This window comes from Populus alba, chromosome 11 (assembly GCF_005239225.2).
Source record: "Populus alba chromosome 11, ASM523922v2, whole genome shotgun sequence".
Classification (NCBI taxonomy): Eukaryota; Viridiplantae; Streptophyta; class Magnoliopsida; order Malpighiales; family Salicaceae; genus Populus; species Populus alba.
The window spans coordinates 22,744,718-23,305,358 of NC_133294.1; the positions used below are offsets into that span (position 1 = coordinate 22,744,718).

General features: G+C 34.7%; 68 protein-coding genes, 1 non-coding gene and 10 pseudogenes across 114 annotated transcripts in view; 49 read left to right on the plus strand and 30 right to left on the minus strand.

Annotated features, from left to right (window-relative positions):
* Positions 1 to 19,431: 19,431 nt before the first annotated feature.
* LOC118029502 (monolignol oxidoreductase AtBBE-like 13) lies at positions 19,432 to 21,249 on the minus strand. Its single transcript, XM_035033411.2, has one exon. The coding sequence runs from the start codon at positions 21,230 to 21,232 to the stop codon at positions 19,592 to 19,594; it is 1,641 nt and encodes a 546-aa protein (XP_034889302.1). The 5' UTR covers positions 21,233 to 21,249; the 3' UTR covers positions 19,432 to 19,591.
* Positions 21,250 to 30,992: 9,743 nt separating this feature from the next.
* LOC118029501 (monolignol oxidoreductase AtBBE-like 13) lies at positions 30,993 to 32,775 on the minus strand (annotated as a pseudogene).
* An 8,448-nt stretch (positions 32,776 to 41,223) lies between these two features.
* On the plus strand, positions 41,224 to 43,100 carry LOC118029500 (monolignol oxidoreductase AtBBE-like 15). The gene has a single exon (XM_073412525.1). The coding sequence runs from the start codon at positions 41,293 to 41,295 to the stop codon at positions 42,910 to 42,912; it is 1,620 nt and encodes a 539-aa protein (XP_073268626.1). The 5' UTR covers positions 41,224 to 41,292; the 3' UTR covers positions 42,913 to 43,100.
* Positions 43,101 to 44,561: 1,461 nt separating this feature from the next.
* On the plus strand, positions 44,562 to 48,284 carry LOC118029499 (monolignol oxidoreductase AtBBE-like 15). The gene is made up of 2 exons (XM_073412440.1): positions 44,562 to 45,034; positions 46,966 to 48,284. Exons 1-2 carry the CDS (start codon positions 44,606 to 44,608, stop codon positions 48,145 to 48,147), a joined length of 1,611 nt encoding a protein of 536 aa, XP_073268541.1. The 5' UTR covers positions 44,562 to 44,605; the 3' UTR covers positions 48,148 to 48,284.
* A 3,379-nt stretch (positions 48,285 to 51,663) lies between these two features.
* On the plus strand, positions 51,664 to 55,083 carry LOC118029498 (tetrahydroberberine oxidase-like). The gene has a single exon (XM_035033408.2). It carries the CDS (start codon positions 53,113 to 53,115, stop codon positions 54,715 to 54,717), a length of 1,605 nt encoding a protein of 534 aa, XP_034889299.1. The 5' UTR covers positions 51,664 to 53,112; the 3' UTR covers positions 54,718 to 55,083.
* A 417-nt stretch (positions 55,084 to 55,500) lies between these two features.
* Positions 55,501 to 64,352, minus strand: LOC118029497 (uncharacterized). The gene is made up of 8 exons (XM_035033407.2): positions 64,067 to 64,352; positions 63,846 to 63,960; positions 61,540 to 63,434; positions 59,123 to 60,738; positions 58,032 to 58,162; positions 57,053 to 57,891; positions 56,801 to 56,913; positions 55,501 to 56,146 (listed from the first exon to the last, which is right to left on the minus strand). Exons 1-8 carry the CDS (start codon positions 64,124 to 64,126, stop codon positions 55,822 to 55,824), a joined length of 5,094 nt encoding a protein of 1,697 aa, XP_034889298.1. The 5' UTR covers positions 64,127 to 64,352; the 3' UTR covers positions 55,501 to 55,821.
* A 6,469-nt stretch (positions 64,353 to 70,821) lies between these two features.
* LOC118029496 (dihydroceramide fatty acyl 2-hydroxylase FAH1) lies at positions 70,822 to 74,104 on the minus strand. Its single transcript, XM_035033406.2, has 7 exons — positions 73,937 to 74,104; positions 72,612 to 72,682; positions 72,389 to 72,481; positions 72,043 to 72,239; positions 71,837 to 71,942; positions 71,467 to 71,613; positions 70,822 to 71,161 (listed from the first exon to the last, which is right to left on the minus strand). The coding sequence occupies exons 2-7, from the start codon at positions 72,660 to 72,662 to the stop codon at positions 71,045 to 71,047; spliced, it is 711 nt and encodes a 236-aa protein (XP_034889297.1). The 5' UTR covers positions 72,663 to 72,682; positions 73,937 to 74,104; the 3' UTR covers positions 70,822 to 71,044.
* An 803-nt stretch (positions 74,105 to 74,907) lies between these two features.
* Positions 74,908 to 78,110, minus strand: LOC118029516 (receptor like protein 27). The gene is made up of 2 exons (XM_073412299.1): positions 77,487 to 78,110; positions 74,908 to 76,527 (listed from the first exon to the last, which is right to left on the minus strand). The coding sequence occupies exons 1-2, from the start codon at positions 78,027 to 78,029 to the stop codon at positions 75,085 to 75,087; spliced, it is 1,986 nt and encodes a 661-aa protein (XP_073268400.1). The 5' UTR covers positions 78,030 to 78,110; the 3' UTR covers positions 74,908 to 75,084.
* Positions 78,111 to 82,801: 4,691 nt separating this feature from the next.
* On the plus strand, positions 82,802 to 135,948 carry LOC118029494 (putative germin-like protein 2-1; annotated as a pseudogene).
* LOC118029490 (uncharacterized) lies at positions 84,181 to 86,047 on the minus strand. The gene has a single exon (XM_035033401.2). It carries the CDS (start codon positions 85,877 to 85,879, stop codon positions 84,440 to 84,442), a length of 1,440 nt encoding a protein of 479 aa, XP_034889292.1. The 5' UTR covers positions 85,880 to 86,047; the 3' UTR covers positions 84,181 to 84,439.
* Positions 92,272 to 95,402, plus strand: LOC118029491 (tubulin beta-7 chain). Its single transcript, XM_035033403.2, has 3 exons — positions 92,272 to 92,934; positions 93,719 to 93,988; positions 94,533 to 95,402. The coding sequence occupies exons 1-3, from the start codon at positions 92,541 to 92,543 to the stop codon at positions 95,204 to 95,206; spliced, it is 1,338 nt and encodes a 445-aa protein (XP_034889294.1). The 5' UTR covers positions 92,272 to 92,540; the 3' UTR covers positions 95,207 to 95,402.
* Positions 95,725 to 97,552, minus strand: LOC118029493 (putative germin-like protein 2-2). Its single transcript, XM_035033405.2, has 2 exons — positions 97,400 to 97,552; positions 95,725 to 96,577 (listed from the first exon to the last, which is right to left on the minus strand). Exons 1-2 carry the CDS (start codon positions 97,515 to 97,517, stop codon positions 96,054 to 96,056), a joined length of 642 nt encoding a protein of 213 aa, XP_034889296.1. The 5' UTR covers positions 97,518 to 97,552; the 3' UTR covers positions 95,725 to 96,053.
* On the plus strand, positions 100,152 to 101,909 carry LOC118029492 (tetrahydroberberine oxidase-like). The gene has a single exon (XM_035033404.2). It carries the CDS (start codon positions 100,157 to 100,159, stop codon positions 101,750 to 101,752), a length of 1,596 nt encoding a protein of 531 aa, XP_034889295.1. The 5' UTR covers positions 100,152 to 100,156; the 3' UTR covers positions 101,753 to 101,909.
* On the plus strand, positions 105,137 to 106,979 carry LOC118029485 (tetrahydroberberine oxidase-like). The gene has a single exon (XM_073412487.1). The coding sequence runs from the start codon at positions 105,181 to 105,183 to the stop codon at positions 106,786 to 106,788; it is 1,608 nt and encodes a 535-aa protein (XP_073268588.1). The 5' UTR covers positions 105,137 to 105,180; the 3' UTR covers positions 106,789 to 106,979.
* Positions 108,800 to 115,422, plus strand: LOC118029495 (tetrahydroberberine oxidase-like; annotated as a pseudogene).
* On the plus strand, positions 117,931 to 119,775 carry LOC118029488 (tetrahydroberberine oxidase-like). The gene has a single exon (XM_073412524.1). It carries the CDS (start codon positions 117,978 to 117,980, stop codon positions 119,583 to 119,585), a length of 1,608 nt encoding a protein of 535 aa, XP_073268625.1. The 5' UTR covers positions 117,931 to 117,977; the 3' UTR covers positions 119,586 to 119,775.
* LOC118029486 (tetrahydroberberine oxidase-like) lies at positions 123,620 to 125,321 on the plus strand. Its single transcript, XM_035033398.2, has one exon. It carries the CDS (start codon positions 123,642 to 123,644, stop codon positions 125,247 to 125,249), a length of 1,608 nt encoding a protein of 535 aa, XP_034889289.1. The 5' UTR covers positions 123,620 to 123,641; the 3' UTR covers positions 125,250 to 125,321.
* LOC118029489 (tetrahydroberberine oxidase-like) lies at positions 127,174 to 128,988 on the plus strand (annotated as a pseudogene).
* On the plus strand, positions 131,189 to 133,005 carry LOC118029484 (tetrahydroberberine oxidase-like). Its single transcript, XM_035033396.2, has one exon. It carries the CDS (start codon positions 131,196 to 131,198, stop codon positions 132,804 to 132,806), a length of 1,611 nt encoding a protein of 536 aa, XP_034889287.1. The 5' UTR covers positions 131,189 to 131,195; the 3' UTR covers positions 132,807 to 133,005.
* Positions 135,949 to 136,079: 131 nt separating the features above from the next.
* On the minus strand, positions 136,080 to 140,464 carry LOC118029483 (histidinol dehydrogenase, chloroplastic). The gene is made up of 15 exons (XM_073412790.1): positions 140,436 to 140,464; positions 140,141 to 140,262; positions 139,921 to 140,042; positions 139,748 to 139,800; positions 139,578 to 139,650; positions 139,332 to 139,433; positions 139,146 to 139,247; positions 138,955 to 139,026; positions 138,816 to 138,878; positions 138,675 to 138,716; positions 138,144 to 138,203; positions 137,885 to 137,995; positions 137,108 to 137,278; positions 136,711 to 136,801; positions 136,080 to 136,567 (listed from the first exon to the last, which is right to left on the minus strand). Exons 2-15 carry the CDS (start codon positions 140,253 to 140,255, stop codon positions 136,284 to 136,286), a joined length of 1,461 nt encoding a protein of 486 aa, XP_073268891.1. The 5' UTR covers positions 140,256 to 140,262; positions 140,436 to 140,464; the 3' UTR covers positions 136,080 to 136,283.
* A 1,154-nt stretch (positions 140,465 to 141,618) lies between these two features.
* LOC118029482 (uncharacterized) lies at positions 141,619 to 145,923 on the minus strand. The gene is made up of 5 exons (XM_035033393.2): positions 145,517 to 145,923; positions 144,491 to 144,703; positions 143,709 to 143,857; positions 143,559 to 143,627; positions 141,619 to 143,469 (listed from the first exon to the last, which is right to left on the minus strand). The coding sequence occupies exons 1-5, from the start codon at positions 145,733 to 145,735 to the stop codon at positions 142,116 to 142,118; spliced, it is 2,004 nt and encodes a 667-aa protein (XP_034889284.1). The 5' UTR covers positions 145,736 to 145,923; the 3' UTR covers positions 141,619 to 142,115.
* Positions 145,924 to 146,764: 841 nt separating this feature from the next.
* On the minus strand, positions 146,765 to 154,299 carry LOC118029481 (small RNA 2'-O-methyltransferase). Of its 6 annotated transcripts, none has more exons than XM_073412777.1 (10): positions 154,090 to 154,299; positions 152,958 to 153,368; positions 152,334 to 152,423; positions 151,350 to 151,804; positions 150,872 to 151,114; positions 149,433 to 150,388; positions 148,505 to 148,659; positions 148,275 to 148,391; positions 148,050 to 148,172; positions 146,765 to 147,494 (listed from the first exon to the last, which is right to left on the minus strand). In XM_073412777.1, the coding sequence occupies exons 2-10, from the start codon at positions 153,252 to 153,254 to the stop codon at positions 147,033 to 147,035; spliced, it is 2,898 nt and encodes a 965-aa protein (XP_073268878.1). In that variant the 5' UTR covers positions 153,255 to 153,368; positions 154,090 to 154,299; the 3' UTR covers positions 146,765 to 147,032. The 6 variants fall into 6 exon arrangements, with proteins under 6 accessions (XP_073268878.1, XP_034889280.1, XP_073268879.1 ...); XM_035033389.2 differs by having other exon boundaries at positions 152,958 to 153,219; positions 154,090 to 154,298; XM_073412778.1 differs by lacking the exon at positions 154,090 to 154,299 and adding an exon at positions 153,572 to 154,081 and having other exon boundaries at positions 152,958 to 153,219.
* A 1,447-nt stretch (positions 154,300 to 155,746) lies between these two features.
* LOC118029479 (LRR receptor-like serine/threonine-protein kinase GHR1) lies at positions 155,747 to 160,613 on the minus strand. The gene is made up of 3 exons (XM_035033385.2): positions 158,480 to 160,613; positions 156,776 to 158,323; positions 155,747 to 156,330 (listed from the first exon to the last, which is right to left on the minus strand). Exons 1-3 carry the CDS (start codon positions 159,534 to 159,536, stop codon positions 155,747 to 155,749), a joined length of 3,189 nt encoding a protein of 1,062 aa, XP_034889276.1. The 5' UTR covers positions 159,537 to 160,613.
* A 2,759-nt stretch (positions 160,614 to 163,372) lies between these two features.
* Positions 163,373 to 164,724, minus strand: LOC118029478 (putative germin-like protein 2-1). The gene is made up of 2 exons (XM_035033384.2): positions 164,328 to 164,724; positions 163,373 to 164,189 (listed from the first exon to the last, which is right to left on the minus strand). The coding sequence occupies exons 1-2, from the start codon at positions 164,437 to 164,439 to the stop codon at positions 163,654 to 163,656; spliced, it is 648 nt and encodes a 215-aa protein (XP_034889275.1). The 5' UTR covers positions 164,440 to 164,724; the 3' UTR covers positions 163,373 to 163,653.
* Positions 164,725 to 166,575: 1,851 nt separating this feature from the next.
* LOC118029477 (uncharacterized) lies at positions 166,576 to 169,997 on the plus strand. 4 transcript variants are annotated; one of them, XM_035033382.2, is made up of 5 exons: positions 166,576 to 166,732; positions 167,450 to 167,524; positions 168,185 to 168,336; positions 169,003 to 169,081; positions 169,559 to 169,997. In XM_035033382.2, exons 2-5 carry the CDS (start codon positions 167,473 to 167,475, stop codon positions 169,753 to 169,755), a joined length of 480 nt encoding a protein of 159 aa, XP_034889273.1. In that variant the 5' UTR covers positions 166,576 to 166,732; positions 167,450 to 167,472; the 3' UTR covers positions 169,756 to 169,997. The 4 variants fall into 4 exon arrangements, with proteins under 4 accessions (XP_034889273.1, XP_034889274.1, XP_073268470.1 ...); XM_035033383.2 differs by having other exon boundaries at positions 166,688 to 166,732; positions 167,438 to 167,524; XM_073412369.1 differs by lacking the exon at positions 166,576 to 166,732 and adding an exon at positions 166,754 to 167,133 and having other exon boundaries at positions 169,512 to 169,651.
* A 282-nt stretch (positions 169,998 to 170,279) lies between these two features.
* On the minus strand, positions 170,280 to 170,969 carry LOC118029515 (heat shock cognate protein 80-like; annotated as a pseudogene).
* Positions 170,970 to 171,244: 275 nt separating this feature from the next.
* LOC118029476 (obg-like ATPase 1) lies at positions 171,245 to 176,843 on the plus strand. Its single transcript, XM_035033381.2, has 12 exons — positions 171,245 to 171,403; positions 171,490 to 171,657; positions 172,221 to 172,344; positions 172,698 to 172,789; positions 173,021 to 173,119; positions 173,594 to 173,707; positions 173,790 to 173,854; positions 174,074 to 174,190; positions 174,466 to 174,541; positions 175,400 to 175,492; positions 175,693 to 175,743; positions 176,456 to 176,843. The coding sequence occupies exons 1-12, from the start codon at positions 171,317 to 171,319 to the stop codon at positions 176,552 to 176,554; spliced, it is 1,185 nt and encodes a 394-aa protein (XP_034889272.1). The 5' UTR covers positions 171,245 to 171,316; the 3' UTR covers positions 176,555 to 176,843.
* A 142-nt stretch (positions 176,844 to 176,985) lies between these two features.
* Positions 176,986 to 182,861, plus strand: LOC118029475 (2-succinylbenzoate--CoA ligase, chloroplastic/peroxisomal). 5 transcript variants are annotated; one of them, XM_035033374.2, is made up of 10 exons: positions 176,986 to 177,597; positions 178,782 to 178,875; positions 178,981 to 179,149; positions 179,244 to 179,342; positions 180,158 to 180,255; positions 180,441 to 180,634; positions 180,949 to 181,076; positions 181,588 to 181,976; positions 182,198 to 182,409; positions 182,566 to 182,861. In XM_035033374.2, exons 1-10 carry the CDS (start codon positions 177,398 to 177,400, stop codon positions 182,693 to 182,695), a joined length of 1,713 nt encoding a protein of 570 aa, XP_034889265.1. In that variant the 5' UTR covers positions 176,986 to 177,397; the 3' UTR covers positions 182,696 to 182,861. The 5 variants fall into 5 exon arrangements, with proteins under 5 accessions (XP_034889265.1, XP_034889266.1, XP_034889267.1 ...); XM_035033375.2 differs by having other exon boundaries at positions 181,597 to 181,976; XM_035033376.2 differs by having other exon boundaries at positions 178,782 to 178,854.
* Positions 182,862 to 185,189: 2,328 nt separating this feature from the next.
* Positions 185,190 to 186,539, minus strand: LOC118029474 (caffeoylshikimate esterase). Its single transcript, XM_035033373.2, has one exon. It carries the CDS (start codon positions 186,432 to 186,434, stop codon positions 185,457 to 185,459), a length of 978 nt encoding a protein of 325 aa, XP_034889264.1. The 5' UTR covers positions 186,435 to 186,539; the 3' UTR covers positions 185,190 to 185,456.
* A 7,741-nt stretch (positions 186,540 to 194,280) lies between these two features.
* On the plus strand, positions 194,281 to 200,202 carry LOC118029471 (WPP domain-associated protein). 2 transcript variants are annotated; one of them, XR_004684173.2, is made up of 6 exons: positions 194,281 to 194,489; positions 195,114 to 197,528; positions 197,884 to 198,010; positions 198,917 to 199,018; positions 199,527 to 199,684; positions 199,780 to 200,202. XR_004684173.2 is itself a non-coding variant. In XM_035033371.2 (6 exons), exons 2-5 carry the CDS (start codon positions 195,193 to 195,195, stop codon positions 199,587 to 199,589), a joined length of 2,628 nt encoding a protein of 875 aa, XP_034889262.1. In that variant the 5' UTR covers positions 194,281 to 194,489; positions 195,114 to 195,192; the 3' UTR covers positions 199,590 to 199,598; positions 199,780 to 200,202. The 2 variants fall into 2 exon arrangements, 1 of the variants encoding a protein (XP_034889262.1); XM_035033371.2 differs by having other exon boundaries at positions 199,527 to 199,598.
* Positions 200,203 to 200,440: 238 nt separating this feature from the next.
* LOC118029472 (uncharacterized) lies at positions 200,441 to 204,421 on the minus strand. Of its 2 annotated transcripts, none has more exons than XR_004684174.2 (7): positions 204,067 to 204,421; positions 202,978 to 203,125; positions 202,462 to 202,653; positions 202,046 to 202,174; positions 201,599 to 201,768; positions 201,177 to 201,324; positions 200,441 to 200,824 (listed from the first exon to the last, which is right to left on the minus strand). XR_004684174.2 is itself a non-coding variant. In XM_035033372.2 (7 exons), the coding sequence occupies exons 1-7, from the start codon at positions 204,305 to 204,307 to the stop codon at positions 200,747 to 200,749; spliced, it is 1,089 nt and encodes a 362-aa protein (XP_034889263.1). In that variant the 5' UTR covers positions 204,308 to 204,418; the 3' UTR covers positions 200,441 to 200,746. The 2 variants fall into 2 exon arrangements, 1 of the variants encoding a protein (XP_034889263.1); XM_035033372.2 differs by having other exon boundaries at positions 201,177 to 201,307; positions 204,067 to 204,418.
* A 1,945-nt stretch (positions 204,422 to 206,366) lies between these two features.
* Positions 206,367 to 210,191, plus strand: LOC118029470 (probable receptor-like protein kinase At1g30570). Its single transcript, XM_035033370.2, has 2 exons — positions 206,367 to 207,159; positions 207,361 to 210,191. Exon 2 carries the CDS (start codon positions 207,384 to 207,386, stop codon positions 209,892 to 209,894), a length of 2,511 nt encoding a protein of 836 aa, XP_034889261.1. The 5' UTR covers positions 206,367 to 207,159; positions 207,361 to 207,383; the 3' UTR covers positions 209,895 to 210,191.
* A 6,992-nt stretch (positions 210,192 to 217,183) lies between these two features.
* On the minus strand, positions 217,184 to 221,209 carry LOC118029469 (leucine-rich repeat receptor-like serine/threonine-protein kinase RGI4). Its single transcript, XM_035033368.2, has 2 exons — positions 218,168 to 221,209; positions 217,184 to 218,058 (listed from the first exon to the last, which is right to left on the minus strand). The coding sequence occupies exons 1-2, from the start codon at positions 220,989 to 220,991 to the stop codon at positions 217,598 to 217,600; spliced, it is 3,285 nt and encodes a 1,094-aa protein (XP_034889259.1). The 5' UTR covers positions 220,992 to 221,209; the 3' UTR covers positions 217,184 to 217,597.
* A 9,631-nt stretch (positions 221,210 to 230,840) lies between these two features.
* LOC118029468 (protein transport protein sft2) lies at positions 230,841 to 233,590 on the minus strand. The gene is made up of 4 exons (XM_035033367.2): positions 233,192 to 233,590; positions 231,611 to 231,869; positions 231,404 to 231,508; positions 230,841 to 231,133 (listed from the first exon to the last, which is right to left on the minus strand). The coding sequence occupies exons 1-4, from the start codon at positions 233,386 to 233,388 to the stop codon at positions 231,023 to 231,025; spliced, it is 672 nt and encodes a 223-aa protein (XP_034889258.1). The 5' UTR covers positions 233,389 to 233,590; the 3' UTR covers positions 230,841 to 231,022.
* Positions 233,591 to 236,234: 2,644 nt separating this feature from the next.
* Positions 236,235 to 238,178, minus strand: LOC118029467 (fructose-bisphosphate aldolase 5, cytosolic). The gene is made up of 3 exons (XM_035033366.2): positions 238,026 to 238,178; positions 236,801 to 237,483; positions 236,235 to 236,700 (listed from the first exon to the last, which is right to left on the minus strand). The coding sequence occupies exons 1-3, from the start codon at positions 238,051 to 238,053 to the stop codon at positions 236,338 to 236,340; spliced, it is 1,074 nt and encodes a 357-aa protein (XP_034889257.1). The 5' UTR covers positions 238,054 to 238,178; the 3' UTR covers positions 236,235 to 236,337.
* Positions 238,179 to 238,519: 341 nt separating this feature from the next.
* LOC118029466 (uridine kinase-like protein 3) lies at positions 238,520 to 246,503 on the minus strand. 3 transcript variants are annotated; one of them, XM_035033363.2, is made up of 15 exons: positions 246,100 to 246,472; positions 245,460 to 245,622; positions 244,510 to 244,601; positions 244,294 to 244,363; positions 243,817 to 243,935; positions 242,656 to 242,752; positions 242,142 to 242,221; positions 241,317 to 241,511; positions 241,072 to 241,155; positions 240,895 to 240,955; positions 240,446 to 240,506; positions 239,865 to 239,958; positions 239,682 to 239,754; positions 239,287 to 239,369; positions 238,520 to 239,179 (listed from the first exon to the last, which is right to left on the minus strand). In XM_035033363.2, exons 2-15 carry the CDS (start codon positions 245,611 to 245,613, stop codon positions 239,000 to 239,002), a joined length of 1,443 nt encoding a protein of 480 aa, XP_034889254.1. In that variant the 5' UTR covers positions 245,614 to 245,622; positions 246,100 to 246,472; the 3' UTR covers positions 238,520 to 238,999. The 3 variants fall into 3 exon arrangements, with proteins under 3 accessions (XP_034889254.1, XP_073268782.1, XP_073268783.1); XM_073412681.1 differs by lacking the exon at positions 238,520 to 239,179 and adding an exon at positions 240,669 to 240,733 and having other exon boundaries at positions 239,303 to 239,369; positions 246,100 to 246,503; XM_073412682.1 differs by lacking the exon at positions 238,520 to 239,179 and having other exon boundaries at positions 239,303 to 239,369; positions 240,911 to 240,955; positions 246,100 to 246,502.
* A 6,912-nt stretch (positions 246,504 to 253,415) lies between these two features.
* LOC118029463 (kinesin-like protein KIN-14F) lies at positions 253,416 to 261,429 on the plus strand. Of its 4 annotated transcripts, none has more exons than XM_035033360.2 (18): positions 253,416 to 253,844; positions 254,245 to 254,476; positions 255,928 to 256,091; positions 256,399 to 256,536; positions 256,751 to 257,110; positions 257,296 to 257,364; positions 257,483 to 257,707; positions 257,819 to 257,900; positions 257,997 to 258,092; positions 258,166 to 258,345; positions 258,521 to 258,627; positions 258,714 to 258,892; positions 259,002 to 259,166; positions 259,247 to 259,500; positions 259,590 to 259,753; positions 259,847 to 260,041; positions 260,135 to 260,841; positions 260,971 to 261,429. In XM_035033360.2, the coding sequence occupies exons 2-18, from the start codon at positions 254,326 to 254,328 to the stop codon at positions 261,125 to 261,127; spliced, it is 3,393 nt and encodes a 1,130-aa protein (XP_034889251.1). In that variant the 5' UTR covers positions 253,416 to 253,844; positions 254,245 to 254,325; the 3' UTR covers positions 261,128 to 261,429. The 4 variants fall into 4 exon arrangements, with proteins under 4 accessions (XP_034889251.1, XP_034889250.1, XP_073268502.1 ...); XM_035033359.2 differs by having other exon boundaries at positions 254,277 to 254,476; XM_073412401.1 differs by having other exon boundaries at positions 253,417 to 253,575.
* Positions 261,430 to 262,115: 686 nt separating this feature from the next.
* LOC118029464 (uncharacterized) lies at positions 262,116 to 263,261 on the plus strand. Its single transcript, XM_035033362.2, has 2 exons — positions 262,116 to 262,429; positions 262,651 to 263,261. The coding sequence occupies exons 1-2, from the start codon at positions 262,217 to 262,219 to the stop codon at positions 263,062 to 263,064; spliced, it is 627 nt and encodes a 208-aa protein (XP_034889253.1). The 5' UTR covers positions 262,116 to 262,216; the 3' UTR covers positions 263,065 to 263,261.
* Positions 263,262 to 265,105: 1,844 nt separating this feature from the next.
* Positions 265,106 to 266,483, plus strand: LOC118029461 (sufE-like protein 1, chloroplastic/mitochondrial). The gene has a single exon (XM_035033357.2). The coding sequence runs from the start codon at positions 265,198 to 265,200 to the stop codon at positions 266,311 to 266,313; it is 1,116 nt and encodes a 371-aa protein (XP_034889248.1). The 5' UTR covers positions 265,106 to 265,197; the 3' UTR covers positions 266,314 to 266,483.
* A 481-nt stretch (positions 266,484 to 266,964) lies between these two features.
* Positions 266,965 to 268,327, minus strand: LOC118029462 (uncharacterized protein At1g08160). Its single transcript, XM_035033358.2, has one exon. The coding sequence runs from the start codon at positions 267,928 to 267,930 to the stop codon at positions 267,160 to 267,162; it is 771 nt and encodes a 256-aa protein (XP_034889249.1). The 5' UTR covers positions 267,931 to 268,327; the 3' UTR covers positions 266,965 to 267,159.
* A 3,460-nt stretch (positions 268,328 to 271,787) lies between these two features.
* On the plus strand, positions 271,788 to 276,231 carry LOC118029459 (disease resistance protein RPM1). Of its 2 annotated transcripts, none has more exons than XM_035033355.2 (4): positions 271,788 to 272,068; positions 272,432 to 275,280; positions 275,441 to 275,490; positions 275,581 to 276,231. In XM_035033355.2, exon 2 carries the CDS (start codon positions 272,464 to 272,466, stop codon positions 275,242 to 275,244), a length of 2,781 nt encoding a protein of 926 aa, XP_034889246.1. In that variant the 5' UTR covers positions 271,788 to 272,068; positions 272,432 to 272,463; the 3' UTR covers positions 275,245 to 275,280; positions 275,441 to 275,490; positions 275,581 to 276,231. The 2 variants fall into 2 exon arrangements, with proteins under 2 accessions (XP_034889246.1, XP_073268804.1); XM_073412703.1 differs by having other exon boundaries at positions 275,587 to 276,231.
* A 491-nt stretch (positions 276,232 to 276,722) lies between these two features.
* On the plus strand, positions 276,723 to 279,250 carry LOC140956173 (heavy metal-associated isoprenylated plant protein 41-like). The gene is made up of 2 exons (XM_073412704.1): positions 276,723 to 277,816; positions 278,376 to 279,250. Exons 1-2 carry the CDS (start codon positions 277,548 to 277,550, stop codon positions 279,022 to 279,024), a joined length of 918 nt encoding a protein of 305 aa, XP_073268805.1. The 5' UTR covers positions 276,723 to 277,547; the 3' UTR covers positions 279,025 to 279,250.
* A 1,215-nt stretch (positions 279,251 to 280,465) lies between these two features.
* Positions 280,466 to 284,704, plus strand: LOC118029457 (disease resistance protein RPM1). Its single transcript, XM_035033351.2, has 4 exons — positions 280,466 to 280,704; positions 281,272 to 284,123; positions 284,259 to 284,308; positions 284,416 to 284,704. The coding sequence occupies exon 2, from the start codon at positions 281,304 to 281,306 to the stop codon at positions 284,103 to 284,105; it is 2,802 nt and encodes a 933-aa protein (XP_034889242.1). The 5' UTR covers positions 280,466 to 280,704; positions 281,272 to 281,303; the 3' UTR covers positions 284,106 to 284,123; positions 284,259 to 284,308; positions 284,416 to 284,704.
* Positions 284,705 to 287,187: 2,483 nt separating this feature from the next.
* LOC118029460 (receptor-like protein kinase FERONIA) lies at positions 287,188 to 290,098 on the minus strand. The gene has a single exon (XM_035033356.2). It carries the CDS (start codon positions 290,033 to 290,035, stop codon positions 287,516 to 287,518), a length of 2,520 nt encoding a protein of 839 aa, XP_034889247.2. The 5' UTR covers positions 290,036 to 290,098; the 3' UTR covers positions 287,188 to 287,515.
* On the plus strand, positions 290,060 to 292,614 carry LOC118029514 (subtilisin-like protease SBT5.4; annotated as a pseudogene).
* A 5,382-nt stretch (positions 292,615 to 297,996) lies between these two features.
* On the plus strand, positions 297,997 to 302,990 carry LOC118029458 (disease resistance protein RPM1). 2 transcript variants are annotated; one of them, XM_035033353.2, is made up of 5 exons: positions 297,997 to 298,314; positions 298,674 to 301,522; positions 301,639 to 301,689; positions 301,797 to 302,050; positions 302,351 to 302,990. In XM_035033353.2, exon 2 carries the CDS (start codon positions 298,706 to 298,708, stop codon positions 301,484 to 301,486), a length of 2,781 nt encoding a protein of 926 aa, XP_034889244.1. In that variant the 5' UTR covers positions 297,997 to 298,314; positions 298,674 to 298,705; the 3' UTR covers positions 301,487 to 301,522; positions 301,639 to 301,689; positions 301,797 to 302,050; positions 302,351 to 302,990. The 2 variants fall into 2 exon arrangements, with proteins under 2 accessions (XP_034889244.1, XP_073268842.1); XM_073412741.1 differs by having other exon boundaries at positions 302,400 to 302,990.
* Positions 302,991 to 303,822: 832 nt separating this feature from the next.
* Positions 303,823 to 311,922, minus strand: LOC118029513 (receptor-like protein kinase FERONIA; annotated as a pseudogene).
* A 1,983-nt stretch (positions 311,923 to 313,905) lies between these two features.
* LOC118029512 (uncharacterized) lies at positions 313,906 to 324,786 on the plus strand. Its single transcript, XM_073412300.1, has 16 exons — positions 313,906 to 314,301; positions 314,365 to 314,545; positions 315,757 to 316,037; positions 316,152 to 316,798; positions 316,844 to 317,197; positions 317,230 to 317,581; positions 319,582 to 319,691; positions 320,489 to 320,586; positions 320,771 to 320,935; positions 321,241 to 321,349; positions 322,263 to 322,803; positions 323,029 to 323,126; positions 323,242 to 323,487; positions 323,574 to 323,688; positions 323,800 to 324,013; positions 324,105 to 324,786. Exons 1-16 carry the CDS (start codon positions 313,906 to 313,908, stop codon positions 324,647 to 324,649), a joined length of 4,452 nt encoding a protein of 1,483 aa, XP_073268401.1. The 3' UTR covers positions 324,650 to 324,786.
* Positions 313,972 to 314,110, plus strand: LOC118029520 (small nucleolar RNA Z247). Its single transcript, XR_004684176.1, has one exon. It is a non-coding gene; the product is annotated as a small nucleolar RNA Z247 (small nucleolar RNA).
* Positions 324,787 to 330,811: 6,025 nt separating the features above from the next.
* LOC118029455 (uncharacterized) lies at positions 330,812 to 332,391 on the plus strand. Of its 2 annotated transcripts, none has more exons than XM_035033349.2 (2): positions 330,812 to 330,969; positions 331,613 to 332,391. In XM_035033349.2, the coding sequence occupies exon 2, from the start codon at positions 331,630 to 331,632 to the stop codon at positions 332,293 to 332,295; it is 666 nt and encodes a 221-aa protein (XP_034889240.1). In that variant the 5' UTR covers positions 330,812 to 330,969; positions 331,613 to 331,629; the 3' UTR covers positions 332,296 to 332,391. The 2 variants fall into 2 exon arrangements, with proteins under 2 accessions (XP_034889240.1, XP_034889241.1); XM_035033350.2 differs by having other exon boundaries at positions 330,825 to 330,969; positions 331,610 to 332,391.
* A 1,085-nt stretch (positions 332,392 to 333,476) lies between these two features.
* Positions 333,477 to 339,117, minus strand: LOC118029454 (protein DNA-DAMAGE INDUCIBLE 1-like). The gene is given in 17 exon segments (XM_035033348.2): positions 333,477 to 333,742; positions 333,927 to 333,952; positions 334,177 to 334,234; positions 334,673 to 334,728; positions 334,731 to 334,742; positions 334,881 to 334,950; positions 335,052 to 335,144; positions 335,839 to 335,932; positions 336,237 to 336,298; positions 336,556 to 336,600; positions 336,685 to 336,747; positions 337,117 to 337,182; positions 337,349 to 337,465; positions 337,724 to 337,832; positions 338,136 to 338,266; positions 338,632 to 338,664; positions 338,739 to 339,117. Coding segments are annotated over 17 exon segments (1,230 nt in total). The 5' UTR covers positions 338,805 to 339,117; the 3' UTR covers positions 333,477 to 333,613.
* A 4,147-nt stretch (positions 339,118 to 343,264) lies between these two features.
* LOC118029451 (enhancer of mRNA-decapping protein 4) lies at positions 343,265 to 351,682 on the plus strand. 2 transcript variants are annotated; one of them, XM_035033345.2, is made up of 13 exons: positions 343,267 to 343,957; positions 344,419 to 344,468; positions 344,542 to 344,698; positions 344,843 to 345,061; positions 345,714 to 345,842; positions 346,090 to 347,634; positions 348,158 to 348,517; positions 348,603 to 348,722; positions 349,041 to 349,211; positions 349,474 to 349,629; positions 349,738 to 349,863; positions 350,019 to 350,420; positions 351,429 to 351,682. In XM_035033345.2, the coding sequence occupies exons 1-12, from the start codon at positions 343,499 to 343,501 to the stop codon at positions 350,328 to 350,330; spliced, it is 3,804 nt and encodes a 1,267-aa protein (XP_034889236.1). In that variant the 5' UTR covers positions 343,267 to 343,498; the 3' UTR covers positions 350,331 to 350,420; positions 351,429 to 351,682. The 2 variants fall into 2 exon arrangements, with proteins under 2 accessions (XP_034889237.2, XP_034889236.1); XM_035033346.2 differs by lacking the exons at positions 349,041 to 349,211; positions 349,474 to 349,629; positions 349,738 to 349,863; positions 350,019 to 350,420; positions 351,429 to 351,682 and adding an exon at positions 348,806 to 349,009 and having other exon boundaries at positions 343,265 to 343,957.
* Positions 351,683 to 351,862: 180 nt separating this feature from the next.
* LOC118029452 (chaperone protein dnaJ 11, chloroplastic) lies at positions 351,863 to 352,720 on the minus strand. Its single transcript, XM_035033347.2, has one exon. The coding sequence runs from the start codon at positions 352,560 to 352,562 to the stop codon at positions 352,047 to 352,049; it is 516 nt and encodes a 171-aa protein (XP_034889238.1). The 5' UTR covers positions 352,563 to 352,720; the 3' UTR covers positions 351,863 to 352,046.
* Positions 352,721 to 360,685: 7,965 nt separating this feature from the next.
* LOC118029450 (uncharacterized) lies at positions 360,686 to 362,631 on the plus strand. 3 transcript variants are annotated; one of them, XR_012171196.1, is made up of 4 exons: positions 360,686 to 361,339; positions 361,534 to 361,644; positions 361,883 to 361,908; positions 362,108 to 362,631. XR_012171196.1 is itself a non-coding variant. In XM_073412526.1 (4 exons), exons 2-4 carry the CDS (start codon positions 361,518 to 361,520, stop codon positions 362,288 to 362,290), a joined length of 336 nt encoding a protein of 111 aa, XP_073268627.1. In that variant the 5' UTR covers positions 360,686 to 360,945; positions 361,151 to 361,517; the 3' UTR covers positions 362,291 to 362,631. The 3 variants fall into 3 exon arrangements, 2 of the variants coding, with proteins under 2 accessions (XP_073268627.1, XP_034889235.1); XM_073412526.1 differs by having other exon boundaries at positions 360,686 to 360,945; positions 361,151 to 361,644; XM_035033344.2 differs by having other exon boundaries at positions 360,686 to 361,644.
* Positions 362,632 to 368,325: 5,694 nt separating this feature from the next.
* Positions 368,326 to 372,491, plus strand: LOC118029449 (probable galactinol--sucrose galactosyltransferase 1). The gene is made up of 13 exons (XM_035033343.2): positions 368,326 to 368,777; positions 368,966 to 369,213; positions 369,311 to 369,401; positions 369,629 to 369,677; positions 369,791 to 369,882; positions 369,967 to 370,074; positions 370,158 to 370,292; positions 370,387 to 370,797; positions 370,885 to 371,026; positions 371,126 to 371,193; positions 371,284 to 371,418; positions 371,513 to 371,730; positions 371,847 to 372,491. The coding sequence occupies exons 1-13, from the start codon at positions 368,587 to 368,589 to the stop codon at positions 372,221 to 372,223; spliced, it is 2,265 nt and encodes a 754-aa protein (XP_034889234.1). The 5' UTR covers positions 368,326 to 368,586; the 3' UTR covers positions 372,224 to 372,491.
* Positions 372,492 to 373,722: 1,231 nt separating this feature from the next.
* On the plus strand, positions 373,723 to 377,425 carry LOC118029447 (heme A synthase COX15). Its single transcript, XM_035033341.2, has 8 exons — positions 373,723 to 374,053; positions 374,157 to 374,470; positions 374,570 to 374,795; positions 374,881 to 375,126; positions 375,268 to 375,378; positions 375,901 to 376,032; positions 376,115 to 376,317; positions 376,393 to 377,425. Exons 1-7 carry the CDS (start codon positions 373,871 to 373,873, stop codon positions 376,286 to 376,288), a joined length of 1,386 nt encoding a protein of 461 aa, XP_034889232.1. The 5' UTR covers positions 373,723 to 373,870; the 3' UTR covers positions 376,289 to 376,317; positions 376,393 to 377,425.
* Positions 377,426 to 378,635: 1,210 nt separating this feature from the next.
* Positions 378,636 to 383,618, plus strand: LOC118029446 (vacuolar cation/proton exchanger 2). 2 transcript variants are annotated; one of them, XM_035033339.2, is made up of 13 exons: positions 378,636 to 379,051; positions 379,441 to 379,590; positions 379,831 to 380,079; positions 380,166 to 380,233; positions 380,326 to 380,354; positions 380,457 to 380,653; positions 380,743 to 380,955; positions 381,046 to 381,183; positions 381,447 to 381,563; positions 381,638 to 381,691; positions 382,679 to 382,795; positions 383,068 to 383,164; positions 383,305 to 383,618. In XM_035033339.2, exons 2-13 carry the CDS (start codon positions 379,546 to 379,548, stop codon positions 383,322 to 383,324), a joined length of 1,344 nt encoding a protein of 447 aa, XP_034889230.1. In that variant the 5' UTR covers positions 378,636 to 379,051; positions 379,441 to 379,545; the 3' UTR covers positions 383,325 to 383,618. The 2 variants fall into 2 exon arrangements, with proteins under 2 accessions (XP_034889230.1, XP_034889229.1); XM_035033338.2 differs by having other exon boundaries at positions 378,637 to 378,968.
* Positions 383,619 to 384,654: 1,036 nt separating this feature from the next.
* LOC118029445 (probable amino acid permease 7) lies at positions 384,655 to 392,288 on the plus strand. Of its 9 annotated transcripts, XM_035033334.2 has the most exons (9): positions 385,614 to 385,632; positions 386,445 to 386,538; positions 389,510 to 389,630; positions 389,729 to 389,962; positions 390,073 to 390,166; positions 390,347 to 390,561; positions 390,880 to 391,013; positions 391,127 to 391,354; positions 391,687 to 392,288. In XM_035033334.2, exons 3-9 carry the CDS (start codon positions 389,561 to 389,563, stop codon positions 392,086 to 392,088), a joined length of 1,377 nt encoding a protein of 458 aa, XP_034889225.1. In that variant the 5' UTR covers positions 385,614 to 385,632; positions 386,445 to 386,538; positions 389,510 to 389,560; the 3' UTR covers positions 392,089 to 392,288. The 9 variants fall into 9 exon arrangements, with proteins under 9 accessions (XP_034889219.1, XP_034889220.1, XP_034889227.1 ...); XM_035033328.2 differs by lacking the exons at positions 389,510 to 389,630; positions 389,729 to 389,962 and adding an exon at positions 384,655 to 384,889 and having other exon boundaries at positions 385,396 to 385,632; positions 390,068 to 390,166; XM_035033335.2 differs by lacking the exons at positions 385,614 to 385,632; positions 386,445 to 386,538 and adding an exon at positions 388,700 to 389,134.
* A 3,822-nt stretch (positions 392,289 to 396,110) lies between these two features.
* Positions 396,111 to 398,771, plus strand: LOC118029444 (probable amino acid permease 7). Its single transcript, XM_035033327.2, has 8 exons — positions 396,111 to 396,469; positions 396,566 to 396,680; positions 396,761 to 396,994; positions 397,117 to 397,210; positions 397,397 to 397,611; positions 397,781 to 397,914; positions 398,008 to 398,235; positions 398,339 to 398,771. The coding sequence occupies exons 2-8, from the start codon at positions 396,614 to 396,616 to the stop codon at positions 398,738 to 398,740; spliced, it is 1,374 nt and encodes a 457-aa protein (XP_034889218.1). The 5' UTR covers positions 396,111 to 396,469; positions 396,566 to 396,613; the 3' UTR covers positions 398,741 to 398,771.
* A 1,316-nt stretch (positions 398,772 to 400,087) lies between these two features.
* On the plus strand, positions 400,088 to 402,303 carry LOC118029442 (probable amino acid permease 7). Of its 2 annotated transcripts, none has more exons than XM_035033325.2 (6): positions 400,088 to 400,287; positions 400,405 to 400,735; positions 400,938 to 401,152; positions 401,252 to 401,373; positions 401,485 to 401,718; positions 401,797 to 401,980. In XM_035033325.2, the coding sequence occupies exons 1-6, from the start codon at positions 400,173 to 400,175 to the stop codon at positions 401,836 to 401,838; spliced, it is 1,059 nt and encodes a 352-aa protein (XP_034889216.1). In that variant the 5' UTR covers positions 400,088 to 400,172; the 3' UTR covers positions 401,839 to 401,980. The 2 variants fall into 2 exon arrangements, with proteins under 2 accessions (XP_034889216.1, XP_034889215.1); XM_035033324.2 differs by having other exon boundaries at positions 400,091 to 400,287; positions 401,807 to 402,303.
* A 4,149-nt stretch (positions 402,304 to 406,452) lies between these two features.
* LOC118029439 (probable amino acid permease 7) lies at positions 406,453 to 410,769 on the plus strand. Of its 5 annotated transcripts, none has more exons than XR_012171241.1 (8): positions 406,455 to 406,711; positions 406,904 to 407,140; positions 408,569 to 408,662; positions 408,814 to 409,028; positions 409,144 to 409,277; positions 409,387 to 409,614; positions 409,832 to 409,965; positions 410,093 to 410,769. XR_012171241.1 is itself a non-coding variant. In XM_073412590.1 (8 exons), exons 1-8 carry the CDS (start codon positions 406,648 to 406,650, stop codon positions 410,102 to 410,104), a joined length of 1,227 nt encoding a protein of 408 aa, XP_073268691.1. In that variant the 5' UTR covers positions 406,455 to 406,647; the 3' UTR covers positions 410,105 to 410,769. The 5 variants fall into 5 exon arrangements, 4 of the variants coding, with proteins under 4 accessions (XP_034889212.1, XP_073268691.1, XP_034889211.1 ...); XM_073412590.1 differs by having other exon boundaries at positions 409,723 to 409,965; XM_035033320.2 differs by having other exon boundaries at positions 409,723 to 410,769.
* Positions 410,770 to 410,912: 143 nt separating this feature from the next.
* LOC118029510 (probable amino acid permease 7) lies at positions 410,913 to 414,175 on the plus strand (annotated as a pseudogene).
* Positions 414,176 to 415,123: 948 nt separating this feature from the next.
* Positions 415,124 to 416,332, plus strand: LOC118029440 (transcription factor MYB80). Its single transcript, XM_035033323.2, has 3 exons — positions 415,124 to 415,258; positions 415,369 to 415,498; positions 415,612 to 416,332. The coding sequence occupies exons 1-3, from the start codon at positions 415,126 to 415,128 to the stop codon at positions 416,330 to 416,332; spliced, it is 984 nt and encodes a 327-aa protein (XP_034889214.1). The 5' UTR covers positions 415,124 to 415,125.
* An 11-nt stretch (positions 416,333 to 416,343) lies between these two features.
* Positions 416,344 to 429,367, minus strand: LOC118029438 (proteasome activator subunit 4). Of its 2 annotated transcripts, none has more exons than XM_035033319.2 (35): positions 428,957 to 429,367; positions 428,754 to 428,856; positions 428,527 to 428,639; positions 428,318 to 428,440; positions 427,932 to 428,033; positions 427,685 to 427,850; positions 426,976 to 427,092; positions 426,807 to 426,874; positions 426,612 to 426,713; positions 426,295 to 426,511; positions 425,908 to 426,141; positions 425,687 to 425,814; positions 425,453 to 425,570; positions 425,143 to 425,361; positions 424,910 to 425,065; positions 424,662 to 424,738; positions 424,347 to 424,555; positions 423,775 to 423,991; positions 423,601 to 423,680; positions 423,339 to 423,456; positions 423,075 to 423,245; positions 422,699 to 422,867; positions 422,581 to 422,624; positions 422,437 to 422,479; positions 422,215 to 422,360; positions 421,852 to 421,946; positions 420,828 to 421,729; positions 420,271 to 420,549; positions 420,088 to 420,183; positions 419,379 to 419,557; positions 418,895 to 418,976; positions 418,449 to 418,573; positions 418,044 to 418,136; positions 416,679 to 416,832; positions 416,344 to 416,588 (listed from the first exon to the last, which is right to left on the minus strand). In XM_035033319.2, the coding sequence occupies exons 1-35, from the start codon at positions 429,115 to 429,117 to the stop codon at positions 416,547 to 416,549; spliced, it is 5,448 nt and encodes a 1,815-aa protein (XP_034889210.1). In that variant the 5' UTR covers positions 429,118 to 429,367; the 3' UTR covers positions 416,344 to 416,546. The 2 variants fall into 2 exon arrangements, with proteins under 2 accessions (XP_034889210.1, XP_073268690.1); XM_073412589.1 differs by having other exon boundaries at positions 423,775 to 423,994.
* Positions 429,368 to 433,762: 4,395 nt separating this feature from the next.
* On the plus strand, positions 433,763 to 434,764 carry LOC118029437 (uncharacterized). The gene is made up of 2 exons (XM_035033317.2): positions 433,763 to 434,269; positions 434,323 to 434,764. Exons 1-2 carry the CDS (start codon positions 433,963 to 433,965, stop codon positions 434,673 to 434,675), a joined length of 660 nt encoding a protein of 219 aa, XP_034889208.1. The 5' UTR covers positions 433,763 to 433,962; the 3' UTR covers positions 434,676 to 434,764.
* Positions 434,765 to 438,971: 4,207 nt separating this feature from the next.
* Positions 438,972 to 444,956, plus strand: LOC118029436 (KH domain-containing protein At5g56140). The gene is made up of 7 exons (XM_035033316.2): positions 438,972 to 439,346; positions 439,929 to 440,014; positions 442,298 to 442,443; positions 443,288 to 443,407; positions 443,496 to 443,612; positions 443,996 to 444,139; positions 444,308 to 444,956. The coding sequence occupies exons 1-7, from the start codon at positions 439,198 to 439,200 to the stop codon at positions 444,455 to 444,457; spliced, it is 912 nt and encodes a 303-aa protein (XP_034889207.1). The 5' UTR covers positions 438,972 to 439,197; the 3' UTR covers positions 444,458 to 444,956.
* A 2,932-nt stretch (positions 444,957 to 447,888) lies between these two features.
* On the plus strand, positions 447,889 to 450,504 carry LOC118029434 (ubiquitin-conjugating enzyme E2-17 kDa). Of its 2 annotated transcripts, none has more exons than XM_035033315.2 (5): positions 447,889 to 448,057; positions 448,531 to 448,610; positions 449,198 to 449,325; positions 449,829 to 449,933; positions 450,173 to 450,504. In XM_035033315.2, exons 2-5 carry the CDS (start codon positions 448,541 to 448,543, stop codon positions 450,314 to 450,316), a joined length of 447 nt encoding a protein of 148 aa, XP_034889206.1. In that variant the 5' UTR covers positions 447,889 to 448,057; positions 448,531 to 448,540; the 3' UTR covers positions 450,317 to 450,504. The 2 variants fall into 2 exon arrangements, with proteins under 2 accessions (XP_034889206.1, XP_034889205.1); XM_035033314.2 differs by having other exon boundaries at positions 447,890 to 448,057; positions 448,525 to 448,610.
* Positions 450,505 to 456,535: 6,031 nt separating this feature from the next.
* On the plus strand, positions 456,536 to 462,478 carry LOC118029433 (phosphatidylinositol/phosphatidylcholine transfer protein SFH13). 3 transcript variants are annotated; one of them, XM_073412737.1, is made up of 16 exons: positions 456,536 to 456,896; positions 457,338 to 457,385; positions 457,952 to 458,044; positions 458,190 to 458,493; positions 458,624 to 458,723; positions 459,083 to 459,349; positions 459,720 to 459,797; positions 459,879 to 459,983; positions 460,069 to 460,118; positions 460,198 to 460,297; positions 460,422 to 460,520; positions 460,609 to 460,722; positions 460,895 to 461,048; positions 461,247 to 461,620; positions 461,711 to 461,785; positions 462,130 to 462,478. In XM_073412737.1, exons 3-16 carry the CDS (start codon positions 458,038 to 458,040, stop codon positions 462,148 to 462,150), a joined length of 1,848 nt encoding a protein of 615 aa, XP_073268838.1. In that variant the 5' UTR covers positions 456,536 to 456,896; positions 457,338 to 457,385; positions 457,952 to 458,037; the 3' UTR covers positions 462,151 to 462,478. The 3 variants fall into 3 exon arrangements, with proteins under 3 accessions (XP_073268838.1, XP_034889203.1, XP_034889204.1); XM_035033312.2 differs by lacking the exon at positions 457,338 to 457,385; XM_035033313.2 differs by lacking the exon at positions 457,338 to 457,385 and having other exon boundaries at positions 456,537 to 456,896; positions 460,422 to 460,505.
* A 1,524-nt stretch (positions 462,479 to 464,002) lies between these two features.
* LOC118029432 (phenylcoumaran benzylic ether reductase POP1-like) lies at positions 464,003 to 465,820 on the plus strand (annotated as a pseudogene).
* Positions 465,821 to 472,325: 6,505 nt separating this feature from the next.
* Positions 472,326 to 475,090, plus strand: LOC118029431 (GPI-anchored protein LLG1). The gene is made up of 4 exons (XM_035033311.2): positions 472,326 to 472,615; positions 472,710 to 472,910; positions 473,005 to 473,061; positions 474,532 to 475,090. Exons 2-4 carry the CDS (start codon positions 472,814 to 472,816, stop codon positions 474,885 to 474,887), a joined length of 510 nt encoding a protein of 169 aa, XP_034889202.1. The 5' UTR covers positions 472,326 to 472,615; positions 472,710 to 472,813; the 3' UTR covers positions 474,888 to 475,090.
* Positions 475,091 to 475,654: 564 nt separating this feature from the next.
* On the plus strand, positions 475,655 to 476,985 carry LOC118029509 (pentatricopeptide repeat-containing protein At5g66520-like; annotated as a pseudogene).
* Positions 476,986 to 477,742: 757 nt separating this feature from the next.
* Positions 477,743 to 482,217, plus strand: LOC118029429 (uncharacterized WD repeat-containing protein C2A9.03). Its single transcript, XM_035033309.2, has 10 exons — positions 477,743 to 477,884; positions 478,941 to 479,102; positions 479,209 to 479,376; positions 479,465 to 479,551; positions 479,719 to 479,853; positions 479,947 to 480,057; positions 480,303 to 480,394; positions 480,477 to 480,582; positions 481,318 to 481,404; positions 481,491 to 482,217. Exons 2-10 carry the CDS (start codon positions 478,965 to 478,967, stop codon positions 481,902 to 481,904), a joined length of 1,338 nt encoding a protein of 445 aa, XP_034889200.1. The 5' UTR covers positions 477,743 to 477,884; positions 478,941 to 478,964; the 3' UTR covers positions 481,905 to 482,217.
* Positions 482,218 to 482,860: 643 nt separating this feature from the next.
* On the plus strand, positions 482,861 to 483,720 carry LOC118029430 (photosystem I reaction center subunit V, chloroplastic). The gene has a single exon (XM_035033310.2). It carries the CDS (start codon positions 483,005 to 483,007, stop codon positions 483,482 to 483,484), a length of 480 nt encoding a protein of 159 aa, XP_034889201.1. The 5' UTR covers positions 482,861 to 483,004; the 3' UTR covers positions 483,485 to 483,720.
* An 887-nt stretch (positions 483,721 to 484,607) lies between these two features.
* On the plus strand, positions 484,608 to 488,395 carry LOC118029428 (high mobility group B protein 10). Of its 2 annotated transcripts, none has more exons than XM_035033306.2 (6): positions 484,608 to 485,175; positions 486,132 to 486,210; positions 486,522 to 486,684; positions 486,770 to 486,844; positions 487,640 to 488,001; positions 488,091 to 488,395. In XM_035033306.2, exons 1-6 carry the CDS (start codon positions 484,985 to 484,987, stop codon positions 488,169 to 488,171), a joined length of 951 nt encoding a protein of 316 aa, XP_034889197.1. In that variant the 5' UTR covers positions 484,608 to 484,984; the 3' UTR covers positions 488,172 to 488,395. The 2 variants fall into 2 exon arrangements, with proteins under 2 accessions (XP_034889197.1, XP_034889199.1); XM_035033308.2 differs by having other exon boundaries at positions 484,610 to 485,175; positions 486,770 to 486,820.
* Positions 488,396 to 495,986: 7,591 nt separating this feature from the next.
* LOC118029426 (WPP domain-interacting protein 2) lies at positions 495,987 to 499,812 on the minus strand. The gene is made up of 3 exons (XM_035033304.2): positions 499,644 to 499,812; positions 498,191 to 499,467; positions 495,987 to 496,966 (listed from the first exon to the last, which is right to left on the minus strand). Exons 2-3 carry the CDS (start codon positions 499,383 to 499,385, stop codon positions 496,260 to 496,262), a joined length of 1,902 nt encoding a protein of 633 aa, XP_034889195.1. The 5' UTR covers positions 499,386 to 499,467; positions 499,644 to 499,812; the 3' UTR covers positions 495,987 to 496,259.
* Positions 499,813 to 508,854: 9,042 nt separating this feature from the next.
* LOC118029424 (uncharacterized) lies at positions 508,855 to 516,552 on the minus strand. 2 transcript variants are annotated; one of them, XM_035033303.2, is made up of 4 exons: positions 516,393 to 516,552; positions 514,731 to 515,381; positions 512,835 to 514,017; positions 508,855 to 512,395 (listed from the first exon to the last, which is right to left on the minus strand). In XM_035033303.2, exons 2-4 carry the CDS (start codon positions 514,946 to 514,948, stop codon positions 509,294 to 509,296), a joined length of 4,503 nt encoding a protein of 1,500 aa, XP_034889194.1. In that variant the 5' UTR covers positions 514,949 to 515,381; positions 516,393 to 516,552; the 3' UTR covers positions 508,855 to 509,293. The 2 variants fall into 2 exon arrangements, with proteins under 2 accessions (XP_034889194.1, XP_073268474.1); XM_073412373.1 differs by lacking the exon at positions 516,393 to 516,552 and adding an exon at positions 515,993 to 516,369.
* Positions 516,553 to 534,287: 17,735 nt separating this feature from the next.
* Positions 534,288 to 539,391, minus strand: LOC118029422 (uncharacterized protein At4g26450). Its single transcript, XM_035033299.2, has 5 exons — positions 538,928 to 539,391; positions 536,674 to 538,569; positions 536,312 to 536,501; positions 535,955 to 536,009; positions 534,288 to 534,617 (listed from the first exon to the last, which is right to left on the minus strand). The coding sequence occupies exons 2-5, from the start codon at positions 538,521 to 538,523 to the stop codon at positions 534,562 to 534,564; spliced, it is 2,151 nt and encodes a 716-aa protein (XP_034889190.1). The 5' UTR covers positions 538,524 to 538,569; positions 538,928 to 539,391; the 3' UTR covers positions 534,288 to 534,561.
* Positions 539,392 to 544,019: 4,628 nt separating this feature from the next.
* On the minus strand, positions 544,020 to 548,857 carry LOC118029423 (probable WRKY transcription factor 2). Its single transcript, XM_035033302.2, is given in 8 exon segments — positions 544,020 to 544,728; positions 544,846 to 545,004; positions 545,101 to 545,917; positions 545,920 to 545,929; positions 546,183 to 546,207; positions 546,209 to 546,360; positions 547,478 to 547,992; positions 548,754 to 548,857. Coding segments are annotated over 7 exon segments (2,166 nt in total). The 5' UTR covers positions 547,928 to 547,992; positions 548,754 to 548,857; the 3' UTR covers positions 544,020 to 544,175.
* Positions 548,858 to 557,539: 8,682 nt separating this feature from the next.
* Positions 557,540 to 560,641, minus strand: part of LOC118029421 (receptor-like protein kinase BRI1-like 3) — a 5,307-nt gene continuing 2,205 nt past the window's right edge. The window contains exon 2 of the mRNA XM_035033296.2: positions 557,540 to 560,641. This exon is cut by the window's right edge and continues 1,325 nt beyond it. Coding sequence (XP_034889187.1) covers positions 557,997 to 560,641 — 2,645 coding nt within the window. The 3' untranslated portion in view covers positions 557,540 to 557,996.

The following is a 560,641-nucleotide window of genomic DNA, read 5'->3' on the forward strand; positions in this document are numbered from 1 at the left end:
ATTAAGTATTTCTAAGCCGAAATAGTTAATCAATTTCCATAAAACTTTGAAATATCTTCGAGAATGTTGATTTCAATGATTCTTGACATCATTAGTTTTTACATCGAAAATAACTAATCAATTTTCATGGAATTGTTGATATCAATGTTGCCATTGATATCATTAACTATTTTTAACCTAAATAGGTAGTCAAGTTTACTTAAAGTAACTTTAAAATAGAAATATGTGTAGCCAAAACAACATTATTGGAAATTAACTATAGTAATACCAAATGCACAAAGAATTATTTGCGAGTTGGAGACTATAGTAATATTTTAAAAGAAAATACTCACTGCTTTTTATAACAACAAATAACAGTAATACGTTATAAGGTGAGGATGATATTGCTAGAAACTAGTATATTGGTCTTTGCTCCGCTATGGGTTAGATTGATTTTTTTGAAAAAAATGTAAATGAAACATTAAAATCACAGAGAATTTTTTAAACAGACCTGACTAAGAGGGTTAATTTTGAAACCTCCTGACTCAACTCTTGCTTAACTCAAGTTTTTAATTAAACCGTGTGAGAGTTAGCTTGACTTAAATCAATCAATTGTATAGGTTTAAATGCAACCTTGATGATCGATAAGAACATGACTTAACTTTTAAAAAAAAACATTCAGATGATAATTTTATTTTTAAATATTAAGATAATGACATATTAGATCGACCTCAGTCCCCCGCAACCTGGGTTAAGGACTTTATTAGATTTAGTAACTTTTTCTTATGAACCTTTTTTATTTAATTATTTAATAAAAATAGATGCTTATAAAATTGAGTACCAACCTATAAAAATACACTTATTTGAGACAATTATCCATAGAAAGCAAACAAGAATCAATAATACAGTTCATATCCTAACCAATTTAATATTAAATGATGAAATTAAAAAATTAAAAATTAAAAAGATCATGAAAAAAAAAGCATATTCTATCGGTGGGTAAACTCGTCAAACTTGTGAATCGGGTAAGCCAGGCTAGGACGTCAAACTTGTGAATCAGGTAAGCCAGGCTAGAACGTCAAATTTGTGAACTGGGTCATGGATACTACACCATTAAACAGTTTTATCGACGGATTAATTATTTCGGTGTAAGACACAATTTTTCGGAAGACGGCGAATGGGCCACGTCACTGTACGGAGATCCTGGTTTTAATTCATCGATCATTTCATCGGTAAAATCATCTAAAAAAATTCCACGTCATCAAATTGTTTCTGTTTTTTCAAAATTTTATATATTTCACTGACAATTCGGTCGGTATATACCGACAGAATAATTATGTCGGTATATACCGACCGAATTGCTGTCGGAATCTATGTTGTCGGTAATTATTTCCGATAGCAAAGGTCTTTGGTATAAAGCGAGACAAAATTAGAGATGGAATTATATCCGTCAGTAAAAATTACCGACAAATAATTCCATTGGTTTTCGCTGATTTTCTGGTAGTGGGACTCTACTGGGATTATAATTTGTTTTTTCTTCAAAACTATTTTTTATTTAACTATATGATAACAAAAATGGATGATTGCAAAATCAAAAACCAACTCAATAACGAGATGTTTTTTTATATTATGATAACCTCATAAAAGGCAAAACAAAACCAATTATGAAACTAAATTCTAAATTAACCCAGTATCTAAGGATGAAAAAAAAACTAATTTTAAAAAGTTAAAATTGTCAGACACGCGAAACAAGTTAACTAGTTAAACCTGTGAGTGGGTCTATATACTTTTTAAAGTTTAATAACATGACTTTTTTATGAAATTATTTTTTTTAACTATATGAGAAAAGAATAAATGAAAAAAAAATCAAGTTCAATTAAAAAAAAAAACACCTCACCAAACTCGTAAACTAGGGCAACCCGGGTTACTCTAGAAAACATGCAAACCATGTTAGCCTTACGAAAGAAAGGTAAAATAAAAAGAAACAAATTATGAAGTCAAATTCTTAACAATCCCTATATTAAAAGAAGAAATCGATAAAAAAAATTGAAAAAAAAATCATTACAAAAATTAAAATAAATAAAAAAATCACTATGAATTACTATATTATCATTCACGGTGGTGCAATGTGTTCCTCACATTTTTTCATTTTTGTTAATTTATAAAGTTTAATAAGATGATTTTTCACTAAAAGTATTTTTGATTTTTTGCTAAAATTATTATTTTTTAACTATATGAGAAAACAAATTGACTACAAAAAAATCAAGTTTAATTAAAAAAAAAAACCTATCAAACTTGTAAATTGAGGCAATCTGGGTTGCGTTGACAAACCTGTAAACGACACTAAGCTTATATAAAGGTAAAATAAAAAGAAATAAATTACGAAGCTAAATTTTTAATAATTTTAATTTTAAAAGATAAAATCAATATAAATAGATTAAAAATATATTATAGTAAAAATTCAAAAAAACAAAAACAAAAGACTGTGAATTGATGTTAAGTTAACAATAATTTCCCTTGTATTCTTTAAATTTTTTTTATACTTCATAAAATATTTTGAAAAGTTTGAAATGACAAGACACGTAGTCAAAGCAATCAAATTGAAAAGTTGCCTCAAACATTAAGAAATAAACAATCTTAAATTTTCAAAAGAAAAATCATAGACAAAATATGATTTTATTATCTCTTTTAACGTTCTATCCTGAAAACAAAAATAATTTTGAAAAAATTATAATAAAAATATAAAAATAAAAAAAAAACATGTGTTATAAAAAAAATATTGTAACAATTCAAATGATTTCATGAAGAAAACGTGTTTTTCTCCTGTTTTCTAGCTTTTTATATGATACAATAATTTTTTTTACCGTCAATAGTTTGAAAAGTTTGAAATGACAAGGGACGTCGTCAAAGCAATCAAATTGAAAAGTTGCCTAAAACATTTAGAAATAAGTAATCTTAAATTCGGTCAGTTTTACGTGTTTTTCTCGTGTTTTGGAGACGCAGCTAAAGAAATGTAAGAATAAAGAAAACAGAATTTTCAAAAAAGAATTAATAGACAAACTCTAATTCATGATTTTATTATCTCTTTTAATATTCTATCTTTAAAAAAAAATTACAATTTAATTAATAGGCTTGAAACTAACCTTTACAAAATATTTTAATTCTATAGAAAGTAGGATGGAATCCAAAAATAAAACTAAAAATTCAAAATTAATTAAAAAATTAATAAAACTGCAACTTCATGAGCTCATTTTAAGATTTTTTTTATATCGTTAACTTCAAAACTCTTTAAATTAATTGATATATATAAAAAGCTGATTTTAATAATCACATCAATTAAAAAAAAACCTTTTAAATCCAATCTCGTTATAGCAATTTAACCTCTTATAGTTTTAACCAAATTCAATCCCAATCCAATGTTAATCAAATCAAATTAAGTTTCTTCTTTGACTTTAACCCGTAAAAACAGCATTATTGAAAATTAGCAGTTGCGCAAAGAATTATTGGCTCTCTGTCATATCTTAAAAACGAAATACTCACATGTAAAAGATCTTAAAACTATTAGGTGCATGCAATTGTATGTTGAATTGTTTTTACAGTCAATCTTTTAAAAATTTAAAATGACAAGGTGCATGCAAGTAGTCGAAGCAATCAAATTTGAAAAGTTGCCTAAAGCCGCATGTAATCTCAAATTTGGCCAGGTTGAAAAGCGTTCTAGAAAATCAAAGGCGTCCACTGAGTTGGGTTTAACTTGAAAACTAGGAAATGACAATATCTAAGCAGGTTTACATTTCACCCAAGCTAATTAATTTGTCAATTGCACAATCTGATTTTGTCCATGGCCTAACCTTTATATATATAATAGAGAGTATATTGAAAAGACTATAAAATCAATAACCAAAGTAAAATACAGGGACATAAAAAAAACTTAGAAAAAAAAACTGATTTGTTACAACAAAAATAAAAAAATTACATAATATTTTTTATTACACCACAATTTGATTCCATTAAAAAATCTTAAAAGGTCATTTTCTATATAAATAAAATTTGAATCCAGAATAAACAACCAAATAACAACTCAACGAGGGATGATGAAAAAAAAATAAAACAAGTTTATAGTTCTCTTATCAGAAATAATTTTGTGAAGATTAATCTTCAAACTAACTTTTAGAATTTATCTTTCACCATTCTAGCCATCCATGGCCTAACCTTGTAGAACAACTTGTTCCACTAAGATAAATTATTATATATCCAAAGCTGACACCATTGAATTAAAATCATCAAATAAAATTACAACTTGTGAAGCCCCAAGAAAACGATGTCCAGAAAAAACCAAATAATCTACCCCACCATAAATCCAACCAACTAGGCTCTTACGAAGCCATAAAATATCATACTCTTTTGAGCCAAGAATCACCATATCTAAAGAGTGTTCTAGAGGAATAGTGTCGGCAGACATAGCCCCCCTGACTATACTCAATTTGATTGGTATCTGAACTCTAGTTATGTTTGCATTCCTCTTCATAATGACTTTACTTCTAAGCTCACGGAGATCATATTTATCAATATTGGCTATAAGTTTATAAGAGCCAAATCATAAATCATTAAGCCTGTCAAGGAAAACAGCATCACAATCAAGGGCGAAGCCAGGAATTTTTTCTGCTCTGGACTATTATATATATATATATATATAAAAGATTAATTATTAACTTATAAATATGAATTTTTGAAGTTAACATTAAAATTTTAATTCAAATATATTACCCAAAATATTAAAAAATAAATTTAAAAATACATAAAATTGAAGTAAAAAATAAAAAGAAACTCACTATTGAAGTTACATCCTTTGATGTTTTATGAAATATAATTCATCTACAATCGAATCTGAATTGTTATTATAACAACCCCTCAACTTGGATAAAATAACAATCTCATGTCAACTGCAAAACAAAGTAATTAAAATTTTTCCATCTCTCAATTCCTCCTTCCTCCACTTTATTCTTCTTTAGATTAGTGTTTTATAAGTTAGACTTTGTAAGTTTACAAGGTTATGCTCTCATTTTTCTTTTCTTTTTTTCTTGGATTTTTTTATGTTTTTTTTCCTTGCTTTTCTCTCTTGCTTTTTTTTTTTAATCTTTTTCTATTCTGCTTCTGCCCAGTCAGCAACATATAAAAGGAAGGAAGAATTGATTTGTTTTATTTTTTAATGACAAATAATCATTTTACCCTTAATGAGTTTGTTTTGCTTTTATTTGACATTTTTTTTTGTTAACACTACCAAGCTCCATTCATCCTAAAATTTTAACCAGATTTTAATCGATATATTTTAAGATTTCTTGTAAAATTTCAGCTCAATCTGATAGTCAGATTGAAAATTATATCCAATAACATAAAACCAGTAAAATTGTGATTTTTCATCAAATTTCTGAATTTCTTTAAAAATTCTGAAATTTTAACCAAAGCTAAAGTATTATATTACAAGGCTTTATGCAAATTTTCAGAATTTTTTGATAATTCAATTAAAAATTATGATTTTTTTTTTATATAAAACTAGTCAAAATATATTGATAAAATCCTTACCTAGGCTAGAGCCCACCCTAGCCCTTAGCTTGCGTCTGCCCTTGATCACAATAACTTGATCAAAATATTGTCTAGCCAGCATTCTTCGTCCCCTCATAAAATATTGTAGATGGTCCTGTATACTTTTTAAAAATTTATTTTGATTCTTAAGATTTTATTTTATACAATTTGATCTTGATTCAAGGCCAATTCATTTGGATTTTTTAGGCAAGGGATGAATTGGAAGAATTGGGACCAAAATTAAAAAGACACCAAACATGGATGATGCTCTAGAAGTTTTGGGAAAGATATACTTTGGTCCTTTAACTTTAAAAATAACTAAAATTATACAATTTTGGTGTTTTGATTTTCTTGCAATTTAATTTTGATACAATAAATTATTTTTGTTATTTTTTAGTTTCTAGTTAAGAGAGAGTAGATAGAGAGGTCATTAGATAGAGAAAAATGATGTTGACACTAATTTAGACCACCAAAATGATTGATGTTTATGTCAAATGATTCGATTTGATAAGTGGAGTTCATATCATGTGTTTTTTTTTTTTTACCTTTTAATGTTTTGAAAAAACAGATCTGAGTTTTGTTTGCATAGTTTTACAAAGTCATAGATAGATTTATCACGGTTTCTGAGATGTTTTTGGTAAGAAAAAATCATAAATCTTAATTTTTTGGATATTTGGTGATTAATTGCAGATATTAAATATTCGAGGACCATTTGGGATAAAATTCCAAGTTATTTCCAGAATTTTGTAAACATTACGAAAAGTAATTTTGAGGTATGCTATAATATAAAAACTTGACTCCTAGGAGAAAAAACTTGTATAATGACATAAAAAATAAGCATTCAATAATGAATAATCAATTATTTAATTTTGGGATTATAGTGTATGGAGGACAAGGAAGGCCGAATATAGATTTAGTAAAGTGGAGGGGGCAAATTTTGATTTTGAGGAAGGATTTTAGAAATTCTTTAAACTTGGGGCGCCAATGCCACCCCTAAATCCATTCGTGAGGACAAGATTAACAAGGGATATTAAAAAAAAAATCCCTTTAAATGGTGCAATCAAGATTAGACTAAAATGTTTAAAATATAAAGTTGAGGGTCCAAAATGAAATTAACCTCAAAACTGCATTTAGAACCCGGTGAAATTATCCATGAGCCTTGTGAGGTAGCTAGCAAGCAATGGGCTTAAATCCTTTGGAAAAACTAATTTCACTAAGCATCTATCAACATTTTAAACCTTAAATATTCATGTGATAAGTGAATTTACTCTTTATATTATTATTTTATGTTTTTATTAAAAAAATCCCAAAATAATTGGTTTCAAATTAGATTGTGTGTTTCAAAGCACACCAAAAAGATTTAATCTCATCATGTGAAAACCTAAATTATAAATACTCTAATCATTGAAAAGAAAAATAATAATAAAAAAAGGATGTTGAATTTTTTTTCCCTTCATCATCTGTTATAACAAAAAAGATTTACCAAATGGGCTTTATTCCGTTTTCAGGATAGGCACAGAGACCCAAATAATGATTTATTTTATTAAATAATGAATTTTTAGATATCATTAATTACAAAATTTATTAAATTAATTGATATACATACAAGCTAATTTTGATAATCACATCAATTTAAAAAAAGACCTTTTAAATCCAATCTCGTTATAACGATTTAACCTCTTATAGTTTTAACCAAATTCAATCCCAATCCAATGTTAATCAAATCAAATTAAGTTTCTTCTTTGACTTTAACCCGTAAAAACGGCATTATTGAAAATTAACAGTTGCGCAAAGAATTATTGGCTCTCTGTCATATCTTAAAAACAAAATACTCACATGTAAAAGATCTTAAAACTATTAGGTGCATGCAATTGTATGTTGAATTGTTTTTACAGTCAATCTTTTGAAAAGTTTAAAATGACAAGGTGCATGCAAGTAGTCGAAGCAATCAAATTTGAAAAGTTGCCTAAAGCCGCATGTAATATCAAATTTGGCTAGGTTGAAAAGCGTTCTAGAAAATCAAAGGCGTCCACTGAGTTGGGTTAACTTGAAAACTAGGAAATGACATCTAAGCAGGTTTACATTTCACCCAAGCTAATTCATTTGTCAATTGCACATGGCCTAACCTTGTGTGTGTATGTGTAAAATAGAGAGTATATTGAAAAGGCTATAAAATCAATAATCAAAGTAAAATACAGGGATATAAAAAAAAACTGATCTGTTACAACAAAAACAAAGAAATTACTTAAGATTTTTTATTAAATCACAATTTGATGCCATTAGAAAATCTTAAGAGATTATTTCTTGTATAAGTAAAGTTTGAATCCAGAATAAGTAACCAAATAGCAACTCGATGAGAAATAATAAAGAAATAACCAAACAAGTTTATAGTTCTCTCATCAAAAATAATTTTATTTCTTAACAACTAAATACCTCAAATAATACTACTGAAGACAAGGAAGGCCAAGTATTTAATTTTGGGTGTATAGTGTATGGAGGACAAGGAAGGCCGAATATAGATTTAGTAAAGTGGAGGGGGCAAATTTTGATTTTGAGGGAGGATTTTAGAAATTCTTTAAACTTGGGGGGCGCCAATGCCACCCCTAAATCCATTCGTGAGGACAAGATTAACAAGGGATATTAAAAAAAAAAAATTGCTTTAAATGGTGCAATCAAGATTAGACTAAAATGTTTAAAATATAAAGTCGAGGGTCCAAAATGAAATTAACCTCAAAACTGCATTTAGAACCCGGTGAAATTATCCATGAGCCTTGTGAGGTAGCTAGCAAGCAATGGGCTTAAATCCTTTGGAAAAACTAATTTCACTAAGCATCTATCAACATTTTAGACCTTAAATATTCATGTGATAAGTGAATTTACTCTTCATATTATTATTTTATGTTTTTATTAAAAAATCCCAAAATAATTGGTTTCAAATTAGATTGTGTGTTTCAAAGCACACCAAAAAGATTTAATCTCATCATGGGAAAACCTAAATTATAAATACTCTAATCATTGAAAAGAAAAATAATAATAAAAAAAAGGATCTTGAATTTTTTTCCCTTCATCATCTCTAATAACAAAAAAGATTTACCAAATGGGCTTTATCCCGTTTTCAGGATAGGCACAGAGACCCAAATAATGATTTATTTTATTGTAACAATAAAGGTTCAAATGACGCAGATTTACTAAATGGGGTTTAGCCCATTTTGAGATGCTCACTATAGTCTATCTGACAAGTCCAGTCCAATCCTTAAGCTCTAAATCAGTAAAAAAAAGAACAGAAAAACGTACCTTTCTTACAGCTCCTTGAGATGCTTCAACCTGGCATCGTCTCCCCAAACACAAAGAGAGTAGTTGTGGTTTTATATATATATATAGTGAACTTCAAGTTTTAATGATTATAATTTACTTATTTGTATGCATGACCCTGCTGAGAATTAAAAAAAAAAAATACATAAAAAATAATATTTAGGTTGTAGAGAAGTTGTTGATATTGTAATTAAACTTAAAAATACAGTCCTTAAAAAAATCTATTATAATAATTTTTTATTAATGTATTTCTTGTTTATCTCAATGAATGCACAGTTTTAAGAGAAGTGTGAATGGGCGCTAGGCATTGCATTTTTTTTTATTACAGTCTTTTTTTTTTAAAAAAAAAACAATAATCATAAATATGACCTCTAGATTTAAATATGCACACTGACCAACTAAACTATTTGCATGCAAATTTGTTGTCATATGAAATAAATAAATATATCATGTGGAATAAATAAATATACTAACCTGCTTCAATTTATTATAAGGAGTCAGTTTTTTTAGAGTTTTAATGATGGAGAAATATATAATATTATACAGTCCAAGATTCAACGGATCATCCAATATATATATATATATACACACACCAGATTTGAACCTCCAACATTTAAAATTTTTGCTTTTCTCAGAAATTCTGTAGTAAAGCTCGTCATTCGTGGCTCCCGCCTGAACCCACGCGCTGTTGTGCTCAATATCAACGCTGATGGACCGGAGCTTGACAAGGTCCACAACAATGAAAGGTGACTCAATATCAACGCTGATGGACCGGAGCTTTGCAAGGTCTACAACAATGGAAGATGTCTCAATTTCAGATACATAAGAGAGTCCCTCATAACCATGGCCTCCGCTACGGACTCCAAGGTGAATTTCAAGCTGCTTAGAGCAAATAACAACAGCTTGCATGTGAGATTCTTTTAAAGGGGTACTGACGGCAAGGTGAACCTGAGGTTTTGAGCAGAAGATTGTAAGAGACTAGTGAAAGAAGAGTTTTGTGGAATACAAGACAGTGGAAAAGGGAAAGGAGTAGGACCACAACTATTGAAAGTATGGAAGATCTTGAAGGCACCATTTTTCCTGCTTTCTTGCCTTTCTGGCTTGCCTTCAAGAATTGATGTCTCAAGGAGTTCTTTTATAGAGGAGCTATGAACAATCAACAGGAAATTAAATTATTTTGTAGCTGGTTTTGTGCAATGAGATATTTACTTGTGATATTACAATGGGATTATATAAATTTGAATGATTCATATTCCAATCATATTATACATATAGTCAAAATTGAATAAATGTAGCAATATAGTCAAACTTTTAGACTTTAAATGTTTAATTAAGTAAACACATCTTCCAATCATATTATACATATCGTTATAGCTAAAGTGAATAAATCAACAAATTAAGGATTGATTTGGAAATTAACATATTTTGGTGCCATTTTCTTTTAAATGAAATGGCAAGTTTTGTTCAAAATGACGCACTTTCATGTACTGTTCGAAAAAAAAAAAAAAACCAAAACAATGTCGTTTTGAATGACACTGTATATCTTCTTCTTCCCTGACATGCAAAGGCAAGGGAAGAAGGTTTTTCTTCCCCTTCTTTGCAGCACCTATATTCCCTCTTTCTCCCTCTCCTCACTTGTCTAAACCCTGACTCAACACACGCCCCTCACTTGCCACAATGATGAAGATTAGGTAGGGAAGCCATACTCTGCGACTAAGGCGACTACACAAAGGCCACCCCAGCCACCCCACCTTGTCTCCATGATTGGAAAGAGGTAGGGTAGCTCTCACTTCCCCTATCATATAAATACCCCACTCAATAGGCCAAGAGCAGGGAGGGAAAGAAAAAACAAAGGAAATAAAAAGGAGAGATGAAAGACAGAGAGACTCAAACAAAGAGAAGGAGGGAAGCAAAAGAACAAAACAAACCAAAGAAAAAAAAATAGAGAAACGGAGACAGAGAGTAGAGAAACATAGGGATTGGGAAGGAATAAGAAGTAAAGGAAAAGGAAAGACAGAAAAAAGTGGAGAAAAAAAAGAAAAAAAACCAAGGGAAGAAGAAACACACAAAAATAAAAGAAAAAAGAAGAAGAATCGTCATTTGGAACAGTCGTCCACTGCAACATCACCGCCATCAAGAGCCACCAGCACCGTTAATGCCATCAGCAGGTGTGCCCCCCCCCCTCTTCTCCTTCTTATTCTGCTTATTTTCTCATCTTCACTGCCGTGTAAAGTGAATAGTAAAGAGTTGTTCCACTATTAACTGGGTCGGACAACGCCGATCCAGACCAAAATGGATGGGCTGGGTCCGGCCCAATCTGAAAGGGAAAAAACATCTGCTGGGCCAAATAGACCCAACCCCAATACCTTAGGCCGAACTCAGCTTAATTTATTATAGGCCGATTTTGGCCCAGTCGAGATGGGCTTAGCCCAATGTAATTGGGCCAATCCAATTCCAATATATTGATATAATAATGTTATATAATATAATATAATATATATATGTTAAAAAAAGGTTTTTTTTAAAAAAATTATCCAAATCCTTTGAAAAACTTCTTTAGGATTTTCTCACAAGTTTTTTTTTTTTTTTTAATCATTTTGGGTTAATATTGATTTATATTTTTATATTGTAAAGATATAGATCCGATATTAAAATAAATGGTTTTCTTTGAAATGTTGCAAAACAATTATATAAAAAACAAACGAAAAAATTGTTTTTCGTGCATACGACCAAGTCTCTCAAAAAATAAAAAATAAAATCATATTATATTTTCATACAACAAAAACAATTACAGAAAATGTTTAGCATGTATTTTGGCTTTAATAACCATTTTATTAAAGCCATGAGAACTAAGCCAATAATTTTGTAAATATCCAAAAAATATTTTTTGTTTTTTTTAGTAATTGGAATTATGAATTTATATGTAAAACCTTTTTCCCGATGTTAAAATGTATTTTTTATAGAAATTAGAATGGTTAGGTTTTTACCTGATAAGATAAGGATCTCTTTACCGAGGAGGATTTTTCTTAACCCATAAATAGACCAATAATTATAAAACACAAAAAGACATTAGATTTTTTTTAATCAGACCATTAAACAATGCAGCTTGCCTTTGGTATGGCGTATTTGGGTGCTAATACCTTCTCTATACTCAATTCCTAAGACCAGTTAGAGTTTCTAATGATCAAAATACTAGGTGGCGAGTCTCATTCTCCTTTTCCACGGATAGAAGACAAGAATTCCTTGTCTGCTCCATTTTTCAAATTCCATATACTTAAAAGAGTTGACAGTCTCCGTGATGCCACACACGTGCCACAAACCACATGGACCACTAAAGGTTAACAATAATTGCTCGTATAATCACCTAAGTTGAGTTGACATGTACCATAGTTGAGCCATCTCAAAACTAAGCTGGGTTGTCTGAGCCTTAACTTATTCTCGCACAATCGCCTAGACGACCAGAGATTAAGAGTGCAAACCCGACCATGACCCGTCTGTATATCCTCAATCATAGTGTTTGAGATACCATAAACTCCATTTCTATTGAGTCCACCAGACAATCCAGCCTCTAACCACAAATTCAAATCGAGTTTTAGATAGGTCGAAGGATCTCTCATGCAAACAGGTATTATATGTTTCCTGAAAAAAGAAAAAAAAATTAAAAAAAATAATAACTTAATAAAAAAAATTGTTAAAATTCAATTTCCCATGAACTTTTGAGTTTGGCTATCCATAAGCTATTGTACCCTTTTTCCAATAGTCGTCATTTTGCATATGAGTTTTAACAAAAAGCTTAATCGGTCTTGGATCATGTCCAAGAACTCTAACCTGTAAAAGAGAGTTATTGTGTGTTAAACATTAAATATTTTCATATAAAACAACAATCTAAAAAATATATACATAATAAAACAAAATTTTACCATCCTCTTTACAATTGAAATGAATAAAATGGATTTAGTAGAAGTTTAGACACATGTCAATTTGTTGGTATCCTAAGTCAAGGGGTTTCATCATGGATTTTGCAACATATAAGTTCATTTTTAGCCTATTACCTTTAGATAAAATGCTTCTTGTTTATTCAATAATTTTATTGCAACCGCCTTAGCTCAACCCATGATCTTACTTAATGGTAAACACTTGTGCAACAATCGATAATTTATTATTATTTGTGAAACCATACCATAATGGTTCGTCAAAATCTTTCAATTAGTTATTCATCTACAATTGAACATTCACATGCATTATCCAGATTCATTCTCATTGCATCCATAATCATACTCCTACAATGATTATTATTATCATTTACAATTCCATTCACATTGCTAGAACTAAAATTCGACCCAACCATCTTTTATACCATGATCTTGTACGGAACATATGATTCTACATGTGCAAACCAACACAAGTACTTCTCCAAGAACTGTTTTTTGCTAGAAGATGTATCGTAATAACATCTAGATTGAGAAACTTTTATTTTTACACCTCTTACATCGAAATCTAATACTGCATCCACTAATATTTTTGGATTAGATAGTGTGTATTTAATAAAACTCTTAATCTCATTACAATAACTTATATCACACAACTTTTAAGGTGAAACTCGATGCATCCAAGAATGATCATCCATTATACATATGAAACCTATATAAAATATTGATGACAACATGTATTAACACTACCAGAAATTCGCTTAATAGCAACGGATTTACCGACGGAATATTTTTGTCGGTAATTTGAGGTCGAAATTACCTACGGAATTTATATGTCCGTCATTCAGTCAGTAACTACCGACGAACAATATCCGTTGGTAGTTACCGACCAAATTACGGATGAAAAGTTCAGAATAAAAAAAAAAAGGCGAGTCGCTGATGTGGGAGTTTTGGCGGGGGGTTTTTTCCGACGGAATCACCAACGGATTCAAAACGATAGTACAGTGACGCGACCGGTTCACCATTGAAAATACCGACGGACTCACCGACAGATTTGAATGGTTGATCCATACAGTGACGTGGCTATTTTTCTGACAGAAACGCCGATGGATATTTTCGCCGGTGAAACCATCGGAAAGGTTAATATAATTCCCTGCTGCCGACCCTCTCCTCCCCTATTTCTCCTTCTTCTTCTTAATCCCAACTCTCCCCATACTCTCCCCATTTGCAAATAGCCAACACACAAACAAAAATCTCCTTCATCTCAGCACAACAAGTTATATTTCTTGAAGTTTTGTGGTCACAACATCCGTGTTTTGATTTTCTGATGGATTTTATCAATTTTTGTAAGTAATTCTATCTTTTTAAATTTTAACATTTAAATGTCAATTTTGTTGTTTATTTTAGTATATGTATTTTGTTAGTAGATGTACATGTTTTATTGTTATTTCTCAAACAAACTTGTAGTATATGAATGTATAATTTTATACCTGTTATGGTTTGTTTTAGAATTTGCAAGATTATATTTGTTTGTAAATCGTTAAAACTTTATGGAATTACTGAATTACATGTGTTGTCTTGAAATAATTAATAGCTTGCTTAATGGGTCCGTTTTAAGTTTTATTAATGGTATTTCCGTAAATTTATATATATTAATTTGTACATATATATGGACGTTAAATAAATGTTCATAATGAATATTTAATATTTATGAGAAGTTGTGATTGGTTTGTTGGATAATCTCGAGGTAAAGTAATATTTTTACAAGTTTATTTACCTAACTTAGTTAACTAATACATGATGTCATCATAATTTTGTAGAGGTTTGATATATATATAAGTCATGGATGTATCGAGATTCACCCCAACGATTGCGGAGGATGGATTATTGTAACGGGGTTCAAGATTTTATTAATTTCACAACATCTATTCCTAGAAATTTTACTGGTGGCGGTATTAGGTGTCCATGCAGGAAGTGTCAAAATAAAAAGTATCTGCATCCAAACATTGTAACGATACATCTTCTACACAAAGGTTTTATGGAGAAGTACCAGTGTTGGTATGCACATGGAGAAGTATTTGTTAGTAAGAAGAGAATGAGAGAAACGGTGGTTGGGTCAACTTCTAGTGCTAGCAACTTGCATGAAGCGACAAATGACAACACTAATCCTTATATAAATATGTTTATGGATGCAATGAGAATGAATCAAGGTAATGTCAGTCAATGTCTAATCATAGAAGAAGAACCTAATGTAGAGGCAGCTAGGTTTTTTGATTTGTTGAAAGATTTTGATGAACCATTATGGGATGGCTGCACAAACCACAGTAAATTTCAGCTCTTGATTCTGTTGGGAAGGATCCCAACCGTTGGCTCAAAGTAGGCATCCTGAGTTGTCAATTTTGCAGAAAAAGCTGCCTGAGTGGGCATCTTTAGGCTAGCACTGATTTGCTGTCATTCAGACTAAGAGATTCACATGGGCATGTAGAGTGACTGTAGAGGATCATTTTCATGCAAGTTTGCTTAAATTTGATGGACGTTTGGTGCATTAAATGCACCTGCAAATTAGACGACCGGATCAGCTTTAACCGATTAAAAGAAGAAGACAATATATATATATATATATTACTTGTCTCTATCTTTTATTTTTAAAATTTTTTTAATTGAATCTAACTTAATTTATATGAGTTGGGCTAGACTGGAACCAGTTGGTCCCTGCTCACTGGCCCAGGCCAGCGATCAGGAACCGCCAGAGTGCGTGAATGGTTAACGCATGCTTGTTGTAGTCACCATATAATTAAATTTATAATGCAAGTGTTGGGGAATTATTTTGCTGGAGACACTTACCTGCGAGCAGGATGAAGGTGATGGCGTGTTGTACCTCCCTTCGTTTACTTGTCCTCTGGTTTTTTTTCTCTTCTTTTGCTTTCTCTCGGTGTGACTTGTTCTTCTCTTCTGCTTGTCTCTGTTCTCCTTATGTGTCCACTATTTCCTCTGGTTCTCTCCCCGTCATCTTCTTTTTGCCTATGTTCTTAAAGAAAAATAAATCACCCTGGTTCCTGGAACCTGCTGCTTGTAGTTGCAGATAAGGATGACAGTGAGGAAGGGTTGTTCCACCAACACTGCTTCCTCTCCTCTGTTTTAGTTTTCCTTTGCTTTCTGGACTCTCTGCTTTTCTCCTCCGCTCTTGTTTGTGTTCTATCACCTCCGGTTCTGAGATGAAGGGACGAAGATGATGGTGGGGCTCATTCTCTTCTCTGTATCTCTTCCTCTGCTTTTCTCTCCTTCTCCGTATATTTTTTTCCTGGTGTTTCCCGTTCCCCTGGCTCCCCCCCTGTTCTAGCCTTCTTTCTCTGGCTTTATAGCAAGAGAATGCCACTGTTATTGCAGGATTAATGGCGATGCATCATTGGGCATCCATTTTTTTCGGTCGGGTGAAGAAGATGAACAGTGTTGATGGCCATTTGTGTTCTAATTCTTGAAGTTTTTTAAAGTTTTGTAATCAAGCTCCCTAGATAAACTTTAATTGGACCCCTGGATTTTAACATCATTTACAGAATAGTCCTTAGACTACAATTTCTTGCAGTTTTAACCCGAATCAGCCCCAAACTTTAGTATTTCTTCAATTAAGCCCCTGATTTCATAAATTAAACTAATTTCAAGTTCAATTAAGTCCAAAACTTATCAATTCTTCAATAAAGCTTTTAATTTGGTTAATAAAACTAACCCAAAGTTTAATTAAATCCCAAAACTTTCAATCATGTTGCCCTTAACCCAAATTTTAATTCATTCTTCAATTATTTCATCATTTATTTATTTCTTTTTTTTTTATTTTTTCATCATCATTTTTTTCTTTTTTCTTTTTTTATTATCATTTTTCAGGAAAGAAAATAATAATAATAATTAAAATAAAAGAGTAAACATTTTGAGTTATGACAGTTGCCCCATCTTTATAATATTTACAACGCAAAGATATTGGAAAATTTTGTTTTCTCTTGGCTTTGCATTGTAAATTTATAAAGAAAAGTAGAACTTTATTGTTTTTTTTTTTTTGGAGTCCTGAAACTTCAAAAACAATAGATTGATATACGACCTTTATAGAGAAACACGAAGGATTTCACAAGTGGTTTAATTATTCCAGGCGACCTAACCCGATAGGAAGAACAAACGCGAAGGGTCCAGACGACCTACTTGATGAAGAATAAAACACGAAAGATTTTACGAGTGGTCTAATTGTTCCAAGCGACCTGCCCGATAGGAAAAGAAACGCAAAGGATTTCGCGAGTGGTCTAATTGTTCCAGGCAAACCTGCCCGATAAGAAGAAGAAATGCAAAGGATTTCGCGAGTGGTCTGATTGGTCCAGGTAACCTACCCGATGAAGAATAAAACATGAAAAGGGTTTCGCGAGTGGTCTAATTGTTCTAGGCGAGCTGCCCGATGATAAAATGCAAAGAGAAATTCCAAATTTCTTTTTTTTTTGTATATATATTTTTATTTTATTTTTTCTAATTTTGATTTTTAAGAAGTAATCTCATTACAATGGATGACCTACCCATGTGAGAAAATACAAAGAAAGAATCTCATCGGTACATTATCCTCGAGATGGGAGCTCAAAGGAGCACTTGAACGAAAGACGAGGGCTCAAAGACGCACTCAAAAGAAAGTAAAGACTCGAAGCACACTTAAAAAGAGGTGAGAGCTCGAAGGCGCACTTAAAAGGAGGCGAGGGATTGAAGGTGCACTTAAAAAGAGATTAGGGCTTGAAGGCACACTAAAAAAGAGACGAGGGCTTGAAGGTGCACTCGAAAGAAAGTATGGTTAGGAAATGCATTACCTTAGATGGTTGAGGGCTCGAAGGCGTACTTGAAAGGAGATGAGGGCTTGAAGGCGCTCTCGAAAAGGCAAGTAAGGTTAGGAATCACACTACCTTAGATGGTCAAAGGCTCAAAGGCACACTTGAAAGGAGATGAGGACTGTTTTGTAAATAGCAATATAATACAAGGGTCCAATTGCAATTAATCCAAGGGTAAAAGTTAAAAAAAAGAGAAATTTCCTTGAATAAAGGCCTAATTGCTAGATATCAGAACTTCAGTGTCCAAATTGAAGAATGATCAACTCATTCGAAAATGATGTCGTTTGACATGTACTGTTTGTTCTTCTTGTTTCTCTGGAATCGAAAATCCGCCTGCAAAAAAGGAAAAGAAGAGCGAAATGATGGTGTCCCCATCGTACCCAACACCACAACCAAGGTCCTTTTTCATCCCACAAGACGCCATTAAAACATCGAGGAAACCACCACCAACAGTCCAGCAATGGCAGGACTGTTGGTGTCCAATGTGACCAAATCACAAAGTTCCAGACCTTATCGTTATCCTGGAAAGATAAGCAGAAAATCTCAATGTGCAAAGGAGAGGGGAGAACAAGAGAAGAAAGATGAGCGCCAATCTGCTTCTAAAATTGCTAGCAATGAAGTATCATCTCTAGGTAAGTTCTTTGTGTTTCCTTCCCCTTTAATTTTAACTACTCTTTCACTGTGCATGCACGCGTGAATAATTCATGCATGCATGCGAACAAAGGCCAAATATGGGTCACTGGTCCTTTGGGGTCACTGGTCCTTTGGGGTCACTAGTTTGGACAAGTGATCGAGCCAAGCCTCTAGGTCTAGCCCAGCCCATACGGCTGGGCTAGACCCAGCCCAAAAATAGAAGATATTTTTTTTTTCTATTATAGAAAATTAAAGGCCGCCATGATGTCTGAGTGTGATGATTTATTTTATTATAAAACACTTAAGTTACAAAATTAAACTCATTTTTATCAAATGGCAAACAAATATAATTTTTTAAAATTTCAAACAAACCATAATATGCACAAATCATACAATAAATTTATATGGAAAACGCTATAAAACAAGTAAACATTTAAATGAATTACATATACTACATTAAAATGGGAAAAAAATCCATATTTTGAAAATGGGTTACAACAAACAAAAAAAAAAAACAGGTAGTTTTGTTACTTGATGTGGTGAATATTCAGAAAAACATTGAACTGGAATAGGGTTGCTGACAAACTTAGTGTTTGGGTGACTAGATTTGTAATGATGATAGCTTGATTTGTGACAAAATATGTGGGTGTTGTGTATTGTTTCTGCAAGATAAAAAATGAAGAAGAAGAAACGAGAGAGGAGGAGAGGGGGGTCATGTGTCAAGATATAACATAAATATAATTGATAGATTCACCAACGAGTATTAGTAAATAGCATATTTTCTCACCAATTCTATCTGTAATAATGACATTTTATTTTTTTCATTCATTCATTTCCAACTATATTTTAATTTCTTAGTATTTACTGACAAAAAATTGATATCAGTGTATACTGAGAGAAATAACAAGGAAATATTTGTCAATAAAAGTCATTGTGATTTACTAACGGAGTTTTTTCTTATTAGTATTTTCATTTATATTTGATAATTTTCTGGTTATGATATATATTGGACAATGGAGCATTAATATCTCTCTCCCTGAATTTAATTTTAATTTTAACTTTGTAAATTTGATGAAAACAGTGGCAAAACCGCCAAACCTCAAGAATGGTGTTTCCTTGTTGATCTTTTTTATTTTAAACATTTTTCAACATTCTTCCTCAACAAATTGGACTATTTGATGCAAAGCTTTTATTTATAATAAAAAAAACCGCAATACAGCATGATTGCACAGCATGACATTTCTTTATTTTGCTATAGTATTAAAACAAAAGGTCCTCCTATCATGACTTGTGAGAATAGTGATCCAACTAAGCTTTGCTGGAGATGAATTCCACTTCATTTCTTAATCCCATTTGTTGTGGAAGAGTTGGGATGCTTTGTTCGTGCCTGAAGAAATTATCAGGATCAACTTTGGTCTTCACATGCACCAACCTGTAGAAGTTACCCTTGAAGTAGTTGGTACCAAAAGCACTCGCTTCGACAAAACTTGTGTTAGAATTTCTGTTCATGCCCAGATCAAGATCCCTGTAATTAGCATATGCTTCCCTAGGATTCTTTGAGACATAAGGTGTCATGTAACTGTAAACCCTCCTAGTCCAATTTATATGCTCTGCAACGTTTTCCGTTGCATCTTGCCAGCTGGACCAGTAAAGGATCATGAACTTGGTACCTTTTCTATGAGGGAAAGGAGTCTGAGATTCTGAAATTCGGTTCATCATTCCACCGTAAGGAGTGAACACTACTAGAGGACTCTCTGCTTCAAATAACTTCTCCCATAACCCTTCAAGTGCCTTTTCAGGTATGGGTTTTCTGGCATAGTCAGATTTGCCTTTGAAGTAGGCCCTGTCCATGTTAATTCTTTGAAGGAGAACTTCAGGAGGAGTATTATTTGCAAAGCCTGACATATATACAGTAGAATTGATCCAGTTTGTTTCGATACAATCCTGTCGTGTCAAACCCAATTCAGGGAAGCTGTGTTTCATTACCTGGAGAAGCCTGTTGGCGTCACCAAGAAACATGGCATTGTAAGAGGTGGTGATAGTTCTTTTACCTTGCCTACTGACATTAGCTGTCCCAATTTGAACTCTGATGAAAAGATCCTCGTCTAGTACTTGATCAGCAATTTGTTGCCATCTATAGAGGAGTTTAGTTGCACCTTGTTCTAACGTCCTGGTAACTGTGAATACTGTCACAGCTGATGGTACAGGAACTAATTTTACCTTCCAGGCGGTGACGATTCCGAAGCTGCCACCTGCGCCTCCTCTGATGGCCCAAAAAAGATCTTCGCCCATGGCTTTTCGGTCTAGAAGTCTTCCATGAACATCAATTATATGTGCATCAACGACATTGTCAACAGCGAGGCCATATTTTCGTAGCATGGCACCATATGCACCTCCTGAAATGTGCCCACCCATACCTAAACTTGTGCAAGTGCCAGCTGGGAAGCCATGGGTGTTGCTTTTCTCAGAAATTCTGTAGTAAAATTCTCCATTGGTGGCACCCGCCTGAACCCACGCGCTGCTGTGCTCAATATCAACGCTGATGGACCGGAGCTTGACAAGGTCCACAACAATGAAAGGTGACTCAATTTCTGAAACATAAGAGAGTCCCTCAAAATCATGGCCTCCGCTACGGACTCTAAGGTGAATTCCAAGCTGCTTAGAGCAAATAACAACAGCTTGGATGTGAGATTCTTGTAAAGGAGTGAAGATAAACTCAGGTTTCGGTACTGAAGGCAAGGTGAACCTGAGGTTTTGAGCAGAATATTGTAAAACACTACTGAAGGAAGAGTTTTTTGGAGTATACAAGACAGTGGAAAAAGGGAAGGATGATTCTGAAGTTCTTGAGAGACATTTCAGAAACCTATCCTGAAGTGCATGTGAAACTATAAATGGAGATAGGAGTAGGACCAGAAGGATTGAAAGTATGGAAGAACTTGAAGGCACCATTTTGCTTGCTTTCTTGCTTCTTTGGCTTGTCTTCATGAATTGAAGTCTCAAGGTGCTCTTATAGAGGAGCTGTGAGGAGTTGATCGTAAATTGGTTTAATCTTTACATTATCCTAGAAATATAATATTACTCTCAAGTCTTTGTAGTAAAATATGACATTAGAATTGAATTGTGATTCTAAACAATTGATATATCTACGATCTTTAATCTTTTATGTCAATATTTTTTGATATATAAATATTATTAAAAGATAATATAAATTATATTTTAAAATCTCATGTAATAGCCTAAATTATTTGATTAATATAGTTCTTTAATATGATATTAAATTCTCAAACGGTTACGAGTTTGAATCTTATCATTTTTATTTATCTGATAAAAATTAAGCATAAAATAATATTAATTTATACAAATTTCAAGTTTAAAGGATTTAAAGTGTCTATATAAATTTCAAGTCTATATAAAAATATATGATAGAACAATATAATTTATATTTTAAATCTTTCTTAAAATTTTAAACTATTTAATTACATTATTGATATTTGACATGTATAATTAACCATTCATGAAAAATAATTGATTGGCCCAAAACATTCACGTGTCTATTGAAAGTTTTAGTTAATTAAACGTGAGCCAACGTCGGCAGAAAGAAGGATACGGAAGGCTGTATTCAGAATCGATATCGGAATTGGCCACAAATACAAAACAGTGTATATCTTCCTTTTATGTTGTCTGCTTTGATTTTTACAACGTCGTCTTCTGGTTTTATCAATAAATTAAAAAAATACAGTGGATCTTCCTTTTATGTTGTCTGCTTTTTATAGAGCATGACTTGACGGAGTAAGATCTTCTGTTATCTAAAATCAAGATTTTCTGATTTTTTTTTTTTTATATATATTTGTGTAAATGAATGTGCTTAAGGTTCTTTAATTTATTAAACTTTCAAGTTGAACCATGTCAGAGCTTCTAATATCTCAATTTTATTGAAAGTTTCATCACCATCAATCATCTCTCTTATAGTCTTCCATCAGATGCTTTGAAGGGTAAAAAAACATGGTAAATCCTTTTTTTAAAAAAAAAAAAAAACAAAACAAAACAAAAAACAAAGCCATACAAGGTTCATCAAAACTTTTATTGAAATTTCGGTATGGTCTCCTTTATTCCAGAAAATTCCAAGTTATCGACAAATAACTTATAGACTTCTATTAATCATTATTCAATCACGACTCAATCATTCTCAATCTCAATTTTCATCAACGTTCATTGGTATAACTATAATTTTTTTAAATATCCAAATAATAACAATGAGTATTAATTAGTACTTAAATGAGAAAAAAAAAGTAGACATACATTGAAATCATGAATACTTGGTAATATAAATTATATTCAGATATTCTATTTAAAAGATATTATTATAATTTAAGTAGTAATAGTTTCTGGAGATACAAAATACATTAGCATTTGTTTAGTTTTAAATGACAAAAAAGATAAATAATCAAAAATATTACTCTTGTCGTGAATATGATGGACCTGGAACAAATATAAGATTTAAAAATAATTATCATAAAAGCAATACTAACATTAATAGTCAAATAAAAAATACTCAAGGCTACATACTATCATATTCTTTACAATTTTCCATCTAATCCCCTTTTAATATTTTTCGATTTATTCCTTCTGGATTTATTAACACTTCCCTTTCCACTCCTAAATTTTCCGACCACTATCATATGTTAATGTTGAATGACAATTCCTTCAAAAATGTTGATACCAATTTAATGGTACCATCAACTATCCTCCATAGGATTGCTAATCAAATCTCTTCTTCTCCAAATCTTGGGACAATAATATCGATACTAATAACTGTTATTAGAATCATTAGTCTCCCTTAATGGAACCAACCAATCAAGTTTGTCACAAATGCTGATAACAATGCAACCCATTGATGTCATTAAGTATTTCTAACCCGAAATATATAGTTAATCAATTTCCATAAAACTTCAAAATATCTTCGAGATTGTCAATTTCAATGATTCTTGACATCATTAGCTTTCACATCAGGAATAACTAACCAAATTTCATGGAATTGATGATATCAATGTTGCCATTAATATCATTAATTATTCTTAGCCTAAATAGGTAATCAAGTTCACTTAAAGTAACTTTAAAATAGAAATATGTGTAGCCAAAACAACATTATTGAAAATTAACTATAGTAATATTAATTGCACATAGAATTATTTGCGAGTCGGAGACTACAGTAATATTTTAAAAGAAAATACTCACTTCTTTTTATAACAACAAATAATAGTAATACGTTATAAGGTAAGGATGATATTGCTAGAAACTAGAATATTCGTCTTTGCTCTGCTACTGGTTAGATTGATTTTTTAAAAAAAAATCTAAATATAACATTAAGAGCATGAAGAATTTTTGTAAACAGTGTTATTAAACCTGATTAAGAGGATTAATTTTGAAACCTCCCGACTCAACACTTGCTTAACTCAAGCTTTTAATTAAATCGTGTGAGAGTTAGCTTGACTTAAATCAATCAATTTTATAGGTCTAAATGCAACCTTGATGATCAATAAAAACATGACTTAACTTTTAAAAAAAGACATTAAGATGATAATTTTATTTTTAAATATTAAGACAATGACAGATTAGATCGACCTTGGCCCCCCGCGACCCGGGTCATGGACTTTATTAGATTTAGTAACTTTTTCTTATAAACCTTTTTTATTTAATTATATAATAAAAAATATATGCTCATAAAATTGAGTACCAACCTATAAAAAAACATTTATTTGAGACAATTATCCATAGAAAGCAAACAAGAATCAATAATACAGTTCATTTCCTAACCAATCCAATATTAAATGATGAAATAAAAAATAAATTTGAAAGATCATAAACGAAAAAAAAAAAAAAAAAACATTTTCTATCGATGGGTAAACTTGTCAAACTTGTGAATCAGGTAAGTCAGGCTAGGATGTCAAATTTGTGAACAGGGTTATGGATACTACTCCATTAAACAGTTTTACCGATGAATTAATTCTGTCAATGTAAGACACACAATTCATTGGAAGACGGCGAATGGGCCACGTCACTCTACGGAGATCCCGGTTTGAATTCCTCGATCATTCCATTAGTAAAATCATCTAAAAAAATTCCACGTCATCAAACTATTTCTGTTTTTTCAAAAATCTATATATTCCGCTTGTGATTCGGTCGGTATATACCGACCGAATTGCTAGCAGAATCTATGCCGTCGGTAATTATTTCCGACAACAAAGGTCTTTGGTATAGAGCGACAAAATTAGAGATGAAATTATATCCATTGGTAAAAATTACTGACAAAATAATTTTGTTGGTTTTCGCTGATTTTCTAGTAGTGGGACTCCACTAAGATTATAATTTGTTTTTTTTTTCAAAACTATTTTTTATTTAACTATATAATAACAAAAATGGATTATTGCAAAATCAAAAACCAACTCAATACCAAGATGTTTTTTTAGCTTATGATAACCTCATAAAAGGCAAAATAAAACCAATTATGAAACTAAATTCAATTAACCTAGTATCTAAGGATGAAAAAAAAACTAATTTAAAAAAGTTAAACTTGTCAAACCCGTGTAATCAAGTTAACTAGCTAAACCTGTAAGTGGGTCTGTGTACTTTATAAAGTTTAATAACATGACTTTTTTATGGAATTATTTTTTTTAACTATATGAGAAAAGAATAAATGATAAAAAAAAGTCAAGTTTAATTAAAAAAAACACCTCACCAAACTTATAAATTAGGGCAACCCAAGTTACTTTAGAAAACATGCAAACCATGTTAGCCTTATAGAAGAAAGGTAAAATAAAAAGAAACAAATTATGAAGTCAAATTCTTAACAATCCCTGTATTAAAAAGAAAAAATCCACAAAAAAAAAATTGAAAAAAAATCATAACAAAAATTAAAAAAGAAAAAAAAAAAAGCAAAACACTATGAATTACTATATTATCATTCACGGTGAAATGTATTCCTCACCATTTTTAATTTTTGTTACTTTATAAAGTTTAATAAAATGATTTTTTGTTAAAAGCATTTTTTTTAACTATATAAGAAAAAAAAATAGACTACAAAAAAGTCAAGTTTAATTAAAAAAAAAAAAAAGAAGACCCATCAAACTTGTAAACTATGACAATCCAGGTTGTCTTGGAAAACTCATAAACCACATTAACCTCATATAAAGGCAAAATAAAAAAATAAATTACGAAGCTAAATTTTTAACTATTTTAATTTTAAAAGATAAAATCAATATAAATAAATTTGAAAAAAAATTTATTATAATAAAAATTCAAAAAACAAAAACAAAATACTGTGAACTGATGTTAAGTGAACAATGATTTCCCACGTATTCTTTAAATTTTTTTTATACTTCATAAAATATTTTGAAAAGTTTGAAATGACAAAGCACGTATTCAAAGCAATCAAATTGAAAAGTTGCCTAAAACATTAAGAAATAAGTAATCTTAAATTTTCAAAAGAAAAATCATAGATAGACTCTAATTCATGATTTTATTATCTCTTTTAATATTCTATCCTTAAAAAAAATGAAAAAATTATATAAAAAACAAAGTAAAAGAAAATAAAAAACATGTGTTATAAAAAATATTAAAAAAATATATTGTAACAATTCACATGATTTCATGAAGAAAACTTGTTTTTTCTCGTGTTTTCTAGCTTTTTATATAATATAATAATTCTTTTTACCGTCAATAGTTTGAAAAGTTTGAAATGACAAGGCACGTAGTCAAAGCAATCGAATTGAAAAGTTGCCTAAAACATTTAGAAATAAGTAATTTTAAATTCGGTCAGTTTGACAAGTGTTTCGGAGACGCAGCCAAAGAAATGTAAGAATAAAGAAAACAGAATTTTAAAAAGAAAAATAATAGACAGACTCTAATTCATGATTTTATTATCTTTTTTAATATTCTACCCTAAAAAAAAATTACGATTCAACTAATAGGCTTGAAACTAACCTTTACAAAATATAAATAGTCAAGGTTTTTTATATATATATAAATAGTCAAGTTTTAATTCATATAGAAAGTAGCATGGAATCAAAAAATAAAACTAAAAATTCAAAATTAATTAAAACATTAATAAAATTGCAACTCCATGAGCTCATTTTAAGATTTTTTTTTATGATAGTTGATTTCAAAACTTATTAAATTAGTTGATATATATTCAAGTTGATTTTAATAATCATATTAATTTAAAAAAAAAAAAAACCTTTTAAATCTAATCTAGTTATAACGATTTAACTTCTTATAGTATTAACTAAATTCAATCCCAATCCATTGTTAATCAAATCAAATTAAGTTTCTTCTTTGACTTCAACGCGTAAAAACAGCATTATTGAAAATTAGCAGTTGCGCAAAGAATTATTGGCTCTCTGTCATATCTTACAAACAAAATAATCACATGTAAAAGATATTAAAACTATTAGGTGAGGATAATACTGCTAGCTTTGTATGTAGAATTGTTTTTACAGTCAATCTTTTGAAAAGTTTAAAATGACAAGGTGCATGCAAGTAGTCGAAGCAATCAAATTTGAAAAGTTGCCTAAAGCCGCATGTAATCTCAAATTTGGCCAGGTTGAAAAGCGTTCTAGAAAATCAAAGGCGTCCACTGAGTTGGGTTAACTTGAAAACTAGGAAATGACATCTAAGCAGGTTTACATTTCACCCAAGCTAATTAATTTGTCAATTGCACATGGCCTAACCTTGTGTGTGTATGTGTAAAATAGAGAGTATATTGAAAAGGCTATAAAATCAATAACCAAAGTAAAATACAGGGACATAAAAAAAAACTGATCTGTTACAACAAAAACAAAGAAATTACTTAAGATTTTTTATTAAATCACAATTTGATGTCATTAGAAAATCTTAAGAGATTATTTCTTGTATAAGTAAAGTTTGAATCCAGAATAAGTAACCAAATAGCAACTCGATGAGAAATAATAAAGAAATAACCAAACAAGTTTATAGTTCTCTCATCAAAAATAATTTTATTTCTTAACAACTAAATACCTCAAATAATACTACTGAAGACAAGGAAGGCCAAGTATTTAATTTTGGGTGTATAGTGTATGGAGGACAAGGAAGGCCGAATATAGATTTAGTAAAGTGGAGGGGGCAAATTTTGATTTTGAGGGAGGACTTTAGAAATTCTTTAAAATTGCGGGGCGCCAAGGCCACCCATAAATCCATTCGTGAGGACAAGATTAACAAGGGATATTAAAAAAAAACAAAGTCCCTTTAAATGGTGCAATCAAGATTAGACTAAAATGTTTAAAATATAAAATTGGGTGTTCAAAATAAAATTAACCTCAAAAATACATGCACAACCATGTTAAATTGATCCATGAGCCTTGTGAGGTAGCTAGCAAGCAATGAGCTTAAATCCTTTCGAAAAACTAATTTCACTATGCATCTATCAACATTTTAGACCTTAATTCATGTGGTAAGTGAATTTACTCTTCATATTATTATTTTTATGTTTTTTATTATTAAAAAAAATCCCAAAAGAATTGGTTTCAAATTAGATTGTGTGTTTCAAAGCACACCAAAGAGATTTAATCTCATCATATGAAAACCTAAATTATAAATACTCTAATCATTGAAAAGAAAAATTTTAATAAAAAAGGATCTAGAATTTTGTTTTTCCTTCATCATCTGTAATAACAAAAAAGATTTACTAAATGGGCTTTATCCCATTTTGTGGATAGGCACAGAGACCCAAATAATGGTTTATTTTATTGTAACAATAAAGGTTCAAATGACGCAGATTTACTAAATATTGGGGTTTAGCCCATTTTGAGATGCTCACTACAGACTTAAAAATGCATGCTAATCAACTATATAATAAACTACAATACGAAGTTGTTATCATGTGAAATGAATAAATATACTAACCTGCTTCAATTTAATATAAAGAGTCTTAATTTTTTTAGAGTTTTAATGATAGAGAAATATATCATATTATATAGTCCAAGATTCAACAGATCATCAATACACACACACCAGATTTGAACCTCCAACATTTAAAATTTTTAAGCCAATCGATTTGAGATTAACCCATACAATTCAATACTCTTTCTTTCTTTTATTTTTTTGTACTTTTGATTTGACTAAGGTTGTCGTCGATGTAAGCCTTGGAATGTGAAAGCAAGATTTTAGGTTTAGTCTCACAAGGAACCTTTGAATGACTTAAACTCAGATGTTTGTGTATATTTAGGAGTATGATTATAGTTATCTTTTAAATATTTTTCACTCAAAAAAAAATATATTAATAATATTTTTTTATTTTAAAAAATTATTTTTTAAATAAGCACATCAAAATAATTTGAAAACATTAAAAATATATTAATTCAAAGTAAAAAAAAAATTTAATTTTTTCAAAAACACTTTTAAAAATGGAGTGACGCAATCAAATTTGATAAGATTTGTTAGAATTAACTTAATACTACTAGTTCCTATACAACTGCTTAAAATAATATTTAAAAAAAATGAAAGAAAATATGAAAAATGATAAAGAAAATTTTTTTTTAAAAAAAAAAAAAAGATGGAAGGATAAAATTGAAATGTTAAGGGATAGCTAGAAGGGGAAAAAAAAGGAGTTTGATGAAAGCAGTGGCAAAACCACCAAACGTCAAGAAGGGTACTGTTTTCTAGTTGACCATTTTTATTTGAAACATTTTCCCATCATTTCTTCAACAAATTGGACCGTTCAATGCAAAGTTTGTTTAGGGGTTTTTTATCTCATGTGTAGTGGAAGAGGTGGGATGCTTTGTTCATGCCTGAAGAAATTGTCAGGATCAACTTTGGTCTTCACACGCACCAACCTGTAGAAGATTTGAAGATTTAAATAAATATTACAAAGCAAGTAACTTATAAATATTACATTTAACCGCTTAGCTATTAATATTTAGTTTTGGGTGTCAAGTGCCAAGGACAAGGAGGGCCGAATCTAGAAAAGCAAAGTGGATGGGCCAGATGCATAATTTTGATTTTGAGAGGGCATTTCATAAAAGTGCCTTGTAACTTTTCATTAGCGAAAGTTTTAGAAAAAACTATATATATATATATATATATATATTATATATATATATATATATATATATATATATATATATATAATATGTGTGTGTGTGTTTTGCATATAAGTTTATAATCTCAAATTATACTAAAAAAAACAAAAAACAAAATAATTTTTTCTGAAATTTTGAAAATATTAACGTAGTTCTTATCACTTTAATAAACTGATTATTAAAATTAAAATACTTGCTAATACATATTTAAAAAAAAATTATATGAAAATATGATATGAAAATTTCTTATAAGTTTTGAGAAACTTAATTGTATGTATATAAACAAGACGTATTTTTTTTGTAATTTTAATATTTTTTTAATAAAAAAATAGGTATTTTAATATTAGATTTGTATCTTTATTATATAAAAATACAAACTAATATTGATCAAAATTTATAGAAAAGGACACAAGAAAATCACAAAAACATATAGGATTTTTGGGAAATTTTTAAATTTTTTTCTAAAATATATAGTATTATATTGGCCCAGCCCAAATATATGGGCTGGGCCCGCCTTATTTGGGCCGAAACTCATACCAAAAGAAACTGAGTCAAGACTGGCCCATTTGAAAGACCTACTTTAAATAAGATTGTACCTAGCCCATGAAACCATCAACTAGTTATTATGTTGAGCACAATAATGAATCATAATTCATTTGCAGCAGAACGTGAATTGCTCACGTTTTGCATGCAAATGATAGAAAAGGGGAACAAGTAAGAAGATGGAACAAAAGTGGGGAAGGAGCTTACCTGGAGTAGGAGCGACGTGGCTGCTGATGTTGACAGTGGCTCGTGGTGGCGTTGTGGCGGTGGTGGTGCTACTGTTAGTAACAGAGGGAGATAGACTGTTTTTCTCCTCTTTTTCTCTGTTTTTCGTTCTTCTTTTGCGTTTTGTTTTCTTTCCTTTCGTACTCCCTCTCTGTGTTTTCCTTTCTTTTCTGCTTGCCCTTCCCTTTCCTTTCTTCCGTTCTCTCACTGTTTTCCCATGTTTCCTTCTGCTCTCTTTTTTTTCTTTTGTTTTTCTCTTTCTTTTTGTTTTTCTTCGTTCTCCTCTCTATAGTCTCCCCCGTCTTTTTTTCGTCCCCTGCTCCTCTCTCTCCCCTGGTATTTATAAAGGGGAAAGGGGAAGAGAGAGCTACTACCTTGTCTAGTCATGGTACGAGGGTAAGGTGGCTGGGGTGGTCTTTGTGCAGTCGCTTTAGAACCGCCTACAGGGCATCGCTCTCCTGGCTTTTTCATCATGGCGATAGGTCATGAGAGGGTGTGGGTTATGTTGGGGTTTTGGGTTTTTAGAAGAGAGACAAACGGACGCTACAAAAGAAAAGGAAGAAAAACCTTCTTCCCCATTATTGGAATTAATTTAATACTAGTAGTTCCTATACATGTGCTTAAAATAATATTTAATTAAAAGAGATTCAAGAAGTTAGCACAAAGTATGAAAATAATAAATAAATATTTTTTTAAAAAAATAGAGAGATGGAATGATAAAATTGAAAAGCTAAGGGATACTTAGAAAAAAGAAAAAAAATAGTTTGATGAGAGCAGTGGCAAAATCAACAAACCTAAAGAAGGGTGTTTCCTAGTTGACTATTTTAACTCGAAACATTTTTCCATCATTCTTCATCGACAAATTGGACTATTCAATGCAAAGTTTTTATTTATAATAAATAAACCCCAGACGGCATGATTGCATAACATGGCATTTCTTTATTTAGCTGAAGTATTAAAAAAAAAAATCGATCAAGACTTGTGAAAATAGTGATCCAACTAAGCTTTGCTGGAGATGAATTCCACTTTTATCTCATGTGCAGTGGAAGTGGTGGAATGCTTTGTTCGTGTCTGAAGAAATTATCAGGATCAGCTTTGGTCTTCACATGCACCAACCTGTAGAAGTTATCCTTGAAGTACTTTGTACCAAAAACACTCGCTTCAACAAAACTTGTGTTAGAATTTCTGTTCATGCCCAAATCAAGATCCCTGTAATTCACATATGCTTCCCTAGGATTCTTTGAGACATAAGGTGTCATGTAACTGTAAACCTTCCGAGTCCAATCTATATGCTTTGCAACGTTTTCCGTTGCATCTTGCCAACTGGACCAGTAAAGGATCATGAACTTGGTACCTTTTCTATGAGGGAAAGGAGTCTGAGATTCTGAAATTTGGCTCATCATTCCACCATAAGGAGTGAACACTACTGTAGGACTCTCTACTTCAAATAACTTCTCCCATAACCCTTCAAGTGCCTTTTCAGGAATGGGTTCTTTGGCATAGTCAGATTTGCCTTTGAAGTAGGCCCTGAGCAGGTTCGTTCTTTGAAGGAAAATTTCAGGAGGAGTATTATTTGAGAAGCCAGCTAAATACACGGTGGAATTGATCCAGTTTGTTTCGATACAATCTTGTCGTGTCAAACCCAATTCAGGGAAGTTGTGCTGCATTATCTGAAGAAGCCTGCTGGCATCACCAAGAAACAAGGAATTGTAAGAAGTAGCAATGGTTCTTTTACCTTGGGAGGTGACGTTAGCTGTCTGAATGAGTACTCTGATGAAAAGATCCTCGTCTAGTTTATCAGCAATTTCTTGCCATCTATAAAGGATCTTAGTTGCACCTTGTTCTAACGTCTTGGTAACGGTAAATACAGTCACGGTTGATGGTACGGGAACCAATTTTACCTTCCAGGCGGTGACTATTCCGAAGCTCCCCCCTGCACCTCCTCTGATGGCCCAGAAAAGATCTTCGCCCATGAGTTTTCGGTTGAGAAGTCTACCATGAACATCAATTAGATGTGCATCAACGACGTTGTCCGCTCCAAGGCCATATTTTCGCACCATGGCACCATATGCACCTCCTGAAATGTGCCCACCCATACCTAAACTTGTGCAAGTGCCAGCTGGGAAGCCATGGGTTTTGCTTTTCTCAGAAATTCTGTAGTAAAGTTCACCATTCGTGGCACCCACCTGAACCCACGCGCTGTTGTGCTCAATATCAACGCTGATGGACCGGAGCTTGGCAAGGTCCACAACAATGAAAGGTGTCTCAATTTCTGAAACATAAGAGAGTCCCTCAAAATCATGGCCTCCGCTACGGACTCTAAGGTGAATTCCAAGCTGCTTAGAGCAAATAACAACAGCTTGGATGTGAGATTCTTTTAAGGGAGTGAAGATAAACTCAGGTTTCGGTACTGAAGGCAAGGTGAACCTGAGGTTTTGAGCAGAAGATTGTAAGACACTAGTGAAAGAAGAGTTTTGTGGGGTATACAAGACAGTGGAAAAGGGAAAGGATGTATCTGCATATTTTGAGAGACATTTTAGAAACCTATCCTGAATTGGAAGTGAAACTATAAATGGAGATAGGAGGAGGACCACAAGTATTGAAAGTATGGAAAGATCTTGAAGGCACCATTTTTTCCTGTTTTCTTGCTTCTCTGGCTTGCTTTCAAGACTTAATGTCTCAAGGTGTTCTCTTATAGAGAGGATCTGCGATGAGGTGACCGGAAATTGTTTTAATCTTTACATTATCTTAGGAATATAATATTACTCTGCAATCTTTGCATAGCAGAAATTTTTTAGATGACATTAGAATTGAATTGTCAATCTGAACAATTGATATGTCGGCAATCTCAAATCTTTAAGATCAGACTTTTTGGCCATTCAATGTCTAATTAATTAAAAATAACTCTAGCTGGTCCTGTCATGTTTATAAACGTGATAATATTCTTTAACAGTTTACGAACAAATCATGGTCATTGTTTGAAAAGGCATGAGGCCTGGGATCTATAAAAACATAAAGCGGCGAATGAATCATGACGATGAGAGTTATTAAATAATTATTTCAATTTAAAAAAGTTAGATTGTGTTTTAAAAATAGTTTTATATTATTTTTTTAATAAATTATGTTTTGATGAAAATCTTTTAAATTTAAAACTTACATAGTTATTATTAACCTATGTTTTAACTCTATTAAAAAAAAATATGAGATTTAAACTCTTAATTACTTTATTATAAAAGCTCTAAACCATGTTAAAGGCAATACTTGTACAATTTACTGATTTGGTGATGCTGCTGGTGATTTTTGGAGGTGATGATGTATGATGATGCACATTGTTTCCGAGCATATCCGCCAAAGTGCAATCAATGATTGAGAGGGTGATTAAGAAATTTGAACCGAGGTCATCAAATAATCCTTTCAATTTAAAATTTTAATTTATTAGATGAAAATCCAAAAAAAAATCATTTGAACGAAATAATCATTTTAATTTATTAGATGAAAATCCAAAAAAAAAAAATATTATTCATTAACAACATTATAGCTATAAGATCTTAACACAGCAGCTGTTTCAATGAATAATTCTCCACTCTTTATTGATAATTATTGTGTGCTATATATACAGCGGCGTGGATTCTGTTTTGGAAACAAATCAATGATAATGCTAAAACTGTGTCTGCAGATTTTACTTTACAATTTACAGCTGCAGATTTTACATTTCAAATATTGCGTTGATTGCAGATTATGTGACTTGACTTTCTGTTATTCCTTCTTTGTAGTGATCTTAGCAGATTCTCTGCAGGTTTCCTGATACGCCCCCGCAAGATTGAGCTTCCATCAGCAAGACCAATCTTGGTACGTAACATAGACGTTCGTTGTTTGGACAGAGGCTTCGTCAACAGATCAGCAAACTGGTCGTGGGTGTGTACATGGCGAACTCGAAGACTTCCTTGTTGCACCAAATCACGGACAAAATGGAGATCAATCTGAATATGTTTCATGCGTGAATGATTTACTGGATTAAAGCTGAGGTGCGTGGCTCCTAGATTATCACATAACAGCAGAGGAGTGTCCTGTATGGGAAATGCAAGTTCTTTAAAGAGAGTAGATAACCAAATTGTTTCTGAGGCTGCATTAGCTAATGCCCGATATTCAGCCTCTGTTGAAGAACGGGCAACTGCTCTTTGTTTCTTGGATGTCCACGAAATAGGATTAGGCCCTAGAAAACTAATGTATACAGACGTCGACGTGCGGTCATCCACATTCCCAGCCCAATCAGTATCAGAATATGTGTGTAACACCGATGATCCAGCCCTGTTAATCTGAATACCATAGAAGATGGTTTGTTTCAAGTATCTGAGAAGCCGTTTAGTAGCTGTCCAGTGACTTGTAAAGGGCTTGTGCATAAATTGAGAGAGTTTGTTGACTGCAAATGAAATGTCTGGTCTTATCAAAGAGAGGTATTGGAGACTGCCCATAACTCGGTGAAATTCTGTGCTATCCACAGCAGTTGTGCCATCAACCAATTGGAGAGACTGTGAGGTGGACATAGGCGTTGATATATCTTTGGCGCCACTCATGTTGCTGTTAGCAAGTAGCTCACGAACATATTTATGTTGGGTGAGAAATAGGCCGGCTTTGGCAGGAATGACTTCAACTCCCAGGAAAAAGTGAAGAGGGCCGATGTCTTTGAGAGAAAACATGTCTCCTAGTTGCTGAATGAAGGCTTTCACAAGCGTGGAATTGTTCCCTGTTATGACAAGATCATCAACATAAACCAGTAAGTAGCAGACATCGGATTCATTGTTGTAGATGAATAGAGAAGAGTCTGCCTTGGAGGTGTGGAATCCCATCTGAAGAATAGCAGTTCTGAGTGTTGTATACCAAGTCCTAAAAGCTTGTTTAAGGCCATAGATGGCCTTTTTCAACCGGCAGACATGATTAGGTTTGGACAAATCTCGAAACCCCGGAGGCTGCACCATGAAGATAGTTTCAATTAATGCACCATTAAGAAATGCATTGTTAACATCCATTTGGCGTAGCTCCCAGCCATGCATGACTGCAATAGACAGAACAGCTCTTATAGCTGTTGGTTTTACGACAGGGCTAAACGTTTCTGTATAATCAACCCCTGGGCGTTGATGGAACCCCTTCACAACTAGGCGAGCTTTGAATCTCACGCCAGTGAATTTGGGTAATGGCTTGGCTCACACACGTTGGTTCTAAGATTTGAGGAAGAGGATGTTTGGTTACTGTGTTAAGTTGTTTAGGTCTGAAAATTTGGTTCATGGAGCGTGTTGTCATGGTAAGGGTGGGAGGAGGAATATTGGATGGTGGTGTGGGACCGGAAACAAAGGAAGGTGGAAAAGGAGGAGTAGGGTTGGCTAGTGCAAGAGGGGGAGGAGGTGGATTTTGTTCCAAGGGTAACACAGACGCAGGGATAGTGCAATTACCTGAGGAGGGTGTAACAATAGCAGGAGAATCTTCTGGAGTCTGTGATGTGGCCGGAGCTATGAAGACCATTGGGGATGGCACAACGATCTGGGGAAATTCAAAATGCAATAGAGTTACTTGATTACTGGCTGGACTAACCGGTGAGGGGTGGCAGTGATGTTGAGTTTCGTCAAACAACACATGACGAGAAATAAAGAATTTTTTGAAATGAGGATCAAAACATTTGTATGCATTTTTGAGTAGATGAATAACCAAGAAAAATGCATGCTCTGGATTTTGGTTGCATTTTATTTGAATTGTAGGGACGTGTGAGAGGATAACAGAGACAACCAAAATTTTTTAATTTTAAATAACTTGGTGTTTGTTCAAAGAGAGCTTCAAAAGGTGATTTGTGTTGCAGGAGTGATGCAGGTTGTCGGTTTATGAGGTAGGAAGCTGTCTGAAAGGCATAAGGCCAGTATGCAAAATCAAGATTTGCATCTTGAAGTAGTGTAAGGCCCGTTTCTACAATGTGACGATGACGGCGTTCGGAAACACCATTTTGTTGGGGGGTGTAAGGGGCAGTGGTGTAGTGAGTTATGCCATGATGTGAAAAATAAGATTTTAATGCAATAAACTCACCTCCATTATCAGAGTAAAGTGTTTTGATTGGTTTTTGAAAACGAGTTTCGACAAACTTTTTGAATTGTGGAAAAATAGTAGACACTGGATTTAGTTGCCATTGGATAGAACCAGATATATTTTGTATAATGATCCACAAAAATGAGATAATATCGTGAACCATCAATTCCAGTATAACTAGCTGGACCCCACACATCTGTGTAAATAAGTTCAAGGGGTGCATGACTTTGAAGGCTAGTGCCATGAAATGATTGTTGATGAATTTTATTAGTGGAACAAGAATGACATAATGATGAAAAATGTTTTTGCGATGAAATGGGAAGAGAAAAATTCTTAACAAGGTGATGAACAATTTTGAGTGAAGGATGCCCAAGACGCTTGTGCCATCCATCAATGGAAGTCCGTTCATGCACATTAGCAACTTTTGGTGACCGCACCATTGAATCCGGAAAGACATAGATGCCATTGTTACACGCTCCTTTTAGTAATATCACCCCCGTGGTCGCGTCCTTCACAAAAAAATGAAAAGGATGAAGTTCGACAAAAACATTATTTTGTTTGGTAAAGTGATGAACAGAAATTAAATTTTTGTGAAGATTTGGAACATAGAGAGTGTCATGGAGAGTAAAATTTCGATGAGGAGACTGTAAATTCAAAGAACCAATATGTGAGACCGCCAAACCTGAACCATCACCGAGTATTACTTCATCAGTTCCATCATATTCGGAATGAACAGATAAATTGGAAAGATCTCCCGTAATATTATGTGAAGCTGCCGAATCAAGTAACCAATTGTTGTTCTTCCCAGTAGAGGTTGTGGCACAATTGACAGATGCATTCGGTGGATGAAACTGAGGGCATGACTTTGCAACGTGACCAACTTGGTCACATATTTGACATTTTGGCTGATAACGTTGATTGAAGTTGTTAGATCTGCCAGAATTAAAACGACGTCCATCACGTTGAGTGCCACCAAAATTGCGGCCTGTGTTGGAACCATGATACCCCCGAGAGTTGTCATTTGATCTGGTGAACCATTGTTGACTCCCTCTGTAATTGGAAGGCTTTGTCTTTGTGTAGTTGGCAGAGGCTACTAGGTGTTGTGTTGCTATTTCCAAGCGCCTCAGGTATGCCTCATGTCCCACCAGCAAATCATGCAGCTCCTCAAACGTCAGTGGTGATTCTCGGGCTCTAATAGGCGCTACAATCTCTCGAAATTCTAAACCTAAACCATTCAATACATAAAGCGTTAGATCATCATCTGAAATTGAGTTATCAATAATGGCTATTTCATCAGCCAGGGTCTTCACAGCATGGAGATATTCTGTGATTGACCGGTTGCCACGCTGGATCAAGGTGATTTCCTCCTTTAACTACATAGCACGAGTCCTTGACCGGCTAGCGTACAGATTCTTTAGCTTTTTCCAAGCTTCATGAGATGTTTTTGCCGTAGCAATGAGTGGTGTTATTGAGGATGATGTGGAGGCTAGAAGAGCACTCAGGATGAGTTTATCCTGCCGGATCCAGTAGAGCTTGTAGAGCTTATCAGTTGTTGTGCCAGAGGAGGATGGACACAAAAGTGTGCCTTCGACATAGTCGAGTAGGTCGTAACCAATAAGAAGTGCTTCAAATTGAGCACGCTATTGAGGAAAGGTGGAGGGGGTTAATTTTTCATTGATCTGAGCGGTGATATTGAAGGCAATAAGTGGTTTGTCTGCTGTGCTGGAGGGTTGAGTATTGAGGGTGAAGTTTGGGTTTTGATCTGAGGATGAAGACATTGTGATATGTTGGATCGGTGATTCGTTAGAATTTGAATGCTCTGATACCATATAAGATCTTAACACAGCAGCTATTTCAATGAATAATTCCCCACTCTTTATTGATAATTATTGTGTGCTATATATACAGTGGCGTGGATTCTGTTTTGGAAATAAATCAATGATAATGCTAAAACTGTGTCTGCAGATTTTACGTTACAATTTACAGCTGCAGATTTTACATTTCAAATATTGCGTTGATTGCAGATTCTGTGCCTTGACTTTCTGTTATTCTTTCTTTGTAGTGATCTTAGCAGATTCTCTGCAGGTTTCCCTGATAATGGCACTGAATTTTTATTAGCTTTATTGAATAGATGAGTTGGTCTCATATTTAATTATTAGCTTTGTTGAATAATATGATACTCCAACAAATCTCTTGCTGTGGAACGAAGGAAGCGTGATTCTTTTGGCACTGTTTATTTAAAAGGAATAATGCTAGAGATACTCTGACTTTTTCAATCACTTGCATAATAAGTTAGTCTTTGGATTATAATATTAATTTGATTTTTTTAAATATTTTTTATTTGAAAATATATTAAAATAATATTTTTTTAAAAAAAAATTATATCAGCAGCTGCTGAATAGATGAGTTCGTCTCATATATATTTAATTATTAACCTTGTTGAATAATATGATACTCCAACAAATCTGTGGCTGTGGAGCGAAGGAAGCGTGATTCTTATGGCACTGTTTATTTCAATCACTTGCATTATAAGCTAGGTTTTGGATTATAATATTAGTTTTTTTAAAAATATATTTATTTACTTAAAAATATATTAAAATAATTTTTTTAAAATTTTTTAAAAAATTTTATATCAGCAACTGAATGCTATTGTTTGAAATAACAATACTTTTTTTATAAAAAATTACTTGAAAATTTATTAAAATAATATATTTTTTTATTTTTTAAAATTTTTTTAAAATACAAAAACCGAACCTATTTTTTTAGACTGCTTTTTGTCCATTTCTCCTCAATTTTGGTGTCAAAAACCCCCTGCCTCCATAAATTTGAATTTTGCTTTCATTTACAATTATTATGGATATATTAAAATAAATGACACGCAAGTATGTGTACTTTAATTAATGGTTATGTAATAGCAAATTCATTGTATGAACCTCTTGACGGACAAAATTAAGGAGTCAGAAACCTCATGATTTTTCAGTTTTGAGTTTACCCAGTACCATACTTGAAAGTAACTTCAAAGAAGAAATTTATTTGAGCCAAAACAAAATTATTGAAAATTAACAATTGTGATGCACAAAGAATTGGATTCGCTCTCTATATAATATCTTAGAAAGAAAATACTCCTTTTTTTTATTACAAAAAATAATATTAATCCAATATAAGGTGGGATGATACTGCTAGCACTGCATAATTGAACTGTATGAATTCCTCTTACAGTTCAATGTGAAAAGGGGGAAAGGTGCGTGCTCGTAGTCAAAGCAATAAAATCGAAAAGTTGCCAAAAACCACATCATAATATATAACATTATTATAGAAACAAGTAATCTCAGATTTGGCAAGTTTGACATTATCGAACTATATAACATTATTATAGAAACATTATTATATAATCTGATAAAATTCAATTTGAACCGCTATGGAAATGATTCGGTTAAACTTAATGTATCAAAAAACTCCTTCGTCATCATATCAATGAATCGCAAGAAAGTTGGAAATGTGTCTGGAGCTTGAACCAATCTTTCTTGCGTGCATACAAGAACAGCCCTGACCTTTTTTTTTATCTTATATCAGGCTTCCTCTGAGTATTTTTCATCGCCGTGCTGCAATATGTGGAAATTGAACCCAGCTAGTTGCACTGCGATTATTAAACATGCCCCACTCTCAACGTACCCTTCTTCATTAATATAAACCTAAGTGCGTAGGAGGGTATTTAGGCTTTTGGAAAGCCATCATGCATGCCCAACGTCTAGCAAAATAAGTAAAAAATTTAAAAAAGAATAATGACTGATAGATAGTCTTTATTCATACAGGATGACAACCAGAAAAAAGGATAATGTTCAGGTGATACTTGATAGCCTTCGTGCATTTTCTCACCAAAAATGATGTTACAGCTCATAGCAACCAAAATAATACAATGTTTACATTAATTTTCTGAGTTAAACTGGTTTTTTTGAAATTGTAGTGATGAGCATGTAAGTTTTAAATCTAAAGATTTTTATTTAAAATGATATATTAAAAAATAACATAAAATTATTCTTGAACTCCATGTAACTACTTAAGCTTTCAAACTAAAGGTAAAGAATATCTGGTGTTGGAAATTCACCGAACTCTTATGGAACTTAAGATACTTCTGGTGATCCAACTGAGTTTTATTTTATTTTTTTTTTTGAAATAACCGATTCTACCAAGTGATTGCAGTGCTTTTGTTGGTTAATCTATTCTGTTAATTAATCACCTATACATTCCCACATGGAAAAAAAAAATGAAACTTGTAATTGGTAAGGTATTTTAGAGAATAATATTAAATTATATCTTGAAAATTTATCTGCAGTTTAAGTTGTTGAGTTATGATGATTTTTTTGACATGGTATCAGAGTTTTAATGATCAAACGGTCATGCATTCAAATCTTATCATTCTCTATTTATTTGATAAAAATTAAACATAAGGTAATGTGAATCTGTACAAGTTTCAAACTCAAAGGACTTTCACTTAATAAGTGTGTTAGGAAATAATATAAATTATATTTTAAAATTTTATCTAACAATTTAAATTATTAAATTAAGATGGTTCTTTCATAATATATGGCAGCAAGAATTGCAGAACAGCAGCAATTACAAAAAGGAAAATAAAGTTGGACCTGCTTTCTTTTTTCCTTTTTTTTTCTTTTTCTCCTTTTTCAGTTACAAGGAAATAGATAGCTAGCCTTTAGGGAAGGGGCAGTGGGGATTTGATGTTTCCCCCTTTTCAGCTGCTATCAGACTATGATGAAAATGAAGTATATATCCTCAAATAAGTGTGAAAATGATGCTCCCTCTTAGAGCATATATCTCCTTCGAACTTGTACCAAATATTAAATGATCTAAACATGAATGGAAGATTTTGAGATTGCTTACAAAATCAATCACATTCAGTACCAATTTCAATGTCATGAGTCAATATCTAGTTGCACCAAATTGGTTACATGCAGAGAACATACATTGCCAAGATGATGTTATATAGGATTAGCTCAATATCTACAAGACAACTCGTGAGAATTGAATTCTTGAACACAAAGCCAAAGCAGCGAAAGGAGGATAATGGTTCCTTTCAGATTTTCCGTTCTTTCAATACTTGTAGTTCTTGTGTTAACACCATCTCGGATGGGTTCACATCCAATTCAGGATCAGGATAGGTTTCTACAGTGTCTCTCAAGAAACTCTGAATCATCCATTCCTTTCTCCACTGTCTTGTATTCTCCTGTTAACTCTTCCTTCACCGCTATTCTACGTTCTTCTGCTCAAAACCTCAGGTTTACATTGCCTTCCATGCCGAAACCTGAGTTTATCTTTACTCCTTTGGAAGAATCTCACATTCAAGCTGCTGTAATTTGCTCAAAACAGCTTGGAATCCACCTTAGAGTCCGCAGCGGAGGCCATGACTATGAGGGACTCTCTTATGTTTCTGAAAATGATACACCTTTCGTTGTTGTTGACGTTGCTGAACTTCATTCCATTAGTGTTGATATCGACAATAATAGTGCATGGGTTCAGGCAGGTGCCACAAATGGTGAGCTCTACTACAGAATTGCGGAGCAAAGCACAACTCATGGCTACCCGGCTGGTACCTGCACAAGTTTAGGTATTGGTGGGCACATTACAGGAGGTGCATATGGCTCCATGATGAGAAAATATGGGCTTGGTGCAGACAATGTCATTGATGCGCGTATAATTGACGTTCACGGAAGAGTTCTTGATCGACAAAATATGGGAGAAGATCTTTATTGGGCAATTAGAGGAGGTGGAGGAGGCAGCTTCGGAATAATTACTGCTTGGAAGGTAAAATTGGTTCCAGTTCCATCAACTGTGACTATATTTACAGTTACCAAGTCCTTAGAGCAAGGTGCTACTAAGCTCTTATTTAGATGGCAACAGGTTGCTGATAAACTTGACGAGGATCTCTTCATCAGAGTCAATATACAGACAGTTAATGTCAGTAACAAAGGTGGAAGGACTATAACGACTTCCTATGATGCCTTGTTTCTTGGTGATGCCGACAGACTTCTCCAAGTAATGCGAGAAAGCTTTCCTGAACTGGGTTTGACAAGACAGGACTGTATCGAAACAAGCTGGATCAATTCTACTGTATATCTTGGTGGCTACACCATCAATACATCTCCTGAAGTTTTACTTCAAAGAAGAAATATATTGAAGCACTACTTCAAAGCCAAGTCAGACTTTGTTAGACAACCTATACCTGAAACTGCTCTCAAAGGGTTATGGGAAATAATGTTAGAAGAAGACAATCCAGCTATAGTTCTTACCCCTTATGGTGGAAACATGGGCAAAATTTCCGAATCTCAGACTCCTTTCCCTCATAGAAAAGGTACCTTGTTCATGATCCAGTACTTGGCCAATTGGCGAGATGCGAAAGAAAATGTTAGAAAACATACCGATTGGACTAGGATGGTTTACAGGTACATGAAACCTTATGTTTCCATGTTTCCAAGACAAGCATATGTCAATTACCGGGACCTTGATTTGGGAATGAACAAGGAGACTAACACAAGCTTTCCAGAAGCAAGTGTTTGGGGCACCAAGTACTTCAAGGATAACTTCTACAGACTGGTACGGGTGAAGACCAAAGTTGATCCTGACAACTTCTTCAGGCATGAACAGAGCATCCCAACTCTTCCGCATCATATGAGGAAAAGAAATTGAAGAGACACTGGTCAAGGACAGAGAAAGGTTCCTTGGAGGATCACAGTACTAGTGTCTAGTTTCTGACCTCAATTTCTTTCAATAGTTTATCTTTCTAGATTATGTTAAATAAAAGTTGTTGATGCTGCATTAAGATGTTGCAAGAAAGTACTTACTCTTTATGATTTTAGTGATGTTGAACTTTTCTATGTTGCATAATGCTTATAGTATGAATATTATCACCAAAGAAAAAAAAATAGAACTGTTAAACATGGTTAAAACAGTGAGATAATTAAACATTTAATGCATTAAATGTGTGATTAGAAAAATATGAAATTCCTTTGATTTTTAACCATTCCTATAATTATATTATATCTGTGATGTCATAAGTCAATGTCTCATTGCACAAATCAGATAAAATATTTTTAATTTATCTTGTTTAAGTCTTTTTTTCCTGTATAATATTTTTAATATTTGTAACTAAGTTCTCACTTTTTTCGATTTAATGATAAGTTTTAATTGGTTTGAGTTTTTTAATTCAAGTATTTTTAATTTTTATATATGTAGTTTTATTTTTCAAGTAATGATTTTATTAATCAATGCATATATTCTTAACTTAATAAAAATAATTGGAAAAAAAAAGCGTAGTAGAATCCATTAAAAAAACAAAGTACAAGGGATAAACAAGTTATTAACCCATTGTTATTAGTTAAATACAAGTCCTCAGTAAAGAGTAAACTGTCTCTAGGTCCACAATGAAAAGCTACCTCTTTTAGTTTTTTCTGTAATATAAACGATTGCCACTCGACTGCTTACCTCATAAAATTGATGGAAGAGCATATACTTTATGCCAAACATAGAAGCCACCTTTATGCTACCATGGCTTGCCATAGTTTTTATTTTGTTTCATGTTAAAAAGAAAGGGATAGCCTTGGTGGTAGGAGCAATGGGGATCCGATGTTTCCCCTATTTAGCTTCTCTAAGAGTACGAAAGCACAATCTTAGAGAATATATTTCTTTCATCAAAAGCATATATGTAGATTGAATTGGAACAATTACAAGTGCATGAAACCTTATATATGTTTCCAAGAATCCAAAGGGATGCATATGCATATTCCTTACACAATTGGAGCACGTGTTTTTGGGACTTTAGGAAAACTTCTACAGATTGGTACAGTTGAAGACCAAAGTTGATCCTGGGAACTTCCGGCATGAACAGTGTCTCGATTTTTCGACTTCATACAAAAATTGATCATGACCAGTGAAAGGTTTCTAGGATGATCACATGTGTCAACCGTGTCTAGATTGGAGTAGTGACGTGAATTTATTTCAATAGTTAATTTTATTTTTTTTTCTTGTCGTAAGGAAAGTATGTAAATCATCGGTATGAATTTTAGTGATGTTGACCATTTCAATCATGCAGAAGTTTCTTATTTCAAAAGTCAAATGTTGTCGGTGTGAATCTTATGAATGTTAACAGTAGAGAATATTCTGTAGGTCAATTAAAAAATTTTAATAGTGCATAAATACGCCTGGTTGAAAAAATTTGAGATTAATGACAATATAATCACTCAGATTCATCATCCAAAAGTCAAGTTCTGAATGGACAAAATCATCTAGGACAAGATAAGGCAACTTCCGGGTCAAATTTCACAGCTCCACTATAAGATAACTTTGTGAACAACAATCTTGAAACAGCAAGAAAATCAGGAAAATGGTGTCTTCAAGATCTTCCATTCTTTCGATACTTCTGATCCTCCTCCTAACTCCATTTGTAGTTTCACTTCATCTTCAAGATAGGTTTCTAAGATGTATCTCAAGAAATTCTGAATCATTCTTTCCTTTCTCCACTGTCTTGTATGCTCCAAACAACTCATCATTCAATAGTATTTTACTATCTACTGCTCAAAACCTCAGGTTTACGCTGCCTTCAGTACCGAGACCTGAGTTAATCTTCACTCCTTTGAAAGAATCTCACATCCAAGCGGCCGTTATTTGCTCAAAGAAGCTTGAGATTCACCTTAGAGTCCGTAGTGGAGGCCATGACTATGAGGGACTCTCTTATGTATCTGAAATTGAGAGACCTTACATGGTTGTCGACCTTGCCAAGCTCCGATCCATTTGTTGGAATATTGCCAATTATGTTGACATTGTCAAAGAAGGAGGCTTGTTGGTGGCAACCACCAACCTTGACTTTGGTAGCCACCATTGTTGAAGAAGAGAAGAAGTTGGCAGCCACCTTTGTTGAAGAAGAGATGAGTTTGGCAGCCACCATTGATGACAAAGGAGCAAGAGGAGCTGCCATTGATGCCTATAAAAGAGGCATGATCTTAGAGAGCAAAGTGTGAGAGTTGTGAGACATGTAGAGAGAAGAAGAGAGAAAGAAAGAGAAGGGCTGCCATCAGCAGCCCTGCTGCCTTAAGCAGCTGCTGCCCCATGTAGCAATGAGAGATGAGAGTTGAGTGGATGTGATCCTCCTCCATGTGTTGTATTCTTTCTCTATCTCTAAATAAAATGAACCTCTCCCGTGGATGTAGGCAATTTGCCGAACCACGTTAAATATTGTGTCTCAGTGTGCTTACCCCTCCGATGAGCAATGATCAGTACATCACCGGTCCCGAATTCCGCCCCATCAAATGGTATCAGAGCTTTTTTGGTTTAAAGTGGTGTTTGATCTTTGCTCAAAAATGAAAGTTGTCAAAATTGTGTTTTGACCATCCCACCGTGTAGAGGAGGACGATACGAAGCCACTGGTGAAAACGGCGTCAAAATCGGACGTCGGACATGGCCGCACTCTCCATCACTCTCCGGCAAGGCGTCTACCCACGCGCGCCAACGCGCCCCACGCGTCTTCTTCACCCGGATGAGTTGACCCGACCCATGTGAACAGTAGACATGAACAGTGACGTATCATGAACAGTGCAATGCAAAGGATGACGTCATCATGATGCAAGGATGACATCACATACACAGTCAGCAAGTCAATTGACTAGTCAACTAACATGTCAGCATAGCGGGACCCACCTGCCATGTCATCAGCCGCGAGCTAAGCCAAGCTGAGCCGAGTGGAGCCGAGCTGAGTTGGAGCCGAGCCGAGTCGCGAGCCGAGGTATAGGATCCAGTGTAGCGGATCCTACGTGCAACCGGATCTGAGATTGAATCTGAGTCGTTGATCAGACCAGAATTGAAGTGCGATTTGGACGATTTAAGACATGTTTCCAGCTAATTTGATCATTCCGGATGCAATGGTATGGTCTGATCTTTGAGATTTGAGACCGAAAATGACAGTGGTGAATTATTAAAGAGAGATTGCCCGATCAGGAGGCATCTAAAGGTCATCATGGTGGTCGATGGAGATGAAGAAGAAGAAGGTGCACATGTTTACCCAATTATATGTGCCAAACTATGAGCCATGATAGGAGCCCTAGTTTAGACCGTCGCATAACGACAAACGGAGACACCTTAGAGAAGGTGTGAGAGCCATGAAAGGAGCCCATTTCAGAACGCTCCAGAAAGCGTGTGCTGAAGAAGCAAGATGACAATTGCCCACATAAATGGCAAAGGGGGTGATTATTGGAATATTGCCAATTATGTTGACATTGTCAAAGAAGGAGGCTTGTTGGTGGCAACCACCAACCTTGACTTTGGTAGCCACCATTGTTGAAGAAGAGAAGAAGTTGGCAGCCACCTTTGTTGAAGAAGAGATGAGTTTGGGAGCTGCCATTGATGCCTATAAAAGAGGCATGATCTTAGAGAGCAAAGTGTGAGAGTTGTGAGACATGTAGAGAGAAGAAGAGAGAAAGAAAGAGAAGGGCTGCCATCAGCAGCCCTGCTGCCTTAAGCAGCTGCTGCCCCATGTAGCAATGAGAGATGAGAGTTGAGTGGATGTGATCCTCCTCCATGTGTTGTATTCTTTCTCTATCTCTAAATAAAATGAACCTCTCCCGTGGATGTAGGCAATTTGCCGAACCACGTTAAATATTGTGTCTCAGTGTGCTTACCCCTCCGATGAGCAATGATCAGTACATCACCGGTCCCGAATTCCGCCCCATCACCATTAGCGTTGATATTGAGCACAACAGCGCGTGGGTTCAGGTGGGTGCCACGAATGGTGAGCTTTACTACAGAATTTCTGAGAAAAGCAAAACTCATGGCTTCCCAGCTGGTACCTGCTCAAGTTTAGGTATGGGGGGGCACATTTCAGGAGGTGCATATGGTGCCATGCTGCGAAAATATGGCCTTGGAGCAGATAATGTCGTTGATGCACATATAATTGATGTTCATGGAAGACTTTTAGACCGAAAAGCCATGGGCGAAGATCTTTTTTGGGCCATCAGAGGAGGCGCAGGTGGCAGCTTCGGAATCGTCACCGCCTGGAAGGTAAAATTAGTTCCTGTACCATCAGCTGTGACAGTATTCACAGTTACCAGGACGTTAGAACAAGGTGCAACTAAACTCCTCTATAGATGGCAACAAATTGCTGATCAACTAGACGAGGATCTTTTCATCAGAGTACTCATTCGGACAGCTAACGTCACCTCCCAAGGTAAAAGAACTATTGCTACCTCTTACAATGCCTTGTTTCTTGGTGATGCCACCAGACTTCTTCAGATAATGCACCACAGCTTCCCTGAATTAGGTTTGGCCCGACAGGATTGTATTGAAACAGACTGGATCAATTCTACCGTATACCTTGCTTTCTTCCCAAGTAATACTCCTCCTGAAGTGTTACTTCAGCGGAGGAATATAGTCAAGCAATTCTTCAAAGCGAAGTCGGATTACGCCAAAGAACCCATACCTGAAACTGCACTTGAAGGGTTATGGGATATTATACTGGAAGAAGAGAATCCTACAGTAGCATTTACTCCTTATGGTGGGAAGATGAGTGAAATTTCTGAGTCTCAGATTCCTTTCCCTCATAGAAAAGGTATCCGGTTCATGATTTTGTACTCGGCCAATTGGCAAGATGCAAAGGAAAATGCTGCAAAGCATGTAGATTGGACGAGGAAGGTTTACAAGTACATGCAACCTTATGTTTCCAAGCATCCAAGGGAAACATATGTCAATTACAGGGATCTTGATTTGGGCATAAACAAGAGGACTAACACAAGCTTTACAGAAGCAGGTACTTCCTGGGGTCTTGAGTACTTCAAGAATAATTTCCCCAGATTGGCGTTTGTGAAGGCCAAAGCTGATCCTGACAACTTCTTCTGGCATGAGCAGAGCATCCCACCTCTTCCATTTCACATGAAATGAAGAATTGGAGAGATATTAAGCTATTATATTTTTTCACTCACATGTTTAATTTCCATATTGTATTCTGATTGAACCAGTGTTTTGAAGTTACTTGGCAATTTGACAGAAAGAAATCTCTGCCTTGTTGCCCAATTTCATATTTTATTGTTCATTTCAAAAGCGAGTTTGCTTGTGATCTCTTCTTTCTAATCCATTTGGTGAAGTAATTGACTAAACTGAAATCGACAGGGGATGCTAAACAGTGTAAGCATTGAAAATCTTGCTGGACTTTATTCTAATATGTCCAATGTTTTTACCCAAACGATCGATTGATATGTGAACAAACTCAATCATATGTCATAAGGTTTAATGGCTATTATTGGAATTAATTTAATACTAGTAGTTCCTATACATGTGCTTAAAATAATATATAAAAGAGATTCAAGAAGTTAGCACAAATGTGAAAATAATAAAGAAAGATTAAAAAAAAAAAACCAGAGAGATGGAAGGATAAAATTGACAAGCTACTTCAAATAACTTCTCCCATAACCCTTCAAGTGCCATTTCAGAAACGGGTTTTCTGGCATAGTCCGATTTGGCTTTGAAATGCTCCCTGTCCGGGTTCGTTCTTTGAAGGAAAACTTCAGGAGGAGTATTATTTTGGAGAAATGCCATAAATACAGTGGAATTGATCCAGTTTGTTTCGATACAATCTTTACCTGTCAGACCCAATTCAGGAAAGCTGCGCTGCATTATCTGAAGAAGCCTGTTGGCATCACCAAGAAACAAGGAATTGTAAGAGGTAGCAATAGTTCTTTACCTTAGGAGGTGACGTTAGCTGTCTGAATGAGTACTCTGATGAAAAGATCCTCGTCTAGTTTATCAGCAATTTCTTGCCATCTATAAAGGATCTTAGTTGCACCTTGTTCTAACGTCTTGGGTAACGGTAAATACTGTCACGGTTGATGAAAGTTATTAAATAATTACTTTAATTTAAAAACTTAAATAGTTGGATTGTGTTTTAAAAATAGTTTTATATTATTTTTCTAATTTTTTTGGTGAAAGTATTTTAAATTTAAAACTTACATAGATTTAAGACTTATTATTAACCCGTGCTTTGATTTTATTAAAAAAAAATCTGAAATTTAAACTTTTAATTACCTGATTATAAAAACTCTAAACTATGTTAAAGGCAACGCTGTTACAATTTACTGATGGTGATGCTGCTGGTGATTTTGGAGGTGATGATGTATGATTATGCACATTGTTTCCTAGCATATCCAGTATGGCCAAAGTGCAATCAATGATTGAGAGAGTGATTAAGAAATTTGAACCGAGGTCATCAAGCAATCATTTCAATTTAAAAATAAATTTATTAGATGAAAATCCAAAATATATATATATATATATATATATATATATATATATATATATATATTATTCATTAACAACATCAATATTATTCTAAGCATTTTTTTTCCTGCTAAAAGGTTGGTTGGTTGCTTTTTTTATGATCCCAAGACATGCTCATTATTATTGTAAAAAAATTAATTATTTACTTTCTAAAATTAAATATATTAATTCATTTCAAATAATTTCAATTTGAAAGAATCAAATGATATAAATACAAAGGTTGTTGAATAATATGAAAATTCCAACAAATCTCTTGCTGTGGAACGAAGGAAGCGTGATTCTTATGGCACTGTTTTTTTAAAAGGAATTGTTGTTACTCATTTTTGGAGTTCAACGTGCTGAAAATAATGTGTACCCCTCTTGAATTAAGTGCAAGAGTTAAGTTTAGGTTTGCTGGAAGATTAACAAAATCAGAGAAAAAAAAATGTTCTTTGAACCATATTTCATCTGTTTTCTGCTCTTTTTATCTTTCTTATTTGTTGTTAAAATCACTAGGTTTCTTAGATTAATTAGGAGTCTTCATAATGTTAAATTCGTTCCTTCTTTATATGGTCTTTAAGGTTGAATAAATCCATCAGAATTTGCAATATAAAAAAAAAAATTGATTCTGCTGCTGTCGCAATTATTTTTTATCCAACTTAGTTATTGATTCTAACTTGGTTTCGTGAAATATCTGACCATCACAGCTATATTCTGTTACTCATAACATGTTAAATAATTGACCAACATCTTTATTGGATCTTAGGGCTCACTGTTCTTATGTCAGACTCGCAATCAAATCGAGATGCTCGGCATTGTCAGTTTTCCAAATTAGATTAGGAGATCCCTTTTGACCAACCAAATTGCGGCCCGATTATGTTTTTCAAAATGAATTTATCTTACTTTGAATCATACATGAAAGTTTTATTCATGCACATGTAGCTGAATTTGAGTTTTTGAATCTCTTGATTCCGATATCAAAAGCTCAAGAAACTCTCATTTGAATATCTAATGTAAGAGTAGATAATCCTACCGCGAGAAGGATTCCAGCCTGAGTTTTTGCAATTTTATTCTTCAAAAAAAAATTATTTTATTTTTAATCATTAATGAAAGTTGTAGTCCTATACATATAGATAAATTTAGGTTTTTAATCTCTTAATTCTAATATTAGAAACTCAAGATATTTTCATTTACATACTAATTTAAAAGTAGAGAATCTTGGCGTGAAAAGGATTCCAGTCCCAGTTTTTGTAATTTTGTTCTTTAAAAAGATTTTTTTTTGCTTTGAATCCATCATGGAAGTTTTAGTCTTGCATGTGCTGATGAATTTGAGCTTTTAGATCGTTTAATTTTGATATTATAAGCTTAAAATATTACTGTTTGAAAAGATTCTCTTCTAGTTTATCAGCAATTTCTTGCCATCTATAAAGGATCTTAGTTGCACCTTAGTTGCACCTTGTTCTAACGTCTTGGTAATGGTAAATACTGTCACGGTTGATGGTACGGGAACCAATTTTACCTTCCAGGCGGTGACAATTCCGAAGCTCCCCCCTGCACCTTCTTTTCATCTAATAACTTTATTTTTAAAAAAATCTGAGATTTAAACTCTTAATTACTTGATAATAAAAGCTTTAAAATATATTAAAGGCGACGCTATTAAAATTTACTTGATTATAAAAGCTATATAGGATTAGCTTAATATATATTCTAGAAGTTTGAAAAATTCAACATCAAAGCCTTCTTCTTTTCTTTTTCTTTTTGTCTACAATAAGCTACCAGCTGCCAATTATTGTCAAACTTTGAACTTTATTTTATATATTCTGGCATTGGAGTGTCAAAACATATGATTTTCTAGGCGTTTCTTTAATAAGCTAAACCAACATATGTAATATATTAAGAATAATTGAATAGCCACTTCAAGGGGGCTAAGTCCTCCTAGTACTCTATATGGATAAAATTCTGCTTGCGTTTTTATTTAATCTCACAACTTAAATAGCAAAACAATTAACAATTCATAATTAATACTATTATGTAACAAACTCCACTATACCTTCAAAATAATTACTACATAACAGTTCTATTTCCTCAAGACCCACGATTAGGTCACCTTAACAACCCAAAATTAATAATAACTGTGTAAATCATTCTAACATAACAACCAAATAATTAACTGCATAACAACCCCATGTTTCCAAGACCCTGTCCAGATCCGTGACAACATACAAGGCACGAACGCCTTGCAAGATAACAGTGCTGGGGTTGATGCTGGGGCGACAGTTTGTGAATTGTATTATAGGGTTGCTGAGAAAAATCCTGTGCATGGATTTCCAGCAGGAATTGGTTCTGCAGTTGGTGTTGGTGGCATTTGTGTGGAGGCGGGCTCGGTACCATGTTGAGAAAATATGGCCTAGCTTCTGACCATATTCTTGATGCTCACATAGTTGATGTGAATGGAAGAGTTCTTGATAGGAAATCAATGGGAGAGGATCTGTTATCTTGGGGTCATCCTTCCCTGGAAGGTGAACCTTGCTTATGCTCCATCAACTTTACTGTATTCAGTGTTGGCAAGACGCTAGCTCAAGGACCGACTAGGCTTGTTTACAAGTGGAAACATATGGGGCCAAATCTTGAAGAAAATCTGTTCATTAGGGTTGTTATAGAAGCTGTTGGAGATGCAAGACAAGGGCACAGAACAGTCCATGCTACTTTTAAGCACTCTTTGTTTCTTGGAAGAACTGGTCAGCTTCTTGAATAATGTTTTCCTTCACTTGGGCTTCAAGAGTATAGATTGTACTGAAATGAGCTGGATTGAGTCTATCCTTTACTTTTCAGGGTACCCTACAGGGGAAACTATAGAAGCCCTTATAAATATAGTAGATTTTATTGAGCACCCTATAGCAGAGCCCGTTTTGAAAAAGTTATGGAACTGGTGTTTGGAAGAAGAGAAGCCAGGATTAATCAGGGACGGAAGAATGGAGGAAATATCAGAATCAGAAACTTCATTTCCATATAGAGAAGCTATTCTGTACAGCATACAGTTTGGTCAAGTGATGTCATCAAATTGGATAAGGTACATATACGAGAGCATGACTTCTTACATGTCTAAGAATCCCCGATTTGAAAATCAAAGAAGGGAGCATACTTGCTTAAGCACTATATCGTCCTTAAAAATTAATAAATTTGAAAGATGTTGATGGTTCCTAAACTCCAACCTATAAGAATATTTATTTGGAGCATTTAAACTAAGAAAGTATTTTCAAACAAGCTTTGATATACTCGAAAGCAGGCCCTTTTCATGTCTTAAATGCCCCCATCCATGCTAAGATTAGTGCATAATGGAACGATAATATTGAGAAAACTTGGGGTGAGGCCCTTGTCGTATAGACAAACACCTTCTCCACAATGCATGTGAACACGACAACATTCCCGGCTAATTGCCGAACGAAATAAAAATGACAAAATGCAGTTGATATGGAGAGCCTGAAATCTCTAATTAGGGTATCAATGGTGTCTTCACGTAAATATTTGCTAGTAACAAACGGCCTCTCACAATATCCCTAGTTGACAGTCAAATGTAGACCATAAATACCCAAGATGGTAACCCTGGAAGTAGAAGGAAAAATGAATCACATTGTTCTTGTTTCTCTTTTGCTTTCAGTTTCATGGGCAACTTGTAGTAGTAAAATCCATGAAAACTTCACTCAATGCATGTCAACTGAGTTCAATTCCTATCTTAAATCCTTTCAAACCATATTCACTCCTCAATCCCCTATGTATTCATGTATCTTGCAATCATCTAAACAAAATTTGAGATGGTTGAACTCAACATCCAAGCCTCATCTCATCATTACTCCATTTCATGAGTCTGAAATCCGGGCAGTAATTCTTTGCAGCAAGAAGCGAGGGTTACAGTTTAGAGTTCGAAGCGGTGGCCATGACTATGAAGGTTTATCTTTTCTATGCAAGACACCATTCATCATCATCATTGATCTTGTCAATCTTAGAGGGATTGAGATTGACATTGAAGATGAAACAGCATGGGTTCAAACTGGGGCAACACTTGGTGAGCTTTATTATGCTATTGCAAAGAAAAGTACAGTTCATGGATTCCCAGCAGGATTATGCCCTACTGTAGGTGTTGGTGGACACTTTACTGGAGGTGGGTTTGGTATCTTGTTAAGGAAATATGGCCTTGCTGCAGATAATGTCATTGATGCTTACTTGATTGGTGTGAATGGGAGGATTCTTGATAGACAAGGAATGGGAGAAGACTTGTTTTGGGCTATTCGAGGGGGTGGTGGAGCAAGCTTTGGAATCATTCTGTCATGGAAGATCAAGCTGATTCGGGTTCCACCAACTGTGATTGTATTCACTGTGCCAGAAACTATTGAACAAGGTGCCACCAAGCTTGTCCATAGGTGGCAATACATTGCAGGTAAACTACACGAAGATCTCTTCATCAGAATCGTCATTCAGAATGTTGGAGAAAGTACTTCAAACAAGAAGACAGTGGAAGCTTCCTTCAACTCACTGTTTCTTGGAGGCATCAACAGACTAATCACCTTGATGAATGACAGTTTCCCTGAGTTGGGATTGGTACCTAAAAATTGCACAGAAATGAGTTGGATTGAGTCTACAGTCTATTTTGCTGGATTTCAGAAGGGAAGCCCTTTAGAGGTCTTACTTGACAAGACTCAACTATACAAAGCCAAATTCAAGGCAAAATCTGACTTCGTAACAGTACCCATACCTGAATTTGGACTTGAAGGAATATGGGAAAGGTTCTTAGAGGAAGGACTAGTGTTCATGATAATGGACCCTTTCGGTGGAAGAATGAATGAGATTCCAGAATCTCATATTCCTTTCCCTCACAGGGAAGGAAATTTGTACAACATTCAATACCTGGTGAAGTGGGATGAGGATGAGGCTAGAGCAACACACAAGCATGTAAATTGGATCAAGATGCTATATAGGTACATGAAACCATATGTTTCCAAATTCCCAAGGGCTGCCTATCTTAATTATAGAGATCTTGACTTAGGCATTAACAAGCATGCAAACACAAGTTATCCTGAGGCTAGGGATTGGGGTATCAAGTACTTCAAGGGCAATTTCAAGAGATTGATTCAGGTGAAAAGCAAGGTTGACTCGGACAATTTCTTCAGAAGCGAACAAAGTATTCCAAGCATCCATACATAAAGGAGAAGGCAGTGCAAAGAAAAAGAAATAATGTGTAATGTGTTCCATGTGAGTGCAAGGCCCTTTTTAATCGGCTCCACAGGCTTTAGGTTCAAAACAGGGAGTCAGCAAGGGGGCAATAATCCCTCCCATAAATTTTACTTGTGACAGATCACCTAGTAAAAATTACCTATTTAGTTAGAATCCAGCAGAAAACTAACTGCTGAGTGCAGAGGGTGAAGTAGAGCATCAAGTGGATTAAAGTCCTAATAATACCCACAGAAATTACAACTTTCAACTACATTACGTCCAAGAAAAAAAAAACAGAGAAGGAGTGAGACTAACCTCGCAGTGGCAGTAATTTCTTGATAAAGCACTTGGGAGTTGGGAGCAATGTCACAATTGCAAAGACACGCACTATGCAGAACCCGCACCCAGAGATTCTTGGCCAGGATATGCCTAGGTCATGTAAGAAGAGACTCTAAACCTCGTAACTAAACATTGGCCTTGCAAGCAGCAACATCCTCAATATGAGCATGAATTGTGCTATCGTAACAGGGCAATTGAGGATTTGTACAGGATTATAAAAGCACAGCATGCTCCACTATTACCTGTGCAGCTAAGCCAACGAAGTCAACATATAAAATGGCAGGACAAGGAACCACTGAGAAAAAAAATTGACGCACAAAAGAATTCTTCATGAAGACCTGTGTTTCATATAGAGTGCCTATGCTCATCTTATATTCTTTCACCTAAAAATGTAAATTGTAAATTGAAATGGTTCGTTAATCAAATCATGCAAGCTGAGGCAAAATGCTACAGAAGGTGCTTCAAAAACTTTACAAAGTTATTGGAGGGTAAGAGACGGGACTCGTACAGAAAGGCTTTAACCACGAGCTACATCTCAAAATTTGTCTCGCTAGATTCTGCCCACTCAGAACTCAAAAAAGGACAAAACTTGTATGGAGAATTCCATCTCAGAGTGGAAAGCCTACTAAAAAATTGAATCCCAAAAAAATTTCTACATTTTTTTAGTTTTAGCCATATTACAAATTGATAACCACTCGCTTTTGAGAAACTCCCGCATCAAACTTGAAGAGTATTGTTGCAGATGGTAAAATGTTCTTATTGCAACAATGTAATTGTCTCAGCGACATCAGAAGATGGTAAGAGGCTGAGTGACAATGCTTGCTGCTCCTTGGTCAGTGAAGAAAACCAGCTTCTTATATGATCAATGGAAACAGATTGACGTGACATTGCTGGGAGGCAAGAATTGCTCTGGATAATCTTCTCAAAATCAAGAGAAAGTAGACCGAGCAAAGCAGTGGCCAAAGCAATTTGAACAGGAAGAGCCATTCTGATGGTAGCATCCCGTGAAAGAAAACCAGACAATTTACACCTCAAGTTCTCTACTCCAATATCTTCATAGCCAAAAGCAGAAACTCCGAGCCTGAATCAACATGGTAGATTAAATCATCCAGTAATTAGTAATGCAACACAAAAATCGAATTTTGTACTGTCCAAGATAAATGAAGAAAATGTCACCAAGTAGGTTTGCTATAAATCCATAACATGAGAAACAAAAATTTTTCTGTCCCAAAAGCCAAATCTAAATTTTCAGAGTGCTAAATAACGTTATCTAACACAGCTATATATATATATCAATGAGCTTCACATTTCTAACTTCCTCAATCCATATTCATATCATGGTAATGGATCACCCATTAATATTCAAAGGTAAACAGCTTTTCAAGAGACGACAGTAACTAATAATAGGCTAATTGGTTAAAAGCTACCCTGAACTTTTGATCAACGGGAGATTAGTCCCTAACCTTTTTTTATTCTGATTTAGGTCCTAAGCCTATTTTTTTTATCAGCAATTAGTCCTTCCATCAACTTTGACAGCAAGTGTGGTTATGTGACCATGCAGAAGTATAACACGTATCTCAAAGTTGATGGAAGGACTACATTGCTGGTTCAGGACCTAAATCAGAATAAAAAATGTTGACTAATGTCCTGTGAAACGAAAGTTGATGATAGTTTTTAACCAATTAGCCTAGATAATATATAAACATAAACAAATAACAGATCATGCTAAACATACCTTCCAAGTTGACCAAGGAGAATAACTACAGCAGCAGCAAAGTTGTCTAACTTAGTTCTTTCTAGCATTTCCAACAGCTCAGGTATAATTTTGCTACAGGTCCACTCCCAGCTCTGCATATAGACAAAAAAGACAGGTGAACATAAGGCTTAGCCACATTTCTTTTCAGGACTATGAATAATTGCGTAGTTTACACAAAAGATGTACACGAATGGAAACAATGATACAAAACCAAAAGGGGAAACCACATACCATATTGCAAGCAAGCAACTCAACCAAAGATAGAAGATCACTGAGGCCACACAAAGTCTCCTTCATGATAGAATTTGATCTCGCAGGCATCACACACTTTTTTAAACTACAGGATGTATTACAATTCATATCAAGGGCAGAATGAACCTCTTCTTGATTTAAAATCAGTTTAGCTGTATCCTTACAGCATAGTACATTGGAATTTGACAAGCTGGGTGATTTCATTGGATGATGCATGATTCCAGAAACAGCACAATTCTGAAGCTTTTCCAAGAGCACTGATGTAACAGTATCTATGGAGACAGCATCTGTTGAGAATGGGCATTTAGCACATGGATGGAACATCCCACCCTTGTACCTGGTAAGACTGGAAGCTGCTGAAGCAACTGGCAAATCCCCCCCTTCAAGAAACATTATTATTGATTTCAACACAGTCATTGTCAAATTGTGCTCCCTCAGGGAGAAAAACTTCTCTCCAGCCAGGTAAGCAAAAATGTGTAGAATAGTAAGTACAAAAACAGTATCACATTTGTGCATCAGCAGAAGACTGTATGAAGCCTGACAAAGAAATCCAATGCAGTCAATTGCTGCACATATTGAAGCTAGTATGATACTTCCAGCCACTAAAAGGTCAGCTGAAGCTGATTTGGAGGCAAATTTTATATTTACACCATCCAGAAGGATGTCTATCATTGAATCGCATCCACTCAATGATTCAGAAGATAGATCTGCAAATATCATCAGTTTCCCATCTAGGAGGAATTCTTCAATGAGGCCAAGCAGTTCATCCAAACAACATACCTCCACAAACAAGTTTCTTGCCTCAACATCAGAGACAACTGCAATCAAGAAAACATGAGTTAGGCTCAACAAAAAACAACCTAGGAGAATAAATACTAGATCATATATTGTAAGGACAATAGAATATTTATAGCATGTCAATATCAGAAGAAAAAAAAATTACAACAAATAGACATACCTGCAAATATGTCTTTGGCAAAAGAATCTAAGCAGAAGAGAAAGTCCTGATCCGAAAAGCTTCCAAATTTCCCCCAATTGCAAGCAGAGAAATTCAGCAGCAACAACGTGAAAAATGTGCAAGCGTTTTCCCTGAAAGATGCAGACAGAAAACAAGGAGAAAAATTCAATGTCATAATCTAACCAAGCCAGTGTTGTCAAGAGGCGCTCGCCTAGGCACTCCAAGTGAGGCGAGGCGAGGCCCCAGCACCTTTATTAGCCTAAGATGTTGGATTTCAATGAGGCGAGCACCTTGTGAGTGGGTGCAAGGCGCTAAGGCTAGTGCCTGCTTGAAGTTCTTCCCTTTCTGTTGGATTTTTCTTTATATTTTTAATTTACCACAAGAAACAACTTAGGGGTATTTTTAAAAAAAAAAAGATTAGGGTGAAAAAATTTAAAAAAAAATCATTAAAATGGAAGATGAACCGACAATGAAGGACACTTAGAAGAGAAACACCAACCACACTTTTTTTTTCAACAGTAGGAGGCGAAGAACAACACCTTTGTATAGTTAATACTTTAATTTTTTCTAAACAAGTGCATTATAGTTTGAGAGATGAGGATTTCGATTATAATCATGAAATGGAGGATGTGGAGGATTCAAGTGAAGGAGAGGAAAGCATGGATGGAGATGTTTTTGAAGATTAATGAATAGTGATGATGATATTTAATTTTGCTTTTTAATCTAACAGGTTATTTATTACTAAAATTATCTTATTTTGTTTTAAGGGTGAAAAATATAACTATATATGACCATGTTATAGTATTTTATATTTTCCTTTAATTTTCTAATGATCTAATCTTAATTGGAAAGATATATATTTTAGATTTATATAATATAATATTTTAAAAAAAATATATATATAGCATATTGCCTTAGTTTCACTCAGGGCACCACGGGCATTTTACAGACTTGGCACCTTTTAGTGCCTTTTCTCTTTGACAACACTGAACCAAGCACACAATCTCTATTAACTAACTTGGGAATTAAACTCATGTTAAACTCTACAGCGGTGCAGATATGATATGCTTGAATAGAGATGCATTACTTACTTGGGTGAACTGTTCTCTTCCATTTTTAGAGCACAAAGGATCTTTTGAACCAAACAATCTGCTTGAGTGTCCAAAGAACAGCGAGTCATACAAGTTCGAGTCGCAGATAATACTCTAGACATGCTTATACTGTCCTTTATATCTGAATGCATCACACAGTATTTAGGAATATTGTCCTGTCTAGAACCAGGTTCGCCTTCAATTGGAAACTTCAGGCCCTCATAACTAGAACTACGTATATTCAGCATCTCAACCTCCAATCCCGATCCAGGACCTCTGGTCCGACCATCAGAAGCTTTTCCAGCATCAACATCATTACCAGTGCCACTTCTATTGCCTAATGTATCAAGGGAATCTGCATGGCCTCCATTTTCATGCAGTCCATCAGCACAGGAAATTCCAAAGGAGCAGTCTTTTAATTGTTTGGAACTAATTTCAGCATCAATGACATCTAATCTGAAAGAAGGCACTAGAGATTCCTTTCCATTAGGTAAACTTCCAGGGAAGCTTTCATCAAGCATGGGTTTAAAATTATCCATGTTATCAGATATTTCAGCAACTGAAGACCCTATCTCAGGAAGATTTGGGGACATAGGCATTTCCATTGCTCTCCTGTAACATTCCTCATCTGCAGTGTTATCCAAGTCCAACAATTTCATATAATCCCCATTGGCTACTTCCTCAAAACTTAACATACCTTCAGGGCTACTTTCAAAAGAATAACTCAAACCTTCCCTGCATGCTTTTGAGGCTTCCAATAAATTATTGGCAGTAGAGGAGATATATCCACAGGCATTTGCATCTTCATGGACCTCTTTCCCAGCTATTTCAGTCTTCTCCAGCTGATCTATGCCAGATAAACGGTGGACAATTACATTCTCTTCATGAGATATCTTTCTTTTCTTATGAATCCTCCCATGCTTACCATATGAACCACCTTGCAAATTAGGTTCTACATATTTGGCTTCTTCCTTTGGTTTTTCAATTTGCCTGTTTAACATACCATGCAAGGCAGAGAGTTTCTCTTCCATCTGCAGGTGCAGCTTCTTACCCTCCGAATACAAAAGTTCAACAGATTCAACTGCATCAAGGATCCTCCTCTTCCTACCATGTCTATTAACTCTTCCAATCACGTCAAAGCTAGGACTTCTAACACTATTGTCAGCTACCACAGCAAGATTTTCATTGTGCTGTACTTTAGTGACTTCATCAGACATTCCAGAAATTGTTGTCTGCGCCCTAAAGTTATCTTCTACCAAGTTCTTTGATGTGGGAAAAAATGGACCCCTTTCCTGTGAGCCGACCAACTGACCATCAGAAAAAGATGCCGAACTGGAATTTATTGCAGAAGTCTGTAACAGTTTTTGGTTAGAGCCTCCAAGCAGAGACTCCAATTTAGAATCAATACCTGAAATGGAAGCAGCATAGTTCCCACTGGATGGAGAAACCAACGGAACTGTACAGTGAAGTGTTTGCGTGGGAGGTTCAGAGACAGCCAAAGCCATGCAACTAGGCTTCAGAAGTTCACTTTCATTATTAGAATACATCTGACATTGTTCTTCTGCACACAGTTTTCTGTTCAACTTTGACCTTTGCATGGTTCCGTGGTTTCCAAACTGCCAAGATCATCAAACAATCCAGTTAGCAAACTACTAGCCGAGGCTTGTGCAGATTTTAATTACATAGAATGGAACAAATGTATTAGAAACAACAATGAATGCACAAGCAAAGACAAAATAACACTGATTTAAGTTCTCAAGTCCAATGATATAAATATAATTATTAAAATAAACATCGGAATAATTACTAAACTAAACATTTGAAATGCTAATCAATGTGCTACAACAGTCATGAAAAGATGCATAATTATTCACTCAAAACATCAAATAAACATGGGAGACACCATGCTTTTTTTCGGCTGATAAAAATTCAAATCTAATACATAGTGCCCACCACGGTTTTATAGCTAGCACTAACACTCCCACATGAGAAACAAAGTGAATGTTACAAAATGATCATGATCGAGAATGAATGTGTTTTGTGTGAACTAAATAAATAAGAAGGGGAAGGAAAGCAGAGGAAGAACTCAAGTTTCCTATTCAAAGAGTGAGGAAAGAAGATTCTAACATACATGACAATTCCAATACATATTGTTCGATTGTAAAACATTCGACCACAGCAATCATAAACTTCAATAAAAAGATAGTATTGAGAGAAAATGTCTTTAAAGAGGCATCAGGTAACCAAGCACATCTATGAAAAATCAAAAAGAAGCTAAGTATAGTAACGAATGCCAAATCCTGTTTGCTAAATTTCAAAAATAAATTGCATTGCCACCATCATAAAAACATGCGTCTTGTATTCCATATTAAAAGTTCAAAAGAATAAGTTGTAGGTGATTCAAAAGCGAGATTGACCTTTTCCATTTTCTCTGTACCTCCATCGCTGGATGAGAAATATCTATCCAGTACATCAAGGCGAAACAACATTTGACCAAAATCAAGCTTCAAGCGAGCTAGTTCATGCTGAAGAAAACTATTACGGTTTTTTTCCATCTTAGCCACTACTTTGGCATTCTTTAATCGCATCTTTTCAAGCTTCACTTGCTTTTCCAAGAACTTCAGTTTTGTCTTTTCCACATTCATAACTTTGTCAGGTAAAACTGAAGAAGCCACAACAACTTTTTTGGAGGATTGGAGTTCCTGTATCTGCTTCTGCAATTCTTCAATCTTGATTTTATCTTCATCAAGCTGACGAGACAGCCGATCAGCACGGGATTTTTCTTCTGCTGCTATCTTCCTATTCATTTTTGAAATGTTTCTTAGCTTTTCTGCTTTCACCATCTCTGAATCTGCACGTTTTTTCTCAGTAATAGCTTTTCGCTTCTCAATATCTAACCTTTTGGTTGCTTCCTTGTTATTTAAGAACTCCAAAACCAGCTTTGATTGATCTGAATTGTTCTTCAAATTTTCCAATGAATCCCTAATTGTGGCATCTTCACCATTCGTGATTTCATCATGTTGATCATCAAAAGTCCCACCCATATTTTTGGACTGTATGAATCCATTTATCCCCTTCTCCAGTTCCTCAATCTTTATTCTAGCATCTTCCAACTGCCGAGAAAGATTATCAGCACGAGACTTTTCCTCTATGATCTTCCTTCCATTTGTTTCAGCAAGTTTCCTTTGCTCCTTTGCTTTAGCCACCTCTGAATCAGCACGTTTTCTCTCTTTCATCACCTTAGCTTTTTCTGCTTCTAACATTTTGTTTGCATCTTCAAGCTTCAGAGTCTCAGCAACCAATTTTGATTTTGACTCAGCAGCTTCTTTTTTTAAAGACTCTAACTGACGCTGATATTCCTCAACCTTCTGTGGTTTCTCAATTCTTTTTCTCGCATCTTCCAACTGCTTGCAAATATTTTCAGTGTGAGATTTCTCTTCCATGAGCTTCTTCCAGTTTGCTTCTGCAAGCTTTCTATGCGCCTCTGCTTTCACCATCTCTGAATCAGCATGCTTTTTCTCTTTGGTCACCTTGAGTTTTTCTGCTTCAAACTTCTTGTTTGCCTCTTCAAACTTCAAAGTTTCAGAAGCCAACTTTGATTTTGCTAGCTCAGCTTCTTTCGTCAATGTCTCCAACTGAAGTCGATATTCCTCAGCCTTCTTCCACTCACTACTAGCATGCTTCCTCTCTTCATCGGCCTTAGCCTTTTCAGCTTTCACTTGTTGCCATGCTTCAGCAGCTCTCTTCCTCTCCACCTCAGCCTTCTTCTTTTCAGATTCCGCCCTTGTCTTCTCTCTCTCATGAAGCTCCTTGAGCCTACTGATTTCCTTCCCCCCTTTAGAAACTTGATCTTGAAGAAGCTTAACCTCCCCATTTTTGTCTTCGTCAACCATACTTCCCTTCTGCTGTAAGGATGATATTTCAGACTTAAGGGCAGAAATCTCATTTTCCAAAGAGACTCTCAAAGCCGCTTCTTTCTCTTTCCCCTCTTTCTCAACTTTTACATGCTTCCATGCATCAGCAGCGCTCTTCTTCTCCACTTCACCATTCTTCTTTTCAGAATCTGCTCTTAGTTTCTCTCTCTCAAGAAGCTCCTTAAGCCTACTGATTTCCTTCTCTCCTTTAAAAACCTGATCTTGAAGCAGCTTGACCTTTGTATTTTCAACTTCTGGAAATGCACTTCCCTTCTGATGTAAGGTGGATACTTCAGACTGGAGGGCAGAAATCTCCTTCTCCAATTTAACTCTCAAAGCCGCTTCTTTTTCTATCCCCTCTTTTGCAGCTTCCACCTTAGCTCTCTCTTCCTCACAAGCTGCAAAAACAAACTAATTTAAATTTCTATACCACATGCCAAAAAGTATACCTGAGTAGTAGGCAGTACAATACAATATCAAATAAAAGTAGCTTCCAACATGGCTTTTCCTAATCATTCATTCGAACATCACGCATCTTCTACACAAATTAACAAACTTGGCATTATCATCAGAACTAAATAACAAGTGAGATAGATATATTCAACCAAAAAGAAAAATGGGCTATCAAAATTTCAACTTCAAACCAAAAGCCAACCCAACAAATCAACATTACAACAAGATCATCTAATCTGTTTTTTTTTTTTTTAAGAAAATCCAACAAAATAAAAAACTCCATTAATTCTTTTTCAAAAAACAACATATCTAACAACTACATCAAATCAGCTTCTTCAAAAAAATGAAACTTTTACCTTTATTGAGACTAACATTCTCAGCTTGAAACTTATCAGCTTGTTCAGTCAAAAGCTTAACTGCTTGCCTCAAACACTTCCTTCCTTCTTCCAACTTCCCACACTTCTCTTTCCACTAAATTCATTAAAAAAACCCACAAAACATTAATCATCAGAAACCCGAAAAACCAGAAGAAAAAAAACCACTTTATAATATCAAATCCTACAAAACAATAACTTACCACTTTGCAGCATGGATTATTCACTGTGGCTTCCTTCTTTACTGAAACATCAGCAGCCATGGTTCTTCAAGAAAAATCAAACGCTAATTCATGAGGCATTGCTAGTTGGATTATTAATAAATAAAGGGACTTGATTTGATTTTGATTTAGAGTGATAAATCAGAGAGGAGAGAAAAACCCTAAAAATGGACGAGAAAAGAAAAAACCCTAGTAGTTCAAGGAAAACAAGAGGGAAAAAATAAGAAACCTATTGGATACGGATACGGGACGAAATGGGCCGTCTCTTGCTCTCAAATGGAAATTGGAACCGACATTTGGGCTTTTCTTTTTGCTTCTTTATTTTGGTTTCTGATATGATATTCGATCCTGTACACTTAATTGTAAAAGTCGTTTTACATACTTTCGGAACGCGATTTTTAAACATTTTATATTTTTAATTAAAATTAATATTTTTTTAGTTTTTTTTATTATTTTGATGCATTAATATCAAAAATTATTTTTAAAAAATAAAAAAATATTATTTTAATATATTTTTTAATAAAAAAATATTTTAAAAACCAACTACAACTATATTTGTAAACATATCTTTAAAGGTAGATGGGGCAAAACGGGGCAAGACTCAAGTTGATATTCAAAAAAAATAAAATTAAAAATTAAAAATTTAAGGTTTATGTTTTGAAAATAGAACGGATTTGTTTGAGTCAATTAAATTTGTTTATTATTATTATTTTAAAATTTGAATAATTCAAATCTTGAATGAACTAAATCCCAAGTACAATCAAGCTTCTATGCATCAATCAAGATATCTTTACTTCACATGTGTGTGATAGGCTGAGAGATTTTATGCGACTCCAAAAGCGATTATTAATAATATTATATGATTTGATTTTAAAGAGAGGCGTAAATGCTATATAATAATAGAAAGAAAATCCTAGTTAACAGAAACAATTAAACCCATAGGCTAACCATTGTAGAAAACAGTGTGTATATAAATCAAACCAAAAAAAAAAAAAAAAACTGTTCATTGTGACAATTAAAATATAATTTTATTCTTTGAAAAAAAAATTAGGGTGTTTTGGTTTTGTTAGTGGTTTGGTTTTTTCAAATATTCAATTAGTCATTAAAAAATTATTAAAAGTTATTTTCATCTTTCTAACTTTTTAACAGTTAAATTACTTATTCATCCCATGATTAAAAATTCGTTGAATTGTTGGTCAAGGGTATGTTTGTTTGTTTTTTTTTCACAAAACAATAAAATGATTTTTTTTGCTACAAGAATAAAAAAAAATTAAGGTAGGTATTCAGGGGCATTTTCATCTTTTTAAATGGGTTTTTCTTGTTAATTCTAGAATTATAAAGGGTATTTTGAACTTTTTGTGTTTAGTAATTAATATTTAAATCAAAAGATTGTAGGAGTATAGACCTCCACACAACAGTGTATTCGAGCCTTTTTAACCTCTGCATGCGTCACCTTCTAGTGGCCAAAAGTTTTGATATGTCGTTTCTTTAGAGACTTTGCCTCACTCTTTTTCCTTGGATGTGACGTGAGACAACAAATGATGGGTGGTTTGTTAATGATGGTTATTTTTTTTTTTTTTCCTTCTTTTCTCTCTCTTCCAGAGAAAATGCATATTTCTCATCTTTTTTTTTGTTTTTTTTTTTTTTTAGTTCTTACATTTTTAATTGCCTATTTTCATCCTTAACCTTTTAAGAAAAGATTTTTAAGTGTTTTAATTTAGTTCTTAAATTATAATTTATCACTTTTTTTTTTGATGGCTCTTTTGTTACTGTTTTATTGGTTTTCAATTTCAACCTTCAATCAAAGTTTATATTATATTATTTTTTTTTTAATTTAGCTCTTATTCTTTTGCTTTGTTTTTCCTTTTATTAAAGTTTTTTTTTTCAATTTAACCTTCCAAATTATATTTTTTTTATGCCCTCTAATTCATTTTTTATTTTGATCTTCACCCTCATTCTTATAATTACAGGTTTTTATATGATTGGTTTTTTCCTCGGTTTCATCATTCGATGTTTGATTTTATCCGAGATTGAACTTTGCAATTTTTTTATTTGTCGTGATTCCAATCTAATAACATGAGCCCTAGATTTTACGAGTTAATATGGTTAGGGATTATTTTTTCCTCATCTTCTTTTATGATTTTATATAAAAAAATGCTTTTGTGGTTATCTTCAAAAAACCTTTATATCGTTTTATCTTGGTATCATTACTTTAGCAACGGGTTTTGCAGAACTTTCTTGGTTATAGGGTTTTTTTTAAAAAAAAAAAATTATTTTTTTTATATTAAATTTTTTAAAAAATAATTATTTTATACAAATAAGATTTATTTTATTAAAAAATAGTTATTTTGAAATAATATTTATAACATGTTCAGCCCTACATAAAAAAAATTTCCCTTTTATTTTATTCACTCAGTTTTATATGTGTTTTTATTTTTATTATCTTTCATTAACTTTAATAAACAAATTCAGTAGACAAAAATGAATAAATATTTTATTTTGCAAGATCAAATATCTTGATCTATAACTATCTTTCAATTTATCCAGTTTTTTTAGTTATTGTTAATAATTTTTTTGTCTATTTATATAGATAGTTATCAATTTATTTGATTAGATGTCTAAATAATCTTTTCAATTTGCACTTTGAATCTTTTTATGTAAAGAAACTTATTGAAATTGCTTGTATACTCGGGTTGTTTTTTTTAAAAAAAAAAATTTATAACCCTTGGCGGAGTGTTGGTCAAATAGCTACTAATTTTTATTAGAAGTGATAAACTTACAAAATAACATTCTCTTATATTGTAAAATGAATTTTTTCTCAAATTTGTGTAGATGTAAAAAGCCGGATGGAAAATATGATGAGTTATTTACACATTCAATTTGAACATAATTAACAAAAAAATAAAACATGTGGCATTTATATTGTAAATAAAATCATTATTCACTATCTCACAAATTAGTGTGGATTAGAGTAGTGATATTTTTTAAAATTTTCAATTTAATTCTTGAACTTTGTCTTTGCATAATTGAACCTAAATTATCACCAAATTCCATGTTTTTTTTTTTTTTGAAGGAGGAGAGTTGAATTGGAAGAATGGGAACTAAAGTGAAAAACGTGAATAACATAGAAGGGGATTTCAAATTTGTTTGTAAAGTACATTTTAATTGCTCATCTTTTTTTTTTGTTTTTGCTATAAAGTAACCGGTCCCTTTAATTTTTTTAAAATATATTTTGGTACCAAACTTCTTTTTTTCTTTTTTTTTAGTCCATTTTTATGATGGGAGAAAGAGGAGCCACTAGATTCCAAAGAAGATAGAGAAAGATCTTTGTTGGTGATGATTCTAACCATCAAACATGTTAAAATTAGTGTCAACAGGTTTCGCGAGATGAGGAGAATCTTATGGTGGTTGTTCTTAGCCTAAATGTAGCCTAAAAAGTCAGATCTAAAGCAAGGATGCTGTATTTTTTTTTTTTTATTTGGTGGTTTGGATTGTTTTTTGGTTTCATAGGTTGGTTTTCTTGGTGTTTTAAGGGTGTTTGTATGGCTTTTTTGTGGTTAAAAGGGGTTGAAAACCGATTTTTTGGATAAAAAAATATGTAGGCCTAACTTTCTAGCCACCACAGTGGTGGTTAGAAACTGAGTTGGCAACAATAAAGGGTGACATGTCGTCTACCTATTCATTTTCTTGTTTCAAACAATATAGGGCCAATGATCAATAGTCTGCTCTTTTTTTTTTTTTTTAAAGTAGGACTAGGCATGTGAATCTAGGTTTCGAGGCCTACACTTCTGTGTTTTTTTTTTTCTTTTTTGGTATTTTTTACCGATCAATAACTTTTTTGTTTTTTTTTAATATTTTTTAAGTAATAATCCTCGTATGTAATTTTTTTTGGCTTATTTAGCTTTTTTAAAATATAAATTATTTTTTTTAATTGTATTGGGTGTCTTTAATTTTTCATGAGGTTCATATGATTTATTTGTAACATATATATATATATATATATATATATTAAATTTTTTATTTTTTATTATATTTTAAATACGTACAACCTTATTTAATATCTCTTTCCTTTTATTTTATTCAACAAATTTTATATGCCCATGAATTTCTATTACAAATTGGTTTTATCAAACATAACCAGGAAAATGACCCATGTGGTACTATTAAATATCTTGATTTATATTTTTCTTTTAATTTTCACAATTTCATTTTCATTTATCATCAATTTCTTTTTCTATTAAATTATCTCAACCTTATGATTTAGGACGCACGATAAATATGTAATCTTGACACATTTTATGTCCAATAATGAATTTCGCGTGTTAACCAAGCTTTACCAGAGCAATATTTTTTTTCATTTATTTTTTTATTGTTGTTGCCTCGTTTTTTATCGTATTATCAAACTAATCAAAGTTTAACTCAATTATCAAATTTCTCTCACTTCTTTAGAAACATGATCATTTCTTGAATTTTTTTTCGGGTTAAAAAAATTTAGTCCGGCCTGCAGCACTGCACAAGCCATCAATCTAGTTTAAATCTATTTTTTGTAGAAACATAACACATATCAATATTTAACCAGCTAGCAATTGATGAACTTACTTCATTTAGTCTAAAACTAGTCCTTAGGCCGTGCTACACCGTAGGTCAGAGCAAAAAAAGTTTAAAGCACAAAAAAACTATCTAGACATTGATAATGTGTCTTTTAAAAAAATAGATTTTAACTATGAATTAAACAAATTTTTTATCTAATATTGAGATGGAAAAACATTTGATTTACCTAGTTTAACATGAGTTGATCTTGAAAAAAACAAATTGAAAAGCTCAATCCTGAATTAACTCAGTATTGAAGAACAATATTAGTAAAAAAATAGCATTTACTTTTAAAAAATCTAAATGAACTTGAAACAACAGAGCAAACTCAAGATGCAAGTCATGCACATCATCAAATTCAATAAAAAAAATTTTTATAGCAGATATTATTTTTCATTTGATTATATGATAATAAATTGCATGATAATTTTTTATCACATGATAAACTTTTTGTATCAAATATTTATTTTAGAAGTAACGAAAACCGTGATAGAAATATGGTGCCATGATAGTAAAAATATTTTATTGATAACAAAGAATGAAATTGTATTTTTTGTTTAAATTGAGGGTGAGGGGTAGTAAAAACAATAAACTAAAAAACAAACAAACAAACAATAGTCCGAATATTATGAATTAACCTATTAAATATACAACCCAATTTATGAACTCAATTGGGTTCAACAATTTTTTAAACCCAAACATAAAAAGCGAAAACAAAACCCTAAAAGGAGCCCATACGCATGGGCTTGAGAATTTTGAAAAAAAACAACTTAATCGCTCAGGCTTTCCAGCCCAACCCGCGTGTTTGGGCCCGTATTTATTTTTTTAGTTTTTAAAGGGGTGGACATCGTTTTTTTTTTTTAAAAAAAAAACAAACAAACAACATGTCATCTGTTTTTGTAGAATCCAACGACTAGAGATTGCTGGAAAAACAAGGCTTCAGCTTGTTTAGCTTAAAATTCATTTTGACCAAAAACACCATGATAAACCTATCAATGACCTCAAAAAAACCAAAAAATAGCTTAAAAAACTGAAATCAACCCAAACCCAAAAGCATTTTCATAGTCAGATCTGCCTCATCGGGCAAGGAAAGGGAAAAAAAAAATACTTGGGTAAAACTACTCTTATAAAATGGAACCCATCGATATTGATTTCAACCTTTTGGTAGCTAAAATCATCATCAACAACCATTTTCTCTTTCTAAACCAGAATTCAGCGTCCTCTCTCTATCTCCTCTAACAAAAAAAAGAATTGAAAAATAATGAAAATACACTTTTGTATTAAAATTAAATTTTAGATAACTAAAAAGACCAATCACTTATAAACCTAAAAAGGTATGGGATGAAAATATTTTTTTTATATTTACCCGTTATTTTTACTTTGGTACTCTGATTTTAAATCTAATCCTTCCTTTCAAAAAAATATATAATTAGGTAATAATTGAGCTTAAAAGAGCTAAATTGTACTTAAAAAATTTTCAAGAACTAAATTTAAATTTTTTGACTATTACAATTTATAATAATCTGTAAGAGAATAAACCATTTTCACAACTACAACGTTTTTCTCACAAGACTTAGATTTTGTTAATGCTCTAATTCATATGATAAAAAAGATTAATTATAGCCTATATTATATATATATATATATATGCAGGAAGATTTATCCAACTAAATTAATACAGTACGATAGCGAAAGACAACATAATACAATAGGTTAGGTTTGTAATCTTTCCAAGTGTGATTAAATTCATTTCGTCCAAATATTTTCAATAATATGCCAGCAATGTTATGTCTTCAAAAATTTTCTTTCTTTCTTTTTCTCTCCAGCCCATTTAATAATTTATTTTTCCGGATATCACAAGTTATAAATGTTGTATTTCTCACAATAAAAAAAAAAAAAAAACTGTGCTATTTCATTATTATTTTTTTAATTGTGATATTACACCAGTATTTTTAATTTACTATGCTAATTTTAAAATCAAGATCCGTTAAAAGAAACAAAAAAAAAAAAAAAAATTGAACTCGGAAAAATGAAAGTTGTGCAAATACAGGGAAACAAATCGATACTCTCTTTCTTCTTTCAAGTGTTCGAGGATAACTAAAGCAATATTGACACGGAGAAATTTTCCCTCACAAACAAATAATAAATAAACCAAGCTTAATTTATACAGAACTTCCCATAGGGAAAAGGGGACCAAAAAAATTTATAATGCTCATATCAATTATAAAAACCTGGCAGAAAACACTTCGATTAACATAGTTTAAATCAATGGATAGCTGAAGAAAGAATTTAAGGAACAAAGAAAAATGAATTTTGGATCTTCCAACCTGACCCTTGCTAGATTGACTACTAGGCTTCCAATTAAATTATCTATATTTTCTTTGCCGCTTTTGATGGAGGAAATGTTCCAAACACTCTGTCCCACAATGATGAAGTGATTCCAAAGCCCTTATCTTGCACCCGGAAGTGATGATTCATGTGATATTTCTGCAAAACACAGACACGCCCTTTATTAAAATTGACGAAAATAACAACATTAGTAAACACTCATAGCAAAAACTTTAAGGTAAATCATTGATGTATGCCAGCTTTAATCACACTGACAAATTTTGCGATCAATGATCACGCGAAACTACATCCGGTTACAAATCTCCTAGGAACTAGAGGCATTTATTTATGGGGCTGACTGTAACCATTTAGAATCAATAATAAGATTATTGTAGTGATTCTGAAAGATTATATGATTGGTAATTAAAGAAGGAAAAGCCAAATGGATGCTGTGCTGCTCTTACCTTGAGATTTTTTGGTACATCATTTGCAGGCTGACCATGGTGCAGGTAGTAATGAGTGCAGTCGTAAATCACATAGCCCAGTAAACCACCTCCAAAAAGAGCAGGAGTAGTTGAAGGAGTAGAAAACAACTTGACCATGTTCCAGAACTGGCCACGACAAATTTACCGTAAAAACCAATTCGATTATGTATGTAGAGCAGCTTTTATGCATAAAAACAGGACAAACTTAATGTGTTCAACAATAACAGAATCCAATTGATAACATTTTGGAAAAAAATCCTGAATGTAAACATTTGAAATATTAAAGTGTTCAACAATCAAACACATTTTTTATCAACTATATGACATGATAAAGCCAAAATACACATACCGGCACCAAGAGAATAGCTGTTGCTGCTGGAGGAAAAACAAGGCGGAGACCATCCATAGGGTGCTTATGATGACAACCATGAAGAAGATAATGCATTGTGTTCCCCCTAAAGCAAGTTCAAGTTATCAGAAGACTATTCTACCATAACATAACTTTAAAGAAAGTAATAACTTCAGTGCATGAGTGCGAATAGAGAGAGGACTGACCAATAGCTTTTTGTTTTTATGTGGAAAAGGAAGCGATGCAAAGTGTATTCGAGCAATGTCCAAATGAAAACACCACCAACCACAATTAAGGCTACCTCAGGAAGTGTATGGCCCATCCTTACAGATTTTAAGACAAAATAGCATATAACAGGCAGCCAAATAGATGGAATTGCCCACCAAACTGTGCGTGTCAAGGACTGTTCCAAGTATAAGTGTCAAAGATGCAGTCATTTATTCTCAAAAAATGCATTCAAATATGAAAATTCTGACTAGCATATATATGCACAGATGATCTGTGATCATGTGGCAGATTGTAGATTCTATGTATGAGACAAAGCAGCAATACCTCCATAAAATCACTCTCAAAAAACCGAGGGCCTTCCCTGCCAACAATAGGCTGGTGGACCCATTCTTCATAAGCTTCTCCTAGATGGCCAACCTGCAATGAATTCTCAAGAATTTCTAATCGCTAACAGAATTAACAATGACAATATGAATAATGAAGCAAGCTGAAAAGTGATTTGAAAAAGAAGCTACCCTATGGCCGAATTAAAAAATCAATGATGTACCTGGAAGACAAGGGGCTTATCTAGATCGACAGTGAATTCCTGTGCGACCATCTTGACACTTAGTTGTGTAGCTGAAGACATATAGGCAAAATATGAGGAACAAGTTCAATAGGCAAATTATACAAGCACAGGAAACATAACATAGAACAATACATTCTAGAATATAATTTCTGCAAAATATTTTAAGCAAAAAGTCTTTGGCACAGAAAATTCCAATCTAACATTATTGTATTTCTATATCCCATTCCACATAATAGTTGAAAAAGCTCATTGGAAAAGATATATAAGCTACAAATGTGTCAAAAGAAAAGAAAAACACAACAAAATCTATAAGAAAACTGTGAAAAGAGATGCTAAAGAAAAAAAGATAGGACTTCAAATATTGTATATTCAACACATTAAGCCATTGAATTGTATATTACCCCAGGGGCCTGCTACTCTATACCTATCAAATTTCAACTTCCAATTCGCAATGTAATCACTTGCTTACAATCCTTCAAAGAAATTAAACTTTATCAAATATAAAAAACATGTTGAGCATGATATAGCAAAATTTCAAGATTAAATCTCCAAAATTCCAATCCCCATCGTCAACCATGTATGATGTTATGACTTGCATCAATTACTCCTACTAGAAGGGCAAAACATTATTCAATTCAAAGGTCCCCCATCCCAGTCAATTCAAGCCTAAAAACCAAAATTGTTCCACCCTGATAACAGACATTCAAACTCCCATTCCGCCTACAAATGAGCCTTATAATTCAAGATTGGAACTTTCTTTAATAAATCTCTTGAAAACTTTTTTATACACAGGCATATATACATGTGGAATTGTGGATGGGACCATGAACACTTTCACATCTCGATTAAAGTAAATTATCAACTTTGGTTAAAATATATATAAAAAAATAAAAGACAGTAATTTCTACCCTTTTACCACATTTTCTCAAGAAACAAACAGAAAATTTTCACCATTAATCAACAAACCAACAATGCATCACTCAGCACATATTCCAGATCAAAAAATGAACCACACAGTTCATAAAAACCCAATCTTTCTTCAATTCTCATTCAAAATTCAAAAGAGCAACCAGATTTTCTCAGTGACCAAACAGGAAAAAAACCCAAAATGCACCTATTACCCGAATCCAATTTCAACCACACATTCCATGGAAAAAAACCCACAAGTTTTCCGCATAAAAAATCCAAATTTTCAAACACAAAAAAGAAAACTAAGATCCAAAAATGAATTATTAAAAAAAACAAAAAGACACAAACTTTAAAGAGAAAAGAAGCAATGCAGGTCGGATCTAGAATCAACAAACCTTAATCTTTAATGGGTTTCTTCCTTTTTTCTCTTGCAACAACAAAAAACCACCACAACCAGACCAGAGCTGTGGTGTTTTAGGTTTTTGTCTGTCTGTGTTTGTGTTTCGAGGAAGAAAACGAGAGAAAATGGTGGTGGTGGCAGTGAGAAAGAAGTAGAGATTGGAGAAATCTGGACCGTTGAATTTATTATGGGACTCACGTTGGATTCTTCCAGCCTGGAAATTTACGGGGAAAAAAATATATTCAAACTTTCAAAGGCCTTTTTAGCTGCTCTAGGGACTCATTGTTTTTATATTTTAAAAAATAACTGAACTACACTCTAAAATATATTTTAAAAATATAATTACTGTATATTATATGATATAATAGTTGTTAAATGGTCTACAAATTCAGATATTAATAAATAAATATAATATGACTGTTGATAAATTGACTCTTTTACAAAATTAAAATACAATTTCAAAATTATTAATATATTTTATAGTAAAAAAAATTACATGAAAGTTGACTTGATTTAATATAATTATTTTTATATATTTAAAAACAATTTGAATAACTAATAAAAATATAATTTAATTAAAAAATTATTTTTTATAATATTAAAATAAAACTATATTGCATTCACTTGGATTAACTTAAACTTACTTAGCTAAATTTCTAACGAAAACAATATATTTTTTTTTTTAATCAATTATAAGGATGATATGGCTACTAATTAATAAGCACTTGAGCTGTTGTTTTTCCTTTCCTTTCCCCCTTTTTTTTTTGTTAAAGATTAAAAGAAAAGGTTGTTGTAATGTCTATCAGAATATGAATTGGTTTTAGGATTGGATGCTTGATATATATACTCTCAATTCAAGTTCTTTTCCATTTAATCTGTATTGGTTTTAGGATTGTCTACATATTTTAAAACTCGATCACTTGATAAATAATTTTCCATTTTTTATTCATATTCAAGTAGGGAATTTACAACAAGAAGCAACACAAAAGCCTGGAACTATTTTACAACAGAACTAGAACTAGACTAGATAAACAGAGAACCAAACATTGAAATATGCAGTACAGTGTACCAGCAGTCATAGAAAGGATCGTGGAGGCTGCTTCCTCCATTTCAGAAAATGAAATCCATCCGACATTTGCAAGCTCAGTTTCTATGTCTCCTTGCGTGCTTTGGCCTTCTTTGTTGCCTGATTCGAAAAGTCCTCATGAACCAATCATGTTTTCTTTTCGTTACAAAGTGTCCTATAGCTGCTCCAATGACAAATCCACTTCCATAACCAATCAGAACAAATTTCCAGTCAAGTACCAAAAGTTCATCTCCTGTAGCTGGAGCCGGAGCCGGAGCAGGTAAGGCCTCGAGCCTTCCACATTTGTTTGACAATGGCTCTCCGCTCAGTCCTGAATTGCCATCAAATGAATCTTTCTGAAATGTATTGAATTGGTTTCCTCGTGGTATTGGCCCAGTAAGATGATTATGAGATGCATTGAAGAACTGAAGGAAGGTTAGCTGCACAAGTTGCCTAGGGATGTTCCCAGAAAGCTTGTTTTGAGACAAGTCCAATGCTTCGAGCTTCGCTAGATTCCCAATGGATGACGGGATGAAACCAGAGAAGACATTGTTGGAAAGGTTGAGTAACCGAAGGCCCTTCAGATTCCCAATGTATTCGGGTATCTCTCCTTCGAATTGGTTGCATGAGAGATCAATGACTGTTAAAATCTCTAAGATCTTTTTATATTCCATCTCCACGCCTTTGTTTGTGATTGTCATGGAGTAAGTATAAGGAACATGTCTCCATCGACCCATTATTCGGACACTCGTTTCTGCGTTCATGTATGATAACCGGTCTTCACTGTCAACTTGCATCGCAATCCAGCAATGGAAGTATTCCACTGGCAACTTACCGGTAAAATTATTCAAAGAAAGATCCAAGATCTGCAACATTTGGAAAGAAAAGCTTGATTCGGGATTCCCTATTTTGCCATGAAATCCGTTATGCCGCAAAATAAGAATCTTCAACTCCGGGAGAGTTCCCATCCATGATGGAAAAGTATCGATGAGCTGATTGTTGTTAAGATCACGAATCTCAAGCATCTTACAACCAACAATCGATGTCGGTATTTGTCCCTGCAACTTATTTTGACCCAAACTAATCATCCTTAGTCTGCTTCCTTGTACCCATGTTTGTGGAATGGTGCCATAAAGGTTGTTACCCTCTAAACTCAATAAAGACAGAGTGCTGCTAAAGTTGCCCAGACATTGAGGAATTAAACCAGTCAGGTTGTTTTTTGACAAATCAAGTACTATAAAAGAGCTGATATTGCAAATTGGTGGCGGGATTTCTCCAGCCAATGAATTGTTGGAGATCAAATAGTACTTTGTGGAGTTTGGCGGAATTGGAAGAGAGCCTTGGAGCATGTTCGAATTTAGTTTTAAAATAGACATACGAGACCATGGAAGAAAAGCTGGAGGTTGGTCGAGGCCTGTTAGCAAGTTGTGAGAAAGGTCCAAGAATTCTAGTTTTTCTGTACTTACTTTCCATATCCAACTAGGTATTTTCCCGTAAAGATAATTCAAGGATATATAGGTCTAGAAAAGTCAATCGATTTTGCATGTATAAAAAGTTAGGGAACACACTTAGGCTGCATGCAGCCAACCCTAAACGGGTGAGCTTCGGTAGATCAGTGCCATTGGTGCAACTTTTGTTGAGCAACACAAAGTTGTTTCTAGACAAGAAAAGAATCTTTAAGCTCCTTAGTGTAAGAAATTTTTCTATTTCAATCGTGCCACTCAAGTTGTTAGATTGAATGTTAAGATATTCAAGATTCTTGAGTGCAAAAATTGAGTCTGGAATGAATCCTTGAAATTTGTTTAGTGCAAAGCCAATATAAAATAATTCAGTTAGGTTTCCAATGGAGAAAGGAATCTGGCCATAAAAAGAGTTATTTCCAAGTTCCAATTTAGAAAGCTTGCCAAGATTACCAACTGAAAAAGGGATCACTCCCGAGAAGTTGCAAGAACAAATCATCAAAGATTCCAAGGAATGGAGGTTTCCTATAGAGGCAGGTAAGGGACCCGTGAGCCCTGGATTATACCCATGTCAAGATACTGAAGGTTTGGAAGTTGAAAGACCGCCTCTGGGAATTTTCCTTGCAGTCCACAATTAATGAGTGTGATAGCTCGTAATTGTCAAAAAAACCATCTTAATTTAAAGTTTAAGTTTTTAGGTGAGGTTCCAGGATATGATTTATATTATTTTCTAACACACCCCTTCAAGTGAAAGTTCTTTGGACTTGAAATTTGCACAGGTCCATATTATCTTATGTTTAATTTTTATTAAAATAAATAGGGATGGTAAGATTAGAACTTATGACTGTTTGATCATCAAAGCTCTGATACTATGTCAAAGAACCATACCAACCTAAAAGCTTAAGCTTAATGAAGATAAATTTGCAAATACATAGGTATTGGGAATGAGATATCTACATAAGCAAGCCCAAGATATGCTAGGTTGGTTAGGTTTTGCACGAGGCTTCTCAGATCAGGTATTTTAAGTTTCGAAAACCTATTAGAGTATACATTATAGTGGAAAACAGGGAAAGGTTAGTTAATTTGGACAACTTTGAAATTTCTGATGGAATTTCTCCAACAAATAGGGAGTGGGAGAGTTCGAGAGCTGTTACCTCAGAAAGATTACCTAATGCAGACGGTATTTGAGAACCACCGCAGTCATTGTTGGCGAGGTTGAGCTTTTGAAGTTGAACAAGGCGGAAGAGACTACTGTTGGGGTCAATGGAACCATAGAGACAACTAGCGTTGAGGTCAAGTTCAATCACATGACCAGTATCCTCATCGCACTCGACACCATCCCATAAGCAACAGTCACTACCATTTCCGTCGAGCTTCCAGGACGCAACCTTTGGATAAGCAAAAGGGAATTTGGAAGCAGACCGCCTGATAATAAAGCTTTCCTTGAATTGCAACAGGGCGGAGCGCTCTTCGCCATGGCATGCGGGGTGCCCTGATGAATAGGCGAGCATGATTTGAAAAGGAGAGAACATCAAAAGCAAGAACGATATTGTGAACCTCATGATTATTCAGTATTATGAATGTGCTCAGAAGATGGTTGTGGGCACCGAAGAAGGTAATTTCAATTTCATATTTATGGCACAATATGTTGAGAGCGTTTAGGAATATGATGCAAACTGTATTTTAATAAAATTTTAAAAAAATTTATTAAAATTTAATATAATTTATATATTTTGAATTATTTTATTTTGAATTATTTTAATATGTTAATATTAAAAATAATTTTAAAAAAAATTATTAATATATATTTTAATATAAAAAATTATTTAAAAAAATAATTATTATCATATTCTTAATTATATTTTTAAAGTTGCGAGATTTCCAAGCAACTTCTAGTCAAGTCATCCACCCACATCCTAGGATAGATTCCAGCTTGCGGGTCTCAGAAGGTCTAGTGAAAGTGTCACTGTCACGTTATTGAACATTTTCTGTTTTGTGGTCGGAATTTCCACGCCAAATACTGTTTTGTTACGACTCCGTAAGTACCAACTTTCTGCTTTGTCGTTGTAAACTCCAATAACATTTATTGACACGTAGCTAGTCATTAAAAAACGACGACTTTAATGCCTTAGGAAACACCGCGTTTTTTAAAGATTTAATTTTTTTTATTTTATTAAAATTTAATATAAATTATATATTTTATATCATTTAGATGTAATGATGTTAAAAATAATTTTTAAAAAATAAAAAAATACAATTAATATATATTTTAATATAAAAAATTATTTAAAAAATAATCATTAATTAATTCAAAAACTGAAATTGAGTGCATGTAATCTGCGCCGTGGATCATACAAAATGAAAGTGCTTCTCAAGTTAGAGAAAATCCAACCTTTGAACAGTAGAAAGAGCTTTGGCTAAGCAAAGCATGCAGAGGGGAAAAGGTTTTCATTTGTACAGCTACTGTTAATCCATACTCTTATCGGCTAAAAACTTATTTCTAATACAATTTATACATTTTGCATAAAAAAAAACATACATGTGTTAAAATATTTGTATTTTAAATATTTAAAAACTTTATTTATTGCTTTCTAATGTTTCATACATAGATTATTGTCGGCTTGTTAACTAAATATGCAATATTTGATCATATGTAATTTATGATATATACATTAAGCTTTTAATTATTCAAGAATATTTCAATTAATATATACTTACACTCATTGGCATTTTGATTATATCATTGTCATTTTTAGAAAATGCATAGTGAATTTACACTCTGATTGAGACAATAATAATTTATCAAATGTTCTAAAAATTTTATTCTGAAATCAACAACATCTAAAACTTTCATTTTACTTTTTAATGACTAACACATTGAGTTGTTTCATATACACCTCTTCGTTAAAACTATCATTTAGAAAGTTTATTTTTATATTTATTTGATTTATTTTAAGCTTATTCATAGTTGCGATGGCTATTAATATCCATATGGAATTCACGTGTCAAAATAGTCCATATTTTTTTTTTGTTTCAATTCTTTGACAATAAGTCTTGTCTTATTTTTTTTAGTAGTTTCATTAGTTTTCATCTTCTTCTTTAAGATCCATTTATGATCCAATGCTTTACTTTGGGGTAAAAGATCCACTAGTTTCCATGGGTGATTTTGCATAATGGACTCAATCTCTTTATTGATAACTTCCTTCTAATAGGAAGCTTCATGGTAGGGCATTGCCTCGTAATAACTCCGAAGCTCATTTTCTACAAGTTAGAAAATCAAGATAAAATATTTGTCATTTTTGCCCTCTTACTTTTTCTTTGACCAATTTCATCATCTTCTAGTTAATGATGACCACTTAAGCTTGCTTTATTTATTCTTTTAAGTGAATGAATTTCTTGAGTTTAGATTAGAATTTCCTTGTATTAGTTTAATCTCTTGATTATTTAGAATTGTATAGCTATAAAAAGCTTGTAATTCAATATTATTAAACAGTACAAAATAGAGAGAACAATTAAGAGATTTTAGAGAGAAACACTTAATAATCACATTCTTCTCAATCTTCTTCTTATTTTTTGAGTTTTTGACTTTACATTACTATTTTTGATCGAGTCTATTTGTTTTTGTGTTTCAAAAGAATTTTAAAAAAAAATTGAATTTTTTTTTCTCTGCTTCAAATTAATTTTTTGAAGTTTCTAGATCATTTTGATGTGTTGATGTCAAAATTAAATTTAAAAAAAAAAATATTATTTTGATACATTTTCAAATAAAAAGTATTTTAAAAAGTAACCGCTACCACAATACTATAATCTCTAAGGCTATCAAACAAGCACACGCCATGAATAAGAGTGTTGTAACTAACAATGTTCGAAGATAAGCTTTGACAAATCAAACACATTTTTAAAATGCATTCAAATATAAGTTTAAATGCAAAAATAAACAAAGATTAAGAGAAACAAGACCCCATTCTAAACAGAAAAAATTATAACTTGGCAGGGTAATTAAGCTTCAATACTTCAAAATAACCTCAAATAAAAAACATTATAATGGTGTGCACACACATGCACATTGTAATGTCAAGAATCACTAGTTGCACCTCTTGAAATGCTTTTCCAATCAATGAATTGATTTCCTTCTTTTTTAAGCTCTTCGTAATCTAAAAATCTTGATCATTAATAAAATAATACAATAAATATTATGATGTCAAGAATATAGAAGAAATCTCTTCATATCAGTCCCCTCTGTTTTTTTAAAATTCATCCCTCAAGTTAACTATTAGAATTGAACTCAACCATTTTGAATGAATAGATACTTTGAATATAACATTGTCACCAATTTATTCAAGAGATAGTTGCTCCAAATATCTTAAATCTAATTTCAGTAAAGATATGATCATGTAGAATTTAAGAATCTAAGCAAGACTTATCAAGACCCAAAAAAACCTGACATGAAACCATCTTTTGAGATAATGACAACTTTAATTAATCGTATCTAGCCATATCTAACAATAATGTCTTCATTGTTAGCTAATTTGATAATTTTATAATATCAATCCATCATTGATAAGCTTGGTTTGGATGACACATCCATATTTAAGTCCTCTTTGATGCCAACTTTGGTCTCATAAGTAATTTCAACAACTTGTTCTAGCTTTTTTTATAGTGCTTTAAGATCTTGAGAATCACTACTAATTTAGGAGCTCTTTTCATTTCTTATTCACCAATAGTAGATGAAACATTGACAAGAGGAGTATTTGCAATAGTGTTGTTGTTTGTCTTTGTCCATCAAAAAGGCCAATTTATTCTAATATTGATTGACGCTGTAAATAACGTAGATAAAACTATGTTAAATCTGAATGTTTATAAAATAAATTAGATATCTATATTTACATTAGTTCTAGACTTGAAATTATTTATAGAAAATAATTTCTAATTAAAACTTACCTATAGAATTCATCTAGCATTAAAATTATTAAATAATAAAATATTAATTAAATTAAAAGTCATGTTCTAAGTGGAAAAAAGAAATTCAAATGCAACAACGAAAATCACAGTAAATTCCAAGTCTTATTTGAAGGCATTTTCAATTTATGATCATCATGAAAATTTAACCTGAAAAAAACCCTGGACTTTCAAGATTATTTATCAAAATTCTAGCTTGTTCCAACAATTGATATGTGTTTGTGTTTCCAATTGGACTCGTACATTTCCAGAGAAATGTTGGCTATGGAAGTGCTTTCTCAATCTCTGCCTTAAGCAGCCAAAACGCTGGTGTTGTTCCCACTCCAAGTATTCCTGGAGACATTCTAGCCAAGGCTTTGCAGGTGGACAAGTCAGTCATTGAAAAACTTCAAGCTCAATTCTAGACGGTCGAGATCCTGAATTGAAGAATTTCTCCTTTCTTACCAATATGTTTCTTTTGGTGTTCTCTTACATTTGTCTAGTCCTCATTTATTCTAATGTTTGACGATTTGTATCATTTACTTACAAAATGTTCCCAAGACTTCCATAAAGTTTGCAATAATTTATAGTTTGATCAGATACTGCAGCTTTATGACTGTAATTGCCACACCAAATTCTTCCAGCCATATAATAAGCTTAAATAATGTAAACGAGACCAGTTAGTCCAAATGGTGGCAAAAGGCAATGCACTAATCTTTCTTCTGCATGTTGCAGTGGCCAAAGTGCTCAATTGCCAGAATATTTCCTCAATAGAACTTGACATACACCACGGAAACTAGGCCAATGCATTAGAAAATGCAGTGTGTTTCAGCAGAACTACCATAGAAAGAATAAACCTTGCTACTTTAGCAGGTTTGCACTCCTGACTCCAAATGACTTGACTGAAAATTCCATTACAGTAACAGAGTACTTTCACAGTTTTGGTTGCATATACTATCAAGTTTAATTTTGAAACACTCTAGCAGCTTTCATGCATTTGTTAAAAAATGATCTTAATCAATCTCCGCAGGCCCGAAACATATTGTTCCATGCGTTTCTCTAGAATTATTCAAAGTTATTTAGTGCAGGATTAGTTTTAGTTCTGAGATGGAAGAACACATCCTCTGCGTGAACTAAACGATTAAGAAGATTTGCTTATGTGGCACTAATGGAATCAATAGCAACAACACATGACACAGTTCGATCATATGAAACCGAACTCAAATCATGTTGAGCATATCTTGTATTCTTAAGCCTGGTTCCAAGTACCTGAGGACTTTTTCAGAAGCTGGGAAGAACAGGAAGGCGAATAGTGATGGAGCGACGATTTCACAACTTCAAATTACTTGAACAAAAGCTTATCAACCTGCTGCTAATAATACCTCAAAGAATCAAAATGGCTAAACACATGATGTTTGTTATGAGTTTAGTAGCCATTGCTTGTACCTTGGCCATTGCCTTTGAGCCTGGTCCGCTGCATGATTTCTGTGTCGCAGATCCTACTCGTCCAGGTCAGGGACCATACTGAATTGCAAGCGATCATTGTACAGTAGCTTTAATTCCTTAAAAATTTGTTTCAAATGTTTTTGCTTCTGCTCATTCCAATACATTAATCAATACACGATCAACATGCTATTTATATGTTCTTACATTTTGTTTTTCGTATGGCAGCAGAGAGTTACTGGTCTTGCTTGCTTGGATTCAAAGCCTCATCTCAGCTATCCTAGACCGAATCCCAATCCCGTACAAATTTTTAAGGAACATTGATTGACACACAAAACAACATAGTGTTATTACCTACAAGAAATATCCTAGGCTTATGAATGGACGAATTATCAGTGTGGTGTCCTGTTCTTCCAATGGGCACCAACTTTTTTCTCTAGTTAGTTGTAAGTCCTAACCTTATGAAACGCTAAGAGTGTGTTTAGTAGTAAGATAGTGGTTGTTTTTTAAATAATTTTTCGTGTTTCAAATATATATTAATGATTTTTTTTTAAAAAATTATTTTTTATATCAATACATCAAAACGATTCAAAAAAATACAAACCGTATTAAATTTTAATAAATCAAAATTTTAATTTTTTAAAAAATATAATTTGAACCGCAATTCTCAAACTCTACCCAAGGCACAGCAATCAACAACACCTAGTTCGGGTAACCTGCACGGTAAAGGCTACTCCAAACAATGTCATGCTCATCGGAAAGGTTATCCAACATATTTATCCACCTTTTGACCAAAATTTCCTTTCTAAGAAATAAAGTTGATGTGTTTCTTTACTGGAACGCAAGTTAATTTGAATTTTTAACATGATCAGGTTTTTTTATTTTTTTTTAAACTCTGACTAATCTAGATTCTAAAATGATCAAATCCTAAATCAATCCAGCAAACCAATTAGATTTTATAATTAGAATTATTATATTATTATTAATTTTAATATTCAATATAAATTAAAATAAAAATAATTTATTAAATCTTGTTGACAATTTTCTAAATACCGTACTAAAACAGCCAACCGTCAACGTCTCTTGTTCTGTCCTTCATCATCTCCTCAAAGAACCATCTCAACCCAAAAGCTTAAGCTCTCGCCTATCTACACTGTGTTGTCTCGTGACAATAACCAGACGCGCTCCCGTTGTGAATAAATTAGAGGAACTAGTAGCTCTAAAGGTAAAGAAGACTACATTTGGCTGATACATGCATTTTACAGTTCTTTTGAAGTACAGATATGATTAATGCATTTGAGCTGAACATTTCTGCTGGTCTAGCGGTTGACATAAATAAATTGCAGACTTGATGCTGCTTCTTCTTAAACTGAAATGAAACCAAGACAAGTATACAACAACTTTCCACAATTTAGGAAATGAAAGTATTTATGAATCTTGATTCTGTGTCTGTAAATTTACAGTTACAACACCTCAGGTTGGAATCCCAGCAAAAAAAGATTGGAATTGCTCATCAGACTTTTGTAATACAGTTTTGGGACGTGAAGAACACTTTCCCTGGAAGCAAAAACTGCAAAAATCACCCAAGATCCTAGCTCGAGATTGAAGCTCGGGACCTATTCACTGGCTCGTTTACACATCTAAATCTTCCAATCAATTTTATCAGCAAACATGATGCAAGTGTAAGCAAAAGGGATAGACTCCGACCTCCTAGAAGACCAGCAAGAGCAACAAAAAAGAGAATCAGATAATCTGAACTGCCCTTTTTATCAACTACTACTACTTCCGTTTCAGCCTGCCATCCAGTGCTAGAGCTAGAATTTCCTTGATCAGGTTCTTTTCCTTTTCTCCTCTCTTTTATTCCCTCTTCTTCCTCTTCCTCTTCCTCTTCTAGCAACTTTGATAGCAAGGCCTTGCCTTTGTTTTCAAACCCGTGTTTGTCACCATCTTCTAGCACTTCAATTATCCCCATCTCATCGTCTCCCCAACAACTAGATGATTCACTTCCGACATCTGGTTCCTGTCCCTTGCTCTTTTTCGCCTTCTTTATAGCCCGCAATTTCTTTGGCACCAATTTCTTTATGATCTTTCTTCTGATTTTTGATTTTCGGCTTCGCTCTTTTTCGCATACCAAAACTCCACTTTTATCTTCCTGTACCTCCATTCTCCAATCACAAACGAGCAAATCCGTTCCTGATTCAGCTCCCCTATTTGCTTCAACTGGCACAATCCAATCAAAATTAAAGTCTACAACTTGAGTTTCCTCAAAGGAAGACTTCATTTTAAGAGTCTCAATAAAATCACAAGAATCAATCCCACCAACATCTTCTTCTTGTTCTATCTCTTGAATGATCAATTCTTTTCTTGAATCATCACATTTCCTTACTCCTTTCAACATCAGAAATGCTGAAGAAACCCTTTCGACAAATAGTTCTAAGACTATCTCTTCATTCAGACATGGTTTCAAGAAACATAACACATGCTTTCCAACATATTCAAGAAAAATAAGCACAAAAGCGGACATTGTTATCCCAACTACGAGCTTTTTAGTACTTAAACCCAAAACCACCACCAAAAACATCTTCAAAACCACAAATAACAAACGTTTCTCTTTCTCATTCCAGCATTTCTTATCAGTAACCTTAAGATCATCAACATCTTCAACATCATCAACATCTTCATCATCTTCAACAACAGGCAATAACTGACTCACCAAATCACATACATCAAAACTCTCCATATTCTCCAAATTCTGAATAGGCCCTGGTGAATCCACCAACTCTATAGAACTTGATACAAAAATAGGATCAGAGATTACAAGTTCCTCCTCCACCTCTTGCAACTGTTGTTGTCTCTTCTTCTTCTTGCCAGTTGGTTTCTTTAACCTTTCACGGTTCTTGACAAAGAGATCAACAAGAGAAGTAGGGAAACCAGTCTCAACAACAAGGGAATTCCCTCTTTTTGGCGACTGAAGATCTGCTACAATACGTGAAAATCTTGAAACTTTGTCTTTCTTCCACGGAAAAGGCATGTTCGCGTCAAAAAAAAGTTTGGATTTTGAAGGATGCCCGGATGAGAATTTTCCCTAAAAATATAGAATTTGAAGAGAATTTGTGTGATCTTGTTCTCTTACAAGCATCCTATAAAAATGCCTTGTTTTGTGTTTTATTGTGCTGATAAAAAGGTGAGAAACCTGTAGGAGATAATAAGGAGACACGAAGGTGGGGGGCTGGGGCGCGGGGGAAAATGGGAAGAAATTACTGTGGAAACGCGTGTGAGCTGTTGATGAGATTGTTTAACTTTTAATAATTTATGATATTTAACGAACGTGGTAAATATTATTTTTAAAATTTTATTTATTAAAAAATATATTAAAATAATATTTTTAAATTTATTAAAATTGATTTTTAATAATAGTATATTAAAACATATATCAAAATATATAAAACTAAAAAAAACTTTAAAAATATAATTAGTCAACAGTTAAAGTGGAGTCTTAATCTCTGTTTTTTATTGTAAAGAATTTAGGGTTTTTTTTTTTTTTTTTTAAAAAAAGGTTTTGGGGTCTAAAAGGGCTTGTATTTACCCAAGGTGGTGAAACATGGTGGAATACTACAGCTTGGCAAGGGAATTGGTGGTGGTTGCTTTGCTAATTTTTGGCTACTCTTGCTGTCAAGGCTGGATTTTTAGTAGCAAAATTGTTTGAGTTGTTAACGGTTGATGTTTGTTATTTTATGTCTTTCCCTTTAAACTTTGTGAGTTATATTTAGAAATGAATTATAAAAAATAAAATTATAGTTATTAAACTTTATTTTGCAGAATTTCATAAGAGTTAAGTTTCTTTTAAAATTATTTTAAACATTAATTTAATGTATTGATTGGATATCAGATTGATATTATCAATCTAGTGAAATTCAACAAAACTAAGTCTAAATAATTAAAAAAATTAAAATGATAATGTTTGGTGAATTTTTTTTTTAATTTGAATTAACTAGACAAGTTAGTGTAATTATATTTTTAAAAATTATTTTTTAAATTAACGCATCAAAATAATTTAAAAATATTAATTTGAAGTAAAAATTTAAAAAAAAAATCAGAACTTTTTAAAAATATTTTTAAACCACATAAACAAACATTCTAAAATTAAAAATTCAGTAGAGAGATGACTTATACTGTCTCGATGCATATTCATTAGAGCTCTGGTTGAACCAAGAATAAAAAATAAAATCTATGAAAGGTAATTTGAAACAAATTTTGTCACGCTTAGTTTACCTAAATCAAGCTTTATATTTAAAGCATTAATATCATGATATTTGAGCATAAATATCATGTGTCCCACGGTGATTTAGGAGAGAATCATCCACTCACGAAAAAGGTATTTTTTTAGAAAAAGAAAAGGGAAAGAAAACAAACCATTCTTCCCATAAGGCCATGATTGGATTCCATTTGAGAAAGAATTAAGCATTCTTCCCATAGGGCCATTAAGCATTTAATTAAGTTCCTAAACGGCGGGAGTAGTTTTTTCTTTTTGAGGGCTTTTTAAAATTGTGTTTATTTTTTTAAAAAATATTAAATTAATATTTCTTTAATTATTTTAATATATTAAAAAATAAATAAATAAATAAACGCGCTAAGCTAGATAATAAAACAAGGTGGACAAAGGCAAACAAATTTTTTGTCAATAATCAAAACAAGCCGCCTAATTTATGGACGAACGCGAGGATATTTCCTTAGTGGGACCCAAATGGCATTTTGATTAGAAACAGACGGTGGAAAATCAAGATTAAGAAGAAAGAAGGAGAGGATTTTGGGACAAAAGTGGAAAGAGAAATGGCTAAGCTGGATGATGGGGAATGTGGACAGCTCAGAAGAGAGAGAGAGAGAGAGAGAAGGTAGGGCCCAACCAGTCATGAAAGTAGTTCAGAGTCAAGTGGGGGTTTCTGTGACAGGATTATTGAAAAGACAAAGGGTGAAACACAAGTTAAAGTGACTATCAACATGGTATTATTGATGATGTTTGACTGCGTTTTAGTCTTTTTTGTTCGCTTTCTGCAAGGCGTGGTCTTTGGACTCGGTTCCAGCTGTTCAGTATCGTACATTTTACTCATTAAATATAGTTGTCTTGTCACCATGTTTTTTTTTTAAAAATCGAGGTTGATGAATTATTCAGTTAATTTGTGGGTTATAAGGTAAATTAGAATTGTTTTCAATTAAAATGACATTAACTTTTCTTTTTTAAAAAAAAAAAAAACATTTAGTGTTAATTAGTGGAACTTCATCGGGTTATTAAAAACTTGGTTGTGTAATTTGAGTTTTAATAGATTAATGCCTTGTATATGTAGTTTTTAATCCTGATTCCACGATTGATCCAAGATAAGTCATGGATGGGTAGGTAAATTGATCTAGGTTGGATTGATTTTTGTATGTATTTTGATTGAAACTTGATCTAACCTCAGCGCTAGTTTAAGAGCCAGCCTTTTGAATCGGAACGGTTTTAAAATATAAGTCCTGATTCTATAGTTTTTAACTCAAATTTAGAAGTCAACTTGAAAAAGTTTCTATGTCATGGGTTAGGTAAGTTAATACGAGTTAATTCAGAGTCAAACTAATTTTTATCTTATATAAAAAAATCATTTAAAAAAAAATAAAAAAAAATCAACAGGTTTTGACCAAGTCGTGGGTCATCCATGATTTTTTATCGGGTTAAACTGAGTCAATTCTTTCTATGTTTTTGTTGAAACCCAGCCTAATCTAGACCTCGAGTCATTCGGATCATAAGTTCAACCCCAGTCCAAACTGAATTTAAAACAATGCATGTGTGGTTTAATTAGAAACCCGACTTGAATCATGTTTATATCAAGTTTTTCAAGTCAATATGCTACATGCGTAGAGTTTAAAATCTATGCATAAATGAAAAATAATAAATTGATATTTAGTATCATACAACTCACAAGGTTCAAGAAAGAAGGTTAAACAATTAGATATGTTGTTTGTGCATGCTATGGGCCAAAAAAAAAAATATTTGACGTAAAAAAGGTGCTAGATTTAAAAAACCCAAGTCTCGAGTCAATAGTTTAAATGACAATTTAAATAATATATATATATATATATATAAAACAAATTTGACCAAAAAGAAAAAAGATTAACATAACCATACATGAGCTTATCTGGATTATTAAACAACTTAATGCCAACCTAATAAAAGAAAAACCATATAAAAAAAAAACTTCAAAACAAAAAAGAGATGAAAAAATTAGATTTTTTTAAAAAAAAAAAACAAAAAACTCAAGGAAAATCTCCTAAACCTAGTTTAATATTAAAAACTTGCAACTTATTGAATCATGGGATTGATTTTAATAATAATAAAAAATTAATTGTCAAACATATTAATTTTGAAGGATGAAATCATTGAAAAAATATTATAAATAAACTTGCAAAAGCAAAAAAAAAAAAAAAAAGAATGAGAATAAAATTTGAGAGCAAAACAGATAGAAGCAGTTATGAACTTTGAAAAGAATTAAAATAATCTCAAATAAAATAAATAACAATTAAAAAAATGAGTATCAATTTAAAAAGATACAAAAAATCATAAGGTATGAAATTGAAAAACATATATAATTTGATAGGTTATTTATAGATTAAGAAATGGTAAGAGGTTATATTAGAAAAGATTACAGAGAACTAACCTAATAGAATCAAACCAGGAAAACAAGAAAACAAAACAAAAAAAAAGATTAAAAAATAAGATATAAAGAAGAAAAAAAACTTAAGCAAACCATAATGAATCTTTTGAACATGATCTAATCTCTAAAACCTGCAAATTATAAAATCCTGGATCTAGGTTTAATTAAGAAACTTAATTCTCAATAAATTTAATTTTTAAGGATGAAGACACATAAAAAACATTAATAAAAAACCTTGTACAAGAAAAAAAAACAAAAAAAAAAATAAAGATAAAATTTAATAGAAAAAAACTTGAGGAGGATGAAATTTGAAAAATTAAAAATAAAAATGACCCCAACAAAATAAATTGCACTTAAGAGAATGATGATCAAATTTGAAAGATTAAAAAATTATAGGAAGTGAATTTGAAAAAAAAATTATAATTTGATAGATTATTCATAGATTAAAAAAATACCAGGAGGTGAAATAGAAAAAAATTATTGAGGGTTAACTCAATAAAATCAAAAATGTAAAAAAAAAAAAAAAACTTAAAAAAGAATAAAAAATAAGAAAATAGCAATTTAGAAAAAGAAAAAAAACCAAGAAAACCTAGTGAATCTCTTAAACTTGATTTAATTTCTAAAAGTCACAACCCGTTAAATCTTTGACCTAGATTCAATCACGAAGTCTAATTCTTAACAAATTCAATAAAAAATAGCGAGGATAAAATTTAATATTAAAAACCTAAGGAGAATGCATTTTTTTTTTTAAAAAATAGTGCCAAATAAAATAAAAAATAATTAAAAGAATGGGGGCCAAATTTTAAAGATAAAGAAATTAACAATTAAAAGAATGAGAACCAAATTTTAAAGATAAAAAAGTCATAGAGGGTGAAAATTGAAAAACATTTATTAAAACAATGAAAACGTGGGCAAATACATAAACCTTGTCAAATTTTAAAAACTTGCAATCCGTGAAACCCTGAATTTACATCCAATCAAGGAGTTTATTATGAGTCAATTTTAAAATATAAATTTTAATAAGTTGTTAAAGTAAAAAAAGTAGTAATCAAAAGAATAAGGATTAAATTTGATAGGAAAAAAAAATCGAAGGATGATGAAATCATAAAATAAAATCATTTATGATTTAAAATAAAAACTTGTCAATGTTAAAAAATTCATAATAATAAAAAAAAGGGATTAAATTTGATAGGAAAAAAAGCAAATGAGAGTGAAATCGTAAAACAAAATCAATTGTTAAAAATGATTCCAAATAAGAAAATCAAAATAATAGGGATCAATTTCAATAAATTATTCAAGATAAAAAAATCATAATAAAAAAAGGGACTAGATCTGAAGAACTAAGAAATTAAATGTTTTTTCTTAAATTTTTAAAGAGCTAGTGCGAAAATCTAGGTGGAGGAGAGGGAAGTTGAGGAGGAAAGAAATGGCCTTTGATGCAAAACTACTACGAATCTTTCTCGTCAACGACTACTTCCTGAATAGACACCTACTTTTCTCTCCAATTACTTACGGCCACTAACCTCTCTATTAATAATACAATGAGACACAACAATTAACCACTTAACTTTTAATATACTCTTTATCATTACACCCCTCTTTGATTAGAGAAGTTAATATGACCAAAATTCATAAATAACTCACGTAACAAAGTAAACATTTGAGATGAAACATTCAACTTTAACTAGTTTATGAGGCAGGCACAATATTTTTTAGGTTTGTTGATGATAAATTGCTAGTAACTTAGCACTTCTCTCAAAATTCTCAGAAACCGAACCTCATAGAATATATCCATCTACCATCATGCTAGCCAAGGGTAATTAGAAATACAATAACACTTGCGGTTTGAAGTGTTTTTTATTTAAAAATATATTAAAATAATTATTTTATTTTTTAAAATTATTTTTGATATTAATAAATTAAAATAATTTTAAAATTTTAAAAAATTATTTTAAATAAAAAAATTACACTTCTAAAAAACACGATTTCAATCGCATTCTGGAACTGTCCTTAAAAACCGTCTAATGTTGCATCACCCAGGCCAGCCCGTCGGTAGTGTATGGTTATTAGATGGGTATACTTTTAGCAAAAATGGCATCACAGGCCTAGTCCATTTTCAGGGATTCCAAATGCTACTTAACTTATTTCTGTTCAACATCTTTTACCTAGGACTTGGTCCAAATGTCTTTTTTGGGAACAGGGTTTTGGTTTGGGGCCATTATGAACTAAGGGCTACCAAACTCTCTGAGCACGAGCTCTCATCATGCCAGGAATTTGTTCAAATGCGATCTGCAAATCCAATGACTTCTTTTTTGGTGTTGCCCTTATTCTACTCTCCGAGCAAACTTGGAAGAGATGAACTTTCCAAGCTTTTGATTCATTCATCAATGGCGGGGTTGCCTGCATTCCCAGCCCTCTTGACTGAGATCGAAGTATCAGAAAACTTGAGAAAGTGAGAACTAAGGAAGCATGAACAGTTACCACAGCTGGGACTTGCGACTGATAGACATTGGAGAAAATTTGATTTGTTTAATTATTTATCTAGTTTTTAATAGATATTTGAAGAAATAAGACCAACGCAATGCAAGTAATCTAAAAAAAAAATTGAATTCTATTTTTTTAATATTTAAATTGAATTGATTTATTAATTATATTTAAATTAATCAGAAATAGAAAATTTGTTACAAACAGTCTTTAAGCCTTAATTAAAATACACATTAAAGACAATATGATCCCAAGGGATAAACTTGTCATGTTAGACATAAACTGATCAGGTGATTCCTTCCAGAACACTCATAGATTACAACTCACTTGCAACCAAAAATGATTAGAAAAAACACATCCTGAACCCCATCCCATGCAAGTAACCAATAAAATCACCTCAAAGACCCAAAGAAACCTCCTTTATATGCTCTCCTCCACTCCCTCCTCCTCAATTCCCTCTCTCCTTCACATCCCACTTAAAAACCATTGCAGGAACCCCAAAGAGGTGCAAACTTTGGTGCTAAAATGAGAGAAATCCTTCATATTCAAGGGGGTCAATGTGGGAATCAAATTGGGGCCAAGTTTTGGGAGGTGATCTGTGATGAACATGGGATTGATCAGACAGGGAGGTACAGTGGAGACTCAGATCTTCAATTGGAGAGGATTAATGTGTATTACAATGAAGCAAGTGGTGGAAGATATGTGCCACGTGCTGTTCTTATGGATCTTGAACCTGGTACCATGGATTCAGTTAGATCTGGTCCTTACGGACAGATTTTTAGGCCTGATAACTTTGTTTTTGGCCAATCCGGTGCTGGTAATAACTGGGCTAAAGGGCATTACACTGAAGGAGCTGAATTGATTGATTCTGTTCTTGATGTTGTCAGGAAAGAAGCTGAAAATTGTGATTGCTTGCAAGGTAATTCTTTTTAAGATGTCTTTTTTAGTGCCTTTTTTGTTGTTTTGATTGAACCCTTATGAGTTTTGTTTATTTTGCTTGTTTGATATTGCATTGGGTGGGATTAATGCTTTGAGAAATGGCTTTTGGTTGTTTTGATTGGATATATGTATTTTTTTTTTTTTAAAAATGGTTTTGGTTAGTTTGCTAGAATACAAAGTGGGTTTGATTGGATCTGATCTTATATTCAGGTTTTTTGAGATTTTTCTTGCTGGCGTTGATTTTTTTTATTATGAAAATGAGGGGCTTTTCATTTTTATTTTGTTTAGCTTGCTGGGAAGCTAAATGTGTGTTTATGATGGCGCCTCCATGACTTGTTCTTTCATGGTGTTCAACGACATCGTAATGCTGGACTAAATCCTGTTTTCTGGTTTTGCTGACTGCTCCATATGCTAGGCTAGTTCTGAATTTTTTTTGGCTGGAAACTTGTGTCGTTGGTTTTCACAGCTGATAACAGATAATGAGAAAATGATCTTCCGGGACTTGAAGTATGGAACAAGGTCTATTTAGATTCAAGTGTGGTTTATACTCATGGTTGGAAGTTTGGTTTCTATCTTTTTCATGATTTGGTTTTTGTTTGCAATTTTCCGTGTTTCTCGTAAATTTGTGGTCATTTGATTGGTGTACCTTTATTGGTGTTTCTCTTAAATTTAAGTTCTACTTAGAACTGTCCTTTCTCATTAATGCTACATTTTTAGTTTTCCTGTCTGTTTTCAAGAATCATTTAATATATTTGGTGGAACAGGATTTCAAGTTTGCCATTCATTGGGTGGAGGCACTGGTTCTGGCATGGGAACCCTTCTTATTTCTAAAATTCGTGAGGAGTATCCTGATCGCATGATGTTGACATTTTCTGTCTTCCCTTCACCTAAGGTATCCGACACTGTTGTTGAACCATACAACGCAACTCTTTCTGTCCACCAGCTTGTAGAAAACGCTGATGAATGCATGGTTTTGGACAATGAAGCTTTGTATGACATCTGCTTCCGCACTCTCAAGCTTGCTACCCCCACTTGTAAGTTAATTGAAAGTGTTTTCTGTGAACTGAAAGACATAATTTAAAGATGTTAAATCTGGAATTAATTAAAAGAACCATCTGGCCTTTTCTACCTAAAGATTGAAAATGAATGTTGAGATGGACGACAATAATAAAATGCTTAGATCTTAGTTGGCTGCTCACTTCTCGTACTCATTGGTGGTTGATAGGGAATTGATTGCTTGTGACTTCTTATTTTTTATTGGTATTTAACTCCACATGGTTTGCTGTCTCTCCTTGCCTCTAACCTAGACAACCACCACCCTCTATGCCCCACAAATAAAGATGACAACAACAACTTCTATTGTACAGTTTGCTGTTCACTTAGTCGTTTTCCCTCTCTTCCATGATATGCATTATCTTCAGCTCAATTTGATTGCAGATTATACACATGTAACACGTACGAACAGATGCATGGTGTGTTCATGAACATGCCCAAACACATGCATGTATGTTCCATGTAAGGTTTTGAAGCAACATGATCTGACTCTGGTACCTTATGTTTTGTTTTGCCATATTCCAGTTGGGGATCTTAACCATCTCATTTCTGCCACCATGAGTGGTGTCACATGCTGCCTTCGCTTCCCAGGACAGCTGAACTCTGACCTACGAAAGCTCGCAGTTAACCTTATCCCATTCCCTCGTCTTCATTTCTTCATGGTTGGATTTGCACCCTTGACATCAAGAGGATCACAGCAGTACCGTGCTCTGACTGTGCCTGAACTAACCCAGCAAATGTGGGATGCCAAGAACATGATGTGTGCTGCTGACCCACGTCATGGCCGTTATCTAACTGCTTCAGCCATGTTCCGTGGTAAGATGAGCACTAAAGAGGTCGATGAACAAATGATAAATGTCCAGAACAAGAACTCTTCATACTTTGTTGAGTGGATTCCCAACAATGTCAAGTCCAGTGTCTGTGACATCCCACCGAAGGGTCTGAAGATGGCATCCACTTTCATAGGGAATTCAACCTCAATCCAGGAGATGTTCAGGCGTGTCAGTGAACAATTCACAGCTATGTTCAGGCGCAAGGCTTTCTTGCACTGGTACACTGGCGAGGGAATGGATGAGATGGAATTTACCGAGGCTGAGAGTAACATGAACGATCTGGTTGCTGAGTATCAGCAATACCAGGATGCAACTATCGATGAAGAGGAGTACGAGGAGGAGGAGGAAGAGGAACATGATACTTAAGATAGCTTGAAATTCTTTTCACTATGTCTGAAGTATGTATTTCCCTGGCTCTATTTAAGTGAGTGATGTGTTTCTCATTTGGGGGTCAAGCTAGATTGACTTGCTGATGTATGGGTTGTGGTTCCTTGTATTGAAGATGGGATTTCGTGACTCCTTTTGCTTTTAAATTTGAATGATGGATGTCTTGTATTTAGTAGACGAGTGTTTGGTCATCTATCACTTCAAACTTGTAGCATTTTTCCTTGGATTAATTTGTGTGATAGGCATGGTTTTATTAGCAAGGCAGGTTCTCGTGGCATTATAAATGCCATTAGTGTTGCAAGGTGGGAATTGTAATTTATTTTTCCTATTCGAGTGTATATCTTTAGTTTTTCTATTTGAATGTTCGTATCCTTTAAAACTTGCAATGAGTGCTTTTAATTTTGAAATCTAACAAATATCAACTTCGATCATATTTGATCAAATTAATTAAAATTAAAAATTACTACAACAAAACAACTTAACAATTTATTTATATTAAAGAACACCAATTTTTTTTTTTTTTTTAAATAATCGTGGAGACCATAACCGACTAGATAAGATAATGAAATGGAAACAAAATAAATAAAAAATATAGGGTTTTGATGAAGTATAGCATGGACAACCAGATGCCAACCAAAAAAAAAAAAATTACCCAAGACAAGGCTGGTAGATTACAGCATGCACCAAGAGTCGTAAGAACAAGGAAATGCCAATGAGTTGTTCCTTGCTTATGGATACATGGAATAATTTTATTTTCTTGCAATATTTTTTATTACATACTCGTGGAAGTAACACTAACCATGCATGAACAAGGAAAATTCAGAATTTAACTGTGGAACTGTGCTCTAAGTTTCTCAACAATGGACTTGTCGACATTATAAGCCTTGGCTAGAACATCATCACCAATGGGTGGATTGGTTCCAAATATATTGCTAGGAATAGCAATAAAACCAGGGTTCTGGCTGTTCAAAGAAGCAATAGCCGCAGCAGTTCCGTTGCCCGCATTACTCAAGAAATGAGCAAGTCCTATGGGAAAAACGAAGACATCTCCCTGCTCAAGGACCTTGGAAAAGAGCCTGTTTTCCGGTGAAGAGGACACAAACCCGACAAGGAGGCTGCCTTCCAAGACGGTAAGAATCTCACTTGCACGAGGGTGAATGTGAGGAGTGACGAGACCACCATGTGCGAAGTCAAAGCGAATGAGTGTGAGCCCAAGGGTGTTTAGGCCTGGTATTTGGGCGACAGAAGCTGAGGTTACAGAGGAGCCGGAGGGGTTTGATGTGTTGCCGGGAACATGGAAGCCTCCGGAGAAAAAATTATCAGGCTTTACCAGCTTCGGATCCAGGCAAGCTAGGCCATAATCACAAAAGAATATGTTAGTGGGAGCACTCACTAGACTCCAAAATGATCATTCATGAGAATTACTTTCCCATGGCTTCCTACAAAATCCCTATTTTATATGATAATATAGGAAAAAACTCACTATGATAATTAGTTTTGGTTTGTCCAATCCGAATAACATGGAATTGTATTTTTTTATTTAACGATGAACAGATATTCTCGACTCAGTTGTTTTTTGTTAAAATTTTTTAGACAATTTTAACACATTCTTCACATCAGTTTGTTTGGAGCAATCTGAATTCAATTCAATTAAGAATGTTTAGAATTTTCTTGAGTGTTGAAAGCTGAATTTTAAATAAATTATATTTAATTTTTTCTAAACATATAAATTCAATTTATTTATTAATTAAATTCAAATCAAACACTATAATTAAATTTAATTAGTAAAGAATTAATTCCGAACAACATGTAATAATAATAAAATCAGAAAAACTTAATAAAATTGAATTGAATTATATTTTTTTAAAACATGTAAGTTTAATTTATTTATCAATTAAATTTAAATCCAACACTATAATTGAATTTCATTAAATAGGAACAACATGTAATAATAATAAAATCAGAAAAACTTAATAAAATTTTAAAAATACTGCTCTCAAAGTTTGAAATTAAGCCGCCCATATGTATCTTGGACCAAAATTTATGAGCGTGACGCAAATACAAAATGAATTGAAATAACTTAAAACAAAATGAAAACATGATTAATTTCTTGAATATGATTAAAGCTAATTAATTGCAGTGTAATTTTGAGTAAATCAATTAGACCCCCACCTGAGCTGGTAGGATCTGCAACACAGAAATCTTGCAACGGACCCGGCTCAATGCCGGCAGCGGCCAAGGAACAGGAGATGGCGAGGAAGCTAACAATCACCAGAATCTGGGAAGCCATTTGGATTGCTTGGAGTTGGAGAATATTAAGGCAGAAACAGAAGTGACTGGAGATTTGAGTGTTGTTCTTTCAAGGACTCACATTTATAGTTAATTTTGAAGGGTAGATATGGATTTATTTTTATTTCTTTACTATTTGAGAAATATGCTTATTAAATATTTGATTTTGGATATTATGTGGGAATAAATTTCTTAGCTAAAAAAATAAATCTCAGATTCGAATTTTCTAATGGATATTATATATTAAAACAGAGAAAGAAATCAATTATATTTATAATAAGATAAATCAATTAATTCCTTGAATTCTCTAGCAAATCCCAAGATTTATCTCCATTGTTTTTTTGGTTGATTCTCGTGTGTAAAGTCAAGATACTTTCCAATAATTGAAAACCCCCTCAAAGCTGTCCTTGTGATTGTAAAACATGCCATAAAATAATTATATAAATAATTTAAAACAAAGAAAAAAAATATTTTTTTTAAAATTATTTTTAAAAAAAAAACAAATAAAACTAAAAATTCTTAATAATGAATTCTATAATTTTGAGTAATTATCATAGGAAAACTCGCAACCTTAGTTGATATTTCTTCCAACAAAATTAAAATCAAGCCATGCTCTTAGACTAACAAATATATATTATTTTTTTAAATAATTAATCCAAAGATACTAAAAAAAAGGAAAGTTTGTATTATACAAAAAACTATTACATGAGCTAAGTTTCCATTTATAAAATATATACAAAATACAAAATAAATAAAAATATATTCAGTTAAAAAAAACACAAACATAAAATAAATTGTATCTTGAATAGTTTTAAATTTTCTTTTGTATTTTTAAAACATGAAATATATATAAAAAAATATCTTTTCTATTTTTATCATCTCTATCTATTTTTATCTCAAAATAGTAATTCAACACTACCTAATATTTCTCCTCCTTTCAAATGACATGATATTCAACCATTTTTCATGATAAAATGAAGAAACCAAGCATGGCACTATGCATGTGCTCAGGATGACTCCCTGTTCATTACTTATTACTTAGTACTTGTAGTTAGTTAAAATAGTTAGTCCTTGTAGTCTTAGAAACTATATATTTAATCTCTATGTTTTTAAATTCATTTAAAATTTAACCATTTTTCCATTTCATGCTCGTTTTCAACTTATTTTTATTTTTTCTTTATTTTTTTAAAAATAGAAAAGATAAGAAGAATTAGATAGGATGAAAGAATTTTGTAGTACAAAATACTATTATGGTCAACCCTAATCAAAGGACCATTTAATCATTCTTGATATTATAGAAATTAATTGATTTATTTTATTAAACAACAAGAACTTAATTATAATTAACATTTGATTGTGGTCAAGCTCCTTAAAAACCTTTCTAGAACATGCCAAATAAAAAAATAAAATTTAATCATCTTTCTCATGGTTGCGAGTAAAGCTTCACAAAAGATCTCACTATTGTCTTAGTCCAAGGAGAATCAATTCTAGTGAAGAAGGAAAGCTAACAACAATATTAGCTGCGATTCTTGAACGATTCCTCAAATGGTTGGGCTCCTTTGAAAAATGGAGTTGATAGACTCCTTCCATTGATGCAAGAGAGCTTTCCCGAGCTCGGATCCTACTAGTTTGTGAAGACTAGAGTTGATCCTACTAGTTTCCTTTAGAAATGAACAATAGCACCCATCTCCTACTCTTTTTCCTTTTATCACAATTTGTGGCCTGAGATTTCACTCATACACACAGTCTAATTAGCTTGGTGAAAAATTGTGTTCCCATATCTTTCACTGTGTCCCTTGGCTAGCTAGCTCAGTGAAAAATTAACATCGGTTATCCAGATTTTGTAACGAAAAAGGCTTTTCCTCTACAGCCAGCACATTCTACAGGTTCTTGCTGCTGAGTATTGCAATTCTACGTAGTTTTTCTGACAGGTTTACTCATAGATGAAGACAGAAACAGAGAGCTGAAACAGAGGAAAACAGGGTGGTTTCAAAAGGAAAACAGAGTAATTTCCAAATCAGAAAGAAAATACAAGGGCTAAATGTTAAAAACTTCGACCAAAATATGAATTAATGGTGAGACTTTAAAACTCCAAACCTTTGAAAATGACTCACAATAACATAGAAATTCCAATGAATTGCAATATTATAAGCGTTCTTTAATTTAGTATGTTGATTAAATGTGCTTACATTATTGACTAAATGAAATAATTAAGTACAAAAAGTTTGGTGAATCAAAATTCAAAAGTTTGGGAATTAACTAATCAAGATTGGAAGGAAAAGGTCAGAATATTGGAAAGAAATTTCAGAAAGGCTCATTGCATGTGTGGATGATGAGATACCGTTTCGTATACTTCGATATAAAATAGGATCATCTCCATTTGAACACAATATAATAGCTTTCATCTTGATTTGTTGTCAATGCAGATAACCGATAGTCCTGGAGGAAATGCTTTGTTATTTGCAGTCAATCTTCAACTTCAAATTTCTTGCGACGCAAGTTCAAACATCGATTAATTTACTTTTTCTACTTTTAATCTGTTATTACAAATTTCTCTTTCTTTCTATGGTAGCACTTCTCCTCAGTTCTATAAATAAGATGGTTCCCAGTAGGCTCTATGCTAAAAATCAAATGATCGAAATGATTTCTCTTAGTTCTTCAATGCTGCCACTTCTGTTTGTTCTTCTCTTTTCACTCTCATGGGTGACTTCAGCTCACACTCATGAAGATTTTATTGAATGTTTTTCCCTTTACGTTGAAGACTCCACAGACATTTCCAAAGTCATTTACACCCAGAATGACTCTTCATATCCTTCTGTGTTGCATTTGGCAATACGAAACCTTAGGTTCAATTCAACCACCCTAAAGCCTCTTGTCATTGTTACACCGATGAATGTATCACACATTCAGGCTGCCATTCGTTGTTCCCAGAAAAATAATTTACAGATTAGAATTCGAAGTGGTGGCCATGATTTCGAGGGTCTCTCTTACATGTCTGTTCTGCCGTTTGTGATCCTTGATCTAATCAATTTTCGATCAGTCACCATTGATGTAACTAATAAAACTGGATGGGTTCAGGCTGGTGCAACTGTAGGGGAACTTTACTATCACATTGCTAAAAAGGGTAGAACACTTGCCTTCCCAGCAGGTATTTGCCCTACAATGGGTGTCGGGGGACACTTGAGTGGTGGAGGGTATGGAATGTTGATGAGGAAATATGGCCTTGCTGCGGATAACATAATTGATGCACGGTTAATCGATGCTAAAGGTAGAATTGTTGATAGAGCATCAATGGGAGAAGATTTGTTTTGGGCCCTTCGAGGAGGTGGAGGAAACAGCTTTGGAGTGGTTATTGCATGGAAAATAAAATTGGTTGAAGTTCCACCTACGTTGACAGTCTTCAATGTCTTAAGAACCTTGGAGCAAAATGCAACCCAACTTATCCATCGGTGGCAATACATTGCAAATAAGCTCCATGAAGATCTCATGATCACGACATATATAAGAAGAGTTAATTCCAGTCGAGGAAATCCAACAATACAGGCTACATTTGCAGGTTTCTTTCTTGGAGGGGTGGACAAGCTTCTTCAATTGATGAATGAGAGCTTCCCCGAGCTTGGTTTAGCAAAAGATGATTGCCTTGAAACAAGCTGGATTGAGGCTATCATCCTTAACAGATTTCCAGGTAATTCATCTTTGGAACTGTTGCTTGATAGGACTCCTCGATTTGTAACAAATTTCAAAGCGAAATCTGATTACGTCAAGGAACCTATGCCTGAAATTGCATTGGAAGGTATATTTGAAAGGTTCTTGGAAGAGGACATTGAAACACCTAGACTGCTATTAGTTCCTTATGGAGGAAAGATGGACCAGATTTCTGAGTCTAGCTCTCCATTTCCACATAGAGCTGGAAATATATACAAGATTGAGCATCAGGTGTCTTGGAGTGAAGAAGGCAAGGAGGCATCTAAAAGGCACATTGACTGGATTAGAAGGCTTTACAGCTACATGACTCCTTACGTTTCGAAAAATCCTCGAGAAGCATATATCAATTACAGGGATCTTGACATTGGAATGAATAACCTGGCAGGCAACACAAGTTATAAACAAGCAAGCATTTGGGGTAGGAAGTATTTCAAGAACAACTTTGACAAGCTGGTACGCGTGAAGACTGCTGTTGATCCTGCTAATTTCTTCAGAAATGAGCAGAGTATTCCACCTCTCTCGTCCTGGTGACCGGAGGGGGATAACACATGACAGGGTTGGAAGAAGATTCATCACACTAATAACATAATTTTCTTTTTTAGATGTCTATAAAGTCTTACTTCATCAACATTTATGGCATGGCATTTCATGCATAGTCCAATGTTTTGATCATTGTAATAAAAATAAATATGGTCAATGGAGATATGAGATTTGAATGAATAAAATTTCCTTCTATGATGATCTAAATTATGAGATTTCATTTAAATTAAATATGATATGTTGTTCTTGTATTCTTATAATTCGATCTTCTCCCTTGGCATAATGAAAAATTGGTCTTGGTCAATGCTTGTTCTCTTGAAGGGGGATATGCATCAAAGGCTCAAATTCAAGAGAAAATTCGGATGTGTCTAATGAGTCTTCTGAGAGAAAAAAAAAACATAAATTTTAATCCTATCGAGCTAAAATTCGGAATTTTCTCTGGTTATTTTAGGATTCCTTTCTTAATTAGGTTTCAAAGTTGTATTTGATTTAGGTTTTTTGGGCTCCTATTTAAATAGTTTTATATGTTAATTTTCATGAGATTAAACAAATTGGAATAGTCAAGAATTATTGATATTTTGAATTCATCAAATGAGTTGCAATTTATTTGCTAAAGCATTTCGGCAGAAGGATTAATCAAGAAAAAACCTCAAAAACCAAAAGATAAACCTTGCAGTGAAGTAATTGACTTGTAAATGAGGCATGAAACTGGCAACAGTGGATGGTCAAGGTGACTCATCGAAAAATTTACTTAGATTCATTTCTAAGTATCAGTTGAACATGATCATAGCGTAAGCATCAGCAGACACCACTATGATGTTTTTGAGGAAGAGAAACTGGGAGGCAAAAACCAAGAAAACAGGGTGGTTTATGAGAGGAAAACAGAGAAAACAGTGTATTTTTAATACAAAAACAGAGAAAACAGAGAAATTTCAATACTTCCATGGACAAAGATCGCCAAGGGTAGGTGTTGAAAGATTATTCTCTCTATTAAATATTTTTGAAAATGACTGAAAGTTTATTAATTTAAATGTCTAGAAATATTACAAGCTTCCTAATAAGCGTGTTCATCTGAACTTCGTTGCATGCTTGAAGATTACGACACACAGGGCTTCAACATTGAACTGTGCTAAGAAGTTTAAGTATTATTTACGAGTCAAAATCCAACTGCTTGGACATTGACTAATCAAATTGAAATAGAAAATGTGGAATGCTAGAAAAGTAGTGCATATGAGCGCAAGAAAGTACTGTTTTGGACAGCTCCATTCGTAGGTAATGTGATGATAGCTTAGGGATATATATATTATATATATATATTTGTTTTTTAACTTCAAAATAACCTATTTATTTTTGTGTTTTAAAAATATTTTTTAAAAAATTTAAATATTTTTATTATTTTCTTTGTTTCATATTATAAACAAGTAAGCATTTAGTGCAGGTAATATTTTCAGAATAACTTTAATCATTTGGTGTAGAATTTTGATTCTACTGAAGATAACATCAAAATATAGAATGAAAGCTCTAATATCATGTTAAAAAATCATCTCATTTAATAACTTAAGTTGAAAAAACTTAATTTATTAGGTGAGGTCCTAATATATGATTTATATTATTCTCTAACAAATATCAAAATATAATTATAAAGCCGAATTGATTCATTTGATCAATCTCAAACACTATCCAAACTAATCAAATATAACAGACTCGATTAACTTCTATTGTTGGATGACCAATTGACCAAAAAGTCTAACTGGTCAACAACCATCATATGCCAATTGGTTGCCAACCATCATTAGCTAACCGGTTGACCGGTGTAGATGAACTAGTAAATTAGCAAGACGAACCAACTAGTTAACTAGTTTATAACAACCAGCTGACCAATAAAAACTAGTTAACCGGTTGATTGGTTCAATCAACCAATTGACTGGTTGATTGAGATTTCTAAAATTCTGATCTGTCAACCTTTAAATCTATAGATTCCATAAAGTATCAATATGTAATTAAACATCCCATAATTTCAGACATTAAATCAATTTAAAGCCAACTAATATCCTAATAAATCAATTAAAATCCTTAAATTCTTCAATCACTAAAACAATATAAAAACCCTAAACACTTCTTAAATCATTTCATAATCAATCTATTAATAACAAAACTAAAGACAAAATCATCTACTTATTTCTTTCATCTTTCTTGAATTAAAACTTAAGCTAAAATCAAAATCTTAGTATATATGGAAGGAAGTTATAGCAGAAAGAAGAAAAAAGGAAGAGGAAATCAATTCTCTAAACTTTTTTTTATTAAATACCTAGACTAATTGGGTTAGGTTTAGGCTAGACTTTGAACTTGAGTCTAATGGGCCAACAATATAGGTCTTACAAGATCAAAGCAGGTCTAGTTCAAAGATATATCCATGAAACACTAACCTTCATGACTCAATAACTGGATTATGTATCTGTTGAATGTGATCAGCGAGCATTTATTATCAAACGCTTACATCTAAGCCACATATTAACTAAGAACATAGTTTATAAGAACATATTTCAAAGATTTAGTTTTATTATTTTCATCTTAATTTCAGATTTCAGCCTTAATATCGATTTGTGTTTTTACATTTTCTATTTGTTTAGGGATTTTGATTTTCTTTTCTTGTAAGGGTCGATTTCGGACTTATTTAAAGGGTTGTGTTTTGTTTTGAAGAGGTACATAATTAGAGAATAATTTATTTAGTAATTACAGGAATGGACAGGGTTCCTGTTGTAGACTCTTTTCGTGAATCCTAATCTGAACAGGTTCAGCCGTCTCAAAAACCAAGCAGAAAATAGAGTAATTTGAAGATAAAAACAGAGTAGATGAGAACAGAGAAAACACACTAATTTCAAAGTGACAAGGGCAAAGGTTACTAAGGGTACGTCTCGAGATGGATGATCATCGAAACATCCTATTAATTGCAAGTATCCAAGAAATTTCTGCTATTCAAATGACTTGCAATATTATAAGCTTCTTTACTGTAATTTGTGATGTGTTTATTTGATCCTCGTTGAAAAGTCCAACTTTGAAAGACTGGGACAGGTGAGGAGATTTGAAGCACTCGCAGCAAAATTCAAAATCTTGGCACTGAATACGAAATATTGAAATAGAATATATCAAATAATTTGAAAATAGTGCTTGCTAAGAACTGAGAATTCGCAGATAAGTCATGAAGGAAATGCTTAATTATATTAACAGTCAATTTTTGACTTCAAGTTTCTTGCGGAGGAAGTTCATTTTTTTTAATTCTTGATCTATCTGAAACTCCAGCTCTTCTCATTTCAATTTACTTGTTTATCAAGCAAGAATTCTCCTTGATACTATAAATTTGGGACTGCCTTTGCAGGTTTCTGCACTCAAAAAACCATAAGCGTATAGTAGAAAGAAAAATGACTTCTCTGAGCTCTTCAATGCTGCCATTTCTACTCTGTCTTCTCTTTTCGTTGTCATCTGTAGCATCAGCTCGTCCTCATGAAGATTTTCTTCAATGCCTTTCCCTTCATTCTGAGGACTCCACAGCCATCTCTAAAGTTATTTACACCCCAAAAAATTCATCGTATTCTTCTATCTTGCATTTCTCTATACGAAACCCCAGGTTCAATTCTTCTGAACTGAAACCTTTTGTCATTGTCACACCAACGGATGCATCGCACATCCAGGCTGCCATCCATTGTTCCCAAAAACACAAGTTAGAAATTAGAATTCGGAGTGGCGGTCATGATTTCGAGGGTCTATCTTACACGTCTACTGTCCCATTTGTCGTTGTTGATCTGATCAATCTTAGATCAATCACTGTTGATGCAACCAATAAAACTGCATGGGTTCAGGCTGGCGCAACACTAGGGGAACTTTACTATAGAATTGCTGAGAAAAGTAGAACTCTTGCTTTCCCTGCAGGTTCTTGCCCTACTATTGGTGTTGGAGGACACTTTAGTGGGGGAGGATATGGCACGATCTCTCGCAAATACGGCCTTGCTTCAGATAATGTGATTGATGCTCAATTAATCGATGCTAAAGGAAGGATCCTTGATAGAGAATCAATGGGAGAAGACTTGTTTTGGGCCATTCGAGGTGGTGGAGGGCAAAGCTTTGGAGTGGTTATCGCCTGGAGAATCAAGTTGGTTGAAGTTCCATCAAAAGTGACCGTCTTTACTGCAGCAAGAACCTTGGAACAAAATGCAACCAAGCTCATCCATCGGTGGCAATACGTTGCGAATCAGCTACCTGAAGACATCATCATCGACGTGCTTGTAGGCAGAGTTAATTCTAGTGAGGAAGGAAAGTCAACAATACAAGCTGCATTCTTTTCCTTGTTTCTTGGTGAGGTTGACCAGCTTCTTCTTTTGATGCAAGAGAGCTTTCCTGAGCTTGGTTTGGCCAAAGATGAGTGCTCGGAAATGAGCTGGATTGAGTCTGTCATCTACATTGGTGGATTTCCAAGCAACGCCTCCTTGGATGTGCTACTTGATAGGACTCCTCAAGGACCTCAATCCTCATTACAATTCAAAGCAAAATCTGACTACGTCCAGGAACCTATACCTGAAATTGCATTTGAAGGGATATGGAAAAGGTTCTTTGAGAAAGACATCGAGGTGCCTACATTTTTCATGATCCCTTATGGGGGGAAAATGGATGAGATTTCGGAGTCCAGCACTCCATTTCCTCATAGAGCTGGCAATCGATACATATTTGTCCCCGTACTGTCTTGGAGTGAAGAAACCAAGGAGGCATCCCAAAGGCATCTAGCTTGGATCAGAAGGCTGTACAGGTACATGACTCCTTATGTTTCAAAAAATCCTCGACAAGCATATGTCAATTACAGAGATCTTGACCTAGGAGTGAACAACCTAGGATACACGAGTTATAAACAAGCAAGCATTTGGGGTCGGAAGTATTTCAAGAACAACTTCGACAGGTTGGTTCGCGTTAAGACTGAAGTTGATCCTACCAATTTCTTCAGAAATGAACAAAGTATCCCACCTCTCTCATCTTGGTGATCAAAGGGAGCTTCTTCTCTTATATATGGGATTAATGCTAATAATAATACTTCTCTTATGTATGAGATTTCAGCATGGCCCAATAATAATTTAGATCATGTGAATTAGTTCATAAAATTTCCTTTTGTAATGATCTAAAGTGTGAGATATCACACAAATTCAATACGATGCTGTCTTTTGTATGTTAAAAATTCTGATTTTCTTCCTTGTCAGAAAATTTGACCCTAATCAAAGATTATATCCTCGAGAATTTATTTTAATTTTCTTCCAACTTGTCATAAAAAACTTCCTCCAATTCCATCATGGCTGTGAAGGCAAGGTTCAGCCTGATGTCTATTCTTTGCTCACTTCCTTTTTGAGTGTTGCAGAAGTGTATATTTTCTGCTTGGTCATTTATAGTTGAAGATGATGGAATGGAGAACAAAACATCATCAAATGTAATCATCTACTTGGGAATTTCTAGTTATTTAGCTTTAAAATAGTTTATAGTCTCAAGAAAGACAGATACAGGACCTAAACCAAGAGCAACAAAGTAGTTTGTAAATAGAAACAGAGAAGACGGAGCAGTGTTAGATCACATGGACACAGGTTACAGAGATCAAGCCCTGATAATTATGATTAAACCACATATTAAATTCGAACATGAGAAATCATTCTTTTAATAAAAATCTTCGAAAATGACAAGAAAAATTCAGAACTTCAAATGACTAATAGCATTCTAAACTTCTTTAATTCAATGGGTTAAATAGTTGTGCTCATCAGAAATTGGTAGCAAGTTCGAATAATGACATGCAAGGAAATCTGAATATGCTATCGAATTATAATAAAAAGATATATAATTTCTAAAACCAAGTTTCAATAGCTTCTAAATTTATGAAATCAAAATCGGAATACAAAATGTCGAATACTAGGAAAATAATGCTCTAGTAAAACAACATAAGAAAGAGTTATTTTAATAGTTACATTGGTAGACAACATGATTAAAATTTTTTTTCCAAGAAATTATGGAAATCTTTTTTATATTAACAATCAATTTCTTACTTCAAGTTTCTTGTGTGGCAAGTTCTTTCTTGGTTAAGTTAATAATTGATTTGAAATCTTTGTTTCTTCTCATAGTTGTCGACTTAGCCCAAAGAGCTAATCATAAAAAAACACCTGGGTCTTTGGGCTATAAAGTCAACCCGTGAGTCACTGGTCCAAAACAAATTAATTATTTTTTAAATTAAAATGATATTATTTAATTTTTTTTGTTGGCTTCAAGAATCAATTTTTCTTGTAATTAAACCTTTAATGAATTCAATTAAACTTTAAAAAAATTTCAATTGAGTTCTTAAACATACAATCTTGAATTTTCCAACTCAGAATTAAATTTTATTTGCCAATAGGATCTTCATTAGTTAAAATATGCTGTCAAATTTCCTAATTTTATATATTTTGATATTTCTTAACCAATTTTTAACAATTTTCTAGGAGATATGATATGTTCTTCTCAATTGATATATATAATTATTTTCTTCCAATAATTTTTATTTTTTTTTGTATTTTTTCTTTCTCTTTTTGTATTTTTATGTTTATATGAGCCCCAAACATAATAACAACACTACATATTCATATTCATATGAATATGAATTGCAGACATAATAATTAACATGATTGGGTATAGTCGATATCTTTGAAATTTCAACAATCAATAACATGCAAATAAGCTTTCTTTAACCCAATGGGTTGACTTCTAGGCTAACTTGAACTTCGTAGTAAGTTCCATCTTTGAAAGATTTAGTTATACTGATGATATAACTTATAAAGATTTTGCTATGATGAGGAGATTTGAAGCCGCTTTTGACTTGTAGCAATAAGTTAAGGACTTTTCTTGGCACAAAATTCAGAAGTTGATGCATTGACTAATATAATATGACAAATTCATGATCTGACCTTTCTAGCTATGTCCTCAATTTCTTTCTTCCTTGGCTAAGAAGTCTTCTTGATGATACTATAAATGAGGGAGCCCTTGCAAGCTTCATTGCTTGAAACCACAGTGATTGATGACTTCTCTAATTAGTAGTTCAATGTTACCATTTTTGTTGATTCTTCTATTTCCACTCTCATGGGGGACATCAGCTCACACTTATGAGGATTTTCTTCAATGTCTTTCCCTTTATTCGGGAGACTCCCCAGCCACTTCTAAGGTCATTTACACCCCGAACAACACTTCATATGCCACTGTTCTGCAGTTCTCGATACGAAATCTCAGGTTCAATTCTTCAAAATTAACTCCTGTAGTCATTGTTACACCAACTAACTTGCACATATTCAGGCTACCATTCATTGTTCCCAGAAACACAATTTACAGATTAGGATTCGAAGTGGTGGGCATGATTACGAGGGTCTTTCTTATATGTCTGTTCTGCCGTTTGTCACCCTTGATCTGATCAATCTACGTAAGATTACCGTTGATTTGTCGACTAAGACTGCGTGGGTTCAGGCTGGTGCAACTCTAGGTGAACTTTACTATAGCGTTGCTGAGAAAAGTAGAACTCTTGCTTTCCCTGCAGGTGCTTGTCATACTGTTGGTGTTGGAGGGCAGTTTAGTGGAGGAGGGTACGGAGGTTTGCTGCGTAAATATGGTCTTGCTGCGGATAACGTGATTGATGCAGAATTAATTGATGCTAATGGTAGTGTTCTTGATAGAAAATCGATGGGGGAAGATTTGTTTTGGGCCATTCGAGGCGGTGGAGGAAATAGCTTCGGAGTCGTTACAGCTTGGAAAGTAAACTTGGTTGAAGTTCCGTCTACAGTGACCGTCTTTGCTGTCCCAAAAGTCTTGAAAGAAAATGCAACAAAGCTTATCCATCGTTGGCAATACGTTGCAAATAAGCTTCCTGAAGATATCGTTGTTAAGATTTGGAATCAAAACAATTAAAGCTTGATTTGTAAATCGTATCTTAGAGATTTAGTTTGATTGTTATTGCTGTAATTAAGTCCTAAATATTAGTTGCTAGTCTGTCAGTTTACTTATTTAGACAAGAACTTTCCTATATAAACTATGTATACGGAGTGTAGCAAATACATTGAATAATAAGTCTGCCCTGCTATTCTTCAAACTTCCTCTGTCAATTTTCTTGCTTTCTTTATGGTATCAGAGCAGTGGTTCAACACCTAATACTCCTCATTATTTTGCTTCCGCCAACATCACCATGATAGAAACAATGGATTTTTATGATCCTTATTACATCCATCCCTCAGATCACATCAATCACGCCATTGTCAACCAACTTTTGGAAGGTGATAATCATGCAACATGGAGCCGTGCCATGATGATGTCTCTGGAGGCCAAGAATAAGCTTGGTTTCATTAATGGCACATTAAAAGCACCTTCAGAGACAGATCCTAAATATAGAGCTTGGAGACGATGCAATCAGATCGTAAAGTCATGGATCCTCAACTCCATCAGTCCATCCTTGACAAATATTGTAATCTTCTCTGATACTGCTGCTGATGTCTGGGCAGATCTCAGTGAGCGTTTCTCACAAGGAAATCTCTCACACATATTTGAGCTCAAACGAGGGATCGTGGAACATCGTCAACAACAACAAACCATAGCAGCTTATTATTCAGCACTCAAGTCCTTTTGGGATGAATTAGGATCATACAATGATCCACCTTTATGTAACTGTGCAGGACTAAAACAGATTGCTGAAAGAGAAGAACATGAACGAATTTTCCAATTCCTCATGGGGCTGAATGATACGTATTCTGCTGTCCGTGGACAGATCCTGTTGATGCAGCCACTCCCTAACATCAGGAAGATATATTCACTCCTGCTTCAAGAGGAAAAACAACGGCAACTCACTGAAGCCACTGACAGCCCCATTCATGCCATGAATGTGAAAAGGAACACAAGGATCACAGAGAATAGACAATCCACACGGCTACAAAACAGCAAGGGCAAATCTTTATTTTGCTCACACTGTGAGGGAGATACACACACAGTTGATCGTTGCTATTATATCATTGGATTTCCACCAGGACATAAATTTCATGGCAAAGAAATCAGACCACCAAATCGACACAAACAGCTTGCAGTCAATAATGCCAGCAACGCAATCAAACCCAACACAGCAGCAAGCGGACATCAAACCTTTCTTCAGTTTACAGAAGAGGAATACAATCAAATAAGGGCATTACTTGGTAAAAATCAGTTCTGTGGAAATGTGACAGGTAAACAAACTTCTAAATGTCATAAAGCATGGATCATTGACAGCGGTGCTAGCGATCATATATCATCTTCCTCTCATTTACTATCTCAAACACCACGTCATGATATTGTTCATTTACCTGATGGCTCACATTTAAAAACCTTATCAGTTGGTAATGCACAAGTTAATCAACACTTGTGCGTCAAGAATGTTCTCCACATACCATCCTTTCAAGTTAATCTTCTCTCAGTCAGTAAACTCACCCGTGACCTAAATTGTATCATCACTTTCCATCCTAACTTCTGTATCTTGCAGGACCTGAACACGATGAAGATGATTGGTCTGGGGAAGGAGCATAATGGCTTATACTATCTATCCGAGCACACTGCTATCAAGCCACCATCAAAAATTCAAGCCAACACCATTTCCACCATCCCAGATTTTTGGCACTGTCGCTTAGGACACCCCTCTGCTGCACCATTACAATTTTTATCTAAGACAATTCCTAATTTTTCTATTCATCATCCTATGCATTATGACATCTGCCCTATGGCAAAACAAACCAGACTACCTTTCAATATGAGTTCTATTTCCTCACATGCATCTTTTGATCTTATCCATTGTGACATATGGGGTCCTCATCGCACACATACACACTCGGGTGCTCGATATTTTTTAACCATTGTAGACGATTACTCACGTTACACTTGGATCCATCTTATGAAGCTTAAATCTGAAACGCAAACCTTACTCAAGTCCTTTATTGCGTTTGTCAAAACACAATTTCAATGTAATGTTAAATGTGTGAGAGCAGACAATGAGAGTGAGTTTACTTCCATGCGACCCCTTTTCAATGATTTAGGAATTCTCTTTCAACACTCCTGTCCAGCCACACCACAACAAAATGGTGTCGTAGAGCGCAAGCATCGTCATCTTTTAAACGTTGCTCGCGCTCTACGCTTCCAAGCTTGTTTGCCACTTCAATTTTGGGGGGAAAGTATACTCACTGCAGCCTATATCATCAATCGCTTACCTACACCCATTCTTTCAAAAGCTTCACCATATGAGAAGCTGCACAATACCATACCTACATACCATCACATGAAGGTTTTTGGCTGTCTTTGTTATGCCACCACTATTACACCTTCACACAAATTTGATTCTAGAGCACGTAAATGTGTTTTTGTGGGTTATCTTTTGGGTCAAAAAGCATATCGCCTTTATGATCTCTCAACTCACACATTCTTCTCTAGCAGAGATGTCACTTTCCATGAATCTATATTCCCCTTCTCTACTCAACTACAAGGTACACTGCCCGATCAACCAAACACCTTCACCTCCAGCTTACCCTTATCAACTCCTATTCCCCCTCAAACACTATCCATTCCCTCCTCCAACGATGACACACTTTCCTCTCCTATGCTTTCTCCTCCCTCAAACCATGCTCTACCATCATCTCCTATCAACATCCCTAGCCTTATTAAGCCACCTTTATCACCACCTGTTTCCACATCGCCTACTCTCCCACGTCGAAGTACTCGAACCCATACCCGCCCCTCCCACCTCCAAGATTATCACTGCTTTCATGCCGCCTTGCTTCCCCCTGGCTCGTCATCTTCTCGTTCAGGTACTCACCATCTTTTATCTAAATTTGTTTCTTATGCTCATTTATCTCCATCTCACCGTGCTTTCATTACAAGCCTTTCTGCCCACAGTGAGCCTACATCATTTGCCCAGGCTGCCTCTGATCCCCGCTGGCAGGATGCCATGCAAGCTGAATTAACAGCTCTTGAACTGAACAATACCTGGATATTATGTCCCTTACCAGCAGGTAAACGTGCCATTGGGAGCAGATGGGTTTATAAGCTTAAATATCACTCTGATGGCACCATCGACCGGTTCAAAGCTCGCCTCGTTGCCAAGGGTTACACACAATTGGAAGGACTTGACTACACAGACACCTTCTCCCTTGTTGCCAAGTTAATTACTCTCAAATGCTTGCTTGCTGTTGCTACTGTTCATCACTGGCCCTTACACCAACTCGACGTTCAAAATGCCTTCCTTCACGGTGATTTGAATGAAGAGGTTTACATGCAGCCTCCTCCTGGCCTTCCTCGTCAGGGGGCGAATATTGTGTGTCGGCTTCAGAAGTCCATATACGGTTTAAAGCAGGCATCACGTAATTGGTTCTCAAAATTTTCCACAGCCATCAAGAGCTTTGGATTTCAACAATCCAAAGCAGATTACTCTCTGTTTACTAAGGTACAAGGGGCTTCCTTTACAACAATACTACTCTACGTTGATGATATGATCATCACAGGAAATGACACTGCCACAGTTGGAAAACTGAAAAAGTTTCTTCACAACTATTTTCGAATTAAGGATTTGGGCAATCTCAAGTACTTCCTTGGAATTGAAGTTGCCTACTCCAAACAAGGTATTGCCATCTCCCAACGTAAATACACTCTTGATATACTTAAAGATGCAGGTTTGATTGGGTCAAGACCAACTAAAATTCCAATGGAACAAAACCAACGACTCACCCCTTCAGAAGGTGAACTGCTCAATGATCCATCACCATATCGACGCCTTGTCGGCCGTCTTCTATATCTCACCATCACAAGGCCAGACATTGCCTTCTCTGTACACGCTCTCAGCCAATTCATGCAGCAACCAAGGAAATCTCACTTGGATGCAGCTCACCGTGTCCTACGATATCTGAAGCAGGCACCAGGACAAGGCATTTTATTTCCATCACATGGAGAGTTACAGTTGAAAGGGTATTGTGATGCTGATTGGGCAAGTTGTCCAACAACCAGGCGATCTGTTACTGGCTTCTGCGTTTTCCTTGGAGGAGCTCCCATATCTTGGAAGAGTAAGAAACAGTCGGTGGTATCACGTTCTTCAGCAGAATCAGAATATAGATCAATGGCATCACTTACCTGTGAGCTGGTTTGGCTTAAACAACTCCTATGTGATTTGCAGGTGCCACACTTGCAGCCAACCCTCCTGTACTGTGACAACCAAGCTGCATTACACATCGCAGCCAACCCCGTATTTCATGAACGCACAAAACATATCGAGATTGATTGTCATACTGTGCGTGAGAAAATACAATCAGGATTGATAAAGACCACTTATGTACCTTCAACACAGCAGATAGCAGATATATTCACAAAGCCTCTTGGTAGCCCGTTATTTCATAATCTGTTGCGCAAGCTGGAAACCTTGGACATCCATGCTCCAGCTTGAGGGGGCGTGTTAAGATTTGGAATCAAAACAATTAAAGCTTGATTTGTAAATCGTATCTTAGAGATTTAGTTTGATTGTTATTGCTGTAATTAAGTCCTAAATATTAGTTGCTAGTCTGTCAGTTTACTTATTTAGACAAGAACTTTCCTATATAAACTATGTATACGGAGTGTAGCAAATACATTGAATAATAAGTCTGCCCTGCTATTCTTCAAACTTCCTCTGTCAATTTTCTTGCTTTCTTTAATCGTCATTGCAGCATATGTAAACAGAATTAATTCTAGTCAAGGAGGAGATCCAACAATACAAGCAACATTCTCTTCTTTATTTCTTGGTGGGGTTGATAGACTTCTTCCACTGATGCAAGAGAGCTTCCCTGAGCTTGGTCTTGTAAAGGACGATTGCTTTGAACTGAGCTGGACTGAGTTTGCCCTCTTCCTCGCTGGATTTCCAAGTAATGCATCCTTGGATGTGTTGCTTGATAGGACTCCTCAATCCATAACAAGTTTCAAAGCGAAATCTGACTACGTTAAACAACCCCTGCCTGAAACCGCACTAGAAGGGATGTGGGAAAGGTTCTTCGAAAAGGACATTGAGTCCCCTAGTTTGATCATGGTTCCTTATGGGGGAAAGATGGATGAGATATCCGAGTCAAGCATCCCATTTCCACATAGAGCTGGAAATTTATACAAAATTCACTACTATGTGGCTTGGACAGAAGAAGGCGAGGAAGCATCCGAAAGGCATATTTCTTGGATCAGAAGGCTTTACAGTTACATGACTCCTTATGTTTCGAAAAATCCTCGAGAAGCATACGTCAATTACAGAGACCTTGACCTCGGGATAAATAACCTTGCCGGCAACACAAGCTATAAGCAAGCAAGCATTTGGGGTAGGAAGTACTTCAAAAATAACTTTGACAAGCTGGTACGCATAAAGACTGAAGTTGATCCTGCCAATTTCTTCAGAAATGAGCAGAGCATACCACCTTTCTCATCTTGGTGATTAAAGGCATAAGAAGAGAAAATTAATGGTAATACATAATTATATATTTCATCTGTAGAGACATCAATAAAGTTATCCGTTTTAAGATCAATTTTTCTACTGAGATACTTTTGAAGGTGTCCAAGAAATATGTGAGATTTCATTCAAATTCAATAATATGCTGTCCTTTCAGTGTTTCCAAGATTGAAGGTTGAACATTTGGGATCGATGTGGAGAGTTTCAATATTTCTATATTCAAAAGCTAAATAATACCTAGCCCAACCCAATAATAACAACAACAAAAAATCAGGTAGTGGCATGAAAAAAGTACCCTTTGACCCAAGGTTAAAGAATTTTAATTTCAAAGGTAGACAAGTCTTTTTATTGTGCTGATAAAAAGAAAAAAATAATGAAAAAGCCCCATTATCAATTATAGTTTTTTTTTTTTTAAAATTTTATTTCAAAGGTAAATAGGTTATTGATATGATTTAGGCAACGAAAAAACAATCTGATTCAGTTTCTATCGTAAAGTTTTTAACCGTCTAGTTTTACGATATCAAATATAACTTACAATCCTTACTGTTGGATCATATTAAATATTTACCTAGAGTTTCTAGATATAATTGTTAAATGTTAGGTTAAAGTTGCAAATCAATCGGAAGTCCAATAATATTGAAATGCAACACATACCAGAAGCTATTATATGGGTTCTTATATCTGGTTCTTTTTTATTTATGAACTTCTTATTTTATTATGGATTTTTTATTTAGTAAACACTAGGATATTCAGCAGCAACGGGGAGTCAGAAAAAAAAAAAATATTTGGCAAAACAAAGTGGTTTTAATTAAGCTTTGAATATGCCAGCACAATTCATCGACAAAGCATGTGTTTTACAAGACAAGAGCTAGTGGACAAGCAAGCCACTTTGGTAGCAGCATCTTCATACAAAGTGAATATCACTTTCAAATTGCTTACAAGAGAAGATGCATGGGGCGGTCATGGGCAGTAAAGGAGAAGTCAGAAAACACATGAAAACAAAAATGACAGATTCCAGCACTAATGAGTAATTTCAGCAGCTTTGTGTAATTCAAATTTCAGTTTATGCAAGCTTTGTACGTATTTTATTTAGGTCATGTCCAGACCTTATTTCTTTGAGTTATTAGTTTAGGGATGTATAAATACCCTTTTGAAAGTGAATGTAAGGCTTGAAAATTATAAACTTTGTTGAATGAATAATTTGTGTTTGAGAGGATTATTACAATTTGAAAGAGCTGAAAATTAACTTATTAAGGAATAATTATCTTGATGGTGTTAATTTTTTTATTTTTTATTTGCGATTTGTTATAATTACTAGTAGTCTCAATGCATCAACTCAAGTAATTATTGTATTAAATTTTTATCCTCAAATATGATTTTTAGCTTTCTTGTGTTTATATCAATTTTTATTATGAATTATGTGACCACGTGATCACAATATTCACTTCAATTAATTATTGTGCATTTTGATGTCAACAAATGAAAATATGTCTAACTATTTTTTTAACATTGATGTCATTTTACCATGCAATCCAAAATAAAAAAACTTATTTTGTCCCCAAACAATTTTAAAATACCAAAATGGTCCCAGTACAAAGAAAATTCTATTAGTCTATGAGTTTTTTTTTTTTTTTTAAGAAAAAAAAGGGAAAGAAGGTTCTTCCCATCCAAAATGCAATGGGGTCTGTGTGAACAGTGTATTCACCCTCTTTTCCATTTTTTTTTTAATTTTTACAGACGTGGTCATTTGAACTATTGACTAGTCCTAGATTTTGAGCAGTTAAAATAAAAAAGTGCAGTGCTTTTGTGGATACTGGATGACATTTCTAACATGAACAAATGCATCAACCACAGTCAACGAAACCTGCCTCAAAAAGTAGCCTGTCAGAATGGACACTTGACAGTATTACGGATGGAGGGTTGAGATTAAGCAAATTAGTTTTTTAGAGCTTGAAAATCCTGGCCCCTAAACTTAGAAAACTATTCCTAATTACGCAATATCAGACCATAAATTATAAGTTTATTAGAACTACAAGCTCAACATTCAACATTCTGGATAAAATAATAATTACTTGAACAAGAGGTTTAGCATATGTTTATAAAATTATTTTTACAAAGCATGGTCATTTGAACTATCTACGAGTCCTAAATTTTGAGCCACCAGACAGATTCAATGCCATGGAAAAAACCTGCCTTTTTGGATATATGTTGATTTGAACTTTTTAGCCGTGTTTAGATGCTTGACTTGTTCAAATTCTTCACAAAATGTTTTATCTTGTTTATTTTTATATTTTAAAAATGTTTTTAAAAAGATTTTAAAATTTTTAACTTCAAGTTTCTCGTGGAGAAAGTTCATTTTTTTTTTAATTTTTAGAGGCTGTTTGGGCACTGCGGTGCAACCTGTTTTTTATAAAATTTTAATTTTTTTTTTGCTAAAATTGAGTGTGGTTTGTACTTTCTGGATCGTTTTGATGTGCTGATATCAAAAATGATTTTAAAAAAATAAAAAAAATTATTGACATGCTTTTCGGCACGAAAAGCTATTTGAAAAGCAACCGCTACCACACCCCCAAACACCCTCTTAATCTATCTGAAACTCCAGCTCTTCTCATTTCAATTTACTTGTTTCTCAAGCAAGAATTCTTCTTGATACTATAAATTTGGGACTGCCTTTGCAGGTTTCTGCACTCAAAAAACCATAAGCGTATAGTAGAAAGAAAAATGACTTCTCTGAGCTCTTCAATGCTGCCATTTCTACTCTGTCTTCTCTTTTCGTTGTCATGTGTAGCATCAGCTCGTCCTCATGAAGATTTTCTTCAATGCCTTTCCCTTCATTCTGAGGACTCCACAGCCATCTCTAAAGTTATTTACACCCCAAAAAATTCATCGTATTCTTCTATCTTGCATTTCTCTATACGAAACCCCAGGTTCAATTCTTCTGAACTGAAACCTTTTGTCATTGTCACACCAACGGATGCATCGCACATCCAGGCTGCCATCCATTGTTCCCAAAAACACAAGTTAGAAATTAGAATTCGGAGTGGCGGTCATGATTTAGAGGGTCTATCTTACACGTCTACTGTCCCATTTGTCGTTGTTGATCTGATCAATCTTAGATCAATCACTGTCGATGCAACCAATAAAACTGCATGGGTTCAGGCTGGCGCAACACTAGGGGAACTTTACTATAGAATTGCTGAGAAAAGTAGAACTCTTGCTTTCCCTGCAGGTTCTTGCCCTACTGTTGGTGTTGGAGGACACTTTAGTGGGGGAGGATATGGCACGATCTCTCGCAAATACGGCCTTGCTTCAGATAATGTGATTGATGCTCAGTTAATCGATGCTAAAGGAAGGATCCTTGATAGAGAATCAATGGGAGAAGACTTGTTTTGGGCCATTCGAGGTGGTGGAGGGCAAAGCTTTGGAGTGGTTATCGCATGGAGAATCAAGTTGGTTGAAGTTCCACCTAAAGTGACCGTCTTTACTGCAGCAAGAACCTTGGAACAAAATGCAACCAAGCTCATCCATCGGTGGCAATACGTTGCGAATCAGCTACCTGAAGACATCATCATCGACGTGCTTGTAGGCAGAGTTAATTCTAGTGAGGAAGGAAAGTCAACAATACAAGCTGCATTCTTTTCCTTGTTTCTTGGTAAGGTTGACCAGCTTCTTCTTTTGATGCAAGAGAGCTTTCCTGAGCTTGGTTTGGCCAAAGATGAGTGCACGGAAATGAGCTGGATTGAGTCTGTCATCTACATTGGTGGATTTCCAAGCAACGCCTCCTTGAATGTGTTACTTGATAGGACTCCTCAAGGACCTCAAACCTCATTACAATTGAAAGCAAAATCTGACTACGTCCAGGAACCTATACCTGAAATTGCATTTGAAGGGATATGGAAAAGGTTCTTTGAGAAAGACATCGAGGTGCCTGCACTTTTCATGATCGCTTATGGGGGGAAAATGGATGAGATTTCGGAGTCCAGCACTCCATTTCCTCATAGAGCTGGCAATCGATACATATTTGCCCCCGTACTGTCTTGGAGTGAAGAAACCGAGGAGGCATCCCAAAGGCATCTAGCTTGGATCAGAAGGCTGTACAGGTACATGACTCCTTATGTTTCAAAAAATCCTCGACAAGCATATGTCAATTACAGAGATCTTGACCTAGGAGTGAACAACCTGGGATACACGAGTTATAAACAAGCAAGCATTTGGGGTCGGAAGTATTTCAAGAACAACTTCGACAGGTTGGTTCGCGTTAAGACTGAAGTTGATCCTACCAATTTCTTCAGAAATGAACAAAGTATCCCACCTCTCTCATCTTGGTGATCAAAGGGAGCTTCTTCTCTTATGTATGGGATTAATGCTAATAATAATACTTCTCTTATGTATGAGATTTCAGCATGGCCCAATAATAATTTAGATCATGTGAATTAGTTCATAAAATGTCCTTTTGTAATGATCTAAAGTGTGAGATATCCACAAATTCAATACGAAGTTGTCTTTTGTATGTTAAAAATTCTGATTTTCTTCCTTGTCAAACAAATTGACCCTAATCAAAGATTATATCCTTGAGAATTTATTTTAATTTTCTTCCAACTTGTCATAAAAAACTTCCTCCAATTCCATCATGCTTGTGAAGGCAAGGTTCAACCTGATGTCTATTCTTTGCTCACTTCCTTTTTGAGTGTTGCAGAACTGTATATTTTCTGCTCGGTCATTTATAGTTGAAGATGAAGGAATGGAGAACAAAACATCATCAAAAGTAATCATCTACTTGGAAGTTTCTAGTTATTTAGCTTTAAAATAGTTTATAGTCTCTAGACAGACATACAGGACCTAAACCAAGAACAACAGAGAAGACGGAGCAGTGTCAGATCACATGGACAATGGTTACAGAGATCAAGCCCTGATAATTATGATCAAACCACATATTAAATTTGAACATGAGAAACCATTCTTTTAAAAAATATCTCTGAAAATGACAAGAAAAATTCAGAACTTCAAATGACTAATAGCATTTTAAACTTCTTTAATTCAATGGGTTGAATAGTTGTGCTTATCAGAAATTGGTGGCAAGTTCGAATAATGGCATGCAAGGAAATCTGAATCTGCTATCGAATTACAATAAAAAGATACATGATTTCTAAAATCGAAATAGAAAATGTCGAATACTAGGAAAATAATGCTCTAGTAAAACAAAATAAGAAAGAGTTATTTTAATAGTTACATTGGTGGACAACATGATTGAAATATTTTTTCCAAGAAATTATGGAAATCTTTTTTATATTAACAATCAATTTCTCACTTCAAGTTTCTTCTTGGTTAAGTTATTAATTGATTTGAAATCTTTGTTTATTTCCATAGTTGTTGACCGAGCTTAAAAAGCTAACCAAAAATGGCTCGGGTATTTGGGCTATCGAGATAGCTTGTGAGTCATCGATCTAAAATAAGTCAATCATTTTTAAAGTTAAAATGACAATATTTAATTTTTATTTTTCTTGTTGACTTTAAAAATTATTTTATTTTTGTAATTAAACCCTTAATAAATTTAATTAAATCTTGAAAAATTTCAATTGAGTTCTTAAATATACAATCTTGAATTTTCCTTCTTAAAATCTTTGCTAATAGGATCTTCATTAGTTGAAAATATGCTATCAAATTTTCTAATTTTACATATTTTGATATTTCTCAACCAATCTTTAACAATTTTCTAGGGGTTATGATATGTCCTTCTCAGCTTTTTTTTTATATATATATATATATTATTTTCTTCCAATAATTTTTATTTTTTATATATATTTTTTCCTTTTCTTTTTCTCTTTTTATTTTTATTTTTATAGGAGCCCCCAAAAAAAAAAGAGTTGCTGGAATCTTGTGATTTTGCATGAAAAATGGATTTAAGCCTCTGTTGCTTGATCAAAACCATTAACTTGACCAGATTTTGCATGTTCAGATTTAAGCCTCTCGGACTCGGAATCTTGTGATTTCTGAGTCGATCCCAACAGACTTGATCATTCCAGACACAACCACAAAGTCTGATTTTGAAGATTCACATTTGAAGTTCGGGAAAAAAAATAATAGAGGAAATAAAGTTGCTGAAAAAATTAATAGAAAAGATTTTGGATATTAGAAAATGCAAATTGAAGATTATCTCCATGAAATGAAAAGAAACTTCACCTTCCCTTGCTAGGAAGAAAGCCAGAAAATATGGATGAAGAAGAATGGGCTCTCTTTATGTACAAGTTCTTGGTTTGGTCAGATTAACCTTAATGAGAAAGATTGCATATAATGTCACCAAAGAAAGAAGTATTGTGGGGCTAATGACAACAATGTACGACATGTATGAAAAGCTATCAACAAACAACAAGGTGTATTTCATGAAGAATTTATTTAATTTAAAGATGACAGAAAGAATATCCATCACACAACACTTAATAATATCAACTCTATCACAAATCAATTGTTATATGGTGAAATTGAGTTTGATGATGAGCTACGAGCATTGATATTGTTGGCTTCACTTCCAGATAATTGGGCTGAAAATCAATTCTGAAAATCATCTCATATCACATAAATAACAATTAAAAAAATGATGATCAAAATTTAAAAAAAAATGAATAAGTATGAAATCAAAACAAAAATTCAATTTCATAAATTGTTAAAACAAATAATAACTAAAAGAACATGGACCAAATTCAAATTTGTGTAATTCAAATTTCAGTTTATGGAAGCTTTGTATGTATTTTATTTAGGTCATGTCCAGACCTTATTTCTTTGAGTTATTAGTTTAGGGATGTATAAATACCCTTTTGAAAGTGAATGTAAGGCTTGAAAATTATAGACTTTGTTGAATGAATAATTTGTGTTTGAGAGGATTATTACACTTTAAAAGAACTGAAAATTAACTTATTAGGAATAATTATCTTGATTGTGTTAATTTTTATATTTTTTATTTGCGATTCGTTATAATTATTAGTAGTCTCAATGCATCAACTCAAGTAATTATTGTATTAAACTTTTATCCTCAAATATGATTTTTAGCTTTCTTGTGTTTATATCAATTTTTATTATGAATTATGTGACCACGTGATCACAATATTCACTTCAATTAATTATTGTGCATTTTGATGTCAACAAATGAAAATATGTCTAACTATTTTTTTAACAACATTGATGTCATTTTACCATGCAATCCAAAATAAAAAACCTATTTTGTCCCCAAACAATTTTAAAATACCAAAATGGTCCCAGTACAAAGAAAATTCTATTAGTCTATGAGTTTTTTTTTTTTAAGAAAAAAAATGGGAAAGAAGGTTCTTCCCATCCAAAATGCAATGGGGTCTGTGTGAACAGTGTATTCACCCTCTTTTCCATTTTTTTTTTTTTAATTTTTACAGACGTGGCCATTTGAACTATTGACTAGTCCTAGATTTTGAGCAGTTAAAATAAAAAAGTGCAGTGCTTTTGTGGATACTGGATGACATTTCTAACATGAACAAATGCATCAACCACAGTCAACGAAACCTGCCTCAAAAAGTAGCCTGTCAGAATGGACACTTGACAGTATTACGGATGGAGGGTTGAGATTAAGCAAATTAGTTTCTTAGAGCTTGAAAATCCTGGCCCCTAAACTTAGAAAACTATTCCTAATTACGCAATATCAGACCATAAATTATAAGTTTATTACAACTACAAGCTCAACATTCAGCATTCTGGATAAAATAATAATTACTTGAACAAGAGGTTTAGCATATGTTTATAAAATTATTTTTACAAAGCATGGTCATTTGAACTATCTACGAGTCCTAAATTTTGAGCCACCAGACAGATTCAATGCCATGGAAAAAACCTGCCTTTGTGGATATATGTTGATTTGAACTTTTTAGCCGTGTTTAGATGCTTGACTTGTTCAAATTCTTCACAAAATGTTTTATCTTGTTTATTTTTATATTTTAAAAATGTTTTTAAAAAGATTTTAAAATTTTTAACTTCAAGTTTCTCGAGGAGGAAGTTCATTTTTTTTTAATTTTTAGAGGTTGTTTGGCACTGCGGTGCAACCTGTTTTTTACAAAATTTTAATTTTTTTTTTTACTAAAATTGAGTGTGGTTTGTACTTTCTGGATCGTTTTGATGTGCTGATATCAAAAATAATTTTTTAAAAAATAAAAAAACATTATTGGCATGCTTTTCAGCACGAAAAGCTATTTGAAAAGCAACCGCTACCACACCCCCAAACACCCTCTTAATCTATCTGAAACTCCAGCTCTTCTCATTTCAATTTACTTGTTTCTCAAGCAAGAATTCTTCTTGATACTATAAATTTGGGACTGCCTTTGCAGGTTTCTGCACTCAAAAAACCATAAGCGTATAGTAGAATGAAAAATGACTTCTCTGAGCTCTTCAATGCTGCCATTTCTACTCTGTCTTCTCTTTTCGTTGTCATGTGTAGCATCAGCTCGTCCTCATGAAGATTTTCTTCAATGCCTTTCCCTTCATTCTGAGGACTCCACAGCCATCTCTAAAGTTATTTACACCCCAAAAAATTCATCGTATTCTTCTATCTTGCATTTCTCTATACGAAACCCCAGGTTCAATTCTTCTGAACTGAAACCTTTTGTCATTGTCACACCAACGGATGCATCGCACATCCAGGCTGCCATCCATTGTTCCCAAAAACACAAGTTAGAAATTAGAATTCGGAGTGGCGGTCATGATTTAGAGGGTCTATCTTACACGTCTACTGTCCCATTTGTCGTTGTTGATCTGATCAATCTTAGATCAATCACTGTCGATGCAACCAATAAAACTGCATGGGTTCAGGCTGGCGCAACACTAGGGGAACTTTACTATAGAATTGCTGAGAAAAGTAGAACTCTTGCTTTCCCTGCAGGTTCTTGCCCTACTGTTGGTGTTGGAGGACACTTTAGTGGGGGAGGATATGGCACGATCTCTCGCAAATACGGCCTTGCTTCAGATAATGTGATTGATGCTCAGTTAATCGATGCTAAAGGAAGGATCCTTGATAGAGAATCAATGGGAGAAGACTTGTTTTGGGCCATTCGAGGTGGTGGAGGGCAAAGCTTTGGAGTGGTTATCGCATGGAGAATCAAGTTGGTTGAAGTTCCACCTAAAGTGACCGTCTTTATTGCAGCAAGAACCTTGGAACAAAATGCAACCAAACTCATCCATCGGTGGCAATACGTTGCGAATCAACTTCCTGAAGACATCATCATCGATGTGCTTGTAGGCAGAGTTAATTCTAGTGAGGAAGGAAAGTCAACAATACAAGCTACATTCTTTTCCTTGTTTCTTGGTGAGGTTGACCAGCTTCTTCTTTTGATGCAAGAGAGCTTTCCTGAGCTTGGTTTGGCCAAAGATGAGTGCACGGAAATGAGCTGGATTGAGTCTGTCATCTACATTGGTGGATTTCCAAGCAACGCCTCCTTGGATGTGTTACTTGATAGGACTCCTCAAGGACCTCAAACCTCATTACAATTGAAAGCAAAATCTGACTACGTCCAGGAACCTATACCTGAAATTGCATTTGAAGGGATATGGAAAAGGTTCTTTGAGAAAGACATCGAGGTTCCTGAACTTTTCATGGTCGCTTATGGGGGGAAAATGGATGAGATTTCGGAGTCCAGCACTCCATTTCCTCATAGAGCTGGCAATCGATACATATTGGCCCCCGTACTGTCTTGGAGTGAAGAAACCAAGGAGGCATCCCAAAGGCATCTAGCTTGGATCAGAAGGCTGTACAGGTACATGACTCCTTATGTTTCAAAAAATCCTCGACAAGCATATGTCAATTACAGAGATCTTGACCTAGGAGTGAACAACCTCGGATACACGAGTTATAAACAAGCAAGCATTTGGGGTCGGAAGTATTTCAAGAACAACTTCGACAGGTTGGTTCGCATTAAGACAGAAGTTGATCCTACCAATTTCTTCAGAAATGAACAAAGTATCCCACCTCTCTCATCTTGGTGATCAAAGGGAGCTACTTCTCTTATGTATGGGATTAATGCTAATAATAATACTTCTCTTATGTATGAGATTTCAGCATGGCCCAATAACAATTTAGATCATGTGAATTAGTTCATAAAATTTCCCTTTGTAATGATCTAAAGTGTGAGATATCACACAAATTCAATACGATGTTGTCTTTTGAATGTTAAAAATTCTGATTTTCTTCCTTGTCAGAAAAATTGACCCTAATCAAAGATTATATCCTCGAGAATTTATTTTAATTTTCTTCCAACTTGTCATAAAAAACTTCCTCCAACTCCATCATGCTTGTGAAGGCAAGGTTCAGCCTGATGTCTCTTCTTTGCTCACTTCCTTTTTGAGTGTTGCAGAACTGTATTTTTTCTGCTTTGTCATTTATAGTTGAAGATGAAGGAATGGAGAACAAAACATCATCAAAAGGAATCATCTACTTGGAAGTTTCTAGTTATTTAGCTTTAAAATAGTTTATAGTCTCTAGACAGACATACAGGACCTAAACCAAGAACAACAGAGAAGACGGAGCAGTGTCAGATCACATGGACAATGGTTACAGAGATCAAGCCCTGATAATTATGATCAAACCACATATTAAATTTGAACATGAGAAACCATTCTTTTAATAAAAATCTTCGAAAATGACAAGAAAAATTCAGAACTTCAAATGACTAATAGCATTTTAAACTTCTTAAATTCAATGGGTTGAATAGTTGTGCTTATCAGAAATTGGTGGCAAGTTCGAATAATGGCATGTAAGGAAATCTGAATCTGCTATCGAATTATAATAAAAAGATACATAATTTCTAAAATCGAAATAGAAAATGTCGAATACTAGGAAAATAATGCTCTAGTAAAACAAAATAAGAAAGAGTTATTTTAATAGTTACATTGGTAGACAGCATGATTGAAATTTTTTTTTCCAAGAAATTATGGAAATCTTTTTTATATTAACAATCAATTTCTTACTTCAAGTTTCTTCTTGGTTAAGTTATTAATTGATTTGAAATCTTTGTTTATTTCCATAGTTGCGGACCGAGCTTAAAGAGCTAACCATGAAAAATGGTCTGGGTCTTTGGGCTATCAAGTTAGCTTGTGAGTCATCGATCTAAAATAAGTTAATTATTTTTAAAGTCAAAATGAAAATATTTAATTTTTATTTTTCTTGTTGACTTTAAAAATTATTTTGTTTTTGTAATTAAACCCTTAATAAATTTAATTAAATCTTGAAAAATTTCAATTGAGTCCTTAAATATACAATTTTGAATTTTCCTTTTCAAAATCTTTGCTAATAGGATCTTCATTTGAAAATATGCTATCAAATTTTCTAATTTTATATATTTTGATCTTTCTCAACCAATTTTTGACAATTTTCTAGGGGTTATGATATGTTCTTCTCAGCTTTTATATATATTATTTTCTTCCAATAATTTTTATTTTTTCTTTTTCTCTTTTTATTTTTATTTTTATAGGAGCCCCGAAAAAAATAACAAATAATAACAACACTACATATGAATATGAATATGAATTGCAGACATAATAATTAACATGATTGGGTATAGTCGATATCTTTGAAATTTCAACAATCAATAACATGCAAATGAGCTTTCTTTAACCCAATGGGTTGGCTTCTAGGCTAGCTTGAACTTCGTAGTAAGTTCCAACTTTGAAAGATTTAGTTATACTGACGATATAACTTATAAAGATTTTGCTATGCTGAGGAGATTTGAAGCCGCTTTTGACATTTAGCAATAAGTTAAGGACTTTTCTTGGCACAAATTTCAAAAGTTGATGCATTGACTAATATAATATGACAAATTCTTGATCTGACCTTTCTAGATATGTCCTCAATTTCTTTCTTCCTAGGCTAAGAAGTCTTCTTGATGATACTATAAATGAGGGAGCCCTTGCAAGCTTCATTGCTCGAAACCACAGTGATTGATGACTTATCTAATTAGCAGTTCAATGCTACCATTTTTGTTGATTCTTCTATTTCCACTCTCATGGGGGACATCAGCTCACACTCATGAGGATTTTCTTCGATGTCTTTCCCTTTATTCGGGAGACTCCCCAGCCACTTCTAAGGTCATTTACACCCCGAACACCACTTCATATGCCACTGTTCTGCAGTTCTCGATTCGAAATCTTAGGTTCAATTCTTCAAAATTAACTCCTGTAGTCATTGTTACACCAACTATCTTGTCACATATTCAGGCTACCATTCATTGTTCCCAGAAACACAATTTACAGATTAGGATTCGAAGTGGTGGGCATGATTATGAGGGTCTTTCTTATATGTCTGCTCTGCCGTTTGTCATCCTTGATCTGATCAATCTACGTAAGATCACCGTTGATTTGTCGACTAAGACTGCGTGGGTTCAGGCTGGTGCAACTATAGGTGAACTTTACCATAGCATTGCTGAGAAAAGTAGAACTCTTGCTTTCCCTGCAGGTGCTTGTCATACTGTTGGTGTTGGAGGGCAGTTTAGTGGAGGGGGGTACGGAGGTTTGCTGCGTAAATATGGTCTTGCTGCGGATAACGTGATTGATGCAGAATTAATTGATGCTAATGGTAGAGTTCTTGAAAGAAAATCGATGGGGGAAGATTTGTTTTGGGCCATTCGAGGCGGTGGAGGAAATAGCTTCGGAGTCGTTACAGCTTGGAAAGTAAACTTGGTTGAAGTTCCGCCTACAGTGACCGTCTTTGCTGTCCCCAAAGTCTTGAAAGAAAATGCAACCAAGCTTATCCATCGTTGGCAATACGTTGCAAATAAGCTTCCTGAAGATATCGTCATTGCAGCATATGTAAACAGAATTAATTCTAGTCAAGGAGGAGATCCGACAATACAAGCAACATTCACTTCTTTATTTCTTGGCGGGGTTGATATACTTCTTCCACTGATGCAAGAGAGCTTCCCTGAGCTTGGTCTTGTAAAGGACGATTGCGTTGAACTGAGCTGGATTGAGTTTGCCCTCTTCCTCGCTGGATTTCCAAGTAATGCATCCTTGGATGTGTTGCTTGATAGGACTCCTCAATCCATAACAAGTTTCAAAGCGAAATCTGACTACGTTAAACAACCCCTGCCTGAAACCGCACTAGAAGGGATGTGGGAAAGGTTCTTCGAAAAGGACATTGAGTCCCCTAGTTTGATCATGGTTCCTTATGGGGGAAAGATGGATGAGATTTCCGAGTCAAGCATCCCATTTCCACATAGAGCTGGAAATTTATACAAAATTCACTACTATGTGGCTTGGACAGAAGAAGGCGAGGAAGCATCCGAAAGGCATATTTCTTGGATCAGAAGGCTTTACAGTTACATGACTCCTTATGTTTCGAAAAATCCTCGAGAAGCATACGTCAATTACAGAGACCTTGACCTCGGGATAAATAACCTTGCCGGCAACACAAGCTATAAGCAAGCAAGCATTTGGGGTAGGAAGTACTTCAAAAATAACTTTGACAAGCTGGTACGCATAAAGACTGAAGTTGATCCTGCCAATTTCTTCAGAAATGAGCAGAGCATACCACCTCTCTCATCTTGGTGATTAAAGGCTCAAGAAGAGAAAATTAACGGTAATACATAATTATATATTTCATCTGTAGAGACATCAATAAAGTTATCCGTTTTAAGATCAATTTTTCTTCTGAGATACATTTGAAGGTGTCCAAGAAATATGTGAGATTTCATTCAAATTCAATAATATGCTGTCATTTCATTGTTTCTAAGATTGAAGGTTGAACTGTTGGGATCGATGTGGAGAGTTTCAATTTTTCTATATTCAAAAGCTTGGACTTTGACGAATAAGAAATTGTGTGCAAAAGTAGGCTATAATAGCGAAGAAAATAAAGATGGTACTGCAATTACGATTGTACTTGAGAATTTCCTCTTACGTACTAAGATGCAAAAAACATGTTACTCTCTCTCTCTCTCTGACGTAATAATATTAATGCCGAACGACAAACAACCTGTTAATTAATGGAGAACGAAAGGCACACCCCCACCCACTTCTTGCCCAGCTAGAAGTGGAAGAAATGATGGCACCTATCTCACTTACTGTCCAGCTGCAAGTGAAAGAAACGATGATCACCAAGAGATGAGTTGTCGTAAGGTGAAATGAGTTGGCATGGCATGTGTTGGAATGAGCTGGATCTATTCCAACTCGCTGCGGGAACACAGCACAATATGTGTGAAAAAAACACTAGGGAGCTAAACACCGAAAGAAAGAGAGAGTGTTGTGAGTGTGAGAGTTTGAGTTGAGTCGAGAAGAGTTTGAGTTGAGTGAGAGCTTCTTCTTTCAAAGGGAAAGCTACCATGTCGATAGATAATGGTGAAAAATAAAATCATGATGAAGTTATGCAAGTTGAAGAATCAAGCAAATGAGAGTTCGCTATGAAAGATGAGATGAATTATTTGTTAGGGAATTAGACATGGAAGCTAACTGAACCACCCCAGCCACAACAAATAGGTGTATAGGATAAAAGAAGAACACAATAGCAACAAACATTACAAGTAGAGATTACAGACTTTGTTTAATGAATTATTTATGTTTGAGAGGATTTCAAAACTTTGATTCTTAAATAAACAAAAATTCAACTTACTGAAAAATAATTGTCTTGCTAATGTTATTTTTTATACTTTCCATTTACGATTCATTATAATTACTAGTAGTGTTAGTGCCTCAACTAAGATAATCATTGTATTAAATTTTTATTCTTAAATATGATTTGTAATTTTGTTTGTGTCGATGTTTATTATGGATTACATGACCACAATGTTCACTTCAATTAATTATTGTACACTTTGATATCAACGGATGAAAATAACCCTTTATGGTAGCCTAACTAAATTTTTTTTTTAACAACATTGATGTCATTTTCCCATGGAATCCAAAAGAAAAAATCTATTTTGTCCCCAAACAATTTTAAAATACCAAAATGATCCCAGTACAAAGAAAATTCTATTAGCCTATGAGTTTTCCTTTTAAAGAAAAAAAATGGGAAAGAAGGTTCTTCCCATCCAAAATGCAATGGGGTCTGTGTGAACAGTGTATTCACCCTCTTTTCCATTTTTTTTTTTAATTTTTACAGACGTGGTCATTTGAACTATTGACTAGTCCTAGATTTTGAGCAGTTAAAATAAAAAAGTGCAGTGCTTTTGTGGATACTGGATGACATTTCTAATATGAGCAAATGCATCAACCAAAGTCAACGAAACCTGCCTCAAAAAGTAGCCTGTCAGAATGGACACTTGACAGTATTACGGATGGAGGGTTGAGATTAAGCAAATTAGTTTTCTAGAGCTTGAAAATCCTGGCCCCTAAACTTAGAAAACTATTCCTAATTACGCAATATCAGACCATAAATTATAAGTTTATTAGAACTACAAGCTCAACATTCAACATTCTGGATAAAATAATAATTACTTGAACAAGAAGTTTAGCATATGTTTAGAAAATTATTTTTACAAGCGTCGTCATTTGAACTATCTACGAGTCCTAAATTTTGAGCCACCAGACAGATTCAATGCCATGGAAAAAACCTGCTTTTGTGGATATCTGTTGATTTGAACTTTCTAGCCGTGTCTAGATGCTTAACTTGTTCAAATTTTTCATAAAACATTTTTCATCCTGTTTGTTTTTTATATTTTAAAAATGTTTTTAAAAAGATTTAATTTTTTTTTATTTATTTTTTACTTTAAATTAATATTTTTTTATATTTTAAGATCATTTTAATGCGTTAAAGTCAAAAATAGTTTTTTAAAAATTAAAAAAATATTATTTTAATATAATTTCAAATAAAAAATATTTTAAAAAATATCTATAATTACACCTTTAAACTCATTTTCTTGCCAAGCAACCATTCTCTTAATAGATGTAGTATAAATAAGAGAGCATGGTACCAAGTTCCTACACTCAAATCAAGTAGTTATAGAGATGACTACATGTCTAAGCACTACAACAATGTTGCCATTTCTGTGTTTCCTTCTCTTTTCCTTCTTATGGTCAGCTTCAGCTCAGACTCATGAGGATTTTCTACAATGCCTTTCCCTTTATTCTGAAGACTCCAATTCCTTTTCCGAGCTCGTTTATACCCCAAACAACTCTTCCTATTTACATGTCTTGCAGGGCTCTATACAGAACTCCAGGTTTAATACAACTGCAACCCCAAAACCTCTAGTTATTGTCACACCAATCAATGTATCCCACATTCAAGCCACCATTTTATGTTCCCAAAAACATGGAATGAATGTTAGAATTCGCAGCGGCGGCCATGATTATGAGGGTCTTTCATATGTTTCTGCTCTCCCTTTTGTCATCATTGATCTAATCAATCTTCGAGCAATCAATGTTGATGGAGAAAACAGCACTGCTTGGGTTCAAGCTGGTGCAACTCTTGGCGAGCTTTACCATAGCATTGCCGAGAAAAGCGGAACTCTTGCCTTTCCTGCAGGTGCTTGTCCTACTGTTGGTGCCGGAGGGCACTTAAGTGGAGGAGGGTATGGAGGGCTGATGAGGAAATATGGCCTTGCTGCTGATAACATAATTGATGCTCAATTAATCGACGCTAAAGGTAGAATTCTTGATAGAGCATCAATGGGAGAAGATTTGTTTTGGGCCATTCGAGGCGGTGGAGGAAATACTTTTGGAGTTGTTGTTGCATGGAAATTGAAGTTGGTTCCTGTTCCACACACAGTGACGATCTTCTCCGTCGTAAGATCTTTGGAAGAAAATGCAACCAAGTTAATCCATCGGTGGCAGTACGTTGCAAATAAGCTTCCCGAAGATCTCTTCATTACAGCATATATAACCAAAACTAATTCTAGTCGGGAAGGAATTTCAACAATACAAGCTGAATTCCCTTCTTTATTTCTTGGTGGAGCTGATAGGCTTCTTCCATTGATGCAAGAGAACTTCCCTGAGCTCGGTTTAGTGAAAGATGATTGCACCGAAATGAGCTGGGTAGAATTTGTCCTCTACAATTCTGGATATTCTACTAATTCTTCCTTGGATGTGTTGCTCAACAGGACTCCTCAATACATAACAAATTTCAAAGGAAAATCTGACTACGTCAAGAAACCTATGCCTGAAATTGCGTTCGAAGGGATATGGAAAAGGTTCCTTAAAGTAGGTATCGAGACGCCTAGATTGATCCTAGTTCCATATGGAGGAAAAATGGATCAGATTTCGGAATCTAGCATCCCATTTGCTCACAGAGCTGGTAATTTATACAAAATTCAATACTTGCTGCTTTGGAATGAGCAAGGCAAGGAAGCATCAATGAGGCATGTAGCTTGGATTAGAAGGCTTTACAGTTACACGGCTCCTTATGTTTCAAAAAACCCTCGAGAAGCATATATCGGTTATAGGGACCTTGACGTAGGGATGAACAATATTCAAGGCAACACAAGTTATAAACAAGCAAGCATTTGGGGCAGGAAATATTTCAAGAATAACTTTGACAGGTTAATACAAGTGAAGACTGCAGTTGATCCTGATAATTTCTTTAGAAATGAACAAAGCATCCCACCACTCTCTTCTTCGTGATCATAGCGACCAGATGTTTTTTTATATTTGAAAATGATGATTTGATGCTGATAAAGGTATTTTCTACTGTATTAGACATTAGTAAAAGTTTGGTCAGTGATCATTTATGGCCAGAGTTTTTATGTATTAGTCCAATAAAAATGGAGAACACATGTCATTTGTTTTTCAAATAAATTAGCATTGATCATTTGTTTGAACACTTCAATCTTTGTTTTATATATAAGTTTTTTTTCTATATTTTGTGTGTGTTAATGACTTGATACCATCCAGCATTGCTGCTCATTGTGCTGAAGACGGATAAATTAATGGATAGGAAGCCAAAATAAAAGGACTTCGAGGAGTTTCAAAATGAAAATAACAGAGTTACAAAGCCACATAGTATTGGTCAGGAATTTAATGAAATATACCAGCAAGTTTTATCATAAAAATACATAAATTGTGGTCTAATTTCAATAGTAGCATTCAAGATGAACGAGTTTATAGAGTAGCTAATCAGTTTTATTATAGCAATTGAATTTTTTATATATAATAAATTAGTGCTGCTTATAAAAGTTATGAAGTGAGTTTGAAATATTGTATATGCTTGAATCATAAAATATTTGGAATTACTTTTCTAGAATGTTAGCCATATATAATTAGATGGAAAAAAATATAGAATCGGAGAAGATGAAAGAAATCGTGTGTGGTAGAAAAAATCTTATGCTTGCTGCAAACGAAATTTCATTATATAGTAGTCATGATAGAGAAATCATAGAATATGAATTTTTTTGACAATTTAAGGTCTCATGAGAAAAGTACAAGTTTATAAAGAAAAACTCAACAAAATTCAAGAAGGCATAAATGCACAAGCACTCTTCTTAAAATTTTATACAAAAGAAAAGCAAGATAACTCTGGATATACCAAAGAAGGTAGAGGACATGGACAAGGTGGAGAAAGAGAGAAAAAAAAAAAGATAGATTTGGAAGAGGAGGCTGAGGCAGCCTCAATAGGTCAATTGGTTGACCAAATGAAGCAAATTGGTCAACCGATTCCACTGACAGTAGCAGTCAGAGACCTAGGTTTGAAAAAACAAAAGTTAAATGTTATAATTGTCAAAGAATAAGTCATTATGCCAGGGATTGTTGGAATCCAACCAAAAAAGTTGAAAAGAATGCCAATTTAGTAGTAAAAGAGAAGCAAGAAGCCACCATATTACTAGTCCATGATGAACGAATTATGAAAACCAAAGAAAACACGTGGTATCTAGAAAATGAAGCTAGCAATCACATGAGTAGAGACAAAGATAAATTTGTAGAGCTTGATGAATCAATTAAAGGTAATGTCACCTTTGCAAATCATTCAAAGGTTTCCATCAAAGAAAGATATGATCCTGATTCAAATGAAAGATGATAGTCATTAATTTATTGGTGATGTTTATTATATCTCAACTGTAAAGAAATAACATATAGAGTTTAGGATAATTATTGGAGAAAGGGTTATGAAATTAAGATAAAAGATTATAATTTGATATTACTTGATACTTATGAAATTATGATTGCAAAGGTAACCATGATAAAGAATAAAATATTTTTGCTAAATATAGAGACAGATGTGCCTAAATGTTTAAAGGCATGTGTGAAATATGAGACATGGTTTTGACATATAAGACTTAGACATGTAAACTTTGATAGCTTAAAGATTATGGTGCAAAAAAAATATGTTAAAGGGTCTACCATTCATTGAACATCTAAATAAGTTGAGTGAATGATAAATAGTAGGCAAGAACTTTTTAAAGGAGTCTATATCTAAAGCAAGCTAACCCTTATAAGAGATATACGCAAACGTATATGGTCCAATTCAACCATACTCATTGAATAAAATTTGTATTTTCTACTATTTATTGATGATTATAATAGAAGAACATCATTATACTTACAAAAAAAGTCTAATGTGTTTAATTGTTTTAAGAAGATATTAGTTGAAAAAAAAAATGGTTATTTTATAAAATCACTTAGAATAGACAAAGGATGAATTTTGTTCTAATGATTTTTGTGAAGATTATGTTATAGAAAGACTGCCTTTATCTCAAAAACAAAATTTAATGTAAATTTGTTTATTTTTGTTGATTTTTTCATAAAAGAAAATAACACAATTTAATTATTTTATGGCGCGCAGTTCTTGTCAGCGGCTTGGCTTGCAAGGACCCCAAGAGTGTTCAAGCTAGTGACTTCTCTTTCAGTGGACTTCACATGCTAGGCAACACATCAAATGCAGTGGGTTCGAGGGTACCTGCAGTGAATGTAGCCCAAATACCAGGACTTAACACACTTGGTATCTCTTTTGCACGCATTGACTATGCACCATCTGGTAGTAACCCTCTACACACGCACCCTCGTGCCTCTGAAATCTTGACAGTTCTTGAAGGTAGTCTTGAAGTTGGATTTGTTACATCCAACCCTGAAAACCGTCTCATTACCGAGGTCTTACAAAAGGGTGGCGTGTTTGTGTTCCCTATAAATCTTGTTCACTTTCAAAGAAATGTGGGAACGAGCAATGCTGTTTCCTAGCAGCCTTGAACAGCCTAAACCCAGGTGTCATCACCATTGCGAATGCTGTGTTTGGGTCTAATCCAGACATTCCTAGCGACATTCTTGCATAGGCTTTCCAGTTGCACAAGAATGTTGTCAATTCCCTGCAATCAAAGTTCTAGACAAGAAATGGGAAATGGTGGGAGAAGAAAGACAAGTAGATCATGATCCCCAGGAGGAGAAAGAACTTGCCGATCGAGAGCAAGGGCGGATTTTGTGTCTAAAGCGCCAGGTGCATACAATTCTTTTTTCTTCTGAGGTGTGTGAAAGAGTGGGGCCTCTTTATCTTTCTGTGAGCTCTTGATCTGTGGTTGGCTCAGGCAATGTGCCGCTCATGGACGGGCAGTTAGCAATGACGAGGGCTTTTGGTGATGGGAGATTAAAAACCACATTACGTCAGAACCAGATATAATGATTGCCCATGTTGACGAGGACGCTGAACTCATAGTTTTTGGGGAGTGATGGCTTGTGGAAGGTGAGAGAAAGGCTTGACAGTGCAATATCTGATGACTAGTCTTTGCTTCTTGATGCAACCTGTTTTGTTAGGCATAAATTTAGAAGTCTATTTTTCCTTCCTTTTATCGTTTTTTCCTGTGTCTAGTTCAGCTACCATTCTTTTTTCTATTCCGTTACAATAAACCAAATAATATCATAAAGACCTCATCTAGATGCTACCATACAATTTAAATGATCAATTCAGGGACATGAAGCAAATGAGAGATTCATTTATGACTAAATGGGAAAGGTTACGTTACAAGCCAAAACTTCATAGTTATACAACTTGAAATTTCGGTAAACTCAAGCATGTCAAAAATGCCATCCCAAAAACAATGACTATATATATATATATATATATATATATATATATATATATATATATATATATATATCAGTTGCCTAATTAAAACACTATCTCGTATTAGAAACCTGTCTGGCTTCAATATCCTGAAGTCTAAGAGTTACAGCTCTCTTGTGGGCGTCCAGCCCTTCAACTTCAGCCATGGTTGCCACATATGGACCAAGCTTCATGAGACCTTCCTCTGTCAAAGACTGCACTGTCATGTATTTCTGGAAAGAATCCAAGGATACCCCACCATACATCCGTGCATATCCATACGTTGGAAGGACATGGTTTGTCCCACTGGCATAATCCCCAACACTCTCTGGTGTCCACGGGCCCAAGAACACAGAACCTGCAGAGAAAATCATCCAAGGCTTAAATCTGCTATGTATTTTCTCTAAAGCAGTTGAGAGAATTCACTTGCCTTCGAAGGTAGAAACTCGAGAATAGCACCAAAGATGTTAGAAAAAAGGCTATAGCATTAAAAGAGCATACCTGCATTCTCAATAAAGTTCTCCCACTTCTCCGCATCTTTTACGTTAATGATTAAATGCTCAGGAGCATACAAGTTTGAAAAGGAGACAGCCTTAAGAAACCCAATAATCATGTTAGCTTCAGAAAATAAAATGTAACACTAGCTGAAAAAATCTTGCAGGCACCAATTCCAAACCAACTAATCGATACAGTTTGGGGACTAGTATACAAGAGATTGTTAAAACATTTTTCATGCTCATTTTTCATTTTTATTTTTGTGATTCAAAAGCACATGTTAAATTCCTTAGACACATAAGAATTCTAACCCCCATCCTATAATTCCCAATAATGCAAAGCAAGCAACTCCTTGATTGATATAACAAATATCCAGGGAGAAACAGTCAAATAAAAGACTGACCTCAACCATGTCACGAGCAAAGACGGTGAAACTGTGGCTAAGTGCTTTTGAAGCATATTCACCCCTTGGTAAGCTTTGACATTGCTTACTTATTTCCTCTTCAATGGCTTTCATATCCACACCATCCCCGGCAACTACAAGAACAACCTGGCTATCAGGGCCATGTTCAGCCTGGAAAATGCAAAGAGTTTAATAAAAATATCAGGCAAGATAAAACTATGGCATATATGAAAGCAATGAACATCTAATTCATGATAATTGAACATTTGAAAGGATCGTAAAGGAAATTTTGATTTAATTTTTAACATTGATAATAGAAAAATGCAACAAGATGAAATAGTGTCCATTTGTTTTTGTGGTTGAAACTACGTTTCAAAAGTGCATTTGGCTTGAAAAGATATTAAAACAATGCTTTTTTTAGTGCTTTCTAATGGTTTGGATATGCTGATGTCAAAAATAAAATAAAAAAATCATTTTAATGCATTTTCAGGCGAAAAACACTCTACCCCACAATACCAAACACATACTAAGTACAATGCCCAGATACTGAGCATGCATGTAACCTTTATAAGGTGAAATAAATAAACACATTGTAAAATCTTATTTATTTTATTTATCAGTTTATTGAGTTTTTTGTTCTGCCGTTAATTCAATCAGTATCTGTAACATTAGAACTTCCTCACTTTGGGAGAATTATATGAAAGATGAAATATTACATGCATCACCTACACAACATGAATATGAACATGGTTAAAAAAGAAAGAAAAAATTAAGCACCTGGGACAGTAAATCCGCAGCTATATGAACAGGACTAGCATAACTGTCAGCAATGACTAAGACTTCAGAAGGCCCAGCAGGCATGTCAATCGAAATCATTGCTTCACTGTTCTGTTATGTGAATAAAAGCAAGGACAAACTGAGTCGAATTGAAAAAAGGATCAGCATTTTCTACCCAGGCAGAGAAAGAGGTGAAATAAAATATTTATGTAGACTAATAGGCTTCAATAAAGTCCAGTTGGAGAGGAAGTATCCATACTTGGAGAATCATCTTTGCAGCTGTCACATACTGATTTCCTGGCCCAAAAATCTTCTCAACCTACAAATTTCAGGTGAAAAGTGCTAGCACATTACAACTAGTATCGAAACACATCTCTAGAGTAAGTAAAAAGTTTAAACATATTTAAGCATGCTATGTCTGTGTTAATACAAAACTAGTTTGAAAGTCGACTTTTCATTTGTGTAATTATTAAATAATAATCTTTGCAAATTTTTCAAAAACATTTTTAGCATAAATTTGAGAGGATACAGTGAGGTAAAGAGGAGCCAAAATATGCAGGTTATTCTCGTATCATAAAAACAAATAACAAAAATGTAGTGATTTGATATGGAAAATACAATGAGCCTTTTGTCCATCAATTCCATAGCAAACAACACACTCCCCAAGTTAACAAACAGCAAATACAAAACACAAATATAAATTCCACAGAGGAACAATAAAAGGATTGTTTGTTCTTATTATCAGATTTTCGGATACTAAAAATTGAGAAATGAGATGATGAGTAAATACCTTGGGGCAAGAATCTGTCCCCCAAGCCATGGCAGATATAGCCTAGAAATAAAAAAAAATTGTAAGATCACTAGGAACTAAATGCAATAAAGACAACGTGCCCAGTGCACAAAACATATGGCCATAAGTTTGTTTTCTAACCTGAGCTCCACCAGCTTTAAGGATGTTAGTGACACCAGCCTTCTTGGCACAGTACAATACCTCCTATGAAAGACCACAAATCCACCCCCATTAAGAGCATGCTTTGCAAAAGTATAGCATTTCAAATACAAACAAATACCTTGCATATGCTGCCATCCTGAGATGGGGGAGTTGCAAGGACAACAGTTTTACACCCAGCAATTTGTGCAGGCTAGTTTACAAAACAAACTAAAATGTCAACCAAATGAACCTAACTAGAATATGACAATCATAGTAAAAATTATAGAACTTGAACCAGCCAAAATAATTGGTAAAACCCAATCAACTTACAACAGCAAGCATCAGAGCTGTGGATGGTAAAACTGCAGTTCCCCCTGGTACATAAAGACCGACAGAACTAATGCTCCGAGCCACACGTTTGCATCTAACACCCTGAAATATTTGAAAATAATCTAGGCTTAGCTATCAACGGAAACACATAGTAAAAGCTAGAACCAATCACTATAATTGACATACTTTCATGTTCTCAACGCTTTTTTCAGTGGATTTTTGAGCAAGATGAAATGCATATATGTTGTCATATGCCACATCAAATGCTTCCCTAACAGTTGCCTCAAGCTGCCATTCAGCAAAAGGAAAAAAAAAATAATAGCCAAAAGTTACATTTGGAACCAAAAATATCAAACCATACAAATAACTTCAAATAGAAAATTAGAAATGCAAGGAATTTCTTTTATTATAAGATATATTTTTGGAATTCACCTCCGGATCAGGAAGCTCAGAAACATTCTCGACAATCTTGTCCAATTTGACCTTGTCAAATTTTGCAGTATAGCTACAAAGAACAGATAAACAGCTCCATCGGTCTAACCTCATTACTAAAACAAACACAATGACTATAAAGATAAAATACTAATTAAAGAATGACGGACTCTTTAACTGCATCATCGCCTCTTTGACGAACATCATCAACAATAGGATTAACCTAAAAAAAACAAGAAACAATACTACCTATCAGCAATTACCTTATCAGGACTTCAACACAACAAACTTAAATTTTAAAAATTACACCATCTTCAAAACAAAACAAAAAAGGGTCACTTACAATGCCAAAAATGGAAGAGAAATCAATACGAGGCCGAGCTTTCAAACTTTCAACCTCTGCATTACTAAGTTCTGATAACCTATAAGACTTCATTGCACACATTACTCTCTTCAACTTACACCCTTCAACCACAACAAAAGACAAAAAGAACCCATCAAATTAACAATAACATCAACAAGAAAAAACAAGCAAAATTGAAACTTTTCCAGTGAAAAAATACCTAAAGAGAAATTGGAAGATGGGTTGTATCTGGGTTTTGAGGAAGCAAAGAAACTGAATAGTGGAGGTTTGATTAAAGCGTTGGTCTTGTTAAGTAATAGAAGCTGAGAGTCCATTAATCACCTTGAATCAATCAGATTAATCACAGTAAAGGGCACAATGAGAAAATGATTAATTTTTAGTAAAATAAAGTTATAAACTTTATAAGTTAAAGAAATTTAGAACTTTGAGAGTATAAAATGAGAAATTAAAGGTAGAAACGTTATAAAAGAAAAAATATGGAGGAACAGAGTTACCTATTAAGTGAGAAAGATGGTTACGAAGGCTTTAGTGGCCAAAAAAAAGCTGTGGTGAAACAAGTTGTGGTGGTGCCGCGGCAGTGGTGTGCCATTGGTAAGTTCAAAGAGTGTCCGAAAAAAATTAGATTGCAAACAAAAAAAAGAAGGTCAACAGTAATTTTTGTTATTCTCTTTTTTAAAAAAATAAAAAAAAAATAAAAATAAAAAGAAATCAACAATGTTTTTTACAAAACTAAAAAAAAAAAAAAATAATAAAATAGAAAAAAAGAAAAAAACAAGCACTCCACAGTATTTTGTTTAAAAGTTTCAACTTTAAAAAGAGGAAAAGTTAGAAAAAAAAAAAACAAAAAAAGAGGAAAGCACGGTAGAATTTAGAATTTCATTGTTGATAGTTTGAAATATTGAATTTATTTTATTGCCCTTCAAAGTTATATCTTTTTTTATTTTTTTTCCTCTCATTATTGGATTTCTATTATTGGCCCTCAGTTGTCACCCTTAGACTAGGTTCCCTATATTGGGAATGAATCCAAGAAAAAAAGTTACTGGATAAAAAACATCCATACCTATTTTTTCAATTTATATTCATTAGTTTGCTTGGAGAAGGTGTAAAATGTGTGGATAATCTTCCAATAAAGAGAGAATTTTGTATTTAATGTGATGATTGACATGGATACATGAAAATAATAGAGGTAGGAAGAGATCATTGCTATTAAACTAGTTCGGATTGAGTTTTTAAATTAAAATATAAAGGAATTGACTTCATTATTTAGTTAATCATCTCGTAACTTAATTAACTCAATTAAAATTTAATTTGATTTAAAAAAATTAAAACCATGCTATTTTAATTCTGTAAAAAAAAATATTGAAATAATATTATTTTAGAATAATTAAATTAGCACAGGTTAACTTCATTTAATTTATAATGCATTAAGACCGGCTAAGTTTAACATCTTTAAAAGAGAAAGACATCAATCAAACCGTAAGCATAATTTGTATAGTTAACATACATTACAAATGTTTTTCTTTCTTTTGTACTATGAATAGAAAAAGAAATGAAAATTTAAAACTATATTATTTTAATTTTTTTAATATTAAAATAATCAAATTAGTACGGGTTAACTCACTTCACTAATGACTGAGGCATTGAGACAGTTTAGGTTTAATATATTTAAAAGAGAGATGAATAAAGACATTTCAATCAAACAGTAAGCATAAGTTTTATAGTTCACATACATTACAACTTTTTTCTTTCTTTTGTACTATGGACAGAGTTGAATGGCAGAGATATACAATGTTTGATGCAACAGTGACTCACCAAGCTGTAAAAAAAAAAAAAATTGATATAGGAAAAAGAATAAACACTCCATATTACTTTGATTTTGATCACTGCAGTTCAAACACTCAAAGCATTATCGAATTATATTCACATCTGAAATATTTTGATTCAAGCTCATGTAATATCCAGAGTAGGAGTAATGTCCTGGAAAACCTGCAATCTGTTTCTCCTCTTTGTATTCACATCCACCGCGGATTCATACGACAATGAGCGTCATGCTGTTGGATTCCTTGAAGAAATAGCATTCATGGAGGTACCAGTGCCATCTTGAAGATCAACTGCAGTTCAAACACTCAAAGATTACTGAATTATATTCACAGCTTACATATTTTGATTCAAGCTCATGGACTATCCAGAGCAGGAGTAATGTCCCGGAAAACCTGCAACCTGTTTCTCCTCTTTGTATTCGCATCCTCCGCAGATTCGTAAGACAATGAGCGTCGTGCTGTTGGATTCCTTGACGAAACAGCATTCCTAGGGGTACCAGTGCCATCTTGAAGATCAACTGCTTCAAGTTTTTGACATATTCCCTGCTGAAACTTTTGATAAGAATTTTGATGAACTATGTTGGCATTTAAATTTTCATCATTAGATGCTTCTTCATAGTTCCAACTATTGAAACCTTGGCCAAGGTCTGCAGTAAACAATTCCTGTTCTTCTCCTTCTTCTTCAACCATATCTGCCCAGCTCTTGGGACGAGATTTGAGTATTCTGTCCTGTCCGAGAGATTTACTTCCAGAAGTATCTGCTGATTGATCCCAGTCACAATCAGTGGAAGCATTCAATACTCCTGCATTGTCAATAAAGGCGGTCTGTTCTGTCGGACACTTTAGACATGTGTTGCTGTCTTCCATTGCAGATTTCCTTTGGCCAACATTTTCCCGAACATTTCTTTTCCAGCTTGTATGATCATCAGATAAGCCTAACAGTTCTTCAGAGAGATATCGGATTGCATTCTCTTTTTTTGTCTCAACTTTATCCTCTCCCCACCTTATCTTAATCTGATCTCCTTTATCAAACCCCAAGGAGCATCTTCTCGGTTGTGTAAATAGTGCTGGGGAAGTAAATGTCTTCTTCTGCGTGGAAGCTGGGCCTGTTTCAGTGAAACTAAACCGATTCTCCTTCATTTTGCTGACAAAACCAAGCCTTTCAACTGGGCTTTCAAAATAAGAACCTCTCTTCCAGCTATTGTCAGCTGCGGTTTGCAGACGAGACTGTGGACCACTCAGTTCAGATGATATGCAATGAGAACTCCCATTATTGTATACAAAGAAGTTTTTCTCATTCTCAGAGCGATTTTGCCAATAATATCTTCTATTCTGTTCATCTGCCAGCATTCTCTCTTCATTAAATCCTCCTGTGCACTTTATAGAGTCTATGAATTCAGAAATGTATGGATCTCCATTCGGGGAGCCAGCAACTTGTTTCAAATTTCTGGTGGTAGGCACTTTCAAAGATCTTTGGCGATCTTCATTCTGTTCAGTTGGGTTAACTCTCGAATGTGACTCAAATTCAGCCAGGATCTGACAAGCACGCTCAAAAGATTTAGCATATGAATCATCCATTGGTTTACTTCCAGATAAAGCTTTTACAGTTTGAAGCAGAGATTTTGCTTCAGGAATTCTGTTCAAGTGCATCAAGCAGATCGCCAGGTTGCATTGCTTGTTCTGATCTGGCTCCAAAGAGAGCGCTTTCCTGAGAAACAAATTTTATTTCATGAAGAAGATTATCATTTTCATGTCTAGGTATATCTTCCAACGTAGAAAATTAGAAATATAGTTTACCTATAATGTTGTTCAGCCAAACCATAATCGTGATGCTGCAAGTAAGCCCAGGCCAAGTTCCCTAGTATTCTGCATCATTTAACGTAGAAAATGAAATGATATCCAGAGATATACGGTAAAAGTAGGAAAAAAGTAGAGAAGGTGTATCACCTTGATCTTTCCTGCTCAACAGTTATTTGAATCTTCCTTCCATGAGATCTTGCTGTCTTTGTCTTCTTGCCAGAAAAAGCAATACCCTCTTCAATGAGCTTCAGTTTGCATCGAAGCATTTCAATCTCTTCTTCAATCCTTCCAGACCTCTGCAAAAGATTCAAGCATGCATCACAACTCAATATAGCTACACAAAAGGAGCAGGAATCATCACATCAGCCTCAGTCAGGTGCAGACCAAAGATGTAATCAGATTTCCTCCAAGCTATAACTCAACCCAAAACAAGACTTAATCCCAAACTTGATGGGGTTGGCTAAATGGATCTGCTAACCAGATTCCTCAAGACAAAAAGAAAATATTCAGCCACATACATTGCAAATATATGCTTCTAAGTCAACAATATATTTTAGGTCTCCTAATGAAAATAATAATTATCTCTACCATGTAAAGCATTTGCACTCCTTAAAAAGCCCTTTGTAGATGAAAATTTCATACCTCAACTACATCAATAACTGAAAGAGTTTAATTTTTGTTTAAAACAGCACCATTGCAACAGATTGATCCTTCACCATTAATGAAGAAAACTACTAAACCTTACAAGGATGCATTACTAAGAAGACAACTCACAAAACATGTAAGATGGGTTCTTCGCATAGATTTTCCTCGTGAAATATCAGTATGCAAATGGACAAATCACATTACCAAATCATCAGAGTCAATTCTAGCTAAAACACTACAGTTTGCAAAGATTTTTTTTTTTTTTTTTTAAATGATCACTTCACCTTGTAGAGTTCAACTAGCACATTGTCAATAGATTCCTGGGAATCACAAGGGCAGAGATGACGGAAAGATTTAATCGCCTCAATTGCCTCATCTGCTCGATCCAATTGCTTCATCACCACTGCCATGTCTTTCAAGGCACTATCAACTCTATCCCCAGCATTGATAGCAGCCCAGAATAGGGACACAGCCTTGCTCGGATCCTTCTCTATCAACTGTAATTAAAGATTCAAATATCAAAATCACACGCATACACTGGAACCAAACCGGAGAATCAATCTATTCAATTAAGTTCCAAAAATCAGTCATTGATGTATGACCTGAGGAAAGTCAAAATCTGTAATGGGAAGTCAATGGAGACAAGAAGAGTTAAAATAAAATAAAAAAACAACATTTTCTTCAATCCTGAGGAAACTAATGTATGACCTGACATCTCCTAGTGGTATAATCTAATTGTATTGTTCTTTACTACTTTAGTACCTGAATTCCTCTTATCGGGTGACAATATCTCGTGCATATAGCTATTTAACGCAATTCCCTTTTCCTTTTCTCACTCTTTTTCCCTACAGCAATTCCCATATGAAATCCACACTGATTTCTCATGCAGATAAGAGTTCCAAACAATGAAAAATAGGTAACAGTTTTTCAAATTGCTAGAAGAAATACTAAACTACCAACACCAAATCCCATACTAACCTGTAATATCCAAACGGACCAAACCCAAAAATTCATAAAACAAAGATCAATAACATTCAACTTTATCACGAACCAGAAATTACAAAAGAACTTCCAAAAAAAAAAAAGATAGACTAAAATCAATTTATGCAAGAGTTTGGCATTTCCATTTTTTGTTTAAGAATAAATCATACCATATCAAAAAAAAAAATCCTTAGTTTATCATCTTCTGTCACAATTTCAACCAAACAGATAATTACTATTCTTCAAGAGAACCCATCAAGACTAAAAAAATTTCAAAAACCCATTAACCCAGACAAAAAAAAAAAAAAAAAACCATTGAGAATTAGTACCTGAACATGTTTGGCTCTAACATAAGGAGAATCACCAGCAGGAACTTTATGAACAACATGAAAAAGATCACGTTTACAATTAGGATGAGACACCCTTTCTTTCCTCTCTGACATTGGCATCATCACCACCTCCGGTGATTGTTGTGACCTCCATGACGCCGGCGGTGTCCAGAATCCCCTTGACTGAGAATTCTTGTCGTTTTTGTTGTTAGACCACATTTTCAAGAGAAAGTACTAATCTTTAAGACCCCTTTTCTTAAATTTTTACAAGAAAGTGATATACATAAAAAGATATCAAAGAATTGGGTTTCTTGTGAATGGAATGATAGCTTTATTTGCGTTTGGTTAGAGAGAAAGTGAAGGAAAATTTTATTGAGAGAGAAGAGAAAGCACAGAGAGGTGTGATGATTGAGAGAAGCAAAAGAGAAGGTGAAAATGTGAAAAAGAAAAGACTAGCCGTTTTATAATAACTAGCCGTTGGAACTCGCACGTTTGGCCTCTTGGCACGTGTTGGTGTAATTTTTTTCCATGATTGTTAATTCTCTCTTCTTCATTTTTACAAGTAAATCTTAATTTTTTTTTATTTGGAATTAAGGAATATTTTTTTGGAGGGAAATTGAATTGGGGCATTAATATTATGTGTTATGGAAGGGTTTAGGGCTTAAATTAACTTACTGTGTTCAATGATTTTATTGGAATATGTGAATAAAGATTTGGGATTGTTGTAATAATATTAAATAACTTTAATTCACTTATTAAAAAGAAATTATATTTTTTCATGACAAGAAATTCAACCAGACTTGGGACTGAAATTTTTTTAAATTAAGACAAACTCTATATTTGGTAATAAGTACATTATTAAAACTACTTAAAAATTACTTAAAAGAATCAATTATGAACAAATGTATGTTATGTGCTAGGCTTGAACACCCTTTGTATTGAAATTTCAAAAGTGATTGATGTTATGAGATTATAAGAATCCTAGTACATGTTCAGCCAATCTTGAAGAAAGAGATGGGGTGCTTTGTATTCATGTTTGTTTTTACCTTTTAATAGTATTTTTAAAAAAATTTAAATTTTTTTTATTTTTTTATTAACTTCAAATTAATATATGCTTTTAGTGTTTTCAAATCATTTTGATGTCTTGATGTTAAAAATAATTTTGAAAAAATAAAAAAATATTATTAACATGTATTTTAATACAAAAAGTTATTTAAAAGCAACTGCAACCACACCGTCAAACAATACTAATTAACGGCCAAACAATACTAATTAACGAGGCTGGAATTCCCTTCAAAAGATTCATAAATGGCATGGGGGCTTTCAAAGAAAAAGAATCATGCACCAAAAAAATTGTCCTAGGAGCAAAAGACATGCAACCATTCTGAGCCTGCACTTGTCTAATTCTGTTAGATAACCTTGGTGTATAATTTATCATATATAATTTATCAGTACAGACTAAAGCTGTACTGATTAAGCTAAAATATTTGTCAGGGTGGTTTCAAAACCCTTGGTATTAGTTACTTGTTAGGGAGGGTACTAATCCGTCAGCGCAGTTCCAATTCCATACAACTTTGCAATGCTGAGATGAATTTTGTTTTGTCAGAAGATCATCTTCATCAAGCAGGCTCTCCTGTTTAAAGACGGCTATCTGAGAAGCAAAACCTGGTTCCACATCACCAGAACCACCAACCCCACTGAACTCGACACTGTAATTGTGCTTCTTCGCTAGTTCAGATGCCCAGTGGTTGAACTGCTCTCTTGTCCACTCAAACTTGTGGTCATGGTTGCGAAATTTACATGACTCTGACTGGCTTTTCTCGTCTGGGTATTCTTCTTGAGTTCCAGGACTAGATCTTTGTAGAATCACGTTGTATTCGTAATTTGGGGTGGAAACTATAAGAACCTTTGGACGAAAATAACCCAATGCTATATCACCAAAACGACAGGCCTGGTCCTCCTCCATATGCTCTATTACCTGTAAGCTCCAAAAACATACAGGTGCAAAAAAGAAAATCACAGGAGAACGATAAACAGTTCATTGATTTATAGAAACATCTTTAATCATGCCAAAAGATTGTTGCAGTACAATAATCAATGCAAAAACCAACAGCATCACAACATGGAGAGCCTACTGACATGGAAAGTATAAGAACAACGGCACAGCTAGAAGCAACACAGGGCAAACCAATTATCAAAACGCCACTATAACATTAATTTTGTAAGGCACATTTGAGCTCTCCCCTCATTCACAGGGAGGTTGTCTATTGGCACAATAATGTACTATAACATGTCAATTACCCCAAAAAATATGGGGAATCCAATACAATGTGTGTTCAAAAGCACACGTGAATCCCCTTTCTAAATGTTCTAAAACAACAAAAAATATCAAAGGTTAGGTAAAACATGCTTCTTGATTAATACAGCCTCCATTGTATGATATTCCAGCCAAAGAAACACCACATTAGATGTTAAAACCCATTCCAAGAGCTCTAACCTAGCAGGAAATGCACTAAAGGAGGAAGATAAATACCTCTAAGCAAGTGCCAATATCAAATCCACACAATTGAGGTTCAAATTCTGTGATGGAACCATCATAAAGAATAGCAGATTTGACGCCTGCATCTGACTTTGAGCTCAGTTTTGCATGCAATACCTGCAGAAACAATACCCAAGACATGTGACTGAGATTCACTGACAAGTAAAGAAAGGCCATAGAGTATATAGTGGAGAAACACTGCTCGGTGATGGTTCAGACCTTTGCAGCACGGCCAAGACTCTTCTGTGATATGTCAACACCAACAATCTTTTCTAGTGAAGTTGGGTAATCTAACAGAGAATCCAATAAACTTCCAGCGCCACATCCAAAGTCAACCTTAAAAAAAATTGTGGAGACGAAGGGAGACAAAGATGTCAGTGATGAGGGATAAAAATTACAATCTTAATTTCCTATTAACTAACTATTAATGAGAAATACAAAATATGCACCAAAGTAGCAGCACAAGATTTTTTGATCTGCTGCACAGCATATTCCACCCGTTGCTTTGAGAGCGGAGGGCTGAAAAGAGCCTGCTCCATTCTTTCTTCTGGTGGTTTTGTCACACGCAACAACGTTACATGGTATTCCAAGCAGCAAGCTTCTGCTAAAACAGGAACACAGAAGATCAATGCACTATAAGATAGATGTCAGATCCAATGGTTAACCTGAATTTATGTCATAAACTAACAATTTTCATTTCCAAAGAGAGTAAAAGTTGCCGTACAACATAAGTTCTGTTAAATGGTCAGTCTGGTTTGTTTCTAACAGCTACAGAGAAAAAATCATGCTAATTTTTGTAAAAAAGAATCTGTATTAAAAACAGAAAGGGCAATTCATCTTAAAAGTTAAAGGCACACAACAATCCCAATTTCCCAACCGAAAGAAAAAAAAGAAATTGATAAGATTTACTTCCATTTTTTTAGCAATGTAAATCAACCAATGATTCATGTCTAAAGATTCCTTCATTCAGTACATTAAGTTAGCTACATCTTGATTTAGGTAGATAGGATTGGGATGCTCTAGTCTTCCTTTCTGCAGGTTCATTAAATCCTAAACTATTAAATCTAAATTTAATGTGCTGGATTTAACACACCTGACATGATTTAGTCATAATAGAAAAGGTAACAACTTAATGACTTGTAATTTATGTTCTCTCATCTAATCTAGATCATTGAATTCAAAATCAACAGTGGGGTTTAGAACATGATCAGTCATGTTCGATTAGGAACATGAAAGGATACATATCTGATAATAGGGACCAATAATTCAAATCCCAGGTTAGGAAATTCATTAATCAGATGTCAAGAAGCACAGTTAATGCCTTTATGCATCCAGGAAAAAAAAATGATATGAATTTGAAAAGTGTGAATTAATTACCTGAGGATAACAATGAGTGAATCCTTCCAGGATCATCAACTGCAGCTAGAATGAACTCTTGAGGGGGCAGTTTCATGTTGAAATGAGCACATTGACCAGCTGACATTTGGGTAACAACTGCTTCAAGAGCAGAAATCACTGCTCCAGCCCCCATCTCAAACTCATATTCATCTTTACTTTCAATAAGCTCTTTTGCATGTCCACCTTCTGTCACTAAGGACACAGAGTAACTTATACACAACAAAGATCCATTAGAGGGGAAAACACCAGAATCTGAACCTTCAATGTTAGGTAAGCAAACATCTTGTCCTGACAAAGTATATTGCATATCAGTACTTTTTGATTCTGGTAATTTGGATCCTTGAATCCCACTTTGCTGAACATTATGAATGGATTGGGATAAAGCAAACTCTTTATGAAAGTTTTCAAGAGAAAAACTAATGTCAAGGGCATCAGCAGAGCAATTTAGCTTCTCCAAAGGCATGCCAAGGTCCTTAAAATATGCATTCAACCATGAGAGAACTTTCAGAGAAGCACTGTGGGTAGCATCAGTCTGCTTCCTATAAATCTCCTTAGGGGAACACTCCATGATCAAATCCCAACCTTTGGAAAATACTTTTACTTCACATTTAAAGTTGCTTTCCAGTCCTACTGATTCTCCATCGCCTGCATTTAAACCTCCTCCATTTGCATATTCAGTCGCAAGTCCAGCTACCTCAGTAACCTTCAACTTATTCTGTGATCTCAGTAACTCGCATGATGCCTTTAAAGGAACACTTGTAACTGAGAAGATAGGTTCAGATAGCCAATGCTGACGGCAGAATGCGCATAGGATTTCCCTAGGGGAGGAACCTCTCCAATTTGCTTTAGAGGTGAATACTGAGGGCAACTCTGCTGCAAGTATTGCTTCTCTAGACAACTTGTAAATTCCACTAGGTATCTTGCTTATAAGCATCCTGAATAAGACCATCTAAATTGATTAAATTATGAATAGCTGAAGGCTTAGGATATTAAAGTACATTATGCAACAATGTGAGCTGCAGGCATCACATAGGAGATGCAACCTTTGGTGATAAACAGTAGGAGCCATTCATTGCCACAATAATTAATAAGGAGCGACAAAATGATCTAGATTTTAAGTAGTTAGAGCATACAACAGTTGATTAAATAAAAAAGTATTCAACTTCACATAATAAATTAAGAAAATAAATAACAAAACAAGAAGAAGAAAGAAGAGTTATAATTTGGAAAATTATATGCAAATGAAAATGCATCAATAAAATGACATTATATTAGAATGAGTAACTTGAAATTTATTTAAACAAAAAGTTTATCCTTTGCTGACATTATTCAACATGAATTACGCATTGCCTACAGAAAGAGTACAAAGGCTAGTGATGGTAAAACAAGAAATTCACGGGAAAGAGTTCAAAAGAGACCTGTAATATGATTGGAGGGACACGTGTTCATGGAAAAGTTCTTTAGACCTCCATGTGTATCCAATGGAAGCCATGATTGCATCACCGTATATTCCTTGACCACAGAAGTAACTTGCCCTTGCATTTGGAGGTCCTTCCACATGAAAATCTTTAACATTTGCAAGGTCCGACAACAGATCCATCACAAGTGACTCAGAAGCAGCAAAATACAATCTGGTCTCTGAAGAAGCTTTACCAATAGTCCTGTGGAGAAAAGTATGAAGTATTTCCAAAACAAGTCATTCTTTCCTGTTTTGATAGGAAAAAATAAGATTTTATTTGAAAAAAACAGAATATAATGCTGCAAAGAGAAGAACAATGCATCTTCCAAACAAGAAAAAACATCACATCATGTCATGTCTGCAAGGAATGAGGAACCCATTTTAGGTGAAAAGATACATCATCCCAGGCTTTCTGTATTACAAACACTTCCGCCTACCTTGAGAGAAAAACCTTGCTGGCATCTGTTACACCAAGTTCTTCTGCAATAACATCCAGGTAATATCCGGCGGATGAAATATGAAGAGTCACTGGCTGAACAGTCTTATCCAGTGAAGCTGGAATTTGTATTGCTTTAACCAATATGCTTTCTGAGGAATCAGATTGCTGGATATCTGATGACTCTATGATCTCAGTGGGATATGGATTTTGCTTCTGAATTGAAAGCTGCCCCTTGGATGTAACACAGCCTGATAATCTTGGTATAGTCCTCATAATTAATGACAAAGCCAAAAAAGGTTTCAATTCCACCTCAGGGTTGAGTAATTTACACAGATTACTCGTCTTTGTATCACAGGCAGCAATGACAGAAGCAGGTACCAGACCATAAAGATCACCTCTTCTCAGCAAAGCTGCTCTAAGGTGACCCCTCAATGGATGAAGAGGTAGAGGGAACTAAAATTGACACAAACGAAGGAGAGGTTAGAGAACAGCACTATGGACAAACCAGTTCAAGGATCCGTACATATATATGTCTTGCAAAAACCAAGTGACATGTGAGTATTATATGTACAACACAACCTGTTTTACAATTTATTTCTATACAAACTAGCAACCTCGTCTGAAAATAGATATAACACTAGCAAGTGGTGGGTGGACTAATGATTTGTAAAACGATTTTTTCAATGAAAATATCATGAATGCTCACATAAAAAAATGACCAAAAAATTGAGCAAAATTACCCTACTGCCATTGTTTTCATTTATAATGTTTTCGATGCAAAAATCTCATTATAATGGGCATTGCTCTTTATTTCAATGTGAATTTATCAATTGAATTGATTTTAAGATTAAGTGGTTTGTTTTAAGTATCATAATTTTAAAAAGTGTACATAAAAATAATTTATTTTAAATAAATAATACTATACAGATAATGCAATTATTTGTAATGTGTTTCACAATTTATTTCTATACAAACTACCAACCTCGTCTGAAAATAGATATTTGATTTGATCAATCAAAGCATCACAAGGATCCTTATCAGATGGATTTTCAGCAACGGAATTGTGGCCTAACTGCAGGAGGAACAGTAAATAAATAGTTAAGTAATTAAATGGCATTGCAAAAAAAAAACCAGGGTGAGGATGAAAGAAAGATATACATCTGTCTTCATATTAATGAACTAAACTTTAGCAGAAGCAAAACTGAAAACTGCATGATGAATAAATTAATCTCAAAGCAAAGACAACAAATAAACAACAACCTTGTAAAAATACAATAGCTGCTCTCTAACCAAATGCATTACCCAAAGAACAAATTAATCTCGTCGCATAGTTACATAACACGAGTGGATACATGCAAATTACATAACCAACACAACTTCATAACTAATAAATAATCAATTCCATATCCATCCAAATTTGGTAATGAAATTCATTGCACATTATCAGCAACAATGTTCAATAAAATAAAATAAAATAAAAAATTCAATCATGATGAAGAAAAGGCATATCATTCAATCACAAGGCTGTATACTCATCCTCAGCTGGCGAGTTTAATCAAATTTGAAAAGTGCCAACGATAATATTAAGAAGGAAGCTGAAGCATACCATTTTTAAAGCCAAATCTGCTGCAGATTGCTCGGCATCCTTCTTCTTTCTACATATATCTGAAACAACAGTAAATTCTGGAAGCTCTAGCTGGCACCGAAATAGAGGAGCTTTCTGAGGAATTGCCAATCCTGGGAACCCATTCTGAGTTGACTCCTCCTGTACCTTCTCTACCTTATAACATGCCTTGCTACCAAACTTTTGGTTTATGATAGCCTTAGGTGAAAAAATTGTCTTCTTCACTCCAATTTCCATAAGCAACCTCCAAAAGTTCTCATAAAAGTCACAACCACGCATATCATTGTCAATAACGAAACCAATTCAATTACATAAAGTAAAATAAAACTTGATCATGAAATGCACAGTGCTAGAAGTCCCAATTTGCTACTTCTTTACTCAGCAAACAAACAGCTACATTCATAAAAATAAATAAATAAATAACACAAACTTTAGGCAATCAACCTTTAGATAAAGAGATGAATCAAGCAATTTTAAAAGAAAAAAATTGCTTCACTCCATTTTCCATAAGCAACACTCAAAGGTTCTAACCACTAATACAAAAACACATTATTAAAACGTAATGAGTGAAAGATAAAAAAGAGTCAAACTTATACCTTAAAATGCAAAACTAGGAAAGTCCCAGTTCCCTATTTTTCCTTTGCCAGCAACCAAACAGGTGGTATTTAATAAAGACGCAAACTTTCATAAAAAAAAAAAAAAATAACAACAAAAAAGGCACAAACTTTAGGCAACCAATATGAAACAAGGATGAGAATTAAGCAATTGGAAAAGTTAATTCATTGGTCTCTGAGTTTTCTCAGAAACCAAACAGCCCCATAAATAAAAAGACACACTTTGTGCAATCAATGAGAAACAGAGAAGAATTGAGCTGTAATTGAAAGAAAAACATAGAAATACAAAAATTTAAATGATCCAGAATTCAAAATTATCAAAGATACATACTTTACCATCGGCCACACTCAAAAGTCACCAGTACGTATATGTATACACGTACTTTTTGAGTAGGAGTGTGTATAAATATTCTTATAGGATACTGTATAATACACATGCACGAATACATTCGAAAACAATAAGACAAGAAAAATAGGGAGAAAGAGAGAGAGGGTGCAACCTGTGAAGAAGAGTGAAGTATCTAAATGGGGTTTGTACTGGATTTGTTTGGCTTTTTGGAGTTCTTTATCAGCTATGAAGAGTGTACTCTTGCTTTTTCCCTTAAGGGGTCTCTTGCGGTTTTAGAGAGAGAAGCGGGGGAGGGAAAGGTGGTCATCATGGTGTATAAAAACTTGGAAAATTGAAAAGGAAAGGAGTTCCTAGGAAGGCACTTGGTAACAAGGATTGCCTTTCATTTTATTTTTTCCATGGGTATGTTATATATTTTTTAAATTTATTAATATATATATATAATATATATATATATTATAATAACATATCAAAAAACACTAAAAAAATCAATTTAATATTTTTTTAAATATACATACTTTTAAAAAGCATAGGAGAATAAAAACTGTCAAGTTTCCTAAACGGAATCAAAGTTGGCACTTGGCACTTGGCACCCCAACATATAAAACAAAGTTCAATCATTTTTTAAGAGCAAAGAAAGAATCCATTACAAAATGGAATGACCACTCTATATTTAATATAGATATCAAAAATAAAAAACACAAAAAAGGAAGACAGTAAGGTAAAAAAAAATAGAATTAAAAGTAAATATAATTTTAATTCATAATTTTATAAATAATATTTATCTTAAGTTATTACTAGCGATGATCATTTTCAGTTCAGTTTGATATTAAAAAAAAAATAACCTAAATTAAAAAAAAAAAAAAAAAAACCGAAATAGATTTAAACTGGCTGATTTCAGTTAAGTTTTTTAGACAAAAACCGGTTCAAACTGGTTTGACTCGGTTTTTTTTATTTTGATTCAATTTTTTTAGTTTCAGACTTATAAAACCAAAACCAAACCAAACCAGTCGGTTTTTTAAAATTTTATCGGTTTTTTTTTACGATTCAGGTTTTTTCAGTTATTTTTTTTCTAATTTTCTTAATTTAATCAATTTTTTTAATTTTTTACTCACCCTAGTTATTACAACTTTTTAAATTAACTTGGAAAGCAATCAAAGTCTTAAACAATTTTTTTTTTAATAATCCTGAATAAAACTAAAAAAAAATAATTCTAGTCCAAATAAATAAAGTCATAAACCATCTAAAAATATATTAAAAAAAATCTTAGTAACTTTTTATTCAAATGTCTTTTCAATTTCTGATAGATATAAAACTTTAAACCTTACAAAAATTTATTTTCTATAACCCGGTGTGGTAAAAAATTTATATTTATTAATATAAAAATATATATTTAAAAAAAATCCACATCAATTTGCCTATGATTTTCTAATTTGAAGAAACAAAAATCAAAACAGCTTGAAAAAACTTGATATTTTAAATTAACATGTTTTTGTTTCAAAAACGATATATGTAACATGGACATTGCTGGCGCAGGAGAACGATTAGAGTATCATCAAGAGCACCGCTAGCAATTCCTCATTCATAAATGCACAGCCAAGCAATCAATCAATGACCAAAAGATCATCAAGAAATAGCCTAGAACTGAAAATCTTCTATCCATTCCTTTTATACAACGATGGTTAATCTCAGTAGCTAACACTAAAGTGCCAAAAAGAAAAACAAAGATCCGAAAAGAGAGGCCAATGAGATATTAAAACCTCAGATTCAAGCACAAGTAAAAATGGAACTGACTAAACAGCCTACAGCTATATCGACGAAAGATCTTCATATATGGTCTTGATACCTGGCCTGTCAGAGACAGACCTTATACATCGTAAGGCTATTCCAAGGACCTCCTTCATTCCCTTGTCAACTGTCGGATTCACAATTTCCGGCAGCAATGCAGGATCAAAGCAATCCGTGCCACGACCTTCTGTCACTCTCAACCGCACCCAATCTGTTAAGTCAACACCGCCCCCTTCCCCAGTAATTACATCACCAGCACACCTTCCAGTTAAAAGTTCCAACATCATCACTCCGAAGGCATAAACATCTGACTTGAAGGAGGGAAGTGGTTTCTTAGAAGAAGCCAACTCTGGTGCACGATAACCCAAGACCCCAGCATCTAGTATTTGTTCAATGGTGCCAGCTTGAGTCATGAGTCGATGGAGGCAGTAATCGGCAACACGTGCATTGAGATCAGGTCCGTCTAGAAGTACATTTGTTGCTTTAAGGTTCCCATGTGGAACAGCACGGTCAAAATGGAGATAGTTCAGGCCACGTGCAACATCAACTGCTATCTTGAGCCTCTGGGCCCAGGTTAATGGGTGGCCTTTTTTTCCCGGTCGATCTGAAAAGTCAGGTTTATAAAATCAAAAGGCAATTCTATCCAATATATGAAATACATACCATTACCAACATATTATGAAGATCCTATGTTGTTGAAACATATAGCTAGTAAGTATACTTCTCTGTCCATGTGAACTTTTTACAGGAAATAAACCATCTGTATTGCAGGATTACTTTTGTTCTTTCATAAGACAGGTTGTAATTGAACTATAACAATGTCAGGCAGGCAAATTTCCCAATTAGTGAGGCATGAAGATTCCAAGTTTCACAATCGCAAGACTTTCTTCCTGTTCTTCACATCTCGCAGGCATTGTCATGGATGAAACAATTATGTCTCACTTCATCTGTGTGATCAAATCAGTGCTTCTTTTCTTCCTTCCACCCTTGTCATGGAATCTGTAGCAGTTAAAACTATAGAGATCAAAGCTAGAAGATCAGTATCTTACCATAAAGAAAGCTTGTCAGGCTTCCAGGTGAGATGTAATCTGAAAGAATGAGCTTTTCATGCTGTGTAGGCCCCCAGTAGTATCCTCTCAAACCCACCACATTTGGATGCCTAATGTTTGCAAATTTTTTCGCCTCCTTAGAAAAGTCCTTTCTCTGTTTCGCCACCCCTTCTCTCAACCATTTCACAGTAATGAAGACCCCATTGTCCAGAGTTGCCCTATAAGAAGTCCCATGACTGCTCCTCCCCAAAACTTCAGCAGGAGCCCTAGACAGCTCCTCAGGTGTTATTGTGATTGTATCATCAAGAAAGTACAGCTCACCAACCAACCGATCTGGTGACCTTACATCCAGGCGTGCAAGGGTCTCAGCAGGGTATGAATCCCCAGACTCTGGTGACCAAGATAAGTGGCCATGCTTTGATGGTGAGAAGCCAGTTACTGCAGCCATTTTCTCATCAGGGCTGATAATCTCAGATGATGATCCTTTCTTTGATGCCACGAGATCCTCAGCCGACACAATCAATGCACCACCACTTCCTGTTCCGCTTGTGCCAGAGGGATTTGTTTGAGTGTGCCTACGGATACCTTTATTTGTAAATTGACCTGGTGGATTTCTCCTCCTTGTACGAATGTAAAGTATGAAGATGGCAAGCATGATGAGAATGATCAGAGCAATCACACATGCAACTATGACTACCACCTTGACAATGGTGTTGATTGGTCTCCTCCCAGAATTTCTACCAGGAAGATTGTTTGATCCAGGAGGAACAGCTGGAAGGCGTAATCTGTTATTTCCAGGATAGAAAGAAGAAGTAGGGAACCTCCTCAGGTTTTCTGGGACAACTCCAGAAAGATCATTATATGAAACATTAAAGCTTCCAATGCTCTCTGACAAGTTGTTCGGTAGAGGACCTGTGAAATGGTTTTGAGATAAATCTAATGAACTAAGCGAGCTCATGTCAGCCATGGAACTGGGGAGGGAACCAGATAAATTATTCCCTGCAAGATTGAGAACTTGAAGACCACTAAGTGAATCAAATCGACCAGGAAAAAAGCCGTCAAGCTGATTATGAGAAAGATCAATAACTTGAAGTTTGGATTGAGTAGTGGAAGGGGGAGAGAATTCAATAGCACCATTGAGTAAATTATTTTCAAGGTGGATTTCTTGCAGAGTAGGAGACATTAGTAACTCAGTCAACAGAGATCCATCTAGCTGGTTAGAACTAAGATCTAGGACTCTAAGCTTTGGATACTGAGTAATAACTTTTGGGAGAGGGCTGGTGAAAGAATTATGAGAGAGGTTGAGATAATTTAAACGCAAAAATTGAGGGGCCACTTCAGGGATTGGCCCTGTCAAACGATTCTGGCTTAGATCAAGATACTCAATGTTTCCCCACTTCACCATTCTGGTTAGATTTCCTTCAAATCTGTTGTTTGATAGATCAAGTACAGCACAGCTTCCTGTCACCAAAGGAAGTTCTCCAACAAGCGCATTTGATGACAAATCAAGGACACTAAGTGTTGTTGACATAATCATGCTTATAGGCCCTAAAAGATGAAGCTACAATGTGAGAAGCACGGAAAAATACACTAAACAGAACAAAGCCAACTAAAAATAATAATAATAATAATAATAATAATCAGTAAGCAGTAAGCACAGCTTAGATAACTCACAAAAAGCTAAAGCAGTTATTACAGAGCTACCTGAGAGATTATTGGCACTCAAATCCAGTTCAGTCAAGAGCAAAGAATCTCCTTTCAAAAGGTCATTAGGAATGGACCCTGAGAACTTGTTGTTGCTGAGCTTAAGGACCTGAAGCTCATAAGCAAAATCAAATCCTGGCAATTCTCCTGTCAACTGATTGTAGCTCAAATCCAACACCTTCACACTTGCAAACAATTGCAAGTCACTTCCATTTAGAAGTGACCCACTAAGTTGGTTGTGGCTAAGATTCAAAACCTTAATGCTCTCAGACATACCCGGAAGTAACTTCTGAGAACTAGAGCTCACTAGCATATTCCCACTGAGATCAACATGACTAGCATTTGTTAGAAGAAAAAACATTCCATCTAGATGACCATCAAACTTATTCCCATGCAAGTCAAGCACCTGTAGATTTGAAATCAGCTCAAACCCCTTTGGAATCCTCTTGCCAAACCCATTGGAAGACAAATTCAGATACACCAGGTTATTCAGTCTTGTCAATGACGTTGGCAATGATCCAGAGAAGGAGTTCCTGCTCAAGTCCAAAGACTGGATTGATGCAAGCCCTGAAATTGAATCAGGAAGTGAACCAGATAAGTTGTTCCCAGCCAATGAGAGGTTCCTCAAGCTCCCTAATTTACCAATCCCCGGCGGTAATGACGACGAGAATAGATTGTTAGACACATCCATAAACTGAAGGCTTTTGAAGTCACCTATATTGTCAGGAATCTCGCCAGTTATAGAGTTGTTTGCCATGGAGACTTTGACAAGCAATGTAAGATTTGCAAACACACTCAGGTCTACATCAGCAGAGAGACCTAAGTTATCAAGAACAACACCAGCCACATTTCCACCATTGCAGACAATACCATTCCAAGAAGAAGGGCAGCCATTAAAATCAATGGACTCCTCATTCCATGACTCAAGAACATAACCAGTGGGGTCATGCTTGATACCCTTCTTGAATTCGAGCAATGCCAATATGTCCTGTGAAGGCAATTGCCCCATGGCAGAGAGGAAAAACAGGGATAATAGCAAAAGCCTCAAAAGCTTCATATTCAATTATCAAAACTTAACAAGGGGGTTTTTACCATTTAACTAAAAAACCAAATTTCAGACCATGTAAAGCTCAACAACAAGACCCAACAATGGCTGCTTGAAAGTTACAAGAAACAAGCCTCGTGACAACAAGAAACAAGCTCAATCTTGTAAGGGAATGAAGTTGTTAAGCTTAATGAGCCAGCAATTTCAACCAAGTCTCAACCATTTGATAGTAAAAACAGGAGAGACTCGGAAAGCATTTCCTTCAAGAAACAAGAGGATTGACCACTTTAGACAGCAATAAACTGTACCACTCAACTAAAATCACCAACTCAGTACTGTTACCTGACAATGGAGCTTCAAGAGACCTTTACTGCTTCCAATGACAAAAACTCAGCTTCAATAAAGATTTTTTTTTTTTCAACCGACCCAAGCATTAAATGGCTGAAATGAGCTACAACAACACAAACTGGGGCCCTTCTTTAAAGAGATCTATTCATCTAAAAAGAACAAGAATTTTAGCATTCTCTCATCAAGATCTCAACTTTCATTAACAATGCAGGCTTAGTAGAATCTCCCACTCTAAAAAGACTCAAACTTTAAAGCAAAAACGAAAGAAAAAACACAACTTTCTTGCAAAGAACAGAACCTTACAACGATATACGACAGGAAATGTGACAATAAATTTTTTTTTAAAAAAACCCAAAAATGTAAGCACTCATAAATGTAAAGGGACCCATAAAATATTCTGGCTTAAGGCCCCCTAATTACTGCCCATTTCAGCTTTGCTTAAACAGTTTTGCACACCAAAAAGACACTAACTTTTTTCTTTAATATAGGAAACAACCAAACCCTCTCTGTCTAAGGCAGGGGGGGTTTTCCCTAAAACAAAAACCCTAATTTGTTTGCATTGGTTTTTGAATGATTTTTAAGAAAAAAATAAACCCTTTCTTGTTTTTTTGTTTCTTTTAAGGGCCTTGGTGTCAGAGAGTAAAAAATTAATAAAGCGGGAAAATGTTAGGGTTTTTTAGGGTCATCAACATTTTTCAAGGGCACAATTTAGGGTTTTACCCGCCAAAAAGACATGGAATCTTACACTAACATGGTGGACTTCAAAAGATTTATCAAGCATGGTTTAATATTGTTTTTCTGCTTGGAAGTACTCTAAGAATAAAATAAAATAGTTTTTTGGGGTTAGTGCCACGTAGGAAAATGGGCCCCACTTACTGCCCTTTGACTAGGGGCTGCTGAGGGTCACTTCCCTTTACAAATTCCAATAAATTGCATCACACAAGAGGAGAAGTGGGTGGAGGAATAATGTTGAAGTGGGACCAACGGGTCCCACATTTTTTGGACCACCAGTAAGATTTTGACACTTGGGCATGATGTGCCCCCCTTAACTACCAATATGCTATGGCATGGTACCTGTCTTGCCTTTGGGCAGGAATTGCCATGAAGTAAGCAAATCAAGAGGATCACATGAACAGATCACCAAGTTCTGATCCACAGTGGATTTCTCTCTCTTTTGTTTGGGGCTATAAAATCATCAATTTGAGATTAGAATCAAGGGTGTTTAGGGTTGTTTTGGGCTCGGTTGAAAAAATATATATATATATGACTCGTGCAATCTATTTATAGGATAGAAACTTAGTTTCACTTTTAAAAATGAAATTCAAATAACATCATTTTATTTTATTTTTTATCTTAAAATATTATCATTTTTAAAATAATTCAAAGTATCCATGTTTAACTTGTTTGGTGACTCGAGTGGTGGATCAATCCAGATTTAATAACTTTAATGCTATGTATCATATTTATAATATCTAATTTAAAATCTAATTTTATTTTAAATATTGCATCGAGTTAGTTAAGTTCATTAATATATCAATTTAATTTAATTTATTTTAAACAAAACAATATTATTCTAATTAAAAAAAAAAACTTTATTTATAATATAACTCGTTGCAAGCTAAACTAATAGCTATGCCTGAATTTGAATATGTAAAGTACATTTAAAATAAAAAAATTTATATTTATTTAAATACAAAGCTTTCAAATATAATCCAAAATCATAAATAAAACATAATTCGAAAGACAATCCAAAAGTATTGATTTATGGAACAAGAACATGGGAAAAGGGACTTTCCTTGTTTGCTTTTTTCTCCTTTGTCTTTTGAGAGTGCGATCTTCATTGGAAAGAGAAGAAAGGAAAAGGAAATCCTCTTACTCGTGCATATTGTTTTCCTTTGCATGTGAGAGTGATGGATAGCCATCAAAAAAAAGGAAGAATCCTATACCTAAATTATCACTTTATTAGACATCATCGACTCTAAGACTTAGTCGAAGTTTGCATGTGAGAGTGTTTGTATTAGAAAATTAAATTTAATTTCGGTTGAAATACAAACTATTTCAAAAATATTTTTAAAAGAATAAATTTAAAATTTAATCCAAAAATCCATGAAGAACAAGCCAGCATCATTATTTTTTTAAAAAAAAAAACTCAAAAACATTAAGTTAACAAGTTAATGATTGAGTTTTAACCAAGTCAAAATAAATCAGGATATAGGTTAATTCAAACATTTAATTAGGTTAGGTGAAAGTTTATATTTTTTAATATAATTTTAGTTTGGATTGATCCAAACTTGGGAGTGATTAAGTTCCAGGTTAACTTAACAGGCCGTGAATTTTTTTTTATTGTCTAGACCTATTGTTGTTTAGAAAGGACTATATTTCAGGTTGCTTATTATACCAGTGTGAATTTTAAAATAATATTTTGAAGTAAAAAAAAAAAAAAAAAAAACTGGATTAGCCATCCCACGTTGTAAAAGAAGATGAAAGTAGTGGTAGGCAACATGATGAACTAGGATGAATTCAATGTTCCCATTTTAGAGCCTCCCATGGTATTATTAATCGATGAGTTGCTGTCCTGTTTGATGCACTATCGAAGAAGAACATGAGAGATATGAGAAAGCTCCAAATACCTTAGAAAAATCTCTGATTCTAAATTATGATTCTTAAATCATTTGATTTGTGCTCTGAAGTTGTGATTACATTTTTCTAAATAAAGAGCTCTTCGGCCTTGTTTCTAAGACCCGACCCCTTAAATTGCTAGCACAATTATCAACCAAAAACACACCAATCATTTCACTACAAATCAAAGATTCTTAACGAAGGAGGAAACTCAACATAGCCCATCACCAAGTCCTAGAACTTTTGATTTATCAATTTTACCTCAAATGTAACTTAACATCAGACAATGTCCCCACGTTATTCGTCCAAATTCAATGATTATTAGAAAATCACATTCAATTTGCACTTTCACCTACTGTTAATGTTTAATTACTGTTTCAGAACAGAAAAAACAAAGATAATTGAGACAAAGAGATTATCTCTGCAACCAAACATGTTTACGGCAATAATTAAGGACAGTTATTCTATCCAAGGTGTTGAAATTAACCCTTTTAGCATTGAATTACTGTAAAGCTTCCTCCATCCCCCCCACTCCACTAGGTTGTATAAACTGGGTATTGCAATAAATTTTGTGTTGTTTACTGCTTTGTTTCTGTGCACATCTTGTAGCAGACCATTTCATCTGAAGCTGGTTTGTTCAATGAATCTGATTAAGAAATATCCTGATTGAGCCTCTTGTGAATTCAAGACACTTCTCCTTTCTTGAGTCTGTAGAAAATGTAATTGGAATTCATGGATTTTTGCAGCCCTCTGTTCTTTCCCCAGAATGTTTCTGTAGATGATCATTTAGCCATTCACTAAAACAATCTGATTATTTTACAAATTTCTTCTATATATCTGCAAACATATAATAATGTCAACACTCCAAAAGCAACCACAACGCATAAAATTCGATCCCTTTCTGCCTAAGCCATGTATCAACGTCTCAAACAAGCAATCACAACAAATCTAGTCTGGATCATCATCTTGTACAAAACAGAGAGGTGCCAATGGTGTAAAAGCACAAAACTAGTAGACCAAAGAATCAATGAATCCCCCACAAAGAGGCACACAAAAATACAAGCTCAACAAAGGAGTGTTGCAAGCAAACCAACAAAGAAGAAAGCCTTCACAGGGTCACAACTTATATCCCAAAGCCTCCATGAATTTTTGTCAACATTGTTTAGAACCTGGATTGAAGGTAATTGACAACATTCTTGTCCAACCGGAAAGCCTTCACCAGAATGTCACTTGGGATCTCTGGGGTGGAGCCAAACATCGCATTGGCAATGGTAATGACGCCTGGATTTTGGCTGCTCAGAGCTGCAATGGCTACGGCATTGCCATTTCCAACATTTCTCTGAAAGTGGATGAGACCAATAGGAAATACAAACACATCACCCTTTTGTAGAACTTTTTTGAAGAGACGGTTTTCAGGGCTGGATGTCACGAACCCAACCTCAAGACCGCCTTCAATGACAGTCAAGATTTCGGATCCACGAGGGTGAGTGTGAGGAGGGTTGATGCCCCATGGTGCGTAGTCGATGCGAACAAGAGAGATTCCAAGTGTGTTAAGCCCTGGTATCTGGGCTACGCTTACTGTGGTTGCCCTAGACCCTACGGCATTTGAAGTGTTGCCTGCCAGGTGAAGTCCACTGAAGGAGAAGTCATCAGCTTGAACCTCTTTGGGATCCTTGCAAGCCAAACCATTCACCATCACTGCCATAAAACAAACGAATCTTAATAAAGAACCAGAAGTTAATCTAAAGTTTAATTAATTTTCGATTTGAAGATCAAAGACTGGCCATTGGGATGATTTCCATGGCCTTCAAATGCTTGGAGTGAGCTTGTACGTACCATTACTGTTTTCATCTGCCACACAGAAATCTTGAAGGGAGCTTGGATCCGATGCTAGGACATAGCTGAAGGACAGAGCAAGGAATCCGAAGAAAAGAATGGAAGAGGCCATTTCCAAGATCCTATGTAGGAATTTCTCAACACTATCTAGCAATTCTAATAAGCGCGCCGATCGAGTATATATTTTTCTTCAACTCCAAGTTGTGTTCATCAAATAGGGTTCCTCCGATTCCTATTTATATAGCTGTGAGAGATGTGAAAGAGATGATTAACAAAGTAATTAGTGAATTAATTAACAAGTAATGTAATGCCGTCCCATTGAAAGAGTCTTCATCGCATCCCTTTACTTGATCAAATCCGAGTCGACAACTTCAAACAGTATCAGCAATGCGTTAATCTACTTAGGATTTGTCCATGTGGGACTAATTAAGCAAAGATGAAGGAAGAAAGGCATTAATTAATTGGAGGTTAACCTTTAATGTATGTGTTCTTGTGGCAAACTTTATCTGCAATTGAGATTAGATTTGAAAATGCTTCCAAAAGGGTAGGATTATTAAGGTATTTAGTGAATTATACAGTGTAACATTTGATAAATTAATAGCCTAAATGATATTTTTGTTCGATTCCAACATAAATTTAAAATTTAAATAAAATCTTGATTATTTAATAATTTCTAATGATCTAAGAAATATTAATTTATAGAGGTTTTTATTAAAACAATTCATGAAAATGAATATGATTTGATTATAAACTATTTTTTTCTTAACAAACACAATTCTCTATTTGATTAAATCAAATTTCTTTTTCACCGCTAGCACTTTCTTCCCATGTTCTTATTTATATTCTATGAAAAATCACTAAATTATTTTTAAGAAGTTTTTATTTTTAAGCTAGAAATATTATACATTAATGTTTAAAAACATACTATACGTTATATTAACAAAATACTAAAAGGAGGGGTGCTTTTAATGTGTTTCACCTCATAAAATATTATTTATTTTAATAGTATTTTTTTAATTTATGTTTTTTTTTTTTAAAAAATTTATTTCATGTTCTAACATTTAGTTTGTTATGAATTAAGTTTCATGATTTATTTTAATTTAATTTTTATGAGATTATTTCAATCTAATGATCTGAGTCTTAAGTTTTGTGAGTTAATTTGATTTACCCAAGTTTTCTTTTCTTTTTAATTGACTTTGTTTTGTGTTTTTTTTCATTTCATCTTTTAGCATTTTATTTGAAACCTAATTCTCAATTAATAAAATGTTAAAAAATAAAATTAAAAAAAATAAAATCACATAAATAAAAAAAAGCCCAAGTCAATAAAGTAACTTGTAAAATTCACGACCTGAATCATTAAACTAGAATAATAAAAAATTTATAGATCTATGTTTTAATTTTTTAAATATAAAAACCCCGCATAAAACAAGTATAGTTAATGATAATGTCATAGCTCAAGCGGGTTGATACATTATCCGAAGAAATTAATTAAAATCAATAAATAACAGATGACTTGTTGTTTATGTTTTTTTTTTTTTTTAAATGGCGTCCAACACTTATAAAAATTAAAGAAAAAAAGAATTAGCATGTGGATCTCCCTGAAGCCGATGAACTTGAGCTTTTTTAACAAGCAATTGTGCTTGAGCTTTTTTAACGGGCTCATGGCTTGAAATTGTGACAATTCATTGGATTCCAATTTCATGTTACCATTTCCTTAAAATTCCACTGATCAAACAATGAATTTTGTTTATTCAAGTTTTCTTGATGAGCAAAATTAACAATAACAGCATACTATGAATAAATCCAATTAGGGCAAGGAAAATCATGATCTTGCGTTAATAAATTAGAATTAATTATTTTTTTGAATTTTTCTAAGTGAACATATTAGTTTTATTTTATTTTATCTTTTAATGTTAAGTTCTTATTGAATTTTATCATTGAGTATTATATTTATGGTGAATTGATTTTTACATATATTTTATTATATAATAAAATGAAAAAATTAATTCAACTAAGTGGAATCCATAAAAAATCTACATATTATTTCTTTACATTCCGAGAATATTTGTTTGGTCTAAGCTGCAGTAATAGCGTTGGCAATAACCTGCTATTTAATCTAATCACTAATTGGAATTAAAAGGAAAAATATCAAAATCATTTTGATCCAATAATTTTGGACTCCACAAACCACACAAAGACAAATTTCAGCCCATCATCCATTTAAGCCAGCCCAGAAAAAAACAACCTGAAACTTCAAACGGCACCGTATTACAGCGTCATCGCCGCCTTTATTTGCCTACCACCAATCCAGTGTTTTCGCAATAAAACCACAAAAACATCACAGAACTTTCAAATTCAGTTGGTCTTCTTCATGTCCCAATTCTCCTTTCACTGAGTCAATAAAGGTACGGCGTTTCCCCTCGTTCTCTTTCTCTTTCTTTCTTTCTATCTAACACTGGTTGGTCGCTGAGAAAATTCTAGAAAAGACAGAAAAGGATATTAGGTACCCATTATTTAGGACTGTGAAAACAGAAAAACCCATCTTTCAATTTGTGTCTGATTTTCATTTTTCGTTTTAATTAAGGTGAAACTTATGTGGTTGTATTAGGTAACTAGCTGGTTAGTTGTGGTCATATGTTTTCTTTATTCAGTGGCTGGGTTAAAACTCAATTGGTGACATTTTGTAGCTTAAGACATGGAAAAGTCGCAGTCTTGGTGATTGTGGTGGATTATGGATTAGAGAAGGGCTGGTGTGTTGTGCTTTTACTTGGGTTTTGGTTGGATTGGGATTGTATGAAAAGAAAAGGTATTTTCAAGAGTTTTTCAATCTTATCAAGATGGGATTTTTATGGTTTTTTTGAACCTTAAGTTTGAGTAATAGAAATGACTCAATTAGCCCTGTTACTGTACTGATTTTGCTTTCTGATGTTTGCTTCATCTTGTGGAACGTGCGTATTTACTCGTGAAGAATGCATTTCATTTCTTGGAATGAAAAGTTTACTTTCTTTTGGCTTTAGTTATCTGGTTTACAAGCTATGCAGTTCATTATGGTTGCACTTGTTTAGCATTTGATTTCACTTGGCATCTTTCATCTCATTTAATTTTAACAAATAAATTTACAGGTTATTTCTCCTTTGTTGCTGAGATGTTGCCCTTTTCTGCAAGTAATATCAGCTCTGTGCCTGTTTCTGTGCCAGGTTCGTGTTCCCCTAATTTAATGCTTGGAAAATATAATGTAAATGTTCATAGTGACTAGTTTTTACTTGAGAATTATGGACCAGACACCATTGAGCAGGTATTTTGATGCTATAAAATGTGCATGCCAGTAAATTGGATTAATCATGTTGATATGAGTATAATAGATTGAATATATATCTGTAGATGATGCTCAGCTACCGAGCACTTTACAGTTTGAATTGTGAAGCTTAAATGCACAACATGAATAAACAATTTGCAATAGTAATAGGTCCCCACTCCATCCTCAACCCTAGTATGGCTTGGTTACCCTGTGCCTTTCTAATAATTAGCTAGCCCTTGCATTTAAACTTATTGGGGAACTGATATTATATAGTGGTATCAAGCTTTGTTTAAGTGTGGGTATGCGTTAGGTTGTTAATGCCCTAGTGCAATGGATAGTATCTACCCCCCATGATCCCTGACAGGTCTCTTGAATGTTGTCAATCAAGGCTATTCCCCAACCCCCAAAATTCCTGATGGTTCTTTTTGCAAGTAGCTTTCTTCCTGTACATAATAATAAAAATATAGTACCTGGTAAGTTATTTGGCTAAATTTACTAGGTTGTTAGATTGATTCTGTGTTGATTCTAAATACTGCAATTTGTAATATTTTGCGCACAGTGAAGACAAGGGGTCAATGCAAGGGCCAAATTAAGCAAACAGGACAAGGTCCACTTGGGCTTGCTACACAATTACAGCCTATTGATAGAATAAAACCCTTTGTACATTCAAGTAGAAAGCGATCTGCTTCTATTATATGTTCTGCTGCTATGGTAAGCCTGTTGTTGGATCTATTACTTCACTTTATGCACGTGTGCTATATTTTGAATGTAGGAAGTTTTAATTTCTTTCTCTATGATTTCAACATAATGAGCTCTTGCCTTTTATTAATAGTCAACTGAATCAATGCAATTGGTCAGAGAAACCTTTTCCATAAGTATTGTTTCTGTCTTCTATTAGCACTTTACACAAGTTGAACAGGCAAAGCCATGCTATAATAGCTTCTAAAGCAAGAAGCCTGTAATTTTGTTGTTCCCTAGGTTGTAGAGGTAAACATTTTGCCACTGGGACAGGGATTTATGGGTATTGCTGTCTGAACTTCTTGTTCCTTTAAATTTTTTGAGATGTGTAAGTTTGCTTAAGGAGAAAGAATATTGCAAGTTAAATATGCAGAAGAGTTGGCCTAGATATACTCAGTTAACCTTTCCCTTCTGTAGTTTGTTTAGGTGATTTAGAAGCAGATTAATCTGGCAATTTCATGGGAATGTATCTTGATAAAACAAGATGGAAATGCCAATCCTAGAAAAACCATGGAAATACGAGTGTTATACATATGCATGCACAGAGATGTTGAATATTCATTTTTCAAAAGTATTCTGATTCAACAATTTAAGAAATGAGGGAGTACAAGGTTTGAACAAACTTTCTTTCTCCTGCAGAATGCAAGATGCTCTACTTCAGGGCAAACTCAAACTGTTCTCAAGGAGACACCTACAATTACCAAGGCTCCTGTACGAGGTAATTGCTATTTGCATATTCAACTGAATTGCTAAATTGCTTAGTGAATGAGGTTCAGCTAGCTTTTGGCACACAAGTTCCTTGGGATTTGAAAAGGCTCAGTGATGTACATGCATTGATTTTACATGTCCAGTTGTATTTCCTTCATTGACACAGCATCTATTTCCAGTTATCAACGAGTCCTATTCCTGCTTGTTTGCAATTTGCAATGTTCATTTGTATGTTCTATTTGAATTGTTCATGAGTGTCCTAGGGATCGATGTCTTCTGGAAATGTGTCTTGGTTGCTCAACATTTTTCTTTGTTTGCATGGTAAATATTTAATGAACTTCATTTTTTGGTTATTTAGAATTCACATGAAATGTGCTTTTGTTATTTTCCAGTTTGTAAGTTTTCTATACAACTGTCTGTTGGATAATTTATTTTTGTAGCTACACATCATATTTAAGATGACTCGTACTGGTCAATTGAACTCCAGAACCAACGAAGACACCTCAACTTGATGACGGAGGACCTGGGCTCCCACCCCGTGATGACGGTGATGGTGGCGGTGGTGGGGGTGGAGGAGGAGGAAACTGGTCAGGTGGATTCTTCTTCTTTGGCTTTCTTGCTTTTCTAGGGTTCTTAAAAGACAAAGAGAGCGAGGGAGACTACCGGGACAGCAGGAGGAGATAAAGAAAAAGGATTTGGAATCAATAAATTTTTTATGCACTTCAATTCTTATATTTCCTGTGCTGAAATTTTTTGGGTGGACGGATAGCTATTAAGCATAAGCATGAGATAGGACAACTTTTGATGTCACTTGCATCAAAGCAGGAAATTGTAACGCTATGTTGTATTGTTTCTGTTTCAGTTTTCCATTACCTCTAAAAGGATTTGTTTTACTAACCATATAATAAAAGCTTTCTGTTGACTCACCGTTCCGGTCATTCCAAGATGTTGGACACGAAAACTGGTGCTCATGCACTTCACCTTCCAAAGGAGTACATATGAAGCCATCCTGGACTTGCATCTGAGACCTCTTGGTTCAACTACTCCGCAAGGTATCAGGCCAAAAAAAAGGCGAAGAAGTATCAATATCTAGCTTGACGGATGAAAAATACTCGAGAGGAAAGGTGAGACTGGTCACACCAATGACCTGTGATGGACATGGCATGTTCAATAATAAGATAGGATTCAAGAATAGGCCCTGTCTGAACTCTGAAGAAGCATGTTAAAGAAAACGTAAATTTCGAAGTTTAACCAAAATGTACAAAGAGCCTTGATCGAAAGGTTTGTGTAGCCAATTCACAAGTCCAGGTCATGTGAAATACCACTACCATTCACCAAGCACTCTCTCCTAACCTCCCTAGTTAAAGACTAGGGCTTTATCTGCGTTAGAGAAAACAAAACTGCCACAAAACCTTCTCTACCTTGTCTCCCAACACATCCTTGATAACCTTGCAGAGACCCTCGAAGTTCTGCTTCAACTCTTCCTGCCTTTTCTTCTCATCTTCAGTCTGATCAAGTTTCAGGCCCTCCATGGTAGCAGAGACAAGCTTCTTGAACTCAAATTCCGTGAGCTGGCCAACAGCATACTTATCAATAGCATCAACCATAAAGAGAACTTCATAACCCTTCTTCTTCAACTTGGAATGGAGACTTCTCAACAGCCTTCCTGCTCTCGCCAGTGATGTAGTAAATGTCATTCTGGCCCTTGTTCATCCTGGTCACATAGTCCCTAGTCAGCTGACCACCACTCTTGGTAGAGTGATATATGAGCAACTCAGCAAGTTTTGGTAATCCTCGTGGATACCAAGCTTGAGGTTCTTAGAGAAGGACCCGGAGAACTTCTTGTAACCCTCCTTGTTTTCAGCAATCTCCAAGAGGAGCTCAGTAAACACACTTAATCAAAGTGGAAAGTGTTTTCCGTTGACCGGAAAGTGTTTTCCGTTGACTAGAAAGTGTTTTTCGCTGACCGGAAATTGTTTTCCGTTGACCAACTTTCCTAATGACAAACAAACACAGGAAAGTTTAAACTACTTTCCGGGAAACAAACAACTTAATCTTAATTAATGTACAGGTTTAAACTTGTGGCTACCAATTGGGTTTGTTCCTGAAGGCCCATATCCTCCAATAACCCAAAAAAGCCCAATTCAGTGCCATCACTGCTTTCGCCTTTCTGCTATTTCACGCTAAACATCATCAGTTCATCACTCCCAAAAACCCTAAACCAATTGTCTCTTTCCCCCCAAAAATGCCACCAAAAGCATCGAAATCCAAAGAAGCACCGGCAGAGAGGCCGATTCTTGGCCGATTCTCGTCGCACCTCAAGATCGGCATTGTAATTATTCTCTCACCCCTCTCATTTCCCTTACTTTAACCTCTTTTTCGTGTTTCGATGTGTAAAATTGCTTCGTTTTTTGCTAGGTTGGATTGCCGAATGTAGGGAAATCTACCCTTTTTAATACTCTGACGAAGCTGTCAATACCGGCTGAAAACTTCCCGTTTTGCACCATTGAGCCTAATGAGGCTAGGGTTAATATTCCTGACGAGAGATTCGAGTGGCTCTGCCAGCTGTTTAAGCCGAAAAGCGAGGTTTGTGTGCTTGAAGTTGTTGAATATAATTTGTGGGTTTTTCGTGCTGATGATATTAGCTGTTGAATCTGACGGATTAAGCAGGGTTATTATTGCTGGATAATGAAGAAAGAAATGAGAAAATCTGGAATTTGATGGAAGTGATGGGGAGAAAGTGAAAATAATGAAAACTTAGTACTGAGTTTTTTAAAAAGATAACATTTTTTTTTCTGTTAGGAATCTTTATGCTTTTTTTTTTGGATGGGACGTGTTGAGATGAGATGATTAGTTCCATCATGTTTGTTCTTTTATTTAAATACTTCATATGCTAGAATTGTGAATAGGGTGATTAACATGGTTCTTATTGCTGAACTGTGAAGAAAAAATGAGGGTATTTCTAGATTTGGTTGAAATCATGGGGAGAAAATGGACATAATGACAATTTATTCCTTGTTTTTTCTTAAATGCAATTTTGTTGGTTAGAAGTGATATTTTGGATCGAATACGATGATAAGTTACATTTTATGTTATTCTTATGGTTTTAAGTACTTTATGCAATATATATTGAAATTTTTAATGCTCAGGTTTCAGCATTCTTGGAGATTCATGATATAGCTGGATTGGTTAGAGGTGCACATCAAGGTCAAGGATTGGGGAACAGTTTCTTATCTCACATTCGTGCTGTTGATGGCATTTTTCATGTTTTGCGTAAGATATTTATCACTTTTTTAATAATTAGATTTCTGTTATTCAAATAGCACAGTGACTTTCAATTTTTTTTTACTAAACTACTACTCTCTTATGGAAATTGACAATAAAATGTGCATCAAAGAAGAAATATGCTTCTTAGGAAATATGGTGCTTTGCTTTTTAAGGGGAGAATAGTAGAAAACTTTTCCATTGGATAGGGTTAACCGTTCTATTTGCTGCTGCTATATTAGAAATTACAAATTGGGTTCAATCTAAACCTGATATCTGAGAATTTTTTCCCTGCTTGTTGTACATGGGTGTTAAATGTGCATGTGATGTGGAATTTATTCATATTTTTGCATGTATAATAGGAGCATTTGAGGATCCTGATATTATACATGTTGACGACATTGTGGATCCGGTTAGAGATCTTGAAGTTATTAGCGCAGAGCTACGACTGAAGGTATGTGATTTACCTATAGATACTGTTTGGCACTTAAATAATGCCCATAATTATGAATTGAACATGTAAATGACTGTTTTGGAATTTTATTTTTGATTTTAAAGTATGCTCCATCATGCGTTTTTGAATGGGATGTGCTATAAGATACTGTGATGGATTTTTGATCACTCAGTCTTAAACTTATCAGTCAAAATGAATTAGATTTTTAAACCCTGTATGACTGTACTGTAGGATATTGAGTTCATAGAGAGGAGGATAGAGGATGTTGAGAAGAGCATGAAGAGGAGCAATGATAAGCAGCTAAAAATAGAGCTGGAGTTGTGTCAAAAGGTATGTATTCTCGTGGCTGGATTTTTGTATAATATTTTACCTTGAATCTATCAGCTAATCACATGCTGATGTGAAGGGCCTGTGTTTATTCTTCATTTGCATATGTTGAATGATGTCTATTGGCTTTGTATATATACTCCCTCAGTCCCATAATAAATTTTTTCATTGTTTTTGCACAAATTTTTAGGAATTGAATAAATTAATTAATGGTGTTTATTTTAAAAATGTGAGCCCACCTTTACCCCTAACTATATTTATATAGTTAAATGTTTGTTTTGAGTAAATTTGATAGATGGTAAAGGGTAATAAGGGAAAGTGAGTGAAAGAAGGTAATAATTATACTTTGACTTTTAGAATGGGCATTTATATTGAGACATCAAAAAATGGAAAGTAGGACACTTAATATGTGACTGAGGGAGTGTAACTACTGGCTTATTCCTTTAAATGATTTCAAGCAATGATGGTGCGTGTTAGGTCAAGGCTTGGCTTGAGGAAGAGAAAGATGTCCGTTTAGGAGAATGGAAAGCTGCTGATATCGAGATATTGAATACTTTTCAGTTGCTTACTGCCAAGCCAGTTGTCTACTTGGTACGTTTTCCACCCTCCTTTCATCTTAGGCTCATCTTTTGCAGTTTTGATGATCTTCTTAGCTATTGCATTGAATTTGCAGATTAATATGAATGAAAAGGATTACCAAAGAAAGAAGAACAAGTTTTTGCCCAAGATACATGCATGGTATGCCCTTTTTGTACCTCGTATTTACCATTTCAAGCTATTCATGTATGTTGCTATGAAGCCTGTCACTCCATTCCCTGCATGTTTGACAACCCCTGTAGAAATTTATTGTTGCTTGAGACAGTTTCATTGTTGAATTTCACTGGTGGTCTCTGATAAGCATACGCTCTTTTAGATTGTGTTCCTACAAAAGAAATAAGTTATTGATTTCTTTTGTAGGGTGCAGGAACATGGCGGTGAAACCATTATTCCTTTCAGCTGTATATTAGAGAGAACTCTTGCTGATATGCTACCAGATGAAGCAGCTAAGTATTGCGAGGAGAACAAGTTACAAAGGTTGGTATTGAGGAGCCAGTGGCTTGTAAATATCTCTGAACTGTTTTTTTTTTTTCATTTGAAGATCTGTATATTAATTTGAGAGAAAAAACAGTAGGGTGCTCACAAAATCTAATGATGATGCCCCCCCCCCCACCCCCCAAACTCATATTTTGCTGGAAAAAGTTTCTGGAGTTTGCAATGTGAAGTTTTCTAGGCTTATTGTACTTTTTTTTTTAATTATAACATTGTGCTTTTTATGGTATTAACTTGAAACAAGCCCAACTTTTCTGCAGTTGCCTTCCAAAGATCATAAAGATTGGATTTTCAGCAATTAATCTAATTTACTTTTTCACTGCTGGCCCTGACGAGGTAACGTATACCTAATACCCATACAATTTTTGTATTGTTGTTTTCTTTTTTTAGTTTATCTTTGGCAAGTTTTATGGAAAGCCTTAGCTCGAAAATTTATTGCAATTGAATTGAGTATGCAGGTAGTGGTTTTTTACTTTTGTTTGCAGCTATATGACGCCTTATCTCCAAAACATGTTCTGAACTTCCAATGGCCATGGCATCTCACAATAAAGGCATATTGTGCATTTGTATGCAGTTTCCTGATAATTGTTAATGCCACTGTTGACATGTAATTTACAATTTCTCAGATCAGTAATTGACATTTTTCAATGACAAACTATTTCTGCAAGTATTGGCCAATCATTCATATAGTTATGTTCACGAACTTGAAGTGTAGCCTTTGGAATCTCTCTTGTTAAAATTTTAGCCCGTTCAACTAAATGTTTCTCCACATGGGCGCTTTAGTTTGTCACTGTGGATTGTGGAAAAAATTGTAAGAAATTAACTTAGTTGCTATGTTTTGGTCTGAATTGTTAGATCTTAGCAGATGGCAACTGTACATGGATTTTCTGTGAACATCAGTAGCAATTATTACTGCCTATTTCCCTCTTGGTCATGGTTTTCAAGCTCTCATTAGTTTCTCATAATCTGATTGTAACACTATTAGTCTGGGATTTGGTTTTTTGTGTTAAACAAAATTTTTATTTTGTAGTGCATGTTTTCTTTTGTCTGCAATGATAATTATCCTTCTCATTGATGGCATATATTTTTCATGATAGTCCTTCCTGTGTATGGCATAATATCTTTACAGCCAGCTGTCTGTGGCCTCTGTTTTGATAAGTTAAGCCTTATGTCCTGAATCACTTACTCTTGCAGGTGAAATGTTGGCAAATCAGACGACAGACAAAAGCCCCCCAAGCTGCTGGGACTATCCATACTGATTTTGAAAGAGGATTTATATGTGCTGAGGTTTGTTTCTTGTTTTTGGATTCACCACTTTCAAAACTGAGTCTTTAACAAACTGCTCAATAAATTTATAATCTCAACTGTCTGTGCCTTTCATTATTTCCAAGTTCATTAATGGTCTTGATGCATATTTGATTTTAATCAGTGACCACTGAAATTCAACGTTGTGATTTCTTATCTTTGAATTTCCTGATAATGCTTAGGTCATGAAATTCGATGATCTGAAGGAGCTTGGTAGTGAGTCAGCTGTTAAGGTATGCGTTTTGAATAAAACATTGTTTGTTTGCTGTGAGAGCCTCAGGGGTTTGGGGGGTTGTGAATGATAATTTCCATATTTCAATATATTCCCTCGGTAACTATTTGGAGTCAGAATTGGACAGACTAATAGGTAAAAGGAGAGATTAAGAGATACAAAAAAGGAAACAAAACGAGATACTATTGTCTGTCATGGAAGCCTACAATATGCAACATGATGAGCAGCCCTAGAATCTAGTGCACGGTTGTAGAACTTATGACATAAGGATGAATATGTCCAGAATATATCAAAAATATGCACCGAATAAACTACATGATATCAAGTGATCATTGGCTGTGGAACCATTATGAAATCAACTAGTGTGTCCTATTAATCTAAAAGGTATTCGAGTTTGTTGCATGTATTATATATGAGTGAAATGCACATGTTGTACAGTACTCTTCCGAAAAGATCACATGCATGTGGTGGTGGTGGTGGTGGTTTTCTTAGTATGATTGATGTTGATCTTGTTGCCTCATGGGCATTGTGAGCTTTTAATATGGCATCTATTTGAACTTGAAATGTGACGGTAAAGGAAAATTGTAGTGAAGTTCCCATTAATGACTCCTACATTGGTGTCTATATTTATATGCACCGCACCCCAGCTGTACAAAATATGCAGGCTTATCCTTTTTATTGACGAATTGAATCTCTCTTGCAATTTCGCTCAGGCTGCTGGGAAGTATAAGCAGGAGGGGAAGACATACGTTGTCCAAGATGGAGACATAATATTCTTCAAGTTCAATGTGTCTGGGGGTGGAAAGAAGTGAGATTTTATCCTTCAAATCTTCCACTGCAATGATTGATGTATTGTTGGTGGCTATGCTAGAAATTTGGTTGGTGCTTGGAAAAACACTTGATTTGAGCGGTCATTTATGTGACTGTAAAATCACAACATCACAGCCCAAATCAAATGATTTAAGAATTGTAATTTAGAATCAGAATCATGAGCTCTTGGATTTATGGTGTATTGGCATATATCTTCTGTTTTAATACATCTAGTCGAAAAGTACCATGGGAGGCCATAAATAAAATGGGATCAAAGAATTCATCGCCGTATTGCCTTCCACAAATTTCTCCTTCATGAACTTCTTTTGCTATGATGGATGAGTGATTAAGTTATCATTTTTAGGATTTTGTTCTCTTACATGTTCAAGAAGAAGTTGCGGACTTGTAAGGAGCAACTGGCTTTAATTATTAATTATAATCAGAAAGGATGTGTTTGGTTAGTGTTCAAGAAATAACTGGAGGGATGGAGACAGACACGGATGTTTGAATCGTTTTATTTTTAAAACAAGAGGTACAGGGGATGTTTTATTGTTTTCTTGTTTTTGTCTTTTTTTTCCTAGACAAAAAACAAATCTTAAAGAGAGAAAGAGACCCAAAATCTCTTCCATTAGGAAAAAGCCACGTGGCTTTCTCTAAACCATCCACCAATCACTTATTACTGTGACCTACGTAGCCTCACAGCCTAATCCCCCTATCCTTACCCTAACTATCAAACTGATAAGGAAATCTTATCCGCGCTTTCTTTCAACTGCCAATTTCTCCATTAAGAGACCAAAGAGAAGGAGACTTTCTTTTTTCATATCCCCAATTCGCCGCTAACACAGATGGCTAATTACTCTCAAGCCCACATTTGCCAGTGCCTGACCAGACTATCAACTCTACGTTCAACTTCTGTGGTTACCATCTCTGGTGACAGGCAAAAAACAGGACACCAGTTTGTGGGAGATGTTTTGTCTTTGGCTCATGGGCTGCTTCAACTTGGTCTTGGCAATGGTGACATTGTAGCCATCTGTGGTTTCAACAGGTTGTTATCATCATCATCTATCCTTGCACCATCACATTCCTTTGGCAAAAAAACAGGTTCTCTTAGACGGTGGTTTATACTTTGAGTTATGTTTTCTTTCTTTTTAAGGATGTTCTGGAAGTTTGTTATTGGAAAATGTTGGTGTCGATGTTCTTGTTTGGTTTGCTAGGAAATTGAGTGGAGTGGGAATCAGGTTCTTGTTTTCGTTCAATTGATTAATTTCTTGAGTGAACAATCATGGTTTTGTGATTAATTTAAGCATAGATTAGTCGTCTTAAACTTAGAATTAATGGTGTTTTTCAAAAGGGTTTTTTGCATTGATTAAGGAAATTAATTTGGTGAAGTAAGCAAAGGTTAATTAAACAAGGATTAAATATATATCTTTGAGAATATAAGATATAACCATAGGAATCTTGAATGCAACGAGCTCACAAGAATTGATGGCCTCTTTTGTTTAATAATATTGGCGGCATTGTCAAAACTAGTTTGGTAAGAGAGAACAAAAAATATATAATTTAATTTAATATGAAGTCAAGGAAAGACTTTTATCTTTCATCTTTGAGGTGGCAATATCAAGAAATAATAATAAAAAAAACTTATGATCTTGAAAATACAAAGAATCATGGATAAATTACATTGGACATTATTGAAATTTATACTATAATTAGCTGACCTTTATGTAGTTTTTGAAACTTCTCTAATCTAGCCCTTCATTTTCTGTTTTCTTCCAGAATAATTTTTTGTTCATCAATGTAAATAGAAATTATTGATGGATAATAATCCTTGTTGATTGTGTAAAATAGTGTTGTTAAACTTGGTCCTGTGGGCCAACTTGGTGATTTACCTGACTTGATTTGAGTTAGGCTTTAAATTAAACCAAGTAGGTGCTGACCTTGAGTTTATCCGCACTCTTCTGATGACGCTGTCAAAACATGATTAGCTTCTTAAAAAATTCATAACAACAATTTTTTTTTTATTTTCTTAAATTCTTAAAATAATATTGATTTAAATTGACCTGAGTAACTCGTCCAACCTATGACTCCGGCCTTTAGGCTGGGTCATGGTTGGGACAAGTTAATAACTTTGGTGTAAAATAATGTTGATCTTAAATACTAATAAATAGTGACCCGTGTTTAATAAATTTGATGTAATTTTACAAATTCTGATGAATGTATTTGTTTCAGTGATTGGTATTTGGAGTGGTTACTTGCTGTTGCATTTGTTGGAGGCATAGTTGCTCCTTTGAATTACCGATGGGTTAGTACATCACCTGCCTGTGTATGTACTGTTCGGCATCTGCACCTGCCATCTATCTACTTGCTGCGTAATTCTTTAGCCAACTCCTAAAGAGTTAGATTGAGGTTTTGTGTTCTCGATTTGCAGAGCTTCGAAGAAGCAAAATCAGCAATGTTGATGGTAAGGCCAGTGATGCTGGTCACTGATGAGAGCTGTAAACACTGGTATCAAGAGCTCCAGAGTAATGCTTTACCTTCTGTCAAGTGGCATGTTTTTTCAGGTTCCCCTTCTTCTGGTTTTGAAAAAACATCAAATGGTGTGTAGCTTCCTTCACATCTCTTCATCTGGTTTTATTCTTCTTCCATGTTCTGATAGACATAATGTTGTTGTTGTTTTCTTCATTTTGACAGTGTTAACTACTGAAACACTTAGGAAGCATGCCATAGGAACTAAACAACTGGATTACTCCTGGGCACCTGAGGGTGCTGTCGTAATATGCTTCACTTCAGGTACAAGTCCTATGATGTGTGTGGAAGCAAATTCAAGAAGAAATCTCTTGATGTTCAGTGGAATATTATATTTTTACCAAATTTATCTTCAGAGTGTTGTTGGTGCATGTTCCTGGTATAATGCATAAATACAATTCTGAATTTGTGTATAGCAACCATACCCCCCTTATAGGGAGGGTTTCCCTGCTTCCTTTCAATCATCCATCCCAGTACGTCGCCTAGGGATCTCAAAGATCAGCTGCTTCCCTTTTTTAGATTCCAATTGATAGAGCACTTTTCATGACTTCACAGAAAGGAAAGCTCTTTAGATCTGAGCAATTAAACTGACAGAAATGACAATTATTTCATACAATTCTAACAGAGTCTAATACTCCTGTTTGTTTTATCAACCATGTGCAAGCAATAGATGTCAAATCCTTGCTACATGATAGGTCAGCAACTGGCAGTCACCAATAACAAATGACAAACCCTTTGAGACCAGTTCAAAATTTTATGTTTTGAGCTAAACTTGGCCACTGTTGGTTCGAATTTTGAGTGTCCTTTATGATATGTTTCGTTGTCGAAGATTCCTACTGAAAGTGCTTCTACAAATTGCTTTGGGCTTTTCTCTTAAATTAATTCATCTAAGCACATTTTACATACAGAATCACTTCAACAGCAGGGAAAATAAGTTACGTGAAAAAAAGAGAGTATCTTAAATATGATTGAAGTTTAAATTCTAGTACCATTCTTCAGGTTCCTCCTGTGTAGATCCTTAACTGGCATGATCCACCAATCTAATTATTATTTTGGCTGAAATTTGTTTATGGCTTTAGGAACCACTGGAAGGCCCAAGGGAGTTATCATAAGCCATTCAGCTATGATAGTACAGTCCCTAGCGAAAGTTGCTGTTGTTGGTTACAGTGAGGATGATGTATGCAGCTCTGAAGAATTGTTTTCTATGGATCTGAATTTATGACTGGAAAACCATGGCAATTAAAAGGGATAAAGATAATGCAAACCATTAAGGATATTTCTAGAGTTATAATTTGGAGAATAGTAGCATTGGTAGCTAGAAATGATTGTTGGCTGGATTCCTTATTCCTTGGACTTCTTCAGGTTTATTTGCACACTGCTCCACTGTGCCATATTGGTGGATTGTCATCAGCCATAACCATGCTAATGGTCGGAGGTTGCCATGTCTTGATACCAAAATTTGAAGCATCGTTAGCCATAGAAGCTATCAAGCAACATTGTGTTACTTCTCTAATCACTGTCCCAGCAATGATGGCTGATTTGATTTCCTTAACCAGGTAAAGTTGCAGTCCCACCTGTAATGGAGATAAACAGAGTCGTGTCTAACCTCTGCTTGGATAGAGCTATCTTTACGCTGTAGTTTTTGTTGTTGAAATTCATTATTACATTTCATACGACATGCACTTTATGATTAACATTTACGCTGCAATTTGTCAGCATACACTTAAAATTTTATATCTGTTGCTAAGCTCTTCTAAAATATTTTGTTTAGTTTTCTTCATTTTCCCCCAACATTGACCACACTGCGTTATTTGTGATTTTATATTTATGTCACATAGTAGTAAACTACTATTTTGAAATATTTTGTCAGGTTGAAAGAAACTTGGAAAGGGAGGCAATATGTGAAGAAGCTATTAAATGGAGGTGGGAGTCTGTCAGCTGAGCTTATGAAAGATGCCACCGAATTGTTCCCAAAAGCTAAGCTTCTTTCAGCTTACGGTAGCGACTTGTCTATCTTTGTTGTCTTCCTCTTTAATATAATCTTTTGGCATGTTATCTTCTTTTTGGGATCAATTTTTTGATGAAACATTGTAGATGTGAATTTGATTTTGAATTGTTGGTTTCTAATGTGTTAGAGGAGTGGGATTGTGGATGCTCTAGGCTATTCTGCAATTACTTTCATTGTTTCTGCATAACATTTACCACTACAATGCTGGCCACTAGACTAGGTCAATTTAACAAGTTTTGATCCTAGTGATTCATAGACAATCCAGGCCACATGAGGCTATCAGAGTGTAGCTGAACTGAATGGAGCTACTCAAACAAGCTAAGTATGAAGAAATTAGAACCATATTTACACATCTATGGAAAAAAATTGTATTTCCATATAATGTTTCCAATGTTAAATTGTTCTTGAAATTACAAATCAATTTGGACGAGCTATGTTTCTTATACTACTAGATTTATTAGTGTCTTACTTTGTTTTTTCACTCTCTCCCTTTTTATGAAGGGATGACAGAGACATGTTCTTCTCTAACTTTCATGACCCTTCATGATCCAACACTTCAAACCCCTGCTCAGACTCTGCAGGCAGTGGATAAAACAAAATCCAGTTCAGTTCACCAACCGCATGGTGTCTGTGTTGGCAATCCTCCACCACATGTTGAATTAAAGATAAGTGCTGACGAACCTTCTACCATTGGCAGAATTTTAACTAGAGGCCCCCATCTAATGCTTAGATATTGGGATCAGAATCCAATGAAGGCAACAGAATCCACCAATGATTTTTGGCTTGACACAGGTGACATTGGTTCCATAGATGACTGTGGCAATGTATGGCTCGTTGGACGACAGAATGCCCAAATCAAGAGCGGTGGAGAGAACATTTACCCTGAAGAGGTAAGTGTGATATATATATCTGCCTTCATAATCTACTTTATAATCAAGCAATAGCGGCTGAATCTAACATTGGGACAATCATGGGCAGAGTGATTTGCTGGATCCTCTGAACTGTAGAATCGTGCAATAATAAATTTGAGCTTCATGTCTTTAATGGATCAGTGACTGGATTTATGCCTTCACGGTCCTTACTATAAAGTGTAGTTGCTTTAATGTTTCAGGTGGAAGCAATGTTGTTGCAACATCCAGGAGTTAGTGCCACTGTTGTAGTGGGAGTTCCAGAAGCTCGTTTGACAGAGATGGTTGTTGCTTGCATTAAATTAAGACAAAGTTGGCAATGGACCAATAACAACTGTAAACAATCTGCAGAAAACAATCTAACCTTATGCAGAGAGGTCCTCAGAGACTACTGTAGGGAAAAGAAATTAACCGGGTATTGCTGCTCTCTTTAAATCCGTTCCAGAAATGTTAACTTAATGGCCTATTCACATCGATAAATATTCAGCAGCAAAGATTCATCAATTGCATTTTCTTCCTTTTCACGTTTATTTTGAAGATGTTTAGTGGCTTACTGATAAATCTTTTGCAGGTTTAAAGTGCCAAAGCTATTTATTTTATGGAGGAAGCCATTTCCACTGACAACGACTGGAAAGATAAGAAGGGACCAAGTTCGAAGGGAAGTTATGTCTCATCTACAATTCTTCCCCAGCAATCTTTGATTGTTATGAATAATTGATTGCATTATGTACCATTTTTGCTAGCAAAAAACAAAGTAAAAACATTGAAATCACTGTGCCACGTCCTAGTTTCCTAGCTCAGAAAGTCCATCCAATTCAGTAATGGCTGTAATCTTATGTGAAATGCCATATCCTACTTTTCCGAGAATTTAGTCTTGGTGCGCAAGGTGGTCCGAGAATATCCCTAGTCACTGAATAAAGTAAAGAAGAATTAGCTTGTGCGAAACGCGAGACGTTATAGCACAAATAAAAGGATTGAGAAAAGATATGGAGTCCTATTAAAGGCAACAGATTATACTTGATTTTTCAATGGAGATTCCAGCTTTTCTTAGCTAGCAATTAAGTTTCTAGAAATTAAGAACATCTAGCTAGGTGCCATATTATAAAGGGAAGTTTATTAATTGATGTGGTGGTTATGTTAGTCAGAAACTTGTAACCTATGGTGGTTGTATGCCTTTAATTCCTCACCTTTTAGGCTAATCACTGTAAGGAATTATGCTAGACTGGTTGTTCTAACCGTTAACCACATACAATGTCTGGTGGATCAACTCGAAGATAGTAGTACATCATCATTATTATAGAATAATATAAATTATATCTTGAGAGTCTGAATGACTAAATAATTATGAGTTAGAATCTCATTATTTCTATTTATTTGATTAAAAAATTGAACACAAAGTTGTGTAAGTCTGTTTAAGTTTTAAGTCCAAAAGGCTTTTACTTGAAAGGCTAGGGTGTTTTAGAAAATAATTTAAATCATATCTTGAGACCTTACCTAACAATTTAAACTATTGGGTTAAAATGATTTTTTGACATGATATCAAAGTCTTGATAACCAAGCGGTCACAAGTTTAAATCTCAACATTTTTATTTATTTGATAAAAATTAAACATAAAATAATGTGAGCCTGAGCTTATGCAAGTTTCAAGTTTCAAAAACCTTTACTTGAGAGGATATATTAGAGAATACTATAAATTATATTTTAAAATATTACCTGACAAACTTAAGTATGATTTTTTGACAACTATCACCATTGTTTTTTACTGGTTTAGAGGACATGCTTGATATGGGTGCATGTATGAGACAAAACCACAACCCAATCCAACACATGATTTTATTAAACACACTTCTTGTCCTAGCTAGGGCTGTGTTTTAACATGGCTTATTGGAACTGCTAGTGTTTGCTCCCCCCCTTGTTTGTTCTAGTCCCAGTTCGAGCATTATACGTTTTGAGCACTAAACCTTTAGATTGGAAACCTTCCATTTTCATTGCCCATCACTCAGGAGACACCTTCCAACACCTTAGGTCAGACTTTTCGAATCCCCTTTCACAGGGGAGATCAGTCCTAGCTTCTAGCTTTGATTTGATGGAAGGGACGAAATCACATGTTGATGACTTTCGTTTATCAATACGAATTTTAGATCTTTGTTGGATAACATGCATGTAGTTTCGCTCATCATAGCCGAGCTTTGATTTGAAGCTAGTCAAAGCAGAGAGATTGAATTTCCGATGCAAGCAGGGTGGATCCATCCAGTTCATCTACGACGAGGAGCTTTAAGGTAGCTTTTTATTAATAAAAGAAAAATTGAGACTGGGATGGAATGGATATGTTTTTTTATACTTTATGTTTTAAAAATATATAAATTTATTCTAAAAATTATACTAAAGAGGAATTTATTTTACACTTTTATCTCTATCTCTTAATAAAACTCGCCTATATCTTCTTCTTTGTGTGTGTGTGTGTATTTCTTGTATCTTAGAATTAAGAGAAAACTAAAACGGAAAAGGGAGATAGAAACAATGTCAAATATTTTAGCTTTAGATTTATTTGCATTGTGAATTAGAATTGTAAATTAATAATTTTACATTTCTCATAAAAAGGTATATGTCCTCGCCTGTTGGGGATTATATGATTTTTTTCACACTTTATTTAAATAGTAAAATGATTAAGTTGATGTTGAGAGCAGGAAAAAAAAAAGTTGAATTAGCGTCTAGGTCTATATAGACTTTTCAATTTTAAAAACATAGTAAAATTATTAATTTATCTTTTTTTAAAAAAATATATATAACTAGTTATTGAAGATAACGGAAGGAGGATTTTATACGGTATTGGAGAGAGCCTTGAATCACGACCGGCAAGATGCAGAGAAGAACAAGTCCCTTCAACCGCTGCATTATTGTCTTATCTTTATTATGACTAGTAGGCGAGTAGCCAAGCTCGTGGATTTCTATATATATATATATATATATATATATATAACTCTTGTTTAAGAGGGTTTGTCCATATATATATCCTACCCTACGTAAACAAACAGAAACACAGCTAGCTTTCAATAATTGAGAAGCAAAAGGCACCATGCTCATACATACATACATACATACATACACAATGACTTGGATGTATGAAATGAAAGCATGCATAAGAGAGGAGTACCATGGGCCAATTAGCTATGGGAGAGCTGGCTGGCTAGAAAATCTTTAAATGGCTGCTGGCATAAGAGAGAGATCGCCACATGCCATAGATGTAGTATACACCGGCCATTAAATGACCATGCAGCTAGCTGATGGAATGGGACAGCGACTGTTTTATTAAATTATTGATTTCCTTTCCTCATAAGGATCTATATCTTTCTTCATTTTCCTGGAAATATACTAATTTTACCAAGTATATTTGTGATGATAACATTTCCTTAATTTCTATCAATTTAATTATTGATAGGAACAAAAACAAAGAGCTAGTAATTAACTTGCTGTGGTCTTGGTGTTTTTAGCCTTGGCAGCATGATCTTCTAACCAGGACAGGATAGTCTCAAAGACAAGCTCCACATTTTCCTTAGGTTCACCAATCAACACATGCCACATACCAGGAAAGATCTTCAATGTCTTGTCCTTGCTTGAAGCTGATTCATGCACAAAGCTTGCTGACCTATAATCACATACAAAATCATCCTCCCCATGCACCATTACAAATGGAACCCTTAGGTCACAGCAATGCATCCTTATGTACTCAGAAACCCTCAAAAACTCTAACGCAGTTGCCGCCGGAGGCTTCCCTGAGTTCCGACGGTTTGGGTTGTTGGCAACCAGCCTTCTCTTCCATTCTTCCTTGTATGATCTGCTAGAGACTGGCTTTGAGACCACCACTTTCCATGTCGGTGCAAACAGTGCTGCCAAAGGGAGTAGCTTCTCTAAGGGCCACATAGGCTTAAACTTACCTGAAATACCACACATAGCACCACTTAATATCAAGCCATCCCATGCATACCCCTGCTTCAAACATATAAGGATTGAAATTGCCCCTCCTAGTGATTCACCATATAGAAAGGCTGGCAACTTAGGGTTGCTAGCCTTGACCGAGTCAAAAAACTTAATGCAATCACTAACAACATATTGAATATTTGGGATATGACCAGCTAGCCCATCTGAGTAGCCATGGCCTTGTAGGTCAAGTGCACAAACCAAGAATCCTGCTTTGGCTATGGCTACAGCAGTTAGCTCATTGAGCCAACTGCTTTCTGAGGAGTAGCCATGGACCATGGCTACAATCCCTTTTGGCTGAGAAGTGGAATCCGGACGCCAAGATTGTGTGAAGATCTTCATGTTCTTCTTGTTGAACATGAAGCTTTCTTGGTGAAGAATTTGGTACTTCTTGTAGAATTCTTCTCTTGTGAGGTCTCCATAGGGACTTTTGTCATTAGCTTGGTGAATTGGGTGTGACATTTTCTCGTCTTGAAAGCTAATTAATTGATATAGACAAAAATTAGCAAGAAATAGTTGATGAAGATGGAAAATGCTGAGGATGATAATGCACTTTATATAGCCAATTGTGATTTGTGAAAATGATTGAACACCCAAATTTTACTGAAAGAAGAAAAGAGTCAGCAATATAGCTAGATTCGTGGACAATATGCATGGGATTCTTGGTGGGGAATTATCATTCATACCTAACAAAAGGAATTCTCCTTTTTTTTTTTTTTTTAATCTTCAACCGTCTAATTAATTATTAGTCATACCTAACAATTAATGTTGCTGGGGTCAAGAAATACCTATCTCAAAAAATAGAATTAGAATATAAATATGTACAAGTTTTGAAGTTTTAAAAACTTTTATTTAAACGAATTTATTAAAGAATTATATAAATATATCTTAAAATCTTAAAAATTTAAGATATTAAGTTGATATAATTATTTAACAAACTTATGATTCATTATTCTAAGTTTTTAGATTAAAGATTATGATGATGATTTGTAATCATAATAATTTTTTGTGCATACATATCCAATACAAATACGAAAATTTATTACATCTCTTCAAACACAAGACTATATACAAATACGAGATTTCTTGCATCTCTTCAAACACAGGACTTTTATATATATATATATATATAAAGACTCCATTAATAAGTTGGTTCGTACGTAGAAGATAACAGAAAAATAAGAATTAGGATATCCTCAGAACAATCCTTACACGATAAGATATCCTAATTCTTATTTTCTTTTATCTGCCACCAACCAATTTATTAATAAAATCTTATATATATTATTGTTTGGAAGCAAATCATTTGTGTGATCCAAACTTCTAGCTAAGAAGTTGCCACGAAGCCTTAGTGATTTAATGCGGCTTCTCCTATATTAATTTGTATATATTCCCATTCTCATGTCTGTATCTTATGGTGAGCTAATGGGTTTGGTTTGAACGTGGCTGGCTTGCTGTTCTTGAAAATTCGTATCCAAATAGCGTGGAATAACTACAAATAAGATCCCCAACTACAGGGAGATGTTCAGTTAATTAAGTCTCTAAAGCTATCAAAATTAAGGAAACTTGCCCTAACACTATCACATAATACTTAATGTTAACCCACGCTCGTCTATACCCCCCATCAAAAGCAGTACTTAGAATAATTCATGAATCGTGATTTCTTCTTCTTCTTCTTCTTGTACATGACACTATTATTGCTTCTTCTTTCGTTTATGTGCCATGATTATGTATACTAATGAACGTTGACAACAAATAAAATCATGTGTTTTTGATGGCCTTGTTAGAATTATTCATTAAGAGGACTTGTAACATTGAATAAATATTTTGTTTTCTATCACTTTCGAATGGGATTTTTTTATCAGCTAAGAAAACTACCAAGGCACAAGAAAATAACGCAACAAATAATTTTTGCTCTTTTTTTAAGGGTTACAGTATATATTAAAATCTGATAATTTTGCATTGCTTGATTTTATAATGCTTCAAGGACTTGATTGAAAATCTCATTATAATTGAGGACCTTATTTCCAATGAATTTCATTTTTGGTGTGTGTGTGTGTATGTTGGTCTTGATAAAAAAATTTTTCCCAAAAAAAAAAAAATGTTAACATGAATCAAGGTTATCAATTCCGTTTCGATAAGTGTTTTGTTTTTTGAATTGGAATGAAATGTTTCAGTTTCAGAGTGTTTCGACGTGCCATTTTAGGGTTATACTGTTCATATATATATATATATATATATATATATATATATATTCAACAAACATAATTCAAATTCAAGATAAATTAATTATAAATTATGCAATACAAACACAATGCCAAACAAATATAATTTCAAAATTTAAAATATTTCTAAATAGTCAAAGATTATATATATATATATATATATATATATATATATATATATATATAGATCTTTAACTTAAAGTAATTCAACTTAAATAAATATCAAAATATTATGAAAGTAAAATGTTTTAACAAAAAATTTTTAAATATAAAGTTAGGTCAATGTTATCAAGTGGCTAATGGAATCTAAATCATCCCTTGTTTTGCTCAAATTCCTACAAAGTATAAACATGAAAAAAAAAAACAATATGAATATAAACCATATATATTAGTGATAAATATAATTTTAAAAAATTAATATTATTGTTAATGAAAATAGTAATAATAAATTTCAACATTATTATTAATATCATTGCTATTAAAAATAATAATGAAAAAGAGCTTTTTATAATCGGATGGTTTAATTAATGAAATTGAATAAAGTTCAATTTGATTCAATGGCTTTTTAAGAGCGGAACGAAACATGTGGAATGAAACCGGAACGTTTCGGGTGGAATTTAGCCGAAAAATCCGGAACGGACCGAGATTTAAAATGAGATGAAATTTGTTTCATTTTCTTCTGTTTTTTAAATTGATATGAAATATTTCGATCATTTCGGATGGAATAAAATGAAATTGACAACCTTGACATGAATGACAAATTTGGAACATACTTGTGCCTTTACGCGAGGACATCATCACCTGTGTGGGATGATGAACCATGAGCATGATGGGCGTCGTAGAGATTCTGGGTGATGCATTCATGCATAAACCGTCGAGTGATGGCAACAATTTTCTCATCCACAAAACTAGTTCAATTCTCGCAAGGAAACATACATTGTTCGGAACTTATTTGGCAATATATACATGATTTAAGGCATTAATTAAAAGCTTCAACCATTTTTTTTTAATTATTATTATTAATATAAATGTTTAGATTAGTTTGTGTGCACCTCGATTAATTTTACGGATTCTAAAATTAATGATCATGTAAGCCTCTAATAATCATGATATTTATAAAACTTAAATTAATAATTTTTAAAAAATATATTCAGACCTAATAAATTAAACAATACCCCTCAAAATTTCTTCAACCATATTCTTAAAGAAAGAAACGGCAACACTGAATAAAAGAGAATAGTTGCAAAATCTAGGGTTGCTAGACTTATTGATCCATGAGGAAAACCTTTTTGCTTTAGTTAGTATTATAAGATAGAAGGGACAAATATACAAAATACACCTATCTCTATAATAATTTTTATATTTTCAAAATAAAAAATATAAAACTCTGCTATTTTCTGTATGATACAGTAACCAATCACCCATCGTAATGATAAAAAGAAGTCGTCACTCCTTCAAATCTAAGTGCTCGCAGTCCAATAGCTTGCAAATAACCTATGGCCATGGATTGAAGAAGGCAGTGACGTCTATGGACGGAGCCTGAAGCTGAAAGAGGCTTTAAAAACCATGCATATTTAGTATTAAGAGCTTCATTCAATGTCCCCTCTGAGATGGGCTTTCAAACCCATATGGTATTGTTGATTTTGGAGTTCTTTTATTGGGAGAGGATTTAGCAAAAAGTCTTCATATTCATGGGTAATTGCTTGCTTCCTCTTTGCAAGAGCATAGGATTCTCCAAAACATTTACATGGCCAAAAAGCTTCTCTCAACAACTATTATGAAAGGGTTATGATACAAGGTTGAAGAGAATGGGGACCAAGGGCTCCCCACCCCAGCTGGAATATCCTCATGGACTCCATATATATCGAATTACAGGCGAGTGTTCGTCTCCGATTTGGAGAATTCAACACGCCAGCTGTCCTTCACTTTCTACCATGGAAGTTTTCCATCGGATTGATGGAGGGGTCCAAGGTTTTCCATAACTTTTGCTTTCGTTAATTAGGTCTGTAAAATGACAAGATCGTGACCTAAAAGAATGGAAAGAAACAGCAGTGGTGATCATCATGAACATGATTACTGAATAAACAAGTGATTGTGGTTAGTTGGACTTTGTGCTTTGTGAGATTATTCTTTTCTTTTTCGATAAGCTTTAGGATTGTTTAATTACTCGATGGTATAAACAATGAGATGTTAGATTAATAATTCATCAGGAAATGCAACAGCAACAGAGACTACAAATATTTCTTCCATGCAACGCACCAACTGAAAATTATTGTAGCTTTCCTGGCCCCGCTGCCTCATTCCTACTTAGCATAATTATAAATTACTGATTCCGGTTTATAATCTAGTTTAAAGGATTGTTTTCTATACAGAATGCTGCGTTTTAAATTAGTTAAAATAATACCTTTTATTTTATTTTAAAGTCCAACTTAAAAGGCAGTATTTTATGCTTAGACATATATTAAGGATTCAAGTTAACCTAAAATGATATCATTTCAGATTTAACCAAAAAAATAATTAAAAATGATTTTGTTTTGAATCTCATCCAAGTTTTAATCATGTTAAATCGTATTGATTACATATAAAACATGATCTGAGTTAGGTTCTAAATTGATGAATTATTACATATAAATTATCTAATTCATCAACTAAACAAAGCTAGATTTAATAACATAAATCTCAAAGAAATGATAAATTTCAGTTTTTTTAAAACATAATATTTACTTTCAAGTTAAAATTTATAAAATAATAATTAATAAAATATTAATATTTCATTTCATTATGAAACAATAATGAGATTCAAAATACAAGATTGCAAATTGTATAATATTTCTCTGTGACACCAGAACCAAACCCTTGAAGCATATCCGATAAAAAAATGCAAGAGGAACATTTAGGGTTTCCTTCTAGATTAACTGGAAACTGCTTTTCCTGTTGCCCTGCAACAAAATAAGGTTATCTTTCCTTGTTATGTCTTTTCATATGTGCTCTCTTGAACATGTTCTCCAAACAAACAAAGTGGAATTCTTAGTATTGTTTTGTTCTTATAGAAAGACACAACTTTGTTTGCCAGAGGTTCATGTTGATGTAGATATATCATACCATCAAATCAAATTGCATAAAAGACTTCTATATGTGTCTCCTTATGTGACAAAAATGTATACCCATGAGAAAATGCCAAACATTATACTTAACATCTAATTAAAGTTTTATTTCCTTGGCAATCCATACTTGATTCATATTAAAACAACATTGTTTTGAATAAAAAAATATTTTAAAATTGACTTAATTATATTTTTTTAAGTTTAATCGAGTCAATTAAGTTAATTAGATTAACTTTCAAACAAGTCTAAAAAAAACTCAATTCGAATTCAGACTCCGAATTGGTGAATTATAGAGTTGACTTGTTGGGCCAAGTCAGGCTTAATTAATAATATGATTAAAACCATTTCCTATCTCTAATAAATGTTATTTCCATTTTTATTTTTAGATCTAAAATTAACAAAAGCTAGTTGTTATTTGAAAAACACTATAGACACAAACTTTTTAACATTGTTCACTAGAATAGTGTAATGAAGTCTTTACCCTGAAAAAAAAAAGCCTTTATATTGGGGGGTATTTTGGTCTTTTTGCAATACCCACTAGTCATTAAATGATTGACCAACGGTATATGTATCTTTTTATATTTTTTAAGCACGAAAAAATGACTAAATTACCCCCCAAAACACACTTTTGGAAACTAATATGAAATGTATTTATGTCTTTCTTAATTTTTAAAATACAGTTTCATACATCAATGGCCTTTTGGTCGTTTCATTATTGTTCTTTTGTTATTGTCGGTTTTATGAAGGACAATTTGATCTTTTGACATAGATTAAATATTATCTAAATGAAAAAATGTGTATGCATATGTGACATAACCACTAACGTGTGGGAGGTGTCTTTACACTACGAATAGAGCGTGAGAAGACCTAATGGCCAAAAATACCCTTTCATTATGTCATTGAAAGCATCACCATATCCTTTTACTATTGGTGCGGCACATGTTTCTGATACCAAGCGATTTGTCACCGGTGAGGCTTTTTTTTTCTTATTTTTAACCCAAAAGGTACACTTGGCCTCTTTTGTTGATGATATTTCAACTTCATTTTTTTTTTTCTTTTGAATTGTTTTTGTTCTTGATCCTTTTATGGAAGTTTTATTTGCTTTTAATTTTATCATTTAATCTCAATTTTGTAATATGTTATTTTTTTCAATTTCATCCCCATTATTTTATCTTGTTTTTTTTTTTGGACATTTTGTTAAATTCATTTTTCTTTTCAATTTTACCTTTCAATCAAAAATAAAATTTAAATATTTAAATTTTGATCCTTCTTCTTTTAATTTCTATTTTTTGTTTTGAATCCTTTTGTATAATTAGTTTTTTTTTTTAATTTCATTCTTTAACATTTGATTGATTCAAAATTAAGTTTCATGGTTTTTTCAAATAGTGCTTTCGGTCTAATGAACGATTCACAGGTTTAAAAAGTTAACTAGATAAAACAATATCATTACCATTATTATGCTAAAACAATATTGGCTTTTTCTTCATCAATGTTATACAATATTGTCGTGAGATTGATATCGTGGTTTATGGTGATTTTTAAAAATATATTTTTACTTGAGAATGCATTAAAATGGATTTTTTTAAGGATTTATTTATTTATTTTTGCTATCAATACTTCAAAATCAGTGAAAAACATTTTAAAAATTATTAATTTAATGTTTTTTCATACCAAACGCACTTTTAAAATATACTAAATATAGTTTTGACCACAAACACAAACCGTCTCTCATTAACTTCTCATACATTATAAAAGCTATTAAACACAATAATATATATTAATGATATGAAAAAAGAAAAAGAAAAAAAAAAGAGAGAGATCTAAGTTGCTACAACCATGGAGCACAAAGAAGGAAAAAGGGCTCTCCACTGCTTCAAAAGAGTGCCAACTAAATTAATCAAATAACTTACTCTATGCCCTCCCGAAAACTTAGATCAAAGCTAGCTCATACTGATTAACATAAATACAGTAATAAGAAATATCACATGAAATGGACAGTTACCTTTCCTTGCCTATGCAATTCAATTATTATGAAAAAAAATTGCCATGCATTGACAAGATGAAGAGTTACTCCTCTTTCCATGTGATAATTTTTAATATTATAGGAATTTTTATAGATCAAAACTATTTTTTTTCCCAATCTTATCTTAAATAAATATTTTTTTCATACATGTTTTTTATTTTATATAGTTAACTCGTTCAACCGATGCCTCCACTTGAAACTCAAGTTATAAATTAAATGAATTAATTTAAATCAAATAAAATAATATTTTTTAAATTTTCTAAATTCAAATAGCATCATTTTACAAAAAATAAAAATACAAACAAGAAGAAGAAGAAATCAAATAGGTTTTGACCTTATAGTTGATGAAACTAAGACCCTATTTGTTTTTGTGTTTTAAAAGCGTTTTTGAATAAAATTATTTTATTTTTATTTTTTCTTTGCTTCAAATAAATATTTTTTTTTGATATTTTTAGATTATTTTGATGAGATGTCAAGAATAATTTTAAAAAATATTTTAAAAACCAACTCCAACTATATTTTCAAAAAACAAAATTAACTATATTTTCAAAAAAGATAAAATGGGGAGAATCCTGGATTGAATTTTTTTTACGCACATCCTAATCTAGGAGACGGTTGACCTAAGTCTCCAATCAACCTCTCAAATTGGAGTGGTTCAATAAGGATGTAAATAATAATTCAATAATTGAAGACTGTAATATATCAATTATTAAAAGTATATGACCATTAACAGCCATCAAAGAAGAAAGGAATCTATAAAAATCAAATCCAATTGCCTCCACCCAAAATACAAATACAGCCAAATTGAGAATACACATTAGCATTTCTGTTCACACCAAAAATAAAAAATTTCTAAAAAACACAAAACAAAATTCATATACTCAACCAAAAGAGAAGTCAAAAGACAAAAAAAGGGCAGCCTGTGTAAAGAAGACAATACTTGTAAAACGTTGAAATTACTTTTGTCTTTTCCACTCCCGCTCTCACCAAATCAACCCCTTCAATCACTCTCTCTCTCCATCTCTACTTATTTTCTTACATCAACAGAACAGAACCCTAAAACAAAAAACACACAGAAGAGAGACAAAAAGAGAGAAAGACACTGCCTTTCTACAGCAGTATCGACAAGAAATTCAATACACGTATTACGTTTTTCAAGAAACAGGCAAGTTTTGCTTCTTTTTTTTTGTATTTTCACTTTTTTTTTTAATGATTTGAAGTGTTGATTAAGCTTAAGTGAAATTTGTTTTTAACATGGTTTTATACTTCACTTGTTGGTCTTGCATGGTGGTTGAGAAAATGGGAGGAAAGAAAATGAAAAGTTTGAGTCTTTAGGTTTTTTAAGTACTAAATTTTTGTCATTTGAATTGTTAATTTAAGCTCAAGCAAGATGCTTTTAGGTTGTAATTTAGCTCAGTTAGATTTAGCTTGTTTTTTTAATGAACTGGGTTTTGAAGCTTTTTGGTTTTTGTTGCCAATAAGGTAGAAACGATTTGATTTTTACCTGAGTAATTTTTAATTCTACTTAAAATAAGCTCATATAGTTGCAATAAGCTTAGTCTCAGATGAGTTGTGTTTTGTTTTGTTTTCTGGGTTATGGTTAAATGGAGCACTTTGAGCTTCGAAAATTTCTTTCTTTCTATTTATTTATTCATTCATTGAATTCTCTCTGCAGTAACTCGAGTAAAAAATGGATTTTGGGTATTGGCTTGTGGATTGCCTGATTGTAGATTTTTCTGGTTTTTTTTTTTCTTAAAAGTTTCTTTTGCTGCATTGCTAAATTTTGCAGGGTTTTTGTGTTTATTAACCTATTGAGATTGATGGTCTGTTCAAATTGAGTTTTGATGGTGTTGTTATGTTGAGAGTGGATGGGGAGTGAAGAGGTTTTGGAGAATTCTACTCTTATGGATGTTAGTATGAGTTCATGCAATGGAACAATGGTCCAGCACACAAATGGCATAGAGGAGAGTGAGAATCTAGGCGCTGATCTACTTAAAGATTTTGATTTGTGTTGGGAAGATATTGAGGATCGATTGACTGTTTCTAGAATGGTTAGTGATTCGGTCATAAAGGGCATGGTATCTGCAGTTGAACAAGAGGCAGTGCAGAAGATTGCTCAGAAAGAATTCGAGTTGGCTAGATTGAAGGAAGAATTGCATCTTTACCACTTGGGCGCAGATGAAAATGAATCTGTGTGTTCAGGGATGTGCCAAGAGCAAAAATATAGAAAAAATGGTGTTTATTCTACCCATTCAGATACATTTGTGGAGCAAGCTATGTTACAAGAATCTTTGGAAAATCTTAAAATTGCAGTTAAAGGGAAGCTTAAGAAGGTCAAGAAAGAAATTCACAAGGTTAAAGGGTCCTGTTCTATGAGGAGGAATTCAGCTTCTGAAATTGTGGGTTTGAGTGGTATTCTTCCAGCAAAGGTGCCTGATAAATGGAGTGATGTGGACAGAATGCTTGGGGATCTAGGAGCTACTCTGGACTCTTTCTACAAACACACAGATGATATGGTCCGTTTCTCCAAGTTATCACTCTTTGAGTGGCAGCAGGAGAAGGAGTTTCAAGCAGAAATTGAAGGGCTGGTTATCCAGAATTGTATTAGGGGTCTCCAAGAAGAGTTTGAGCAGAGTTTGTGGGATCAAAATACCCAGTTTTTTGGCAATGTAAGTGCAAGTTGGCTTGAAAAGGTGAAAGAGCTTTCGAGTTTACGTCAGGAATTGGATGCCATCGCAAAGTCACTGTTTGTATCTGAAAGCGGACAGTTAATTTCTCATGGTTCCCTTGAGCACCGGAAGTCTTCAGGTCATCATGTTTCAAATGGAAATCATGATGAGTCTATAATTACTATGCCAGAAAATTTGGAAGCTGCCCAACTAAAGCACATGAACAGGGAAGAATTGTTTCATTATCTCAAGACTGAGATGACTAAAATGAAGAGACACCATGAGTCAGAAGTGCAAGAGATGACGGAAGAAATTTTCAGCCTCAAGAGGGAGTACTTAAAAGAAAGGGGATCTTCTTTGCCCGTGAGGAAGGATAAGGACTTAGACATACTGAGGAAAAAGATCCCTGAAGTCATTTTGAAATTGGATGACATTCTTGTTGAAAATGAGAAAGTGCCTTCAGTGAGCAACAATGCAGAGAGTCTTGACAATATGAAGGACAGACTTGAATCCCTTCGTTTAGAAAACCATGAACTACGAGACATGCTTGCACAAAAGAAAAGGGAAATAAAGCTCCTTTCCTCACAAGTTTCTGATGCTACTGAGAAAATGTCACAACATTCTCTGACAGAGGTAAACTTGTTGAGAATAATCACAAATCTTAAAAGTTTAATAGAAGATACACATGTTGAAACTACAATCAGTGAAGATCTGTATAAAATACTTCTCAAGGAGTTCATGGGCCAGATCAAATGCTTCACTAAAGAATCAGACCTGGAGTATGATTTCATGGAGGGAATTTATGAAATTATATTCAGAGAAGCAGCTCAAAATGCCAAATCTGCTAGCAAATTGGAAATTGAAGATTCAGATATGGAGTCTATTATTACACAAGGGCTGTTGGAAGTTGGTCTTCAAGAGGCCTTCAAGGAAGCTGAGGAGAAACTTGGTAGTTTGAACCAGAAATATGTTGATGAAAATAAAGTTCGATTGACGCTTGAGATGGAAGCTATGGAAAAAGAAAAGGCATTAAGAATGAGCATTGCAGAGAAAGAAAAACTAGACCAAGATATACACTTGCTAACAGCAACAATTCAAGAGAAGGACAAACTAGTGCGGGAATCAACAGATGCGTTGGAAAAGGAGAAGGAAAATTTAGAGTTGGCTTCTAGAGAGCTTGGCAATTTAAGGGCTCAGACAAGTCAGCAGCGACTATTAATTTCACAAAACAGTGAAGAATCTGAGATCATTAAACATGATTTGCTCGAGGCTTTGGACAAAAACAAACTTTGTGAAGAGGAGATTAGCAAGTTGCAAGAGAAGATTCAGCTAGTGACTGAGAACTTGAGGGAAGCTACTGAAGAGAAAAGCATGCTGCTTGCTGTTTCTCAAGAGAAGCAATCATTGGTTGAAGCAAGAGAAACAGAGCACAGGGAGCAACTGGATTCAATAGTTGTTCTTGTCAACGGATTATCAAGAGCAGTTACTGATTTTGAAAGCAGAGCCACAAAAGAAATCAAAAGGAGTAGCTTGAGGTGCTTACATTGCCATTGTTTTGATATAAGAGTGTTTTATTGTCCCATATGTTAATTTATATTGAGGTGTGGACACAAATTGGGGTATTCTTTTTAGAATGGTAACCGTAAATGCTTAATGAAGCCTAAACTACACTAATGCGTGCACATATTCATAATATATAGATTATGCATGTGGGAAATGGTATGTCCCCATTGTATTTGTATTACCTGATTTTTTCAGATCATTAACCTATAAAGCTTGAAAGAGTTTATTATGCTGTAGAGGATGATGTTTTGACTGAAAATTGTTGCATAGTAGACAATAAGTTTATTGATTAGAAACCAGCCATAACAATACATGGCTTTTTTGCAGGCTGGAAAATCTTAGTTCGCAATCAGGTTCTCTTATTCAGAAGGCTGGTGTACTTAAGAGAATGGGATTTCTGTACAAGCAGAAGTTGGAAAGTAGGGGTTCTGACCTTCAAAAGGCTGAAGCTGAGGTATGCCTTAGAATTCACACTTTGCAAGACTTATCATATCTTTTAGTGGTTTGCCATCATCTCATAACAAATTACACTCTACAGAACACATGTATTGGTTGTTTTGTATGTTTTTGCATACACTATGCTTACTGGTTTGGAGATAAATTCCAATAACTTAAACGGTGGTGTATATGTCCATATTTCCAATAACTTAAACGGTGGTGTATATGTCCATATGTTGAACTATGTTATTTCATTATTTCATTACTTGAGGAAGTAGCTTTTTATATTTTTTTCTGGAATGGTTGTCGTTTCTGATTAATGTTTGGATACAGTTTTCATGCTATATTCCAAAATATTAAAATATATAGGATAGAAGTTAATGCACTGGTTTAATGGATAGAGAAGGCATGACTCACATGCTCATTGGTGTTAGAGAACCACCAGGGACTTTTTTTTTTTTTTTTTTTTTTAAAAAAAGACAGGAATAAATTGAATTAATGAAAAAAATTGGAACCCTGGAAATCTTTTTCCTTTTGGAAAGATTTTGAAGTTTTATTTGTTGGAGTAAAAGAAGATAGCGCAGAGAGTTGTATTGGGGAGATTTTTTTCCCGCTTCATACTCCCATAGCTATGTGATCAAGATTATCTGCTATTTAAGAGGACGGAGCTTTTTATTTCAAAGGTTGATTTTTTTTGTGAATAAGTATATTCAGTGAATCAGTTATATTTTTTGTAATTTTGGGTGATCTTTTCCAATGCTCAATGCATCCTTTGCTCAACTCTTCACAGTGACCCCTGGTTCTTTAAGTTTTAATCCAATTTCATGAAAATGTACACGCATGAACTTGAAAAAATGTGTATTGATATGTGTTTTTCATTTTTCTTAACTAGTTTACTGGATTTTTTTTGTCTGAATTTCAGGTTGATCTTTTGGGCGATGAGGTGGAAAATCTTCTAAGCCTCCTTGAAAAGATATACATAGCACTGGATCATTATTCTCCAATATTGAAACATTATTCTGGAGTAAGATGCTTTTTTCTTCTGCATAACACTTAATGTATTTGGAATTAATTTGTGTTCGCTTGCTTTCATTTTAATTTGTGTGTGTGTGTGTGTGATTGAATTTGATTATTTCTTTAAGTTGCGAAGTGGGACATGAGGGGGAGACAACTCTTTGCATAATTGCTGGTGACTAATATTTGCACAGAGTTCATTACATGTTTTGTTTTGAAATTGCATAGAAGTAAATGTTACAACTTTCCCTATGTTGGATGAATTCCATTCAGGCTTCAGCCACTCAAAATTTTCAATTTTGATCATGAAGAAACTAGTAAAATGAGAAGTAATCCATGAATAGATTCGAACACAAAATAGATTGATTATTGAACATTTGCACATCAACCTTGCCTAATTTAAAATGATGTTTTTCATGGTTATACAATGCTAATATTGTAAGACACCCAGTCAATACCCTTAAGACATTTAATTTTTGATTCATCCATTCATTAACCGTTTACTTCTTTTGTTGCAGATTACTGAGATTCTAAAGCTAGTTAGAAGAGAATTGAATGGAGAATCTATGAAACCAGTTTGATCCAACAAGGTAATGTTTCCAAATTAGGTGGTTCCATCTTAAACATCTTGTCTTTTGGGACATGGCAAGATGAAAGTGAGCCAAAGGCCATTGGTGTATGCTCCTAGCTCAAGCTGTCACCTAAACATAGCATTCTGTATGTGGAGTAAATTGATGATTATTTATGAAGATTTTCTGGTGCATTTTATAGATATCCTCAGATGATACTGCATAGTGAGCCAAGTGCCAAGTGCCTTCTACAACACATTGAAGCCTCAAACTCTTGCAAAGTGGAAAGCCAAAAACATATTCATAGTTTTTGGTGTCAGAAGGAAAGGGATGCAGTCACCCCCTTGGCCTTTGGAGGGGCATCCCAAACGCCCGCAACGAGAGGCGAGGCAACTTTAGAAAACTTGGTTTTTGTGATACAGAATGGTCCCACATTCCTGGTTCTGGACTGCTAGTAACAGTGAATCACAGACTGGTTCTGTGATCGACAGTTTTCAGTTCACCCGCCCCCATTCTGCCTACATAGATTATAGTTTTATCATACCATAGGTTTACAGCCTGTTAATGTATAGGTCTTTCTGCAGTTAATGAATCATTCTTGCTAGTTGGTAGGCAAGTTTTCAGCTGTCTTCATTCTTGAGATACGATAGCTGTTATCCCAAGTAGAAAAGAAATCCCTTACAAGCAGATTTTTTGGGAATCATCAAAAAGTGATTCCTAATCAAAACTAATGAATATCTTAAGCAATTTCCTTACCAACATGCTGGTGGGATCATATTAATTAGTTTGCAATCAGAAATATAAATACTTCGAGACATCAGCAAATTTGGACACAGGAGCATCTAGCTAGATCAAACAATGGAGGGCAAAAGGTGGGAATAAACATTGAAAAACAAGCAGACAAAAAGGCATGTTAAATGCTTTTACCATCAATTGTGAAAAATGGGGAGAACAAGTGTGAAATATTCTTCCAAAACATGTGGAAGTTAAGAATGAAATGGAGGTGCCATGGGTTAAATCATGAACAAGTAGCTGCTTCTCATTTTTCTTTTTCCTCAAGTGAAGGCAGAACGCACATAAGAATTTCACTAAATACATTTTATTTCCAAGAAACCTTCCTCTATCTTGATCTGTACAGTAGATAATTCAGCACCCTAAAACGGAACCAGTCAGCTATGGGAGTTCCCTGTTGATTCTTTCATCAAGAAATTCCAGGCCAGCAACGCTGCCCCAACCGCTGGTTCCACCTGAATATTCAAAACAAGAATCAATACTGGTCATCCCACTCCCAAAAATCAGACAACTGTTCGTTTTGCACCATGACAAGTACCTCCACACCAACAAGCCATGCTTTGAATTAAAGTGCAATTTAGTCCGAAAATTTCCCTAGTGATCCCTTTCTAGTTTATAGTTTAGAAAGTTATGCATTGCTCTTCTAATTGTAAATCACTAAAATCAGTTGCAACTTGGTTCAATGCATTCAGATTTGACAGGGGGGAAGGGTTAAATATGACAAAAATGAAAGCAAGGCTTGAAATCAGGTTTTGCAATTCGTTGAGAAATGAATGCTTCAAGAATAAAAAGTGAGTCGATGCTAACCTGTGGTCTAATGGGATGAGCCCCAGGAAACTGCTCCTGAATACATTTCATAACTTCTTTCCCAATATCCCAAGTCCTGTTAGCTTCGAGAACACCACCAACCATCACAACAGGGAAAGAACCATTTCCATCTGCAAGGAAAAAAAGTCTTTAAGAAGGTTAAGTTCATGAAAATAAAAGGTAAGAAAAGACAAGAGACATGCTTTACTAGATAGCTTTCCAAAATTGCATTCCTATTATTGTTAGAATGGTTTATATGGAATATGTCACATCAACTTGCGATAAAGGCTAAAGAACACCATAACCCAGAGTTTAGGCATCCTGAGTTCATACAAGGGATCCACCTAGTGCTAAAATTTATATGAAAACGATGTTTATCTTGAGCAACATTTTAAATGAGTACAGTCAAATCAGGTTTGCACCTTCACCGCACAAATGAAGTCTTTGGACAACAGCCTTCACACTTAGAGCTAAGTCCTGGACTGCATCGACCAAGATCTTAGTTGCTACTTGATCGCAAGCTTCTGCACAAGATACCACTTCTGGAACAAGTGCTGCAATGCGTGCCCAAGATGGATCAGCATAAGTCCACCTAAAAAACCAATGAAAAGATAGGCATCAGTTCACCGAATGATTATCAGGGGGCTTTAGAGGAGCAGGATTTCTCTTATAGCCATTTCATTTAATACTAAATATCACGTGCTTTAAACCATTTGTTGGTTACATATATGCAAGGGGAAAGGAAATTAAACAAGAAAGGAAAAAACATGAAAAGGAAACACAGACAATGAAGGATACTTTGATTTCAAATTTCAAAGTTCAAACCAATAATTGAAAATAAAAATGATGACTAGATTTAAAACAAATACCCGATAAGTTCATCAGGAGATGAGAGACTGAGTGCCTTCAGAATCTTATTTGTTAGCATTGTCTGTGGACCACGACCATCATGAGCCCTTATTACTGCAGTCAGTGCCTTTGCAGCAATTCCATATCCACTGCATTATCACACATCACTAAAAAAAAATTACGATACTTGAAAAGGTAAGAAGACTGTCTAGCAAATGATCGATTAACAAAGCAATTTTCTTTTTATAAAACCTCAAGCTATTAAAAGCCACTGGAAAGAAAAAAACACTATTGTTATTTTCAGAAAACAAAGTAATTAGCATTCAAACTGTTGATTATTTAAGATGAGACAAGGAAACTACAACTCAAACCTATCTCATACACCCTGACTACATTAGGCAAAGAACTAAACACACAATGAGTGCATAGCACATACCTCCCCCAATCACCTAGGACAGGTCCTGCACCTGAAGCTCTAGCTTCTCTGCCATCTTCAGCAAATCCATAAGAAATGCACCCCGTACCAGCAATTAATACACAGCCATGAAGCTTTCCCATGGTCCCACTTGCAAGAGCAGCAACAGCATCATTCTGAACATACAACTTCACATGGCTAGGAAATATTTCTCTGTAAAAACAGAGCACTGATTCAGAACAAGACACCCACAAATAATTCATTGGTAATAAGCAAGGAGAAGGGAAATAAGAAGCAAGTAGTAATGGTGCGGGTTAATCTATGGCCACAAGCAGAAAAATATTTTATATGGAATTGGGAACATTCCAACTAAAACACGAGGCGAAATGAAAGCAACAAGATTATATTTTAAGGTCACAATGAACAATAATAGGCTCTTATAAGACATGAAAAAGTATAGAATTTATGTTCAATTTCCACCAGTCAGGTCACTGCACAGTGAGAAAAAAAGGTGCTAGGTAATACTCCGAAGCAAACCTTAGCCAGTTTAGTATCCTTTCTTGATCAGTTGGATGGTTAACACCAGAAACGCCTAAACAAACAGCATGAACAGCTGACCAATCAGAACCTGATTTTGAGAGGGCTTCGGCCATAACCTCTTCCAATGTGCCCCTGGCAGCAGTTTCTGTAGGATATGATACATGAACAGTAACTAAAAAAAGCAAAGAAAATGAAACAATGTTTTGCCATTTTGATTCTTCAACGTTGACAATGTGAGAGGATGTTGATATTATATTTATGTATTCAAAAATGGTGTGGAGAACATAAAGGATATGACATAGGGCTATAATAATTGAAGGTTTATCAGAAAATTTTGATTATTAGCGTCCATATTGGAACTGATACAGAGAATACAACAAACATTATGCATTAGAAATCTTAAAAACTACCAACTTAGAAGTTCATTTAAGCATCCAAGAACCCCTATTCTCAAAAGAAAGCATGAACAAATCAAGTTGATCAACAAAAAAAAATAAAAAAATCCAGGCGACAATTGGCAAAGCTAAGAGATCAGCAACCTCAAAAAAGTGAGTTCAAGTGTTGGGCAAACAACACAAACATTAAAGACATTAATCAGAGGGAAAAGTCCACTCTACAGCAGCTTAATTACTCTAAAAACTTCCCCGTGTAAACATACAATCAATTAAACCAGGGGCCAAAACATATAGCTTAGCATTGGTACCAAATCAACTCCAATTTGTAGAACTCAAAATAATTGGGAATTATGACAAAAAAAATTAAGACCAGATCTCCGAAGATTATATGGTGAAGGTCTAATTCCTTTTTTATTTTCCTCTTTTTTTTTCCCCATAAAGTACCAAACTTTGAGTCGGATTAAAGGGAAAAGAGCCAAAATTCAACCAAATTCCCATCTGGGTCAGTCCAAATCATAAAAACTCACCAAAAATCATTAACCTAATGATCACCACAATCAAACCCAAAACAACCCACATCAAAAACAAAAAAAGATTCAAACTTTAACTAAATCAAACACCAACCAATATATCCACCATTCGAAAAACACAAAAAAATCAAAAGGGTAACAAAAAATAACAACAAAAATACCTCCAACGCTGTTATGATTGGAGCAACCAGAAACAGCACGTCCAAGTATAGGAGTAGGGTTAGGGAGGGATTTTGAGGAAGAAAATAAAGGAATGCAGACACAAACAGTTGAAGTAGTCCCACCATCAATCCCCAAAATGACTCTATTATCAGACCCATCTCCATTTTCACAGTGATCATGACCTTCAACTTGTTTTTCATGGACATTTGAATCTCCATTGCTTTCCCCATAATTATTCATCGTAGAAACAGAAAAATATCTCTCTAACACTCTCTCTCTTTTGAAATGAAAGATTAAAGAATAGCTATGAAGGAAAGAAATACAAGTTAGAGAACGATGACTTTAACCAGAAAAACGGAGACTTTGACATCAGGATTTTGTTTGATACGGAGAAAGAGTGTACTATTTTTAGTCACTTATTTATGAAAACATTTACAACTTAGTCCAATATGTTTAATGTGGTCAAGCAGTTCTTAAGATGAGCAACTCGGAGGATAGAGAGTTTAAACCCAATTGACTTCTTCTTGATGATTCTTGCTACCTCAGGCTGGAAGAGATATTGAATTTGTGTAAATGGACAGAATGAAGCAGCAGCAGCAGCTAGTAAAGCTAAGATCAACCAATGTCCCAACGTGGAGCCTCTCGTGACATGCTTTCTTTCCCCTCTTTCTATTTCCAAGTGAAGGATGAGGCTTACGCGTTGTGTTCTTATTATGTATGTGATTATGTATTTAAAAATATTTAGTAATTAATATATAACATGATTTTGTATGGATTAAGAAAAAAATATAATTTATAATTTTTTAAAATTTATTTTTTTTCAAACCGCAAAAATCATATTGGCCCCATAGCCCCATTGCCAGCTCCCATGGTCTTGGCCTATTGGGGACTCATGTAATCCTGCTTCTTCTGGCAAAGAGATTCAATAACACAACGGTCAGCAAGAGTTGAGGGACTGCGTTGTACGTTTTCAAACATGGAGTACTAAGCTATAATATTATTCAAGTCAAAGGGACTAAAGAATAATTTACTCTGGGAAATGTCGGTGGTTTGGACTTTGGAAATTGTGGCATTGTGCCCTGGCTAAATGTTCGTTTGGTATCTTTAGTTTTATTATTTGTTAATAAGGTCCCTCTGAGTTTGTTTTCCCTTTATTCACCCTCGTAATCTATATTTCTTTACTCGCTCCTACCTCTCCAGTAATCATTGATTAAATAAAATAGAACGATTATTTCCTTTAAACAGAAAAAGATGTAGAAAAATATATTAATGAAACTAATCGGTTTTTAGACAGATCAAAGTCTGAATGTGGGTTGGCGGGTTAATTTATTTTTTAAAAATTAAAATAATTTTATTTCGAGTTTTTTTAAAATAAAAACAATAAGTCTGATTTTTTTTCTTCCATAACATTAATAAAATTGATTTTTGAAAGAAAAAAAGAAAGAGATTTAGAGATATATTGTAAAAAAAAAAAAAACAGACCTTATCCATTTGGAACAAAATAATTTGATGGATTGACACAAGGAATCTTATGTTATTGATTGGTAGATGTGGTGGAACCATGTGTTTGTTTAGCTAGATGAACAATTCATAGAATAATATATATTTCTTACTTTCCACACTGTAAATTAACTTACTACTAGTGGATTCAAGGGGAGTTTTATGTTGAAATCAAGTTCAAAATTAATTTAACAAAATTTAATTTAACTTAAATTTTTTTTTCATGATGACATTTTAAATCTTTTAATTTTTTTTTTTAATAAAATATCATTTTAAATTGATTAAATTGATCTATCAAACTTATTATTACTGGCCAAGACAAAAACTAATCAAGAATTCCCACTTAATATACATAAATTCATTGATTTTTCAATAAAGTATGGAATTGCTAAGCTTTAGAGATGTATAAATGACTAGTTTGATTCAAGTTGTTGGTCCATCAAATCCAATTTATAGACTTGTTTGGATCATATAATCACTCAAAACTACTTTCGATTTGATTGTTTTTCTAACTTTTTTTTTTCTTGTATTTTATTGAAAGGACTAGCAGTCCAACAACCTAAGCTGGATAAATTTCAAATATAAGTGTCACTTTTATAATCTTCCTCATGATCATCTTTATTATAAAAACCCTAATCTCTAGTAAAAAGAAAAAGAAAAAGAAAACTAGCGTGAGAAACAAGAGTCGGCAATGTATTCTCTTGTCCCACGCTGCATGAACATATAAAAATTTTTTACTGACAAGGATATATGTATTTTCATTGCAACTGTGGACGCAGATTGAAGAGAGGAGGAACACATGCAAGCATGTTAGATGGTAGGCATTAACTGGTTAATTTGACCATAGAGATGAGATCAGGACAAGGACCCAATAGGGGTACTCTTGGTACGGACAATAAAGGAGACAAGGCACAGCTCTTTTAGCCCTAGCTGAAAGAGTAGTTTTGTTAATCCTCAGTCACTACAGTACAGCATCACTGCTCATCATCTTCCAGACATCAGCATGTGACTCCCACCTCACCAATAATGGAATCCCATCTCATCGATCTCTGGTAACACTGCCCAAAAACCACCACCAAGTAGAGAAAAATAATATCAAAAGATCACAAAAGATGGTGTCTCTGTGTGTGTGTGTGTGATAGCCTAATGACTACAGTTAAAAAAGATTATAATAAAAAGGAAGCTTAAGCCATGTCAGATTCTTGTCTTTAAAGCATAGAACAGACAACTAAAGGATGGAAAGAAGTGAACTTTTCGAATCCTTTTTTTTAACCACAACCCATGTTCTATTTCCTTTGTTTTGATAGTCACAATTAGTATTTTCAAGATTTGTTTCTTGTGATAATTCTCTCTAGATTTCAATCTCGTTTCCTGTGAGCAAAAGTTTGTTTCTTTACATCTCATTGCCATTTTGTATCCAGTTCTTGCATGTTTCTTCTTGGTTCATCAGATCTGAATGGTTACTGGGGTTGCTGATTGGAGAGGGTGGATTCATGGAGAATGTGCACCTGGTTTTTGATGAACATTCTTGGTTTTTAGCTTTTGAAGTCTCTGAAAGTGGGAATTCAGATGCCTGTATGGGACTAGAGATGGTAACCTGATGCATTGTTGAAGTCTGTTGAGAATTCTTGATGCTGCTTTAATGTATGAAATTGTTGTGAGCCTTTTGATGACGGTGGTGAGGTAATTTGGGTGAATTAAGAGATGGAATTTACACGCATTTTGTGAAATACTGTTTTTTCTCTCGGTTGGTTCTTGTTGGACAATTGAGGATTGATTTTGTATTTTTGAAGGTTCTTGAGGGAAATTGGCAGTAATGGAGAAGGTCCAGGGAAGAGGGATTTGGGGTCTTGGATTACTGATCATAGTGTTCCTATCTGTTAGCAGCGGAGAAGCTCAGTCAAAGCCTGTTTTGGTAAACTGTGGTGCAAATAGCAGTGTTATTGTGGATGGTAGGAGATGGATTGGTGATTTGGCCCCAAATGATAATTTCACCGTCAGTTCTCCTGGTGTTGCTGCTACTGATTCTACTGCTGATGGCAATTCAACCTTAGGGCCACTCTACAAAACTGCCCGGATTTTCAATGCTTTGAATTATACTTTTGCTGGAATGCAGGGAAACTACTTTCTGAGACTCCATTTTTGTCCATTCCCTTTTGAGAATTATAATGTTAATGAGTCCTCGTTTAGTGTCGTGGCTAATGGTCTGAAACTGATGACTGCGTTCAATGTTCCGGTCGAGATTGCAGACAAGAATTTGCACTTGCAGAATTCCAACAGCAATTCAAGTTCTTTGTCCTTGGTCAAAGAGTATATTCTAGCAATCAATGATGTTCTTGTGGTTGAGTTTGTTTCATCTAGGGGATCGTTCGGGTTCATAAATGCCGTAGAGGTTGTCCCTGTGGTTGGCACACTTTTTGCAGACTCAGTTAGTAAAGTGGGTGGAAGTAATGCCAATTTCAATGTCAGCGGACGGGGGATTGAAACTATGTATCGGTTGAATATCGGGGGACAGGAGATCAAAACTAATCAAGATTCAGATCTTTGGAGGAAATGGGAAATGGATTCCAGCTACATGATTACAGCAGATGCTGGTGTTGAAATCAGGAATACTTCTAATGTCACTTATGCATCGAACAATGATTCCTCGGTGGCTCCACTTCTTGTATATGAAACAGCAAGAATCATGTCCAACACAGAAGTCTTGGAGAAAAAGTTTAACATGTCATGGAAATTCCAAGTAGATCCTGATTTTGATTATTTAATCCGGTTACATTTTTGTGAGCTGGTATATGACAAAGCAAACCAGAGGATTTTCAGGGTCTATATAAACAACAAGACAGCTGCTGATAGCTTTGATGTTTATGTACGGGCAGGAGGGAAGAACAGAGCATATCATCAGGATTATTTTGACACGGTTTCCTCCAAGACAAACACCCTTTGGGTCCAACTGGGTCCTGACACTGCAGTTGGTGCTTCAGGAACCGATGCTCTCTTGAACGGACTGGAGATTTTCAAGCTTAGCCGAAGTGCGAATCTTGCATTTGCTGACAGAATTGATTCAACTGAGAAATCTGCAAGTCATTCAAAATCTTGGACTCTCTGGTTGGGGGTTGGAGCAGGTGTAGCTTCTGTCCTCATTATTGCAATTACATTTTCTTGCATCTTTTGCTCCGGCAAGAATCGAAGAAAACGAATGAGTGATGCCAAAGGCAACCCTCCTGGATGGCGGCCACTGTTCATGCATGGTGCTGTTGTAAGTAGCATTGCTTATAAAAAGGGAGGGGTCCGTTCTCTAAATGGATCGTTGGCAGCGTCTACTAGAGTTGGCAGGCGTTTCACCTTGTCAGAGATTCGTGTGGCAACGAACAATTTTGATGACAGTTTGGTGATAGGAGTTGGAGGCTTTGGTAAAGTATACAGTGGGAAGATTGAAGATGGCACACTTGCAGCAATCAAACGGTCAAACCCACAATCCAAGCAAGGCCTGACTGAATTTGAAACAGAAATTGAGATGCTTTCAAAGTTAAGGCACAGGCATCTGGTCTCGTTGATTGGGTTCTGCGAAGAACAGAGTGAGATGATCTTGGTTTATGAGTATATGGCAAATGGAACTCTTCGAAGTCATCTTTTTGGGAGTGATTTCCCACCATTGACATGGAAGCAGCGACTAGAAGCATGCATTGGTGCTGCCAGGGGACTCCATTACCTCCATACTGGAGCAGATCGTGGAATAATTCACAGGGATATTAAGACAACCAACATACTGCTTGATGAAAATTTTGTAGCAAAAATGGCAGATTTTGGGTTGTCTAAAGCTGGTCCAGCTTTGGACCACACACATGTTAGTACAGCAGTGAAAGGAAGCTTTGGATATCTTGATCCTGAATACTATCGTCGACAGCAGTTGACTGAGAAATCCGATGTTTACTCATTTGGCGTGGTGTTGTTTGAAGTTATTTGTTCTCGACCTGTTATAAACCCAAGCTTGCCAAAAGACCAGATCAACCTCGCAGAGTGGGCAATGAAGTGGCAGCGGCAGAAGTCACTGGAGACCATCGTTGACCCACGTCTCAGGGGAAATACTTGCCCTGAGTCACTGAAGAAGTTTGGAGAGATAGCAGAAAAATGCCTTGCTGATGAGGGGAAGAATCGTCCAACAATGGGGGAAGTTCTGTGGCATTTGGAATATGTCTTGCAACTTCATGAAGCTTGGATGCGCGCCAGTGCCACCACTGAAACCTCCATTACTAGCAGTCAAGCATTGGAGGATTTGGAGCTTAGAGTAGCAGAAGAGGCACGACGCCCCCCTCTCGCCTTGGAATAAGAGAGATGGACCTTGGAATGAAGGGCGATGGAGGTCCTCTGCTGAAACAATGGTTTTGGCAAATAGAATGCTGGATTTCACAGTGGAAAGGCCCAAGTGTCTAGCGAAAGCTAGAAATTATATTCATTACAATGTTTTTATCATTATGGTCCTAAATTCTTTTATTTTGTTCAATCAGATTATGTGCTTGAGGTAACTGTTATTATGTCCAAATTAACTTTACTAGCAAGTGGAGTGAAATATATAAGGCATGATCTTCAAAGTGTTTTATATCTTATTCTATGTAATATAACTTGCTTTAGAGGGTGTTTGGAAGTGTAGTAGCAGTTGTTTTTCAAAATATTTTTTGTTTAGAAATGCATCAAAATAATATATATATATATATATATATATATTTTAAAAAAATATTTTTGATATTAGTGCATCAAAACGATTCGAAAACATAAAACAAATTAATTTTAAACAAAGAAAAAAAAATTATAAAACGCAGGTTACATCACAACTCTAAACAACCATTAATCAAGTTGATTCTGAAGATAATTTTTGTCACCAGGAATCCAGAAGATATGAATTTGTTTCAATCCATGTGACTTTCAAATTCTTGCATGGCATAATAATTCATATTGTATTTTACACATATATAATAAGCACAAAAAGGAACCAAATCCACAAAGTACAAATTTCTTATCAACTTCACAATCACATACAGAGCTACTTGCTCAAGTTGCTCACAAGATTGGGCTATAGAGCTAAATCCAAAAAGGAAAGTCCAAACTGTACACTGGGCATCAAAAACTGCAAAATACCAACTACTATATCCTTTCAGTGTCTAACCCCGTCAGAATTCAACAAAACAAGTCCACTCTGCTTATCTTGTATCCATATTATTAACAACTTTTGAAACCATCCATTGGATGCTGTCTTTTTTATAATGGAATCACTTCCATTCCAAACCAATGTATTAATGTGTTCTTGATCATTTAATTTCATCATAGTTAGCTTCAGGATTGTGGAAATGGAAGGTTTTGAATGAAGCAAAATACTCCTGATATAATAACAATTTCACAAATAAAAGGGAAAAATCAATCATGAACTGAGATCCAGAAGTCATCATTTCACAGGAGAACATGAAAGGGATGTTGAAGAGAGAGCAATGAAACAAGAAAAAGATATTTCTGATCAGACTATGATGGTGCGTAAAATTATGCAAGATGTTGAAAGGGTGGCTATTGGTTTACTTGCAAAAAAGTTAAAGCATAGTTTTTAATTTTAGTGCTTCCTTACTATTGTTTATTGGTTGTTAGCCATATCATATAATTGTTTCACTTCTTATCTGAAATATAATATTTAAGTTTTGCAATTTTAGTTTTTATTGAAAACTTTTTTTTTTAGAGCCATATTTATCTGTATGGGACTCGTATCATCTTAAGCTTGTTTACTTTTCCTCTTAGAGCATTTGCAGCAGTCAAGCTGAAAAAAAACTACATGGAAAGAGATTTCCTCTAATACCATGGAGGCAGTGATTTCAGAGTAGGTGCATGACTGACTTTATTTTATGAAGTGCTTTTCAGGCTGTGTTATGAGTTCCCATGATCTTTGCACTTTTAGTATTTAATGGTATTCGCTCTTTTCACTAAAGGATTTTTGCGCTTCTGCTTACATTAAAATATATAGACCTTTATAGATATCCTTTAGAAGTTCTTGATCTTTTATTTTGCTATAGAGAGATGATCAATGATGGCTTGTATGCAGAAACATTTATTGGTTTTAAACCAATCATGTTTCAAGGTTCAATCAATGTTTTATCTCTAGTTTTATGATTTTTATCTTTCTATAAATTTACAATACTATTTTATCATTAATATCAATTTATATCACAGTTGCTTTATATTTTTGTGCTAATCATGTCTAATTATGACAGGTAAAGCAAGTCTCAACAACATAATTGCCTCTCTTTACTTTGAAAGCTTGGATAACTAAGAAGAGAAAAGTGGTGATTTTAGGAAGGAAAGGTTGGAAATTGTGGAAGAAATTGCTTCTAACTCATCAAATGAGAATGAGCTTGATTGTTGTTGGGTAAGATGAATTATATATTTTTAATTGAATTTTATTGAAAAGAAAAATAAAAGCCCTAATTTTTAGATTGTAAGGGTTTGATGATGTTTGTGAGAGTTACAAATTGTGGGATTGATAATGGGATACCTGAGAATTTTTGAATTGGGGGAAGATTGAAAGAATTGAAAAATAAATTTTGGGTTTCTAACTTTATAATGGTCGGCCATGTGTGTGGTTTTTTTTTTTTTTGAGGATTGGGGGGGGTTATTTTATAATTGTTGATTTAATTGGCATAAAATGGATAATGGTAATGATAATTCAAGAGAAAAAATTGAAAAAAAAATCAATGAGTAATAAATTTACCTAAGGCTGGCCATGGGGGAACATTTAGGGGACATAGGAAACAGATTAAAATTTGTGATGTTGTAGGTTTTTTAAATGTGTAGGCATGATAAATTGTGTTTGGAAAAGAGTTTTGGATTGAATATATTTATGAATTTCATGATGTATATGTGTATAAATTAACGTGGAAGCCTTTAAGGATTAAGTGCTAATATAATTGTGGCTGAAGAAATAAATGACATGTATGGAAGTTAATTTTTTTGTTGTTTAAAAGGTATAAATGCTGGATAAAAGTTTGATTGTGTATATGGTGTTTTGGTAGGATTGAATATTAAAATAAATACACTTGAGAAAAAAACAAAAAAAAGAAAGTAAGAGAGATATGAAAATTTTAGGGATTTTATGAAGATTTGGTCAAATAGTTAGTTAAAGAATTTTGAAAAAAATATGGGAAGATAACCTTCATAAATTGGTTAAATTTTATTGTTTTAATAGTTTATGTGTTGATTGTATTTGAAGTGGGTTTTATTAATAGGATATATGACTTTCATGTTAGTTTTGTGTTGTAAGAAGTGTGAGAATAAAACTTTAAAACATTGATGTGAAAATGTGAATTTAATGAGATAAAGTTAAGGGTTAATTAATTGTGTTAATAATTTAGGAAATTGATGAAATGAAACAAAATTGGATGAAGAACATGAGTTTCTTGATTTATAAGTGGTCGACAACATATGGAATTTAGGGATTTTTTCTATTTTGATGATTAATTGTCGAGGGTTTGTGCATTACATGTTTGGCATTAAAATTAACATGTTTGAGAAATAAATTGGGAAAATATGACAGATTATAAGTTTTAATATAATTGGTCAAATTTCAAATTTAGAGAATTTAAAAATATTTAAGAGGTTAATTATAGTTAGTTGATTTAAATTGTATATTTCATAAGTATTTGATGTGCAATGATAATTACAAATGAAATTGAGTTAAATTAAGTATGCAAGTTAGAGAAGTTAGATGTCTAGTTGATTGATTGTGTTAGAGTTTGATCAATTTCAAACTTTTGTATATGAAATATGTAAGTGAATATTCAGTATTTCTTTGATTGTTATATATGTTATTGGTGTCAACCACTCACCTTGTTTTTAGTAAAAGTAGCATTTTATTTAATTATTTTTTTATTGTAAATGAAATATACAAACACGTATTTGGTGGATATTGCGAGTTTAAATTTGAGGTGAATCATGTTAATGTAAATTTAATATGAAGTAGGATAACATAAATTTGTATGATTTATGTTAGTATAAATTCATCATGCTCTACAAGGATGTGATAATGATATATATATATATATTGTTATGCTTTTGGGGCAAAATTATTATGTAAAATTTAAGTCAATCATGATGATGGAATTTATTATGTGAGAAATTAAGGGACTAAAATGAAAAAACTAAAAAGAAAAGTTGAATGGACCATAATAGCAAAAATATAATAAGGAAAAAACTTTAATTGACTACAATGATAAAATTTATTACATGACTTTGAACTTGTCCACAACAATGAAATTTAATAGGAAAAACTTAAATTGGTCATAATGATGGGTCCAACATGCTAAATATTAATCTGACCACAAAAATAAGAGATATTATATTTTGAAATATGAATTGTGTATAATTAAAAAGGATTAGTAGTCATAAATCATTTAATGAGCTATAAATTAGCTTAAGTAATATTGATATTGAAAATATACAAGTGAGTCTTAAATGAGCTCGAGGAATATTTAAGATTTTAAAATAATATAGATGAGCTATATGAGGTAGGATTGATGTTGTGATTGAAGATTTCTAATGATAAGCCATAAATGAGACCATGGGATTCAAAATGAATTAATAAAAGTTTAGTTAGTAAAAAATGATTTAATAGGTGTTAAAAGAAATGAATGTAATTGGTGAACCAGAGTTAATGTAAAGAATAATTCAAGGAATGAAATGTGGTCAATGAACCTATAAGGAGGTTGAAGTAAGAGTTTTAAACATTGAATTTGATGAATATATATAACAAGATTTGGGCAATGGATAGTTTAATGAAGTCCAAATTGGTTTGGGCTATGAATAAAGAATAATTGAGATGGTTATATGAAAGAGGCTAAATCAAAATATAAATGAAGATGATTGTAATAATATAATTAATATAATTAATTTAAAGTATAAGTGATGAATGTTTGAGATGAGTGAGGAATTGAATTCTTAATCAAGAGGTATTGTGAACAAGACAATGATAGTTCAATGATGATATATAAGAAAAAAAAATAGAAGTTTATCTATTGTTTAAAAAAGAGAGAAAAAGTGTATTAAACTAAGGATTTATTAAAGAATTGACATGTTTATAAAGGTGTTAAAGATGTGAGGATTGCTTGTTTAGTTTTAGCAAGTATTAGTAACTATGATAGTGAAATTATGTATGTTAATTGTGTGATTCTATTTTTTTTTAGGTACCTTCTTTTAGAGGACTTAATCCTAAATAGGACGTTGCTACTAAGATATCTGGCTTTTATATTTGATAAAAACTTGTAATGTCTAATAAAAGTTTTGTAGATAAATTTTTATGCATATCATCAAGAGTGTTGTAACCTTATGATTTTTGTATGTCAAAATGTGTATCAAAGTATTTGTGGATGAAATTAATGGATTTGAAATTAGAGACTATATTTATGATAAAAAAAAAATGCCTTTAAATTTCAAGTGCATGACAATTAAAAAATCACCCTTATCTTTATTTTAAGGTTAAATCTAGTATTCAACATTTACCTTGATTTGGTACTGCTCTTGCAGCCTATATCAAAACAGTACTTTACCCTTAGATTTCTAGTCAACTACTATACCTCAACATATTTCGAGGAGAATTGACTAGCACTAGTTTCAAGTGGCATTTCTCTACTGATAAGATACCTGGGTGTCCCATTGATATCTATTAGACTGACTCACTCCGATTGTAAGCCTTTAGTGAAGCAGATTCTCTCTAGGATTAAGTCGTGGACCTTAGCTTCTCTTACTTATGTTCAACGTCTTCAACTAATCAAATCAGTTCTCTTTTCCATCCAGGTTTATCGGTCCTCCATATTTATTCTCCATTGTTCTATTATTAAAAGGATAAAAGGGTATCTTGGCTTCTTTTCTTTACAAATGATGCTCTCTCTCACACACTCAAAGGCTGAGATGATCTAGGCTTATGTTTGTTATCCCCTTAAGAAGGGTGGCATAGGAATAAAGAGGGTTCAAACTTGGAATAAAACTATTATTTTCAAGCATGTTTGGCGACTGTTATTCTCATGGATATATCCTTTTAGCATGTCAAGCCTTTTTCACTGTTTTCTTGGCCATAGAAAAAGATTCTACTCAGTAGAGATTGATGTGAAGGGAAGTTTGTCTCTAGTATTGGTGATGAGACTGCTACCTCTTTGTGTTTAGACTATTAGTTGCCAGATGGACAATAATTATACAACCTAGAGCCTTTCAAGGTGTTCACTTCTACTGCATTGTCATGGAATGGTAAGGTCTCAAACATCATTGATGAGGATACTTGAGCTTTCTTATCGGGTAGATTGGAGCTCCAGCCTATTTAGAGCTTAGTTACTTTTAACCCTAGGAGTGCCTTACCAGACCATTATTTCTAGAATGGTCACTCATTAGTGAGGTTCTCCATTGACTTGGTATGGGAGGTTCTTAAAGATTCCAGACCCACAAACTCTGTGCACCATCTTCTTTGGCTCTCAAGTTTCATTTCAAGACACTCTTTTTATCTTGTGGCTTGCCTCTATGGGTCGTTTCAATACCATGGACATATTACATCCTTTTCTTATCATTTCCTTTTTGACATGTATCCTTTATGGGTCACAGGTTGAAACACATGAATATTTTTTTTCTTTCAGTGCCCTTTATCTGCTACAGTTTGAGATGCTATCACGAGCATGACCCTTATGAGTTGACCTTATTTGACATGAGGTCAGCTACTTTATTGGGCATATACACACTTGAAAAAAAAAAAAGGAATTTATGCATTTGCTTGCTCAAGTAACCCTCTCAGCCGCGATTTACTTCATTTGGTATAAGAGAAATAACTGAATCTTTCATTAGATTTACCGATCTCATCAGAATGTTTGCAAGGGCATTTTTTATTTGATCCGATCTTGTTTGGTAGAGCTCGAATTACAAGGTTTCACATCCTAGCTACTTTCAGATCCTTTTGACGCCTCAAAAACTCATGAGATATCATTTCTCTTATTGATATTGAGATTCTATTTAGCACAGGTCATTTGTAATCAACCGGTTGACCGGTTAAGAAATTTCAAGAAACTGGTCGACCGGCTCATGTATTGTTTGTCTTTATAATTTACTTTTATTCCTTTCACTTTTTTTTTTATTAGATTTTGCTTCTTTCCCTTGTTATTTTTCATTAGATAAACTAGGATAACAAGTATTTGTACTTCTTATGGTATATTCCTCGTACTCTATACAGTTTCTTCCCTTGAATACAATTACTATTATAAAAAAACAAAAAAAAGAAGAAGATTGGACTTGCTTACGTCTCTCCCCTGACTACTATAATTATCGCGTGGGTCTCGAAACCTTTTGCATGTGAGCAATAGTTGTTTATAAATCATCATCTTGCTTTTATAAACAGGTCTGATGATCCTGCTTGTGCATGTGCTTCCGAGTTAAGACATACAGTCTCTTATAAATCAAGTTTGGTATGCTTTGAAAGAGCCTTTTCTTGTTCATTGCTGGAAAGTCTCTCTCAGACAGCACATGGTCATGTGATGTTAGAAACGTGGGTCCATGTGAGCTCTGATGGAAAGACTGGATTTATTATTTGTGAGAGAGAGAGATAGAGAGAGAGAGAGAGAATCCATTCCCTGGCAATAAATTCTAATTACTTGGATCCAAATGAGCCAATCATTGGTCCACATGCCTTGCAGTCATTCTCTTGCCACTAAGTAACAGCTTCCATCCCTACTCCCCAAGATAATCCAATCCACCTCTAGTATTGGAGCTATCAAACAACTTTCAATTTAACCCTCTTATGAACCCCAGAAGTTCTTATTTTTGTTACATTTGTTAATGTACTTGGCTGAATTTACTCTAATGACTCAGTATTACAGTCTACAGCTCCATATATGGTAAGAATTACAGTTCGAAAGGGAAAAAAGATTACACTAAAAACTCCCACTGTGGTTGCAGGTTTTAGTGGATCCTTGTCTTGATGACTGAAGCACTGAAAAAACCTCCTGCTGTCCTAACCTTTATTCAATATTAGATTGAATCATCTGAGAAGGCAAAGGAACAATTTGAAGATCCTTGTGAAACTACAATCTTAGCAGGAGGAGGTGATGAGCGAACTGCTGTCAAATTAACCCCCTTTGATAGGTCAGGTTCTGGCCTTACGGTCTCAACGTGCCTAATCTCCTTCAGCATTGCAACAACATCCTTCATCATTGGACGATCATCAGCTCGTGTACTGATGCACAGGATTGAAACTGCTAATGTTTGGAGCATTTCGTGCATTGTAGGTTCAGCTCTTCCTCTAAGCTTTGAATCAAGGATGTCAACTGGATCTTTCTTGCTTGCTAAGTGTTCCCTAACCCATTGAACTAAGTGTGCACCATCAGGCAAAGTTGGGTCTAATGGATGCCTTCCTGTTAAAACCTCTAAAAGCACCACCCCAAAACTGTACACATCACTTTTCTCGGTAATACGCTGCATCGATGCATGCTCTACAGCAAAAACAAAAATTAAGATTAATTAGACATTGCTAGTGATTTAGTGGAATCAAATTAACTGAAGGAGTTAAATTAATTTGATTGAACAAAAACGAACAAGTACCTGGAGCCATATATCCATAAGAACCAGCAAGTTGAGGTCTTGGACTTGGCTTGCATAAATCATCATCAGATTTGTTATTTACCACTCTTGCTAGGCCAAAGTCAGCTAGGTAAGGCTCGTAGCCTGGTCCTAAAAGCACATTCATGGCTTTAACATCCCCATGTAGAATAGGTGGCACACAATCATGGTGCAGGTATGCAAGTGCGTGTGCCACACCTAACAAAACATCATATCTAGCTTCCCACTCTGCTCCTCCCTTGCCAGCACCATGAAGGAGGGAGCTCAAGCTTCCATTTGGGAGGTAATCATAGAAAAGCAATTTCAACTTCTTGTTTGAACACCAGCCTAGAAGCCGGACAATATTCCGGTGTCTGATTGAACCGAGTGTCCGAATTTCAGAATTGAATGCTCCAGACTCTTCTGATGACCACATCTTCTTTACAGCTATCATCTCCCAATTTGGAAGGGTCACCCTGTACACAACTCCAGAGCTGCCAGTGCCTATGACATTAGATGATCTTAGATTTTTAACAATGTCGTTGACGGAGAATTCAAGCTTCTGATACAAATTCATTTCCCATGTATCATCTTCCATCAGCCCATGATTATCAACACGAGCACGAACTAGCATGTAGATTGTTAGTAGTATCAGTACCACACCAGCACTGAGAAGAACAGACATCAGCAGTCTCATCGCTGATCTAGTGTTTGCTCCAGGTCCCAAGTGGTCTGCTGGTGTTGCTACACCTCCAGAAATGTAGAGTCCTTGATTCGAAGCAAGGTCGCTTATCGGAAGCTTTCGAAAAAATGGGGTGTTAGGCAATTCACCAGAGAAGTCATTGAAGGAGACATTAAGGGAAACGAGGTTTTGGAGATTTGCAAGAACATCCAAGCTTCCTTCAAGCTTGTTGTGAGAGATGTCAAGTACTCCCAACTTGCTGAGATCAGAGAATTGAGATGGGATCTTGCCAGAAAACTGGTTGCAGCTTAGGTTGAGAGAGATTTCCAGTGATGGAATTTGACCAAGTTCCTTTGGAATTTCTCCAGAGAAATCATTGTCTCCAAGATTAAGCAATTGTAGCTTACTGCATGACAATATCTCTGCTGGAATTCCTCCTGAAAGTTGATTCTTCGCCAAATTAAGCTTGGTTAATTCAATCAATGACCCAATGCTATGAGTCAGTGAACCTGTAAGCCTATTGTCTGAAACATCCACATACTGTAGTCTTTTAGGCAGAGTATCAGGTACAGAACCAGAGATCCCATTTGAATGGAGATCAAGAAACTCAAGATTTTCACATCCAGATACTGATGAAGGGATTCCTCCAACAAGAAGATTGTTGCTTAAATCAATGAAATTCAAACTCTTCAACTTTTCGATCTCCGATGGAATAGTACCTCCTAACCTGTTGCCATTCAGCCTCAACCTATACAAGTTGGTGCAGTTTCCTATATCAGGCGGTATAAAGCCCGATAATTCATTGGAAAGTATCAGTAGCTTGGTGAGATTTTGCAATCCGAAAATCTGCTTTGGTATTGAACCAAAAAGACTGTTATATGAAAGATCAAGAGCCTGAAGATTGACACACTCTGAAAGAGACTCTGGGATATTGCCTGTGAGATTGTTCTTCCAGGCAAAGAATAGAGTCAAGCTCTTCAGGTTGCCGATACCAGCAGGAATCTCACCGGAGATTCCATTGTTGTCTACTTCAAGATGAGTGAGAGCTGTGCAGTTTGTGATTTCAACAGGTATGGTACCTGATAACTGATTAACACTCAGCTGAAGCTCTTCAAGCTTCAGAAGGTTTCCAAAGCTTCTTGGTATGCTTCCTGTTAGAAGATTCTCGGATAAATCAATGACTGTAAGCTCTGTGCAACTTCCAAGCTCATCCGGGATTGCCCCAACTATGCTGTTCTGCCACAAGAGCAGACTCTGAAGCTTGCTGAGTTCCCCAATTCGCCTTGGGATTGGACCGGATATAGAATTCTGATATAGATACAGGTTCTGCAACTCACTGCAATCTCCAATCGCTTCTGGGATAGCACCTGATAATAGCGTTGCGTAAATGGCTATAGTTTGAATCCTTTTCAGCATCCCAATTGATGAAGGAAGACTCCCAGAAATGCTGGTTTCGGCGAGGCCTAAAACAACTATTTTGGTGCAGTTTCCAATCTCCTGAGGCAGCTCGCCCTTAACATTTTTATTCCCACCTGCTCGAAAAATCTGTAATCTTCTCAATGCTCCAATGCTCTGTGGAATTTCGCCGCTGAGTTGATTGTCAAAGAGAGTCAGATACACTAGACTTGAAAGGTTTCCAATATCAGAAGGAATGGCACCTTCAAGAAAATTTGTATTGAGAGACAAAGTTTCCAACTTCCTTAGTCTGCATATTTCCTCTGGGATTTCACCTGATAGAGAATTATCACTAAGATCAATGAGAGTAAGCTCAAGATAATCTCCAAACGCTTCCGGGATTGCACCAGTAAGATTGGTTGATGAAAGGATAAGGCTCTTCAAGGACTTGAGAGGCTGAAAATTTGAAGGCAGTGGGCCTTGCAAATCTACTGATTTCAAGTTCATCTCTATAATGTTGCCGTCTGAGTTGCAATGGACCCCAAACCATTTGCATGGACTTGAGTCTAAAGGGTTCCAAGAATTGAGTACATCTGTGGAGGTGTTTAAACTGTTCTTCCATGCTAAAAGGGCTTGGCCCTGTTCATCAATGGAGTAACAAGAAGGAAAGAAAAGAGAGTTTATAGATAGAAGTAAGGTGAAGGAGAAGATACTGGGAGAAAATAAGAGATTCCTTAGAGGAGCAGGCATTGCTGCTGGTAGAAGAGAAGAGTTGGTCTGTGTTGGGATTGTTGAGGGGGGAACCCCATGTTTTGTTTATAGAAGAAAAGCAGAAGATCTGGATCCAAGACCACCACCACCACCTTCTTTTTTTTTTTTTTTTTTCTTTATTATTAATATTCTAATTGACATAGCTGTTAATTCAGACATGTTGATGCAGATGCACATTTGGTTTTATTTAAAGTTATTACTGAATGGATGCTCTCTATTTTTTTTTTTTTTTATGAATGAGTTTTTTTTTTTTAATTTATCATTTAATTAGTATCTCAGGATAAAAAAGATAAAAACAGTTTAGACAAAAAAGATATATTATATTTTTTTTTTTAATTTTAAGAGAATATAAATTTATTTTAAAACAAATCATCGTAAAACAGATTTATTTTATATTTGTATCTTAATTTCTTCAACTAAATATATTTATGTCTTATATATCACCTAGCAAAACTTGGGTGTTTTTTTTTTCCATCACCCATGCTGGGATTGGAGGATTCATGACCATATAGTACTGTGCTAACCCTAAACCCTAATGTGTAAAAGGCTGCTCATTTTTTACCAGGAGTAACTCCCACCAGAGCAGCAAAAGAAAAATCTGGTACTGAATGACTTGCTAACCAAATTTCCCTTTTAATGATTCACTTTTTAGAGTTATTCAATCATGTTTCCTCTTTTCAAGTCAAGTTGAACCATTTTGCATGCACTTTTCTGGTCACATAACAGCTGCAAGCTTACATGAACAAGGAAACTAAATCTTCGAAGATTTTTTTTATTAACTTATTAAAAAATAATATAAATTATATTATAGAACTCATCTAATAATTTAAATTATTGGGTTAAGATAATTCATTTGATATGGTATCAGAACTTTACTGACCAAACAATCACGAGTTCAAATCTCACCATTTCCATTTATTTGATAAAAAATTAAGCAAAATGTAATGTGAGCTTGTGCAAATTTCAAGATCTGTGCAAGTTTCAAGTCTAAAGAGCTTTCATTTAAGAGGTTGTATTAGAAAATAATATAAATCATATTCTAGAACTCATTTAACAGTTTAAGCTATTGAATTTAGATGGTTCTTTAAGAATATCATGGTTAAAATCAAAGAGTTAGCATCATTAGGGCATGGTTGATTGATGGATTTCTAAATTAGATTGTGATAGCCTGCCTTAAGATCAAACCAACTTGATAGAGGAACCATTGGATATGCATCAATTTGCTGCAGAGGATTCCATAGATCAAGATATGATCGTGCCTTCTTTAATAATAAATCCAAGACAAGTGAAGAAGGTGGTCCATCATGTTCTGTGGTCACAGTTGCTGAGTTTATCGTATGTGCTGTTACTTGCAGTGTTTTCATGGCTTTTCAGTGCTTTAAGCAGCTAAGTCTACAGTTTATTCACTGGGTTTTCTATGGTTTGATGTGATTAACCAATCTTAAGTGCAGAATCTGAGAGAGATAATTAATGTATAACACCTTATGCTACCCAACCCTTAAGAAAGTTGGCTCTTATATAGTATATAGATTTGATATTAATTAATAAAATAAAAATAAAAAGGGGATTTTATTATACCGATTTCACTGGAATTGTTTTTTATTTTTTATTTGATTTTTTTTTTAATTTTATCTTTCAATATTAGAGGTTGAATGAGAATTGAGTATTATAATTTGTTTCAATATGTTTTCTACTAGGTTATTTCGGTTTTATAATCAGGATTGTGGGTTTGATAAGTTAATTTGGATTGATTCAGACTATTTTTTTGGGTTATTTTACTTAATTGAGTTTTTTTTTTTTTTAATTTCATCATTCAACATTAGATTTATTAGAAATTAGACGTTATATATAGTTTATTTTGATTTGTTTACTATAAGATTATCATAGTCTTATAAATCGACATGCAGAAAGAGGTTAAGTTGAGTTGATCCAAATCAATTCAATATATTATCGTCTTAATACTTATAAAAAAGTCTCAATTTAAATATTTATTTTAATTCGAACTATGTTTTTATCAATTATCTAGGTTATTTTTAGACATATTAAGGTGACTGGATCACATCGAGTTAATTTATTCTACTAAAAAAATTATTAGCAACACCTATATATTTTTTTCATATTAAAAAAAATTGATTTAAGTTACAACATATCACGAGCTAATAATCTAGTTTATGATATATGCAGATGAGTTCTATATGTTTTGCCATCTCGAGTTTATAATCAAGATATATTTATTTTATATTTTCACCTTTATTTTTTTAATTAAACATATTTATAATCAAAATATATTTATTTTACATTTTCATTTTATTTATTTAACTAAACAAATTTATATCTTTTAATATTATTTTGTTTTTTGTAATGAGACACTAATAAAATGCAACGACGTTAAAGTCTTAATGATTAGAAAGGACAACATGAAATACACACCGACTTAAATAATTAATTAAGGATTTGTTAATTGCCACTAATTAATGATAGCTCACTAGTCATGTGCCATAACAATTTGCTACCAGTCACGGGCAGGATCTAGAAAAATAAAAAATTAGTAGAAGTTTTATGAATTGATTATTGTAGTTGAAGCACTAATTAACTTTCTTTATTTTTGTTTTCTTACTGAGGAACATTCTCTTAAGGTGTCTAGGAGTGCGGTTACTATAATTTTGAAATTCAGTCCAGTCTGGTGAGTTAATTCAAGACTAAAATCAAGCCATGTTAAAAAAAAAAAAATAGGAAAATAAAAAACTCAATGTGATCCAGTTGACTCAGCGACCCGGTTGACCCAACGACCTGGTTGACCCGGCAAAACCCGATTGCAATCCGTTGACTTTTTTTTTTACTAAAATGATGTTTTTTTTTTATTTTTATTTTTTAAATTTAACCTGGGCAACTCAGTGACCCTGAACCTGGCATTGTATAGGGCTAAGTCTAAAAACTATGGTAGTTGTGAGTGCTTTTCACTCAAAAATGCATTAAAATAATATTTTAAAAATATATATATTTATATCAGCACACTAAAATGACTTGAAAACACTAAAAATATATTAATTTAAAGTAAAAAAATTAATTTTTTAAAAACACTTTTGAAATGTGAAAACAAATAGGCATAATATACCAAGTTTTACTATTGTAACCAATTTTTATAATTATTATTATTTAAATACAAACAAATCGAATATGTAAACTACTTTTTTTATATAAAACTGTGCTAATTAGTAATAATTTATTTATCAAACATGAAAAAAAAAATTGTCATATCAATTTCCATTTACTTTCGTTTATTTTTTTAGAACTATTATCTAGTTGCATTTAATTTTTTTTTTCTTCTATAGATTTAAACCTAGATATTCAATAATTATTGTTTTAGTTATCGAATCTATATTTGTTTATTTATTTAGATTCAATTTTCATGTACTATGAAAATTATAATGATAAATATTCACTATCATTAGTATAAATGAAAATACATTTTCCTAAGAAAAAGTTTTAAAAAATTATCATTTTTTTAATGCAACTATAGATTTAAGCCTGGCCTTTAATTTTCATATGCTCAAGTACTTTTGACAGGAAGCCGAGTAGATCAATAGTTCTTCAAGCTAGCTTGAACATTAATTGAAGGAAGCTTCTTAATTAAATGATTAATTAGTTGCATAACAAACTCAAAATGGTGACAAATAACTTTTTTAGATAGTGAGACTTACTAATGGGATATATACAATATTCATCTTAATCATTGTTATAAGATACACACTAGTTAAATTAATTGGACAATCTAGTGACTTGGTACAATTTTGGCTAAATTGATAGAAAAATCTATAATCTTGTTTTTTAAAATATCCATCAAGCCGGGTTTTGTCTAAGCTGAGTTAACGACACTATTTATAAATCTTTTAAAAAATAACATTGTTTCAAAGTTTTTTTTTTTAAAAAAAAAATAATAAACAACCCACTTAATCTATAATCTAGATCTAGTCATGGATCATATACCTAGTCGTAATCATGTTTTATAATCATGTTATTGATTATTATACCTCAAAAAGCTGAGAGCGTTTGGAAATGTAGTTATACCTTTATTTCTAAAAAATTTAAATTTTTTTTTGTTAAAAATTAATTTTTTTGTATGATTTAAATCGTTTTGATACACTGATCTTAAAAATAATTTTTAAAAAAAATAAAAAATATTATTTTAATGTATTTTAACATGAAAAGCAACCACAATCACACTCCCAAACAAAAACAATACCATCATGTTTATTTTTTATTTTTCTGAAAATATACATGAAGAAACAATTTCCAAACATATGAAAAGAAATACAACATATTCATCATACCACAAATTAAATTTGATGTGTAATTATCCTGACCATGCAGCTGGGTCCTTAGTCCTTGCAAACATTCAACGATACAGACAATTCAAGCTGTGGTCAATGTAAAGCACTTGATTAATATAATATTTCTTAATTTGTTTAGAAAAAACCATAGAGAATAATTTATAATTCATAATTTAATCATGAAGATGAAAAAAAAAAAAGAATTAGGGCAAGAAATTTTCGGTGGTGAAAAAGTGAAGATCTATGAGCCAAACATTGAGAAAAACAAAAGGACGACGTCCAAACAGCATTAAAAGGAGAGACAAAGACAATAGATAAATTATATCCTCACCTTTTAATCCTTGCATGGAAGGCAACCTGAAAAGGGTTCCCTGTCCTAGAAATAAAGGGTCCATTTGTATGCTTTTTAATGAATTCTTCATACCCAAATGGGGTGATGTAATTTCCTCACCTAGAAATTAATAATGCAAGTCAAAAGCTAAGAAAAAATGACAAAAAAAAAGAGTTTAATTAAGATCATTACTGAAAATTAATTTAAGATTTAAAGTATTTATGTAGAATAAATTGTAAGCCTTATTGATGATTAATTAGACGAAAAGGGGTTATAATTTGGTGATTTGATATTATGTATATTTGAGGATTTTTACGTAGGAATAAATCTATAAGAGAGCACAGAATCTCATTTTATTCAATGATTTGACATAATAAAACAATAATTTATATTATTTACATGAAAGGACTCCGATATTGTATTGGTAATTAACTCCTAATCAAACCTTTCAATTCTTCATGTTTTTTCATTTAATTATTTACAAAAATAAAAATCATTGACAAATCAATCATTGTTCTTAAAAAAACATTGTTGAGTCGATCTCATCATCATCACCACATGAACATGATCTCATGTAATATTTTTGACAAAACATGAGATATTGGAATCCGATCAAGCAATGTCTTGGCATCAATCGAGATGGAAGGGCACATGACTTGATCTAAGATATACTTTTTGTATTTTTTATTGCGATAAAGCATACGTTCCATAGTTTATTTTGTAAACACTAGCTAGTGTGTTTCCCTTCCCCTCGTGGTGCAAGCTTTAATTAATTGATTTTTTTGTCAGTTTTGGTTTTGGCATGGAGAGTTGCACATGAGAGGGAGTGAGTGAGAGAGGGATGGATAGTGACTTTTAAGGGTATGTATAAAAGATAATGAGAATACAATGTGAGAAAAAGGTCACGTACAAATGAAATTCTTATAGATTAATATCATATATTTTGATAAATGAAATTCATGAATAGTTGATTGTGGTGGTGCGGTGGCACCAGAGCTGACAATGACGATAAGTATTATTGTAGTGATAGTACTGCTAGAGAATTATAATAAAATAATGGTTATATTGATAATAAAATAGTAGACAATGATAGCGATGATGAATGGTAGTGGTGATATTGAAGAATTTTAATGAAATGATGATAAAATAATGGTTATATTGATAACAAAATAGTAGACAATGATAGCGGTGATGGGTGGTAGTGGTGATACTAGAGAGTTTTGGTGGAATGATGATAAAATAGTGATGGATTGTGGTAGTGGTGATGAGGTTGGTGGTAGTGTTAGTTGTAATAGTATTTAGTGAATATTATGAATTAGTAGTGTCAAAGAAATTACTTCTCCTTTATTCATGATATTAAAATATTTTTCTCTAGATCGACATTATTCAAAGACCGACTCAAACATACCTTTTTGCTTATTTTTTGAGTGTTTGTTTTAAACTAAGGGAGAAAGAAATTCTTAAAATATATTTCTAGCTGTCAAAGAATCATCTCAACTTAAAGGGTTAAGCTATTCGGTGAGGTTTCAAGAAATGATTTATATTATTCCCTAACACACCTCCTCAAGTGAGAGCATTTTGAACTTGAAACTTGTACAGACTCACATTATTTTGTGTTTTAATTTTTAAATATTATAAGGGTGGTGAAATTCGAACATATAACCGCTTAATTAATAAAACTTTGATATCTTATCAAATAATCATCACAACCTAAAGCTTAAGTTATTAAATAAAATTTCAACATATAATTTATATTATTCTCTAACACTTCTCACAAAACAAATAAACTATAAATTTTCAAATCACATATCAAAAGCATAAATATAACTTTCTCTATTGTAAGTTGATAGGAAATTAAGTAGAAAGGGAAGATGGACATATTTTTCAAAATATCCCAACTTAGAACAAGAAGATGAACATAATTATTTCATGCACAAGTTGATACATTGATACAATTCGAGGGTCAAATCAAATCAAATAAACTGTATTGTTTGCCTATATGATCACACATGTACATTTCTTGCACAACATAGTAAAACAAGAACATGCATGTTCACACTAGAGCGAGCAAGCAAGCAAGAAAAGAGGGAGGAAATTAGAGAGAGGGGGAGTAGGGAGGTAGATGGGTCGATTAGACATTGGATTTGTGAAAGGAGGTGGAGCCTCTGGTCTAACAAAGAGCTATCAAGAGACTTTCTTGGTTGGTGCACGATCGGCCACACGTGCATGGATGATTTAATGGGGGGATATGAACCCTAGCTAGGATTTATTTTATCTTTTTCAAGCACCTTAATAATACACTATGATGAATCCAAAACAAGATTTGGCATTTGCTGAATTGAAATCCCATCAATTAGGTCCATGGCCCTCCAAAAGAAAATTGCCTATCCATTCAAGGATTATTAGTTGATTATGCATATAATTTTAGCTCACTCATTGATCTTCTTGGCTGGCCTTCAAGTCTCAATATTAGACTACTTGACTCTCAATAATTTGCCAAATCTATGTCCTACATGCATCTTGACAATTATATTGTTTTTTTTTTGTTCTTGTTTTTTTTATTAATCATTTTCTCCAAAATCCACAATATATATACTACCAAGTTTATGAGAAGATATTCTAAGACACAATTAGATCCCGCCCTGAGAAATTTACAAACTACATTAAAATATATATAAAAAAATTACTATATTCATTTTTGTTTGAGTTTGTTGTGTAATTAATAAAACAATATGAATAAGCTATTTTTCTCTAGCTCTTGTTGTCATCTCAAAGGATTTCTTGACATCTGATAAATTAAATATGATTCAAATTAAAGTTCGATTAAAAAAAATGCATGGAGGAATTACTTTTTGGCCTCACAAAAGCTAGTGTGTGATCTATGGCCAATTAACTTCTTGATTTTGTGGCCATTTGAAACATTAGAGAAAGGAATCTCCTGGCTCGAAGAAAAGAAAAGAAAAGAATAATCTCCCTTTGTCGCAGCTTTATATATTAATATTTATCTATAATAATCTATCATAAAATAGTAGGTCATTTAGCTTTATTAACAAAAGAAATTAAAATGTTGATAAAATTTATCATCATGCATGGTCATAATTAAATTAATGATCTTCCATTAATTTAGAAATCAATGCGAAACCCATGATTTAAAAAAGACATATTAATTTAATACATAATGATTTGGACCTTGAACAAATTAAAACGCGTTCAAAGATGAACTTGCTATCATAAAATAGTAGGTCATTTAGCTTTATTAACAAAAGAAATAACGTTTATCATCGTGCATGGTCATGATTAAATCTTTTAATTATTAATTTAGAAATCAATGCGAACCCATGATTTAAAAAAGACATATTTAATATATAATTCCATTAAGAATAAGATCCCAAATGATTTGGACTTTGAACAAAAACGCATTCAAAGATGAACTTGGTATTTTTTTTAATTTAATCCCAAATTCCATGTCATCTCCAATAAGATCCATTCCTTTGATTATTTCTTTTTTCTTATTGTCTTTTTTTATTTTGGGAAAAATCCAAACACTAGTAATAAAAACACCTTAAAACCTAGTTAGTTTGATGATAGTTTTGGCTTTAACATTTTATTTTAACTTTGTGTGTATATTTTATACTGTGATAAATATCAACCCTTCATTCTTGACCCATTTGCTTTTAGCTTTGTTTTTTCCAACTTGCCTTTTGCTTTCAATAATGCCCTTTACAAAAAAAAAAAAAAAAAAAAAAAAAAAAAAAAAAACATGGCTTTTTCGTGTACAAGACTCTAAAAGGTCAAATCAATGTCCCCATTTCGAAGTTTTGATGACCTAATCTTCCATAATTTCAGGATTTTGTTCACAAATCCCTTCAATTTTTTTATATCTCATAATGTTTATTATACGAGTGGTAATGGGTGTAAAGTTGGATTATGCTCTTGGACTGCCTTGCCTTAAAGCACAACTTAGTAATGAGGGTCAAGAGTCAAAAATCCAAGTGTTTAGGCTTTTCTTTCCTCAATCTTTAACATTTGGTTATGCCCACAAATGAAACTTTAAAATTTATTAACTTTCAAAGTGATATTAGATTAGATTGGGCTATTAAATTAGATTGTGTTTGATATTATAATAAAAAATGCTTTTTAAAATGTTTTTTATTTAAAAATATATTAAAATATATTTTTTTATTTTTTTAAAATTTATTTTTAACATATATACATCAAAATGATTCAAAATCATAAAAAAAAAAATAAAGAAAAAAATTTTTAAAAATATTTTTAAGTACAACTTTAAATAATATAAAACAAAGAAAAGAATCTGCTTGATGGATACCGGGCTTGGAAGAACAGCCTTTTGAAAGACATGAATGATACCCATACCATATGGCCCATCATTAAAAATATCACCCATGGCCTTGGAGCAAGATTTGCCTTGAGATCGGTTTTATGCATTTATGTGTGTTTTTTGAATGGAAAAAAAAATTATATATATATATCTGATTAAAATAATAAAAAACATATATAAAATAAATACATCTTTAAAATAATTCTAAAATAACTTTTTATATTTTTAAAATAGAAAATATAAAAAAAACCATGTTCATTGTCTCTCTTCGCAGCAACAAACAATCAAACGTTATAAAAACATGAACAGAGAAAGGTCCACGAATTGTAAAATTGTTTAGGCACTAATTTTAATTTTAATTTTAATAAAAGCAAACCAGCTACCAGTTATAGGCATGACCTCCCTCCGCAATCCCTTCTCTCCAGTTCTGTGCACAACCTCCGATCAATCCAGGTGGTGGCGGTTTGGGATGGGAGACCCTAGTATTGGAGAAAATCATCGCCACTACCACCCTTCGAGATGTTCAAAACAATTTTATACTAGTATATGATTTCATTTATGTATTATATGATTCTTTATCATCTTTTAATTAAACATTAAAATTATGAAATCAATGATAAAATAATATTTTTCTAAGGAATCAAGAATAATTAAAATTTTAAATTTGATATGCATAGAGAAAATAAAATATGTTATATGGTTTTTTTTATATATAATTATTCTTTTGATTTTAATTTTATTTTTTAAATTCTATTTCAATCAATAATATTTCACTTCAAATACACATACTACATGAACAAAATTATATGTGAAAAATGCGGCAGACTAATTTCACTCTCTTTTTCTTTTTTAGGAGTTCAAACTAGAGTAAAGGCAACCAAAGTATTCGAGTTGAAACCTGCAATTCAGGAACATGCCTCAAAGTTCCTACTTTCTAGATACACTAGCAGAACAAGAAGCCAGGGAAAAGGAAAGATATACAAGGGAAAAATGCGCATGGCAGCCATCGTCAACTCCCGAAACGCCTCATCACTGATGAGGTCAGGGAAGATGAGAGGAATTTCAGCCCAGTAGATCCACCAGGGAAGTAGGAAATCGCATAGTATGCAAGGGCAAGAACCTGCATATTCAATGAAAACATCAGAAATGGTAATCTTTGGTGTTTCAAATCATGTTTGATGGATGCATCTGGCAAATTCCTGTACTTCTCTTTCCGAAAGATATTTACTTCAATCATACACAAGAGTTAATCTACTCTTCCAATGAAATAAGGACATCATGAAAAACAAACACAGACGAACTGCAATAAAATCGGTATCTCGAGCCAAACTCTCATTGCAAGACATAAACAGATGAGATATAACGAGAGAAACTGTATGGTGGTAGCTACCTGTATCACAGAGAAGAGCACGGATAGAAAATAGCTGTGAAGCACCATGGAAACATAGAGGGTACCCACCATACTGCCTATGAATCCCAACGTAAATGGAAGCCTCTGTAGAAAAATTGAAGAGAAGAAAAAAGGATTAGAAGTGCGCAGCCACAATATAGAAAACAAGCATGCCATGAAAATTTCTAATGGAGGCATAGCCAGTACCTCTTTCGATGACATGTGAGCAAGTTGATTCTTGGGACCCTTGAGTGCAAAGAATGACGCAATGATAAAGCCGCAACCAAGTGTAAAACAGATAGCAAACTTCTGGGGCACAAGTACTATGACAGGAAGGAACAGGGCAAATGAAGTGAAAACAAAGAACACGCCTGTCGCTAGAAATAAACCAAAATACATTAGAGCTTTTCCTGAAGGGATGTTACTGGTGGCAGACTGGAAGTTCCCACTCACACCTTTAGAAACCCTGGATAGGCATCAAAAGAAGAAATACAAGATTTATCACCTTCTTCAAAACTTTCCTTTCAATTGAGCTTAGATTGAAAAATACAAAACGTGTTAAGAGTTTGCGATAAGAAGCAAGATAAAAAAAAATAATTAAATAAATAATAATAATTGCATTTCCTTGATATTCACCGATGAAATCATTTCGCAATGCAGGTTGTATTCAAAATTTCAGACATAACATCAAGGCACAAGGAAATGCAATGATATGATATAATTGAACACTTCCCTCACTGATGAAGTACTGTGGTGCAGTTGGTGGCATATTCATACTCATATACTAATGGAAATGCCAAGGTGCAATTATTGGAGATTAATCAATCATAGAATTCAAATACCCTGCCAGAGCTAAAGCAAACACATTATGCATTTCAATATTGATCGAAAAACTCCTATGGATTCCACATGACACTACTGCATGACTAGAGTAATCAAACCCTGGTTCAGGAGATTCTTTGTGTTGTAACTAATAAGAACTTTCTCTAATCGGCAAACTTTTTCATACCATGCAACAAATGCTTTTGGTTCACATCTAAATTGTGAAAAAAGGGTCATCTGATAGCATTCATCCACTGGAATATTACTATCCAATCAGAAAACCTAAGATAATTGATTTTAGTACACACTACAATAAAATAACATCCCATCTTCTATTCCAACTGAAATTCGTCAATCCTTCCAGTAGCTAATAGAAATTACATCGCTAATTGGAATAAGTGAAATGGGAGAGATAAGTCAGCAAAGGCACGCAGAAACACACAAGTACTAGAATCAGCTCACTCACATTCATTGCATAAAAACAGAATACTAGAAATACAGAAGCCATACAAGTTACAACCTAGTTAACTTGCAACACTCTAAATTACAATAAATCCAAATCCCACCCCACAACCATTATATCTTCCATCAAATCATAAGTCAATCTCCTCAAATCAAAATCAAAGCCCACAATCACACTCATCTATATAAACACACACACACCCATAAAGTTCAATTCTTTTTACGACTAAAGATTTGCCAAAATTACTCCTATGAACGACATAAAAAAGAAACCCACAATTAAATCCACCCGTATAATCACATAAATACATATATAAAGTCCAATTCTTGAGTATAAAGCTGCTTTCTTTTTGCATATGTTTACACATTGAAGGTGCCTAAAACCCCTCTAATCAACAAAATCAAGACATCTCACAGTTAAATTTCTCTATATAAAAACCGAAAAATACATAAATTTCAATTCCCCAAAATAAATATTCTTTCCTTCAGTTTTTTTTTCCTTACACGTTGAAGGTGCCAGAAACAGTGTCATTAGCAGAGCGAACAGCAGCTTCAAGATCAAAGCTACCGATGCTGCCTAATCCAGTAGAGGATTCATTTGAATTGCTTGTTGCTGCATATGAGTTCCAATCAGCCAACAAAGAAGATGCGGGCTTTTCTTGTTGCTGATCTTCTCCACTGCTTGAAAACCAACTCTGCATTGTTTTTATTGAAACAAAAGACAACCCAATTGAAGATTTTTGTTAAGGTTCGAGAATTTTGAGAAAAGAAACGATCTTGATGTTGTAATGATGCTTATCAGTTTGGTGAAGCAGTGGAGGTGAAATGGTATTTCCGTTTGAAGCTTAGAAGTCAAGGGAAAATGATAGTTTTCAAAGAAACGATGCCGTTTGAACTGGTGGTCAGTAACAGCGAGTCTGGATGTGAAATGTGAAGGAAAGTCAAAGTGATTTTGACATAGCTACTTCACAAGGGATCAGTACGGAGGTTAAGTAATTACTACCTATTTAACTCGCAGAAAATTCAGATATGTAGACTTTTCAATATATATTTTATATATAAAAAAAATTGAAATACAAGTTAAAAGTTTTATGCAACAGTTAATTAAATAAATTGAAAAGTATTTATGTAAATAAATAAATAAAATCAATAAAAATAATTACTAATGAAATAAAAAAATTAAGAGAAATATGTGGATGAAATATTTACTTAATTATATTTACTAAATTTATTTACTAAAATTATTTTTTTACTCCATCAAATTATAATAGAAATAGACAAACATAAAATTAATTGAGTAGAATAAAATGAAAAAAATATATACAAGACTATATATTAGAAATATTATCTAAAATTAATTTTTTTTTATTTTTAAAATTAAATTTTGTCTATAGATGAATCAAAACAATATCTTTAAAAATTAATTACATACAAATAGTTTTTAAAAAAACACTCAATTAAAAAATTCTCAATAAAAAAAATCATAAATCATAAAGGAGGGATATCAATTGAAATATAACTTATAAGATATTTAAGAAAAAAAGCATATTCAAATAAGGTATAGATTAAAATAAAAACTAAAATTAGAATAAAAAAAAAAAAAAAAAAACAAACATGCAGCAAACGGTTTTCAATAAAATAAGAAAAAATCAGGTAATTACTTTGATCGGGTTTAATAAGTAACTTTTATTTTAGTTAGACAATTAAAAAAAGATAGGCAACAATAATAAATAATTTTTTTTTTTTTTGTAAATCACAATAACTTAAAGAAAATAACCTTTAAAAGTACAAAACTAGATAAAAAATGCACAAAACTTCCAGCATGAAACAACACGAGATAATATGTGATAGACATATAATATGTTTAATAAGAAGCGAGCCAATCAAGATTATCCAGCAAATCTTGTGGTCTAGGTTATGTAATTGAAATAAACTGATATAAAAAAAAAAAAAAAAAAACCAAAGAGCAAAACTTTAGGGGAGGGGGATAGGGTCAAAGCGAAAGGAGAAACGACTTTAACAAAAAATAAAATCAAAAGAATAGGAATAAAAGAATATACCAAAGAAAAAAAATAAAAAAATAAAAATTAAATTGAAAAAAATAATATATTATAAATTGTAATTAAGGGAGAAATTAAAAACAAATAAAACTTTTATAAAAGGATAGGAACAAAAATTAGAAGCCAAAAGAATAAGGTTTGAACTTGAAATATTAAAAAAATAAGGGCCAACCTATAAATTTTATGGGAGGAGAGAGAAAATAAAAAAAAAAACCCTCACTGATAACAAATCGTTCATCCACAACTAACACACACCACACCAGAAGAAAGAGAATGTGATGACACTTTTAATAACATGGTGGAACGACAGGTTATGTCACCGAGAGGTATCCTACGCGCCACCCAACATATATTGCACGCATCAGTAGCTTTTAGATTTTTATATATAAGTTTTGTACACGACTATGTTATTTTCGGAATGCGTTTTTTTATTCACATTTTCATTCGTTGTTAGCTTTTGTTCAAAGTATTTTTTAAAATGTTTTTAAAAATGTTTTTTCATTTAAAAAATATAAATTAATATTTTTAAGTGTTTTTTTTTTTTAAGATTTTGATGTGTTGATATCAAAAATAAAAAATTAAAATTAAAAAAAATATTATTTTAATATACTTTCAATTAAAAAATATTTTTGAAAAGTTCATACACCAACAATACTAAACTTTAAAAGTCATAGATTTTCATAATTGTTTTTATATCGATCTGCCACTACTCGTTAATTTTTTTTTTTTTTGCATTATGTTTATTGTTGCTTTTTAGAATGTTTTTTATTTGAAAATGCATGAAATTAATTTTTTAAATTATTTTATATAAAAAATAAATATAAACATATATAATTTTAATAGGAGTTTTAGATTTTTTATTTTTCCCCTATACGAGGTTTGATAATACTTGGTCATTTATGACTTCACTACCATGCAAGTTACTCCTCGATAATATCCGATCATCGCAAAACACTCTCTTTTATCAAACCTATCTCTACACTTCAGATACCGTTTGGCATTGTTTTGTACCTGCATTTCATTAAATTTTGATTTTTTTTTTTGCTAAAATTGAGTGCGGTTTGTACTTTTTAGATCGTTTTGATGTGCTAATATTAAAAATGATTTTTAAAAAAAAAAAAACATCATTTGCATGTATTTCAACATAAAAAGCTATTTGAAAAGCAACCGCTACCATATTCTCAAACACAATAATTTCTTCTTCTACATCACATCACAGATACTCTAAAGACCTTTTTTTTATCCTCCAAATTTACTAATTTAATCATCAAATAATTTCCTATGCCATGCAAAAACTTGTTTCTGCAGGTGAAGGGAGACCCATTATATCATCATAAAGACCATCAATCTATCGTAAACATGAAGGCTCTTCTATATGAAATCTGAAATCTAAATTCCTCGTAATTATGTATCTTTGAGCATTTTGCAAGAAGAAAATGACAAAATCCTCCAACCCTTGTACTCGTTAACAATTTATCTCTAAGAAATACATACCAAAAGCAATTGATTAATTAGCAATGTAAGGAGGTAGAATACAATTAGTTATAGATTACATGCATGAAATCACCAGCCCCATAAACAAGGAGAAGCCTAGTACTTGTACCCCTTCTCGAACAAGCTCTCTGAAGCCAACCCACCAGTACCTCCTCCAGCATACTTGCCTAGAGTTGCATCTGAATTCCCCTTGCACCTAACCAGGAACACCTCTTGAGCTTTCTCAACGTTCTCCCTCTTTCCAGCCCATGTTTTGAGTGTGCTTTTTTGCAACGCTCGGCCGAAAGAGAATGATAGAGTCCATGGTTTCAACACCTCGAGCTTATTCATTGCATTGAGGTTCAGTGTTGCTTCCTCCTCGCTTTGCCCGCCAGACAAGAACACAATGCCTGGTACAGCTGGTGGAACGGTTCTGCGTAGCGCGGTCACTGTGAATTCAGCAATCACCTCAGGTGTCACCTTCAAGAATCAAACCCTTAGAAGATTAATCAGTAATCGAAGACAAGTATGACAAGCTGAATGAGGTACTTAAGCAGTGATGTTGGTTTTTTGGTCATACCTTTGGGCTATCAGAGCCTGGAGTCACCATGTTAGGCTTGAGGAGTGTGCCTTCGAGAAGAACATGGTGATCATTCAATGCCTTGTAAACAGCTGCAAGCACAGTCTCAGTTGCAGCAGCACATTTCTTTATGTCGTGAGCCCCATCGGTCAGAATCTCAGGCTCCACAATAGGCACCAGACCATTCTCCTGGCAAATGATAGCGTAACGAGCCAACCCTTGTGCATTCTGCTGGATAGACAGTTCAGATGGCTCAGTTGGGCCAATCTTGAGGACAGCACGCCACTTCGCGAATCGTGCACCGGCCTTGTAGTATTGCTGGCAGCGTGCTCCGAGTGAATCAAAACCTTGGGTTGTGGTTTCACCATTAGTCCCGGCCAATTCAACTACACCCTTGTCAACTTTGATTCCAGGAATGACATTGTTTTCTTGGAGGACTTCAACAAATGGTTTCCCATCAGAGGTTTTCTGGTAGAGGGTTTCTTCAAAGAGGATGACACCAGAGAGGTAAGGCAGGGCTTTGCCGTATGTGAATAGGAGTTCACGCAGGGCTTGGCGGTTGGACTCGATATTCTCAACATTTATGCTTGATAAACGCTTGCCAATGGTGCCTGTGCTCTCATCTGCAGCCAAAATGCCCTTCCCTGGTGTGGCAATGTACTTGGCAGTCTTGATCAGCTCATCTGGAGTAAACAATGGAAAAAAGCCAACCACCTTAGAAGCTATATAACGCTTCAGTAGATAACCTATACATTAGCATTTGAAGCTTCAATAAATGTGCACGCATGCATTTAGAGTCGGGAATCTGTCAAACCATGCACTATGACTTATTGCCCCATACTCACAAAACTAGATGATTTTATGTTGCAAGAGGTGAATTTTCAATCATTTGTATATGAAAGTCTACAACAAAGGCAATTAAGTTAAACTGGATATTCGCCAATGAACTTAATTGTAGCTCAAAACCGCATCCATATCGATCCCACATTCCTGAAGTGATTTCGCTTTCGAGCCTCTCTTCTGTAACCAACAAAAGAACATGGATATGCATATATCCATAGCTGCAAAGGAGAAGGAAATTCTCTGCTGTAGCCTCCAGCTTTCAGTGGTGATGAATTCATAGTCAAAATGCTGCCTTAAGTGAGCTTGAGTGCTCGACACAAGCTTCACGGAGTTCAAAAGGTAGGACATAGAAAAGAGAGGGAGAGGGGGAGAGGTGTAATACCTGCATACTTTCCAACAAAGGCCGACATGCTAAAGCTTTTTCAAGGATGGATATCGGATAAAGAATGACGAAAAGAGAAAAATGCAAAAACAAGCTTTCACAAGCACCACTCTATATAGATCATCTTCAATAGAATATACCAAAAGAAATCCACCCCACAAATCTCAACGCGTGTCAAAAGATTGGCCCAACACAGATTATCGTCCCTGGATAAAGCAATGGGTGATCAATGTCTCTGCCAAGTGGCATTTCGTATTATTATATCTTAGCTTGTGCACCCTGAAGTATTGTGTGGAAAAGCTCCTCCCTCATCTGCAGCTTGCTCCCTCCAAAATTTGAAGAGGTAGATGCTTACATCTTTGTCTCAACCAATAATTTTTAACCATTAATGTCAATGTCCCTTCTAATTCATTTCGGCTTCATTTTTTGAAAAATGCCCTGCTATAGTAGAGGGGAAGAAACAAAAGGAAAAATGCAGCCAGGGAGAGAAAATCTGCATACCACAATAACAACAAAGAATCGAGATAGGATATTCAAACCCTAGCTGAACCAAAATAACGATTCACCATATAATTTTATCACCATATATGAGATAAAATATCTGGGTTCACAGTTACATATATTAATGGGGAGGCTGTCACCATCAAGTTTCGAGTAGGTGCCTCTAATCACCAATCACTTTCCTCTGAGCCATGCTAACTGAGTAACTCTTTGGTTGTGGATTTATTGCACTTTTTTTTTTTCCTTGGAGAAACCCTCTGCCCATAGAACTAAGGTGACAGAGAATCAACACCACCTCTGTGACTCAGTTTTGTTTTTTAAAAAATAAACATATAGAAATGGAAGGAAGAAACTATAGGTTTGATTTGAGTCAAAAATTGTTCAAAACTGAAAGCGCACAACTCAGCACATAAAGATTCCGGCAGGTCGGCTGCTCGCTCTCTGCAGATTAATCAGCGCCGCCCTTAATAACTCTATTGTGTTTGGGCCACCACTAGTTCGTCGTCATCGTCGTCTGTGCCAAAATATCTATCTCCAAACTCACCCATGCCAGGTACGACACGGAAATCTTCATTCAAGCCAGTTTCAATCTCAGAAGTTACAATCTTTATTCTTGGGAATCTTTTGCAAACCACATGCACTCCCTGGGGTGCCTGGTGGAAATAAACATCATATTTGTAATCAGAGAACTGGAAAGTCCAAAATTAATGTCTACTGATGAGTCACGTAAATATGAAACCAAAAATTCGATCTCGCTTACAGATATGAGATTAAGAAAAATGATATTGGATTCTGGCACACCCTTGCTAATAAGTAAAGAAATGGCCTGAACAGCTGAATTGCCTGAACAAAAGGTAGAAAGTCATGTTAATACCAATAAGCAGTGCAAGCCATATATTCAGTCAGGTAATTTGCTATAATATTCAGATTCAAACTTGAATTGAATATAGAAGCTACTATCTTTTATGCTGTATGCCAGTAGAGGATGATGGGGGATAAGCTGTAGCCAAGTTCAAGGGAGTAAGTGCTTCTCCATCAAGTTACAATAATAATAAATAAAAAAAGGGCAAGATTTTGTGAGTCCTTGAATGCAGTAAATTTTTTATTATTACTAATGTATTCCAAAACAAAAATCTATAGAGGAAACAATCCAACCTGTCCCTAGAATGGGATCCAATAGCAACACGTGTCTATCCAAGATATCTTGTGGTAACTTTTCATAGATAAGCTGCCAAATCATTGAAGCGTTAAGAATAGTCAGAACTCAGAGATTGTATGCCACACACAGATATCAACTCAAGACACGCTTGAAAACAAAAGAGAAGAGCCTTCACAAACCTGCTGACCATTGTCACCTTCCCTATGAATAAGAATCTTCCCAATCTTGATGCCTTTACAACATGCTCGTAGAGCATTCTCCATACTCTCGCCACTGGTGTCAATATAAGAGAGATAAGTGGTTGTTTTTCATTCCACTGGGAAAGATGCAGGAGAAGTTCATAAAAAAAGTAAAAAATATGAAATGATTGCTATCGTGGCTACAGATTCCAATACCGCTCCTAATTCTCTTCCTCTAACTAAGAAACTAGAACAATCAATCAATCATGATGCTACCATTCATGTGACCACCACATTGAGCTTTAGAAATTAACACAACCTAGCTTATTGTTGGTTTCATAGTACTCTTGCATAATATTATCAGGAGAGGAACTTCACTATAACTGCAGTTGGTATCAATCATACAGAAAGAAAGATCAATGTTATATAGCTGACTTATTGCCATTGCCCATGGTATTCGATCTCATGTGCAGCTTGCAATAGAAGATGCAGGGGAATAAAACATGCAAGTAAATCAAAATGTTAAACAGACAATGGAACATATCAATCCCTTGCTTCAAGAATTGAGATCGTAAGAGAACCTCCTAATAATGGAGACACCACATAACCGCTTACAAAAATCCACACCAGTGTAAACAGACCCTGCATCACACGGGAAAAAAATGTAGTGAAAACCAAGATCCAAGCAGTTTAATTTACAAAATTAAAAAACAAGCTCAAACAAGAGAACTATGGACCCATCACTTGAAAGTATGAAATGAGTGGAAATAAGCCATATGCCTAATCTTGCAGCTATAAACGTACCATCACAAGTAAGATATGTTCTGTTACCAGGGTGCCAACATGCACATCATCCATGTTATAGCTATCTAGTAAAGAGAAAGTATAAACCTTTTTATTTGTAGAAAAAACATCAAATATTTCTCCAAGATTTCATCTCTCATTGACAAAATAAATACCAGGTAAGAGTGAACTAGAAATCAACTGGATAGCCTAAAGATTCTCAGAACATTGAGAAACATCAGCTTACCAGTGGGAGTGGTCACCTGCTTTTCTGTAAATGGTAGATGTCCCAGACCATGTTCAACAACCTGGTAAATGAAAGAGATTGGACAAGTGAACAAACTGAATAAAAGAAAAGGCCACTATATCCCACTCTCAAGAAAGAAACATACTAAAAAAACTCATTAAGAAAACATAAACCCACCAAACGAATCAATCTGTCAGCATAAAAAACAAAGTCATGTTTTGTTGTCTGGGAATCACGTATTAGGGTATGCATACCACGTATCTGCATGAGACAAGTAATGATTGTTGGATGAGAATAAGCAAAATACAGTACAGTACACAGAGCCAGAAAAGCTGGTAATATGTTCTTAATCAAGATTAATTAGATCTCCATTAGAATTCATATCCCTTTGCCAGGTTAGATTGGTGTGTAAGAAGCCCCACCTGAAAAGTTGATTGAATGACATATAAGTTGGGATATATTTTACACAAGTCATGTTGGCCAAGCTTCGTACAAATATGTTGCACAATCAAATCAATGGCTACATGATTATCTCCCCCGCGAGGAATGATGATGTCAGCATACTTCTTTGTTGGGAGTATGAAGTCATCAAAAGCAGGCTTCACAAATTTTGAGTACTGCATCAAAATAATTCTATTACTTACTACCAGAGGAAGGTAATACACCATGATAGCAATTTAGATGAGATGAAACCTAGCCTCACTTGCATAAAAGGCTTTCTATTGGTTTACTTTAAGATTCTCTTCATCTCTAAATAAGTATCATAATTCATCAAGTTAAAAATAACAAGGAAAACATAAGAAATCACGTGTTGTTGTTAAAGATGGAGTCAACAAAGGAAGAGTGAGTTTACACATAAACTCATTTTTTAACATAATAAAAGTATAAAGGAAGAATGACAGTGATTTTGGGATAGCATGGGTAGAAATTAAGAAAAAATCAGTGGATAAAGAAAAGGGAGTATTAGGAGTGCACTTCCTATCTCTCTTCTCCAAGCCTCACATGTTCTAAGTTGAATAAATTGGATGGGGAACAGGCTGTAGATCTAAGAAGTTCTTCATTTTTTTCCTTTCTCTTTTCTCACCATATTTAACAACCAAGCAACCAAAAAGAAGAAAAAAATTATATTTCCTGGATTTTAGTTTCAATAAAACTGTAAGAGAACAATGCAAGAAACGAAAGAACAATTCCACTTTTAGGCTCCCATTAGTTCAAGATTCAAACCTACGAAATAAAAGGTCTCTAACCTGATCAAGTACTGTGCCAATATCTCTACTCTTCTCAACAGTATCACGCCTTATTCTCCTTGCCAGACGTACATCAGCATCTGCACTGAAAATTGAACAATGTCAAGCAATGGTGCTAGCAACATATAAGATGCGTTTGTGTCGTATATTCAATCATTTTATAAGGAACATCAGAACCTATTGGTTACAAAACAAAACAGAAAGAAAAATGGCAAGAAACAACATAAAATTGTTACGGTTTGGAGAAAAACAGGTAGGGTGTAAACATTTTGTTGAAGGAAAAAAACCAATTGCTACTTGAGACAACCTGAGAAAGATAGGTTGCCATTAAAAAAACTCCAATAATAAGGCCAGTAAGGTAAGGATTATGACATTTCTCAGAAGGCTACAACTAAAATATAACATGGCCTATAGGTTATATGCTTTTTATGAAACCACATCTTCACACAACGTCCCCCTATAGATTATACACAGTGATGCAAAAGTTTAACTGATAGCTGGAAAACTAAATAACCTGTATCAACAAATAGCTTCATGTTCATCAACTCTCGAACACGAGGATCATGGAAAATTAGAATGCCTTCCAAGATTATAACATCTGAAGGATTGACCTGTAAAATAGTTGTAGTAATAAGAGTTCAGAATGTGATGCACATGGAAGGATTAAATTCTATCAGTCCAACTACAAGATCAGAGATGAGTTCGAATAACAATGCTGTGCAAAGACATCATGGAAGAAGTATTCAAATTCACTATGTAGAGAAATATCAGTATGGCAAAACACTGGTAAGTGTAATATAGCTTGTACAACTGAAACATAAAAAGAGACATTTGTCCACCAATGATTAATATGAAGGTGCCCATCATACTTGCACATGTACACCCAGGTCACTGACAAAGACTACAATCAATACAGTGGAAAAGAGAAACCGCTAACTACTGAAGTCTCCAGTTTTTTTTTTTTTTTGGTTATATTAATAGTTCCCTAAATTCAAAAAAGAACTCAATTAAGAGAAAGAAAAGGGAGGAATCCAATTATGCACTGTAGTATAGTACAATCATAATAGTAGTATTGTTCCCTTTAGTTTTTTTACCTTTTTGTAGTTCTAACATGTAGAATTTTTTTGCCTGTAACATTACATGTTGGACAATATACGCAACAGAACACAAAATCAAACACAAGGTAAAACCCAAAATCTAGCTATAAGCAATTTCATGGTTTCACCAGCAATCTCCTTCGACATTAAGAATTTTACAAAGAAAATGGCAAGTGAACATAAAGCCAAACAATACATTTGCCACTATCCAATTAATGTCCCATCAAGCAATGTCTAAGACTCTCAGAAGGGATGATTTGGGATAGTCCTACCTTCAACATATTTGCATGAAATGGCTGCTCTCACAACTCCTTTGGCAACCTTATGGTTACAATCTAACGACTTTACCCTCACTAAATAATGCCCCCCAGAAAATATATATCCATGTAGAAAACAAAGCTTTCAAGTAAATACCACATAAAAATCTTACAAAATTCTGAAGAACACTTGATATGATAGTACAGAACCAAAGTGTTTCTGTAGCCAGGATCAAATTGCAAGATATCCCCAATGGGATTTGGCATAAATCAAACAGAGTTATCTTTTACAAGACAAGGGGAAAATAGGAAAAACTGTACCCTTCTTGCTGGAAAAACATTGTTTTTGTAACTCTTGAAGTCATATTTTGGAATATCTACTGCTTGCCCATGCCTCAATTTCTCCATAGCACATAATAGTTGCTCAGTGTCAAATGCATCTGACAATAAGAGAAATATTATGCTAAAAAACAGGGTGAAATAGCATCCACCACACAAAAAAATTTATCCCCGCCATTTCAATGAACTTGGCAAGAATTATGTCCTTAAATGCCCCACTAGAGATGTACATTACAGAATGTTCCCGTTTGGAAGATGAAATGAGAAAGAAGGAAGCTCAGAGCATGACAAAATAGCAAAGCATTTTCTGGCTTTAGTGGGTATAGTTTTTTTCTCACCAAGAATCAAGTAAAAGAGCAGGCCTATTTTGGATAATGACAGTGTAAGAGGAAATACACACCAATCATTGTATCCAAGATCCCTCAAATAGCAAAATGTATCTTAGAGAAGTCTACTCACCAGGATGGTCAAAGTTATACTCATGAACTCTTGTAAGTTCCTCTTCAGTCAGATCATGATAAAAAGAATCCTGCCATGTCATCCATGAATGAGATTTATTTTTATAGTCAATCAATCCTGATAGTAGCATCAAACCTTTATGACCAAGAACTCAAATTTTGATATTGTGTTTCCTTAGCAACTTCCAAAACTAATTTGGAATCGGGAAGTCATTACCTGGTTAACAAGCACCACACGCTGATCATGAAGCTGTTGAATAATCATATCACAAACTGTAGTCTTCCCAGAAGCCGCTCCACCAGCAACTCCTGTACCAAAATTAGTAAAAATGGCACATTTCATAAAAAATATATCAAAAAAGTGAAAAGGAATACATGTTCTCATGAAAAAATTAGAAGAAACCAATGCATCAGCAGCAATTATAGACGTAGAAATATTTCATTTTTTCTTCAACATATATCCCTCCTGCCCACCTAATCCTGCTGTTTTAATTTGCTTCACCAAATCTACATCAAAACCAATGTCACCCATTTCTTGATTGACTAGGAGATGTTTAAGAGCAAAATTCAGTACGAGATTACTCTACATCCCTGTTATCCAACTCCCTATTAGATGATTCCAATTGAATTACCCACATAAAGATTCATTTTTTCACACTTCAAATGTCCATGCTCTGCACACCAAACTCGTGTATCCTCTGTTGTTCTCATTTTCTGGTTAGAGCAAGCAAATATATGATGTTCAAAAACATTCAACTGGTAGGTAAGAGTAGACTAGTTAGAAGTTTCTAATAGAAGGTTGATAACAAGTGCAATGTTCAGCCAAACCAATATGAAAAAACTTCGATATGGCATTATCAAAATGTACATAAGGCAATTTGCATGCACCCAGGCATAAAACATGTCTCTTCTCACTATCTCCATGGACATGCCGAAACATGGTAAGAGTGAGAAATTCAAAATTTCATTTTGATGAAAGGACTTTTCTTGATCATTGCAAATGCCGATCATACATCCTGAATTTCAGCGACCATTGCTAGTCAGCACATTACCAAGGATTGATCTCACAAAACACCTCTTGGTATAAACCAATCAAAGAATTCACTGAAAACCTATATCAAAACAATGCAAGTACAAAATCAACAAAGTTAACACTCACTAACTCACCAATGACAAAGGGTTGCTTATGCATCTCTTCAGCTGCCAATGTCGTCGGGTGTCCCACCTCTGTATTTCTCAACTCCAAACCATTCATATGAAACCCAGAAAAATGAACTCCTGATGATGCCTCTATCATATCCTCAACTGATTTAGCATCCATGAAGAAAACCTACAAAAAACAATGGAGCCCTTTATCCTAAACCACATTTCCCACTTTATGCACTCACCCCCCCAGCCCCTCTAAAACTCCCACTTTTTACAAAAAGATAAAATCTTTCGTCTCCAATCATCAAAGGGCAACCAAATCAACCATTGCATTCTCTAATTCAATAAAAATCACTGAGATCCATAGCCATAGCACTAAAAAAGCAGAAAAATCCATTAATGAAAACATCCCAACAAAAGTGTCAGCGTCACAGCAACTTCCATTTCTTTGCATACCACAAAAACATAAAGATGACACCAAAGGGTCACTCTTTTCACCATTTTTTAACCCACCCAAAAACAACAATCAGCCAATGAACACACAAAGAAATAAAAAATAAAAACTTTAATTAATTACAAAAACCGGAGATTCTAGATTTGATCAATCAAACAAGAAATAACATATCAAAAACCTAAAAAAAAAAAAAAATGCAGATTGTACCTGTTGTACAGCTCCAAAATTCAGAGATCAATGAGAGAGAGATTTTTTAGTGTAAAAATTTTTGCTTTTTAATTAATTATTTATTTTGGAATATTAACAGATTACAGTTTGAAGAAAGTATTATTAGGGAGGCTGGCTGTGATTTATTTTTTCCTGTTTAAGCAAATAGCAGAGAGAGAATGAGGGACGCAATGATTGCTTAGGCTCGCGTGTGTGTGTTAAACATGGCAGGTATAGACATTACTGAATTTGGAGTCTTTATAGAGTCCGAATTTGTAACAAAGTCTTTGATTATAGAAATAATTCCCAATTCCTAAAATATTTATGATTATTGCAACATCTATTTTATTGGTAATGTTATTATCTTGAGTTTTAATATATAGAAAATATATAAATAAAATGTTAAAAATACTATTGAAAATATAAATCTATAAAGTTTTGAGTAAAATGTCATATTATAGAATGGCGTGGATCTAGCATTTATTTGTTTGATATATTATAAGTCTCTTGATTATAGAGTTGAGATTCAAATTTATTTATTTGTTTTTTCTTAATAAAAAGAATATTATGAATATCAAGTGAAATAGTAGTAACCCTAATGCTACTCTATCCAGCGTTTCACACAGAAAGGGAAAGAAAGTCCTTGAAGGAGAAGGATTCCAAATCTAGAAAAGTAGAAGTGATTGGATCGAGAAGGAGACGGATCCACCTCAGCATCGATCAGCTGTGGGGTCCATTGTTTTTTTTTAAACCTAACTATATTTACGTTTCTTTTTTTAAATATTTTTTATTAAAAAATATAATAAAATAATATTTTTTTTATTTTTTTTAAAAAATTATTTTTATATTAATATATCAAAAAAAAAAATATTAAAAAATATTAATTTTAAAAAAATAAAAAATAAATAAAAATTTAATTTTTTTTCAAAAATATTTTTAAATAAATATTATGCTATATTTATTCATAATATTCTTTTAAATTTTTAAAATTTTAAATTTTAAATGGGGATATTTTTTTTTCTTTTCAAAATAGTATAATAAAAGAATAGAGAAATAATATAGTTTAAATTCATTTAAAAAAATAACATAATTTAACCAATTATAATTGAGAATAAGCAGATATTATATACAATTTTATAAAAAAATAATTATTTTAAATTTAAAAATAAATCAAACTCTATCATTATAATTTTCAATAAAAAAAAAATTGATGATCACACCATATCTATAATAATGTAAAATTTGGATGGCAAAATAACATGATTCAATAATATTTTTTACTTAATTATTTTTCTAGTTAATTTTAAATATTTATTTTTATTTAATTTAATTTTTTAATTTAATTAATATTTTATTATTATAAATCTTAATGCTAAAATTTTTTTATTAGTTATATAATTTTTAATTAAAAATTATTTTTTATAAAAGATTTTAGATTTAAAACTAATATTCTAAAAATATTCAGATTATTATTCAGAGTTTTATAAATATCAAAAAAAAATTTTCTTTATTTCTTCGCAGTGTATTTTATAAATATATTAAGCTGTGTGGAAATTATTTTTTTTAAAAAAAGTGGAAACAATTTTGTTTGTCACTCTCGGTTAGTTTTCTAGTATATAAAACATAATATATAAAAAAACAACAAAAATATAAAATAAATATAACATTAAATTAAGCAGTTTTTATTAACTCACATTTTTCTTTGTATAATTAATTTGCAAACATAGTTAGTGTAAATAATTAAATCTATAATATTTAAATTAAAAAATATTAATATTAATATATATTTTTTAAAAATATTTTATAATTTCAATTTAAAAAGCATTTTTAACCAAAACACATTAAACTATTTTTTGTTCAATTTCAATTTCAATCTACAAGTTTTAACCAAATATATATAAATACCAAATCAACCTTCAATTAAAAATATTTTTTTTAAAATAATTTTTTTTTTCAAATCACAACCACAAAAACTACTACAATACTAAACACACTCTTATAATCATGAGCATGCTTTGAAAACCTTATGTGTTTTACTTGAAAAAATAAAATAAATTTACATCATAATTAGTTTTATTATTAGTTGCCGAAATGAAAAAATTCAAAATAGATTTACTAGAATAAACATCATCTACTTCACTTAAAATAATATGACACGCGATCGAAGGCGTGTATTATTTTTTTTTTCCTTGGATATTTTTATTGTAATACCTTTTCTAATTAATAATATTTATAAGATTTTTAGGTTTATCAATAGTAATTTTAGGATCTTATTTTATTCTATTTTGTTTTCTTATTTAGTATTATTTGGGTTTTTTTTTACTTTTTTTTATTTAAAAGGTTATTTTGACAATAAAATATTGATAAATAAAAATTAAATATTCCAAGTGTTTTTCATAATTATCATACTGTTGATTTTTTCCAGTACACAATGCATGATACCAAACCTATGTATATATAAAGTCTTGTTAAATGAAATCGATCATGAATTCCATATCCATTCAAATAAAAGAAATACATTGCAGCAAAATTCAAATAAAAGAAATCTACTTGTAGTTAGGATTAACTTTATCTTGTTTTAGTCGACGTCTCTTGTAGTTTTAGGTTTGTTTAGTATTACAGTTTATTTTTGAATTTTTTAAATTTAAATTTAAATTTTTTTAAATAAAACTTAAACATAAAAAAGTAATAAAAAAGAGGTTGTTGTGTTTCAATCAATTAATTAGCATTCAACTAAGGAATATTATTCAAACACGAGAAATTATTGCAAAGGAAAATTATTAAAAATCGAATAATTTTCCTTTGCAATGAACAACACATTTTTCAATTAAAAACAAGAGAAATTAAAAACAGAATTTGTCTAAAAAATGTGACAATTTTCAAATCAAACTAGAAATTAAAGAAGAACACATGAGAAATTTCACCTCCACAATTTCCAAGCAATTGCTAATGTCGATCGTCTTGTTATTCCAATTTTGGGGGCAATAGGGAAATCCCACGTGCATCTTCCAAGTAAAAACAAAAATTTATCTAAAACACGTGACAATTTTCAAATCAAACTATAAGAGAAACACACACGAGAAACCTGACCTCCACAATTTCCAAGCAATTGCCAAATTAAGTCGATTATCTTGTTATTCCAAACAAGAGCAAACTGCCACCAAAACATTTTCTCTGAAAATACCAAGCACCATGTAATTAACAAAATAATAAAAAAAAGAAAAATTCAGAAAAAGGGCATAGCTCAGTACCGTCCATGATGTGTTGGGTGATGGGTCATGCATGTGAAATTATGTGCTTAGTTCCAATTAGCTAAGCCACGATTCTGTCTGTCCCCCTTCGGGCACCAACACGGTGCAGTATCGCACGTTGTCTTTCGAAATCTGTCCTTCTGGTTACTTAATTTGTCTGCCATATGTTTTCTTGATTATTTTGTTTCCAACAAAAACGCCATTAATGGCATCCTTAGCAAAGTAGCTAGGTTACGTGATGCTTACGGTAGTTGTCGGACTTGATATATATGGCATAATTCCATGTATTGATTGATTGTGTTTATCAGGATAATCATGCAACTAATCATGCCTGTAAAATTAATGAATTATCAGATGTGTCTTTCTTTAGTTTTTTATATATATTTTCTAAGAAATCTTCTAGAAAAACAAAAGATTTTCAAGAAGCAGACGCATTTTTTCTACCATGTTTCGAGCTAGTGGCTAGCGATCAGAGGCACTGTGGATGTTAAACAGCACGGCATCTGCTCTGTTTTACCTCATTATTCATCTGATATAAAGAGAGAAAAATGGTGTTGGAGCTAGGTAGGACCTCCAAAGCTAAAAAGTTCAAGGAGATGGAGGGACGACAGGGAAGAGAGGTGACCCCATGCCTGAAAGGTGGGTAGTTGTGGTGTCCAGTTCTGTCTTCCTTTATGTCCAAATTAAGCTCCTCGTTTCATTTTTGCCTATCGAGAGAATTCACATTGTTTTGAGGATTTTTCTTTCTGGTACGATTGAATATTTTGCTGTTTAAACTTATCAATCATTTGATTCGGTATTTAATTCGCGATAATTATGATTTAGGTAATAGATGGTAGAAAGTTGATTATTTTTTTGAGTTTTTAACGTGAAATTCAAGCAACATTAATAAGAGATTTGTTAAAGATTCTAGTTAGCCAAATAATAAAATTTAGAACGGATTTTTAGCGAGAGTAATCATTGTGTATAACTTGTGTTCTTCAAAACAGATTTTTACAACAAAAATGGCAAGAGAAAAGGACTTGAAAGCTGAAGGCTAAGGAAGGAAGCAGAGAATGTTTTCTTTACATAAGCAAGCACTGCATTTTCCCAGTAGAAAGATCTTGATGTTAGCTAATCTCATCATGAGGATGACGATGGGCACCACTGCTTGAGCAACAACCCATTTTCAAGGAGGTGAGAGGTTGAAGAAGGTAGGGCAACAGAGAGTGTTTTCTGTTCCTGAAAAGGCCTTGAGTTGCCCTATCAAAGACTTCGATGGCAGACAAAGTTAATGGGCTATTTGGCCCTCCTTCTAGAGAACAGAACAGAACTCGAATGAGAAATCTTCTTTTGGGCTCATTAACTTTTATTTTTGTGGACCAGTCCGTTGATCATTGTCGAAGGAATAAACCATGGCTAGATTACAGGACCAGATTAACATAACGAATATTTCCTTGATAATCCAGATTCATCTAGATTTTATAAAAAAAATCATTGAAATAATATAATTTTAAATTTTAAAAGAAATCTTGGTTTTTTTATTTACCAAGCCTGATGCAGGACTCGAGTATGATGATCGAGTCGATTTCATAACTATAGTTTATGGTTTATAGAATATAGCACACTTGTCACAGGAGAATAGCAATGTACATTGGGTTATAAACCCAGCCAATGGCAATATTAAAAAGGTAAAGCATGCGTTTATGATGAAGAGACCAAAGTAAAGCCATCATGTTTCTCTTACACAATCCTGATATTTCTTTCATGGAAGAAAAACATTGTGTCGTCAAGCATTTCAATATGCCGATTCACAACTTGCATGTGTTCATCAATCTCTTTTCTATGTTGAAAACAAAAAAATAAATCCAAAATGTTAAAATTACAGATTTTCACGTTGGTTTTTAGCGAGAAATAATTGCAATTCATCTTTTTTTTTTAAAAAAAAAAACATAAAAGGGTAGTTCTAATCATTAATGAGGTTTTCTTTATGCTTGTTTTTGTGTTTTAAAAACGTTTTTAAAAATTCATTTAAAAAAAACATAAAAGGGTAGTTTTAATAATTAATGAGGTTTTTTTATGTTTGTTTTTGTGTTTCAAAAACGTTTTTCGAAGAATTTAAATTTTTTTTTATACTTTAAAATAATTTTTTTTTTGATGTTTTTAGATCATCTTGATGAGTTAATTTTAAAAATGATTTTTTTAAAAATAAAAAAAAATAATATTTGATATATTTTTCAAGTGAAAAAAACTTTAAAAAACAACCACAATTACATTTTCAAACATATAAAATATAAAGCCAAAAATAGCTAGAAGGATTTATCATGAACACATCGAAGGTATCAATGTAGAAACATGTTATGAATATCATCATGAAAATAAAAATAAAAAATTGAGGTACAACTTCATCCAAAAAAATCGTCATAAATGGAAAATCCATAAATAATAACCTTTAACAAGTCCCTTGAAAAGAAAATCCCAACAACTTGTTCTTTATTTTTTCGGTTTCAATGCCTCAAAAGAAAAAGGAAATATCACTATTACTGGCTTTTGACTATGCACTGCACGCTCTTTTTGACAGCAACAATTTTGGCTCACATCACAATCATCACCATTGCTTAATTATAAAAGAAATCTTCTCCTACACACATACTTACCTTTAACTAACTTGGTTAAGTCCTCACAAAAGCAGTAAAGCAATTCAATTAGCTTGGACCATATATATAGATAAAGGAAGGGAAACATCTCAAGTGGTTCATTAATACAAAACTTTGCCTTATATATATTTATATACACATTACCTTTCTTCCTCTTTGTTTGGTATTGTGATATGCGGGGTATTTTTCTGTTTAAAAATCTATAATATGATTATTTTTTTTAATTTTCTGACAACATCATCATATCTGAATTATCAAAAAAATACTAAGAAAAAAAATATTAAATTAATGTTTTTTCAAGGCAAATAAATTTATGAAAAACATTTAAAAATAAAGTTTGCAATTTCAAAGAGGGTTTTAACAAAAAAAAAAAAAAAGAGAGGATTTGTGATATTGTATGTGTGAGAATGTCATTTGGGTTATATGAAATAATATTCTTTCAAACTTTTGATTCAATAATTCATATGTGGAGCTGTTATAAATTATCTAAAGAATGAAATCATTTGTTCAATCTACTTTTCTCTCACTCAGAAGTTGTGGTTGAAACTCATGCTAGACACCCATACTTGATATGAGCTTCTCGATGGGAATATATATTTAGCAAAGCAAAGCAAAACACGTACTATATACTTTTTATGATAACATTTAGATTAGTCACTCAAATCAAGGGAGGCCAGGTGATAATATTGCTACAATACTATTCCCAAACCATATTCTTTTTCTTTTTCTCAAGTAAAAGAGCATATATATTGACTTAATTAGTAATTATAGTCAACTATAGTAATTAATCCAGGTATAACCTGGCAATTAATCAGAGGCTTAATTTGATTAAGGTTTCATTTCAAACTATTTTATATAATAAGTTAATCCGATCAAATCCCATAAGATTTAATAGGAAATATTTCAAAATATATATTTTTTAAAATTTTATCCCAATATTGTTCTGATGAATCAATTTCAATATATAATCCATTAATTAACTCAACAACTCGGTAACCTAGGATTTAAACAACTAAGATCCCAACACAAGTCATCAAAGTAATTTAGATCCCATCAAAAAGACAACCTTATCATCACCAACTCCAAGAATCAATGAAAACACCAAATGGTCTGGATCCACCACCCACTATCCTGTACAAACACATCGCAAATACTGCTAGAGGAAAAAAAAGAGAGTTGCATGGCATGGAATGGACATATATCATGAAGGAAAAGACAATATTTACATCAAAGAAAGTCGCAACAAAATCATGGTCCAAAGTTTTGTAAAGCAATCCTTGCCATCATCTTGGCCAGATCTTGCCGTCCAGTCCAACTATCCAGGGGCCCCAGAAGAGACCACACTTGTCATCATCTAATTTTGGTCTCACTGCATGCCACTTGGAAGGACATTTTCAACTCAAAACACTACTGTGTTTTTCCAAGTAGATGTTCACACTCACAGGGTTGATAAAATGGTAGTGATCAACACCATCAGTACTGAAACTGGGAGTTGGGAAAAGCAATTGCCCTTATTTCTTAAGGTACATGAAGGCAAAGGGTCAAAAAAGAGGGAGACTATAGAGTCCTATCGTTTCAATTTTGACGAGGTCTCTTTCTATTTTCTCCCCGTAAGCTTGCACGCCATCTCTTTCTCTAGTGTCTCTCTCACAAACAAGTGGAGAAGGGGAAGCATTTAATGCCAATCTTATGTTATTTCTGAATTTTCTCTCATATATTCACTACACATGAGAACCTTGTTTCCCTCACCTTCCAATATATCTGGATAACTACATTGGATGTGCTGCTCCACATTTATATAGCTCAAACTCTTATGCAACCTGTTGAATTTTCTGAATTTGAAGAAGCCCATTTAAAGGTCTGTGCCTTATAGAAACTGAACTTTATCGCTTCTTCCTTGCAAAAGCTTGCTGCTTCTTTTCTAGCTAGGGTGGTGGTGATGATCAAGTGTAGTCCTTGCAAGACTTCTTGTTTGTAGCTCCTCTCATTTCCATTTCTTTCTATGTAGCTTCTTGTGCCAATTCTCTCTCTCTCTCTCTATTAATCTTCTCTGTATCATTTCCAATTCTATTGGATTTTCTTTCTTTTTGAGCATTATATTTCTTACCAACATTCGTTTTGTGTTAAATGTTCGTGTTTTGGTTTCTTAAAGAGCATTACATTAACTTCTTACCAAACCTACTGCTCTAATAAAGTTGGAATATTACTACTTTCTAGGTTTGAATCTCTAACCAACTTGTTTCAAATGTTCTGATCAGGTTTCTGTGCAATTTTATGTCTGTTTCCGCAGATATAAATAGGGTAGCATTTCCAGGTGAGAGTACTGATTAGGCATAAAGATGCCACACGAAACCAACCATGGCTCCCTTTTCACCTCTCCTTGCAAGAACTTGAGAGGGTTAAGAGGTTTGATTCCCAGCAACGAGGCTTGTTACACTGATGAGATTATCAATGACCGCGAATTAGCTCAAAGAAAGGCTGAAGAAGCAGGTAAGAAATGCTGATCTTCCATGTTCTACCATTACAAACTCACACAGATTCTTCCTCCAATGTTGACTCTTTTGCTTTTGATGGTTCCTACACTTTTTTGTCAAAAACTTTGTTAAATTTTTGTCCAATGCAATAAATTCTGAGTGGTCAAGTAATTATTTGCCTTTGCTTGAAAAAAGTTTGAATAAAAGATTGTGCAGCATATCATATGATGAAAGGAAGAATGTGGGTGATCCCATAGAGTTGAAAATAAACTGGTATTCATCACTTTGTGTTGAAGTGGGTCCAAATTAGCCCTACCTGTGTTTTTGGTAGCCGAAAGAAGCTTTCAAAAGGAAACAGACCTTTTTCTGGTGTAAGCAATGGAACATTGCAATTAATCATAGCAGGGCCTAAACCATGGATCATTTCTTCTTTCATTGATGTTCTGTCACAATCTGAAACATTTCTGGTCTCGAAAACAATTGCGTAATTTGATGAACATTTAGCCCAGTGATAGTAGTAAGTAGGAAGAGACTATCCTTAGGACTAGATTTCAGAAGGTTTGCTTTTTGAAATGCTAATGATGATGGATTATGACAAATTCGCGGATGCTGACGAAAACACTGTCCCTAGCAAATTCTGATGTTTAGGACCATAAATAAAAAGACAAGGTTTGTAGTGGTAAAAGAAAAAACCTCCAAGATTTAATGTATAAATTGTGTACTTGCAAAACATAGAAGAAAACAACACAAGAAAATAATAATCACAAAGAAAAAGATAGAGTTGGTTGAATTATTCCTATTTTATTACTATTTTTTAATATATTTTTGTCTTTTTTAGAGATTTATGATTTTTTAAATGAGTCAGAAACAGAACTTTACAATAGTAGAAAAATCAAAATTCTAAGATAAATAGAAAAGTCAACATAAAATCTGAAATTAAACTAAAAATTAAAAAATAAGAAGGAAAATAATGAAAGTGGAGGAGGGTATTTCGAAGCTAAAATGGTTTTAGCCAGCCAACCTCCCTATACAACATGACATATAATTAAAATCTTTTGATAAAATTTGAGCCTGCTAGGTTTCTTGAATGATTCGTATCGTATCCACAGTTGACAGGTCAGAACTATCAGATTATAGTAACTCGCCTAGATCAAAAGTCTTGAAAACGATGATCAATGTCAGCTTTTAAGAATTGCAGCTAGAGGGTCATTTGGCCAGGAGTTCACTTGTAGTGCAATTGTCAGTTGTCATTGTTACCCCAGTACTAGCCATTTTCATTTTTATGTTCTATTAAGAATGATAATTCAAAAGAAACAAAAAATAAAAAGAAAATTATTGGCAGATTTTCTACATTATTTCGCATTTGTGGATTAATGGATTCGAATTCGGTACGAGTTAGTTTAGATATCTAAGTGCACAAATGGGCTTGGGAATTTTACTGCAATATCTATTGCTCATGGATCTCAGCTTCAAGGAGGTACCAAGCAGCAGATTGGTTGAGGCAGATGGACAAGGGGGCATCAAGAACCCTGCCCAAAGAACCCTCAGAGGAAGAGTTTTGCCTTGCCCTAAGAAATGGCCTCATTCTCTGCAATGTCCTCAATAAAGTCAACCCTGGTGCTGTTCTCAAGGTACGTACTTGCTTCTTCAAACCCTTCATTTTGTCAGTAATTGCCAAGAGCAGAAACTTTTTTACCTGATAGAAGCTAGCAGTGTCAGCATTAGGTTATTAGCATTCGTGAATGAAACTGATGTTCTATTTCTACTATGACAAAAAGGTAAATGCTGGCTTCTGGTGCATAATTCTAGTCAGGACCTGACAGTTTCTATAACTTAGATATGAGTTAACAATATTCTGTTGGCATAATTGTAACAAGGATCTTTATTGTTCATTCTAATAATAATGGTAGCTTTGATTCATCTCTGAAATTGAAATAGGTGGTTCCGAATCTCACAGTGCAGTCTACGGAAGGAGCAGCACAGTCTGCGATTCAGTACTTTGAGAACATGAGGAATTTTTTGGTGGCTGTTAAAGATATGAAGCTTTTGACTTTTGAAGCATCTGACTTGGAGAAGGTCTGAAATCTTCCCTAAATATACAATGTAGAAAGGTTTATGTGCACTGGAATTTGCTAATCAATTTCTAGTTTTCCACATCTCTTCTAGTCCAATGTAATTCAGAGTTCAGACAATAACGGTGTCATTCTATCTTCTTACGTCTGTTGCGCTTTATTTGCTGTCCTCTGCCTTTGATAGTCAAGCATTTTTGTCTTTGAAATCTTGGATACAGGGAGGCTCGTCGAGTAAGGTTGTAGATTGCATTCTCTGTTTGAAAGGATATTACGAGTGGAAGCAGGCTGGTGGAATTGGTGTATGGAGATATGGAGGGCTTATTAAGATCGAATCATTCCAGAAGGGATCGCCATCTTCTCTGGTCGGCAGCGAAAGTGCTGATGAGTCTGTTGATGAATCTGAATCATCACAACATGAACAAGTATTAGAGTTTCTTCATCTTTCCAGTGAGGTCTCAATTGAAGAAACCAAAACTGCCAATGCTCTGGCTTTTCTTTTCGATCATTTTGGACTCAGACTTCTACAAGCTTACCTTCAGGAGATCAATGGGATTGAAGAGCTGCCTTTGAATGGAATGGTAGGTAAGACCCTTTCGAGTTTGTGTTACATGTGTGTACAATTGTACTAAGCAGACCTGAGCACAAGGTACCTAATATGGGAATGAAATCCAACGATGGGAATCGAAAACTAGACAGTGTGTTGCCACTCAATACCATCACTGTAAGGAATCTGATATATGATTATATGGGTGAAAAATCGCAGGTAATAGATACTTTGCTCAGTAAGGCAGTTAAAGATTTCTCAGCATTGCTTGTTTCTCAGGGCACACAGGTAATAAGAATTTCGGAGTCTCACTGAGTATTCTTTTCCAGTGATCTCCTAAGATCAATATATTACTAATCCAGTGTTCCTGCAAAGTAATGTAGTCTCCTTTTACCACTACTTGCAGCTTGGACTATTTCTGAAGAAAATATTGAAGGGTGATATCGGTTCCCTATCAAAAAATGAATTCATAGAAGCCATTTCCCAGTATCTTAGACAAAGAGCTAGTTTGGCTTCAAGTGATTTCTCCAAGTTTTGCATCTGTGGTGGCAAAAGAGAAACTATTCAGCATACTGTTAGTAGCTCTTCCGGTCACACGGAAGTAATTGATCTTCATCAGAAACAGCTTGAGGTTTGAATGTCAGCCCATCAGAAGTTTACTCCCTTGGTCTTTTCATCGACAACAATCTACTTATATTACATAATATGTTTTTGTTTATATTGACATGATTGTTACTTTCAGGATCTGAGATTTTATTACAAAGAAATGAGGCGACAAGTGAAACAAATTCAAGCAGATTGGGAAGAAGAAGTCAGCAGGCTTGGTCAGGATACTAAAATTTCTAATAATATTCAGTGAATTTTCCTTGTCTATTTAGAATGGTTTGTTAGGCATTTAAACATTTGATTTTCTGTCTCAGAACAACATATCAGGGATCTTGAAGTAGCATCTTCTTCTTGTCACCAAGTTTTAGAGGAAAATCGCCAGCTTTACAATCAAGTACAAGACCTTAAAGGTGACCACTTCTTGTGATTTGTTCAAAGTAACTTGAAACATTATGCATTTTGTGACATCTCTTTTTTGAGCAGGAACAATCAGGGTCTATTGTAGAGTCAGACCCTTCTTGCGGGGGCAATCGAATGGGCAATCCACTGTGGACTACATTGGAGAAAATGGAAATATCATGATTGTTAATCCTCTTAAGAATGGGAAAGAAGCAAGAAAGGTGTTTTCCTTCAACAAAGTATTTGGAACGAATGTTACTCAAGGTACGCTCTCTTTCTTGTAGCTGCATTGTGAGATGGTGGTCGGTCTCACAAAGTTCCGTAACTCTTCACGGCGGAAACATTTGCGAATGGACCTTTAAGAAGAATACAGGCAACATGCTTACTTGTTTTCCCGCAGGTTTTCTTAAATATTAATGATTTTCATTTTCATCTGCAGACCAAATATATGCGGACACTCAACCACTGGTCCGGTCAGTTCTAGATGGCTATAATGTTTGCATCTTTGCATATGGACAAACCGGATCAGGGAAGACATATACAATGGTATGCCATTGATGTTTAGTTCTGAGCTAACAATATTTTCAGCAATATCAATTATGCAATTCAATGTTTTTGTTTGAATTTGACAGAGTGGCCCTGATTTGACTTCTGAACAAACATGGGGTGTGAACTATCGAGCTCTGCGCGACTTATTTCAGATTTCAACGACAAGGGGAGATGTCATTAGGTATGAAGTTGGAGTTCAAATGGTAGAAATATACAATGAACAAGTGAGAGACCTGTTAGTCAGTGATGGCTCCAACAGAAGATATCCTTCAAAACTGACTTTTACAGCATGATTATTGTTTATTAAAGTTTCATAAACTATCAGCTAAATTTCTTCATCGAAGAGTTGATTTTACCTCAACCATTCATACATTAGACATCCGTAACAATTCCCAGTTGAATGGGCTTAATGTACCTGACGCAAGCTGGATTCCAGTCTCAAGTACACAAGATGTTCTTGATCTAATGAAAATCGGTCAAAGAAATCGTGCTGTCGGTGCGACTGCTTTAAACGAGCGAAGCAGTCGATCTCATAGGTAGGAACACACATTTCTAGCAGAAATTAAAATTCATTCACTCTTCAAGTATTCATTGTAATGGTTCTTTTTTGCTGCAGTGTTTTGACAGTTCATGTCTATGGAAAAGAATTAGTTTCTGGATCAATTCTTAAAGGCTGCTTACACATGGTGGATTTAGCTGGAAGTGAAAGAGTGGATAAATCAGAAGCTGTTGGCGAGAGATTGAAAGAAGCTCAACATATTAATCGATCTCTCTCCGCTTTGGGAGATGTCATCTCTGCTCTTGCACAGAAGAGTCCACATGTTCCCTATAGAAACAGCAAGCTTACACAAGTTCTGCAGGATTCTTTAGGTGCTCATATGATCATAAGAAGCAAACTTTTCCTTTCAAATATTTTTCCTACTAATATCTTCTAATTGTTTCTTAATTTCTATATTTAGGTGGGCATGCTAAAACACTAATGTTTGTACATATAAATCCTGAACTTAATTCTATTGGGGAGACAATTAGCACACTGAAGTTTGCTGAGAGAGTTGCATCTGTTGAACTTGGGGCAGCTAGATCAAACAAAGAAACTGGCGAAATCCGAGAGCTGAAAGAAGAGGTTTAGTTTTCTTCTCTCATTTGTACATTAATTCTTTTCTCGACTTACTCTAATTTTGGTGGAAATTCATCGTGATCATTTCTCCTTGTCTAGATATCAAACCTCAAAGAGGCATTGGAGAGGAAGGAAGCTGAAATCGAGCAAATCAAAGGTGGCAGCACTAGAAGCTCAGCAGACTCTCAAAGAACAAGAGCGGTTTCTCCTTTCTATGTGCCTAGATATGGTACAAGTGCCAGCTTAAAACCCGAGACATCTCATAGGCCAATTGATGACACTAGAAGCTCAGAGGTAAAACAAAACAAGAGACTATTTCATTTGCTGCAATCTTTGAGTTGTTTCTATTCTTAAGGAATATCCTGAAGGGTTGATTTTGATTTTAAGGCTAGAAGTTGTTCTTCGGGTAAGCAAAGGAGATCAAGTTTTCCTTCTTCACTCACAGACAAGGAAACATTACCAAGGATTCCTTTCCTAGGCGAAGAGAGGTTAGCAAGCTCCGCAAAACCAAGATCACCATCCCCTCCTGTTAGGAGATCAACCTCAACAGATAGAGGAGCCCTCAGTAGAAGCAGGGTCAAGGAGAGAGTTGAGAATCAACCTGTTGCAAGAGTACCCTTTCCAGCTATAGTGCCTGTCAACAAATCCATAGCTGCAATTCCAGTGATCCCATCAGCAGATAACAGCTCAAAAGGTACATATATAGGCTCACAAGAAGCGCTGAAGCAGGATAACATCTCCAAAGCATTCTATAACCTCCAAAAGGTTAGCACCAGGAAATATTACCCGGAACACGAAGAGGAGCAGTGTAGGCAAGCTCTTAATATAAGACAAGGAGGCATTAAAAAAAGCAAAAATGAAAGCAAAGTTAAGGCGAAGCATCAAATGCATCCAGCAAAGTGCCACGAGGTTGATGTTGGGACAACAATGCTCTCTGACATAGATGCCGGTGAAAAGATAGAGGAGCCGCGAAAGAGTGACTCTTCTGAGCCAGAAAACGAGCGCTCGCTTCCCGTGTCTCCAACAATAGGTGCTTTAATGGTGAAGAAGCTTCAGATGAATTTCTCGAAGAACTCACAGAATCTTGAGCCAAGGTATGATTCAAACTGTTCTTTTTGAAGCCTTATCACAGAGAAGTTTTCTCTTCCTTCTCCCGTGAATCTTGGTATATCTATCTATATGCTTGTGTTAACAATAGTAGAAATATTGCCAATGACGTGCAGATTTGTTCAAGTTGTGGAACCCTTACTGGCTGGCAAACTTGAAAGCAAACTTCCAAACAACATAACTCGTAATGCGAAAGAAGCCGGAAACACATCCATGCCTGAATTCAGAAGGAGTCGATCCACTCCTCGTGGAAAGTTTACGATCTTACCTTGAGACTAGACAGTATATATATAGCAATGAATATACTTCCACAAATATTTCCACATGTTATATAGTGACTGTTCTTGTTTGGATACCTGGTTGCTTTCATCTTTCAAGAGATTTTAAGGCTGGTAGTCCAGATGACTGCCTTTCCACATATCCTAAACCATGGCAAGTTTTCCTGTAATTTACAAGTCATGGGTGCTATTGCTCAGCACTTGTGGATACATAGTTTCAATTAATGTCTTCCGGTGATTACATGCGCTGATCATTCTATAACATCAAGGATTTTATCGGTGTGAATTCATGGATCACCTATTCTATATAGCATGTGTCTGCAGATAAAAATACTTCTCGGATCTGATTACAGTGACAAACCCTCTAACTAGATTTGCTTGTTGCTATCCTTGCAACATGATGAGTAGCGGTACAAAGAAGCTCGAAAGCTAAATGTGGAGATCTAAGAATTTTGAGTAATTAATTTTTAAGAGCCTAAGACAAACGCAAGAACACTTGAATTCCATGGTTTCAACGCTTTCATGTTCATAAGGGCTTTGAGAAAGACCACTTTTTGAATGTTCTATTCAATGCTAGGTTCAATTTTCTATAACCAAACATTGAAAATAAAAATCATAATGGCAAATTTCTATAAATTAATATTCTTGTGATTATTAAAATTTATTAATTATATTATTTAAATTTAATACTTAAGTTGGGCATCAAACAAAAATATTATTTATATCAAGATTATTAATTTATATAGATTAAGCATTGATTTTTAAGGCCAAAGAATGTTAGTCCTTTCTTTCTAGACCCACTTTCTAGGGCTAGCACAAATCCACAAACAAATAAAGCTCGAAGAATATATGCGAAAAGGAAATATTCTTCCTTTATCAACAGAAAAGGAAAAACTGGGCATTCCCTGGCAAAAACACACTCCTGTACATGAAAGATACCAAAACAGGAAACACTTTCCCAACTAGTGAAGGTGTCTATATATATATATATGTATGTGCTCATGAGATGCTGTGAAACCCACACCCTTCGTCCTCGCGCACACATATTTGGTGCCCTAGCTAGTGAAGGTACGTGTGTGTGTCAATGGAAGCCACCGCTGTTGCTCTCTGGGTTGAAAGAATTGCTTTCCTTTTGCTATCGTGCTTTGCCAGCATCGAAAGTTGTGGCTTTGGCTGGGGGGCCGTGCTTGGTCTCTTGGCACTGTCTAACTTCCTGTTTAGGTGTGCCATGGAAGAACAGGCTTCTGCAGTAAAGTTGAAGAAGCTCCACAAAAATCTCAAGAACTCTGACGCGAGGGTCAGTTAGTTCTCTTTTCTGATACTTGATTTTTACCGTACTTGAAAGTTATTTTAATGTCTATTTTTAATATCAAAATACATATTATATGGAAAAACTCAAGAGTAATTATGAGTTTACTCTGAAAACTATCTACAAAATCTTTATAAGAATCATTTGCTTGTTTAAATTTTGTTTCTTTTATGCAGTTGAGGTTCTTACTAATAATTTACCTTCTCTAGATCAATATCGAGCGATATTCTGATGTCGAGAGCAACACCAACGAAGAAAAGAAAGCAGTTGAAGAGGATGGAGAGAACAACAGAGCTACCTCTGGTGAAGGAGGAGAGGACTTAACCATGAAGTCTAAACTCTTTGAAATATTGAAGAAAGCTACAAGTAATTGCGATGCAGAAAAGCTTTCATACAAATGGCAGGAAATGGTGGTGAACAAAGTGGAGGATGAATTCAAGAAATACCGATCGCTCGGTGATGAAGAACTGAGGAAAGCAAAAGGAGGATGCGAGGAAGAATTCAAGAAGAAGCTGAAAACCAAGGAGGAAGAATTGGAAGGCAAGCATGACGAGGAGAGACGCAGATGGGAGAAAGAGAGGAAAATCTTGAAAGAAAAATATGAAATGATGCGATGGACATAGGCAGGTTACCGAGAATATTTCTTGCTAAATCTTACACATAATATTTTATTCTTGCTCTAGTGCTCTAGGAAAAGTTGTGTAATGGCAGATTTTTACTATATAGTATCTCCCAGCCATATTAACAGTAGTATTGGTGATTAACTACAGATTAATTTCTAATATTAAAGAAAAAGATGATGATATTATGAATATTTTTTTCTTAATTAATTATATCATAAAATTTATTATATGTATATGTTGGATGATGACAAGTTTTAACTATATAGTATCTCCCAACCACACACATAATAGTATTGGGAAATACTAATTTGATTTGCTAGCAATTTTATTATTGTTCAAAGCTTTTGGCTATATTATTTAGTTTGGAATTAAGTTGGCAGAAATTGTAATTATTATGAATGAGTGTTTTTACATGGTATGCTCCGAAATATTTAGTTTATGTTTTTTTTTTCCTTTAATGATAGCATGTAACGTAAATCATAGCTTGATGCAAACTCTCTCATTTATACTAAAAAAAACATTTAGTACATAAAATTTATAATTTCTAATTCAATATAATGGTTTTGAATTTTTTTTAATTTGTATATCTCTACTATTAAAATAATGTTTAGTTTTTCAATTTCTTTTGATAACTCTAATCTTATTTAGATTATTATTTTTATTTATTTGTTTTATGAACTTTTAATCTCAGAACCAAATGAGAATAATGAGAATATTGGTTGACTATTAGAAAGCATATGGTAATGCGGTGTATAATATTTTTGAAAATATTTTTTAATTAAAAATATATTAAAATAATTTTTTTAATATTAGTACATTAAAAATATCTAAAATCATCAATTTAATATTTTTTAAACAAAAAATAAATTAATACTCACTTTAAAAAAATCAATTTAACTACAAAAATAAACACAACCTGTTTAATTGATGAATAATAAGTGCTCAATATTAAAATTCATTTTAATTCTCTAGTTAAAACCATAAAATTCAAAATTTTACATGTGAAAAACATTGTATTTATTTAGGTGGTATTTGACGTTGCATTTAATTACATTTTAAAATATTTTGATTTTTTTTTAGTTTTTAATTAATTATTTTTTATGTTTTAATTTGAATTATTTTGATATGAAGATATTAAAAATAAATTTAAAAATATAAATTTTTTTTTTAAAATATTTCCAAACAAAAATATACCTTAAAAACAACGTTTACAACACTGTAGTTAATCATTCAACACAAAAATATCAAATTCGTAAATAAGTAAATAAATACTACTAAATATATTCCAAAAAAAATAAAATAATAAACGGTGCGATTAAACCTCCCTCAGAGCATCTTCAATGCAAAAAGCCAAATTGAGAAGCCAAATTGATAAAATGGCTTTTTGAATAGTATAAATATAGCTTTTTTGATTATATGCATTCCAATGATAAAAAGCTATTTAGAAAAGCCATTTATATTTTAATATATTTCATGTTAAATTTATTTTTATATAATTATGCAACTAATTTAGATATTTTATATATAATATAATTATGATGTTATTAATTATATAATTAATATGAGTAATTTATAAAAATAATATAAAATTTAATGAAATAATATGAAAGTTAAAAGATATAATTTAAAATTAAACTTAAAATTTATTTATATGAATATTTTTAATTTTCAGTTTTATATGTTACTGTTAAAATTTTAATTTTTTAGAAGTAAATTTAAATTCAAACTTTGAAAAAACCATTAATATTTTAAATTTTGATTTTCAATTTTTTTTTTAAAAAAATCATGCTTTGAAAAAATTTAAAACAAGAACAAGTTTATTTCCTTGCTTTAAAAAAAAATATATATTGTTGACCAATGGCTATAAAAATAGGTTACTTTTGTTTTTTTTGGACAATAACATGAAGAAATAGCTCCTTCTCAACTTAAAAAGTCATTTTAGCTTTTCCAATTGACTGCTGGGTTGGAATGCTTAATTAGAAAAAACAAAAGCTAAAAAAATACTATTTTAATTTTGCCTCCTCGTTTGCCTCTCCGGTTGGAGATGCCCTCATAATCTATTTATATCCTCTCCTCTTCTATTCTTAACTCTCTCTCTAGAAACGTCTGCATCTCTCCCTTCGTTCTTCAACCATGTCTTCCACTTCTCTTCGCATATTGACCACAAAAATCCCAAATTCTCTTCACTCCGCCAAAACCTTAGCCTCCTCCTTAAAACCCACGAATCTTTCCTTCTTTATCTTCTCAAAACCTGTTTCTTTCCAAAAAATTCCAACAAAGACTCAACCTTTACTTGCTTCTTCATCATCAAGTTCTATTTCTTTGCAACCCATTGAAGAACTACCTCCAAAGCTTCAAGAAATCATCAAGCTCTTTCAGTCAGTTCAAGAACCGAAAGCTAAGTATGAGCAGTTGCTTTTTTATGGCAAGAATTTGAAACCACTTGATAGTGAGTTTAAAACTAGGGAGAATAAGGTTGAAGGCTGTGTTTCTCAAGTTTGGGTTAGGGCTTATTTGGATTTGGAGAAGAATGTTGTGTTTGAAGCTGATTCTGATTCGGTTTTAACTAAGGGTCTAGCTGCTTTGCTTGTTCAAGGGCTTTCGGGCCGGCCAGTTAAGGAAGTTTTGAGGGTTTCTCCTGATTTTGTTGTTCTTCTTGGGTTGCAGCAGAGTTTGACACCGTCTAGGAATAATGGTTTTTTGAATATGTTGAAGTTGATGCAGAAGAAAGCACTTGAATTGTATTTGGAGGCTGAAAAGGGAAGCGGGGTTGTTGAAAGTTCGAAGCTTGGTGGTGATAATGGTGATAGTGAGGGAAAGGTTGAAGATTTGGGATCAAATGGTGATGTTGGTGTAGAAACTTCTGGTGACAATTTTGTTAAGGGCTTGAGTTTTGATGGGAAAACTGATGGCGGTGAGACTTTGGGATTGGAGGGAAGTGAAAAGGGGTCGCATTCAGAGGGATTAGGGAGTAGGGGATTAAGGATTAGGGAGAAATTAGAGAAGGAGCTAAGTCCTGTTGAATTGGAGGTGGATGATATTTCATATCAGCATGCTGGGCATGCTGGTGTGAGAGGGAGTGATGGAGAGACGCATTTTAATGTGAAAGTTGTGTCAAAGGAGTTTGAAGGGAAGAGCTTGGTGAAGAGGCATAGGCTGATTTATAATTTGTTGCAAGAGGAGTTGCAGAGTGGATTACATGCATTGTCTATTGTAGCGAAGACGCCGGATGAAGTTGGTGAGAGGTGAAGAGGGGATGCAAATAGAGGCTCATTTTTCTTCTTTCATTTGATTCTACAGCTGAGTTCTAAATATTGTCTCTAGCTTTCAGTTGTTAAAGACAATGTGATTAGTCAGAAAGTTTAAATTGTACTGATAATGATCTTTGAAATGATTGAATCAGTTGCATATTTTTGAAATATTGAATGAATTTTGCTTAAATGAGTTGGTTTTGATTTGTTTTCAGTACATGCTGCTGCAAATGCCATTGATTGCGAGTTTTGATAGTTAATATTTGGTTTTAGTTATTGTTAATTTCTGAACAGGGAGATCAGCATAGGAAGACCTTGTGGTCCTTCTTTAATGAGTTCTGACAATAATTTTGTTTGAAGTGCTTTGAATCCACTAAAGATATGTGAATTCCTATGGCGAGGTGGTGAGGATTTTCAAATTTGAGAGAATAACCTGTATTAATTTACTTGATCAAAGGTGGTTTAGTACATTTGTTTTATTGAAGTAGGTATCTGAATATCAAACTTCTCAATATTATACACTCTATGTGCTTTATCCTATCCTCTAGCATAATTTAATCTGGCATCTTGAGAAGTTATTTATTCTAGTTCACTTCATATATGTTACCTCATCAAAAAGTTAGCCAGCAGAATTACCAAAACTCAAATATAAATTGAAATATTATCTGTGTTTGCTGAGCTTAAGGTTTCAAAATAACATCATTAGGGCTTAGACATTTACAACCTCAAGAATTCGGTTGATCCATAGCACAAAGCTTATCAGACAATGTCTTAATAACAAAAATTCTAGCTAGGCATCAATCTGAACAAACCAGGAATAGAAAAATTAAGAATTTCATCTTCATCATCTCTTTGTTCTGCAACTTCTGGCAACAATAACACCAGTGGGTGGGCCGGTCATCTCTATTTCACACCTTCCATGTAACCAGTATGAATAATGGAGCAGACCCATGTTTGCTCTCACTTTAAAAGTTCCTCTTATGTTGTAGTTTACCTTGTTACTCTGCACCTGCTTTTGAAGTTCCACAGCAAGATTCTGGGGCAAATAGACCAAGCTTGATATGATATGAACTGATTCCAATCTTGTTTCCCTACTTCTTTGTGTGAAAGGCTGAAGAGCTTGGGTTCCTATAAGTCTGTCAGAAAAGTAGAGCTCTATTTCCACATACTCAAATCTTACATCAATTTTCTGATTTGGGTTGGAGAAGTTTGCAAGGAAGGTAAGATCCCCATTGAAATACTCTGGTGAATCGAGGTATATGCTATTTAGATTTGCATTGGGTATGTCAAACACTGGGTTTCTTGGCTTAATGACTAGGTAGATGATCAAAGTTGCTATTCCAAGGATGATCAGAACAAGGCTGAATATGAGGCATAGGATTGCGCCACACCATATAACTGGATTGGTACGGCGAGGTTGAGGATGTTTGAATATTGGTGGCTTGCTTACTTTCTTGCTGTCTGAATTTGATGTCTCTGCTGAAGAACTTTGTGGATTTCTGGCTTGCTTTGATATAACAATCTGATTGAGAGAGACTGGAAAGCTTTGCTTTTCTGCAGGTGGAGCTGCTTCTGTGGGCAGCGGCGAGGGTGGTGGAGGAGGGAGTGAAAGCATCTCTAGTTTTTTTGAAGGAAAAAACTTCTAAAGCAAGTTTTGTTGGAGAAGATGGAGATTAAAATTGTTGTTTCTTTAAGTATATTAGGATTTGGAGCAAGTAAAGTTTTGGTAGTGGGCCAACATTTTTTTTTGAGAATGGCGAAAGGATGTGTATGTGGATTTAAAGTTGGAAATCACAGCTGTTTTTGTTTGAATTGCCCTTTGCTTTTGAATATGCACTGCTGTATAAGAAATTGTTAAAGAAATGGTCACGCAAAAGGCTCAAGTTTCTAAACTGTTTCTTCAAGTACTTTTGTATTTTGGACCTTTTAAGTTGGTGACCAATGATTCAAAATCCTACTGATCCAATGGCTATGATTTGGTTATATTAAATTTAAGATAGTACTGGAATATGATATCAGCTCTGGACTGGGAAGTTAGTCTGCATTAAGAAAACATTTAGTGGAAAGTTACAAGATAAATGCCGTGATCTGACTAAGATAATGAAACCAATATAAGGAAAACATAGCTTCTTCAAAGGTGGACCAAGCGGGACAGCAGTGGTAAGTGGTATTTTGACAGCGTTGATTGTCATATTTATTTTCATGTGAAGATTATTTTGGTGCAGATCTGAAAACTTGTTTCAAATGGCAAGGTTACATTCCAGGGTTTGCATCTAAAAACTGAATTTTGTTCATCTTCCTTTTCTTTAGCCTAGGCCACCACAAGCCCATGGCCAATTTGTTGTTTTCTGATACATTTTCCATGGGCTTGTATGACCTAAGTTACAAATTTGGACTCGAAACAGGATAGCAGCTTCAGGTGCTCCTCCTGTAATAGTTTTTAGTCAAATCAATGATCATTGATTCATGTCCCTGTAGGAAAGCAGTGTCCCACATAAAGCAGCTTAAAAAAAACTTACATGTTCTTTTCCTTCCCAACCTACCCCTCTTTAGTCCACCATCTCTAAAGATACCCTTCTTTAGCTCACCACCACAAAAACCCACCACTCTACTAAAGTTGGACTGCAGTGACAATTCATCTTGGCCTATATGCTGATCATACGCTGAATTTCTCTTAAAAAATCAGACTGTCTTCACTAAAGAGAGTCCAATAATGGCTGATAAACAGGTAGTGAAACAAGTGGATATTTGAAAAGGAGAAGATAAGGAGAAATGGGAGAAACACTATCACCACTCTACTAAAGTTGGACTGCAGTGACAATTCATCCTCTGGCCTATATGCTGATCATACACTAAATTTCTCAAAAACTTCCTGAGTTTGGAAGGCACATGATAAGATTCCCAGAAATTTTCATGTATGGAAATCCATATACGTCCCACGGACTTCAGAGAATTAATCAACCTTTTAGCAACGGGGACTCATTATCACAGCATCGAGAGATTGTACGCAGATATGGTCAGCACCCAGAGGGAACAAGGGGGTTTGTTTAATATTTATAGGGAGACTAGAGCACCTCTTTGTACATGATTGCTTGAAGATGTGAATGAAAAAAATGTCAGAGTAAACACGGTAACAATGTCACTGGATTATTCATCTAACGATAAAAAAAAAAAATTATTATAATAAAATGTAAATAAAAAAAAAATTGTTCAAGGTCAAGTTGGGTTAACATAGTGAAATTTATAATTTGTACATGAAATATATGAAGATTACATGTTTATTAGTGACCTAGATCACGAGGTTGAGATAATTCGATAAAAAAAATAAATTGATAATAAATAAAAGTGAAATTGTAAAAATTAAAAGATAGAATATAAATCAAGATATTTAATGGTGCAACACAAGTCATTTACCATTTGTCAATTAAAATCAATTTGTAATAGAAATTATCAAACACATACTTTTTTTTTTTTATCATGCATAAAAAAAATGTATGTGTAAAGAAATGGACCAAAATTGATCCAAATCTAGAGGTTAAGACAATTTTCTTCCCAAGAATACAAAAAACATTGCCTAAAACTCAGAAAAATACCTTGAAATGGCAATCATTGCCAAGCACAAATATGAGTATTTTTAGCTTCTAAAACATACTTTTTTTTTTTGTCCCAACAAGTTACAATATTATATAAAAACATGTTTGAATATGAAAAACTAACAAAAAACATCAAAACATCAAAATCAAGTAAGAGGTACCAAATAAAAAAAACATAAACTTAAAACAGACTATATGTTTACACAACATGGATTCAAAATTGATTTTCTGAATCCTATTTTATAAATGAGTAGACCTAGCAAACTCATGGTAAAACATCTTTACTTTAACATGCATAGCTTAAGGTAAAAAAAAAAAAAAAAAAACATTATATATATAAAACTTAAACAACAACTTTATTGTATTAAAAACATAAAAAAAATCTTCAAAATAAACATCATTGAAAAGAAAAAACACAGCAACAAAAGGTGAATACAAGATTACTTCGTTAAGCTTTCAAACCTTTTTTCTTTTCTTATAAACATAAATATAAAAATAAAAATAAATAAAAAAAAACATCAAAAGCAGGTCATAAATGACCTCCTTTTGGATTTGAAAAATATACCTAAAACAACTACTCTATATTTGTTTTCTTTTGGAATTTTTTACCTCTCATAAACTTGTAAAGCTAAGAAATCTTTTGTTTAGGCTCTAGGACTTCTACACTTGTGTTTTTTTTATTGACATTTCTCTTTTTTTATCCTCCTCGTCTGTCTTTAAGCTTGAGGGATATTTATAGGGTTTTGTTAAGGTTTTAGGAGGTTTTAAACCTATTTTGACCTCTTGATCTTAAGGTAAGTGCTATAAACCCTTGATATGGACCTATTGAGAAGGTTTTGTGTATGAACACATGAAAAATATGTCAGTTTTTACATGATAGTTGTATTGTTATGTTTGTCTTGGTTGCCCACTTTCAAGGCTTCGTCAGAGGAATTCTGATGTCATCATCGCTAGAAACCACCTGAAATTGAAAAAGGGAATACACACATTTCATTTAAATTTAACTTTACTCAATTTGAAGATTTGTAGCTTCATATTCATGCATTTGAAGTTGCCAACTCGATCAGCCAAAACTGTAAAAAAAAAAAGGTCAATCGACATGTCACTCAGTTTCTCTTCTTTAAGTCTCAACGACGTTTCATTTAGGGTATTTAAATTGGGATTGATGAATTTCAATTAAGCTCCAATTCCTTCAAACTCAATTATCAGCCTCTAAATTGACCGTTTTTTTTATTTTGATTCTTGGTTCTGAATTTTTGCATTTTAACCTTCAATTGACTAACAACTTTAAATTTCTTCAATTTATCCCTCGATTGGGTCACTTTCAACTCCTATATTAACGCGCCTCTTCCAATTTGGTTCTTCGTTTTGAATTTCTTCAATCAAGTCCCTAATTGCCCATCAAGCTTTAATATTTATGCAATTAAGCCTCTGACCTGACCAAATTAACTCCTAAAAATTGCAACTCAACCCCAGACTTTAATTTCTTCTAATTAAAGCCTATATTGATTTTAAAAATCAATTTCTTGCAATTAAGCCCTCAATAAATTCAAATAAACCCTGAAAATTCCAATTGAGTCCTTAAATATATCTAATTTTGAATTTTCATCCTCTAATTGGATTTTTTTTGCCAATAAAACTTTTATTAATTAAAAATACATTGTTAAAATTTTCAATCTTATATATTTCATCTTCCTCAACCACTAGGAGGCTAAATTATATATATATATATATATATATATTTGATGAAATTATCTCTTTAACTTTTTCAAAAGAAAAGAAAGTTCTGATTTTTATAAAGGGTCTCGTGGTTCACATTTTTTAAAGAAATGTCTAAAATTAATTTTATCTGCTGGAGCAACCATATAAACTTCCACACAACACTGGACAATTCTAGCCATTAATTCACAGCGTACTTAAGTTGGTTCACTGCACAACGAAAACAATACTGCAAGAGAGAGAGAGCACCCGTATATCACAGAGATCGAGGAGTTGAAGCAGCAAGCACTTAATTATGGCGACGGTGGATCAGATGGTCTCCTTCCTCCAGCTCGAACCAAATCCATAACTTCTCTGCAAATTAACTCTTCTAAATATAAAAAAGGGATATTGGTGTGTACTGAATTCTAAAACCTATATTCGGATTGAAGATCATATGAGGTTTGTCTTTTTATTACACGTTGTGATTTGTAATAGATGAGCTTTCTTTCATTTTCAATTTCTACATTAATAAATGAATTTAGAGTTCGTTTGAAATTATTTATGAAAATAGACTTCTGATTTTAGATCATAATTTAAAGGCTTTTTTTTTTTTTTAAAAAAAAAGGAAATAATTTTGATAAAAATACGTTGAAGTTATATTTGGTAAATAATCTTGAAACAAGTAACTGGTATAACTTTGTTATATCTATGGTGGAATCACCGAAGATATACAAGGCTGGTACAACCAGTTACAATAATTTTGTAACATGACCAACCTACAATAATTTAATTACTTCCTAAATTCAAAATTTGTTCTCGCAGCAAAGAAGATCAAATAGAAAGGAGTAGAAAAAATGGCAGAGTCAGCAGTGAGTCTTGTAATTGACAAGTTGGCTCCATTGCTAGCTCAAGGGGTGCAACTACTGAAAGGTGTTTACAAAGAAGTTGTAGATATCAAAGATGATCTGGAGGCCATCAGAGCTTTTCTGAAAGATGCAGACTCAAAGGCTGAGAAAGAAGGTGCGAGCGAAAGTGTGAAAGTATGGGTAAAGCAAGCAAGGGAAGTTGCTTATCAGATTGAAGATGTCATTGACGAATATAATACGCTTCATGTGGCACAACATCGTGATCGGCGTGTACTCGCGGTCTTCTTAACTAAAGTCTCTTCCTTGGTTCGGAAATTGCCTCTACGCCATAAGATCGCATCAGAGATTCATGGTGTTAGAAAAACTCTTCAGAGAATCAAGGACAGAAGTGAAGGCTTCCGGTTCGCATCTTCAGAGCAAGGAGGCTCAAGTAACATTGTCTTGCATGATCCTCGATTAGGTTCTCATTTCATTGAAGATTCCGAGCTTGTTGGCATTGAATCTACAAAAGATGAATTGATAAGCCTCTTGGTAAGCGGAGAATGTCAGAGGACAGCGATCGCGGTGGTTGGAATGGGAGGAGTGGGAAAAACCACTCTTGCAAAGAAAGTATATGACAGCTACGTAGTGAAACAACACTCTCAATGCCGTGCTTGGATTACTGTGTCTCAATCATACGACAGGGTGGAACTCTTAAGGAGCACGTTAAAGAAATTATATGAAGCTAAGAAAGAGCCTTTTCCTGAGGCCTTTGTCACAATGGACGCTTTATCGTTGATTGATGAACTTAGAAAATATTTACAGCAAGAACGGTATTTAGTTGTATTCGATGATGTGTGGGAAATCCGCTTCTGGGGAGATGTGGAGCATGCCTTGGTGGATAACAACAAAGGTAGCAAAATACTGGTCACGACAAGAAATGAGGATGTTGCTAACTTTTGCAGGAGATCTTCATTGGTTCATGTCTATCAGATGAAATCTCTACCTCAACGAGAAGCTTGGGAACTCTTCTGCAAAAAGGCATTCAAGTTTGATTTTGAAGGGAATTGTCCAAAAGATTTGGAGGAATTCTCGCAAGACATTGTTAGAAGATGCGGAGGATTGCCACTGGCAATTGTGGCTGTTGGTGGACTTCTAGCAACCAAAGAAAGGGTCATTCCAGAATGGCAAAAAGTGGTCAATAGTCTCGATTCTACAATGGCGAGTGATCCTCATGTTGAGAATGTCACTAAAATTCTCTCCCTCAGTTTTCACGACCTTCCTTACGACCTCAAAGCATGTTTCTTGTATTTCGGGATGCTTCCCGAAGATTTCTCCATCAAACGTACAAGAATAATTCGGTTATGGGTGGCTCAAGGTTTTGTACAGGAAAAACGAGGATTGACATTAGAAGAAGCCGCGGAAGAGTGCTTGAATGGACTCATTCGTCGAAGTCTAGTCCAAGTAGATGAAGCTAGCATGAAAGGAATTCCCAAAACATGTCGAGTGCATGATCTGGTACGAGACGTCATTCTTTCCAGGTCAGAAGAACTAAGTTTCGGCCATGTTTCTTGGAATTCCTCAGCTTTGAAAGGCATAGCACGACACATGTCCATAAGCAAGGGAGGAAGTGACAATCCAAAGGGAAGCACCAGGTCTCAAACTCGCTCTGTCATGGTCTTCTGCGGGGCAAAGCTGCAAAAGCCAATAATTGATGCAATATTTGAAAAATGTAAGCTTTTGACCACATTAGATTTTGAAAAGTGTCCGATAGATGAAATTCCAGAAGAGTTGGGAAATTTGCTACACCTGAAGTATTTAAGCTTAAGAGAGACACTGGTGTCAAATCTTCCAAAATCAATAGGAAAGCTGCAAAACCTAGAGTTCTTAGACTTGAGTGCTTCCTTGGTGGACAGGTTGCCAGTTGAGGTTAACAGATTCCCTAAATTGCGATATCTTTTGGGTAATCCTAAACGGGTTTTGGGGCTCCTTGTACGTGGTAGCCTAGGGCAGTTAGAGCTGTTGCAAACACTCTTTTTAATTAATGCAGGTGACGATCATGAACGGAAATTAATAAATGAGATTGGAATGTTGAAGCAATTAAGGAAACTGGGGATCGTGAATTTGAAAAAAGAAAATGGAAGGGATCTATGCATTGCCCTAGAGAATATGCCTCACCTGCTGTCGCTTAGTATTGCTTCAGAGGGTTATGGGGTTGCAATTCTTGACTTGCAGGCAATGTCTTCTGCTCCTCTTCACCTCCAATCTCTCCGTCTTTGGGGGAAACTAGAAAGGCTGCCTGAGTGGATTTCCAGACTGCACAATCTAGCTAAATTGAGATTGACTCTTACTATGTTGATGGACGGTGATTCGATTAAAGTCCTACAAGCTTTGCCCAATTTAAGATTTCTTAGGTTCCTTCGTGGATACAATGGAGAGAAGATGCATTTTGAAGGAGGAGGGTTTCAGAAACTCAAGTCTCTACGTCTTGCAGGCTTGACTGAATTGAATACAATTATTATAGACCAAGGAGCAATCCCCCTTCTTGAAAAACTAGAAATAGGTTTTTGCCAGAGTCTGAAGGAGGTGCCTTCTGGGATACAACACTTGAAAAATCTCAAACAGCTATCACTGGCAAAGATGTCAGATGAGTTCAATGAGAGATTGTCACCCAATAATGGCCAAGACCACTGGATAGTGAAACATGTACCAGTTCTCCAATACGACGGCACTTACGATCCTGATGATGGAAGTTCTTATGAAGCACGGATGAAGCTCTGGTTTGGGTAGCTAACCCAACTGGCTTAAGGGTTTATGATACTACAGGTAATGCGAAGTTAAATGATATTCACTCTAAACCAACTCGTTTCTTATAGCAATCCTAATACATTATCAGCGTTCTTCAATTATTTCTCGAATTTCCTCATTCTTTTTACTCGTTAGAATTCAAATTCAATTATCAGCGTTCTTCCATTCTTTGTGGTAGGTAATATCGATGATGTTCAGGTTCTACCTGTTCCCTTCACTAGCTAATTGGTAAGCACTTTTATCTTTCAATTGTGTTCTATATATATATATATATATATATATATATATATTCACTCTAAACTAACTGGATCACGGCAGCTTCAGGGTAATCCAATTGAAATATGGAAACGTCAGAAAATCACATTTGAATGAGGAATTCCTCAAACAACTTTCAGCATGAATTCAAAAGACTTAGACTACAGGCTGACACCTTTGGCTGTTGATATCACGATGGAAGGTGCTAGTCACTCATTTGGAACATGTAACAGAGGTTTTACGCCCTAGAGCAACTCTGTTAACGAAGTCCCAATGTCTGAGTTTGGAAGATTCCCAGAAATTTTCATGCATTGAAATCCATATACGTCCCACGGACGTCAGAGAATTAATCAACCTTTTAGCAGCGGGAGGCATCGAGAGATTGTACGCAGATATGGTCAGCACCCAGAGGGAACAAGGGGGTTTGTTTAGTGTTTATAGGGAGAATTAATCAACTTTGTACATGATTGCTTGAAGATGTGAATGAAAAGAATGTCAGAGTAGTGGTAAAACCAGCCTTACGCTCTTGGTTTTGTTAATTAGTGTTCGTAACTCTGGCATTAGAAGTTAAGAGATGTGTGCATGTGTGTGCGCGCGCGCGCGTGTGCAGTTATCATTTTTCTTTCTATTAATTCCATTCCAGTTTCCAGTCCATCATCTTTAAAAGTTATGCGTACTTGATCAAATGGATTGCCACTTGGATTGGGTTGCTTACTTTCTTGCTGTCTGACTTTGATGTCTCTGCTGAATAACTTTGTGGATGGCTTGCTTTGATATAACAATCTGATTGAGAGAGACTGGAAAGCTTCGCTTTTCTAGTGGTGGAGCTGCTTCTGGGGGCAGCGGCAAGGGTGGTGGAGGAGGGAGTGAAAGCATCTCTAGGTTTTTTGAAGGAAAAAACTTCTAAAGCAAGTTTAGTTGGAGAAGATGGAGATTAAAATTGTTGTTTCTTTAAGTATATTAGGATGTGGAGGAAGTAAAGTTTGGGTAGTGGGCCAACATTTTTTTTTTTTGAGATTGGCGAAAGGATGTGTAAGTGGATTTAAAGTTGGAAATCACAGCTGTTTTTGTTTGAATTGCCCTTTGCTTTTGAATATGCACTGCTGTATAAGAAATTGCTAAAGAAATGGTCACGCAAAAGGCTCAAGTTTCTAAACTGTTTCTTCAAGTACTTTTGTATTTTGGACCTTTTAAGTTGGTGACCAATGATTCAAAATCCTACTGATCCAATGGCTATGATTTGGTTATATTAAATTTAAGATAGTACTGGAATATGATATCAGCTCTGGACTGGGAAGTTATACTGCATTAAGAAAACATTTAGTGGAAAGTTAAAAGATAAATGCCGTGATCTGACTAAGATAATGAAACCAATATAAGGAAAACTTAGCTTCTTCAAAGGTGGACCAAGCGGGACAGCAGTGGTAAGTGGTATTTTGACAGCGCTGATTGTCATATTTATTTTCATGTGAAGATTATTTTGGTGCAGATCTGAAAACGTGTTTCAAATGGCAAGGTTACATACCAGGGTTTGCATCCAAAAACTGAATTTTGTTCATCTTCCCTTTCTTTAGCCTAGGCCACCACAAGCCCATGGCCAATTTGTTGTTTTCTGATACATTTTCCATGGGCTTGTATGACCTAAGTTACAAATTTGGACTCGAAACAGGATAGCAGCTTCAGGTGCTCCTCCTGTAATAGTTTTTAGTCAAATCAATGATCATTGATTCATGTCCCTGTAGGAGAAGCAGTGTCCCACATAAAGCAGCAAACTTGCATGTTCTTTTCCTTCCCAAACTACCCCTCTTTAGTCCACCATCTCTAAAGATACCCTTCTTTAGCTCACCACCACAAAAGCCCACCACTCTACTAAAGTTGGACTGCAGTGACAAATTCATCTGGCCTATACGCTGATCATACACTGAATTTCTCTTAAAAAATCAGACTGTATTTACTAAAGAGAGTCCAATGATGGCTGATAAACAGGCAGTGAAACAAGTGGATATTGGAAAAGGAGAAGATAAGGAGAAATGGGTGAAACACTATTCATCAAAACATCAGATACTAGTTGTTTTCATTTTTTTCCTCCACCTCTATTAGATGTCGTGATCCAGAAATACAAGAAAGCAAAATCAAATTTGGAATCTTTAAAGGAGTTAGGAGCATCTACATTATATGGAGTGGATGCAACAAAAATGAAGCATCACTTAACTTTGAGGATGCAGAAGTTTGATCGGATCATATTCAACTTTCCTCATGCAGGTTTTTATTTAAAGGAAGACAATAACCTTATGATTGAGTAAGCTATTTTCCTTCAGTACTCATCTTACTGGTGAAGTAGTCTTCTTTATTATAATGTGATTCTTTTCTGTTCTTTGGGGCTTATAAGACATGGAAAGGTCATTTACTTGAAAATTTACATATTTGGCAATCTTACAGCCCCACTCTAACTTAATAGCTGTTCTATATTCAATACAAGCATAAATATGTAATATTTTCAAACTCGACAGAGCCGAACTATGAAGTTTAAGACTTGATGGACATGAACTATAGCTTTTTGTGCCTAAAATTTAAACACTGTTCCTATTGGTTCATTCTAGCAAGGACTGTACTGCTGAATCTAATAAACAGAAGGGAAATTTCTTTCAAATGGTTAGATGTCATACAGAGTTAAGGAACTGACAGTGCATTAGACTTGCATGGATGTTGAATACGTAGCAATTGTGAATGTTATATCATGTTCCTTGGAACATGAGAGTATCCAAATCCTATGATATCTATAGTTGTTTGGTTCAATTAATCACAAGATAACTGGACATACTTGTTATTGTTACCTGTTCTCTGGCATTGTATCTTAGGATGCATAAGGAGCTTGTGGGAAACTTCTTTGGGAATGCGAATGACATGCTACAAGCTTATGGGGAAATTCATGTAACCCACAAAACATCACCTCCATTCTGCCACTGGAACATTTTGGAACGTGATGATTTTAAGATGGAAGACTATCCAGGCTACAGCAACAAGAGAGGAGAAGTTGATAGATGCGATCAGCATTTCCCTTTGGGAGAGTGTAGTACTTTCAAATTCAGATCCTCCCATACTGATAAGTCAGATTCCGCACTCAAAAGATCTCGGCAGCTTCAGGGTAATCCAATGGAAATATGGAAACGTCAGAAAATCACATTTGATCGAGGAATTCCTCAAACAACTTTCAGCATGAATTCAAAAGACTTAGACTACAGGCTGACACCTTTGGCTGTTGATATCACGATGGAAGGTGCTAGTCACTCATTTGGAACATGTGGCAGAGGTTTTACGCACTGGAGCAACTCTGTTAACGAAGTCCCAATGTCTGAGTTCGGAAGATTCCCAGAAATGTTCATGCGTGGAAATCCATATACGTCCCACGGACGTCAGAGAGTTAATCAACCTTTTAGCAACGGGAGGCATCGAGAGATTGTACGCAGATATGGTCAGCACCCAGAGGGAACAAGGGGGTTTGTTTAGTGTTTATAGGGAGACTAGAGCACCTCTTTGTACATGATTGCTTGAAATTGTGAATGAAAAAAAATGTCAGAGTAGTGGTAAAACCAGCCTTACGCTCTTGGTTTTGTTAATTAGTGTTCGTAACTCTGGCATTAGAAGTTAAGAGATGTGTGCATGTGTGTGTATTTACGCAGTTACCAGCTCATACTTTTGGGCAGCTATGTCTGTCAGCTTTTAATGGTTTCAATTAATTATGGTTTCATGCTGCATTTTTCTTTCTATTCCATTCCAGTTTCCAGTCCATCATCTTTAAAAGTTATGCGTACTTGATCAACTGGATTCCAGTTTCCATAATATAATAAAATAAAATAATAATAATAATAATAAATAAAAATGAAATTATAAAAATTAGGCGCCTTCGCGGCAGTTTCTCCGCCTGGGTTCGGCAGTTTGGGGTGATTCTACTCGGTGTAACACGGTAACAATGTACATAGTCACTCACTGAGAAGATAAGGATCAAGGAAAATGCTATGAAATTATCATGAGAAGATTAGTTCAAAAGATTTTTTTTTTTTTTTCATTCTAATACATTCATGTAAAGTGTATATATATATATATATATATATATATATATATATATATCAAATCTTGCTTTTATGATTGATGAGTTGTTATTTAGAAAATCTTTATCATGGTTGATAAATATAAAAAAGAGGGAAAAGAGTTTTAACTAAAAAAATGCTTTTTATCCTTAATATTTAATTTTTTATTTATTTATTCTAATTTCTTTCATTTTTGTCGAGTAAAAAATTAACTCAGAATTTTATTTTTTTGTTAGAAAAATATATTAATAAGAAAATGAGAAGTTATACATTTAAATTATTACTCATCTTACAAAACAAAACAAAATATTACTATATAATTAGATGAATAAAACTTGAAGAGTACTCCGATAAGATATCTTAATTTATAGTTATTCTGAACTTCCTGATTTAATTTATAATTAACATTAACATTAACATTTTATATATATATATATATTTATTTGTTGATATAATTATAAAATTATTTTATTAACTACACACATTAACTTTTGATTTTTTTTGTTGTTGTTAGAGAAAAATTTAAGTGATTAATGAGCGTTTTAAGAGAGAAATGAGGGGTCAATAGTTTTTTTATATACAAGAGAAAGACAATATTTATGTGTTTTGTTGATATTCAATTTGTTTAAATTTTAATTATTATTATTATTATTTTTTTTAATTATTATTATACTTATAAAGCATGACATCTTTAATTATTGTGCCCTAGAACTGTGTTATTTTACCGAATCTTTTTCAAACGTCATGATTCATCTAAAATTTTAAATTTACTGTCCTAATTGAAAATTTCAAACATCTAAGGCCCACTTGTTGAAATCAAACAGCTATGGCTTGGCGTTCTAAAAAGCTGGTCCACTGCACAATGAAAACAATAATGCAAGAGAGAGAGAGAGAGAGAGAGAGAGCACCCATATATCACAGAGAGGAGGAGTAGAAGCAGCAACCACTTAATTATGGCGACGGTGGATCAGATGGTCTCCTTCCTCCAGCTCGAATCAAATCCATAACTTCTCAGCAAATTAACTCTTCTAAATAAGCCAACTGGGATATTGGTGTAGCTGAATTCTAAAAGCTATATTCGGATCGAAGATCATATGAGGTTTGTCTTTTTATTACACGTTGGGAATTGTAATAGATAAGCTTTCTTTCATTTTCAATTTCTACATTAATATATGAATTTAGAGATCGTTTGAAATTATTTATGAAAATAGACTTCTGATTTTAGATCATAATTTAAAGCTTTTTTTTTTTTTTTTTTGAAAAAAGGAATTGATAAAAATACGTTGAAGGTATATCTGGTAAAAATGACTCAAAACAAAAAACCTTTTTTGAAGAAAATATGTAGTATAAGTTGGAATCTATATTTGGAAATTAAAAATTTTAACTTTTGATTAAATCAAGATTCTTGCACTCTAATTATTATTATTATTATTATTATTATTATTATTTACTTTATTTGTTTTTAAAAAATATTATTTTAGAAAATATCATTTTAATTTTGTTAAAAAAAAAAAATCTTGAAACAAGTAACTGGTATGACTTTGTTATATCTATGGTGGAATCACCGAAGATATACAAGGCTGGTACAACCGGTTACAATAATTTTGTAACATGACCAACCTACAATAATTTAATTACTTCCTAAATTCAAAATTTGTTCTCGCAGCAAAGAAGATCAAATAGAAAGGAGTAGAAAAAATGGCAGAGTCAGCAGTGAGTCTTGTAATTGACAAGTTGGCTCCATTGGTAGCTCAAGGGGTGCAACTACTGAAAGGTGTTCACAAAGAAGTTGTAGATATCAAAGATGATCTGGAGGCCATCAGAGCTTTTCTGAAAGATGCAGACTCAAAGGCTGAGAGAGAAGGTGCGAGCGAAGGTGTGAAAGTATGGGTAAAGCAAGCAAGGGAAGTTGCTTATCAGATTGAAGATGTCATTGACGAATATAGTACGCTTCATGTGGCACAACATCGTGATCGTCGGCGTGTTTTCGCGGGCTTCTTAACTAAAGTCACTTCCTTGGTTCGGAAATTGCCTCCACGCCATAAGATCGCATCAGAGATTCATGGTGTTAGAGAAACTCTTCAGAGAATCAAGGACAGAAGTGAAGGATTCCGGTTCGCATCTTCAGAGCACGGAGGCTCAAGTAACATTGTCTTGCATGATCCTCGATTAGGTTCTCATTTCATTGAAGATTCCGAGCTTGTTGGCATTGAATCTACAAAAGATGAATTGATAAGCCTCTTGGTAAGCGGAGAATGTCAGAGGACAGCGATCGCGGTGGTTGGAATGGGAGGAGTGGGAAAAACCACTCTTGCAAAGAAAGTATATGACAGCTACGTAGTGAAACAACACTCTCAATGCCGTGCTTGGATTACTGTGTCTCAATCATACGACAGGGTGGAACTCTTAAGGAGCACGTTAAAGAAATTATATGAAGCTAAGAAAGAGCCTTTTCCTGAGGCCTTTGTCACAATGGACGCTTTATCGTTGATTGATGAACTTAGAAAATATTTACAGCAAGAACGGTATTTAGTTGTATTCGATGATGTCTGGGAAATCCGCTTCTGGGGAGATGTGGAGCATGCCTTGGTGGATAACAACAAAGGTAGCAAAATACTGGTCACGACAAGAAATGAGGATGTTGCTAACTTTTGCAGGAGATCTTCATTGGTTCATGTCTATCAGATGAAATCTCTCCCTCAACGAGAAGCTTGGGAACTCTTCTGCAAAAAGGCATTCAAGTTTGATTTTGAAGGGAATTGTCCAAAAGATTTGGAGGAATTGTCGCAAGACATTGTTAGAAGATGCGGAGGATTGCCACTGGCAATTGTGGCTGTTGGTGGACTTCTAGCAACCAAAGACAGGGTCATTCCAGAATGGCAAAAGGTGGTCAATAGTCTCGATTCTACAATGGCGAGTGATCCTCATGTTGAGAATGTCACTAAAATTCTCTCCCTCAGTTTTCACGACCTACCTTACGACCTCAAAGCATGTTTCTTGTATTTCGGGATGCTTCCCGAAGATTTCTCCATCAAACGTACAAGAATAATTCGGTTATGGGTGGCTCAAGGTTTTGTACAAGAAAAACGAGGATTGACATTAGAAGAAGCCGCGGAAGAGTGCTTGAATGGACTCATTCGTCGAAGTCTAGTCCAAGTAGATGAAGCTAGCATGAAAGGAATTCCCAAAACATGTCGAGTGCATGATCTGGTACGAGACGTCATTCTTTCCAGGTCAGAAGAATTAAGTTTCGGCCATGTTTCTTGGAATTCCTCAGCTTTGGAAGGCATAGCACGACACGTGTCCATAAGCAAGGGAGGAAGTGACAATCCAAAGGGAAGCACCAGGTCTCAAACTCGCTCTGTCATGGTCTTCTGCGGGGCAAAGCTGCAAAAGCCAATAATTGATGCAATATTTGAAAAATGTAAGCTCTTGACCGCATTAGATTTTGAAAAGTGTCCGATAGATGAAATTCCAAAAGAGTTGGGAAATTTGCTACACCTTAAGTATTTAAGCTTAAGAGATACACTGGTGTCAAATCTTCCAAAATCAATAGGAAAGCTGCAAAACCTAGAGTTCTTAGACTTGAGTAATTCCTCGGTGGAAAGGTTGCCAGTTAAGGTTAACAGATTCCCTAAATTGCGATATCTTTTGGGTCGTCCTAAATGGGCTTTTGGGTTCTTTGTACGTGGTAGCCTAGGACAGTTAGAGCTGTTGCAAAAACTCTCTTTAATTAATGCAGGTGACGATCATGAACGGGAATTAATAAATGAGATTGGAATGTTGAAGCAATTAAGGAAACTGGGGATCGTGAATTTGAAAAAAGAAAATGGAAGGGATCTATGCATTGCCCTAGAGAATATGCCTCACCTGCGGTCGCTTCTTGTTGCTTCAGACGGTTATGGGGTTGCCATTCTCGACTTGCAGGCAATGTCTTCTGCTCCTCTTCACCTCCAATCTCTCCGTCTTCAGGGGAAATTAGAAAGGCTGCCTGAGTGGATTTCCAGACTGCACAATCTAGCTAAATTGAGATTGACTTTTACTATGTTGATGGATGGTGATTGGATTAAAGTCCTACAAGCTTTGCCCAATTTAAGTTTTCTTAGTTTCCTTTGTGGATACAATGGAGAGAAGATTCATTTTGAAGGAGGAGGGTTTCAGAAACTCATGTCTCTATGTCTTGCAGGCTTGACTGAATTGAATACAATGATAATAGACCAAGGAGCAATCCCCCTTCTTGAAAAACTAGAAATAGGTTTTTGCCAGAGTCTGAAGGAGGTGCCTTCTGGGATACAACACTTGAAAAATCTCAAACAGCTATCATTGGCAAAGATGTCAGATGAGTTCAATGAGAGATTGTCACCCAATAATGGCCAAGACCACTGGAAAGTGAAACATGTACCAGTTCTCCAATACGACGGCACTTACGATCCTGATGATGAAAGTTCTTATGGAGCATGGGTGGAGTTCTCGTTTGGGCAGCTAACCAAACTGGCTTAAGGGTTTATGATGCTACAGGTAATGCGAAGTTAAATGATCATTTCAATTTCATCAAGGAAATTCAATTATTTCTCGAATTTCCTCATTCTTTTTACTCGATCATTACAATTCAAATACAATAATCAGCTAGCGTTCTTCCATTCTTTGTGGTAGGTAATATCGATGATGTTCAAGTTCTACCTGTTCCATTCACTAGCTAATCGGTAAGCGTTTTTATCTCTCAATATTGTTCTATATATTCACTCTAAACTAACTCGTTTCTTATAGCAATCCTAATACATGCATGCATGTTCTTCATTCACCTTGTCAGCTTGGCTCCATTGATCACTACCATGAAAGTGCCTCGAGGAAGTCTGCTTCCAAAGACGCCATAATCTTCGTGCTTTATAACTCTTGCCATGCGGCTGTTATTACTATTGTTAATTACTGCTGTGCTGCTTAATTTGGTTTGACTGAAATTTCCTTGTAATAAATGCTTATTAGCAAGCAGCTTGTATGCCATCGTTTGATGTACTTCTCCTCAATGCTATTGGTACGAGAAATAACCTGGCTAGGGATGCATTAATGTCAACAGGTGAATGTCTATGTTGTATTATTAATTTTGGGCTAGTAGCATACTTGTCAATTCTAATTTTCCATGCTTGGTTACTGTCTTTCTGCTTCTGCGTTGTCAATTTCTAGCCAGGAATACATTTCTATAGACGAATAAATCTTAAATCATCAAAGAGAAACTTACCCTGCCTAGCAACCCCAGGCCGGTTCTGATAAATATGGTTGTTGTTGTGTGGATGTTTGACTTAATTCTGCCTGACAACTAAGCAAAGAGTAAGATCCAACACCATCACACGTGGAGCATCGACGAGCCACTTGTAATTAATATGTCACTTGTCTTCTGTTGATCCAGTAATTTATTTTCCTTTGATTAACCACACTTCCTGTTTTTCTCCGATTTATAAACATCATGAAGTTGATTGTGGAAGACTGACTTGTAATTTATACATATCTCCTTAATTTGAGGGGATTTATTTTCAACCAACCTGCTAGCTATATCATATATACAAGATGAGGATTTTAATACTGGAAAATGCAACCATAGATTGGTCTCGGATGTTGGAAGAACACTAAATCCAAACTATGATATCAATTATTAGAACCTCTCAAACTGATATTCAACTCTTAGCAGACACTTCTCTGCATACAAGATCCTTTTGTTTATAGGAAAATTATAGAACAGACTCAAACTCTCCGCAAAGAGAGGGAAAGCTTTAGGAAAAGTGGTTGCTTTTTGTTATGGTTTTTTTTTTTCTTTTAATAAAATGGAAAACGAGGGAACGTGGAGAGGGAATAAAGAAGAAAAGAACTTCACCTTCGGGTTGATTGGATTGGCTACTTATTATATTTTATTTTTAGTTGCTTACAAACCTCACCTTCTTAAAGATTTAGATATTTTTAATATTCAGCACTTGACTTCTTATACGAAAGAAAAACATAACTCGAGGATAGATTCTCCCTAATGGGAGAAAAATAATATAATCCGGCTTATAAAATTAAAAGTTATGAATATTTAAATGAGGATCTAATACAACTAGATAGGGATTTGATCTAAACCATATAAATAACCCAATATATATTTTTATGAACCAATAAGACATGTCTAAACTGAAAAGAAAGTCTAGTCCTCCCAGACTAAGTTAGCACTTTGAAACCGCGATAATTAATAGAAGATTTGACTATTGGATCATACTCAAATTTTCCATGTTATTCTGTAGACATTTTTATTACTAGAAATCACTTTGTTGCATATCGGATATTCTAGAATTAAGCCTAGAAGTTTTTTTTTGGTTAATTTTTTTTAATTTTTCTCATTGTTTTTTGGATTTATTATTTTATTTGGATTATGTTTTAATTTTCTTGATCTCTTTGGAATTTAGGTTGTTTCCGAATAGGGTTTTTTCTAACATATTTAAAAGTCTTGTAAGTCTCTTGAGCATGCAGCCACCATAAACTCAAGGACTCAAGGAGTGAAATGTTAAGAAAAATAAACTCTTGGATCAAAATCAAAATTGCAAAAAACTAAAAGGATTGCAGAGTAAGAAAAAAGAATAAAGATGGACTAAAAAGAACCTTTTCTATTGAAATTCGAGATTGGTCATGAAGTTTTTCCTTCTTTTACACTTTATTCCTCTATTAATATTTTTTTCTTTTTCTAAATAATTTTTTACTAATTAGTCCTGAAATCGGGCATAGTAGACTACAATTCAAAAAATAATTTGAGGATGAAAGTGTAAAAGATTTTGGTACTATGGATTACTAAAATGATTTACCTAGTTCTTTTAATATGTTTTGTAATTATAATAACGAGGGAATTTCATATGTTATGCAACAAAGAAGGTAACCTATTCGGAATTTAATCAAAATATGATGATCTAACTGATAGAATTTTGTGTTATTCAAACTAATTAAAATCGTAGCAGATGTTTTTAATTATCTTCCTATTTAATTGGCTTTTTTGGATTGCCCAGGTAGTGATTGGCCTCCTGGTTGATGGAATTATCTCTTTGAATTTTTCAGAAAAAAAGAAAGCTGGGTTCACATTGTTTCTGGACTTTTATTGTTGTCGTTGTTGAAAGAAAAGTCTAAAATTAATTTGTCTGCAACACCAGACAATTCTAGCCATTCAAACATGGAAAATGGGGTACTTAGCCCTAATTTTCCATTGATATAACTTGCTGTTTTTCTCCAATTTACACATACCTTGACAAAGTCAATTTACTGGACAGATCATAGCGAAACGAATCTTAGAGTGCGTAGTAGACCCGCGAGCATTATATGGTCATTGGTGGCCATAAATGCTACGCGTAAGGAAGACAAGCAAACTCAAGACTCTCTTCTTTTCCATCTAAATCAATCCATTATTTTATTTTCACTTTTTTTTTCCCACAAAAGAACATCGAATTTCTTTTTTGATCAATTTAATGCTACGCACTGATCAATACCTGTTCTTGCCTTTAAAATTTACAGATGACAGAACAAGATCCTTCGGGGGGGGGGGGGGTTTGTATATTTTCAACCAACCTACCATACAAGATGAGGATTGTGGAATACTGGAATTGCATATCTGGGAAATGCTACCATAAATTGGTCTTGGATGTTGGAAACACTAAATCCAAGCTCTGATACCAATGGTGAAAGACACTACACACACCAAGTATTTCAAACTCACAAGCTTTCTTAATTGATATATATTCAATACAAGACCTTTTTATTTATAGGAAAATTATAGAAACTCTCCTAATCCAACAACAAGGATTCTAAGTGCTACTTTACTAAGGATTCTAAATCATTTTCTATGAGGACACTAATTCCTAACATACATGGTTTAAATGGAGTCGGGAATGGACATGAAAATGTCAACGTCCAGTCGGAGCCATAATCTCAGAAAACTCCACCCCTGGGGTTGGATCTGAAATATCAAAGCCACTGCAGCGTTGACCGTCAATCATTATGGACAAATCATCATTCTTCCTCCGATTGACCTCTTTTCGAACACTGCCGGCCACTTGCTGGCCGGCACCTTCCTGCTGCTTCATTGCAAGCTCCAAATTCCACAATACATCACCCATTGAAGGCCTTTCATTTCCCCTGTCCGCCAAACATTTCCTTGCTATATCTGTGAAGGTCTTGAAACAGTCAGGAACTATCTTACCTCTTAGAGATGGATCGATTATCTGATCAAGGGTCCCCATTTGACAGCAATGCAATGCCCACTCAGCTAAACTCACTTTTTCATGCTCTTCCTCTTCAATTTCTCCCATAGGGATCACAGCAGGCCTGGCGCATAGAACCTCAAACAACACCACCCCGAATGAGTACACATCAGATTTTTCAGTTAGTTTTTGACGTCGATAATACTCTGGATCCAGATAGCCGAAACTACCTTTAACAATTGTTGAAACATGCGTCTTAGACTCTGTCATGTTGTTTGGACCAAGTTTTGATAACCCAAAATCTGAAACCTTTGGCACCCATTTTTCATCCAACAAGATGTTGGTGCTCTTGATGTCACGGTGAATGATAGCATGTTTTGCACCCGTGTGAAGGTAGTGCAGCCCCCGTGCGGCACCAATGCAAATCCTAAGCCTCTGCTTCCATTGAAGAGGGGGTTTCTTTGTCTTGTAGAGATGATCACGCAGTGTGCCTTGAGCCATGTACTCATAAACGAGTATCATTTCTTTTTCCTCCATGCAATATCCGACCAAAGATACCAGGTGGCTGTGCCTGAGCCTTGAGAGCATGGAGATTTCAGTTTGGAACTCTTTCAAACCTTGGTGTGAACTTGGATTGGCGCGCTTTATAGCAATGCTTGATATGCCACCATCAATTGATCCCTTGTAGACTGTCCCAAACCCACCGTTTCCAATGAGTAAGTTATCTGCAAAATTATTGGTTGCTGATTTTGTCTCAGCAATTGTAAAAATTCGGCAGTGGCCTGATGATTGATCTTGCTTAGAGGATTTACGCCGCTCCTTTGAAAGAGAGGAACAAAATAAACAAAAGAAGCCTAGCAATCCTATTGCCGTAAGAGCAGCCATAAGACCAGTCAATACCCGGTAAATAATCACCGCATCATTGCCTCCAGAAAAATTTGGATGCGGGGTAACTATTAGCCCAAATGGATGAATACCCGCAAGATTGTTGGAAATGTCAGACAACTTGAAAATTTCCAGCCCGTTCAAAATTGGACCGCCATATTCTGCAGATGATCCATTATTACTTCCTATTGCAACAGTTAGATACTCTATGCCTTCACCATACCTTGAAAAGTTCACTATGTAGTCTCTGTAGATGGGAATTCCAGTCCCATGGCTCCAATTGAAAACATCTACGTGATCCTCGGCAGTTTGATTGTTGATATAAATGCTGAAAACTCGTTGGCCGTCTTGCTTAATTGTTCTCGAAATCTCGCAGAAATGGAGCCTAACAAGGTAATAGAAACCATGATCAACTGGGCACAACCATGTAGCTCGGTATTTGCTTTCAGTTGTCTGTAGAATTGTCCTGGCAGAGGTGTAAACTTGGAGTGGAGCAGCATATGATGGCACCAGTAAACTCGAGTTCACTTCAACTTCTGATTCAACAATACTTGTGTTTCCATCATTACTCATGAAATAATCATCATCCCTGGTCCAGCGACGAAACATGCAAGTATCTTCTAGATCAGAGATCACATCTCCTCCTATGTTCATCCTGTATATCATCTCGAGGGCTGTAGAATTCCCCATGAAATAATGAGTAGGCTGTCCTACAAGTGAGAATGGAGCATCTTCTTGTATGTAAAGCTTTGATGGCATTGAGACTATCTCAATCTTGTTGATAAAAGCATAGGCACCGAAAACCTTAGATGAAGGAGTGAAAGTTACATTTAATACCTGGCCATCCATACTGACACAGAATTCCCTGATAGCATAATCGCTATTTGGGGAATATTTAGAATAGGATGACTCTGAAGTAGTTATTAGTGTATACGGACCAACGTTGATGGAGAACAAGGCCTTAGATATGTTTAACCCTGAATATGCAACTAGTTTGAAGTAAAGTCGAATGAAGTTGGGGCCATCAGAGACAATAAATGGCCAGGTGACCTGCTTGCGGAAGATGCAAGCAGAAATTCTCGGTTTTTCGCTGCTGCTAGGATCTACGGCGTATACTCTTGAAACTGATGAGAAATCAATTTCATATTTTTGATCATAAGGGAATCCAGCATCATGTGGTGCAACTGATGGAGAACAATCCACTGCAAAGGTGTCAGGGGGTATGTAATATGATGGCTTATCAGCGGAGGAGGGGACTATGCAACAGGCAATGAAGAAGAAAGGAAGAAACATGATTGGAGCAAGCAATGAGTTTCCATTTGGGCTTTCGGTCTTCATTGACACAATATGGAACTCTAGACAATGAACAATGGCTACTGGATGATAGGGGGGAAAGGGAGAGAGAGGGAGAGGGAGGGAGATTTGTAGTTTGTTCTTGCGGTATGTATCATTCATCTTAATCTGTAGCCTATCCTGTCTTCTTTGTTCAATCTGACGTGCCATCCTAAGTTTCCGTGTTACATACTTCGGTTTCTTCAATACAAATTTCCATGTCGCTATTATTGTGATTTTTTAAAAACATAAATAAAAAAAGATAATAATGTCTTGGAGGCTTAGAAGCATGTATAAATAAATAAAGGATACAAATTGGCCAGCTGTAGGTGCTATGAAGCAGACATCTTGGCCGGCTTCGATGTTGCCATAAGCGATGGCGTTGACGTGCTCTCGGTTTCCCTGGGTGGGGCTATCGATGAATACTCGGATGATGCTATTGCAATCGGTTCTTTCCATGCTTTCAAGAAGGGTATTACTGTGGTTGCCTCTGCTGGCAATTCAGGACCAGGACCAGGATCGGTATCAAATGTGGCACCTTGGCTAATAACAGTTGGTGCCAGCACACTTGATCGTGCCTTCACAATCTACGTTGCACTTGGAAACAGGAAGCACCTCAAGGTTATTTTCTTTTTCCCTCTCTATAATTCGTTTTTTACCTTCTTGAAATTATAATTTTGGAGGGTAATCAACAGGGAACTCGAGGAGCTAGAGAGCTTCTTTGGCTAATCTCTCTGTTCTTTTAACAGCCTTTCATGATGGATTTCTTACTAGTTCAGTACTGGCTAGGATCGTTTTTCACAATATTGAATTATCTTGTAGTTTACACAAGTTGAGTTTTTCTCAAACCAATCATCTTGTTCTCTTTGCTAGGGAGCAAGTCTTTCACAAAAAAGCTTGCCTGCTAGAAAATTCTATCCATTGATCAGTGGTGCACGGGCAAAGGCTTCTAATCAATCTGAAGAAGATGCGTAAGTATCACCTCAACTCTGTGGATGCTCGAAATATTTCGATACTAAACTTGTGAATCCCTAAGCTTTTTGCTATAGCATTGCCCTAAGTTGTAATTGCAAGAAATCTTGCAGCAACCTTTGCAAACCTGGAACACTTGATTCCGAAAAGGTTAAAGGGAAGATATTGGTATGCCTTCGAGGGGTAAATCCAAGAGTAGAAAAGGGACATGTAGCTCTTCTTGCTGGGGCTGTTGGGATGATTTTGGCTAATGATGAAGAATCTGGCAATGGCATTCTTGCCGACGCTCATGTACTTCCTGCTGCACACATCATCTCTACAGATGGTCAAGCTGTCTTTTCCTACCTCAATTCTACCAAGTAAGTTCATATCAACTTAACCAAGAAATCTCTTTGAGCTTGACAAACCCGGTATTTTAGCCGGATCGTATCTGCTTGTAAATCAGGGACCCTTGGGCATATATCACCAATGTAAGGACAGAATAGGGAACAAAGCCAGCTCCATTTATGGCTTCTTTCTCATCCAGGGGGCCTAATATCCTTGAAGAATCAATCCTCAAGGTTTGTTTTAGCAGTTCTTCGTTGTTATTTTTCTCGGTCAATCTGTCTGTGCTATCGTTGGCCTTGCATTATACAGTGATGAATGAACATGACTTGGTCTATCCATTTCAGCCTTATATCGCTGCTCCCGGTGTCAGTGTAATTGCTGCTTTCACTCTAGCAACAGGACAAACTGATGCAGCTTACGATAAGCGTAGGATTCCCTTCAACACTGAATCTGGAACTTCAATGTCATGCCCTCATGTTTCTGGAATTGTTGGCCTTCTAAAATCACTCCATCCAGATTGGAGTCCTGCCGCTATCAGATCGGCTATCATGACAACTGGTAAAGAACAGTTTTCCTTCTCTTTTTCTTTAGAGCTAGAAAATACGTTTTGTACATTGATCATTGTCTTACTAATCGATTTCATCCGCAGCAACAACAAGAAATAACAATGGGGATCCAATATTGGATTCGTCCAACACCAGGGCAACTCCATTTGCTTACGGTGCAGGACATGTGCAGCAGATCCTGGTCTAGTTTATGATCTCACTGTTAATGATTTCTTGAACTATTTATGCAGCCGAGGCTATACTGCAAAAGACCTGAAATTATTCACAGATAAGCCATACACTTGTCCAGAGTCATTCAGTTTGACAGACTTCAACTATCCTTCAATCTCAGCTATTAATCTTAATGACACCATAACAGTTACTCGAAGAGTTAAAAATGTCGGTTCTCCTGGCAAATACTATATCCATGTCAGGGAACCAACCGGAGTGTTAGTTTCGGTTACGCCTGCCACCTTAGAGTTTAAGAAACTGGGTGAGGAGAAGACATTTAAGGTTACATTCAAACTTGCCCCAAAATGGAAGCTTAAAGATTATACATTTGGGGTATTGTCATGGTCCGATGGTAAGCACTTCGTCAGGAGTCCTCTGGTGGTGAGGCCTTACTGGAGTCATTGAAACAGCAGGTCCATTCAAGCTGATTTCTGTTCAGAGCCCCTGTTATCTGTGTAGAAACCTGATAGATCAATTCTTTGGATAATGCAATCACATTTCTACTGCCTAATAGCAAGAGTTTATACTCAAACAAGATCTTTCACTCTTGTTTTTGTTTTTGGTTTTTTTTTTTTTTTCCTCTTCACAAAATCAAAAACCAATATGCTTGATGCTCACCCTTTGTGAGGTTGCACTAGAAGATTCATAAACCCTTATCATGAAAGAATGTATATCAAAGGAAACAATTGCAATGAATTCATAATGTCACAAAGTATGGTTGGGACCTTTTCCTAGCTCATCATCTAAGAATTCAACACCAGCATTCTAAGTTTCTAACCAAATAAAACTTCAAACATTTTCTCTTCTTTAGCTTTTAGATAACAGACCAATTCCTTTCTTTATCTAGTTATTCTATGTATCTGGAAACTGTCAGCTTTGTGTTTGTTGTTACGTTGGTTTTGATTGTTATGACCATAACTAATTTAAACCTGAAAAAGATAGATAAAATGTTGAGAATTTCAAATTTAGCGCTTGAATCACTCTTTTTCCATCAAAGGTAGGAATTCTCCAAAAATATAGAAGTACAAATTGATTGACCTCTAAAAATAGTAAAAAGAAAACAGAGCTTAAGAACAGGGGAAAAGCAGAGCATATTGTAAAAAGAAAACAGAGCTTAAGGACAACGGAGATCTCAATGTTTTTTCCTTTTGTTCTTTATCTTCTTTTCTTCTCTCTCTTGCAGACTTCTACGGTAATCTCTCTGTAGACCATTCTATGCTCTTTTATGCATTTGTAACATATATTTGGTACTGTTTATGCAATAAAGATTGTTAGTTCTTTATGCAGTTGACGTTTACTTTTATTAATTATTTATCCCGAGTGTCAAACAGAGAGGCTTTAAGGTTAGTCAAATATAATGAATTTTTGTTACTGTAATTGATAAGTTTCATGTCATAATGTGCATGTTCTTGAGATATTGTGCTTCATACTAGTTGTTTTCATTTTTTTCCTCCTCTATTAGATGTCGTGATCCAGAAATACAAGAAAGCAAAATCAAATTTGGAATCTTCAAAGGAGTTAGGAGCATCTACATTATATGGAGTGGATGCAACAAAAATGAAGCATCACTTAACTTTGAGGATGCAGAAGTTTGATCGGATCATATTCAACTTTCCTCGTGCAGGTTTTTATTTAAAGGAAGACAATAACCTTATGATTGAGTAAGCTATTTTCCTTCAGCACTCATCTTACTGGTGAAGTAGTCTTCTTTATTATAATGTGATTCTTTTCTGTTCTTTGGGGCTTATAAGACATGGAAAGGTCATTTACTTGAAAATTTACATATTTGGCAATCTTACAGCCCTACTCTAGCTTAATAGCTGTTCTATATTCTAGCTTAATAGCTGTTCTATATCTTAATAGCTTAATAGCTTATAATATTTTCAAACTTGACAGAGCCGAACTATGAAGTTTAAGACTTAAGACTTGATGGACATGAATTATAGCTTTTTGTGCCTAAAATTTAAACACTGTTGCTATTGGTTCATTCTAGCAAGGACTGTACTGCTGAATCTAATAAATAGAAGGGAAATTTCTTTCAAATGGTTAGATGTCATACAGAGTTAAGGAACTGACAGTGCATTAGACTTGCATGAATGTTGAATACGTAGCAATTGTGAATGTTATATCATGTTCCTTGGAACATGAGAGTATCCAAATCCTATGATATCTGTAATGTTTTGAATTAAAAGAGTAGGAAAAAGCAACCAAGCCCTTGGTGGTTTAGAAGTAAGTATAATTAAATGAAAGGTATTGTAGTAATTCAACAAACTTGATAAATATAAATAGAAAAAAAAAAGAGAGAGAGAGAGTTCTGAAAATTTTGAGAGAGAACCGGCAGGAGAGAAGGGAGGAAGAAGAAGAAGAAGAGAAAAGAGGGGAAAATAAGGGAAAAAGGAAGAGATTGGGAGGAAATAAGTTTAAAGGTAATATTTAGGTTGTTAAATGTATAAATGTGTGTTATTGAAGTTTAAATTTCGGTTTTGATGAATGTTAGGGTTTTGAAAATATGTGTTTTGGGTTTAATTGATGAATTAAATTGAATGTTAGGGGTTGATTGTTGTGAGTAATGGATCGTTAAGCTGAATTTGAGAGATTATAGATAAAAATGATGATTTTGAGTTATGGTTTTGTTTAAATGGTGAATTTGTGTTAGAAATCAGGGAAAGAACAGTAGGTTTCTGTTGAAATTCTGGGTTGGAGGTTGAAGATGATGAAAATTCAATTTGGTCCCTTAATTTGCACAAATTACATTTTAGTCCCCAAACTTTGGAAAATTACACATTTGTCCCTGGAGCATATTCCGAGATTCTGAACAGAATAAAATATGAATTATGGGCAGAATTACTGTATAGTTATGAAATTTTAACACTTTTAATTTGGTCCTCCAATTTGCCAAAAATTACTATTTGACCCTAAAATTTTGATAAAATTCCAGAATGGTCCCTGGAGCATAATGAGATTTTCTGGACAAAATTGAGGATTAATTATGGTCATAATTTCAGTATATTCATGGAGTTATGACAAATTTTAGTATGGTCCTCCAATTAGATGAAAATTACAATTTGGCCCTAAAATATGATAAAATTCATATTAGTCCCTAGCTGTAATATTAGCTTTTGCAGATTAGTTTGATGAATAATTAATGGTTATTTAGTGAATTATTACCAATTTTATTAGTTGTTTTATTATGGATTAGATTTCAGGAAAACCGTTAGATTTTGAATTTTTGAGAAAATTGACTAGTTAGTTCAAAACATATAGAGTTACAGAATACACTCTTAGTTAAGTGTATTAAATAGGTTAAATGTTCTTTCGATTCGTTCTTGAATATGTCTCCTTTGTATTCAAATAATCCTGATATTCTACCGGCGGGACATCGGTAGGATTTTCTTCGGTGTTTGCTTTTGACTTCTATTTGCTTTCGAGTTAGGTGAGTGGATAATTTTTCTTATGCATGAGAAATATTATAAATACTTGATTTGTTAATATGAATTGGATCATGCTTCTTGATAATATATATGTTGATTATTATCCTTGTTATGATAAAGCATAATCAATTATTGAATCTAAATTCTTGATATGTGCCAGTATATATTTTAAATTGACTTCTGAATTGATAGCTCCTCATTTGATTGATATCATAAGTTGAGCTTTGAGATATAAATATGTTTGTTTGATTATGATTATGAACCTATGGTATGTCAGTCAGAATACTCATGCTAACAGGGTAGTGTTAGTCTTTGTGCGCATCGTATCTAAACCCTAGTTGGTCGGGGGAGTTACCAACCTATGTGGACTGATCATCCCACAGTACGAAACCTCATGCTCATTGCATTCTGATTTTCTGACAAGTTTTACCATATGATCTTCTTGTTATGGCCTATTTAAGAAACCTTCCAATAAGAAACTAGAGCCATACTTGTATTTATAATTCTCATTGTTATATTACCTCGTGTGTGTATATTGAATGTTATTTACTCACTGAGTTGTTGAACTCACCCTCTCATTATTTATCTTTTCAGGCTTATAGCTTGATAGTAGGTTACTTTTGTTGAACCTTCTGAACCTGCTTTTTGGTTGTAATTTGACCATTTTCCTTTATGTCTAGTTAGTGCTCCAAAACTATGAAATTATATTAACTCTTGTATTAAGACAATTGAATTATATTATGAAGTTAGTTTGTTGTTAATGTTGCGTTGAACTCTGATTGAGTTGTTTAAAGGATAGGATTGTATGTAAGTTTGGGTTCACATAAGTATGAAACCTTAGAGGGGAACCTTGCCTATGTGCTAGTTATGGATCCGGGAATCAGGTCGTGACAATATCTATAGTTGTTTGGCTCAATTAATCACAAGAGAACTGGACATACTTGTTATTGTTACCTATTCTCTGGCATTATATCTTAGGATACATAAGGAACTTGTGGGAAGCTTCTTTGGGAATGCGAATGACATGCTAGAAGCTTATAGGGAAATTCATGTAACCCACAAAACATCACCTCCATTCTGCCACTGGAACATTTTGGAACTTGCTCGGAGAAATGATGAGTTTAAGATGGAAGACTATCGAGGCTACAACAACAAGAGAGGAGAAGGTGCTAGTCACTCATTTGGAACATGTGGCAGAGGTTTGACGCCTTGGAGCAACTCTGTTAATGAAGTCCCAATGTCTGAGTTTGGAAGATTCCCAGAAATTTTCATGCCTGGAAATCCATATACGTCCCACGGACGTCAGAGAATTAATCAACCTTTTAGCAATGGGAGGCATCGAGAGATTGTACGCAGATATGGTCAGCACCCAGAGGGAACAAGGGGGTTTGTTTAGTGTTTATAGGGAGACTAGAGCACCTCTTTGAACACTTTCAAGGCTTCGTCAGAGGAATTTTGATGTCATCATCGCTAGAGACCACCTGAAATTAGTAGAGGGAATACACACATTTCATTTGAATTTAACTTTACTCAATTTGAAGGTCTGTAGCTTCATATTTATACATTTGAAGTTGCCAACTCGATTAGCTAAAACTGTAAAAAAACAAAGGCCAATCGACAAGTCACTCAATTTCTCTTCTTTAAGTCTCAACGATGTTTCATTTAGGGTATTTAATTTGGGATTAAAAAATTTCAATTAAGCCCTAATTCCTTCGCAATTTCTTTTCATTGCACCCATAATCACTTTCAAATTTTTAATTTCAAGCAATTTCACCACCGACAAACTCAATTATGAGCCCCTAAATTGACTTTTTTTTTTTCATTTTGATTTTTGGTTCTGAATTTTTTGTATTTTGACCTTCAATTGACTAACAAACTTTAAATTTCTTTAATTTATCCCCCGATTGGGTCACTTTCAACTCCTATATTAACACACCTCTTCTAAGTTGGTCCTTAGTTTTGGATTTCTTCAATCAAGTCCCTAATTACCCATCAAGCTTTGATATTTATGCAATTAAGTCCCTGACCTGACCAAATTAACTCCTAAAAATTGCAACTCAACCCCCAGACTTTAATTTCTTCTAATTAAAGCCTATATTGGCTTTAAAAATCAATTTCTTGCAATTAAGCCCTCAATAAATTCAAATAAACCCTGAAAATTTTAATTGAATCCTTAAATATCTAATTTTGAATTTTCATCATCTAATTGGATTTTCTTTGCTAATATAGCTTTTATTAGTTGAAAATACACCGTTAAAATTTTGAATCTTGTATATTTGATCTTCCTTAACCAGTTTATATATATATATATATAATTTGGCCTCCCAGTACTTTTTGGCCTCCCAGTTGATGAGATTATCTCTTTAACTTTTTCAAAAGAAAAGAAAGTTCTGATTTTTATAAAGGGTCTAGTGGTTGACATTTTTTAAAGAAATGTCTAATTTGTCTGCTGGAGCAACCATATAAACTTCGACAACACTGGACAATTCTAGCCATTAATTCACAGCGTACTTAAGCTGGTTCACTGCACAATGAAAACAATACTGCAAGAGAGAGAGAGCACCCGTATATCACAGAGATCGAGGAGTTGAAGCAGCAAGCACTTAATTATGGCGACGGTGGATCAGATGGTCTCCTTCCTCCAGCTCGAACCAGCAAATCCATAACTTCTTAGCAAATTAACTCTTCTAAATATAAAAAATGCAGGGGTACTGGCCAACTGGGATATTGGTGTGTACCTGAATTCTAAAAGCTATATTCGGATTGAAGATCATATGAGGTTTGTCTTTTTATTACACGTTGTGAATTGTAATAGATAAGCTTTCTTTCATTTTCAATTTCTACATTAATATATGAATTTAGAGTTCGTTTGAAATTATTTATGAAAATAGACTTCTGATTTTAGATCATAATTTAAAGGCTTTTTTTATAAAAAAAAAAGGAAATAATTTTGATAAAAATACTTTGAGGGTATATTTGGTAAATAATCTTGAAACAAGTAACTGGTATAACATTGTTATATCTATGGTGGAATCACAGAAGATATACAGGGCTGGTACAACCAGTTACAATAATTTTGTAACATGACCAACCTACAATAATTTAATTACTTCCTAAATTCAAAATCTGTTCTCGCAGCAAATAAGATCAAATAGAAAGGAGTAGAAAAAATGGCAGAGTCAGCAGTGAGTCTTGTAATTGACAAGTTGGCTCCATTGCTAGCTCAAGGGGTGCAACTATTGAAAGGTGTTTACAAAGAAGTTGTAGATATCAAAGATGATCTGGAGGCCATCAGAGCTTTTCTGAAAGATGCAGACTCAAAGGCTGAGAGAGAAGGTGCGAGCGAAAGTGTGAAAGTATGGGTAAAGCAAGCAAGGGAAGTTGCTTATCAGATTGAAGATCTCATTGACGAATATAATATGCTTCATGTGGCACAACATCGTGGTCGGCGTGTATTCGCGGGCTTCTTAACTAAAGTCTCTTCCTTGGTTCGGAAACTGCCTCTACGCCATAAGATCGCATCAGAGATTCATGATGTTAGAGACACTCTTCAGAGAATCAAGGACAGAAGTGAAGGGTTCCGGTTCGCATCTTCAGAGCAAGGAGGCTCAAGTAACATTGTCTTGCATGATCCTCGATCAGGTTCTCTTTTCATTGAAGATTCTGAGCTTGTTGGCATTGAATCTACAAAAGATGAATTGATAAGCCTCCTGGTAAGCGGAGAATGTCAGAGGACAGTGATCGCGGTGGTTGGAATGGGAGGAGTGGGAAAAACCACTCTTGCAAAGAAAGTATATGACAGCTACGTAGTGAAACAACACTTTCAATGCCGTGCTTTGATTACTGTGTCTCAATCATACGACAGGGTGGAACTCTTAAGGAGCACGTTAAAGAAATTATATGAAGCGAAGAAAGAGCCTTTTCCTGAGGCCATTGTCACAATGGACGATTCATCGTTGATTGATGAACTTAGAAAATATTTACAGCAAGAACGGTATTTAGTTGTATTCGATGATGTCTGGGAAATCCGCTTTTGGGGAGATGTGGAGCATGCCTTGGTGGATAACAACAAAGGTAGCAAAATACTGGTCACGACAAGAAATGAGGATGTTGCTAACTTTTGCAGGAGATCTTCATTGGTTCATGTCTATCAGATGAAATCTCTCCCTCAACGAGAAGCTTGGGAGCTCTTCTGCAAAAAGGCATTCAAGTTTGATTTTGAAGGGAATTGTCCAAAAGATTTGGAGGAATTGTCGCAAGACATTGTTAGAAGATGCGGAGGATTGCCACTGGCAATTGTGGCTGTTGGTGGACTTCTAGCAACCAAAGACAGGGTCATTCCAGAATGGCAAAAAGTGGTCACTAGTCTCGATTCTACAATGGCGAGTGATCCTCATGTTGAGAATGTCACTAAAATTCTCTCCCTCAGTTTTCACGACCTCCCTTACGACCTCAAAGCATGTTTCTTGTATTTTGGGATGCTTCCCGAAGATTTCTCCATCAAACGTACAAGAATAATTCGGTTATGGGTGGCTCAAGGTTTTGTACAAGAAAAACGAGGATTGACATTAGAAGAAGCCGCGGAAGAGTGCTTGAATGGACTCATTCGTCGAAGTCTAGTCCAAGTAGATGAAGCTAGCATGAAAGGAATTCCCAGAACATGTCGAGTGCATGATCTGGTACGAGACGTCATTCTTTCCAGGTCAGAAGAACTAAGTTTCGGCCATGTTTCTTGGAATTCCCCAGCTTTGAAAGGCATAGCACGACACATGTCCATAAGCAAGGGAGGAAGTGACAATTCAAATGGAAGCACCAGGTCTCAAACTCGCTCTGTCATGGTCTTCTGCGGGGCAAAGCTGCAAAAGCCAATAATTGATGCAATATTTGAAAAATGTAAGCTTTTGACCGCATTAGATTTTGAAAAGTGCCCAATAGATGAAATTCCAAAAGAGTTGGGAAATTTGCTACACCTGAAGTATTTAAGCTTAAGAGAGACACTGGTGTCAAATCTTCCAAAATCAATTGGAAAGCTGCAAAACCTGGAGTTCTTAGACTTGAGTCATTCCTCGGTGGAAAGGTTGCCAGTTGAGGTTAACAGATTCCCTAAATTGCGATATCTTTTGGGTAATCGTAGATGGGATTTGGGGCTCTTTGTACGTGGTAGCCTAGGGCAGTTAGAGCTGTTGCAAACACTCTCTATAATTGATGCAGGTGACGATCATGAACGGGAATTAATTAATGAGATTGGAATGTTGAAGCAATTAAGGAAACTGGGGATCATGAATTTGAAAAAAGAAAATGGAAGGGATCTATGCGTTGCGCTAGATAATATGCCTCACCTGCGGTCGCTTAGTGTTGCTTCAGAGGGTCGTGGGGATGCAATTCTTGACTTGCAGGCAATGTCTTCTGCTCCTCTTAACCTCCAATCTCTCTATCTTTGGGGAAAACTAGAAAGGCTGCCTGAGTGGATTTCCAGACTGCACAATCTAGCTAAATTGAAATTGATTCATACTATGTTGATGGATGGTGATTCGATTAAAGTCCTACAAGCTTTGCCCAATTTAAGATTTCTTAGTTTCTTCTATGGATACAATGGAGAGAAGATGCATTTTGAAGGAGGAGGGTTTCAGAAACTCAAGTCTCTACGTCTTGCAGGCTTGACTGAATTGAATACAATAATAATAGACCAAGGAGCAATCCCCCTTCTTGAAAAACTGGAAATAGGTTGTTGCCAGAGTCTGAAGGAGGTGCCTTCTGGGATACAACACTTGAAAAATCTCAAACAGCTATCATTGGCAAAGATGTCAGATGAGTTCAATGAGAGATTGTCACCCAATAATGGGCAAGACTACTGGATAGTGAAACATGTACCAGTTCTCCAATACGACGGCACTTACGATCCTGATGATGAACGTTCTTATGGAGCATGGGTGAAGCACTGGTTTGGGTAGCTAACCAAACTGGCTCAAGGGTTTATGATCCTACAGGTAATGCGAAGTTAAATGAAAAATTTCAATTTCATCAAGGAAAATTCTTCAATTCTTTTTACTCATTACAATTCAAATACAATAATCAGCTAGCGTTCTTCCATTCTTTGTGGTAGGTAATATCGATGATGTTCAAGTTCTACCTGTTCCCTTCACTAAGCTAACTGGTCAGCACTTTTATCTTTCAATAGTGTTCTATATATATATTCACTCTAAACTAACTCGTTTCTTATAGCAATCCTAATACATGCATGTTCTCCATTCACCTTGTCAGCTTGGCTCCATTGATACCATGAAAGTGCCTCGAGGAATTCTGCTTCCAAAGACGCAATAATCTTCGTGCTTTATAACTCCATTCACCGTTATTACTATTCTTAATTACTGCTGTGCTGCTTAATTTGGTTTGACTGAAATTTCCTTGTAATAATTGCTTATTAGCAAGCAGCTTGTATCCATCGTTTGATGTACTTCTCCTCAATGCTTTTGGTACGAGAAATAACCTGGCTAGGGATGCATTAATGTCAACAGGTGAGTGTCTATTTTCTATTATTAATTTTGGGCTAGTAGCATACTTGTCAATTCTAATTTTTTTTTAATATATTTAGATTGTTTTGATATATTAATGTGAAAACTAATTTTTTAAAAATAAAAAGTATTATTTAATACAACTTTTTAATGTAAGAATACCAAACCATCTCCAAGAAAAAAAAAAAAAAGAGAGAGAGAGAGAAGTTGGTTCGGACAGATTGACGCACAGTTACAAGGTAGATGGAAAAGAGAAACGTGTTTAAAAGCGTGTTAAATATTAATTTATTTTTTTAATAACAGTATTAATGGTGAAACGTGGATGTCTCTTTTTCACCGCGGTTGTCCCCAGGCAGAACTGTAGCATTCATCGCCTGCATAAGACATTGACTTGTTACTAATCTTACGTGGTGACATGTCAAACTGACGTGCTGACGTGCTGACGTGGACATCTTGTATGGGACAACAAGCAAGAATATCAACAAGAAATCCACACCAACCAAGTGCACGGACACCGACGATTACATCAGAGGCTCGCCGATGCTCCACGTGTGATGGTGTTGGATCTTACTCTTTGCTTTGTTGTCAGGCAGAATTAAGTCAAACATCCACGCAACAACCATATTTATCAGAACCGGCCTAGGGTTGCTAGGCAGGGTGACATGGAGTTTGCAAAGCTTGGGAAGTCGCTGAACTTTCTCAAGGTTAACAGGGAATCTCTTTTCATTGAATTCCTTTATACTTGTGGAAAAAGAAAAGATACCAAGGAATTTCTCTTCATTGTCTCATTTATAGGGCACCCCCAAACCACAAGGGTTGGATTCGGGCTTGCCATATATATATATATATATATTCCACTTGAGCATACCTTGAGGAAGAGAAATTCAGAATTAATATGTCACTTGTCTTCTTTTGATCCAGTAATTTATTTTCCTTTGATTAACCACACTTCCTGTTTTTCTCCGATTTATAAACACCATGAAGTTGATTGTGGAAGACTGACTTGCAATTTATGCATATCTCCTTAATTTGAGGGGATTTATTTTCAACCAACCTGCTAGCTATATCATAAATACAAGATGAGGATTTTAATACTGGAATTGCATATATCATAAACAATTTTTTACTAATTAGTCATGAAATCGAGCATAGTAGACTACCATTCAAAAAATAATTTGAGGATTAAAGTGTAAGAGATTTTGGTACTATGGATTACTAAAATGATTTACCTAGCTCTTTTAATATATTTTGTAATTATAATAACGAGGGAATTTCATATGTTATGCAACAGAGAAGGTAACCTATTCGGAATTTAATCAAAATATGATGATCTAATTGATAGAATTTTGTGTTAATAAAACTAATTAAAATCGTAGCAGACGTTTTTATCTTCCTATTTAATTGGCTTCTTTGGATTGCCCAGGTAGTGATTGGCCTCCTGGTTGATGGAATTATCTCTTTGAATTTTTCAGAAGAAAAGAAAGTTGTGGTTCACATTGTTTCTCGACTTTTATTGTTGTCGTTGTTGAAAGAAAAATCTAAAATTAATTTGTTTGTTGGTACCACCATATATATAAACTGGTCTTGGAATTGCATATCTGGAAAATGCTACCATAAATTGGTCTTGGATGTTGGAAAGGCCAAGCTCTGATACCAATGGTGAAAGACACTACACCCACCAAGTATTTCAACCTCTCAAGCTTTCTTAATTGATATTCAATACAAGAGACCTTTTTATTTATAGGAAAATTATAGAAACTCTCCTAATCCAACAAGGATTCTAAGTGCTACTTTACTAAGGATTCTAAATCATTTTCTATCGAGGACACTAATTCCTAACTTACATGGTTTAAATGGAGTTGGGAATGGACATGAAAATGTCAACGTCCAGTCGGAGCCATAATCTCAGAAAACTCCACCCCTAGGGTTGGATCTGAAATATCAAAGCCAATGCAGCGTTGACCGTCAATCATTATGGACAAATCATCATTCTTCCTCCGATTGACCTCTTTTTGAACACTGCCGGCCTCTTGCTGGGCGGCACCTTCCTGCTGCTTCATTGCAAGCTCCAAATTCCACAATACATCACCCATTGAAGGCCTTTCACTTCCCCTATCCGCCAAACATTTCCTTGCTATATCTGTGAAGGTCTTGAAACAGTCAGGAACTATCTTACCTCTTAGAGATGGATCGATTATCTGATCAAGGGTCCCCATTTGACAGCAATGCAATGCCCAATCAGCTAAACTCACTTTTTCATGCTCTTCCTCTTCAATTTCTCCCATAGGGATCACAGCAGGCCTGGCGCATAGAACCTCAAACAACACCACCCCGAATGAGTACACATCAGATTTTTCAGTTAGTTTTTGACGTCGATAATACTCTGGATCCAGATAGCCGAAACTACCTTTAACAATTGTTGAAACATGCGTCTTAGACTCTGTCATGTTGTTTGGAACAAGTTTTGATAACCCAAAATCTGAAACCTTTGGCACCCATTTTTCATCCAACAAGATGTTGGTGCTCTTGATGTCACGGTGAATGATAGTATGTTTTACACCCGTGTGAAGGGAGTGCAGCCCACGTGCGGCACCAATACAAATCCTAAGCCTCTGCTTCCATTGAAGAAGGGGTTTCTTTGTCTTGTAGAGATGATCACGCAGTGTGCCTTGAGCCATGTACTCATAAACGAGTATCATTTCTTTTTCCTCCATGCAATATCCGACCAAAGATACTAGGTGGTTGTGCCTGAGCCTTGAGAGCATAGAGATTTCAGTTTGGAACTCTTTCAAACCTTGGTGTGAACTTGGATTGGCACGCTTTATAGCAATGCTTGATATGCCACCATCAATTGATCCCTTGTAGACTGTCCCAAACCCACCGTTTCTAATGAGTAAGTTATCAGCAAAATTATTGGTTGCTGATTTTGTCTCGGCAATTGCTCCTTTGAAAGAGAGGAACAAAATAAACAAAAGAAGCCCAGCAATCCTATTGCCGTAAGAGCAACCGAAAGACCAGTCAATACCCGGTAAATAATCACCGCATCATTGTCTACAGAAAAATTTGGATGCGGGGTAACTATTAGCCCAAATGGATGAATGTCAGACAACTTGAAAATTTCCAGACCATTCAAAATTGGACCGCCATATTCTGCAGATGATCCATTATTACTTCCTGTTGCAACAATTAGATACTCTATGCCTTCACCATACCTTGAAAAGTTCACTATGTAGTCTCTATAGATGGGAATTCCAGTCCCATGGCTCCAATTGAAAACATTTACGTGATCCTCGACAATTTGATTGTTGATATAAATGTTGAAAACTCATTGGCCGTCTTGCTTAATTGTTCTCGAAATCTCACAGAAATGGAGCCTAACAAGGTAATAGAAACCATGATCAACTGGGCACAGCCATGCAGCTCGGTATTTGCTTTCAGTTGTGTGTAGAATTATCCTGGCAGATGTGTAAACTTGGAGTGGAGCAACATATGATGGCACCAGTAAACTCGAGTTGACTTCAACTTCTGATTCAACAATACTTGTGTTTGTTAATTATTGGAGACAAACCATGTCCCACCATGTGCAAGTGGGAATATCTAATCTCCCACTTTGCACATGGTGGAGGACACAAAGTGGAGGCAACGGTGGGCATAAATCATGATGCCCTTCCCTCATCCTTGTATATGTATGTGCTCTATGAAGAGATGTTTGTAGACAGAAGAATTGCAGAGTGAACAAACACGGAGAGAACAGTAGAGAGAGCTTGAGTGTAGAGTTGAGTTGATAAGAGTTTTCCTCCTCCTCTTTGTTTGTATTGTTTCCTTTGAGTGTTTAATACAAACCAGTAGCTCCATGGAGTAGGCAAGTTGCCGAACCACGTAAATTGTGTGTGTTTGAGTTCTGGAAATTCCTAACAACTGGTATCAGAGCTTGTTCTTGACAAAGAGGGTGTTTGATCCAAACTCAAAAATCAAAGTTCTCCAAACGTGTTTTTGAACATACCATCGTGTAGAAGACAACCGGACGAATCCACTGTTGAAAACCCGGTGAAGAACCGACGTCCTGCATGCCCGCACGCGCCCGCACGCGCCACGCTCCTTCTTCTCCCGGCTTCTGCAAAACGGGTCATGTTGACCCGCCACGTCATCCGTCCAATCAGCAGCCCGTACGATCAACAGCCACGTCATCTACCACGTCATCCATTCCACGTCAGCATATCCGTACCCCCATGCAGGCGCTGATCTTTTCACACGTGTCTCCATCTGTACCATTAAGGAGTTTTGATCCGGTGCGACGCAGGCTCTAATCTGCTGACACGTGGCTTAATCTGCACCGTTATTGAGTTTTTGATCCGGTGCGACGCAGACCCTAATCTGCTGACACGTGGCTTCATCAAAACCACTACTGAGTTTTGATTCGGTGTGACGCAGGCCCTAATATGCTGACACGTGGCTTCATCAGAACCGCTACTGAGTTTTGATCCGGTGCGGCGCAGGCGGTACTCTGGCTGACACGCGGCTGCATCTGCACCGTCCGTTAATCCAAAACTTTGATTGCTAAAATCTGAGCCATCCGAAGTCCGATTGGGGTGATCTCAGTGTCATTTCCAAGGTTTTGGGCTGTTCTGGACACATCTGTAAGGTCAGATTTGATAAATTCGAATCGGAGAAGTAGTAAAAATGGAAGATGAAATAAAGGCTGCTGGAATTGAAAAATTTGACGGGACAGATTTTGGATATTGGAAAATGCAAATTGAGGATTATCTATATGGGAAGAAACTTCATCTTCCCTTGTTGGGGAGCAAACCAGAAGATATACAAGAAGAAGATTGGCTACTTCTTGATAGACAAGTTCTGGGCATTGTCCGGCTATCCTTATCAAGAAGAGTTGCTCACAATGTTACGAAAGAAAGATCCACTGCAAGATTGATGGAAGCCTTGTCTGGGATGTATGAGAAGCCATCAGCAAATAATAAAGTGCACCTGATGAAAAAGTTGTTCAACTTGAAGATAGTCGAAAACACTTCTGTTACACAACACCTCAACAACTTTAATACCATCACAAATCAATTATCATCTGTTGAGATTGAGTTTGATGATGAGATTCTTGCACTCATCTTGTTAGCTTCACTTCCAAGCAGTTGGGAAGGCATGAGGACAGCCGTGAGCAATTCAGCTGGAAAATCCAAACTGAAGTATGATGACATTCGAGACTTGATTTTGGCTGAAGAAGTGCGAAGGAAAGACTCGGGTGAAAGTTCAAGCTCAAGATCAGCTCTCAACATCAACACTCGAGGGAGGAGACAAGATAGAGGCTCATCCAGAGGCAGATCAAAATCAAGATATAGAAGTAAAAGCAAGTTTGGATCCAGAAAGCAGGTTGAATGTTGGAATTGTGGCAAACCTGGTCATTTCATGAGGAATTGCACAAAATCAAAGAAACCTGAAGCTGACTCTGCAAACGCTACCACAGATGAGGTACAAGATGCTTTAATTCTTGCTGTACAAAGTCAAATTGATGAGTGGATTCTTGATTCTGGTGCTTCATTCCACTGTACGCTACACCATGAAATGCTACAAAATTATGTTGGAGGAGATCACGGTGTAGTCTATCTGGCCGATGGAACACCACTGAATATTGTGGGTATAGGAGATGTGCAAATCAAGACAATGAATGGATCTATATGGACCTTGCAGAATGTAAGGCATGTTCCTGAATTAAAGAAGAAGTTGATCTCTGTCGGACAACTTGATGATAGTGGTCATTCAATCCTTTTTGCTGGAGGAATGTGGAAAGTATCAAAGGGAGCAATGGTTTTAGCTCGTGGAAAGAAAACCGGCACCCTGTATATGACCACAAGATTTGCAGACATCATTGCCTCAACTGAAGCAGAAAATCAAGCACAGCTATGGCATTGTAGACTTGGCCATATGAGTCAAAAGGGGATGAAGATACTTCAGTCGAAGGGAAATCTGCCAGAGTTAAAAAATGTCGATCTAGACATTTGTGAAAGCTGTGTTCTTGGCAGGACCTTACGACCAAGAAAGCTAGAACTGGTACACACAGATTTATAGGGACCGTCTCCAGTAGCATCTCTTGGAGGTTCTCGATATTATGTGACTTTTATTGATGATTTCAGCAGGAAGGTATGGGTTTACTTTCTGAAAAATAAATATGATGTGTTTGAAACATTCAAGAAATGGAAGGTTATGGTTGAGACTGAATCAGGTCTAAAGTTGAAATGCTTGAGATCTAATAATGAAGGAGAATATATTTATGGAGGTTTCAAGGAGTATTGTGCTATCAATGGTATCAGAATGGAAAAGACTGTTCCAGGCACACCGCAACAGAATGGCGTTGCTGAACGGATGAACAGGACCATCAATGAATGAGCTAGAAGCATGAGGTTGCATTCTGGGTTACCTCAAACATTCTGGGCTGACGCAGTTCATACTGCAGTTTACTTGATCAACCGTGGACCATCAGTTCCTTTGGAATTCAGACTGCCCGAGGAAGTATGGAGAGGAAAAGAGGTACAACTCTCTCATTTGAAGGTCTTTGGGTGTGTTTCCTATGTTCACATAGATTCTGATGCTCGCAACAAGTTAGATGCCAAATCCAAGAAATGTTTCTTCATTGGCTATGGAGATGAAGAATTTGGATTTCGGTTCTGGGATGATCAGAATAGAAAGATTATCAGAAGCAGGAACGTGATCTTCAATGAGAAAGTTATGTACAAAGACAGATCAAGTGTACAAACAGAGATGGTTGATTTAGATACAAGTCCACAAAGATCTGAATTCATAAGATTAGAAGGGCTTCCCGATGTTACTAAGCAGAACAACAATCAAGAGTCTTTACAAGAAGATTCAAGCACATCTGTGCCCACTACTATACAAGAAGATGTAGAGCCAATTGAACCAGCTGTTCGCAGGTCTTCGAGGATGATAAAGCCCCCGCAACGGTTCACACTTTTACTGAATTATATTTTGCTGACAGATGGTGGTGAACCGCTAACCTATGAAGAATCCTTACAAGATGGAAACTCAAGCAAGTGGGAGTTAGCCATGAAGGATGAGATGAGTTCGTTGTTGAAGAACAAGACTTGGGAGCTAACAACATTACCTGAAGGAAAGAAGGCCTTGCAAAATAAGTGGGTTTACAGAGTGAAGACTGAGCATGACGGAAGCAAACGGTTCAAGGCAAGACTTGTTGTAAAAGGGTTTCAACAAAAGAAAGGGATTGAATACTCTAAGATATTTTCTCCAGTTGTGAAGCTTACAACAATCAGAGTTGTTCTGGGGATAGTAGCTGTAGAAAATTTACATCTTGAACAGTTAGATGTAAAAACAACATTCCTTCATGGTGACTTGGAGGAAGATATTTACATGCAACAACCAGAGGGGTTTGCAATGCAAGGAAAGGAGAATCAAGTCTACAAGCTACAGAAAAGCCTATACGGTTTGAAGCAAGCTCCAAGACAGTGGTACAAGAAGTTTAATAACTTCATGTGCAGTTCCGGGTATACAAGATGTCAAGCTGATCATTGTTGCTATGTCAAACATTTTGACAACTCTTACATCATTCTACTATTATATGTAGATGATATGTTGATTGCAGGATCCAGCATTGAGGAGATTGATAAGCTGAAACATCAGTTGTCAAAACAGTTTGAAATGAAGGATCTAGGGGCTGCTAAACAAATACTTGGCATGAGAATCATCAGAGATAAAGACAAAGGCATACTAAAGCTTTCACAAACAGAGTATGTCAAGAAGGTTCTCAGCAGGTTTAGTATGGATAATACTAAACCAGTAAGTACACCACTTGGGAATCATTTCAAGCTCAGCAAAGATCAGTCACCAAAAACTAAGCTAGAATGTGGATACATGGATAAGACTCCATACGCCTCAGCTATCGGCTCTTTGATGTATGCTATGGTATATACCAGACTAGACATTGCCCATGCAGTGGGAGTTGTAAGTCGATATATGAGCAATCCTGGAAAGCAGCATTGGGAGGCGGTGAAATGGATTATGAGGTACTTAAAAGGTTCATCAAAAACTTGTCTCAGTTTCACAGCTGGTGGTTTGAAACTTGAAGGTTTTGTAGATGCTGATCTAGCAGGAGATGTTGATAGCAGAAAGAGCACTACAGGATATGTTTATACTCTAGGAGGTACTGTTGTTTCTTGGAGTTCTACCTTGCAAAAGATCGTTGCTCTTTCAACAACAGAAGCTGAATATGTTGCAGTCTCAGAATCTGCAAAAGAGATAGTATGGTTGCAGAGTTTCCTGAAAGAATTGGGCAAGTTGAATGGAAAAGGTACTTTGTATAGCGACAGTCAGAGTGCAATCTTCCTTGCCAAGAATCCAGCATTTCACTCCAGGACTAAGCATATTCAGATCAAATATCACTTCATCCGACAACTGCTAGATGACGAGCAACTAATGTTAGAAAAGGTCTGTGGAAGCAAGAATCTAGCTGACATGTTAACCAAAGGAGTTACACTTGATAAACTGAAGTTGTGTAAAACTTCAGTTGGCCTTCAAGGATAAAAGATAATTTCATTGTTTGTCTTCAAGTGGGAGATTGTTAATTATTGGAGACAAACCATGTCCCACCATGTTCAAGTGGGAATATCTAATCTCCCACTTTGCACATGGTGGAGGACATAAATTGGAGGCAACGGTGGGCATAAATCATGATGCCCTTCCCTCATCCTTGTATATGTATGTGCTCTGTGAAGAGATGTTTGTAGATAGAAGAATTGCAGAGTGAACAAACACGGAGAGAACAGTAGAGAGAGCTTGAGTGTAGAGTTGAGTTGAGAAGAGTTTTTCTCCTCCTCTTTGTTTGTATTGTTTCCTTTGAGTGTTTAATACAAACCAGTAGCTCCGTGGAGTAGGCAAGTTGTCGAACCATGTAAATTGTGTGTGTTTGAGTTCTGGAAATTCCTAACAGTGTTTCCATCATTACTCATGAAATAATCATCATCCCTGGTCCAGCGACGAAACATGCAAGTATCTTCTAGATCAGAGATCACATGTCCTCCTATGTTCATCTTGTACATCATCTCGAGGGCTGTAGAATTCCCCATGAAATAATAAGTAGGGTGTCCTACAAGTGAAAATGAAGCATCTTCTTATATGCAAAGCTTTGATGGCATTGAGACTATCTCAATCTTGTTGATAAAAGCATAGGCATCGAAAACCTTAGATAAAGGGGTGAAAGTTACATTTAATACCTGGCCATCCATATTGACACAGAATTCCCTGATAGCATAATCGCTATTTGGGGAATATTTAGAATAGGATGACTCTGAAGTAGTTATTAGTGTATACGGACCAACGTTGATGGAGAACAAGGCCTTAGATATGTTTAACCCTGAATATGTGACTAGTTTGAAGTAAAGTCGAATGAACTTGGGGCCATCAGAGACAATAAATGGCCAGGTGACCTGCTTGCGGAAGATGCAAGCAGAAATTCTCGGTTTTTCGCTGCTACTAGGATCTACGACGTATACTCTTGAAACTGATGAGAAATCAATTTCATATTTTTGATCATAAGGGAATCCAGCATCATGTGGTGCAACTGATGAAGAACAATCCACTACAAAGGTGTCAGGGGGTATGTAATATGATGGCTTATCAGCAGAGGAAGGGACTGTGCAGCAAGCAATGAAGAAGAAAGGAAGAAACATGACTGGAGCAAGCAATGAGTTTCCATTTGGGCTTTCGGTCTTCTTTGACACAATATTGAACTCTAGACAATGAACAATGGCTACTGGATATTGATAGGGGAGAGAGGGAGAGAGAGGGAGAGACAGAGAGGGAGGGAGAGATTTGTAGTTTGTTCTTGCGGTATGTATCATTCATCTTAATCTGTAGCCTAGCATGTCTTCTTTGATCAATTTGACATGCCATCCTAAGTTTCCATGTTACATACTTTGGTTACTTTAATACAAATTTCCATGTCACTAATATTATTGTGATTTTTAAAAAACATAAATAAGAAAAGATAATAATGTCCTTAGAGGCTTAGAAGTATGTATAAATAAATAAGGGATACTAAGATAATTGAATAAAGCCTGATAATTATAAATAGTATAAAAAAAAGGGGGAAATCTAATTTGAGAGAGAGAGAACCAGCATGAGAGAATAAGAAGAAGAGAGTTAGAGAAAATAAATTTAAAATATAAGATTTATATTTTAATATGTATAATTGTGTTATAATCTCAATAGAGGAGTGTTAACATTGAAAAGGAAAATCTAATTTGAGAGAGAGACAGAAAACCAGCGGGAAAAAAGAAAGGGGGAAAGAAGAGGAAGGGAAAAGAATTAGAGGACAAGCTAGAACATTTAAGTTGTGCTAGAATAATAGTATGATAATTATCACAAAATTAAATAAAAACATATTTATCACAAGGAATAAGACATGCCTAATGAGAATTTAAAATTTGAAAAATAACAGACAAAACGATACAAATTCTAATATTCAACTTATTACAAAGTTAATTATATTTCTGTTTCTTTAACCTAAAGCTCTGATATCAAGTTTGTCATGATTCGATTCTTGAATCCATGACCATCACATGAGTAAGATTCCTTTTCAAGTATCAATATATATATATATTATATATATATATATATATATATATATGCGAACTTAAATTTACATACGCACTTATCATTTAAATAACTCAATCAGAGTTTAACGCAACACTAATAACAAAATTAACTTCATAATATAATTTGATTATCTTAATATAAGAGTTAAATACATATTTTTGTAATTATAAAGCACTAATTAGACATAAAAAAAAAATATCAATTACAACAAAAAAAACAAGTTTTAAATTTCCAACAAAAATGACTTATTAACAAGTTATAAGCCTTTAAAAAATATTTCGAATGGAAGTTGTTAACACAGCTTGTTATTTGGTAAATAGAAATCCATCAGCAACTATCAATTATAAAACTCAAGAAGAGTTATGGTCCAGAGAGTATTTTGTTGTTCTACGCGTGCTCCTATGAATGATGGTAAGTTTAAGCTAGTGGCAGGGAAGTGCATGTTTCTATGGCTATGGTGCATTGATGAAAAATCACCCAATGTAGAAGAACAAGTCAAAGAGAAAGAGCATGCTGCAACAACCACCAAATCTGCAGGAACGTAGCTATCCAATATTCAAAGTTTGAAATTAAAGAAGATTGTATCGCAATTGTATCTGCTGTTTAAAATTCAAACTATCAGATATACATGCATATATGTAGGAGATCAGTTAGTATTATCACTTATTTAAACCCTCTCTACATGCAAACAAAGCAAAAAGAAATATACAAGGAAGTCTTGAAGTTCTATATGGTATCAGAGCCTTTACAAAGACAAACGTCTTCCTTTCTCTAAATTCTAAATGGCATCTTCATCATCCTCAAACTCCACTACTCCTGCAACTGTCCCTACCCTTTTCCAATCTCCCATTCACTATTACTGTTAAGTTACACTCATCCAACTATCCTGTGTGTGGAAAGCTCAAGCTGTGCCATATTTTCGTGGCCATGATCTTTATGGCTATCTTGATGGCACAATCTCTATTCCACCAAAGGAAATCAACATCTTTGATTCTACCACAGGTATAAATCAAACACTTCCTAATCCTCTCTATCACCAGTGGCTTCGTCAGGATTCCTTAATCCTAGCCACCATCAACTCTTCCCTAACTAAGGATGTACTCACTCAAGTCATGTCCTACACCTCACGTGAGGTATGGCTTGCACTTGAAAATAATTTCTCCTCTCTTTCTCGTGCTAAAGTAATGCAGATTCGAACTCAATTAGCAAACGCTAAGAAAGGCACCATGACAGCTAATGAATTTTTCCTCTCTATCAAACGCATGGCTGATGAGTTTGCCCTTGCTGGACAACCTCTCCCAAATGATGATATGATCACTTATATTCTTGCTGGCCTTGGCCAGGAGTATGATTCCCTGGCCTCCACCATTTCCTCACGGCTTGATCCTGTCAGCTTGGAAGAACTCTTTTCTTTGCTTCTTATATGTGAATCCCGGATTAATCATAATAATCAACCACTTCTTGCTTCTGCCAATCTGGTAACCACCTCACCTCAGCAATTCCATCGCCAACCTGGCACCGTTTCACACTCCAATCGTTATCGGGGTAACTATCGTGGCCGTGGCCATGGAGGCCGTTCTCACTTTCATGATTCCAACCAATCATCATCTCTTATATGTCAGGTATGCCTCAAACCAGGTCACAGTGCTCGCAAATGCTATCATCGCTTTGATTTATCTTATCAGGCTCAACCTCATTCCAAGAATCAGCCACAAGCTCTCCTTGCTGCACACTATCTTCAACCAGATAGAGAATGGCATCCTGACACAGGGGCCACTCATCATCTCACCAATGATGTAAACAATATTCAGATTTCTCAAGATAACCATGATACACAAGACCATGTTCAGGTGGCTAATGGTGCAGGTCTGAAAATTGTGCGCAGTGGCACTTCTACATTATCTTCTCCATCTAAATCTTTTACTCTTAATCAAATTCTGCTTGTTCCTGATATTCAAAAAAAATTATTATATGTTCACCATTTTTGTCTAGACAATAACGTTTTCTTTGAGTTTCATACCTCTTTCTTCATTGTGAAGGACTACTCAGGGAATATTATACATCGCGGCCCCCTTAGTAATGGACTATACAGCTTCCTTAGCTCATCTTCAGCCGCAAGCTTTTTCCAGTGTTCATGTGTCTTCCCACATCTGGCATCGTCGCCTTGGACATGCGTCATTTCCTGTTATTCATAAAGCTATTTCTCTACCAATTCCAAATAAAAATCATCCTGTCTGTTCTGATTGTCAGCTGGCCAAGAGCCATGCTATGCCCTTTATCAAAATGCATGTTGTTGTTTCACAGCCTTTAGAATTAATATATTCAGATGTTTGGGGGCCAGCCTCTACATTATCAACCTCTGGTACACGCTATTATATCATTTTTTTTTTGGATGAATGCTTACTAAATTTGTATGGCTTTTTCCCTTAAAACTCAAATCTGACGCATATCAAACCTTTCTCAGCTTCCAAACTACTGTTGAACGCCAGTTTGACAACAAAATAAAGCTTTTCAAAGTGACTGGGGGGGAGAATACCGTAGCTTAAATAGATATCTACACAATCAAGGCATCAACCATCGTATAACTTGTCCCTATACCCATCAACAAGCTGGTGCCATTGAAAGACGTCATAGACAAATCATTGAAATTGGCCTACCTTTGCTTGCTCACTCCAAACTGCCTCAAATGTTCTGGGAAGATGCATTCTTAACCGCAACCTTTATTATAAATAGACTTCCAACTCCCATCTTAAATCATAAATCTCCATATGAAATGGTTCATCATCAAAAACCTGATTATAATTTTTTACGCACCCGTGGTTGTGCATGCTGGCCCTATTTACATCCATATAATCATCACAAACTTGAATTTCGATCCAAAACCTGCATTTTTATTGGGTATAGTATTGGTCATCGAGGTTACAAATGTCTAGATGTGTCCACAGGTAAAATTTTTGTTTCCTGTCATGTTGTCTTTGATGAAAATCTCTTCCCATACACTGCACCAAATTCTCTTGGTCCTTCATCACCACAAACTTCTGTTACTCTACCATCCAATCTCAATTTATATTCTGCAGGTTCCTCTTTTTCTACAGGTGCCACTCCTCAATCTACTGCATCAAGCACTCTACATGTGGCTTCTCCATCTATTCCTCAATCTGATCATGGTGTTCATTTGATCTCTCTAGCAATCACTTCCAATGAGCCTCCACATACTAATTCCCCACCCCACATTCCTTTACCCTCTGCCTTTGCTCTGCCCATGCAAAATTTGCACCCAATGACTACAAGAAGCAAAAACAACATCCATAAACCGAAGTTGCCACCTGATTTCCACGTCAAATATCCCATTCCTAAAGCCCTTCTAACTACAATCCAAACACCAGAAACATAACCAACTTGTTAAATAGAGGTTGTTAAATTTCCACACTGGCGCACAGCTATAACCACAGAGTTTGATGCCTTACTATAGAATGGAACTTGGAATTTAGTTCCCAAACCATCTACTACTAATCTAGTTGGATGTAAATGGGTATACCGGATCAAAAGGAAAGCTAATGGTGATATTGACAGATTTAAGGCAAGACTTGTAGCCAAAGGGTTCCATCAACAAGAAGGTGTTGATTTCAGCGAGACTTTTAGTCCTGTGGTAAAGCCAACCACAGTGAGATTGGTTCTCTCTTTAGCTGTTTCACATGGCTGGTCTCTTCGCCAGATTGATATTCAAAATGCTTTTTTACATGGTCACCTGCATGAAGATTTTTACATGGCTCAACCTCCCGGTTTTGCTCACTCTCAGTTTCCAAATCATGTTTGCAAGCTGGAAAAATCTCTCTATGGTCTTCGTCAAGCACCACTAGCATGGTTTTCACGTTTGACAGATAAGCTCAAATCTATTGGTTTTCTTGGAAGTCAAGCTGGTCACTCTCTTTTTGTTTATCATCACAATTCCATTCTTATTTACTTTTTGATTTATGTTGATGACATAATCATAACTGGCAGTGATATTGGTTCCATCAACCAAGTGATCACATTATTGCAGGGTGACTTTGCAGTCAAGGATATGGGAGAACTAAGCTTCTTTCTTAACATTGAAGCTATTCGCACTGATGATGGTCTGTATCTATCACAATGATGTTATATTCTAGACCTGTTAATGCGCAGCAAAATGGACAAAGCCAAGCCGTGTCTTACTCCAATGTCAACCTCACTGCCATTATCAAAATTTGCTGGTATTACTTTCCATGATCCTTCTCTATACCAAAGTATCGTTGGAGGGCTTCAATATCTTTCATTTACTCGGCTCGACATTGCATTTGCAATTCATAAAGTTAGCAAATTTATGCATAACCCTATGGAAATGAACTGGGCAGCCGTCAAACGCATATTGCGTTATTTGAAGCACATCATCTCTCATTCTTTACTCATACAGCCGACTGCCAATGTTACTTTACAAACATTTAGTGATGCATATTGGGCTTCTGATCCTGATGATAGACGTTCTGTTGTGCCTATTGTGTATATTTGGGTAATAATCTCATTTCATGAAGCTGCAAGCAACAACAAACTGTTGCTCGCAGCAGTACAAAATCCGAATACAAAGCACTTGCCAATGCAGCAGCAGAGCTTCAATGGATTAAGTCAGTACTCACTGATCTTGGTATTCCATCTGAGCATTCCCCTATTCTATGGTACGACAACATAGGGGCTACTTACTTAACAAGTAACCCTATATTTCATGCTTGCACAAAGCATATTGAAATCGATTTTCATTATGTTCGTGACCAAGTTCTGCATGGGCAACTTATTGTTCGCTTCATTTCCTCTAAACATCAGTATGCAGATGCTCTCACAAAACCGCTTCCGTCTGTCAGATTTCATACTTTGCGAGACAATCTCAAGGTTCGGTCCCTGCCCTTTCGATTGCAGGGGCGTGTAGAAGAACAAGTCAAAGAGAAAGAGCATGCTGCAACAACCACCAAATCTGCAGGAACGTAGCTATCCAATATTCAAAGTTTGAAATCAAAGAAGATTGTATCTGCAATTGTATCTGCTGTTTAAAATTCAAACCATCGAATATACATGCACATATGTAAGAGATCAGTTAGTATTATCACTTATTTAAACCCTCTCTACATGCAAACAAAGCAATAAGAAATATACAACGAAGTCTTGAAGTTCTATACCCAAGAACATTATTAGAGGGATATAAATTTTAATGAGTCTGCGATGCTTAAAGATATCGATGTTGTTAAAGATCATGGTGTCTGTAAGAACATGGAGCTTTGAGTGGAAGCTTTAAAAAAACATGAAATCGATGTCCTGGTTCAGCAAGAAGATGAAGAGGCGCGGCGTTTCTAGGAAAGGAAATCAAATAACCTGGGACACAAAACAGAGGAACATCAAATAACCTCATAAATATGGCTACGCAGACATGGTTGCTTCTGCGCTTAGTGTGGCTAAGAACAACGTGGATTTAGCACCAATCACATATTATAAGATGTTAGGGTTTTTAGGTGGTTTTTTCCCTTCAATCTAAGCTCTAGAAAAAAAAAACTAGAAAAACACAATAATATTAAATAGACAAAAAAAAACTAGGAAAATTATTCCTTAAAAAATAATATAGAATAGAAAAATAAAAACAGAAAAAACATAAATTAACTTAAAAAATATATTTGTTTCCTGAAAAACTTCATGCATAAAAAACACAACTTTAAAAGATGAATTTCAATGGAAAAAAATTGGATGAAAGAAAAAAAAAATCATTGTTAAAACCTATAATGCATTTACTCACAGCGAGCATATATAGTGAATTCAACTCAACTGTGAAAACCCATTCTCCTTTAATTTTAAAAATTATATAAATTAATTCTGATAACACTAAAGGAAATAAATAATTTTACCTCCCATCACTCCAATCTTACAAAAAAATATATTCATTGTAATCAATAATCAGTAACCCAAACCACTTGAAAATAAATAATTCTTTGATAAATAATTTAGATATCAATCAAGTATAATAAGCAATGGTAGGCAGGTTATTAGCAATTCAAATCACCTGAAAATAAATTTATATATCATGTCATATATGTCAAATACGATTCACAAAGTATTTAGAAACACGATTAAAATTATATTTTTAAAAAAATATAAGTAAAAAATATTTTAAACCATAATTACTATCACATTTCCATATACTTTTCAAATCTTTTTTACTAGTGACATTAGAACACATTCTTGTCTTGATACATTCAAATGAATAAATCACCCTAATGGAAATAAATAATTTTACCATTTTTTTTATTTATGTGGGTCAAAAAATAAGATGTATAAAGCATATAAATAAAATAAATCCAATCAAATACAGCCATGTCACAACTGTAGCAATCCTTAAAGAGAAGCATAAAATCAAAATCATTCAGATTTTGGTTACAAAATGAATGTTTTCCCTTCATGTCCATAATAATCAAATTAAAAATATTTTTTGTGCTTCTAAAACTAATCAATCAAATACAGAGTATAAAAACAGAGGAAAAGCAGAGACCCTTTACACTTCTCATAATTTATTCATTCTCAAGCAATGAGGCTTTCAATTATCAGCTCTCCATTAGTTCTTTCATTCTTTATTTTCTCTCTTTTACAGCCAATAACTTTTGCCATAAAAAAGGTGAGCAACCATGTTTTGCTTCTCTCTTTTTTTAACATTTCATTCCTCTACCTTTGATCCTTGAAAATGGTGTGCTTCTTTTACGTCTGCATGAACTTTCAATGATTTTTTGTACTAGAAATCATTATGGGTTTTGGAAAAAATCTTTGAATTTTTAATTTTCATTTTGCCTACTAAAGTTCCATAAAGATATATATTGATCAATGGAGTTAAAATTACAATTTTTCCCACGCAGTCTTATGTGGTGTATTTGGGATCACATTCACATGGTTTGGAGCCTACTCAAGCCGATATTGACCGAGTCACAGATTCTCATTATGAATTGCTGGGATTATTCACTGAAAGGTTTATATATTTTTTTAAGTTTTTTTTTCTTTTTAACTGTGTCTTAAATTGGCTCATTAGTTGCAATTCTTACTTGACAGCAAAGAGAAGGCAAAGGAGAAAATCTTTTACTCTTACACTAACAGTATAAATGGTTTTGCCGCGGTCCCCGAAGAGGAAGAGGCATCAGCACTTGCCAGTAAGAATTTTAAGTCATACATTCTTGTATTTCATTGTCAAATAACTGATCAATCAATAGCAGAAGAGAAGACAAATCCTTCAACCCTGTTTCCTCTGTTTTTCCCCATGTTTGGTTGTAATATTGACATTCCAGGATACTTGTCTCTGCTAATGGTTTCTTAATCTTTTTTTCATCAATGCAGAACACCCAGACGTGGTATCAGTTTTCTTGAACAAAGCAAGGAAACTGCACACAACACATTCATGGAGCTTTCTTGGATTAGAGAAAGATGGGGTGGTTCCTCCGTCCTCACTTTGGAAGAAAGCTAGATACGGTGAAGATGTGATCATTGGTAACCTCGACACTGGTGACTACTAAATCTTTGTCATTGGTAAGAAACTAATCTCAGTCATTTGGGTAGTTAAAATGATTGAAACCTGATCATTTGCATGAGTTTTTGTCATGGTTTATCCACTGCAAGAAAGAATTTGATGTTTGAAATTTGAAACTTGTTAGCAGTCTTATGATCTTTTGTTCCCCTCTCTTTGGAGTTTTGGACATTTGGAATATGCAAAAGTGATAGGGTCAGTAGCAAAATAAAGATCGACTATCCGTACTAGCTTTGAAACTATGACAGCAAAGAGAAGGCAAAGGAGAAAATCTTTTACTCTTACACTAACAGCATAAATGGTTTTGCCGCGGTCCTTGAAGAGGAAGAGGCATCAGCACTTGCCAGTAAGAATTTCAAGTCATACATTCTTGTATTTCATTGTCAAATAACTGATCAATCAATAGCAGAAGAGAAGACAAATCCTTCAACCCTGTTTCCTCTGTTTTTCCCCATGTTTGGTTGTAATATTGACAATTCAGGATACTTGTCTCTGCTAATGGTTTCTTAATCTTTTTTTCATCAATGCAGAACACCCAGACGTGGTATCAGTTTTCCTGAACAAAGCAAGGAAACTGCACACAACAAATTCATGGAGCTTTCTTGGATTAGAGAAAGATGGGGTGGTTCCTCCGTCCTCACTTTGGAAGAAAGCTAGATACGGTGAAGATGCGATCATTGGTAACCTCGACACTGGTGAGTACTAAATCTTTGTCATTAGTAAGAAACTAATATCAGTCATTTGGGTAGTTAAAATGATTGAAACCTGATCATTTGCATGAGTTTTTGTCATGGTTTATCCACTGCAAGAAAGAATCTGATGTTTTGAAATTTGAAACTTGTTAGCAGTCTTATGATCTTTTGTTCCCCTCTCTTTGGAGTTTTGGACATTTAGAATATGCAAAAGTGGTAGGGTCAGTAGCAAAATAAAGATCGACTATCCGTACTAGCTTTGCCAATTGCAATACAATGTGTTGCCATTTTAAATGGAACTGTGCTAGGTGTTTGGCCGGAATCGAAGAGCTTTAGTGATGAGGGACTGGGTCCAGTTCCATCAAAGTGGAGAGGAATCTGTCAGAATGCAACCAAAGAAGGTGTTCCTTGCAACAGGTCCATGTCCTCCTCCACTTGCAATCGATTTTCTGTTACAATATTTGGCGTAGTCCAGGGTAGTATTGCCTTATCAGATTAAAGTTTTCTTGCTTTTCTTTCTAAGAGTTGACATGATCCTGCTCAAGTGATTACTGATTAGTTCCATCAAATCTTCATCTTCCTGTTGTCATTATTGTTAATTCAGCTTGATCATGGTTAGTACTGCAAGTTAACTTTACATGCATTATTTTATTTAGATACTCATTTCTCTATTTGTTGAAACTCTTGTTTCCAATCTATCTGATATGTTTCTGACATCTGCATTAACATGGATATGCACATGACCCTGTTGTCTGTCGACGCACCGAATCCACGTAGGATAACTTAGTTTGCAGTTTTCTTTCTTTCTTTCTTTCTACCCTGGTTATCACGATGTGAAGTCTTTCACGACTTAGTTGCATCCTTGTTTACATGTCCTGTTTGGTGCGTGTTTGAAAAGTGTGTTTGTCTGGAAAAAAACATCAAATTAATTTATTTATTTTTAGTGTTTTCTGGGTTGATGTCAAAAAAATTAAAAAAATATATTTAAGTATAGTGGGGGATACTGCTTTGTATTGCAAGTAATTACTGATAGTTATGTGCATGGATTCGAATTTGAGAGTTTTTATTCCTGTAAAAATATGATTTCTGTCATGAAGTTGAGATTGGCTTTGTATCTCAGTAGAAGTCACCGTGGCAAACTAAGCTCTCAATAGTCCGTCAGTGCTAACTTGCAAACACAATGCTATCATGCTTTCGTGCATTTTTAGTGGTTAGGGCTCAAATGATACTCGAGATTTGACCAGGGCCTGGCCTTGCATTCTCCCGTATGGCATGCAAAACTTCACCTTTTTCCTTACTATCTTGTCTCCTATGGCTTCCGAAAAAGTAGGAAGCTGATTGGAGCCAGGTACTTTAACAAGGGTTATGGTTCGATTGTTGGCCATCTCAACTCCAGCTTTCAAACTGCACGCGATATTGAGGGCCATGGAACTCATACCCTATCAACAGCAGCAGGTAATTTTGTTCCAGGAGCTAATGTCTTTGGTAATGGCAAGGGAACTGCCAAGGGCGGATCACCTCGTGCCCGTGTAGCAGCTTACAAGGTATGCTGGCCAGCTGTAGGTGTGAATGAGGGTGGGTGCTATGAAGCAGACATCTTGGCCGGCTTCGATGTTGCCATAAGCGATGGCGTTGACGTGCTCTCAGTTTCCCTGGGTGGGGCTATCGATGAATACTCGGATGATGCTATTGCAATCGGTTCTTTCCATGCTTTCAAGAAGGGTATTACTGTGGTTGCCTCTGCTGGCAATTCAGGACCAGGACCAGGATCGGTATCAAATGTGGCACCTTGGCTGATAACAGTTGGTGCCAGCACACTTGATCGTGCCTTCACAATCTACGTTGCACTTGGAAACAGGAAGCACCTCAAGGTTATTTTCTTTTTCCCTCTAGAAATTATAGTTTTGGAGGGTAATCAACAGGGAACTCGAGGAGAGAGCTTCTTTGGCTAATCTCTCTGTTCTTTTAACAGCCCTTCATGATGGATTTCTTACTAGTTCAGTACTAGCTAGGATCGTCTTTCACAATATTGAATTACCTTGTGGTTTACACAAGTTGAGTTTTTCTCTAACTAATCATCTTGTTGTCTTTGCTAGGGAGTAAGTCTTTCACAAAAAAGCTTGCCTGCTAGAAAATTCTATCCATTGATCAGTGGTGCACGGGCAAAGGCTTCTAATCAATCTGAAGAAGATGCGTAAGTATCACCTCAACTCTGTGGATGCTCGAAATATTTCGATACTAAACTTGTGAATCCCTAAGCTTTTTGCTATAGCATTGCCCTAAGTTGGTAATTGCAAGAAATCTTGCAGCAACCTTTGCAAACCTGGAACACTTGATTCCGAAAAGGTTAAAGGGAAGATATTGGTATGCCTTCGAGGGGTAAATCCAAGAGTAGAAAAGGGACATGTAGCTCTTCTTGCTAGGGCTGTTGGGATGATTTTGGCTAATGATGAAGAATCTGGCAATGGCATTCTTGCCGACGCTCATGTACTTCCTGCTGCACACATCATCTCTACAGATGGTCAAGCTGTCTTTTCCTACCTCAATTCTACCAAGTAAGTTCATATCAACTTAACCAAGAAATCTCTTTGAGCTTGACAAACCCGGTATTTTAGCCGGATCGTATCTGCATGTAAATCAGGGACCCTTGGGCATATATCACCAATGTAAGGACAGAATTGGGAACAAAGCCAGCTCCATTTATGGCTTCTTTCTCATCCAGGGGGCCTAATATCCTTGAAGAATCAATCCTCAAGGTTTGTTTTAGCAGTTCTTCGTTGTTATTTTTCTCGGTCAATCTGTCTGTGCTATCGTTGGCCTTGCATTATACAGTGATGAATGAACATGACTTGGTCTATCCATTTCAGCCTGATATCACTGCTCCCGGTGTCAGTGTAATTGCTGCTTTCACTCTAGCAACAGGACCAACTGATGCAGCTTACGATAAGCGAAGGATTCCCTTCAACACTGAATCTGGAACTTCAATGTCATGCCCTCATGTTTCTGGAATTGTTGGCCTTCTAAAATCACTCCATCCAGATTGGAGTCCTGCCGCTATCAGATCGGCTATCATGACAACTGGTAAAGAACAGTTTTCCTTCTCTTTTTCTTTAGAGCTAGAAAATACGTTTTGTACATTGATCATTGTCTTACTAATCGATTTCATCCGCAGCAACAACAAGAAATAACAATGGGGATCCAATATTGGATTCGTCCAACACCAGGGCAACTCCATTTGCATACGGTGCAGGACATGTGCAGCCAAACCGTGCAGCAGATCCTGGTCTAGTTTATGATCTCACTGTTAATGATTTCTTGAACTATTTATGCAGCCGAGGCTATACTGCAAAAGACCTGAAATTATTCACAGATAAGCCATACACTTGTCCAGAGTCATTCAGTTTGACAGACTTCAACTATCCTTCAATCTCAGCTATTAATCTTAATGACACCATAACAGTTACTCGAAGAGTTAAAAATGTCGGTTCTCCTGGCAAATACTATATCCATGTCAGGGAACCAACCGGAGTGTTAGTTTCGGTTACGCCTGCCACCTTAGAGTTTAAGAAACTGGGTGAGGAGAAGACATTTAAGGTTACATTCAAACTTGCCCCAAAATGGAAGCTTAAAGATTATACATTTGGGGTATTGTCATGGTCCGATGGTAAGCACTTCGTCAGGAGTCCTCTGGTGGTGAGGCCTTACTGGAGTCATTGAAACAGCGGGTCCATTCAAGCTGATTTCTGTTCAGAGCCCCTGTTATCCGTGTAGAATCCTGATAGATCAATTCTTTGGATAATGATGCTTATTTTTTTCCCTGAAAGAAAAGATGTCTCAATGCAATCACATTTCTACTTCCTAATAGCAAGAGTTTATACTCAAACAAGATCTTTCACTCTTGTTTTTGTTTTTGATTTTTTTTTTTTTATTCCTCTTCACAAAATCAAAAACCAATATGCTTGATGCTCACCCTTTGTGAGGTTGCACTAGAAGATTCATAAACCCTCATCATGAAAGAATGTATATCAAAGGAAACAATTGCAATGAATTCATAATGTCACAAAGTATGGTTGGGACCTTTTCCTAGCTCATCATCTAAGAATTCAACACCAGCATTTCTCAAACTCCAAAATATTGAAACCTAAGGCTTAACCTATGATCATGACGAAAACCCCACCTATCTTACCACCTGACCTAAGAGAATCGCATTCTAAGTTTCTAACCAAATAAAACTTCAAACATTTTCTCTTCTTTAGCTTTTAGATAACAGACCAATTCCTTTCTTTATCTAGTTATTCTATGTATCTGGAAACTGTCAGCTTTGTGTTTATTGTTACGTTGGTTTTGATTGTTATGACCATAACTAATCTAAACCTGAAAACGATAGATAAAATGTTGAGAATTTCAAATTTGGCGCTTGAATCACTCTTGTTCCATCAAAGGTAGGAATTCTCCAAAAATATAGAAGTACAAATTGATTGACCTCTAAAAATAGTAAAAAGAAAACAGAGCTTAAGGACAACGGAGATCACAATGTTTTTTCCTTTTGTTCTTTATCTTCTTTTCTTCTCTCTCTTGCAGACTTCTAATTATGCTCCACTAAAGGCAAGGCTCGTCGACCTTTTCGTTGGTTTGTGTGTGATTGTTGTTGATGTAAAGTTGGCTATGGAGTTGATGGTTTTTCTTTCATTCAGTCTTGCATAGTTTACATGGTGAGAGTCTCCATCTGGTTCCTTGCCATCACAATTTGATGTTCAAAAATTGACAGTGTTACTGTTAGACAATTGACATTTTTAACTCTAGTGTTTCATGTTGTTTAATCAAGTATTATTTGTTTTCTTTCCTTTCATTTCTGTTTTGATTTTGTTAAAGTAAATCCCTTGTTTTTCTGATGTTGTTGCTGAGATTAGTGGCAGCATATTCTCCACTACAGTTAGTGGCTAGTGACAGCATATTATCCACTACAGTTAGTGGCTGATAACTAGGGATGTTTGTTAAGCTTTCTCATGTATTTAAAGACATGCAGTTAATGAAATACTCACTGAGACATTTTATCAAACACCTTGTGTGTAATTCATGTTCTTCAATACCAGCATTGTTGTTCTTGATTGTGCATCCCTTCACCTGCACAAAACACAGCAACACAATTCTTAACAGTGGTATCAGAGCATCTCAGATCTTACAGGACCAAAACACCTTTTTTTTCAAAATCTCAAAAATGACATCCAACAACTTACTTTTAAACTCCCCCATTATATTTACTGGTGAAAACTACCATATTTGGTCAGTGAAGATGCAAGCTTTTCTTGAAGCTTATGATCTTTGGGAAATTGTTTCCGAAGACAAACCAGTAGCTCCCTTACCAACAAATCCCACTATGGCTCAAATCAAGTTCAGCAGTGAGGAAAAGGCAAAGAAATCCAAGGCGAAATCAATCATCCAAAATGCTGTGGCAGAAAGCATTTTCTACAGAATTATGGCATGTAATTCAGCCAAAGAGGCTTGGAACAAACTAAAAGAAGAATACCAAGGCAGTGACAGAACAAGGCAAATGCAAGTGCTGAATTTGAAGAGAGATTTTGAGGCACTTAACATGCAAGAAGATGAAACAATCTCTAAGTATTCTGATCGAATTTCACTAATTATCAACAACATCAGATTACTTGGAGAAGACTTTCCTGACAGTAGGATTGTGGAGAAGGTTCTTGTGACTCTTCCTGAGAGGTTTGAATCCAAAATCTCCTCTCTAGAAGAATCAAAGGACCTCAGTAAAATCTCATTAGGTGAACTAATGAGTGCTCTTCAAGCACAGGAGCAACGAAGAACAATCAGGCAAGACAGATTGACTGAAGGAGCCTTTTATGTGCAAAAACAACAAGCTGGAAAAGGAAAGAAGTTGCCTAATCTGAGATTCAAAGGCAGAAATGAAGGGGGCAGCACTAGTGAAGCTTCAAAACAAAAGAAGTTTCCTCCTTGCACTCACTGCAAAAGAAACACACATTCAGAAAAATATTGTTGGTGGAGGCCAGATGCAATTTGTGGAAATTGCAAGCAATCAGGGCACATCACAAAGGTCTGCAAGTTCAAAAAATCAGATCCAAAACCTCAACAAGCTCACCTAGCAGATGAAGTTGATACACAGGAGGAGCAATTCTTTGCTGTCACTTGTTTCTCAACAAATGATCCAGCTGATACTTGGCTTATTGATAGTGGATGCACACATCATTTGTGCAATGATGCTGGAATGTTCAAAACCCTTGATGAATCTTACAAATCCAGAGTAAAGGTTGGCAATGGAGAATTTCTGGAGGTCAAAGGCAGAGGGTTAGTAAATGTTCAAACAAGTTCAGGTATCAAAATCATTCCTGATGTGTTATTTATACCTGAAATCAGTCAAAATTTGTTGAGTGTTGGACAAATGATGGAGAAAAACTATTCTCTTCAGTTTAAGGATCATAAATGCATTATCTTTGATCCTTTTGGAGAACAAATGTTCTGTGTAAAGATGAAAAACAGAAGCTTTGTTGTTGACTGGGATAAAGTATCCAATCATGCATATGTGAGTGCTACTCAGGATGTTTCAAATCTTTGGCATAAAAGATTTGGACATTTCAATCAAAAGGGCTTGTCAATTTTGAAACAAAAAGAAATGGTTGCAGCATTGCCCACATTGAATGGTGAGATTCAATTGTGTGAAACATGTCAACTTGGCAAGCAATCAAGGCCACCATTTCCTAAAAGGCAAGCATGGAGAGCCAGCCAAAAACTTCAGCTCATCCACACTGACGTGTGTGGACCTATGAAGACAGCCTCATTATGTGGTAACAAGTATTTCATTCTCTTTATTGATGATTATACTAGGATGTGTTGGGTGTATTTCATCAAATTTAAGAGTGAAGTATTTACAATCTTTCAAACATTCAAAGCTTTAGTTGAGAATCAAAGTGACATGCTAATTAAATGCTTAAGATCTGACAATGGTACTGAATATACTTCAAATCAGTTTCTTGAGTTTTGCAACAGCAGAGGCATTGTGCACCAGTACACTACACCATACACACCACAACAAAATGGTGTATGTGAGAGGAAGAACAGGACAGTAATGGAGATGGCTAGATGTCTCTTACTTGAAAAGAAAATGCCAAACAAATTATGGGCAGAGGCAGTCAATACCTCTGTTTACTTGCTGAACCGACTTCCAACCAAAGCACTGGAGGACAAGACACCATACGAAGGCTGGAATGGTGTTAAACCTGCTGTAGATCATCTTCGAATCTTTGGCAGCATATGCTATTATCATATAGCTGAGCCAAAGAGGAGCAAACTTGACAACAAAGCTCAAAAGGGAGTTCTTGTGGGTTATGGAATAACAACCAAAGGATACAGAATTCTTTGCTTACAAACAGAGAAGGTAATTCTCAGCAGAGATGTGAAGGTTGATGAAGCAATCACATGGGATTGGGAACATCAGAAAAATATGATTTCTGATCAACCATTCACCATTCAGCCCCAGCCAGTAGCTGATGAATCAGTGGATGATTTTCCAGTTAGAGGCACAAGATCATTGGAAGATATTCACCTAAGATGCAACATGGCAATCCTAGAACCAACCAGCTATACTGAAGCTCAAGAATTTCCAGCATGGAGGAGAGCAATGGAGGCAGAAATGGAAATGATCAACAAAAATGCAACATGGCAGCTGATTGAAAGGCCTAAGCATCGCAAGGTGATAGGTGTAAGATGGGTTTTCAAAACAAAACTCAATTCAGATGGGTCAGTATGCAAACACAAGGCTAGATTGGTGGTAAAGGGCTATGCTCAACAATATGGTGTGGACTACCTAGAGACCTTTGCTCCAGTAGCAAGGTATGATACTATTAGACTTCTCATTACACTTGCAGCACATAACTCTTGGCAGATTCACCAACTTGATGTCAAGTCTGCCTTCTTGAATGGATTTCTTGCTGAAGAAATCTTTGTAGAGCAACCCGATGGGTATGCTGTTAAAGATAAAGAAGATCATGTGTATCTACTTAAGAAGGCCTTGTATGGGTTGAAATAAGCTCCCCGAGCTTGGTATGACAGAATGGACACACATCTGCTTCAACTTGGGTTCAGCAGAAGCCAAAATGAAGCAACTTTGTATGTGAAAATCATGTGGTAACCATTTTCTAATTGTATCTATTTACGTAGATGATATGCTTATCACAGGAAGTGAACTTGGAATGATCCAAGAGTTCAAAGATGAAAATGAAGAAGATGTTTGAGATGTCTGACCTTGGAATGATGAATTACTTCCTTGGAATGGAAGTGATGCAATCCAGCAATGGCATTTTTACATGCCAAAAGAAGTATGCTTCAGACATCCTAAAAAGATTCAAAATGGAGGATTGTAAACCAGTAGGGACTCCTATGACAACAAGTATCAAGCTTAGCAAGGATGATGAATCTGAAAAAGTGGATGAAAGTTTGTATAGAGGCTTAATTGGCAGCCTTCAATATCTTACAGCAAGTAGACCTGACATATTATTTGCTGTGAGTATTCTTTCAAGGTTCATGCATTCTCCAAGGGAGACTCATTTCATTGCAGCAAAAAGGATACTTAGATACATCAAAGGTACCATTGATCTTGGTATTTTCTGTCCAAAATCATCAGAAGGGGCTGTGGAACTAAAAGGCTATACTGACAGTGACTGGGGAGGCTGTGTTGATGATTCAAGAAGCACTTCAGGGTATTTATTCTCACTCAATTCAGGTGTCTTCACCTGGAGTTCAAAGAAGCAAGAGACAACAGCTCAATCCACTGCAGAAGCAGAGTACATTGCTGCTGCCGCTGCTGTCAACCAAGCAATTTGGTTGAGAAAAATGTTAAAGGATTTGGGACATGAACAGGTTGAAGCTACTAAAATCATGTGTGATAACAGTTCTGCAGTATCAATTTCAAAGAATCCAGTCTTTCATGGACGTACAAAGCATATCAAAATCAAGTTTCATTTTATTAGAGAAGTTCAACAATCTAATGAAGTGATGCTGATTCATTGTTCTTCCGAAGAACAACTTGCAAATATATTTACCAAACCACTACCTAAAGAGAGATTTGAGACATTAAGACAAATGATTGGAATTTGTCGTCAAAATGTCAAGGAGGAGTGTTAGACAATTGACATTTTTAACTCTAGTGTTTCATGTTGTTTAATCAAGTATTGTTTGTTTTCTTTCCTTTCATTTCTGTTTTGATTTTGTTAAAGTAAATCCCTTGTTTTTCTGATGTTGTTGCTGAGATTAGTGGCAGCATATTCTCCACTACAGTTAGTGGCTAGTGACAGCATATTATCCACTACAGTTAGTGGCTGATAACTAGGGATGTTTGTTAAGCTTTCTCATGTATTTAAAGACATGCAGTTAATGAAATACTCACTGAGACATTTTATCAAACACCTTGTGTGTAATTCGTGTTCTTCAATACCAGCATTATTGTTCTTGATTGTGCATCCCTTCACCTGCACAAAACACAGCAACACAATTCTTAACAGTTACACTTTGATCTGCTAGGATCACTCTTGGAAAGGTTTGCATTATCGAAAAGTTATGGAAATTCTCTGGTTTTGAACTACACCTTATTCATTAGTGCTATATTTCTTATGCAGAAAAGAGCAGGTCGAGGATCAAACGATTTACACTAAAAGTTTCAAATATTAAAAAGTTCAAGTAAAATACGTTCCCGACAGACATGATTCGTTAAATTCAATACGAATTTTAATACACAATATTACTACAATTTGATCCAAATTGAAAATTAGTTTGGACTTAGGCCTAAATTAGGTCCAAGCCCATTTCGAAAAAAAATACAATGCAGGTTGTTTATTAGCAAACAAACCAGTGAGCTTTCGACACGTGGTGGGGGTCTTTTCAACATACAAAAACCATAATATTGAACCCTCGGAGAAAGTTTCAAGCTTTGCAGCCACAAACAGAGGGAAAAGGGTTGCAAGGAGACTGAGTTTAAATTCACCAACCCAATCTCGAATAGATAGAAGGTAAACTCTCTTCTTCTGGTTTTTCCGTGATGTTTTTTAAATGGGATTTTCTTTAAAAAAAAACTGAGGAGTTTGGATTTTTCTTATGCTTTTTATCAGTATGATTGATGGGAAAAATCTGAACTTTCTATGGAATTGAAAGATTTGTTTGGCTGGTGTGATATCTTAAATGTGTTTTGAGGTTTTTTATGTTCATTGTTTCTATTCTTCTGGTTGATGATTGTTTATGTTTCTTTACCAGTCAGTCTGGTTGATGGGAAAAGTCTAAAATTTCTATGGAAAGATGAAAACTTTTTTTGAGGGATTTGTTTGTCCGATTCCTATCTTAGATTTTTTAGGTTTTTTCTGTTAATTGGTTCTATTTTTATTTTATTTTCTTGTGGTATAAATGAAAATTTGAGTATTGTTATCTGATTTAATGGTTAATACTAGTACATCCCTTGTGTATTGTTTCTGTTTCTTCAAGATTCTGTCTGAAATTGTTTTGTATCTAATATCTCAAGTTTTGATGTTCTGTGAATTCAATGTTTTTGTCCATGTGAATGGTACAAATTGTGGTGTTAGAGCAAATTGAATGGTTTTGTTTATGCTTATTGACTTTGTTTCCTAAAATCAAATTTTTATGTATTTTATTTTGAAGCAGGATTAGGTGCAGTCAGAATGCAGTCCAGCAAAGACCCTGCATCAATGGAAGTTGAAACCCGTGAACACAAGTCTTCGGGAGCTTTGCCTGCAAAGCCAAAGTTTGAGCCTTTGAAGGCTCATGAGATGTCTGATGGTCGAGTTCAATTTAGAAAAGTCTCGGTTCCACCACATCGGTATTCACCTCTGAAGAAAGCATGGATGGAAATCTACACTCCAATATATGAGCAAATGAAGGTTGATGTCCGTATGAACCTCAAAGCTAGGAAGGTTGAGTTGAAAACTAGATCAGACACGCCTGATGTTAGCAACCTGCAAAAGTGTGCTGACTTCGTGCATGCTTTTATGCTAGGTTTTGATGTGATTGATGCCATTGCTCTTTTGCGTTTGGACGAGCTGTATGTTGAATCTTTTGAAATCAAAGATGTTAAAACTCTTCGAGGTGAGCATTTGTCCCGGGCCATTGGGAGACTGTCTGGTAAAGGTGGCAAAACAAAGTTTGCCATTGAGAACGCTACCAAGACAAGGATTGTGATTGCTGACACCAAGATTCACATATTAGGATCTTTTCAAAATATCAAAGTTGCAAGGGATTCTCTTTGCAGCCTCATTTTAGGGTCTCCTGCTGGAAAGGTATACTCAAAACTTAGACAAGTTACAGCTAGATTGGCTGAGAGATTCTGATCATATTTGTTTGTGTTGCTTGGCGAATTGAGATTACATGTTATTTTTGTAATGCTGAGTGCCAGAGTGTAATTTGGCATGAAATTTTTGTGTGGAGATGCTGTATCGCTGTCAAAAAAACATTCACTATAAGGGAATTAATTTCTCACTTGTACTTGCTAATTGATTTAACTTGTCCGCCTTGCTGGTTTGCAATTGAATTTTTTGACCTTGTGCATATGACAATGGCGTATTTGCTTACTGTTGGCATAATGCGCTGTTCAATTTAATCAGCTTCATGGTGCGTACTGCTCCATGCTCATATGGCATCTCTTAAAAACATAAATCACCAAGTATTGATGCCTGGTTACCCTGGTGTTCTTTGATCAGCAATTTTGCTCCTACTTGGAATAGCCTGAGAAATTGAATTCAGGCAACTGCATGATAGCTTATGTGTATCTAACAGGGCCATGTTGTCAACTGAAAGGCACCATGGCCATGGTAATAGTGAGTATGCATGATAGTGAATTTTTGCTTCTATATTAGGTAACTCGTTGTGAAACGTGGAAACGGAAAAACTTCATGCAAATCACCCGATTCCTGTTGTTTTTGTTAAGCCAAGACATTGTGTTTGGGATAGAGGTGAGGTTTGGTTTTCTCTTTTTAATGGGACTCGAATAAAAACAAGAAAACTTGTTTTTGGTGGAAGCTTTTTGTGCGGGTTGTACATAAAAAAAACTACTACAGTTCACCTTCTTCTATCCCAAACACCCTTATTACAACCTGTTAGCTACCAATTAAAACAACTTCGGTGTAAATAATTTCACTTAGAATGCTCGGCAAGAAAGAAATTCAACTTGAAGGATGCACAATGTGACTTCTCATTCTGGTAAGTTAAGGATATCCAGAAACTGAAAACGACCAGTTCTTATTGTGAAGTGATCTTTTGGTCATCTCTACCGTTGGAGTAAGATGTTAAAAAATAGCCCTTCAGTCGTTTGCCCTAATCCTACCAAGGTTGCGCAAACCCGCATTAGATTTCTACTAAGAAACCTATCAGAAGAACATTCTTCTGGGGCTGATGTAAACGGGCGGCAATTGCCAGGGTTGAAGAAAATACAAGTTTCGAAAATCGAAAACCAAGTGAATCAAACTGAATTCAGGGACATCTGACAAGTCTACTACCCATTTGAATTGCAAGGTTGTATGAAGGTATAAGATTGTTGTTCGAATGGATGGGTTTGGCACAGTTTCTTCAATTTGTAAAGTCATTGGATGACTAAAATGAATATTATTCCCCACAATGAATAATATTGTTGAAAGAATGAATAATTGTTATTCAGCCGCCAAAAAGAAACCCAGCAGCCTGTTCTTCATTTCCATCAAATAATTTAAGAGCTTGTATAACTGCCTCTCTTCCAAACCCTAGCTCAACAAGCTTTGCAACTTTGGCTTCAAAGTCAGGTCCCTGGCAGCAAAATATGTGAGAAAACTATTATTGACATTCAAATTGGCTGATAGAGTGAATATGTTACGATTGATGAAGTGACATGTTTAACAAATTGCGGGGTTCAAGTTGAGAATATTGAAGGAAACCAACTGTTGAAGTAAAGCTTAGACTAAATTTCCCAAGGGAAGAAAAAAGATGATACCTGTGTCAAACTGCTGCGTGCAACCCCTGTGGAACACAAGAAGAAAGAAAAGATTTAGATACCATCTGGGAATCAAATTCATGGACCACCTTGGTATTTTAAAACAGGATCTATAATGATTAAAACGCAGCTATTTACAATGGCATAATTTATGAACCCACATCTACCTAGATTACATATGATCGAAACCAGTATATTGAAAATAAAAGCAGAATGCTAGACAATATTATATATCCTATCACGAACTAACCAGACGATTGACCCATGGCTGGTGGATCATTCTTCTTCTCAGCTTTTCCTGAAGTCACCTGAAAACATCAAGAGGATCAATGCCAAAACTTTAGCTTTCACATTAGCAGCAACTATCAGCATCAATTCATAAAATCATATGTTTTATGTTTGGGATGACCAAATAATATTCTAAGGCTTTTTCTTCTGTAAAGCTCCAAGATATTGCTTGAAAAACAAGAATTCAATGTTAACTCTTAAGTGTTTCTCTTCTGTAAAGCCCATAGCAAAATACATCAATACCTTAAAGAACTTCAGTTAACTATAACAATAATATCCTTAGATACAAGTATAGTGTCCGTTTCAGAAACCATCCAAAATTGAAGTGCACAATAGGCTCAAACAGTGGGGGATTTCTTTAGTGTTTGAAAACAGTTCATAAAATCACAGATTAAGTAGCACATATCATTAACAAGGATCTGTTTCAGTAATAGTGTATAACTGAAGATAAGACTTACTGGGTTTCCTGAGCTGGATGCTTCTTTTGAATACCTCTCTTCATCAAGAAAACGAGTGGAATGTCCTTTTCTAAAACAGCAACACTTTAATTTATCAAATGAAAAAAGACTTGAATGCTTTCCCAGATTACCAAAAGAAATCAAGCATTTCATAGAAATACAGTCATCATTACAGATAACAAGCAAATGCAGAAGATGAAAGATCAACCTTGTAAAAATGGGACAGAAACTTCACCACCACCCACTCTCAGAACATTCTCCTTTAGATCAATAATACACTGCATGAACAGGTTAAAATCAAAACAAATTCATCCAGACAAACTTTCAACAGTGAAAGGTCCAAATAGCCATCAAATAGAAGTGAAAGTGCTGGTGCTACCTGGTGCTTGCGAAGCATATCAAGCCCAAAGAGGAATTCCATATTAGGAGAATCCAGTACCATGAAGGAACAAGGATAAAATATATTCCCAATCTAGATAAACAAACAGAAGAAAACAAAGAAATTAGCATCAGCTTTAAGCACAATGTGTTGAGAGTAACAGCAATACACAGTAAACAAGAGAAAGTACAAGAAACATTCTTCGGTTAAACAGAGGGGCACAAGACATGGTGATATAAGGAAAAATGGGAGTGTAAAGAGATTAAGAAAAAAAAAAAAAGCTTCATTCACATCAAGGCACGCATGCTCAATAATCTAAAACAATTTTAAAGACAGTACAATTTTTTTGTAGAAAACTAATGGAGAGCATGGAGAAAGAAGTGACAGAGGTCAATTACTGAAATCAAAATAAAAATCCCAAAGAAGAGAGCATAAAGGGTGCAAATTGGTCAAGTAACCATGTACACACAAGCAGCCGGTATTAGATTAAGAATTGATAAATAGCTCTTTCTCACTCATTCTCTTAGAAAATGATAAAGGACATTTGTTTTGCCTGTGCAAGACAAGTGTTGAAACAGCCATATACAGAGGCAAGTGCCTGAGCAAATACACATACATTTAAGCAAGCATGTAGCAACACTGAATGGCACTTTTAAGCAAGCATGTAGCAACACTGAATGGCACTTTTAAGCAAGCATGTAGCAACACCGAATGGCACTAAGTAAAAATTGCATGTATGACCACACACATGAGACTTTAACCAAGAAATGTTTCCCCATTGATGTACCTTGATTGGAGCTACATGAATACGACCCAATATCTCTGATTGTCCAACTCCATGGGCAATGCCTTTATAACGTTGATCTAGAAGTCTTAACAATCTGAATAGACAAGCCAACGACAAAACAGGTTGTCCTCCATTTTAATATCTAGCAAACATGTGAGCTGTAACATCAACATCACTAAAGAAAAAGTACTGCTTGGAAGCATTAAATTAACATATGTCAATGCTAATGAGAGAGAAATGCAAGCACTAGAAACCAACTTTGTTATTTAAGAGATGAGTTGATAAGAACCAACTTAAAGGAATTGGGTCGGCCTATATCTCATGCTTATAGATCAAACCATATAACCTCAAAAGTTGACCAATAGTAAAATGAACAAATACACAAGAATAGCACATACCCGCATCGCTCAGCACAGCTTTTTGATATTATTGTGGACTGAGCACCACTATCAACGAATGCCTGAAACAAAAAGAAAAATTGGTGTGTCTAAAAGTTTTGATTGAGCATGATCACATCAGCTCAATGCTGGCGAGAGAAAACTGATCAAACTGTGCAGAAAATTTTGGTAATGGTCCTAGTCCCATGATGTGAACTGTTTTGGGGAATAAATGAAAATAACAAGAGAAACAAACCAAAATCATGATTACGTTGAAAGAATACATGGACCGTAGATCAAACAGTGTGTATTGAAAAATATTAAAAAAGACTGTCTCTACCTTTAAAGGGACACCATTAACTTCCATATCAACGTACAGCATAATCTGAAAGGTGAAAGATGAAACTTGACATTTAAAACCAATAATCAAAACTTGATTGTAGAGCACAAGGTTGAAAAGCATATGTACCACTCTGGCAAAAGCTTCAGGGTTGTATTCCAAGGCCGCTGCCCAGTTCTCATCGATTCCTTTCTGCATTTGAAGTTAGCAGGAATGGAAAACATCAAAAAAGACACAAAGGAAAAGGCATCTGGGAAAAAATTGCATGCCCGTGATAATATCGGTAGTGAAAGCCTTTGAGTGGAAACTAGATACAAAAACCTATATTTCTTTATAACAACCCTAAAAGAGAATTATCCTCACAGAAATGAAAGCTGCAGACACCCATAATGTTCTTGCATACCATTAAAAAAAAATGAAAAGGAAAAACCTCATTCTTGACTTCTTATTAGTTGCACAATCACTGTTTCCAGTATGACACAAAAGGATATAGATGTCCAAAAACATTTAATAGGTCGCTGCCTGTTAATCTTTACAATTAAGGAATTAAATAATACTCACCTGACGAATGGCAGCTTCGATTTTCTTCTGCGCCTCTACATCAAAGGGATCTGCTTCAAGGAGGGCCTACAGCACAAACCAGACAGAATATAGGTAAATCAGCTTCTTCAGCCAACATTACAATTAATTTGCAATTGAAAGAACAATATTACATATGGAATGTTTTCTTAAGATAAAAGGGCATGATACAACAGATTAGGTAGTTAACCATCAGTAAAAGCTAAGTACTCACAAACTCCTCTTCTTGTTGACGACGTAATTCAGATCTTTGACGATGGCGTTGCCTTAGAAGGTCCTGGAATTTGTTGAGATCATTTCCAAGAATAACTTGGGCAAGTTCAGGATCAGCCTGTTGAGTTCAATATAAAATCATAGCATCAGACATCGCACTTATCGCACCATAGTAAAAAAGAAAAAGGATTAGGAAACATGCAATGGACACTATAGCAAGCGAACAATGAAACTTCTTTCAACAGAGAACTAACTTATCAGATTGCAGGACTTTTCTCATCTGAACTAAAACATAAAAATCAGAACGAAATTGCACAAGTCTCCTGATTTTGAAGGGTGAGGGAAAAACTGAACAAAAAAAAATCATCCATCTTACCTGTAATAGTTGAGCCATTGTATTAGAATCATTTCGAAGTTGCTGCTGGAAAGCTCCAGGGTTCACAGCAGATCCATCAGGATTGAAGCCCAAATTATTGGAGGGGGCACTGAAACAAATTTGCAATTTTTATAGTTTTGCATGAAAGTTTCAATCCCGAAACAATTCGCACAAATATACTGATGTTAGGATCACCAATGCCCATGTTGAACAAATGGATGCATAACTAAGATGTCAAACTACAGAAACAAACCAAAATTTCAAATTACTTTAGTCAGAAAAGCACTCCATCTGAAAGTCACCAAACAACAAAAAAACCTAACCACTAATCCATAATTCAAGAAAAACAAGACAGCTCAATCTGAACGAGCAAATTTAAAGGTAAAATAATCAGAGATAAAACTGCATATACCTAAGAGCAGCAGCATTAGAGACCATCATGACCAAATCCTCATCCTTAACGCCTAATGCACTCAATTTCTCATTATTTCTCATCTCCCTCCCATTATATAGCAGCTGCTGCTGCTGGAGAGGCACCTGTGTCTACTCTCACACCAAAAACAAAACAAAATCATTACTTCATAAGCAATCCCAAGTTCACACAATTATCACACTTCAATTAAGACTATACAATTCTTAGTCCTGCGTAGAACTAGGGTGAATTGGATTCAAAAAAAGGAAAAGATTGAAACTTTGAGTGCTCTAATAAATAATAACAATGATGATACAGAATTTTTTCAATAATTACACTTCACAAAAGGAACATACAGCAATAAATGAACTCATTATGAACTACTTTGAATTGGGTTTTTCAAAACATGAAAAAAGATAATAAAAAATAAAAAAATAAAATTCCGGCAACCCAATTTCCTTAACAATTCAAATAAGACAAAAAAGCGATCTTTCACCTCAACTTCAAGTAAAGCTTTCACATTCTCAACCTGCAATCAAAATTACACAAATAAATAGCTGTAATGAAAGAAAAAACAAATGGGGTTTAAAGATCAATAGTTACAGATTCATGAGGATCAATTTCAAGAGATATGATCTGTTCATCTGCTGTCATTACAGTAATTCTCATCTTTCTTGTTGTTTTTCTTTGAAAAGATAGGATTGGATCACTTTGGTGTGGGTTTTTGAGGTCTCTGTCTTGTTTATACAGGAGTGAGTGTTTGTATTTAAGGTTGCGAGGAAGTTTTGGTATCTTAGACGAGAAGGTGGGTTTGTGTTGACCAGAGTTGAGCTGGGTTTTTGGATAAAGTTTGAGACTTTTCAGCTTTCGGCTTTCAAATTTTCGGTTTTATCATGCCTTGCTTTGCTTGTGACCTGTCAGAGAAGTTAGTTCTTACTGCCAAATATCCCCCTCAGATACTGGGTAATATCTGGTTCCTATTATGATATATAAGAGATGGTGGAGATCGTGTGTTCTTCTTATATTTTTTTTATTTTAAAAGTACAAAAAATTATTTTAAAATTAATTTTATGATATATCTCTATTTCATTTCTCTAATTAAATATGTTTTTGTATTTTATATTTGTATCTTCTATCTTAACCAAACACCACCTTAATGATGTTTTGGATAAACCTTAATTGAGTCATTAGCATATATGCTCATTTAGATTGGGTGTGAAATCTATAAATTTTATCAATTAAGATATTAAATGTTTCATGCAATTCTCCATCATATAGTCCTTCTATCAATATTTATTAGATTTTCTTATCAAAATTTCTTTAAAATGAGGTTGTTTTATTGCATAAAATATGCAAATTAGATGGAAAATGTTTAACAAAACAATTGAGGGCATGATCATATTGAGAAACGAGGGGAAATTGGGAGCTAATTGATAAAATTTATAGGCTTGATTTGGCTTCCAAGATTTTTACTTCCTTCCTCTCTAGCAAAACCTTTAGAGTTGAACCCAAGAGACAAAGGCAGAAAGCAAATTGAGCTGCCATGGAAGGAATGGGATTTGTACCAAGACTGTTTTTTAGTAACAAGAGAATGAGGAGTTCGAGCTATTTGGAGCTCCATAGGAACGTCCATCGTAAACTTCCTTCCTCTCTTGCTTGTTCATGCCATCACCCTTCTTCCATAGCTAGCAGGTGTTAATTAGCAGCAAAGGAAGCCCTTGACCTCCCCTTAATTTGATGTTTTCAAGCTTTTCCATGTCACAGATTCATTTTTCTCTACCGTTGAAAGCATGTCATTCATATAAGACTAGCTAGTGAGGTTTGGATTCCAATTTTCCACCCACGTATACTACTACAGCACTTGTGCATATATCATATTCTCAAAGTTACCATAACAACAAACACACACTCGATCAGTTTACAGCGACCATAGCCTGTGAATCTCTGATCAGCACCATCAAAATCATAAACAATTGGGAATACTTTTTAGATAGAATTCAATTGAAGTAAACTTACTGTCATTAACATGAAGACCAGATCAAGAAACTGGAATTCAATAAAAAATAATAATAATAATCACACCACACACACTCCTAGAATAATTACAACCCTTGCAGAATAGAGAGGTCTTCTTATCCCTAGAAAGGGCCAGGAGGAGAAGCTGGGAAACCCAAGAAAGGCCTTGAAACTTTACCACCACCACAAAGAGAACCAATAGCATTAGGATCACAAACACCAAGATGGTCCTTCACCTTATGAAACCCATTCTTGAAAACTCCAAGACCAAACGATAAACCAATCACGATCGCCACTAGTATTACACAAGTGCACAGCATGCACATTCTGCATCCACAACACATCTTTCTTGACGAGGGTTTTCTAGGTTTCTTCTCTGTTGCAAAAACAAGGCAGTCGGGCGTCTATAAAAGAGAGAGAGAGAGTGTGTGGTGGGGTGGTTTGTTTTGGGATCTTGAAAACGTGAAAGCAATGTGGTGTGGTGTGGTGGGTTTTGGTTTTTTGGTTAATGGGAAGGATTTGGACGCCATGTGAGAAGTCGTGTTCCCTTCGAAGCAAAGCAATAGAGTGAAAATCTCCTTGATATTCATGGTGAGAATTCAAAAAAGTTTAATGCGTTTCGTACCTTTTCTATAAGGTAAAGGGTCCTGGTCAATTTGTTGTGATATCATTCATGGCTACCTTAACATGGCTGCTGGTTAACTACGTCAGTGGTGGTTGAAATAAATTTCAGATTGCTGGGCTGTTTTTTAGTTTTCAGAACCATGTTTTTAAAATAAGGACCCTCTCTCCACAAACAGAGCTTTAAAGCCTACAAAAGCATTAGCTAGAAAAGCAGAGTCAGTCTCCAACTCCACCTTCCTAAACCCACTGTTCCATGCCATAGATAATCCATGCAAAAGATGTTGTCAAGGCCTGAGGTGGAAAGGAAACCTCAACAAATTGGACCTTTCTTTAGTTTTTACAAGCAGTAGATTCAACTCCACCCAAGGGAACATGATTATAGTAGACCTGTCTATATATGGCCGAGCCAGAGTTTTGAGTGTGCCAGACTTGGGATGGATCTAGCCACAGATTTGAGAAAAAATCTTGAGCAGATGGCCTTGAAAGATGAAATAAAGCCTTGGAGCCCATCAAACTCACACCTTAATGGTGAGCGGTTTGAAGGTTAATACGTGGATGTTTGGTAATGCGGTGCGAGATGTTTTTATAAGTGTGCTTTTTAAATAAAAATATATTAAAATGATTTTTTTATTTTTGTATTAGCATGTTAAAATCATTGAAAAACAACAAGAAAAATATTAATTTGATGTCTTTTCAAATGAAAAATAATTTGAAAAGTATTTTTAAAATCAGGTTCAATCGCAAAAACAACAATGTTTAAGTGCTCATCTTATGAAACACTTGTAGAATCGTGAATGATAATGAGAAGATCAATAATTATTATGGTTTATACATTTTTTTTACGATTGAGTTTAGGATATTGATATCAATAAAATATAAATATTGATTATGTTTCATAATCCAATATATCAAGGAACTTGAGTTTTTAAATGTTTGGATGATGAATGATTGTGTTTTTATACTAATCTTTTATTCTCCATAACCGAGGGTGCAGAGGGTCTATGATAAAGGTTGGGATTTAAGGACACTCCAACAATTAAGTTAGTGACTTTTTGATGGAGAATTGTAGTAAATAAGTATTAAATTCTAAGAACAATAATGTTTATTCTTAGTTCATGTACGGTAAATGCTGAAAATATGTTGAAAAAGAGTGAAGATTGTGAACGTTTTACATTCTTAGTTCAAAAAGTATTTATAACCTTAAACTTTCTTCCTTTTATTCAAAAGACTGTTAGTCTCTTTCTTCTTTACATCAAAGAAAAAGGAAGACCTTTATATCAATATTAATGTTGATGTAAGTACTTTTTCCTTACATGACATTAATAATATTAATGAGAGTACCACGTGCTTATAGAAGACGGTTCTATATCATTCTCACAAGATGTTAATGTTGATGGGATCAACCCTTATAATCAGCATTAATATTGATTGACATATAAAATGCTCTCAGAAAACTTTTTTTTCATGATTAAAATGTAGGGAGATGATGATTCTAGATTTCTGTGTCGGATGCTTGGATTTGAAATAACCTTAAGCTCAAGTTCATTAAGTTTGACATCTTGATAGACTCGCAGATGCTTGGAACTGGCGTGTAGCCAAACCCGAGAAAGTTGATGTGACCTTTTTTTTATGGGTTTTGATTTCTTATCAAGTTTTTATTTCGATTCTTTTCTTTTTAGTATCTTTAGCCATGTGTCTTAAGAAAAAAAAATTCAATATGAAATGCATTGATACATTAAATATTAATTACATTATTAAATTTCAATAAAATAATAAAAATAGTTTTCATTGTAAATCATGTTTTCAACAGCCAATGACATTTAAAAATACATTGCATGTTTTTTTGAAAATACAAATTAATTTAGTTTTTGTTTTCTACTACGGTCTCCGTATCTTAACAAGTGTCCTCTAATGGCGGGATAACATATATCTTGTCCAGAAATAATCATCCTAACAAGGGTCCTCAAATTAGATCAATCGTCCATTAGTTGAACTAATGACCCTCTAATTTAATTAACACGGGTTTAAATAACTTTATCAAACCCAAAACCCCCCTCCCCCTCCCGCTCCCTCTCCACCCTCCCCGTCCCCGCCTCTTCACTTCCTTCATTTCCCTCTATCATGGCATCCCGAAAGCATCACCAACAGCAGCCATCACCATCACAATCACATTCTCCTCCTCTTGACATGCACACATTCTTCATGCCCACACCCACTTCACCACCACCACCCCAAAACCCTTCGCCCCCTCTTCCTCCCAGCCTCATGGTTCTTCGGTTCTTCCACCCCAACAAATCCCTTCCTCTTCTTACCCTCCCCCCACTGGGACCCACCACTTCCCCTTCCCCTTCCCCTTCCCACCCTCTTACCCTCCCCAACAAAACCCTAACCCTAACAACCCACCACCTCTTGCTAACATGTGTAAAGATATCAAAGGTCCTGGTCTTGCCACATGTCAAGAGATTAAAGAATCAAGTGGTTAAAATGCTGTTAGTCTTGTTAGACAGTTAAAGGAAGTCTGTTAGCAATTGATCAGTGAAAGAAAGAGAGGTTAGAGGACGTAAACAAGCTTCTAACTATAGCTTGATATAAAAAGGTCTGTAATAGTGTTAAATAAAATAGGAAGAGAATATAGTAGTTTCTTCATTCTCTATTAATCAGAAATTCTCTCTGCTTCTCTTCATTTCTCTTCTTGCCTCTGAAAATTTTGCTATCTTAACAACATGCACCCCCAACGTTCCCTCTCCTATCCTACACCCCCTCTCACCCCGAACGAACAACTCCAAGACCGTTCTGGTGCCGAAATCCTGGCCCTCCTCCGCCACCCTCAAAATCAAGAACCACCACCACTCCCTCCGCCAGCCCAAGACTTATCCGGGGCTCTTAGCAATAATTTTGTGGGTCCTGTTAGGACGCCTAGCTGTACTAGCAGTAAGATGCCTAAGGGCAGGAGGGTGGTTGGTGAAGATGTAGTGTATGATGTGGATGTTAGGTTGCCAGGAGAGGCACAGCCGCAGCTTGAAGTTACGCCGATAACCAAGTGCATTTCGGATCCTCATCCGTGTTTAGGAAGGCAAATTGCTGTTAATAAGAGTTATATTTGCTATGGGTTGAAGCAAGGGACTATTCGGATTCTTAATATCAATACTGCGTTGAGGTCTTTGTTTCGGACTCAGTCTCAGGTTAGTTTTCCTTGATTCTCGTGTCCCTTTAATTTGTTTTTATGTGTTTGGGTGATGTAATGATTGTGTGTTTTTTCTGTTTTGTTGTGGAAATGATTAAAGTTATGGCTTTTGCGAGATTGGAATGCAATGTGGATGCTGTTGGTTCCTGCTCATTGATTTTTTGGTTGTGTTGTTGGCAGTCACTAGTGTTGTAGTTGCTGTTGTTTAAGACTTTATTACCATAAGTGGTGTTCTTGCCACAGTTGTGCATTAGCATGATGTGATATGATCAATGTTTGAAAGCGAAGTTGATTTTGGGGATTTTACGCGATGTTATGAATGTGTGAGAAGAATTGATTTTTATGTTTTTATTTTTGCTGAATGGACTGTTTTTGAAGCGGGGATGAAGATTTGTCAAGGTTGCTTATTGATTTTCTCTGATTATTATTGTTGTCTAAGTCTGTGTTTTGATCTTTCAGAGGGTCACTTGCATGGCTTTTTTTGCTGAGGATGTCCATCTTTTGGCTAGGTAGCTTTCTGTTTGTATACCATCATTTCCTCTTCTTTTTTGTCGTTGGCTTATTTGACATGCTTTTGTGCAGTGCTGGAATAGATGGACGGATTAATGTCTGGAAGATCTCTGAAGGTCCAGATGAGGAAGATAAGCCACAGATTACAGGAAAGACTATTATTGCTATCCAAGTAGTTGGCGAGGGGGAAATAAAGAACCCAAAAGTTTGTTGGCATTGTTATAAACAGGTATGACATTCTTTGACCGCTTATCATCAATGTTAGAATTTCTATAATATCATCAATTGTAGGTGGTGTTTTTACTGTTTCTCTTGTTCATGAAGTTTGCTTTGTCATATTGCTTATGCCATCTTGATTTCCTTTTCTTGTCAGGAAATTTTGGTGGTCGGAGTTGGTAAACGAGTTCTGAGAATTGATACTAACAAAGTTGGAAAGGGTGAGGTCTATTCCTCCGAGGCACCTCTTCAATGTCCTGTTGACAAGCTGATTGATGGGGTCCAATTCATTGGTAAACATGATGGAGAAGTCACTGATTTGTCAATGTGCCAATGGATGACCACCTGTTTGGTTTCTTCTTCTATGGATGGCACGGTTTGCATTTCTCCTTATCTTTGGATGCACTCGATACTTATAGTTCTATGTGCAGCTATCATTTTTAATTTCTTTTGTCAAGCTAGTTATTTAAACAGCACACATGAGTTCTTTTGTATCCTTCTGTAATAGGAATTTTGAAGTTGTGCTTTCCTGTAGTTACATGTCTAATTTCTCTATGCAATCACTCCAATATATAAAAGAAATTTGGTTAAAAGAAAGCAGACAGCTTTTGAGAAGCAAACTCATGGATGTCCTTGGTGGAGTTGTGAGTAGAAAGGCCATGGAGTGGGCCTCTTTAATCGATCATTTGAATTGGAGAAATAAAATTGCTGGTAATCCTACAGAAAACCCAGCTCTTACAATAGTCAAAAGAAGTAAATTCTGCATAGCTCAAACTGCAGTTTAATAAAGAAAATACGGCTTTGAGTTTTTTCTCTATTATAATGCTTAGTGTTATTGGATTTATTGGTCATGGAGCTTTTATTACAGTTTGAACTGATAGTAATTCAAGAGACATTTTCCTTGCATGTTGGGTTTGCACATCCCTAATGCAACCCCATTTGGGTGTGCCTTATGCATATTTCTAATGATTCTTCACTGTTCTCAGAAATGAAAAAAAGTTTCTAATGAACTTCATTTTATGTGACAGATAAAGATTTGGGAGGATCTCAAGGCATCACCACTTGTGGTTTTGAGACCGCACGATGGCCAACCTGTTTATTCAGCCATGTTCTTGACTGCAACTGACCAGCCAGATCACATCATACTTGTCACAGCAGTACATACTGAGATCTTTATTTTCATTTTTCATAGTCTTGCAATTGCACTTTGGTAGCCAGGTGTTGAGAACCTGAGCTTTTGCTCAGTTAGATTGCCAAGCAAGTTGGCATTTATTTGATTGTTTGGAGTCTTCAGAAATTTGATTTTGAGCCCAAGTCACTGTAGAGTCCGGTTTTAATTTTTTATTTTCCAGAAGCCATTGTTTACACCTATTGTTATTTCATCTCCCAAAATTTTTTTTACAGGGGCCTCAGATTAGGGAATTGAAGATTTGGGTCTCAGCCAGTGAAGAAGGCTGGCTCCTGCCTAATGATTCTGATTTGTTGAATTGCACCCAGACATTAGAGCTGAAGAGTTCAGCTGAACCTCGAGTTGAGGAGGCATTCTGCAATCAAGTAGTAGCATTGTCTCAAATGGGCCTTATTTTACTTGCAAACGCAAAGAGGAATGCTATATATGCTGTGCACTTAGATTATGGTCCTAATCCAGCATCAACTCATATGGATTGCATATCAGAGTTTACTGTCACTATGCCTATCTTGAGTTTAACTGGGATGAGTGATGTCCAGCATGGCCAATCTGTTGCTCAAGTTTATTGCGTACAGACACAGGCAATTCAACAGTATACTTTGGAATTATGCCAGTGCCTGCCACCTTTGATGGAGAATGTGGGTTCGGAGAGGTCAGATTCCAGTGTAATGCATGATGTACCTAATGCTGATGGATATGCTACCTTGGAGTCATGTGGAAGTAAATATTCTGATGTTCTTATGAGCTCCGCATCAGTTGGTGTGGCCACTCTGCAACAAGATGCTCCCACTTCAAATATGGAATCCAGAACTATTGCTTTAGCCTCATCAACTAGTGATGCTGGTATTGTTTGTGCTCCTTCGCCTCCTTATCCTCGCTTAACTAGAGATGGTACTGAGTTTGCAGTTGGGGGAAGATTTGAGCCAAGTCCTGCATCCAGCAACCAACCAGCTATCAATCATTCAGTTGACCAGCAAATGGACCCTATTTGTTCAAATTCATCCAATGTGCCTTCCTTGGATAGTGACTTGAGGAATGATGAGAGGAAAATTGTACAAGATAATAATTCTACCACTCTTAATCTTCCTGTTACATTTAAACATCCAACTCATCTAATAACCCCTTCTGAGATTTTAATGGGTGCTTCATCCTCTGAAATTACCAAAGTTAATGAGGGCAAAAGCGAGGTTGACTCAAATTTTCTGGATGTGGTTGTCAATAATGATGTTGCCAATGCTGAGGTGGAAGTTAAAATAGTGGGTGAAACAAGATCCACTCAAGATGGTGAATTTAGTCTTCGAGGAGAATCCAAAAGGCCTGTTTTTGAAAACAAGGAAAAAATAATTTGCTCCCAGGCTTCAGATCTTGATATTGAGATGACAAGAGAGTGCTGTGCGTTGCCACCAGAAACAAAAATTGTGGAGGAACAGGGACAAGTTGATGGTGTTGGTGTTAGTGTTAGCGAGTCTCTTTCCCCACCTTCTAATGCTGGCAAAGATGAAGTCCATGACTCAACAAAAGATGTATCTGGAAAAGTTTCTGAGTCTTCTGTGTCAACAGTTGGTCCACTGTCAACTACTCCTAGTACAAAAGGGAAGAAGCAGAAGGGGAGAAATTCTCAAGCATCAGGTTCATCTTCTCAACCTCCAGGTACTTTTAAATCAGCAGATTCTTTGAACGAACCTGTCGGGGCTTCAAATCTCCTTGCTATGGATGGTGCTTTTTCTCAAATTTTGGCAATGCAGCAATCGATTAATCAGGTGATTCCTTAGACTCTGCCCTTGGAAAATACCTTACCTTATGCATCATGTGTTATTTTCTTGCTAGATGTTGTCTTGAACTTAAAGATTTGACAAGGAGCATTTGTGATCACAAGCAACAACCTTGTGCTACTGTATCTGGCTGCGATCTCTTTGTTAGTCCTTGTGCATGACTGGGTTGGGACTTAATGAAGATTTTCATTTTCCTTATTGTTTTTGTTTTTGCCAATGAATAAATTCTTACAGCATATTCTATTGACTTTGTGGGTCCTACATGTGGGTCTTGCCAATGAATGGTGGTATTTTTTCTGTGCACTCACCATGCATAATTCTCTGTGCTATATAGCACAATCTTTGCTAATAGAGGTAAATAGATTTTGTGAAAAAAATTCTGGTTTTCTAGTTTCTAGGGCTGCATCTTAAAAGAATATTGTACAGAACCTTATTGTGCTTTAATCCTTGTATTATCCAGTCATCCACTTTTGACACTGGTGTTCTTTCTTTCTTTCCTTTTATTTTCCAGCTAGCGATCGCACAAAAGGAAATGCATAAGCAGATGCCAAATATGGTTGCAGTCCCTGTTTCTAAAGAATGTAGAAGACTAGAGACGGCTTTGGGACGGAGCATTGAGAAAGCCATCAAAGCGAATACTGATGCTCCGTGTGCTCAATTTCAAGAAGAGAATGCGAAGAGTGAGAGGTTATTGCAAGATCACATGCAGCAGATAACAAGTCTGGTCTTGAATTTTATCAATAAGGACTTGCCAGCCATGTTAGAGAAAGCACCGAAGAAAGAATTGGCTTCAGTTGTACAAGGTGCAGTTCGCACAATATCTCCGGTCATTGAGAAAACAGTATCTTCAGTTATAGTTGAGTCTTTCAAGGTAAGAGATCTGAAAATCGGATGCATTTTTTCAGAAATTGACTATTAGCTGATGCTCTTCTTTCTCTCTCTCTCTCTCTCTCCAGAGAGGAGTTGGTGATAAGGCAGTGAATCAACTGGAAAAATCAGTTAATTCGAAACTTGAGGCTACTGTTGCTAGGCAAATTCAAGCACAGTTTCAAACTTCTGGCAAGCAAGCTCTCCAGGTATGCAGAAGTCATCATAATTTTTTAGAATGCTTGAGCATCTATCGCCCCATTAATCAATGGTAGAAGTCTTGGGCTTGCAGTCAAGATGTTGCAGGTCCAAGCTGCAAGTGCAGCCACTTCACACACAATTGCTGAAGGGTAGGGCTATCTTTTTTGCAAAATACTACGAAGAACTGGTTTGGTGGGTCCGAGTTAATTGTTTTCTATTGAATGAGATGATTCCCCAACTTTATCTTTCTAGAGAGCGCAACGTCATATAACTTATCTAGGGAATGTGTCAGGCATTGTTGATAATAAATAAATCTTCTCGTGCAGGATTCCTTGAAGGCTGGTCTGGAAGCCTCAGTAATTCCTGCCTTTGAGATGTCATGCAAAGCCATGTTTGATCAAGTAGATGCTGCCTTTCAGAGAGGGATGATCGAGCATACAGCTGCAGCACAGCAGCATTTTGAAGCTTCCCATTCTTCTTTAGCATTCACTTTAAGGGTGTGTATTCTTGTGCTACATTGTGAAATCCATTACAGCACAGCCCTCTTCATTAATTTATTTAAAACTAAAACGTCGGGGTTTTGCTGCATGGATGCTGGACGAGAGGTGTCCATTTGGATTCTTATGCGCTAGCTAAATAATTATATTTTCGCCTTAACAACATCCAAATGTTCTGAGCAAATTGTTTACATTCAGTTTTTATGCTGTCTGTTTTCCCCATATTTCCCTGCATCACTTATTTATTCTGTGTTAAATGCAGGATTCAATCAACTCAGCATCGTCGTTGACAAAAACCTTGAGTATGGAGCTGGCTGATAGTCAAAGACAGCTGTTAGCTATTGCCGCAAGCTCAGGTGCAACAAATCCATTGGCCACGCAACCTAGCAACGGGCCCTTGGCTAGCTCCCATGAGAAGGTCTGTTGTGTTTCGTGATCTTAACCATCTCAGCTGCTCATGGCTGTCAAAAACCATTTGTTATCATGGAGGTAATTCTAAGCCTTCCTTCCCTCTTTGATGATTCAGGTTGAAACACAGTTGGATCCAACGAAAGAGCTAAGAAGATTAATATCTGAATGCAAATACGATGAGGCTTTCACTATTGCGCTCCAAAGAAGTGACTTGGCTATTGTATCCTGGCTGTGCAGTCAGGTATTTCTCGTTCTATCTAGTCTTGGTACTTGGTGTAATGGAAGATGTGTGATTTTCTTGCTCTCGTTTCCCTTGCTAATCTGCTGGGCTTGTTGTGGCTTTCATCTCAACTTTGAAATGGACCTGAGAAGAGTTGATCGTGTTATTTTTGCCAGGTTGATTTGCAGGATATCATGTCTCTGTCTCCCCTCCCACTAAGCCAGGGAGTCTTGCTCTCTCTGCTGCAGCAGCTGGCCTGTGATATAAACAACGATACTCCCCGAAAGCTTGAGTGGATGACGGCGGTGGCAGCTGCAATACTGCCAACTGACCAAATGGTTGTATTACACGCACAGCCAATTGTTGAGCAAGTGGTTGAGATTGTGAACCGTGCAAGGACCTCACCTGCCGTCACTGGTGCCGAGCTTGCAAGCATCCGCGTTCTCATGCATGTCATTAATTACTTGCTGGTGACCTGTAAACGATGATCCCATTGTCAACCACTGTGCAGAATACAAGGCAGAGTTCTGAAGCAGGAGAAACCTTGTACAAATGTTTGGTGGTACAAATACATATAGGCCGTGTTTGATTGCAGGAAAGTGAATTCCTGGAATTCACTTTCCTGCTTTTCCTATGTTTGGCAACAAAAAGGAAAAATGGTCAAAGGAAAATGAATTCCAGTCAACCTAAAATTAATAACGTTTCGAAGGAAAGTGTTTTCCGCTTTTAAAGAAAGGAAAACACTTTCCTTTTGGCGTGCGTAGCGCACGCCTGCCCAATGAATTAATTCACTTGCTACAGTACCAAGTGATATAATTCACTTGCTACTGTAGCAGTGAATTAAAATGCAAAGGGAGATTACTTGTGGTCTGCTGCTTGAAGACGAATTATAATTCACTTGCTACAGTAGCAAGTGATATAATTCACTTGCTACTGTAGCAGTGAATTAAAATGCAAAGGGGGGATTATTTGTGGTTTGCTGCTTGAAGACGAAGACGAAGCCGGTTCTCTCGATTTATTTTATTTAAGTCCTGGGTTTTTGATTAAATCAAAGTTTAATTAATTCCTCAAACTCATTAATTCTTCAATTAAATTCTTGATTTTATTAATTAAAATAATCTAAATTTTAATTAAATCAATTCTCCAATTAAACCCTTGATTTAATTAATTAAACTAGTCAAGAGCTTAATTAAATATTTAAACTTCCAATCATGTTGCCCTTAACCCAAATTTTAATTCATCCTTCATTTATTTTATTTTTATTTTTCATCATTTTTTTTTTAATAATAAAAATAAAAAAAGGTCAAAAATTGGGTTATGACAATTGTAAGTGATTAAATATTTTATATTAAATATTTTATATATATTAGATAAACTTGAAAAAAAATTTAATTCATTAATAAATTATTTTCCAGTTCATTTTTCATAACACAACCAAACACTGGAAAGTATTTTCCAGTTCATTTTCCCTAACACTACCAAACATCGGAAAATACTTTCCCGGAATTCACTTTCCAGGAATTCACTTTCCCCGGAATTCACTTTCCAAAAGGAAACCACTTTCCTGCAAACAAACGGGGCCATAGTGTCTTAGATTCTCTCCTTCTCCCAATTTGTCTGTGAATGCTTCAAGATTCTTCCCTTTTCACCAAATCAACCTCGTAGTCATGACATGACTTAACTTCGATGCAGATCAAGTTTTGGATCAATGATCAGGTTATCTTTCACTTGGTTTTTAACATGAAACTCAACCCAGATAGATTAGATTGACTCAGTCAAGTTCTCAACTTGTTGGATATTAATCCAATCTTTGAATAGTACAAGGTTTGTTAGATTGATCCACTTATCTAGTGAAAAAAAGTTTGGTGGATTGACCCACCGATGGAGTGAAAAAAACAAGCTCCTGCTGTGTAGCTACCATTCAAACAGATCAAGATTTAACAAGTATCCACGATCCATGGAGATTCCATTTTAATTTTATGATCCAATAAAACATTTGATAAAATTAGCAAACATTAAATACTGGAAAATATTATATTCACTCCTTTCTTCTTCTTTTTGTCATTTCGTTAAGAAAAAAAAAAACGAAATCTACCGCCTTACACATTGCCACGACAGTGACATGTTGCAACTGTATGTTAAAAAAACAGAAGAACAATCCTAAACTATAAGATTCAATGAACCTGGTCAGTTTTCCATTCTCTTTACCAGCACTGATCTGTTTCCCATCTTCGGGTCGTATAATGCCCGCCCGAATACCCAGCCGCTCTCCTGTAAAAACACCTCGCCGCTGCCGATAAAGACAGGTCATAAACCGCTCTAGCTGCCGGATCGGATAACGTCTCATAAGCACCATGAATCTCGATAAACTCTCCACCGTCCGATTGCTCATCATCATGATCACGATCATGACTCAAAATAGCATCAGGATGGTAAATCTTCGCAAGACTCCTGTACGCTGACTTGATCTCCACTTGCGACGCAGCTGGATTCACCCGGAGTATATCGTACAGACTCAGCGTTGAATACCTTGAGTCGACTCGGGTCGAGTCAGGAAACGTTGAGACCGAGGCTTTGATTTGAAACCCCCGACGAGAACGACCGGCGGTTGTTTTAACCGGTGATAAAAGGATAGGCTTTTGAACTGTGTTGGAGGTTGCCGCGGCGGTGATTACGGAGATGGCGGCGGTTAGAGGGGAGGGAGAGAACGTAGTGTACATTGGAAGAGAAGGTTTTAGTGGCGAAATGGGAATAAGAGAAGATGATTTGGAAGCGAAATGGTGAGCAAGATAGATGGAGAGGAGAAAGACTGTATGTATATACAAAGAGAGAAAAGTCAAAGATAATAATAAAAAAATATTAATTAATTATAGGAAGAAAAGAAAACAGTGCTAGTGTGGGGGCAGATGTCTGTTTTGCAGGAGATTTTTAAGGGCAGTTTGCTTTGCTGACATGAAATTTATTATTTATTTATTTGATTGTTAATATAATAAAGCTCTTCTAGAAGAAAGAGCATATTCTTTCTTCTTTTTTCTCTTAATGGCTTTTTGAGAGAAATGGCAGCCATTTGGAACTTCTGAGTGGGGGGTTTGGCTATTAATTTGGAATTGGCTTGGCTTGGTGATTGTTTTGGCTACCATTTCTTTTCTTTTCTTTTCTTTTCTTTTTTGGGAAATACATATGGTATTAAATCAAAGGAATTATATGAGAAATGAGAGTTGGTAATTACATAGTATTTTTTTTTATAAAAAAAACTATAATTTTATTGATACCCAAAGCACATTATAATTTTTCAAGATAACATATTGATGATACATAATAAAAATTAAACAATAATATTAATTCTTGGGGCGAATCCAACTGGGTCTACATGGTGTCATATACAATGTACACATCTCCATAAATATCTTATAAATATTCAGGCTAGATGTTTATGAGATATTTATATTAAATATTTTAGATATTTTATAAGATATTTATTTTTAAAAAATTTATATAAACAAATCTATAAGAGCATAAAAGGGAGGAGACCAAAAGCCAGAGCTCATCTCTCTCAGGCTTATCTCTATAGACTTTATATCTATAGACAACACAAAACTCAATATAAAACATGTCTGATACAAGACTTAAACAAGATTTAAGGAACATTTAATCCTAGAGAATATTCATTATCTCTATCACATGTACACATACTATACAGACTTAAAATTTAGAGTGATTTTCTTGCCGTAGTCGTCGGGCCCATAAAGTCTTTTATATCTAATTTTATCACCTCATGAAAAGCACCCCAAATTTTCTACTAGGAATTTTTCTCAACCTCACCATATATGAAAATTATAAATATCAAAGTTAAGACAATTTATATGAAATAAAAAAATACCAGTAAAATTATCTATTGATTTTTTGGATAATACATGTTATTTTCATTTTATAATTCGTGAAATTGTGGAATTAAATCCGTGAAATTTACCATTTGATTTTATATTAAAATCATGATTCAATTATTTACAATGATATTAGAAATGTAAATTATTTATTAATTAATTTAATTTTATATTAAATGATTTTTATTTCATTTTAAATTATTTTTGCTAAAAATAATACTAGAAATTTTAATATATTTACGAGCATCAAAACTTCTGATATTATCTTGTAAACTGCTCAATCGGCTGGCTGAGGTTGGCGCAGCCGAGAGAAGATGGTCGACTTTTCCGTGGATCACGCCCTTGACATCTGGCAGGTGCCAAAGCTTCTAGAAGACAAGTCGGCGTACAGAATCCGTCTTTCTTGATTCTGTTCCGAGCCCCATGAAATCCAACGGCAGAGATGGCGTGTCACTTGTGTAGAAGCATTTGTTCCGTGTACAAGTCACGTTCTCACTTCTAGGGGGGACAGTGGCCTACCATAAATCAAGTAATTAAGAACCAAACGATAGTGACGTGGCACTGTCGTTTGCTTCTGGAAGAAGGAAGAGGTGGGAGAGTGATTGCTGGTTGAACGGTTAGCCCATCCATGACACTGATAATATCATTTGTTAATCTCACCTAATTTATGAGCAACTGATTTTATTGTTTTTATCTACAACAATTCAGTTTTAGTTTTTTTAAGAGAAAAAATATTCATTAATTTTAACTATCAAATTTATAACCAAGTTATATCAATCATAAATTAACCAAATAAAAATTTATTCAAAATAAAACATGATTCAGTTGAGATTTCAAGTCACGAATCACTAAATAGATCTATCAAGCTAGGTCGGGTTTGATAACTATCAATCGTCTATCCTTTTAACAATCCTTTTAACAAATTTTCCATTCTACATTTACTTCAAGTTTTTTTTTCTCACATATAAAATAAAGGAATAGAAATGGATCGATCTTTATGAGTCCTAAAATACAAGTTGCTTAGAAATAAGTTTGATGTTTTGGATAATTGGTTAATCTCTTACTTCAAGCAATCTAATTCATTCTCCTAAACCAAGGTGTTTGATGACTTGATATAAAAAATCCAGATGGTTGGAAGTTGGTAGCAAGTGGTGCTTAGTAAGCCAATGTGGCTTGTAGTTGGTACCTGCAAAAAGTATCCTATGATAGATATGGGGACTCTCCGATACTTAATTTAGTAACTTTATAGAGAGAGGAAATGCAATGATATTTTACATAGATAGACTTTGAAAATATTTATGCTTAAAGTGTCAAAAATGAAGAGATTATGAATCTTAAATTTGAAGGATTCACGGTGTATTTATTGCTCATGAGTCTCTTCTCTCTCTCTCTCTCTCTCTCTCTCTCTCTCTTTATGAAGAAGAAGGGTTGAAGTGTGATTTTACCCTTATGATATTTTGAAATGTATTCTACTCAAAATAACACATACTGGATCAATAAAAAATACTGAGATGCCCTTATATGAGAGTTAGGTACCTAACAAGTTGCATGAACTCATAAAAAGTGAAAAATAGGTCTACACGCATTTCCTAGACCGAGCCTATAGAGTAGGGCTCATTCTCTAGGGCAAGACCATGGAGTCGGACTTCCCTGCTAATAGAGATCATAGAGTCGGGCTCCCCCTAGGGATAGCCATGGAATCGGGCTCCTTCATAAAGGGAGACCATGAAGTCGAGCTCATCCTCGAGGGTGGGCCCATTGAGTAAGGCTCCTCCCATAGGGTGAGCCTATCGAGTAGAACTCTTCCCCTAGAGCAACCTCATGGATTCAGACTCCTCTCCTCTCCTAGAGAGAGTTTATAAAGTGATGATTTTCCTTTACAAGAAGTTCATGGAGTTGATACTGTGCCTAGATAAGAGGTATTTTTACGCTTATTAAATTTACGTTTATTAGATCTCTTTATCGATAGTAAGTGAATTTCTGCACACTAAATCTCAACAAGATTCATGCATGGTTATTCGATTAAAAACTATCCCAAACCCATAAAACAACTCATACTTAGGTTGTTTTAACAAAATGTTTTATAATTGCTTTAGCATCTTACTCTTCTATGAGTTCTCTGTGCATTAACTTTACAAATATATTAATGGGTGAGAAACACACTAATATCCTTAATCTTAATGTGAATAATCTATTGTTGATCAAAATAAAAGACAAATATACTTTTAATATCAATAGTTAACTTTTAAAAATAAAATCTAGTCTCAACTAATACATAAACTAATTTAATTTTTTTATATATATATAACCTACCACTAGCCAAACCTTAATAAACAATTAAGGAAAGGCCACATCAATTAAGGAATGATCAACATAAAACTAATATACTTTACCCATGATAATGTCATTAGGGGTAGCCTTTCAGTTATTCAAGCACTAAAACTTGATTGATAATGACTTAGCGCTGTTGTTTACATCAATTACATAGAAAAAGAGGGAGAGTTATGATTCATTGGAGGCACCTCATTGTCTCATTTAATTGGCCAATAAAAAAATAAATTGATCTTGAATTTCTTAATTATCTTTGAAAGGTGCAGGCATCCATAGTCAAACATGTGGTTTGAATATTATTTGCTATTATTTTTAGGGCTCCTTTGTCTTTATACTTATAAGTGTTTAGTAATGAAAACATTTGTGTGAAATCCATTTAAAATTATGATCACATCATTGATTTTGTAAAAGGAACACAAGAAAGGAAGTTAATTGATTATTGTTGAATTTTGTGTAAAGTTGTAAAAATAAATTTTAAAAAAGTATTTGGAAACACTAAGTTATAAATAACTTTGAATAAAAATGTAAAAATATCAAAATAACAAAGCTTATGTTTTGTCTTTTCTAAAGTTAACAATTTGCTTTCATTGTACATAGATTAAGGAAAAATTTAAACACAAATTTTTAATCCCAAGATTAAAAAATTATTTTTACTGCTAAGAAATTTATGAAAAGTAAAAAAAACTCTTGATTAATTATTATAAATTTTGTTGACTCTAGAATAAAAGAGTATTTTTATTATAAAAAAATAAATATATTCCCAAACAATTTTTTAATAATTAATGAGCCAATAGAAAAAACCAACAAATCCCATCTTCAAGGCTTAAAGTTTTCCCACTTAAAGGAAAAAAAATTCGCAATTAGCTATACGTTGAGCTACAGTGAAATTCACTCCCTCGTCGTTTAACTTTTTTTTTTTTTTTTTTCTTAATAGTAAATGATTGATGGAGTGGTGGGCGTCTTTTAGCTTTTCTTTTAATAGTAAATAATTGTTGGAGTCTAGTGGGCACAAGTTTCATTCTCACACGTCTATGCACTGCTTCTTCTTCTTCTTCTTCTCCAAAACGTAAAAATCAAGGCAAGTTTCATTCTCACACGTCTATGCCCTTCTTCTTCTTCTTCTTCTTCTCCAAAACGTAAAAATCAAGGCAAATATATATATATATATATATATATAAAGGAGAATTTTCTAAGATCGAGAATGAATATTTCAGCCTTGAGATTAGCTTAGTTAATTAGCTAGCCTCCTAGCTACTTTGTCAACTAAGCTATTTATCTTTAGATTGAACTATAATAATAATAATAAAATCTCATAATAAGATAAAAAAATAAAAAAGCATGTTAAGTCACATAAACTTTTCAAATCAATAACTCGAAATATTAGATAAAAAATATTATACATGAAAAAAATAATTAAACTCAATTCTTATCAAATTTAGCATTTAATAATGAATTATTATTATTATTATTATTATTATTCTCATCATCATTATTATCATTGCTATTACTGTTGTTATTATTAGGGGTGATAATTTTTTGTTCGGTTTGGTTTTTACCTATAAAAAACAACCAAACCGGTTTTTTTTTTTGAAAAAAAAACCAAAACTGAGTCAAACCAACCGATTTCGGTCCGGTCCAGTTTGATTCTTGATTTCAAAAAACCGAGAAAACCTATGCCTCAGAGCCTTGTCATTATCAAACAAAACAAACTTAGCAAGATCTTGTTTGAGATTTAACTGGTCTTGTTTGAGAAACGAAACAAACTTATGCCTCATTTTCTTAGCCTTGCCACCATCGAGATCAAGCAAATGGAAGCAGTGGTCTTCCTTTTCATTCTCAACAAGTTCAATAGTTCCCTTTCATCCACTCATTTTCAACTTCTTATAATAATTCTTAGCTGCAACAGTCAAAGTCTTCCTCAACTACAAAGATTAACATTCTCTCGCACCCAAGCCTAGCAAGATCCGCTACACCCAGATTCATCCTAGGATCAAGAGGCAAGAGGGTGCTGCTTCTAAATTTAAGGAGAAGGAGATGAAAAGGTGAGGGGGCTGAGGGGGAGGGAGACGGACAAGGAGAGGTGAGAGGGGGCTAGGGTTACTGGCTGGAGGGGATAACTTTTTCTATTTATAGTACCATTTTCTATTCATAGTACATTTTTTTGAACTGGTTCGGTTCGGTTCGGTCCGGGTTAACCGGTTCTTGCATTACAAAACCAAAAACCGAACCGAACCGAGATTTTTTCTAACTATTCTAATCGGTTTGATCGGTTTTATTTTTCGATTAATATTTTTTCAGTTTTCTCGGTTTATTCAGTTTTTCAGTTTTTTTGCACACCCTAATTATTATTATATTTATCATCATTACTATTATTATTAATAAGTAATATCATCATCATCATTATTATTATCGTGATCACTATCATTATCATTATTACCATTATTATTATTATTATTATTATTATCATTAATATTATTGTTATAATTATTATTATCACCATCACCATCACCATAATTAATATTAATATTACTGTTATCTTTATTTTTTTATTACTATTATCATTATTGTTATTATTACTATAACCATAATTATTATTATTGTTGTTATTGTTGTCCCTATCACAGTCACTATTATTATTATTATTATTATTATTATTATTATTATTATTATTATTATTATTACCACCAATAATATCATTATTTAATTATTTTAATAATTATTAATATCATCACAACAATTATTGACATTGCAACTACTACAACTATCATAATAAATTATTAGCATTACTATTATTATTAAAATTACTATTATTATCATTCCTATAATAATAATAATGTCATCATTTTAAATATTACAATCACAATTATTACTATCATCACTACTATTATCATCATAATAAAATATTATTATTGCCATTATTAATAACAATATCATAATCATTAGTAGTAGTATTAATAATATTGTTAATATCATTATCGTTATTATTATTGCTATTATTATTACAACCACTACAATTACCATTATTAGTATTATTATCATTACTACTACTACTACTACTACTATTATTAAACTAACAAAAATCATAAACTTATTTTGAAGAATAAAATTAAAAATCATAAAAATTCTGATAAAAAAGTAAAAGAAACAAATAAAAAATCAAAATAAAAAGGATCAAATCAAAATAAATATTATTACTATAAAAAAATTATAAATTTGATTTTGAGAATAAAATTAAAGACTATAATAATAGTTGATAATCTTTGAGCTACAGTGAAATTCACTCCCTCGCCTTTTAATTGTTTTTTTAATAGTAAATAATTGTTAGAGTGTAGGGCGCGTCTTTTAACTTTGCTTTTAATAGTAAATAATTGTTGGAGTCTAGTGGGCACAAGTTTCATTATAACACGTTGATGTCCTTCTTCTTCTTCTCCGAAACGTAAAATCAAGGCACCATATATATAAAAAAAGAAATTTTTAATTTTACTAAGTATAATTAATTTGTTAGGTTTTAAATTTTTTATTTTAAAAATTATTAATTTAAATTCTACAAATTTCAAAACTATTAAAGATTTATATGATTATTAATTTCAGAATCTATTAAATTAACTAACTAAAATACTTATATTAATCTAAATACAAAAAAAAAGGAATTTTCTAAGATTGAGAATGAATATCTCAGCCTTGAGATTAGTTAATTAGCTAATGAGTATTTACACCTCCTAGCTATTATTTAGTGTAGTTAAGTTATGTGTAAGTTATTCTAAATATTTATGGTAATAAAAAAATTATTCTATTTATATTTAGATTGAAATATAATAATAAAAAAATCTCAAGAATTTTCAAATCTTGATATAAATGATCCACCACTAATTACATTTTAAAATGAATTTAATTTAATATATGCAAACCAACTGATCTAAGAATACATTGAGAAATAAAAATGCCTTAAGATTTCACACGTGACAAAGCTTCTATAAGCAAGCAAGTATAAAATTATTTTTGAGCAAAATTACATTATGATATAGCTAGGTACGTAGCAATATATATGGTACTATTTTTATAAGCTTCTGAACTCTCACTAAAATAATAATAATAATAATAATAATAAAAATCTAAGGGGCGCATATTATAATCTTCCTTCCTCGATAGGGAGATTAATTATTTCGTATAATTAACTAATTATGGATTTTTATAATTCATTTAATTAATTATTGAGTATGAATTTATTTGATTAATTAATCTTCTCTTAAATCTGTATTGCTGGGAGTGTACTGTATAGTACTTACGGTTTACCATTAAGTTTTAGTATTATTTATTCTAATGTTATTATATGATGAGAAATGTGTAGTAATAATAATAATAATAATAAAAAAGATGATTGGTTAGAATTAATATAGTCAATTTGAAATGAAATCTTTCCTCTCAAGAAATTAAAAGCCCATCACAGGGATTAATACATTTATAAAGCAGCTGGAAAGCAAAAGCAAACCCACAGCTTAAGATATATACAGCTAGCTAGCTAGCTAGCACGCACATGGATTTAAGGTTTGAGCACACAACTGATCATCAAGATTTTGACTACCTAAACTTGATCATATTAATTTGTAATCTTGACATTTACATCTCACCATGCTCCTCCATGCATGCATATAGCTAGCTAGAGATCCAATGTAGAAATAGAATGCAGACAAATATTTAAGATCCAACAGGCAACTGCTGGGTCTGGTTAGCAGATATATATATAATCAAGTTTGTGGGTAAGCTAAGTAGATAACAAAATCCCATCTTGTTACATTATCCTGTTACTAACAACGGAGAAAATTAAAACCTATAGGAGAAAGACAGCAATGGAAATTATGATCACTAGGCCTATGTATGTCAAATTAAGGTGAAATCCTTCCATGGTTCTCTTTTTTTATTACAACAAGAGTAGCTAGCCTAGCTCTTAAGAAAAACATTAAATGATCAAATATCTTTCAAAATATTATATGAAATTCAAATATAGATTGGGAATATATATATATATATATAAGAAGAACATTATTTGTTGTTGCTGATGCTAATTCTTCGTTTCCTTCTGTTTGTTCCTCTAGATTGGGAATATATTTTGTCCTTGTCGATCCTTCATGGTGCTGGATTCTCCTGAGATGGAATTCCTCTTTGAGCTTGATATGCTTGGCAAGCACGCGCGCACCAGTTAGCATCAGCACTTAATCTTCTATGAAGACTCTACTTGTATCGATCTAAGGATATGTTGTTATAGTTGACTGAAGTTCTTAAAGGTATTCATGTATTCTGCTTGTGAAACAGAAATGAGGAGCTTTACAGAAAAGAAATTAACACTAGAGAGTTAACATTGCATTCTTGTATTTCAAGCAATATCTAGGAGCTTTACAGAAGAAAAAACCTTGGAATATTATCTGGTCATCTCAGACATAAAACATATGATTTTACGAATTAATGCTGATTGTTGCAGCCAATGTAAAAGCTACAGTTTTGGCTTGGATCCTCTTGACCTTTCAGGTGACATCAGGAATATTAACGGAGAAGAAGAATGATCCAGTACTGGCCATTGGACAATCTTCTGGTTAGTTCTTGTGATATGATGTATGATATTGTCTAGCATTCTGCTGCTATTATATATATATATACTGGTTCAGTTATGTAATTTAGGTTGTCGTTGGGTTATAAATTATGCCATTGTAAATAGCTGTATTTTAATCATTATTATAGATGGATCTTGGTTTCAAATACCTTGGTGTTTCCCTGAATTTGATTTCCAAATGGTATCTAAATATTTTCTTTCTTCTTGTTGTGTTCCACAGGGGTCGCACGCAGCGGTGTGGCACAGGTAAAAATCAACATTTTGTTTCTTCTTTTTTCTTCCCGTGGGAAATTTAGTCCAAGCTTTACTTGAACAGGTGGTCTCCTTTGACGTTCTCAGGTTGATCAAGCATTCTGTTAAACACGACACTCCATCAATCTTAACTGATCCAGTCTATCTGCCAATCTGAATGTCAATAATAGTTTTCTCACATATTTGCTGCCAGGGACCCGTCTTTGAAGCCAAAGTTGCAGAGCTTGTTGAGCTGGGGTTTGGAAGAGAGGCAGTTATACAAGCTCTTACATTAGATTATTTGAAGGAGATGAAGAACAGGCTGCTGGGTTTCTTTTGGCGGTTGAATAACAATTATTCGTTCTTTCAACAGTATTATTATTCATTGTGGGAATAGTATTCATTTTAGTTACCCAAGGAACTTTGTGCCAAACTCATATTGATTCGATCAGCAATCTTATGCCCTCAAACAAGTCTTGCAATTCAGAAGGGAAGTAGACTCGTCAGGTGTCCCTGAATTCAGTTTGATCTCTTGGTTTTCGAACTTATACTTCTTTCACCGGCAATTACCGCTCGTTAATTACATCGGCCCGTAGAAGAATGTCCTTGCTGATAGCTCTCTGAGGATGCATTTCTATTTGATTAATTAACACATATCTTAATGTTACATAACGATTGAAGGACTGTATTTTAACATTTTACTCCAACGGTAGAGATGATAAACAGATCACTTTGCAATAAAATCTGGTCATTTTCAAATGATTAATTTGACATGAACATCAATCTTCACAACAGTACATCCACGGAGGTATTACTGGGATATCCATAAACATAGAGGATACGCTCAATCCAACTCATTTCGATGCTGTCATCTATATATTATGATACCAAGCTCAGGAAAGCTCTCTTCCATCAACAGAAGAAGCTGCTCGGCCTTGCCAAGAAACTTGCCTAAATTCAGCAGAAACAACGTGCGAACATCTGCTCCATCAAAAGACAACTTCTTAACTCCTAAGAACCCACAACCTCTACCTTAAATTGAGAAAAAAGAACAAGCCTTGTATGGAATCTAGCCTTGCACTACATGTCAAAAACCCCAAAATCTGCTCCTCGTATCTAAATTTTTTACCGAGATCACAATTTCAGGAAGAACTAAGCAAGGTCCTGAGTGACTACGTTTAAAGTAACACTTTATTGAGCATACTTAGAAACCAGCCTTGTATAAACTCAAGTGCATAAAACTTAAAAACCAGTAAAATCAATTAAACCTGGTCAAACTCGTGATGCATACCGATATCATGATTTCACGTGAAATTTAAAAGAGTTGTTGTGCTGACTGCTGACTCAGCGGTCAACACTCCCCTTTTCTATGAGTTCCCACTTCCCTACCCGACATTCCACCCTTCCCCTTTTCCCTTTCCTCAAATCGCTAGCAGAATAAGATATCAGATGAAAAAATCTGTAGATTCGGTTCCACTTTCCACTCACCAGTAGCGCCTCTGATCTGAATCTAATTGTCACCACTCTCCACTCTCTCAGCTGGTTTTGCTTGCTATCGAGATCTGGAGCGTTCTTGTCAAGACGAAGATAAGAATTTATTCCCAAGCTTTGATTTTTCTGTCTCGTCTGGTATGTGAATAATGGTGGTGATTCTGGTGAAAGTTTTAGTTTTGGGTTCCTGCAGCATGTTAATAATCTAGATGCTGTGATTAGTTGAAAATGAAACTTAGCTTTAGGAGCTTTTTACATGAGAGAATTGAATGTGGTGATTTGGTGATGATTTCATTTTGCACGGGGGGATTTCGTTACCGTCAACATATTTATTACCAGCATGCTAATAATCCAGCAAGTTATGTCGGATCTCTAATTCTCTGGCTCAAAAAATTGAACTGGATATGCAGTGGCAATCCGTGTTCCCATCTTTGGATGGCTCTAATCATGATGTTAAAGCTATTCATGAAGCTGTTACAACATCAGCAATTCAGAACAGTTCAATACAAGGAAGTTGAATGTTTCTCACGACTACCTCCATTTTTGTTAGACAAGTATTGTTGCCGCTGGTTGCCCTTTCGTATTACCAGCTGAAGAAATTTTACTGCAATTTTAGACAAATTATTCACACAGACTGAGACACTCCCGCAAGATTTCTTTCCAGTTGCTATCCAAATCACCACGAAGAAATATTATTGTGAGCCCTTTTTTTTGGAGCAAGGTGCATGAATCCAGCAAGTTATGTCGGAATTCTGTTACCGACAACATGATTTGCTGATGGGGCCGTAGGATATTATTGTGAGCCCTTTTTTTGAGCAATGTGCATGAATTGAACCAATAATCTCCTTAAAAAAATGTCTCCCAACGTCTCTGAAATGTGAAAAATTGTATGACTCTCTCTCCACTCTGAGTTTAAATTACATAAATGTCCTTAAAAAAATGTCTGCTCTCCATTTATTATGTTTTATTTTATTTTCAGAATTGGCATTCAACATTTATCAATATTTATAATTATTGATGAATATATTAATTATTGAACTGTATGATACAAGACATTTTAAAAAATTATTAGTGATAATAGATTTGATATAAGATGACAATATGATATAGATGTTGATAAAAATTCAAGAAGAGTTTAGTCCAAAAAGTATTTAGAAAATTTTAAGTAGAGTATTTATTGTTTCAAGTATAATTATGTTATATTATTATTTATTATTTCGACTGGATCTTGTAATTTAGTTAAAATATTTTATTTGTGATTTTTTTATTTTAATTAATTTGTGTTTTTATGATTTTAGTTAAAATATCTTACTTATGATTTTATAATTTTATAATTTAAATTTATTATATATTTCGTGTTATGTAAAAAAAATATATTTTTAACAATCTAAAATTGAGATCGTAGTAGTTTTTATCATTTAAGAGTAGTAGTGAAGACAAGATAAAAGAAAACATGTATGAACGTGGCCACAGCTAAAAAAATAAATAAAAATAAAGAAGAAAAAAAGAGTAAGAGTTGGTGAAAAGAAGTCCTTGCTAACGTGGCCACTTGAAAAGTGGTTTGGATTTATGTTCTTGAAATGTAAAAAAGCAGGGGAATATTATCGCAGCTTTGTTGAAAAAAGTATATGGTGTAATGAGATCGATCGCATATTCGCAGTGCCACGTGTTATGTATGAAAATAATGGATACAAACTATATATTATAAATAAATCAACTTGGGTAGCTTAGGTTCATATCCATCAACCAACTCATGGAACCTCTCATGGTTTTACTGGAGAACTGTAAATGTTTGTTGTCTTGTAATGGCATGGCATGTTGCTTTGATTATTCTACTTCTACTATAAAATGTTGTCGGATAGCTCGTGCCTGTAGCTTTTTTTTGGCTTTTATTAAAAAGGAAAAGTTAAACGATTCTGGGATTTAAAGTACTGTTTGTTGTTGTGTATTAAAAATATTTTAAAAAAAATTAAAAATTTTATATTTTTTTTATTAACTTTAAATCAATATGTTTTTAGTGTTTTAAATTATTTTGATGTGTTGATATCAAAAATAATTTTTTAAAAATAAAAAAAATATCATTGGACATATATTTTGACACGAAACATGTTATTTGAAAAGCAACCGCAACCTACACTGTCAAACAAACTATTAATTCTATATTGTCTTGCAATAATAAAATTATCTTTTTATTTTATAATAATTTAAATTTAAGCTTTTGACTTAGAGATGTTTAAGTATTTTCATCTAGTTTAGTGATCATTGAAAGATTGTTTGGTTTTTTATATGGTGGATCGAGTTGATTTTTTAAATTGTTTTTTATTTTGGAAATATATTAAATAATATTTTTTATATTTAAAAATTTATTTTTAATATTAATATATTAAAATTATAAAAAATAATATAATATTTTTTTTTAAAAAAATATAATTGGATCGTGGAAACAAATACTGGAACTTAACTCGACTAGATTTTTTGGTGGATTTTTGAGTCCTAGACGGGTATTAAAAAACAATTGGTTCCGTGGTAGTATTATAGTTTTTAAATATTTTAAATAATTTTTATGTTTTAAATTATTTTGTTGTGATGATTTTGAAAATGAATTTTTTTAAAAAATATATTTTTTAATATATTTTTAAAAAAAAAAAACAAAAAAAAAAACAATTTATAACATTGAGACGGTGGAGGTTCATGCATTCATCACATCAAGCAGTTTCGTGGAAGAAAAGAAATAAAATAAAGAAGAAATTAGTTACTGAAATCATCATGTGGAGGTTGTAAAGTGCGTTTATAATTCCCAAGAATATATGTGGATCTCAAATGGGCAGTTGAAATGGATGATTTATACCGAATGATTCACTCGAGCTATCTAATCAAGAAAATATCTTGTTTTAATAAAGAGGGAACAAAAACAAAACCATGGATACGCAAATATCATCTCTCTGTTTTTTCTAAAAAAATCAAGAAAATCCTAATGAATCTAAAAAAATATCTTAAAAAACCAAGAAAACATGTCTGATCGATCTCTCTGTTTTTTCTACGCCGGACTGATAGTCAAAATTGTACAATTTTATTTTGGGTGTTGTAGTAAGTTTATGTATATTTTGATTAATATTTTAAAATTAATAATTATATAAATTCTTAATATTTTTAAGACTAATAATTTTAAAAAAAACATGCAAGTATTCGGAAAGCATTACTAACAGTAGAGGAAGGCGTGGGCCTTGAGATGTAAATGCCACGTAAGGTTTGAGCTGTGGCTGACTCATATTCTGACTAAGCTAACACGTATTATATAATCGGAGATAAGCTAACTCGCAATCACCACCTCATTTACACGTCAGTCTCTCCTTTCCAGTGGCCGCAGCAAGCACCGCCTGGGTCGAAATAAATGTCCTCACCCTCCCCCATCTTATTACTACGTGTTTGAAAGCTACTGGACAGTGTTTGTAGCTTGTACGCTTCTTTTCTTCCATTATTCTAAATAAGCATTAATTTAATCTAATTTATTGTATTTTTTTAATTAACATCTTAATTAACTCATCACTCAAGATCCAGAATTGACCTTTTAATTATAAGTCATATTATGAGTACTCTAGTGCGTAAAGATAAATATTTTTCTGTTTATTTTTCGTGAAAAAAGAAGAGAGAAAACGTATAAAATAAAAATCTTGAAAGTCATGGGAACTCACTCACGTGAAGCAGAGTGCTAATCTCTTTATACAGAACTGAAAGACTAGTCGCTTTTAACCAGCTTTAAGAATCAACTTGCGGACAAATTAAAAAGTGCTTGAAATGGTGTTTTTTTTTTTTAAAAAAAAAAAATTTTTTTATTTAAAAAGACACGACTCTTTATCTTTTTTTTTTTTTTTTTTGAAAAAACAAGAACTAATTCTGAAATTATTTTAAAAAATATATTTATTTTATATTTTTATCTTTGTTATCCATATATTTTTATTGGATGTATTTTAATTAATTTTATAAATCTTAAAATTGATAATTTTTAAAATTTTAAAATTTTAAAATTTAAATTAATGATATCGAAGAGTAAACCAGACTGACCTAACCGACCTAGTTGAGTTTGGTTAGTTCTAATAATTTTTTTTTAGTTTAATGTAGGTATTTCGGGCCAGCTTGCGTGTATCTCAACTAATCCCACGGGCCCTGAAGTTAAGAGACATGTAAGCTTCCAGTGGTCATCATATGAGTAACCACAAGACTTGAACCTGAGACCAATAGAGAGAGCAAACCTCTTTTTAGTTCAATTCTTACCATTGAGCCATCTAGATGGTTTGGTTAGTTCATAATTAATTGAGCGGTAGGTGGTCCTGCCTTTTAAACCAACGGTGAGGATTGAGGGGTTTGGTAGGCTGCTCACATGTACTGTCTCCAGGTGATTTGGACCCTGTGTAGATTACAAACTTCATTTGCACTGAGCAAGACCTCTTCCCAATATATATTAGTTAATTAACAAAATATAATAGCTAATTAACAAAATTAATTCAAAAAATGTGACTGGTTCTTAAGAATACTAAATGTAATAACTTACCCCAATATAATTGATTTAGGATCTATTAAATGTTTTTATATATTATTATATTGTATACTTATTAAGTGTAGTAATATATATAAAATAACATCATAAAATATTTATTTATTATTAAAAATGAATATTTTTTTATGTAGTGTTTGAAATTGTAATAGTAATTACTTTTTAAAATATATTAAAATATATTTTTTAAAAAATTTATTTATGATATTAAAATTATATAAAAATATAAAAAATTAATTAACAAAATTAAAAATTAAAAATTTTCAAAAACATAACCATACCATAAAAACAAATATTCGCTTATAACAATTCTATAATATCTCCTATTCGACGGTTGGTTAGTTGGTTGAATAATTCCCGCCAAACAAGAAGAGATTTTTATTTCATGTTTTTCCACAGTAAGCTAAGCTAGCTAGCACAAAAGACGAGGAGGGACTTCTTGTACATGTTGCAAGGAGTCCCTGGATTGCAATATCTGTAAACTGGGACTCCTTGACAACATAAAACTCCGATATCATCTTATGCTATAAATAGCCCCCCCACGGCTGAAAGCTCAACAACCAAAGCTGTGTTCTTTCTTGATCTTCTTCTTGTTCTTGGTGTTGTGGGTTTGTTTTCGTTTTCATTTTCTTTATTGTTTTAAGAGAAAGATGACAGTAGGGGCAGGGATATCAGTGGCAGACAGGAAGTTGGTGGTGTTAGGGAATTGTGTATTGAATGATGTCCATGACAACATTGAGATAACACCAGCTTCCGGGGGTGGTTTTATCAATGGAGCTTTCATCGGTGTCCGATCAGATCAAGTTGGTTGTCGAAGAGTCTTTCCTGTTGGAAAGCTCGAGTATGTCCCTTCTTCTTTTTCTTCTTCGTCTTTGTTATTGTTTTACTTTTCTCTGTCATTGTTAAGTTTTCTTTATTTTTCTTGGTGATGATAACACTGCATACGAAAGGCGTAAATTGAGGTCTTTTTGATGATTTGTGATGTGGGCGGCAAGAGTTAAATTTGCAATAAATGTTGTTGGTATGCAGGGGATTGAGGTTTATGTGTGTTTTTCGATTCAAGATGTGGTGGATGACACAAAGGATGGGAAATTATGGACGAGAAATTCCCTTTGAGACACAGTTTTTGATTGTTGAAGCTCGAGATGGATCTCGTTTTGACAATGAAGAGGTGCAATCTGCTTTGTATACCGTTTTCTTGCCAATTCTTGAAGGAGATTTTAGGGCTGTTCTTCAAGGGAATGAGCATAATGAGCTGGAGATTTGCTTGGAAAGTGGTATGAGAAAAGATGAATAAATTCATGCTGGATATGATTTTACAGGTTTTCTTTTTGTTAAAGAATTGGTGAAATAAATTGCTGGGGTATTTTGCAGGAGATCCTGCTGTTAAGGAATTTGAGGGGAGTCATTTAGTTTTCGTGGCAGCTGGTTCAGATCCCTTTGATGTCATCACAAATGCAGTGAAGTAAGTTTCATGAGTTGCCTAATTTGCCAAGCTCTTATGCTTATTGCTAGGTATACAGCTTGAAGTGTTGCTTTATTTAGTAAATACAATTGATAATTTTAGTGATCCATTAATACAGTATAGATTTGTGTTGTCCAAAAACCTCATTTATGGCTTGTTATTTCGTTGAATTATGACTCAAATGTTCTTCATGCCACTGACCAAGTTGTATTTTGGATTGTACTCAGGGCCGTGGAATCACATTTGCAGACATTTTCTCATCGTGAGAGGAAGAAGGTAGCTACTTATTTTTGCCAGAAGAAGATTAGTAGTATTTCCTGAAGTTCCTTTTTCGACGACGTTTTGTACTTGATTCTGTCATCTTGAATAACTTGTGCTTCGTGGTTCAGATGCCAGACATGCTGAACTGGTTTGGCTGGTGCACATGGGATGCTTTTTACACAGATGTCACTGCAGAGGGTGTGAAGCAAGGATTAGAGAGGTATTGCTCCTTTCTTTAAGGTTTCATAGAGAATTACATGATCTGAACATGGCAGGTTGATGCTAATGAGAGTGATTATTGCAGCTTCGAGAAAGGTGGAATTCCTCCAAAATTTGTTATAATTGATGATGGATGGCAATCAGTCGGAATGGATCCCACTGCTATTGAGACTTTAGCTGATAATTCAGCCAAGTAAGGAACCAGATTTGCAAATTCTGTCTTCCATTTTCGTTATTGTTTTTTTATTGACTAGCACACTTTCAATTGTGCTTCAGCTTTGCAAACAGACTAACACATATCAAAGAGAATCACAAATTCCAGAAAAATGGCAAAGAGGGCTACAGAGTTGAGGATCCAGCATTGGGACTGAAGCACACTGTGACCGAAATCAAAGAACGACATGATTTGAAGTATGGTTTCCTCATTAGTTATCATACATCAACTTCTCATTTGAGCAAACCAATCTTTGATGGTGTGCTGATATCATGTGTTGTGACTGTTCAGGTACGTTTATATGTGGCATGCCATAACAGGATACTGGGGAGGGGTCAGGCCGGGTGGTGCTGAAATGGAACACTATGAACCCAAGCTGTCTTACCCTATTTCGTCTCCTGGGGTTGAATCAAATGAGCATTGTGATGCTTTGAAAAGCATTACCACAAATGGACTTGGCCTTGTGAATCCTGAAAAAGTGTTCAGCTTCTATGATGAACTTCACTCCTATCTTTCGTCAGCTGGAATTGATGGGGTCAAAGTTGATGTTCAGAATATCCTTGAAACTCTCGGGGCAGGCCATGGTGGAAGAGTGAAACTTGCTAGGAAGTACCATCAAGCATTGGAGGCTTCTATTGCAAGAAACTTCCGTGACAATGGGATCATTTATTGTATGAGTCACAACACTGACGGTTTATACAGGTAAATTCTTTCTCATCTTTTTTTCTTATCCGTCAATGGTGATATCCTCAAGATTTGTAATTAATCCGACTTGCCTTATTTGTTCAGTGCAAAGAGGTCAGCTGTTATAAGGGCATCGGATGATTTCTGGCCAAGAGATCCAGCATCACACACAATTCATATAGCATCAGTTGCTTATAATACCATTTTTCTTGGTGAATTTATGCAGCCGGATTGGGATATGTTTCATGTAAGAAAACACAATTTGGCTTTGTTGTTCTATGATGAATTTCCGTTTACATTTTTGTGTGTTACTGGATGTTAACCTTGAAATTGTTTCTCTTGTCAGAGCCTACACCCAATGGCGGAATACCACGGAGCAGCCCGTGCTGTGGGAGGATGTGCCATCTATGTTAGGTACTCTTTACTTGTCATGAACATGTTCCGCGTCTTTCTTGGATGCTATTCAGATACAAGATATTTCATATTTGGTGTCTCTGTATGTAGTGACAAGCCTGGACAACATGACTTTAATCTACTGAAGAAGCTTGTGCTTCCTGATGGCTCTATATTGAGGGCCAAACTTCCAGGACGACCAACAAGGGATTGCTTGTTTTCTGATCCTGCAAGAGATGGTAAAAGGTAACGGAGGAGTTAAATTATCTGAACAACATTTTCAAGGACTGAATAAAATGATCCTATTCCATGTTTGCTAAATAGATGCTTGATCTTGCAGTCTCCTGAAGATATGGAACCTGAACGATTTCAATGGAGTCATAGGGGTCTTCAACTGCCAGGGAGCTGGATGGTGCAGGGTCGGAAAGACAAACCTTATCCATGACGAAAATCCTGGCACGATCAACGGTTCTGTTAGGGCTAAAGATGTTGATTATCTCCCTAGAGTCGCCTGTGATGGATGGACAGGCGATAGTGTATTGTATTCTCATGTTGGTGGTATGTGTATTCAGGGCTCAGATGTTTCTTTCATACAGCTAAATGTACACTTAGTCATGCATTGTTTCGACGAAATCACGGTTTTTCTTAACAAGTTTCTCCAACGTCAATTGCAGGAGAAGTGGTTTACCTTCCCAAGGATGCAGCTATGCCACTCACATTGAAGTCTCGCGAGTATGAAGTTTTCACGGTGGTTCCTGTGAAGGAGCTAGCCAATGGGGTTAAATTTGCCCCCGTGGGTCTGGTCAAGATGTTTAATTCAGGAGGGGCTATCAAGGAGCTGCAATATGACTCCAGCACAACTGCGACTGTCAGCATGAAAGCTCGCGGCTGCGGCTTGTTCGGGGCATATTCATCTGCTCAGCCCAAGAGAATATCAGTTGATTCTAAGGAAGTAGAGTTCGGTTTTGAAGAAGGAACTGGCTTGGTCACCATTGATTTGAGTGTTCCAGAGGAAGAGTTGTATCTCTGGAACATAACAGTAGAACTATAAAGGCTTTAGAAGATCTGTATCTGTAGCATTAGAGGAACTCGAAACAATAGTGTTGTCGAGAGCCCCACCATTTCTTCATAGCTTCTGCATAAGGGCTTCTATAGATCTTTAGGATGCATCAATGCTGATAGCTTGGGAATAAATCAGGTAGAAGATCATCATTTCCCGTCATTCTCGTTCATATTCCTGCAATTTGCAAGGAAAATTTGGATAATCTTCTCAAGACCTAAACTAAAGATTGCAAATCATTGATGTGCTATTCAAATCATTGACCTGATCCGGCCTCTAATATTCTTTTTTTAAGAATTACTTTTTTCTCAAAACTACACCATTAAGGACTTGGGATTGTCCGCATTACGGGTTGAATTACACTGAATTTTGGATATGTGTTGGTCATCATGCTTATCCACATTTTCACCGTTGGGATTCGCCTGTTTGTGATGTTGTTGTGAGTTATTCCTGTTTGAAATTTTGAATCTTCTGTTACTGTAGCAACCCACTTTATTGCTTTGCTGTAGCAACTTGGATATTGTTGTTGCATTTGGGATACAGTTACTCTAGAATATTTCCGACGGCGATTTCTCTCAAACTGAAAATGATCTTGCGTGAGGAGAAGAAAAATATATCCGAAAAGCATACCGATCCACAGGTGAATGCCAGAGATATGGCTGCCGGAGTGTGCTCTGCTTTCTATGGGATTTCTCTCTAGCTTCTCTCTTTTTCTCCAAGCTTCGGCCGGCTATTAATGGCTTCCAAGAGAAGCCAGCAGGGTATTCATATTTCATATCATCATTTTCTTGTCAATTACAACAATGCCCCTCTAATCTAATCTAATTATTTTTCAGTTCAACCGATATTCTACATCATAAATAAAATCGGGTTTAATAAATATAAATGAATATAAACTCATAAATTAGGAATATGTTTTTTAAAAAACTAGTTTATTTATAATATTTGTATTATCTAATTAGACTTAATTCATCAAAGTCTTGGTAATATAAAAGTTATAGATGATAATGAGTAAAATAAAACTAAAAAAGTATATTATGGTCGAGTGGTGGAATGTGATTTTTGAAACCTAGTTAATTTATACTTATTTTATCTTTATTTTTAATAGTTTATAAATATTTAAAAATGTTTTAGCTACAAAGTTATTATTAGTATACTTCCTCTATATATTTTTTTTTTTATATATTTTTCTAAAAAAAAAGTAATTAAAATTTAATAAGGATGGATGGTATAAAATTTAAATCTCGGGGTTGTCATGATACCTATAAAATGTACTATATATTTCTTTTAAATAAAATACATGAAAATTAGTAATTAAAAACCTAACTTGTAAATATCTATAATATTTATAAAAAATTAATTCAATTTAATATATATAACCTGATTGGGTTAAAAAAATTGAATGGATCTTGATAATAATTTTTAAAATATTAGAAGTAGTGTTGTACGTAATTTTGAACTTAAATCAGAATTAAACATCTTCAACACGACGTGGTTTGTTTCTGCCTTGGCCACGTCATCTTTAGCTATGGCAAGAATCAAGATCTCTAAAGGGCATTGTTCCTCAACCTTCCCAAAAATGAAAAGCTTCGGTCCCTAAACCCTCACATCCACGGGCACAGAGAGAGAGGGAGAGAGATGTTTCAAAGCAGAGTGTTTGCTTCAATCTTGAAGAGAAACAAAGGAGCATCCATCATCAACAATGCAATAACCAATCTCAGAGGAACAAAAACAACACCTTTCAATCACTTGAGAGACATCCATCAACAACAGAACCCATCATCAAGATCCTTCCTTTATGGCTTCAAATCACTCTCCAAGGTAAAAATTCTTTCTTTCCATCTGGGTTTCCTCAAATGATCTGAAATCAGAAAAACTCCTGTTTTTTATCTTATAAAGTTTGAATCTTTTGTTAAATTTCCAGGGTCATAACTGTCAGTATGTGCCATCATCTACGAGGAAAATGTCGACTGTAGCTGCTTCTGTTGGAAGTGAAAGTAAAGAGGGTCTTAGATTGCTGGTAAATGGAGGGCCTAAAGCTCAAAAAATGGTGGGTATATGGCTATTTGGCTCTGCTGCTTGGGTTTTCAGCATGGTGATTCTTGGTGGTGTTACACGGTTAACAAGGTCTGGTCTTTCAATGACTGATTGGAAATTTACTGGTGGTCTTCCTCCTTTATCAAACGAGGACTGGTTGATTGAGTTTGAGAAGTATAAGCAATCACCTGAGTATAAAATGTAAGCTCTTGCAAGCAATGAAAGCAGTCTTCTGTAGTTAGAGTAAGTTCATTTTGTAGAATTAGTAATTTTGCTGTTTTGTTTTTTGATATTTTGCAGTGTAAATAAAGGGATGAATGTTGAGGATTTCAAATTTATTTACTGGATGGAATATGCACATCGAATGTGGGGAAGGGGATTAGGGATCATATTTGCTTTGCCATTTTCATTGTTTCTGAGAAAAGGGTATGTAACAGTGAGACTTGGAGCTAAACTTTGTGGTCTTTTTGCTCTCGGTGCTGGCCAAGGTTTAATTGGTTGGTGGATGGTTAAAAGTGGTTTGGAGGTAAAAAAAAAACTTAACTTTGGTGTTAATTGAGTGTGAATTTGTGCAAAATGGCGAGACTTATGAGTGACTTTGTTATACTCAGGAGCCAGCATCTGAATATGCTCAGCCGAGAGTAAGCCCTTACCGTCTTGCAGCGCATCTTACTTCGGCATTTGTTATTTATAGTGGGCTTTTCTGGACTGCTCTTTCTGTTGTAATGCCTGAACCCCCTGCAGAATCTTTAGCTTGGGTTCGTGGGGCGGCGAAGGTAAAGAGGCTTGCTCTTCCTGTAAGCCTTATTGTAGGGGTTACTGCCGTGTCAGGAGCATTTGTAGCTGGAAATGATGCTGTATGTAGTCTATTTTAATTCTTTTCTTGTTCCTCTTCTTTCACAAGAGTATTTTGTGCAGCCTGTAGTCAGATTATAAACAAATTCTCTGGTGCATGCTTACGAAGAAATTTTTTATCATGCTTTTTCCGTGTAATGCAGGGGCATGCATTTAACACTTTCCCAAAGATGGGTGATACATGGATTCCTGATGATATATTTGATTTGAAACCAGTAATTCGCAACTTTTTTGAAAATACATCGACAGTGCAGGTAATTTGTCTGTATAATTTATCAATTCTAGAATTGTAGTTTTCTTAATGATCACAGAAGTGCAAATTCTTAGTTTAGACTCTTATAAAATATGGGAATGGAATTTACATAATGTAATGGATAGAAGGAACAATGAAGAAGCGAGAAGAGGACATGCCTTGAAGTTTCTTTCTGAACGAGGAGAGAAATTTAGAGTTTGCTCTTCATTTTTAGCTTTTACACCTATTGCAGTTAAGTGGCCTGGAACTACAGTAAAACCATTTGTTCATACAGTGTCATATTGGGCCTCAAGATAAATAGTGAAACTCACTTGCTCAGAATAACAAACAAGGGTTTTTAACTCTACTCGGGAGCTTAAAGAAACCCTGATTCTTGCAGTTTTGTAAATAACTTAAAACTCACAGATGATGTTACAAGTTTGTTATTTAGCTTTTCAAATGATATCTTCTTGCTCACTGGCATATAAACATTCTATAAACAATAGGTATTGGACACTGATTTGTCTTTCTCCAATGTTTGTAGCTTGACCACCGTATCCTTGCAATCACAAGCTTGACTTCAATTGGTGCTTTATGGTGGTTCACAAGAAAGTTGGACATACATCCAGCTGTGAAATCTTTGATTGGAGCGACTGTTGGCATGGCTACTCTTCAGGTGATTGTCCTAATCCATGGATGCTCTTTCCATTATCAACTACTCTTCCCAGGTTTCATGGTCATATTTGTCATTGTTGCAGGTATCCTTGGGGATATCAACCCTTCTATCATATGTTCCTGTATCACTAGGAACTGCACATCAGGCTGGGGCTTTAACACTCCTGACGTTTATGATTCTGCTCAATCACACTGTGCGGAAGCCATCCGCATCTCTTCTCAAGTCACTGCCTCAAGTTGTGAAGACAGCCATGTGATGAGCCTAGAGCTTTGCAAGGAGAACTAGGCTAGTTTAATCAAATAGAGATTCTTTTACTGGACCCTTGATGTTGTTATAATTCAATTTAATATTCATATTTAGGATCCACTATTTGAGGGCAAAAGAGGGACCGTGTTCTTGGTTTGCTTGTATTGCGGAAGCATTAAGTACCATGCAAACCCCATCATTTTGTATTATTTGAAATTTGAGTTGTGATATCATAAAATAACATAAAATAATGTTTTGTCATGGAAAAAAAAACCTTTCGCCTCATGCGACAAACACTAACCCTTTTTCATATCTGTTTATTTCTATAGCATTATGGATAGATATGATTACTGGCATTGATGCACCGGTTGGCACATTGCATGGTGCCATTGCCACTGGATGAGGAAATTTTTGTAGGCTCGTCTCTCAGGCAGCTCATTGGTCTATGCATCAGCAGCTTGCTTGGCAACAGGCGGCCCACTTCTCGGCATGTCAGGGCTCAGTTTCCCGGCATCCTTGACACAGCTTTTAATAACTTCACCTCTCTTGTAAATCTCTAGTCCGTTAATACCTGGTGCTTCCCTTGTGCTTGTTGGTGCGACCGCTCTGGTTTTGCTACAATGATGGGGCTTGCTGGAATGGCCACGATTGTTTGGATAGTGAGGTCAGTTGTTATAGGGGGAGAGTTGGTTTTGGCAGTGATGATGTCGTGGATATGATCATGGAGGCTGGTGAGAGAGTAAAGGAAAATGGCCAAGAATGAGCAGCAGGGTATTTGCAGCAGAAAATGCAAGAGAACATCCATCCCGGTGGAGAATAGGGCTGGCAGAAGCTGAGCTGAGCTTTATATGTGGGCTGTGCTATGTTTTCTTTGCCCGGAGTACCTGAGCTTTTGGTGGTCCCTTCTCGGGCTTGCACAGGCTTGAAAGCAGCACTTTGGACTCTCTCTGCCAATGAAATGAAATATTAGCTCGTGTTTCAAACGAGATTAGGCTGAAAGGCGTAATCAAATATTAGAAGATAATTTGATGGTTACCACAAAAAATCTAAAGGCTTGATTTTTCAAAGCAATAAATTGAAAAGTAGAATAATGCTTTGCTTTCTTTACTGGTTGCTATGAAAAGTTCAACTTTTTTTCTTGGAAAAAGGATATATCCCTTTATTTCTTTAAAGTTGAAAACATCCTTTCTTTCTTTCTTTCTTGTATAAAATCGATTATGAAAGCAATATTCTTCTTCCCTTGTTTCTTGTTCAAAAGATCCTTTCTTTAACCTTTTCATTTTTTTTTTTAATTCTCTCATGAGTGACATGAAGCATAGATGCTCTCTCTCTTTTTTTCCCCTCTTGATACGCGATTATTTTCACTTTTTTAGGAGATTAGGAACAAAATACATCAAAGTCCTTTAAAGAATAGTTTTTATCATGGAATAAAATAATATCATATGATTCGAGAAATATAATATAACCAAATCTAAAAAATTATGATTTTGAAACGATGAAAAAAGGTCCTCGACAACATAAAATCTTGATATATTGTCAAGATTATGAACAAATTACCGTTTTATTTGACTATATAAATATAAGTTCTCCACAATTGTTTATGTGTTTTCTTCTATATAATATAAACGATTTTTTCTTAATTTTTTTTTATGACAAATCAAAATTACAAGTTAGGCCTTATTTTTTTGTTCATATATAGTTTTTTTTAGTTTCTTATGTATAAAAAAACCTTTATTATTTGATCCTGAACACAACAATTATTCCTCCACTTTCCATGATCAGAAACTCTAATAATTAATAAAATTCAACATGATTTTCTAATGATTAAGAGGATGTAATATATTCTTGGATTAGATTTGGGGAAACAAATTCTCATGAACAAATTAATTATTTACCTTCAGACTAAAACTTACTGAATTATTACTAAATCATTATAAAAATCAGCTCATAAGTTCATCAGTGGGAATGTCAATCTAGGTATATATTAATTCTTTTAAAAAAATCAAAATAATGTTGTTTTGATAAAAGAAATATTTTAAAAATTAACTAATTGTGATTCCAGTTTTGACATGACAAGGTTTGGGTCAATTAAATTAATAAATTAACTTGATTTTTTTACTAAGTTAATTATTTTTTTTATTTAAATTTTAAATTAACCCCCTTCAGATTCATCCGAGTTTTATAACTGTGTCAGCATCAGTGATTTCTGTGGCTACCAGAACATCTCGTAATCAGTTGGAAAAATGGAGGAGGAAATAGAAAAGAAAAGGCCGTGGAAGGCAAGGCTTTTAATAAATAGAGAAAAGAAGTCGTGGCTACAACCATTTTTATCAACCTACGAGACTTCCTCGAACCATCCTCAGTACACTAACGCTGATTAAATTATAGACTTCTCCACTTGGAAATTCTTCTGCTCCTGCTGTCTTGTCTAAAATTAGCAAAATCAATAAAATAAAAAAAATTGTAGTTTCCAAAAAATATTTTCTCAATTCTTGTAATAGTAAGTAAGTACAAAAAAATAAAAAAGTAGTTTCCAAAAACAGTTTTTCATTTAACAAACGGGCTAAATAAAACCAAAAACCAAGCGAAGAAGACGGCCAATTCAATTGCCACTGCACCTCACAAAAATTATACACGCACCCCAATTTTTAATTGTTAGGGATAAATAAAACAACAGCTGGTTTTTGTTGGTGGGTTCTTTTCTTTCCCTTCTTCTTTTTTCTTGCAGCTTTTTGGAATTCTTTTTTGACATCCTCTGCATGTGTCTGTAAAGGTTTGTTCTTTTTCAGATCCCATGTCATCATGCCTGCCATTTTTCCTTTTTTATTGCATTTTGTTATTTGATTGGATATTTTATCTGGTTTTACTTGGTTTTGCTTATACATTGAGCCCATGTTGGCATTTATCATGGTTTTTGACATTTGAGTTGTGTTTGTTCTGTGTAATTAGGTGGATTTCAATGGTTTGAGTTAAGCCCTTTTGTTTGGAAATTGGGTTGGAACTTGAAATGAATGAAAAAGAATTGAACTTTATCTAAAGATTGTTTTTTTGATGGTTTTTACGTTGGTAGGGTAGGAGTTTTAGGATGGTATCACAGGGTGTCTGTGGCGGTGTAAATAGGTTGGTAATGTTGTTTCTTGTTTTGTTGCATTGTGAATCCAGGAACCCTTTTCTTTTAGGTTGACGAAACGACTGTGAGCAGACACTGTGCTGCGGTTCGCATTCATGGATGTGGAAATAAATTTATGCTTATAATAATTCAAGAACATGGATCAAAAGTTACAAGTGGCAGGGACTCAATCCCAGCTTGAAGTAAGCTGTTTGCTTGTTCATTTCCTTTTAATTACCATTACCATTAGTAGGAAAATACGCAGGATCCTTATCTTGCTGCGTTTCACGGTTCAATGTTCATTCTATGTATAATATCTTAAATTTCTTATTGAAACTTTAGTTGCTAAACAAAGTCCACTTGCGTTTTGTTGCTTGATTATGGAAACTGGAAATATAGGTTTGAGAGTTTTTAGTAGAAAAACTAATCCTTTATTGTAACAGATGGGATCATTAGCTTCAAATGAGTCATCACATGAGTTTGAGGATGAGAGTCTTTTTAGCCCTGAGTCAGTGATTCAAAAGATGCAACTTGGTCATATATCTGATTATGGATCAGCTCCTGGTGGTAGTAAGATGTGGAAGAATGTTGTGTATAAGAGCATAAAGACTGTAATTTTTTCAAATAAACTCAATGTGCTCATAGCTTTTGGGCCTCTCACTATCCTCGTCCACATTTTGACTGGGCATAACGTAAGTTTATAATTTCCCATATTTTGTTTAAGTTACCATGCAATATTGTTTAGCGTGGTTGTTAAATATTTTGAGGTTGGTCACAGGGATTGGTCTTCTTCCTGAGTCTATTGGGTATCATACCTTTGGCTGAACGTTTAGGTTATGCTACAGAGTAAGGATCAGACTTCTGCTTTTCAATTTTTTTTCCCCTTCAATTTTGGTTTTTAATCATCTAATATTTGCTTGCGCACTCCTCTGACATAGGCAGCTAGCTATGTACACAGGACCTACAGGTATGGAATATTTATAGCATCTATCTCATTCACAGTGTTTGCTTCTATCAGTAGATTTTGTCATTGGTCTGAGCACATCTTTGAAATGAAATGTACTTGCAGTTGGGGGTCTTCTAAATGCCACATTTGGAAATGCAACAGAACTCATCATAGCAATCTATGCACTAAGAAACGGAATGATACGAGTTGTTCAGCTGTCATTATTAGGCTCAATTTTGTCAAACATGTTGTTGGTGCTTGGGTGTGCATTCTTCTGTGGTGGGCTTGTTTTTTACAGAAAAGAACAAGTTTTTAACAAGGTACATATATTAGCTTTGTTTTATTTCAAATGTTCATTATGCTCCGTCTTGTCTCTTTCTTATCATGGCTGAACTAATTTGCCATGCAGGCATCTGCTATTGTGAATTCAGGATTGCTGCTGATGGCAGTCATGGGGCTGCTCTTTCCTGCTGTCCTACATTTCACACACACCGAGGTGCACTATGGGAAGTCAGAGTTGGCTCTTTCGAGATTTAGTAGTTGCATTATGCTTGGGGTGTATGCTGCTTATCTTTTTTTCCAATTAAAGAGTCGAAAGGATCCATACGTTCCTCTGTCTGAGGTTTGTTATTTCTGTATAATTTAATTGTCTACATAATTTTAGTGTTTTGGGAGGTCATAATCAGCAATCTGATGAATTTTGTGGACTCAGGACGATAGTCAGAACAGGGAAAACGAAGGCGACAATGATGAGACTCCAGAGATTGGTAAATGGGAATCAGTAATCTGGCTTCTGATAATGACAGCTTGGATCTCTGTCCTATCAGAATATTTAGTAGATGCCATAGAGGTAATATTCCACTGTTGGACTTTTCCTCTCCTTGTTTGATTAGATGAACACCTTGATTTTTTTTCTTTTAATATTCTCTTGGGTATTTGTTGATTACCGAAGGACAAATTTTTCATGTTTTTTATATAATGATGAGTTTAAGGTTGAAATAGTTTCCAAGACCATCTACAGTATACCACTTGGGTTTTCCATAGAATAAAAGTTTTTTGGTCGCATGTTAGTGAATTTCTGCTGAGCTTGTTTGGTGGGTGATTGCTTTGTAGGGAACATCTCATGCATGGAATATACCAATTGCATTTATAGGGGTTATCTTGCTCCCAATTGTGGGGAATGCTGCAGAGCATGCGGGTGCTATTATGTTTGCTATGAAAGACAAGCTTGTAAGAAGATTAATTTCTTTCACCTTCTTGTTTTTCCATACTATACCTTCTCATTACTGTAAATTACTTTGCAGGATATATCATTGGGAGTCGCAATAGGGTCATCAACGCAGATATCTATGTTTGGAGTAAGTATTTCAAGTCATGAAATGCAATCTACAGATTTGTTACATTACTTTCTTGTTTAGATTTCATTTTTTGTTCCTGAATATTGATTTCATCAGTGTTTAGTAGATTCAGTCTTGAGTTTCGTATAGATATGACAGAACATGTATGTATTTGAAAGTTATCTCCATGAATTGCTGATTATCTACCATTCCCTTGCAATGAGGAACCAGTGACTATTCCCAACTCCTGAACAATTCTGCAGTTTGGTTGGAATGTACTTTCCAGCAATTGACAACTAAGCCTCAGTTGCAGACCAGTTATCATCCTTTTCACCTCCTTTCTCCCATTGATCACTCTTCCTCACCGGTGTGTCTGTAGATGTATGTTGGTTTGGGAAACTCATCTTACAATTTATCAATTAACCCATTTAGTCAATCTCCAACCAGTGCCATGTATTCAATCTTGAGCCAGAAACTTGGCCCTTAAAAAATTGTAGTTAGCCTCAATTGTTCTGTTTCAGCAAATGCTGAAGATGTGTTATTTCATATGCTTTTGTAACCTCATCTGATGACAATGGAATGCCAATAATTTCATGACTCATCATTCATGGAAACCGGAAACTCAGGTGGTAGTCACACTGAGAGCTGTTAATTAAGATGCAACCTTTTTCTCTTGGCACAAGATGAGCCATTGATTTATGATCTTCAAGAAAACTAACTCCTCCCTGTTCCCTTACTTGAAAATTGAAAGGAAAGAATTATGAAAAGTGGAGACATAAATAAGAGCTTTGATTTTTTACTGCAGCAGTGAACTAGTGATGCTGTATACTGTCAAGAGTCGCTTCTATTTCAAACATCTCATTTGTATGGTGTATGATTAGAAGATTTTTATTGTGATGCGCACGTTTCATGCATTAACTGATGTGCTTGTTGTTACTATTTGTGTCACATAAGATGTTGCTTTTGGCATAGTACCTTCTAAGATCTCTGTTGTTGTCTTTACTTCAGATTCCCTTTTGTGTTGTTGTTGGGTGGATAATGGGGAAGCCCATGGACTTAAACTTTCAGCTTTTTGAGACTGCAACTCTTTTCATTACTGTCATCGTCGTGGCCTTCTTTCTGCAGGTTAGTATGCCCAAGATCTGGAGGAAAAATGATTCCTTATGCTTTGGTAACATGCCTCTTAAAAAAGATATGGAAATAATATCAACATGTATCAAAAAATGGAAAATATTGTCAAGAATATGATTTAAAGACAGAAGGCAAAATGTTCTGGCTCGTCTATTGAGGAGGCTTCCGTGTTGTGTTATTCAGCTTGTCATTCATAAAATAAATCTTCATGCTTTTTGTGGTTACTTAACAAGCCTTTCCTTAAAGCATTCATGTTATATTTGCAGGAAGGGTCTTCCAATTATTTCAAAGGATTGATGCTCATTCTTTGCTATGTAATTGTTGCTGCAAGTTTCTTTGTTCATGAAGATCCTCCTCCAGAAGGTCAGCTCTGAACTCTCATTTAATCGCATTCTAATTGAATGACTTATCATCTATTGAGCACTTGGGTTATACTCCTTTCCTCTTCCTGCGTGCTTTTTCTTCATTTCACTTATGATATGACCGTGAATGTGATTTTGCAGAGAAGTCACTAACACCATAGTCAATGCGATGGCCAGTCTAAGAGGGTTATCACCAAGAGTTGGTCTGTCATATTCTGGTGTACACACACACGCGCACATACACACACGCACTCCAAAAACAATATATTTTTCGGGGTTACCACTTGACCTTGTTCCTTTAGTAGTATTGAACAGGTATCTTGTCGAATTTTCTGTTCTTCCTCCAGCATATGCTTTCACCATACGTGGTCCACTTAGATGACAAGTCAAATTGTTTATAGTGTAGGAAGTTCAATAAATAAATAAATAAATTAAATTTTGTAATTTATCTCGTCTTTCTGGATATCTTTCCATTATTTCCCATTTGTTAATTGCAGTGGGGAAACTCTATGATACTGTTGAGGCTTACAATACCTTTTTTCTTTCTATATTTTCCTCCCATTATTATTTATTTATTTGCCTGCAATTCCATGTATGTTGACAAAGGGAATATCACCAGACCTTCCACTCTTGTTAAAATAACGACAAAAAAGAAGAAGAGAGGTTATGTCACCATACCACATTCAGGATTTTGAGGTCATGGTTTGGCAGAGGGGTAAGCCTACCTAAATTGGGTACAGCTGCAGCTGCTACAAGGAAGACTTGAAGCTGGCTAGTTTGTTTGAAATTAAGGTGAGTTTTAGGGACCAGTCAAACATTAAAGATATAACCATAAGCATGGACTTGTAGTTGGCAATTTTGTTGGGACTGAGTGTTTTCAAAGTTGAAACATCCCACTGTAAGTTATTCAACAAAGTTGTTTTCCAAATCCTCCTCCAGACGTGATCTATTATCATAGAGATTATCTTTTAGCTTCTCAAAATGTGGGCAGTGCTCGTGATATGATGTGTACGGCTACAAAATGGCAAAGCTCGGTAAAAACATGATGGGCAAGAAACTAGAAGAAAACAGCCAAAATGCTACAGTGCCGTCCATGTAATCTAGTTCTAGACCCTCGCCAAGACTCTGGAATTGAAGATTCACCAAAATGGTGGAGTCACGATCGGCTAACAAGCCATTTTGAATCTCTCGTACCAATGTGTCAAACGGAGGAAACGTGCAAACATGAAACACTTTGACTTTTATATTTATGGCATGTCACTGTCTTTTCGGTTTGAAATCTTGATTATAAAAAAGCTATAATTTATAGTTAATTTTAAAAAAAATTAGTTTTCCAAACGTGAGAACTACTATAACATCTAACATATTTACATATAAAAAAAATATTTATGAAAGAGAGGGTGTTGTTTGATATAAAATTGTATATGAGTTGTTAAAAAAAACACGTGACGATTACTAGCCTTCATAGTCATCATAACATCATCACCAACCCGTAAAGCTAAGGATATGATGCAGGTGCTATGGTCGTTCACGTTCCATACTTACGACAAGACAGACTATAAAAGAGGGCAAGACAGAAGGATCGTTTGGTTCTCTTCATGAGAAGTGAAGCTCTACATATTTGGCAATTCATTTCCTATGGACGATAGAACAGAAGAATTGCCATTGCCATTGCTTGGAAGCTTTCATTCAGCTAATGAAGCAGAAGTGCCTCTCAAAAGAACTGGTATTTAATCTCCTTCACTTGCCTTTCCATGTCTAGTCTTCATGTCATCTCTTCTTCTTACAGAACATAATGAGAAAGATTATATTTTGCTTTAGCCTTTAAGGTTTAGACTCGTTTGTTAACAATGACTTTCCTCCATAATCTTAGATCCCAGAAAAGGGCTTCCTATAGATTTTCATGTTCGTAATCTAATTAAGGTTGGTGGGTTGTGTGGTAGGTTTGAATGGTAGTTGCATTTCTGCATGAAGTTTCTGTAATGGGCAGAAAAAATACGCCGGTGCCGGGGATCGAACCCGGGCCACCCGCGTGACAGGCGGGAATAGTCACCACTAATATGTTAACTCATTTTAAATTAAATACATGGAAAGATGGGGACAGCAACCTCCTGATTGTTCCGAAATTTCTTGCCACATTTACTTCCCAATCTCCATTAAGCTGTGATGACCCTAAAACCATCTTCCTTCCATATTGGACTGATTTTTTATTTTGTTTTTTAATACTTGAAGGGACCATATGGAGTGCTACAGCACATGTTATTACAGGAGTGATAGGGGCAGGAGTGTTGTCACTTGCATGGAGCATAGCTCAACTAGGTTGGATTGCAGGTCCTTTATGCATGATATTTTTTGCAGCAATCACCATTGTTTCCACGTACCTTCTTTGTGACTGCTATAGATTTCCTGATCCTGAACATGGCCCCATCAGAAACAGGTCCTACATGGAAGCTGTCAAGTTTTATTTGGGTGAGTAGTATATATATACACATCTTTGTATTGTTCCATACACTAGGGTAAAACTGTTGGGAGTGTTGGTCCCTGTAAATGAACGAGAGCATGATTTAATCATGGTTATTAAACCTAGTTTCGCTTGGCAGGTCGAACTTATTAATTCATGATTTGATTAGGATTTCAAATTGAACAATGTGAGAACTTACCTTGTTAAATTTGATGGACCTAGTAGGTCAACCCACTCATGACTTAATGAAAACTTGATTTGATTTTTTTTTCAATTCTTTTTTAAAACAACTTTGTTTAACTTTTTTATTTTAAAAATAAAAATCTTGAAATGATGTTGTTTTGGATTGATTGAGTCAATCTAACTAACATGTAATCCAGATCCTGGGCCTGTCTTGGGTTCCTTTTTAACTAATAAGCATGCCAAAGTGATTACACATCTATCTAGGTTTTATCTAACCTGATCAGCCAACGAGTCTCCAAGTTTTTTCGACTTAAAAAAGAGAGAATATATATGGAGTGCAAACCGTAGAACCGGACCATCCTAATTATTAGTAGTAACAAACAATAAGTATATGTTCCATTTTTAAATTTCAGTTGCATTATGTTGACTATGATGCAAAAAACGTATCCCTTTCACCAACTTCTGTTACGTATGACACTCAATCATTGACTAAGGCATTGAATTATAGTCAAGCAGTTGTTTTCTTATTGATTCCTTATATAATCAGTGGCTTCTAGTGTACTTAAACTGCTCACTGTTTATTTTATAATGAAGTAGTGAGTTCAGAATTCTGACAACATAGACAATTCAATTTCAGGAGAGAAAAGCCAAGTAGTGTGTGGAATATTTGCCGAGGAGAGCTTATATGGGTGTGGAATTGCCTATACCATTACTTCTGCTGGTAGCATAAGGTGTGAGACTTCAACCCTTCTCTGCTTTCTTCCTAATTTTCTATATGATGAACTTGTTTGAGAAACTTGAAAAACATGCAGCCAAAATCTTGAGTTGTTCTATGCTTTATTGATGCTAGATAACTTCGAGTTACCAGCAAGAATTTCAATTTGTCTTGTCCTTCCAACTATTTCTTGTTTTTGCCAAGTGACTGCTCTAATTATTAGAAAACTTGCACTCTTGTGATTCATTGCCCCAGTGGTCCATTATCTGGTGAGCTTAATCTTAGTGAGCTGTTGTTTTTCATGAATATTTCTTGAGGAAGAATTTGCCTATCCAAAGCAGAATTTCACATCTTTGTCTCTGTGATTTGTTATATATTTTGATTGAGATGTTCTTAATATTAGTGAGTGCAACTAAAGATACCACTTGATTGCTTTAACAAGCAAGTATCTTTAGCAAATCACAAAATGTCTAAAAAGTTCTGAAGTTTCAGAGAAAATCCTGTCAACAAAGTGAGATTTGATGATAGAATAGCCAAGATGTCACTTCTTTTTGGTATCTGCCTTACTTCACACGTTTTGATTGATCCAATCAAACTACATGGTCCATGAAGATTGCTTTTCATGTTGGGGGGCAATATATTTTCTGAGCCTTACATATTCTAACTTTTTCTTTTGTCTTTCTGTCAATGCCAAGCCTCCTTTTTTTTTTTTTTGAAGTTCTTATAGGGAAAGAACTAGTGACAATGGAAGAAGTTTCTGTTTTTCTCACCAGGAAGGAAATTTCTTCTCTGTGGGACAAAAAAATGGAAAATCTCAAAAGCATAAACCTTAGCAGAGTAGGCATGCGTAGGGAATGCTAAGAAGTATTTCTTTCTCCATGATGCTTTGTAGAGATGCACATCAGGGGATTGGTAAAGCAATCATATTGAATGCTACCTCAAGCTCACTGGAACTTGTTTTAAGAAACCGAAAGATTTACTGTATTTCTCGAGAGTTGTTGACCCTCAAAAAGAAAGAAAAAAAAAGGATTCTTGAGTGACCACAAAAGCTAAAATGGTGCACAGAAACTTGAGAAAATATCAATCTATGGCCAATGATAACAGTCTGAGCAAGCCAGATTCCTCTGCTTTTATGAGGCAGTACTTTCAAGGACCATTGTAGAAGATGCTTTGGAGGCTTTTTTATCTGAAAATAAAGACATAAAAATCCAAGCATGCTGACAAGTGGGATAATAATGTTACAAAGCAAGTCTTCTACAAGTCCTCTCTCCTTTTTTGCTTTTTTCAATTGGAACTTCTGATGCAGACATAAACATCTCCCTCCTATACTGGTGTGCTTTCTCTATCCAAATAAAGAAATAAAATGAAACATAAACATCAATTACTTGTGTAGAGGAAAACAAAGAAAAAACAGGTCTGTTTATTATTGTGGTGTGACTGTGCTTTTCAAAAAAATTATTTTTTTGCTTCAAATTAATTTTTTTTGTTTTTTTTTTGGATTATTTTGATGTACTAATGTTAAAAATAATCCTTTTAAATTAAAAAAATATATTATTTTAATACATTTTCAAATGAAAAGCAACCACTATTACAATATCAAACACTACTGAAAAGAGGATAGATGACGGGGGGGCATGGCATTCTACTCATAGTTGCAAGTATGTGAGCAAGTATCTAATCCCATAACCTCTGTCGGCATATTCTATGGTAGGAGTCTGGTCAGGATTTATAACCTTCAAAAATCTAACAGCTTGCTCTTTTCTGTTTACACACACACACACACATGTGCTCTTTATGTGTCATTTATGTTGCCATTGTTAGGGCAGTGAACATGAATATCCAAGAAAAACGAGACATTGGCCATTTTCATGGTAGAAAGTTTGACTTCTTGTATGCTATCATTTTAAGAGTGAATATTACAGAAAAGAATGTGATTTTTTGGACTCCTGTGGTCAGAATCATGCTTCCCACCAAGATTTAATTATGATTGAGAAGATTCGTGCAAGCAATTTTGATGTTTCTCCAGTTTTTAGTTGAACTCTTGATTCATGATTGCACGGTCATTACAGAAGGAAAAGAAACATCCAAATGAAACATTCTAGGAAAAGTGGTTGTGATGGAACAAGCACCAAACTTATAGGGGTCGCTAACCTTTTTGTGATGAAAAAGGAAATGGCTTTTACTGGCTAATAGGAATGGGAGTTTTTCTTTCAAACATGAAAATAATTAGCTATTACTTTGAATGATTTGTCATAGAAGAAGACTGCTCACCCACCTCTTTGGTCCCGTATTGGAGATACTGTTAAAATCCTTACAAAAGTAGTAAAGGTGGATGTGAAGTAAGTAAAGAGGGCAATGAGTATGCCAACATGAAGATGACTGCCAATTTCATTGCATTATTGTGAGCTGTCATGTTATCCTTCCAAAACCCTTATAAATGTTGCCTTCCAGAAGTTCTTGGCTGCAAAGAAGCTAGAGCATTTCTTTAAAATATTTCCAAATTGAGTGGCAAGCAGTCATAGTCTCACACGGTCAAGTATATTTCATGGTTTTCACCTTTGCTTTTCTTTCACATATCTGCTAGATATAAACTGGGTCCATTTCCCAACTTGGTAGGATCTGTAAGATATTAGAAATCAATCCTTGTTGATTGACTGATTTTAATAAAACCAACTCATTTATGTTATAATCGCCCATGTTATAATCAACTCGTTTGATCGAGAACATATTGCATCTTGAATAGAAGTTGCTACTCTTTTTCTTTGTATTATCACGATAAGTAGCTATCTTTATGGCATTTCCTTCTTAGTATAGCTGTACTCTTCCTCCACAAAGAATACAGCATTGAATTTTCTTCTCTAATGTTATTGTTGTAGAAACGCTAGCCACAAAGGATCTAATTGTGTAGCTTCTTTCATGTATCTAGTTGTCGTGTTCTATTCAGAAACAGTTAAAGAGTACTTAGGCCCTTTCTCTTGGCTATCCAGGTTGTAGAAAACTTTTAGTGAACATAGTTTCCTGTCGTGAATTGAATAGTCATGGCAGTCCAACATCCTCTTGAACTGGCAAATGGTTGCTATGATGATGATGGGCATTCATTGAGAACTGGTAAAGAAATTTCCAAAGACCAGCTTTTGTAATTTAAGTTCACTGCCTTTTTTTTTCAATTCAATATTGAATCTGGTGCCTCTGGAAAACTCAACCAGGAACCTTATGGAGTTGCGTTGCTCATATTATTACTGCTGTTATTGGCTCTGGAGTTCTGTCCTTGGCTTGGAGTACTGCACAGCTAGGATGGATAGCAGGGCCAGTTTCCTTGCTTTGCTTTGCGATTGTCACCTATATTTCTGCTTTCCTCCTTTCCGATTGCTATAGGTCCCCTGATCCCATAACTGGAACACGGAACTACTCTTACATGCACGCTGTTAGAGTAAATCTTGGTAGTTTAACACCTGCCCTTTACCTTTGTAACTTGTCTTGTGAATCCCTGTATATTTTTCAGTTAGGATATGCCTTATATGCTTCCTAACTTGATGTAGTGATAGTTCAGGTAAAACACAGACATGGTTTTGTGGTTTGCTTCAATATGTGAGCATGTATGGAACTGCTATTGCTTATGTTATTACTACTTCAACTAGTATGAGGTACCTCCTCGCTAAATTCTGTGATTTACACCTTTTTTCATCCCTTGTGTTGAAGATTGTTTTGGATTAATGCCACTGCAACATTAAGTCTCAATATATTTGTGTCTATTTTCATTTCATGTTTTCGACGAAGGTACTTCTGTCTGATTATACATGTTTTTTTTTTTCCTCTCAATGTAGAGCAATTCAAAGATCAAACTGTTACCATAGAGAAGGGCATAAAGCTTCATGTGAATATGGGGACACTATTTATATGCTGCTATTTGGAGCTGTTCAGATACTAATGTCACAGATTCCTGATTTTCATAACATGGAATGGCTCTCGGTAATTGCAGCAATCATGTCCTTTACCTACTCTTTTATCGGATTTGGACTTGGTGTTGCACAAGTTATAGGTATTGCTGCGAATCTGGCCACTTCTTTTCAGTAGATATCATGCTCTGCTAGAAAAGACTCAATCTTTTCAGTAGCTTACAGCCAACAGCTCTCGAAGCTCAATTCTCTACTGTGTTTCTGTATTGAAAAGAACAGAAACCTGAGCGTAGAGAATTTAGAATTTTTCGGACTAGAGAAACGAGTAACTCTCCAGTCCCCACGGGGCCTTGAATCACTGTTCAGTTTTTATCTGGTAATCAGACATAGTACGTAAGATATGCATGGATAATAAATTGGGAGAAGAAGCTACTTCATCTCTAAAACTTATCTGGTTGCAGAAAATGGGACGATTAAGGGGAGCATTGCTGGAGTCTCAGCTGCCACCACTGCCAGTAAGTTATGGTTAGCATTTGAAGCACTGGGGGACATTGCTTTTGCCTATCCATACTCGATCATTCTGCTTGAGATACAGGTTTGGCTTATACTTTTCGAAATTCAATTTCGTTGCAGCAACTCATTTTCTGCAGTAGCAGCTAATAACAAATTTTTGGGGACTGAAGTGAATTAAGAAATATTTGCATGAAGGATACTTTGAAGTCACCTCCACCGGAGAATAAGACCATGAAGAAGGCCTCCATGATTTCAATCTTCATCACAACTTTCTTTTACCTATGTTGTGGATGCTTTGGATACGCAGCCTTTGGCAACGATACACCTGGAAATCTCTTGACTGGGTTTGGGTTCTTTGAGCCTTACTGGCTCATCGATTTAGCAAATGCTTGCATTGTTCTTCATTTGGTGGGAGGATATCAGGTATCAAATTTTCATTACAGAGTCTTTAATTCTTGACCTTTTCACGCTTTTGTTGCTGCTCAAAATGCTGAATTTCTTTGCATTTCTAATTCCTCACTGCAGAGATCATCTCTCCTTAAAATATGCAGCAGTAATCTGTTAAAAAAATATAATTATTTCATAATCATGAAGTTAAAGGTCTAATAATACATTTTCTCTCTGTGATCAATTCATCATAGTGCTTTTCTGATAGCATAGAGCTTCCTCCAAATATCTGAGAAATCTATAAGTTTTTTATAAAATCGATTAGGTTGCTCATATGGTTTAGATATTTTCTTGTGTTCTGTTTGCAGATATACAGTCAGCCTGTGTTTGCGTTTGTGGAAGGATGGTCCAGTAGGAAATTTCCAAGCAGTGGTTTTGTGAATAACTTCCACTCCTTCAAACTTCCATTGATTCCTCCTCTTCATATCAATCTTTTCCGGCTATGTTTCCGAACTGTGTATGTTGCATCAACTACTGTTATTGCAATGGCCTTCCCTTACTTCAACCAAGTTTTGGGAGTGCTTGGAGCCTTGAACTTTTGGCCTTTGGCAATATACTTTCCTGTGGAAATGTACTTTGTGCAGAAGAAAATAGGCGCTTGGACAAGAAAATGGATTGTGCTGAGAACATTTAGCTTTGTTTGCTTGCTAATAACAATAGCAGGCTTACTTGGGTCAATTGAGGGACTTGTAAGTGCTAAACTTGGTTGAGACTGCTATTGCTGAGATCTTTCTGCCAATAGACTGCCAGTAATCAGATGTTGTGTTGGAAGATGAGATTATTATGCCTCTTGTCTTCCTGTCCTGTTCTAATATTAGGATCAGATTTCTTGCTTGCTAGAAGGAAACTAAAATTTCTGTAGTCTTTACGTACTGATAATATTGAGAATAAGCATGCAGTTTCATGGGAAGTTGGTGAAGAATCCTCTCTTTCAACCTATGATACCATAGATGTTATCTACACAGTAGAAGAATTTGAGCCATAAAATGACATCATTAATTAGCTAGGACTGAAAAGAAAACCTGAGCTATCATGTTCAAGAGAAAATATTTGGTTATTGTCTTGAGATAGAAAGACAAAAACAACAGAAGTAGAGGAGACATGTTCCCTCTATCTTCTGTTTTGAAAATATATAAATTCACCTCAAAACTATCACAATATTCATAAGAATCACCCTGTAAAAAAGAAAGATTTTGCATGGTATACAACACCAGAATCCTATAACCAATACAAAAGGAGAGCCTCACCAGAGAAATGAATGGAGGTCCCTCTCTTTGATCCATTGGTAAAATATAAAATACTCCAGAGCTGCTCTTAGAAACCTTTTCATATTTAAATATATGGGAACCTACTCAGACATTCTATTCGTCCAAGAAGCAGCTTCAAGGGATGGGATGCTTTGTTCATACGTAAAGAAATTACCTGGATCCGCCATTACTTGCATCAACCTGTCAATATTGCCTTTGAAATGCTTCATACTCCAACTGCTAGCTTGCTCATAACTAGCATTACCAATCTCACTGATTCCCAGATCAATATCTCCGTAATTTAGATATGAGCATCTTGATGATTTTGACACAAAAGGTGTCATATAATCATAAAGCTTTCTGATAAGATCCAAGTTGCGATCCAAACCTTCAACACCTTCTTTCCAAGTCACTGCATGCTGGATTTTGTAAATGTTCTCTGCTCTATGTGGAAATGGAGTGTCAAGTTCTGAAACTTCACTCTTTTTTCCTTCACAAGGATTGAATGTCAAAACTGGTTTTTGCAATTGGATATGTTCTTCCATATTCATTCAAGACCGGTCTTTGAAATAGGCTCTTGCACGCAGTCCGATTTCCTCTTCAAGCACTTCTCTTTCGTTGAATGTCTCTCAAGCAAAACATCTCTAGATGTACAAGTTTGGTAATTAGACCAAAACAATACTGACTCAATCCAGCTCATTTTCCTGCATTCCTTGTACACAAAACCAATTCAGGAAACTTCTCATCCATTAGAGAACAAGTCGTTGTGCATCTGTTTTATCAGCAACATCTGATGCACCTTCTTCCAATGTCCTTTCAACTATAAAAACAGTGACAGTTTAAGGGACTTGAGATAGTCTAATTTTCCATGAAACAAAACTAGCTCCACCACCTCCACTTAAATGGCCTCCAACACCAACTGCTGGACAAACTCAGCAGGGTAGCTATGAATCTTGCTCTTTTCAGCAATTCTATTATAAACTTCCCCTAGTGTAGCACCTGATACCATCCAAGCACCATGATATTGAACAAGCCAACCATGATAAATGGCACACTTGACGCATGCGAAAGACCATCATAATCATGGCCTCCACTACGAATTCTGACTCCAAGATCTGGAACAAATGATAGCTCAATTATCTGTAAATAAGTGAAGTAATTTATTTTTCTATAATAACAAATTATATATATATATATATATATATATATATTATTCTTGTATTATCCATGTAATAATAATATTATATCTGATCATACATGTGAAAAAAGTGTTAACTTATATTTTACCCCATTAAAGATAAAAAAAAATGTTCCATACATATTTCAAATTGAATTTATTTTAATCACACCTACTTATCTAACATATTCATAAAACCCAATTAAAATTTTTTAGGGTTATTTATCAATTGAAATAGAATTAAGAGAATTCATAATTCCAACTACAACAAAAAAATAATGAAGAGTTTTAATTTATGAATATATTATTACAAAATCTAAAACACGTAGGAAAATACTTTAGATATGTCTTGATTTACTGTGGATTATATTAGTAAAATTATAATTTTGCCATTGATAGAAAATGAGATGAACCAGATTTTAGGGGTAAAAGAATCTTTTTATAAGGTTAATTTGTTATTTTTTATTAATTTGTTTGGGGGTAATATTATCTTTTTTAATTTTTTATAATAGTTAAATTATTATATTACCCTTAAACTTTTAAAATATTGACCTTGGATCTAGGGGCTTTATAGAATTTTCATTTTACTATAAATAATGTAATGACTTCATTACTTTTATCGTTAGAATTTTTAGCCTTTACTTTAGAGCTTAGAAGTAATTTCATAACGGTTTTCCTTTTTGTTATTATCATTTAGTCCCACGAGCATTTTTGTCTTTGTCAAATAAAATAAAAAGAGAAAAGTTGCTGACATGGCACATGCCAACTGCTCTGCTATTTTCAAGTGGCGTGTGTGGCTGACACCGTTGGTCGTAGCCATATTTATATTGCATCATTTAATTCATCTCGATGTCTTCTTCCTTCTTAGGTGATGTGTTCATAGCGATTCATCATTTTATTAGTTTACATTTGATATATTCATGACTCGAATTCCACATCAGTGACCAGCAACGCTGGAATGGTGATATAATGACACTCCACATACGCTAGGCTTCAAACATACTTTTTATGAATCAAATTATATAAAATTTTGCAACATTTTATAAATTTTCAAAATATTCTTCAAAACAAATAATAATTCATAATACTTATTACAATATAAAAATCCAACTTTAAATAAAATAGTGCAATGGTAGAACGTTTAAGATATTGAATAAAAAAGATATATAAAAAAAAAGCCTCTTGAAAATAAGTAAAACATATTAATACAAAGAAATAATAGGAACTCTCAATAAAATCAAACATGTTAATAAAAACTAAAATTCTAAAAATAATATTAATAAGGAGGAGTGAATTCAAGAGACTCCACGATGAAATAATATACAATAGAAGAATAAATTGATATGGTTAGGTCACTGACTTTGTTCTTTTAACACAACAGCCACTCTCAACTGATCTATCCAATGGGATCAGTCGTGTTGTAGCTCTAACAATTTAGACATGATTGGAATATGCTAAGAACATGAACTAGCAACTTTCAGCGCAATAAAATCATAGCATGAAGAGATGCATACAAAGCGAAAATAAAAAATGAAAAAAATAAAAAAGAGGAGTCACAGTAAATAAGAAATTCATCATAGCAAAACCTGCTGTTAATTTTTCGGATGCATCGAGGTGACTCTCTTTTGCTTATGGTTGTTTGCATTGATTAATCTGCATTTCACTCAAACCATAGAGAAGCACACAGTTCTAGAATGAAGCAGAAATAGAAGAAACTGATATTTTAAGTTTCTATGACAAGCTATAAGGAGATCCCTTGATTCACATGAGCCAGGCAAGAGAGGAGTGCTTTCTTGTAATCCCAGGGATATTAAGTTTCTTCGAATGCTTTTCCCTAAATCCCTCAGTCTTCCCCTCTTTCCCTCCATGTTTCCTGGATCTCCTTTTCCCTAAATCCCTCTGTTTTCTCCTCCTTCCTTCCATATTTCGTGGGATGTAGGAATGAAGGCTTTGATTATAAAAGATAGTGAAAACACTGTTAAAATCAACTTTGAATAGTACTTCCTCCCACAATCTTTCTGCAATCCTGTGTTCTTTGTTTTTATTTGCAATTATTGTTAAAACAAAGGGTGGGAAAAACATTGTTACAACCCATGGTTTCTCAGTGGAGGAACAGTGTTTTCCTTTGGATGTATATCCCATTCTTTAATCAACTTGTGTTAAGATATTTTGCATGGTAGAACTTCTTGGTCAACCTCCAATCACAAACAGATTCGAGTTATGTGTTTTCTTTGTTTGTTAAAAAATATTTTTAATTTTCAGTATTTTATACCATGTAAAATAAACTATTATTATTTTAGATTTTTTTTTTTCCAAGTTTATCACAAATGAGTAAACTACTTTCTTCACCGTACATGACATGGGAAAGTGTTCTAGGAAACAAACAAGGCCTTATAATCACCATGGCAATATTTTCCAATTCCGTGGGTTCCATGGTATAGCAATAGTTTCCAATTCTGTGGTTTCCGTAGTATAGCTGATACGAAAGTTCATGAATTCAAAGATCATGAATATTCAAAGATCCTACAGAAGCATATCTTCAGTAAAGAATATTCAAAGATCCTACATAAGCATGTCTTCAGTGAAGTTGTCATTAACTAAACTGCTGACCAAGAGAAAAGACCACATCAACTTTCATGATGTGTGCAAGGCGTAGTGTTTCATGAGGTATAGTGTTTTACATCATTGTTATGTGTAGGGTTTAGTGATGTACTCAGATCTGGTTGAACTTGGTCCTTATATTTTGTTATTTTGGGTTTACAGGTAGGAAATTTGTAGCAAATTTCATTGCCTCCCCTGAATTTGATCGACATGGCAGTCAAACATGAGCAAGAGAATGGTTCGTTGCTTGATGATGATGGGCGTCCAAGAAGAACTGGTGATGACACTTTCAACTTTCAATTCTATTTTATATATTTTGTGTTATCTTGAATTTACCCCTGTGAGAAACTGAACCAGGAACCTTATGGAGTTGCATAGCTCATATAATTACTGCTGTTATCGGCTCTGGTGTTCTATCTTTGGCTTGGAGTGTAGCACAGCTAGGATGGATCGCAGGTCCAATTGCCATGCTTTGTTTCGCTATTGTCACCTATGTCTCTGTGGTGCTCCTTTCTGGTTGCTACAGATGTCCCGACCCTGTAACCGGAACACGAAACTACTCTTACATGGATGCTGTTAGAGTGAATCTTGGTAGCAGAACACCCTCTTCTTACAAACCGAAAGCTTCTGATATTCCCTATCTGTTCATTTCTATAAATGTTCAGATAATCTACTTTCTATAAGCCTCCTAATGTTGTGTGGTGATGTTTCAGGCAAAACTCAGACATGCCTTTGTGGTATGTTTCAATATCTGTACATGTATGGGATTGGCATTGCTTATGTTATTACCACTTCAACTTGTATGAGGTACTTCCATGGTGAATTCGTGATTTATGCCTCGTTGTTTTAGTCCATATATCAAGCACCATCATTGTCAGCTTGCTGTGTTTCGTTTATAGGGAAATTTGAGCCACTGTTTATGTAAACTCTGCATCTGCTTTTCCTTCTTTGTCTTCTGATTATTAGTTGATTCCATGATTCATATCATTGCAGCGCAATTCGACGGTCAAACTGCTATCATGAAAAGGGTCATGCTGCACCATGTAAACACAAGGACACTCCCAATATGCTGATGTTTGGAGCTGTTCAGATTGTAGCATCACAGATACCTGATTTCCATAGCATAAAATGGCTTTCAGTCATTGCTGCAGTCATGTCCTTTGCCTACTCTTTTACAGGGTTTGGACTTGGCTTTGCTGAAGTAATAGGTGGGTGCTTGTTCTTGCTGTATCAATCTGAAGATGCAGACTATGCAGTATCAGATAAAATTTTATCATATTCACCTGTATTTTTGCAACGAATATGTAGCAGGAAAAACTATCATGTTTCACATTCTTTTGTAGAGTTGCCTTAATTTTTTCTTCTTTCTAATTCCAGAAAATGGGATGATCAAGGGTAGCATTGCAGGTGCCCCAGCTTCTACTAGAGCTAAAAAACTATGGCTAGCCTTCCAAGCTCTTGGGGACATTGCTTATTCCTATCCATATGCACTTGTTCTTCTGGAAATTCAGGTCTGCCATCTATTTATCTAGAATTCATTATCCAACAAGTTATGTCACTAGCAAATCAGAAGTAAAATGAAGTGAGGATATTGTTGAATGAAGGATACTCTGAAGTCACCTCCACCTGAGAACAAGACCATGAAGAAGGCATCGATGATTGCAATGATCTTGACAACATTCTTTTACCTCTGCTGTGGATGCTTCGGATATGCAGCTTTTGGCAACAACACCCCTGGAAATCTTTTGACAGGATTTGGATTTTATGAGCCTTACTGGCTCATCGACTTTGCGAATGCTTGCGTTGTTCTACATTTGGTGGGGGGATATCAGGTACTTCCTCTTTATATCAAATTGCTACAAGCTAAATGCTAACATGCTTGGTGTTTCCATTGAATTTTGAGTAACTATGCTCCATATTTCTTGTTTCTGTCAGCTCTTCAGCCAGCCAGTATTCGAGTTCTCAGAACGCTGGTTCTCGGAGAAGTTTCCAAGTAATGGATTTGTGAACAAATTCTACAACTTCAAACTCCCATTGCTGCCTTCTTTTCACATCAATCTCTTCAGAATATGTTTTCGAACTGCATATGTTGTGTCAACTACAGCAGTTGCCGCTGTCTTCCCTTACTTCAACCAAGTTTTGGGACTATTGGGGGCCTTGAATTTTTGGCCCTTGGCCATATATTTCCCAGTAGAGATGTATTTTGTGCAGAATAAAATAGAGGCATGGACAAGAAAATGGATCGTTCTTAGAACATTTAGTTTGGCTTGCTTGCTTGTATCAATTGTAGGCTTAATTGGGTCAATTGAAGGAATTATAAGTGCCAAATTTGGTTGAAAGGCTTATTATTATTATTATTATTATTACTACTTAATTGGGTCCTTTTGGAGATTGTTCTATGATTCGGGCTTTCACTTTATTTTCCAAAAAAGAAAAGAAAAATGAAAAAAATATAAAAAAGGAAATAATTTGTATCCAATTAATATTAAACTTCAAATCCATTTTCCTGCTGTCATTTTCAAGAATATATCCTTGATGCAGCAATGAAGTGCTATCATGCAAGAGTATGTATAGTCATGTACATTTCAATCTAAAATCTAAATTGTTAAATAAAATTTATATTAGAATTGTAAACTTATATAATCTTCAAAGGAGTGAATCGTTTTGTGAGTCCCTTCCATAAATCTTAGCATCTTCTTCAACATATTTTTTTTATTTTTTTTCCCAAATCATGCCTGTCAAGAATTTTTTAGCTTTTTTTTTTTTTTATCATTTTCAAAATCTTTTATCACTATCAAAAAATTAATAATTTTTTTTGTACGTGCATGACTCGTCTATAAAGTCGTAAATAAATTTATTAACAATAGACTTATTAACAAACTATAATTTACTAATAAGCGTTTCTCCAATAAACAGTTTTGTCTTAATTTCATTCAATAAAATAATTATAGATAGAATACTAATAAATTTTTTTATTAATAAAATTATTAAATCCGGTAGTGTATCACCATCCCTATATTCATGATTTTTGCTGCAAAACTTCGTTATTAAACTCAATGAGTTAGTCCCCTCTTCAGGTTTCCTAAATTTAAGTGGATTTGATTGGTACTTTTAAAAAATAATTTAAATCTATGTCATCAAATTAGTGGAAGATTAATAATTTTTTGCCTATTATTTTCATAATTAATCAGGAATATGGTTCGTAAGATTATCATGATTGTTTTTTGGGTAGATGAAGGATATTAATTTCACCATTTAATTTTAGTCAATTTTTTTTTTTAATCAGTCTCCAGGGTATGTGTTTAGGTCTTAACTTATCTTTTCTTTTTTTTAAAAAAAAAAAAATTAATTAAGGTCATTTTGGTATATCCAAAAGTTTTTATAGTATTTTTTTTTTAAATTCAAATGGGGTATCTAAAAAATATTCAAACTTTTTTGAATGATGAGTATAATTTTATGAAAGTCCAAGAAAATTGTTGTAATTTCCCACAATTATTTTATGCTTATATCAAAGATTTATATATATAAAAAGGAATGATTTAAATAAATTATCATTGTAGATATGTTGTTTGGTTCATCATACGAGGATATTGTTGATACATTCGGATAGGTGAAGATAAGATAGAACAAAAGGATAAGATAAAACAAAATACTACTGGAGGGCAAATATGAATTTTCTAACACTAAACTCCAAGAAACCAGGCTTATGAAACGAACTCTTGCAATGTTTTTAGCTAGCTCTAGCCAGTAGGAATATACTTGAAAGGCCATGGCCATGGGAGAAGAACCAGAAGATCATCAACAGACACCGTTATTGTTGAATTCTGATCAAATCCCATCCAAGTCAACAATACTATGCAATTCATTTTCAATCAAGAGAACTGGTTTGTCTTCTTTCTTTCTTCCTCCTTCCAATTCTAGTTCACTCAGTTGGCTTCTCAGAATCATCTTACGTGTAAATAATGCACATATATGTATTCATCTTCTTGTAAATCTTGAAGGGACTGCGTGGACTGCTGTGGCACACATAATAACAGGAGTGGTAGGGTCAGGGGTGCTATCGCTAGCATGGAGCATGGCTCAGTTAGGATGGATTGCAGGTCCCTTGGCCATGTTGTTTTTTGCCGCAGTCACTCTTCTTTCCACTTTTCTTCTCTGCGATAGCTATCGATCCCCGGATCCTGAATTTGGCCCCTCAAGAAACCGGTCCTACCGTGAAGCTGTTCATGTAATATTAGGAGAAAAGAATGCTTTGATTTGTGGCTTTCTTCAACAAGTAGGCTTATGTGGGATAGGAATTGCATATACTGTTACTGCTGCTATCAGCATGAGGTTCGTTGTCAAGCTCCTCTCAAATCCCATATTCAATTTCAGTGCTTCTATTTCCTTTTCATTTTCATCTGTGAAAAATGAGCGTTGTCCTTGACTACTTTACTGAAGAAGAAACAGACCACTCCGTGATTCTGCTCTGTTTATTTTATGATATTTTCTTGTATGTAGCTAAGACTAGTGCTATTACATTTTCTGATGAAAGGGAGATTCAGACATCAAACTGTTACCGCAAACAAGGACATGGAGCTGCTTGTGAAAATGGTGACACTTCATATATGCTGCTATTTGGAGCTGCTCAGGTTCTGTTGTCCCAAATACCAGATTTCAACAGCATAAAATTTCTATCAGTTGTTGCTGCAGTCATGTCATTCACCTATTCTTTTATTGGATTTGCACTTGGTTTTGCCCAAGTAATAGGTAGGATGGTGAATCAGCTACAAATCAGCTGTCTTTTTATCGGTTTAATTTCCATATTTAATTATATCACATAATATTTACTACTCTCTCAATTTACAGGAAATGGATATGTCAAGGGTAGCATCACTGGATCCTCAACTCACAGTGTAGCTGTGATATCTCAAGCTCTTGGCGATATCGCATTTTCATATCCATGTTCCCTTATCCTTATCAAAATCCAGGTTTGAATCCCGATTCTGAATAGGCAAGCTTTGTTCTAAAACACAAAATTATACAATTTTGCGATCCTGTAAGACAATTATATAGATGATGGAACTTCATGAAATATGAAGGACACTTTAAGATCACCCCCATCAGAGAACAAGACAATGAAGAAGGCCTCGATGATAGCAATGATCGGTACAACATTTTTCTACCTCTGCTGTGGAGGCTTTGGTTACGCAGCCTTTGGAGAAGATACTCCGGGCAACCTCCTGGCTGGATTTGGATTATTTTCTGGACGGTACTATTGGCTTATCAACATTGCTAATGCTTGTATCGTGATTCATCTAGTTGGAAGCTATCAGGTACTCCTAGAGTATATTTTTCATTTGCTTACAAGTCTCTTCGAGACAACATGAAAGGCGCCAGCTTCATTGTTGCAGATGTTGACAGGTTTTCAGTCAAACATTTTTTGCCAACATTGAGAAGTCGATTGCGGAGAAGTGGCCAAACATCCAGTTTACACACATAAATCCCAACTCCAAACTTCCATGGTTTCCAACTTTCCAAATCAACCTCCCGAGGCTTTGTCTCCGAACAACCTATGTCATATCAACAACCACCATTGCAGTGATCTTCCCTTACTTCAACCAAGTTATTGGAGTGATGGGAGGCTTGAATTTTTGGCCCTTAACTATATATTTTCCCGTGGAGATGTACTTTAAGCAGAGAAAAATTGAAGCATGGACAACTAAATGGATCATGCTTCGAGCCTATACCATTTTCTGCCTTTTGGTTACTGCATTTGCTTTGATTGGATCAATCGAAGGATTGATTAGTGCTAAATTGTAGAATACCTTTTTCCTTTTCTCCAAACATGGGTTTTTTATATACCAATTACAGGAATGGACTTGTTGATAGTATGTGAATGCCCTAATGATTTCTCTGAACATCTTCATGTCATCGTTTATATATGCTGCTGGGCCGCCACATCCAGTATCAAATGTCTGGCTGCATACCTATGACGCTCGCGACCTCCAATGTTCTTTTACTTAGCATCGTCTTCTCTTCTTCATCTAGCCAGGAGATAGATATCTGCTAGCCTTCATAAACTTAGAATACCCATGTACCAAACTTGGGAGGGTCCTCCAATACTAACCCATTTACATTTTCATGTTTTCTAATTCCCTCAATGAATCTTCTTCTCCTTCTTTTTCTTTTTTAAGAGGGGGCTACAGAGAAAAATCTTTTTTAACGAAAAGGTTTTATATCCTCACCGATTTTTTTTTTTTCCCTTTATCTTTAACTTTATCATTTTTTTTTTTCAGTTTCTTAACTTGGATAGAGTGAAGAGGAGCAAAGATATTGTTCTCCATTAACTTTATATGAATAATATTTTCATACCAAATGATGCTCATGCTCCATAATCCAGTTTGCTAGCTAGAAACTGGTTTCTAAGTGTTTAGATAAGGGATAATCAAATGTTTATCGTGTTAATTTTTTATTTTCAAAATGTAATGGCCTAGATGAGGCGAAGGTCTAGATTCCTACAAAACAATCCTTTCTTATTTTAGCAAGTTTCGTGACTTTCATGAATTGTAATAAATAAGCATTAAATTCTAATAACAAGCATATTTGTTCTTTAGTTCGTATATGATAAATGTTGAGTATATATGATAAGAGATAAAGATTTTAAACCCTTTACTTGGATTGTTCAAAAGAGTATTTATAATCTTTTTTACCTTGAATTTTTTTTTTTTTTTTTTGTTCAAGAGGTTGACAATCTTTTCCTTTTTTCACATCTAAAGAGGGAGGGAAGTCCATTAAGTGTCTTCTTACACGATATTAATGTTGATAGGAATACACGTGTCTATAAAAGGCAGTCCTATGACAATCTCGTACATAATATTAATGTTCAATGGGAAATCAATCTTTATAATCAATATTAATATTGATAAGACATATATCCATCTCTTTGAAGACTTTTTACATAGCTAGGATAAAAGAAGATGGTAACCCTAGATTTTTATTTTGTATGTTTGGATCTAGAGCGATCTTAGATGCAAGGATATTGAGTTTAGCATCCTTTTAAGCCTAAAGGCACTTGATCTGAGCTTCTAACTAAACTCAAGAGAGTTAGGTCTGATATCTTGTTAGACCCACATGCACTTGAGCCTAATATGTAGCCAAGCTCATAAGAGTTGGGTTGACATTTTGTTAAACTCATGTGCACTTGGACCTGACACGTAGCTGAGCCCAAAAGAAATGATATCAGACCTATTTATGCTTAGGTTTGACACGTAGCTGAACCCAAAAGAATTGAGTATGGTATATTTTTTAACCCAAATATGTTTGGGTCTAGCATGTACCTAAGCTTAAAAAAATGAGTTTAGATATCTTGACAAGACCTCTTTTCATGAGTTTTGATTTTATTAAGCTTTTATGATGGATAATGCTTCTCTTAGCTCTTTATTTAATGTTTTTTTTTTTTGGAGTAAATAGATTTTAGCATAAAATGCTTTGATAACAATACCTATGTTGTTTATGCTAAATCCTGCTTCATACTACTTTTTTAGTTCATCAAATTCATAAGCACTAAAAAGTATATATTTTTCAAAATTTTCCTTTGTAACAAAAGAAATGAAATCCTCTCTTATTTTTCTTAATTTTGTTAGAGTTGACTAATGAGCTTAATTTGTGAGTTCTGCACATCACCCTTTATTAACCAATTATGATCCTTTTATTTATTTATTTTTTCTTTCCAGATTTTGATCTTCCTTTTAATATACTGAATCATTACTATGATTTCGTTTATAGATCTTCATGTCACAAACACCATGACTCTATGCTGCATTTTTTCCACTTATGTCTCCCTTCTTTCTTTTGCTTTCTTCATTTCTCAATCAAATTCTATCTACCATGGCGGCAAGATTAATTTAATAATAATGGTTAAAATCAATCTGAGATTTTTACTAGGAAGTAAGAACTCGAGATCTCATGTTCAAGCTCCCTTCAAATGGTGGGAAAGGAATTAAGAGATTGATGGAAGCTATCTCTTAGTTCTTAAATAAATAAATGTGTCTGTCCTTCACCTAACTTGAAATAATTGATAAATCTTGAAGGGACCGAATGGCCGGCAGCAGCACACATGGTAACAGGAGTGGTAGGGTCCCTTAATTAGCCATTTTGTTGTGTTTTTGCTTCAATCGCCCTTGTATTTTCTGAATTTGGCCCTACAAGAAATCGATCCTGTCTTCAAGCTGATACAACTTTGCGTACGTGAGACATAAGATTATGGTATTGTACTGATATAATTAGATAGTATCCATCTTTTACTATCTCCATCTTACGCTAAAGTAATCACATTTTTTTAATGAATATATAAAAGAATAAGTATTGGCAGTTGAAATGCTAGAAAAACAAAGGAGATCAACTTGTAATTTTTAGAGGAAGAAGAGAGAGAAATTTTATCAACAACAAACTAACCATTGCCAACATGTGACATACTAGGAGAAAGATGACACAACAACCCTTCCAACAACATGAAAAATAATGCAATACATGTTGTCTAAATAACACAAGCATTTCTTACTAGCTTTGTGCATGCATATATAAGTCAGTAACTTTTTAAATTTGAATATTAATTAATCAACCTAAAAAGACCAAATTACCTTCCATGGTTTTGTAATTAACAAAAGCCTTGTGTAAAAATATCAAAAAATCCTTGGATACATGATTTATTTTTTCTTAATTCCATTAGTAAAGATATATTTTCACTCTATTTAAAAAAATTAAAATATCTAAATACCTTCGGTGATCAACATTAAGGTTTTTTTACCTTGGAGGTTAGTTAAATCATTTTCAAACAACTTACATGCTTCTAATGAATGAATTGTTGTTTTAATGCTTCTAGGAAGCATTTAGTTACTATCCATAAATAATGGGAACAAAAGAGAAGATCTCTTTATGAGGGACTACTTTGAAGAAAGATCAAAAGTACAAGTACCCCAGCTCTTTGCCCTGTTCGTGGCACTGGCATTTGCAATGAGGTTAGTACGGTTGCGTCTGAGGTTAAAGTCAGCTACAGTTTTTATATGTTTGGTTATGATACAGTCAACTTTTATTATGATGGGCCCATTAATAATCGTGGCTGCACATGTGGTTGAATAAAAGTTGGAAAATTGAGCTTTTCCTGCTGCTTAAAATAACGTGGGTGGAAGTATTGGAGCCTGTGACCAAGGCAAACAATCATTTTGAATTAATTATTTTCACTCTCCTGTAGCATCATCATGTATACATTAATTATTATTACTATTATACAAATATAAAAACGGTATAATTGAATTTTTTAAATAAATCTGTGATTTTTTGAGTTATATATATATATATATATATATTTTTTTTTTTTTTTTCACTTAGCTTATTTATCATTATTTTTTTTATCTTCTTTCTTATGTAATTTTAGTCATTCTGAACAACTAAAAAATCAGCAAGTTTTTAATCATGTATACTCATTGCTACATAATATAATAAAATGTTTTTTTAGAGAATGAAAACCAAAATAGAATAATTTACAAAACATGCATGTTTATCCATACAAAACGCAAGTTGACAATTATAATGGCATTAATGGCACTAATAATTACATTACAAGAATATTACATGATGACATAACATTTGTAGAATTTAATCGCAATTTTAATTTTATTCCTAGTAAAATTTTACCTGATGTTATTGCACGCTCAAGAAAACCATGGTACCTCGAGACCTAATTGTATGAATTTTATATTTGATGAAATTGCAAATAATATAATGAAGCAATAAAAAATATTGCATATCAAGTATTGTTTGTTTTTATGATATGTAGTAGTTAAATCTACAATATTATAATTAAAAATTATTAATATTAATATATTTTTTTTAGTTATTTTGTAAAGTAATTTTTATTCAATTATAATTTTAACCAAACATATTTTTTTTAAAATCAATTTCAATTAAAATCATTTTTTATAAAATAACTTTTTCAATCAACAACTACAAACATTTACCTACACAATCTGTACTATAAGTAGTAGTTACAAGTCGTTTTCGCTTGTCACAGCCAATGATGATACAATACTGTTTCTTCTTCAATAATGCAAGCACCTCGCCTAAACTTCCCTCTTTTTGTTTGTAAGACAAAAGATCAGAAACCAGGCTTGAGATTGAAGTTGTAAGAAAATTATTTGGCATATAACATATAAAAACAACATTGCGTTTCTCTCAAAAGAAAGGGAGTTTGCTTGAAAGGCCATATGGGAGTAGAAGAAGAGGCATCATCATTCTTGCATGCTCCTCGGCCTGGAATCAAGAGAACTGGTTTGTCTTTTAACTTCTTCTTCTTCTTCTTCTTCTTCAATTAAAGTAAAGATTCTTACAAAGATTCTTCTCTCTACATCATTCCACTTTCAAAACAAAGTATTTTGTAGTTTTGATGCATTCTAATTATATATATATATATATAAAAAAAAAACTTCAAATCAAGTGATTGTGAAATGAATTATGATGAAGGGACCGCATGGACAGCAGTGGCACACATAATAACGGGAGTGATAGGGTCAGGGGTGCTATCACTAGCATGGAGCATGGCTCAGTTAGGGTGGATTGCAGGTCCTGTAACCATGTTTTGTTTTGCTTTAGTCACCCTTGTTTCTACTTTCCTTCTCTGCGATTGCTATCGATCTCCTGATCCTGAATTTGGTCCCAAAAGAAATCGATCTTACCTTGAAGCTGTTCATGAGACTTTAGGTAAGATGAGATACAACAATATTCTAATTTCCTTTTCAATTGAATCCCCCTATGTATATATCCATGCCCATTAGCAAGTTTCAATTAGAGTGCTTGCTTGTTTGTACATGAAATGAATTTGGATTTTGAGATTTCTGCTTGAAAATTAGGGCGTCATGCTTGCCCTTCATACATGTTGAAGCAAACAAGTCAAGAGAGAATTGAATAAAAATAGATGGGAGACAGCAAGATTTGTCATTTGTGCAGCCACCAAACGGAATTGCTGAGGGTCTCAGGCCAAGGCCGACTCCTGCATGCCAAGCCTCAGCTTTATTTCTCCCCTTTCCGGGACGACGACGACTACTATAGAGTTAGAAATTGAAACAACTTAATTATTAGGGTGACGAAGGGCCACATTCATTGGATTCTTTCCAAAGAATATCAAAATGAAAAGAAACAACAGTTGACTTAGTATAGCATAAATATATACATGTCGTGCGTAGCTAGGTTGCTCCAAGCACAAAGAACGAGGCTTTTGCAGGCTGACGATCCCCGCTAAACCAGAAAAATGTTAGCTGGTCTCTTCCTTTTCTTTTTATTTTTTTATATAGATTAACTGTGGCAGATTCCTCTTAACGTGAAGCTAATAATTGTGTTATTGCAAAGTCAACTTATAAATTATTTATAGATGAAAAAAGGAAAAACAATCCTATATGGATTGAATAATTCATTCGTTCAATATGGTAATTAATGTAAGTAAATGGAAGAGTAAACTAAACAAATAGAAATTATAGCTTGGAGTTCTTTTATATATTAAGATTTATTATAGCTAAAATTTATAAGGCTTTGCAAATGTCACTATTATTGTTTGTTTGTTTGTTTTTTTTTTTTTTTGCTTGTATTTTTCAATAACTTTTTAGAATTAGAAGAGAAGGAGGGCTCTTTGATATTGAGAATTGATTTGGACCATAACAATGCAAGAGAGAATTGAAAAAATGTTGACATGCATTATGATGATTATAACTATGCAAATTTTTGCCCCTTTGAGTTAAGTTAATGTTATGTTTGTGTATTTATTTGGTAGAAATATTATCATAGTGCATGACTTAATTGTTGGATTTGAGTTAGAGCTTGTTCGATATTGTGGTATTGGTTGTTTTTTAAAGTGTTTTTTGATCGAAAATGTATTAAAATATTTTTTTTTACTTTTTAAAATTTATTTTTGATATAGCATATCAAAACTATCCATAAACATAAAAATTTTAAAAAAAATCAATTTTTTTTTAAAACGCACTGGTAGCCACGTTTCCAAACAAGCTCTTATGGTGGCTACTATTACTGCTAATAATTCAAATCATGTTGAAGCTATCGATTTAGAGAAAGATTTAATTTAATTATGCTATGAACATATTAACTAGCTTCTAATAGTTGGTGATTGCATGGACTCAGGAAAAAGGAACGCATTGATATGTGGCGTCTTCGCACAAACAGGCTTATATGGAACAGGAATTGTCTACACTATTACTACTGCTAGCAGCATGAGGTACATCTGTTGTAATTTAAGCTACTCTCAAGTCCCAGATTCATCATCTAAGTTTGCATTTCCATGGAATCTTCGAATGTAAATGATCTTCTAATGACGAGCATTGCCCTTGTGGTTCTTTACAAAACAATTACTATTTTTTCTGATGAAGGGCAATTCAGAAATCAAACTGTTATCACAAAGAAGGGCACGAGGCTACTTGTGAATATGGAGGCTCTTTATATATGCTACTATTTGGAGTGGTTCAAGTTGTACTGTCCCAAATACCAGATTTCCATAACCTACAATGGCTATCAATTGTCGCTGCAATCATGTCAGTCAGCTATGCCTCTATAGGATTTGCACTTGGGTTTGCACAGGTGATAGGTGCGGTACAGTACCAGCTATTATTGGCCCTCCAAATCTTGTGCCGGGGTCATTGTTCCTGTAAACTTTTAGCTCCATCTATTCTGAATAGTTTCTGTTGTCTCTAAAATTTCAGCAAATGGATTTGTTAAGGGTGGGATCGCAGGAGTCTCAGCTTATAGGGCAGCTGATAAAGTATGGAATGTATCTCAAGCACTTGGAGATATTGCATTTGCATATCCATATTCCCTAATTGTACTAGAAATACAGGTATGAATTGTGATTCTGGATGGGCAAGTTTTTAAGCTGAAATGATCAAACACCAGTGTAGTTCTTTTAATGGACTAATTGTATGTGTTGAAACTTGGAAATCGTAAAGGATACTTTAAAATCACCTCCATCAGAAAGCAAGAGCATGAAGAAGGCATCAACAATAGCAGTTGTCGTCACCACATTTTTCTACCTCTGCTGCGGAGGCTTTGGTTATGCAGCTTTTGGAGAAAAAACACCAGGGAACCTCTTGACAGGATTTGGATTTTATGAACCGTACTGGCTTGTTGACTTCGCCAATGCTTGTATTGTGCTTCATCTAGTTGGTGGCTATCAGGTATGTGTCTGTACACAATGTTCATGATAACAAGATAAGCAGATGCACCTTCTTAGGTCGAAGAAGTAACAATCCCTGAAATATCACAATGTTTGATTTTGCTGACAGGTTTACAGTCAGCCATTATTTGCAGTCATTGAAAACTGGATTGCAGTGAAATATCCAGACAACAGGTTTTTGAATAAGAATCTCACCTACAAATTCCCATGGTTGCCAGGTTTCCAATTGAATCTCCTCAGATTGTGTTTCCGATCGATCTATGTCGTATCAACAACCGCGATTGCAGTGATGTTTCCTTACTTCAACCAGGCTATTGGATTGGTAGGAGGATTCGGCTTTTGGCCCTTGACGGTATATTTTCCTGTGGAAATGTATTTTAAGCAGAAAAATATTGAGGCATGGACAATTAAGTGGATCATGCTTCGAGCCTTCAGCGTCATCTGCTTTTTGGTGACAGCGTTTGCTTTGATTGGATCAGCTGAAGGGCTGATGAGTGCAAGATTGAGCTAAGAGAGTGAAGAAAGAAGCGAAGAGAATGTCTTTCATCTTCCAATTCTCGATAATCAGTCGTATGGAGATCTTCAATCTGGAATTCTCTTTTCGATATTGATTGCAAGGGGATGTCCTGAGGCAGAATTACTGATTATGGTGAGGGCATCTCCAAGTTTTTAGTTGAGAAGCCATGGATTCATCATCAGAACCAGATGGAACCTGGAATTGTTTGAAGCACGGTTCCTGTGAATTAATATTATATAAAATGTAAGATGGGAAAAGCTTTACTTAATATGATACCGTGTGAAAAATTGTTTGTTTTTCGAAAATTTCGATCTACATATCCAGGTAGCCAGCCCTGTATTGTTAGCTGAGGCAGGATTCAGGTAGCCTCCAAAGTGAGCTGTCTTCATCAGGATTTTTCTTAAAAAAAGCAATCTCCCACTTGACTAGGATTTGAAGGAGTGACGGCATGGAGGATTGACAGAGCTAAAGCACAAGTACCCCGTTGTCTCCGTGGCACTGGCATGCATTTGCAACGAGGGGACTAAACAACTAAGAAATTAGAAGTCGTTGTCGCTTGCCACTGCTAATGATATGATACGATACTATTTCTTCTTTAAATAATGCAAGCACCTTGCCTTAACTTTTCCTTTTCCTTTTCTTTTTTTTTTTTAAAAAAAAAAAAACATCAGAAACCAGAATTGAGATTGAAATTGTAAGAAGAATCCTTAGCTGCCTATATATATAAAAACAACGTTGTGTTTCTCATAAAAGAAAGAAATTGAATTTGCATGAAAGATCATATGGGAGTAGAAGCAGAAGAAGAGGCATCAATACCATTCTTGCAGGCTCCTCAGCCTGGAATCAAGAGAACTGGTTTGTCTTCTATTTTCTTGATGATGATCCTCATCAGATCTTTCCTTGACTCGAAATCAAGTGATTGTGAAATGAATTGTGATGAAGGGACCGCATGGACGGCAGTGGCACACATAATAACGGGAGTGATAGGGTCGGGGGTGCTATCACTGGCATGGAGCATGGCTGAGTTAGGGTGGATTGCAGGTCCTGTAACCATGTTGTGTTTTGCTTCAGTCACCCTCCTCTCTGCGATTGCTATCGGTCTCCCGATCCTGAATTTGGTCCCAGAAGAAATCGGTCTTAGCTTGAAGCTGTTCGTGAGACTCTAGGTACAAGAATATCCTCCTAGTACTCGTGTCTCCTTCCTTCTTTCTTTTCTCATTCTCAACCTATTTCGCCCTCTTGTCAGGTGAGTTCATCTCTTCTCTCTCAAATATAATTGAGACTGAAAAATAAATGAATTAAACATTTGGACCAAATTGGTCATGCCTTTTTTCCATGTTTTATATTGTGGTTCGCTTTCTTTTATTTTCTTTCTTTCTACTACAATTTAAAAATTTATCTCATGAAATTAGATCACATAAAAATTCAATAAAAAAATGAGGTTAAAATTAAAAAAAAAATTACATCATACAAATATCATCTATTTATATCAAATACAAAAGGAAAAAAAATAAAGATATAAATTACAGTAATATCTTTGAAACGTTATAAAAATACAAAATAAAAAATAGCTACTTTTTAAAAACATTAAATTTTTTATAAAAAATCAAAGAGAGAAAAAGGATACTAATTTAAATTAATTAAAATAAAAACTTAATGTAAATTAAAAAAATACAACCACATATGTGGGTATTAATTACAAAGGTCTTAAAATAAAATAATGAGGCAAGGGGTGCATTTAGGTCTAGTAGGTCTCCCTAATTAATTTGCACTTGTATCTATAAACCTAGACCCCCATATTTTGGCACGCGCGTGCATGTGTTTGTGTCTGTGTATTATTAATGTGGGTGTGTGAGTGAATTTATATATCTTGACTAGTTTTATAGATTCTTAACGATCATATAAACTTTTAGTAACCTTGAGAGGACTTGAACTTGTGATCATTGCAAAGTAAATTTAAAACCTAATCAGTTGAGCTATCCCTTTATATATTTGTTTCAAAAAGAAGTAGGCGATATATTTTCCATTACTTTCTATTTAAAAAAAAATAAAGTAAATGGTGCATCACTTGTTCTGCAATTTAATTTACGGCAACTCATATGGCTAGAACCCATTGAAAAGTTGGGTTTCTAACTTTTGAATTAAAAACACTCAATTTTAACTCATTTTTCACCTGAGAAGTATCTAAAAAGACATCCTAGTCACTTTAATAAAAATTCATTTATGACTTTTAAATAGCAAAAATTCAGTTAAAATCACAAAAAAAAAACCTAAAACCGCAAAACTTTTCAAGCCTTGATTTACTTTTTTCGATAAGATAAAAGCCAAAAATATTCATCATCAAACTCATTTCATCGTACGGAATCTTTTGACATCAAACTTGGTTATTTTGGCTACTGGAATCGTGACTATCAACACCTTTTTTTTCTATCTTCTAACGAGCTTCTTTCTCCTCTCTCAATTCCTAATCCATTGATCCAGAAATGAACAAAATAAAAATTATCATGAATCTGGTATTATTTATGTAGTTTCTCTATATTTTATATTTCAATCATCTATCGTTTAATTTGGTCTTTTTACCACAATTTCAAACTTGATATCATCTCATTACACTATAAAAAAAAATCAATTGAAATTTTAAAAAACATATATGATGAAAATAAAATAAAACAAAAGAGTTGGGGAGGTGTTTTGGCACCATAAAAACCCTAGTTTTTTTAGTTGTTTATATAATATAATTTGCATTGTATTTAAAAGTGTTTTTCAAGACAATTTTAAATTGAAAAGGGCATTAATTTTATGGTTTTCAACTTCAATACAATTTGAGGAAAACACATTTTATCCCACTATCAAACACACTTCATTTCTTTTTAATTAGATTTGATTTAGACATATCAGTTAATAATTCAAAATCATGTTGAAGCTATAGATTCAGAGAAAGATCATATCCCAACTAATTATGTCTTTGACATATTAACTAGCTTTGACATGTTCCAGGAAAAAGGAATGCATTGGTATGTGGCGTCTTCGCCCAAATAGGCTTTTACGGGACAGGAATTGCCTACACTATTACTACTGCTACCAGCATGAGGTATTTATGTTAATCTCAAATCCCAGATTCATTATCTATTTGCGTTTTCATGTAATTTGACATGGTTTTTATATATATTATCTAAAACCATTTATGATGAATGTGAAATTGACTGATCATTCTTAGATTCATGGTTTTTGTCTTAGTTTTCATCTGAAATTCTACAATTCAACAAGGATTTTATATATCCATACTTGTATTTTGGTTAATATTTTTTGTGTATATATTTTTATTATCCTGCAAATATATATAATTGGTTTTACTAAACAGTTTCTCCAACAATCTTTAAATGTCAACGATCCTCCGATAACGAGGGAACCTCTTGACAGGATTTGGATTTTATGAACCGTACTGGCTTATTGACTTCGCCAATGCTTGTATTGTGCTTCATCTAGTTGGTGGCTATCAGGTATGAGTGTATAAAATGTTCATGATTACTAGATGAGCTGATGCACCTTCGTAGTAGCGTCGTAGAAGTAACAATCCCTGAAATATTCACAATATTTGATTGTGCTTACAGGTTTACAGTCAGCCATTATTTGCGGTCATTGAAAACTGGATTGCAGAGAAATATCCAGAAAACAGGTTTTTGAATAAGAATCTCACCTACAAATGTTCGTTTCCAGTTGAATCTCCTCAGATTGTGTTTCCGAACGATCTACGTCGTATCAACAACCGTGATTGCAGTGATGTTTCCTTACTTCAACCAGGTTATTGGATTGTTAGGAGGATTCGGCTTTTGGCCCTTAGCTGTATACTTTCCTGTGGAAATGTATTTTAAGCAGAAAAATATTGAGGCAAGGACAATTAAGTGGATCATGCTTCGAGCCTTCAGCGTCATCTGCTTTTTGGTGACAGCGTTTGCTTTGATTGGATCAGTTGAATGGCTGATGAGTGCAAGATTGAGCCAAGGGAGTAAAAGGGATGTCCTGAGGCAGAATTACTGATTATGGTGAAGGCATCTGATCCAAGTTTTAGTTGAGAAGCCATGGATTCATCATCAGAGAACTACATGGAACCTGGAATTGTTTAAAGCACGGTTCCTGCGAATAAATATTATATAAAATGTAAGATGGGAAAAGCTTTACTTGATCCGATAATCTGTGTTTGTTTTTCGATGTATATGATTATTTTATGTTGAATAATAAATAGTATTTAGATAATAGATATTCACATGAACACTTAACTGGCGGCATTGAAATTGGCAGTCCCCCCCGTCAACAAGGTTTCAGGCGAGATGTTTTGTACGGAGTAATTAGAAAGAGTACAAGGGCAGTTGGTTGTGTCTTCTCTCTACTGCATCAATGGCTTCTTTCTTGCAAGTTGTACAGAACAAGACCATTCATTCTCTCTTGAGGCTGCGTGTCAAAATGATGAGCCACACGTACGTGGAACGACCTTAAACTTCACATGTTCTGCTTTCAAGGAATTCGAGACTCCTACTATGGAGGCGGTGGTAAAATTGTGTGATCAAAGCAGAAAGCCACCCAACCCAAAACATCTGCAAGGACCTCCAAGGGGAGTCAACAAGTGAGAGAGTTGACCGGGTGTCGTGTGGGTGAGCTACCAGCCCACCTCTCACACTCTCAATAGCGTTGAATAGTTTAATAAAATCATGCGCCTTCGATGCCATTTTTATTATTTCCAATTTAATTTAACCTCATGCAATATTTCATATGCAAACCTAACTTTTGTTTCTGTATATAAGAATTGACCCGCTTACCATTTCTTTTCTCACTTGCACTTGTTTTCTTTTCTTTATAATTTTGCTCCCCCAAAATTCGAGGCACTCGACAATTTTCTTATCATTCATTAGTAGACAGCATTATAGCAGCAAAGTATTAGCATTTCTTAAGGAGGGTAGTGCGAGAGAAGAAGAGTAAACAAAAGACAAGCACACAGAGATGGGCAGGATTCCGTGTTGTGAGAAGGACAACGTGAAAAGGGGGCAATGGACACCTGAAGAAGATAACAAACTCTCTTCTTACATCGCCCAACACGGCACCCGTAACTGGCGGCTCATCCCCAAGAATGCTGGTTTCTGTCCTTTCCCCCCTCCACATTAATGTTCTTAATAGCATCATCATTCATCTGCTATAATTTATGACCGGATTATTATTGTTTTTCTATGTCCTTGTATGATTAAGGTCTCCAGAGATGTGGGAAGAGTTGCAGGTTGCGGTGGACTAATTATCTCCGGCCTGATCTGAAGCACGGCCAGTTTTCAGATGCAGAAGAACATACCATTGTCAAGCTTCACTCTGTTGTTGGCAACCGGTACACCGATCAATATATATATATATTTGCTCAGTCTTTCAATACATGCTGCATAAACCTTTTTTGGTATCAAGTTCTGCTATTCAATGACTGATTGCGAAACGGCATCACAGATGGTCATTGATTGCTGCTCAGCTTCCAGGCCGCACAGACAATGATGTTAAAAATCACTGGAACACCAAGCTGAAAAGGAAGCTTTCTGGCATGGGTATAGACCCAGTTACCCACAAGCCCTTCTCCCACCTCATGGCAGAGATTGCCACCACACTAGCAACACCGCAGGTGGCTAACCTTGCAGAAGCAGCCCTTGGCTGCTTCAAGGATGAAATGCTCCACCTGCTCACTAAAAAGCGGATTGACTTCCAGCTGCTACAATGCAACACAAATGGAGTACAAGGGAGCACCTCATCCCCTTATATTGCCACTAAACATGATGAAAATGATGATACTATTGAGAGAATCAAGCTTGGTTTCTCGAGGGCCATGCAAGAACCTGGAATTCTGCCCCCAAACAAGACCTGGGATTCCACTGGTGCTACCTCTGCCAATTTTGCAGGCACCTGCGCCTACTTCCCTTCATCAGTTAATGCATTTTTATGTGGTCCATCTTCTTTTGGCAACGAAGTAGCTTTATCGCCATGGAGTCAGAGTATGTGCACTGGAAGCACGTGCACAGCAGGTGACCAACAAGGTAGATTGCATGAAAAGCTCGATGATGAGAATGGAGAAGAATCCCAGGGTGGGAAAGAGATTAGAAATGGCTCCTCCCTCTTCAATACAGACTGCGTTCTATGGGATTTACCATCTGATGATCTAATGAATTCAATAGTTTAAGGATATTTAAATCACAAAATAGGCAATGATACCCTTCATTTATTGACAATAACAGATATCTTATCACAAATAATGAAAAAAGTAAATAAACTTTTATACAACTTATACCCTATAATCGCATAACTTCTTGTTCTACCAAATCATTGATGTTGAAACCCTCTTAATCATTAATAAGTTCCTACAGTATCTTCTCTTGCTAAAAATGCTGTGTGTATCAAGCAAAATATGATGACGACGAGGACGTATCTGCTAGAACCTGCCAGTATCAAATAAGTAGAGGTTTACAAATCACAAAGGTATTTAAATCCTCCAACCTAAGGAATGTGACAAACATTTATAAGGCTACCTCGAGTTGTTCTTCAGTAAATGAATCTTTCTGGACGTTCCATGTGTCCGCATGAGTTCGTCGGAACTCAGCGATTGCTTTTGTAACCGTAGATTTCACAGGTGAAGGCTCTCCTCCAAAACAAGCCAGTAGAGTAACATGATCAGGCAACCAACTGAATAGATGAAAATTATCAGGTAAAATACAAGGGCCAAAGCTATCATATTTTTATATGCATTCATATATTCCTTCAAAAAGAATCAACAATCAGATCTCTTCAAAATTCTGTAAGTTAAGAGTCACAAAATGGCTTTCTGGTGTGGCGTGTGTAAGAGTAAATATAAGAGTTTGCAGGAAGCCATTTAACTTGCTCTAAAAAAGTCCTTGTTCTCAGCCGGTTATGACAGTCAGAAAAAAAAAAGTAGCAAGAGAGCTTCAGCAGGTCTTAAGCAAATTAGATTGATCCCAACCATGATTATGTCATTTGATAACGGTGTGTCTAGCACAACTATTTCTTCTTTAAGCTTCCATATAACTATGCAGGTACTTCAATTCAACATCTCCTCCTCTACACCCCAGTGTATCAGCCAATTTCTGCTGTCATAATTGACATAATCCACGATTGTGTTATTAAGAACAGATAAAAAGAACCAGAAAGACAGACCTTTCAACCATCTTCCTAAGCAGCCATGCATTTTTGGATATCTTACCAACCATACAAGACCTTGCTTCTCATCAAATCCCATGGCCCAGGAAAGAAGACAAAACTCTACCGTGCTTATTTTAGCTAATTCCAAAAACACTTCTTTTAAGTTTGATTAATTAGCACCACCTTAAACCAAGAGCCAATGTCCCTAATTATCCTCAAGCACTAATGACATGACCTGCATTTTGAGTTGGAACACGATTCAATCTCCCTAATTATCCTCCATAGCAAGGAATAAATGACTATGCAGTTAGCGAACCTCACAAAGGCAAGAGGACTGAGATTAGAATTGCAATTCCTATGGTTCTTAAAGAACGGAAAAATAGTCAGCGGGATTATAATTAATCTCATCAAGAAAATAGTCAAAACTATACCCGCAGAGTTTGAAGTATAGACATTAAGGAAATGACAACCTTCATTCATTCAGCTCTTGATAAATATAGAAACGCTGCCTGATATTATTGTTACTCAAAACACTACTTCAACTAGGCATATTAGCTGGTCAGGTAACACTAATATGATAACCTGACCACTTGCCACTATAAGGAGGATCTGACATGGTTATGAAGCAACTTGCCATAAGTTGCATATCATCACCATTTCATACAAAACGAATAACATTATAGGATAATTCTGAAAACACTTGATACAATTGGTTTCATATATTAACATGAACATACCTGGGCATATCATATGGAACTGACAACACAGAAGCCACCAAAGCAAGTACAGCGCCATGAACAGATGCTATAGATTGGCCAGTTTTCAGATTCCTACAATCAGGTATACTATCTCTATGTCAAAATTACAAGATCATCCATACCAGGACTTGCTGCTTGTGTACTAAAAGCAAAACAGATATGAAAACATGGTATGCCTGTGGTGATCCCACACAATAATTAGGATGACTGTGAGGAACATAGATGGTAGTTTGATGTCAATTAGATAAAAAGAAATTTCAATGCAAAAGGCCAACCTCACGCATGCTTGACATGGACTCCAAAAGGTGCATCAATGTGTGCGTGAAAAATGTATCCTCGGTGAAAGAGAAATCTAACTTATAGAACAGAAGATCATTATATAACCTTTGCTTTCTCTTCCTATGGATGGTATTTGCCTCCAAGTAAGCTCTTTCACGGAAGTCTCTAGCAAGATCTTCATTCCCACCCTTCACTAGACCTGCTAGAACTGTTGCAGCATGCTCCCTTACCTGACCAAGAATTAGCTTTTTATGTTGAAAGCAAAAATAGAATGACTTGTCCTGTTTTCCAAGGACTTCACTCCCTCAGTAACTCCCACGATGAAAGAAACCTTTACATAAAGGACTATCCTAATGCACCTGCTGACTTAGTATTTCACAACTGCTATTTTATTTCAGGAATCTCAGACATCTTATCACAAATAAAAATCAGTCAGGTCAGTGATTATTAAACTATCAATTGAAGAAAGGATTAATCTTCACCAGCTAATCTACATTTGCATCTAGAAATCTACAAAACTCATCAAATTGAAGATTCAGCCAGGAACTTGCCTCTACTTGATTATCTCTCAGGAGACTTTCAACAGTTTTCCAAATTTGTTGTTTTTCCACATTTGAGAGGATGAAAGTATGCCTGTAATAAAAAGAGCATGCCAACAATTTAAGAATCCAAATCATAAATACTTTCTTAACCCACACTCTCAAGCTGATTCCCACAAAATACTAAACATGGCTCTAATTACATTCAACGCATAAAAAAATATTCACATTCCGATCTATAACAAATAACTTGTTAAAACATGAGATCATGGAAAATATAATTGCAATATATAACAAGTGATTAATACATATTCTTGTGTGGAAAATCTAAAAGTGAAATTCCTTGCTTGCTTTGAACAAGTTTGACTTCTCAATATACTGCAATAAATATAAATAAGCGACAAAAACTGGAAATAAGAACTTGAAATTACCATGTTAACATGATAAAACAGGATCCACGATGTAAGAAATAAGGCATACAGCAAATGCACAATACCTATACATAAAAGTACGCAGATATGTCAAAGTAGCTGATCGGGTCCGCCAGTTCAGATCATTGGCAGAACAAAGAATCACTGAAACAGCCCTCTGGAGATGAGGTGCCCAGAAAATTCTCCATTTCAGCAATTCAAAACATGCCTTGGCCAGTGTTGACAAATCTTTATTTGATGTTTCCTTCACAAAGGCAATAATATCTTTGTCAGCTAAAGATGCAGGATGCCCAATGTTATCGGCACGTTCAGGCAATAAATTCAAGTATGCTGTTTCTACATCAAATGCCCCAGATTATTAAACAAGCCACAATATTGTGCATCAAATTTGCATCCGAGTATGTATTCCAAATCACTGGAAACAAAATGCTGGCAACAAGAGAGAAGGGATGACCACAGCTTGTGCAGCAAAATGACTAAGCACCAAATGGAAGATTTGTATAAAGACCAAAAGTGCACGCTGAAAAAGAATGTTATTCAGTTGAAATAAGGAGCTATACATTCCCATTTCTCTTATTTATTATGTAATAAAAAGCTTCAATCTTATTATTTTCTTCCTAAGGTATGTGTGCCAACCCAAACAAGCATAAAAGGAATAATGGCAAACATTCAAGCGTGTTCAGAAAATTTGGAGCAATCAATGCAGCAATTAGATGGAAATCACAGGCAAAGACCAGTCAAGTATCACAAACAAAGAAAATGCACCATACATACCTGCAAAGAAAGTACAGGATAGAGAAATTGCACAATAACATCCAGTAAATAAGATGATCTGCCAGACTTCAACGTTGAGATGATAAAATGAAATAGCTGCATCAAACAAGAAGAAATATATTGATCAATCAGTCACTCTAATAGTTGTGGAAGCAAATATAATTTTTTTCTGAAAAATTATACCGTTTCCATCCACTTAACATCATCTTGTGCATCCCCATTCAAAGACCCATTTTGAAAAGCCGTATGCCCAGCAATCTCCAAGTTGTCTGCTGGACTAGTATTCTGAATATTTGTGACCACATCAGTAGCTCGGTGAGTCAGAATTAGGACCCACTTTTCCTCTTTCAATTGGTTGTCAATCTCGCTTGCCTCTTCACAAGAATAATCGTGAGCAGATGACAAGTGAAGACGAATGTTAGAGCACAGCACAGACAGGGTAACACCTATGGCTTCCCTTACCTGTTCCATGACAATATAGCATAGTAACATGATCAGAAAAACAACTCAATTTGTTATAGAAAATGAAGGATACAGAAAATAATTGTGGTTATTATTTTCATACATCATTACATTCGACCACTCTCCAAGAAAGACTTAAGTTTGTTTGTTATTCTTCTCATTCCTTTTAGGATTCACATAATAGAAAAGGAAAAGGAAGTTCAACATAATCATGATTCGTAAAAGTGACAAAACATGCCAGCTTCAATTAAGAAAATAAATGAAAATGACATGCTTACTTGCGCTGATGAGTGGCACATGTTATCCAACAGCTCATTCATAAGTATGTTATGGAGTTCTATCTCAGCCACGGGCATCTTTTGTGGGGATATCTCTATGAGAGCAGCTGAAAGAAAAGTGTAGCGCTTTGCAACAACAGTGGTATTTACAGCTGGAGGTAAAGGTGTCATCAAACAATCCAAAATTTGTTTCCTCAGAACAGGGACTCTTGTACCGTATTTTCCTTTTCCTGTAACTGAATAGCGTATACATGCTGCCCATTCTGGAATAGATTCCACTGACTGAGAAAGAATCACAGTCTGCAACTGAACTATTATCCAGTTGTCCCATGCTTCTAAAAGACCGTTGATATCAGAGTGCAACACCCCAGCAAATGCTTCAGCAGCAACACACTGCTTAGACCTTTCCTTGGCATTTGCAAACTCCTCCAGTGTTCCTTTAAGTGCTTGTAAGACAGGCATGCCACATTCTTGTATTAGGCGCTTAAAGATTCGTGCAAAGTTGGAGTAGAAAGTATCACTTCCAAATAGAGAAATCCAACTAGGAGTGCGTGGCCATGAAGATGAAAAATCAAAATAAAAACGGGTAATTGATTTGTCTGCAAGGTTTTGGATAAAAGAATTCCCATGACTTCCTCTGGAAGAAGTGCTATCAATATCAGTGATTACATGAACATGAGACAGGCTATTCAAAGTCTCGTTAAAGAACCCTTCTTCCTGAAAAATTTCACTTAATGCCCCTTCAAGAGATGATTTGGCATTTGTCTGTAAACCCTCTAGTACTGCAGATTGATTCTCAGCAGAGAGCTTGTATGGTGACTCTTTTAATAGTGTATTTAGAGCTGAGATTGCAAGTATCCTTGTTTGAGGAAGTTGACTTTTTAAATTTTTAAGAAAGTGGCCTGAAAAGCCATCAGTAAGACAATGTCAAAGAAATTGTGAGTGAAAATCTCATTAAAATGTGGAAAGAATGCTGATGAAAAGGGCAAGGAGTCAATCACAAAGTAACAGGAAAGGTACTCACCAGCAGTTTCACTCAGGATTTTTGAAGAGAAGTTCGGAACACTCCTAGAAGCCATAGCCAACAAAAGCAGAACTCTGTTAGCCATCAGGTTGTACCTGCCAGGTAAAAACAACAACAAATGAAATGAACCAAAATCCATGACTATTTGGAGGCCAAGAGTTTAGAACAGATAGAGATGCTGCATTTCCAGTCAAAAATAATTATATTTGCATTTCACATACTCAACCAGACAGTATTTCTAAGTCTGCCAGTACATGGGCCTTCCTCAACAGGCCAAAAATGTTCATAATAAACTTAAAGGCAATTCTGAAGGCAGCTCAGCACCTACTGCAAATATCGAGTAAACAAAGAGTGAGATTTTACCGCCAATGCAAACCAGAAGAATCAAAACTCATTGATCCAATCTGGGAAACCAAATCTGCAAAATTTGGTCCATCTATGTGATTATCTGATGTCCTGAAAATGCTTCTAGACACTCCCGGAAAGTAGATGTTGTACATAACAAAAAGCTGTTGGGGCACTAAAAAATATCAGAAGTAAATTCAGAGACACGACCCTTGAATTAATACTGATAAGAGATTTGACCTCATTTATTGCTTTCTGGGCTTTCAGTGATTCATGATGCGAGCTGCAAAAACAAAAGGAAAAGCAGGGTAGAGTTAGTATGGCTTCACAGTTATCAAAAAACTCCAATATATAAAGGGAAAAAAAAAGGGAATCAAGGATCACCTTGAAAGAATCCCAAGAAGAAAAGAAGATAATGCTTTTGGATCCTGAAATAAAAGATGGCATATCAGAAAATTTTACTACCAGAAATGTATTGAAACCAATTTGTTCTGAATATTACTGTTGTCAAATGCTTGAGAACTGTTTGTGTAGAAAGGACAGTACAAGAACCCAGCACTGCATATTCTGGTGAGCTGGGATTCCGCAAGTGTTCAGTAAGAGAGAGCACACATTTTGAAATCATTGATGGCCATCTCTTAATCATCTTCAGCAGAGATTTTCCAGCAAGCCTGGCAAAAGGTCAACAATGTATATCAGATATTTTTGACACTCATTGTTTTTCCTAGTTATTTGTTTTAACTATGAAATAGCAGAAGCTATGGCATGGTAAAGCCTTAATTTAAAAATCATTAGCAACCCTATCACCCAAGAGAAACAAGAATATGCACAGGAAAAACCAGTTTGATCATGTAAGGATCGCAGAAGATTGAACTTACGAGCGAACAGTTTCGTAACTATGCAAAGAAAGTTTTAGCAGATCATCCATCAAAAGAATTGCATGGTCTGGTGGAGAGAAGTTCCCACTCATACGAAACAGATGATAGGATGATTGTGATGACCTCCAAGTACTATGCATGTATGCCTTGTCAATAAGAGCCCACCTAGGCCTGAATTAGATCAATAGATTAAAAATTTGAATCCAGTCACCAATGCAAGGTTCAAACAACAATAAAGGGCAATCTCATGTCCAAACTACTTACCTTTTCTTTCCTTGAGAATGAGAAGACACGATAAAATTCATTGGAGGTTCTAAAATGGCAGCAGATTCCAACTTCCAAGCCTGCCTGTGATTCGACCACTCTTCATACTCCAAACTTCCTGTTTGACAGAGGTTAAGGGATGAAAATAAACAAATCAGGACACAAAAAAGGGTGATGTCTAAAATATGTGTGTGGAAAAACTACTGTGAGCATCTCAAGAGGTTAAAAGGAATTCTATTCATCTGAATGTATAGTTCATTACCAAAGTTTCCCAAAGCATCCATGATACGAACAGTGAGTATCAAGAGGATGCTGTCATCTGATTTTTCCTCTAACATGTATCTGCAGCATTGTAAATATAGCAATGTTTTAGCAATTCAGACTTGCTCAATGTGGGTAAACAATATCCAGATAAAAACTAAAATTTAAAAATTACTTGCAAGCTGCATGTATAATCTCAACAGCTTTTTCACGCAGTCCAGTACTGCCAACACTTGAACCAGTTGCTCCAGCTATCAAGAAAGAAATATGACTAGCATCTTCCACAATCCCATTCCTGGAGGATGGGCTGAAATCAGGTAAGCAAGATAAAACACCTTGCAGTGAAGAATCAATACGCAAAAGAGTCACTTTCAAGTGCTCTTTCTCATTTCCTGCTAGCAAGTCGCATGTAATTAGCAGAAGAAAATAATGAAATATCAGTTGCAACATCAATGTCAGGGCATTTTTCTTTACATGAGAAACAGCATATAGTCATTAACTTGCAATTATTATTGAAGTACTAACACAGTTTGAATCGTGGATATTAGGACATGATTATATGAGATTCGGCAGAATGAACCCTCATAAAATATTTTGATCCAATGATATCAAGTCATCAGGTTCAAAGCTTTTCTAGAAGACAATTATTTTTATGAGTTTTATGACCTAGAAGGATTCTAAGCTCCTCAAGATAAAAATTCAACCACAACATCTGAAAACTATGTTAGAAGAACAAATAAGGATTACCTGTATTGGAATGTATTTTATTTTGGCATATTTTCAAAAGGTCATCTAAAGCTGATTGAAAATGAAGGTTTAAAAGTTCATGTGCAAACTGAACTTCATCATCATTTGGAACATGCCACTTGGGCCCCATTGATGGTCCATCACTGTTGGAATCTTTTGCGCTGATCCATTCTTCTAATGCCATGGCTTCTGGGTGCCTTGAAATGGACCTACAAAATCAATATTCTTCAATTTTCTATTCAAAGGGAAGTTGAATAGATAAACAACAGAGAATTTTTAACAATAACATGTATAGATGAAAAGATATAAGCTTACTTGTATTGATCCATAGGATAATAAACAATGAGGCTTCCAAAGAGGGATCGAAGGAGATGATCACCGGCTCCATTAACCTAGTATATGATGAAAGAGTTTTTCAAAAAAATATGTAAAGCATATAATAAAATTAGACAAGCATTTAAAATATTCAGAAAAACACCCAACAAGCATCCTATCCAAACAAATATCATTTGAATAGGATCTTCAATTATAAAGTAAACAAGTTACTGGGGGTGAATTAAAACCTTCCAAGAGGGAGATTCAAAAGCTGACACGATAGCTTCTTTGAATTGATCCTTGCACCGAAGAAGAGCAGGACCTCCATAGTTTATGGCAACTGATAATATTTTTAATTGATAATCGATTGCTGTTTCAAGAGCTGGAGAGAGTGTTGGTTTGGCCTGGGAAAGAAGCCATCAATTTTCACCAAGAATCTTTCTGCAAAATAAAATCTAATAACTTACACCATCTAACAAACCTTAATTGAAACTGTGGCATCTGGAATCCCTCTCCCTCCAAAGCCCGTTGCAGGCGTTCCTTTCAAAGAGGATATAACAGATGACAAGATTGGATCAACAAGAGAAGCAACAGCCTCTTCAGGGTTTGAATGAACACAAGCACAACAAAGCAATCCAACCTCTGCAACTGCTCCAGGAAGAATATTTGTCCTAACAAACTTTGCAATTTTTCTCAAAGCCTGTTACCATGAAATGAATAATTTAAAAAACAATCTCTTCCCCAAGGAGAGATCACGGTGAATGAACTGTGAATGAAGACAGCAGCTGAACCTGATTGTATAGCGATTTAGATAGTCTTCCGAGCAAGATTTCAAGCATACAATAGTAGAAAGGACCATCATCGACAAGAAAAGTTCCTGATGTTGCCGATGAATGTAGGCCTTCATGCCTATAACAATAAAAATGAATTGTTCTGACTAGAAGGGCAAATCAGCATGTCTAAATATATTAAGCAATGCAGAAAATTTAAGAGAAACAGATGGGATACTAAATGCTATTACTTACAGAACGCTGCTGGGTTCTAGATGTTGAAGTAATGAAAATAAGCGACACAAGAATTCATCCAACCATTCAGAAAACTGGATCATTGGCATGAATGATAGCTGATCGGTACTATCATCCAAAGTAGCAATCTGTAATTATAAATTGAATGGGGAATGAACATGTTAATTAACTATGGGCATAAAAGAAAGAATTGAGAAAATTATCAAGGCCTCAGCTCTTACATTGGAAAATATGGAGCCAATTAACTGCATGGTTGCCAATGTTTTGGGGGGGTCATTAGCATCCATACCAAGTAAAGCATTGGATAGTGAAATTGTCAAGAGATCGACATATGCATCATCACCCCCACCACAATCTTCCTGTTTCCCTTGAGTTGAGAGGGATGTGAGACACAGAGAACGTCCTGCAAATGCTACTGACATCACTGCAGTTTTCAACTGGTGGGTGGCAGTCATCTGACTAGACACAAAGGTAAGTAAAAGACAAGTTAATGTGATGACAGAAGCATTATTTGAAGAAGAGGAGACTACTAAATATCCCTTGAAGCCAGGTTCAAAACCATATTTCAGCATTTTGATCCATAAAACAACACATGCAACACTACTAACCGTCTCCAAAGCCAAATGGAATCGAGATGCTAAAAATGGAAGAACCAAAGTGGGCTCCACATATGACAAAATGGAAGTTGCTGCAGCAACTGTCTCGGAAAGATGTTCGTCTTTGCTGTATTGCCCGCGATCAATTAACTTCAGTAGAACATTGACAAAATAAGTCCTTTCTGATCTTCCAAGAAACATTTCTGCCTGTCTATTGTTGTCCGTGCTCCTGTAACACCAATATTTGTATAGTAACAGCTTAAAACATTTTTAAAGTAAATGCAAAACACATATACAAGGTAAAAAGATGCATATATACATATCCTTACCATTGCTCACGCTGTAAGCGCTTCTGGAACATAATTACCAAATGAAGCAAAAAGCGCTCCAGTGAATAAGTCCAGCGACCACCATTAGATGGATGGTAATATCTACAGCAATAAAAACCAACAATGAGCCAATGGTGAGAATTATGAACATGGTTGGAGACAATAATTAAAGTATTCATATGTTAGTGAACAGACTGTTCTAAGAGGTTGCCCAATTTCCCGAAGAGCTCTTGTGCTGCACCACCAGGTTTAAGCAGATAGACCTACTCGCAATGAAACAGCATAGGATGACAGTGTGGAAAACAATCATATAGGATCAATTGATGAGAGCAACAAAATGCATGGCCATGTTTACTGATCTTACAATTGACTTTGCAATGGCCTTTGCTGGGGTGGAAGTTTTATGGGAGAACAAGAATCTTGTGTATCTTGGAACGTCAACGGAAAATGGATATGAAGCACTTCCATTTGCCAAAGGAACCTGTGATTGCCAGATTAAAGCATGATAGTGGATAATCAGAATGGCAACAAGTACATTGATATAGACAGAGAACCCAAGAAAAACAAGGCAGGGATTTTTCTTTCAGGGAGTGACTAAGAATTTAGAGCCAAGCCTCATTTAAATGCACACGACATTTTATCAATTTCCCTTCCCGCGTTTTTAATGTGTCAATAAATTTGAAAAGTAAGAGTTTCAAATCCTTTGTATTCCAACTGTTCCTACTTCTTTCCTCTCCTTGATGTTTTAATATCTATAAAAATCTTCCAACAAGGAATCCTAGCAAACTGCCTCTTAGTCAATTTGTCACAGCATGCATTTAAGGTAAGAGGTTCCCTCCTCCTGTTCCTCTTCCCATTCTATAGGTACTTAGAAGTATTAAAAAAATTCAGCTGCATGGTTTAACAAGTCCTTACTATCATTATGTGTTATAATACCAGTCGTCAAAGAAGAATGAAATCCTACCACTTATGAACCTTCCACGCTTCTAATCTAAACATCACACAAGTCACCCACTACTATTCCCCTAAACTAGAAAATGATAAAACATAAGTTGAAGTATTCATAAACTCACCTCAAACATGTTCAAGAATCTACTGAAAAGCATTGGTAAGAAGCATTCCCAGTCAATAAAGTCATAGTTTTTTATAACACGTGCTATGATAGCTGCCCACTGGCTGTTCCAGAATTGGGAATTTGGTACCGAGTCCCACATGTTCAAGCTCTTTTTAACCCAAGTTCTGCCATGCCAACAATAGGTTATAAAACTTGCTCCAAAAACTATAAAGAAATAAGAATTTCATAAACTATGCACTACATACTCTGTATAGAAGTCCTGGTTCTCCAAGTTTGTCGGCAAAAACAGTCTCAAAAACCCAGATCCTTCAAAGGATGAATTATGCCATGGATTTTCCAAGAGAGAACTGCAAGTTTATTTCAAGAAAATTTCAACAACGAATATAGAAACCATAGAAAGTTAATGACGTCACCAGGTTATTCAAAGGATAAATTTCACCATCATTTAATTTAATCAGTGCTTCTTCAGGCTTTTTGTCTCGGTTTTTTTAACATCAAGTAAGAATGCAGTATCAGTCAAAACCAACTTCACATATAACTATACATAAAAATAGAAAAAAACATACAATTCTGTTTCCCATTGAGTAAAACCACAGTAAATATCCTAATTACAGGTAAACTAAACACTTACCAGAACTCATTCCAAATCTCCAAAGCCGAACCAGCAGGAAAGAACCTCCGGCAGGACCGAACAAGTGAAGTAATAGTCTGAAAATGCCTTTGTCTCAATCTCCACCCTTCCGGACCAGTGTTCCTATAATGCTCACCAGTATACAAATCATAAACATTAAAATCATCAACAAAAACTCAGAAAAATAAGCCAAAAAAAAAAATCCCTACCTTGTAAAATGAGTATGAATAAGAGTATCATACAAAGGCCTCCATTGCACTTTGAAAGCCAACTTCTTTCTATACTTATTTAGCACTCTCACTAACAAATTTCCCCATCTCACCTAAAAAAAATAAACCCAAAATTCCACAATTAAGACTCAAAAAGAATTAACAAGTTAATTATAATTATTAATTAATTAATTAATCAGCATTAAACCCGAAAATCATAATAATACCTGAGCGTAAAGCTTATTCTGCGAAATATTGAACAACTCAATTCCAAATTGAACGAGTTCAGCTACATCTTCCAAATACAATTCGCTCTTCGCCTTAATAAAACTGTAAGTAATCATTAACACTCAATTAGAATCAAATAAAGCTGAAAACTCAATCGTTATTAAAGAAATTGATAGAGAGAGAGAGAGAGGCGGAGACTAACAGTTCGAGGACGGAAATCCATTTGAGAGTGGAGTAAACGGAATCAGGATCATCGGGTTTGTAAGAGTTCTTGACGGAGTTGAGCACTGTGCGGAAGGAGTCTTTCTCTTTCTTCGTCTCCTCCGCCACTGGCGGTGGCAGCCACGCATTGTAGAGATGCATCTGATGTTCAGTTTTTATTGAGGGTAAGAAGAAGGTATGATGAAGAAGAAATGGTGTGTCTGTGTTTAAATAGGAGTGGATTTTTTATTTCATGGAGGAGGGGATGGGGCTGCTGGCTGTTTCTAATGAGAGGAAAAGGAGCAAAAAACGACTTGCTGCTGTCGACTACTGGTGCTAACGATGATGTGACAGCGACGGAGAGAGATTTTTTAGACGTTCTTTTGGGAGAGGGGTGACCTGTTGCCCATAGTTGTCACCTGACCCCGCGCAATACCACTCAGTGATTGAGATGGTTGACATGGATACCTTCAAAACTTAAAATTAAACTGCATCTTTTTCACAAGAAAGATTTAAAAAAATATATTGAATTAAAATAGGTTTTGAACATATATATATATAAAAACTTTACTTAACCAATTCAATTCAGGTTTTACAATTATGTTACTATCTATTGAGTTTTTTTGGATTTGGCGGTTACTAGAATCATTGAGTTTTTTAATTTCGGGGGCTTGAGTTATATTCGGGTTTGAATAAATATGAAGCAGTCAAAGCATTTTTTTATTTTTTAAAATTTGGTATTTTAATTTATTTTTTATCAATTAAGTTGTTTATTTATTAATGAATATATAATTTAATGTTTCATAGAAATTATCTACCAACAAAGTCATCGTGGCAAAAAAACCTCGGAAGTCTGAGTCAACTGGTAAGGAAGAAGACTTCGTAACTTGTTGGTTGGGTTAGAAATGCAGTCGGATACCTAATCGGTAAAACATGTTTTGAGTCTCCGTTTTTCTGTTGTTTCTACAAGTCAGTCCTTCTAGTTTTAAAAATCATAAATGAATCCTTTTGAGTTTTTTATTTTTTATTTTACAAAGACAATGTTGTTTTGACTTAAAAAAAAAAAATTAAAATGATATTATTTTAATTGAGTTGATTCGACAAACTTTATCTCATCCGACTCTTGGCTTCAATCGGACCTTTAATTATAGTCATAGTTTTAAGACTTAGTCTGGTCTAAAGCCCGGGTCACTAGGTTTTGACCGGGTTACCGGGTCAGTCAGGTTAATTTTTTTAAAAAAATCAAAACGACCTCGATTTAGTAAGAAAAAAAAAATCAATGGGTTTGCGGCTTGGTCTTGCCTATTCGCACTGAGTTTTTCCTTCCTTCTTTTTTTCTTCAACCCGGCCCGATTACAGTCCTGGGTCAACCAGGTCTCAGGTCAGCCGGATCTCAGGTTGACCTATCGAGCCGGGTTTCAAAACTATTATTATAATATTTGTTTTGTGGGTTGAAATTTTGATTTTTTTTAAATTATTTTAATGTGTTGATTTTAAGAATGAATTTAAAAAAATAAAAAAATAATAATATATTTAAACAAAAATTAAAACACTCTCTAAGGATGTGTTTGAGAAAGTGGCAGTGACTACAGTTCAAAGTGTTTTTTGCTTAAAAATACATTAAAATAAAATATTTTTATTTTTAACAAATATTTTTAATATTAGAACATCAAAACGATCTAAAAAATATATAATTTTAAGCAAAAAATCAAAATTTAGAAGAACATGGTTTGAACTGCGTTTGCTAAACAGGCTTCAAAAGTCTATTTAGAGGGTGTTTGGCATTGAGGTTGAATCTGCTTTTCGGAAAATTTCAATTTTTTTTTTTTTTTGCTAAAATTGAGTGCGGTTGGTACTTTTTGGATCGTTTTGATGTGCTGATATCAAAAATAATTTTTAAAAAATGAAAAAACATTATTTGCATGCTTTTCGGCACGAAAAGCTATTTGAAAAGCAACCGCTACCACACTCCCAAACACCCTCTTATTTTTTCATTTTAAAAACGTTTTTGAAAAAAATATATGTTTTTATTTGTTTTAAATTAATATTTTTTGGTGTTTTCAGATTATTTTGATATGCTGATATCAAAAATAATTTTTTAAAAAATAAAAATATATATATTTTGGTATATTTTCATGAAAAAATACTTTAAAAAATAACCACAACCATGCTATCATATACCCCTAAAACAAAATGTCTAGCGCTGTCCAAATACCTAATTTAAAGCGTTTTTAAGATTGTAAAAGTGATGGTGGTTTAAAGTATTTTTTACTTAAAAATACATTAAAATAAATTTTTTTACTTTTAAAAAATTATTGTTAATATAATCGCATCACATTATTAATGATGTAAAAATATTTAAAAGATTATTTTAAATAAAAAATTTAAAATATAACACCCAAGTACACACTCGTGGCATCTACTTTGGCCATTAAACTTCCCAGCAAACCTGTTCTTCGACAACACCATGACTTTTTGTGCGGAGTTGAGGCCCACTAGGCTCAGATCCCAACCACAACTGGCCGTCTATAATGGGGGTACTGCCACTGAAGGGAGGAGGCCTTTTTGCCAGCAAATGGTGAAGCATAAAATGACATAAAGCTCTGATCTTTCACAAGTGGCCCCTTTTTTCTTTTTTTTTTTTTTTCTTTTTTTTTTTGTCAACGCTCAACCACTTCTTGTATGGTACGCATCTCAACGGGAAGAATAATTCCTGTTACTAACAAAACAAGAAGAACAAATGTGTTCATACTAGCCATTTTTTAGGGTTAGGACACTTTCAGTCACTTTTCATGAGATTACGATTCGTTTTGATTTGATATTGGTAAATTTACTTAATCTCTTGTTTAAATATGCTTGATTATAAATGATATTCTATTGAAACTATTTGGTATAAAATTAAATAAGAAATTTACTGTAATTATACTATTTTCCTTTCTAAGAAATATCATGGCAAACTCTTGGGATGTGTTTAAAATTGATTGTGGTTATTTTTTAAAATGTTTTTATTTTAAAAAAAATATTAAAATAATATTTTTTTATTTTTTTTAAAATTATTTTTGATATTAGCACATAAAAACGATATGAAAATACAAAAAAATATTAATTTGAATTAAATAAAAATTATTTTTTAAAAAAATACTATGAAAATATAAAAACAAATAAGGCTTAATCATCCGTTAAACACCCACGTTTGAATAACGAAATGTTTTTAAGGAATTTCATCTTTTTTAGTGCAAAAATAGAGTTGGAATGAGGAATAAAGCAAAGATACTATAATTAATTAAACCAGAATACTGGCGTCACCATCCACTGACCTCTTCAAAAAACTTTTCTTTTGTTTAATAAAATGCTTCTGTATTAGATTTTAATAAAATCCCAAGTATCCATCCCGTTATGTTATAATATGCCATTGAAATTGCATTTTGTTTCTATTATAGTTTTAAAAATATTTGAATCGTTAATACATCCTAATTTTACATGCATTTCATTACTAAAAAATTATAATTTATAATTTTTATCAAACTTGTTTTTAAAACCTCGACGTAAAATTATATATAATACATGAAAGGCTTCTGAAATCTGCCTTTTAACTTTAAATAGCTAGTGAGTGGGGAAGAATATTTCATGGTAATTAATCTAACGGTGGGTGTAAAAGAGAGGCTAGATCTTCAGTGCTCTTATTCTATCTGTTTGTCATTGATTTGATTAATCCAACGTTTGTGCCCTTTTTTTGTTAATGGTAAAGATTATTTTAGACAGATGTAGTGATATGAAATTCTTATTCTTAACTTAATTAAACACCATATATAAATTTTCCTAAAATTTAAACCATAAATAATAATACCAACACTAAAAGCTAGCAAAACAATATCATGCATCATCATTAATTATTATGTGATATGCGAGTGTGTGGGTGTGTTTTTTTTTTATATATAAAAAAATGAGAATATTAAATTAAATTACGCTAATAAATGTAATCTGCATGCCATCACAAATGAAAGAGCAAAAACTTTGGCAATACCCAGTAAAAAGCAAGATCATGAGACAGCCAACACACAGAAACAAAGGAGAAGACAAAGGACATGGCTAGCTTATAAGTTATCAACAATTAATTAAAGCACGTAAATTAACTTGAAGAAAGCTCTTCCTCTTTGAGTGTCTCGATGACTAGCTAGATCAGACATAGCATAAGCATAACAGGTGAGAACCCGACCAGCCTCTATCTGGTCACCTCCAAGAAAGCTAATATCAAACTGTTCCACAGTCCCTTGAACAATCTTGGCAGCACATGAAGAACAAGCCCCAGCCCTGAATGAGCATGGAAGGTCAACGCCTTCCTCTTCAGCCTGGTCAATGATGTGGACATCATCGGGGCATTTGAACTCCTTTCATCTTCAGGAGTGATAAGCTTCCCTGTATATTTTTGTTGCGCCATTGCCTCCACACGTCCTCTCCCCGGCCTGCTTTTGAGCCAAAAAGAGCCTTCGATTATAGTACTTCAAATCTAAGATTTCCTGTAACTTGGACGTTTATTATAGTATTTTTTTTCTCGTAAATAATCAGTTGTTAATAAATAAAATTATATTAAATAAAAAGTGGGAAAAGAAAACTTACAAGTAAGATCCTCAGGACAGTTATTGGAGCCCTAATTAGCAGGCGCATTGTTAGCTTCTGAAATATAGCTGTTGATAAGAAACCTGACCGTTGGAGCATGAAGGGTAACTCATGAGTATCCAGGCGTGTCTCAACTATTTAAATATCTGAAAGTTTTAACCCGTTCCCTCTCACAACAATCAATCAGCATTCTAACCTCTCTCTGCTTTCTATAATTCTAATCTCTCTTCAGCTCTTCCAGCTCTCTCATCTCCTTGTTTGACAGCGGTTTCCCATTCTGGTTTTCTTTCTTTTTCCTTTTTTTCAAAATCTTCTGGTTCGTTATTTTGTTTCCTTTCTTGTGTTATTGGCTTTTGCTATAATTCAATTTTATCTCATTTGTGCTCAACAATGGCTGAAATGAAAGACGTCCATATCGTAGAAATCCCAGTAGATGAAGAGCACCAACAGAAACTGATATTTGCCATGAACACAATAGCAGAAATTCAAAACCACCCGTTAGCAGAAATCTCTAATTGTCCAGGTCATCTTTTGCTTCTTAAGTTATGGCAAAGCGAAGAGAATCTTTTCGGCCGTAGAATTGCTTTGAAAGAGTCGAGAATGGTCTCTATCAAGCGCGAAATCTTTCAACTTTGTTGCTTCTTTTTAGTCCTTCATGGGATTTTCTTAACCATTTTGTTTACCTCTTCTGTTGATAGTAAAGAGCATACTTGCAAGAATTGGTGGATACCTTCTCTTGTGTCTGTAAAGAGCATACTTGCAAGAATTGGTGGATACCTTCTCTTGTGTCTGTCTGCACTTCGCTTGTGTTTGTGTCTTTGGTTCAGGTTAAGATTTGCAGTTACTGGAAGGTGTCCAGGCAGTTGCAAAGAGAGAAGAATAATGATAGAGCTCTTACTAAGTGTATTCAAGAGTTGAGAATGAAAGGCGCTAGTTTTGATTTGTCCAAGGAACCACTGAGTGGAAAGAGAATAAAGAGCTCAAGCGTTGAGATCAAATGGAAGCCACTTACTTGGTGTTCACAGTATTTGATTACGATTTGTCTTGTTTCTTTCTCATGTTTGGTGTTTCCCGCTTCCAAATTCATCCTTTGCGGATTCTGATCAGGGAAGCCTGCTAGCTTGTGGATTTCTCCAAGTCAGCGTCTAAGCATGAAGGTACTCAATTCATCAGATATATAATTTGTCCCCTGATGCTCTCTTTTAAGCTGTTGAGGTTTGACAGAAAGCTTTGTTGATCCTGCAGGTTGTAATGATCTTGTTTAATCTACAACAACAAAGAATTTTCTGGCTCAATTACTTGAAGGTAACAGCAAAATCATGCAAAAACTTGGTAATTGAATGAAAGCTCTTGTTGCTAAACTTGTCTTTCTGTTGTATCTTGTCAGATCTCTTGTGCACCATTCATACAAGCATTTGCAGTGCTGGAATTTAGAGGCGTGATAATGGCATTGCCTAATCTCATCAAGGGGATCATTTGTTACAAGTTGGAGTCATAATTTTACGGGCTAAAAAGGAAATCGGTCATATGGTTCTTCCTCCCTGAATTCCAGAGCGGATATGATATGATAAGAATGATACCAGATCAATGATGCCAAACGCCGCTTCCCTTCTGCCAAGTGCAACTTCAATCATCTTGGTTCCGGCGTTCAAAGAACTTCAATCATGTGGCAGCATCAATTTTCTGCAATGTTAACTTTGAGCAAACACTAAAGATGCCATTAATTAGCTCACATCGGCTGAAACAAGAATCTTATTGGACAAAAGTCATCTCTTTCTCAAGAGGATCCTTTGTCAGGACAAAGTTCAGAATGTGGCTTTAGGCTGTTACCTAAGACAATATCTCTTGAAGGTGTGGCATACATTATCATTAATATTGTGCTTTTCAAGCTTCTCATCTAGAAGGGTACGATGATGTCACCATCCCACTTCAACCAGTAGAGAAGAGTCTTGGTTGCTTATACAGCATAAGCATAAAGATTACCCTCTCTCCTCAAGAGGGAGGTGCCTTTGCAAGATGTGGATCTGAGTCTCTGACCGTCAGCTGAGATAATAATTTTTGGGAGCCTGCTTTATACAGGTGTGGGCATACATTATTGGAGATGAACTGGGGCATCGTTGTTTAGCTAGAAAATAAAAGATATGTTTGATGATATGATAGTGTGATGAGATGTGGAGTTATGATTGAAACTGATTTCATCTTCGTCTATAATTTTAAAATTATTTGGTTTAAATTGCAATGTTGTTGGGCTTTTCCAATTTTTATTTGGGTAAATTACACTAAAGTGTCTAAAGTTTAAACATTTTTTTTATCTAATCCTTTTATTTCTTAAAATTGGAAGAGTCATTTGTTTTGTAAACAAATTAGAATAGCTAACATTAACATTTATCTAACTCTTAAGCAATTTATGCCACTTCAAAATTGTCATGGTATTTGTATATGTATCTATAAGGATTTACAATAAAATATTTGAGATAAAATGTTGAATTAATTGCTTGTATGGAATATTATTTTTTAGAGAGATTTTCTAGAATTATCAACAACACTAAAACATATGAGGTTTAAATCTCATGCTTACACTTTTCATATTTGTTCACATGAAGCAAGTCCTTTTTTTTAATTTTGGATAAATTATTTTGAGCATCATATGGTTTAGTCATTTTCTCAATTTGCAACCGAATTTTCTAATATTACACTTTGCAACTTTGGTCAAAGTGGATTTTGAAAATTAACAAAAAAATAATAATATCTCCATATATATTAAAGAGTGAAAAAATAACCATAAATATTGTCGATGGTTGCAGCAAGATCAATGTGGATGTCAACCTCTCCAACAAATCTTCCTGTACAAAACAAAAACAAATCTCCCCCCTCCCCTCCCCTCCCCTCATGATATAAGAAATCAACAATTACTTATCAAATAAGATATTATTTAGAGATGTGGTGCAAATCATATTTTAAAAAATTTTAAATTTTGTTTTTGGTTTAATTTTTTTATGTTTTTTATATTATTTTAATGTGTTGATATCAAAAATATTTTTTAAAAAATAAAAAAATATTATTTAATTTGATGCATTTCTAGATAAAAAACAGTTTAAAAAGCAATTATTACTATACTTTCAAACACTCTCAAACCAAAAAGGGTGCTTGGCTAGAACATGTATAGTGTGATTTTCTCTACTAACATTTTGAGCATGATTATAATTTCTAGGACCGAAGAAGGTGCTTGGTTGTTGCAGATATTGTTAGCATACATATAAATGGTGGAATAAATCAAATATTCATAGTTTTTTCCCGTAAAGGCATTAATGGTTTGAATTTATAAAATGTCTTCTCGTATGAATGATGCAAAATGGTTTTAATTTTACAAGCTAACCTTTCATAACTAATATGTGAAATTATCTTGCAATGCGGATTGAGGATTTCTTATCTATTTACTTGTTAGATTATTATGTGGCTGAGTTATAGAAGTGCATATTAAAGTGAACTTGGTGATATTTATGTTATTTTTAGGTTTCAAGGGTGCTTTAATCATTATTTCAATATATTTTTGATGATTATATAAAAAAACAAAGTAAAAAAATGAATAAACTATGAGATACTCAAAGTAATCTATCCTTATATTCTTTTTCAATTTTCTCCTATAATAATTTGTTAATTTTAAATTGACCTTCATAATTTATTATAATTTGCTTTCTATAAAATTATTGTAGTTTCAAACAAATATTTTGATATTTGATTAGCAATTAATTTTCTTGCAAGCGTCTATTTTATTATTATATGATCAATTAAAAATAGTTTTAAAAAAATATAGTTATTAAACCTAGTAAAATCTATAACTTGAATTATGAGTTTGATAGATTAAGCCACGGAGCTCTAATCGATTTAATTTGTCTTTGACTCAATATTTTTTTTTTTAAAATCATCTTAAAAAAAATTAAAGCCAAATCATATTTTTACCGGTTATTCAAGTAGTCTTTGCACTTGTCGTGTTGACTGAATCATATCGAGGCAAAAATATAGTTTTAAACAAAGAGTTATTAAACCTAAAGAAGTTCATAATCCAAGTTATGAGTTTGGCAAGTTAAGATATGAAGTTTATATCAATTCAATATATCATTGTTTTAATATTAAAAAAAAGATATTATCTTGAATATTTTTTAAAAGAAAAAACATTTTTTTATCGATAATTTGAGTTATTTTTGAACTTACTAAGTCGATTATGCTATATTAAGATAACTCCCAAGTAATTTAATAAAAAAACTCGAGCGAGGCAAGAAATCAAGTTAGAAAGTTTTAAAATTGCCTCAATAGGCTAGATTTAATAACAATATTAAAAAATTGTTTGCAATCTATTTTTTTTTTTGTTTCCAAAATTTTTTGGTCGACAAAATAAACTAATATAATAGTGTATATGAAATTTACTACACTTGTTTTATTTTTATTGAATTTTACTGATTATGTTGGAAGCCACGTCCTCCAAAGTTTATTTTAGTCTTGTAGTTGTGTAGATGTTTCAGTTATTTCTTTGAAAGAGTTGATTTTAGCGAAGCAAATGTTTTAAAAAGTGCTAAATGGTTCCCTAGCATATGAATTTACCTATTTCCTCGGTTAGTATTAAAGTTATTTATAAATTGGAAAAAATATAATAAAACCATTTAACTTTGTTTTTTTTTTTTTATTATTATTATTTAAACGAATTATCTTTGAAAAAACGTGAGCTAGTTATATATGTTATGTTGGAAACATTTTATACACGGTAAACCCACACCTCGAAATCAAAACTTTTATAATTAATTACTAAAATAGAACTGGTTTGAATTACACATCATCATCAATACAAATATTTCTAGGCATACCATACATTAATCCCAAATCACATAAAGATATCAATGTAAATTATATTTTTTTTTTCAACTATCTAGTAGGTAATGAAAACCTAAAACTAAAAGATTTGCTTCCTCTATGGTTTTAGGTTTGAGCCTTATGGTTGCTAATATGATAATTACTGAAAGCTTACATAGTCGTTAACTTCAGGATCCATAAGATTAGTCGAGATACACGCAAACTGATCTGGATACCCATATTAATAAAAAAAATACATTTTTTCCCACCCAAAATATAAACTTTCACCGTGAACAAAAAAAGAAGAAAAAGCTGAAGGGTGTTATCATATAGTTGTCAAAAGAAAAACAACTAATATTGAACAGCACAAAAAATTCAAGGACTTATATAGATAAAGAGTCCTCCTTCAATTCTTCACTTGCGCCATGTGTCCATACATTATGATTGTTCTCGTTTCTTTAAGGGGCGGTAAACAGTAAAAGTTAAAAAATTAAATAAAACGGCAGCTCTTTTTTTTAATCTCACACGCATATATAAATACATATTCCACCGACGCAACTGAGAAGAAACGGAGAGAAAGTGAGCCTGGTAGCGGCTGTAACCACAACCACAAAAAAAAAAAAAAAAAAACATTATTGAAAACAATTATTTTCTTCTATCTGGTTGCCGCCGCTGCCGTGCCGCTCCTCTCTCTCTCTCTCTCTATCAATAATTTTAACTGATTTAAAAAAATCTAACAAAACGGATATCTATAAGGATATTGATTGGAGTACTGATAAAATGACCACCACTGGCGGCCTCGGCGGCGTTGGTGCTGGTGCTAGTCGCTTTATGGCTTACTCTCCGTCTCCATCTGCTCCTCACTCCCCTCATATCTCCGGTCTTCGTTCATCGGCAGCTTCCTCTGCTCTCGTAGTCGAGCAAGAAAAGTATATATATATATATATAGCTGGAATCTATCTCTTTCGTTTCACTTTAACTGTCTGCTTTACAAATCTAGAGAGATCTAGATCCTTGATCTCAGTAGCTGAGATCTAGGCCGATCTAGGTTTTGTTATTACGTGACTGGAATCTGATACTGTTTTTCTGTGTAGTTTGTTTCGCTAATTACTTTACTGCTGGATTTAGTGATTTATGTCACTAAATTGATGCAATAACTCGATATGTGCTTCGGTTTGTTTCTTTGTGAATCAAATCAACTCATTTACTGTTTTTCTCACTGTCTGTTGTTGATTTATGTGTTCATGTGGTGTTAAGCAGGAAATTCTGAAACTTTATAGTTTCGTTTTGTATCTGTTTGAGCTTGGAATCGCTGATTTGTAGCTCAATTCTGATAATTGAAATGATTTCTGATGGTAGATTTATTAAATGATTGATTAGTTATGTTTTTAGTGGCTTTTTTTATATATATATATATATACATATATTTCTAGCATGGTAATGATTTTGTGTATGAACATGTTTGTGCAACGGCATGGTGAATTAATACTTGATGTGTTTTTGTTGAGCAGGTATTTGTCGGAGTTGTTGGCAGAGCGTCACAAGATTAGTCCATTTATGCCTGTGCTTCCTAATATCTATCGGTTGTTGAACCAAGGTGAGGTCCATTGCACATCACCTTTTCATACACTTAGATCAAACCATGTATGATATTCAGAAGTGGATATTTTTCCAATGGATTCCTTTTATGATTACAAGAATATGGAATGATAGCAATTGTGGAAAGCAACGTGTATATGGTGTGTACAGTATATACAATTATAAATGGAAACTAAATCTATTTAATAGGCATTGGATGATCGATATATGCCACAAATTGCAGATATTTATTTACTGACTGCTGCTATTTATTGTGCTGCTATTTATACAAAACTATCATAAAGAAATCAGTATAGGAATGGTCCACAAATTAAAGCCCAATAAAGTCATTCCGGTTAAGTGAAAGAAGGAAATAAGGTCCTATCATTCCACCTTGTTTGGTAAAATAGTGATTAGGTGTAGAATGGTTGTATAACATTGTTGAAGATCATATAATGTCCCTGTCCTGCTATGTAAAACTTTTAGGGATAGATTGCTTGCACGAGTTCTGTTGGTTCTTCGCTTTCCTGTTTTCTTGATGAAAGGAGTGATTTTTTTTGCGTTGACAAATGTCCAAGGTGAGTGGAAACTTCAGTCATGTCCTGTGGCAAGCTCATTTATGATCCCGGAATCCATTTTTTATATCATGCTTAGTTTGGTGGATTAGGCATAAATTAGCATTAAGCTCATCAATTGACAGCTCATTATGGATATCTCTGAAATTAAAGAATGATATTGGCTTTGGGGAAAGCACCAATTCGCTTTGCGAAGGCTCTTAGGGTTCAAAAAGATATTCTCACCAACTGGATGCTATATAAGCATTTAGCAGGGCCTGTTAGAGGAGCACCAGGATTGCTCATGGCAGATTGACTTGAAAGTGTAGATAGTAACTTGCAAAGAAGAGGATTTATTCTAGATTACTAGTTATATATGCTTTTGTCAGTTGATTGTGTTGAATTGGCTAATTGGCTTGCATTCTTGTGAAACCATGGGATATTGTGTATTTGTATCTTTATGATATTTCTCATATGGCATTGTTGTTTGACTGGCATCCTAGATGTGTGCTCCTGGTTTTATCCACATTCTAGAACCATTCAATTTCCCCACCTCATATCCTGGTCCTTTTCCTTTGCATTCCCTTTTGAGCTCTGGCTGTGATAGGGTAGATGATGGTTGAAGAGGGTGCCAGAAATGATTTAAAGAGCTCATTGGTGTTTGGCATAGAGTAAAGCATTTTGAATTATTTTTTTTTTTGCTTAGGAGTTGGAAATTAATTTCAATTATAGTCTGTTACAGGATTTTATCTTTAGTGTTGGGTTTCTGTGTTGAACATGATCATCTTTGGTGAGGATTCAGACATCTGAATCAACAACTAAGACAATTTTTTTTTTGATGTTTTGGGGTGGGTGATATTGATGGCAAACTGAAAAACCTCTTAAGATTATAAAGGAAGCCAATAGGATGGCTTGTGTTTTTTCGAAATGGGGCTGTGCACATAGGATCTTTCACTCATCTTGCAGAAAGAGATCTTCCAGTGTACAGAGTGGACTAGGAATAGTTGTGTTATTGGTTGGCCAAGCACCTTATCACTTGGGGGCATATTTGACATCTGAAGAAGCTGATGGTCATTGTGAGCTAACTAAAACTTTGCTTGGTTGTTTTATAGAACTCCGTTTTCAGCTTATATTGGGAACTAAATTTGGCAAATTCTGATGCTGGCGTTATAGCTGAAATGAGCTGGTTGAACTGATTCTAAACAATTTCAGCTGTAGCATGGTTTTATTTCCCCCCTTATCTCTTGCATTATCCTCTTCCTTTTTGCAGCGATATGATAAATTTTTTTCTTCCAATTTCATTCTCTGTCCTTCTTTGCAAATATATGTGACAAATTTCCTATTTTCAGTGGTGCTAAATTCTGGTTTTTATTAGATAGTGTTGTTTCTATGCAGGCTGCAAATTGGTAGATGTACAATGTCCTTGAGATTTTTTTTACTTGTGTGACTTGAATAGTTAATATTTATTAGTTGCTTCATTCTCTGTCAAACTTATTAGAGCAGATAATGTTAACATTCTTTTTTGTTTAATGATGCATATGCTAGGGTATCACTTAACATTGTGGTCCTTAACCTTTCATCTCAGACTATATTCTTCTGAAAGTTTAAGTATATTTAATGGGGCAAGCATTGATTTTTAACTAACTAAGTTAACAATCCGTCTTGTCCGTCCATTTTGTGGTGACTGCTAACCAATAACCAATGCTAACTGGTACATCTTGTTCTTGAAAATTGACATTTTGGAGCAGAAATATTGCGTGTAACTACACTGTTCGGGAATGCGTCAGTTTTAGGTCAAAGTGGGCTTGAACATGCTAGTCCTCTGGCTTCTGGAGGAATATTTTCAAATGGAGCAGCTGATGCAAATGGATGGGCATCACGGTTTCAATCAGAAGTACGGATACTAACCATTAACATGACCTTTTTTTCGTCTAAATTTACTGTTTTTAGAAGCATTTTCTGACTATATTTTCCTTTTACTCCTAACTTATACCTTTTGTTTAAGCTTGTAGTTTGAATTGACAGGTAGTGAGTCTGAAGCTAACATCACCAAGCAGTGAAAAGTAGATCTTAACTTTGCACACCTTTCCAGAGTATCACTCTTAATTAGATGATTCCACATTCACTATGCCCTTTTAAATTGTGAAGACATAATGAAGATGAAATACATGAATAAACTTTCTCATTGGTGAAAAAAATTGAAGACCCAATACCCTTCATTTTCAAAGAATTACTTCTGGCTTGGTTTGCAATTCATTCTATGAAGGATGCATGGCATGCTGAGTATGAAGAAACCGCCTCTAGTTAAGAGGGAGTCTGGTAATTTGGAGTAGAATCCTGACCCTTGAACTTATAAAAGTTGTTTAACCCACAATGGCACTGTAGCAGATATCCTGGTGCCTTAACCAATGAAAAAGATGACAAGGCTGTTGAGCACACTAATACATATGTTTCTAGGTTTAGAGCCTTCTACTTTCATTATATTTGGTGGGCATCCCTTAATGCAGTTCCTGCGTTGACATTTTTTTTGGGTTCACTTAGCTGTCATCTGTGTTGCGTGTTTCTTTCCTCACCTGCTATAGTGTCTTAAATATGTTCTTCCATTGGAGTTGTTAAATGCTTATGGGGCACTCTGAACCTTGGGGATTTAATTCCTGTACTTCCCACCATCCAAAGCCGGAAGCCGCATTTACATAGATAGTGGTTTTTATGACAAAATCTGGGATTATGCTGTGCAGATGTCAGGTATGTTGCAGTCCTCGTCAGCACAAAACTGGCTGGGCTCTCAAGGTAGCTCATCCGGTCTTACTGCTAAGAGAACTATTAGAGTGGATATTCCTGTCGACAAATATCCTAATGTACAAATCATCTGCTCTTTTCCTTGCAAATTATTATTTTTGTTGCATTTTCTTTTCTGCAGCCTCTGACATTCATCTCTTATTGTAGTATAACTTTGTTGGGAGACTTCTTGGTCCTAGGGGGAACTCCCTTAAGCGAGTGGAAGCTAGCACAGATTGCCGTGTCCTGATCAGAGGCCGTGGAAGCATTAAGGATCCAGCCAAGGTATTAAGGATATTTCCTTCTTAAGCATGCCTTCAAACTTTTGAGTTAGAAGAGAACTGGGAAGAGGAAATATTTTATCACGAGATTAATGATCGAATAATCTTTCTTGGAACCTATGGATGATTGTGGTGCAAGATAGTCTCTAGAAAATCTGAATGTGCATGTACTGTTTGAAAAACTCTGCAAATCTGCATTTCAATTTTTGGGAAATAAATTTTACATTAAAAAAAAAGAAAGAATTTGTGTAAAAAATTATCAGTAGTTCTGTCCAACCATTGCCCTCTTCTGCTTTCTAGGGTGTAATTTTTCTCTCATAGATTGTGATATTATGTCCCCTTATCTTGGTTTCATGATGCGAACAATATATTGTTCATTTTTTATAGGAAGAAATGATGAGAGGGAAACCAGGGTATGAGCATCTCAATGAACCTCTCCACATCTTAGTTGAGGGTGAATTGCCAGTTGAGATAGTTGATGCTCGGCTAATGCAGGCACGTGAGATACTCGAAGACTTGTTGAAGCCTGTGGTAATTAGCTTACTCCTTTCCTCGTATCTTGCTTGTAAATGAACTTCTGCTCTCGCTTTTTTTTGTCTACCTTACAAATTAACTTCTTCCTTCTCTCATGACCAGCTTGCAATCATCATTTCTTTTTTTGTCAGGGTTAATTTTTGTTTTTCCTCGTTTCATGCTCAGGATGAATCACAGGATTACTACAAGAAGCAGCAACTGCGAGAGCTAGCAATGATCAATGGTACACTTCGTGAGGAAGGTTCTCCAATGTCAGGTTCTGTCTCCCCCTTCAACAACAGCCTTGGTATGAAGAGGGCTAAGACCAGGGGGTAATGGATTCTTGAACCTAGTGGGCTCTTGGAGCTCGTTTACTAGTTCTGCCAGTGATCAGTGGTTCTGACAGCGAAGGTGTTCCTGTTTCAGCCAATGCTCCCAACTGCCATCGGGGCACTGGCACTGTCTTGTGCCAGTTCTAACTTGTTTCTATATGAGGTGTTGTGTTTATCTTGTGTTTGGGGAAAGGTTTAAGGGACGGTGTCGCATATTAAGGGACAGTTCAGTTGGGGTTTTGCGTTTGTATGTTGCTTTAGGCAGTTTGGAATCAAAGATTGCCAATGTATTAAAATAGGGCCTTACTATATAAGCTTGTGATGACAGTTGATGGGCATTTGTGTGAGGAAGTTGACGAATATTCTGTATACAGTAATGATCAATAAGTCTACCCAAATGCACCTCAGCTGGTTTGGAGTGTTGTCCTAGTAAGTGTAGACTGTACTCGAATTTGTCGAAGGCATTCTTTGTCGTCTCCTACAATAATTGTATTTGCTCTCTAGCTGCCCCCCTCTCCCCGCCTTTTTTCCTAGATCCTTTTCGTGGTATTTCTACTTTGCTGTTATTCTAGTTATATCGGGTGTGCTGGTAAGCAATTAGGGGTTGATGATGGAATTCGACTCGGAATTGGGGTAAGCTGAGATTGACAGAGCCGTTTCATGCTATTTTGGAATCGACGGCCAAGCATGAAACTGGGAACGATTTCCTGGCTGGTCGATCAGGTTTTTTTTTTTTTTATAAATAATTTTTAAATTTATGTTTTAATTATTATTTTTCAGGGCTTTTTAGTCCTTGTTGAATAGCAATTAGTTTTTAATTATATTGGGTGTTTATTTTTTCATAGGTTAGTATGATTTATATGTAATTTTTTTTGTATATTTTATATAGATTATATATTTATCTTTTATAATATTTTTAAATTGTGTAACTTTACATAGTATTTTTATTTTATTTAATCTTTATTACAAATTAAATATTTCATAGATAAATTCATTAAACACAACTAAACAAGTAATTTATAACTTGTATTATAATATTAAATATATTGATTTACATTAAAAAGACAAATACCAAAATTAAAAAAAATTAAAAATGTAGTAATTGTTTTAAAATTTAAATTAAATTGGATCCATCAAATTGACCAGTCATATTGAGTTTATCGACCAGTCATATTGAGTTTATCGATAAGAGAAAAATAGAGAATTAATAGTGTGATTTAATGCGAAAAAAGGGGCAATTAAATGTACGGCCACAATTAGATATATACCTGGAAATTCTGTTCTTGTTTTGGGGGTATAATTTATTTAACATTAATACATGACGTAATTCATAAAGTGTGGACTGGTTAAATCACTTAATTGTCCACAACAATTAGAAAAGCTTGATATAGAGGAGGAAGAACAAAGTTTTGATTCATGGGCTCCTTTCTCCTTGAATCTACTAGGTGCTGGGCATGGTGCGGGAGCAGCTTTCGACACGGAAAGATGACTCCCTTGCAGAGAGGAAGGATAGCAAGCAATGAACCGGGGTACGGTCGATGAAGATCATGCTCTTGGCATTCGATTTGAGGTTACTGTAATGATCTCCTTGTGACCATAGCTACAGCATCACTTGATTGTTCATCTCTAATAATGAGTTGGCTTTTCGATCCTGAACATGCATCTTGTCTTTCCTGGCTGTGGTCTTAATGCTATTTCTTAATACGGTGATAGATAGAACCTGTAATACTGATAGATGCAGAGCAGCCACACATTATTAATGTAGTTTCAAGGAATCATGGTTTCTCTGTCATCGAAACTCTGGGGGAATTCTGTATATTTGACAGTAAATCTAAGATGGTTGTGTTAAATCAGAACCTGTAACTCAAGTCAGAAACCAGGTTTTTCCCGGTTTGAGCGGCTGCTTCGAGGCTGTTTCTGCTGCATAAATCTGAACTTTCCTTCCCCTTTTCCTTGGAGGAAACTCTCTTTCTTCCTCTGCAGTTGCGGCTTGCAAACTGCCTCTGGCTGCCGAGTTGATGCTACTGCAAATCCTCCTTTCGCAAGGACTTGTTCCCCCGACCTTGCTGCTGAGATTTCTTCTTCCGTGACTTTGCTGGAAGTTTCTGCAACCTCTAGATTTAGTTTTTTCCATGCTGTAATTACATTCCAGTTCTTGCATGTCAGGAACTCCTGTTACTGGTCGTTGCCGACATCCTGCACTCTGCCGTGGAGTTACTGTTATTGAACTTTGCCCCACACACAACGAATCATCTGTCGGGGTCATGTTTCAAATTAAAATCAAGAGAAAATAGATTTAATATAACTTGATTGGCTGGTAGGGTAACTCGTAACCCGATTAAAATATTATTTAATTTTTAAAATTGTTTTTTTTTATATAGTTTTATTGTTTTTTTTTTTTAAATCACGAAACAGTATTATTTTTAATAAAATTGTATTAATCCCACCTAGCGCATAATCAGAGTTATGAGAACTGAGAAGGTAGATTGGCCGTATAATTACGGGTCACAAGTTTGGGAAAAGGGAAGTACACATCGTCGTCATCGAATATGATAAACAGTCGAAAGCTTCAATTGGACCACATATTTTTAAAGTATAGTTTTAGTTGTTTTTTAAAATAATTTTTATTTAGAAAAATATATTAATAATATTTTTTTTATTTTTTAAAAATTATTTTTAAAATCAGCACATTAAAATAATTTAAAAATATCAAAAACATATTAATTTAAAGAAAAAAATTTAATTTTTTTTTAAAAACGCTTTTGAAAGTGCAATGCGAAACATGCAAATTTTAAATCTTTTTTTTTTTTTTCGATTTCATTTGTTTTTTTTTTAAAAATTTTCTCATGACTTTTTAAAAATTATTCAAGTTATTTTTGAATTACATTGAAACACTTTCACTTTTAACTTTAGACTCGTGTTAAATAAGAAGTCGGGTCAAAAGAGGTTTTTTATATTAATTTTATTATTTTTTAATTTTATCCTTGTATTTTTTTATTGGCTAATTAGGTTATCTTTACACCAAACAAATCAACTAAATTATGGTAAAACAATTTCAGCATGATTTAATTTTACACTTGGATTAAAAAAGAAATTGGATCAAAAGGTTTTTCTTGTCAATTTTTAAATTTTATTAGTTACCGATGAGTCAAATTACTTTTAAACTAATCAATGTAGCTGGATTACTATGATTCAATTCTTATATAATTCAATTTTTAATTTAAATTATATAAAAAATTAGAAAGTGATTTCAAAGTTAACTTATTATATCAATTTTAATAATAATATTAAATAATTCTCTTCTACTTCTGAGATATTTTTTTTTTTATATATCTTAAAAAAATTTAATCAGATATGTAGGGTATTAAACTAATAATTATCTATAATAACAAAAATAAATAATAAAAGGAAGGCTTACAAATAAGAAAGTGAAAAGTGAAAGACATTCGTGTGAGAGAGAGACCGCCACAACGCAACTACAAGGAATCTCTTCTTTCCTCTTTGTTTTTCCTTATAAATATATTTATCAAACACAAAACAAACACTCTATTCTTTGTCTCTGTTACTGCCGATTCAAACCCCGAACCCTAACACAACTTAGGAGGTCATTAATTTCTTTTTTATTAAATTTGTCTGAATCTTTTTTTATTTTTTATTTAATTATTCCCTTTACGGGGTCAATAAAAATCGTTTCTTTTTTCTTTTTTGTATTTTAAGGGTTTTTCCTGTTAACCGATCTTCTTGTTTCCTGGGGTATGATTATTATTATTATTTTAATGTTTTTTTGTTTGGTTACCGAGAAGATTTAAGGAATTTGAACTCTGAAGGGTTTTAGTTTTCATGGCGGTGAATTTGGCCCCCTGTATGGTTGCTCAGAATTTATTTTTCTTAGATCATTTGGAGGGGGGAACTTTTCAGGATCTTTTTAAAAAATTATGGGTTTGCTATTATTTATATGAAGTTTAAAATTAAACCCATTTTTTTGTTTTGTTAGTATTTTAATTGGATGATTGGATGTGGATGACTTATATTGCGGGCACTAATATGTAGTAAAAATATATGTTTTTAAAGGTTCAGAGAATTTGTGATGGCTTCCAAGAGGATTAACAAGGAGTTGAAAGACCTGCAGAAGGACCCTCCTGCTTCATGCAGTGCTGGTTCGCTTCTTTACTTACCCTTGATTGTTGAATCAGTTTTAATCTTATAAATTTGTTTCTTTGGTTTAATAATTACGATATCAACATGCGTTCTTAGTTAACTCGGGATGGGATTGTATTGAATATAGGTACCCCAGTAAATTTTCGTTGTGTTTGCTTTAACTTGCACGAGCACATTGATCTGATAGTTGTTAGATGTGGTTGAGTAGCAAGGACGAGGGATTGGTTTAAAAGAGTAATCAATGAGAATCTAATTACATTTGCTATGAAATACAGACTGTTTGTTGGATTGAGTGGGGTTCAGCTATCTGTAAGTGTGGTGTCTGTGTGTTGATCACTTGCGGGAGTGAACTAAAAAGTTTTCATCATTGGAATTGTTCTGTGGTGAGTTGATTGGGATTTGATATTTCAATGTGGTGTTGTGGACATGGCTGTGTAGATTGATGATCGCTGATCTTTTTCATTCATGAGCCTTGACTTGTCTGCAAACTAATTTGAAGCTGATGAATTCGGCCAAAATATATTTTGTTTTAACTAGAGTTTATTGATTTGAATCATGGCTTGTGACATACTGTGCATGCGTACAGGTCCTGTTGCTGATGATATGTTCCACTGGCAAGCAACAATTATGGGCCCTGCTGACAGCCCATTTACTGGTGGTGTATTCCTTGTGTCCATTCACTTTCCTCCAGATTACCCATTCAAGCCACCCAAGGTTATCAATTTGCTCATCTTTCTGATACCATTTGCCTTGCATTCCTTCTCATCCTCCCACCCCCTATAAAGCGGTGGACCTATAAATGGTTCAAGGATGGCCTTGTGTTGGTCCTGGCCTCTCTCTCTATTTGCATTGCTTGGTTGATTTGGGGTGCCAGTCTGTAGGACATGTAATGCACATCCTGGAGCTTCGTAGGCTTTCATGGAAGCGCTTTTTATCATCCCCATAGCTTTGGTTGCTTGCCACATAGGTTATGACACACTAATCCTTAAGAGAGTTTTTTCTCTCCAAAAAAGAGAAGGCAGTTGTTAGCTTAGTGATTCAATCTTTCTCGTGGGCTTTTGATGTGTTGGGATTTGAAACTTGACTCTCTCTGCTTTTCTGGTTGTATCTTTTCTTTTTCTTCAATTTGGCGGGCATTTGATGTGTTAGGATTTAAAAGTTCTCTTTCTGGATGTAAATATTTATTTTTTTGGTCTGATTTGATTATGTTCTGATAGGTCTCCTTCCGTACAAAGGTTTTCCACCCTAACATCAACAGCAATGGAAGCATTTGTCTTGACATTCTCAAAGAGCAGTGGAGCCCTGCCCTTACGATATCCAAGGTACTATGATTTTTCTTCCCTCATGTTTTATTTCTCTCTCTTGTGTACATGGGATGTTGTGTTGGTCCATCTCCTCCTTGACCAGAGTTGTGTATGGCATGGCTCTGTTATAAGATGCAGTGGTTATATTGTAATGCAATAGTGACTCTAGATCTGATTATAGTTTTGTATTTGTAGTACAATGACATTAGATTTGTATATTCTTTTTGGTATGAATAAAGAATGCATCTTTCTTGTAGGTTCTTCTGTCTATCTGTTCACTGCTGACTGATCCAAACCCGGATGATCCCCTGGTGCCTGAAATTGCTCACATGTACAAGACAGACAGAGCCAAGTATGAAACTACTGCACGGTCCTGGACCCAGAAATATGCCATGGGCTAGGGTTCTACATTTGCAGGATGAACAAAAAAGACCATGGTCGTACTAGTAAATAATAGAAACGTTGTCCTGGTCTGCCGTTGTTGTCTTGGTTTCTGAAGATCAGTGGGAGTTTATTTATTAATGCATGTTCTATAACAGTTGTATGAAAACAGAAATGCAAAATGTTATCTATGCTCTGCTTCATTCTATGTGTTTGGGATTGAAGAGCATACAGCTATCTTTTATACCCTCATCAAATGCACGGGCATTTGAAGAGGAGTTGTTCATTCATCATTGTGGGGGCCGGTTCTTGGTCCTGTCAAATTTTCAATGGGCCTGCCTGAAATTCCTTGGGCCGAGGCCTGGCCTGGGAACAGGTTTGCATTGGACTCGGGAGTGCAGTCCATCTAGCTGATGATGGTTTTAGATGTTAGTCTAAAATAGGCATTTGTCCTGAGATCAACCCTCATACTATCTCTGTTAAAAGCTTGGGTACACAATTAATTAGCTTCCTGTTTTGACTGTGGGAAAATCTCTCCCAATATGCAGCTTGCCTCGGATTCCCATGGGGTTGGGTAGAAATGGTCATGTGGGCATCTTTTAGATTGTTCTTACCTGTAGTCTAGTTTGCTCACCTGCATGCATGTCGTGTAAGACCAACAAATGGAAGTTTATGGAGTCGTGGTGTCTGGAAGTGGTTCAGCATGTCTTGCATTTCATGCTGCATTCACACTAAACTTGGAATTATAAATTTTAGTTGAAGAAGATAACAGTTACGTACAGGAATCGAAAGAAGGAATTCTGGTTGGTTTGCAGACTGTCTGAATTGTGATTGATTTGGAAACTAGCTCGGGTTTGGTTTGTTTTCAAGTATGGTTAAGAGTTGATTTGGTTAAAATTTGAGTGATTTAATTGATCTGATCAAATCTTGATTAAATCTGAATGAGACTTGATCGGGTTAGCTCAAAGGATTTAATTTTTAATTTTTGCACAAAATATTAGTAATATCTTTACTTGCTGCCCAAATTAGTGAAGGTCAAATGCAACAGATATTGGATCACGACTTGGAAGCCTTAACGATAGGATTGGTAGAAGTGTGTGTATTTGTACTGTTTGACGTCAGTGAAATAACAAAGCATTCAACCATTTATTTTCTTAAGATTTCGAACCGTAGCCCAGAAATTACCTTAGTACAAAAACGTGCATTTACTTTGTCAGAATTGGGGAAAAAAAGCTTGTGTGGTCCAAAATCTAAGTGTTACTATATCATATATCTTGATTATTTAATGTATAGCATAAATGTTACCAAACTATAGAACTCTCACGCACCATATATATAGTAAAGAGAGAGCAATTGATGAGGCAGAAAGAACTCCCACGACATGTCCCTATATGTTGTCTATTATTCTGCCTGCAGTCGCAATAACTCCAAACTGTAATCTTTTGGACCCTTGCGTTTATAATTTAGCACCCTTTCCTTGTTCCCACCCTTCTTGTCTGTATATGGCCATGGCTCCATATTAACACTCCAAAGCTAGTGGGTACGTACAAGTTCACTCAAGTTGGTCCTACCAAGAAAAATTATTTATGCTGTTTAATAACTTAACTAGATGTAAGTCCTCCTGCAATAAGATTCATCTTTTTAGTCCCAAAAAATAACTTAAATAGTTAAGTTTTAGATTTTTTTTTTAATAATTATAAACTTTGAGTTTTTTCAAGACCGCTATAAATTTATATGATCTTATAAAATTAGTCAAGATATACATAAATTAACTCGAAAATCCATGTTAATAATTATAAAAAAAAGAAAGAAATTAACCCTCTTGTAACATGTACAATTCAATATAGATTAGTGATGGAGCATTTCTTCTTTCCTCTTACTTGGGAACAGATTTCGATTAAAAAAATAACTTCTTAATAAGAAAGGGAATCTGTATTACTTATTTTTATGGCGTTGTCCAGTAATATATTATAACTAGAATGCCTTAAATTTTCAATAAAAATACATAGATTTGACTCTCGAGGAGGAGAAGCGACCTCTCGCTTCCCTTCCCTTCCCATTGGCACCAATATTCACTTTTTTTTTTTTTTTTCTTGTGTAAAGATGCAAATGAACTTTTTCTCAAGAGCAATAAAAAAGTTAGGGCACACTACATTCTCTTTAGGTATCTTATCGTAGCAAAAGTTGTCGGTCGATGCTGTACCCTATGCGTACTTTGAGGTGGGCTTCACTTCTCTTTATTCAAGCATGAAATGTTTTTATTTATTTATTTATTCTTGAGAATGTAAGCGCATGATTAAAGCTAAATATTTTATACGATAACTACAATATTAATGCCTAGGCTATAGCGTTGAAAAAAGGAGATGAGGTGAGAAATGTACATTAATTCTGCTGTGAATAATAATATTAAATGCTACGATCGACTACTCTGTCTCTTCCTCCTCGTTTTAATTTATTGCATGCTGTGTAAAGCCCCAAGATACACATGTCAGAGACAGAGTATCACGAGGCTTTGAATCTTGCCCTAGCCATCCATGACTTCTTTAAAAGAATAACAACGCCTCAAAATAATAATAGAAACAAGCAGTAAATGCATGCATGTCTTTGCAGTGACAAGAAGAAGCACAGTTCTTTAACCAATGGGGTATGAAACCCTTATGGTTAATTTATGAACTTCTTGATAAGCCCCAAAACGATCTAAAAGTAAGAGCAATCGAAGGAAGGGAGAGGCGGGACGACGCATGCAACTGTCACTTTCTTTTTCACAGAGCTAGGAATGTGAAATTAAGTTTACAGCAAATGGCGACAATCTTTGAGACAAACATGTCTATTGTCTATGAGCTGCTAGCTAGCTGCTGCCATTTATACACACTGCATGTGTTGCAGTGAGCATCGAGGAAGAGACTAGACAGTATGCATTCATTCAATCTTTTTTTATCGTCTAGTCTACACTCTGTGTGTCTCTTGTTTATTATTCCACATAATATATATATATATATATATATATATTAGTCGTATATAGGGCAACTGCTAGCTAGGTGGGGGCTCAGTATATGGTATAGAGACCCAAGAGGAGGAGGAGAGAATTCATGAGAGGGACTTGTAACTGAAGCATTTTCTTGGGGTTGGGTTAGCGTCATCGGAGAAAAGGGGAGGACATTTTGGAGAGGTCGTTGTCTTCTTGAAACTGACTTCTCTCTCTCTCTCTGCCGACGCTTCTTCCTTGTTCTTTTCTATCTCTTGGCACCGAGAGTGAGAGAGAGAGAGTAGGTATTACTGTAATTTATAAACTGTATTAGGGGTGATATTATGGTAATTTTTATGGTTATAATTTGAAAAAATAAATTTAATTTTTTTTTTATTAATTATAGATTTTTTTCCATCAAGATTTTCCATGAGAGAGTTTTACGTGGTACCAATGCAAAATCATTGTGTATTAATTAATTAATCAAATATTTTTAAATATGTTATTGAAATAAAACATAGAACCCATAATATCAACATAGCATCACAACTCAAATGAAAAAAGTCTAAAATTAACTCTAAAATATATAACTCAACTGGTTAGATCTTTATTTTTCTAGTTTGAGTTCACCCTAAAAGTCACTAGCTTGAGTTTCATAAATCTCGAAGTCACTGAATGTTTATATAGTTGTTAACTTTATTACTCATAAAATTAGTTGTGATACGTGCAAGCTGACCAAGACACCACGTCAATCTAAAAAAAAAAAGTCTAAAACTACCACTCCACCCGCATGAAATTATTTTCATTAGATTTATAAGAAAAAAACAAAGAAAGAAAAAAATTTGAAAGGAGGGAGTTGTTATATTTAATCTTTGATTTTTTTAAAAAATATAACTTAGTCCTCCATGTTTGAAAATCTTTTTTAATTACTGCTTATCGTTGTCTTCTTAAAATATCAATTGGTTTTTCTCTGAACTTTCATTTAAAAAAAAAAAAAAAAAACATTTTTAACAGGACAACGATCATGACAAAGTTATAAGTTGAGGGACTATCTGTAATTGTTCTGAAAGACTACTCATTCGAATTAAACTTGGTGGGGTAGGCAATATCCGATATCCCATGCCCATACCCATACAGTTTCTTCTTCCCTTTTCTCTCTGTTTTTTTCTTCCAATTTCTAATATTCATCGACCTCTGCAACCAGCACCTGCATGTTGGCTTCTTTCTTGTAGATTGGGTGCAATCCACCGAGGCGAGTATACTTCCAAGATATGATCATTGCTTTATTATTATTATCATTATTATCTTGCTGCTGGACTGACTGTATGTCTTGCATTAATTACAGTACTTGTGTTTTAGCAGCTTGTCAAGGCTTTTAATACTCAAATAACGACGACAGTATCAATATCATCATCCATGGATCTTGAGCCTTGTTTTCACCCTTCTCCATTCCCAATATATATACTTGTATAGTCCCGCAGCATGCAGCAACCTTCCTCTGTGCCTTGACCGTACACGGAAAACTCATAATTAGGTAATCAAACTCTATCCACCATTCTCAGGCTAGCTCTCGAACCATTAATATTGTTAGGTTAACTAAACCCATAAACCCAGCAATTTGCTACCAAAAGAGAAAAGGGAAAGATTTATATGAAGTGTCTGCCACCATTAAGTTTGGCTGGTTAGCTTATTTACACAAACGTGTAAGGAAATTGCAGGAGACATATTAAGGTGGGACCATTTAAATTAGATATGAAGTTAGGTCAGGCCTGTCATGATCTTTCTAGAATCTCAATTTGACCCACGTAAAGGGAGTAATCCCCTGTAATCGATACGATACCAAGGTCTCACACAGTTCCATGCTTTGGCTGAGCATTCCTCTTAACCAATCTTTGAATAATTTTCATCGAAACAACAAGAGAAGAACGATAAAATAAAACCTCAAGATCTTGTAAAGTTAGGAGGGAAGTAGAATCACCGATATATTATTATTCATGTGGGTGTTTGAATCAGTTTGTGTGTGTATCTCAATTAATTTTATAAACTCTAAAGTTAATGAACATGTAAATTTTTATTGGTTATCATATTACCAACCACGTGGTTTGAACTTGAGATCATATAAAAAATAAATCTTTTAATCTCAAGTTCTTATTATTGAATTAGTTATTATATGATTAAAGTTAACAAATTTTTTTTTAATTAATATATATATTTAAACTAATTTACATGTATCTAATTAATTCCAGAACTTCAAAAATTAATAATTAAATAATCCTTCATTGACCACCATCGTGTTAGGGAGTTCAATCAATCTTTTTGTGGGAGGTGGTGGTGTCTTGGTTAAACAGCCGACAGCGCCATGCATGATGAATTTCTTTTTCCATGCTTCTCTTTTTGAAGAGAAAAGCCAAGAAATGCTGTCGACGTGTCCACGTGCCAAGATGAATAAAGGGAGGTCATTAATGGCTAGAGGTAAGAAGAAGAAAATCACGGAGCAAGAACAGGTGGGGGAATGCATGGGCATCAGTTTGGTCTGGTCAATGGTAGTTATCATGAGATCAGACTGTGTGATTTAGTTGTGATTTGTGTTCGAATCTATAGCCAGCCTAGACCATGTCGTCTCCCCAGCAATCTTGGTAGGCAGCTAGCTAGCTATCTAGGCTGCTGCCTGCTTTGCTTTTGTAGTTCAACAGTGCCGTATTCGACGGATTTATTATGTTTTTTTTTAATTAAAATAACATTATTGTACATTTTTATTAAGAAAAAGTAAAATATTATTATTATGACTTTTTTTTTGTGTTTCAAAAATATTTTTAATATGGTAGTATCAAAAATAATTTTTTAAAAAATAAAAAAATTATTTTAATAATTAAATCTTATTTGCTTTAATAAGATTTGTTACGGAGCCGACATTTCCAATTTTTATATATATGTTAAGATGAAAAGGGAAAATATTAGACAAATCAAGCCTTTCTTTTAGTTATTAGGATAGCCCAAACCCAGTAGTTAATAAATGTGGAGAGAGGCATTAGATACTTCAATCAAGGGATGTGCAATCGAGAATTTATAGTCTAAAAATATATTACACATTAATATCATGATCTAATAAATATCTAAAAGTTGACTTTAAAAATAAATTTAATTTATATAAACAAAACCAATCACTGTGGGTTTTACTTGTTGGATATATTTTGAATAAAAAATTAAATAAAATCATTTTCAAGTACATAAAGTATTAACAAATTGTAAAATAAAAAAAATGGAGAGAGAGAAGGAACACGTAAGGAAGCAAGAAAACAGAGGAGCGGGTGACACATGTCATGAGCAAAGTAAAAGCAAGGTAACACAAAGGGAAAGCAGAGCTGAACAGAGCAAAACTGAGAGAGAGATTCGGTTCCTTTGGCTTCGGCTTCAGCTTCAGCTAGAACCTTCATCCCTAAATCAGATCTTGTTTCTCCTACAGTGTCGCTTTCTTCTCTGTTTCTCCAGAAAATTCCCTCTCCTTCCTTCCTTCCTTCCTTCTTCTGTTTCTCTGCAGTCACAGAGAGAGAAAGGGAGAGATTAGTATACAGTACTGTTCTTATCATTCAATCAGCAGCTACTCATCTGGGGATTCTTTTGATTGATTGATACGGGTGTGTTTTGCTTGTTTCTCACTCAATCTTCTTCCTTTTAATTCAAATCCAAACCAGACTCAAAATCAAGCCTTTTCTTTCTTTGTTTCTTTTGAATATTTTTTATTGGGTCAAGGAATGAATAAATAAATAAATGAATAATGGGGAATGATTGAATGAAATAGAGGGCCGGATCCGTACAGTTGGTATCGAGCTGCATTGTTATTTTTCTGGGATTTTTTTTTATTTAATTTGATGGATTCTTCAGGTTATTAAAGGCACACTTTTTTTTTTTCTTTTTTTAATATTATTAAATTTATTTCGAGTATAAGTGATGTTTATTTCATTTGATTTTGATTTTAAAGGGCTTCACTCGCTCCCCTTATTTATTACTACTCCTTTTGTTTCTTTGTTTAATTTTTTTTTAAAGCTCATCACTTCTTTTTTTTTGTTTCTATCTAGAAATCAGTGAATACTCGGTGTGAAATTTGTTACTTTCAACTCTTAACTGTGAGTGGTGTCAGCTAAAGTTTGATCTATCTTGTCTTGTTGCGTTTATTATGTTGATGGAGAATGAATAAGTAATAAATGGGTTTACTTGTGTGGATTTTTTATTATTCTTTGGGATTTTTAGTAGATTTGGATCTGTGTTTTTAATGATTTTTAAGAGTTTTGTTATGGGATTTTAGAGATTGTGATTTAGTGAGCTGAAGGGTTGTGATTGGAAGTGAGAAGTTTGATTCCTTTTTGGTTTAGGTTTTCAAGTCTCATTGATTGATTGTTGGAGGATTTGAAGGAACTGGAATGCTTTAATATTTGATTGGGATTCATTCAAGGGCAGAAAACTTGTCTCATGCAGCCAAAAAGGCTCGTTTGTTTTTGTCCTTTTTTCTTTTAATCTAGTTGAGAGCTTTAGTAAAGATTAGTGTTTAGGTATTTGTTTGGTTTCTCTACCTTCGAGGCATGTATTGGTTGGTGATTTAATTTAAATAAATTGCCGTCATTTTCTAATGTTTCTGTGTTGCAATCCCGCAGTATTATGATAGTAACTCCTTTTGTGCTTTTGCCCTTGACAGTTTAGAGCGGCATGTATGGCGGCAAGTTTGCTGTGAATCTACTTTCTTGGTCTGGAAATTAGGATTCCCTTTTGCATTTCAGCAAAATGTCAAGTATGATAATTTGACAGTTTCCTTTTTAATGCAAATCACATAGCGAATGACCTAAATTGAATGGTTTCTGATGCTTGATTTTATTATGGTGATGTTGCATGTTGTTTGGCTACTACTAATATTAATCTCCATTGTCCGATTGAAGGTGTTGAGGGAATTGTGGTTAATGATGAATATAGAGAGAGAAGATCTGATTTTGAGAACTCTGAAGATGAAAGACGGCGGTCAAAAATTGGTAATCTCAAGAAAAAGGCTCTAAATGCTTCGAATAAGTTCACCCATTCTCTTAAGAAAAGAGGGAAAAGGAAAATAGATTATAGGGTTTCTTCAGTTTCCATAGAAGATGTGAGGGATGCAAAAGAGGAGAGTGCTGTCCATGATTTGCGCCAAAAGCTTCTCGAAAGGGATTTGTTGCCTCCCAGGCATGATGATTATCATGCTTTGTTAAGGTCAGCCTATTAATAATTTCAGAACTCAGTGTCATCCGTTTTATAAACTTGAACAGTTTATTTGACTGGCCTGTTTAAATCCCCACTATAATGCACTCACTTATTAATACTGCCATCTCTAATCTTGTAGATTTCTGAAAGCTAGAGAGTTTAACATTGATAAAACAATCCAGATGTGGGAAGAAATGCTTAACTGGAGGAAAGAATATGGGACAGACACAATTTTAGAGGTAATGGAATGGATTTATCCTGCTAACCTTGTTGCTGGTGGTATGGTTATCTTGGAACCTATTGTTTTATCCTGTTAAAAGCAGCAATTTTATGTTCAATGTTTCCTTAAGCCAATCTCAATAATCATTTAATCACAAGCTCAAAACTGCATCTGTTGGTAACAAACAACATGGGCAAAAAATTTTGGTTGCATTGCATTTTTGATAAGTATCCATTGCATAGAATTCATTGTTGCATGCATACTTCATGGTTCTGTACTAAACATTTTGATCTTAATTCTAGATTCAGAATTAGAATTTTTAATCTACTCCTTGTCATTTGATGTTACAAGTATACTGATCTTGTGGTCAATGGCTAGGATTTTGAGTTTGAAGAGGCGGAGGAAGTCTTGCAATATTATCCTCAAGGTTACCATGGAGTTGATAAGGAAGGGCGGCCAGTTTACATTGAGAGGCTTGGGAAAGCTTATCCGAGCAGGCTAATGCGTATCACCACTATAGAGCGGTATTTGAAGTACCATGTCCAAGAGTTTGAGAGGGCCATACAGGAGAAATTCCCTGCCTGTTCTATTGCTGCAAAGAGATGGATATGTTCGACGACAACCATATTAGATGTGCAAGGTTTGGTATGTTGAATTGAATATTGTTTTAGACAAGCCTTTTCAAATTGATGTTGGTCTTAAACCCTTAATCCATTCAAGCAGGAATTAATTATACATGTTGTGAAATTGTTTCAACCTGTAATGATTTCCCTACTCAATGCACCTTAAAGAGCTCTGTGAAATCTGTTCTGAAATCTACTTTTAGAGTGTATTTAGTCTCATTGTAGGTTTTCTAGCAGCCTCTATTGAATCAATTGAGAGATTAATTTGTGTACTAGTAGGAATGTAGGATGTTGATAGATTTACTTTCCTCCACTGTCACTGGTGGTTTATGTTTCTTTCAACTGGTTATCTGCGTAGTTTGAACTGGTGATTAATGCTGTGTTAAAAACAGGGCATTAAGAATTTTACTCGTACTGCTGCAACTCTTTTGGCTTCCATAACGAAGATAGATAACAGTTACTACCCTGAGGTATGAAAGTGTTGTAGTTAATTGATAGTTTTTTTCTTCACTATCTAATTTATTTCTAATAGCTGTCCACACATCATACAGACATTGCATCGTATGTTTGTTGTTAATGCTGGTCCAGGCTTTAAGAAGATGCTCTGGCCAGCAGCACAGAAGTTTCTGGATGCAAAGACTATTGCAAAGATACAGGTAAGAGATATGACTGCAATCATATAGTTTCTCATCATTCATTTCCTGCAATCCGGATTAGCTGTACTCAATTTCTGAAATGCAGGTTTTGGAGCCCAAATCCCTGCCTAAGCTCCTGGAAGTTATTGACTCAAGGTGTGTATCAACTGTTATACGTGCCTCATGTTTTTCTATAGAAACTATAAATTATTAATATACTCCTTTCCTGTTTCAGTCAATTGCCAGACTTCTTGGGTGGTTCTTGCTCTTGCTCGGCTGAAGGAGGGTGCCTTAGATCCAATAAAGGTCCATGGAATGATCCTGCAATAATGAAGGTAGGCAATCCTATTAGAATTTCTTGTATTGATTCTGTGTTGAATTATTAAAGCATGAAAGGAGGCTTGTATTTTTATATTGAACTTGTATTTGGAAATTAACCGGGGTTTGTGTCTTTCGCAGCTTGTACATAATGCAGTACCAGCTGTTGTGAGGGAAATCTCCAGAGTGTCTAATGATAAGCAGGAATTTGACTCATACAATCAGGTATGCCCTCTGAAGGCAAGTCTTCCATCTCATGATAACCAACTGTGTTTGTGGTCATCAATATCTCTTGTTCTGATATATATTAGTTTATTTTGTCTTCCAGGGAAAAAGCAGTGATAAATTAACAGCAAAATCAGGGTCAGATATTGATGATCATTCTTCTCCATTTGGACCAAGGAGTTCTACATTTGCATGCTTGACCCCAGTTGATGAAGAGGTAAGCTGTAGAACCTGTAGCTAGCTTTTTCTTTCAGTACAGTTCCCTTCTCAATGAACTTATGTCTGGACGAGTGTGCATGCCAGTTTGCATGTGTCTGTGCTTGCATGGCTGCTTGTTTGTGCAAGTGAGATGCGTGCACATCCTTATAAGTGAATCTTGATCTTCGCAGGTGAGGGCATCCGATCCAAGTATCTTCTACAGTTGTGATGACAATTTTATTCCGGCTGAGAAGACTGTTCATAGAGGGGGGTGTTCTGAGGATCAATCACTTGGGATCAACAATTTGGGGAACATTCCCTTTCAAGTGACATCAAATCTGGAAGGTATTTGTTCATGCTTCCATACTGCTGATCAGTTTTCTTTCGTCCATTTCAGATCCAATAAACTCGTTGCTTCATGGCAAAGGAGATCTATATAAAAGACTTTTGGAATTAGTCTTGCATGTGTTGATTTTAGTCCATATAGTTGCTGAATATGACTTGTATTGTTGCTGTCTTTTGGGATTTGTATCTTAATTTCAGGTTTATTCATCCGTTGGTTTGACATTGTAAAGGAAAAGGTTGGGAAAACAAGTATCCCAAGCGCAGCAAGAACCCTGATATCTTTCGTGGTCAAACTTTTTCGTAGTTTTCCATTAGAGTATTTGAGAAGGCAGAACAACATTTATCCATCTAATTTGATGGAACATAACACAGTTATCCATTCAACTGCTCTTGAAGCTGTGAATGAAGAAGATCATGTACGTCCATGTATAGAACGTCTTCAAAGACTAGAGAAAATATTTGAGGAACTTAGCAACAAACCTGCTGGAATCCCTTTGGAAAAGGAGAAAATGCTAACAGAATCTCTGGAGAGGATCAAGTCTGTGGAGTTTGATCTTGAGAAAACAAAGAGAGTATGTCCTGTTCTACATGGTTCAATAATTGTGAAGTTGGGCTTTTAATTGTACTGAATGCAAATTTTTTGACAATCGTTGTGCTTTCAGGTACTGCATACTACAGTGGTAAAGCAACTTGAGATCACTGAGCTGCTAGACAATCTACGGGAGTCTAAATGTCGTGTACGTAGTTCAATTATATCCATAGTAAACCTCATGTATGAAGAGTAGCTGTTTATTCTTTGTTTATCCCTATCTGGGATTTTCATTCAAGCCTTGCATGAGGGTTAGTGAGGCTTGAACCCTGGCAGGAACTACTTTGTTCCCATGTTCCAGTTTGTTATTAACATGAAGGGAGCCCTCCATTTGAGCACATACAGCAAGCTTTGTTCAATGTGTTCATGGCAGTCTGTTGTCTTTTTGACTTGCACTAAAATTTTGTAATTAGAGGCTGAATCATTTACCTAGCTCTCACAACAGTTCAATTGATGCTTAAGCATGACAATAATGATGTCTTTTTTTTGCAGCAAAGAAGATTGTTCTGCTGAGTAGCTGAAGTTGTAGCGGAACATCAGAAACTAAATATTTGGGAGACCATGCACAGAGTGAAACTATTTAGGCGTCAATGGTGGCGGGAGGCCATACTCTGAAAGGAGCATCACTACTACTATTTTTTTTTTTTTTTCCAGTAGAAAGACGAGGCAGGCAATCTGTTTTTTCCATTAACCATTTTCCTTCAATCTTGTAATTTCTTGTTGCAGTCGATACTTCACTAAAATTATAGTAGTTAAGATGAGCATTTCTTCCTGATGTTAGCTTCGATTTTGTGTAGAGAAAAACATGAAAAATTGTCAATGGAATGCTTGATATCGACCATACTATACTCATTCTCTCTTTAATTAGTGAAGAAAACTTCCATTACATTTTTTTTTTTTTTTTTTTTATCAAATAAGAAACTCATTCAATTACTGAAGCATCAGAGCACAAAAGGCCTTGTGAGGTAATTCACACGTCTACAGATGCATATTGTAGCTATTTTGACAGCTCGATCTGCACTGCTATTAACATTCTTAGGAATATAGAAAACTTTGCTTCTATGTTCCAACCATGCTTTATGAAATATTATCTTCATCATCTTTTAGAGCCAAGACTCCTTATGGTTTACACCTCGCTTCAATAGACATTCTTGGATAGAACAAAGAGTCAAGGCACAGGAATAAGAGAATTTCCAATGCTGCCAACGACAACTCACAACAGGCTGTCGCAATGTTCTTTTGAAACAGTGTGGTTTTGTCTGCAGTGGTAAGACGCCAGGTCATTGCTTAATACACCAAACATAATCTCTGTGCAACTGCAAAACTATTAGTGATGGCGTAATTACTCTGCCGTGCTGAGCACAACAAATAATTTGTCTTCTCGTTAGCTTATATTTTTGCTGCATGAAAAACACTAGCTTTGTTTTCAGCCAAATACGACTCCTTTTTCACTGTAATATTTTTATCCATATTAAGTGTCAGATTGCTTCTTCATCTGTATTATGCCATTATTAACACAAATAAAAAAATAATCTGAGTTCTCCCGGCCACTCAGGGTAAAAATAATTAGTTGATTATTAATGAATCAATTTAACTTAAAAATTTAAATTATTAGATGAGATTATAAAATATGATTTATATTATTTTACAACATATTCTTTCAAGTGAAAGTTTTTAAACTTGAAATTTATATAGACTCACATTATCTTATATTTAATTTTATCAAATAAATTAAAGAATGAAATTGTAGGTATGAATTCTATAAAGAATAAAATTACAATCCTGCCATGACACCTTCCTCTCCCTCCCCACCCTTTTCAAATATTCTAATTATGGTAACAATGTTTTAAGTTTCAACATGTATTTAATTTCACTGTTGTTATTATTTTAATAAAGGACCAGAAGATTCATAAGTAGGATGCAAAGTCTCATGACACTAACAATTACGTAGATTTCTATTACATTTGGTAACGTTATATATAATATTTTTTAAGAGTTTTTTTCAAATAAAAATACATCAAATTTAACATTTGTACATTAAACAAGTTTTAAATAAAACTAAAAAACAATTAATCAAAATACAAAGGCCATTATCAATACAAAAGGAGAGATTAACATATGTTTCTCTTTGAAAAAATGAAAGAGAGTCAATCTTCGTTATAATTTTCAATTATCAAACAGCATCAATACCTTGAAGTTTCTCATACGTCCATCATGAAAAAACAACAGGCTTGACCCTGGCGTGCTTTACCCACAAAAACATCACCACCCACGTCAGAATCCCTCTATAAATAGGTGACTCGATCTTTTTAACTCCTTCAAGCTTCTTTAAACATTGTTCTCTTTGGAAAGAAATTCTTAGGCGATGGCAGAGAGAAGCAGGATTCTGTACATAGGAGGCACATGATACATTGGAAAATTCATTGAAGAGGCAAGTGTCAAGTCAGGCCACCCAACTTTTGTTCTCGTCAGGGATTCCACTCTCTCTAGCCCTTTTAAATCCACTGTCATTAACAACTTCAAGAACCTTGGTGTCAATTTCCTCCTTGAAAGTCATTTTTGTTTAAACTGACAAACATTACAAGGTTACTGCCAGATGTTGTGTTTATGAATACATTGCATGGTCAATTTGTTCATTGGTTTGACGTTATATATTTATGCTTGTTTTTTGTTTTAATATGTAGGGAGATTTGTCTGATCATGAGAGTTTGGTGAACGCAATTAACCAAGTGGATGTTGTGATATCTACCATTGCTCACGATCAGTTATATAATCAAGACAAGATCATCGCGGCCATTAAAGAAGCTGGAAATATTAAGGTATATATGTAGTTAAACTTGTTTGAGTGGATGGATTGTAGCTTAATTGGCATGTTGTCATTCCGGCCTCGTACCGGACCAAGGTTCAGGTCTCCTTGTAACTTCAAAAGAAGTGAAGAAAACTGCTTGGTCGAATCAACTTATTTTTAGTTCTCGAATAAACCAGGATAGCTAAGAAGAACTGTTTCTGTTGCAGAGATTTTTCCCATCAGAGTTTGGAAATGATGTGGATAGAGCGCATGATGCTGAACCTGCAAAGACAGGATTCGCTACGAAGGCTAAAATTCGACGAGCTATTGAGGCTGAAGAAGGAATTCCATACACTTGTGTGGCATCAAACTTTTTTTCTGGTTTCTTTCTTCCAGCTTTGCACTCTAGTTCTGGGGGTTTGTGGCTGTATCTCCATCCACGTGTCCAGGGCTTCGAGCATTGGTAGCAATGCAGAAACGACAACATTGAAACAACCTGGAGCTCCTGCCTCACCTAGAGATAAAGTTGTCATTTTGGGTGATGGAGATACCAAAGGTAACATATAGCATCTTTTAGTATTCGATTACAGTGTCTTACTAGATGGTTGGCTGACCTTGAAATCAGTTCTTGCCCTCTCTGGATTGTTTCGTGCATTATGGCCTGTGGATAGTCTAGGCAACTTTTGCAAGGCATATAGTGGCCTGCAACAAGCTGGTCTATGCTTCCCAGAATCTTACAGTTTCATATTTTGATCAATAGTGGTTTTCAACAAGGAAGATGATATTGCCACATATACTATCAAAGCGGTGGATGATCCAAGAGCGGTGAACAAAACCCTCTACCCCCATCCAACATCATCTCATCCAATGATCTTGTTTCTTTGTGGAAGAAGAAGATAGGGAAAACAATTGAACGGATCTATATTCACTAGGAGCAACTTCTGAAGAATATTCAAGGAATGATTATATATCATTTCATTGGCTTCAAATGAAAATCTGTCCATTTCATTAGCATCGATCCTTCGGGCTCTGCCGCCTCGAGTTGAATAATTTTTAGAGATACTGTTGTTCTTAGTTTCAGTTGTTCAAAATTAACACGGTGAACTAATCAGGCAGTTTAACATTACACTCTTCTCTCGCTGCAGAAGCTTCAGGTCCACGCAAAGTGATTTTATCTATTTGTCACTCTTTGTTTGTGAAAGGAGATCAGACCAACTTCGAGATCGAGCCATCGTTTGGTGTTGAGGCTTCTGAGCTTTATCCTGGTGTCAAATACACTACTGTAGCTGAATACCTTAACCAGCTTTTTTGAGTCCCTGCGTTAAATAAGCAGCTTTACCTCAATAAACAATCTTGTACATACGATATAATTATTTGGGCCTCGTTGTGTGGGGAATAAGGTTAATTTTATAAATCTTAAAATTAATAATTTAATCCTGAAATTTATAAAATTTAAATTGATAATTTAAAAAAAACAAACTACAACCTGAAATTAATTTTTTATTACTGCTTCATCTGACATTGTGGGATTCATGCTTGATTATATAAGTATCCCTCTTGAGAATGAGATTTCTGGTTGTGTGCGTGCATGATTGTATTATGCTAATTGTAATTTATTAAGGTTTTCAAAGATGGAGACCTCCACAAAGATCATCATTAATTTTAACAAAAATCCCTTCCCACTATGATCACTCTAAAAAAATTGGAGAAATCACACCTAATTGACAACCATTTGTAATTCCCACACAAATCAACATCAAGTGGGGAATTGCTACACAAGAGTTGAACTCTACCCTCCTCTTTGCAATTAATCTGTGTGTTCCAATATTTTGTAGCTCTTAATGCAATTAAGAGAATCATTTTACTACTATTAAGATTTCATTTTTTCAAAAGTATTTTTTAATTTAAAAATATATTAATTTTTTTAATTTTTAATATCTTGACATCAAAAACAATACAAAACACTTAAAAATAATTAATTTAATATCTTCTTAAATAAAAAAATAATTTAAAAACATAAACTAATACAATACCAAATAAATTGCAATTTTTTAATATCTTTATATCAACACTCTTAAAAAATATTTTATATCTTAGTACTAAACACAATAAAATATTCTTACCAGCTCACTTGAAAATTGATCAATTGCTAAACATCTGTTAGGTACTGTGGTTGATTTTGTGGTTGTAGTTTTAAAATTTTTAATAAAAAGCATTTTTTGTGAAATTCATTTTAAAATTTGATATGTTCAGTTAAAATTGCGTTTGAAATTATAGTTAAAAAAACACAGTTTTTTGTATTTGGTTAAATTATACTCCCATGGCATGCTTCCTTTTCTCTTCAACATCCGAGTGATGGGCAACCCATACGCCCTGATTAGGCAATCAAGTTTCCATTCTTGCATGGTCTCATAGTCGGCTCAGGTGTATCTTGGGTAGTGCAGTGGCATCTAAAAGCTCATAATCTGCTCCTTTTTGTGTTGCCCATTTGGTCCATTATTGCCTCTGTTTGAGACGAGAGAAGGGAACAGAAGGGAAGGAAAAATTTGGGAAATGGGAGTCCAGATCAATGGCAATAATTTGGGAACAGAGGGGAAGGGAGCAGAGGAGATGAGCTAACGGGAATTTGGTGCAGGTCTAGCCTCGTTTGACAGAAGAAGGGGTTGAGAAAGTTTTGTGTTAATTACAGTGTCGATGAAAGAGAGGAGAACATGGAAAAAACTATTGTAAATTGTTTTTCAAAAACTGAGGTCCTCAGTTTTTGAGTGGAACCCATATGAAATAAAATTGTGGTTCTGCTTAACCAAATATTTTAATATTGCTTTTATTTTTATCCGCAGCCGCAGTTGTAGTGCCAAACGGGCAGGGCTTGAAAAGATGACAAAAAAGTGAGGGGAAAAATGTAGAAATATAAAGAACTATAAAGAACAGCCCTGCATTTACTGATGAAAGAAAAGAACAATGCACTAAGTTCACGATTGAGAAGAAAAAATAAAATTTAAGAGAACACAGAGCTTTGATAAAAGAATATAAAGAACAAAGAGCAGAATTGTGTTGTTGGTTACTGCCATCCCAAGTCTTTTATTTATAGGAAAAGAGAAACATAATTTGAATGAAAAACAATAACAAGAAACGTGCCTGCCTTCTTCTCCTTTATTTAAGGAGATGTTTACAAGCTAATTCAATCCTAGATAATCTTAACAAAGAAATCAAAAGCATATCCTACACTAGATAATAATCTCAGCTAAAACAAAGAAATAATACAACAGTGAATTACTGCTAAGTAAATTCTGAGCTAGCTTAGGTACCAAGCTTCAACACTCCTCCTTGGTTCCAAAGCTAGTCATTCCGATTCTTGCCCTCAGATCTTCAAACCTGGTTTTCGCCAATGGTTTGGTGAAAAAAATCTGCTAGTTGATCTTCAGAAGTGCAGTAGCATAGTTCTAATTCTCCTTCTTGCTGAAACTGCCTGATTGCATGAAATTTGATCTTCATGTGCTTGGTTCTATCATGGAACACAGAGTTTTTGGAAATGGCTATAGCTGATGTGTTGTCACAAAACAATGTAGTGGTATTTTGTTGATTGCAATCTAAATCACTTAGCATCTTCCTCAGCCATATAATTTGTTTTGCTGCTACATAAGCAGCTATATATTTAGCTTCTGCAGTAGAATGTGCCACCACCGATTGTTTCTTTGAATTCCAGCAAAACATACTCTTTCCCACAGCAAAACAGTAGCCTGAAGTGCTCATCATTCCTTCATCACTTCCTCCCCAATCACTGTCTGAAAATCCACCAAGATTGATTGAGCTGGATTTCACAAAATGTATGCCAAAACCTGCAGTCCCTCTCAAATATCTTAATACTCTCTTAGCTGCCACAAAATGGTTTTGACTTGGCTCTTGCATGAACCTGGAAAGATAATTCACAGCAAACTGAATGTCAGGACGAGTGGCTGTTAAATACAACAAACTTCCAATTAGACTCCTGTACATTTTCCCATCAGCTTTTGGTGAGCCATCCTCTTTCATTAGCTTCTGCCCCTGTATCATAGGAGTGCTTACTGGCTTGCAATTGTTCATTGCAAAACTATCCAGTATTTTCAAGGAAAAACGTTTTTGACAAAGAAAGTAACCTTGATCAGTTTGGGTTACTTCCATTCCTAAAAAATAAGTCAACAAACCAAGTTCATTCATCTCAAACATGTCTTTCATATTGGTTTTGAATTCCTCTACAAGCTGCTCCTTATCCCGTGTGATTAGCAAATCATCAACATAAACTGATACAATTAGTTTATGTCCAGCAGCATGCTTCACATATAAAGTTACCTCATTCATGCTCCTGTTAAATCCCAAGCTTAAGAGATGATTATCCAACCTGCTATACCAAGCTCTAGGATCTTGTTTCAATCCATACAATGCCTTCTTCAGTAAATAAACCTTGTTTGTTGAATTAGATTTTTCAAAGCTAGCAGGCTGCTCAACATAAATCTCTTCATCTAGCACACCATTCAAAAATGCAGATTTAACATCCAATTGAAATATATACCAACCGTTTTGTGCTGCTAGAGCAAGCAGGAGTTTCATTGTTTCATGTCTGGAAACTGGAGCAAAAGTTTCTGTGAAGTCGATCCCTGCCTCTTGTGAATATCCTTTCACTACAAGTCTGGCCTTATGCTTGTTGATCTTACCATCTGCATTTACTTTTGTTTTGAAAATCCATTTCACTCCAATTACCTTCTTATGAGCTGGTCTGTCAACTAGCATCCATGTTTGATTCTTGTCTATCATTGTAAGCTCCTCCTTCATTGCTGCTATCCAAACTTGAGAGTTCATGGCTTCTTCAACATTTACTGGTTCTGCCTCGGCTACATTGCACCTGCTATAGATATCTGATAGAGATCTTGTCCCTCTTACTGGTTGATCATCACTGTTTTCTGCAGCATCCAAGTCAGTTTGTTGCTCAATATTCCCAGCAACATCTGTTTGTTGATCAATCATGTTTGCAGCATCCAACTCATCTTGTTGCATCGGTTTTGATTCTTTATTTGATGAATTTTTCCAGTTCCAAGCTGCATTTTCTACAACTTTGACATCTCTAGCAACCACCACTTTGTTAACATTCAAATCATAGATTTTATAAGCCTTAGAATTTGTACTATAGCCTATAAGAATCCCTATATCAGCCTTTTGATCAAGTTTCCTTCTTCTGACTTCAGGTTTCAGAACATAACAAATACTTCCAAACACTTTTAAATGATCAATACTGGGTTTAAAACCATACCAGAGTTCATAAGGAGTTTTATCTGCCAAAACTCATTCGGTTTATAAGGTATGCTGCTGTGTTTACTACTTCTGCCCAGAATTTCAATGGCAACTTCTTCTCATAGAGCAAGCATCTAACCATCTCCATCAATGTTTGGTTTCTTCTTTCACTTACACCATTCTGTTGTGGTGTGTAGGGAACAGTCAGCTGGTGTTTAATCCCTTCTTTTGCAAGGTATGCTTCAAATTGTCTAGAGGTATACTCTCCTCCATTGTCAGATCTCAAGGTCTTCAATTTGTTTCCTGTTTCTAGTTCAACTGCTGCCTTGAACTTAACAAACTCAGCAAACACATCAGCTTTGGATTTTAGAAAACAAACCCAGCAATACCTGCTAAAATCATCAATAAATAGAAGAAAATACTTTGAACCATTTAATGATTCATTGTGCATAGGTCCACACACATCTGTGTGTACAAGCTGGAGTTTAGATGCTGCCCTGTAAGCATTGTCAGGAAAAACAGTTCTGGTTTGTTTTCCCAGCTGACAAGCCTCACATATAGTTTGTTGCTCCTGAATATTTGGCAACCCATGAGCCATCTGCTGGTCAGCCATTCTTCTTAGAGTAGCATAATTGAAGTGTCCCAGCCGTTTGTGCCAAATAACAGATTCCGTGCACTCATAAGTATTAGCACTTAAACACACTTCATTCCAATTAACATTAAAGCTTCGGTTCATCATTTTTGCAGAAAGTAAAAGCATTCCATTTCTATCTTTAATGTCACACACTCCATCATTAAAAACTATTGAATATCCAGATTCAATCAATTGACCCACACTAACTAGATTCTGGTTGATCTTAGGCACATAAAGAATATTTTTAAGAATTTTTGTATCTGACAGTGTTTCTACTACAATTGCTCCTTTTCCTTCAACTTTCACAAAGTCTCCATTGCCAATTCTGACTTTAGACAGATAGCTTCTATCCAAGTCTCTGAATAAGCTTAAGTCTGCTGTCATATGATTAGTGCAACCGTTATCAATGAGCCATGATGAGTCTTTTGTCTCTGCTGAATTACACATGTCCTGAATTGTGACCATGAATAGAAGTTCTTCTTTGACTTCTGAACAGTCGGCTATTTGTGCTTGTTGTTCAGTTTCTGTTTTATTTTTACAGAATCTTTGGATGTGACCAAATTGCTTGCATTTTCGGCATTGAGCATTCTTGAGCCAACACCAGGCTTCAAGGTGATTAGTTTTCTGACAATATTTGCAAGCAGGAAACTGTTCTTTCTTCTCTTTCCCCCTCATGAAACTGTTATTGTTGTTCTGTTGCCAGTTAGCAGATTTCCAGTCTCTCCCTTTTTCTCTTTTTCCTTCTTGATTATTTCTGAAAAAATTCTTTGCCCGACATTTATCCTTGTAAACTACAACAAGAGCTCCTTCACTTGATCCTTCTTGTCTATGTGCTTGCCTTTGCTCCACAGCTTGCAATGCATTCACCAATTCTTGCAGGCTTATCTTAGAAAAATCTTTAGAATCTTCTAAAGAACAGATTTTGTGTTCAAACTTTTCTGGCAAACTCACTAAGACTTTCTCTACAATTCTAGAGTCTGGAAAATCTTCTCCCAAGAGTCTTACTTGATTCACAAGTTTCAAAATTTGAGAAGAGAAATCTTTGATGCTCTCATTTTCTTTCATCTTCAGACCTTCAAATTGTCGTCTCAGATTCAGAATCTGCATCCTTCTTGATTTCTCATCACCATGGAATTCTGCTTTTAATTTATCCCATGTTTCCTTGGCAGATTTACATGCCATATTCCTCATGAAGATGTCTTCACTTACAGCATTATGAAGACAAGAAAGAGCTTTGAATCTCTTTGCCTTTTCTTCATTAAAGAACTTCATCTGTGCAATTGTGGGATTGTTGCCTAGAGGAGTAGGTTGCTTATCACTTTCCACTATCTCCCATAAATCAAGAGCTTTGAGATAGGTTTCCATTTTTACAGCCCACACACCAAAGTTCTGCCCCGTAAACAGTGGTGTTTTTGCTGGAAAATTTGCAGAATCCATTGCTTAAAAAACTCACTTAATCTCTCGTGTATCACTCACCAACCCTTAAAGAAAAAAACTTTGATTTATCCTCACAGTACTCTCGTGTTTCTCACTCACAAAGAATCCCTTCAAAGATCAGAAAAGAGCTCTGATACCAATTGTAGAAATATAAAGAACTATAAAGAACAGCCCTGCATTTACTGATGAAAGAAAAGAACAATGCACTAAGTTCACGATTGAGAAGAAAAAAAAACTTTAAGAGAACACAGAGCTTTGATAAAAGAATATAAAGAACAAAGAACAGAATTGTGTTGTTGGTTACTGCCATCCCAAGTCTTTTATTTATAGGAAAAGAGAAACATAATTTGAATGAAAAACAATAACAAGAAACGTGCCTGCCTTCTTCTCCTTTATTTAAGGAGATGTTTACAAGCTAATTCAATCCTAGATAATCTTAACAAAGAAATCAAAAGCATATCCTACACTAGATAATAATCTCAGCTAAAACAAAGAAATAATACAACAGTGAATTACTGCTAAGTAAATTCTGAGCTAGCTTAGGTACCAAGCTTCAACAAAAAAAACAGAAAGGACAAGAGACAACAAGTCTGGATTTAGTCTTTGCCTGCTTGACCACCCCTGGATTGATGAACTAACTATCAAGGACAAGAAGGAGAGCCACCATAACCATAATAGATAATTTATAATATCTATTAGTTAATTTGTTTCTCTCATTAATAAAGCATATAAACTTGAGGAGGAAATAGGAAATAGGATGGTGAGTGGTGACCCCAGTTTTAGCGTTCTTTGCTGTATCCCACTTTTATATAGTTGATAGCTCATAGCAATAGTTATTTTCAGATATACAAACTGTAAGCATCAACTGTCTTCGCCTTCCTTTTATTCTATTATGTACTTATATTAGTTGTGTTTTTTTTTCTTACATACGTTTATGTTTCTGTCTAGATCTCGAAAAACAGTGCTAATCCAAGGGTTGAGGAGATAGATATATTGAAGTGAAGAAAGAAAGAACGAAAGGAACTTAGAAAGATTGAAACTTTACGAGGGAGATGAGGTTGAATCACTGCTGTAGAATTGTCTTCTTCTTCTTCTTTCTCTTGAGGGGTCTCTTTGCTTCTCCTTCTTTGGCTTCTACTTTCATTTCAGGTACTTACTTTCACTTTCAAGTATGCTTGCTTTTGATTTTTGTTACAAATATCCATTTTTTATGCTGTGTCTCTCTTTGTTTATTTGGATGCAGATGGTGTTTTTGAATCTCATGCTTCTACTGGCAGGAATCTTCTTCAGACTAAGAAAGGTTTCCTTTTTTAACTACTTATTTGCTCAATTTTGGTCAAATTTTGTTTTGGGTTCTCTAGATTGTGATCACAATAATGCTTTCTTCTGTGATGTAAGGGATTCCAGTTTTTATTCTTTTGTTATGCGCCCCATTTTGTTTGAGTTAACAATCATGCTTGAGGTGTCTAGGTTTATCTTTAGTTTTCTCTCCTCTGGTACTCAAAGGTCAAAGTCCTTTTGGTAGGGTTTCTAAAGGAAATTTCATCATCACTTCAACCTCATGATATTCTATTGGATATAATAAAACTACAAGGACTGTAATCTTTATTGCCCAGTCGTGTTTGCTAAAAGCTCTTGTGGAAAGTTATTATCACCTATGTACTATTTCATTTCCACTGTTGATCCGTCAACACACATGGTTTGTTTTACACTTTCACAGCTTGAGTTATTTTAAATTCTTTGAAGTGCTTACACAAGTTTGATTACTCTTGCATTACTGCAACAACTTAGGTATTCAATGTTGCAGATCTTCCTCTGCAAATCATCATGCATGCATATCTTTGTGAATTTGGAGGAGATATTACTTCATATTTATTTGATAACAATTAGACAGTATATACACTTGCAAGCTTGGTGATTGGAAGCATACTTGGACTTTTCTTCTTCTTCTTTTTTTCTTTTTCCCTCAAGGACATGCTGGTGTGTCCAGTGTTAGTGAAGTCAGAAAATCACTTGGGAAATTTTGAAGCTTAAATATTAAAAGATTTTGTGACAGCTAACGGGACTGAGTATTTTGAAGAATATCCTTGTTGTTTGGTTCCAGCTGCTTGGCAGCTAGTTTCAATCTATTTACCAGTCTAGAAGCTTTGGGGTGATGGGATTTGTAAGAGGAATGACTTTGGAAGTTTACAGTTGAATGGATTCAAGCAGATCAATGAGAGACATTAAAAGATCACAAAAGTGTTCACTAGAAGCCTTGATACTGAAACTTCATGTTCACATTAATGTGGTCTACAAATTCTCGCTGATTGGTTCTGTACTCTCATGAACCCACCTATCACACAGTTAAAGTCAAATTCAAAGGAATTACATGGGGGAGGAGATGACTTGTATCATTCTCGAATAGAGCTATTAATATGACCTTGCAAGCTGGTCATGCATTCCCAATTCTGGTCATTGTGTTTGGTTCTGATGTCATAATCTGCTAGCACAATATATCCAAATGATAACTGCAAATTTTGTTGATCTCTGAATGCATGTCAATGATTCTCCATTGTTGATTTGTTCTTTTAAGATGCAACGTGTTCTGTTTGTTTTCTTGAGGGTTTGTTTTTGCAGTTTTTTTATACAATTAGAGAAACATAGGTTACACAATGTTGTTCTAGTCTTGCCAAAGAAGCCAACAATTATTTTCCAGATTTTAATAGGTTGTATCGTTCTGCTTTAGATAGCATGCTGATGGCAATGTATTGTCTTGCTTTATCTGCAGCTTGCCCTGTAAACTTTGAGTTTCTGAACTACACAATCATCACAAGCCAATGTAAAGGACCTCAGTATCCTCCGAGTAGCTGTTGTGCATCATTTAAGGAGTTTGCCTGTCCTTACGCAAATTTGATTAATGACTTGACCAATGAATGCGCAACAATCATGTTCAGCTACATTAACCTCAATGGGAAATATCCTCCTGGTCTTTTTTCCAACGAATGTAAAGATGGGAAGCTGGGACTTGAATGCCCTGCACCACCGCCATCAGAACCGGCCAGTGACAAAAATGGGAGTCAGATTATGCATGGTCCACCCTTGCTGCTGATTCTTTTAGCTGTTTTCATAGTGGTGTTATTTTAATTATTTTGAAGGCCTTAAAATGTTTTTTATCATTCTTTTTTTCCCCGCAATAATTTCTTTTAACCTTGGGAGAGAAAATTCTCATTCCATTCTGTAGATGCTACATCTAAAACTGTTTATTTAGGCATACTCGAAAAAAGAATTAAAATATGTATTCTTCCCATTAAAAATACTTCAATCTATAAATTCAAGGTTTCCTCCAATTTGTTTCTTCAGATATCAACTTGCCCTTTTGATGCCAAAATTGCCTGTGCCCTCATGCTGTGTACCTGAGATGGTATTGTCTTCATATGAATCATCTTCATCCTTTGATTTTGTTCGTGGCAATGAATAGATGATGCCATGCTTATCAAAAAACATTTTATATCAGCAACAACTGTCATCTTTGCCTAGCTGTGAGATATTTTCTAGTTTGAGCCGGTTGTGGAAGACAACTCCATCCTTAACTAGCTGCAAGCAGCATTGGCTGCAGCTGTGGGAATTGAAATAACCTCTTCAATATCAGCAATTGCAACTACCACATGGCTTCTCCTCTAACAATCTCTCCTCATCTCATGGAGGGAAATCGACTCACTTGTTCAACTAGAACACCAGCTACTATTATCTCACTTGAAACGCGCCACAACTTCCAGGAAGTAAAATAATTACATGCGCAGTTTGTTGGTCATCATCCCTCAAGTGATAGAAGGCTCCTCGAGTCTTGTGTTACAATGTTGCAGATCTGTTATGCTGTTCGATCTTGAGAGAATACCTTCTCCTGACGTGTTTTAGAGGGCCTAAGAATGGGTAAGTTTCCTCATGAATCTTTGTTACTGTATGATGAATTCCTACCTGGTTACCTTTTACCAGACAACTACACTACACATCTTTGTCCTTGAAGCATGCTTCCATTTGAAAGCTCATTTTGAAGGAAAACAAGTGCATTTCCAGATAATTAAGGCAGGAATAGTACCAGATACCCACATCCATAGTTCCCTAATTCATATGTACACAAATTCAGGAAGCATAGATGACGCCGAAGGTGTTCTTGGAGAATTCTCAGAAGAGAATATGCTTCCTAAGAATGCCATGATTTCAGGTTACTTGAGCGAGGGTCATGTAGACAAGGCTAGAAAAATGTTTGATAACACAGCAGCAAACGATGCAGCATCTTGGAGTGCATTAATAACAGGATATATAAAGAATGGTATGCATGCTGAGGCATTAGCTCCTTTTCAAGATACGATAGTTTCACATATCCTGCCAAATGAAGCAGCACTAGTGAGTTTGCTCTTTGCTTGTGGACAATTAGGAGCTTAGCATCAGGGAAGATGGATACAGGCATAAAACTGGAGTTCTTACGGGCACTAAACTCAGTACTGCTCTCATCGATATGAATGCAAAGTGTGGCAGCATTGAGTGTTGTGCTTATGAATTATTTCAGGAAATGCCCTAGAGACATTGTAACACGGGGAGTTAAGATTTCAGCTTTTGCCATCTATGGCCAAGCTAAAAATTTTTTTCGACTGCTTGATGAGATGCTTGCTGATGGGATACATGTAAATAAAGTCATCTTTGTCGCCATGCTATCATCCTGCTCTTATGCTGGTTGTGTTGAAGAGGGCCGGCAATATTTCAGTCGAATGAAACATGATTTTGGAATCAGACGACCTGTTGAAGCTATGAATGCATGGTAGACCTCCTTGGCCGTGCGGGGCTGCTGGCAAGGGCAGAAGAACTAATCCTTTCAATGACAGAACAACCTAACTCGATTATCTGGTAACAGGAGGGTCGACAATTTTTTTTTAAGAATAATAAATTAAAAAAATTATCATTCTGACTAGAAATTTTTTTAAAAAAATCAATGAATAATAGTGAAGTTTTGACTCAGTAAAATCTGAGTCAACCACGGACTAATCAAGTCTATAGTTTCAAACATCAATGATTAATGATTTGGAGTGGAAAAGAAACATTTATAAAAAAAAATTTATAAAATGGACATAGAAATAGAAATTTATAGTTGTGTTTACTTATGAAAAAAATAGTTTTTTAATTTTTTTTTAAATAAAAAGCTCAAGAAATGCATTATTAACTAGAAATGAAAATTATTTCCTTAAGAAGACGCATTTTCTAGTTCTTCATTTTTTTGTAAAAAACGAAAAATACTAAAATAATTTTTTTTTAAATTATCTAGTATAAAAAATAAAAGTTTTGTTTGTTTAACTATTATGATAATTTCTTTTAATATTTTCAATTTAAGTGAATAAATACCTTGTTTTTCATTTTAATTTTTTTTTTATTTAGCAAACATATTTCCTTAATTTTTCATAAAACAATCATTTTAGAATAAATAAAAACAATGTTTTGAAAAATAAACATGAGCTATATGTTTCTAGCATTGTATTTCTCTCTATTAAGATCTTTTGTCTTGTAATAGCCTCTTATTCTCTCAACAAAGCCTTTTACTATTGAGTTAGGCATGCACTTTTATATATTTGTACCAATATATATATTTATTTATTTCACATATGGAGCTGCACTATAAAAATTTATTTTTTTATTGAATAAATAACTAATTACTGTTTTTATTATACAAATAAAAAAAATGAATAATGAAACTATATTAGTAGTAGCTCAAGATGGTGTTATTAAACAATAACATCATTTTATAATTTTGAAACCACTAATTCAAGAGGATTTTATTAATTTCTTTCTAAACATACCAAACCAATATAAAAGATACATATTTAATATTATTAAAAAAAAATTAATCGTAATTAATATGTAAAAAAATAAAAAAAAGTGTATATATAATATTTAATAATAATTAAGGGATAGGTCCAAGGGGTAACTAACAAATTATTATCTATCTACCATAAGGTATAGATAAAAACATTTTCCTATTATTTAATAATGCCATTATTAGTATTATTTAGCTCTGATATTTTATATTTCCCCTCTAGATCGACAAAGGAGCTCCCTTTCTCCAATCCTCAAAGTTGCAACTCTCACCCGCAGGTGCCATTTCTCTCTTTCATTTCCTATTTCTCTTCTCGCGATCTCAGGGTTCCTCAATTTTGGTCCCCATAACGTACAAAACTCGTTCAAAATTATTACTTTTTTTCTTTCAGTTTATTTTTTGGGTTAAAAGTTACCTACGTTAGGGTTTATATCGATTCCTCTGGTCTAGTTTTGCGATCCCTTTTTGTATTTGTAATCATAATTAAGATGGCGTTTTATTTTTTCTCCTGATTTTGCTTCAATTTGTTGAAAGTTTGTGACTTTGAAATTCAATTGGGGTTTTAGTGAATATGGTTTCGTTTTGAAATTTTTTTAGTGTTTTGTTGTTTAGGAATTGAGAAATGATGAGCTAATTTTGGATTTTTTCTATTAATTTTAAATTATTGTCGGCGAACATATAGAATTGGTTTTTGGTCGATCTTTGTTTAAAGTTTGATGATTTTTAGAGTAATACAATGGAATGCTGTTAATTTCTAACTTACTGAATGCTTATGATTAAAGGCTTCTCTAATCAAATACTAGGGATTTGGTCCCTTTTGTTTTGTGATGCTTGGATGTCACTCTGTAATTACTTGTTCCTGGTGTTGATTGTTTTGTCATGGTGAATTAGTTTTGCTGCATTGGGTCAGTGTTTGTTGTTGCACAATTGTAATTCGTTACTTCATATTTTGATTCCACCTCAAGCACCTTCTTTATTTACATTAGCAGTGAGGACTGACTTGTTTATTGAATCTATGACTGTTATTACCTGTTTCTTCTGTGTATCATCGTGGAATATGTATGGATGTTCTGTTTTCATCGTTTTTGTTGTTGATTTGTGATATGTCATCTTCGTGTATCTAAATGAGTTGACTATGATTGGGTGCCAGTAGTCCTTATATGTAGTCATTCCTATAATCTTTTACTTGCTATAGACATTGAATCTATAGCTTTATTATTTCTCCAACCATTTTAATCTTTTAAATTTGGAAATTGGTTTGCGTGTTAATTTTGCTTTATGGTTACATCAGCTTCTGTTGATACTTGACTGATTGGCTTGAGTTGATGTTACAGGGTAGGTGGAATTGTTAGAAAAATATGTCCCATTACCAAGGGGATGATGCTGAATACATGGAAGATGAATATGAAATGGAAGATGTTGATGATGACATGGATGAAGAGTTTCGTGCTAGGGAGATGGGCTCAGACTCTGACATTGATGAATATGACTACCTGGTTCGTGTTCTTTACTACATTATTTGTGTGGGCAATCCTGGACAATTTTTGCCACTGTAACTTTGGTCTGATTTAGGATTTGAAGCATTTTTGTGCTCTGCTGCAGAATAATAAAGTAGCTGATACATCTGCTGCTGATGCTAGAAATGGAAAAGACATTCAGGGAATTCCTTGGGAGAGGCTTAGCATCACTAGAGATAAATACCGGCAAACCAGGCTAGAACAATACAAGAACTATGAGAATATACCTCACTCTGGGGAAGATTCAAAAAAGGTGAATTCTTATTTCATCTCTGTTCCAAGAGTGCTCTCTGTCAGCAAGATCACTTCAACAGTTTTATACTCTCTTTTTCTTCATGCAGGATTGCAAAATTACTAAAAAGGGGGGCATGTATTATGAGTTCAGACGAAATTCCAGATCTGTCAAATCTACCATTCTTCATTTTCAGGTTAGTTGGAGAAGCCAGCTTTTTCTAGAGAAAAATGTTGTGACAATTCATGGAGTCTGGAAAGTCTGGTACATCAATAGATGTATGATTGAGTGCAGATAGGCTTGAAGTGGTTGTAATGTTTGATTGACTTGCATACATGTATCTGTGGTTTTTTCATGATGCAGTTGAGGAACTTGGTTTGGGCTACAACAAAGCATGATGTCTACCTTATGTCGCATTTCTCTGTCATTCATTGGTCTTCCTTAACTTGCAGCAAGGCTGATGTTCTTGATGTTTCTGGACATGTGGCACCAACTGAGGTCAGTTTTGGCTTTACTTCCTCTTATCTTTGTGCAGATTAGTATTCAGATTTGATTTCTTCTGTAAATTGATCAATTTGTTCTGTTTTCTAGAAACATCCTGGAAGTCTGTTGGAAGGATTCACGCAGACTCAAGTTAGTACTCTAGCAGTGAAAGATAATTTGCTAGTTGCTGGAGGGTTCCAGGGAGAGCTTATTTGCAAGGTAAGTTTAAGATATTGCTCTTGCAAGTCTTTTTCTTGAAAGAAATAAAGAGATTTCATAAAATGGGTGACCAGTGTTGGTATATAAATGTCACTTTTATGGGGGTGTGAGCACTTTCTCAGCTTGTTTTGGTTGCTTGGAAATATAAATTGTTTCTATAATCATGTCACCTCTGAGATTTGATTTAATGATTTCTCTGGTAGTAACAAAAAAAGGCTTATTATCAAGCTTTTATTGGAATGCAGCATCTAGATCGGCCTGGAGTAAGCTTTTGTTCCAGAACAACTTATGATGATAACGCTATCACCAACGCTGTTGAGATCTATGATAGTCCGAGGTACATATTTTCCATTGTGCTGATGGTGGACTATAACATTTTTAATGCAGAAATAACCTACCTTTGTTATTTTAATTGCCAGTGGTGCAGTGCACTTTACTGCTTCAAACAATGACTGTGGAGTTAGAGATTTTGATATGGAGAAATACCAGCTCTCAAAGCATTTTCGTTTTCCTTGGCCAGTGAACGTGAGTAACCAATATCCAGTTTGGTAATTCAACATGTTATTTCTTGTATTAGAAACCCATTAGCTACTGTGGTACTTTAAACTCTTGCACTGATGAGACCCCCCTAACATGCCATCCATAGTTTCATCTCTCTCACCATATGCAGGTGTGTATCTTGATATCTGTGGCATTTCAGATAAAAGGTTGGATTCTTCTTATAGAAAGAGGAGATCAAATCTTAGTAATGAATCAAAAATTTGTTTTCCACGTGTGCAGATTAGTAATGCACATATAATGTCAAGTTTTCATAGTTTAAACTTTAACCGGTTCTGCAACTGTTGCTCTCTTTGGACAGTTTCAACTGTTACCATAGTGTTGCATCTTTAGCCTCCTCGTGGGTTGTTTGTTACTTGTCAGTCACTAATTGAGGAGTGACACGCAAGCATTCAGGGAATCAGTTGTCTTTTTATATTAATTTGGTGACATGCTAACAATTTGTTGTCTGAAGACTATCAGTCTATCACTGATAAGTGAAACAGAAGCATATTCTTTCATTGTCTTTGCAATCTTGAGTTCATTTTTCTTGATTGGATAAATACTGTTTTCTTGAGTTATGTTTTGCTGGGGAAGGCATGGTGGCCTAGTTCTTGCCTAACATGACAGTAGGGGTGGCTGAGGCCAGGTTTTTTAACTACTTGACTGGAAACATAAACATTTGATGGTTATTGCATGTTTTGTTTTTTGTCATGTGTGCAGCATACTTCCCTTAGTCCTGATGGAAAGCTTCTAACAATTGTTGGCGACAACCCAGATGGTATGTTGGTGGACTCCAGTTCTGGGAAGGTACTAGTCTTTCCTTGCCATCAACTTTACAAATATGAATTTTACAAAGGAGTATATGTGATGACCTGAATTTTGAATGCTTACAGACAGTGACATCCTTGTCTGGGCATCTGGATTTCTCGTTTGCATCAGCATGGCATCCCGATGGGGTCACTTTTGCTACTGGGAACCAGGACAAAACATGCCGCATTTGGGATGTTCGGAACCTGTCCAAGTCACTTGCTGTTTTGAAGGGCAATCTCGGTGCAATTCGGTCAATTCGATACACATCTGATGGCCAATATATGGCAATGGCTGAGCCTGCAGATTTTGTGCATGTTTATGATGTGAAAAATGGGTATGAAAAGGAGCAGGAGATCGATTTCTTTGGCGAGATATCTGGTGTGTCATTCAGTCCTGACACAGAGGCTCTTTACATTGGAGTGTGGGATCGCACATACGGTAGTCTCCTTGAGTATGGCCGTTGCCGGAACTATTCATACCTTGATTCCTTTGTTTGAGTTGCTAGAAGAAATGTGTGCTGGTATGGTTTTTTTCCCTTGATGCAATTGAGGAACCTAATAAAACCATATAATGTAGAAGGAGGTTTAGGTGTATATTGTATTACTATTGTGGAATTTTAGGTTCTCGTGGTTCTATTAGTCTTGGTGCCACCGTTGTTGTTGGGTTATTATAAGATGTGTAGAAAGGAGGGAATGTACAGAAGGCTAGAATGTATAATTCAATGTGAACAATTGCATGGAATTGAACTTCTGCTTCTTTAGGTAGATGAATTTTTCTATCTGCTGTCCAATGTAATCTTATTTCTCGTGATATCCAGTCTTTCTGATCTGTTTCCTTTCCAGCCCCCACCCCATTGCAATTTGCGAGGTGCAAACGAGATATCACATATTTTCCTTTTACCCTAACTTCTATCACTGGTTTTGGGCCAACCCTCTGGAAGACTCTGATTTGAATGGATAGCATCTGCAGCTGACCCATTATTAATCCCGGTTCCGTCATCAAGAAATCCAATTTTTTATTCTGATTCAGTATAAACATGCATGTTAATTACTTCTCGTAGCACTATGTCTTCATGTGTTTCTTGACTGATTTAGGACCCGTAAGTACCGTATAGTATTATCGTTGTTCAAGATGATCAACCAAAAGCAATAATAGCAAAGGCTGATGGTGGGATTATTTTCAGGGCTAACAAAAACTGATAATTGAACGAATTAGGGAGCATCTATTAACAAGAAAAAGCAACCGACCTCATCGTTGTTTTTGCTTCTTGAGGAAATCCGAATCCTTCATGATTACCTTTGACCAACAAAATAAAAATAAATAGAGCTGTAAAGCCAACAAAATTAAATAGATTTTCGGCCCTAAAGGGTGACCATGCAAATTCCATGGTCACCATTTGGGGCCAAAAATCTCTAATCCACAAAGAACCAATGATGCATGACCATCTCACCCACCAAAATCTTTCCCCTATCGCTTCCATCCTTCCAACACTAATCTTCCTTTACACCACCACTAGCGGGATATATGATCTTTATGAAGCAAAGCGCAATCTCATCATCTCCAAACCTATCTTCAACTCACAAGGCAGGCACCAGCAATGGCAACCTCTAGCTTGCTTCCCACACCCACCATCCAAAAACACCACCACAACCTCACCCCGTCCAACATCTCATTCCAAGGTCTTAGACCCCTCACCAAGGCCAAAACCGCCTCCCTCTCCAAGATCACCCTCACTGCACCAAAAAGAAGCTTAGCTGTGAAAGCAGAGCTTAACCCATCATTGGTCATAAGCTTGAGCACAGGGGTATCACTCTTTTTGGGAAGGTTTGTGTTCTTTAACTTCCAAAGGGAGAACGTGGCAAAACAAGTGCCTGAGCAGAATGGTTTGACTCACTTTGAGGCAGGAGATGAGCGTGCCAAGGAATATGTTAGCCTCCTGAAATCAAATGATCCAGTTGGTTTCAACATTGTTGATGTTCTTGCTTGGGGATCCATTGGCCATATTGTTGCCTACTACATCTTGGCCACAGCCAGCAATGGCTATGACTGGGACCCCAGCTTCCCATGTTGCTTTTAGATCATATCACCATTTCTTTAATCGATTGTGCTTCACTTATGTAAACCTTGTATAGTGGTAGTGGTTTATTAGAGAGGCTTCTTTCTTCTCCTTTTGGTTTTCACCTTTTTTTCTCTCTCAAAAGGTTTGGATGATCCTCTCTATGTGTAATCTTCACTTACCTTGCTTTGTGATGTTCACTTACCTTGCTTTGTGATGTTCTATTGAAGCACCAAAATGTCTTGCACTCTTCACAATTTTTTGGAGCAGAGGCACTTGAGCCACAAATGTTGATGATTGATGAATTGGGTTGTGCCTTGCTGAAAATACAACCAACTAGAAGGGCATTAGTCCCAAAGCACACATTCCAATGCATTGATTTTGCGAAATACAGAATTTCAATGCATTCCAGCAGCCTTCAGGTCTGTGAGTTCCAAGTAAAACTTTCGGAGTTCAAAATTATAGCATCAATTTTAAAGATTAAAGAGGGGTGCATGCTAGGCTGCCCTTGCTCCAATGCTGGTTTCCTAGTGCTCCATTTCTTTTTACACAAAGGGAAAAAGAGAAACGAGCAAGCAAAACTATTGGCATTTTACTATAAGAAATAAAACCAATATTGTTGCAAATTGTAATACATATTTTTCACCACCCTCTTGGAATTATTTTCTAAGGATATTTGCACTTGTAGAATATGAATATATTTGCGGAGAAGCCAAGAGTGAAGGACTCATTGCACACAACAACAACCATACAATTGGCACTCAAAACACATACTATATAAAGAAATTAGAAATTGCTAAGTATACTTAATCAATCAATTCATTCAGGAAAATTACATAAAAAAATTATTATTAACATAATTAGAGTTTAATATTGTGATATTATATTGTATTTATATGGAAAGTAAAAACAAGATACACGCCACTTGACTCCTCTTTTAGTATGATTTTTTTATAATTTTCTTTTGAAGATTATTTTCCATGTTGAATGAGATTTATGGTCAAATATTCATAGTTGAAATAGAAAACAAATCTCTGAAAATAGGATAAAGTAAAGTATTGTAAGAATTTTAAAAAGTTTTAAATTTTGAAATTCTTGTCCACTTGTCCTTACTCTTTACATCCTCATCACTTACAAGTTACAACTCCCCTACCTTAATTACAGTCTTCCTCAAAGAGAGGGCTCTAATTTTCTATTATTATCCTATCAAACCAAGTGAAATACAATTACCATGATAACCTTTCAATTTGCAAGTTGCAAGTACAACCATTTATACTTTATAGTAGCTTTTGATCTAATTCTAATCCTCCCCTCTTCTTTTATTTACCTCACAAAATATTTCTGGGATTTTCGTGCTCTTCTAATCTTATAAAAATCTTATTTTTATCTCTTACATCTTCATATCTATAGGCTAACTGAAGTCTTTCTGTTTGTGTTCTTGTCTTGTAAAAGTAAAAGGGAAAAATTAAAATTTCTATTAGTCTACTTATATCCTTTTTTTTTTGTCTACCCAAAACAAAAATGTCTACCCGAGACCCAACTGCTACAGCTATTTCACCTCAGCAACAAGAATTACACAGTGAGAGCATAAATGGCCAATCTTTCAGGTCCTATCCTCCAGCTACAGCCAAGTACGAAGATATTGCTCAAAGTTCAGACCTTTTTTGGGAAAAGCTCAAAGTTTTTCATCAATCCTTTGGCACCAAATTCATGTAAGTTGGTTTTCCTGCTAACCCTTTATATTTGTTTATGTTATTATTATTTTTATCTGGGTCCATCTTATTTGATGGATTCTTTGTATTTCAAGTGTTTTTTTGGGTTTATCTCATGAATTATGTCTTTTTATTGTTATGATCTAGCTTCCTTTAGTTGCCATATTTGCTTCTTCGTTTTTTCTTTTCTTTTTTCTGGCTATTAGATTTTTTGATGTTTGGTTGTGAAAATATCTAGCACCTTTTGGGGTTAACTTCACCCCTCAATGTGGAGAGACGAATATTTGTACGTTTTTCTAGTTTCCCAACTTCAACTAAAATGGTCGAGCTAAAAAGTTTGTTGCTTTCTCCTAGATTTTTATGTTTCCAAGATTTGAATTACTCCTTGAGCACTAACTTTAAGATGCAATGTGAACTAGGATTTTTCTGCGATGCCTTTTGTGTTTTTGACTTGTAGACCATAAAGACTTGCTTTAATTTTCTTGGATTTGATCAATTCTTAATGAATGTGGTTATGGTAATTTATTTTGGTATGCTGACGATCTCCAGTGACTGTTGAGATGCAAGTAATGAAATGAAATGAAAAAAAAAAAAGGCAATGAAATTTATCGCTATCAAAAGAACTAAAGAACAACGCCTTAATTGGTTACTAGAGGGGAAAAAAAGAGTAGTGAAGATTCCAAAGGACTTTATAAGTGGACCTTATAACTGATTTATTGACTTTATGTTGTTAGGTTTCGGCTTCAATAGTATTCTCTCAGTCTAGATTCAATCTTATTTTAAGTAGCAAACTGTATAACCTTTTCCCCCTTCCTCTTAACTCTATATCCTTGAGGATTTCCTATTGCCTGTCTATTTTAATGTGCAACTGGATTAAAATTGAAACATCAATGGCTTTCTTAAAATGGATGGAGGTATAATTAACAATCTTTGATGTAAATTTTGTTAATGAATAGGGTTCCTACTGTGGGAGGACAGGCTCTTGATCTTCACCATCTTTTTGTGGAGGTCACATCTCGTGGTGGCATTGAGAAGGTATGAGTTATTAATTTCTTTATCTTCTGTCTAGGAGCTTTTTGCAAATGTAAAACTGTTAGAAAGTATGCTGACCTTATATTCTGTTTCACCTCGTCTTCTCACAACTGAATGAAGGATAGCATTAAGTGTGAGTTTTCCGGTGAAATGACTTGCCTGACTAATTTATTGTGCAAACCTCACAGAAATGTGGAACTTATTAGTGTCTTTGGAGTCATTTTAAGTTTTGTGGGAAGTACTGTAAAATTATTTCAAGGGCATTCTTCTTCTTCTTCTTTTTCTGGTTTTAATTTCTCTTGAAATGGTTACAGGTCATTACAGATCGTAAATGGAAGGAAGTGATTACAGCCTTCAATTTCCCAACTACAATTACCAGTGCATCATTTGTCTTAAGGAAGCATTATCTATCATTACTCTATCATTTCGAGCAGGTTTACCACTTCAACAAACAAATTCCTTTAGTTTCAGGGACTGGTAATTGTGATCATATTCTTGTTGTTTTCTCTTTCCTTTTTTTCAAAATTACCCAATATATACTTTTGGCATTCTGTTCTCACAGATGCAATGAATGGGAGGAGCCTTGTTAATGGATCTGCAACCCAAGAAGAAGGTGCCATTACAAACCAGTTTTATAGTAAGGGAATGTGTCAGCTACTGCTGTCAATGTGATGGCGTAGATATATTGTCCTATCTTAAAGTCTGGGTTGGATCTTCTTTTGCTTAATTTTTGCAATTTTTTTCTTTTTGTGATTTCAATAGACCCAGAGTAGCATATTTTCATTTGTAGCTTTTTAAAGAGAAACAAGAAATGGCAGTATAATTGATTATATTGTGGCCTTCAGTATGGATAATCTTCCGGAAAGGTCTATAGCTTTTGACTATTACAATGCTGGATGTGTACTAGTAGTTGAAAATTTTACATCTTGAGGTTTATGGCTCAGCTGAAAAGCCATTTTCAATTTTCAATTTTTTTTCTCACTGGATATGTGTTGTTGGATTCTCTCTTGTACTTCTGGAGTATCCTAATCCCACTTTTTGGTCAACTGAATTGCCTATGAAGGGGCAATAGGCACCATGAAGCAATTTACTAAATTTGAGTTGCTGAATAGATCCATCATTACTGGTTGAGAGATGTGAATGAGTTGAATTACTTATCCCTTAGTCTATTAATGAACTATCTCTTCAGTGATTGTGAAAAGTGTGCAGTTTGCTTTTGCTATAGTATACTTGAAGAAAATTATGAAAAAAACACAACTGAAATTTTATTTCCTATTTGTCATCTTGCTTCGGAAACATGCTACTTTAAATTTTGCATCAATGGTACCTTCTCCTTCTTGTTTGTGTGCTGAATATTTTCTGACTTCTGAATGCTGACTCTAATAACATCTATAGCTGCAGCATGTAGAGTGATGACCCTTTTCAATCTCAGGTAGTCAACAATTGCAGATTGGTTGTTCAGTGAGTGGAATCATTGATGGCAAATTTGATAATGGATATCTGGTTACTGTGAACCTGGGCACTAATCAGCTTAAAGGTGTCCTATACCATATTCCTCATACATTTCACGAGTCTCAGGATTCTCGTTCTTCAGATTTGCCTCCTCGCCGGCGCCGGAAGAGATCACGGTTAGCCTTACGTGATCCCTCTCAGCCCAAGTCCAACAGGAGTGGCTACAATTTTTTCTTTACTGAGCATTATGCCCAGCTAAAGCCCCTACATCATGGGCAAGAGAAAGTCATTAGCAAGAAGATTGGGCTCTTATGGAACAACCTCACGGAGGCAGAAAAGCAGGTAAGCAAAATAGTTTATATCTTCAATCTTAATTTTGGGGTTTCGCAATTATTCTCAGTCCTCCACTCCTTACTCTTCTTGTGATGCAGGTTTATCAGGAGAAAGGTTTGAGGGACAAGGAGAAATACAGGAATGAAATGTTGGAGTACAGATCTTCATATGCTCAATAGCTTACATGCGCATCTAGGCGCGAGTACATTCTTCTATTTTCTTTTGTAGTTCTGTTGTGTTGTGGTTGATGCTATAGTTAGTGGTTCTGTTTTGTAGTCTACAAATATCACTGACTTCTGCATTTAGGAGCATCCATGTTAGAGGTTTATTATCACAAGGAATTTAGAGCAAGTAGACTTGTAATCAGTTAATGTTATGCTTATACCGTCATTTTATGAGTTGATTCTTGGTATATTATAATTCCTTCTCCCCTTCCCCATGCAGGAGTTTATAGTATCACCAACTCTGGCGTTCTCCTTGTAACAGCTGACTCTTACAAGGAGAAAAATCTAGCGAAGTCCCTGACCTTCTCAGACTTTCATGATTTTTACCATCTCCTTGTGCCCTTGTTTGGGCTCTTCAAATGTTTTTCTCATGCATGTGCAAGTTCCTTCGCAAATATATGTCCTAATATTTAGCCAAGAAACCAATCAATTTGGATTTATTTACTCCCAAATTCTCAATGTTTTGAGCATAAAAGGAATCAAAAGAAGAGGAAGCAATGTGAATCAAGCTTGTGATCATTTCGGATTTTGGATATCCATAGGGTATGCATAAAAAAGACTGGAAAACGTGTAAAAATCATTTCCTGGATGGTCATTCAGTAAAATAAAAAATCATAGTGGTGAAAGGCCCATTTGAGAGCACCTTTTCTAGATCAAGCTTGTGATCTGAGTGACCACAAATAAAACAAAGTGTTCGGTCATGAAGAACACCCAAGGTCTGCAATAGTGATAGCTTGAGGAAGGTTGGCGTCACGGAAATCAAGCACTGAAGAGTCGTGCAAACCGACAAATTCATCCCACCAAAAAGTTCCAACTTCTGAGATGAATAAGTTGTATGTATACATGGATTTTGCAGACCTCAATTATATGTTCCACACCTTATCGAGTTTTACTCTCCACACCAACAACAAAGATATTATTATACATAAAGCTAAAACTTACTGTTTTTAATGTTAGTAAAAACACTATTCACCCTCAAATTTTACTATGAATTACATTAGTGTAAATTTTTAATTTGGTCATTTAATTTTTTTTTTTGTGCACTATTGAACCCTTTTAAAAACAAATTAGAGCATATATATATATATATATATATATATATATATATATAAGAAAATGTTGAATTAAAATTAGAGAGAAAAAAATGAAAAAAAAGGTAACTATTAGTAATTAATCCTTTGAATTTTACAAAATTAAATTTTGATACTAAATTTTATTTTATTTATTTTTCTGTTCTGTTTTTGGTTGGAAAAGAGAGAAAAGGTCATCAAATTCTAGCTTAGAGAAAGAAAGTGCATGTTGATGAGAAATCTGGCCACCAAAACAGTTGTTTTGTGTCAAATAATTTTATATGATGAGAAAAGTTAGAATTAAATATTTTTTTCACCTTAAAAACACATAAAAAAAAATAATATATGAGCTTCAGGAATTTTTTTTTCTAGTGGATTTCGAGTTTTAGGGTGGTTGTTTACGTTTTTTGTGGCTATAGACTATTGGTTTAACAAGGTATTTACAATGTTTTATGCAAAAAAATGATGAAAACAAGTTTTTGAATAAAAAATAAAGAACCATGTTTTTCCAGCCACTACGGTGGTCGAATTTTAGAGATGAATAGATGACACTGATGCAAGTGATGTGTTAATTTTTTTTTTGATGCATGAGGCAAATGATTTGTTGTCTGCCCCCATTAAACTTAAAAAAATATAGACCTTTGCTTAGAGTCATTGTTTTAATTGGGTTAGGTGCTTGGCTTGACTTGATTTTTTTAAAAAAAATTGATTTAAAAAAATGCATTAATTGAATTTTTTTCCAAATAAATTGTGGGTTGATGTTTTAATTAGTTTGTGATGATTTTTTTTAATAATATTGAGTGTTTTTAGTTTTTAAAGAGGTAAATATGATTCATTTGTTATTTCTTCTTAATTTTATATAGATTAAGTTTTAAAAAAATATTATTTTTTTACAAGATTTTTTATATATGTCCAGCCTTGCATTTTTTTTTATTCAATATATTTTATATGCGTGTCAGTTTCTATTTTAAATTTTATGTTTTTCTATTACAAATTTATTTTAATAAAGAAATTTATTAAACACAACAAGGTAAAGTACTAATATTGCGATATTAAATGTTTTTATCTTCATTTGTTGCTTAATTTTTTATAATCTCAGTATTAAGTTGTGTTTTATTTTGTGATATATATATATATATATATATATATATATATATAATCATGAGGTTAAATAAAAATAGTTTTGGAAAAAAAATTGTAATTTTACTGGAGTCCATAACCTGGTTTACAAGTTTAGCGTGCTAGCCTGAATTACTTGATTTATAGGTTTGACAAGTTCATCCACTAGTTGGTATGCTCTTTTTTTTTTTTTTTTTTTTCTGTTTATTATTTTTAATAGTTTTTTCTTGATTTTATCCATTTACTATTTAATTAATTGGGAAATTAACTACATTATTTATTTTTTTTATTTTTTTAAGTTATCATTGTTTCAAATAAGTTTTTATTTTTAGGTTGGTGTTCAATTTCATAACTATATATTTTTATAATATATATAATTTTTAAAAAAATATTTTTTTTTATTAAACTCAATGGAGTATATCATACACTTTGTTCAGAGACTAAAATCAATCTAATATGTCATGTCTTAAAAGTTTTTTTTAAAAAAAATTATTATCTTAAAATTTTGTTAAAAATTAAGTTATATTTTTATCGATTATTAAAATTATATTTTAATTCATGAAATAGGTGAATTTAATTAAGGACCAACTTCTGAAGATTTAGTTTAAAACTCAAATTAAACAAAACATTAAATTGTGAGATTTCAAGATTGATATTTTAAACCAAATTTATTGATACTCTTAACATTTTCCTTTTACTTCATCTGACTTGCAGTAGGGCCGGCGCGTAACAATGTAGTAGTCTTTAACTGTTAGATGTTTGCATCAGCAGAGCTTCAGCATATCAATGGAGGACGGGCTGCTGTTGCCGCCACGGGTATGCTTCTGGCTGGAGGAGAGAGAGAGAGAGAGAGAGGAAGCGAGTGGGAGAAAGGAAAAGGAAGTGTGGCAGCTGGAAAGGAACCCTAAATTTTCTTTATATATTGTTGGTATAAATATAAAATTTTCAAACTTAATGAATTTCATGTAGGTTTCTTGGTTTCAGATAGAGTATAACAATTTTTATACCCAAACCAAAACCTGATTTTTTTGTCTTCAGATTTTTCTTGAACTCGAACCAGAAGATCGTAGGATGCAAGTACTGTTCTTCTAATCCTACGTTAGTTCGGACTCTACTAAGTTCGAACCTCGTTCAGATTGGACTGAACTGTCGTCATTATATGTAATAAGAAATCTTCTTTCAAAGGAGGAAAAACATATACGAGTAAGAGTAATCAATTAACTGCCGTATTAAACAAGATATCGTCTCAAACAACGTGACTGCCCACAATTTTCTCTGTGGGCTTTGGGTTATATAGGAAAATCTTTATACGATTGAAATTTATTGACTTTCCTCAAGAAACACGATGGAAATCGAAGTCGGTTGCTTTTCCTTGCTTGCTTCCAGCTCACGATTATATAAAGACACAAACTCACCAGTCTTTGTATATACAGAAACGAACTTCGGATATATCTAATAATCCTAAAATTACTGCAGGGTTGTTGTGTATCAGACCTACCTCCTTGTATATCCTTTGTACAATCAGGTCTGATTTAGTTTATGCGAGCTGCAATTTCATGTCTAAATCGTGCAAAGTTCGCAACAAAGAGTTTCCTAGTGGAAAATCATGGGGAGGCCATATAAGGGCATGTTACAAGAAGGAGGAAGACGAAAAGGATCGAGAAGGTACTGAAGATTGGAGGGTACATGAATGCTCTTCTTCAGAATCAGAATCAGAATCAGAGTTTGAATTTCGTGTTGATGTTGATGAGAGTGGTACTAAAGGGTCCATGGAGCCCGTCGATTTGAGGGAGTATCTCCCACGGGGTTGGTCAGGAAATAGCAAGAAGAAAAGATCTAGAAAAAAGAAGCTCAAATTTGCAGGTTTAAATCAAGCCAGAAAGAAAAGTTTTACAGATCACATTCTTGAAGCTGCAGCCTTAAACCTTCTACTGTGGCCTTCAGTCTGTGATAGCAAACAGAAGGGTATTAGAGAAGAATTAACCAAGTACCAAGATAGGTTTGCTCAGCAACTTGCCTTGAATAAGAAGCCAATGAAAAGCATTGCTTATACGCAAGAAAAGAGGCCCTCGGAGTTCAAAGTGGGACACAAAAGAACATACGTGTGCAGGGAATGCGGATTAGTTTTTGACAGCTTCCAAGGTCTCGGCGGCCACCTGGCCGCCCACAATAGGAAGAGAGAGAGGGAAAAAGAAGGGAAATTGGATCTGGTAAGTAGGGTTCATCAAGATTCGAGAGGCAAAAGCGTTATAATTGGTGATGCTCCTAGAAAAGAGTACAAGTGTAATCTGTGCGAAAAAAGTTTTCCAAGTGGACAAGCTCTCGGTGGACATATGAGCTATCATGGCCCTGCTCATAAGGTTTACAAGCATGAAGATAGCCATCACACCACAGCTCATGATACGGAAAATAATAACTCCGCATCCAGCTATGAGGCATCGAAGGGGGCAGATAGTCATTTCAATCCTCCATCTAGTGTACAAGTTAGTCTCCTTGATCCTCAACCTGGTAGTGCATTGGATTTGAACATGGCTCCAGATGAGGATGTATGGGGAAATGGTGTTGGAGTCCAAAAAAAATCTCAGTTAAGTTAGTGTTACACTGGCATTAGATTAGGGGAATTGACGTTGGAGATTGAAAAATTCCTAGTCAAGTTAGTGTTACACTTGCATTTGATTGTTAATACAGTTAATAACCTCTTTAATTCTTTTTTATCCTGTACTCATGTTGGCTTTATTTTACCTTTTTTGGTTGATTATGTGCTCCATTTAGCTGAACATTTAGCCTGTGCTCTAGCGCCTTCCTTTTAGAGAAGATCTTTACTCACTTCTCCTACGTGCCTGCTTCTCCATCCCCTATTTTTTCCATCTCCTCTCCTTTCATTGTGAACTTGGAGGAGTTCTTCATGGTTATTTTTTCCTCTCTGCTTTGCTGCTGGTGTCAATCCGGTTCGAGGAGATAAACTTGTGATATATCAAAAAAATTTCTTCCAAGTGATGATCCTTCTCCATTTAGAAGCTGTGGTTTATAGGGTATTATCCAGTCTCTGCATCTTTTATCCTGCAGTTGCCCAACATTTCAATACCTTCGATCTATCAACTATTTTTGACTGGAATGTGCTTGCTTCTCTTCGCATGCAATCAGATGTGCAGCTAGCCTGGACTAAAAGAAAGTAACTACAGCGTCATTAATTGTGCCTGGGCTGTGAGGGCTCTCGAACGCATGAATAGTTCAATTCAATGTGGATCATCCAAGGCATGGCGTATTTCTCCTATTCAAGCCGGCGTTTGAAACCAAACTTCTCGTCAGGAGGATAGCTAGCTCGCTCCTGCGAAATCGCCATGGCTAGACGCTTTCAAGGATGAAAAAGCTGATACAGTCAGTCTAGATGTATCACCAGCTGGTGGTAGACTGTTACGTGTAGATGTTGGAATTGTCTGTCTTGTATAGAATTATCCTGAAATACTCCCTTAAAAAGGTTCATAAAAGGTGAGGTTTTTAATGGTTTAATAAAATTATAAATAATAATTTGTGGTGTCGGTTTCATGGTGGGCTTCGTGAGTCTTCGATATAAATATTTATAATATCAAAGTTTGGTGCTTGGAATTAAAATTGTCAATAACATTATCATTATTTTTTAAAATTTTTAGAATTTAAATTTATCGGTAGATTTTGGCTGTGAATGTTGATTAAACTTAACTAAGCTATTATTCAATTTAATTCAAAAACTTAAATGTTAATTCAAAAATAACTTAAATATTATTTTTAATATATAGTTGCATAATTCTAATGCGTTGTTTCAAGTATACAGATAATAAATATTTAAATATTATTTTTCATTTTCTATCATAGATTTTAAATATAATCTGGTATAATAACCAAGTCAAAAGTCAACTGGATTAATCTCTATTAATAATAATAGAAAAAAAATTTCAATGCAATATTTATAAAAAATATCATCATGCATTAAAAAACATAAATTCAAAGTCAACAATACATTTATTTTTATTGAATATACACATTGAGTTCTTTGGTGTCTATAAAAGTAAGATTTAAATTAAATATAGATGAAATTAAGTCAATCTCTATCTTCACTATAATATAACCATGCTATTCTATAATCACAATGATCATTAATATTTATGAAGGACAAAAGTATATGTATCTTGCCAGTGAAGGACTCATCAATTTTACCAGGTTAGGTTTCTTACTAATTAATTACGCACTTTTCCCTCAAGAGACGGACTAATGATTTCGTTGATTACAGTAAATAGAGATCGAGCTCATCATGAATTATTATGGAGAATCTTCTCTCCAGAGGCAGCCTGTGAGGTGATAGAAGCAGAGAGGCATTCCCCGATAGCTGGATGGTCATGGTCTGTGCAATCATGAGTTGTTCTCTAAAGCCACGGGTTGCTTTCATGTTCGAATGAATTTTGCAGATGATCAATCACACAGTGCTATCAAGCGCATTTCAAGAAAAACCCATCAAGGATTTAACTTGATACCAGGCCAAGTGGTTGAAGATCATGTTAATACGGCCTAAGTAGCAAACACTTTTTGAAAATTCATCAAGAATCAAACTCTTTTTTCCCTACGTTTTACTTTCTGCTTTTTATACCAAGTAGCAAACACAAACTAGTCAATTCCTATAAATTTGAAAGTTCTTCCTAGTTCAGCAGCAAAAGCAATAACCCATCTTACAACCATATGTTAATACACTAAATCAAAGAGAGGAAACAAAACCGGTATGGCTTCCGTGAAGTCTTTTGAGCGTGGCTTAGATTATTTCTGTTCTTCTTTGCAACTAGTAGGGCTAAAAAAGTATTGGGGCACATAGGATTACGGAGAGATTAGGTTTTTTTTGTCTCCTTGTTGCTTTGTTTGTAGTAAGTGAATTTAATTTATCATCCATGTTCTACTCAACAAGAAAAAAAAAAAAATTGGATATCATCATTGAAATATACAAAATCAATTGAATCTTAAATTTCTAATTGGTTTTTACTTTAACCCAACCCAACTCGGGTCCAAATTCATCTAGGTTCTCGTATTGACATGTAAAACTAAATTTTAAAACTTTAATTTCTACACCATAAATTTTTTTATATTTGTTTGTCATCATCTATGCAAAATCAATTATTGTGAAAATTAGCTCAATCCATCATCATTCTAGATTGGATTTTATTTGGATTAATTATTGAACTTGATTTATGGTATTATTAAATATTTTATTTTAATGAGCTATAAACCTAATTTTTGCTGTTGATACTTTTATTTATAAGGATTTTCTCCACCCTTTCTCTTCTCTTCTTCAACTCCTTTTCTTCTTCTCCTCTTATCTTCTTCTTCCTCTTCTTTCTTCCTTTCATTTGAAAGCCATCCAAATATTAGGGCAAGAAATGAGAAAGATGATGAAAAGAAAAAATATAGGAAACAAATGCAGATGCATCAAAGCACACAAGTAATCAATCTCGAACAATTAGGGCAGAAGGAGATTAATTATGATCTCAAATTAAGTTACAAGAATTACAATGTATCATACCATAATTAATTTAAATATTTCCACTAACGCTCATAAATAAAAAAAAATTTATCCATCATACATGCCTGCTTATATAAGAGTAACCTGAATACAATCTGAGTTTCAACTAAACAAAAAAAAAGGCATTGCCATATAAAGAGAGGAGCAACAAAATAAAAGTCCAGTCATCTTAAGAGCTTTACTCAACAGTAATACTAGAAGAAATGAATTACAGGCTGCAATGAAACTTGAAAACTTTGTTACAACTACAATCCCATTCCCTAGATGCTAAGAAAAGCTGAGAATACCCAGAAAAAAGACCTACTGTGTTACTTAAGTGGGCACAACCACCCCAGAATAGGGCGATAACTGCAGCACTAATAGCCAAAAAACCAAGATGAGCAAAATCAACTGAGTGAGAAAACATGCAGTTACCTTACATACTTTGTTCTGCATCTTAAACACCTCTTCAGTCCCTAAAACATCCCCACGGTATTTTTCCAACTCCTCCGCTTGTTTCTTTAAAGATGCAGCCTTGTTATCTGCTTCTCCTAGCTTATTCAGCATCTGCACTTGCTCACCAGCCAAAGCCTCTTGTTCCTCAAATAGGGTGATTTGATCACCTGCAGCAACTCCCAACTTCTGTAGCCTCATTAGCGCTAAATGCTCGATCTCAGCCTCGATCTTTTGCTTGAATAGCCCCTCCAGCTCGTTCTCAATCTCTCTAGATTTCTCTTGCTGCAACTCTGTAGTACTCAATGATTCTTCTTTTGGTGACCTGTCAGTATTCAAGGTGGCTTCCAGTTCAGCAACCCTCAACTCCTTCACCTTGAGCATAGCCTTTGCCTCCTCCAGTCTGCTCTCCAAGTACTGTAAAGTCTGCGTTAAGCTTAATACTCGGAACTCCAAGGAATTTGATTCTTTGATACTTTCAGAATCAAACTGGTTAGATAAGCTTGATTTGTGGATTTCTGGATTAGCTGAAGAGGAATCTTCCACTACACTGCTAACTTTCCCGATCTCCCCCAATTTTTGAACCTCTGAGAGAATAAATAACTCAGTTAATTATGCTGCCATCATTAACATAAACAGAAAGACAAATGCTACTCCGTAACAACAGATGAGAGAAAAGTAAACACCAGGAGCCAATTCCACTTCAAAATGATAACTAAGTAACTCGAGCCCATAGCTTGTTTCCAGGCAACACTATTGGCTGCCAGATGGGAAAATCCTTGATTGCATAAAAGGGAGATTAATTGTTTTTAATGGAACCACCTCACATCTGCTTTCTTAGATTAAAAAGGTAAGTAGAGTTTAAACAAACAATAGCAGTATGGGTTCAACTCCCACCAACTGCAAGACCCAATGTTGACCACTTGCTGCAAGCCTTAAGGCCTATTCTCGGTCAGGCCCATCCTTTGCAGGGAGGGCTCTGGGCCTGGGCTGGTGGGGGACTAATCGAGTCTAAAGTTGGATATCCCACCACCTCACTAATATTAAAAAAAAAAAAAAAAAATTGAAATGCAAGTCCCAAATTGAAAATTGCATACAAGGCAAGAAAGAAGCATCCAGCAGGTGGGAGATGATTGTTGTTATTAGAATACGCTAAAGTTTGTATTATAGATTGAAAATGTAAGTTCCAATGAAAAACACATACAAAGGGAGAAAGAAACACTCAGTTGGAACACAGCCTGAAGTGTTAGATCAGCATTTACATCCTTGCCACAATGATAATCAAATTCTAGATCACAAAAAAGATTGGCTAACCATATGTTCTCATGCAAAGCAGTTATACCAAGCATGATTGCAAAAACAAATATTTGAGTGCGAAACAGGTACAGAGGGCATGGACAGAATTAGCCTTAGAAAATACATCCTTCTACCTTCAAATTGAAATAAGTCCATTAAAATAACTAAAAAACCCCATTGGTAGTATGGAAGCTGATCTACTGCTCTTCCTTCTAAGAACCATGCAACTCAATCATTTGACAATCAAATTACTGAATAATACTGATTACAATAATAAATTAGGTTACAATTATAAATTAGGCATGTGTCTCTTAGGAGAAGAGGCAGGACAAATATCTGCAAGAAGTATTTACAGGAAAATCTCCAAAGAACTGTCAGACTCTAAAACCAAAAAACTAAAGTAAAAACAAATTATGATGTATGATACAACTAGCAATCCACAATACGATATATGATAGCACTCAAATGGCCTAAGTAAAAACACATAATAAAATGAAGGTTTGTGTGAAACCAACCGTTTTCAAGAGCTTTCTGCACAGCTTGGAGAGAAAGTATAGATTCAACAAATGGATCCTGATCTGCTGAGGGTTGGTGATTATCACTTTTTTCTCCCTTATCTGTCCAAGATGCTTCTGCAGCTAATTCATTTTCTGAAAGATCTTCAACTTCTCCAACATTCTCCTGCCCATAACTAGTATGGACTCCCCCACCAAATTGTTGTTCAACTGCATGAGCTTCATCACTGTTTTCTCCATCATAATTCATTGACCTTCCACTTTGCTTTCCGTTACTGGTCACAGAGAAATCACCCTGCACAAAGACAAAGTTGGAGCTTCTTGAGTCAGATTCCATGCTGGAATGAGAGTTTTCCTTCTCGATTTTGACCCTTTCTCCTCTAGGCTTCTTACTGTTTTCCACCCATCCCGTCCCTCGTTGAGCCCATTGAGCTGAACTACCCCCACTCTTCCCACCCAAATACTTCACCCCATTCTTGTCCCATGCATACCCTGACACTGAATGCAGGTCGTGCCTCACCCTTGGAGCACTAGCTGCTGTTGAGGACCTGCTACTCTGATCCTCACTATTCTCAGAATCCGTGCCAGCTGAGAAAGCAGATGCATCCGTAAATCTATATTCCAAATTAGACCCGTGGGTCACAAACCCATCACCAAGAGCTGCATTTCTAAATAAATTAGCAGAGCCAACAGAACCCTCACTATTTTGCATGACCCCAACCAGTGTTAAATTTGTTGGTTTAGCTGGATTCACAGCACCAGAGGATACTCGTTTCAAAACTTTACTGTTATCCACACCAGCACTAGCATCCTTAACAATATCTCTCCTAATTCGCCTCCATTTCTTTAAGCCAAATCCTTTCATATGAGGAGGTGACCCCCTGGTCGGAGAATTGGCCATTAAAGGAAGTGAATCCACTGAATTCCCCACTGGCTCAATTCCCACACCTCCCTGAACTTCTCCATCATGAGGCATCGTATTCTCATCCCCATTGCCACTAGTGCCCGTTTCATGATTTATCCCATTTGAACATGATCCATTAGCCTTAATCTTACTGTTACCATCATCATCACCATCACCATCACCATCTCTATGACTTGAAGCACCATCAGGGGTTGTGGTTGTGATGGTGGTGGTGGTCAATTCATTATCTTCAACAGATTCAAGTGCACAACTTTTACTCTCCAAATCCATAAATTAGAGGTCTAAAGGGTGGTCTCTCTAGATCAAGATCAAGAACAAATAACTATCATTCCAGCAGTATCATGTCCAAAATCTGGAAAATTGAATACAATAAATAACACTTTGCATTAAATTCAAATAACCCTTTTGATAACATGATTCAATTTTGCTATCCATGAACAGATTTAAATGAATTAAGCAAATCCAAAGAAAGAGTGAGATATTATTGAAGATATTCAAAAGAATAATAAAAAAAATAAAAGCACATACCTTTTTATATCCATGAAAAAAAAAGATGAAAGCTTTGAATTGAAGATTGGAGAAGAAAGGTTAATGAAATGATGGGAAAATTCAAAAGGGAATAGAAACCCTACACTGTGCTTGAATTTGCAATTTTATAGCAAGTGCTGCTCTGGTTGGAATAAAATTGTAATTATTTGTTGACAATAATTTTTTTTTTTTAAGAAAAAATCATAATTAATAATAAAAAAAAGAACAAAAAGAAAAGAATGAACGTGGAGAGAGGATGATGGGGCCACGTGGAAGACGTAAGGATGGCCCACGAACCAAACCTCTCTCCAAGAGGGCATTGCTGGCCATTGATCATCATCAGTGATTCTAGAACTAACATTAATAAACCATAGTTATTAAACCCGGTCCGAGGTTTACCCGGCCAAAAAGCCGGGTCTCGGGTTTCATGAGTCAACTTGGATCAACTTGGATTAACCCGGAAAAATTAAAAAAAAAATTAAAATTTTAATATTTCATATGAAAAAATCCATGTAAATATAGATTATCTATATTATAAATAATGAAGTTTAAAATAATATTTTAAAAAGTTTTTTATCCCACATTAAAAAGATATTATGTTAAACTTTTAAGTTTAAGTATTTAAATTAAAAAAAAAATTTATTCCACGTTGAAAAAACATAACCTTTTTCTTTGGGAACATAGACTATATATACTAATGAGTTTTAAATCACATTGAAAAAACATAACTTTTTTCATGCGAACATAGAGTATATATATAAAAGGGCTTCAAACCTCACATTGAAAAGATATTATGTTATCATTTTAAGTTGAAATATTTAAACCAAAATTTTTTTTATCCCACATTATATATATATATATAAAAAAAAACCCTGGGTCTCGTCTGGGTTTGTCCGGGTCCCGAGTCAACCAGCCAAGTCACCAGGGCTATTGTTACAAGCTGATTTTTTATTAAACCTGGACCGGTAGAGCCATGGACCGGGTTTAATAACACTGGAATAAACTAACAACCACATCCGGCCTCGCCTGATCTGATCTGCTCTGATGCCACCTGACAAAAGTGTCTGTCTCCTAGTTACCCACTCCTACTTTTTTTCTTGGTGGTTTTACATAATTGCCCATGCCTCACACTAATCCCTCACACTAACTTGGATGCTTGTAGGGATAGGAATGGGTAGCCATGTATCGAGCATTATAATTTTCATATCCGAATCCGCTTTTACATTTTTTATTCGACCCGAATTTTAGAGGGCATAAATCAAACTTTACTCGATCAGGTTTTAGATATCCATTAATATCTAGTGGATACTCATTTATATATATATATAAACACTCATAAATTCCATCCAACAAATAGGCTTGAACTCCTCCAAAACTCCCAACTCCAGGGGGCTTAGTGTCGAGGCTACAAATCGAAAGGCAAAAATTATCTAGATGATAAGATGCTGTATGTCCCAACTCCAGGGGGCTTAGTGTCGAGGCTACAAATCGAAAGGCAAAAACTATCTAGATGATAAGATGCTGTATGTCCTAACTCCCAGAGTTTTCTAGAGACGACAATGTTGAAGGCTAGCTCACGGGAGACTAGAGGGTTGCTGCTTAGAGGGGGCCCTTTTGACAGGGGCGACGGACTTGATAGCGACACCTGGCTACAATCGTGCCTAAAGGTTTGCTGCCCAGGAAACGCTAGTTATGGCAGTCAGAATGAGCCCAGGAAACGCTAGCTATGGCAGTCAGAACGAGGAGGTGACTTGTCTTCCCTCTACAGTGACAGCTCCATGACCTCCTCGTCCTCTATGATCCTCTATGATGGATGTATCAGCCACTTCCTCCCAAATTGTAGATTTATTGACGCCACTAACAGTTTCTACCAATCACAACGTCTGCAAACCAAAATAGAAAATAAAATCAATATCACAATACAAGACTCAATGATTTCATAGTTAACTTGTAAAGCTAATTCCTTTCAAGGTGTCCAGTTCTACCTGGTAAATTGGCCGCCGCCGCCGCTGCTATTGCCGCTGCTATTTACTGATACAGCTTCATATGATCCACTACCAGAATTATGTATCTTACATGGGGAGGGATTGTTCCGCCAGTATTCATATAATGATCATGTGGAGAAAATATTTACCGAAAATTATAGACCGTAATCAAAACCTATTCCCAGTGATTTTTATTATATCATTAATATAGTTGGTAATTATAACGCTGCTAGATTTAGAGACAAAAGGGTCATGCTAAAGAATCGAAGAGAGGGATAGCTGGAAGGGACTGGGAGGTGAATATCCATCCATCAAAGGAGATGTAAAGAAGCAAATTCCCCGATAGGGACTGGTCTGCCCTATCGATCGGAAAACCCAACATCCGAACGTCGAACCACTGTCTTGTATGGAAGATGACAGAACCTTGAGGGGTCGTGTGATGAGATGAGTTACTGTCCTGATTCCGAATATTAATGGCCAGGAGAGACTGCAGAGATTGTTGGAAAGTGAGAATTAATTTGATTGATAATATCGTGAGCACAAGGTTGGACCTGCCCATTTGGCATGGATATATACATTATCTTCTTTGTTGACCACCACTAAGTTCTTCCCCATCGGCCTAAGTACTATAGGTGTGTAATAGTGTTTAAATCTCCAATATAATGCATGTATTAATGTTATGAATTAGCAGCTTAATTATACATATTAATAATTTACACTCGTACATAATCACCATAAAATCGATCTTGGGATGCTATCGAATTACAGAACTACACCCTTTGAATTAAGTTGATGGGAAGTACTCTCCTAGAGGAGAGAGGTGGGGTTCGATCGATTAAGAATGTTTCACAAACCACAACACTTTTAATGTTGCAAAACCTACTGAGATCTGCAACATCACAGTACGTACTAGCTGTCGGAATTTATCTTTCTGCAGAGCATTGTACAGTCTTTAAAGTCCAGTACTACTCTTCATTGTACAGTCTTTAGAGCTAGCTAATACCTGATCTTCATTCTCACAAGAGGGTGAAGATTTAGGCCTCAAACCAACAAAGAATTTATATTCCTGCCTAAACAATATTTGTCGGGGTGCTGTTCGATCAAGTGGTAGCATTATAATCTCAAGTAGGGCATTCTTTAATCATTATTGTTGACGATCCCTCCAGGTAATCAAGGGATATTCTGATAGTCTGATGTATTTTACTAGAAATTACTCAGAGAGGAGAGTACAGTAGCTGAAGAAATCATCAGATCATATATTCAATATCGCTTTAATTTGCAACTAATTATTAGCAATGTTTTCCATGCACATGCAGGACATATATATAATGATGCATGCATCATGCTAGCTAGAGGAGACCCTTTTGAGTCATCTGCTATCGGAGGCAGCATCAAAACTGATCATGGACATGGTAGAATAAGGAGCTGATCATCCAGTGATGAAGAAACATTTTCTGAAATTAAAGACATATATATATATATATATATATATATATATATATATATATATATATACATGGGATGGTCTTATTTCGAATTTCCTTACGAGAAGGAATGATCTGATACATCTTGGAGGAGCTTTCCGGCCCCATCTAGCGGATGCATGGCAATTCTGCTTAGGAATATTATACAGAATGAATTTGAGAGGTTTTTTAATGGAGATATTCAGTTTAGGCACCGACAGCAATAAATTATTAATCTTGATTCTTTTAATAAATCTCATATGTTAAAATCGAAATATGATTAAATTAGTACTTGATCTATATATATATATATATGGTCTCTTCTGGATAATCATTAGAGTACATGGTAACTTATTTTAACTACTATAAAGTTGATGTAAGAATTCAACCTAAATATAATTTAGTACGCAGACGTATTCTTAAGAAATAAAATACTCAGTATGTTTTAAAAAGAACCACATAATTGGGTTTCATGTAGTAACGAGCCCAAAACACAGTCTCTCTTATCTAGTCCTATATATTTATATATATGACTTTGTAGTGTACCCTAGACTGTAAATCCACAGTATACCGAGGGCCGATTTATTTTTTTAACATAAAAAAAATAATACTTAGGCAAACTTTAGTATTTTAAAAAAAATAAGAAAAACTGATATTTTAATTATTATTAAATAAGATCAATTAATTTAATAATATGAATTAAATAAAAGACAACGATGAAAAACAAATCCTAAAATAAAAAAATCATTAGCAATAATTAATTAAAAAAAATAAGTCATACCATTAGAAAAACAAACAAAGATAGTTAAAGATCCACCGTCACTCCACTATGGACATCACTCATGACCAATAGAGTTTGTTGAGACGGTTTAAACCCCACAAGAGCGATGTTCTACAAAAACAAACCAAATAATACACAATAAAATGAGTATTCGTTTATATTCAATAAATCAATTACAATTAATTCAAGAATAAGATTTATCTTGAAAAAATAAATTTAACACGGAACAAAATGTAAAAAAATTCGAGATAACCTGGTCAAATTAAAAAAAAATAAAGGATAAAATAAAAGATATAGAAAAAATATATAAAAAATGTATAATCTCCAATCAAACAAACATCGAAGGATAAAATAAAAAAAAATATTAGATTAAAAAAGCTATATGAAAAAAAATAAAGGAAACCTTTGGCGAACCTCCTTAAGTTAGGTTAATTTTCCAAAACAACCCATGAAATTCCAGACACAAGTTTAATCAAAAAGCTCAAATCCAAACTAATTAAATGCTGAAAAATAAAATTGAGTAAAAAACAAATATCAATCTAAAAAATTTGGCAAAGCAAAAAAAATCACAATAAAAATAATATGGATAAAATTTAATAGGAAAAAAAATAATAGAGCCTGAAACTGCAAAAAAATATTATAAAAATTATCTTAGATGACATAAATAGAAATTCAAAGAATGAGAGCCGAATCTAACAAATAAAAAAAAATCAAATGAGAATGAAATTGAAATAGATTTTAATGTATACCTCTTAATAAAAAATACAAATGTACCCTTAATGACATCCAACAAGGTACGACTCTTAAGGATATATATAATATTTTATTGTGTAATTTAAAAGATAAATACCTGTCATATCCTTAATCAATTTAAAAATATAAAATAATCTCATTACAAAGACAACTCTACTCTTAATCATTAGGCTAATGTTTTTATTTTTTAAAATAATAAGAAGTGTATAGGAAAATAGTGAATTCAGCATCCCCATGTGTGTGTGTGTCTCATTAGATGGATATTATCCACCCTCCTTCCTCTTTGATTCTGTGCTCGGTGCTCAATGCATCTCAATATTCCTTCATCTCTTCCATCAGAAGCATTCCATTTACATTTCTTTCTCTTTTCACACATTGAATTGCCAATATCCTTTGAGAGGAAATTGTGAGATTAATTCAACTTTAGTGTCCAACTATAATCTTTATTATTATATATTTTTTAAATTTTTCTACTTCATATTTCTGATTTTTAGTCTAATTAAGAGCACACTCACTCACTGTGAATTACTTTCTCCCACTATTAATCAAGTTTTTTAATATCAATTCAATGAAACTAACTAATAAATTATATGGGATGGTGAATTCACTATTTAATTTCCTGAATATATATATATATATATATATATATATATATATATATATATATATATATATAAAGGAAAGAATGTGTCCCCGTGTTCATGGGGTCTGGTTTGCCTACCTTATTATTACTTGTGGGTTGTCCAATCAAAACCTAAACTATCATATAGATTACGACTCTTTTTTTTTTTTTAATCTAATTTTTTAAGTTAAACACCTTTTGCATAAGGGTGGAGGTGAAGGTAAAGAAGAGCTGGTGAGGCTGAATTGATGCCAGGTTAGGACCAATGAATAGAGTATTAAATTTTTGTTAAAACATAGTTTTTTTTTTAATTAATGACTAAAAAAGATTATTAAAATCTGATGTTGTAGGTATTGACTAATCATTAAGTTTAAATACAATAAGAAATTAAACGATTTCAAGTAAATATAATCTATGTCTTAAAACATAACCATTATAGACTCACGTTGTTTGCGTGATGCAGCATCAAATAGCAGAAGTAGTGCTGTGGGGGTGTCCCTGGCATGTAGTAATAATAATAATAATAATATGAGTTTATTAATCATGAGCGGTGTAGTTCAATTGGTTAGATCTTAGGTTTGTTTTACTAGATATCACCAGTTCGAGTCTCATAAACCTTAAGGTCACTAGAGGCTTACATGATCGTTAATTTCAGGACCCGTGAGATTAGTCGAGGTGCGTGCAAACTGGCTCAGACATTCATGTTAATAAAAAATATATATATAATTATTTTTAAAACAATAAGGATTAGTCAAGGTCATCATAATCTTAGATAGGTTCTATTACACAAATTGCATAAGTCTTCTATAGATGGGTTGTAAAGTCTTTTCATAAGTTGGTGCATGCTAGAATAACCTATTTACCCTTAAAATAAAAAGAAAAAAAATTGAACGCGCAATAAGAGGTGTTTTTTCTTATCACTTTTAAAAGCATAGTAAAAAAACCTAATAGACCTTGAAGTTCATATTCTTATGCCTTGGGTTTGAGGTCATTTTTGTCATTATACCTCTCAAATCGTCTCGGCGGTTCCACCATGACATGGCAGCACATATACCAAATGAAGGTTTGATTTGGTGTCAATAACCATTTTTTTTTTCTATTTTATTTTCTCTCCTCGTTGATTTTGATGCCCTATCCTCTAATTTCTCAAATCAATTCTTTAATGTTTCTCTCTTTTTAACTTAGAACCTTTTCTTTAATTACTATTTGTTTTTATTTGAAATTATTTATAATTTTTTTCAATTTCATCCTCATTTAATTTTTTTTTTATTTTTAAAATTTACCTCCCATTTATTTTAATTGCTCTTTATCTAATTTGAGATAAATTGTGGAATTATTTTTTTTTTTAATGATTTCACCCTTCTTCATTTTTTTTTCCCTATAAGATTGTATCTTTATTCTTTTGTTTTACTTTGGTGAATTTTTTAAATTAAAATAATTTTTTTTCAATTTCATCATTTCATATTAAATTGGTTTGAATTTGAGCTTTGTGGTTGAGCCTGTGCCTAAGATTTTATGAGTTTCAGGTTTGGGAGATTAATCTTGATTTAAGAGATTCGTTAAGATTTGCTAAAGTTATATATATATATATATATATATATATATATATATATATATTAAAGCTAATAGTTTTTTTCAATTTTAACATTCAATATTTATTTAATTAGAGATTGAGCTTTTTTTTTTATTTTCTTTCTACATCCTTTGTTTTATCCTTAGTTTTTTTTTTTATTTAATTGGGTTGTCTCAATTTTGTTATTTTTCATTCTTGTTAAATTTATTTTTAAGAAAAGAAATTTGATTCTTCAATTAAATGGAATTAATTGATTGAGTATAGACATGATATACTCACTTGATAATTTTTGTTTGTTTGCTTTTCGGGTCATTACTTTAGCGACCCATGTAGTTTCTTTCGGTATCATTGTGCATTCTTTTACAATGGGTCTAAACTATCTTGGAAAATTCTTTTGGTGGTAAACGGTACAAACGATTAAGCGACATTAAGTCTTCAATTGTCTTTGTTTTTTTTTTTTCTTTCAAGGTAGGATATTGAAAATTTTATTTTTTATAATTAATTATTATAAAATATTTGTTTATGATTTGTCTACTATTATTAGCCGATATTATCATTAGGTCCAATCAAATTAATTACTGGTGTCTCTTGTTTCTTAAAGAAAACGTTGTAATCACCTAAACATCCTTTTTACAAGTTAAAAAAATGTATTACCCCCTCAAAAAGTTTCTGGAAGGGCAGAGGAGGCAGAATACATAAAGAGATGAAGGGGGACAAAAGATGGCCCACACGTGATTAAAACAGAAATGGAGCTTTCTCCCCTACTGTCTCTCCCTCTCTGTAACTTTGTCCAGTTTTTTGCTTTCACCATGCAATATATAATGAAAAAGCACATCAATTAAAAAGATAAGAAGATAGCAAGGGGAGGAGTGCAAGCAGCATTTTATGCCTGTGATCACAATCCCTAAATGGTAAAAGCCACTTCCTGGTAGGATACTATATATTTCAACCTCCTCCATGGCGCAAATTAACCCAAAAGAGCCGGCCCGCCTCCCTCCCTGGCCAGGCCATCATGTCTTGTTCTTTACTGCCCTTTTGACTAATGACCATGCCCTTCTCTTTTTCTCCCCCTCTCTCTCAGAGTCATGACCCATCATACATCATCATCGTACTGTCCTCTCATGCACTATGCCATAAGTAACGGCTATATATTTCATGGTCAGGCAAAGCAACACCGATCTCTCAACATATCATCAATTCACTGATCAGGAAAGATGAATGCACAGTGCTTACCATCTTTTCCATGGAATATATTGCAAGTATCAAAGGCAAAGAGAATCAAACGAAGAAAAAAGAAGGAGAATGACCGAGTTCCACATTTTCTAGAGGGTCCTACAATCTTTATGCAATATTATTGTCGTACATGTATACCCCACATGATAAGCCTTAACTTGCTCGGCTTCTACACACACACACACACACACACCAAATTAAACCATTATCAAACAAGTAGATGAAGACCTAGAACTGTTCAATGTCCCCCCCCAGTAATTAATTGAAGGACATCTTTTCAAGGGTGTGATTCATTTCATATCCCTCGCACACACTCTCTCTTTCCATCGGCGGTGAGAATAATCATGATCATATGTGTTTTGTACAAATGCATGGTTCAACAACACAGCTACCTAGGAGAAGAATAAAAGGGGTCTGCATTTAACATGCACCCTTGTCGTTGCTTGCGTCTAGCCAGGGGATTTGGCAACTTGGAGTCATTTCATGTGCATGCACTTGTTAGAACTTGCCCTATCATGAAAATGACTTCAAAGGATAATTGTCACACGCATCTACATCCTTTGTTGCAGATGCAGCCATATGCTCGTTTGGTGCAGCTATTTCATCCATAACAAAAATACATGCCCACAGTTTGCCTACTTATAGAATCACTCGTACCCTCACAAAGAGTTCTTGTTCGAAAAAATTACCAACTGTCTTTTTTTTACTTGAATCCCCTTGCATGCATGCGGAAAATCAAATCCAAATGAAAATAGTTTAATGATCAGTCACGAATGCACAAATTTTAAATACCGAGACAAATTGCAGCTCCAATAATTGTATATAAGAGGAAATAAATGTCAGAAAAGAAAAGGGAGGTGAAATTTTCTCTTAGGAACACTTGACTCCATTGTGTTTCAGCCAAGTTCCTGGTCAACTATTATTCAAGGATTTGCTTATACACTGTCTAGTTTTTGAAAGCTTTGAGATTGCCTACGCAGAAGGCCTAAAAAAGTTGCATAAAATGTGACTCAACATGATCAGTACATTGGGAATAAATACAAACTTTCTGAGATCTCAACTGCTGAACTCATGCAGTACTTGACTAAACTTCCGTAATTATTTCCTCTATAGTCATTTCTGAACCCAAAAGTTTTTGGCAGCGGTAGCTATGGAAGAAGCTCGAATTCAGTGCCTCGGTGTGAAACCTGCTAAAGCACAACTGTGCAGAAATGGCCAAGCAAGATAAGCTCACTGAGTATTAAAAGCTCGGAGAATAATACAGCGATGCAGATCTTAGATGACCAGATGAGTTTGATGCGGCCACAAAAGGATTCATTTGCAATGCGCCAGGACCATCTGGAGGACAACCCCATCTAACAGGACTTGTGTTAACTAGCCTGGTGGTGGATGCATGAAAGCTGCCATTGTGCACCACTGGTGTTCCACCAATTGGAGGGTGCTCTAGTGACTGATAACAAGTGAAGGGATTCACATTTGTCATGTTATAGATCGGGATTGTTGGAACCGAGATACCTGATGGAACTACTTGTCTTTCCCTCCAGCCTTCGTTGTATTTTGTAATGTCACTCATCGCAACGGTTTGACTTTCAGGAACATCATCAATGATGATGATTTCTTTTCCAGGATGAGCGAATGAGTCAGCACGCTTGCAATGGCGGTTACGCTTGCAATGGCGGTCAGGAGTTTCGGTAGCTCTTTTCATAGTGCATGTGGGAAAAGTTTCCAGTCTTCTCTTTAGCCTGTTCTGTGAACTAGAAAAATTGTAATCCTCTTTGCACTGATGAGGCTTAATGGATGGTGCAAGTCCACCATCACCATGTTGGTCACAAAACATGCCTGCTGGTAACTTTGATGGTGCTTGTGATAGCTTAGAATCAGTGTGGCTTCCAAAACTGTCAGAAAACCCAGCATCCAAACATTGAACCACTGTCTTGTATGGATCCCGACTAAAGATGACAGAACCTTGAGGGGCCATGTGATGAAATGAATGACTGTCCTGATTCTGAATATTGCCAGTTGAGACTGCAGAAATTGTTGGAATGTGAGAAGTTTGATTGACATTTTGAGCACAAGGTCGGACCTGCCCATTTGGCATGGATACATTATCTTCTTTGTTGACCACCATTAAGTTCTTCCCCATCAGCCTAAGTATAGGATTGGAGGCAGATGGACTAGCAGAATCAGCATCTGCGCGAGCTAAGAACCTCACTCCAGCACTGCTGGGAGAGTCCTTCAAAGGAATAGGATCTGTGGGGGGCTTGATGAGCGGGAGGACCATCTTTTCAGATCCTGAAGCTGAGTAGCTGTTCAGGGGAACTAATTCAGGCCTGACATCCAAATTAATCAGTGTTGGGTTTGAATTGCAACCCATTTGCTTCCCCTCAGAAGGAACTGCCATTGATGCCATTTTCCGCCGCCTTAGTAGCAGTGATTCTTGGTGATTTAGAGCAACACTCTCAGAAAATCTCTCCTTTCTTTGGCAACAGCATGGCTGATCGTTTTTGAAGCCAAAAGATTCTTTCTCAATAGAGATTCTATCAAGTTTCAAGTACTCTCCAGAAAAAGTGGTTCTTTCCACTCCTCTAGTTGCTGCTTGCAGAACTGCACCAGCATTGTGTGCCAACGGCTCAATTCCAGCGGACATTAAGCCTGACCTAATCTTGTCTTGAAAGACACAATGTCCTGCTGATGATGGTGGTTCTGAATAACTGAAATCAGATCTACCTACCATGGAGTTAGAGATGGTTGATACTGCAGATAGAGGAGAATCTGATGAATCACCATCGATCATGTCATGCTGGTCTGGTGAAGAGTGAACCCGGATAGTAGTCAATGATGAATTCCCTTGAAAATCTTCAGAACCCATATCTCTAGGACTCGGCAAAAATGACCCTGGTGGTCCAGGAATAGGAATGGGATCAACCTCAGGAAAAGAATCTACTTTTGCAGCTTCAGAATCCAACCCCACCCCCATATCAGCATCTTGGCTCATCATGCCATTACCAGCTTCAGCAGCAGAAAATATCCTTTGGTCATGGATAAAAGGCCCAGTTGGACTAGTTGACACGTTGTTTTGACTTAAAAGCCCTCCATAATCTTCAATAGACCGAATGCAGTTTGATTGGACCTTTGAAGAAATACCCAGCTCATGAAATTCAGTGTTGACAGATTTACTCATACCTGCAACGCTCCTCCCATCCAAAGTCTTGGAAGATGGTTCGACAACAATGTCCTCATGGATTGGAACTTGTGTTCCAGGAGACTCTAGGGAATCAACTTTGTGTACATAATCGCCATCACCTCTACCTGAATAATCTACATTTATTCCCTCAGCATGACCACAGCCAAGTGCTGTTTTTGAGCTCCTCAAATTCAAGGCTTCCAGCCTTTCAGAACTACAAGAAAATCTTTTTCCTTCTCTAGCTTCCTGGACGGGGCTTCCACCAAGAGACACCTCATCAGTCATTTCTTCTCTTTCAAGTAGATTTTCTGTATGATCCTGCATCAAACCATACTGTTCATCAACCTCAGAATGCCTACCCACAGCTTCTTCATCTATTTCTCTTGTCAAAGGCTCTTGAGATTTGTCAAGGGTGGACCATCTCTTAACTTTGCTGGGCCTGGATTCAGTCACAGAAGATTGGCTGCTGACAGACAGTACACTTTTCCTAATGGAGGAGAATCTCATTGCTTTAGTTACAACTGCGTGAGAACTCCGGGATGATTTTGTGCTAGCAATGGGATACATATCAGAATTATTACTTGTATCATCATCAGTATAGACAGTCTTCTTGGTTAGTGAAGAGACATCATTCCTGGGAGAGTTTGGTGATCTCAGCATACAGCCATCATGGATAGAAGTGCCATCTTTGTTCAACTGATTGGCATTCCGCTTCAATGGTGGAAACAACTTATCCACTTTCCCACCAATCCTGTCTCCCACTAGAAGATTCCCTACTGTCTTTCTTCCAGGAGACCACTCCCTCCTCTCATTAACCTGGTCTTTATGAAAAAGCTTCTCCATCCTCTCACTGTTTCTGGGAGAAGATATTTGATCATCACACAAAATGGTAGGTTTCTGAGCACGGCTCCTCTCTGAAAGACGATCACCCACAGATGATAGATCATTCTCAACCAGCAAGTCCTGAGCCAGGTGCCATTTACATCTCACAAGTTGATGACTCTCTTGTGTTGCAATCTTCTTTGGAAAACCCCTTCGTTTGGAGCAAACCCATGGTCTTAAAGTCCCACAATCACTAGGTTTGATTTGCCTCAACATCTGATGATCTTTCTCGCAACTCTTCTCCTCTCCATTACCTTCTTCTCGACCTCCAGAAACCTGCTCAACAGCAACATTAACAACCATATATAACTGAACACTTAAGCTACTGAATTTTCAACAGAAGATGGTGCATAAATCAAAGGGCAGACGGATCACGATAAGTGTACAAAATGTCATAGAAGGGCTTAATGAGGAAAAGAAGTGAATATGTCATACTGGTGTTTTAGCAATTTTTCTGTGAAACAATTCCATCCATTTAACTTAAACACTGCTCAAATGGAGGCGACACAATATCAGCTGAAGCATCCAAGAACATTTTTCCCCAAACATAACATGATTAAGCTTCTCAATGACATTAGAGCACAAAAGGTAAACTAGCAGGTCTATTACATACTCAAATTTCTTAGGTGTTGAAAATGGACAAGGGCAGTCAGTGAGATGAATACGTAGTTTGGGAAGGGAATTAAGAATATACATTGAAAGCAAGAAACTGTACCTGAGAACCAGGTGCCTCGTGGAACAAGACTTTTTTTCTCTGAGAAGCAAGTTTTAGATACTTCTGATGCTTTTGTGCTAATCGTTTTTTCTTTTTCATTGAAATGTAGTTGCTTGCTTTGCCACCTTTCAAAGATTTCTTTCCTCCAATATCCTCCCTTCTTGCTCCAACATCCTCGCTTACTTCTGCTACTGGTGATGCATCATTAAACTGAGATAAAATCCTAACTTTGGTGCCATTTGCATCAATATAAACTGGCCCTACATCACCAGCATCCTCAGGATGAATTGGCAATACCCTTGGCTTTTTCCCTTCCTTAGGTGCATCACTCTTCTCAGTCTCTTGAGCGGGCAAGCTTGACATGGTAGCCCAGCTTGTACCATTTCTTCGATCAAGCTCTTCCAATGTGCAATATTGAGCAGTAGTATAAATATCCACCATCAACCGTGTCTTCCTTGGCTTAATTCTATACCTGGTTAGCTTAGAATCAGCTGTCCACTTGGGTGTTGACTCCACAGAAAGGCACTGATCAATGTGAGCATTCAAGGTGGTGTTGGACGAGGATGAGAAAGTTTTGCAAACAGGGCAAAGTTTTGAAGCCATCGTTTCTGATATAGTTGTACAATTAGAAGCAATATCTTCAGCCGAGGCACGATCAGAATTGCCACCAAATTTCACAATCAACCTGCACTTCTTATTAGCCAATGGTCTGGTGGTGCTTTCAGTCTTGTGGGTCACAGTAGCTCCAACTTCAACTGCAGCTTTGGCCAAAGTCCGAGTTTCTAAAGGTGATCTAGGTTTCCTGCTATCAGGAACTGAGTCTATTTCACTTGTTGCTGTAGATGGGAAATCATTTTCTTCTCCATATCTACACGAACTAATGTCTACACAAGATTCAGCTAACTTGGCATGCAATTGAGCATCATCAGATAAGTCTACCACCACATGACTGTCTGGTCTAGAAGCCTCCTTGTCAAAACTGCTTCTTTTGCTGATATTTTGCTTCTCAACTGAACTGGTTTCACTCTTAAATCTCTTGAAGGACTGGTTTCTTACAGTATCAAGAGGCTCAAATTGTGGCAACACGTCCTCAACGCCATGTTTCAAACAAAGTTGCAGATTTTTTTGAGAAAAAGGCCAGCTATTCTTGATATCCTTGCTCCTGGCTTTAAATACATAATCTCTGCAGTGCAAACAACCAAAGTTTCTGTTAGCATCAACTAAGATCAACCTATCTATAATAAGCTAAAGCTATTCCAACCATATGTACACAAGAACTGGAACCCTTAATCATATCATATGTTAGAAAAAACAAGTCTGGTAGGGAAAATCCGGTTAATGGAACTGAAAGTGAAACACGAAACAGTAGGAAAACAGCCAAGCAAAACCCAAGTGGACACAAGATACGAAAATCTAGTGTCTGAGAAAAAGTATGCAGCTTGCAGCACGATATGGTTAGAACAAGGACAGATTGTTTGTACAAAGTGACATGAAATCACACGCAACAACAATCAAGAAAGATTAGAGGCAGTGAGTGTGACTCGGGAATCATTAAAAAACACAAACATAAGAGCCCCAAGGAGAAGCCTTGGATATGATCATTGAAAGCAAAGCAAGAGAAATTCCTCAAGAACCAGAATAAAGACAAGAAGGGGGGTGTGCCATGTTGAACTGAGCCATAAGGGAACATGTAACTCTGGATCTGACCCAACAAAAGATCTTAAAGATTGATTAGCTGACTTAGATCAGATCACCACTAAGAAAAAGAGAGAAGAAGTTAGCTTAGCATAGCAAGACGGCCATGACAAAAGGAAAAAGAAAATCGAAACAGTACTATTCATAATATCCCTGAAAGAAAGGATCATATAAAAGGAAACAAAGAATGAATTGTTTTACCTTATGGAGAAATTAGGAAGTGGGGTAGGATGATCAAGACATGGGTTTGGGTTTGGGTTTGGCAGATCTACTACTACTACCTCTGACAAATTAGAAGGTGGAAGCTTATTATAAGTACTACTTGTGGGAAGCTGAGAAGCCCTCTCATCACTTCTACTATTCGGTTGAGAAGAAGAACATGGGGGATCTGGTACTGGAGGGTTTTCAATGGAAAACATCTGATGCTATTATTCTCTCTTCTTCTTGTGCTGTTTTTTTGTAACAGTCACAAGCAGCAGCTTCTCCACAACTATATCTTCCAGTACTGCTGTCTCGCCTTATCTTTATCTTCTTAGTCTTCAACATATAGCTAGTAACTAGTTGTATATCACTACAGCCCTCCTCTCTCTCTCTCTCTCTCTCTCTCTCTCTCTCTTTCTTTCACTTATAAATTATAGCAGTAGTAGCTAGTGTCTTTCTTTTTATCTTTCTCTCTCTCTTTCTACCCAAAAAAACCCCACCACCAAAGAACTATCACCACATGAGATTGACCTCCACAGCCGCAACAACAAAGAAGCAAATTAAGCAGCTCTAGCTATCTATATATGTATTTATACAAGAAGAAGAAGATCAAGGAACCCCACTAGATTCTTCATCCATTTAGCCAGCTGCCTGCAAGGATGAAAAGAAACCGTGAGATCATTAACAGTTTTAGCAAAGACCTGGCAAGAAGGAGATGAAAATATTAAAATCAGTGGCGGAAGGAACAGCTAGTTAGGTAGCAAATTAAGGAGAGTTTCGTTATTTTATGTGGGAATGATTAGTAGTGTTTTGATTGACAAGCGAAGCACCAAAATGAATTTTCAGCTAAACAACAAAAGCTCAAAAACACGCACTTAAGCAAAGATGATGTTGAAACTCTTCTCAAAAAGTTTGATGGGCATGCGTTATTTTATGTGGGGAAGACAAACCCACATGAAAAAGAAGAAAAAAAAAGGAAGAAGATGAAGCCAAGTACTGCTCAAATTCAAGTACTCCACCAGCCAGCATCATCAAACCAAACCTCATATGATAATACATAGTCATAGAGATTAAACACCTTAATTAAGAGATTGTAATTTGCAAGAACACCAGCTTTCAAAAATCAAAACGAGCAAGGAACTATGAAAAAGATGTAGCTATCCATCCATCCATCTTGCTAACCAATGAATTATGAATGAAGCAAGTTAATTACAAAGACAAAAAAATCAAAAATCAAAGCAAGAAAGAGTTGGAGAAACAACATTAGTATAAATATGCCAGCTGAGAAACAAAGAGGACAGACAGACACCCCAAGATTCCTGGCATCTCTAGATACACGCAGATGTATACTTCAGAGTGAACAGTTTGAACTGACCAAAAACCAGGAGGAAATCTAATCTAATCTAATCTAAGAAAGGCAAGGAGAGGGCATCTGAGCCAGAGACCAGACCAAACTCTTGACTACTTCCAAAATATGGAAGAAACTGAACCAACCCGGAAACTCGAAAGGCAGAAATTTGAAACAGAGAGATCATGAAATCAAATGAACCCCATATAACGCCAAAGACAAGAAAAGACTTGATCTTTGAGACAGAAGCAAGCAACCCACTATGATAGATATAGAAGAGCAAGAAAAAAAAATCAACAACATGTTAAACCAACCTTAACAAGCTTTGTATTTGAGAAGAGAAAGTGAGGATTTTTTTGAGTCTTTGAAGAAGAAAAGAGAGGAAAGGAAAGAGCAGTAGTAAAGGGGAAAAAAAATAGAGAGAGTGAATAAGAGAGAGAAGAGAGAAAAGAGCACCACCCACTCACACATCAAAAGAGGCATCTGGTTCTCTTCTCTCTCTTCTTTTTCTTTTTCCTTTTTTTTTTTACTCCCACATTAAAGAAAATAAAAAGTAAGTTTTTAGATATTGTTTCTTTTTTATTTTGTAATAAACAAATCTCAAAATAAAGAATAGAGATTTATATGATTGTAAAAATCGAGAAAAATTTTGTATTTAAAAATCAAAGACACCAAGCAAGTAGTTTTTCTAACCGCTATCTTTTAAAATATTTATTAATTTCAGTTCTTGAGGTAACATTTAGATTTAAATTATTGATGCAACTAATTTATTTTTCACCATTAAATCCAAGGAATAAGAAATATAAAAAAAATCTTTAAAATTTTAAATAAATAGTGAAATAACATAGAAAAGAGATAGAATATAAGTGAATATTTAGAAATGTGAATGGGATTGTTTTTAAAAATTTTTAAAAATATTTTTAAAACATATATAAAAAAAAAAAAGAGGATTATAAACCAAATAAAATCCCATTTAAATTACTAAAAAGATTAACGTAAGAGTAAAGATTCTAATCTTAGAGAGCTCGTACACTTAATTTGGACATTTATGTATTTGTTTTTATAATAATACATGTCAAGAATAAGACATATATATTTTTTTTTATCTTGTCTTGCCTCTTGTTAACCAAATAAAATATAAAAACATTTAATCTGCGTCGTAGATTATTACCATCAAACGTTTCTTCTTTCATTCCATTCCTCCTCCTATTTTTTTTTTTTTTGTTTTTTTTATTCAGAGAGTAAAACCAAACTGCTCTACTTTGAAGGAGCAATGAGTTTTTTTCCTTTTTTTTTTTTTTTTTCCAACAAATAAAAACGAGAGAGAATGTGAAGGGCATTAAACAGCGTGTGAGGAGTTTTTGAGGCTGTGTTTATCTTTGTCTGCCATTGGAGGGAGTAAATTGTAGATGAAAAAATCCTTGTTATAAACCAGTTCTGAGAGAGATAGGCGACGAAATATTAATATTTACTCACTAGCTACCTATCAACCTCCTTCCTATAGCTCGCCAAAAAAATAATTAAAATTAAAAAGATCGTTTGTTTATTGGTTGATATTTTCAATCCCATGGGATATGTGGGTCCATGCATGATTTCTCCTTTCTGTCCTCCCCTTTCTTCCCTATTTTCCTCACTGCCCGTTTCTTGCCCTTACTACACGACAACACCTCTCTCTCTCTCATCCTTTGATTGTTGACAATTACCACCTCTCTTTTATTTTATTTTTCTCTTTTATTCCAAGTTTCTAGTGTTTCAAATATTCTTAAAATACAGTGGCAGTTCTAAACACCCCCAAAGTTTATAAAATCTTTTTAAAACTATCTTTTCAAAATATAACCACAAACATGGTGCGGCTGTGTTTTTCAAAAAAAAAATTGAGATTGTTTTATTTTAAATTATTTTGTTAATATTATATGTCAATAAATAAAAAAGGAACATTTCAATTTAATATTTTTTTATTTAAATAAAAGAGGCTGATTGTACTCGCCTGGTTCGAGAAAAAAGCGAGATTTTGTTGAGAGAGAGAGAGAGAAGGGGGAAGTGTATGGGGAGAGCATTCATGCATCTAACGGTACTGTACAGTACCAGAAAAGGGGGTAGCAAAATGACAAGAAGATATATATATAGGGTGAATGGTCATGGATGGAAGACAATGGTTGTCATACCTCCATGTCCCCACGGTGTCTGCGACGCCGACGAGGAGATCCTTCCTCCGCCTCTTCCTTTGCTTTTATGTAATATATATATATATAATATAACTATATATATGTATACTTCTTCTGCAACTCCCATATAGCTAGCTAGCTAGCTAGCTAGGAGGAGGAAGAGGAGGATGATGCATATAATAAGGTCTCTCCTCTCGAAGCAAATCTGTATGTATCAATCAGCACAATGTGTGTATATATATATATATAAAAATATAAATGTTAAGGTGGCTACGTTTCTCAAGGTCGAGCTACGCGTAGGTCACAGTACAACTACTCCACTCCTTTTCAATATTCACTTCATATCAGAGATGAACGTAAGAGAGAAATTGAAGAAAGATAATAAAAAATATATATATTTATTATTTCTCACGGATCCAATGTGTTTTTCTCTTTTATCATTTATGATCTCCTTCTTCAAATCTTCTTAAATTTGTAGTAATATACCTCGAATCAAAACTGCCCGAAAGAATAATATTTTTTTCTATCTTTAATTAATATATAGTAATATCCTTAATTACGTGTTCTAAACGAATACACACACACACACATAGAGCTAGATTGAACGACGTTGCACCCTAGCTAGCTAAGGTTTATGCTTTAAAATGTTTCAAAGTTAGCTCCAGGATTTCAACAAAAACGCTAATTAATATCATGACTTGGGCCATTAATGAATTATAGCAGGCTTAAACTAACGTGATATTCACCCTTTTTTCATCTTTTTGTTAGCATTATATTATGCATTCATACGTACTGTGTTCATAAACGAATATGCATGCATGGATTTATTGATTGTATTAATTATATACAGTCGATTTTGATTTTTTATTATGTTATTAAACAATATTTACATCAGCACACACCCAGCAGCTATATATTTATGAATGTGGGAAAATGATAGAGAAGAATTTGGAAGGCAAAAAACGCCTAAAACATCATTATCATGCCCCGGCACCTTTCTTAAATCTTCTTGATAGTCATATTGTATAAATTAAATTAAATAACAGAGAATCTGCTTTAACAACTTTTGCTACCAAACAAATTCAGATGCGGCTCTGCCATATATATATATACTATATACTATAAGAGTTCAGTGCATTGTGGCATGCGAGACCATTTACCATGGATTATAATAATAAAGTGACGAATTTATCACTCAATCTATAATCATTAAGCTCTCCATGAGGTACTTTCTTTATGGTTAAAAAGTCATTTACAAATAACGGCAAGAATATCAGTACAATAAAATTGTTTAATCACCCTTACAAGAGGCTTGATCGATGGTCTATTTGTTTTTTTAAATAGTGACATGATTTATTTGACTTTAAGAAAAAATTATAACTTAACCCCCCCTGTCTTTTTATATTGGTTATTTTGTAATATTCATGTTGGTTGAGGTGCTCTTCAATAATTAACTTAGTATAGAGATGTTATTAAAAAAAAAAAAAAAAACTTCATTGGCGTGTGCCAATTGTCTCAGTGCTCTAATGGCAGCATTTGAGACGTCGTTCGATAGTCATATGATGGCTAGCTTTTAGGACGGCGCTTAATTCATCTTGACTTTCCTTCCATCTAGGTGCGGCACATGTTCACATTTGATCTATGTTGTTTTTATTATTAATTGTTTTATTTAAGATGATTTATGAAATTAGGTTAATTCTCAATAAACCAAATGTTGAAGAATAAAATTGAAAAAAATATAATCAAACATACAAAAGGATTTAAAAAATAGCAATTATAAGCCAAAAAAAAGATCTAAGTGTGCTCCGATCAACCCATCAAACCTATAGATCCTATTATGAGATCAAGATAACCTGATATAAAAGAAATTGAAGAAAATCATGAAAGCTCAATTTAAAAAAAAAAAAAAAAAAAAAAAAAAAAACCAGATTATGAGATGGAAAAAAATAAGTCCAAAAAAAAAACTGATGTTAACCATTGTTAGCTTATAAATCTCGTGCCCTGAGCTATTTGATTGTAAGTACTAAATATGAAAATATCATGAAGGTCAATTTTTAACAAATTAAATATTGAAAAATAAAATTGAAAAAAAATCAATAACACAAGATTCTCAAAGAAAAAACAAATTAACTAAAAGGAAAAAAGAAGGCTCGAGCCTATCTAGGTTAACCCACCAAACCCATGAACCATGTTATAAGATTATGATAATTCTATAAAAAAAAATGAAGAAAAACATGAGTAATAAGATCGGAAAAAAAAAGTCCAAAAAAAAATAGAAAAACTTGTGACCTAGGTCATTTTATTAGAAGTTTCAAACTTGAAAAAGCCATGAAGCTCGAACCTTAAAAAATTAAATGTCAAAAGATAAAATTGAAAAACAAAACATTTAATCATGAAAAAAGAATTAAAAATATAAAATAGCAATTGAAAGAACGAGGATCAAATCTGAAAAGAAAAAAAAAAAATGAGAGGGTAGATAATTTTGGATTGAATGAGTAAATTGAAAAGAAAAATCAATTTTACGTAAGAATTAAAAGACTAAACCACAAAAAAAATAAGACCAATTTTTTTTTTTTTTTTAAAAAAAAAAACAAACTAATATTTTGATTAAAGAGGATGAAATTGAAAACAATTGAAAGTTTATAAAAGAGATAAGAGAAAAAAAAAAATAACTAGGATCAAATTTGAAAAAACAAAAAATAATAAATTAAATGATAAAATTAAAAAACAAAACAAAAACTTAAAAGAGATCAATGATAAAAATAACACATCAAAAGAACGATTGATACTAAAATATCCTCGTCTAGGCGGACTACCATGAAATTTTAATTTCTAGATGCAAGTTTCAAGGAAAAAGGATAGAAAAGAGAGGAAAAACAGCTCCGCCAGCAATCCTTTTAAAAAAAACCAAAAAAACTTTGTCAATAGAGAAAGAGGATGTTGTAGGGGATCTAGTGACACGATAAAAGATAATTTTTCATTATTGGAGAAAGTCGTATGCGATCAAAGCATGACAAAACCCTTCCATACACCCTAGTGCATGTGCATTGTATGCGCTTAATAGATTTTGAAATTTAATATTTTTTAAGTAATGCAAATTACCAATTTACCCCTCTGCTAATATGCTTCTAACATATAAAAACAACATGAAAATTCAAAATGCCCTCAAAGTAATCCTAAATTATTTTTTATTAAAAGAGTAAGTTAGTAATCTAACTGCGTCAAAAAAATATAAAATATAAAAAAAACTCGTAACGGCTGATTCTTTAATTTTTGTTTTTAAAAAAAAAAAAAGTATCCTAATATTTTAAAAAATATATAAAAAGACATTTGTTACACCATTAAAAATAAAAAATAATCACTTGGAAAAAATCATTTTATCCATAAACTTAATTTTTCTAGACTGATTTGATAAAAGAAAAGATCATCAAGTCACTATTATTAGTATTCACAATAATTTATGTCCAGCGATACCATATATATTTTTCCGATCACTGTATATTTTGTAAATTCATGTATTCATACGAAAAAAGAAGAGCGATGGCACGCCTAGCTTGCTTGCTAGCTACTGGGTAGGACAAGAAAATGGGATGACTAAAAGCAGCAAAACAATAATTCTTTCAGAACTCCATCTAAGAAAAAGGCCTCGTACCAGTCAGTAGCTATATATATATATATATATATATATATATATATATATATATATATATATATATATATTGATGGCCCTACAAGGATTGTTGTTCTTCTTCTTCTTGTTCTTGAGTTTTGAGGTTAAAACTACGTACCACTAACTTGGCCGAAAGGACGACATCACTTTGAGTATATGACATTGACTAAAGATATACACATACATGAAGAAGTGTTTGATGCATTTATACTTGATGTCATTTCCCATGGCAATTCTCAGCTGATTAATTAGTGTGTCTGCGTTGCACTTTTTCCAAATTGGAACAAACCTCATACCTATAATTAATTAACCACGTAATTAAGTATATGATAATATGGTAAATGCACAAATCAGCTGCTTTTAAATGAAATTCAAGCTCTAAAAATAATACAAAAAAAATAATAATAATCAGAAGTCAATCTCTTTGATTTACTACACTAAAATGAAGAAATTAATGTTAAAACTATTAGTTTAATATACCATATAGCCAATCGGCTGGTTACACGTAGTATTATTATATTCATATAAATACATATCTATTATTAATAAAAGCTTAATTTATCTTCAATACTCATATAATATTATATTATTGAATTTAATATTTAATTTATGAATATAGAGTAAAGATAAATTTCTTGGGATAAAAATATTTTGCAAATGAAATTATAAAGTTGTTATTATTATGGAATTCCTATTACGTCAAAGTATGGTTCTTAAAATATTCATGATCGATACTCTCTTAAATACTAGACATTTATTAAAGTCATAGAGACTAGTACATATCATGTTTTTTCCTTTATGAAATGAAGCAATTGTTCTCATAAACTAATATATAATAGATACATAGAACTAATATGTATATGTAGATTTTTGTAATATAACATGTACATTGAATTGACCCTCGTCAGAATTCTATATGGAGAGATTACCTCCATTTATAAAAAAGCTAACATGACGGTTGTGTAAGTAATTCTTAGACTTGAGATCATTAAGTTATCTTATATAAAAAATATCATGCTTTGATCATGTAACATGTTATTTTAATCGATGTGACAAAGGGGTAGACATTGGGTATAACATTAACTATATGAAAATACTTGAGTGATCAAGAGAGGATTGTCATCCTAGATGAGGAAAATGTTCCATATGTTCTCTAAATAGTATTGACAAAGAAATCCTTGATCAGGGTGGAATAAGATTTGAAAATAATTTCAAATCTTATTCAGACAATCAATGATTATTATGTAAAGAACAAACATGATTTAGCATGGTAGACATATTTCATATTTTAATGTTAAATTCAGAACATTATGGAATAAAAGGATAATAATTATACTAAGAAACCGGTTACTGTAAGATTAAGTCAAACTACTAATGATTTTTCTAATATTTGGATGATTATGACATGTTGTTAAACGATGCACCTTATCTTCAAATATAAATTAATCAATTGTTAAATTGATAATAAATGAAATTGTTTAATTTATTTAATTCTATTTAATTAGAATTAGAATTTATATTTGGATCAACATATTAGGAACCTAATAAGTCACACACATTAAGAACCATTAGTGAAAAATTAACTTGGGATGATTAATCAAGAGTGACTTGATTAAAATATATTTTAGAAATTAAGGACTATAATATAATTAATACAAAAATTATATTTTTAGACCTAGAAAAAACAAGTAAGGATTTGATTGAGTTAATTTAAAAAATTATCCTGAATTAATATATGGATATTGTTCAAGTGAGAAATTGTTATTTTGTCAATTTATAGAGAAATTTATAGGGTTTTTCATATTTTTCTACAAATAGTAAGTTATGTCTCTTATTGAAGTGGTTGTCTTTTAGACAGGAAAAACTATGTAAACACAAAATTAGAGCTAGCACTCTAGACATAGCAATCCCTCTCTTCTAAATAAGGATTTAAAATATTTCTTACTAGTTGTTCGTGTGGATTATCGTTAGAGGTCGGATAATTGGACGATTTGTGGTTTGCGACAACCTAGCATTTAAAGAATTATTCAAAGCCGAAGAAGATCAGATCTGAATGTAATAAATCCACAAACAACTCTAGATCTGTCTAACAGGATCCTAAAGACTCCTGAATAATTTTGTTTTATTGTTTATATTGCATGTATGATATTCGAGAAAACCAACAAAAAGTACCTTTTTTAAAAAAAAAAATATATTTATCCACCCACCTTTTTTAGAGACGTTTGAAGAAATAAAATGAAAATCATTAAGGTGATATAGAAAAAAAATTACTTGTTGGTGCCAACTATTTTTTGGTTGATATTCGAGAAAACTACCTTTTTTTTGTTTTATTTTCTTTTCCACAACTTTGCCTAGGACAATATTTTTAAAAATCTTTTTTTTTCTAATTTTTTTTTATTATATTATCAACTTAATCAAGATTTAACATGTTTATCGAGTTTCTCTCACTTTTTTAAAAACATAATCATCTTATGAAATTTTTTTTCAAGTGAAAACAATTTAGTGTTGCTTGCCAGGGCCACCAAACTATAATTACCAAAAAGTATTACACCATTGTTCTTATGGGTATTTTGGATCTAAATTTTGTTTAGTATTTTGTTTTTATGTGTTGTGCTAAGTTGAATGAAAATATTATTGGTGAAAATAGGGTTTGGTGATTGGTTGCTTTATTTTTAAAAAACTACAATATAGATCATGATAAAATGATTTGGTTTTAATATTTTTATCTTGTTTTAAGAGAAAATTAACTTCTTTTGAAAATATTATATATACTAGTTTCAAAACAAAATAAACATCAACGAAAAACTAATTTTAGATAAAAAAAAAAAACATGTAAGAACAACTATATTTTAAAAAATACAATAATATAAAATAAACATTTATTGTTACAAAATGTGATAAGGTTTAAATTTACCCAATAGGCTTAAGGGCCAAGCTGATATCTTGAATAATGAGTTAATCTCTTAGTTCTGATGATTTGAATAGTTCTCTCTAACTAATATGGCTTACAAATAACACTTGATACATGCAAAGTGTTTTTTTTTTTTAATGAATTTGGGGACTCTTTAACACTTAAATGAGTATTATTTTAAGAGAAAATGCAATCATCTTTTAAAGAATAATTCTAAGAATAGATATATCATAAGGGGTGGAGAAAAAAGAGAATCTCTCTCGTGAGAGATATCTTGGTCCTTTTTTTATAGCCTATTTGATTTATCTCTTTTTTTAAAAGAAAAGGTTAAAATATAAGCAACATATCTTTGACTTGTTATGATAAAATATCTATGACTTATCAAAGTAATCATAAACCCAAGATTCTTTAGAGTTTAAAAAGATCATAGACTCAATGCATGGTTAAGCCTAGGGATGGTGGGTTTGTTACCTCTTGAAACCCATACATGTCTAGGCTCAATGCTTGGCTGAGCTCAGGGATGGTGGATCTTGTAGCCCTATATATATATATATACCTATGTATGTATGTATTAAGGCTCAACACTTGGCTGAATTCGAGGGTACTAAGTTATTACCCTATCTATGATTACTCTTTTAGAAAAGAGGATTTAGGTAATAAAAAAAAAGTATTGACCAATTAGTACCCCCCCTAAAAAAATTTATGTATTATACGCAAAGATTTTGAAAGTCTTTGTTAATAGCAGATGAGAGCCTTTTTACCTTCTTTATAAGATTTTACATATCCCACATAGCAATAATAGGATCCTAAAGTACAGATGGCTTGTCTTTATAGGGAGGATATGTTCACCAAGAAGTGAAATGACAACTAGTTTTTAATGCAGTATTTGAGTGGAATTCTTGAGATCTACGATGACATGAAAATTTTTTCATTTGACGGTGGGAATGAAAATATTTTTTCTTTCTAACTTTAGTCATTCTTGCTTTAAACTTTTCTTTTACTTTCGTTTTTTTGTGATTTTTGAAAAGTTAATCCGTAAAAAAAACCCATACTTTAATTCAAGAGGAGAAAAACTCATTTCAAACATTACTATTACCAAAACCTTTTTCTCTATCTTTCTTTCAAATAGAATAAATAGAATTTAGAAACATCAAATTTGTTTCTAAAAAGAGAGGTGCTATTGTCCTCGACGAGGAGTTCAAGTTTCAACTAGAGTGTGAAAGAAATAAGGGATAAAGGTCCATTAGACTAAGTCCCATGTTAAAAAGGGTTGTATATTGGCATTTTCCTGTGGTATAAAGGTGAACCAACCTTCTTAACTGAGTTTTTTTCCTCCCCTTGTCAAAGATTCCTAATAGAGGGGGAAGTTGTCTCAAACTCCTAAGGATGACATCCCCAGCAGCGTATGTGCTGAGGATGTAGAATATATGAATCATCACCAATAAAGAGAGTGTGTGGCTTAGATGTTTGACCATACCGAGTATATCATCTAAAAGACCCTGGGTTCCATCTAATGTTATTTTGAAATTATTGCCCCCATCTTTATATATGTACTAAGTTATTCTTTAACTCTCTAATGGTTTGTGAGAGGGGGTTTTAGTTACTACCAGCTAGGTCCAAGCCAATCATATGCCATTAGATAAACAATTTTGTCCTCATTTAAAAAGCTATATGGGTTCATTAGGCTTGAACCTACAATTAATGTATTCAAAAACTACTAACAATTGGTCATTAGCATTGATAGTGGCAATGACGTGTTGTTTTTCTACCTTTGCTAACAGACGTATTGGCACTATGAAAGGGACAATTCTAAGAAAGCCAGTGTATGTTAAGAAGTGGAGGGGAAGATGGCTGGTTGTGAGAGACAACATGACAATCAATCCTAAATAGGGGTTGTAACCAATTTAAGGTTGTTCCCATTACTAAAGAGTCCTTTCTTATGAAGTAAACAACAAGGCTCATCTGACCTCGAATTAGGAGAAAAATTGTACTATGTTGGCCTTGATTTTAACTAAACATAAAGTCAATAAGATGTCCAAATGATATTATCAAGTCACCTTGTAAAGTATGTTGCTTATGTTGCTTGTTTGCCCTATTTTTTCCCTTAATTTCTTAATTTTATTTTTATTTTTACAACACTAATAGTTGAAGGATAAGGAGAAACTTCAATAAGGCTAGTAAAAAAATGTTTACCTTGGGGGTATTTGTCTCTTATAGTTGGTAAAGGCAGAGGTGATGGTAGGACTTCCCTATCATATTGGTGAACCCTCTACTTATAAAGTTTATGTAATGAATTATCTTATTTTTTTTTTTTATTTGGTTTTATGATTACCATTTTTAACGTTTACACTTGGTAGATCAAAATACCTAATGTATGGCACCGCAAAAATGTATTGTTTTTGTTAAAACCATAAAAATGGTTTTAAACTTGCGATTTCACCGCTTTTACCTGATTTTACCTTGATTTTCGAGTCTTTAAAGTGTTTGTGCACATAAAGCATGTATTGACTAGTAAAATCGTATGATTTTACGAGTTAATTTGTGATTTAAACAACCTTATTGTTGACACACCGATGGAGAAAGTATGTCAATAGCTATAGGAAAGTATGTGACACGTATCCTTTCAATAATGATTTGATGATTTAACTCTAGTGGTGAGTAAGGATGTCAATAACCCAGCTTTTAAAAGAGCAATCGATGGTTTTTTTTTTTTTTTTTTATCAATTTCTCATATATGGCGTCAGTGATAAGGTTTGAATTTACCCAATGAGCTTGAGGGTCAAGCTAATATCTTGGACAATGGGTTAATCTCCTGATTTTTACAATCTAAAGCGTTCTTCCTAACCAAGATAGCTTGTAGATAATACTTTATACCTACAAAAGGCCCTCTTTTATGAATTTAGGGACTCTCCGATGCTTAAATAAGTATCGTTTAAGAGAAAATGCATTTAAATATTAGAAAAGAATTCTAAGAATAGATATATCATAAGGAGTGGAGAAAAAATTAAGAAAACATCTCCTATAAGAGATATCTTGGTCTGCATTTATAGCCTATCTGACTTATCTATTTTTGGAAAAGAAGGAGTTAAAGTGTAAGCAACATATCTCAAACTTATCAGTGTAAAATATCTTTAACTTAACGAAGTAATCATGAAGCCCAAGATTTTTCAGAGTTAAAAAATATCATAGGCGTAACACTTGGCTAAGCTAAAGGATAACGGGTCTAGCAGCTCGCCAAACTTATATATATATATATATATATATATATATATGCTCAATACTTAATTGAATCCAATGTTGTTGAGTTATTACCCTATCTGACTATTCTTTTTTAGAAAAAGAGGATCAATGTAAAAAACAAAATACTGACCCATCATCATGTTTTGAGTTAAACCATTAGGGTTTGTCAACTTTATAAAAGAGTAACCGTTGCATAATTTTGTAAGATCTGTTTGTTTTCACACCACTACAAACTCTGTTTAATAGTTTTACATGGAAGAAATTATGATGCTAATTCATTTCAAGAACAATTGAAATCTGCGATGCCATATCAACGAAAGCAAGCGTTGTAATTTAACTCTCCACAGCAAGTAGCAAGCCTTATATTTGGAGTTACAAGTCTCAATCTTCAAAATCTAAGATTTCAAGTCGCTAATACTTTGTTTTTAACCAATTTGGTAGAACACAGGAACTGATTTAAGAATATAATTTATCTATAAATTATATTTTAATAAAAAATAAAGTGGACTAATTGATCTTTAGGGCCTTTTGTTTTGTTTTATTTTCCCTTTGAGTTGAAAGATAGAGAGGTAATTAAGAGAGAAGGAAAAAAGGCGAAAGCAATTTGAATTTTTGGAAGAGATGACAGAGGAGGAATCAAGGCTTCTAGTAAATGTGAATCACGTAACGAAAAAAGAGCAAAGAGGCATCTTGGCTTGTGAAAGGGATATATATATATATATATATATCAGTCATTTAGGACATGGTAGTGAAAAAGAAAGGAGAAGGGCCACGTGTACGGAGATTAAGGCTATGAAGATGCCACGTTTACTCTTACTTTTACTCTTTTTTTTTTTTTTTTCTTTTCTTTTTTTTAGTTTATGAATATGCATGAGAGAAGTGATTTTACTCTCTGGACCCTACCATCCTTCTTTTCATGCTGCCGTGGAATCTGTTATTGCATTTGTAATTGTACTTGTATGAGTTTTAAAAATGTATTTAAATTGAAAAAAATAAATTAATGTTTTTTAATGATTTTAATATGCTATATTAAAATAATTAAATTAAAAATAAATTATTTTAAAAAATATTTTTTTTTATCAAAGAATAATATCAAATACTAATAAATAGACAATATACTAAAATCACGGTTATTAGTTGACTTGTAAATTGGTTTTTTATTTTCAAATAAAAAAAGGATTGATTTTTTTTTTCTTTTATTAGGGTGGTGTTTGATATTAAAGTTCAACCATATTTTTAAAATAAGTTTTTATTTTTAAATTAATTTTGTGTGTATATATATATATTATCATTTAAATATGTTGATATTAAAAAAAATATTTTAATATATTTTTAAATAAAAAATAATTTATATCAAAGACTGGTAAGATTTTAATAGGATAGTTAGATAGACTGGACTTTGAGTTTGAATCACTTGATTTTTTAGTCAAAATAATGAATCATTTTGAATTTTGACTTGCGATGTTTATGTTGCTCTCTCATTGAAAATAAAGTATAGACATTTATTAGTTTAAGATAATTATCAATCTTATTATATTTACTCCACCCAACACATTTTATTTAAATTGATGGTGGTGGTGGTAGTAGTAATATTAATAATGATGAATGATGATAATAGTAATAATATTATTAATGATAGTAGTTATAATAACAACAACAACAACAACAAAATTAGTTGTGATGATAATAGTAGTGATTGTTGTGGTGGTAAGAATATTGTTGCCACTACTACTACAAATAATAATAATAATAGTGATGATATTACTCATTAATAATAGTTGTGATAGTGATTTTGATCCTTATTTTTTGAATTGCTATTTTTTAAAATTTTTTTGTGTGATTATATTTTTTTTTTCCAATTTTATCCTTCAATATTTAATTTTCTGGGAATTGAACTTTGTGGTTTCTCTAAATTGGATGTTTTAAGTTTAATAACCCGGATCATGAGTTTCATCCTTCAATATATAATTCCTTTTATTTTTAATTAAATTATTTCAGTCACATAATTTAGATTGCATGTTTGATGGAATGTCATATGTTGGTTTGGCCCTAACTAATGTTTTTATATATTTGTTATGAAGATTTTTATATCTTTTTTTTTTCTACTTATTTTTAGTACCTAAACATTATTTTTATATTAAAAAAAGAGTCCAGCTTTGCTGCGAAGCGCTGGCATAGAGACTTGTATAAACTAAAACAGACATGACTTTTATTGTACCTTCTTTATTAACACGCGCCACCTTCATTGTTCATATATATATATATATATGGTGATTTTTTCTTTTAGGTCCCTAATCTTTTTTTCTTTGCACTTTGATCATTCAATTTTATTTATTTTCTACTCCATCCTCATAAATTATGTTGACATAATTTTATGTGTTAGAATTTATTTCATTTTGCATACTCTCACGTGTACAACATTTCAAAAAACTATTTTAACATTAAATTAAATATCGATATTATAAAATAGAATCCTAGATTATAGTTAGAAAAATTAAAAGAATTAGATTAAAATTAACAACAACAGTTTTCATTTTAATTGTTCAAAAGATATAGAAACTTTTAATTTCATCTTTAAAGTTTTTAATTTTTCATATTTAGCCTTTGTAGTTTTAGGTCCTTATGTTTCAATCATAAATCTTATTTTTATCATGTTTCAATCACTGGATGTTAAGATATGAGAGAAAAAATTGTAGATAAAAAGGGAGGTTAGAGAAAGGGTTTTACTAGCTATAAAAATATAAAAAACTGTTCTTGGCATTAATAGGTTTGTTTTAGAGAAAAAAGTTCAATGTAGATGGTTTTACTTTTTAACCATGCTTAGAAAAAACAAGATGGAGGCATATAAAAGGTTTTTTTTATTATTATTTAAATCAAATTGATTTTTTACTTTGATTGATTATAAGATTATTTTGTGGTTGGAAATGAGTTTATTAAGAGCATGTTTGGCAGTGTTGTAGCGGTTGCTTTTCAAATAGCTTTTCGTGCCGAAATACATGCCAATGATGTTTTTTTCTTTTTTTTAAAAATCATTTTTGACATCAACACATCAAAAACTATCCAAAAAGTACAAACCAAACTCAATTTTAGCAAAAAAAAAAAAAAATGTGAATTTAGGCAAAACACCGTTTGGAATGCAATACCAAACGGTTTCTAAGATTCCTAAAATGTTTTGAGGTGTTTTTAGTTAAAAAATAAGTTAAAATTTTGATTATGAGGTTCTAGAAAACTTGAACCCTAATTTTTTTATCATTTGAGATAACCAAAAGATTTTTCAAAGAATGATAGACAACTTATTATCTATTTGATTAACTTTGTTTTTTTGTTTTTTAATTTAAATTTTAATTAACATTCTATCTGGTTTTTTAAATGGGTTAGTTTAACTATTTTTTAAATAGCAATTAATCTTTTGAAAGGTTTCTATAAATCTTGGATTGATCAATTGCATGGGCATGATGTATCTATAAGAATAAGAATCATATGTACTTAGTAACTAGAATAAACTTTCAAGATAAATAAACTAATATATATATATATATGAGCCTTAAGTTACTGCAGTTGTTGTAAGTGTAAATAGATAGGGCCCAAACCTTGTTAAAAAAGGGCCCAAAAGTTGAATCTTCGAAAGTGCAAAGTGCCTTTTTTTTTTCCCCCCTTGAATTTCTTGTCTTTTTTTGAAGGCATATAATCCACTTTTTATTACGACAATTAATCCCACTCACGAGTTTCATGTTTTTTTTTTTTTCCTCTAAGAAAACCAATCCAGATAATGTGAACACACACACACACACATACCGACACAAGTGTATGTAATTCTTCAACTCAATTAATACATTAAGCTTATTCTATTTTCCACCCTCCTTTAAACATAAAATAAAATAAACTCACATCTATTTGATTTGCATGTTTAAGTTGGCATTATTATTAATAAAACCATCCATCATTATCATTTATTTTTAGAAAAAAATATATTTATTTTCTTAGTTATTTATATTTTCTTTCCTATCTAGTTTGTTAAAACTATGTAATTAAAATTAAACATTTTGAAAAATAATTAACATTGAAACTTTATGCAAAGAGGTGTTAAAAATTTGATGTGGTTTGCATAAATAACATAAATTGATGTGTTTGATATTTCAGTAATGATTATTTTTTAAAATATTTTTTGTTTAAAAATTCAATAATGTTGTTTTTATTTTTTAAAATTTATTTTTGATATCAACACATCAAAATAATACAAAAACACATATAAAAATTAATTTTATAAAAAAAATTAAAATTTTAACAAATAATATTTTAACCACGAACGTCTATAGGATATACATTACCATAAACAAAGACTACAAAAAAATATACGATAATTCTTTTATGTATTTGCTTTATTAAATTAGTAGAAATTGTCTTTTTTAGGTGTTGTTTGCTTTAAAAATTAATTTTTTTTGTGTTTTGAATCGTTTTGACACGTTAATTTTAAAAATAATTTTTAAAAATAAAATAATATTATTTTAAAATATTTTAAAATAAAAAATATTTTAAAAAATAATCACAAGCATGTATATAAAAAAAAAACATCCATAAAAAAATAAAATACATCTAAGTATTAAGGAGGACAATAGACAATCATGAGAAATATTCAGATTTCCATATATTGGACTCATCTATCCAGAGACTATACATGCCTGTCTCCTAACCTAGAACTAGCTAGCTAGGCCACTTGCACAGTTCTTGTACAAAAGCAATTTTTGCAGCAGCTTCAATATTGAAAAAAAAAAAAAAACAAATCATTGATACTAGCAGGTGATTTGCCAAATCTCATCAGCCATGAATTTGTTAGATTGACAGAGCAAATCAATGCCATCAAGTAAAATAGTCAAAGACCCGTCAAGCTTAATGCCAGCATGCATAAGGGGAACTTTCGACATCAACAACTACAACCAGGAGCTGTAGCTAGGTAGATGTAATAAGACTCTACCAGCCTTCCGTCAGCTAAATGAGTGAATGATCCTGGAGTATACAAGAGGATTGGGTGCAGATGAAGAAAGGTCATTGATACGTTACCATTTCAGTGTAGTTCTCAGCAATTAAAGAGTGATTTTTATTGGGGAGAATGAAAACAATCCTTTTTTCTAACCTTCATCCAAGCCTGTTCAATTTCCATTTTGGGATAAGCCAGCCATTTCCATAGCTGCCAGAGCCAATTCACCAACCATAGTTTCCTCTTACGGATTCACTGATGTTCTTAGCATTGATATTTCTATAGGACGCACTTTTAACCATTTTGAATGTAGATATAATGAATCCCATCTCTCGGAATCATCAGACAACTCCGTTTACATGTAAATACAGAACTATCAAATCAAAAAACACAACAGGTAGGGCTCAGGCTGCTTTGGCGTAGGAATTACTACTACCTTTGTTCTTCAGCAGGTTCTTTTAAAGTTTGATCTTTTATGGAGATTTGATGAGATGGAAAGAGGAGTGATATACAGGTGAATGGTACCATGTAAATCAATGCAAAGCAAGTGGTCGGCACGTGATTATTTAAAAACAAAAAATAATTTATAACTGAAATGCTTTTTCCAAGAGAGAATGCCTCCATGACCATCCTATATCGTAAAGGCATCGTCCTTCTATGCATCTATAATTGGGAGGTGGCATTTCTCCCAAGACAACTTGCAACCGGCGTTGGATGACGCAACATGAGCACCGGAGCAGATTTAAAACTAGGTGGAGATGCAATAAACCACATGATTTCTATGGAAACAGCTTTGAAAACAAAAGCAAGGCTCTCAACAAAAAGTCAATTGGAAACTAGGAAGCAAATTAATGTTATAGCAGGTCTCTTTAAAACTACGAGAAACTATTTTTTGCTTGTAGGCATTTCAAAATAAGTTGAACACAAAACCAATACAATCTCTTATTCAATGTCAAACGTCACATGTCAAGTTGTTGTTTGCCATTTGAAAGCTACATCAAATATGATAAATGCATCAGGTTATTTGAAGAGTGTTGTACACCATGACTTTATTCAGACAGCCAAAAGTTGAGAAGTCAAAAGGAATCGGAAGCAATATTCACTACTAAGTACCCCTTTTGAGGAGAACTGAAATCAAAGTAAGAGCCTAGACTGCAAATGCAAGATGCACATTCAAATCAGAAGAATCTGCGTTAAAAGTTTATCTATGCGATACTTTTTAAGGACATGAGAACCCAAGTTAATAAATGAAGACAAAGGGCAAATTGATTTCTTGATCACCTTTAAGCAGATATGACAAACCTCTTTTAACCATATAATGAACAAAAACAGCATCCAAATAAAAAGAAAAGCATTCACCGTCCCTAAAAGTCCTACCAGGAAAGACATTGCTGCTTCCTTCCTAAGCAAAATAGTGGGGAAACAAAATAAAGGACAGTGGCAAGTATGAGCTAGTAATTCCCCAATGACCAATAGTAAGCATACCAAGAAGTAGTCTATTCTGATTCAAGGAAATGAAGGATCAAAAGGGCTTCTCATACTCCTGAGGGGCTGGCGGTTCCCAGGCAGGTATGAAGCCTACAAGAAAATATTAAGAGAATTAGTTGAGCAGAAAAGGAGTGCTCAGATAAGATGCTGAAAAATATTGACCGCTAAATTGATAATCTATTTATTCACCCAAGAACACCAGTAACATGCAAGTTAAAACAAAATGGTTGTGTTAATTGATTATAACAATGAGTGAGAATCAACTACCAATACAGCATCAATGAATATGATTTAGCACGCTCATAAGGATTACTGACTTCTTATTTGAACAAACAGTTCTGCTATGCCCTGAAATCTGGATTCCCCTAGCCATGGAAATGAATAATACTGAACTAAAAGGACGAGCTATTCAATGGTTAATTTCATATAGACATCACATATATGACGTTCAAAGAGCATCAATGTTGTAAACTTGCTCTTGAAACTCAATGTATGCCTATTATATTTTCTGTTGCCAGCTGAAATAATATTCTAGCTGCATGCCAGATTTATTAAGACCCTAATTCAGCCTCACAGATTTACATTGAAATCCTCGTTGCATTGCTTTCAACAGTCACTAATATCATTAATTTGCTTGTTGAAGGAGAAAACGATAAGATTACTACTGTTTCAATTTCTATGATGAAAACAGTAATGCAACTGAAATAAACTCGTCCAAATCTCATATAGCTGCATCTCCATGATATGGGCAAAATTTGATGGAGACATGTAAAATCATAGATGAGCAAATTTCCAAGTAAATGATTATTCTGATCTAGAGTAGACTGGAAAATAAAGTGCTCTCAGTGAAAGCAGTTATGATAGAGACTAAAAATTTGGAGGAAAACATAGTTTATAGGCTATCGGTCACCCTGGAGTGCACTTAAATTTATCAATAATCAATTTTTCATTTCAAACAATTTCAAGGCAAATCAAGTTAAGGCAACATCATGATTTACCACTCCCCAATCCTATCTTTTATTAAATTTATACTTTAGTTAGACTGCACATAAGGTTTTTGGTAAAAGACTTCAGCTTTCATTTGAATGTCAAGTCTCAGAAAGGTCAGAAAATTATTAAAGATGCCAGGGGAAGAAGTTTGTTTATAATCCTTTCCTTTTCCAACATATGTGCTTTTGAGATCCAAATGGAGCCTTTTTTGTTGGAATAAATTACATATCTATAGATCTCCATGCACATCTTATTGTCAAAAAACATGTTTCACGATTATGTTAAAAACCATCACCAAATATACCTCAATGGTTAATAATGGTAAATATGCATTTGTACAGCCTATTAGCATGCGATTAAACACCAGAATTAGGCAAATCAACCACAAACTCTAGATTTATAAGAAATCAAACCAAGAAGTTAAATATGTGGCATACTTAATGGTATTTCTCCCAGGGACATATAAATCGAGTCATCATCACCAAGAGTCCCCTGAAACAATCAGTAATACTAAGTGAGTTATTCATCAACTATACAAAGGGAATGTATTTATTTAGCTTTCTTCCACTACCAAAAATATGATTTCTAAAACCAAGTGCCACATATATAACATGATATCATATTGCATAGAATTATACATTTAATGAAGCAATTAATAGGAATGCGGATGGAATGCATACAACATGAAGCAGCCAAATGAATACATCATCAAATTCTTTCAGACCTTTTTTAATTAAAAAAAGGCTACTAGGTTTTCATGTTCTATTCAGACAAATAAGCTACTTCTATAGTACCTCTCCATTGTCAAGGTCCATTTCATTTTGTAGCGGAGTTATGTTATCTGGTACTGAGGTACAATTTGAGAGATTGTTGAGAAACTCTGCGAGCATAAGGCCATCATAATTGACCTGAACATCAGTGATATCACCAGTATTCTGTGAAAGGCTAGGAAAACCTTCTGGCCCAGTAAATGCAGTCTCCATCCTGAGAGAATGGACAAGTTAAGATCATGTAGAGAAAAACCACATCCAGGACATATAATAATGAAGTAAGCTTCTTGACATCAGAAACATGCAAGGTATTTGGCATTATTCTTTGACAAGTTGAGAAATGTAGAAGTGTTGAGAGAGAGAGAGTGATTATAAGAGGGACGTACTTTCTTTGTGAATTATCAAAGTCCTTGTCTTCCAGGGTGCAATCATTCTCTAGATCAATTATTTGAACCTGCTTGCCATAACTCATATGTCTAGCATATTCACCGGACACATTGGAATTACTTATTGACAAATCAATGTCAACCTGTGGTGCTTCTCTTTTGGTTGTCATAATAGATGGGTATGTGAGAACTGGATCGCTACAATGAGTTTCATTTATATCAGATGTTTCCATGAGATTAAGATCAACGATTTTAAATGAACTAGGAAACAGCTGTTTCTCTTCAGCATACTTGAAGCCTGGTTCACCAGCAATCCTCGGAAATTGACAATTACTAATGTAACTGTCTTGGGTAGCAGCCACAGCCATAGTCACCTGCTGATCAGGTGAAGCCCTCCCAGTATTTTCACTTAAATCAGTGCGGTGCAAATGCTCATCAGCGGTGATAGCCAAGGATGGAAGCCATTCCCTTGGTTTTTTGGCTGCCTCGCCAATACCACTGCTTTCAGCAGCTCGTTTCTCACCTCGCTCCTTGACTGAGGTGGACCTTCCAAAACCTGAAAGTCCTAGACTAGATTCCTGTTCATTGTCATGCATAAAAGCTCCATCTGAAAAAGAATGAGACCTCACACATTTTCCTTGCACAGCACCATATTCAGGGCCTTCTTCATCAGCATCCTTGGCAGGCTGGACAACAGCTACTTTAATTATTTCGGAGTTGGGACAATTTGAATCATGTGTTGCATTCACATCAGTTGTGGAGACATTGGATCTTGACATTGTAAGCCCATTATCAGACGTGCCTTCCTCTTCATTATTGGGAACTTGATCAACCCTGGAGGACCTACATGACAATGCAGAGCGCATTTTCGTTGGCACATTGGCAAACTTGCTCAATGTTAGTAAATCAGATCCATCCTTGCCCAAGAGATCACTCTCTGCATCACTCTGCTGGATAGGTAAATCCTCTGGAACAATCTGTTTCTCAATTTCATAATCATAATTGTTATCCTTCATACCCTTGTTCCCCAGATTTACTTTTGCTGGGTCACCAGAGCCCTTGGAGGGTTCACCATCAGTCTCTTCTTTCAGAACACTAAAAGAACTTGCCCTGGAGCCAGTTTCATTTGGATAGCTGTACTTACTCGGTCCTGATTCTATATCAGCAGTTTCTTCACTTTCTGGTGCCACCCCACTCTGACCAGATTTCTCCATTCCATCTCCAACATCATTGCTAACTTGCTGCTCTTCGCAGTGTCCAGAAACTGTATCATTCTCCTCTGTGTCAGGAGACATTCTATTCCTATCTGACAATGACCCCCTCCTCCCATATTCTCTACCCCACTCTGAGCTGTAACCCCGGTAATGCTCTCCTCTCCTCCTTCCCTTCACATGATTCCTCAGATTGAAGTCATCAGGGTATCTTCTCCTGCCCAACCCAGCATCAGAAGCACCACTCCCTAGCCGAGAATGGGCAGATGTTCGGCCCTCCTGCATAAGGTCTTCTTGTTGCCTAAAGTCCTGATAATCCCCTGCTTGCCTTTTGAAACTACCATTCTGCCATTTACCAGAAAGTGCACTCTGAGGTAACAATCCCTTGGAAGCTAAATACTCAGCTGCAAGCCTACCAGCTTCCATTAAAATATTGCCTTTCTGTGGCGGTGGCTGACGAAAAGATTTGGGATGGCCCTGGCCATGGGCAAAGCCACGGTTATTGAAGCTTCTATATTCGGAATTGTAAAAACCATGACCTCTAGCAGAATTATCTGGGGATATTCTGGATGCACCCATTCCCACCCCCATGGAACCTGACCTGTATCCATTTCCAGGACTTCTATGCCTAGCATGCATGTTTCTCCTTCTGGTACTACGTATCCAAGTGAAATGCTTATAAAACCTACAAGCATGCAATCAATCAATCAATCAATCCTCACAAAATTGAAAACCCATAACAGCAAACACAACACAAGTAGCAGGTGATTATATAGCTTCAAGTAGTAAGCAAGCAACCAATCTATCCTCGAATAGGGAATCCACAGAAAAGTTCAAATCTTTTTCATGTTAATCACATACTGTAAGGAGATGGAGAAAAAACCAGAAAGAAATAATATTGCAGAAGAAAAGGGCAGGTACTTAACAATCAAAAAGTAACATCAATCATAACAACAGTACATTTGTTGAGGTCAACAGATGAAAATGGTCAAAATATGAAGCAAATCCAGTATAACGAGGGGGATATTGTCTAAAAATCTGACCTTTCTTGTGTTTTGCTATTAAGAGAGGTACAGTGTAATTGTCCAAGAGAAGATCCAGAGATGAGGTAATTAGGGTTTGGAGATCCAGTAGTGCAGATTTATGGCCCCCACATCAACATCTCATCATCATCATCATCATCATCTACACCATGTCAGAGAAATACTAACTATATAAGAATAAAAATCCTCGAAGTGGTAGAATAATTTCTCCGCTGTATAAATAAAAGGGAAGAACTTTAAGGTCAAATCGATCACAATTCACAAGTTTGTAGCTTTCCCTTCTTTCTAACAAGGAAATGTTTACACATACTTTGTAGTAACTCTACTTAACGAATACATTTAACCCTTTTTTGGTTCTTTCCTTTCCCTTCCTGCCTGTCTGGTGATGGGGTGCGGCTTTTGGATTGTTGGCGTTCGGTTTTCAGATTTTTCTTCTCTTTTACTCATTAATTTTACAAAAAATAGAGTAAGATTAAATTAAAAAGGAAAAGAATGAGAGTGATTATTTGTTTTCCCACCTCCATGCTCTGGCACGTGTTCACGCGCCTTCCTCTCCACCTCCTACTTATGAATAGAGATGGTGAGTGAGACACATGACATGACTGTCTCAACCTGTCCAGAAGAAGCACTAGCAGGTAAAAATACTAGCTGTGTGTTTGTGCATGTGACTACACTCCGTTTTTTTTTTTTTTTTTTTTTAAGCTGAGTTTATTGCTATAAACAATGATTTATTGTTTACATGGGAATTTTGAGTGTAATTTGGTAAATAATATTTTTTTTATTAGTATAGATATTCGGACTAGATTATATAAACCTCAATTAATTTTATAAATTTTAAAATTAATAAATATATAAATTTTTAAAAATTCTAAAATTTGTGTGATTTCTAGAAGATAAAAGCTAATGAGTTGAACCTCGGGAATTGTAAAATTAATTATTATTAGAGAGGATGAGGCAAAGGTTGGCAGAGAAATTACAAGGGGCGGGAGGGACGTGTGATGACAAAACAAAACAAGAGAAGGTGAGAAATGGGTGGGTTGTCGTGATAAGGTTCTCTCTTTCCATTAACAAAAAGGGAGATTTAGACCTACCTTTTGCTAATTCTATTTTTCCTGCTTTCCGACAGTCGCACACATCTTTGTGTGATTTAAAAATATTTTAAAAAAAAGTTAATATTTTTTAATTTATAATTTTTTAATATTTTCAAATTATTTTAATATATTAATATTAATTTAATTATGATTTTCAGCCTAACTAGCGGTGCTTGGCCTTTTCCTCTTTTTGTATATTTATAACTTTTTTCTGTATTTTTTTAAATAAAATTTTAATTTAGATTTAAATGAATAATTATTCTCTCTTTTATTTTGTTTATTTAAATTTTTCAAATTACTGATTATTTATTAATTATTTTGTACGCATTTAATTTTGAACAAATTATTCTAATTCATCTATAAAATTTTCTTTTTATGTTTTATATGAATATAAAATATTTATTTTTTATAATATTTATAATATGTATAACATTACATATTATTTTTTTTCTTTTTTATTTCACTTAATCAATTTCATATGTATCTATTTTTATTATTGTTTGATTAAATAAAATTTGATTTTGATAAACAAAGTCATTAAAAACAACCGGGTTAAAAGCATGTGTTGTGAAGTTAAATATTTTTGCATTTATATATGTCTCTTAATTTTTTATTTTCCAACTCCATTTATTGTTAATGATTGTTTTTCTTCATTTATTAGCACACATGGTTTTATTTATTTATTTGACTACATGTATACATAAAGTTTTTGATTTACACTTTGAATGCTTTTGTGTATAGAAATGTATTGAAAAGGCCTGCATGTATAATTTTCTTGGTAAAAAAACATATATTTGATCCGTGGCGGAATGCAAGTCAAATGGCTAGCTATATTAACAAAAACAATAAAATGCGTAGCCTAAACGCTGTAAGGAATAGTATACACACAGACACAAAACTATTCATTGCAATAGTTAACTTACAGTTTTGTCCTTTGAATAATATCATAATCCAATTTTGAACCCTAAAAAATTATTTCATAAAAAATACTCATTCAAAAAATCCAAAAAATTTAAATTTAAAATTCAAAAATATTTTATAGACACAAAGAGATAAGCCTTTGAGCTGCAAAAGATCAAAATACTACATGAATAACAAGATTGGAAGATTTTGACAAGATGAGATGAAAAAAAAAAAAGAAAATTGAGGTTGAAATCCAAACTTATACATGTTTAATTGACTTATTCAAGTATTTAATTGAAGAGAAAAAAATTAAGCTTGAAAGTTAAAAAAATTGGAAGAATTGATTAAGTTTAAGGACTTAATGAAATTTATAATGGGTTTTGTGGATTCAATTAAGGACTCAATTAAAAAAAAAATCAAGTCTGGAGCTGGCATAATCCGAATCAATTGGTAAAAATTGGAAGATTAGAGGCACAAATGAAATTTTGAAAAGCTAAATCGATGCAATTAGAAGCTTAGTTGAAAGAAATTTGAAATACAAAGTTCAATTAAAAACCATATTAAAGAAACTCAAAATCAAGCATCCACTTGTAAAATACACGAGACTTTAGAGATTAAAATCAATGAAATCAAGAGGCAAATTAAAAAATATATATATAAATGGTCAAGGGCTCTATTGCAAAGTGCTAAAGGTACAATGATCAAATAAAAAAATACCATAATTTTATTATTCATTATCTTTTTACCTTTAAATAAAAGAATAAGATGCAAATACTCATTTTTCAATCCTAATTTCTGTATCGTCCCTTCACCATTCCTCACAAATCTTATACCAACTTATATTCTAAGCTAAAATCCCAGCTTTAATGGTACCAAAAACATCTAAGATTTTCTATCAAAAACAATACTCAGCATTATATTGCCAGCATAAATAGCCTTGGTATTCCCTTTGTTAGTTGCAGAACAGGCTTTTTGCTCTTGGCTCTAATAAATAACTGAGATCTATTCTCCTGCATCAAAGGTCTAGATCTCATTAAACTATCAACCCCAAAACCTTATTATTACTTTTATAAAAATCCCACAAAACCCTAACTGAATCAGTGAAGAGAGAAGCACTGACACGAATACTGCCTCCAACAGCCCTTTTCCTTATGCTTTCCAGCCTGAAACCAACCAAGAAACAGCCCTCGAATCATCACAACCCCTCCACAGCACCACCATGACCTCCTCAGCCACTCCAGGAGCTACAAACGTGAGCAGAGTCTCCATCCCAGCAGCTCATCACCAACCTTCAGCCTTCATCTCCTCTGCATTTTGAGAAACAATGGAAGATCTTCCTTAGCGCGCAGTATCCATTGTCATCTTCTCCTAATTTTCATTCCTCCATTGAAGCAGCTGCTCGTGAGCCTCCCGCACCAGCAACTTCTTCCCGGTCCAGCACTAAAGGCCAGCCACCCTTTCAGAAGCAGCACCGTAATCTCCCTCAAGCTCGCCACCAGCATGCTCACCACCGCAAACGACCTCCCTTTTATTCCTCAACCATAGCAGCTGCAACCAAAGACATCTTCTCTTCAATCCTGAGCAACAGTGGAAGCCCCTCCTTCCAGCAGCATCCAGCGGCTCTCATCGTCAACCAAAAGCACAGCCCACCCATCATAGAATCCACCGGCTAGCAGACCCTTTTTTTTATTTATTCCCATCAAGGCCAGCAACAACACTCAACCAAAATCACTGCCTTCTGTCGACAGCGCTAAAGTTGCACTTCCAGGACCAGCAACGACGATAGCTTCAGCAACCATGAGCATATCCACCGTGAGCCACCTTCATCACGACAGAGTCTCCAGCCATGCAACACTCCCTCTCGGCTATGTAACCCTCTTCCTTCTTCCCTCCTTCAGGTATTATTTCTGGTGCACGCAGAACGTTGATTAATTCACGTTCTGCGAAGAGAATAAAAAGGGGCTGGATCTTCCTTCCAGCCCAGCCCTACTAAAAAAATAAGAAGTAGTCGGGCCGTCTGTAGACCCAATCAAAACGGGCTGATTTTTGGCCTCGACCCAACAAGCCCAACTGTTAGGCTAAGGAAAGTGTTTGTCAAATAAATTATAGTGCCTAGTGCCTTTCCCTTAGTTTTAGTTTATTCTTATTTTTTTGTTTTAACAAACAAGTCCCAAAATAGTTTCCAGAAATTTTAAAAAAAAATTATTTTCAAGTTCTTCACATGTTTTTCCATCAATTTTATTTAATATTGAACTTTAGACTTATATGATAACAAACCTAATATTAAAAATAATTGATTTTTTCTGAAATTTCAAAAAACAATTCAAAAAATAAAAAAATACCTTTATTTTTTTAAAAATATAAAAATATGTTTTGTTTGTATGCATATTGTCAAATTCTAAAGTTTTCATTCATATTTTTTTATAAAAAATAAAAATTGTATTTTTATCATACTTTAAAAAATACAAAAATCACTCATTAATATTATAATTAGTTTATAATTATCTATTAGAACTTAGCTTATATTTCAAAAATATCATAAAAATTATTTTCTTTACTTTTATACGTAAAATATATTCCTGTTATTATATAAAAAGATAGTTCTTTTTTTATTTTTATGATTTGATATTAGAATAATTAGGTTTTAATTTGATAAAAAAAAAATCTTCTTATTAAGAATTTTTTTTTTCAAATTTTAGACAGACCAACAAATTTACAATACTGTATACCTGTAATGTTGTGGCATTTCCATCCTCGAATAATACCACTTTTCTCAATTTCATTCGTGCTCCTTTTATAACACTCTTCAATAATTAATTTAACTTCTCCAGTATTAAAGAAACACCTGCCAGTTTTCTCTTACCCCAAAATTAATTAATTAATTAAAAATGCAATCCACTTTTTGCTCACTGATTGGCAGCAAGTGAAGGTTACATGCAAGTCTCCAATTCGTAAGCATTCATTATTTCTCTTAATGTATTTAGCATTTTCTGGGCCTGGCTTTAAATTATTTTAATAGTGAAATACATAACGTATAAAGAATAAAATCACATGGATACGGATATCACATGGTTTAATTTTTCATACAAGCATCAGGAGGAGGGAACACAAATAACTTGTGGCATTTGCCCTTTTCTATATAATATATAGATAGATAGGAGTATATGTTCCTATTTTCCTTGTAACAACGACAAAAATCATAACAACAATTAACAAATAAACGTTTTGATAAGATATTAGAGAAATTAAAAATTTTACATCTGAGGCAGCCTACTCATTATGTGGTGATACACTGCTGGATTGTTGGAGGACAGGCTCATATTAGCTTCAGTCACTGGCTCCACCTTTGCTTCTCCTTTCGGCATCATCAACCCCATTTCATTCACTGCACGTTGCTGTGCTAGGTATGGATGCATGGGCATAACTGGCATCCTTGGTTGCCCTGGACCTAACCCAGCCATTCCCATATTGGCAAACCCAGGTTGATTCATTCCAAATGAGAAGCCAGCCGGAGGCCCCGGCTGCTGCCTGAAGGACCCAAATGCAGGAGGCCTCTCAAATCTACTAGTCATGCTGTTGTGAACTTGGGATGCCTCAGGTCTGTGAACATGGGTTTGAACGGCGACGCCAGCTTGGGATGGTGTGGCATTAGAGGTGCCAGAGTTGACATGGTTGCTATTGCGAGCAGCAGGGACATCATGATTGTGCTTCCCCTCATACGTAGTGATCACCGACTTAAGGTCATGCGATGCCCTCTCCACATGCTTTCTCACCGTGCAGCCTGCGCTAGTGCACTTGTAGTAACTCCTGCAAGAAAGATCACCCGCCCGATTTTTCAATTTCAAATGGTCAACAATTCATTCCTTCATGCACAAGAAACTATTCATTTAACTAGAGGTGCTTCCCCAATGTTGATTTAACTACCTAGGATTTGGATTTCCTTTAACAACTTTCTGTCCATACTTTCTCCAGCGATATCCATCGTCAAGGATATCCACCTCACTGGTTGTCTGGACCACAACTCTAGGCTCACGAATTGCTCTGGTGGCTCCACTCATTTCGGTTGCATATGTTTCAACTTTCCTGAGATGTTAGACAACATGAGTACATCTTGTGCCTATAAAAATGTCATAAAAGGTGATGGGAATGCATTGAGAAACAGAGAAATGGAGTGGGAACCTTCTCTTGGACTCAGATTCTTCTCCTTCACCATCGTAACCCACACTGCCATGTGTAGCCCGGTCATCATCTTCATCATTTGAAAAGGTAGACGAGGCATCCACAGCATCAGCGGACTCAAAGGGAGTTCCGCTCTGACCCTGTACCGAGGAATATGGATTCCCGAATTCAGGGCCTAGGCCCCCAGATGCTGAAGAGGAAACCTCGACATTGTCATTCCTCCAATCAGGAGTTCCTGCAGCAGTTCCTTTTTGTGTACCTGCCCAAACCGAATCATTAACAGCACCAACCTGTGGCCCAGCTTGTTCAGGAGTATCCAGTTGTGTATCCATTGATCCAGTGGCTGACCTCCGGTTGAGTGGTGGCTTGGGATGGTTATGTGCCCCCTTATATATGATCTCTGTTATATGGCCCTCATGAGAACGTTCCACTTTCTTCTTAACTGTGCAATTTGGATGCGTGCACTTGTAATAACTCCGTGGATACTCACTGCCTTTTACTTGTTTCTGCCCATATTTTCTCCAATTATATCCATCCTCAGATGGTGTGCCTCCAGCAGCCATTGAATCTCCACTGGCTCCTTGATCTCCTTCTTCATCTTGTTGCTCAGCAAGAGGGGAAGAATGCTCAGCGTTGCCACCAACAGTGTCAAAGGTCCTCTGATCTGCTACACTAAAACCTCCACTATCCTTTTCAGTAGTCAATTTGGAGAATTCTGCTCGGAAATGGAGGCTGTTTCTACTCTCAAACTGAGCTTTGGCGGGTTCCACACCATGGGACTGAAAAGCATTCTCAGAGTGAACAGAAACATCAATACCGGAAACGATTGCTGTAGAAAAGTGGCTGAAGCTATTTATATGCAGAAGGCAAAATTTAAACCTAAGATGCGCATATTATTTACCTATTTATACCACAAACCCTTCTTTCATCAAGTAAGGCAGATCTTCAGTATTTAAAACATTCTAAATGAAACATGATAACTAGCATGAGCATGTCTCTCACACACTTGTGTGTGCAGTGTATTTTTTTTCCTTTTACTCCAAACAAATAATATAAAAGGCAAGACTGCCAGGTGCAATTACCTTGCTTGTTCCACCAAGGAAAAAAAGAACTAGATTCTCCCATAGGCTTGAACGCAAATGAAGATGAATCAATGTTGTCAAAGAAAGTTTCTTTACTTTTATCAGGAGGGTCAGAGCCCACTGTGGAGTTCCCATTTGGAAAAAAAGAAAATTTTCCAGTTGTTGGAGATGGCTGTGCCTGAGGAACGACATAGAAAAGCTCAATAAAAAAAACTGTTTGATCTTTCAATGCACTATTAATGTAATACAATATTGATCTTGGCAAAAGAAAAGATTTCGACAATCAAGATACTACTGTGTTAGAAAAGATTTCGACAATCAACATACTACTGAGTTAGCCTCAAACAATGGTTATCACCAAATCAAGCAGCCTTGGACCAAATTATTTGACTTCAGAATATCAAACAGAGCTCCTTTTTTTTTTTTTTTATCAACATTTCTCCATGGCAGCTCTACACATGTTCAGGTGCACAGATATTTAATCCATTGCCTGTCAACCTGTTTCCAAATCAACTCAAGTTGTGTAATACTAATGTCATTTACAGCAGCAACATCATAACGGTACTTGCAAGGTAAGGTCTCCATAGTTTTGGAGCAGGAGTACAAAATTAATCTTCTGCATTTGGCTTAATATTATCATCTATAAAAAACATTACATCACCAAGCTATTGCATGCCCTCGATTCGTTGCATGTAATTTCAGTGTACGAGGAATCAGTCAACACAGCCAAAATATCCCGCAACCCCATCAAACCTGATGAGATCAGCTTGAATAAACAGAGAAAAATAAGAAGATGAGCTAAAATTATGAATCACAGAACTTTCTTCAGAAAACATTTTCTGATTCTAAATATCTTCAAGTGATTTCTTACAACTTATATAAGCAACTAAAAATCTACAAATTGGGGTCCTAGTTCGCCAAGATGTGAAGAAGAGGGGAAAGAAGAAAGCAACCACCCCAGAATGAGAACAATGTATTTAGGCAATAGATATAGAAATCAGAACTAGAAGTTATGCTTATATTTGATTGAGCTCTAATTGATCGAAGCTTAACCAGAATGAAAACCTTAGCCCAACAATCTGGCATTTACTTTCCACATTTAAGTTCCGTCATTGGATTCAGTTTCCTGTTATTCTGATTTAACTTGAATTATGAGATGATTGCAACTTGCTACTATCTTCTCAGATTCCTTTTTTTTTTTCTTTTTTTTTTTCAAAGGTGTCTTGACAATCTCTCTCTTGAAGGCCAAGGGCCAACTGGACAGCATGTAAGAATTTCAAGATTCTAAAACTTACCAAATTTGAAAGGAAAACTGGAGATTCCAGCAAGGTTGTCGGGCTGAAACCAGGTGGTATTGTCAAATAAGGCGACCTAATCTCAGGGTTCATAGAACTTTCAGTAGACCTGATACTTTCTGTATTCAACCGCGGCGCATTAAATCCAGCTCTGGCTGCAATTCTTTCAACAAGACCTCCACGAAAGTTTGATTTTTGCTCAGAAAATGTACCTAATTCAGTCAACTGAACACCACTAGTTTGTGCTCCATCCTCTTTCTCAGAATTTCCTGTTGTCATCTGCTCTGGTTGTCCCAGATAGAGCCCTTCATTTCTTTTCTCCCCAGGAGATTCTGGGATTGTTCTTGAGTTAATATCATCACCTACCATTGCTGAGAAAAAAGCTCTTGGACTTGGACTAGGAGGTACCCAATCACCAATTACAGCAACATTATCATCAATCCCAGCCATGTTTCAAAATCTTGGCACACGGTCTACAGCAAATATTAGTGAAGGAGTTGGGGACGGCTAAGTTCCTGAAAGGTTTAAGCAAACGTATCACTACAAGATTCAATCAAATACGAGTCCCGGGAGTTGAAAGAATCACAAACATGCCAGGAGAAGAGCCATAAATTTGAATCTTTTAGTTGCAAAGGACATATTGGTAGAGAAAGGGTCGAAAAAGGATACAAGTTTCAACCAAATTCTTGTTATAGTCAAGCTACAAAACCAAAACTTCCATTCAACAAACTGCAACCGAATGGTTGGGTTTGCTTGAGATGAGTTTACAAAAACTGGAAAACAACACAAAATCAAAAATCAAAACCAAGCAATGTACTCTCAAGTTATCCAAAAGAGATTGAGCAATAAAGCATCAACTTCGCCAGTAGGAGGTTATTCGTCAATTAAACCCAACTCAGCCTGATTTCCGATTTCGACTGAACATTTATTAGGGGGTAAAAGGTAAGCAAAAAGGACAAATAGGCAGTCATAATGACCAAGCTGGTTTCCATTCTTGTTCGATGTCAAAAAGGAGCAACCATTACTATAACATTACAAATAGAAGATGAAAGACAACATTCTCAATTTGATGATGTTTTGTTGAGGAAAAAAAAAATATAGAAATGCATAATATCTAAGCTTAAATATCTCGTATCAAGATCTAATTAGGCATTTGATAATTAACCAAAGAAAGCAAAACAAGGAAGATTTTGAAGACCAGAAAACACCCCCCAAAAAAAAGTTTCAAGATTTAAACTCCAGAGGTGAATTCAATTATGAAGCTGAAGGTGAGTACCTTAAATTGGCAGGGAAGTTATAGATGTCAGACATACGATAATAAAGGAAAGAAAGTTTCAAAATTTGAGAGGTGCAAAACAAATGAAAAAGAGAGGGGGGGGGGATTAATTAAAAAAGATTACCTGATTGATTATGGAGTCAAGGCTAAGATGATGATATCTTGGGACAAAGACCCACCACCAGCACCAACCTCTGGTTCCTTTGATCACTTCTCTATTAAATTCAATAGAGATGGGAATGACCCACTTCTGTTTTTTCAATAAATATATAAAAAAACACAGCTTCCTATCTGTTTTGTTTTAGCTCAAAAATGATATGATGATGTTTATTGATTTTGAAAAACAAAAGGAATCACCTTTATTTACTGTTATTGCAGATGCCACGTTAAGAAATACTTAAAACAAAAATTAAAAAGGAGAGGAGATGATTGTGGAGTGGAATAATGGTGGGGGACCAGAAATGGATGGAATCTTTGAAGAATGGAAAGAAGAAAAGAAGGCCAAAAACAAAAGCTTTATGGAGAAGGAGTGCTCTATATATTTCATCATCCTCTTGTTCTCTCTGCATCGATCTTCCATTCTACTTCTCGGCCATTTTTATTTTTCACTCTCTAATCAACCTCTGCCTAAACTGTTTTTCAGCTTTGGATTGGGCTTTGCGTTGCCATTAATTAAAAACAAACGGCAGGGTCCTTTTCGAGAGAGCCAATGAGACACCGCCATGTGGAGGCTCCAGGTCAGTTGTTGTCCTCCGAGTTCTGACATGGTTTGTTGAGGCGCTGCTTCGTACCGCGATCCAATCAAATTTACTTTTTTATATGGTTGAAGTTTACAAGGGATTTTAATAAATAAAAAAATATTATTATAATATATTTATAAGTAAAAAACAATCTAAATTATCATAATATTAAACTGTCTAGAATAGAGAATAAAAAAAGGGTGTGAACTAACTTTTGTATTTTAAATTATATTTATTTAAAAGAAAATTCAATTGATATTTTTTTAATATTTTAATATATCAATATTAAAAAAAAAACTTTAAAATAGTAGACAGTACCAAACAGGCATCAAAGATAAATTAAGTAAAGAGGAGGGAGGGAGGGTGGGTGGGATTTGGGATTTTGCATTATAGATAGGTATTAGTTAAGGATAAAATGAATATATATATATATATATATATATATAAATATACGTAAAGCTACACCACACCGCGATTGACGGATGATTGATTTATTTGGTGGTTGTCCACGAGGAGTTTGAGGTGGTTATAACATCTTAATTTCACATTCGCGGTGTGGTGTTGCTTTCGACACCCCAACGCTACACATTTATTTAATTATATATATATATATATATATATATATATATATATATATATAGTTCTGTATAAATTATATTAAAAACAAATTATTTTTGCCCAGAAAGAGCTATAAATAATAAGTTTTTTTTTAAAAAAAATTACTTCTCAAAAACCGTAGTCGCAGAAGCTGCCTCAAGCAAGCTTAAGTGGTTATCTTCCTAGCTTAAATGGTTATCTTAAGTGCATTTGAGGTCTTGGCCTAGTGGTGGAAAGGGTTTGTTCCTTTCCATTCTATCAGGGTTCAAACTTTACTGTGCACGTCTGGCTTTACATACTCATAGGTTTGCAGATGTTTAGTGGGCCGTAAGATTAGTCGTGGTATGCACAAATGGCCAGGACACCCATGTAAATCAAAAAAAAAAAACGAGACAACATTCTAATTAATTAAAATGGAATTTCAGGATTGTTATGGTCTAATATATATATATATATATTCGATTTTCAAGTAATCTTCAGAGATATATATTGTTGCGTTGTGAATAAACGGAGCCCCCAAAGATGCATGGCCATGGAGTAGGATGAGGACAAACGGAAAGGTTAGCCCACGTTTTTGGAACCATCTTCCTTGGCTCGGACGATGGACTTAAAGGATGGTTTTTCATTCCACCATTTGCTTAAGTACGTAGATCGCATCAATGAAAGGACTCCAGCTATATATATATATATATATATATATATATATATATTCCTAGCTAGCTAGACTGGAAATTAAGAACACACAGAGAGGATCCAATTCTCTAATCTTGTCAAAGGGAATTGTACGTACGTGGCTCGTTCTGGCCTCCCCCCTCCTTTGAATATTATATTTATTTATGCTCTGGTATTGTTGAATTCGCTTTTAATTAAGATCGTTGAAAAATATAGCAGTTAATTTATATATAAGCTCGTTCGATGCCAACCATTCAAAAAAAAAAAAGGAAAAAGAAAAAGGGAAAGGGAAATGATCACGTGAATATTATTGATCCATCGATTTATCTTCCCTGAAACCCAGCTAGTTTGTGGAAGCTTAATTTGAGGATGCGAATCTAGCTAGCACAGGATCAGTGGTGTTCATATGCAAGAAAGATTCAGGTGCATGGTGGCTGCGCGGGACTATGTATCAAGTGTACTTCTTCGCCCAGCTGGAGAGCCTAACTTTTTCTGTTCATGATGTCCATCCCAACCTAGCAATCACCAACAACGCTATCATGTCACTCACAATTTAACGTTGCCAAATCTTCATCAAGCTTTACGTCTTTCTTGTTCAAGAAACTCGGTGATCATCAGATCAACCGTGACACGATACTGTCATCCACCGAATACAATATTTCACCTCTTTTCTTGGTTCCATCCAATCATTCACGCTCAGAATCACGAGACGTGACTCCTTCTGCTACTGCTCCCTGGATGGTTCTATATGGCACTGATCTATTAGCTAGCTAGCTGAATATTACAAGCTTTATTCGCTGGTTTTGTCGGTAATTAATCTTCCCTTTTGTTAATTTGGCCTCAATCCCATCCTGCCCTGCAATTTGCCTACTGGATTACTTATCCCGGTCAGCAGTTGACGTTTTAAATCTCCCAGCATCTTTAATTCACCAGCACAGACCAAAGAAAAAAAAGAGGAAAAAAAACAAGGAGAATCCGGCAACAAGTAGCCAGGGAGGACTTGACTGAGACTTTGTCAGTGCTGCATGGACTATATACGCCATGATTAGAAAGCAAAAGTTGAAAAGAAAAACAGTCAGTTGATTTAGTCAAAAAAGAAGAAGAGAAATAATAATATATGCTAGCAGGGAGGGAGGAGCAGAAAACTGGCATCAAGTACAGTATAATTACAGTACACAGGAGATGCAAGTTTTGTTTGGATACGGAAATAATATGCCATTTACAGATATAATTATTTATCACTGCATCACATTACCAGCTAACAAACAGCATTTCAGTCTTCTTTGATTTCCCTCTTGAAATCTTTTTACATTTTCCCTGTTTAACTTTTTTATTATTAATATATCTTGATCAGGAAAGACGATGGAGATGTGCCCTTCTTTCCCCCCCACCTCGCCTCGCTTCCCAGTCAAAAAGATACTCTTTGACCAAGTCTTTGTCTTTTCTTTTCTTGATACTGTTTTGGTGACACCAATGTTTTCTTCACAGATCATATTCAATTCGCATGTGGATCCCTCTTCAAGGACTCATGCTTTGGCTTGTTTAGGTTACTATTTAAACAAACTTCTTGCAGTTTTGAGGATATTTAGTTAATTAATATATAAAATAAAATAATTTATAATTTATAGTTTTTTTTTTTTTTTTAAAAAAAAAGGCTTACTTTTTAAAACCCACTAAAATTACCATAACGTCACCATGCCTGGGGGAACCTTCACAAACATAGAAATGGAAGAAACATCAGAGGTTACAAAAGATACATCCATGCTAGCTACTTCGTACCTCTGACTTCTAATATGTTTGTGAACATATTCTCATGAAGAAGAGACCACATGGACCTCAACTTTTACCAAAGCCAATTTCAAAATTTGTTGCTCAGGATAGCTTAATTCATGTTGGAGACCATGCCCGGTTTATAGCCCGCAGGCTGCAGCGTGACTTTCACAATCTATTTGTCTCCATTTTTTGCCACAGACCCAGTAAATTATAAAAAGGGAGTATCGGTGGGGACCTCAAAAAGGCCGGGATTGGGATGCTGGAACCCAATCTTGGACTCTTTATGTAAGCCAATCTTGGACTCTTTATGTGAGCCTCGAGTCAGAGAATTAGCCAGTTTCCCTGTCAATGGGACCTCTCCTTGGACTGAATTCCATGACTGAATAATTTCAATATATATTCTGTTGCCTTGCCAGTGGGCCATATGGACCCCATTCTTGGAATGTCAAGAACAGTTGAGAGCTGCAGCCTGTAAAATAGATGTATGCATTTTCTGGGCCCATATTGAGCCTGGAAAATCACCTTACTTGGGTTACATGCCTGTCTGTGGGCCTTTCCAAGTCAGGGATGTTTTGCAGCCATCACCCAGGACCATGAATGATTAGATTGAAGGGGCAGTGGAAGGTGATTGGGAAGCAGAGTGCAGGAGATCATGCTTTCAATGCAGCTATATTATGTAAATTTATGGAAGCCACAGAGGGGACCTCAGATCAGGAGCATGGAGCTGCTCAGTTTAGCGCAAAGCAACTGCTGGAGCTTCTCGCTGAAATATAGCTAGTTTGTGATGCAAACACCAAAAGTCAATGGGTTATAAAACAAACAACATCAGGAGTGATTATTCTAATGCCACGAGAAGGGACAGAAACAAGGAGGATTACTGAAACAATCTTATCCTTGAGCCAAAAAAGGGAAGGAAGAAAAAAAACAATCTTGTTATGCATGAAGAAATTCTAATAATGGATGCATTAGGAACCAGATCACAGCTTGGATTTATAAGAGAAAACAAGAAAAATCGACTGAAGAAAAGAGGAATGGTATTGGTGGGCCACGTTTCTTTTCATTTTCCTTCCTAAAATCAAAAGCATTCTAAGGGGCTTTAGGCACGAAGAATATATGAGCCAGGAAGGATTTATATATGCATGCTTATGTTGACAAATGCTTCATTATCCACCATAGGAGTTTTGTCAACAACATCATGAGAGTGTTTGATTCTTGGAGCTGAATAAAACAAAAACATGAGTGGTGGTAAGAAGATTCATATTCTTAAACAGGAACCTAGTACTAGACCTTTCTTAAATTAAACAGACAAAATAATCATGGGCCAAAACATCCTTGAACTCCTTAACACACGCAGGATGCCATCAGCTGGAGAGGTTCCTCAGAAAAAACCACCAGCATTTGCTTATGTCACCGACCAACGAAGAGGTGCTTCCTGTTTCTTTATTTATTGAGTTCTTTCCATTTTACACTGCAAATACAAGGAGCCTTTGAAAGCAAAATGAGATAAAAAGCGAATGAGATAAGCACAGGTTCTTGGAAGAGATTGCTTTACTTGACATGCTGCTTGTTTGGAACTGCTGCTATCAACAACGAGAATATAAATATGTTTTATTCCATTTTTACTACCACAATCTTCACAGGTCTCTTTATGCGATGTTCAAGGGCACTGTTTTTTTTTTCCTGAACTTTCTTATTACGTTTTGAATGAATATAAATTGTACGGTGTTCATGAAAAGAAACCTGATAGACTTAAGCGACCTCCCCAGGGTGCTTCACTTAAATGGATGGTTTGTGTTCCAACTTTGTTTTGTAGGGGTTTTAAACATGGCATGATTCACGAGGAGGGAGAATGGTGGTTAGATTTATAGCTTCAAATGGGATAACCTCATGCTGAAATTGGAATGTTACAGAGATTAATTGGAAAACAAATGCTTGGGGATCATATTCTGCTTCAATCCATTCTACATTGTCTAGTGATAGAATAGTTATGCAAGTATGTTATTAATGATGTTCCAAAAACTCTAGGCTCCCAAATTAAAAAATTAGTTGATCAATTAGTTCTGACAATCTCCTCCGTTCTTCTTAACCAAAATAATTGGTAGCTTATATTTGGTCTTTTGACAAGTCAAAACGGCTCATGGCTAGTACCTGCAAAAGATAATATTTAGTGAAGGTGAGGACTTTGATGCTCAAATAAATATTTTTTTTAGAGAGAAAAAATACAAGAATATTCTAGAAAGAGATGCTTTGAAAATATAAATACAGTAGAGAATTGGAGATTGTGAATCTTTTGTCATGAAGCTCTCATGGTGTATTTATAGTTCATAAAAGGAGGGTCTGCAGGGTAATTACCCTGATAGCATTGAATGAAGGATAAATATATCTTATATGATAAGAATACGGTGGGTCCATAAAAGACTTTTATACATCTAAAAAGGTGTAGGGAGATTTAGAGTTTAAGAAGTCAAATGTAGTTCAGCCTATAAAGGCTTTTTCCCTGAGGTTAGAGCAAAGGAAGGTTCGTCACTCCTCTAGACATGCCAAGGGAGGATTGGTAATTATATTTGACTTAGTTCACTGCCAAGTCTAAACGCCTTATGTCTGGCATACGTGTCAATCCCAAGTTATCTTGGGCTTGGCACATTGCCAAGCTTAAGCGTATTGAGTTTGGCATGCATGCTAGATCCATGCAACCTTGGACTTGGTGCATTTTCAAGTCTAAGTGTATTGGGTTTGGCATGCATGTCAAACTCACGCCACTTTGGACCCGGCTGACTGCCACGTCCAAGCATATTGGGTCTAGCATGCATGTTAGACCCATACCACCTTGAACTTGGCGCATTGCGAAGTTCATGAACATTGGGTCCGACAAGCATGCCAAACCCATACCACATTGGACTTGGTTGACTGCCAAGTCCAATTGTATTGCCAGACCCATGCCATCTTGGATGTGGTTAACTACCAAGTCCAAGCACCTTAGACTTGGCTAACTACCAAGTCAATGCCACGCCACCTTGGATGTAGAGTACTGCCAAGTCCAAGTGTCTTGGACTTGGCAAACTACCAAGTCCAAGCGTATTGGTTTTGGCATGCGTGCTAGACCCACACCACATTGGACCTAGCATATTGTCAAGAACAAATGCATTAGGTTTGACATGTATGCGAGACCCAAGCCACCTTGGAATTGACGTACTTCCAAGTCCAAGCGTATCGGGTCTGTTATGCATACGAGACCTGTAAGTCCAAGCGTATTGGGCCTGGCATGCATGCCAGACCCACGCCACCTTAGACTCGGTGTACTGCCAAGTCCAAGCGTCTTGGACTTGGCTAACTTCAAGGTCCAAGCTTATTAGGTTTGACATGCATGTCAAACCCATACCACCTTGGACCTAGCGCATTGCTAAGTCCAAGTGTATTAGGTCTAACATACATGCAAGACCCATTCGTTTGTAAAAAAAAAAAAAACTTAATAAAATTAACTCATCAGTTGCCCTCCAATACTTTAATATGTTATTTCACATTTAAAGGATTAAGAGAGGTGGAAGCGACAACTTGGTTAAAAAATGTATCATCATCCTTTTGAGATAAAAGGTGGGATGCGTTTACATACCTGGCGGATATTGGATAATAATACCATATATTTTTGCACTCTATGGTTGTTGGCCCTTTTTAATGTTCTCTTTCCTCCGGGGACAATTCTTGATTGTTTCCTTGTACAACATCGTGTTGGAGTTGTTGCCCTTAGAGAGATCACTTTTATCCATGGATATGACAATGGTGTGACTGATCCTTTAAGAAACCTTCATTGACATCATTCAGTCTTGTCTCCTATAAGTAATGTAATTTTCTACGAGCTCTTGGTATAGCTGATGGCCCTAGTGTTAAGCCAATATAGGTTGTTGATGGTGTTAAGACTTGTTGTAGTGACAAGGTTTGATTTTGCCCTAAGATTGTCAATACGGCCTGGGTAAAGAGTTGCACCTTACTAGTGAGTTGTTGAAGCTCAAGTTGTGTGTGAGAGCCAGGGGCAACAAATTGATTTGTCCCGCTTTTTAGCCTTGAGGGGTATTGGTTATAAGCCATAAATGCCCTGGAAATGCTAAAAACACGTTATAGGTAGAAACTAATTGTTTTTTAATCAGTTTCCCACATATGGCATCATTGATGATATCTCAAAAAATCTAATTAGCATGAGAATAGGGCTCTCAGGCTGATCAATTGATCATGACAATCTTCTCCATTCTTCCTAGCCAAGGTAATCGATAGCTTATATTTGATCCTTTGATAAGTCAAAGTTGCTTATGGCTAGTACCTGTAAAAGATCTTCTTTGGTGGAGGTGAAAACTCTCTAATGCTTTAATAAGTATTTTTTTAGAAAGAGAAAAATACAAGAATATTTTAAAAAGAGATGCTCTGAAAATATAAATGCAATAGAGAATTGGAGATTGTAAGTCTTTTGTCATAAAGCTCTTATGGTGTATTTATAGTCCACAAAAAAAAGATTTGCAGGGTAATTACCTTGATAGTATCGAATAAAAGATAAATATTCCTTACTTGAAAAGAATATGATAGATCCATGAAGGACTTTTATACACCTAAAAAGGTGTAGAGAGATTTAAAGTTTAAGACATTAAATATAACTAAGTCTATAGAGAATGAGTTCTTCCCTGAGGTTAGACCCAAATGAGGTTAATCACTTCTCCCAGACATGCCAATGGAGGATTGGTAATTATCTTGGACTTGATTAACAACCAACTTCAAATGCTTTAGGTCTGATATGTGTATCAAATCCATGTTATCTTGGACTTGGCATACATGCCAAACCCATATCACCTGTGTACTAACTATCAAGTCCAAGCATATTGGGTCTAGCATACATCAACTTAGACTTGGTGAGCTGTACACCAAGTCCAAGTCTTTTAAACTTAGTTTAATGTTAAGTTCAAGCATCACACCACTGTCAGTTTACAAAAACTAAATAAAATTTAGTCATCAGCTACTAAATGCAAGCAATACTCCTGTGGTTTACTTTCCAACAATGCTATCACTACAACTTTACAAAACAGTGTGTTCATTTCTGAAATCATAGCTTCCTATAAACAGCAATAATTGGAAATAAACAAACAAATAGTGGAACATCAGTTAGCAAAACTGTGACAGAATAAGAAGCTCGTGGTGAAGAGACAAGGTTTCAAGTCTTTTGCAATAGCCATGATGATCAATGGAAAAAAGGAAAAAGTATCAAGTTACTGATCGTTTAGCGACCGGAGGACCTGTTCCTTTGTTCTCTCCCCGTTTCCGGGCTACTTTTCTCTGTCATTTCAGCATTCTATTATTTACAGTAGCTGAAATTTGAAGGATTAGCCCATATCCAGTTCAGCAGCGCAAATAACTACTTCCATGTCGGTAATCACATTAAAGGTGCCAAAAGACAACTTGTAGTCCAATCGAAGGCTAAACATCATGAACTAGACTCCTCCTTGAATTCATCAATACTTGCATCTTTCAATGACAAACCATCTAGGATATCGCTTTCAGATTCAACCTGAAGCTCTTTGAACATTGCCATAACTTGAATCATGGTTGGCCGTCTGAAAGGCCTGTCATCAAGGCACTCAAAAGCAATTCTCAAATACTGGTATAATTTGGCTTCTCCAGATGTTTGTGTCATCAACTCAGGGTCTAATATCTCATTGCATCTCTTCTCTCTATATAGCTGCTTTGCCCATCCTACAAGGTTGTTATCATCACCAAACTCAGCGGAATCTATTGGCTTCTTGCCTGAGAGGAGCTCTAGAAGTATGACACCATAGCTGTAGACATCCCCTTTTGATGTGCATCTAAAGCTCTGATAATACTCAGGGGGCACATAACCTGGAGTTCCTGCAAGTGTACTCACACTAAGATGTGTTTCTAGGGCGTTCACCAATCTTGCCATTCCAAAATCAGATACCCGCGCTTCAAAGTTTTCATCTAAAAGAACATTACTAGACTTCATGTCACGGTGGATAATGTGAGGTATGCAGCTGTGATGAAGGAAAGCAAGGCCTCTTGCTGACCCTATTGCAATCTTCTTTCTTGCTGCCCAATCAAGCCTTGAGCATCCTCCTTTCGACCTGTCATGAAGAACAGACTCTAAACTCCCCCATTTCATGTATTCATACACAAGAAGCCTCTCCTCTCCAATTTTGCAATAACCCAGCAAAGGAACCAGGTTTCGGTGCTTGATCTTCCCGATAGTTTCCATTTCTGCCATAAACTCCCTGTCACCCTGTCCTGTAACATGAATCAGCTTCTTTATAGCAACAACACAACCATCTCCTAGTTGTGCCTTGTATACCTCTCCAAACCCACCAGACCCTATTAAGCTATCAGCACTGAAACCATTTGTAGCTTCAAGTAGATGGGCAAAAGTCAGCTTCCGTAGAGGTTTCTCGAATGTGGCAATGTTGATGCTCAAAGGCTCGGGGACACCTGAAAGTTTCCAGCTGCTGCTACCTGAAGTTGGGAGACTTTCGATGTACTTCTCCCTCTGTTCTTCCTTCTGCTGGTACTTCTTCACTCGATAGAGAGCCAATGAAAGACCAAAGACGCACAAGATGAAAAATGTGATGCCAATGAACATACCTACTTCCACAGATTGCTTCTTTCTCCGAGTGTTAAGACTTTGGGGGTGGTCTCCAGAGCTGCATGGGGGCAATGGCACACCGCAAAGACCAGAATTGTTTTCATACCTGGATTGAGGAAAAGTTGTCAACTGCCCCCCAGAAGGGATAGGACCAGTGAGGTTGTTGTTCGACACATCAAGATCACTAAGAAACGAGAGGGTCCCCAAAGACCCTGGCAGAAATCCTTGAAGATCATTGTGTGAGAGATCCAGAACTCCAATTGCTTTCAAACCTCCAAAACTGTCTGGAATATTTCCGGTTAGCTTATTGTGCCCCAAGTTCAAGACCTGCAAATAACTCATTGAACCAAAATTTTGAGGGATATCTCCTGACAGTGAGTTGTAGGCAAGATCAAGGAATATCATGCTGCCATTGGTGGTGAATGTATAAACTGTCATGCCAGAGTAAATTCTTGTTGTTGAGCAAGAGTGAGCCATAGGAAGATTTTCCAGCCTTTCTGGCCGGATACCCTGAAACTCAACCAATCCCCCAGCTCCTCGGCATGATGTCCCGCCCTCATTTCTTACAAATGCAAACTGCTTCCCAGAAACAATTCCAGGAACAACTAGACCAGCTTGGCCTGCAAGCTCAGGTGGAAGAGGACCAGTTAGGTTGTTGCTGTTCAAATCAAGCCAAATGAGGCTCCGACACTTGCCAAGCTCTGGTGGTATTTTCCCGGAAAGTGAATTATTACCCATTTGGAGAACAGCCAGGTCAACTAGATTTCCAATGCCAGCAGGAATTTCTCCGGTAAGCCGGTTGCTGGAAAGGGAAACCCAAATCATATTGGTGCAATTGCCTATGGACTGCGGAATGCTTCCTGTGATGAGATTGTTGTTGAGAATCAAAGTCTCGAGGTTTCCTCCGTTAACACAGATGCCATCCGGGATCTCACCAGTGAGGTTGTTTGCCCACATAACCAAGTCCAAGAGATTTGGCAAGGTCCAAACCTCCATGGGAATTGGTCCAATTAGGTTGTTGAAACTGAGATCAATGCTCCTCAAGCTCTTGCAGCTTCCAAGCTCTGGTGGAACTTTTCCTGATAGATAATTGTCAGCTAGGAGTAACTTTTGCAGCGCGGTGGGGTTTGACGAGGAGCACAATTTAGAAGGAACATCCCCAGTAAAGGCATTAGAACTGAGGTCCAGCACTTCAAGCTGGGTACACTTTGTAAGAGACAGAGGCACAGTACCAGTGATGTTGTTGAATGGAACATACAGATATTTCAGACTTTGAAGTTTGCTCACAACAGTACTAAGGAAATCCCCTGAGAGCAGATTTTTGCCAAGATTAAGACTCCGCATAGAAGAACACGATGCAAAAGTTTGCGGCAAGCCACCGGTGAGTTTGTTTGCTGATAGATCCAATTCCTGTAGAGTTTGACATGCCTGTCCCAACTCGGGAGGAATATCACCATAAAACAGATTGTGAGCCAGAG

Bases quoted from the DNA above. Each gene is read 5' to 3' on its own strand.
- LOC118029482 (XM_035033393.2), bottom strand. From the start codon at position 145,735: ATGTGGTCTAACAACAAAAACGACAAGAATTCTCAGTCAAGGGGATTC. The intron at 143,628-143,708 runs GTGATACACCTT...TAAATGATGCAG, and splicing joins GTTGAGCAGGAAAGATCAAG to AATACTAGGGAACTTGGCCT. The intron at 143,470-143,558 runs GTAAACTATATT...TTTGTTTCTCAG, and splicing joins TTGGCTGAACAACATTATAG to GAAAGCGCTCTCTTTGGAGC.
- LOC118029433 (XM_073412737.1), top strand. The intron at 459,984-460,068 runs GTAAGAGATATG...TCTGAAATGCAG, and splicing joins AGACTATTGCAAAGATACAG to GTTTTGGAGCCCAAATCCCT. The intron at 460,521-460,608 runs GCAAGTCTTCCA...TTTGTCTTCCAG, and splicing joins ATCAGGTATGCCCTCTGAAG to GGAAAAAGCAGTGATAAATT.
- LOC118029437 (XM_035033317.2), top strand. From the start codon at position 433,963: ATGGCTGAAATGAAAGACGTCCATATCGTAGAAATCCCAGTAGATGAA. The intron at 434,270-434,322 runs GTAAAGAGCATA...GTGTCTGTAAAG, and splicing joins GTTTACCTCTTCTGTTGATA to AGCATACTTGCAAGAATTGG.
- LOC118029470 (XM_035033370.2), top strand. From the start codon at position 207,384: ATGGAGAAGGTCCAGGGAAGAGGGATTTGGGGTCTTGGATTACTGATC.
- LOC118029462 (XM_035033358.2), bottom strand. From the start codon at position 267,930: ATGCTTTCACTCCCTCCTCCACCACCCTCGCCGCTGCCCACAGAAGCA.
- LOC118029475 (XM_035033374.2), top strand. From the start codon at position 177,398: ATGGCTAATTACTCTCAAGCCCACATTTGCCAGTGCCTGACCAGACTA. The intron at 178,876-178,980 runs GTATGTACTGTT...CTCGATTTGCAG, and splicing joins TTAGTACATCACCTGCCTGT to AGCTTCGAAGAAGCAAAATC. The intron at 181,077-181,587 runs GTAGCGACTTGT...CTTTTTATGAAG, and splicing joins TAAGCTTCTTTCAGCTTACG to GGATGACAGAGACATGTTCT.
- LOC118029455 (XM_035033349.2), top strand. From the start codon at position 331,630: ATGCAGTCCAGCAAAGACCCTGCATCAATGGAAGTTGAAACCCGTGAA.
- LOC118029447 (XM_035033341.2), top strand. From the start codon at position 373,871: ATGTTTCAAAGCAGAGTGTTTGCTTCAATCTTGAAGAGAAACAAAGGA. The intron at 375,379-375,900 runs GTAATTTGTCTG...CAATGTTTGTAG, and splicing joins AAAATACATCGACAGTGCAG to CTTGACCACCGTATCCTTGC. The intron at 376,033-376,114 runs GTGATTGTCCTA...TCATTGTTGCAG, and splicing joins TTGGCATGGCTACTCTTCAG to GTATCCTTGGGGATATCAAC.
- LOC118029458 (XM_035033353.2), top strand. From the start codon at position 298,706: ATGGCAGAGTCAGCAGTGAGTCTTGTAATTGACAAGTTGGCTCCATTG.
- LOC118029436 (XM_035033316.2), top strand. From the start codon at position 439,198: ATGACCACCACTGGCGGCCTCGGCGGCGTTGGTGCTGGTGCTAGTCGC. The intron at 439,347-439,928 runs GTATATATATAT...TTTGTTGAGCAG, and splicing joins CTCGTAGTCGAGCAAGAAAA to GTATTTGTCGGAGTTGTTGG. The intron at 443,613-443,995 runs GTATTAAGGATA...CATTTTTTATAG, and splicing joins GCATTAAGGATCCAGCCAAG to GAAGAAATGATGAGAGGGAA.
- LOC118029457 (XM_035033351.2), top strand. From the start codon at position 281,304: ATGGCAGAGTCAGCAGTGAGTCTTGTAATTGACAAGTTGGCTCCATTG.
- LOC118029452 (XM_035033347.2), bottom strand. From the start codon at position 352,562: ATGTACACTACGTTCTCTCCCTCCCCTCTAACCGCCGCCATCTCCGTA.
- LOC118029477 (XM_073412368.1), top strand. From the start codon at position 166,962: ATGTTTTCTTTATTCAGTGGCTGGGTTAAAACTCAATTGGTGACATTT. The intron at 168,337-169,002 runs GTAAGCCTGTTG...TTTCTCCTGCAG, and splicing joins TTATATGTTCTGCTGCTATG to AATGCAAGATGCTCTACTTC. The intron at 169,082-169,558 runs GTAATTGCTATT...ATTGAACTCCAG, and splicing joins TACCAAGGCTCCTGTACGAG to AACCAACGAAGACACCTCAA.
- LOC118029429 (XM_035033309.2), top strand. From the start codon at position 478,965: ATGTCCCATTACCAAGGGGATGATGCTGAATACATGGAAGATGAATAT. The intron at 479,552-479,718 runs GTTAGTTGGAGA...TTCATGATGCAG, and splicing joins CTACCATTCTTCATTTTCAG to TTGAGGAACTTGGTTTGGGC. The intron at 480,395-480,476 runs GTACATATTTTC...TTTAATTGCCAG, and splicing joins GAGATCTATGATAGTCCGAG to TGGTGCAGTGCACTTTACTG.
- LOC118029502 (XM_035033411.2), bottom strand. From the start codon at position 21,232: ATGGTGCCTTCAAGTTCTTCCATACTTTCAATCCTTCTGGTCCTACTC.
- LOC118029468 (XM_035033367.2), bottom strand. From the start codon at position 233,388: ATGCAGAGTTGGTTTTCAAGCAGTGGAGAAGATCAGCAACAAGAAAAG. The intron at 231,870-233,191 runs GTAAGGAAAAAA...ATGCCTATCCAG, and splicing joins GTTTCTGGCACCTTCAACGT to GGTTTCTAAAGGTGTGAGTG. The intron at 231,509-231,610 runs GTACTGGCTATG...ATTTTTCTACAG, and splicing joins CTCACATGTCATCGAAAGAG to AGGCTTCCATTTACGTTGGG.
- LOC118029450 (XM_035033344.2), top strand. From the start codon at position 361,518: ATGCTGATTGTTGCAGCCAATGTAAAAGCTACAGTTTTGGCTTGGATC. The intron at 361,645-361,882 runs GTTAGTTCTTGT...TGTGTTCCACAG, and splicing joins GGCCATTGGACAATCTTCTG to GGGTCGCACGCAGCGGTGTG. The intron at 361,909-362,107 runs GTAAAAATCAAC...ATTTGCTGCCAG, and splicing joins CACGCAGCGGTGTGGCACAG to GGACCCGTCTTTGAAGCCAA.
- LOC118029469 (XM_035033368.2), bottom strand. From the start codon at position 220,991: ATGCCTGCTCCTCTAAGGAATCTCTTATTTTCTCCCAGTATCTTCTCC. The intron at 218,059-218,167 runs GTACTTGTTCGT...TTTTTGCTGTAG, and splicing joins TTATGGATATATGGCTCCAG to AGCATGCATCGATGCAGCGT.
- LOC118029451 (XM_035033345.2), top strand. From the start codon at position 343,499: ATGCACCCCCAACGTTCCCTCTCCTATCCTACACCCCCTCTCACCCCG. The intron at 348,518-348,602 runs GTAAGAGATCTG...CTCTCTCTCCAG, and splicing joins TTATAGTTGAGTCTTTCAAG to AGAGGAGTTGGTGATAAGGC. The intron at 349,630-349,737 runs GTCTGTTGTGTT...TTGATGATTCAG, and splicing joins TGGCTAGCTCCCATGAGAAG to GTTGAAACACAGTTGGATCC.
- LOC118029444 (XM_035033327.2), top strand. From the start codon at position 396,614: ATGGCAGTCAAACATGAGCAAGAGAATGGTTCGTTGCTTGATGATGAT. The intron at 396,681-396,760 runs GTGATGACACTT...AAACTGAACCAG, and splicing joins TGGGCGTCCAAGAAGAACTG to GAACCTTATGGAGTTGCATA. The intron at 398,236-398,338 runs GTACTTCCTCTT...TGTTTCTGTCAG, and splicing joins ATTTGGTGGGGGGATATCAG to CTCTTCAGCCAGCCAGTATT.
- LOC118029483 (XM_073412790.1), bottom strand. From the start codon at position 140,255: ATGGACTCTCAGCTTCTATTACTTAACAAGACCAACGCTTTAATCAAA. The intron at 138,717-138,815 runs GTTAGAAAACAA...TTTTATTTCTAG, and splicing joins TTAAAGCTGGTGGAGCTCAG to GCTATATCTGCCATGGCTTG. The intron at 136,568-136,710 runs GTATGCTCTTTT...TTTTCTCTGCAG, and splicing joins GAACTTTATTGAGAATGCAG to GTTCTGTGTTCTTGGGCCCG.
- LOC118029446 (XM_035033339.2), top strand. From the start codon at position 379,546: ATGGATCAAAAGTTACAAGTGGCAGGGACTCAATCCCAGCTTGAA. The intron at 380,080-380,165 runs GTAAGTTTATAA...GGTTGGTCACAG, and splicing joins ACATTTTGACTGGGCATAAC to GGATTGGTCTTCTTCCTGAG. The intron at 380,355-380,456 runs GTATGGAATATT...ATGTACTTGCAG, and splicing joins TATGTACACAGGACCTACAG to TTGGGGGTCTTCTAAATGCC.
- LOC118029467 (XM_035033366.2), bottom strand. From the start codon at position 238,053: ATGTCGGCCTTTGTTGGAAAGTATGCAG. The intron at 237,484-238,025 runs GTATTACACCTC...TGTTTACTCCAG, and splicing joins CTTTGTTGGAAAGTATGCAG to ATGAGCTGATCAAGACTGCC. The intron at 236,701-236,800 runs GTATGACCAAAA...TGATTCTTGAAG, and splicing joins CAGGCTCTGATAGCCCAAAG to GTGACACCTGAGGTGATTGC.
- LOC118029497 (XM_035033407.2), bottom strand. From the start codon at position 64,126: ATGGCTGCTGATGTTTCAGTAAAGAAGGAAGCCACAGTGAATAATCCA. The intron at 63,961-64,066 runs GTAAGTTATTGT...TAATGAATTTAG, and splicing joins ATAATCCATGCTGCAAAGTG to TGGAAAGAGAAGTGTGGGAA. The intron at 60,739-61,539 runs GTCAATCTCGCT...TGATCTTGGCAG, and splicing joins GTACAGAGAAAATGGAAAAG to TTTGGAAACCACGGAACCAT.
- LOC118029434 (XM_035033315.2), top strand. From the start codon at position 448,541: ATGGCTTCCAAGAGGATTAACAAGGAGTTGAAAGACCTGCAGAAGGAC. The intron at 449,326-449,828 runs GTTATCAATTTG...ATGTTCTGATAG, and splicing joins ACCCATTCAAGCCACCCAAG to GTCTCCTTCCGTACAAAGGT. The intron at 449,934-450,172 runs GTACTATGATTT...TCTTTCTTGTAG, and splicing joins CTGCCCTTACGATATCCAAG to GTTCTTCTGTCTATCTGTTC.
- LOC118029500 (XM_073412525.1), top strand. From the start codon at position 41,293: ATGGTTCCTTTCAGATTTTCCGTTCTTTCAATACTTGTAGTTCTTGTG.
- LOC118029481 (XM_073412777.1), bottom strand. From the start codon at position 153,254: ATGCGTGGTTGTGACTTTTATGAGAACTTTTGGAGGTTGCTTATGGAA. The intron at 150,389-150,871 runs GTCTCTTTTGAA...GGTCTTATTCAG, and splicing joins TCCCTCCAATCATATTACAG to GATGCTTATAAGCAAGATAC. The intron at 148,392-148,504 runs GTGCATATTTTG...ATTTTTTTTAAG, and splicing joins AATCTTGTGCTGCTACTTTG to GTTGACTTTGGATGTGGCGC.
- LOC140956173 (XM_073412704.1), top strand. From the start codon at position 277,548: ATGGGTGAAACACTATTCATCAAAACATCAGATACTAGTTGTTTTCAT. The intron at 277,817-278,375 runs GTAAGCTATTTT...ATTGTATCTTAG, and splicing joins GACAATAACCTTATGATTGA to GATGCATAAGGAGCTTGTGG.
- LOC118029445 (XM_035033328.2), top strand. From the start codon at position 384,802: ATGGACGATAGAACAGAAGAATTGCCATTGCCATTGCTTGGAAGCTTT. The intron at 384,890-385,395 runs GTATTTAATCTC...TAATACTTGAAG, and splicing joins AGTGCCTCTCAAAAGAACTG to GGACCATATGGAGTGCTACA. The intron at 391,014-391,126 runs GTTTGGCTTATA...ATTTGCATGAAG, and splicing joins TCATTCTGCTTGAGATACAG to GATACTTTGAAGTCACCTCC.
- LOC118029474 (XM_035033373.2), bottom strand. From the start codon at position 186,434: ATGTCACACCCAATTCACCAAGCTAATGACAAAAGTCCCTATGGAGAC.
- LOC118029431 (XM_035033311.2), top strand. From the start codon at position 472,814: ATGAGGTTGAATCACTGCTGTAGAATTGTCTTCTTCTTCTTCTTTCTC. The intron at 472,911-473,004 runs GTACTTACTTTC...ATTTGGATGCAG, and splicing joins GGCTTCTACTTTCATTTCAG to ATGGTGTTTTTGAATCTCAT. The intron at 473,062-474,531 runs GTTTCCTTTTTT...CTTTATCTGCAG, and splicing joins TCTTCTTCAGACTAAGAAAG to CTTGCCCTGTAAACTTTGAG.
- LOC118029492 (XM_035033404.2), top strand. From the start codon at position 100,157: ATGATTTCTCTTAGTTCTTCAATGCTGCCACTTCTGTTTGTTCTTCTC.
- LOC118029512 (XM_073412300.1), top strand. From the start codon at position 313,906: ATGACAGCTAATGAATTTTTCCTCTCTATCAAACGCATGGCTGATGAG. The intron at 322,804-323,028 runs GTTATTTTCTTT...TGTCTTTGCTAG, and splicing joins GAAACAGGAAGCACCTCAAG to GGAGTAAGTCTTTCACAAAA. The intron at 324,014-324,104 runs GTAAAGAACAGT...TTTCATCCGCAG, and splicing joins ATCGGCTATCATGACAACTG to CAACAACAAGAAATAACAAT.
- LOC118029442 (XM_035033324.2), top strand. From the start codon at position 400,173: ATGGCCATGGGAGAAGAACCAGAAGATCATCAACAGACACCGTTATTG. The intron at 400,288-400,404 runs GTTTGTCTTCTT...TAAATCTTGAAG, and splicing joins ATTTTCAATCAAGAGAACTG to GGACTGCGTGGACTGCTGTG. The intron at 401,719-401,806 runs GTACTCCTAGAG...AGATGTTGACAG, and splicing joins ATCTAGTTGGAAGCTATCAG to GTTTTCAGTCAAACATTTTT.
- LOC118029490 (XM_035033401.2), bottom strand. From the start codon at position 85,879: ATGCCTTTTCCGTGGAAGAAAGACAAAGTTTCAAGATTTTCACGTATT.
- LOC118029424 (XM_035033303.2), bottom strand. From the start codon at position 514,948: ATGTTTTCCATTGAAAACCCTCCAGTACCAGATCCCCCATGTTCTTCT. The intron at 514,018-514,730 runs GTAAAACAATTC...TTTGCACTGCAG, and splicing joins CTTCCTAATTTCTCCATAAG to AGATTATGTATTTAAAGCCA. The intron at 512,396-512,834 runs GTACAGTTTCTT...GCTGTTGAGCAG, and splicing joins ACGAGGCACCTGGTTCTCAG to GTTTCTGGAGGTCGAGAAGA.
- LOC118029496 (XM_035033406.2), bottom strand. From the start codon at position 72,662: ATGGTCGCACAGGAATTCACTGTCGATCTAGATAAGCCCCTTGTCTTC. The intron at 71,614-71,836 runs GTATGTGTATTT...TGTCGTGGCCAG, and splicing joins CAGCTATTCTCTTGGTGCCG to TTCTGGAACATGGTCAAGTT. The intron at 71,162-71,466 runs GTAAGAGCAGCA...TGTGTTTTGCAG, and splicing joins ATGTACCAAAAAATCTCAAG to AAATATCACATGAATCATCA.
- LOC118029478 (XM_035033384.2), bottom strand. From the start codon at position 164,439: ATGGCCTCTTCCATTCTTTTCTTCGGATTCCTTGCTCTGTCCTTCAGC. The intron at 164,190-164,327 runs GTACGTACAAGC...GTTTTATGGCAG, and splicing joins GGCAGATGAAAACAGTAATG to TGATGGTGAATGGTTTGGCT.
- LOC118029466 (XM_035033363.2), bottom strand. From the start codon at position 245,613: ATGGATGCTAAATCAGTTGAGGATATGATAGAGGCATCATCAGGAGTT. The intron at 242,222-242,655 runs GTTATTTAGTTT...TTTTCAGTGCAG, and splicing joins GAAGCTATTTGTTGATACAG to ATGCTGATGTACGTCTGGCA. The intron at 239,370-239,681 runs GTTGGATTGTTT...CCTTTTGTTCAG, and splicing joins GGATCCCATTCTAGGGACAG to GCAATTCAGCTGTTCAGGCC.
- LOC118029484 (XM_035033396.2), top strand. From the start codon at position 131,196: ATGACTACATGTCTAAGCACTACAACAATGTTGCCATTTCTGTGTTTC.
- LOC118029426 (XM_035033304.2), bottom strand. From the start codon at position 499,385: ATGGATTTGGAGAGTAAAAGTTGTGCACTTGAATCTGTTGAAGATAAT. The intron at 496,967-498,190 runs GTTGGTTTCACA...TTATTCTCTCAG, and splicing joins GCAGAAAGCTCTTGAAAACG to AGGTTCAAAAATTGGGGGAG.
- LOC118029428 (XM_035033306.2), top strand. From the start codon at position 484,985: ATGTCTACCCGAGACCCAACTGCTACAGCTATTTCACCTCAGCAACAA. The intron at 485,176-486,131 runs GTAAGTTGGTTT...GTTAATGAATAG, and splicing joins TCCTTTGGCACCAAATTCAT to GGTTCCTACTGTGGGAGGAC. The intron at 486,211-486,521 runs GTATGAGTTATT...AAATGGTTACAG, and splicing joins CTCGTGGTGGCATTGAGAAG to GTCATTACAGATCGTAAATG.
- LOC118029464 (XM_035033362.2), top strand. From the start codon at position 262,217: ATGGAAGCCACCGCTGTTGCTCTCTGGGTTGAAAGAATTGCTTTCCTT. The intron at 262,430-262,650 runs GTCAGTTAGTTC...TACCTTCTCTAG, and splicing joins TCAAGAACTCTGACGCGAGG to ATCAATATCGAGCGATATTC.
- LOC118029459 (XM_035033355.2), top strand. From the start codon at position 272,464: ATGGCAGAGTCAGCAGTGAGTCTTGTAATTGACAAGTTGGCTCCATTG.
- LOC118029493 (XM_035033405.2), bottom strand. From the start codon at position 97,517: ATGGCTTCCCAGATTCTGGTGATTGTTAGCTTCCTCGCCATCTCCTGT. The intron at 96,578-97,399 runs GTGGGGGTCTAA...ATTATGGCCTAG, and splicing joins TGCAGATCCTACCAGCTCAG to CTTGCCTGGATCCGAAGCTG.
- LOC118029485 (XM_073412487.1), top strand. From the start codon at position 105,181: ATGACTTCTCTGAGCTCTTCAATGCTGCCATTTCTACTCTGTCTTCTC.
- LOC118029491 (XM_035033403.2), top strand. From the start codon at position 92,541: ATGAGAGAAATCCTTCATATTCAAGGGGGTCAATGTGGGAATCAAATT. The intron at 92,935-93,718 runs GTAATTCTTTTT...TTGGTGGAACAG, and splicing joins AAATTGTGATTGCTTGCAAG to GATTTCAAGTTTGCCATTCA. The intron at 93,989-94,532 runs GTAAGTTAATTG...GCCATATTCCAG, and splicing joins CAAGCTTGCTACCCCCACTT to TTGGGGATCTTAACCATCTC.
- LOC118029471 (XM_035033371.2), top strand. From the start codon at position 195,193: ATGGGGAGTGAAGAGGTTTTGGAGAATTCTACTCTTATGGATGTTAGT. The intron at 197,529-197,883 runs GTGCTTACATTG...GCTTTTTTGCAG, and splicing joins ATCAAAAGGAGTAGCTTGAG to GCTGGAAAATCTTAGTTCGC. The intron at 199,019-199,526 runs GTAAGATGCTTT...CTTTTGTTGCAG, and splicing joins TATTGAAACATTATTCTGGA to ATTACTGAGATTCTAAAGCT.
- LOC118029461 (XM_035033357.2), top strand. From the start codon at position 265,198: ATGTCTTCCACTTCTCTTCGCATATTGACCACAAAAATCCCAAATTCT.
- LOC118029472 (XM_035033372.2), bottom strand. From the start codon at position 204,307: ATGAATAATTATGGGGAAAGCAATGGAGATTCAAATGTCCATGAAAAA. The intron at 202,654-202,977 runs GTTTGCTTCGGA...CTGTTTTTACAG, and splicing joins AGGATACTAAACTGGCTAAG to AGAAATATTTCCTAGCCATG. The intron at 201,308-201,598 runs GTGCAAACCTGA...TTTTCCTTGCAG, and splicing joins ACTTCATTTGTGCGGTGAAG to ATGGAAATGGTTCTTTCCCT.
- LOC118029479 (XM_035033385.2), bottom strand. From the start codon at position 159,536: ATGAAGCTTTTGAGGCTTTTGCTATTATCCCTGTTTTTCCTCTCTGCC. The intron at 158,324-158,479 runs GTAGCTCTGTAA...TTCATCTTTTAG, and splicing joins GAGTGCCAATAATCTCTCAG to GGCCTATAAGCATGATTATG. The intron at 156,331-156,775 runs GTAAGATACTGA...CTGACTTTTCAG, and splicing joins CCTGACAAGCTTTCTTTATG to ATCGACCGGGAAAAAAAGGC.
- LOC118029422 (XM_035033299.2), bottom strand. From the start codon at position 538,523: ATGCATGCTAGGCATAGAAGTCCTGGAAATGGATACAGGTCAGGTTCC. The intron at 536,010-536,311 runs GTACTATAGAAG...TGATTGTTTCAG, and splicing joins TGGACCTTGACAATGGAGAG to GGGACTCTTGGTGATGATGA. The intron at 534,618-535,954 runs GTATGCCACATA...ATTTTCTTGTAG, and splicing joins CCTGGGAGAAATACCATTAA to GCTTCATACCTGCCTGGGAA.
- LOC118029499 (XM_073412440.1), top strand. From the start codon at position 44,606: ATGGTGTCTTCAAGATCTTCCATTCTTTCGATACTTCTGATCCTCCTC. The intron at 45,035-46,965 runs GTTGACATTGTC...GTTGATATTGAG, and splicing joins GTTGGAATATTGCCAATTAT to CACAACAGCGCGTGGGTTCA.
- LOC118029438 (XM_073412589.1), bottom strand. From the start codon at position 429,117: ATGCATCTCTACAATGCGTGGCTGCCACCGCCAGTGGCGGAGGAGACG. The intron at 428,857-428,956 runs GTTAGTCTCCGC...GATTACTTACAG, and splicing joins TGGATTTCCGTCCTCGAACT to TTTTATTAAGGCGAAGAGCG. The intron at 425,066-425,142 runs GTTTGTTAGATG...CTTCTTTCCCAG, and splicing joins ATGCCACAGTTTCAATTAAG to GCCAAACCAACACTCTCTCC.
- LOC118029460 (XM_035033356.2), bottom strand. From the start codon at position 290,035: ATGAAGACCGAAAGCCCAAATGGAAACTCATTGCTTGCTCCAATCATG.
- LOC118029440 (XM_035033323.2), top strand. From the start codon at position 415,126: ATGGGCAGGATTCCGTGTTGTGAGAAGGACAACGTGAAAAGGGGGCAA. The intron at 415,259-415,368 runs GTTTCTGTCCTT...TGTATGATTAAG, and splicing joins GCTCATCCCCAAGAATGCTG to GTCTCCAGAGATGTGGGAAG. The intron at 415,499-415,611 runs GTACACCGATCA...ACGGCATCACAG, and splicing joins CACTCTGTTGTTGGCAACCG to ATGGTCATTGATTGCTGCTC.
- LOC118029488 (XM_073412524.1), top strand. From the start codon at position 117,978: ATGACTTCTCTGAGCTCTTCAATGCTGCCATTTCTACTCTGTCTTCTC.
- LOC118029486 (XM_035033398.2), top strand. From the start codon at position 123,642: ATGACTTCTCTGAGCTCTTCAATGCTGCCATTTCTACTCTGTCTTCTC.
- LOC118029476 (XM_035033381.2), top strand. From the start codon at position 171,317: ATGCCACCAAAAGCATCGAAATCCAAAGAAGCACCGGCAGAGAGGCCG. The intron at 173,120-173,593 runs GTATGTATTCTC...GGTGCGTGTTAG, and splicing joins AGCTGGAGTTGTGTCAAAAG to GTCAAGGCTTGGCTTGAGGA. The intron at 175,493-175,692 runs GTTTGTTTCTTG...GATAATGCTTAG, and splicing joins GAGGATTTATATGTGCTGAG to GTCATGAAATTCGATGATCT.
- LOC118029430 (XM_035033310.2), top strand. From the start codon at position 483,005: ATGGCAACCTCTAGCTTGCTTCCCACACCCACCATCCAAAAACACCAC.
- LOC118029449 (XM_035033343.2), top strand. From the start codon at position 368,587: ATGACAGTAGGGGCAGGGATATCAGTGGCAGACAGGAAGTTGGTGGTG. The intron at 368,778-368,965 runs GTATGTCCCTTC...GTTGGTATGCAG, and splicing joins TTTCCTGTTGGAAAGCTCGA to GGGATTGAGGTTTATGTGTG. The intron at 370,293-370,386 runs GTATGGTTTCCT...GTGACTGTTCAG, and splicing joins AAAGAACGACATGATTTGAA to GTACGTTTATATGTGGCATG.
- LOC118029463 (XM_035033360.2), top strand. From the start codon at position 254,326: ATGCCACACGAAACCAACCATGGCTCCCTTTTCACCTCTCCTTGCAAG. The intron at 258,093-258,165 runs GTGACCACTTCT...TTTTTTGAGCAG, and splicing joins TCAAGTACAAGACCTTAAAG to GAACAATCAGGGTCTATTGT. The intron at 260,842-260,970 runs GTATGATTCAAA...AATGACGTGCAG, and splicing joins TCACAGAATCTTGAGCCAAG to ATTTGTTCAAGTTGTGGAAC.
- LOC118029498 (XM_035033408.2), top strand. From the start codon at position 53,113: ATGGTAACCCTGGAAGTAGAAGGAAAAATGAATCACATTGTTCTTGTT.
- LOC118029516 (XM_073412299.1), bottom strand. From the start codon at position 78,029: ATGAGGTTCACAATATCGTTCTTGCTTTTGATGTTCTCTCCTTTTCAA. The intron at 76,528-77,486 runs TACCTGATCTGA...TGACTTTTCTAG, and splicing joins TAGGTTTTCGAAACTTAAAA to ACCTATATATCCTTGAATTA.
- LOC118029439 (XM_035033320.2), top strand. From the start codon at position 406,648: ATGGGAGTAGAAGAAGAGGCATCATCATTCTTGCATGCTCCTCGGCCT. The intron at 407,141-408,568 runs GTAAGATGAGAT...GCATGGACTCAG, and splicing joins AGCTGTTCATGAGACTTTAG to GAAAAAGGAACGCATTGATA. The intron at 408,663-408,813 runs GTACATCTGTTG...TTTCTGATGAAG, and splicing joins ACTACTGCTAGCAGCATGAG to GGCAATTCAGAAATCAAACT.